The sequence below is a fragment of the Nomascus leucogenys genome, chromosome 15 (assembly GCF_006542625.1).
Source record: "Nomascus leucogenys isolate Asia chromosome 15, Asia_NLE_v1, whole genome shotgun sequence".
Lineage (NCBI taxonomy): Eukaryota > Metazoa > Chordata > Mammalia > Primates > Hylobatidae > Nomascus > Nomascus leucogenys.
The window spans coordinates 93,652,558-94,229,273 of record NC_044395.1 but is presented as its reverse complement, the minus strand read 5'-3'; the positions used below and the strand labels follow the sequence as shown (position 1 = coordinate 94,229,273).

General features: G+C 43.1%; 6 protein-coding genes and 1 long non-coding RNA gene across 15 annotated transcripts; 5 read left to right on the top strand and 2 right to left on the bottom strand.

The window, feature by feature from the left end:
- The first annotated feature begins 59,289 nt into the window (after positions 1–59,289).
- On the top strand, positions 59,290–97,743 carry LMO2 (LIM domain only 2). Of its 4 annotated transcripts, none has more exons than XM_030829455.1 (5): positions 59,290–59,390; positions 59,742–60,025; positions 60,149–60,374; positions 65,498–65,713; positions 97,516–97,743. In XM_030829455.1, exons 2-5 carry the CDS (start codon positions 60,019–60,021, stop codon positions 97,529–97,531), a joined length of 465 nt encoding a protein of 154 aa, XP_030685315.1. In that variant the 5' UTR covers positions 59,290–59,390; positions 59,742–60,018; the 3' UTR covers positions 97,532–97,743. The 4 variants fall into 4 exon arrangements, with proteins under 4 accessions (XP_030685315.1, XP_030685313.1, XP_030685316.1 ...); XM_030829453.1 differs by lacking the exon at positions 97,516–97,743 and adding an exon at positions 70,712–71,715; XM_030829456.1 differs by lacking the exon at positions 97,516–97,743 and adding an exon at positions 70,712–71,715 and having other exon boundaries at positions 59,292–59,390; positions 59,742–59,904.
- A 40,667-nt stretch (positions 97,744–138,410) lies between these two features.
- Positions 138,411–139,157, top strand: LOC100581858 (transcription factor Spi-C). The gene has a single exon (XM_012504005.1). The coding sequence runs from the start codon at positions 138,411–138,413 to the stop codon at positions 139,155–139,157; it is 747 nt and encodes a 248-aa protein (XP_012359459.1).
- A 7,306-nt stretch (positions 139,158–146,463) lies between these two features.
- On the bottom strand, positions 146,464–151,550 carry LOC100581633. The gene is made up of 4 exons (XR_120911.4): positions 151,498–151,550; positions 150,886–150,995; positions 149,903–150,801; positions 146,464–147,061 (listed from the first exon to the last, which is right to left on the bottom strand). It is a non-coding gene; the product is annotated as an uncharacterized LOC100581633 (long non-coding RNA).
- A 161-nt stretch (positions 151,551–151,711) lies between these two features.
- Positions 151,712–185,480, top strand: FBXO3 (F-box protein 3). 2 transcript variants are annotated; one of them, XM_003254386.3, is made up of 11 exons: positions 151,712–151,855; positions 155,393–155,482; positions 157,205–157,368; positions 167,563–167,677; positions 170,175–170,379; positions 171,945–171,990; positions 174,813–174,897; positions 175,758–175,880; positions 177,506–177,621; positions 179,106–179,296; positions 184,340–185,480. In XM_003254386.3, exons 1-11 carry the CDS (start codon positions 151,752–151,754, stop codon positions 184,514–184,516), a joined length of 1,416 nt encoding a protein of 471 aa, XP_003254434.1. In that variant the 5' UTR covers positions 151,712–151,751; the 3' UTR covers positions 184,517–185,480. The 2 variants fall into 2 exon arrangements, with proteins under 2 accessions (XP_003254434.1, XP_030685270.1); XM_030829410.1 differs by lacking the exon at positions 184,340–185,480 and adding an exon at positions 180,369–183,650.
- A 4,429-nt stretch (positions 185,481–189,909) lies between these two features.
- CD59 (CD59 molecule (CD59 blood group)) lies at positions 189,910–211,913 on the top strand. The gene is made up of 4 exons (XM_003254387.4): positions 189,910–190,000; positions 198,115–198,199; positions 203,117–203,218; positions 210,241–211,913. Exons 2-4 carry the CDS (start codon positions 198,133–198,135, stop codon positions 210,456–210,458), a joined length of 387 nt encoding a protein of 128 aa, XP_003254435.1. The 5' UTR covers positions 189,910–190,000; positions 198,115–198,132; the 3' UTR covers positions 210,459–211,913.
- Positions 211,914–219,549: 7,636 nt separating this feature from the next.
- On the top strand, positions 219,550–223,158 carry C15H11orf91 (chromosome 15 C11orf91 homolog). 2 transcript variants are annotated; one of them, XR_004033651.1, is made up of 2 exons: positions 219,550–219,785; positions 222,551–222,634. XR_004033651.1 is itself a non-coding variant. In XM_030829408.1 (2 exons), the coding sequence occupies exons 1-2, from the start codon at positions 220,241–220,243 to the stop codon at positions 222,634–222,636; spliced, it is 582 nt and encodes a 193-aa protein (XP_030685268.1). In that variant the 5' UTR covers positions 220,186–220,240; the 3' UTR covers positions 222,637–223,158. The 2 variants fall into 2 exon arrangements, 1 of the variants encoding a protein (XP_030685268.1); XM_030829408.1 differs by lacking the exon at positions 219,550–219,785 and adding an exon at positions 220,186–220,736 and having other exon boundaries at positions 222,551–223,158.
- A 26,874-nt stretch (positions 223,159–250,032) lies between these two features.
- Positions 250,033–558,962, bottom strand: KIAA1549L (KIAA1549 like). Of its 4 annotated transcripts, XM_030794658.1 has the most exons (22): positions 558,072–558,962; positions 388,760–389,104; positions 386,549–387,985; positions 385,528–386,139; positions 383,038–383,153; positions 379,786–380,005; positions 378,813–378,946; positions 370,848–371,010; positions 369,088–369,147; positions 362,553–362,704; positions 355,938–356,109; positions 347,346–347,509; positions 339,423–339,607; positions 331,871–331,998; positions 317,563–317,744; positions 314,415–314,632; positions 305,641–305,770; positions 278,433–278,783; positions 268,438–268,535; positions 265,636–265,784; positions 263,477–263,628; positions 250,033–256,240 (listed from the first exon to the last, which is right to left on the bottom strand). In XM_030794658.1, the coding sequence occupies exons 1-22, from the start codon at positions 558,307–558,309 to the stop codon at positions 255,959–255,961; spliced, it is 5,688 nt and encodes a 1,895-aa protein (XP_030650518.1). In that variant the 5' UTR covers positions 558,310–558,962; the 3' UTR covers positions 250,033–255,958. The 4 variants fall into 4 exon arrangements, with proteins under 4 accessions (XP_030650518.1, XP_030650515.1, XP_030650516.1 ...); XM_030794655.1 differs by having other exon boundaries at positions 386,549–389,104; XM_030794656.1 differs by having other exon boundaries at positions 331,871–331,995; positions 386,549–389,104.
- Positions 558,963–576,716: the final 17,754 nt, after the last annotated feature.

Genomic DNA, 576,716 nt, shown 5'->3' with positions numbered 1-576,716 from the left:
AGTACTACAAACCTTTTCTGGGCATGCTTCTGAATTTTATGTATCAAATGTATTTTGCTGCTGGATGGGAAATGCTATGTGGTAGACTGATCTCCAGAGTGGCTCTCCTTCTTTCCTTTCCCCTATTCCCAGGTTTTTTGCAATTTCCTTTGCAGCTCCTCCCATTGAGAGGTGAAGACTATATCCCCACCCCTTGAACACGGGCTGACCTCGTGATTTGTCTTGGCCGATAGAAAGCGATGTGAATGACAGTGGTGCTAGTTCCAAGCCCAGCTGTCTCTTGCTCCTGTCGTGGAGGATGAGACATCAGGAGCAAAGCCAGGTCAAGGCCCCAGATATGTGAGACAGCCCAGCGCAGCCAAGGTCAGCCAAGCTCCCTAAGCAACCGACAGTTGACTGTAGATGCATATGGGACCACTCTTAAGCCCACTGAAACTGCCCGGCTGACCTGCAGACTCATGAGCAGAATGTTACCTGTTAGATGTTCCTGAAGTGCTGTGTTATTTGTTTCGCAGCACGATGGTGATGATAGATAATACATACTGCCGTGGCTACGTCCAGTGCATGGACTACTAACCTGGTAGGTCATGAAATGCTGGATAAACTCGGGCACGACTAGGCCTCAGCACAGTGAAGTGTCATTTTGCCACTTTGGAAAGTGTGTGTTTATGGAAACATGTGAGACTTAATGCTCCACGAGCATATGGGGACGCAGTTTTATTCAACAGCCAGCCTTGTGCCCTTGGGCCACTCAGGAATAGTGTGATGTCACCATCCCTTGCTAAATAAACTTTAAAGGGGCTGAGAGAAATAAAGTTTCATTTTGGTCACAAGTTACATGTTGTGTTGTTCGCGTGCTGGTTTTACTAGTTGAGTTGGATTTCTGTCCCCTGCAACCCAGAGTCCAGGTTCCACAGGTGGGAGCATTTGAAAGACTTCAGTGGCTCCCCTGCCACTTAATGCTTATGACTCTTCTGTGACTGACATGGGGCTGAGAAAGGACACCCCCAGGGCAGGCTGGTTGTTTCCTATGTCAGCCTCCTCATCTTATATGAGGGCCTCCTCCCGGAGCTGGCCCGAGTGTAGACCAAAAGAGGCAATGTTTCTCTGCAACAGGCCACCTTTGCCAACACCCCTGGGCTCCCAGCCTCTGGAACCTACAGACTGCAACGGCATTCCACTGTCCCCCACTGTACACCCCAGCTAAACAATGCTCCATACTCTTGGACTTTTTCTTATTCCTTTACACTCTTCTGTTTCAGTTATATATTATTACCATGTAACAAATTGCCCCAAACTTAGTGACATGAAACAAGCACCATTTTTTTTCTGTTCATGTATTCTGCAGATCAGGAATTTGGAGAGGACATGGTGCGATGGCTTGTCGCTGCTCTCAGCTGTCTAGGGCGTCAGCTGGGAAGATTTGAATAACAGGGACTGCAATCATCTGGAATCTTCCTCTTCCACATGTGCCCTGTTCCCGGGCTGGCTTGGGCTCAGCTGGAACTGTTGGCAGGATGTCCAGAGCATAGTGGCCTCAGGGTAGTCAGACTTTTTTTTGTTTTTTTTTGAGACAGAGTCTCGCTCTGTTGCCCAGGCTGGAGTATGGTGACATGATCTTGGCTCACTGCAACTTCTGCCTCCTGGGTTCAAGCAATTCTCCTGCCTGCTTAGTAGCTGTGATTACAGGCACCCGCCATCACGCCCAGCTAATTTTTATATTTTTAGTAGAGATGGGGTTTCACCATGTTGGCCAGGCTGGTCTCAAGCTCCTGACCTCAAGTGATCCACCTGCCTCGGTCTCCCAAAGTGTTGGGATTATAGGCCTGAGCCACCGCACCTGGCCAGACTTGTTATATGCTGTCACGATGCTCCAAGAATGAGTGTTCTAGCAGTACAAGGTGAATGCTGTGTGGCCTTTTATGTCCTATCCTTGGAACTCATATATTCCTTCACATCTCTTTTACTCTATTGGTTAAGACAGTCGGAAACCTGCCCAGTTTCAAGGCGGAGGGATGTAGACCTCATTTCTTGAGCAGACAATTATTAAAGAATTTGCAGCCATGTTTTAAGCCTGCCATATCTTAAATGTATCTATCCATTTTTCCCAGTTGCTAAGATCCTTTATTTTGTGTAAGAATCTTTTCATGGCAAATAAAGAACAACTCATGCTAGCTTGGGGGGAAAAAAGGCATGGATAATTTATTATAAGGATGCAGTGTTATCTCACAGAACACTCCCAAAAATGTCACTTAAGTCCTAATGTGTGCTCAGCGCCAGTGGGTGCTGAGGGGTTAATGAGGCCAGGTCTTCCCTGCTGATGCATCAGCACACCTGGGCAGTGATGCTATTGCTCCAGAGGCCCTCAGGTGGTGCCACTAATGGGAGGGACTGGAGCACTGCGGCAGGCCTGTCACAGAGCAACTGAAGAGGCCACAGTATGGAGCTGCTTGTGCCACTCCCAGGTAGGGCCTGGAAAGCTGGAGATCTAGGAAGGGCTCTTTGGAGCAGTGTTTTCCATCCATATGCATTCCATCCCCACAGAAGGAATTCCCATTTCTTTCTAGAGGGTAAGCTTCTTAGATCTTTCTTCCTCTTCTGTCAGGCTGCCTCTGGCTATTCCAGCCTAGTAGATTTAGTCATTCATTGGTTTCTTGAGTGTGCCTCGCATTGTGACAGTGAACAAGACATTCAAGATCCCGATAAGATGGAAAAATGCTCTGACCTGGGATCCAGCAGCCCTGACTGTGTCTGTTACTCTCCAAGTGACTTTGGACATACAGTCAATCCTGTCTCCCTGGGCCTCAGTTTCCCCATATGTCAAATCAGGGCCTTGACCTTGAAGAATCTCTAAGATCCCTTCAGAACCCCCAGAAGAAAGATGATTCTGGCATATCGAGAACTCCTAAAATTTCAATCCTCGACCTCAAGTTTATTTTCTGTCTTCTGCCTTACTGCTGGCTGGCTTACTCTTGCTGTAATTTATTTAACTGAGCCGTGCTGAGCAGTTTAGAACTGAGTTTGCATGAATCACTGTCCATAAAATCAAGTTAAGTGGATTTCATTCCACACGGCACACCTGTGTATATACACAGGGAGAAGAAGCTGGATTTTCTTGGCTCTTCAGCCCACTGTTAGAATTGCTTCTTTACAGATACAGCATTCACCCAGTATTTATAGTCCATTGTTATAACAGCCTCCTCTGGAGAGCTGAAAGTAAAGTGTTGGATGCAATTTTTCCTACAGATCATTTTATATAGCTGTCCTGTTTCTCTATCTAGCTGGAAAAGCTGACATTGATTTTCTCTATTTTATCGCAGTCGGCAAATATCAGATTCAACTTCATTCAACAAATTTTCAACAAATTTTTATTGAGTGTTTTGTGAAGTCATACTGAGCTAGGTATAGGGGTGGAGGTTAAGGGAAAGTATCATACTCTTCAAAGACCCTACAAGCGGTATGAAGTGTTAAGTAACAACTCAAATATTAAACAATGCAGGAGAATGTAGCTAGGCAGAAAATGGGAAATTCAGTGTGTTTGGTGGAAGGAGAAACCAACCAAGGTGTGTGATCTGGGGAGGATTATGGAGAGTCTGGGAGTGATGTTGAGCTTGTGAGGCTGATTTCTGTTTGCACCACTGCCTACATCTCCCCTCTCCCCATCCCCATCTGATATAACCTGCACAAGAATCATTTCAGTTCACTATTTTGTAAAAGGATATGATCAGAAAAAAAGAGTTGGAGTAAAGATGAGCATTTCTAGGAAGAAATGCCCAAAGGATCTGCTCTGGTGCTTGTGAAAATATATTTTGGAGCCAGAGTGAGGGATTATAAAGGGATTTATTTCATTTTGTAACCCAGCCAAAAGCTCAGGCAGACTATGACTAAAATGGTGGTTTGGGGGACTGTCTGTATGGATCTTTGTTCTTATTTTCTATCCTGTTAGAAAATGTGCAATCTTTACTCTGCCACAGAAGAAACATTGCATGGTTTTTCTGGCTATTTTCAAGTGTTTTGAAAATTCCATTCCATCTACCCTTTCTGGGACTCTGGGAGACATATTAGGGGGTCAGCGAGGGGCATGGTGGGGACTCACCCCTCCACTGATGCTATTTTTATGGACATAGGGTCCTTTTGAGAAAACTGAGTTGCTTTAAAAGACTTTAAGTTTTGGATGCAACTGTGTTTGTATCCAGGACACAAGCAAAATTTGATTTGCTTAATAGATTCTGTGGGTTGTGCTGTGTTGGGACAAGATATGCCCACATTTTCCCAGCAACCATTTGGGAAGCTTTAATGCCCACATGGTGCTTTAGGCTGGGTGGTCTCTGCCTCTAAAGCCCCTGGATAACACCACCTGTGCCCTTGAGGAACAGTGATTCAGTAAGCAGTGCTGTCCAACAGAAATACAATGTGAGTTACACATGCAATATAAAAACTTCCAGTAGCCACGTAAAAAAGTAAAAAGAAACAGGCAGGATTAGTTTTAATCATATATTTATTTGACTCAATATATCTAAAATATTATTTCAGTATACAATCAATATAAAATGGTAAATGAGCTATTTTGCATTTTTTTTTCATATTCGGTCTTCAAAGTCTGATGTGTATTTTACACTATAGCATATCTGAATTCAGACTAGCCACATCTTAAGGGCTTCATAGCTACATGTGGCTAGTGACCACCGTATTAGACAGCACAGGTCTAGAGTTCTCGACTGGTCCTTCCCTATCCCTTGGATCCCTGGAGGGTCTCTTGTTTTAACCTTTGTTGGCAACAAAGAGCCCAACCCTTTGGATTTGACTAGAAATAGCTCACAACTTAATCCTCCAGCGATATAATTGTCTTCGTTACTCCCAGTGATGGAGTCTGGTGAATTTCCAGGGCCTTCCATTTTGGCACCATCAGTACCCACCCCTGTTTATGCCACATTTACACCTTGTCTGTTCCTTCCTGTAGCCCGTGCTAACCATTAATCTGCTTTCTGTCTCTGTGGATTTGCCTGTTCTAGGTATTTCATATAAATAGAATCATGCGGTATGTGACTTTTTGTCTCTGGCTTGTGAGACTTAGCATAATGTTTTCAAGGTTCATCCACACCGTGGCACCTATCAGTACTTTATTCCTTTTTATTGCGGAATAATATTTCATTTTATGGACATACCACATTTTGTTTATTCATCTGTGGATGGACATTCGGATTGTTTCTACCTTTGGGCTATTGTGAATAGTGATGCTATGAACATTGGTGTACAAGTTTTGTTTGAATACCTGTTTTTTTTTTTATTATACTTTAGGTTTTAGGGTACATGTGCACAATGTGCAGGTTTGTTACATATGTATCCATGTGCCATGTTGATTTCCTGCACCCATTAACTCGTCATTTAGCATTAGGTATATCTCCTAATGCTGTCCCTCCCCCCTCCCCCCACCCCACAACAGTCCCCGGAGTGTGATGTTCCCCTTCCTGTGTCCATGAGTTCTCATTGTTCAATTCCCACCTATGAGTGAGAACATGTGGTGTTTGGTTTTTCGTCCTTGCGATAGTTTACTGAGAATGATGTTTTCCAGTTTCATCCATGTCCCTACAAAGGACATGAACTCATCATTTTTATGGCTGCATAGTATTCCATGGTGCATATGTGCCACATTTTCTTCATCCAGTCTATCGTTGTTGGACATTTGGGTTGGTTCCAACTCTTTGCTATTGTGAATAGTGCCGCAATAAACATACGTGTGCATGTGTCTTTATAGCAGCATGATTTATAGTCCTTTGGGTATATACCCAGTAATGGGATGGCTGGGTCAAATGGTATTTCCAGTTCGAGATCCCTGAGGAATCGCCACACTGACTTCCACAATGGTTGAACTAGTTTACAGTCCCACCAACAGTGTAAAAGTGTTCCTGTTTCTCCACACCCTCTCCAGCACCTGTTGTTTCCTGCTTTTTTAATGATGGCCATTCTAACTGGTGTGAGATGGTATCTCACTGTGGTTTTGATTTGCATTTCTCTGATGGCCAGTGATGATGAGCATTTCTTCATGTGTTTTTTGGCTGCATAAATGTCTTCTTTTGAGAAGTGTCTGTTCATGTCCTTCACCCACTTTTTGATGGGGTTGTTGAATACCTGTTTTAACTTCTTTGGGGCATATACCTGCTGGTAGACTGAGTGGGCCATATGTTAATTCTATGTTTAACTGTTTGAGGACCGGCCAGACCAATCTGTTTTCCTGAGTGACTGAACCATTTTACATTTCCACCAGCAATGCATGGGGGGTTCAACCAATTTCACCACATCTTTGCTAACTCTTTGGTTTCTATTTCTTGTTTTGTTTTTTTAAGTGTTAATTATAGCTACCCTAGTGAATATGAAGTGGTATCTTATTGTGTGTTTTTTTAATGCTTTTTTAAGTTTTTCGTTTTATTTTATATTATACTTTAAGTTCTGGGACACATTGCAGAACGTGCAGGTTTGTTACATAGGTATACATGTGCCGTGGTGGTTTGCTGCACCCATCAACCCATCATCTACATTAGGTATTTCTCCTAATGCTCTCCCTTCCCTTGCCCCCCACGCCCCGACAGGCCCCCGTGTGTGATGTTCCCCTCCCTGTGTCCATGTGTTCTCATTGTTCAACACCCACTTATGAGTGAGAGAACATATTGTGCTTTTTTTAATTGGTAAACTTAATTTTTTTAGAGCAGCTTTAGTTTTACATAAAAATTATGTGGAAAGTACAGAGAGTTCCCAAATACCCCGTCCCCACACATGCACAACCTCTCCACTGTTGACGTATGCACCAAAAGTGGTACATTTGTTGCACTTGATGAACCTATATTGACACAGCATAATCCACCAAAGCCTATAGTTTACATTCAGTTTCAGTCTTGGTGTGGGATATTCTATGAGTTTTGACAAATATACAATAACTTGTATCCATCATTGTAGTATCATACAGAATAGTTTCACTGCCTTAAAAATCATCTGTGCTCTGTATCATTGTGGTTTTGATTTGCATTTCCCTAATGACTAATGGCCTTCAGCATATGTCTAGCGGTTTTTAAATAGTGCCTTGAGAAGCCCCCTGAGGGGCCACTGTGGAGAGGAAGACACAGCTGAACGGCAGCAATGGTGTTCAAGACTCCCACCCACTCCCCTACCACAGTCACGCCACTTGCATCTATTTGACATGTTTGACTTCTCATGAAATATTCCATTTGAGCAAACGGTTCTGAGGCTTTCATAAGTTTGGCAGTCACTTCCTTGGGCTTGTGTTTTCCACATCTTCACTTGGCTAGTGAGATTGGAAGAGTGGAACCCTATTTTTCTGACTTCTGGTTCCATTCTCTTCCAACTATACCACGCTGTCAGTAACAACAACAACAGTAATGACAATTGCCATGTATTAAATGCTTATCTTACGGCAGGCACTGTGGTAGGCACTGTCATGTAACCCTCTCATAACTTTGCGAGGGTCACGCATTTTGAGACACAAATCACATTTAGAAATCTTCACCATAGGCTGAGCACGGTGGCTCACGCCCGTCATCCCAGCACTTTGGGAGGCCGAGGCGGGCAGATTGCTTGAGCTCAGGAGTTCAAGACCACCTGGGGCAACATGGTGAAACCCCATCTCTACAAGAAATACAAAAATTAGCTGGGAATAGTGGCATGTGCCTATAGTCCCAGCTACTCTGGAGGCTGAGGTGGGAGGATCACTTAAGCTTGGAAGGTTGAGGCTGCAGTGAGCCAAGATCACACCACTGCACTCCAGCCTGGGTGATAGAGTGAGACCCTGTTTCAAAAAGAAAATAAAAGAAAAATCTTCACCATCACCTGCAAGACCCCTCTCCAACCTCATGCTGCTCCTCTTCCACTCAATGACTCTACCCCAGCTCCACGACATTCCTGCTGTCCCTTGTGAAGACCCGCATGCTCCCAACCTCAAGATCTTCTCATCACTCAGCTCTCCTGTCCTCCTTCACGATAAACCCTTATATTGTATAGTTTTCATGGATCTTTCAATAACAGATTATTGAGTTTTCTCAAAAGCACCTGTAGTAGGAATTTATACCTTCTTTTGAAATTAAGAATGCCGAGTCTTGGCTAAGTAAAATCAATTGCTCAAGGTCACACATTTCCACATTTATATGCTCATTCATTTTTTTGAAAAAAATGTTTTTAAACCTATATTTTGTGCCAGGAACTTAGATAGGTGTTATGTGGGATAAGAAGATAAAACATTAAACAAACAAACAAACAAAAAAACCCTGTCCTCAAGGAACTTACAGATTAATAAGAGGGGTGAGATAGGAACATAAATATCTGTAATACAAGGTAATAATTTGAAGTGCTACATACAATAATCATGCACATGTGCAAAGATTCCATTAGAACTAGATTCAGTTGCATACCAAGGAAAATTCCAGTAACAGAGGCTTAAATAAGAGAGACATCTATTGCTTTGTCACATAAAGGAGGTCCAGGGGTAAACATCCTGACTCTGGGGACATCAGAGATCCAAGCTCTTTCTTTCCTTTGCTCAATCACCTTGAGCAGAAGAAAGTGGAATGTGCAGAATGGAAGTGTGGTTTCCATTTGAATGGTTCAAGATGGCACTGGACCACTAGCCACTCTGCGTGCATTCCCAGCAGTAGAAAGAGGAAGGGGAGGGCAAAAACAGAGCACTTCCTGGCTGAGTCAGTTCTCTCTGAGCAGCCTTCCTCGAGGTCCCACTTACATGTCTACTTAGTTTTCACTGGCCAATGTTTTCACCTGGCCTCAGTAAATTGCAAAAGAAGCTGGGAAATGAAATTTTTTTAGCTTATCTTTTGTCACACCAAGTAAAATTGGGGTTTCATTCCAAAGAATAAGAGAAGAATGGATATTTGAAGACACTGAGCTGTCTATCACAGACATTTATTTGAAGCACTTTTTAACGTTAAAAATGTGGAAATAACATAAATATCTAAAATAATGATTGGCTCCATAAATTAATTGATTTATTAATATCATGCATGCTTAAATATTACATTTTAGAAGAACATTTAATGACATAGGAAATGTTTATGATACTATGTTAAGTGCAAATAATAATTACTATTCCAAGAAAACAGTTAAGATATTATGTAAGAACCATAAAAAAGGAGCAGCTACATCTTGATATAAAAAATTTATAGTACTGTGGTTATCTTTTTTTTTTTTTTTTTTTTTCAGACAGAGTCTCACTCTGTTTCCCAGGCTGCAGTGCAGTGGCATGATTTCAGCTCACTGCAACCTCTGCCTCCCAGGTTCAAGTGATTCTCTTGCCTCAGCCTCCCAAGTAGCTGGGATTACAGGTGCCTGCCACCACGCCCGGCTAATTTTTGTATTTTTAGTAGAGATGGGGTTTCGTCATGTTGGCCAGGCTGGTCTCGAACTCCTGACCTCACGTGATCCACCTGCCTTGGCCTTTCAAAGTGCTGGGATTACAGGTGTGAGCCACTGTGCCCAGCCAATTGTGTTTATCTTTAAAAAAAGAGTTCTTGGCCAGGTGCGGTGGCTCACTCCTGTAATCTCAGCACTTTGGGAGGCAGAGGTGGGCAGATCACCAGGTCAGGAGTTCAAGACCGGCCTGGCCAACGTAGTGAAACCCCATCTCTACTAAAAATACCAAAAATTAGCTGGGCATGGTAGCAGGTGCCTGTAATCCTAGCTACTCGGGAGGTGAGTCAGGAGAATCGCTTGAACTGGGAGGCGGAGGTTGCAGTGAGCTGAGACTGCTGCTGCACACCAGCCCCTGCGACAGTGCGAGACTCCGTCTCAAAAAAAAAAGAGTTCTTATCATTTACAGACATATTTATGGATGAAGTAATATGATGTCTGGAATTTGCTCTGTAGTGGAAGAGAAAGAGTGAGGGAGGGGAGTATAGGTGAAACCAGAATGGCCATCTGTTGATAATTATTGAAGCTGTGAATGGATAAATGGAAATTTATGGTCTTATTTTCTTTTCTTTTATACATGTCTGAAAATTTTCATAAGAAAAGATTTTTTAAAAAATGGATTAAGTACCAATCATTCATCCTCTGTCTCTTTTTAAATGGACTAATAACACCTATCGCACAGGAAGAGTGGAGATTAAACAAAATGATAGGGTATGTGAAAATACTTTGAGATGAATAAAGGTGGTCAGAAATGCCTGTTACTCCCATCAGGAGGAGGCTGGCATAAAGCAAGATTAGGGTGAGAAGCCAGGATCTCTGACTCTTTACTCTGGGGTCTTGCACTCTCCACCTTGCCTACCCTCCTCATTTCCCCAAGGGTGGCAGGGAGTGCCAGCATGGCTGGATGCAATGCACAGCCAATGATGAGGCAGGTTCCATTATCAGGCCTCTCAGGCCTCTGATGCCACCCCTGCAGGTACTAATAAGGCTACTGTATGCACACAGGCTGCCCTCACTGCAACAGGCTGGGTCACAGTCAAGGTGCTCCATTAACTGGCTATGTGGTCTCAGGCAAGTGAGAGCTTCAGTGCCCCTTCTATTCAAGGAAGGGATTAGATCCATTAGTTTCCAAAGAATCTTTCAACACTGATTTTCTCAAGGAACCCAGTTCTTTGGTTCTAGGACACTCTGCCTTGGATGTTTTTAGAAGATAAATATTAATAATACTAGTAAGAACAGCTAGCATTTATTGAGTGCTAACTATTAATAAGGCATAAGACTAAGTACTTTATAAGCTTTAATTTATTTAATTCTTACAACATTTATGAGGTAGGCTGTATTAGTCTGTTTTCATGCTGCTGATAAAGACATACCCGAGACTGGGCAATTTACAAAAGAAAGAGATTTAATGGATTCACAGTTCCACGTGGCTGGGGAGGTTTCACAATCATGGAGGAAGGTGAAAGGCAGGCCTCACATGGCAGCAGACAAGTGAAGAGAGCTTGTGCAGGGAAACTCCCCTTTATAAAACAATCAGATCTCATGAGACTTATTCACTATCACGAGAATAGCATGGGAAAGACCCACCCCCATGATTCAATTACTCCCACTGGGTCCCTCCCACAACACATGGGAATTGTGGGAGTTACAATTCAAGATGAGATTTGGTGGGGACACAGCCAAACCATATCACAGGTCTACTATTAGCTCCCATTTACACATGAAAGATAGGCTCAGAAAGGGTAAACTGATGAAGGTCACAGAGCTGGGTTTCAAACTCAAGCAGTCTGGCTCCAGAGTCCAACAGGCAGGAGAAAGTAGTAGACTGCATGGCATAACTGCAGCCCTGTTCAGAAGGATAGCTCCATCTGACTGTTCCCACACTAAATTCTGAAGTCACTGACAAAGCTCCGAGTCTGTGAAACTCAGGAAAGAAGACCCCAGTACTTCTCCCAAGGAAAGAGAAGCCATTCTAGACATTCATTGTGCAGATCAGAAGGAATGGGCTTTCAATGCCCTACTTAAGTTCAGGAGACACTAGATTGATGGTCAGTGGCATGGACCAGTTTGGTCTTCTGTGCTCTTTACAGCTGTTCTTTTGATTAGTCCATGCCTATGGCATGCCAGTCATCAAATATTTCTAATGTCACCCTGGATAGACAGAAGAATGCCTTGTTTGTAAGGAGTTAGAAGTGGACAATCTTCTCAGAGGATGCTGGGGATATTCTTAGAAAACAATAGCTCCCTGGCTTGGGCACATAAACAGGCTATGTGCTTGATGGTCCTTCAAAGTCCTGCATGGACCCCAGGATCTCATAAATACTCATATATTCTGCCGAATTGGCTGCTCTCGTTTGGAAAAAAAATAACTCTTAACATCAGGAGTGTTCCTTAGTAGAAACGTGTTTGCCAGTCCTGCTTCACCACTCCCTTCCTCAGTAACTTCCCAACTTGCTCTTCTTCTCTTCCCACTTACATTCTTGGTGAGACTTTCCATCGGGCACCTCTCCCCTGGGGCCAAGGGAAGGCCATGACTGGAACCCAGTGAGGCTGCTCAGATGTTTACTTGGAATACGAATCTTGAATCAAAAGACACAAAGAGAGAAAGCAGCGCAGATACATCCCTAAACAGCACCTATGAGAAAGCAGCCCTGGTTGCTAATATAAGACCCAGCAATTTGGCTTTTTTCTTCAATTACACCCTATAGAGTGGCATTATTTTTATTTTCTAAAGTTATCCAGAATCTATTTCTGTTTTCTGCAATCCAAAACCCCCCAACTCACACAGGGTTCAATATCTAATGTCAGTGTTTTTTTCTTAGAAGCTTTTAATCCTAAAAGACAGATCTTTCCTTCCTGGCCCAGCCTCCTCCAACCCCAGGACCTAAGTCCTTTCTCTTCCATTTCCTTCCAGAGCTTCCTGAGCCAGGGCGGAAAAGGGCTCTTGTCAATGTGCTAAGCTTTACCTTGAGGGATGAGTGAAGACACCCTTTAAATTACCTATAAAACTCTTTGATTCACTCAGCAGAGGTTGCCATGGGCAATTTGCTAAGCTTATTGATTATTTTCTGTTTAAATTAAAGTTTGATGTCCTGGAACAGGCTGTGCAGTGCATGGAGTTAATGGAAAAGGTTGAGATCCAGGGGAGAGACACTCGCTGGGGAAATGGAGGGTATTCAAGGGGAAAACAGGGAGTCTATGAAGAGGAGATTGTCAGCACCAAGTTGTAGTAAATATGATGGCTATAAAAAAGATAGAGAATGGAATTCTTTTATGGAGAAGGGCAGCTTCCCAGACATTTAAAGCCTCAGGGAGACAGTGGAAAAAAATATATTCATTCCACAAATATTTGTTGAATGCCTATTATATGTCAGACACTGTGCTGGGCACTGGGGAACAATAGTGAAGGCACCATCCTTGACTCTCAGCTCTAAATCAGTGGTTCTCAAAGTGTAGTTCCTGGTGCCGCTGAATCCCCATTGCCCGGGGCAGATGTTCAGGCCCCACCCCAGACTTACTGAATCAAGCTCTGGAAGAGGGGCTCAGTCCCTTCCAGAGGAACCTGGTGCATGCTATAGTTTGAGAGCCACTGCTCTAGATCTTAAGCCTCTGAGGAGTAAACCCAGGCTCCTGAGAACCAGGAGCTCAGTTTGAGTCAGTGTCATTATCACAAACATCTGTTGAGAATTTATCATTGCCAGGTATTATGCTAAGCATGACATGGGTTCTTTCTTTTTTTTTTTTTGGTGACAGAGTCTTATTCTGTTGCCCAGGCTGGAGTGCAGTGGCATGATCTCGACTCACTGCAACCTCCACTTCCCACGTTCAAGTGATTCTCCTGCCTCAGCCTCCCAGGTAGCTAGGATTACAAGCGCCCACCACAACGCCCAGCTAATTTTTTGTATTTTTGGTAGAGACAGGGGTTTCACCATGTTGGCCAGACTGGTCTCAAATTCCTGACCTTAGGTGATCTGCCCGCCTCGGCCTCCCAAAGTGCTGGGATTACAGGCAAGAGCCACTGTACCCGGCCTGACATGGGCTATTTCATTGCATCCTTACAACAATCCTTCAGATGGAGGATGAAATGGAGGCATGCTGGAAGCAGGCGGGTTAGGTAGAATTCAAACACAAGAGTTCAGGTGTTCTGTCTACCGTCTCCCAAACACCAACCTCCCACAAGTTCTGTGACTCTTTCTGCCCTGGTTAAAGCTGACCTTCAGATTGACACAGAACCATGGTTTCCCCCAGATGAGCTATATTGTGAGGCTGGATTTATTTATTTATTTATTTATTGAGACAGGGTCTCATTCCTCTTGCCCAGGCTGGAGTGCAGTGACACAATCACAGCTTACTGTAACCTTGACGTCCCCAGGCTCAGGTGGTCCTCCCACCTCAGCCTCCTGAGTGGCTGGGACTTGACAGGTATTTGCCACCACACCTGGCTTATTTTTTGTATTTTTTATAGAGACAGGGTTTTGCCAAGTTGCCTAGGCTGGTCTTGAACTCCTGGGCTCAGGTGATCCACCCATATTGGCCTCCCAAAGTGCTAGGATTACAGATGTGAGCCACTATGCCTGGCAAGGTTGGGTTTTAGATGCCTGAGGAAGAAGAGGAAGTAAAAGGGCAGGAAGTGTAGAATAGACTAGGAAGGAGACAGAAGAAACGTTGGCGGTGAGAAGGCAGGCCAACAGTTCCACCCGTACAGTTATCTTCATCTTTATGGGAAGCTCGAATGCAAAATCACCATAGACTGATTAGGTATGGAAAAATCTCATGAATTCAGTCAAAAAGGGTTTTCACATCCTAATGTCTAAATGTCAAGCCCTTTAAATCTTCCACTTGCAGTGTGTATCAGTTTTGTATTGCTGCAGTAACAAAATCAGTGTTCATTTGCCATGGCTGTTGTAACAAATTACCATAAACTTAGTGGCTTAAAACATTACAGTTTTATTCTCTTATAGTTCTGGAGGTCAGAAGTCTAAAATGTGTTGGCAGCACTGCATTTCTTCTGAAGACTTCAGGGGAAAATCTATCTCCTTCTGTTTTCCAGCTTGCATTTTCCAGAGGCTTCTTGCATTCCTTGGCTTGTGGCCCATTCTTCCATCTTTAAAGCCAGCAGCTTCTTCTCTCCTATCTGACATCTGCTTCTGTTCTTACAGCTCTCTCTACTCATAGACTTCCATCTCCCTCTTATAGGGACCCTTGTGATTACATTGGACCCAACTAAATGCCCCAGGAGAAACTTCCCATCTCCAGATCTTAATTTAATCACACCACCAAGGTTGTTTTGCATCTAAGGTAACAAATGTATAGCTTCTGGGGATTAACAGTTAAACATCTTTGGGAAGGGTAGCACTATTCTGTTTGTCATACCCTTCTGTCCTTAGGAAAGTCATTTTTCTTTTGGAGAGCTTCCATTTCTCAAAAAAAAAAAAAAAAAAGATTTCGGGGGGGTTATTAGAATTCTTCTTGGTCCTAATCTTATAGGAATATGTACATCATTTCAATTATAGGTGTAAACATTATTGTTGCCTCAGTGTCCTCATCTGACAAATGGGATAAGAATGATGTTTCTTCCTCATTCGGTTAAAAATCTGTATTCCTTACCTACTCTGTGCAATGTTGTGTTCATGTTCCGTTGGAAAGGCCCCAACACAGTGCTATAGTAAAAAAAAAAAACTGTATAAGCAAAAGGTAGCGGTATAAGTTAGATGTTATAGCCTTAACTATGTGTCAGCAACAGACAGAGATGAGGCCAATTCTCTTGAGGAACCAACCATCTGATGACTCATATCATCATGCAATGTTTGGAAGAGAAGCAATAAGCTCAGGTCTCAAGATGCTTTGGTGATCATGAACTTGAAGGCCTGTCCACTGAGCTGAGGTGTCAAAATGAGCCTCAGTATTTCCCGTGGTAGGTTACAGGCTGAGGGCTGTTACCACCAGAGGCTGTTGCTGCCATTCCCCTGGAACCACGTTTGTTGATGATCAGGGGAACAAAAAGCAGCAGCCGTGTCCACCAGAAGAGAGACATTAAAGTTGATTAAGTGAGTGGGCCAATTAGTGTCTGGCTTCATGCAGTGTGGAGTTAATTAGCCTCTACAAAACAACAACAGCTGCCTTGATGGTAGGGCAGGAGGCCCAGCAGAGAGGAGCCACGGGAAGAGAAGCGATAGACCTAGTGCTTAATAACTTGGCTGTAGTGGGCCCTGCCCCACTAAAATGTAGAACAAAGCCCAGGGCAAACTTGCTTGCCTGCTTCCAGACCGCGCGTGGGGTGGAGAGCCACAGTCTCTGCCCCTTAGGGAGAGGCCAAACTCAGACCTCAGACTTGCATTTCTTTTTGAGACTAAGTCTAGCACAACTTAGTTTGCATTCTAACAAAAATCACTGCTCTACACGTCGTCTTGATCCTTAGCTCCCTAATTCACAGTTTCCTAATGGTGATATTTTTTCCTTATTACAAAAGTCATACATACTTATTGGGGGGCATTTGGAAAGTACAGAAAAATACCTAGAAAAAATAATCCCTTGATCCTGAAATAATTTCATTCATTAATCATTTATTGTTTACCTACTAAATACCACTGCTGTTCAAGGTGTTCAGAAAAAGCATGTATCAGTTTAGTTTTTTTCTCCATGCAAATATATATGCTGTTTTACAAATTGAACTCACTGTGCATGATCTTTAATTATCTGCTTTTTAGCAATGCATCACCATTTTTCCTATCCTGTTTTAAAATATATTTTTTTAACTACTTAGCCTCTATGGTTCCGCTAATTACACATCATTGTATTGCGCATTTACTTATGCCTTCTGCCTCCTCTTCTAACAAAGTTCTTCAGGGTAGAGACAATACCTTTTTACCACTATGTCTCCAATAGCTCAGAGCCTAGATCAAAGGCGAGCATGTGGTGGGCACTCATTAAAAATGCGATAAATGAGTAAGCAAATGAGTGAACGCATTTAGCCAGTCCTTTCTTGTGGGCCACTAAGGTTGTTTCCACTTCTTTACCATTGACAAAAGCTGTTGTACCAATTAAGATTGGTACAAATACAAGTGACAGAAACTCCTCCAAAGCAGTGGCTTAGACAAGATAGAAGTTTCTTTCTTTTTTTTTTTTTTTTTTTTACAAAAGCCAGGAAATTAAGACCAGGTGCCATGATTCATGCCTATAATCCCAGCCCGTTGGGAGGCTGAGGCAGGAGGATTGCTTGTGTCCAGCCTGGGCAACATAGTGAGGCCTTGTCTCTACAAAAAAAAAATTATTTGGGTTGGGCATGGTGGCGCATGCCTGTAGTCCCAGCTCCTCGGGAGGCTGAGGTGGGAGGATTGCTTGAAGCTGGGAAGTCAAGGCTGCAGTGAGCTGAGATCGCGCCACTGCCACTGCACTCAGGCCTTGGTGACAGAGTGAGACCCTGTCTTGAAAAAAAAAAAAAAAAAAGGCAGAAAATTAGTCCAGAACTTGTATGATGCTTTGCTATTCATTGGTGTGGATGCCATTTTCGAATGTCACCTCATTGTTCCAAATGGCTGCTAAAACTTCCAAGCAACACAGAAGGGAAAAGAGAAGGACATGGACCTTTCCTAGAAGTTCCAGATACCACTTCTGCTTGCATTCTTATTAATGAGGATTTAGTCACATGACCGTATTAACTGCAAGGGAGTCTGGGAAATGTGGTCTTAATTATGCAGCTAATACCCAGAGCTACTGTAAATTAGGAAGAAGGGGAAGAAAACTGGGGGATCATTAGCTGGGATGGCTCTTTGACCCCTGGGTTGACCCCAACCTCTAGCTAGCCCTTCTGTAATGCAACCCTTAGTTTCTCTAGATGGGGAGGTCTGGATATCTGTCGGGTCAGCCTGGCTTATTGGCCTCAGGCCTGGGACCAGTGTACTGGAAGGGTTTTAGTGCCTTCATCTCCCTGCTGTAAACTTCATCTTGCCAGTTGACTTAGTCATCGCCAAAGATTGACTCAATAAAGATGCCCCATTTCCCAGAGGCATCTTTATGGTTTTCCCAGAGGATGGTTTTCTAATTAGTGTGAAGAGAAAGTTCCAGCTGTGAGGACAGGAATCCGAGTTTCTGAAATGCAATGATTATTAGTAACAATCAATCAAACAGCTTCACAGGACAATGGAGAAAAAGCCAGCTCTCAAGGATGCTATGTGGAGCAAGAATGGTGGCTGCCTGGAACAGGAGGCAGTGTGGCTCAACTGCAATGTGGCCAAGCCCCTGAGACAGAGAGAGACTTTGTAGCAAGGTTTTACTGCCTGCAGGAAAAATCCTGCCAAAACGCATTCGGGAACGTGTGGGGAGACGTGTATTCATTATTATGCCCCTAGCAGCTATCGCAGGAAACCATCTGGGCTTAGTTGGCCTATAAATTTGCAACTTGCAGTTGGGTGGGCTACAGGGAATCGGCCAAGCAGGAAGTCAAGGTGTGAAGTGGATCTGGCAGGTTCTATACACAGGGCTAGCTCAGAAAGTTGCCACTCCTCGCAGTTATGTTTCCTTTTAATTTTTTATTGTGAAAAAATCACACATAGAGAAAAGCGCGTAAAACATAAATGTATACTTCAACAAATTATCATAAAGTGAATACAGATGCTATAATCACCCGGGTCAAGAAATAGGACATTGTCAGCTCACTAGAAGCTTCCTATGTGCCCATTTAAACACAACACCCCTTTTCCTCCCAAAGATCATAATCCTGATTTTAAATATAACTTCCTTGCCTCATTTGACCGTTTTGCCATTTAAGTGCTCACTCCAAAACAATAGTTTGTCTATTTTTGAACTTTATATTGTTGTACAGAATCATAGAGTTCATATTCTTTTGTGTCTGGATTTGTTTATTGATTTATTGATTTTTTTAAGAGACAGGGTCTTGCTCTGTTGCCCAAGCTGGAGTGCAGTAGTGTGACCACAGCTCCCTGCGACCTCGAAATCCTGGGCTCAAGTGATCTTCCTACCTCAGTCCCCTGAGGGGCTGGGACTCCAGGTGTGTGCCACCACATCTGGCTATTTTTAAAATTGTTTGTAGGATAGGGTCTTGCTATGTTGCCCTAGGCTGGACTTGGACTTCTGGCCTCAAGTGATCCTCCTGCCTCAGCCTCCTGAATGGATTTTTTTTTGTGCTCAACATTCTTTAAAAGGTTTATCCATATTGCATAATATGAGCATAAAGCCTACTTTGTTTATTTTCATTACTGAATATTATTTGGTTTACCTATTTTACTGCTTTTAGACATTCTACTGTTCCTGGACATTTGGGTTGTTTTCAGTCTGGGTTTATTACAAATAATACTGCTAGGAACATTGTTGTACATACAGGCTTTTGCACATATGTATGTTTGAGAACCACATCTGTAATTCTCAAACTTCAGTGTGCATAAAAATAGCTGGTGAGCTTGCAAAGATAGAGATTCCTGTTGTTTTTTTTTTTTTTTCCCCTGGTAATCCTGATTAAGTAATTGTTACTGAGCTACTGAACCCTGGACCACCCCTTGAGTAACATTACAGAGCAGGGATTGGCAAACTACCTCCCATAACCCAGAATGGGCCCACTACCTCTTTTGTACAGTCCATGCACTAAACATGATTTTTACATTTTTTAATGGTTGGAAAAATCCAAAGAAGATACGTTATATGAAATTAATTATGTAAAATTCAGGGCTGGGCACAGTGGTTCACACCTGTAATCCCAGCACTTTGGGAGGCTGAGAGGGGAGGATCACTTTAGTCCAAGAGTTTGAAACTAGCCTGGGCAACATAATAAGACCCTCATCTCTACAAAAAGATGTTTTTAAAAAGTAGCTGGGTGTGCTGGTATGTGCCTGTAGTTCCAGCTACTCAGGAGGCTGAGGTGGGAGGATCACTTGAGGCCAGGAGGTCAAGGCTACAGTGAGCCATGCTTGCACCACTGCACCCCAGCCTGGATGACAGTGAGACCCTGTCTCAAAATAACAATAAAAATTTTAAAAATCTCAAATCTTGGTGTCGATAAATAAAGTTTTAGTGCACACAGCCATGCCAGTTTCTTTCTGCATTGTCTGTGGCCGCTTTCATGCTCAGCAGAGCTGAGTAGTTGCAACAGAGACCACATAGCCTGCAAAGCCTAAAATATTGACTTTCTAATCTTTTACAGAAAAAGTTTTCTAATGCTTGATTTAGAATATATGCTTTTGAGTTGGGATTACTGTGTCATAGGATAGGCATTTCTAACAGTTTTAGTAGATAATGTCAGTTCTTCAAAGTGGCTGTACCACTCTGCATTCCCATTGGCAGTGAATGAAAGTTCCTATTGCTTCACGTTCTTACCAATACTTGGTTTTGTCAGATTTTAGACCGGGTGTGGTGGCTCATGCCTGTAATCTCAGCACTTTATTTATTTTTATTTTATTATTATTATTAATGTTATTTATTTATTTATTTATTTATTTATTTTGAGATGGAGTTACGCTCTTGTCGCCCAGGCTGGAGTGCAATGGTGTGATCTTGGCTCACTGCAACCTCCACCTCCCGGATTCAAGTGATTCTCCTGCCTCAGCCTCCCGAGTAGCTAGGATTACAGGCACATGCCACCGCGCCCAGCTAATTTTGTATTTTTAGTAGAGATGGGGTTTCACCATGTTGACCAGGCTGGTCTCAAACTCCTGACCTCAGGTGATCCGTCTGCCTCGGCCTCCCAACGTGCTGGGATTACAGGCTTGAGCCAGCATTATTTATAATAAGGGACATTGAAAACAAATGTCAGGCAGTAGAGGAATGGATAAGAAAATTATGGTTATGTTCGGATGATAAGATACAGTACAGTTATGAAAAGAAAGATTACAGCAATATGAATCAATGATTTTAATATAATTTTAAGTGAAAAAGAATGGAATGCAATGCTACAGAAAAAAGTTATATATGCGGGAAAAAATAGATTCATTGGAAAAAAGTACTGGAAGGAATATATTGTCATGGTAATAGTTGTTACGAATATAGGTGATCTTTTCTTCGGTTCTCCAAACTTTCAGTTCTGTGTTTATATAAGTTTATAGTAAAGACATAAGTAAGAAACCACTTCCTATTGCTGACTAGCTTCTGTTTTTCAAAGTACTTGCCACGCGCTGGTCAATATGCTAAATGCTTTACATGTGTGATCTCATTTAATCCTCAGAACCCTTATGGGGTAGTGTTTTAGGTTATCATCTTCTTACGAATAAGAGGAGGAGAAGGAAGCTTGGAGAGGGGAAAGAACTTGCCTCAAGGCACACAGTGGGAGGCAGAGTTGGGGCGTGGATGTGAATCCGTCAGGCACCACAGCCTGTGATCTTAACCCCTGTGCCAGCCTGCTTCCACTTGCTACCGAACTGTGGGGTCTTTCCGGGGAAAGTGGGTTCAAGGATGGCCAAAGTGCTATTCTGCCTAGAAGAAAGCAGGTCATTTAGTCTCTAGACCCCTCCAGTCTTCTGACTCTGATTCTCAGCCCCATCTGACACTAACTAGCTGGGTGATCTTAGATAGCAAACCTATTCCTGCAGAACCTCAGCTGCTGCTTCTGTCAAATGCAATAAACAGACCTCTCCTCATAGGTTGTTGCATTGATTAATGAGATGATATACAAACCCACATCCTACAAAAAGGAGACACTTTGTGAATTTATTTTTCTCTACTCAAGGACACAGGAAACTTTAAAAAGCCCCAGCCTTTTCCTGTCACTTGGCCTCTGGTTATTGTCCTGGGTGTAATGGAGTGGAAAACTCTATACACGGCTCCCTCTGACAGTGAATTTCTAATCTCAGAAAACTTAATGGTTTTTGTCAACTTGATTGTCCAGTGAGAGCGGATTAGGAGAATGACTTCTCTTGTCACTAGAAAGTTGACTTGCTTCACAGCATTTTTCCTGATGCCGGTGGGAGGCATGATCGATACAACACAGACCTAAATACTTACCTGTGGTTTCGGAAGCTGAGGACAAAGGTTGGGAGTTCCATTTAAGTGCCTTCAGCCATTTCCAACTAGACCCAGGCGTGATGTGCATTAAGCGGTTCAGGCTGGTGACCCGGAGCTCCACGGTCTGAGGGGCAAACCAGAAATCTAGCAGTTGCTTTTTCCTGACCAGCGATGCAGAGGCCTCTTGGCTCAGGCTGGATTTGTCTTCTCTGCTCCAGTTTTCCCGTCTGCAGAAGAAAGGCCCATTAGTTACTGTCTGTGCTGCGAGGGAAGGATGGCCTTGCTGTCTTCTATATCAGGACTTACCAGAAACAGCTCACAGAAGCAAAAATGGACAGGGACTACTAACGGAAACTTGGTTCCAAATCCCGTTACACATGGCCAGCCCAAGGCCCAGAGGCCACACGTTGCCTGGGGCAGCTCTTGCACCAGGCTACACTCTGCGGCAGATGGAACCGAGAGACAGACTTCAGTGTCCACCAGAATTAACTCCTGCCACATCCAGGGTAGCCCCCTCTGTCCTGGATGGCAAAACAAAGCCCTATTTTACTTGAGGCACTTAAAATCATGTTGCTTCCTTGGAAAGGTCTTCCCGGGCTTTTTAGGCTAGGTCAGGTCCCCCGCTAGTACTTTCTCTTCACTACAGTCATTATGATTGGAAACAAATGATGATCTATATCCATTAGACCCTAAGCTCCATGAAGGCAAGGGTCTTTGCTTGCCTCATTCACTGCTGATCCAAAGCATAGAAACATATTCAGGACCATAGTATGTGCTCCATAAATATTTGTTGTATGCATGGTATTAGTCTGTTCTCACATTGCTATAAAGAAATCCTGGAGACTGGGTAATTTATAAAGAAAAGAGGCTTAAATTGGCCCACAGTTCCACAGGCTGTACGGGAAGCATGATGCTGGCCTCTGCTTGGCTTCCGGAGAGGCCTCAGGAAACTTACAATCATGGTGGAAGGCGAAGGGGAAGCAGGCTTGTCTTACGTGGCCAGAGCAGGAGCAAGAGCGGGTGGAGTTCTCACAAGAACTCACTATGGCCACGATAGCACCAAGGTAGATGCTGTTAAGCCATGAGAAACCACCCCCATGATCCAATCACCTCCCACCAGGCCCCACCTCCAGCATTGGGGATTACAATTTGACATGAGATTTGGGTGGGGACACAGATCCAAACGATATCACATATTAATTAACAAACCTGTATAATTACTTGTTTATGGTCTGTCTCCCCTATTTGAGTAGAAGCCCTATGGGGGAAGGAACTGTGTCTTATTCATCCTGTATCCCTAGCACCCAGACAATGCCTGGCATGTAGTAGGTACATCACAAACATTGGAGGAATAGTAAAGTACTTAGAATTTTTATGTTGATTTAATGTAAAATTAATAGTATGAATTTTAGTTATTTAAGTACTAACACTACAATAGAGTTATTATAGAAAAAGAGAGTAACAGACCCGTCTTCCACTAACGTCACCACTCTTAGCTACTTTAGTTATTTTGATGTTTCTTTTTCAAAGTTTTTCATTTGTGTATTTTACACATAATTTTAATCGGGTTATTTTAAGTACACATGTGCACACACATGCACACACACACAGAGAGAAACACACATCAAACTGCCCAGGTGGCAGGGAGTTTTGCGGATTTAAGGGGAGGAAGGGAGGCCTAGTTGAATAATGTCTTTCTCATTGTTATAATTAATTATTGGCCTTACAATGGAATTGATAGCATCATGGGAACCGCGACTGAGAAGTATTGCGCTCTAAATGTTCACCCCAAGGCAAATCTGGCTATGGAAAAAAATGTGCAGGTTAGAAATAATCCACAGGAAAATGCTCAGAAATCGGGGAAATGTGCTATGGCCACGTCTCAACAGAAACCACTTACGTAAACTGCAGTGGGCTTCGTGGTTCGGGATTCATTCCTCAGACTTTTTTATTTGGATCATTATGTGGAAATCAACCTGGTTTCTGTCTTTAAGCCCCTAGTGACATGGTGCCAACAGTGACTTCTACTGTGATTATAAAAGTGAGGGAACCACCGTATAATTGAAAAAACAAATCTAATCAAAATTCTGGTCTGCTATATTCAAAACACAATTCTAAAGGCTAGGAGAGAAAGGGGTCTACTTCCCGTAAGGGGAAGCCTGTAGTAGTAGAAAGACTCTTAGCTGACAAAGAGAACTTGTGCAAACTTCTTGTTGATAAATAAGGTAGGCAGAAAGTTGAGTGGACAAACGACTCATCTATTGGTGGGGGACCACTTCTGGGGTTGGATAGAGGCTCTGTGTTAGTTAGAGGTAAAGAGGTATACTTTGATCTTGCTCTTTTGTCTTTTTTGCCTTTTTCTGACCTGGAATAGAAAACAGGAGTAAGGGGTGAGGAGGGAGCCGATCTGAGGTCATTAACACAGCACTCCTCCGGGAGATGGCTTACATGGCAGGCAGAGGGACCGGGTGTTAGTTCTAGCTCTGCGCTCACCTTCGTGTGTGAACCCTTCTCAGTCCTAGGGGTGATGATGACCTCATGCCACCTTCACAGACTTGTAAGGACTGAATCAAACCCTGGCTATAAAAGCACTTTGAAAAGCACATAAGCAAATGTTTTTAAATGAGAAGTGACGTGCCAATGTTGCAAGAGGAAGCCATACTATTGAAAAGCCCTCATGAGGACTTTTAATGTCCAAGCTCCAGCAGCCTTATAGGAGATTTGTAAGTTGAGAGCTCAGGGATTTTTGCATTCTGGAGGCACCAAGAGATAAGAGAGTATGGTTTTTTTTGTTTTTTTTTTTTAAGCATACAAAGGAATGCAAAAGTTAACAGGTACTTGATAATAGCTGAGTTTAGTGGGAAAAAACATCAGTATATGTTTCTACTTCCTGAAATTTTCCTTTCTATGATATTTATGTATTTATAAAACAAAAATGGTAAAAGAAGACGGCTAGTCATACAAACATTCTAAGAAAGTCTTCTAAGGCTAAAGAGTGATCTAATAAACAACATATTTTAACGGGCTCAATTTGTTTTTACCTAACGAATTCACTTATCCATTTAATAAATATGTATTGAGTATCCACCTAAAGATATAAGAAGGAAATAATTCACTTCTCTAGGGTGGGGATTATACTCTCAAATCTATTGGGCATTGCAAAGACGTACAGAAGAGACTAAAATGAAACTGCAAGCTCAAAGTGTCATTCAAATTCAGAAAGGAAACACTGAATGGTGTAGCAGGGACTAATAGTTGCTCAGCAAATCCATGTTTTCCTCTCCTTCCGGGGCACAAAGATAAACTAGATTTTTCAGACTCCCTTCCTTTTTTTTTTTTTTTTTTTTAATAGATGAGGTCTTGCTCTGTTGCCTAGGCTGGAGTGCAGCGGTGCAATCATAGCTCACTGCTGCCTCAAGCCATCCTCCTTCCTCAGCCTCCAGAGTTACTGGGATTACAGGTGTGAGCCACCACAGCTGACTCCGACTCTCTTGCATTTAGCTACAGCTGCGTGATGGAAGTCTATCCAATTGCACGAGATTGGAAGTTTTGTTCATCACTTTCAAGTCTGGCCCATAAAGATTTCCCACACACTGCTCCTTCATGCTCCTTCCCCATCCAGCTGGCTGGAATCGAGAGGACCTCACACATTGAGGACGGCAGAGCCTCCCTCTCCCTGGATCTTTAAACAGTTACACAGGAGAAGCCTGCCCTGCCAACTGTTCACCAATCCAGTACTATTAGGGGAACAAGAAGTGAACTTCAAAGATGTGGAGTCGTTATATATTTTGAGATCCCTTGTTTAAGCAGCTATTCTAATTTAACTAAGATAGCAACTAATTCTTCAACTTTTACATCTGCAAGATGGAAGGAATGAAGAGTAGTAACAGATATTTAACAGCAATGGATGCTTTTGCTATTTGTCATAGACAAAAAAGTTCAAAGGGTTTGGGATTCTTTTTATGATTGTTCCAGGCGCTGCCTTCTGGGACAATTGGTAGGATCATCTTTACACTTTTCTTTGCCTTAGTTCTTCCATGGCAAGACAGATAGATAGATAGATAGATAGATAGATAGATAGATAGATAGATAGATAGATAGATAGATTTTTTTGAAGGTAAAGTATAACCATTATGCTCTCTAAAGTGGTGGCAACCAATTGAACTCCTTCAATGGCAGATGGAAATATTAAAGCAGGATATAAGGTATCAGGAAGAACCTGGTTTTCTGTATCCCTGGTCTTTGCTCTGCCAACTCACCCCTGCCCAGGCATTTATAGTAATGTCAGGCATCTTTAGCCTGAGCCTTATCCAGACACGAGGCCAATGGTATCATGGCTTCATGGTACCACAGGAACTTGCTCTTTATTAATGAGCACATGAGGTCTGGAAACAGGCTATTTTCAGCTGCTTTAGCCTTTGATTAGGATGCTGTTGGTTAACAGTGATAGACAACTCAAATCAAGCTGATTTAAGCCAATAGAGAATTTATTGACCCATGTAACTGAAAACTCCAGGGTCAGGGGCTGGCTCCAGGCACAGCTGGATTCGAAGGCTCCAACGATGTCATTAGGACTTGGTCTTCCTGGGCCTCTCCTCCTTGCCCTACTCTATTTCATCCTTCAGTCTTGGCTCCATACGGTGGCAAGATAGCTGCAGCAACATCAGCTACCCAAGGTGACCCTTCTCTGAACCAATCCCAGTGCCCTGGGAGGCACCTTGCTTTGATTAGCCAGGCATGGTCACGTGGTCTACTCTGGAAGTTGGATGTGAGAACTCCACCAAGAACACAGGGACTAAGAGTAAGGAAGGAATGGCTTTCCAAGGGACTATCAAGGGGGAGAGATGGGTGCCAAGGAGCCAACCACGCTGAGTACCAAGAGATGAGGGAGTGCTATGTTCAGATTGTAGCTTTGTGCTGCACCTTTACACCTCCCTGCTCTGGTGGTGCTAACCCACCTCCCTGGCCCTTCTAAATCCTGGGAAGGGGGACTTGAGTCCTTATTCAGAACTCCAGCAGCAGGCTATAAATCCTGTCCCACTTGCCTGAGCCCTTTCAGCCCCTTCACTCAAGGTTAGTTTCCAGATTACCCTAACCTGGAGCTGGCGCCACGTCCTGCAGGAGACGGGAGAGGGCAGAGGGCAGCTTTGGGCTCTAAGGTAGAATTTCTTCTTTTTAAATTTTAATTATTATTTTTTTGGACGGAGTCTTGCTCTGTCTCCCAGGCTGGAGTGCAATGGTGTGCTCTTGGCTTACTGCAACCTCTGCCTCCTGGGTTCAAGTGATTCTCCTGCCTCAGCCTCCTGAATAGCTGGGAGTACAGTCACACACCACCACGCCTGGCTAATTTTTGTATTTTTAGTAGAGACAGGGTTTCACCATGTTGGCCAGGCTGGTCTTGAACTCCTGACCTACCTTGATCCTCCCACCTCGGCCTCCCAAAGTGCTGGGATTACTAGTGTGAGCCAAAGAGCCTGGCCTTACGTAGAATTTCTGCCTATGGATCTCACTTTTCTCTGCATTAATACTTACCTCTCTGTTTTCTGACTCTGTTGCCATCGATTCCCCATGCAACTTCCTGCCTATTCCATCAGGTTGGGCTCCGTGGTTATTGTCACCTGCCTAAATTGCACTTGGGTTTTACTCACACTCCTTTGGACCTAACTGTCAAGTTCTCAAGAGAGAAGGTCCCATCTCTTTGGTCTTATCGCAGTGAATCCTTACAACACCACCATGAGATGGGCATTATAATTCCTATCTTTTACAGGTATCAAAATAGAATAGAATAGAACAGAGGCATGGCAAGCTAAAATAACGAGTCCGTGGTTGCACATCTAGCAAGGGACAGAACTAGGACTCGAACACAGCCGGTCCGACACTAGGGGCTGTGCTCCTAACTTCTACATGGTAGTGCTCAGTTTTAGGAGGAGAGGCTCAGGTCTTACAAAGGGCTTAACCAGAGTTGGGGAACACTCCCAGGTAGACTATGCCAAACCAAAACAGAACCATCACCAGGAGCTGGCAATGGGTTGTCAGGCTGTCCTAACCTAGAGATTAGGCTCAGCCAATGTCACCAACCAGGAGGAACTCAGACCAGGAACACAAGGGCTCAGAATCCAGTTGCTAAGGTCAGAATAACAAGTGCAGGTGCCCGAATCTGGGGAGGGCAGGGCCGGGGAGAAAGGTCATCTGCCAGGAGGCAATTGACCTGCCCCCTGAAATGCGGGTGTTTCCTTCCCCAAGTGCATATCTTGGCTCATGATTCAACCCCTTTATACTCATAGAATCTGGACCTCAAAACATTAAACAGAGATGTTTACTGTGGGTTGGGAAGGGGGACAGAGGTGGAGAGCTAGAGTTCAAAAACCGTATGAAGATGTTTTCTGAGCTGAATACCCCCAGTAGGGCCACACGATGCCCAGGGGACTCACTAGGAGGTTTAAGGCATGTACAGAGGTAAGAGAAAATGAGAAACAAGAACATGAAAACTAGAAGAGGAAGGAAGACAAGGCCAAAAAAAGAGAAAACCGAGGCTACTCTAGCGGGAGGTCAGAGACTTGTGCTTTGGCAATTACTGGTGTTGCCCCACAGCGCTGCCCCTCAGAAACCTACACCAGGGTTGGAGGGAGCCATGGGTGGACAGGCCGTACCTGATAACTTGTGCTTCCTTCCCCCAGTTTTCCCACTCTCGTTAATGAGTTTTGAGTACAAAATATCTCTCCCCAGGCTAGAAGAGCTTCAGTAACAAGATGTCCAGAGTTAGTTGACACTCAAACGAAAAGCCTCTTGCAGAAAGGAATTTTTTTTTTAATGCCATCATAAAACTTCCCACCTCACCTAGCCCTGCCGTGGAAATGGTGCCTCCAAGGACAGAGAGGAGATCAGAGCATCTGATCTGAAGCCGAGGCATAAGGGAAAGTTGGGGATACACGATCCTCTCCCAGACAGAATCAAACTTGCCTTTCTGCAACATCCCATTTTGCAAGAAGCGACAGACTGAGAGTAGGAGAGGAAAAGGAGAGTTCAAACAAGGTCACTTGACCCGCCCAACCCTGTCCTGAGGAATGAAGCCTGAGAAAGCCTCCCAGAGACCCGTCCTCAATTTCGCCTTGACCTTTTATGGGTTCATCCGTGTGCAGCAGGGGCAGCTGCCCCGAACGAATCCTCTGCCTAATTTGAGCTCTTCATCCTCCATTCTGCCTCAATTGAACAAGTGCAGGTCTGCCAGGCCGTTTCCATAGACCACTCCCTCAGATGAGAGGCATTCCAGGATCTGGGCTCTGGAGTCAGGAAGAGCTCTGTCCAAATGTCACTCTGCCATTTCCTAGCTGAGTCACCCTGGATGACTGCCCATCCCTGCGCCTCTGTTCTCTCAGCAGTGAGTTGGGGAAAATTGTACTCATCTAGAAGGGCTCAGAGAAACAACAGGCAGAGAGGGCTGAAGGCATTGTGATGAAAAATATTGCTGAATTATTAAACATTAAATTATCAAAATTATTAATCGCATTAAAATATCGTTACACAGTTATCTGACCCAAAGTCTTAATGATAGGGTTCAAGAGACTTTTCCTCCCAGAGGTACAGCTTTGAGGGGTTTTCGTACACTGGCCCTAGAGACACGGGTGAATAAGACAGGTACCAGCTCTCAAAGGCACACAGTGAGCAGGGGCCACAAGACAGCCTAACGCTCGACTAGAATCAATGCTAAACATACTATGACAGATAAATGTACAGTGTGCTCTCAAGAGATAATAGTGCCCACCTAGGAAACTTAGGGAGTTGTCATTTGATCTGGGCCTGGAAGAGCGAGCTGGATTTGATTGGACGGATTGTTCTTGGCAGAGGAATGACATTTCAGGAAGAGGGAACAGCAGGAGCAAAAAGTATGATGTTTGGATTCCACTCGGGATATTGGGAGCACATGAGAAGGACTAGAGAATGCAGTCTGTTATGTGGGATAGCAGGGGAGGAGATGAGAAAGGTAAGCTAGTTAAGACTCGGAAGTGGCTAACACAACTGAAAGTGGTCCCATAGGAAAATGGGAGAACTTTCAGTGATGATGGAAATGTTCTACATCTGCCCATCCAATATGGTAGCCACTGGCCCCATGTGGCTATTCAGCACTTTATTTATTTATTTTTATTTTTTGAGACAGAGTCTCACTCTGTCACCCAGACTGGAGTGCAGTGGTGCAATCTCGGCTCACTGCAACCTCTGCCTCCCAGGTTCAAGAGATTCTCCTGACTCAGCCTCCTGAGTAGCTGGGATTACAGGCGCACGCCACCATGCCCAGCTAATTTTTGTATTTTTAGTAAAGGCAGGGTTTCACCATGTTGGCCAGGCTCATCTCAAACTCCTGACCTCAAGTGATCTGCCTGCCTCCACCTCCCTAAGTGTTGGGATTATAGGCGTGAACCACCGTGCCCGGCCTATTGAGCACTTTATAGGAAGCTAGTAAGACTGAGCTGTGAAATTTTTAGTTTTATTTAATTTTAATTAGTTTGAATGTAAATTTCAATAGCCACATGTGGCTAGTGGCTACCATTCTGAACAGTGTAGCCACAGAACTTATGACAATGACTCAAGGCCCTCATCTTGCAGTCCCATCCTCAGCCCATAAAATGGGAGCCCCTGCCCAAGCTGCTGCTGTGGTTGTGCAGCAGGGTAGATGAGTTTTGGGCTGAAATATAATTTATTTCCTGCTTGCTAAGCCACGCACTCCGATGTGGCAGTGTCTGCCCAGAGGAAGAGGCAACCTTTTCTAATTCTTACAGAGGCGTCATTTGGGCTAGCAGTAGCCCTGCTTCCTCTGAAGTTTGTTGCTCAGTGATCTGTCTGCATGTAGAGTCAGGTTTCCTTTCATCTCCTGCTTCCTGGAGTCACTGGGCCAGGTAAGCGCACCTGGAACATGGCCCAGGTGGGATGTGCTGGGCACTGACTGTTAGTGATGCTCCCACAATGTGAGAAGGCCGGGTCCTCAGTATGGCTGTCGGTGTAAAGTTCTGTTCTGCATCCCAAATTCTAGATCCTTTGGCCTGATCTTGAGGAGGAGATAATGATCTCTACTTTGACCACAGATTGAAAGGCAGTCACTATTCCGCTTTGCCAGCAAGAGAGCACATATTATAGTTTAATTCTCACTTGGCTTCCTGGTCTATTTCTCAGTTGTTTCTAATACAAAGAGGAAAGGTAAAGTCATGATACTTTTTGGAACCTCCTACCTCCCAGCAAAAAGGACATGCACACACTTTCCAATCTTGAATGCAAAAGCGGTGACATAGTCACGAGCCAACAAGTACACACATGACATTACTGCTCTAAAACACAGGCACAGACTGTCAAGAGTTGGAAGGAATGTTGAATTCTAAAATCTCATCATAAGATGAGGAAACTTGAATCTCAGAGAAGTTTGATGATCCGCTCAAGCCAGGTAGGAGCCAGATATGGCTGGATCCCATTTCTCCTGAATCAACCCATACCTAATTATTAAAATTAAAGGTTGCAAACTGGTAGCCATTAGTTAAAGTCAGCCTGCTGATTTTTAATTTTTTGTCCTCAATGTTGGCTCGTGCACAACTTAAAAAATATTTTTGCCAGCCTGGCCAATAAAGCAAGCCCCATCTCTACAAAAGAAAAAAAAAAGATTTTTAAAATATTAGCCAGGCATGATGACTTGCATCTGTAGTCTCAGCTAATAAGGAGGATGAGGCAGAGGATTGCTTGAGCCAGGAGTTGTAGTCTGTGGTGAGCTATGATCGCACCACTGCACTCCAGCTTGGGTGACAGGGCAAGACCCTGTCTTGAAAACAACAACAACAAAAATATTTGGCTTTATTTAAAAGACGAAAGAATTCACTTTGAAATCCAAATTAACAAACATTTCTGGGCCTGTAAATCTGCATGGTAGAAGGGGCTGAAGCAATGTCGTGCCTGATCCTACCATAGAGAGGATAAAGGGGAGGAATGAGGGATGGGGATCATTTCGGACACTGATAATTCACGAAGTCAAGCTGGATCACAAAGTAATATATACTGCTTTCAAAATGTCTAGTTCATGATTCATTATTGCTTATTATGAGGACTTAGAGTTTCAATCTGTAAAAGTTTAAATGAAATACAGATCTTAGAGATCATGCAGTCGAGCCAATTCATTTTACAGATGAGCATCACAGGTCCCAGACCACACACGCCTTCAGATAAAAACAGGGTCGCAGAGGTAGTAACCAGGCAGGAGTTGGTGGATTCCCCTGGCTCCTGCACTATGGGGGCACTAGATCCGTCACATTCCTTGCCCCTTTACAAATAGTTTTGGGAGCAAATCCCCAGGAATGTTTCTTGTGGATTCACATGTATCAAGGATACTCATTTCTACACCAAAGGCATTGATGCCCCACCTGGCATATAATAGCCACTCAATAAATGTGTTGAATGAATGAATGAATGAGTGAATGTGTAAGTGTGAATGACCTCAAAAGTGAGTGATGCTGCCTAAACCAAGGTCATCAAAACTGGCCCTTAGGGCATCATTCCCTGAAGCCACCAGTGCCATCATCTTTATTCACAGCCAAGCAGCTGGCCCCAGAGCTTTGTGTCTTGCTCTTCCCCAGATATCTCAGTGAAAAACCTTTGATTCAATTTTCACTCCCTCTCTTATAGCTCTCTTGCTCTAGGACTCCACTGGGGGTCCGAGAGCTGTTCTTCTTCTGCTATTTCCTGTTGTTCTTGAATAAAACAAATGCCCCTTCAACTCTGCTTCTCCATGGGACACGTTGTTCTCTGAGAGGCTCCTTGATCCTGCAAGTAATTAGGTCTGGGAGGGGAGGGTGTCCTATTGGTCTTCCAGACTGGTTCAGACATGTCTAGACCCAGCTTAAATTACCTTGTCTGTTACACAAGGATGGTAACATGTTGGAAAGAAAATGAGACAAGCACTTTGCTGCTGTCTAGTAGAGCAGGTGGGGCCCCTGTTTAACATTTGCTGATCTCCACTTAAGAGCAGGACATCATTAGCCTTAGTCGCCATCCTGAAATGGGCTCTGTCACTTGGATAGCATCTGTCAGTTGAAAGCTTTCTCTCCATAAACATCAACAGACTGGAAACTCAGTGAAAACTTCATTTTTAATATTTAAAAATTAAGTCTCCACATGCATTCTGGGACAGAGGGGCAATAAATTACAACTTGCTGTGTGCCAGAGATTATGCTAATTGTATATCTGATTAAATTCTCACAACAGCCTTAAGAGGGTTTTGTAAGCCTCATTTGCAGATGAAAAGTGGAGGAGGAGAGAGCAAGTGGCTTGCCTGAGTAAGGCCCAAGACAGAATTCAAACCGAGATTTTTCTCGTCACAAAGCTAGTATCCTGGCGGGGCGTGGTGGCTCATGCCTGTAATCCCAGCACTTTGGGAGGCCGAGGCAGGCGGATCGCTTGAGGTCAGGAATTTGAGACCAGCCTGGCCAACGTGGATAAACCCCGTCTCTACTAAAAATACAAAAATTAGCCGGGCGTGGAGGCAGGCGCCTGTTATCCTAGCTACGTGGGAGGCTGAAGCAGCAGACTTGCTTGAACCCAGGAGGCTGAGGTTGCAGCGAGCCGAGATCACGCCCTGCTGCACTCCAGCCTGGGCGACAGGAAGGAGACTCTGTCAAAACAAAATAAAGCAGAAGCTAGTATCCTTCTCTTAGTGTTGCCCCTTGCAGAGGAACTGGTTTTTTCTTTGTTTTTTGTTTTCTTTTAAAGCACCCTACATCACATAATGTCAGCTGGACTTTTCTGTGATATTAACACTGGGATCCTGTAAAACACTATATTCTGACCATAGTCTGACACTCTGCATAATGCACATACAATTAGCCAGAAAAACATAGTGTTTGAACCTCCTTTGCAGAGAGGAAATTCTCACAACTCCAAAGCAACAGCCCACGGTCAATGCCATCTCATCACCCAGCCTAAGGCTCAGCCTAAAACCTTCTAGAGGGTCTCACTCTAAAGATAACCCAAAGGTCTCACAGCTTCCTGGTTGCAAAAACAACAATAGGAGCAGGAATTGAGACCTAAAGATCATTCGGGTAGAAATGAGGAAGGAAATGACATGTTAAATGATGATTTTTCCCTAACTTGCTTTATTCTTTCTAGATGTGGCTCAAGAACTTGCAGAGTTATGGTGGAATAATTCAACTGATCAAATGCTTAAAGTTTTCCTATCGACTTCAAGGCTGTTCAAATCTCTATGTACTTTGAAGTCTGAGGCGCAAGAGAATTTCCCAGAGATTCATGTTTCTATCGATGCTAGGCTGGGCTGACACAGATAACCCCTCAAGAGGCCTTTCCGAACCGCCGTATAAACTGTCCTAGGTCCAGCAATAAAGCAGCTGTGTCATTATAGTTCTCTGCCCTTTAGAAGATCTGATCTTAATACCCTTCTCTTCTTTTTGTCCCTCTGATTTCATCAGATTTGTTGCCATTCTAGGTGTTTCTCCTTCTCTCCCCGACTTTTTCTACTTCAGATCAAAGAACTTCCCCTTTTTCCCACTTTTGGATTTGCGCCCTGGAGGACAATGCAAGATTAACTTCCCACCCACCTCCTCTTTAGGCACACAGGGTGCCCCTTAGCCAGCGAAATCTCCGCCCCCGAGATCCTCTCACAATTTCAGGCTGGTGAGTTGTAGTAGGAGACATGGTTTAGTTTGATGTGGTTAAGTCAGTCATCATGGCATCTTCATACCCTCAGCCCCAAACCGCTCTCCTACTCATCACCCTCACTTTCATTTCTTTGGATTATCTTTCATCGGTTTACCACCAGCCTTCACAGCCTCACCCAAGGCTGAAGCAGGGCTAGCAGGGTGGTGCGTTTCCTTCCCTGGTTGAGCTGGTGACTGCTGTGGGTAAGCAGGTCCAATGTGAACTCAATTTTACATTAAGAAAGAGAAAGCAAGAGTGAGTGGGCTGCAAAGACTGTTGCTTCATGGTTTCCCCTAAGCCCCAGAAATAGAAAGGCAGACTTCCGACTGGCAGAGCCCGTATGCTAACCACCAGACCACACTGCCAGATAAGAAAATGTTCGATTGTGTCATACTTCCCTCATCGGCTCCAGTGTCTGAAAATGGCCCTGCATTTCAGAGAGCCTTACCATGACCCAGGGATTTAGAGAGGATCGAAGCGGGAGGACAAAGGAATCAGGCATCTTCTCTCCCTCTTTTCTGGGGTAAATTTATTTTCAACCACAGAAGTAAAGGAAAGAAAAAATCACAACAGATGAGTTATGAGCTAACTTTCTGATCTGCACGTGTAAGAGAAAGAAATGAACTGGATATCATTAGACATTGAGAAAGGGAATCTGCAAGCTAGCAATGTGTCTTCGGCCTTTTCGATTTACACGTGTTTATTTATGAGTACCTACTGTGTGCCAGGCATGATGCTTGGTGCTGCCAATTCAAAGAGAAATAAGACACCTCCTTGCAAAGTGAGAAGGCAGAACTAGATTCGGATTCACCTAGATTTCAACTCTTGTGCTCAGGTCACCACCACCATGGAAATAATTTTGCTTGACTCTTCCGGAGCAGTCGTGGCAGGCGTGTGTGTTGTCAGCCACTGCAGGAAGAGTGATGGCCTGGGTGTTGACAGGCTCCTAATTGGAAGGTAGGAGGTGCCGCCAGAGATCAGCTATAAAAGATATCTTTGGACTGGGGTGGGCTGCTAATGCTTGGAAGAGACTTGTGGGTGAGGCCCGGTGAGCTGTCACCTTGGAATAGGGCCATGCCAAGCAGACAGGCAGGCATGCGGGGGAGGTAGCTGACAGACGGGGCACATGGGGAAACAGCCATTCCAGAGAACTGCAACAGCAGATTGCAAACCAGGACTTCAGGACTCAGAGGGGGACAAGGAAAGGAGAGCCTGTAGTGGCCCCAAAGCCTAGGGTCAGAGGCAGGGCCAGGAGAGCAGCTGATAAGAGCTTTATGGTAAGGACAAAAGAGAAGAGAGCTGGAGTCTCCTTTTATTCAGCTCATAAAGACCCAACTTCTGTGCACTTATAACTGTTCAGACCCTGAGGGGTTCAAAAAAAGAACCATGTTAGGAGAATTCAATATTTAATTAAGAGATGATCAGATCCATGCACCGAAATTATTGCTGGGTAAGACAATACTGTGTGTGTTACATAGCATTGAAACTTAGGAAAGCTCTTTCCTTGTGTTGTCTAATTTAATCCACTCAACAACACTGCAAAGTGGGTACCATTGTCCCTGTTTTTTATGAATGAGGGGGTGAGGTGCTGAGAAGCTGTGTACTTATATGAGTTTGTCTGGCTAGTCAGTGGCTGAGCCAAGTTCCAATCCAGGTCATGTGAGCCTCTGAACTTTCTGATACAACCTGCAGACCCCCATAACTGGGATAATACAGTAATGCATTAAGCAAAAAGGAGAAGTAAATACAGGCTGATGGTGTAGGGGAGAAATTCAAAGGGGGAAGGCCTAGGAGGGAGAGGGAGCTATGTGTGAACAGAACCAAAGACGACCTCTTAGAATTGGAAGGTCTCTTGGAATTCGTCCACACTGAGGATCACAAGTCTCCACGTTCTGAGTAGGAGGATGAGGGTCTGAGTTAGGATTTGGGCCCTGCAGGGCTTGCTGAGGAATCCCCTGATGGCCTAGGATTCCACACGGAGCACATCTGGTGTGAGACAGCTCACTGCAAGGGTGAAGGCTCCGCCCTACCAGATAGACAACCAGGCCACCGAGAGGCCCAGCCCTCCAAACCCTGGATTTGCAATATCCTCAAAGAACAGCAACGGGCCTTGAGCAGAATTGAGGAGGAAATACCCCCACCTGCCCTCAGCCGTGAAGTGGGCTTTGCTATTCACAAGGGCCTGTGGGTGTCCTGGCAGAGAGGGGAGATGGCACAGGCACCAGGTGCTAGGGTGCCAGGGCCTCCCGAGAAGGAACAGGTGCAAAGCAGGCAATTAGCCCAGAAGGTATCCACGGGGCAGGCAGCCTAGATCTGATGGGGGAGGCCACCAGGATTACATCATCTGCTGGTGAGTAGGCTTCATTAATTCTCCGATGAATGGAGGATTGCAAGGGAACTTTTTTCATCTTCAAGGAGCCAGAAGAAGTGGTAATTAAATCGGTCTTTAAAAATAAAAAGACTCCAAAGGGGTACAAGCCTTCGAGCTTCCCCTCTGGTGTTCCGGGCACTCTGGCTTCTCTTTCGGAGGGAGGAAGAGTTTCTATTCATAGGCTGTGACTTGGAGAGGCCCCACGGTGAGTCAGGCGCTTGCTGTGTGAGCCGCTGGTTGCTAATGTCTTCAGGAACTGCTAATTTACCCATCTAATTTGTTCCTGTACACTGGCCACAAAGGGAGACCACTCAATTATTCTGATCCAAAAGAGAGGCTTGTGTTTACCATGATCTCCCCAGCAACTGTGTGAGTGTGTGTGTATGTGTGTGTGTTTGCCTAACAACCTTAGGCAATGAAGAAGAGGTGGGGCTGCTGCCCTTGTTAGCATTTTCAAACACATTCCAGTTCTGAGTTGAGGGCAAAGATTGTAATGGGGTGCTTCAGAGAAGCCTTGGCTCCCAAGGAGGTTATAACTTCAAGGGGTGTTTTTGAAAAACCAAGGTGGATGGGGAAAGTGGCTACAAGTTCCTTCCATCACAGAGGATCAATGAAGGGGAACAAAGATTTGGGAGTATCTACTTTGTGTCAGGTACTGTGCTTGGGTTTTACACATCTTCTCTTGTTGATTTTGCATAACTCCCCTTCAAAGCAGATAGTATTCCAGGTTCTTGCCCTAATGTTTCAGCTTAAAGAAAACCCATACTTCTTTAGGTTGCCCTGAAAAGGTGAATCTTCTGTGAAGCCTTTTCTGTCTTCGTTAAAATTAGTTAAGCTCTTGTTTGTGCTGCCAGAAAATCACTTTAGACCTTAGAAAGATGGCATCCTCAGTTTTCTCATCTGTAATGTAGGAGTACCCATAGGGTCATTGTCAGAAATAATAGAAATAAATCATGGAAGTGCTTGGACAGTAGCTGGCGCTTAGCCCTCATCAGTCATCATTGTCATTGTTAATAAGAGTAATAATAATAATATCACTTATTATAATTACTCACCTCTAGGTTTTTAAAAAACTTACAGGCCAGGTGCTGTGGCTCACGCATGTAATCCCAGCACTTTGGGAGGCTGAGGCAGGCAGATCGCCTGAGGTCAGGAGTTCAAGACCAGCTTGGGCAACATGATGAAACCCTGTCTCTACTAAAAATACGAAAATTAGCTGGGCATGGTGGCAGGCACCTGTAATCCCAGCTACTCAGGAGGCTGAGAGAGGAGAATCGCTTGAACCCGGGAGGCAGAGGTTGCAGCGAGCCAAGATGGCACTATTGCACTCCAGCCTGGGTGACAAGAAACTCCATCTCATAAAAACAAAAACAGAAACAAAAAAACTTACATAAATTTATGCGGAACAAGTACAATTTTGTGACACATGTAAATTGCATAGTTGTGAAGTCAGGGCTTCTAAAGTATCTATCACCAGAATAACACACATTGTACCTATTAATTAATTTCTCATTATCCTCCCCCCACTCTTCTGAGTCTCCACTGTCTATTATTCCACACCCTAATGCCATGTGTACACATTATTTAGCTCCCACTTATGAGTGAACAATGTGATATTTGTCTTTCTGTGTCTGACTTTTTTAACTTAAGATAACAGCTTCCAGTTCTACCCATGTGGCCACGAGAGACATGATTTTGAGAGGTGACAGCAAGCTGGCAGTCCTCACAGCCCTCGCTCGCTCTCGGCACCTCCTCTGCCTGGGCTCCCACTTTGGCGGCACTTGAGGAGCCCTTCAGCCCACCGCTGCACTGTGGGAGCCCCTTTCTGGGCTGGCCAGGAGCGGAGCTGGCTCCCTCAGCTTGCAGGGAGTTGTGGAGGGAGAGGCGCGAGCCGGAAATGGGGCTGCACATGGCGCTTGCGGGCCAGCTGGAGTTCTGGGTGAGCGTGGGCTTGGCGGCCCCGCACTCGGAGCAGCCGGCTGGCCCCGGGCAATGAGGGGCTTAGCACCCGGGCCAGTGGCTGCGGAGGGTGTACTGGGTCCCCCAGCAGTGCCAGCCCACCGGCGCTGCGCTCGATTTTTCACCGGACCTTAGCTGCCTTCCCGCGGGGCAGGGCTCGGGACCTGCAGCCAGCCATGCCTGAGCCTCCCACCCCCTCCATGGGCTCCTGTGCGGCCGGAGCCTCCCCAATGAGCGCCACCCCCTGCTCCACGGTGCCTAGTCCCATTGACCACCCAAGGGCTGAGGAGTGCGGGTGCATGGCATGGGACTGGCAGGCAGCTCCACCTGCAGCCCCGGTGCAGGATCCACTGGGTGAAGCCAGCTGGGCTCCTGAGTCTGGTGGAGACGTGGAGAACCTTTATGTCTAGCTCAGGGATTGTAAATACACCAATCAGCACCCTGTGTCTAGCTCAGGGTCTGTGAATGCACCAATCGACACTCTGTATCTAGCTACTCTGGTGGGGCCTTGAAGAACCTTTATGTCTAGCTCAGGGATTGTAAATACACCAATCGGCACTCTGTATCTGGCTCAAGGTTTGTAAACACACCAATCAGCACCCTGTGTCTAGCTCAGGGTTTGTGAATGCACTGATCCACACTCTGTATCTAGCTACTCTGGTGGGGCCTTAGAGAACCTTTGTGTCAACACTCTGTATCTAGTTAATCTAGTAAGGACGTGGAGAACCTTTGTGTCTAGCTCAGGGATTGTAAATGCACCAATCAGCACCCTGTCAAAACAGACAACTCGGCTCTACCAATCAGCAGGATGTGGGTGGGGCCAGATAAGAGAATAAAAGCAGCCTGTCCGGGCCAGCAGTGGCAACCTGCTCGGGTCTTCTTCCACACTGTGGAAGCTTTGTTCTTTAGCTCTTCGCAATAAATCTTGCTACTGCTCACTCTCTGGGTCCACGCTGCCTTAAGAGCTGTAACACTCACCGCGAAGGTCTGCAGCTTCACTCCTGAAGCCAGCGAGACCACGAGCCCACCGGGAGGAACGAACAACTCCAGATGCGCTGCCTTAAGAGCTGTAACACTCACCGTGAAGGTCTGCAGCTTCACTCGTGAAGCCAGCAAGACCACGAGCCCACCAGAAGGAAGAAACTCCAAACACATCTGAACATCAAAAGGAGCAAACTCCAGACGCACCACCTTAAGAGCTGTAACACTGTGAGGGTCCTTGGCTTCATTCTTGAAGTCAGTGAGACCAAGAACCCACCAATTCCAGACACAATTTCATTCTTTTTCATGGCTGAATAGTATTCCATTGTGTATATATACACCACCGTTTTAAATCCAATCATCCATTGATGGACACTTAGGTTGATTCCACCTCTTTGCTATTGTGACTAGTGCTACGATAAACATACAAGTGCAGGTATCTAATGATTTCTTTCCCTTTGGATGGATACCCAGTAGTGGGATTGCTGGATTGAATGGTAGTTCTAATTTTAGTTCTCTGACAAATCTCCATACTGTTCTTCCTAGAGATTGTACTAATTTACATTTCCACCAACAGCGTATAAGAGTTCCCTTTTCTCCACATCACCACTAGGTTGTAAGTTCCTTGAGTGTAGGGATCATGTCTCTTTTCTTCATTGTTTTATAACAAGAGCCTAGGAGTGTTTGGCACATGGCAAGTACTTGTTTTCTAGATGACGGATGAATGAACAAACGAGTGAAGGATGCCTCCTCCTCATTGCTGTGAGCTTCTGAGAATGGACCCTTGTCTGACCTGCTTCTGTATCTCTAGTGCGACTACTTTGTCTGGCACAACAGAACTGCTCAGCGATTCTGTTGAACAGATGCACAGCACAGTCAGATGCTGCTACCCGGCCCGTATCTGGCCTGGAGAGTCTGGCTGCGAGCTCATCTCTGTGCTCTGGTCTGGCTATGGTTAGCTGCCACACCAGGAACTCAGAGAGTGTGTCCTGGACACATCACCCCTAGTTGGTGAGCTCCTCAAGGGTAGGGACGGTGTCTTGTTTATTTTTAAATCCTTAGTGCCCAGCACAGTGCCTGGCACACAGGAGATGCTCAAATGGCTACCCCTAGCCTCTGAGGTCCCACTGCCCTCAAAGAAGAGCAGAGCTCCAAATGAACTTGTCATCTTTCCCCTATTACCCAAACCTGTTCAGTTTTCCCATTTCTGTTTATTAAAGAACCATTTTCTCAGTTACGAAGATCCAAGACTTCTCGAGGGTATTCTACCCTAACGGAAATAGCACAGGCTTTGTAGTCAGACTTGAACCCTGGCTTTGGCAACTACTAGCTGCCCTGCCTGGAGAAGTTGCTTACCCTTCCTGAGCCTCGGTTTTCCCTTTCATCGAATCAGGATGATAATACACACTTCATTCATCCACTCAGCAAGCGTTTACTGGGCGCCTCGTACACAGCAGGAACTGTTCTAGGCACTGCGGATACATAGAAGTCAACAAAACAAACATTGCTCTTGACTGAAAGGAGCTTACAAACTTGAGATGGGGAGACAGACACCAATCAAATAAGCAAGTACACATGTAGTATGCCAGATGGCAATATGTGCTAGGGAGAAAAATAACACAGACAGAGTGAGGGAAAATGGAATGCGCTGGCCCGGGTTATTAGTGTCTTACTCAGGTGATGAAGGAAGACCTTTCTAGTAAGAAGAACTCACATCTGGGGAAGAATGTTCCCAGAAGAAGAAGAGCAAAGGCCCTAAAGCAAGAGTTTGAAGAATGACAAGGGGGCCCGTGTGGCTGAAGCAGAGGGAGGGAAGGAGGAAGGGAGTGTAAGAGAAGGGGACACAGAGATGGCTAGGGCCGGAAATGCAGGGCCTTATAGGACTTTGGCTTTTTACTCTGGGCAAGAAGGAAACCTTGGGAGAGCTTCAAGCAGAGGACCCAAATGATCTGATGCAGGTTATGAAAGGATCCCCCTGGCAGTGGCACAGAGTATGGCCCCTGACCTGTGTGGATGGGGCAGAAGCATAAGGCTGGCCATTTGCATCCCACAAATGACTTCAGTGTGAGGGATGAGCAAGATCATAGACGAATGCGCTTGTGTGAGTATGCATAGAGCAAGTGCTCAAGCCATGGCAGCTTCTATCAATGGCCCTGCAGCTGCCTGGCTATAGCTCCCTGGTCTCCTGCAGACAAGTCTTGGCCAGTCATGTGAGTCCCTCTGTCATTGCCCACTCAGTCATTCCCACTGCCCCCACCTCCTTTCTTCAACCCTTCACTGGTGGTTAAGCTCCTAGCACAGTAGCCTCACCTCCAGCCTGTCCGCATCCCAACCCAAATGCAGCTCCACTCACATCCTTCCCCTGTTCAAGAATCTTCATGGACTAGTGGCTCATTAAATCCACATTCTTGGCTGGGTGCAGTGGCTCACACCTGTAATCCCATCACTTTGGGAGGCCAAGGCGGGCAGATGGCTTGAGCCCAGGAGTTTGAGATCAGCCTGAGCAACGTGGCAAAACCCCATCTCTACAAAAAACAAACAAGCAAAAAAACAAAAATTAGCCAAGCGTGGTGGCGCACACAGTTGCTTGGGAGGTTGAGATGGGAGGATCACCTGAACTCAGAAGGTCAAGGCTGCCGTGAACCACAGTATCACTACTGCACTCCAGCCTGAGCAACAGAGCAAGACCCTGTCTCAAAAAAACAACAAAAAAACCACATTCTTGGAGACTTGCAACTAAGGCCTTCCACAATAAGATGTTGCATTTACGTTTCCCACCGATATTCAACTGCTATCCCAAACATAAATATCTGTGGAGAAATATGGGTGGGTGCAATATGTCACTCCCAGCAGAATCACTGAGGGTCAGGAAACTGACCCTCATGATGACCACACTCACGATGGAAAATTGATGGTAATAGGTCCTTCCCTCAGGTTCCCCAACCCCACAATATGCCCTAACCATGGTGGACAGGTATTCCTGTCTGTCACTGGCTCACTTCTCCCACCAGGCTACCATAAACTCCACAGTGATGTATATTCTCTTAAAGCTACAAAATGGCTCGTGGTTTCCAAATCAGTTTTCTCTTACTGCTCTTATCTCCCTTGATACTTGCCCCTATGGGCCCCTCATCCATAATAAAATGCCTTCATTTTACACTTACTAGTTCTGACAAGAGTCCCAGGTTCCAAGTCACGGATTCCCATATGGGATTGCTCCTCTGATCCTTCATTCCTCTATCTTTTTTCAATCTATCCACAATTCACAAGGCATCGGTGTCAGACCAATGGCAAATAATAAGTGGGACCTTCTGGCTATGGATGGTACAGCGAAGTCCCTGACAACATGTTTCTACCAGCCTGGAAATGAGGCTCTCCCATCCCCTAACACATCTACCAGTTGCAATGGATTTAAAGGCTGGCTAATGTTGAGCTTGTTCCACAGGGGATGGAAGTATTGGCCCCTGGACTGACATCTACCACCATGTGGATCTTGGAGCAAGACAAAGGAGCCCCCCAACATTAATGTTCTAAAATAGCAATGCCTGAGGCTGTCTTTTCCCCACCACGGATGCCAAAGCACAGACAGCCACTCACAGCTGTGGGATACAGATGCCCCTGTCATTATAAAAGGCCAGCCCTAAATGCTATTACAGAGTCTAAAAACTGAAAATGTTATTGTGAAATCTTTAGGTTTTTTATAGCTAGCTATGCCTGATATGGCTGGTGGCCTGGGACACAGTTTCCCTACTCAGTGCTGGGACACCTGGGGTGCAGTGTCATCCCTATCTGTTTGGAATATACAATTCTTCTACAACACCATGGGCCAAGAATATCACATCATCCTGAGTAGCCATCAGGACAAACAAAAAGGAATGTGGTCCTGTATGTTTAGTCCCACCTCCCCTACAAACTACTTTTATCATAGTAATGATGCCCAATTGGCAGCCCAGTGCATGTGGTGTCCTCCAGCACCCCTTCTAAATGTGCCCTCCAGCACCCCTTCTGCTTTGTGCATCTTTGTGACACCCTTCCAGATGTCAGCCTATATCTCCATGACCCAAACCTGACTTAAGAGTTGTGGCCAGGCATGGTGGCTCATGCCTGTAATCCCAGCACTTTGGGAGGCCAAGGCGGGTGGATCACCTGAAGTCAGGAGTTTGAGACCAGCCTGGCCAACATGGTGAAACCCTGTCTCTACTAAAAATACAAAAAGTTAGCCAAGCATGGTGGCGGGTGGCGGGCACCTGCCATCCCAGCTACTTGAGAGGCTGAGGCAAGAGAATTGCTTGAACCCGGGAGGCAGAGGCTGCAGTGTGCCAAGATTGTGCCATTGCACTCCAGTCTAGGTGACAAGAGCGAAACTCTGGCTCAAAAAAAAAAAAACTTAAAAAAAAAGGTGTACCGGCCGAGGGAGACAATGGCCACATTGCAGGTGATGACCACAGCCCAGCTAACCACTGCATCCTGGAGGCTGCCCACCAGTTACCCACATCATCTACCAAGGGACCCCCCCTGCTGGAGCACAAACAGCTTCCCTTGGGGGATCCCTCAATCAGCATTTGTCACATACCTGAAAAGGGTGGCCACCAGACAGGCCACCAAAGTTATAACTCTCTCCTCCCACTTCCTCCCCATTGGGCACAATAAACCTCATTGCCATTGTGGCTGGAACTTCCCTTCCTGGGCCTCCCAAAGCAATTCTACTGCCTAAGGCTATCTCCAGGCTAACTTGTATGTACACAGAGATAAAGCCACATCCCAGCCGCTGGACCTCATGCAATGTTGGGCCTCCTATCTGCCCCCATGAGCAGGCCACTCCCTTATTTGCACCACAAAACCACCAACACCAAACACTTCTGGTCTAGGCTCCTAGGTCTTGCCCTGTCCTGCGTTGGCTCAGATGTTATCCAGTCTGGTCCCTGGCTGATGAGTCCAGATCATGCATCTATCCAAATGTATAAATACATGCCTATGTTTGTATCTTCCTAGGCCCACATAGCACAGCTAGTGTCACGGCCCACCCCAGATATTAAAGGAACACAAGAGATTGGAAGCCCCAGAGGGAAACTGCTTCACCTGTTCCACTCCTAGATAACTTCCTCCTGACTTCCCAACTACCTAAACTCACCTGCACACTGCTAAGTCTGACAACCCACTTCACATTTTTTTGACTGTTCTGCAATTTAACCCTGCTGGTCACAGTCCCCAGTCAGAGGTGATGGGCTGTCTTCCTACCCATTGTCCTGGGTATAAACATGACTTGGGGCCAGAAGAGTGGGACTAAGGTCTTACAATATGATCACACCAGGAAAGCTAGCAGATAATTCAGAGAAAGGTCTGAGGTTCTATCAGCCCATGTAACACAAAAAACAGCAGCACTGGAAGCTGTCACTGAAGGGCAAAAACCCCTAACTGCCAGGGTGGCAGATAAGAGACTAGCTCCAGATGATATGCCAGCTTCCCAGAAGGAGTATATGCTCTCAGAGGACATAGTGTATCCTGCTGGATGTGGATAAATATTGCAGGCAAAGTAATCCAAATAGCCCAATGGATGTACCACCAAACCGAAACCAAGTGCTACATGTGGTACTCTGAACTCCCTAGGACTTGGATGTCCCCTATAGCCTGGGGTGACCTTATTTTAGGAGCCCTCCTGCCCACAAGTAGACTTACATACTGCACTGGCTATGTGAAATTGGTACAGCCTGTATACAAGTATATTAGCTCTTTGGATGGTGAATCAAATGTTAGGGAGTGAATTTTGAAGAAATTGAGTTGAGTGCAACAATTGCTCCCAGCAAAATGTCATTTGGCCCAACAATTAACACCCACTGGGGCAGAAACCATCAAGGCACCCCGCCCCTCACCACCCACTCAGCCCCACTCACCTCTGCAGCACCTAGTAATTACATGCAAGAAAACTCACCCTTGCTCTTTTTGATTGACCGCCCCCAGCCTGACCCCCACCGGAGCAGATCACTCAAAATTAATCTTCCCCCACTACCTCCTCTTGGCATTATTCAACAGGTGGGCCCCTGTCCTATATCTATGTAGGTCCCCAGCACCAGGCTGTTTCTCCTCCCGAGAGGTCAGGGAGTCCTCTTCTCAGTGGGGCCCTCAACCAGGGGCTCCCCTCGCTGCCTATGCCTGCATAAGTAATACACCTTTGAATTGCCTGTGATCAACGGGTCAGGTGTGCGTTTTGGCATCCGATGCTTTTAAATGGGAGAGAACAGCAGATCTGGTTCCTTTCACTAGAATATTGTTATGGTCCAATTCTGCAACCAGTTGACTTCATTACTACCTGTGAACTGCACCTCCAGCTCCTCCAACTGACTCCATACCCAGATCCTTACTTGGGCTGTTTCCTACCAGACACACCTGCTCTGCTTAAGAAAACCATTATTGAAATCACTGGCTATTAATTCCTACTCAGTCCTTAGTAGCTCTGTGAGCTGGAGCAAGTTCTGTAGCCTTTCTGTGACTCAGTTTCATCACCCATAAAATTATGATTACAATACTTACTTCATTAGGGTGTTGCAAGGGCCTAAAAAAACACTCTATGTATAGCTCATAGTACAAGCCTGACAACAAAGGAAGTTTCCAGATAATCGCTCATCAAGGGGCAACTCAATTTTCTGCTTCCTCCAGAAAGCCTTCCATGCTGATGTCCACTCTGATCTCTCCCTAATCCGATCCGATTGCAGTTTTGATCAACACCTCACTGTTGACCGTGGATTTCTTCTCCATTACAAATGTGTTCATTTTGACTTCCAAGTAAGAGATAAAGGTCTTGGAAAGAAGTGATTGCATTTTACCTGGCTCTCCTACTGACTTGCTGTGTCATCTTCCTCTTAATTTTGGGGAGACTGAGTTTCTTTCTCTGGGATGGCAAATACATGGCATATGTGCCAACATTTTCCCATCCTGAAACCTCAGGACACACACTAGTGTTCTCGTCTTCTCTCCAGAACCTGGGTCCAGACTCACAATTCTTCTTAACACAGTACTTTGGACAGTGTCTACTAACTTATCTAATAAATATGTATTGAGTACTTCGTAGGTACCATCCCCCTTGGTCAGTTTCTAGAAGTTAAAACGTTGGATATCTTGTATCTGCACTTATGGAACTCATCCCTTAGTGGAGAAGAAAGACAATATGCAAATACACAAATAAGAAAATATCAAGTAGTGACAAATATAATGATGAAAATTAAATAGCGGTGTGTTAGTGCCTGGGAGGAGGCTATTTTTTAGATCAGGTATCCAGGGAAAGGCCTTCTGAGGTTTCTCCCTTGTTCTGGGAGATTGGATATGGGCCTAAGAATATGTATTCCTAACATGCAAACGTAGGAAATTTGGGAAACACTGGCATAGTGAATGAGGTGAGGGCATAGAGTCAGAAGACCTAGGTCTAAATTCCATCTCCTACATTTATGCAACTGTATGACCCTGGGAAAGTTATTGAAATTTCTCTCTCAGTTTCCTCCTCCGTAAAATTGGAATAATACTACTGATCTCAGGAGGTTTTTTATCAGGATTGAATGAGGTCAAGTATTTAAAATGCCTGGCACATAGTAAGTGCTCAATAAAAGGTAGGTATTATTTGCAACAATTAGGTCTATCTATTTATAACCTAATCTTTTGTTTGAATCACTCAAGAAACAAATCCAATAAATGCCACTAGGTAATACGGTGTCTGTGTGTTGGCTTTTGCCTCATGAAGCTCTTCCTCTTGAAAAATAAATTCTCAAAAGACATTCCTGTGAGCAAGAATGCCCGAGTCTAAGGAATAAGGGTCATCCAGTTCTCTAGTTTAGGCATGTTTAAGATTTGAAAGGGCTTTGGCCTAATTTCCTCTCCTATCAAATGGGCACCAGGCTACCTGCCCTTTCTCACTCAAGGGGGATTTCTGAGACTCAGAGGGATAAGAGGTTTGCAAAGCGTGAGACACAAACAGTTGCAGACACAGACAGAACACTTGCTTTCTCAGACCGGCAGGCGCATCCAATGGCAAGGCCACCTGATACACCAGTCCTGTTCATTTGGAAAAGGGACAACTCCTTCACATTCACAAGCTGGGCTGGTAAGTGAAGAATAAGAAGAAAAAAAAAAGAAGTCGGCAGGAAGCAGCCCCTTCAACCAGCAAAGAAACCGTTAGAATCCATCCCTGCACCCTGATGCCAAAGTTCCGCCTGCCCCACCCGTCACACTATCAAGGACACCCGCCTGCTATCAGAAAGCCCTGGGGGTCTTTTTCCCTAGTTTATCAAGGACCTGTGGAAACATTTCTCTAACTGAAGATAAGAATTCTTTTTTTTTTCTCTCTCTCTTTCTCCTTTCTACTTCTAGCTGTCTAAACCAGAGGGTTCCTCTCATTTTCTTTCAGTAACAACCGCTCTGAAAAGAAGATATTTTTCAACCTGAAGTTGAAGTAACTAGTGGAGAGGCAGGTAAGGTGGGTTTAATTAATTCATTTGTTCATTCATTCCTTCCTTCCATTATTGTATGCTTACTGCATGCCAGAAACTGGGCTAAGAAGGCTCTTGGATTTAATCCTGGGCAGAATGAGCTTGCAGTCTTTGAGGAAGCCAGACTGCACTTAACAATTACAAAATGCGGAATTGTAAATTGTGATCTGAACTTGGAGTGAGAGCATACATATGTGAGCTGAGAGACAGTGTGTGTAATAATTTTTTAGATTTGGCTCTTGCCCTCCAAGTGGACATTTTCAGGGTTAAAAAGATGCCTCGGGGCCCAGATGACTTGCTACCATTCCGTGCCAGCCCCGTCTCCCATCCCGAGTCACAATTGCTTGACCCTTGTGAAGGTGAGGATGGAAATGACTTATTGGAGTGATAGAGAGGCTAGCATAAACCTGCCAAGACCTCCTTCAAGATTCGGTTCAGTTTGCAAAAGTTGCCAGATCGAAGATATTTCCAGATGGAGGGCCACGCAGGAAATACAAATGGAATATTTGTTAATAGCTCTTCCTTTGTGAGATATGACCCAAGGCGGCCTTCTGCAATGTGATGGGAAGCACTGTAGCTTGAAAGCTGGAGAGGAGTCAGCAGGCCCACGGCAGTCTCGAAGTCTTTGGAAAGGGGCTCTGGCCTGAGCAGGCATTAAAGATGCTCTGCTCATCAGAGACGCCCCCTTTTCCACCACCGCCACCCCAAATGGAGCTGGGACCTGCTATACTCTAAGTATTGGATTCTCAGACAGGAGGGCAGATATCTAGAAGAATGTTGAGTTCGTTAATGCTGTGGCTTTGCGTAATAACAACCTGCACTCTTTTTTTCTGTCCTTGGAGCCAAATGGGCTTCTGCAAAGAAGTTTATCCAGAAGTCAGGGATGAGCACTATTCGAAAAGGCCTAAGTGGGTAGGGATTGCCATTGAGTGCACTGAAGAATGTGTTGGAGCTCATGAGACTGGCCTCCCCATAACATTTGGTTGTCGAATGGGTCCACAGATGAGTCTGAGAAGACCGTGAGCTCCCTGGAACAATATGTAAGATTCTGCATGTAGGAACAGAGCTACACCTAGGGAATGGTCTTTAACTTTTGTCAGATATTTTTGGGGGCGTGTGGGGGTTAAATACACATATCATAAAATTTAACATTTAACCACTCCCAAGGGTACAGTTCAGTGGCATTAAGCACATAAATATTGTTCGGTGACCATCACCACTATCTAGCTCTAGAACTTTTTAATCTTTTCCAACTGAAATGTTTTGTCCATTATACAATAACTATCCCCTCCCCCTAGCTCCTGGCAACCACCATTCAACTTTCTGTCTCTATGTATTTGTTTAAGTACTTCACAAAAGTAGAATCATATAGTCTTTTTCCTCTCAGGACTGGCTTATATCACTCAATGTCTTCAAGTTTCTTTCATGTTGTAGCTTATGTCAGAATTTCCTTTCTCTTTAAGGTGGAATCATATGTGTTTGTATGTATTTTATATATATATATATCTCATATGTATATATATATGTACACATATAATAGTATGCATATATCACTTTAAAAAATCCATCTGTTGATAGACACTTGGTTGCTTCCACTTTTTGGCTATTGTGAATAGTACTGGTGTGAACATGGGTGTACAAATATTTGTTTGAGTTGCTGTTTTCAATTCTTTTGGGTTTATGTCCAGAATGGAATTGCTAGATCATACGGTAATTCTGTTTTTCATTTTTTGAGGAACCAGCATACTGTTTTCAATAATGCCTGCACCATTTTACATTCCCACCAGCAATACGCAAGTGCTCCAAACCCTCCAGATCCTCACCAGTACTTGTTAACACTTGTGCATTAGCCATCCTAATGGGTATGCAGTAGTATCTCATTGTGGTTTTGATTTGCATTTCTAATAATTAGTGATGTAGAACATCTTTTCATGTGCTTATCCATTTGTATGTCTTCTTTGGAGAAATGGAGATTCAAGTTCTTTGCCCATTTTGAAACTGGATTGTTTAACTCCAGACAGAGCCTGTCTTGCTCTGTCGCCCAGGTTGGAAACGTGATCTTGGCTCTGTTACCCAGGCAGTGGCACGATCTCAGCTTACTGCAACCTGTGTCTCCCTTCCTGGGCTCAAGCGATTCTCCTGCCTCAGTCTCCTGAGTTACAGGCACACATCATCACGCCCAGCAATTTTTTTTTTTTTTTTTTTTTTTTTTTTAGTAGAGACAGGAGTTTCACCATGTTGGCCAGGCTGGTCTTGAACTCCTGACCGCAGGTGATCCACCCACCTCGGCCTCCCAAAGTGCTGGGATTACAGGTGTGAGCCACAGTGCCCAGCCTATATGTTCTAGATCTTAATCTCTTATCAGATATATGATTTGTAAATATATTATTCCATTCTGTAGGTTGCCCTTTCACTCTGTTGATGGTGTCTTTTGATGCACCAAAGTTTTAAATTTTGATGTAGTCCAATTTATCTATTTCTAATTTTGTTGCCTGTGCCTTTAGAGTCATATCCAAGAAATCTTGCTAAATCCAATGTCATGAAGCTGTTCCCCTATGTTTTCTTTAAGAATGTTATAGTTTTAGTTACCAGGTTTTTAAAAGGTTTGGGACAATGCATGGGCTACCTTGAACAATGATTCTGGGGAGGACTTCCTCACCAATACAAAGACCCTCAGGGCTTTGTAAATATCAGTGTGAATCTAGAAACTGGGCAACTGATAACATGGATGTGATATTTGAAGGCTTCAATTCAAAAGGAATGATTAAGTATCTCCATATTTTTATCAGTATCCTGGGAGCTAGTGAAGATGAAAACCATGGTCTCTCTTCTCCAAGGACTTAAGGCAAGATGTTGTAGGCACACACGTGAAATTATTGCATTGCAAAGCAGAATCTAATGAGGCACCTAGCTAGGCACTAGGACCAAGGGCTATAGGAACTCAGAAAGGGATCACCACCATGAGCTTCAGGGGACAGAGAAACCTTCAGGGTAAAGATGTAGCTTGATCTGGGTCCACATTGGACAAGATTTGGAGAAGCAGAGAAGACTGGAGAGGATTTTGTACTAACTGCAATAATCATTGCCATTTACTGAGCACCTACTATGTTCCAAGCACTGTGCTCTGCCCACTGCATACATTATCTCAATGACTGCTCCTACCCCTACGTTTATCATTGTCTCTATTTTATCATTGTAAGCACTGAAGCTCAGAGATTTTCCTAAGATGACCCAGATAGTAAGTTGTAAAGCAGAGACTTGAAGCCAGGTTTATTTATCTCAAAGCCTCTACTCTTAATCACTCTACTATTCTAGTATGAAAGCTTTAGAACAGGGAGAAAGCAGGCATCCCCGATAGAAAAGAATAACAGTGCACAGAAATGGCACAGGCAGGATATTTAAGATCGGAGAGGAGAACAGACTGGATGGGAAGTTTCAGGGTCCAGGACTATGGGATATAAAGTTGGATCAATGGAGTGAGCAGGATTACAGGGTGCCTTCAATGGAAGCATGGGAAATTTGGTCTCGACCTGCTAGAATGACAGAATCACACATAGAATTTCAGCTCTAACCTTCCAGTCTGCCTTTTTTCTCTATAAAATGAGAAAATTGAGGTCTCAAGAGGTTAAGCAACTTGTGGATGGTCATGGATGATAGGGAACCATTGCAAATTCTTGAGCATGGTGTTGACAGGGAAGAAAACAGTAGTCCAGATTAGTTAGTGTGGCAGTAAAACACATGAGGGGTGACTGAAGGGAAGCAGCAAAAACTGGCAGAAAAAACAAGCAGCTCTTTCTCTGTTTTTTTTTTTTTTTTTTTTTTTTTTTTTTTTTTTTTTTTTTTGCCAAAGGGTATCTCCCTCAACAATGGGTATTTCTAGGGAGCATCATTGATGAGATTCCAGCTCTACTCCTTCCTGCTGAGGTTTGTCGCTTAAGAATCTGGGGCCGGGCGCGGTGGCTCACGCTTGTAATCCCAGCACTTTGGGAGGCTGAGGCAGGCGAATCACGAGGTCAGGAGATCGAGACCACGGTGAAACCCCGTCTCTACTAAAAATAGAAAAAATTAGCCGGGCGTGGTGGTGGGCGCCTGTAGTCCCAGCTACTCAGAGAGGCTGAGGCAGGAGAATGGCGTAAACCCGGGAGGCGGAGGTTGCAGTGAGCCAAGATTGCGCCACTGCACTCCAGCCTGGGCGACAGAGCGAGACTCCATCTCAAAAAAAAAAAAAAAAAAAAAAAAGAATCTGGAGACAGGTAGGGCGCAGTGGCTTACACCTGTAATCCTAGCACTTTGGGAGGCCGAGGCAGGTAGATCACCTGAGGTCAGGAGTTCAAGACCAGCCTGACCAATATGGTGAAACCCTGTCTCTACTACAAATACAAAAATTAGCCAGGCATGGTAGTGTGCACCTATAGTCCCAGCTACTCAGGAGGCTGAGACAGGAGAATCACTTGAAACTGGGAGGCAGAGGTTGCAGTGAGCCAAGATCACGCCACTGCACTCCAGCCTGGGTAACAGAGCGAGACACTGTCTCAAAAAAAAAAAAAAAAGAATCTGGAGACAGTTTGTAGGGGCAAGTGCCATCAGAAAGGTCAGAATTACCTTCCCCTGCCAAGCTCAGTGCCCTTTGATGGCCCAAATGCCAGAAAACATAGCTTCCCCAGCAGCGGCCTGTCCCCATCCTCCCCACTTCCTCCAGTAGAAAGCCTGTCTGGGGTGCAGTGTCTTAGATCAGAGACACGTGACTCTGAAGAGCCAATGGCCAGGAATGGCTTCTGGCACCTTCTTTATGTTGCCTTCCTGAATGTGAGCCTGGGCCAGGCCTCTGTGAACCTAACTCACCTGTCCCGTGGAGGCCACCATACCAGGAGAGGTAAGACAAGACACTGTGTTCCCCAGGCAAGAATGTTGACCCCACCTTACTTGAACTAAGCCCTTGTAGGGCAGAACTCCACTTATCCATCTATGTCCAGCCAAGAAAGCCCTGCCCTGGTTGACTATTGTCCTCTGAGGTTCTCTTTGCTTAGTTAATTCTAATAATAGCTGCCATCCGTTGAGCATTTATTCCATGTTGATCACTGGGCTCAGCATTTGGCATGCATGATTTCATTTTATTCCTACAACCCTGTAATGAAGATATTATTATCCCTGTTTTGCACATGATGAAACTGAGGTTCAGGGCTGTTAAATAATTTGCCTAAAACCATGTACTTAAAGGAGCCAAGACTCAAACACAAGCCTTTCTCTCTCCAAAGCCTTTGCTTTTACTCATATGATTGACTGCATTCTACACTTTAGTCCTTGTAGAGGGTAGAGGTTCTGCAGTGGAGAGTCAGGCTTCAAAGAGTGGCCTTGTTGATTCCAGACACCACCTGTTTCTCTGTTCCTGGGAGCCAAGAGCCTGATCTCTTTCCCAAACCAAACTCTTGGTCCCAAATATAAATGGTATCTGGGCCATTATTCTTCTCCCAGTAATGATGCTCAAGAAAAACAAAGGATCTTGAAGTTCCTTCTACACTTTCACCCAGAGGGCATCATGCAGGCATGCTTTGGCCAAGGGGAATGGTGCTGCCATTTGTACAGTCATTCTTTTAATGAATATTTATTGAGGGCCAGCCACACATTAGGCACGTTCTAGGTGCTGAAGACACAACTGGGAACAAGTCAGAAAGAGTTTCTACCCTCACAGAGTTTACATTCTAGCTGGGAGGAAAGGCCGAAACAAAACACACACCAAAACCCTGCACATACATCTGTAGTAAAGAGCAAATAGTGATGATGCTAGGAAGAAAAAGCAGGATAACGGGATGGAGAGTGAGGAGAAGCAGGATTTTATAAAGCCCTCTGAGGATGAAATATTCAAACAGAGACCTGAATGAAGTACATGGGAGCCATGGGGGATCCAGGGGAAGAGCATTGCAAGCAGAGAAAAGGGTAAGTGCAAAAGCCTTCCAGTAGGAATCAGCTTGGTTTGTTTTAAGAACCAGAAAGAAGGCCAGTGTGGTTCAAGCAGACAGAGTGAAGCGGCATGCTGGAGAAAAGGACAGTGGGGCAGTAGAGGTCAGATAATAAGGCCTTCCAGGCCACAGTGAGTTTGGATCTCAAATATGCTGTGCCGGGGTCCCAGGCACTGTGGTGTGTCACTCAGGTGTGGTACCTCTGCATAGCTACAGAGAGGAGACAGACTGCATAAACAAAGAGCACAAAGACAGCTCAGTGAGTCAGCTCACCTGGCTCTGACTCCCACCTTGAACTTGAAGCAGCAAATAAAGCCCAGGTTTTGGTACCCAAAAGAGAAGATGCGGGAAGGTTTGACAATGGCCTGAGGCGGAAGAAGGAGCTGTTGACCCAGTATGTCTCATTTGCTTTGTCCATCAAAGGGTCTGAATTATCAATGGGTGCTCAAACTTTTTTTTTTTTTTTTTTTTTTTTTTTGAGGAGTTTCGCTCTTGTCGCCCAGGCTTGAGTGCAATGGCGCGATCTCAGTTCACTGCAACCTCCGCCTCCCAGGTTCAAGCAATTCTCTTGCCTCAGCCTCCCAAGTAGCTGGGATTACAGGCGCCGGCCACCTCGCCTGGCTAGTTTTTGTATTTTTAGTAGAGATAGGGTTTCATCATGTTGGCCGGGCTGGTCTCGAACTCCTGATCTCAGGTGATCCACCCGCCTCAGCCTCCGAAAGTGTCAGGATTATAGGCGTGAGCCACCGCGCCCAGCCGCCCAAACATTTTAAAGTTAGAATCTCTTTTCATAAGCAAAATTTTCCATAGAAGCTGACTGTGTGCCACTTTCCTCTCCAAGCACCTGATCTGCTTCATTTCACAGAATCCTTAGAACAGCTCTATGAGTAGGTACTCTGAATACTCCCACTTTACAGATGTGGAAGCTGAAATGCAGAGAGGTTGGGCAACATGCCCAAGGTCAATGAATGCAGAACTGCTGCAGTGGGAGCAGAGGTGGGTGACGCCCACTAGGGAGGCGCTTTCAAACTCCTACTGCTCCAAGGAGCAAGCTAGAAAATCCCACTTCTCAGGCCCCTTCCACTAGGATGCACTATGAGCTTAACACTGCTAAGAACTCACTGAGGAATGGTGACATTTGGGGGCGGCTCCTTCAGTGCTTTGTTTGGCTTCTTTTTTAAATTATAAATGGTGGTTTGAAAGTTGTTGGAAGGGGGAAAATCACATGAAGAAATCAGGGATGTGGCTGAAGCAGTCAGTGTAGCAGAGAAGCAATGCAGCTGTCAGCAGCCTACCCAGGCCCCAAAATGGGCCACAGCCCTGCATTTCTGGCCTGAGGCTTGCCGAGGTCTTAGGTGAACTTCAGCTCTTTCTACAGCACCCCAGTCTCAGCATTCTTTGGTGGATGTCCTGATTGGCTGGGAGACTGTTGCTTCCTGATACAGTGGTGATCACTTCTGAAAGATGGGGTAATACCAACAGCTATCATTTCTGACCATTTACTGTGCAGCATCACTGTGCAAAGCATTTTTATACATATCCTATTGACTCCTCTCAAAACTCCTGTGAGGCAAGCAGGCACCCCAGTGGCCTCATCCTAGTTCTGGTCCTGGTGACCTTATGATTGCCTCCATCCTCCATTTGATAGGTACAGAAACTGAGGTTCAGAGAGGTGAAGTAAATTCCCCTAGATCACAAACACCTGAGCTTCTATGCTCATCCTAAGGCTCAGTTGAAATGGATTTTTTAAAAGATGTATTTTGGGCTCTTTACTATATAGAATACCGAATTTGTTTATCACTAAGGTTACTAATAGGCCTAACATCTGTGAAAACTTATCTATCAGCTGGCCCTGAAATGTTCTGAAATGAATCTGAGCACAAGATGCCTGTGACAACCGAATAGTTTAAAAAATTCTCCATGGGAGCCGAAACCCTATTAAGACAGATCTTTATTTTTGTTCCTGAATGCCACATTTAGAAACAAAATGTCATATTTTTGTGTATGAACGTCACAAGTGACAAAGCATATGTTGCAACTTGGCTTCTAATAGTTGAAAAAAAAGAGAGGTAAATTATCATAATGTTGGGATCTTCTCAATTATATTTGCATTTTCATTTCTATCAGAAGTCCATTTTAGCAAAGGAACCTTAGTCACTTGAAACTGCTCTTCCCTTAGAAAACAATTGTAAATGTAATAAGCAAAAAGAATAGAAAATGCTCACAGGGAAAAAAAATGATCCATCTGGGGTCAGAGCCATCATGTAGATTGATTCATTCTTCTTCTAGCATTCTTATTCAGGAAGGAAAACTTGAACATTTTTTAGACTTTAGGATATGTAAGATTTGCAAGGAATTGGGGGAAAGGGAAAAGGAATGAAATTTCAGTCCCACTGGCAGGGATCAAACAGAGATTTCCTCAACTTTTAAAGAACCGTTTTACATGTCCCAGTCACTTCATAGTTCCTGAGTCTCTCTTCTGCATAAGGCATGTATTAGTTGTTATGGGAGGATACAATAAGGTCATGATTGCTTTAAAATTATTCATAATAAAAACACATTTTGAGACTTGATTCTAAATGTTAAACTTAAATTTGAGCGATTTAATTGCCCGTTGAATAGGAATGAAATCCCACCGGTAGGCAGTTATTTCTTACAACCACTATGTGTGAAATTGAAATCTTAAGATACCATTTCAAATATTCACCTTCTCTAAGGAAGTTCTCCCCAAAGAGTTGTGAAAGATAAGAAACTGACCCAAAGTCATATGCAGTAATCTCTTTTTCTTTACACACTCAGGTCAAAGTAGAAGCATATTGTTAAAAAGAAACTTTATGCCCTGAATTTGGCTGTTCTGAGGTTACCTCTTGGAACCCAAGGATATATTTATTTTAACAACTGACTTGAGCCCCATGCAAAACTATGACAAGGAAAGTAATAATTTATCAGATTAAATAAAAAACAAGCAGATGTGGCCAGGCACGGTGGCTCATGCCTGTAATCCCCAGCACTTTGGGAGGCCGAGGCAGGTGGATCACCTGAGGTCAGGAGTTTGAGATCAGCCTGGCCAACATGGCAAAACCCCATCTCTACTAAAAATACAAAAAATTGGCTGTGCGTGGTGGCGAGCGCCTGTAATCCCAGCTACTCAGGAGGCTGAGGTAGGGAAAATCGCTTGAACCCGGGAGGCGGAGGTTGCAGTGAGCTGAGATCGCACCATTGCACTCTAGCCTGGGTATCAGAGCAAGACTCCATCTCAAAAAACAAACAAACAAACAAAAAACACCCAAGCAGATGCAAACAGGTCATTTAGTCACCACGATAATTAATGTTAAAATGGAAAACACTTACATGTTTTATTTAGGAGAAGAAGGGGGTGAGGTGAAGGGATCCTGTTTCCTGCTTTTAAAAAACAGGAAATAGTTTCCAAATTTGGGTGGGCAATTCTTATTTTAAACCCCCATTTCACCTTTAAATTTAATTTCAAGCTCTTTTAAAATTATCTTAATGATGCTCTTTGCTATAACATAGCAGCTGCCATTTATGAGTGCTTACTATATACCAGTTGCTTTTCATGCAAGCAACCTCATATCTGTTATTACCCCCATGCCATTACAAATCTATGTGCCACCCTTTTGTGCTCTAACTCATATAATCCCCATGATAACTTAGGCAATAGGTTCTGTTGTCTCCATTTTACAGATGAGGATACTGAGAGTTTATTTTATTTGTTTGTTTATTTATTTATTTATTTTGAGACAGAGTCTCACTCTGTCACCCAGGCTGGAGTGCAATGGCTCGATCTCGGCTCACTGCAACCTCTGCCTCCCGGGTTCAAGTGATTCTCCTGCCTCAGCCTCCCAAGTAGCTGGGGTTACAGGCATGTGCCACCACACCCGGCTAATTTTTGTATTTTTAGTAGAGATAGGGTTTCACCATGTTGGGCAGGCTGGTCACGAACTCCTGACCTCAAGTGATCCGCCCACCTCGGCCTCTCAAAGTGCTGGGATTACAGGTGTGAGCCACCGAGCCCCGCCGGGATACTGGGAGTTTAAATTCCTGCTGTGAGCCCAGGTTCACACACGTGGTCAAGGATGGGTTAGAATCCAGGTAGTGTGACTCCAGAGCTACTACCACATACTGCCTCCTCAGATTAAATAATTTTCCTAGGCCATGCTAACTGATAAGTAAGAGTCTAAATCAAACCCAGGCAGTTGGGTTCCAAAATTCCAGCGTTTAACCACCACATTGACTGGTTATAAGTAGGTAAACTGTTCATCACAACCTATATATTTTCATTTCTGTTAGAAATGAAAGTAGTGTGGTAGGTTACATATTTATCGCATAGTTTAGGCTTGCCTAAAATTCTAAGTATTTTCTTTTTTAAATTAAAAACAAGGGTCTATCGGAAAAAAAAAACAACTTTTTTTTTTTTTTGAGACAGGGTCTCACTCTGTTCCCCAGACTGGAGGGCAATGATACGATCATGGCTCACTGCAGCCTCAACCTCCTGGGCTCAAGCAATCCTCCCACCTCCGCCTCCCGAGTAGCTAGGATTTCAGGCAAGCACCACCACGCCCAGCTAATTATTTTTATTTTTTATTTTTTGTAGAAACGGGGTCTCACTGTGTTGCTCAGGCTAGCCTGGGCCTCCCAAAGTGCTGGGATCACAAGCATGAGCCACCGAGCATAGCCGAAAAAGTCTTTTTGTATACTGAAGTCTCCACTAGGACAAGAATTTTCTTAAGGCTTCCTTTGAGACACACACACACACACACACACACTTTTGATTATACCCGTTAGGGACCCAAGCCTTGGGACACAGGGACCAGAAAATGACAAGAGCATGCAGGCAGTAGTAAACTCTGGTTATACTTAAAATGGGAACAAAAATGTATGCCTATGATCCGGACTGATCATATAAAACCATGGATCCTGAAAGTGTTCCCTCTTTGCAAGCCTTAATGACTGGCATCACACACAAATAGGCCTTTCAGTTTCTGAACGCAGATATTTTCAAGGAACTCTGAGGCCCAGGAGAGCCAAAGTTTTTCTCCATGGAAGGGCAGACTACTAGCCTCCCCCCCCTTACCCTCTGCGTTCTTGCCTCTTTCTAGAAGGAGGCTGAGAGGGGGAAGCCTGAACCCCCAAATCGAGTCCGCTTTCTTTCTCTGTGCCTGACCCAGGGCAAAATAATCTCTCTGATCCTGTTCTTGACCATTGAAAAAGCACTTTCTCTGGTCGGGGTACTACTGGCACTTTACATGGGGGGCAGTTTAACCGCAGGAGTCCGCTTTCTGAAAGGTGCAGAGGGAGGGGATTCCGCCACCAGCCGACTGAGAGGAGCCCCGGCCCCGCGTGGTCCCTCCTAGCCACCCTCCCTCTGGGATTAGCTGCCCTGGCTCTGCTCTAGGCGTCCCCAGCCCGTGCAGTCGCGGCTCCGCACCACCATCGCCTCTGCAGAGAGCGGCCGCAGCCTGGAGCCCGTAGCCCGCAGAGCCGCGCTGTCCAGGGCATCCCGGTGCACGGCGTCCGTGGACCTGGGACCTCGAACCTGGGACGAGCGCAAAATCCACCGGGAACACTTGCATTTCTGTAGGTGCTTATTTCACATTCTTGTCTTTTCTTGCTTGCTCGAGCTGTTCGTGGGTTACTTTCTGCCTTAGTTAAACCAAAAGGGAAAGGAGGAAGAGGGGAAGCCCTGAAGAATGATTTAGTGGTTGCCCAGCCTCCTCTCCAAGGAGAGGTGTCCGCTGAGCGGCTCTCCCCGTCCCCGACACTGGCCCCTTTAAGAAGCCAAGTCACTCCTGATGCTGCTGTTTGTATTGCTAATCCCCTGGAGCCCCGTTTAAAAAAAAAAAAAGGAAGAAAAAAGGGGAGGTGGGGGGACCGGGCAGCTGTCTCTTTAAATGTGATTTCCTTCTATTGTATTTGAATCGTGATCAGGAAAAAGGAAATGAAACCAGAGACAGAGGGAAGCTGAACGAAAATAGACCTTCCCGAGAGAGGAGGAAGCCCGGGGAGAGACCCACGGTCCCCTCCCCGCCCCCAGGCCGCCGCCCCCTCTCTGCCCTCGGCGGCGAGCAGCGCGCCGCGACCCGGGCCGAAGGTGCGAGGGGCTCAGGGCGGCCGGGCGGGCGCGCACCATCCCCGAGGGCGGCGCGGAGCCGGCGACAGCGCGCGAGAGGGACCGGGCGGCGGCGGCGGCGGCGGCGGGACCGGGATGGAAGGTTAAGTCCTGAGCAGCAGCAGCAGCTGCAGCCGCCCGGGGCCAGGCTGCGCGCCCCGGCCCCCGCCTCGGCCGCGGCGCGCCCGCAGCCCGGTGATTCGCTCTCTCTCTTTGGCGTTTGAAGGGAGCGCGGTGACTGTCCTTGAGCGCGGAGGGGCGAGCTCGCCGCCGGAGCGCCGGAGCAAGCGGAGGCGCAGGAGCGGCGGCGGCGGCGCCCGAGCACCCGAGGGGGTCCGAGCCCCGGCAGCCGGCCAGCCCCGCGCCACAAAGGGAGCGCCCCCGCCGCCCGGCACCCCGCCTCCCTCCCCAATGTCCTCGGCCATCGAAAGGAAGAGCCTGGACCCTTCAGAGTAAGTGCGGCGCCCCTGCCCCTGCCACCCCCGGTGTCCACGGCCTCGCGTCCCGGAGCGGCGGGGGGACCCGGGCGGCCCGCGAGGGGGCTCCAGGTGCGCGCTCGCGGCGTGCCCTTGGTCCCCTGTGCCGAGCGCTGGGCTCCCCCTTCCTCACGGGTGACTCCGGGGGCGCTGGGAGAGGGACTGGGCGGCGGGCGGCGGGCGGCAGGGAGAGGGGTCGGCCCGGCGCCTCTGCGGGCCACTCTAGGCTACTAGGACACTCCCCAAAGCCACCACGGGCCAGAAAGTTTGCACGGGAGCAGGCACAAGGGGAGCCTGGAGGCGCGCAGGTGCAGTCCGGAGAGCGTTCCGGGCTTGACTCTGCTCCCTTCTCCCCTCTCCTTCTCGGCCTTTTCTCTTTGTCCATTTGGTCTTGGAAAGGGGAACATTCCAAGTGGCTGCCTCTGGGGTCCCCAACGGCCACCTTCCCGGTCCGCAGGTGGAGCCGCTGCCAGCCTCGCGGGTAACGGGCGGGTGAGGGGTCCGACCGTCCACCTCGGAGCTGGCTCTGGGCCTCCAGGGATTTCTAGAGCAGCGAAATCCGGAGTAAATCTGAGTATGTGTACCCCTCCTCGGGGTCCACCGATGGGGGCCTGTGAACCTCGAAAGTTAATGCACCATTTTGTGTATAGGTGAATTATTCTGGGGAGTAGAGTCTTGTAGTTTTTAGCAGAGTCTCAAAAGGGTTTGGGGTCAGGGAACCAGAGCTCTAATGAGCATTGGCCACATCTGTTTTCTGAGCCTCGTACTGGTTTGGAATGTTTTTCTATCCCTCACCCATTCTTTAGTGTTAACATGGGGAGTAAGGGGTGTTTAAGATATCATTTTCCTGTCAACGCAAATGCCCTTTTAAGAGTCATTAGCTGTCTGGTTTTGAGAATTTTTATTCCTTTGAAGTCCCCCTCTAATCCTTTGAAGGGATTTGTTACACAAGACCAAAGGAGCTGGTTAATGACTTGTCCATTTGTGCTTTTAAGAGACATTTGTTTTTTCTTTTCCTGCTTTAATAGAATTGTGCTTTCCTGCTTGAAATACCGCACACACACACACACACACACACACCCTTCAATTTCGGCTTTCTGTGGTGTTTATTTACCTGGGTTTTACCCTCAGTTACCAGCATAAAAGCTCAGCATGTTCTCATAAAACACAGGAAGTACCACCATCCAATGAGAATATAAACATCACTATTCAGTCTCGAAGGTTAAGACACTAGTTTTGTAATGAGCTAGGTTTGTTGTAGCAAAAACCCCCACTTCCTTCAACAAATTCTCAGGAGAAAAATAACATTCCTTTTTAAAAGTATGTTTATGCAAACAATGGGTTTAAAGGGTGGTTTGATCACTTTTTAAAAATAAACTTACAACTGAGCTCTGAGTTTCAGAGCCTGGGCAAGATCATGGTAACACAATAAGGGAGTGAATTGGATGAATTGGTGCCTCATGCCTTTTTGATCAGCAGAATTTAGTCACTAATCCTTTCAATAGAAGATAAATCTGAAGCTTTCATTTCCCTGAGGGAAGTTTGCTTCTTTCAGAGTTTGTGCTTTTTCACTGAGGTTAGAAACTGAAACATCCTAACTTCCTAATACAGCAGATACCTACTGCTGGAGGCTCACCAGCTCCTTCCTTCACTTCACTATTTGCCCAACGAAGACAGGTTCTGATCAAAGAGGGACAAGCCAGTTGAGAAATTGCTGCAGCACATTCTCCCCCGCCCTTAGAAATTGTTATGATTATCCCAGAAATCCAGGCTGAAATGATACTCAGGTATAATATTCAAGATAAGGGTCTGGGAGAATATAAAATATTAATTTGAGGGTGAATCAATCTAATTCAGTCATTGTCTTGGATTGTCCACTAAGTATAATGTGATATTATCATTAATTAAGTATAGAAAGACAGAGCCAATATCTTATACTTTACTTCTCCATCTCATCTCAGGCCATCACCGTAACTCTTTTACTTTACATTCCTCCTGTTTTCCATTATCCTACTAGATGCTTCGTTGTGTACTTCCTCAAATCCAACTGGGGTCATTACAGTCAGCATCTCCAAATTACAGATGGAGACTTGCCTAGCTATATGCAAATGAAACATTTGGACAGAAAGCCAGCCAGAATTCATGAACACAGAGATTCCCTTGCTATGCCACTGGTGGCTCCCACTGCCTCCCCTGTGAGTAACAAGAGCAGTTCATTTGAATTCCAGGCAGTTTTGCACCAGCTAAGGGCAAATTCTCTTCTTTCGCAGTCCTTTGGCAGCATCAACATCGGGACATCCAATGTGCATCGAGGTTCCATGAGTGGTTTTGAAAACCCAGAGTAAGACCATGGGCTGTGGAAAGAAAAGAGATGCAATTCTGAGTTGATGCACATGAAAAAGCTAGAGTATTAGTTATTAGAAGGGGAAATGGCAGTCCTTATATACGATCTGTAGAAACAAAGGAAAGAAAGCAAGGCTTCAGTGAATGAAACCTCGTCTCTACTAAAAATAAAAAAAAATTAGCTGGGCCTGGTGGTGGGCACCTGTAATCCCAGCTATTCGGGAGGCTGAAGCAGGAGAATCATTGAACCCAGGAGGTGGAGGTTGCAGTGAGCCAAGATTGTGCCATTGCACTCCAGCCTGGGCAATAAGAGTGAAACTGTATCTCAAAACAAACAAACAAAAAACTATAGTTTTGAATTTTTTTGAGCTAGGGTCTCACTGTGTTGTCTAGGCTAGAGTGCAGTGCTCACTGCAGCTTCAACTTCCTGGGCTCAGATGATCCTCCCATCTCAGCCTCCTGGGTAGCTGGGACTACTGGCTCATGCCACCAGGCCTGGGCAATTTTTTTTTTGTATGATTTCATTTATATGAAATGTCCAGAATAGACAAATCCATAGATACAGAAATATTAGTGCTTGCTAGGGGCTGCAGGAAGGGGGAATGGGGAATAGTAGCTTAATGAGCCAGATTTCTCTTAGGAGTGATGAAAACATTCTAGAATATGATAATGGTGATGATTTTTTTAAATTATACTTTAAGTTTTAGGGTACATGTGCACAATGTGCAGGTTTGTTACATGTGTATCCATGTGCCATGTTGGTGTGCTGCAGCCTGGGCAATTTTTTATATTTTTTGTAGAGACAGGATTTTGCCATGTTGCCCAGGCTGGCCTCAAACTCGTGGGCTCAAGTGATCCTCCTGCCTTGGCCTCCCAAAGTGCTGGGATTACAAGTGTGAGCCACTGTACCTGGCCATTTTTTTTTCCCAGATAAACTAACTCGAGCTTCCCATTTTCTTGTTCCAAAGATGATAATCTCATGAAGTGCTGTTACACTGCATCTAGAAAGTGTGGGCATGGCTTTAGCACTCCTAAATATTCATAAGGAACATACTTCACATGACAGGATCACCTGAAGTTGTCAGAGTGTTATCGACATTGAGCCACCTAGCCTCCTGTCCCCAAGTATAATGGCTGCTGGGCTTTATGGGCACAGACCAATTAGGACACAAGGTCACCTGGTAAGTTAGTACCAGTTAGAAAGAGGAGACATGGATTTATACCTGCAGGGTACCCAGGAGGAAGCTCCCTTTGGGAATTTTTTTTTTTTTTTTGAGACAGAGCCTTGCTGTCGCCCAGGCTGGAGTGCAATGGCGTGATCTTGGCTCACTGCAGGCTCCGCCCCCCGGGGTTCACGCCATTCTCCTGCCTCAGCCTCCCGAGTAGCTGGGACTACAGGCGCCCGCCACCTCGCCCGGCTAATTTTTTGTGTTTTTAGTAGAGACGGGGTTTCACTGTGTTAGCCGGGATGGCCTCGATCTCCTGACCTCGTGATCCACCCGCCTCGGCCTCCCGAAGTGCTGGGATTACAGGCGTGAGCCACCACGCCCGGCCTCCCTTTGGGAATTTTACAGTTGGAAGAAGGTATGTTTTTTGAAACATAATCGATTTTTAAGAAATAGATTTGTGTTCAAGGTTCCAGAGAACACTTGCTAATTATTATAAATCAACAAGTATTAAGCGTTTGCTGTGTCCCATTTGGGGGACACTAGAATAAGTCCTTCCACTCCTTTATTTTCTTTTAGCAAAGTTATTTATTTTTAAATGTAAAAATGTATTCAGATTCCAGGGAAGCAAAGTGAACAGGAGATGCTATGCATGGCGTATTAACGAAAGAACACGTGTCACAGCCTATTAACAATTGCTGGATTGAGATGTCAGTGTCTGTTTAATTGCCTTCCACTCTCTTTGAAATAATCATTGCCCCCACTTCATTTTCTTCCTCAAATCAACTTTATCCGAATCAGTTTTACTCTTATAAAAATGTTCAGGTAAGGAAAGAAAGGCCTATTTGATGTCCTTCATAAGTGCAACAATGGCCTTACGATACGAGATTTTCCTCCAAGTATTCCTTCAGTAGGAAGAATGGAAAATGGAATTTCTGTAAAAAAGGAAAATTAGGAGAATTCCTGTTATATCCTGATGGAATTTTTATTTTGGAAAGAGAAAGCAACCTAAAATAATTTTTGGTTTCATTCTTCTTTCTTCCTCACCTCTGCTTTTGTGCGGTTGGGAAGGGCTGGTGGGAGGATGGCACTGGGGATTTGCAGATTCTTAGCACTCTGGGTCATCTGCTGCCCTGGCGGTGAGTGACTCTTTTAGTCCAGAGTGCCTCCTCTGAGGTTAGGCAGTGCCCTTGGGTCCAGGGTATAGGAGGAGGAAAATGAGGGAGATTTGTGAAGATAGAGAGGGAGAGTCAGCAGGGAGAGTGGGAAAAAGCAGAAGACCAGAGGTGCCCAGGTAGTGCTGGGCATGGGCACGGGCACAGTGCCACCTGCAGTTGCCTTTGTTGCGTCTTGGTGCCCTGTGTTTACTTCTTAGAGATCTAGGGAGTAAGGTCTGGCTCTTTCCCATCTTAACCCAAGGTTGGTTGGGACTCTGCAATCTGGCCAAGGGATGTGTTGTCGTGTCCCTTCTCCCTTAGGTCACTGAAAGGCAGTCAGGTGAGATGCCCTGTCTGGCCCAAAACGATCTCGGACCCTCGGTGCTGGTCTCACTCTGGTGAGGCTGTCCCTGATGCTTGGCCTTCTCTCCAGGGAACCAGTGGACGAGGTGCTGCAGATCCCCCCGTCCCTGCTGACATGCGGCGGCTGCCAGCAGAACATCGGGGACCGCTACTTCCTGAAGGCCATCGACCAGTACTGGCACGAGGACTGCCTGAGCTGCGATCTCTGTGGCTGCCGGCTGGGCGAGGTGGGGCGGCGCCTCTACTACAAACTGGGCCGGAAGCTTTGCCGGAGAGACTATCTCAGGTACCCTCCCCGGCACTCCACTGGGGCCCGCGGAAGGGAGGCTGGGTGGTCCATGGACATCTGCAGTCTGTGTGTGTTGCCCCTGACCCTGCTCCAGGCTCGGACACCGCCTATAGAAAGAGGTCAGGCTGCAGTGGCTGAGTCTCAGCTCCCACGCTGAGAAGCAGAGGGCATTTCTTCCTGTTTGAGAAGCGTGTTCTCAGGGTTACGTTCCTATGTGGTAAAATACTAATGTCTTTAAAGGCAAGAGAATTGTACACCCAAAATTCAGAAAAGTGGTTCCCTTGGGGAGCAGGAGAAGCTAGGGGATGGGGTTGAGGAGGAGTACGCACGGAGGATCAGAGGGACTGGGAGTGTTTCTGTTTATAAGTTTAGAGGTGGGCTCTGAGGACCTCATTTGAATGCTTCGGAACATTAAATATTCTTTTGTATGACTCCAGTATTATATGATGAGAAATTTAAAAATAGCATATGGAGCTCCAAGCATTGACTCATAGCAGGAAGGCAGTCTTCGAAGAACAGAAAGGCAAAGGCCCTGCAGGCAGTTGGAGGTTTGAGTCCCAATACCATTGCTTCCCAGCTTGGTGGCCTTGGGCAAGTTACTTAACCTTCCTAAGCCTCGATTTCCTCATCTGTAAAATGGGGATGATAATAGCACCTACCTCTAAGGATGTGGGGAGGATTTGATGGAATAATGCAGATAAACTACTTGGCTTGGTATGGATCAAATAGATGTTAGCTGCTCTTATGTAATCATTATTTTCCAATCTAATGAGCAAAGGGATGGAAGAATGGAAGAGTAAAATAGGAACTCGACAACGCCAAGTAAGACAGGAGCTGAGGACATCTCCCATGCTCTGGGCCATCCCATTGGCCATCCGAATTTTCCAGCACTGTGTGAATGCCTTTGCCTAGAATGTGCTAGCGTTTTAAGTTTCCGATGAGGTAACTGTCTCTGTGCCCTCTACTGTCAGATCTGCTCAACTGTGTAGCTGTCAGTATTTCTCCATCTTCCTGGAGCAGAGGGTCTGTGAAGCATGCTTCCCTGATACACCAGGACCATCCAACCCATGGACGCTTGTTGAGACCTCAGCACCCTTGGCTGCTGGGCCAGCTTTTCCTCCCAAACCTGCCCTCAGAGCATTTTACATTATAGAAACAAAACAAAACCAAAAAAACTGCAGGCAGTTTCACAGTGAAGGAAGCTTTACCTGAAGACTGATAGAAGCTTTTTGTCCTTCTTGAATTCCCAGATAATGTCCTTGCAGTCCTTGCAGATATGGTGGTTCCGAGAAAATAAGTAGGGTTTTGCAATGATCATGCTTATAATTTTGGTCAGTTTTCTTTTTTTTTAAGTCACAAAAAATAGAATTGGGATAAATACAGACCTGGTTTTGCTCACTCCCAGTTTGCCAAGTCAGTGAGAAGGCAGACGGGTAAATGATTCCCATCGGACCCTTGACTCCATCCCTGTCAAATCATTTGAATCTTATTAACTGAAGTGCAGATAGAGTAAGGTCAGAAGAGCCCCGGCTTCTCCCTATCTCTACCGTTTTATATAACATTCAGGAATAAAACCAGTGCTGCCTGGGCTTGTTAATCCTTTCCATTTTCAAAAAGGAGAGGAAAAAAAAACCAGTCTGGGAGAACCCAATGTTAATTAACTTGTGTCTTGGTGACATAATTCTTCTCCCTGCCACATTCCTAGGCAGCATGTTAATTAACTCTGCGTTAGTGCAGGCATTTCCAGCCATTCTTTAATATTTATATTATTGTTATTAAAATGGGCAGCAGAGAGCTTAAGATGGGACATCTCTTGACAGAGGGGAAAAATTGTCTTTTGCATCAGGGATGGTTCTTTAGCCAAGATCTTGTTGACTGGCATTCTTAGTGTATCTGGCAGGATCTTTTAACAAGGCAAGTTGGAGGAGTGACTGAACGGGCCCTCTAATGGGGTTGAGTTCTGCTTCACCCCTAGGATAACTTGTCCCCGTGAGGATTTCCAGTGGCTGAGTTGCCTGTTACAGTTCTTTTCCGACATTTAGCTTCAAATATTCATGAGACCCCCATGCAGAACCTCAACTCTGCTGCTGTGTTGTATTGTCGGGAACCCGAGAGCAGCTGTTCGTGTCTGTGCTGAGCCAGATCTCCTTGGATCCCTTTTCACTAATTCTTGTGTGCTGGGAGTGGTGGGGTGGTGATGATGGCAGTAGTTTTGCTTTTAACAGCCAGCACCTGAATCTGTTAGAGCCAGAAGTATGCCTGCCCCCGCTAGACCCCCAATAGACCTTAACCAGTGACAGACACGGTGGGAGTACCAAGCCCCGCAGCCTTGTCTGGAGCCAGGCATAACTTATATTCCAGGGTCCCTCCCCTCTGAGGGACTTTGCCTGAGGTTACAACTTGGCTTGGCTTCCTCCCTTTCCCTCCAGCCTCCCCTGCTGCCTTCCAGGTTTTTCCTGAGAATGCCTCATTCATAAATCACTGGCACATCAATCCTTGCCTCAGGGGCTGCTTCTGGGATATCCAGCCTAAGATACCAATTCTTGGTGCCAGAGGTTAATGCTCAAGTTAAGTGTCAAGTCCTGGCGTATTTTTTACTAATATTAGAATCTCCGAATCCCAGAGCTGGAAGGGGCTACGGGGACCTTCTCTTTCAGTTCCTTTGCTTTACGGCTTAAGTCACAGAAGCCTGTACAGGGGACTCCATTCGCTCAGGTCACCTGGCAAGTTAGAGGTGATGCTGGGACCTGAACTTGTCTCCCACATATTCGTCCTTTGTCCTTCCCTTCATTAGCTGCCTGATGTGGATTGTAATTTACCCCCTGACTTCCCTTTAATAAGCTCCCTCCTTCCTTAAGGATCGCATACCCCAGGCAGTTGGATTCATTCCATGCACACTGTTTTCTCAGTCGTTCATCCTTGCTCAGGCCCAAACTTAACTTACAGAACAGTCAGAAAACTAGAACTGTCTTTCCACTCCGTGACCTCCAATGTGGCGGTTACCTGCAGCTCCACCATCTGCTACGTTGGGATAAAATGTTCTCCCTCAGTAATGAGTTTGCTCCCAGGCGGTGCTTTGAAAACACTCGAAGATCTTCACATGGAAAGCAGGATTCAGAGACAAATTAGCTGGCCCTGGCCCGAACAATGAGCTCTCCACTCACAGACCACCTCTTGTCAATTCCATTAATCTTGCCCAAATATTGCAAAATGTGTCAACTGTCCTTGCGTCCCCTACAACCTCTAAGAATGTACCCACTGATTCTCTGATATCCTGAAATCAACCAGAACTTCCAATAAGAACGAGCATTCACCTAAAACTGTCCTAAAGGTTTTATGTAGAAACCACCTGCTAACATGCTATGTTTTCAGCCACAAGTGAAAATTACTTCCTGCGGCAAGACTGGCACGGCTGGGAATACACCCAAGATGTGTTAAAACATAACCAGCGATGGCTTAGCCCTTGACCATGGGTGCCCTGACATGCTTCGTTTGGTTGTTTTAATAGCTGAGTGAGGTGGAGCCTATGATGGCTGCCATTTCACTGAGGCTCAGAGAATCAGAGGTCTCTCCAGGGTCACTCAGGGCTGGTCCGGGACATTGAAGCTGGGTCTTCTCTGCTTCCGGTACTTGCGTTACTGCACTTTTGCTGTTGATTCTCAAATGTCAGCCTGCCTCCAGTCCCCCGGAAGTGTTCATTAACACACAGACTGCTGGCCTTCTCCCCAGGGTGTCTCAGTTGGGTAGGGAGGGAGGAGGGCTGAGAATTTTTTGTTTGTTTGTTTGTTTAATTTTTGCTTTTCTTTTGAGTCAGGGTCTGGCTCTGTGGCCCAGGCTGGAATGCAGTGGCATGACCTTGGCTCACTGCAACCTCCACCTCCCGGGCTAAAGCCATCCTCCCACCTCAGCCTCCCAAGTATTAATAGCTGAGACTAGAGGCATGCACCACCGCACCCAGCTAATTTTTGTATTTTTTGTAGAGACACAGTTTCACCATGTTGCCCAGGGTGGTCTCGAATTTGTGAGCTCAAGTGATCCGCCTGCCTCAGCCTCCCAAAGTGTTGGGATTACAGGCGTGAGCCACTGCGCCCAGCCTGAGAATTTGTATTTCTAACATGTTCCCAGGCAGTGCTGATGCTGCTGGTCCCAGGACCAACACTTTGAGAACCACTGCACTGAGCCCTGCCATGTTCTGTCTCCCACCTTGACACTAGATTCTGCCGGAAATAAGTGACTGATCAACTGAGGTTTGGGAGAGTCTTGATTTAAATGTCAGAAAAGAAGTTTCCCTTTTGATTCACGCCAGTGGGCAGCGAGGGCCATGAATTAAGATCTTCCATTCATGGTGGAGAGATGCTGTTTGTCCTCCATGTCTCAGAGGCACGATTAGCTGCATCGCGTGTTTTCTGTGGAACTCCCTGTCTCCCAGCAGCTGGGGCCCCAGTGAATAATCAGGTGGAGATGTGCTTTGCAGCTTATGGAGGTATTCAAGGCCAGTACCAGTGGCTATTGACATGATAGAGTTTGGGAGCCTCAGAAGAATGCCCATTTTACTGCATTCCTGGTCAGTACCCTCTCAAAGGGGCCCCTAGGGTCTCTCTCCAGCTGCTCTTCTGAAATGAGGGTTCCAGCACCTGAACCTGGGAGGGGACAGGTAATACTTGCCTAACTCCTTATCATAGATCACATCAGCTGAGAGTCTTGCCCACAGAGGAGGAGCCAGGGGGCAGCCTAGAGGAATGATGAACTGTTGCTGCAGACAGGGAGAAGGCTCAGAAAAGGGAGGAGTTATGCCAGATCCAAATGCCAGTTTCATCTGAGTTCCCTTTTCCTGCTGGGAAAGACTGCACCAGCCGGCCCTCCTTCTGGAGCTGACCTTCCCTGGCTTCCTGACATCCTGAAAGTTCGGCCTCCTTTCTAGGGCTCATCACCGAGCCCTGTCTTCCAGGATTGTCCCTTTCACTGTCTTCTTAGCTTTTCTTTCTTTTGCCCCAGGCTTTTTGGGCAAGACGGTCTCTGCGCATCCTGTGACAAGCGGATTCGTGCCTATGAGATGACAATGCGGGTGAAAGACAAAGTGTATCACCTGGAATGTTTCAAATGCGCCGCCTGTCAGAAGCATTTCTGTGTAGGTGACAGATACCTCCTCATCAACTCCGACATAGTGTGCGAACAGGACATCTACGAGTGGACTAAGATCAATGGGATGATATAGGCCCGAGTCCCCGGGCATCTTTGGGGAGGTGTTCACTGACGACGCCGTCTCCATGGCATCTTCATCTTCACTCTTAGGCACTTTGGGGGTTTGAGGGTTGGGTAAGGGATTTCTTAGGGGATGGTAGATCTTTGTTGGGTACCAAGACATAGCATCCAAGTGGCATAATTCAAGGGCTGACCCTTCAAGGTGACAGAAGGACCAGCCCTTAAGGGAGAACTTACGGCCACAGCCCATCCATAGTAACTGACATGATTAGCAGAAGAAAGGAACATTTAGGGGCAAGCAGGCTCTGTGCTATCATGATGGAATTTCATATCTACAGATAGTTGTTGTGTGCAGACTTGTTGTGACTTTGACGCTTGCAAACTAGAGATGTGCAATTGATTTCTTTTCTTCCTGGCTTTTGTAACTCCCCTGTTTCAATCATTGTCCTCCACACAAGGGAAGGACAGAAAGGAGAGTGGCCGTTCTTTTTTTCTTGGCCCCCTTCCCAAGGCCTTAAGCTTTGGACCCAAGGAAAACTGCATGCAGACACATTTCAGTTGAGAATGGAAACCACAACTTTTAACCAAAACAATTATTTAAAGCAATGCTGATGAATCACTGTTTTTAGACACCTTCATTTTGAGGTGAGGAGTTCCACAGATTGTTTCTATACAAACATAAATCTTAAAAAAAAAGTTGTTCAACTATTTTATTATCCTAGATTATATCAAAGTATTTGTCGTGTGTAGAAAAAAAAAAACAGCTCTGCAGGCTTAATAAAAATGACAGACTGAAATGCAGTGTTGTTTATTTGATTATGACATAATTTGGGATGGCGGGGAAATGCTCTGCTTTTTCTCTTCTAAAGGAGAAGCAAATAAGCAATTTACTCTTAGGTCAAATAAAAACTTCTATGTATTGCAAGGGTTTGTATGAGGCAGGCACATTTCTGTATTACCGGCAATTATATAACAGGTCATCATGTAGCTCAGAGGAATGTAGAATAATTAAATTGTTATTGTAAAATATGCATTTCACTTCAGCGTTGTATGGAGTGAGTGGAAGGCAAGATCATTGCCTTTGGGAAACTTGTAACCTAGAAAGGACACAAATACATAAAGCAGATTCCCTTTGGGAGAGAAGGTAATTACCTAGTTTGAAATGTGGCAAAGATGCTGAGCTTGACACTTCGATTTTCCAAGACGGGTGTCTCAGGGTGTTTTATGACAAGTAGTTAAGAGGACCTTTACTTTGAGGATTTAAAGCAGGCACCTTGGTTTGTGTGTTTGCCTTCCCACGAGTCAGGCTGCCCCCATGAACTGATGCAGAGCGCCACCTGCTGGCCATCACCTCGAAGCGTGCTAGCCCAGGAGGGTCCCGATGTAGGACAAACCTAGATGAAGAAGAATACGCTTTTCGATGATTTCCTTAGAGTACTGGGAAATGCATGAAGTCTAAATGTGTTCATTTATTAAGACACAAGAAACATGCAGCCTTAGCTGCATGTTAACTATAAGATTCCTTTAAATCTTCCTAAGGTTTGTGATCTTTGTTATTTTTAATTGTTTTAAATCCCAGGACAGAGAGACAAATCATTTTTTTTCTTCTAGAGGAGAAATAATGAAGTGATGGCTCTCTTGGTCTGTAAAATGCTAAAAGTAGTTGGGAAATTTGACTGCTTAAGGTGGCCTATTTAAAACAAATCCGCTTACGTTGCATTCCAGCTCAGGTGGTGGAAAGGCGTTACCAGCGAGGGGATGTTTGTTCTAACGCAATGATTCTCAAACTCTCTTGGGACCAGCAGAATCAACATCACCTGGGAACTTACTATAATAAAGAAACAGATTCATAGGCTCCACCCCAGTTACCCTAAATCAGCAAATCTGGGGATGGGGTTCAGCAATTTGTGGGGTGTTTGTTTCTTTGTTTTGAGACAAGATCTCTCTCCGTCCCCCAGGCTGGAGTGCAGTGTTACGATCCTGGCTCGCTGCAGCCTTGACTTCTTGGGCTCAAGCAATCCTCCCACCTCAGCCTCTGTAGTAGCTGAGACTACAGGCTCACACCACCATGCCCAGCTAATTTTTGTATTTTTGGTAGAGATTGGGTTTCCCCATGTTGCTCAGGCTGGTCTTGAACTCCTGGACTCAAGTGATTCACCTGCCTTGGCCTCCCAAAGTGTTGGGTTACAGGCATGAGCCACCGTGCCCCACCTGTGTTTTAATATGCCTTAAAGATGATTCTGACCCATGCTCAAGTTTGCGAATGGCAATTCTAAAACATCTCCCAGTTAGGAAGATCAAGCATTCTAAGTTATTAATATTTGATGCAAAGGTTAATCACTGAAACTCTTCCACATGTAGATACTGTCTACCCTTGGTCCCTAAACTGAAAACTTTCACATGCATTCATCACTCATTTGTTCTGCACATCATCTTCAAAATCAATCACAATTTAATTCACCATTTTAAACCATATTTACAGTAATAATAATGGTAATAGATTTTATCTATGCGATTATCTTATAAGCAGTCTTAAGTAAAAATACAAATGATCATTGCTTTGGAAATGTAAACTTTATTCTTAATCCCCATTGTAGCACAACACACATTAAGATTCAAGAAATCAGCCAATGTTTTTCTCATGCTCAACAAAGCAATAATTAACCTTTTCCATTTGTCAATGGCACCATCTTGGAGAACTGTGGATGCGCAGGCAGTCTTTGTAGCACGTCACCGCAGGCGCCCAAATATCTAACCCACAACTGACTTAAGAGGAAAGACATGTAAAGGAACTTAGAGGGACCAGCTCCCAAGGTCTACCCTGGTGGTCCTTGCATGAATGTGTTACTGTGTGTGCACTAGACCTAGGGTCAGGAGAACTGACATCTGCTGTCTTCCCTGGTCCATGCCTTCATTAAAGCAGTTGGCTGGAACATTTTGCTTCCTCTTATCTCTTGAATGTCTTTTGCCCCAAACCAGCTTCCTTTTATTGCTGCTTCTAAAATAACTACTACTTTTCAGGAAAACTTGGAGTCCTACAAAGTTAAAATAGAACAAGCATCTAAGAGCTTTATCATCTGAAGACTTGGATTTGAATTCCAGTGACATGACTTTAATTGCTTAATAACCATTTACATAGCACTTACCGTTTGCCAGGCACTCTTCTAGTTTTACATATATTAACTCATTGAGGCCACATAACCTGCCTTGGTGGCAGTTGCTGCTTCTTATCACCTGCATTGTGCTGCCAAGGAAAATGAAGCACAGATGGTTAAGTAACTTCCTAAGGTCCTGCGGCTGAGAAGTGACAAAAGTCGCTTTAACCAAGGTGCTTCACCCTGTGCCCTGCTGCTCTCTCAAAGTCTCACCTCATTGAAAAGCAGGTTTCCCATCTGCAAAAGAGGGAGAATGAACACCTTCCATCCCAGATTATTCGGGGATATTTGAGTTTAGTCTAGGCAGAAATGTAAACAAAGCACAATGATATAGGATTAGCACCACAATAAAGCAATGTAAAAAGTGCTCTGGAAATGCAGATAAGGGAACAATTAACTTGGCCCAAGCCTATCTGTCTGGAGTAAAGAGGAAGTGACATTTGAAATGGCCTTGGACCTGGAAGAGCAAAGACTTGGGGACCTTGACTTGCAGCACGAGTATTTCAGTGAGCCCAGTTTGTGTATGGGCGTTGGCTGGAGGCCAGCCAGTGAAGGGTTTAAATTTTGATGCTGTCACTTTCTGGTGGGGTGCCCTTAATTCCCAGTTTCTACAAGATCTGGGCTCTGTGGACATTGCTGACCTGTGACTTGACCTTGGACCCTCAGCTCAAGCCCCGCCTCTTCCAGGTAGCCCCCTCAATCTCTCCAATTTATAGCCTCTCATCCAATCATTCTCAAGTACTAGAAATCTTCTAATTAATAAGACAAACTATTAATATGCTGGCTCCTGGACCAAACTGCAAATCTATAGAATCAGGATCTCTTGGATGAGACCCAGGAATCTACACATTCATCAAGCAACTCCTCTTCCTTTGTTGTCCCCTGACTTCAATAGAACATTGCTGCTAACCCCTGAACCCTGAGTTCCACAAAATCAGGGACACTGTCTCTGGTTTACCCTTTCCAGACTGTAGCACCTGCCTGGCACATAGTGCCCAATATATTTCCTTCCTTCCTTCCTTTCTTCCTCCTTCCTTCCCTCCTTCCTCCTTCCTTCCCTTTTCTTCCTTTCCTTCTCTTCTTCCTTCCCCCCTTCCCTTCCCTCTCTCTTTCTCCCTTTCTTTCTTCCTCTAGACAGGGTCTTGCTATGTCTCCCAGGCTGATTTCGAACTCCTGGGCTCAAGCGATCCTCCTGCCTCAGCCTCCCAAAGTGTTGGGATTACAGGTTTGAGGCACCATGCCCAGGCTGATTGTTATATTTTATTTGTTTTATTTAAAACTTTGTTCTCTACTTTTTTCTTTCTTTCTTTCTTTTTCTTTTTTTTTTTTTTTTTTTGAGATGGAGTCGCACTCTGTGGCCCAGCCTGGAGTGCAGTGGCATGATCTTGGCTCGCTGCAACCTCCACCTTCTGGGTTCAAGAGATTCTTCTGCCTGAGCCTCCCGACTAGCTGGGATGACAGGCATGCACCACCACACTAGGCTAATTTTTGTATTTTTTGTAAAGACAGGGTTTCACCAGGCTGGTCTTGAACTCCTGACCTCAGGTGATCCGCCCACCTCGACCTCCCAAAGTGCTAGCATTACAGGCATGAGCCACTGCGCCCCACCTATTCTCTACTTTAAAACTTGATTTAAGAAGAAGGCCTTTTCTGAAACTAGCCTTTAAGTTCTTTATCGTCGCCCACAGCATTTAGGCCAATGTAACACAGGTGGAAAAGCAGGAGCAAATATTTATGGCATGAGTAGCTAAGAGGGAGGGCCAGTAAGTAAATAAATAGGGGAGACGAGGTTTTCTAGGAATTTTCAGGGAAGGGGCAAGGAAAATAGAAGATAAGCCTGCAGCATCTTGTTATGCCAGAAAGTAAGGAAATAGTAAAAACTAAATAAATAAATGAAATGAAATGAAATGAAAAAAATGATGTAAACATGTCATAAAGACAAAGGAGCCAGCTTAAAGGGGCTCTCAATAGCCAAATCTAAGACAATTTGATTATCAAAACAATTAAGGACAGTAATGAATTAAGGATAGTAATGAGTGTTAAGCATGGCAGGGGGCAGAATTCATGAGTTTATACCAGTGATAAATAAATGAGGGAGAAGGAAGGATTCATGTTTACAGCAGAATCTTGGATGCCAACTGGTAAATGGGAAGACAGCATGAGAGCTGGAAAAATCATTTTACAACTGTGACAGTTAAGATAGAATCAAGCAAGCATTATCAATAGATGCTGAATTTCAACAGAGAAACAAATAGCAAGATATGGATATTTGGATGGTCTTCAAGTACCTTCCCATAGATTCCTCACTAGTTATAAGAAGGAAAACCGCTAATTACACAGTAGAGAAATTGGATAGCACCTTGACCGGGTGATCTATGTGGGGCAGATGAGCATCTCAGGCTTCCAGATGTAATATCCTGAAAAGGACACAGGATCACTCTTTTTAGTAGTTCTGCTGAGAATATATAACGTGTCTAATTATGAGACAAATCATTAGACAAACCCAAAATGATGAACATTCTAGTTTTAAAAGTTGGTGGGGGGGGAGTGTGGACCCTATTCTTTGGAAATGTTAGTGTCATGAATAATAAAGAAGGCTGTGGGAATGTTTCAGGTTAAAGAAGGCTAAGGAGAACTGACAACTAAATCCAACACCTGGCCCTGTACTCAATCCAGTGCTGGAGGGAATTCTACAAAGGGCATCGTTGGGTCAAGTGATAAAGTCAGAATATGAATGGATAGATTAGTTAAAAAGTATTAGGTGTTAATGTAAATGTTACTGAAATTGGTAATTGTACTGTGTTTATGTAAGAGAATGTCCCTATTATTAGGAAATGCATCCTGAAATATTTAGGAGTAAAGTGATAGAGGCAGGAAGCAGAGAAATTCTAGGCAGACAGGGGTGGGTCCCTGGCAAAACCCCACCTTCCAGCCAAAAACCCTGCAAACCCTCTGCCCAAAGTGAGAACTTCTATCCCTGTTTGCCCACTCTCTCCCCATTGGTTCTTTCTGATTAATGTCTTTTTACCAATCCAATATTGCCTTTTCCGAAACTACCTATGGCCCACCCCACCCCCTACCATACTGTGCCCCAGACTCAGTCGGTAGAGGAGAGAAGCAGCTTGACTGGAGAGAGTCGACTTGACTTCAGAGGGAGAGCTGGACTTCACAGGAGAGATGGCTTAACTTCAGAGAAGAGCCGGCTGGAGAAGGCCAGATTTCAGGGAAGATTATCTGCCCATCCCATCCCCTCTCCAGCTCCCCTCTCCACTGAGAGCCATCTCCATCAATAAATACAATTCTCCACCTCCACCATCCTTCAAGTGTCCGGGCCACCTCATTCTTCTTGGATGCTGAACAAAAGCTCGGGACCCACTGAGTGATGGTACCCAAAAAAGGCTGTCACACTGGCCCTTTGCCCTCACTGGTGGAGGGCAGCCTCCCCATGCGATGAGGCAAGAGGCCCACTGAGCTGACAGCACACCACTGTCCACAGACACTGGAGCTAAGAGAGCATTGTAACATGCCCTCTGGGGCTTCGCGGCTCACAGGCATCCCCACCTGGGCACCGCTGCAGGGCGTGCAGGGAGCCTACTCTTGCCGGTGCCCAAAGCAGCTGGCCAGATCCTGCACTCGTTCACCCACGCGCTTCCTGCAAGAAGAGCTTGAGCATGGCGGGCCGAGTGAACAAGGCACGCCTATCGCAAGTCTGATGAAGGGGTGGAGAAAAACTCCTGCATCGAAGAGCTATTATATATGTAACTTAAATAGTTGAGAAAACAGTTGTCTGTGTGTGTGTGTGTGTGTGTGTGTGTGTGTGTGTGTGTGTGTGTGTGTTTCGAGAGGGAGAGAGAGGAGAGGAGAAATGATAAAGCAAATGAGATTAACATATTAACAACAGGTGAGTCTAGGTAAAGGCTGTACTGGTACACTGTTTTTATTCTTGCAACTTTTCTGTAAGTTTGAAACTATTTCCAAATAAAAAGGTTTTTTTTTTTAACTCACAAATCTTGGCTTTTTCTTGTTTTGGGCTTTTTGGTTTGATTAGGAGAACAACAAGGCAGATAAAGAGAGGAAAAAATATAGTGTAGAATTCAGTAATGTGCTACTGTTCATTTGTCACAACTTTAATGTACTTTTGACCTTACAAATGCACCTCCAGCAAGTAATTCCCCTCTCCACACCCACTCCCCATAATGGGAAGAATGTGTTTAGAAGGGTTCACTTAGTGCTTATTTCTGAAGCAGGTTATTTCTCAACCTTATAAAATGAGATTACCAGAAATTCTGCATTTCCTTTGTAATTAGGATCAAGATGTAATCATCTGGCCCTGAAATGTGTGTATTATAGGGGTAGGAATCGAAGCTATAATGTTTTGTACGTACATCTAAGAATTGAGTTAAAAGATGTTTCAAAGCAATGAAGAAGTCACATCCATTCTCTACCAGTGGCCATGTATTAATTCTTCCGGAAAATCATTTCTCCGAGTTAATAGAATCTTTGAAGCTAAATCAAGTCAATTTCCATTGTCACATTGTGATGCTTTTGAACTGGGCTCACTGAATTATCCTATTTGATGACCACTTTAAAGATGGCTTTGTTGTGAGCCTCAGCAAACCCACAGCAGTATCTCTGTGTCAGCCTCCCCCGCCCCCGCCATTCATTCCAATTACTTAATGAGCAGCTCAAGGCAAATGCCCCCCTGTAATTACATCCCAGCCAAAATAGATATATGGTAGGTAGAATAGCCTATGTGATGTGAGTGAAAGAACACTGAAATCAGGAAACCTGACTTTGCCACTAATTAATGGAGTGTCTTTAGGTAGGTCTCAGTTTCCTCATTTGCAAACTGAGGAGCTTACAGTAGATGATCTCTAGGAATTTGGTAGTCAGACTTTGGTTTACAGACAAGTAAGTATGGAATTTGGGAGGAAGCATTTGTGGTAGCCACTCCCCAAGGTGACCCTAGTGATTCTTGCTTCCTGGCTTCACCTCCTGCGTTGTCTCCATCCAGATGGAATAGGGCTAACTTGTCTAACTAATAGGATATTGCAGAAATGATGGAATATGCCTTCTGAGGCTACATCCAGACTGTTGCTTCCACCTTGCTGTCTCTTGGATCACTTGTTCTGGAGGAAAAAAAAACAAATAGCTGTCATGCCTTGAAGCTGTTCAGACAGCTCTACATGGAGCTCCATGTGGTGAAGAGGAACTGAGGCCTCCTGCCACCAGCCAGCACTCATCTGCCCATCTTGTAAATGAGCCACCTTGAAAGCAGAGCCTCTGGCCCAGTCAAAGCTTCAGACAACTGCAGTCCCACCTTATATCTTGCATATAACCTCGTGAGAAACCCCCAAGCTGGAATCAGTCAACCAAGCTGTTCTTTAATTTCTGACCTACAGAAGTGATACAAGATAAATAATTGTTGTTTTAAGCCACTGAGTTTTGGGGCAATTTGTTATGCAACAAGCTTTTATTTTGTATGCATTTTTAAATTCTTATTTTCACAGTCATCCACTTTTTATTATATTGTACAAAAGTATCAATCCATGGTAGATTGAAAGTTAAAAATTTCAGAGTTTGAAAAGTGCTGATCAGAATAATACAATCTTAGTTGAAAGCTGAAAAAGTTTTTGAAATTATCCAGCCCACCCTCTCACTCAGCGAATAACTTGTCTCTTACAGTTTTCTAGCAATAAAATTCTGATTCTTGGCAGCATTATCACCATCAATGTTATTAAACATGACTTTTATTGAGCATTTGCCAGGTAGATGCACTATCCTAAGTATTTTATGGTCTTTACAACAACTCTACACAGCAAATATTACTATCTTAATTTTACAGAAGAGGAAACTGAGGCTTGGGATAAAGCCGAGACTTTAATTCTTCGAGGTCATCTCATCCTAGACTATATTGCCTCTAGCTTCATTAATTTATCTCCCAAAACTTAATTTTATAGAACCAAATAATATATATATTTTTTCGGACTGCTGGAAATTACTTTCCCACTTATTTTAGGGAAAAAGAGACAGAATTCAAATCCTAGGCCAGGTGCGCTGGCTCATGCCTGTAATTCCAGCACTTTGGGAGGCTGAGGTGGAAGGATCACTTGAGCCCAAGAGTTCGAGATGAGCCTGGGAAACATAGCAAGACCCCTGTCTCTATAAAAAATAAAATAAGGGCTGTGTGCGGTGGCTCATGCCTATAATCCCAGCACTTTGGGAGGCCGAGAGGGGTGGATCACAAGGCCAGAAGTCCAAGACCAGCCTGGCCAGGATGCTGAAACCCTGTCTCTACTAAAAATACAAAAATTAGCCGGGCGTACTGGCACACGCCTGTAATCCCAGCTACTCAGGAGGCTGAGGCAGGAGACTCACTTGAACTCTGGCAGCAGAGAGGTTGCAGTGAGGTGAGATTGTGCCACTGAACTCCAGCCTGGGCAACAGAGCAAGACTCTCTCTCAAAAAAAAAAAATAATAATAATATAGCCAAAGTAAACAAAGTGCTAAAAGCATTTGCCAACAATAAATGTTTTCATTGCATTTAATGTTACCTAACAAAATGGGAGGGAGTGTAAATGTATAAGAGTCATCTTTGGAGACAAATGGATGTGGTTCTAGTCAGTCTTCTCATTGGTAAATGAAGATAATATACTTACATTAGCATATCATTGTAAAAATTATGGGTAATCTACATGAAGCAATGAGAACAGTTGCTGGCATTCATGCAATATGTATTGAGCGTTTCCTAGGGGCCAGGCACGGTTCTTGGCAATGGAAATACAGTGGTGAGCAAGACAGCAAGGTCCCCGTTACCACAACACTTACATTCTAGTGGGAGGAAACAAAATAAATAAGTACACAAATAAATGAACAAGTTTATTTCAGAGAGTGATCGACGGATTAGGATAAAATAGAGCAATGTGATAGAATGTCAAGAGATGCCAAGAGATGTCATTTTAGAGGAGGGAGGGCGTGGTCAGGGAAAGCCTTTGTGAGGCAGTGGCTTTGAGCTAGGACCGAATGTCAGGAAAGATTCAGTCATACAGACATTCAGAAACAGAGGAAACAGGCAAGTGAAAGTCTTCAGCCAAGAACCCACTTGTCGAACTCAAAGAACATCAAGAAGTCCAAAGTAGCTGGAGGAAAGGTGATACATGAGGCCAAATCATATAGGATCTTACAAGGCTGACGATGAGCTCAGATGTTATTCTAACTGCAGTGGCAAGACTTTGGAATCTTTTAAGCAGGAGAGTGGCATACATACTCTGATTAGTGTGTTGAAAGATCACTCTGTGTGTGTGCATGGAAGACCCTAGAGAGACGAGCTGGGAGGCTGTTGCATGATCCAGGTGAGAGATGATGGTGGCTTGGATTAAGGTGTTAAAATGGGGATAGAGAAAGGTAGGCGAGTGTATTCGGCCATTTTTGCATTGCTATAAGGAAATACTTGAGACTGAGTAATTTATAAAGAAAAGAGGCTTAATTGGCTCACAGTTCAGCAGGCTGTACGGAAGCATGGTGGCATCTGCTTCTGGGGAGGTCTCAGGGAGCTTTTACTCATGGCGGAAGGTAAAAGGGAAGCGAGGCATTTCACATGGCCAGAGCAGGAGGAAGGTGGCAGGGAGGTGCTATACACTTCTAAACAACCAGATCTTGTGAGAACTCTATCACAAGATCAACATCAAAGGGGTGGTGCTAAACCATTCATGAAGGAAGCGCCCCCATGATCCAATCACCTCCCACCAGGCCTGACCTCCAACAGTGGGGTTTGCAATTGAACAAGAGATTTGAGTGAGGAAACAGATCCAAACTATATCAACAGATTCCAGATATATTTCAAAGGTATCTAAAATGACTTCGTTGGCACTAAAAAAAGTTTTTATCATTACTACCAATAATAGGGACTTTTTAAAACCATCTTTTGCATGATTTTTGTTGAAGCAATATTGTCTTAGTTGTTTATTGCAACACAATTTGCTGTGTTCTCTAAGGTTTTACTTGCTTAGTGTGATCAGGGAAATGAGTTACTGAGAAAAGAAAAAAATTCATTTGAACATAGACAGAATCTTTCCTGTATTACCCAGTGATTAAAGAGAAAAGATGGCCGGGCACAGTGCCTCATGTGTGTAATCCCAGCAGTTTGGGAGGCCAAGGCGGGTGGATCACTTGAGGTCAGGGGTTTGAGACAAGCCTGGCCAACATGGTGAAACACCGTCTCTATCAAAAATACAAAAACTAGCCAAGCAAGGTGGTAGGTGCCTGTAATCCCAGCTACTCAGAGGCTAAGTCAGAAGAAGTGTTTGAACCCAGGAAATGGAGGTTGCAGTGAGCCCAGATCATGCCATTGCACTCTAGCCTGGGTGACAGAGCAAGACTCTGTCTCAAAAATAGAGAGAGAGAAAAGATAGTTGGCCTTAACTGCTGGGCAACCGGGGTCATTAGAAAGGAATGTGAATCTTCTGATTCTACTTACCATGGCTTATAATGGAATCCAGGTGAACAGGAAGGCACAAACCCAGCATCACCCAACAGGGGAAGGTGAAATAAGTCAGATCCAGCTGTGCACAAAGATGAAGTAAAACCTAAGCTGGAGAATGTTTACTTTGGGCAAAATGGAAGCCTAAGATAACCACAACACCTATTAATGATGAATAAAACATATCCAAAGATATCTAGATGCAAAATTGAGCTGCAGGAAAAACAAATATAGAAAACATCAGGTCCAGAAATAAATAGAGGTGAGAAACATTGCATAAAGCTGGCACTGAGATGCCTTGGGGAGTTACTGGCCACTACCATCTGGCTCCATGCAGGGATAATACATTGAGGATTGTTGTGAATGGGTGGTTGGAAGTGAGAATCCTACATAAGGCAGAGCTAGCAAAGGGCTACATCCACAGTGAAGGGGTGGACTGGGAAAAAAATCTATCCACAGGCACAGAGTGATGTCAAGGAAGTTTGCAACCTCAGCCTAGATTCTGGATGAGAGAAAACAAAAGTTTTCCCTGAGAGTGCAAAACCTCAAGACACCATTTATACAGGTTCTGAATGTACAATAAATGCACAGCCTGGGAATCACCATGCCCAATCCAATAAATTATTGATAAAAATTTACATTAAGCCAGTGATTTCCTCTGTCTCAATAGGAAGAGGCAAACACAATTATGAACTTTACCAAAATTTTAAAATGTTGCTCTTGCAAAGATACCATCAAGAAAAAGAAATAGCCGGGCGTGGTGGCTCACGCTTGTAATCCCAGCACTTTGGGAGGCCGAGGCGGGCGGATCACGAGGTCAGGAGATCGAAACCACGATGAAACCCCGTCTCTACTAAAAATACAAAAAATTAGCCGGGCGTGGTGGCGGGCGCCTGTAGTCCCAGCTACTCGGAGAAGCTGAGTCAGGGGAATGGCGTGAGCCCGGGAGGCGGAGCTTGCAGTGAGCCGAGATTGCGCCACTGCACTCCAGCCTGGGCGACAGAGCGAGACTCCGTCTCAAAAAAAAAAAAAAAAAAAAAAAAGAAAAAGAAATGGCAAGGTATGCCTCATGGAACAAAAAAAGAGAAAATCATGTATAAAACAGAATAGCCACTCAAAAGAATTTTGAAATGGCACAGTATAGACTGGGAGAAAATACTTGCAAAACATGTGTCTGAAAAAAGACTTGTACTTGTATCCTGAATATGTAAAGAGTGATTACATCTCAGTAATAGAAAACAAATCAATTAAAATTGGGAAATGATTTGAATAGATGCTTCACTAAAGAAGATACACAAATGGACGACTATAACTGTTTTTTTCCTTTTTATAGCAAAATACAACATGAATTTTACTGACAAATACGACATGAATGGGTCTCAAAAGCATTGCACTAAGTGAGAGCAGCCAGTTAGGCACACTAAACACTGCATGATTCCATTCATATGAAATTCCAGAAAAAGGGAAACTAGAGTGACCAAAAACAAATCTGTGATTGTCAAGAGCTAAAGATAAGGGTTGGATGGGGCTGTTCTATATGGTGACTGTGGTTATGATTACATAACTGTGAATTTGTTAAAACTCATTGAATTGAATGCTTAAAATGGGTGGATTTTATCATATGTAAATGATTTTTTTTGTAAAGCTTATTTTTACAAAACTCATGGTCTCTTACTGGACAGAACTAGAAATATATAAACATACGGTTTTCTGTACCCTTTGACCATAAACAACAGCTGTGTGACACTGGACAATTTAACTTCTCTGCGTCTTGTCTCCTCAGGTGTAATGTGGGGATAATAACAGAATATTACATATTGTTATGAGGACCAAATTAAATAACACAGTATATATAAAGCACTTTGCACTGTGCCTAGCGGGTTATCCAATCACCAACTCAGGGACACTTTCTTTTCTTTTATTCTTTTCTTTTTTTGTGTAATTTAAAAAATATTTTTATAAAAAAGTGGAAACAAGGTCTTGCTATGTTGTCCAGGTGGGGCTCAAACTCCTGAGCTCAAGCAATCCTCCCATCTCAGCCTCCCAAAGTGCTGGGATTACAGGCATGAGCCACCCTGCGCCCCGCCCTCAGGGACACTTTCTAGGCCTCTTCCCTTTGTTCAGACTCACTCAAGAGCCTTCTCAACAGCCTCAAAACTACCTCCTGGTCTAGCTTGGCTTCTCTCCTAGTTTCCCTGCAGGAAGAGTTCCCTAGGAGTGTCCAGTTGCCTGGGTAATCATTTGGTTCATTTTGTTTTTGTTGTTTGTTTGTTTTGTGGGCCTTTTTTTTCTTTCTGTTTTTTTTTGAGACGGAGTCTTGCTCTGTCACTCAGGCTGCAGTGTGCAGTGGCATGATCTCGGCTCATTGCAACCTCTGCCTCCCAGGTTGAAGCAATCAACCTCTGCCTCCCAGGTTGAAGCAATCCTCCCACATCAGTCTCCTGAGTAGCTACCAGTTGCCTGGATAATTTAATTTCAGAATGTTGACATCGCATTCTGGGCTATAATTTAACCTTGCCTGAGTTTGGTTTGTATGGGTTGCCCTCCCATAGCCTGTCTTCTCTGGGACACGGATAAGATCATACATCTAGACTTGCAAGGCTGGGAACCTGACTCCCTAGATTGTGTGGAACGAGAGAGGCCCAACTGAGTAGATTCTCCCCTGGCACCATTTCTGGATCACTATGGTCGAGTGGTAATACCAGACGGTAGCAATAACTGCCAGAGGGCTGACCTACCCATTACTTTTGGTCTTTCAAAGTATTTTTGGGTACAAGAAGTACAGTTTACCTTGCTTGGGACACACACACACACACACACACACACACACGAAAAAGAGAGAGAAAGAGAAACCCTAAGTAAATACGATTTCATTTTCTTGAAGAAACTTTAATATTGGAATAGGCATAACTCTGGATTCTTTTGAGTGGCTATTCTGTTTTATACATGATTTTCTCTTTTTTTGTTCCATGAGGAATTCCTGACCTTGAAGTGAAATGGATATTTTGGTTGAATTCTCATTCTCAGTGACAGCAAATACGAAAGAGAGAATACATTCTCTACTGGTGTTTCCCACTTGTTCCCGTAACTTGGCACATACAGAATGGAATGCAGCAGTGCGGCGGGGAAGCTGCTGGGGCCCAACAACCTTGCCAAAGGTGTCGATGATTTAGGCTCGCTGTAAGCCCTTCTAGGCACGCCAGTATTGCAGCAACAGCTGCAAAGGAAGCAATTGCTAATTAGGAAGGAATCCTGTTCTCCATGCAGGCCGGTTGCAATCCTAACTCTGTAGCAAGAAAGACACCTTCATCCAGACAGGTCACTGTGAACCTGTGACCATGTTCCCGGACAGTCTTCATGAAAGTGAACAGATACCACTGCTGAATTCATGTGTGCTCCTTGGACATTGGCTTTTTGTCCAAGGTTTTACCCTGAATTCTTGAATCTAGGAGAAAATCTGGATCTAGGGGCATGCCGTTGATGATTTTTTTATCTGCTACTTCCGTAGCAGAAACAGGACATCTTATACATTATTTCTTAGCAATTGTAAAGCTAGAAGAATAATTTTTATCTGTCTACATACCTCACAGTGTTGTTGTGAGTTAAATGAAGCATTGGAACCACAACCGTTACACAGTGAATGCTATGTAATTGGTTGCCATTACTATTTATATGTTCACATTCTGAGAACTAAGTATTTATGAGGTTAAGAAAAAGTCAAAATGTTGTTTTCCAAATTCTTTTTAAAAGACTGATTTTTGCAGGAAAGGTGGAGTCAAAATACCTGGCAATTTTGCCAGTGCTGCCATTGGTAATAAATTATCAAATCAGATAACAGAATCAGTGAATTGGGGATCTGGAGAGGAAAGCCCAACACTTTTCCTTTTCTAGATGGAAAAAAGGAGATCCAGAGATAGCAAGCCGCAACAGCAAATCTGAAATCATAGCTAAGAGCTTACAGTTCTTGTCTAGAGCTTTTCTCCAGAATGCTATGGCCTAGACAAAAAAAAAAAAAAAAAAAAAGGCTTAAAAAAATAAAGTGCTGGCAGGGGACGGTGGCTCACGCCTATAATCCCAGTACTTTATAGACCAGGGCAGGCAGATCACCTGAGGTCAGGAGTTCAAGACCAGCCTGGTTCCAACATGGCGAAACCCCGTCGTTACTAAAAATACAAAAATTAGCCACGCATGGTGGTGGGTGCCTGTAATCCCAGCTACTCAGGAGGCTGAGGCAGGATAATTGCTTGAACCCAGGAGGCGGAAGTTGCAGTGAACCAAGATTGTGCCATTGGACTCTGGTCTGGGCGACAGAGTGAGACTCCGTCTCAAAAATAAATAAATAAATAAATAAAATGCTTCAGAGAAACTAAATGCTCTGCCAACAAGAGCACTATATTTGGGCAAATGAAGTCAGAATCTGCTTATCAGTTCCTCTAATGGAAATGACAACCAACACAAGCAAAATGCCTTACGATTTGGAAGATAAAAGAACGCAGTGCTCGCCAGATCTCCTGTTATTCCTGATGGAACCCTCCCAGTTATTATACCTTGGAAAAATATTAACGTGTTCAGCCAACAAAGACAAATTTAAAAGCAAAGAAAGCAAGTGATGCTGTACGTTGCAATGCCACCCGATATTCAAATTGTACCCTCCTGAGCTGTGTCTAATGTCAGCATCATTTTTTTAAAGAGACATATCAGTTTCCGTCAAGGTTTTTATTTCACTTTACCCATTCTTCACTGCCTGAACTAGGGCAAAAGAAAGGAAGAATTACCAGCTACATTACTTTTTAATTTAATGCCCTTGAGTAAGGGCAGTAGCAGTGAGGCATAATAGAGATTTCAGGGGGACGGCAAAGGGAGAACAGTTGTTTGCGCAACCTCTTCCATGGATGCTGGTTGCAACAGCTGTCTCTGCCATCATTCTCGCAAGGTAATGCCTTGCTTCCCATTGTCATTGTATCTCAGAATCAAATTATTTGAATTCCAGACACATCGACAGCACACTGAAGGGCCCTTGCCAATTTTTGCAGCTCGCTCGGAAAAGAGCATCATGAAGCATTATTCATTTATACGACTCCCAGGCTCCTGTTGTAAATCCAGCGTGCAGGACTGCCTCCAGGTGCATCCCTTCAGCTCAGCTCTCTAATCCTGTAACCCTTTACCACCAGCTCCTTCCTGGAAGCAGGTGCGCCACATCCCCGTGCCAGGCCTTCCCCCTCTTGGAGCCTGTGTTCAGTGGATGGAGTCCTGGCGGCCAGAGCTGACCTGGAGACAGAAACCAGCTATTTTTTCTGTCAGGTCTAGGGGTGAAAAACCCCAGGCACAATACAGTGAGTTGTGCCCACAGCTACCCCTCCAATATTGTCAGACAGATGAAGTCTGGTTAAAATCCACATCTGTCCTACAGTAGTGAAGTTGCTGATAATAGCACATCCCTTGTCGGAAGATGAGGGATCTAATTAGCGAAAGTGTTTACGAAGAATTTTTTTATCACTTGGAAAAAAATCTCACAAAATAAATGAAAAAAAAAGAATAGTGTAGTATAATCTCAAATGTTATATATGTTTTAAATATGCATGTAAGTACACACACACAAACATATATATGTATATACGTTATATTTAGAGAGATATAGATATTTTTTGAGACAGGGTCTCGCTCTGTCACCCAGGTTGAAGTACAGTGGCACAGTCATGGTTCATTGTAGCGTAGGTTGCTGCCCAGGCTCAAGTGATCCTCCCACTTCAACCTCCCAAGTGGCTGGCACTACAGGCATGCACCACTACACCAAACTAATTTTTTTTTTTTTTTTTTTTTGTAGAGATGGGGTTTCACCATGCTGTCCAGCTGGTCTCGAACTCCTGGGCTCAAGCAATCTGCCTTCAATGGCCTCCCAAAGTGCTGGAATTGCAGGCGTGAGCCACCATGCACCCAACCACAAACATATTTAACTAGAAAATACAACAAAAATGGACAGTGATTATTTTATTTTTCTTCTTTACTTCTTTCTGTATTTTTGTGAAACAAGCAGATACTACTTTTATAGTCAGGAAAATAAATGCTGTTTATAAAGATAATTTCCATCAGGAGCGTTTTAAACAAAGAACTGTTTTCAAAAGTTTTGCTACGCAGTCAATTTTTATCCCCAACCCTGTAAGTGAAGGGTCCCCAACCAGTGTCCCCTGGTTAGAAGAGTTTTCCCAAGGGGTTCTTTTAACACAAGCCTGGGGTTAGGAGAGTTTTGTCCAGCCGGAACAAGAGTGACCTTATTAATCCAGTCAGATTCTCTCACTAATTGAGCTACACAGAGATCAGTAGTAGAGGCAGAAAAAGAAGGAAAAGGGAAAGGAGGAGGGAGAGGATGGGTTATTTGGATGGCTAGAGTGCAGACTACTGGGGAGGGGATAAAGAAACTCAATATAATAGCTGGAGCTGCCTTGGACTCTGGACAAGCTTCCAATTCCAGGGTTCTATGCCACGCAGGTCCGTAGTTCCTATTTTTCCCATGGAGACTTGGTAATTGGTCTTCCTGAGTACCCCAGGAGGCAAATCCATGGCCAAGAATCCTGTTTCCTTGGTACCACAGGTATCTTTTAACAATCTATCTGGTGGCCCATTAAAATCCCCTCCTGGGTCAGACTAGATTTGGATTATTTGAACCACATGAGCAATTTCAGGATCTCAAGAGCTTGAGACTGGGCAGATGAGTTCCATTGGTAATTTTATTCTTTATTTAGTAAACTACCCAAACCAAGGCTATCATTAGCCCATATGGCATTTCGTACAAATTTGAAAAAGCTAATCTTTCATCAAATTAAAAAGTTATATTATTTATTTATCAATAATAACAATGACTGACAGTAATTCCATGTAAATTATGTAAGCAAATAATTCATTATAAAATATTGAAAAATTCAAATGATTAGTTATAATATTAAGAACCCAAAGTTACTTGGATCTAATAATTTGTTGTAAAAAAGACATCTTGTTTTTGTGGAAGTAAAATTCTTTTTGACAGTTTTAATGCTTACTTGTTTTATTGCTCATATTTTATGGAAATGATCATCAGATTGGTGGATTTTCTTATTGATTGTAGGCCTTACATTGGTTGTTTTGTTTTGTTTTTGAGACAGGGTCTTGCTCTGTCCCCAGGCTGGAGTGCAGTGGCCCGATCATGGCTCACTGCAGGCTTGACTTCCTGGGCTCAAAAGATCCTCCCATCTCAGCCTCCCAGGTAGCTGGGACTACAGGTGTGCACCACCAGAGCCAGTTTTTGTGGTTTTTTGTTTTTGTTTTTTGTAGAGACAGGGTTTTTGTAAGACACATTTGCTCAGGCCTGTCTTGAACTCTTGGGCTCAAGCAATCTGCCCACCTCAGTCTCCCAAAGTGCTGGGATTACAGGCGCGAGCTCACGGCACCTGGCCTGCATTGGTTTTAATGTATTTCAATTGTTTGTTTATTTGTTATAGAGACAGGGTCTCTCTATGTCGCCTGACCGGATATGAACTTCTGGTCTCAAGTGATCCTCCCCACTCTGCCTCCCCAGTAACTGGGACTATAGGCACACGCCACTGTACCCAGCTTAATGTATTTAATTTTGATAAGCCACATTCTCCATTGATATTGCTATCAGCAAAATTGGTTGTATCTTGAAAGGCATGAAGTTATTTGGAAATGGATCTAGTAAGTTATTGTAACAAAGACTTTGCAATATTTTAGTGAAAGAACATTAGATTTTAAAAGACAACTTCAGGTTTTTAGGGCTTCATACGTTCGTTGATGAATGATCTATAAAAGCCTTTAATATGCTTGTCAGTCAATTTCAATTGTACATTTTTAACGCAGCCTTGGTACTTCATATTCACAGCAATTCTTCAAATCACATGTGATATCTGGAACCTTCCTATTCCACATATCCAGCATCCGAGCATCATCAGGGGCTTGTTAGGAATGCAGAATTTCAGGTCCCAACCCAGAGTTACTGAATCCGAATTTGCATTTTAATAAGATCCCCCGTGTTCTATATGCACAGGGACATTTGAGAAATACTAATCTAAAACACAGAAAAGATCATATATTCCTTCTGTAATATAAATCTTTCCTTTAAAGAAAATATGACTGTAACCTATATGGAGAAAAATAGAAATAAATTTGGGATCCCAGGTGGATTGACTGTAGAAATGACATTTGAAATTAATCTTCCTGGCCGGGCGCGGTTGTTCACACCTGTAATCCCAGCATTCTGGGAGGCTGAGGCAAGCAGATCACCTGAGGTCAGGAGTTCAAGACCAGCCTGGCCAACATGGTAAACTCTGTCTCTACTAAAAATACAAAAATTAGGTGGATGCAGTGGCACACTCCTGTAATCCCAGCTACTCGGGAGGCTGAGGCAGGAGAATCCCTTGAGCCAAGAAGCGGAAGTTGCAGTGAGCCAAGATTGCGCCACTGCACTCCAGCCTGGGTGACAAAGCAAGATTTCATCTCAAAAAAAAAAGAAAAAAAAGAAATTATTCTTCCTCTTCTTTCTGGTATTTTTATATTGCAAAAATTGGGCTTAATGTTGAGAAACTCTGCAATTTGTTTAGCAGCAATAATATCTTTGTGTGAATATTATAAGTTAATTTTTTATAAAAAATTTTCTAAGCCCATAATGTTATGCTTTCAAAGGAATTATATATATTGACTTTGGCTTCCTGTCTGATTTTGCATATAACATTAACTTTATCTTTACTCCTAATTTGGGCTGAACAATGCATTTTAAAGAAGATATTTTCAGTATACTTCTGACTTGCATTTTAGAATCTACATTTTTATTCATATCATCAACATGTATTGCATACTCTCTGTAATTAAGTTTTAGTATCAAGATGGCATCTACTCAAGTTTCCCATCCTATATTCAACAATGATTTAAAATTTTATGTTCCATAAATGCCTTACAATATATTCCAACATTTGGTTGAAGCAAAAAGAGTTAGTTATATCATATTTACAAGAAAAAAAAAACAACCCCATCAAAAAGTGGGCAAAGGATATGAACAGACACTTCTCAAAAAAGACATCGATTCAGCCAACAAACATGAAAAAAAGCTCAACATCACTGATCATCAGAGAAACGCAAATCAAAACCAAAATGAGATACCATCTCAACGCCAGTCAGAATGGCAATTATTAAAAAGTCAGGAAACAGGTGCTGGTGAGGCTGTGGAGAAATAGGAACGCTTTTACACTGTTGGTGGGAAGGTAGATTAGTTCGACCATGGTGGAAGACAGTATGGCGATTCCTCAAGGATCTAGAACCAGAAATACCATTTGACCCAGCAATCCCATTACTGGGCATATATCCAAAGGAATATAAATCATTCTGCTATAAAGACACATGCAGACGTATGTTTATTGAAACACTATTTACAATAGCAAAGACATGGGACCAACCCAAATGCCCATCAATGATAGACTGGATAAAGAAACTGGGGTACATATACACCATGGGATACTATGCAGCCATGAAAAGGAATGAGATCATGTCCTTTGCAGGGATATGGATGAAGCTGGAAGCCATCATTCTCAGCAAACCAACACAGAAAACCAAACACCGCATGTTCTCACTCATAAGTGGGAGTTGAACAATGAGAACACATGGACACAGAGAGGGGAACAACACACACCAGGGCCTGTTTGGGGGTCGGGGGTGAGGGGAGGGAACTTAGAGGACGGGTGAATAGGTGCAGCAAACCACCATGGCACACGTATACCTGTGTAACAAACCTATACGTTCTGCACATGTATCCCTTTTATTTAAGCAAAAAAAAAAGAGTAGTTACATAATTTCTTAGATGATATAAAAAAATTCAGTGCTGTAAAATAGATATTTGCTGCATCATTCAAATATCAAATGTAAAGACACATAACAAAAAGTATAAAATACTCTAGAACTTTTTTAGGATCTTCTGTTGCAATCCATTATGATTTCTATGCATACTTGTGGCATTGCTGTATGTAACTTTTCTTTACATTCAATTTTGTAAGTAGTCTTCTTAAAGTTTGTACATGCTTTCTTTTGTCTTGTCATCTACTGGACAACCTCCCTCACCCAAACATCCACATATGAAATGTTTGTGTTTTGGAAATCTACAGTTCTAATAGCTTTATGTGTTCTACCTGGCTTATACCAGAGACTGTATCTAAAATAATAAAGATAAATAATCTTTTTCAAAATTAGTTCATTCATTACTTCTGCTATCAGTTTAACTATTTGGTTTTATATTTTATTCCTTAAAACTGTGTAACATTATTTGGTATTAATGTACCATATGTTATTGAATTTTTGATAGTTTTTGCTAAGGAAGACATCTTCCTTCCCTTCCTTCCTTCCTTCCTTCCTTCCTTCCTTCCTTCCTTCCTTCCTTCCTTCCTTCCTCCCTTCCTTTCTTTTTTTGAGACTGAGTCTCACTCTGTTGCCCAGGCTGGAGTGCTGTGGCGCGATCTGGGCTCACTGCAACCTTCGTCTCCCGGTTCAAGGCTGAGGGCCTGCCTCAGCCTTCCGAGTAGCTGGGACTACAGGCACGCGCCACCACGCCTGGCTAATTTTGTACTTTTAGTAGAGACGGGGTTTCACAATGTTGGCCAGGCTGGACTTAAACTCCTGACCTCAAGTGATCCGCCCACCTTGGCCTCTCAGAGTGCTGGGATTACAGGCGGGAGCCATCACGCCCGCTGGAAGACAATTTTCATCACTGCACTAGTAGTTTCCTGGATAATCTTCTCCCTAGATGTTGCCTTGTCAAAGCTGAGTCATATATATTACGTGCACATGATATTGTTTCTCATTATCATAGCATCTTTATCACTTAATATATTATATATATTTCAAATCTTTGAATTCTTAACACTGTTGAAGTGCATTTACCCTCTGTTTATTAGTATTATGTGATAAGTACTGCCAACCCGTTCTCACATCTTTATTCTTCAGCTGATACTTTTTTTCATCCCTGAAGAATTTGCAATAGAGAGAAAACACATAAACCATTAAGGTAGAATAATAAGGGGCGTGGTCAGTTTATCATTAGTAAGAATTTATGAATAAGTAATTTCTGAAAACTTCCTACCTGTACTGATAGTAGTTAAATAAGATGAAAAGTTAAAATTCTTATGTATACATTTTGCAGACAAATTTCAAATAGAGTGTTCTATGGACAAAAATTCAAATTACATAGACAAGTACCTGGATAGGGAAAAGAAAATCTAGTTTAATGTTTTCTTTTTCTCTTCCACTTTTTTCTCAAGTTATGTCTGACATAAATACTGAAATTAAATTCACATCCTAATTTAGCATTTTTTACCCCCCAGTTCTATCTTCTCCAAAAATATATTCAGTAGTCTAATTGATTGTCTTTGATTTCCTTCCATGTTTTCTGATTCTGAAATTAATTTTAAAAACTCCTTTGTAGTATCTGAGCAAAAAATCAATAGCATTTTATCTCAGAACTTACAAGTACATAACATACAAAAAATATAATTAACAAACTGCTAAATATTATCAAGCATTAATATTTTTATTAACAGGATATGCACAACAAGAAATTTCCATTATAGAATTAGCCAGATCACGAAGTGGTAGTCTCTAATTTATGTGCATGTGATTCATTTTGTGGATTATTTGAGTGTATGTCATTTGATGGTGATCAATCTAATAATGAAAGTTCTTGTAGATTTAAATGAGGAATTCAGGAATACCTTTTGGGTGCAACGAACACAGCAGATAATGTGAAATGCAGTATGAAATATTAATTAGCCAGAGCTCTAATAACAATAGGGATTTTAAAAAAATTTAAAAACTCACCTACCATTAGATAAAGTGATTTCTTGTTTAGAAGTAAAAGTTATTTTCAGATGATGTTAGACATGTTGATTTTGAATACTGACTCATTTTTCCTTTGTAAATGGACGCCGAAAAAAAGATAGTAAACGTCTTACAACAAGACACTTTACTGCCATCTGCTGGGAAGTTGTAAGAAACATACAAATCGTCAATCTTTCCAATAAACAAAATAAAAATAAACATATAAAAATTATCAGAATAATAAAATGTCTCTGACGTGAACGGCTCCTTGTTGAATGAGGAGTGCTCGTGCAGTGCCCAACGTAGATCATCATGCCTAGATTTTACTACAGCTGCTTTCAATTCTCTGTCAGAGAAGAGAAATTCCAATTGGAAAAACATTCTTGAGGTCCAGTCTGGTGTTGCTCATTCATACTGTTGGTAGAAAACGGGGGAGGGGCCACAGTCTATAATTCAACTTCTACAGAAGGCTACCTACTCTTGTGAGTCAGACTGGGAGCTGGAGACCTTCATCACTTGCCCCAGGACACAGGGCAGAATCTTCTCAAGGCTAAATCCATTGACTCTGCAGAAAGTGGGAGAAGAGGAGGAGTTAAACCCAGGCAAACTTTTTAAGGGAAAAAAGACTTGTCCCTTAAATTAGGGAGCTTTCAGATGAGCCAGGAGGATCCCTAAACAAAAGAACTTTAAATGGAGGTAGGGGAGGGATCTTTACGCATTTTGATTATAATTCTTCAGGGCACACTCACAACTTCTTACTAGAAAGGGTGACATGAGCTCTGGCATGCTTTGCTTAGAAACAATGGTCAAGAATCCATTACTATTTTCTATTCCTAGAAGACAAATTCTCAGATGGAAAGGTGGTAAGATGTTACCCTTATACAACCTCAGATACTTGAAGTAAATCTTAAATGAGTCTGTATTTCTTGTGATACAAATAGCAAAACTTGATATTAAACAAATAACTAATGCAGGGCTGAAGGTATTCCATTACCTGGCCCACAAGAGGCACTATCCCAAAGTGCTAAGTGAGCAATGATGATGTAGAATTAGGCAAACCAGAGAAGACTTCCAGGAGGAGGTGCTAGATCTTGACAAAGGGGCAGAATTGAGTCAGATCTCGACAAAGGGGCAGAACATTAGCAGGCACAGATAGCGAGGAAAGGCTGCCCAGGTGTATATAGCCCTATGAAAAGCAAGACTCATAAAGTGGACAAAGAACTCGAACCATCAAGTGGACACTGGAGACAGGAGAATGTCAGGACAGCATGGTGACAGTGTATAGTGAGGAAGCTGAGATGTGGCAGGGGCCACGGTTTTGACACTGTGCATGGAAGCCAATTTGCAAAGGAGAATAATGATTGAATGGGAGAGGAGGGAAGGAAAACTAGAGAGAAGGAAGTTAGTTAAGCTACTCTCTCTCTTAACTTTTCACTAAAGTAATATGTATCTGTATATATTTCAAAGTGCACATAAATACATATAGCTTGATGAATAACTGATTTATTTACTTCTAACAGCATAGATTAATTTTCAGACCTATTTTTTTGAAAAGGAGTTCTAAAAGACGGTAAAAGGAGAGAAATGGGATGGTAGTTTGAGTGGAAGCATCAATGGAAAGGAATTTTTAGGGCTGGGCTTGGTGGCTCACATCTGTAATCCCAGCACTTTGGGAGGCCGAGTCGATTGCACTCCAGTCACCCAGGCTGGAGTGCAATGGTGCGATCTTGGCTCACTGCAACCTCTGCCTCCCAGGTTCAAGCGATTCTCCTGCCTCAGCCTCCCAAGGAGCTGGGATTACAGGCGCCCACCACCACGCCCAGCTAATTTTTGTATTTTTTAGTAGAGACAGGGTTTCACCATGTTGGCCAGGCTGGTCTTGAATTCCTGACCTTGTGATCCACCTGCCTCGGCCTTTCAAAGTGCTGAGATTGCAGGCATGAGCTACTGTGCCCAGCCCATAGACAGTTGTGAGCATGAACACTGAGCCAGACATACTCCCTAAGGTGTTATATGGCAATCATTTACTCCCCATAATAATGAGAAAGGCAATATTTATACGCCCCTTTTACAGATAAAGAAATTAGCTATGGGACTTATGGAAGTTAACTTTTTGATGTTTCAGTTCCTTATCTATAAAATGCTAGCTTTTAGAACATTGATAAGATTCATAGAGCCCATTCATTAGTTCAGCAAATTTTACTGAGCCCCTACTATGTGCCAGGCACTATTCTAGGCACTGGAGAAAGAGCAGGAAAATGTTTTATTAGAAATACATTATATATATATATATATATATATATATATATATATATATGGCTGGTGCAAAGGTAATTGCAGTTTCAGACCATGAATTTGAAATCATTATAACTAGGCTCAAACACATCTTTATTCGTAAAAAATAGGAACCATTACAATCAACACATTTTTGCCAATGAGAAATAAGTTTGTTTATTGCTGTAGTGTAAAAATCCATACTTCAAGATTTGAACTCTTAGAAAGCATTTTCTGCATCCTGCTGGTTGTGGAAGAGTTTTCCTTGCAAAAAGTTGTGGAGATGCTTGAAGAAGTGGTAGTCAGTTGACGCGAGGTCAGGTGAATACCGCAGATAAGACAAAACTTTGTAGCCCAATTCCTTCAACTTTTGTTTGAAGTGTTGGTTGTGCGACATACGGTTGGGCGTTGTCGTGGAGAGGAATTGGGCTCTTTCTGTTGACCAGTGCCGGCTGCAGGCATTGCAGTTTTTGGTGCATCTCATCGATTTGCTGAGCATACTTCTCAGATGTAATGGTTTCGCTGGGATTCAGAAAGCTATAGTGGATCAGACCAGCAGCAGCCCACCAAACGGTGACCATGACCTTTTTTTTTTGGTGCAAGTTTGGCTTTGGGAAGTACTTTGGAGCTTCTTCTGGGTCCAGTCACTGAGGTGGTCATTGCCAGTTGTCGTATAAAATCGACTTTTCGTCGCACATCACAATCCGATTGAGAAATGGTTCGTTGCTGTTGCGTAGAATAAGAGAAGACGACACTTCAAAACGATGATTTTTTTTTTTAAACTTTCACTCCGCTCATGAGGCACCCACTTATCGAGGTTTTTCATCTTTCCCATTTGCTTTCAGTGCCGAACAACAGTAGAATGGTCGACGCTGAGTTTTTCGACAACTTCTCATGTAGTTGTAAGAGGATGAGCTTCAATGATTGCTCTCAGTTGGTCGTTGTCAACTTCCGACGGCTGGCCACTACACTCCTCATCTTCAAGGCTCTTGTCTCCTTTGCAAAACTTCTTGCACCACCACCGCACTGTATGTTTGTTACCAGTTTCTGGGCCAAATGCATTGCTGATGTTGCGAGTCGTCTCTGCTGTCTTACAACCCATTTTGAACTCAAATGAGAAAATCACTCGAATTTGCTTTTTGTCTAACATTATTTCCATAGTCTAAAATAAACATAAAATAAACCAGCAAAAAAACATAAAGCGAGAAATGCCCATTAAAATGATGTATAAGGTAACCACATTTCTTTACGTTCTTAAACGTAAATAACTTAAGAATTATGTTCTTAATTTTATCTTTTCTTGCATTATGTTTTATTCCAATATCAAACGGAAAATTCTAACAATGCAAAAACAGCAATTACTTTTGTACCAACCTAATATCTATATATATACACATAAATAATTTGTTATATAATTTGATTTTTTTTTTTTTTTTGAGACAGGGTCTTGCCCTGTCACGCAGGCGGGAGTGCAGTGGTGCGATCTCCACTCACTGCAACTTCTGCCTCCCGAGTTCAAGAGATTCTCCTGCCTCAGCCTTCTGAGTAGCTGTGATTACAGCCATGCACCACTATGCCTGGCTAATTTTTGTATTTTTAATAAAGAGGGGGTTTTGCCATGTTCGCCAGGCTGGTTTCAAACTCCTGACCTCAGGTGATCCACCTGCCTCCGCCTCCCAAAGTGCTGGGATTATAGGCGTGAGCCACAGCACCCAGCCTAATTTGATTTTTAAAAAACCCAAATAAAAGCTTCATATTTATTTCTGCAAAATTCTCTCTACTGGATTACACATGTCAATTACAGCCTAAACTTCAGTTGAAAAGCTAGAAGCTTCAGAGATTCCCCCAGGGGCCATGGAGGATGGGCTGTGGAGGGTCCCTGATTTCCTCTGCTCTTCCAGAGAAGAGCCACCTGCTAGTCTTCTCCCTCTGAAAGAGAGATTAGGCTTCCATGGCAGTGGCAGAAGGTAGAGGGGGCACAAGAGATAACATCCTGAACACCTCTGTCTCTAACTTCCTACACTGTCCTCTCTGATCCTCATACAGCCAGGAGTGGTGAGTCAAGCAGGTGCTATTGTGCCTGATTCACAAGTGAAGGTACTGAGTTATAACGAGATGAAGGGTCAAGTTCTAGGCACTTCTCAAACTGTAATGTACATGAGGATCACCTGGGGATCTTGTTAAAATGCACGTTCTGTTTCAGTGGGTTGGGTGTGGGGCCTAAGATTCTGTATTACTAAGAAGCTCTCAGGTGATGCTGGACACCACGAGCCTCTCTGTGAAACAGCAGGTGAGGTGCTTTAGGGCCAGTTCTCTGGATGGAGGTGGGAGTTGCAATCACATTGCCCCTAGCTCCTCCTGCCACTAAATTTGGCCACTTCTATTTGGAAGTTGGGAGAGGATTATCCTATTGCAGTCCTGTGTCTAGAGGGGAAGGTGACTCATGTGCCCTGCTCCTTCCCCAGGCAGAACTCAAAATTCCTTGTGTCTTGTCTGCTCCTCGCCTGAGCTTTTTGGCTCTTTCTTTTTCTAAACTTAAATAATCACAATAACAAATACAATAGGAGGAAAATAGCAATGACTCCTTTTGGAGTCCAGTATACCTGGGATCACCTGATTTTAAGTTGGGCTCAGGTGAGGCAACTTGTTATAATGGAAAGCTTTTAGCTTCCAGAGTTAGACACCTGGGTCCAAATCCTGGTTCTGCCCCTTACAAAATATAAATAGAAGGAAAATGTACTTAAATTTCTTGGCTGGGTGCGGTGCCTCACGCCTGTAAGCCCAGCACATTAGGAGGCTGAGGCTGGTGGATCATTTGAAGCCAGGAGTTCACGACCAGCCTGTCCAACATGGCAAAACCCTGTCTCTACTAAAAATACAAAAATTAGCTGGGCGTGGTGGTGCATGCCTGTAGTCCCAGCCACTCGGGAGACTGAGGCATGAGAACACTCGAGCCTGGTGGGTGGAGGTTGCAGTGACCTGAGATCGCGCCACTGCACTCCAGCCTGGGTGACACAGCGAGACTTTGTCTCTAAATAAATAACTAAATAAATAATAAATTGGCCTCAGCTAAAGTGGCAGACTTCCATCCTGACCCTTACTCTGCCCAATAACCCTACCGGAGGGCAGCCCATTTCAGGTTACCCTGCAATATTACCAGAATTCTCAGAAATAACACGCAGAATGCTCAGTCTGCAATTCCAAGTTATTCCAAAGCTAAATCAGTCTGATGTTCTGGGAAGAGAAGCTGAAAGCCCAGCACTTAGGGGAACTTTGGCCTCCAGGGCATCCCTACAGGTTGTACTCACTGATGGGTGGCATGGTGTGGGGGATGATGGGAACTCAGTTGGGTCTGAGGACAGAACCTCGCTATACCTTGATGTTAAGATAGCCAGAGCAGAACACCACCGGCCAACATATGATGCCAAACCTCCTTTCCCAGGCAGCCCACACCAACCTCTTCCAGAAGTCGATGTTTCCTATGGAGAATGGATTAAATAAGAATCTCCTTGAATTCATCAGAGAGCCCTGAACTTTGATGTCCTGTTGGTCCTGATCTTGACTCCACCTCTCTCCTTGAGGGAACTGGTGTTCTATGGCTAGGACAGACTCAAATCTGAGACTGGGCACATCTGGGGCTCCAATCCACATGAAGTGAGAGAATACCGGATAAAAAGTGAGTATAAATTGCCATGTCCAAAACAAAATCAAAGCCAGACTTTCTGGGGTGGAAAGTGCAGGAGAAACTTGTAAAGGGGAGGCTAAACCTAGAACTGACCCTCATATTCGTGGATTTGCCTTTGTGTTTTCTCATTGGTTTTCCTGCCACCATTTTGGCCACACAGGGGCACTGCTTACCCTTGCTATTCTCTTAACTCCTTCTAAGGAGTCTGCCTCAAGACTGGAAAGTTCGAATAGGACCTTAGCAAATGCCGAGATGACATGTAAACTCAAAGCAACATGGGTTATAAGCATGGCCACGAAGATGCAGAGATCATAGGGTCCAGAGAATAGGTGAAGCTTGCTTTAAGACTCCTGTAGTCCATATGAAGATTCTGCTGCTTCAATCAAATCCAAAAGTGGAAAAGAGCCCAGCAGACAGTGATTAAGGGACCAGACCCTGGAGCCAGACAGTGTGTGAGGGTTCATGCCCCAGCTCTGATAGTTGTGTGACCCTTGGCAAACACGTAATCTCTGGGGACCTCAATTCCTCATCACAAGGGTGATACAAATGCGTACAGGATGAGGTTGTTATAGAGATTGAGTTCATCTATGTAAAGCACTCACAAGTCTTCATCTCACAGCAGGTGCTAAGTAAGCTGTTTTATTATTATTATTACTAAGGACATGCTAGGGGAGAGAAGAGATGGAGCACCCCTGTAGATATGCAAGGAATGAGGCAAGAAGGGAGGATGCAGAGGAATGAAGGGAGAGTGAAAAATTAAATATGGGGTGGGGGCGGGGCGGGGCAGAGAAACCCTTCAGGTAAGTGAGACAGGCAGGGAAAGAGACAATGTGCCCTTCGCCCCCAGCAAGAGCTCCACACTTTAGAGAGCTTGGCTCTAGCTCTGCTGGGGACCCCCACCTTCCCAATGGATGGTAAATCCTGAGGGCCCAGGGCTGTGCTCTCTCAGCCTGTGTCCCTCCTGCTGGCTGCTAAAGACTCTGGAATTCTCTGTCCAGACGCTGCCGGGAGCTGTCCTCTTCTGGTCACATCCTCCCAAGGGTGGACAGACCCCCAGGAGAGCCCACCCTTAGGGTGTGATGTGGACAGAGCTTTAACGCGGGGGCCCAGGTGTCTGTCTGTGCGTTTTGGAGGCCATCATAATGCTGCATGGGGCTGGCAACTGGAGACAGTGGGGCGGGGGCTGGGGGTCCCTGTGGAAGGGAGGGGTCTCCGCGTCGGAGGAGGACGGTCTTCCCCTCCCTTTGAGGTCATGCCTGATAACCGCTCCGCGCTAACCACAGGGCCATGCTCCTCCCCGGGCAATGTCCCAGTCTAGGCCGGGTCCCCAGAGCTCCCCAGTTAACCCAGTTGCGCCGCTGAAAGGGCCGGACCTCAATTCCTCTTGGTGGAACTCGGGAACAAGAAGGGAAATGAATGCAGAGAAAACCAGGATCCCAGTAATCTGATTTCCAAAGAGCCGTTCTGTCGCTGCGGCTTGGGGTTCCGCCCAGGTGTCCGCGGCTCCAGGTATGAGGGCCGCCCCCTGCCCCCGCCTTGGGAGGCGCTGGGACCTGGCTCCGGCCCGCCTGCCCCGCTGACAGGGACGGACGGCTTTCGACGCCTGGCTCTTTGGATGCTCGGTGTGGGGAGCCCCTGGCTGCCGCCCTGGGCTGCAGGGTCACCGCAAGCCGAGCTGGGGCGCCGAGGGGGAGGCACCGACGCCCCGCTTTCGGGACATCGCCGGCCACTTCGTCCCGCGCGAAGGCGAGGAAAGGAGGAGGGACAGGAGGGCGCGGTGGAGGCAGTGAAGAGGGGCCTGGCTTGATGCCTTCGGGGGGGCCCGGGGAGAGGGGTGGTGACATTAGGTGATGCCCGGGGGACTGGGACCCAAGCCCGGGCCCAGAATTCTCCCCTGCCCCGCTGCGGGGTTCCAGGCTGGCTTTTGAGGCGCCTCCCGGGGACCTCGCGGGATCCCAGGGCCGGGTTTCGTCCAGCGGCTGCTCAGGAATGGGGTCCTCCAACCGGGAGAGGAGAACAAGATCCAGCGAGAGGAGAAGAAGATCCACAGCAGCAAGGGAGGCCCCTTCCCAAATGCAACGCAGAGAGGGCTTCCCCGCACGGAGTCAGACTGATCATGGATTTGACGCTATCTTAAAATGAACATATTACCCACACTAATAGAAGACCATGTTTTACTTGGCTACATTTACCCAGTAAGAGCCGTACAGTTTAGTTGAAAGATAGTGGAATATGTAGCTAATAGTCCAGGATTTGGGTTTTAGCACCTTTTCTTATAACATATGTGCAGTTTAAGTCTGCGAGCCTTGTTTTGACAATGGTGATGATGAGGATTAATAATAGTTATTAATAATAGTATATAGCAGCTCCTTTTATTGAGCACTTTCTGTGGACCAAGCTCTGTGTTAAGCATTTTACAAACACTAATTTTTTCACTGAACTCTTAAAATTTCCCTGTAAGATTTATTCAGGGACTTTTAGCTTTAAAAAAAAAAAAGTCATCTTTTCATCATGCAATATATATCATACACCATTATATATGCATATATACATATGTTTGGTTGGTGTTTCATGATGATTGTGGAGACCCCACAACTTAGAGCTCAGCTTCCCGTTGTCTCACTTGGGGAGGCAGCAAGGTGCAACAGAAAGAACTTTAGAGTCAGACAGACCCAGTCAATCAGCCCCTCTGAGATTGTTTCAACACCTATAAAGCATGTTGAATGTGGCTCCAATGTGAATTGGGGAACTTTCAAAAAATTTTCTCTTAACAGACTGGGGCCTGGCATCAAGGCTGCTTTGGTTAATATTCCTTCCCCTCCATCCTTTATACTGGACATGGGTACAGTCTCCATAATCCTGAACCCCCTGTCTAAAGACCTTAGGAGGGATTGTTTTTCTTAAAATGATTTGGAAGCCTGCAATGCAGGGTGTCAATTTCTTCTGGGGAAGCCTCTTGTCTTCAAGATAAAATGATATCTAGTTCACTGAGGAACAGTTTAAAGATACTTTAAAATAAAGCAAAGAAGTTCTAATAATATTAGCAGTATGAAGATAAGTTAGAGCAATAAAGACCTTATTTGGAAGTACCAGCGTAGAAAACAAAGCCTCCGAGGAAGGGACTAGACATAAAGATGCAATCACAAGGCTTGAAGAATCAACCAAATGCAAGTAGAAAATCAGCAGATTAAAAACACAGGAAAAGAGAGAGAAGAAGATACTAGGAGAAAGAGATTGCAAATAGCTCAACATTTGACAAGGTCTTTTGTAAAACACTAAGAGGAGAAAGAGTCCTGAATGAAACTAACCAGAGCTGGAGAAGCTTAAAGCTGGATTTTCTTTTGTTCAGAAAATATAAGCTTGACTTCAAAAAGACAGATGGTGGGTGTCTCTCAGAGACGATCTCTAACAGAGCTTGAATCTGATGAAGAATACCTGATATGGAAAGTGAGCAATGAGGTTTTTGGTGGGCGTGAGTCAGAAGAGCAAATACAAAAGCAAGAACCTTGCTGGGTTCTCTTTCCCCATGCGAGTGCCCAAGCTTTGATTCAAATTAATCTTGGCATTTCAACAACACTTAGAGGTATTTTATGAGCCAGAGCAAAAAGGGAGGGATCTGAGAAAAAAGATAATTTGGGGAAGAAAAGAGCAGATGCTCATGACAAATGTTGGTGAGGATGTGAAGAAATTGGAACCCTTATACATTACTGATCAGATTGTAAAATGGTGCAACCATTTGGAAAACAGATTCTTGGTGTCTTGGAAAGTTAAATATTGAGTTGCTATATGATCCAGCAATTTTACTCCTAGGTACATACCCAAGATAATTAAAAACATATGTCCACACAAAAACTTGCATAAATATATGCGAGTTTTTAATAATATTTATAGCAGCTCTGTTCCTAATAATCAAAAGGTAGAAATAACCTAAATGTCCATTAACAAATGAGTGGATAAACAAAATGTGGTATATCTATACAATGAAATATTATTTGGCAATAAAAATGAATGAAGTACTGAATATGCTACAACAGGAATAAACCTTGAAAACATGCTAAGTAAAACAAGTCAGACACAAAAGGCCACCTATTGTATGATTCCATTTATACGAAGAATCCAGAATAGGCAAATCTAGAGAGACAAAAAGTAGTAAAATATACGGCTAGGCCATGGCAAGGGCTGAAGCAAACCTCGTTTTCTTTGTAACTCAGATACTCTTTGGGAGAGGCTTTGGGTAAGATAAGGTCTGAAGACAAGAGCAGCCTCTGGGGACCGAGCTGTTCCCTGGGACATGGCAGTTACAATGACTCTTCTCAAGATTTGATCCAATTCATCTTAGCCTTCGAAGGGAGAAATGGGTGTGTTAAACATTTGTAACATTTTTAGTTCGTGTTCTTTTTCATCAAAGCTTGCTTCCAGAAGGAGGGAGAAGTCAGCACACAGGCAGGTCATCTCAGTTTTTGATAGTTTCTAGAACTCTGCCCACTCGGGGATGGACATGTCATCTGTGTACTCATTGTTCATGCTACTCCAGCACCCACACATATAATTTCCACGAGAGCTGAGACTTTGTCCATTTTGTTCACAGCTCTATACAGAACAGTGACTGGCATGTAGGAGGTACTCAACATTTATTTTTAAACTGAGAGGTTGATTATATAGGCCCATTTTGTTATTCCCAAAAGACACACTTTGTTTTGCATGCAGATTTATTTTTGTAATTGTATCTTCAAGTATACAGTAAGGGTCTTAAATCGTGAAAGAGTCATGGGTACTATTGTGACTATCAAGATGTGAAGGGTTGAGGCCTGGGCTGGGATTTGGATCCTGTGAAATGAGAACATCCAGCTGTGGGAATCCATCTGAGGCTGTTGGCCAGCAGCCCAGAGCCACAATTTCAAAATAAAGAAGGAACACAAGAAAGACTCTCATGTCTTTGTATAACCATTTGCTGTTACCAGTCAGATTAGAATTAGTGCTCAAAGGTAAAGATAAGTGAATCTAAACAAAACGGACAGTCCTTTAGCAAGACTGAAAAAAAAAAAAGAGAAGATCCAAATAAATCAGAAATGAAAAAGGAGACATTACAACTGATACTGCAGAAATTCAAAGGATCATTAGTGGCTACTATGAGCAACTATATGCCTACAAATTGGAAAATCTAAAAGAAATGACAAATTCCTAGACACATACAACCTACCAATATTGAACCAGAAAGAAATAAAAAACCTGAACTGACTAACAACAAGTAATGAGATCAAAGCTGTAATGAACTCTCCCAGTAAAGAAAAGCCTGGGACTCAGTGGCTTCACTGCTGAATTCTACCAAACATTTAAAGAAGAACTGATACCAGCCAGGTGTGGTGGTTCATGACTGTAATCCCAGCACTTTGGAAAGCAGAGGAAGGTGGATCACTTAAGGTCAGAAGTTCAAGACCAGCCTGGCCAACATGGTGAAATTCCATCTCTACCAAAAAAATATAAAAATTATCCAGGTGTGGTGGCAAAATACTGCAGTCCCACTACTGGGGAGCCGGAGGTGGGAGAACTGCTTGAACCCAGAAGGTGGAGGCGGAGGTTACAGTGAGCCAGGATCATGGCACTGCACACCAGCCTAATTGACAGAGTGAGACCCTGTCTCAAAAAAAAAAAAAAAAAGAAAAAAGAAAGAAAAAAGAACTAATACTAATCCTACTCAAACTTTTCCAAAAAAATAGAGGAGAAAGGAATACTTTCAAACTTGTTCTATGAGGCCAGTATTACCCTGATACTAACACCAGAAAAAGACATATCCAAAAAAGAAAATTACAAGCCAATATCTCTGATGAATATCAATGTAAAAAATCCTCAAGAAAATACTAGCAAACCAACTTAAAAAATACATTAGAAAGATAATTCATGATGGCCAAATGGGATTTATCCTTGGGATGCAAGGATGGTTCAACATATGCAAATCAATCAATGTGATACATCATATTAAGAGAATAAAGGATAAAAACCATATGATCACTCCATTGATGCTGAAAAAGCATTTGATAAAATTTAGCATCCTTTCGTGATAAAAACCCTCAAAAAACTGGGTATAGAAGGAACATACCTCAACATAATAAATGCCATATATGACAAACCCACTGCTAATATCATACTGAATGGGGAAAAACTGAAAGTCTTTAAGATTAAGAACATGATAAGGGTGGCTACTTTCACCGCTGCAATTCGACATAGTACTGGAAGTCCTAGTTAGAGCAATCGGACGAGAGAAATAAATAAAGGACATCCAAACTGGAACGTAAGGTGTCAAATTATCCTTCTTTGCAATGATACGATCTTACATTTGGAAAAACCTAAAGACTCCACAAAAAACTATTAGAACTGATAAACAAATTCAGTAAAGTAGCAGGATATAAAATCAACATACAAAAATCAGTAGCATGCCTATATGCCAACAGTGAACAATCTGAAAAAGAAATTTAAAAAGTAGTCCCATTACAATAGCCACACATAAAACTAAATACCTAGGAATTAACCAAACAAGTGAAAGATCTCTGTAATGAAAACCATGAAGCATTGATGAAAGAAATTGAAGAATACCCCCAAAATGGAAAGATATTCCATGTTAATGGATTGGAAGAATCAATATCATTAAAATGTCCATGCTACCAAAAGCAATCTATAGATTCAATGCAATCCCCGTTAAAATACCAATGACATTCTTCACTGAAATAAAAAAAAAAATCCTAAAGTTTATATGGAACCACAAAATACCCAGAATGCCAAAGCTGTTCTGAGATAAAGAACAAAACTGGAAGAATCATATTACCTGACTTCATATTATACTGCAGAGCTATAGTAACCAAAACAACATGGTACTGGCATAAAAACAGACACATAGACCAATCGAATAGAATACAGAGCCCAGAAACAAATCCACACACCTACATTGAACTCATTTTTGACAAAGGCCCCAAGAACATACACTGGGGAAAAGACACTCTTTTCAGTGAATGGTGCTGGGAAAGCTGGATATCCATAGGCAGAAGACTGAAACTAGACCCATTTCTCCTGCCATATACAAAAATCAAATCAAAATAGATTAAAGACTTAAATCTAAGACCTGAAACTATGAAACTACTATAAGAAAACATTGGGGAAAATCTCCAGGACATTGGTCTGGGCAAAAATTTCCTGAGCAATACCCCACAAGCACAGACAACCAAAGCAAAAATGGACAAATGGGATCACGTCAAGTTAAAAACCTTCTGCACAGCAAAGAAAACAATCAAAGTGAAGAGACAACCCACAGAATGGGAGAAAATATTTGCAAACTACCCATCTGACAAGGGATTAATAACCAGAATATATAAGAAGCTCAAACAACTCTGGAGAAAAAAAATCTAATAATCTGATCAAAAATGGGCAAAAGATGTGAATAGACATTTCTCAAAAAAAGACATACAAATGGCAAACAGGCATATGAAAACGTGCTCAACATCATTGATTATCAGAGAAATGCAAATCAAAACTACAACGAGATGTTATCTCATCCCAGTTAAAATGGCTTTTATACAAAAGACGGACAATAACAAATGCTGGCGAGGATGTGGAGAAAAGGGAACCCCTGTATACTGTTGGTGGGAATGTAAATTAGTACAATCACTATGGAGAACAGTTTGGAGCTTCCTCAAAAAAACTAAAAATAGAGCTACCATATGATTCATCAATCCCACTGCTAGGTATATACCCCAAAGAAAGGAAATCAATATATTGAAGAGATATCTGCATTGTCATGTTTGTTGTTGCACTGTTCACAGTAGCCAAGATTTGGAAGCAACCTAAGTGTCCATCAACAGATGAATGGATAAAGAAAATGTGGTACATATACATAACGGAGTACTATTCAGCCATAAAAAAGAATGAGATCCAGTCATTTGCAACAGCATGGATGGAATTGGAGATGATTATGTTAAGTGAAATAAACAAGGCACAGAAAAACAAACATCACATGTTCTCACGTATTTGTGAGATCCAAAAATAAAAAAACAATTGAACTCATGGAGATAGAAAGTAGAAGGATAATTACCAGAGGCTAGGAAGGATAGTGAGGGTGTGAAGGGTAGGTAGGGATGGTTAATGGGTACAAAAAATAGTTTAAAAGAATGAATAAGAGCTAGTATTTGATAGCACAACAGGGTGACTAGACTCAATAATAATTTAATTGTACATTTAAAAATAACTGAAAGAGCATAATAGGACTGTTCGTAACACAAAGGATAAATGCTTGTGGGGATGGATACCCCATTCTCTATGATATGATTGTTACTCATTGCATGCCTGTATCAAAACATCTCTTGAGGCCGGGCGCGGTGGCTCACGCTTGTAATCCCAGCACTTTGGGAGGCCGAGGCGGGTGGATCACGAGGTCAGGAGATCGAGACCATGGTGAAACCCTGTCTCTACTAAAAATACAAAAAATTAGCCGGGCGTGGTGGCGGGCGCCTGTAGTCCCAGCTACTCGGAGAGGCTGAGGCAGGAGAATGGCGTGAACCCGGGAGGCGGAGCTTGCAGTGAGCCAAGATTGCGGCACTGCACTCCAGCCTGGGCGACAGAGCGAGACTCTGTCTCAAAAAAAAAAAAAATCTCTTGACCTTGTAAATACATATATGGGGTGACACCTATAATGTATCCACAAAAATTAAAAAATAAAAATAAGGGGAAGGTAGGGCGGCCATCGTGATGGTCAAGCAGTGACAGGTTGGGGCCAGGGTGACAGTTGGCAGTTGGAATGAGGGAACTGTGAGGAATATGAGAAGGTTGGAAGTCACCCCTGACCAGAGGGGGTGGGATATGAGAGACGGAGGTCAGGTGGCATGAGGCAAGGGAAGAATTTCAGAGGCAGGAAGAAAGTACACATCATAGCACCCTGAGCAGAAACAGAAATGGGAAGGGAATATGATCTGAGAGAGAGTTTCATCTGCCTTTACAATGCCCGAGGCAGAGATTGGCACACGAGGACAGGGTCTTGTCTTCTGGTGGCTTATGATCTAATACAGGACACAACAAGCTCACAGGAAACTGCCTCATAGGGCTGAGTGAAAATCGCTGACAGAGCGCAGAATCACAGTCCTCAAAGACAGAGGAAGGAGCTTGACGTAAGTTTGGGCTCTCTGGTCCTGAGATGAAAGCAGGGCGTCAGGAGGAGGTGGCCAGTAAGTCTGGGGAGTTTAGGGCAAACTCAGAAGGGCGAAGTGAGTTGGGCACTGAGATTTATGAAATAAACACACCAAGTTGTGTGAATAAATGATCAGGGAAAGAGAGAGTTGCTTGAGGAGGAAAGAGAAGCCAAAGACCCTGGATCACTCAGAGAACTAGAGACAGCATGGGGGCTGGCGCCAAACTGCCAGGATTTGTTCTGCCCCTTGTTTCTTGTATGTTCCTGGGTCATTATTACCTTCCCTGTGCCTTAATACCTCCATCTGTTAAGTGGGTACTATTATAGTATCTATAGCAAAAGCTACATAAATTGATAAAGTAAAATGGCGGGATGTTGCTTGGTTCATAATAAGGGTTCCATCGATGTTAGTCGGCCTCAGTGCATTAAGAGGGACAAAGGAGAGGCTGTAAGCCACACTGAGCTAGTGCAGCGTCACTGAAGTTCTAGTAGGGAGAGGGCTTTAAGAAGCAGAATGGGGTCAGGATGACCATGGGGAACACATAGTATGCACATGAATGCATTATTTCATTAATTCTATGCAACTCTGTGCAAGGGACTACTATCTGCCCAAGTTTACGGATGAGGAAACCGAGGCTCCTAAACAGAAAGTGACCGGCACCAGGTGGCTTAGCTAGACACATGCGCAGCTGGAATTTGAATCTACAACTGTACAGTCCTACAACCCATGCACCCACGCTGCCCTTTAGGAGCCACCCAGCAGCATGAGGGGAAGGAACAGGCTGGCCCTGGCAGTGTGGGGCTGCAGCCAGGTGTGCAGTTCAAGTGGGCAGAGAAGAAACGATGTGGCAGATGTGGGTCACTCATCTTGAGACCTCTGGTCAAGAATGAGGGGCCGGGCATGGTGGCTCAAGCCTGTAATCCCAGCACGTTGGGAAGCCGAGGTGGGTGGATTACCTGAGGTCGGGAGTTCGAGACCAGCCTGACCAACATGGAGAAAAACCCATCTCTACCAAAAATACAAAATTAGCCAGGCGTGGTGGTGCATGCCTGTAATCCCAGCTACTCGGGAAGCTGAGGCAGGAGAATCACTTGAACCCGGGAGGCGGAGGTTGCGGTGAGCCAAGATCATGCCATTGCACTCCAGCCTGAGCAACAAGAGCAAGACTCCGTCTCAAAAAAAAAAAAAAAAAAAAAAAAGTAAGGAATAAGGCAACAACTTGGGGGCATGAAAGGCTCACCTAGGAGTTTTTTTCAGAGGGGCATGCAGGACATGTTTTCAAGCAGGGCAGAGATGGAGAAGGAGAAAAGGCTGGGGGTATAACTGATGGAAAAAGGGCCTTGGGGGAGTGAGAAGTGCTGAAATTGGGCCACATTAGAAGGAAATTTGTTTTGGACAAAAGGAAGAGAATGGCTACAATGGGAGGGAGCTCATTACTTTATCAAAGGAAGTAAAGGGTGGCCACATGCCCCTGCTCACTCTGTGGGAAGAAAAGCTGAACCCCACCTTGGCACAGGTGTCTGGTGAGCTGGGAGGGCACACTCGATTGGAAACCAGAACATTTGTGTAAGGGTTGGGGGTATCTTAGAGAAAGCAAGTTGGGTCCCTGCTGGGGATCAGACCAGCCTGAGCTCCAACCATCCACACACCCACCTAGGCACTCCACAAATTGTTGGGACTAACCAGAGAGTCAAAATTACACAAAACAAGAGATGCTGTCTTCGCCGATGTGGCTCACAGGCTGTGGGAGAGACTGGCAGGTGAACTGGCAGTTAATGCGGGAATGATGCTGTAACTGGTGATGTGAATGAGGCAGTGGAAGTCCTGAGGAGGAGTCCCAGTGCAAAAGTGAGATCTAAGCTCAGGGCTGCAGGAAGGGGCAGAGGGAGGAGCAGAGGTGAGAGTGTTAGGCAGGGAAGCAGCTTCTGCAGGTGACTGGAGGAGCAGGGCAAAATACCTTCCAGGAGCTGAACGGTGTTCTCAGCCCCTGGAGCACAGACTGCGGGTGTGGACAGGTGGCAACCTGCACTTTATCCTTATGTGGCTGAAGGGCCATCGATGTCTTTTGAGTAGGGAGAGGCCTGATGGGATTTGGAGAGCTGCTTCAAATGCGTCAGTTTGTCCTGAGCCAAGATCGTGCCATTGCACTCCAGCCTGGGTGACAGAACGAGACTCCGTCTCAAAAAAAATTTTTTTTCATTTTCAATTATTCATTGCTAGTATCTAAAAGTATAATCAATTTTTGTATAGCGATCTTGTATTTTGTGACTTAGCTAAATTTACTTAATAGTCCAGGAGATTTTTAAAAAAGATTCCTTATGATTTTCTATAAATATGACCATGTCATCAGCAAATAAAATTTGGTTCCTTCTTTTCCTATCTATATGCCATTTTGCACTTGCTGAGACCTCCAACACAATGTTAAATAAAACTAGTGAGAACAGACACCCTCCCCTTGTTTCCATTATTAAGGAAAAGGTATTCAGTTATTCAGTATTCAGAAAGTACTCAGTATTCAGTGTATGTATATACGTATATTTAGTGTGTATATGTATGTATCCAGTAAATTTTATATACATAATATATAGTATATCTAAATATAGAATATCATACCATTAAGTATGATGCTGTAGGTTTTTCATACATGCCCCTGATAAGGAAAAGGCTGAGGAAGTTCCCTTAAATTCCAAGTCTGTTTTTTTTTTTTTTTGAGACGGAGTCTTGCTCTGTCACCCAGGCTGGAGTGCAGTGGCGCGATCTCGGCTCACTGCAAGCTCCGCCTCCCAGGTTCCCACCATTCTCCTGCCTCAGCCTCTCCGAGTAGCTGGGACTACAGGCGCCCGCCACCACGCCCGGCTAATTTTTTGTATTTTTAGTAGAGACAGGGTTTCACCGTGGTCTCGATCTCCTGACCTCGTGATCTGCCCGCCTCGGCCTCCCAAAGTGCTGGGATTACAAGGGTGAGCCACCGTGCCCGGCCGAGATTTTTTTTTATCGTTAATGGGTATTAAGTTTTGTCAAATATTTTTCTGTATATATTTAGATTATTATATGGTTTTTCTTTTTTAAAAAAGTATAATGAATTACATTGATTGATTTTTGAATATTAAGCCAACCTTGGATTCCTGGAATTAATTCTAGTTGACCATGATGTATTTGTGTGTGTGTGTGTGAGATATATATATATATATATATTTAGTGTGTGTGTATATATGTATATTTAGTGTGCATATGTATACACAGTACATTTTATGTACATAATATATCTAAATAATATATACATATGTTATATATACACATACATACATACATAGTCTTCAATTTGCATTGTTCCAATATGTACAAATTTCAGTCACCATGGCTTAAATAAATAACACGAGGGTGACCCAAAAATACAGTTCAAATCTCAAATCTCAGTTATCGAGGCATATTAACTGTAAGTAGTTGCATAAAGTGCAAACTTCACTGCTGGCTCCTCAGTCCAAAAGTCACTATATAAGTGACAGATGTGCATCATGATCAGTGACCAATCATGCCACTTCTTTCAAAGCCTCTCTGATCTCTTACTGCACGTCTCTTACTCAGTTCACACCACAGACAGCAAAATATGTCATTGTGTTGCCTCCCCGGTTTCCAGTGATAAACTCATGTGGCATTCTATAAACAGGTAATCAAAATGAAAAGTAAGAAGGGTGGAGGTGAAATGAGTCAAACACAAATGCAGTTAAAGATTAAATAGTTGACCATGGGAATGCTGATGCTGCTGTCATTTGAAACTACATTTGCAGCCAGAGGAACTTAGTGAAGGCAAACTTAGTGACATAAAGGTAGAAGCGGTTATGACAAAAAAGATGATGTCTCAGAGGAAGTGTCTGTACTTAACTTTCCCTACTTTCTCATTTCCTGTGCACTATGTTTTTCATTTGTTTTCCTGTGAAATATATAATACGTACATATACCAACATAACAATGTAATGTGCTCAGTTCAAAAAATTATAAAGTGAACATCCTCCTCCCTCCTGCCCTGCAGATGTATCCATCACTCTAGAAGTTGTGTTAAATGTTTCCATGTGTTTTTTTTATTGTTTTACTACACAGGAATTCATTCCTAAAAAATGCTTATCTTCTTCTCTTGCCTCACTTTTACTTTATGCAACTATCACTTTTCATGTCTATATTATATTTTTGAGATTGTGTCTATATTGATTTATAGAACTGCAGTTCATTCATTTCCCCTGCAGTACTGCATTGTTTTATGACTGTATTATACACAGTATGGATTAATCCCAGTCATGATGTAGAGCAACAGAATCTTTTCACAAGAAATGACATACTGTGTGGTTCCATTTATATGCTCAAGAATATGCTAAACTAATCTGTGGGAATAGAGGTCAGAACAGTGGTTCTCTTGGGTGGGGAGTGTGTAGTGGAATGGGAAGGGGCACATTTGGAAATGCTGGAAATGTTCTAAATCTTGAACTGGATGGTGATGGCCCAAACATAATCATATTGAAGATTTGCAAAGAATCACATTTACATGTTTAACAAAAAAAGCTTAAAAAATGAATACATGAAAATATCGAGTTTATAAACAAGTATTAATATAAGCAAATATAAACAATTATTTATAAATTATTTCTGGAGTTTATAAACCAACACCTATAGCCACTTAAGAGATATTTTCAATAAATAAATGCTGAGCTCTGAATTTTTCCCAGTTGTTGCCATTCCACTAGGCATGTTTTACGAAAAAAGTGAAGTGACACTGTGTATAGGGGTTTATAAGATTAGCTATTTAATATTTTTTAAAGATAGGCTTTCATGAGTTTAACTACATTTTTCACTGAGAAATCTAGACATGCATGAACATAGGAGAAAGTGGCTTGCCAGGCATGGAAGGCTGGGGGCTGTGTTTAAACCTGCATGCCCACGTTGCCTGATCAAAATCCTTCACAAATGGTTTCTTGATGAGAATCTGGTCTTTCATCATGGTGGTCACCTTAGTCCTAGGGGAAAAGTATAAGACTTTTTTGTCCTTCTATGTCGTGAATTCTTCGCTTAATATCAAATTATTCTTACTGCTGAAATCTTACACCTGTTAAAACCTTACAGGTTAGGTGATAAAAAGCAAGGAATAAGATCTGAGCTGGAATTCTGGCCTGGTCTTTTACTGTCACTTAGAACCAGGCCTGGCAACAGAGCGAGTATATGAGAAGGAATAGCTACCCACATTATCATTATTGCTTTTATTATGGCACCTGTTCTTGATGATTTTAGTTTTTTTTTGCTCTAAGAACAATGTAAAGTGTTTAGAAGCCGAATAAAAAGCATTAAGAAATACAATACAAAACATCCCAAAACCTTGCCCTTTATTGGAGTAATTCTCTCGTGTCTAATGGTTCTGGGACTCCAGCTCCTCTTCTGTGCATGCTCCAAAAGAGGAAACAGCATGCCGGCTCAGTGCTTCCTTAGGGGAAAGGACACTTTTCTCTGCTGGATTGGCTGAGCAGGTAGATGGGCTCATCCCTGCCAGCTGTTTCCTCTTTACTTCAGAAGGCTCTGGTGAACCACAGAAGAGAGAGTGGACATGATGCTTTGAAAAGTGTGTATCACCTTGCAGACAGAGGCTAGCATCCATTACCTACACTCATTTCTCCCCATCCCAACCATATAAAAATGCTGGGACCTGCCAGGATGTTTAGGAACAAATTATTACCCATCCATTCTTAGGGAGGCCCCAGTGAAAAAGGCCCTTGCAGAAACGCCCAGCATCAGGAACAAAGACTCTTCCAAAAACACTCAGTATTGGGGAACAAGGCCTCTTCTAAGAACACCCAGCATTGGGAAAACGGTGTGCCTGTGTGGTGGCCAGGTGTCAAGGAAGAAGGACAAAGGCAACCCTCTCCGGTGCCGTGTGGTATAAAATGCAGAAGAGGCTTTACTGGAGAGAATCCTACAGGAGGAGAAGTGGAGTGTGCATGAACTTCAGATCCATCCTCCCACAGAGAGGCAGGCAGAGCAGGGCAGTGCTGGGCTGGACGTGTCACAGACAACTCTGTGGTGTCGCAAAGCACTCAAGACGTACAGGGTGGGTGGCGGGCTAATGCTGTGCTTCCAGAGCTTTCTCAGGTCGGGGTTTTTGGGGCTCCCCAAGAATGTCCTGCCTGGAGAAAGAGGAGAAGAGAGAGGGATGTCTCTTCACTCTGAACACCACTATCCCGTGGGGTTGTGACGCTCCCCTAAACTGTCAGATCTAGAAGAGCCCCCAATATGGAGTCCCTGCTGCTCACCAAACTTCTATTCCAAATCTTTTCTCCAGCCCTGTCCTCCTCCACAGCCCACTGTTAAGGGCGATCTTCTACTTCAGTATTCCATCCTACTCCACAAATACCTCTGGACACCTTCCCAAAGCCACTTCTTTTCTGTGTTGGGAGGATCTGGAAAGTATGACCCTAAAGTAGCCCCAGGTGCCGCCTCCCTCTGGCCCTCCAGTCTGGCTGCCCCCAGGGGTGTCTTTCTAAGGCACCCAGGCACCCCTCCCAGGCTCAGAAACCTCCTGTGCTTCTTCATGCATCCAGGCCGAGATCTAGAACATTCCATAAAGGGCCTTGGTTCCTCTGTCTGAGAGTCAAGGTCCGTACCCTGGTGTTGTGCCCTCTTCCGTCTCCAGTGTTAACTCCCTCTGCTCTCTGGCCCTCACCTTCCCCCACTCATACCTGTGGCCCCATGAACACCCATTACTTCACTCATACCTGTGGCCCCATGAACACCCATTACTTATCCTGATCCTCTGGTTTGAAATGTGGCCCCCACCGTTCATGGGTCATTGAAATCCAACCAATCTCCTCCTCCTGCCTCATCTCCAGGAAGCCCTCCTTGACCGGACTGTGGCTGTCCTCACTACCTCACTCTCCCCGTCCTCAGGTCTCCTGAAACGCATTGAACCTCGTGCACACGTGGTTGGGAGGTTCTCCAGTTGATTTCTGCGGGCCAGTTCTGAATTCTCCTGTCAGTGAGGAGCTCCTTGAGCCAGGAGGGACTGCACCGCTCTGCGCTCAGAGGGGAAGGGAGGAGTGGTCCCTGGTGTCCTCTGATGCCCAGGCCCAGCCGAAATACGGAAGACGATGTGCCACAGAGGAGCAATGGGCCGAATGTTAGGGTCCTGGGTTCTGCTGCTGTCTTCCAAGTACCCCTAAGGCCTACTGTTTCTCTCTCGGGGCCTCAGCTCCTGAAGCTGCAAAATGGAAACAGATGGGCTGGGCTGGGTGATTCCTAAAAGCCTTCACAGTTTTCACAGATTCAGTCTTCTCTGAGTGGTTTTCAACGTTGTGCATCAGACTCACCTGAGGAACTTTTAAATAATGGCGATGTCCACGCCCCACTCCCGAGGACAGAAGATGGCAATTGAAGTGAGCCCACCCACCTGCAGTTTTCTAAAAGCTCATCAGATGACTCCGACGTGCAGACTCAGCTTGCTTGGAGAGGAGGGCCGCCGACTAGGACCTGTCTGTTTTCAGACAAAGCGATGGACTCATGCTGCCCCCTGGTGGTCAGATTGCTCACTTCAGGCAGTTCCACATCTTAGGGTCTTGCCGTGGGGCAGGAAAAATGTACCCAATGAATAAGGATGAAAGAGAAAAAGGAAGAGAAGAACACTACCTGGCTTCTCCATGACCCAGGGATTCACAGACCCGTGAGTATTCCCCTTCCCCACTGTCCCCTATAATAAAGTTTATATTATTTATAATAAATAAAGAGACTGAGTCCTGGGGGCAGTCATATCTGCCTTTGAAACCAACCCAATAATCCCATCGACAGTTTTGGGTGTTTCTTGTTTTTTTGTTTTGGATAAACATAGAAATTGACCCTTACGACTTTAAAGCTTGAAACTTACATTTGTTTTTATCAGAGTTTCAGAGTTTCTGTCTTCAGGAAAGGACCATCAGGCCTCTCAAAAAAAAAAAAAAAAAAGTATCAAAGATCTGAAACTCACCAGATCATTGCATCCAGACTATGAAACTCCAGTCCCGTCATTCTCAAAGAACTGAAACTCACCAGATCATTGTATCCACACAGTGAAACTCCGGGCCCCTCATTCACCGTGATTGCTTCCTGACTCTTCCCGAGTTCCTGTTTTCTCACACAGTTACATTTCTTCCTTGCTGTATAAACCCCTAATTTTAGCTGGTCAGGGAGATGAATTTGAGACTCCTCTCCCAGGGAGATGATTTGAGGCTGACCTCCCATCTCCTCAGCTGCCACACCCAATTAAAGCCTTCTTCTTTGGCAATAATTGTTGGGTCAGTGATTGGCTTTCGGTGCCGTGAGCAGCAGGACCTAGGCCGAACCCCTGGTGTTTCGGTAACACGTTAGGCATGAAAAAGCTCCCTCTGGATCCACAGGCTGGGTGTAAGGGGAATTCAGAAGGTGACAGGCTTGGGGGAGCTTCTGACACAGCAAAGCCAAGCAGGACACTTGAGATAATGAGATGTTAAGTACCTGGAAAAACGAGTACCCAGTGCTAGGTTTATCCCTATTCACCCGTCGCCATGACACTGGGCAAGCTCATTTCTCTGAGCCTCAGTGAGTGCTGCTCACTGTTCTGAACACCAAATGTGTTCCTGGACAAAGTCTGTCAAGGGCCACAGGATTTAACTGATTCCACACTCTCCAATCTCCTGCCCATTCCACATGGAGTAGTTTCCCAAACCTGGTTGGAAGTCTGCAAAAACTGGGGAGCTCATTTCTTAAACATAATGTAAGAGAATGTGTTCAAAGTATCATTTTACCATCATAATACAATCTATATAATATGTTACTTATAAGAAAAATGAATTTAAAAAGCAGGTATGTCTCATAGGCTACAGCTTAAGGACAAGATTCGGGGGAGTGGAAGGAAGGAGTAGGCTGGATCACTCCCCAGTGCACGGTGGCCCACAAGGACCACATGGAGTGTGTCTGTTTCTGTGGGTGAGACCAGGCTGGGCAGTCTCTGGCATCAGCATTAATTATGCCAAGACTCGCTCTGTCAGGCCTCGGATCAGAGGAGACTATGTATAGAATATTTGGACGACCTCACACATGGCCCAAGCTCCTTCTAACCTTCTGCGCCTCGTAACACCACTGCTTAATTCCAGCATCCCTCAGATCTCACCTCAAACATCACTTTCTTGGGAAGGCCTTCCTTCACATCCCAATCGAGTCAAACACTCCAGTTCAAATGTTCTCAAAATGCTCCATTTCTCCTTCAGAGATCACAGTTTTACTTCATTTTAAGAATTGCTTTGAATCACTATCCCCCAAATGAATGTGAGACTTTGACAGAGGGGACTGCCTCTGTATCTCTAGCACCCAGCACAGCACCTGACCCCTTTGCAAAGGGCTCAATAATTGTTGAATGAGTGAATCCCATCTTCAAGAGAAATAGCTCTTTTCTGATTGTTCCTTATTTATTTGTTATCCTAAATTTTCCTACCATTAATTCAAGTGAAAATAATTCATTTTAGTATGATCAGTATAGCTACTTTTTATTGATTTCAAAAAAGAAATACTTTATTTCTTAAGATAACTTGAGAACAGGTTATTCATACATTAGAAATAGGGCTAGGGGCCATGGCTCATGCCTGTAATCCCAGCACTTTGGGAGGCTGAGGTAGAAGAATTGCTTGAGGCCAGGAGTTTGAGACTAGCCTGGGCACAAAGTGAGACCTGTGTCTCTTTAAAAAAAATTTAAAAATTAGCTGGGTGTAGCGGTGCTTGCCTGTAGTGGCGCACCTTTAAACCCTGACCTGTCTGGCTGAAGTATTTCATGAAGCCTGTAGTCCAGATACTTGGGAGACTGAGGTAAGAGGATCGTTTGAGCCCAAGAGTTCGAGGCTGTGGTGAGTGATGACTGCGCCAGTGCACTCCAGTCTGGGTGACAGAGTGAAACCTTGTCTCAAAAAGAAAAAAAAAGAAAGAAAAAAAGAAAAAGAAATAGCTGCAGATTATTGATCTCCACCTTTTTGTAGTAATATTTTATTCTAGCATCCTTCTCCTTGCTGCCCATGTGCCCGTTGGCTTTTCAGCTTTGTTTTTGAGAGAAAATATGCACACACACCCCTCCACTTGAGTTGTAGTATACTCACTATACAGGCCAAAGGTAATGTTTAGCTTCATAAAATTCCATCTGAACATAGACAATCATTGTCCGAAACTCACAGTCAAGAATTGTGATTGTTTGCCTTCCATTGGTTGGGTTGATTCCAACAAGACCTTTGCTACTTAAAATAAGGTCCCAGCTTCAGGAACACATTGGCATCACTTGGAGGTTGTTAGAAATGCAGAATCTTAGTCCCCACCTCAGACCAAAGAATTAGAATATGTGCTTTAATAAGATACCTCAGTGACACACATGCAAAGAAAAGTTTCAGAAATGCTGGATTATCAAGCTGTTCAAAGTTCGTGGTTCTTCTGAGTAAAGCAGAGTACTCATGGCTGGGTCTGGAAAAGCTTTTCTTTTACAACTCTTCATGAAATCTTAATTAAATGTGAAAAGGCTAAAAAAAGGTTCAGTTAGTAATTTTCCAAGTAATCATGTTCGACAAGCCTGTATACTGCTTACAAAATTCGCGTTGGTCTTATTCCTCTGATGAATGCCACATGCGCACTTCTCTTTATCTGTTTCATGTTTGCATAGGTCCAGCAAAGGGATGTTTGGTTGGTCAGTATCACTGAGCTGTGGCCATGTTTAGAGGCTCATTCCTAGAAAAATCAATTAACTTTCAATTAACAGTTAACTTTCATTGTAAACAAAACAAAACCACCTTTAAACCTTGACCTGTCTGGCTAAAGCATTTCATGAAGCCATGGAAAACCACAGGGTAAAGGATAAAGGATGGGTAAGTACTGAATATACTACAGATGTAGATTAGTGAGGAGAAAGGATAACTCATCTCTTTCATGGGCGATCAACTCACAAGAGCTCCTCATATGATGACAGCTGGTGGCTGGAATCAGCTCACTTTTGAAGCTCTGATTCCTCCCTAAGCAAGCAAGCAATCATGTGGGATGTGTGTGTGTGTGTGTGTGTGTGTGTGTGTGTGTGTGTGTTGTTGATGGTTTCCTTTTCCAGAGAAAAAAAAAGATAACTAAATTGGGTTTCTTACCATTATCATTTTTATATGAGTTTAGATATAAAAAGCCAGGTTTCTGAAGATTTGACTACCATTAAACAAGATGAAAAAGATTTGATAGACCAAATAAAGGTGAAGTTGTAGGCAAAACGTAAAGGCTGCCCTTTTATATCCAGTCAGCCAAATTGCCCTCCCAACACTGGATGTCACAGACTCTAAACCAAATAATGAAATGTTACAGCTGGCAGAGCTCGTAAAAATCTAGTCTAACACCGTATTTGTTCAGATGACACTAAGAAATTAAAGTGACTGGCTATCAAACCAAAAACTAGCATCTGGGTCTTCTGATTTCGAATCAAGTGTTATGATTCTCTGAACCACTCTACACACAAAACATAATACCTCTCCTTATGGAAAAACAGCAACAAAACAACAAAACAGAAATACATAAGGGCAGGGACTGTGACTGTTTATCGCTTGATCTGGGATAGCAGAAAATCATGTATTTACTAGCACTCAATAAATACTTGTTGAATGACTTGCAACAGATGAAGATTTGTTAAATATCTACTGAGGGTAAAATCTATTATAGATATTAGTTATAAGTATATATTACTGTATAATATATTACTATAATTAGTATATGGGGGCATGTTTACATTATTACTTTCATTTTATACTACTTTATTATCACTACCATTATTGTTATTATCAGAGTCGTATACAGCTAACACATAAGGTGAAGATAGAGGTCATCATTTTCCCTCATTTGAGAAAGAAGAAAAGGAAGACTGGTAGAAATTGGGTGTATATCATTCCTTGGAACCTGTAGATTTCTGGCTCTGCCTTTTACTGCCATTTACAACCAACCCTGGCACATGGTAAATGCTAGATAAATGGCAGCTGTGAGTATCACCACTGCTGTTGTCACCATGTTACCATCATGGCTTTGTGCCAAGCCTACTGCTCCATCTTTTCTTTTTAATTTTTTTGGGGACTCGAGGGGACGAGGTCTTGCTTTGTTGCCCAGACTGTTGTCTCAAATTTCTGGGCTCAAGCGATCCTGCCTCAGCCTCCCAAAGTGCTGGGATTACAGGCTTGAGCCACCACGCCCGGCTACCTGCTCCATCTTGATTTTCCCCTGACCCACATGGATCCCATGAATCTACCATAACAACTACTTCTCCCTAGGTGGGCTGACCTCTCTTAACTTTGGCACTCACATTTTACATAGATTACAAAGCACCTGCTTAGTCTCCTCCTGTCTAGTCAAATTACCAAGAACAATTTTCAGGTTTTGGATTTTTTTTTAAATCGAGTTTGTGAGAGCCAATTCAAATAAATTAACATGTACATCAGGCACTAGGACAACAGACAGACACAGGGGAGAGAATGAATATATCTGAGTGTAGGACCCCAAAGAGGGCTGAACTGATCCTGACCCCAGCAGGGACCCAGGAACCTTCTAAGCCGACTTTTCCCGAGGAATATTCCTCAGTTACTTCCTTTGTATCCACATAGCGCTTATGTTAGTGGCGTTTAGACCAAGTCAGAGGATTCCTACAAATTAAGAGGGCTTTTTTTTTCCTTTTCTTTTGTTGGTAAGAGAAAAAATATATTTTAATGATTCAATCAAGGCAAGTTTTAGGGGTACAGGTCACGTTTGGCCATGTGCTTGACTGTTTTAGAAGTCACAAGACGGGGTCACAATGAATCTATCAATCAGGATGTCTACGGACCCAAGCCTCACATGATATGTTATGTAGAAGGTAACTGTCACCTTCCATAACAATTACACAGAGTGATAAAAGAACAGACTAATAATAGTGATCACAACAGCCATGTAAGCTCTGGTTCCAGCAAATTCAGGACACTTGGAAGCTCCCAAGGAGGCAGCGTGGGGCTGGGGACCAGATCCCAGATCTAGTCTTGAGTTCCTGCTGACCTAGTCTCTTCAATTCCCTAAAAGCCACTCCAGGTTTTCCCATTGGGCCATAAACCCGTCAGGGTTTTTTGTTTGGAGAAGTAGTGAATTCCAGGCCAGATTTTTTTCTCAACCCATCAGCTGGAGCTGTGAGCCCAACTGCAGCCTTAGCCCGCGCTTTGCTTCTGCTGCGCTGGGTTGACTCAGCCAACCTCCCGGGTTGCGAGCGATGAGCAGCCTCAATACCCGGTTTCTCTTTCTGCAGCGGGTTTACCTCTCTTTCAAATGGCCCTCTTGCTTTGGGGTTTCAATGCTGGCAGAGTCCCCGCCACTTCTTCACCCCCAATCCCAGATCTTAGGGCAGACTACCAACAGCTTGGTTCCTGAACTCCAGGCGGCTTCACCTACCCTTGGGCTTGCAGGCGCCGGGATCCTGGTCACCCAGTCTCCAGCCCAACTTGTCAGCTGACAGGGCCCTTAGGAAGAAATGTCCCACCACTTCCAAAAATTAGAGACCACGTGGGTGTGTGCCTTTGTGATTAGAACTGCCACGTAAAGGGCCAAGGACTCCACTAGGACCACACACCAGGACAAATAGAGTTCATGCGGGAAAGCCAGGACAGGGCAGGCAGGACCTCCTCCCCACCCCGCCTTGTCACACAGAGAGATACGCACTCTGCGCTTACTCAGGGCTGTGGAAACAGCTCCTTGAAAATCAACAAAAGGCGGAGGAAACGAATCTTCAGGGCAACCTGCATTTGTCCCTCCTTAATCAAAGTATTGCCTTTCTTACCTCCAGGGCTTTACGAGCACGAACAACATTTCATTAATCTTTGTAACCCCACCAATACTGAGAAAGTAAAAATCGGCGCTGCCATTCATCAGGCCACGATAACAGATACAGATAAAGCCAGCAGCAAAGTTAATAGCAAACGGTATTTCTCCCAAGGACGCACTGCTGCTGAAAGTTGCAGTATGACCCCCTTCTTAGGGTGACAACCGCTTTCTTAATGAGTAACCCTGTCCTCTGACATGGGAAACTTGCAAAACTTTGCTGTTTGAAATTACATCAGCAACAATGAAACATCCCACTCTTACCTGGGGGAACTAAGACAGAGAAGCGACCTTGATTTAGGGCCTGGTGCAGAGATTCAGATAAAGGTTTCTGGACACAGTATTGGCATTTATCTTAATAGTGTCCAAGGAAATATGATCCCGTGTCCATTTCAGTCCAGACCTGATGATCACCCTTTTATACTCACACCGCATTGCTTAACAACACGTTAAAACACTCCTTCATTTAATTGTACAAAGACTGCATCTTTCCCAGAACTTTTATAGTAACTATTTCTTCTTTCATTTGATGAGAAGTTCCATGGTTCTTCCACTGTGTGATTTTTCTTATTTCAATCAGCCAAAAAACAAACAAACACACAAACAAACAGAAAATGACTTTTCAGACTACAGATTTGTCCCTAGTGGTCTTAGGTTAAGTGGGCCATGACAGTACCAAGCACAGAGACTTGCATTTCATACCGATGTACCTACTTCTGATGGATTCATAAACAGTCCGTGTGTACTGTGAAATAGATGAAGATATGGTGTGATTATATAGAGATTGGCAGTGTTCGTTATACTAAGTGAGTGTATTTCCTTTTTCAAGTATTATCTGTTTTCCTGAGAAAGTGGGGTATATGAGAAAATGACAAATTTCTTTGTTTATAAAGTATACAATTCAGTGGTTTTTAGTGTAGCCACAGAATTATGCAATCATAACCACTAACTCGAAGACTTTTTTTTGTTTTGTTTGAGATGGAGTTTCCCTCTTATTGCCCAGGCTGGAGTGCAATGGCACAACCTCGGCTCACTACACCTTCCACCTCCCAGGTTCAAGAGATGCTTCTTCCTCAGCCTCCTGAGTAGTTGGAATCACAGGTGCCTGCCACCACATCCGGCTAATTTTTTGTATTTTTAGTAGAGATGGAGTTTCACCGTGTTGGCCTGGCTGGTCTCGAACTCCTGACCTGAGGTGATCCACCCGCCTCAGCCTCCCAAAGTGCTGGGATAGCAGGTGTGAGCCACCCCGCCAGGCCCAGGACATTTTTATCACGCCAAAAGGAAACCCCTTAACTATTAGCAGTCACTCCTGATTCCTTCCTCCCCATGTCCCCTGGCAACCACAAATCTACTTTCTGTCTCCAGGGATCTACCCTTTCCGGACATCTCATTTAAATAGAAGCACACAATATGTGGCCTTTTGTGGCTGACATCTTTCACTTAGCATAATGTTTTCAAAGTTCATACATCAAAAAAAAAAAAAACCCAGCTCATCCACGTTATAGCACATATCAGTTTTTCATTTCTTTCTCTCTTTTTTTTTTTTTAACCAAATAATATTCCATTGTATGGCTATACTACATTTTCTTTCATCTATTAATCAGTTGATGTACATTTGAGTTGCTTCCACTTTTTGGTTATTGTGAATAATGCTGCTATGAACATTTGTGTACAAGTTTTTGTACAAACGCATGTTTTCCATTCTCTTGGGCATATATTTAGAAGTAGAATTGCTGGATCATATGCTAACTCTGTATTTAATTTTTGAGGAACTTCCAAACTGTTTCTCAAAGTGACTAACAATTTTATATTCCTACCAGCAGTATATGGGTGTTCCAATTTCTTCACATCCTCATCAACTCTTATTATCTGTCTTTTTTACTATAGCCATCCTAGTGTGTGAAATTATGTCTTGTCATGTTTTTACTTGCATTTCCTTAGTCACTAATTATATCAAGCATCATTGGCCACCTTTGGAGAAATGTCTATTCCTTTGATCAGTGTTTAACTAGGTTATTTGTCTTTTTATTGTGGAGTTGTAAGAGAATTTCCTTTCCTTTTCTTTTTTCTCTTTTCTTTCTTTCATCTCACTCTGCTGGAGTGCAGTGGCACGATCATAGCTCATTGTAACCTAAAAGTCCTGGGCTCAAGTGATCTTCCCGCCTCAGCCTCTCAAATGGCTAGGACTGCAGGCGTGCACACCATGCCTGGCTATTAAAAAGTTTTTTGTAGAGATGGGGGTCTCACAGTGTTGCCCAGGCTGGCCTCAAACTCCTGGCCTCAAATGATCCCCCCAACTCAGCCTCCCAAAGCACTGGGATTATAGGCATGAGCCACTGTACTTGGCCTGTAAGAGTTCTTTATATATTCTGGATACAAGCCCCTATTAGGTATTTTGCAAATATTCTTTTTTACTATATTTGGTCTCTGTATTTGACCAATATATTCTCCCAATATATTAGCCATTTCACTTTTTTCATAGTGTCCATTAAAGTGCAAAAGTTTTAAGTTTTGATGAAGTCCTCCTTATCTTTTATTTTTCTTTCATTGCTCATGGTTTTGGTGTCATATCTAAGAATTCATTGCCAAGATCATGAAGATTTACCTTTATGTTTTCTTTTAAGGGTGTTTTGGTTTTAGCTCTTATATTTGGGTCACTGATCCATTTTTAGGTTTTTGGTTTTGTTTGTTTGTTTTTGTGTTGTTTTTGTTTTGTATATGTTGTGGTGAGGGTCCAGCCTCATTCTTTTACATGTATATATCCAGTTGTCCCAGCAGGATTTGTTGAAAATATTATTCTTCCTCTATTGAATTGTTTTGGCAAAGTTATACTTGGCTAAAAATTCAATTGACTTAAATGTATGAGTTTGTTTCTAGATTCTCAGTTGTAGTACATGATCTACGTAACTGTCCTTATTTCAATAACACACTTTTGTATTTCAACAGTTTTAGGATACAGGTGGTTTTTGGTTACATGAATAAGTTCTTTAGTTGTGATTTCTGAGATTTTAGTGCACCTGTTATTCTAGCACACTTTTTTTTATTATTGCTGTAGCTTTCCAATAAGTTTTGAAATCAGGATGTGTGAAGTTTCCAACTTTTTTCTTCTTTTTCAAGATTATTTTGGCGATTTCAGGTCCCTGGAAGTTTCATATAAATTTTAAGACCAGTTTGTCCATTTCTCTGAAGAAGCCACCTGAGATTTTGATAGAGATTGTACTGAATCTGTAGATCAGTTTGGGAAGTATTGCCATCTTAATAATAACTATTTTATTTCATGAATATGGTATGTCTTTCCAGTTATTTGGATCTTCTGTAATCTATTTCAATGACATTTTTTAGTTTTCAGTAAACAAGTCTTATATTTCTTTTGTTAAATGTGTTCCTAAGTATTTCATTTTGATGCCATTTTGTTTTGTTTTCATTTCTGTGTTGTCTATTGCTAATATATAGCAATACAATTTCTTTTTGTATATTGATCTTGTATCCTGGCACTTTGCTGACCCAGCTCAATAGCTATATTTGTTTTTTGCGTAGATTCCTCAGAATTTTCTATGTACAAGATCATGTAGTCTGCCAATAGACTACGAATAGACTTCATCCTTTCTGATCTAGATATCTTTTTTTTTTCCCTTGTCTTAAGTCTGCCAATAGACTTCATCCTTTCTGATCTAGATATCTTTTTTTTTCCCTTGTCTTTTCCCTGACTGAAACCCCCAGTGCTATATTGAGTAGAATTCATGAGAGTGGACATTCTTGTCTTGTTCCTGCTGAGAAAAGCTTTCGGTCTTTCATAATTAAGCACAATGTTTGCTTTGGGGTTTTCATAGATGCCCTTTATTAGGTTGAGGAAGTTTCCTTCTATTCCTAATTTGATAAGTGGTTTTGTGTTTTTGGTTTTTTGTCTTTTTTTTTTTAACATAAAATGGTGTTGGATTTTGTCGGGTTACTTTTTTCCACATCTACTGAGATGATCTTGTCATTTTGCCCTTTATTCTATTAATTAGTGTATTAAATTAATTGATTTTCATATATTGAACCAACCTTGCAATCCTGAGATAAATCCCACTTGGGAATGGTTTATAATCCTTGTATGTGTTCCTGGATTTAGTTTGCCAGCATTTTATTTTTTATCACTCAAATGGACACAGTATAGTTTGCTAGGATTTTATTGAGGATTTTTGCATCTATATTCACAACAGTGTTAATCTGAAGTTTTCTTGTGATATCTTTTTCTGGTTTTGGTACAATTTGGTACTTTCTATGAGGCCAGTATTATTCTGGCCTCATAGAATGAGTTGTTACCTCCTCTTCTATTTTTTGGAAGAGTTTATGAAGGATTGGTGACAAATGTAAACATTTGGTAGAATATACCAGTTATGTTATCTGGTTCTGGGATCTTCTTAGTTGGAAATTTTTTTTAATTGCTAATTCAATCATTCTACCTGTTATAAGTCTATTCAGATTTTAATTTATTTTCCAGTCAGTTTCAGCAGTGATGTCTTTCTAGAAATTTGTCCATTTCATCTAAATTATGGAATTTGCTGGCCTACAGTTCATAGTATTCTGTCGCCCAGGCTGGAGTCCAGTGGCGCAGCTAATTTTTTGCATGTTTAGTAGAGACGGGGTTTCACCATGTTAGCCAGGATGGTCTCGATCTCCTGACCTCGTGATCTGCCTGCCTCAGCCTCCCAAAGTGCTGGGCTTACAGGCATGAGCCACCACGCTCAGTCCATAGTATTCTTTAATAATCTTTATTTTGGGTTGATGGTAATGTCCTCTCTTTCATTCTTGATTGTAATGATTTGAGTCTTCCTGTTTCCAAGTTAGTCTAGTGAAAGGTTTGCCAACTTTGTTGATCATTTCAAATAATAAACTTTGTTTTCTTGATTTTTCTCTACTGTTTTTCTATTTATCTTATTTATTTTATAACTCTTATTTCCCCTCTCATGCTTGTTTTGAGTTTAGTTTGCTCGTTTTCTAGTTTCTTAATGTGGAAAGTTAGATTATTGTTATTTTTGTACTTGATATCCATCCCCATATCACCCCCATCCTCACCTTCCCACTACCCTTCCCAGACTCTGGTAACCATCCTTCTACTCTCTCTCTCTGTGAGTCCACTTGTTTTGATTTTTAGATCCCACAAATAAGTGAGAACATGTGATGTTTGTAGTTCTGTCTTGCTTATTTCACTTAGCATAATGACCTCCAGTTCTGTCCATGTTGCTGTAAATGACAGGATCTCATTCTTTTTTATGGTTGAATAGTACTCCATTACGTACATGTACCACATTTTCTTTATCCATTCATCTGTTCATGAACGCTTGGGTTGCTTCCACATCCTAGCTATTGTGAACAGTGTTTCAACAAACATGGAAGTACAGATCTATCTTCAATACACTGATGTCCTTTGAGTATATACCCAGCAGTGGGATTGCTGGATCATACGGTAGCTCTATTTTCAGTTTTTCAAAGAACCTCCAAATCGTTCTCCATAGTGGTACTAATTTACATTTCCACCAATAACGTACAAGTGTTCCCTTTTCTCCACATCCTCACCAGCACATTTTATTGCCTGACTTTTGGATAAAAGCCATTTTAACTGAGGTGAGATGATATCTTATTGTAGTTTTGATTCGCATTTCTCTGATGACCAGTGACATTGAGCACCTTTTCGTATGCCTGTTTGCCATTTGTATGTCTTCTTTTGAGAAATGTCTGTTCAAATCTTTGCTCATTTTAAAAATCAAATCATTAAATTTGTTTCCTATAGAGCTGTTTGAGCTCCTTCTATATGCTGGTTATTAATCCCTGTTGGGTGGGTAGTTGCAAATATTTTCTCCCAATCTGTAGGTTATTTCTTCCCTTTGTTGATTGTTTCCTTTGCTGTGAAGAAGATTTTTAACTTGATATTATCACATTTGTCCATTTTTGCTTTGCTTACCTGTGCTTATGGGATATTGCTCAAGAAATTTTTGCCCAGACATGGCCAGATGTGGTGGCTCATACCTGTAATCTCAGACTTTTGGGAGGCTGAGGCAGGCGCATTGCTTGAGCCCAGGAGTTTGAGACCACCCTGGGCAACATGGCAAAACCCCGTCTCTACCAAAAAAGTATACAAATTAGCCAGGTGTGGTAATGCATGTCTGTAGTACATCAACTCCCTCCAGCTACTTGGGAGGCTGAGGCGGGAGGATCGCTTGAGCCCAGGAGGTTGTGGTTGCAGTGAGCCATGAGCATGCCACTATACTCCAGCCTGGGTGACAGAGTGAGACCCTGTCTCAAAAAAAAAAAAAAAAAAAAAAAAAAAAAAAAGAATTTTTTGCCCAGACAAATATCCTGGAGAATTTCCCTAACGTTTTCTGTAGTAGTTTCATAGTTTAAGGTCTTAGATTTAAGTCTTCAATCCATTTTGATTTGATTTTTGGATATGATGAGAAATAGGGGTCTAGTTTCATTCTTCTGCATATGCGATGATTGCTTCTAATTTCATTCCGTTATGGTCTGAGAACATACTTTGTATTATTTCAATCTTTTTAAATGTATTGAGATTTGTTTTATGGTCTATACTGGAGAATGTTTCATGAGCACGAGAAGAATGTGTATTCTAGTATTCTTGGGGGAGTATTCTATAGATGTCTGTTAAGTCTTGTTGATTTGCAGTGTTGCTTAAGTCTTCTATTTCCTTGTTAATATTCTGTCTAGTTGTCTTATCTAGTGTTGAAAGTCAGGTACTGAAATCTTCAACTATTATTGTAGAAATGTTCATTTCTTCCTTCAGTTCTGTCAGTTTTTGCTTCATAGGTTTTAAGGCTGTTAGGTGCATACATGTTTATAATAGTTCTATCTTTTTAATGGATTGATCCTTAATTGTTATAAATTGTATTTGCCTCTGAACAATTTTTGCCTTAAAGTCCATTTTGTCTGTTATTAATACAATCACTCCATCTCTCTTTTGATTATTTTTCCTTAGTATATCTTTCCATTCTTTTACTTTCAACCTATTTGTTTGTTTGAATCTAAAGTGTTCTCTTTAGTCATCATATGGTTGGATCATGTTTGTTTGTTTGTTTTTTAGTCCTTTCTGCCAATCTCTGCCTTTTAATTGCAATGTTTAATCCATTTATATTTAATCCAGTTATGGATACAGTAGGATTTATGCCTGCCATTTTGCTGTTTGTTTTATACAAGTCCTATATCTTTTTTTAATTCCTCTAGCCTCTGATTTTTCTTTATTCATGTGATCTTAGGTCCATTTACTGAAAAAATTCAACCTTTCCTTCACTGACCTGTTATAGCACCGTCACCATATATTACATTGTCCATATATGCCTATTGCTTTTCTGAGCTGTCTATTCTAATGCATTAGTGTATTTTTTTAATATCTCTACGACAATACTGCCCTGAATTAATTGTTATAGATTTATATCTGGTAGGGCAATTCTCCCCATCATATTCAATTTCATCAAGAGTATTTTGGCTTTTTTTTTGGACCAGTGCTTTTTCATACAAATATTTAAATAAGCTTGCCAAATTTTACCAAAATATCCATTGAGATTTGTATTTTTATTGCTGGATGTTCAGATCAATTTGTGATCATTTATATTTCTATGATATGGAGTTTTTAAATCAATTTATTTGTAGTAAGTTAAAAAGTTATAGCTCTTCATTTATTTAGGTATTTTAAAATGCCTTTTATTGGTTTTATAATTTTTTCCAATAATTCTTGCACAAATTTTGTTAGATTTCTTTCCAAGTTCTATTTTTCATTGTTATTGTAAATGTTACCTTTTTAAATTTCAGCTCTCTAATTGTGTGGTTTATGTATAGAAATATATATTTTTTTCTTTTTGAGACAGAGCCTCACTCTGTTTCCCAGGCTGGAGTGCAGTGGCACAATCTCGGCTCACTGCAGCCTCTGCTGCCTCCCGGGTTCAAATGATTCTTGTGCCTCAGCCCTGAGTAGCTGGGACTACAGGCATTCACCGCCGTGCCCAGCTAATTTTTTTGTATTTTTAGTAGAGATGGGGTTTCCCCATGTTGCCTAGGCTGATCTTGAACTCCTGAGCTCAGGCAATCTGCCTACCTTGGCCTCCCAAAGTGCTAGGATTACAGGCATGAGCCACTGTGCCTGGCCTAGAAATATAATTTTATATGTTGATTTTATATTCAAGAAACTGAAGATGCACTCATAGTAACTAACATTTTTCTGTAGATTCTTTTGGGTTTTCAAAACACATAATGATATAATCTGCAAATTATACAGCTTTATTTCTTCTTTCCAATATCTTTTACCATATATTTTATTTTCTTGCCTTACTTCACTGACTAAATCCTTCAGTACAATGTTGAATTTAAGCAGTGATAGTGGACATCCCTGTCTCATTCCCAATCTCAAAGGGAATGTTTCCAATATTTCATCGTAAATATGTTAGACACAAAAGACTATATATTGTATGAGTCCAGGCATAGGACATTCTAGAAAAGGCATAACTCATCTATAGTGACAGCAGATCAGCAGTTGCTTGGGGCTGAGGCTTGGGGAGGAACTGGCAGCAAAGAGGCACAAAGGAATTCTCTGAGGGTATTGAAAATGTAGAACATTGTGATAATGGTTACACAGGCTTATACACCTGTCAAAACTCATTGAACTGAAAGCATAATATTGTATATAAATTATACCTCAATAGAGTTGGTTAAAGCACCCTAAGAAAGCTTTCTTCTCTCTACTGTACTGTATATACAAAAAGGTTTTGGGACCCTTATCATATACATGTGATTCTATTTCAGGTTTCTTCATTCTGTTTCATGGATCTGTCATTTATTTCACTAATAGCACACTGTCTTGATAATTGCAGCTTTTTTTTTTTTTTTTTTTGAGATGGAGTCTCACTCTGTCACCCAGGCTGGAGTGTGGTGGTGCAATCTTGGCCCACTGCAACCTCTGCCTCCCAGGTTTATGCCTACATAAAGCGATTCTCCTGCCTCAGCCTCCCAAGTAGCTGGAACTACAGGTAACTGCCACCACGTCCGGCTAACTTTAGGTATTTTTAATAGAGATAGGGTTTTACCATGTTGGCCAGGCTAGTCTCAAACTCCTAACCTCAAGTGATCCACCTGCCTTGGCCTCCCAAAGTGCTGGGATTGCAGGCATGAGCCACTGCGCCCAGCCTGACTGCAGCTTTTATTAAGTCCTGAAGTTAAGACCTCCAGACTTTTTCTTTCTGAAGATTGTTTTGGCTATTCTAGGTCCTTTGCCTTTTTGACTAAATTTTAAATTCAGTTTGTCAATTTCTACATATGGAATATATTTTTGTTACACAAATCAAATTTGCTGTTGCCTTTCCCTGAGGAGAATGGGTCTGTCCTAGGACTTAGCTTCACCTTGTTTCCTTCAAGGAGGCAGCATGGTAGAACAGGAAGAGGGGGTGCTTTGGAGATGGATCCATCATGTGTTTCCAGCACACTGCTTCCAGATTTTGTGTCTTTAAGCATGTCTTTTGGCGTCTCTGAGACTCAACTTCACTAACTACAAAATGTGAGTACGGGGAGCTATTCTAAACTTTTCTCTAAAGGGGCGGGACACTATACTCAAAGCTGCCTTGGTTAATATTGCTCTCCCTTTGTCTCTAGCATTGGGCAGGGCACAGTGCTCCATCAACCTTCATTTCTGCCATTAAGCAGTGTCAATTTGCATTCCCTTTCACGTTCTCTTTCCCCTCTGATCCTTTTGTAGAAGGATTCCTCCACTTCCCAAGTACAGTTTTTGTTTCCTTCTTTACACTCTGGTGCCACCTAGGACATATTATTATTCAAGCAATCACCACATGTGTTAGTCCATTCTTGCATTGCTATAAAGAAATGCCTAGGACTGGGCAATTTATAAAGAAAAGAGGTTTAGTTGTCTCACGGTTCTGCAGGCTGTACAGGAAGCATAGTGGCATCTGCTTCTGGGGAGACCTCAGGAAGCTTCTGATCATGGTGGAAGGTGAAGTTGGAGGAGTTGTCTTATACGGCAGGAGCAAGAGAATGAGGTGGGGAGGTGCTACATAAACAACCAGATCTCATGAGAACTTACTATCTATCATGAGAACAGTACCAACAGGGATGGTGTTAAACCATGCAGGAGAATTCTGCCCCTGTGATCCAATCACCTCCCACCAGGCCCCACCTCCAATGTTGGGGATTACATTTCATTATGAGATTTGGGCTGGGACACACATCCAAACTATATCACCATGTATATTATAGTTGTTTCTTTACTTCTATGGCACTTTTAGGTAGAGACTTTATTATTATTCTATTTTGTAATTTCATGTTTATTTCATAGAATGGCTTCTCTCAGCTTGATAGAATACACATATTTTCTGCACAACTGCACTAGAAGCATCTTGTGAGCAAGGTCTTGTTCTCTACTTTTTTTGTTTCCCTCATTACATTTATGCTTTTAAATACTTGTTATGTGAATGACATTTAGTTAGGATCATGGGAGTCATAAAAAATGAATCAACAATAGCTGTGATGTTGAGGTACTGAGTATTATTCAGAAACTATTTCAGAGGTTTATTTCTTTTTTTTTTTTTTTTTTTTTTGAGACGGAGTCTCGCTGTCGCCCAGGCTGGAGTGCAGTGGCGCGATCTCGGCTCACTGCCAGCTCCGCCTCCCGGGTTCACACCATTCTCCTGCCTCAGCCTCCCGAGTAGCTGGGACTACAGGCGCCCACCACCGCACCCGGCTAATTTTTTGTATTTTTAGTAGAGACGGGGTTTCACGGTGGTCTCGATTTCCTGACCTCGTGATCCACCCGCCTCGACCTCCCAAAGTGCTGGGATTACAGGTGTGAGCCACCGCACCCGGCCTAAGGGGTTTATTTCAAGGGGAAATAATAAGACCTGCTAAAATAGACTGCAGGTTGGAATCACAGTGTTTTAGAACTGGAGGGAATTGTCATGTTTATCTCTTTCTTCTCCCTCATGTGGGAGGATATTGAAGCCCAGAGAGATGTGACTTTCCCAAGGTCATGGGTCATCAAATGCCCAGGGAGGTCTAGATTCTAGCTCTTCCAACTTTCTAGCAGTCAGAATCCCCTTCTTGTCCTACTCAAAAAAAAAAAAAAAAAAAAAGGGCCAGCCTAGTGTTGAGGTTCTTCCTTTTCAGCAAGCTTGGGACCATGAAGTCTCAATGTAGCCAGTGCACTCTACAGCAGCTATGAAATGATAGATGCTGGCCTCAAAGACCTTAACCAACCCGGCATTGGTAAAGCGCTGCCCTCCTGAACCATAATTGTCTTGTATTTCCAAAAGCTTTAATACCTCTTCTTCCAAAATTATAAAATGACCAGTTACCACCACAACAAAACAACACAAATGTATAAAAAGAACTAACCATGTTTCTTCATTCCCTTTTATTTTTCTCACTCACCTTTTCTAGAATCTCCCCCTCTCCATCCCCAGGGCACTAGTTTTAACAGCTACCTGTTTCTATCTTCTATGCTTTTACAAACATACATCTTACACATACGTATACACATAGTGAGAGGATATTATTGTTTCTTTTCCCTCAAGATAGAATCATACTAAATTTAGAAGTTTGCATTTTGAAGACACTCATAACAACAAAGATAACTTAAAATACTTTTTTGGAAAGAGAAGTGATACAGACCTTATTTTTCTTATTCTATACTTATTATATAAAATACTGTAACTTAGTCATGGGATAGTCAATAGATAAATTCCTAACTATTTAAAATTAATGAAAAGATTCCCATATGGCTTTAACAGACTTTCCATTATTTGACCACACTTGGATCCATGCAATATATTCTTTTCATAGGATAAAGTAGGTACTAAATATATCTTTGCATGCTAACATCATCAGCTCATTACAGATAAGATATAAAATGACACATTTAATTTCTAGGAAGTTCATTTTCCATCATAATTGCTACAAATTTAAAGCAGGCTCTAAAAATAGATTGCCTGAATCAAAAGAATTCTACCTCTAAAAGAAAGCACATTATTTAAAACGATAAGGCTGTATAGTTAATAGTCCCATAGATTTCTAGAACTGATTAAGCATGAAAAATAATTCCAGCGCTTTAAAAACAATCCCGCACTGTTACCACCACACCTAGACTTCACTCTTTCTCTACAAGCATTTTGCTTGGCAAATCCTACCATCCCATAATGCTCAACTCAGCTGTCACATTCTCTGTGAAGCTTTCCTTCACTGGCCCGCCCTCCACTAAATTAATCACTTCCACCTTTGTGCTTTCATGACACTTTGCTGAGACTGATTTTATCCTAGTTAATCCCACTGTGAATGTCAAGTTTCTCTTGCCTGCTGAACTGTCAGCAAAACATGAGAATGTTCCATGTGGTCCCTCTTCCTTTGAGCACACGCACATACACACACACACACACACACACACACACACGGAGCAAGATATTGAACTTACCCATCAATTCCACTATTTCCTACCCCCAATTCCTTCCATACTGCCTTTACCTTAATTTATCTATGTATTGCTTCCCCCAAGTATATTTGTTCTTTGCTAACTTGAGTGGGATGCTTTGTATATTTACTCTTTTTTTAATACAGAAAATATTTAAGTTTTAAATTTGCTTGTAGGTGCAGTTTTGGCAGAAAAATTTAAAAAATTATTATATGCCATTCTGGTTGTCATTCCTGTCAAATAATTTTGTAATGTCAGTTTTAATTTCTTCTTTGACCAAAGAGTTTTTAAGAGGATGCCTTTACTTGTTTGTTTTTTGAGGTCAAATGGTTGGGCTTTGGGGATTACATATTTATTATTCATTTCTGGTTTTACTATATTTGGGTCAGAGAATGTGGTCTATACTACCTCTACATCTGGAACTCAATATTTTGTCTGCGGCTATTTTGGGGAGCCAATTAGAAATATGTGACAAACAAAAAAATTCTGCAACTTTTGACCCAGCAATGCCACACCTAAAATGTATGCAGTAAGCATAACTCATTGAAACAATTCACAAAAAATTAATGTATATATTTATTACTGCATTGTTTATTATAATAAAAATTTCTAAATTTCTCACAATAAGACTGATTAAATAAAATATGATGCATTCATATTAAGGAACACTCTTATAGTCATTAACAATTATAATGTAAGTGAATATTTCCTAAGAAGGAAAATACTTCACAATTTGTTAAAAATACAAGCTGTAGAATAATAAAAGAATAACCATTTTAAAAAACATTTGTACATTTCTTTTTTTTTTTCTTTTCTTTTCTTTTTTTTTTTTTTGAGACAGAGTCTCGCTCTGTCACCCAGGCTGGAGTGCAGTGGCTCAATCTCGGCTCACTGCAAGCTCCGCCTCCTGGGTTCACGCCATTCTCCTGCCTCAGCCTCTCCGAGTAGCTGGGACTACAGGCGCCCGCCACCATGCCCGGCTAATTTTTTGTATTTTTAGTAGAGACGGGGTTTCACCGTGGCCTCGATCTCCTGACCTCGTGATCCACCCGCCTCGGCCTCCCAAAGTGCTGGGATTACAAGCGTGAGCCACCGCACCCGGCCTTTTTTTTTTTTGACACAGATTCTGCCTCTGTCACCCAGGCTGGAGTGCAGTGGTGCCATCTCGGTTCTCTGCAACTTCCGCCTCCCGGGTTCAAGCAATTCTCCCACCTCAGCCTCCTGAGTAGTTAGGATTACAGGCGCCTGCCACCATGCCCAGCTAATTTTTGTATTTTTAGTAGAGATGGGGTTTCGCCATATTGACTAGGCTGGTCTCGAACTCTTGACCTCAGGTGATCCACCCGCTGTGGCATCCCAAAGTGCTGGGATTACAGGTGTGAGCTGCCATGCCCAGCCACATTGTACATTTCTTATATGTCTATGTTTACATGAGGAAAACACACAACTAAGATTTCATGGGACTTGGGGAAGGCACAGTATTTTTTCTTTATATATTACTATGAATTATTTGTGTAATAAAAAGAAGTGTTTGTTGAAGAAACAGAAGTTTCCAGAAGGCCTAAACTGCTAAGTAAGGAGGTTTGGTAATACTCTGTGATCAACAAAATGCTATAACAGATTTTTTTGAAAGCAAGGGACTGACATGATGAAAGCATTGCTTTAGGAAGATTAATATTATAGACATGCATTTTTTTTCTTTTTCTTTTTCTTTTACTTTAAGTTCTAGGATAAAAGTGCACAACATGCAGGTTTGTTACATAGGTATACGTGTGCCATGGTGGGTTTGCCACACCTATCAACCCATCATCTAGGTTTTAAGCCCTGCATACATTAGCTATTTGTCCTAATGCTCTCCCTCCCCTCGCCCCCACCCCGCAACAGGCCCTGGTGTGTGATGTTCCCCTCCTTGTGTCCATGTATTCTCATCATTCAACTCCCACCTACAAGTGAGAACATGCAGTTTTTGGTTTTCTGTTCCTGTGTTTGTTGAGGATGATGGTTTCCAGCTTCATCCATGTCCCTGCAAAGGACGTGATCTCATTCCTTTTTATGGGTGCATAGTATTCCATGGTGTATATGACATGTACATTTTTTAACAAATAGACAAATGTCAGCCTGTAATTGAAAGAGAGTAATTAAGAAGCTATTCTGATAGCCTGAATAAAAGGAAATAAGATGAAGGGGGGTGGTAACGGAAAGATTCAAGGTACATTTATTATAAAGAAAGCCTTGATTGCATTGTAAGACACATAAACTGTGGGTTAACCACTGATAACTTCCACTGTTTCACAAAGCCCACTTTAAAAACTGAGTGATATAGGAGAGGCAGACATGTGTTTCAGGGGACGGGAAGGTTATTTCCACCATGTACAAATGGATGCTGCTTTGGACACTGATGGACAGAGCCATTGCACTGGAAAATAATTTTTTATTTTCATGATAGCCTACCGTTGAATTTACCATTCTGATATTAATGAAACATCTCTATAAAGGGTTGAAGTGTCTTCCCGCAACAATTGCTAAGGAACAGAATTATCAATTTATTAATGAAATATGACATGTGTTGAACAAGACAAGCTGGGTCAAGCATTTGAGGATGCTTTTGAGGTTCTGAGGCAACATTCAACTGGAGATCTTCAGTACTTGCCAGATTACAAAAATTACCTGGCTTTAATCAACCATCATCCTCATGTCAAAGGAAATTCCAGCTGCTATGGAGTGTTGCCTACAGAGGAGCCTGTCTATAATTGGAGAACGGTAATTAACAGTGCTGTGGACTTCTATTTTGAAGGAAATATTCATCAATCTCTGCAGAACATAACTGAAAACCAGCTGGTACAACCCACTGTTCTCCAGCAAAAGGGGGGAAAAGGCAGGAAGAAGCTCCGACTGTTTGAATACCTTCACAAATCCCTGTGTAATCCAGAGATGGTATCTTGTTTTCAGTGGGTAGATATAACCAAAGGCATCTTTCAGTTTGTATCAAAAAACAAAGACAAACTTGCCGAGCTCTGGGGGAAAACAAAAGGCAACAGGAAGACCATGACTTACCAGAAAATGGCCAGGGCACTGAGAAATTACAGAAGAAGTGGGGAAATTACCAAAATCTGGAGGAAGCTGACTTACCATTTCAGTGAGGCCATTCTCCAAAGACTCTCTCCATCCTATTTCCTGGGGAAAGACATCTACTACTCACAATGTGTTCAACCTGATCAAGAATATCTCAGTTTAAATAACTGGAATGCAAATTATACTTATACATATGCCAATTACCATGCGCTAAATCACCATGATTGCTAAATATACTCTCATATTTCATGGTTTACTGAAATCAAAAATCCCTACAAGTCTTAAGGATTTCTCCCTCTCTCTCTTTTTTCCCTCCTCTGAAGAAATTTAGGATTTTTCTCTTAAAGCAAATACTAAAGAGGAAAAAAAAAACTTTATTGTTGCTTTTAGCAAAGAGCATGTAATCTCTACTAACTTGTTGGGAAATTCTGCCAATGAACAACTTTTTTATAATACTTTGTGAAGATTCAATGAACAACTTTATTGTTTCAAATGATCAAGCCCATTTGAAAGTATAGACTAAATGTCCTTGCTCTGCTCTTACTATTCTCTTTTAAAATTTTTATTTTTTTGTCTTATTATTTTTTAAAGAGGTGTCAGCCAAGATAATTTTTTATTTTTATGGATTTAGGAGTACAAGTGCAGTTTTGTTGCTCTGATATATTGCATAGTGGTGAAGTATATTGTGTAGCATCCTCATCACCAGAACAGTGAACATGGTACCCAATAGGTGAGATTTCATCCCTCATCCCCCTGCCATCCGCCCACCTTTTGGAGCCTCTAGTGTCTATTACTCCATTCTGTATGTCCATTGCTAAGCTCCCAACTATACCCACTTTATTTTATTTTAAAAATTGTTTTCTTTTTCTGCATACTTCAATGGATGCAAAGTCTTTTTCTTTTTTCTTTTTTTCTTTTCTTTTCACAGACGATGACTTCTTTTTTTTTGTTTGTTTGTTTTTGGCTGCTAACTCCCAAGCACAACACTGACAGTGACTTACATTTTTAATTTTTTTAAGAGGCAAAGCCTACCTCTGAAGCTCTTTTTTTTCTTTTCCCACTTCAATAAGCTGATCTAAATTCTTGTTATTCTCTATGCAACCACCTTCTTCTAGATTAACAGTGCCAGTACAGATGATTTGATCTATATATTGATTTCAGCATTTTCTTGTCATGTACTCAGGTGAGAAAATTCACTTTTATACCTGATGGCTTTACAAAAAAATTGTGTAAATGACTGCATATGATAAAGCCTTTGTGCCAAAATGGGTTCATGGCTTTAAAAACATCATTAGAAATGTCTATTGAGTTTCCTTACACATTTTTTTCTTTCCTTCTCTTTCGATCTTACCCATTTTTACAACTTAAAGCTTTTTTTTTTTTTTTTTTGAGACAGGGTCTCACTCTGTCACCCATGCTCAAGTGCAGTGACACAAACATGGCTGAAGCCCAGCTAATTTTTTTTTTTTTTGTAGAGATTGTTTTGCCATGTTGCCCAGACTGGTCTCTAACCCCTGGGCTCAGGCGATCTGCCCACCTTGGCCTTCAAAAGTGCTGGGATTACAGGTGTGAGCCACTGAGCTGGCCCCAAAACTTTTTTAATGTTTAAATTTTACCACTATACTAAGGAGGAGTTACCCATTCTTTTAATTGCCTTTTTTCTTCCTTCTTATTAGGGAGGGGTAAGGAAGAAGACTTGGTCAGCAGAAAGCAGGCCTTAATTGCTTTTTTGTTTGTTTGTTTCACTGCTATTGAGTTGTTTGAGTTCCTTATATGTATTGCATATTAACCCCTTGTCAGACGTCTGGCTTGCAAATATTTTCTCCCTTTCCATAGGTTGTGTCTTTACTCTGGTGATTGTTTCCTTTGCTGTGCAGAAGCTTTTTAGTTTGTTTTGGCTACACATCATGAACTAAGAAGCTTTTTAGTTTGATGTAATACCATTTGTCTATATTTAATTTTGTTGTCCATGCTTTTGGGATCAAATCCAAAATATCATTACCCACACCAATGTCTTGTATGTTTCTCCTACGTTTTCTTTCTCTTTCTTTCTTTCTTTCCTTCCTTCCTTCCTTCTTTCAGCTGTGATCTGACCCCCCTATGTTTTCTTCAAGTAGTTTTAGGGTTCTCAGTCTTATGTTTAAGTCTTTCTTTTCTTTTCTTTTCTTTTCTTTTCTTCTCTCTCTCTCTCTCTCCCTCCCCCACCCCCTTTCTTTTTCTCGTTGACAATTTTCCTGAGCAAACTAATACAGGAATCTTTACGTTTTTAATCCATTTTGAATTGACTTTGGTACATAGTGTTGAAATAAGGATCCAATTTTATTTTTCTGTTTGCCAAAATTCAGTTTTCCATACACCATTTATTGAATAAAGCTGTCTTTTTCTTTTTGGCAAAAAAAAAAAAAAAATGAGTGATATAAGGAATAAGGCACCATGGGAGCTATCCAAAGCAAAGTCAGTGTCCATGTTCATCAAGGTGTCCTCGATCTATGAGAACTCTCCATCCATTCCCTGAAGTCTAAATGGGAGGAGGGTATTGTTGCTTGTGTTAATTAATGATTTCTTGTGTCTAAGCTTGGGCCTACCCTTGTATAATCTCAGTGATGTGGGGTCTGGAAGGCTGAAAGCTACATTTCCCTGATACTTTAACAAGCTGAGTTTCTTTTAGATACTGGGAGGTACTCATAGGAGAATGGAAAGCAGGGAGTGAGGAGGATTCTCTTGCTGTTTTTCAGCTTCTGCAGGCCTTCCTCTGAAGATCCTCAGGCACTCTGAACCCCAGCCCCAGAGTCCCCTTTCAGTAACCAAAGCATTAGGTGTGAGGTTGTCCCATGTCAAAGGTCCAAGTAGCAAACAAGAGGCACCCTCTTCAAGTAGGTCCTCTCTTCATGGGACATGTCCTGTATTTACTGATTGTGTCCTGTATCCTGTGTTGACTTTGTCAGGATGCCCTAAATGCCCTCTATTCATATCTTTCAGTAAACAACAAAATATTGCCAGTTAGAGCTACTTTTCTGCCATAGTAGTTAAATCTTAAGTGACCTAAATGCAACATAACTAAAACCCATACCTCCGCAAATAAAGTCCATATGGTCTCTACTGCAGATTTGGCTGAGGGTAGACCAAAAGTGGGGATTCAGAGGAAAAAGTACTGATTTTTCACATCCAAGAAAGGAAAAGATGAGGCAGGGCGCAGTGGCTCGTGTCTGTAATCCCAGCACTTTGGGAGGCCGAGGGAGGTGGATCATCTGAGGCCAGGAGTTTGAGACCAGCCTGGCCAGCATGGTGAAACCTCATCTCTACTAAAAACACAAAAATTTGCCAGGCATCATGGCGAGTGCCTGTAATCTTGTCTACTCAGGAGGCTGAAGCAGGAGAATCCCTTGAACTCGGGAGGCGGAGTTTGCAGTGAGCCTCGAGATTGAACCACTGCACTCCAGTCTAGGCAACAGAGAGAGACTTCGTCCCAAAAAAAAAAAAAAAAAAAAAAAGGAAAGAAAGGAAAAGATGATTATTTGGTCCAAGTCCCAAGTCATGAACAAGGAACCACCATTAATTAAAGATCACTTATGGTCTGAAAAATCAACCAGTGACAGACTCACTCTAATAACCACACATCTAAAAGTCAGTAAATCACTGATAGCTTGTGAAATTCAGCCAGTCAGTGACAGCCAGCAGATATTCGGTATACCAGCTCATAATGCTATATCGAGCATGTTTTCTCAATAATGAATGTTCAGTGGGCAAAAGAATAAGTTGGCTGTGAAAACTGTATAAACTGTTACAATGTAAATGAAATATAGACAGTAAATGCAAGGAATTTTATAAGCAAATTCTGCAAAACTAAGAAAACTTAAGGAGAGCCAAATCATCAGGGAAGTATAATTAAAGAAAGAGGTAGGTAATTAATGTGCTTCTTATTTCAGCATTTCAGATAAATAATGATTTTTATCACATTTTATGTGGTATTCTTATTTTATTTCAATGTACATATGCATAGGCAATTTGAAATAATTCAAATTTAACTTTTTTGGGTTTTTTTTTCCATTTTAGTTCAGTTATTTCCCTTGTTTTTTGTTGTTGTTGGTAATGCTGATGTCAGTGGTGGTGTGTATGCCTGTGTGTGCCTCTGTGTGTGTGTGTGTGTGTGTGTGTGCGCTAAATCTGGCAACCCTACCTTCAAGGTTTTGAGCATCTGCTGTGTGTTACCTGCCATGAGATACAAGCACCAGCTGTGAGATGTCCTCTTTCAGAGATCTCAATGCCAACTTCGTGGGACCCCTCTTGAGAGATCAGAGCATTAGGCCCTCAGGGAGCCCATGGAGCACCAGCCAGTGGTGGCTCCTTTTTTTAGCCCTGAGATTCTATAACCAAAGATCTTTTCCCCTTTGCTTCCACAGCCCTATGGTGGTAACTATTTCTGGCAGTCTGTCTTTGTTCGGGATGCTGTAACAAAATACTGTAGACTGGATAGCTTATAAACAACAGAAATTTGTTTCTCACAATTCTGGAGGCTGGGAAGTCCAAGATCAAGGCGCCAAGCAGATTCAGTGTCTGCTGAGGGCCCACCTCCTGGTTCATAGATAGTACCTTCTAGCTGTGCCCTCACATAGTAGAAGAGGCAAGGCAGCTTTCTGGAGTTCCTTTTATAAGGGCACTAATCCTGTTAATGACCTAATCACCTGTCCAAGGTGCCATCTCCCAAAACCATCACTTTGGGGGTTAGGATTTCAACATATGCAGTTTGGAAGGACACAAACAGTCAGACCATAGCACTGTCTTGATTTCTGGATTAGCTCAGCATTCATCCTTTGCTCTTTCAACCTTCCCATATATGTGTAACAATTCCTTGTATTAAATCTCTTTTGAAATACCTAGCATGGTTTCTGTTCCCCTAAAGTATTTGGATACTCTCAACTGTGTGCTATTCCAAAAAAAGAGTGTGAGGAGAGAGTGTCCTCTTCCTGATTATACTCTCCTCTGCCTGGTCCTCAAGTCCTGGGTGCCTAGTTGTTTGGCCAAGGCAGAAGGTAGTATGGTGCTGTGTAACTTGTAGCCCCAAACAGCTAAACCCACTAGGCTTATAGATGTCATCAGGTCACCGATGGACAGACTGGCACAGTTGGCCAAGAGTATGAGCTTCTTCAGTAACAATGGCTACTATGTGTGTTGATGAAAGAATTCCTGGTTGGGTATCCCTGGTCTTTTGGGTGGTTCCATTACTGTGGTGAGTTAGAGCATAGATTCAATGGGCTGTGGTAGGTAGACATGATCCCCTTATATGCTTGATCAGTCTTTTCAGGCGGCTGTTTTCCTCTAGATTTTGTTACTTATAATCTTTTCAATGGGGGGATCCCATAATTATGTCCCAAAGGCACATAATTAACATGTGCCTTTATTAATTCAGTCTTTAGGTGGCCCATGGCCTGACTAGCTAGGCTATTACTGATGTTTCTGTGTGTGGTGGCCATGGGAATATGCCACTCAGATCTCCTGCTGCAGGTAGCATAGTTGACAGACAATGCCAGTCTGCGGCTCACCATGCTTTTGCATCAAAACCATACTTCCCCTGGGCTGCTCCTAGCCAATGGCTGATCATGGCAGGGGATTAGTGCAGGCCAATTTTGTGTGTCTCTGGACTTTCTAATGGGCAGCTTTGGCTCGAGGACTCTCCATTGGCCTGTCTGAGACATTCTCAGAGCTGCAGTCCAACCCGAGACTCTCCCTGCCAAATCCTCTTTCTTTCATCTTCTCTTTTCACAGGTGTCAGACCTGCATCGTGGTCTGAAGGCACTCCTTGCCTACTCCTGCTCCCTCTCTTTTATCCTTTATAAGACTTTCCTGCCCTCTGCCCAGCCCCCAAATATATCTCTCATGAATCTAATCCTATCTTCACATTTGTTTTTGGAGAATCCTAGTTGACATATTGTGTGAAGGTTCATTTCCACCAATCTGGGAGCAGTATGCTCTACAGCCAAGAATAGCACCTGAAGTTTGGCCAATTATTCAGCATGCAAGCGTTGTGAGCCTCAGCAATTTATGGCATTGGTATTCCACAGAATTTGCCCATCTCAGAGGCAAGCTATTTCACCAGTGAACCATGCTTCTTGTCAGATGCAAGTCTTGTCAAAGAGGCCCCAGTAGGCCAACAGCTTAGGTTTAACAGTAGGTGGGTCTCTCCATGTCTAATCGGTGGGCAGCAACCTGTTGTTCCTGAAGTTGGCTAAGGTATTGGGGACCAGACTTGAACCTTGGTTATAGGTGCCATTTCCATATTGCTACAGAACTTTCTGGGTATCTCAGTTCAGACAGGACCCAATGCAAAGTGACAATGTCAGGTGGCAAAGCCATCATTTTTCCTTTCAGTGACGTCCTCTTTTTCCAGAAGGGGCTAGTTTCAGGCCCAGCAGCAGAAGAAAGTGCTTGCAGGCTTGTCCTTGGTAAGAAGGTGGAGTCTCATTTCCAAAGCCTGCAATCACTGTGAGATTGATCACTGATATCTGTAATTCCATCTGAATAAGATAGGAGGCTCCAGGACAAGGTTTGCTTTACTGATGCCTGGATCACTTTCAAGGCTTCTTGTCATAGGTGTCCCCTTCTCAAATATAGTTAATTATTGGGTATATAAAGCCTGTTGTGGAATTTCCAGGTATAAAGGGTATTGTTTCCAAAACAGGCCAATCAGAGGTTAGGCATTCATCCCTACAGCAGCTAGTGGCCACAAGATTAGAACTTTGACTTTAATAGAGGATAGAATGTCTTTTTGGGCTGTCGCACAAGAAGCCCCCAAAAAGGTCAGATGGGTGGCCGAATTGTTTCTTCTTCCTTGGAAGCCCATTCATCTTTGGTCAGCTTTTCTAAGCTCGAATGCAATGGAGTTCATGCAGTACATTCGGTGGTGAGGTCATTGAGAGAGGGGAATGTCTGGCCCCAACCAGCAGTTCTTATTTTGTCAGCATTTGTTCAGCTCTCTGACAATGTACAATGTACTCCTGGGGAGTTTGTTACAGTACTGCTTGCCTTGGTGGATAAGGGCAAGTGATATCAGTCAGAGTCCTCTCAAGAAACAGACAAAACATTCAAAGGAACATAACTAAACAGAATTCAGTGGGGACAATACTAACAGAGTTATGAACTGGATAAGGGAACCATTGCGGGACAGTGAGGTGCCCAGGGATTAGTAACGGGGTGGGGGAGGGGGGAAGCTGTTACCAGCCCTGAAAAAGCAAGAGGCACAGTTCTAGCAGCTGGAGGGAGGGAACAGTATCATCAGAGCTGAGTGAGCCAGAGGTAGGAAAGAGGGCACTGACAGGAGCTGTCTCCACCGAGGAACACAGCCCCAACCAAAATCCCAGGAGGTGGAGATGCATAAATACCTGAATGTCACTTTTCTCTCCCATTGTTCTCTCTTTGTTATCTGGCTTTCTCTTTTAGAAGTCAGATAACAAAGAAGCCCAGGTGAAGGAGTACCTAAAGATCAGCCTCCTAGGGCATGGAGAAGGGTAGAAAAGGTATAAAGAGTATTTTTTCTTTTTTTTTTTTTTTTAAGCATTAGCTGGATGTGGTGGCACAAGCCTGTAGTTCTAGCTACTCAGGAGGCCAGGGTGCGAGGATCGCTTGAGTCCAGGAGATGGAGACCAGCCTAGACAACTGAGCCAAACCTTGTCCTTAAAAAAAACACAAACAAAACAAAACAAAACAAAAAACAAACCCCAGCATTAATCTATCCAAGCCTGCATGCCAAGTATCACTAATGGCACAATTCTAGTTCAGCCACTCATGATATCAGACACTGCAAGAATAGTGGCCACTTACATGTTTAAGCCTCAACAGGGTACAGTAAGGTTCCATACACTAGTGGCTTTCCCAGCCCTATGGGGCTATCGAACTGGTGGACGGTGTTGTTCAGCACTCTGGCCTCTATTACATCTCGGATAAGAATACTGCATTTTTTCTCCACCTGGTAGGAAGCATTGTTTCAATGATGCAATCTTAGCAGGCTTCAGGATTACAGGCCATTCTTGGTTACATCCTTAGCCCTCATATTAGAAGCCACCAACAGGGGACGCTTTAAATGTATCTTATCAGAAGATCCACTCACCATGCACCCAGAAGGTTCCTATCAATTATACAGGCTGCAAAAAAGCAAGAGACATGTCACAGACAAAAACAAAGAAACCAGACATTGGTTTGGCAAATTCAGAAATATTTAAAGTATCCCTTAAGGAAGAAGCTGGGAACCAAGTCCTACAACTTAGTGTGTATAGCTGCTGGAACTGTGCCTATAAATCTCTTATATCCGGTCCAGGCTTCCCGTTAGCCATGAGTTTGTCTGTGGTTTTGCTGCACAAGAGCAGCTAAATCCATTCCAGATTTTTGTGTCACCCCATCAGCCTGGCTGCTTTTCTGAGTAGCAGTGGCATCCCCTAATCTCCACTCATCCCGGCAATTTTATCCTTCTGCCTGTTTTCAGCCATAAAGCGTAATTCTCCTGAATATTCCTGGGCTCCACAGGGGCGGGCCTCCTTTTTACCAATCACTGGCAGTCTTGCGGCCCAGGGTTTTTCTTTGGGTGTCACACTTGTTTGGGGGAATTAGTACCCAGCAGTCCCACCATGATCCTCCCACCCTTTTATCTTCTGGGCTCCCAAATGCGAGGGCTGCCTCAGCACAACCAGGATTGCTGACACTGGGGCTTGGGTGACAGGGCCCCCTAGGAGAGAATGCTTTTGGCCCTGGGAAGGCCCAGTTGGACAAGGGCAGTTCCAAAAACACTTACCACGGAGGTAAAGTGGAGTTTAACCTTCATGTGTGCGACTGCCTTTCAGGGGCTACAGACACACACTACCAACGCCATGTGGTATAAATACAAGTTGGGCGGGGGAGGGGGATACAAGCAGAGAAGGAAGAGCATGTAAGCAACCCCCTCTCCCCATCCCACCATCCATCCCAGCCCCCAGCTTCCCTGTCCCGTTGAGAGATGTGCCTAGGCTGGGTTCATCTCGCAGAGTTCAATACAGAAGAATCTTAAACTCTGTTTTACAAATGCTGAGGTGGAAGCCAGAGATTCAGGGCACCTCTAGGCTGCCATTTAGTAGGAACTTCTAGAGCATCCTGTTCTGCCTCCAAGCTAACTCAGATCTGCTGAGGCAGCAAGTTGCTAAACCATGAAAACAGGTGAGAAAATGAGTCTCCCGGGCCATTTGAATTTGCCTCTCCCCAACCAAACTGTTAGGGAGTGTCTGTCACTTTCTAAAGGGCAGGTATGGCACTGTGTTCAGCTTGATCTCTCACAGTCCTGTGCCCAGATGCTTGTACTTGATAGGAATTAATGTCTGAAGGATTTACCTAAACAGCCAGTTGGAACCTCAAAGCCGATGAAACTACGATGTGATCACCAAGAGGTAGGGTGTTGTTGCTAGGAGCTACTCATCATAAATAAGATGCCACTGGGGTTCTAAAGGAAACATGTAAGACTGTGTCTTTCTCAAGCATTGTCCCTCTCTACTCCTCAGAAAAGGAGAAACCTTTTTAAAAAAAAAAAAAATTCTACATCTGAACCCTTCTGTTAGAACCTTCTGATTTCTTTTCAAAAATCATTTATTTATTTATTTAGAGACAGGGTCTCATTATGTCGCCCAGGCTGGAGTTCAGTGGCATGATCACGGTTCACTGCAGCCTCGACCTCCTAAGCTCAAGCTATCCTCCCACCTCAGCCTCCTGAGTAGCTGGGACTACAGGCATGCACCACCATGCCTGGCTTTTTTTTTTTTTTTTTTTTTTCTGTAGAGACAGGGTCTCTCCAGTGTGGTCTGGAACTCCTGGACTCAAGCAATCTGCCTACCTTGTCCTCCCAAAATGTTGGGATTACAGGCGTGAGCTACCACGCCTGGCCTTAGAACCTTCTGCTTTCTGATCTACCATAGAAATTAAAATGATAAGCAAATACTATTTTAGTGAAACTCTTTAGAAACCAGCTTCCAAAACAATGAGCAAACTTGGAGGGACTGTTTCTTCCACCCAGGCCCAAACCCTGGCCCTCAAGCTTGGCCCTGGGGATGTGAATAGCCAAATTCTGGACTCTCTCTTCCTACCTATCCCTTTTCCAGCCAGTATTGGGGGCAGGGTGGCAGGGGTGGGGGAAGGGCAATAGGAAGCCCTGGCTCAAGAACGGCTCTCCTGGGTCCTGCCTACCTGCATTGCTCCCCACCTCTACCACATGCCTCATTCCATGCTGGGGAGAAAAGTGGAGCCTGAGCCAAAGCCACCTCTCCAGAGGGGCCTGGGCTAGTGCAGCAGGGGATGGCAACCCGATGGCACTTTGCAAGGTAGGAAATGGCAGGGCTTAGTAGCCTGGAAAAGAGGGGCTGAGGGCGCATGGCAGAAGCTGTAAGCCCAGCCACATGGGAGAAGCAAGTCTTCCACCTGGCCAGACGCGGTGTAAAGTGCCTGTAATCCCAGCACTTTGGGAGGCTGAGGCAGGTGGGTCACTTGAGGTCAGGAGTTCGAGACCAGCCTGACCAACATGGTGAAACCCTGTCTCTACTAAAAATACAAAAATTAGCTGGGTGTTGTGGTGTAGCTATAGTCTCAGCTACTCAGGAGGCTGAGGTAGGAAATTCGCTTGAGCCCAGGAGGCAGAAGTTGTAGTGAGCCGAAAGCATGTCACTGCACTCCAGCCTGGGCAACAGCAGAGAAACCCTGTTTCAAAAGACAAACAAACAAAATCATAAAAAGCATGTATTTAGCGGTGTGCAGTTTTTTCTTTTTGCATCAGGCTCTAATATGGCTTATATGGCACTGTGGGATCCTGTTTTTGTTTAAGAGTTTGGTATTTTGTTCACTGTGAGTTTTTTTGCATTAATTTTTATTTTTTTTAAAAAAATATTGCAGTAAAATGTTATTTATTTGATTATTCAGTTTTTTGGCACCTCTTCTTAAATTTGTGCCCCAAGCAAGTAGCTTTCTTGCCTCACCTTAGTTCTGGCCCTGACAGTTTGGTAGCTTCATACTTTCCTTGTCTTCTGCATTAGGTCCATAGCTGCACCAAGTCCGAGTGCAATAGGACAGCAGAAGCAAATGCAGTGTGTACCTGAAACTCCTACCAGCTTTTGGATTTAAAACAGGTGGCCCATCTGAAGGAGAAAATGGAGACAAACATAAATCAGGATCAAATACCTTTATAAGCATTTGTCTATGTAAAAAGGTATGGTTCCCTTGTAAACAGAAATGATTATTCTGTCTTCATTCATCCATTCAACCTGAATTTAAACTTTCTAGTTTTTGAATACCTTCCTAAGCCCTGAATTAGAAAGATGAGTCAGAATAAGAGTTTACAGTTTGACGAGAGAGACACAGAACAAGTACTTGAAATCCAATTCAATAAATGTTCTTCTAAGCATATGCATAAACAATTTGGAAGCACAGAGATGTAGGCAGAGTTTTTTGTTGCTGTTGTTCTGTTTTGTCGGCTGGGTGGCAGGGGTTATAACTATTAAGCAAAACCATAAATAGAAGACATTAATGGTATGAAGAATGGAGGAAATGGATTTTTTGGGGGCGGGGCATATCACTTCCACTCTTCCAAATAATTGAGAGAAACTTTCTCCAGAATATGGAAATGTTTGGAGAACTTAGGGACTGATGCATGTATAAGCTTGGAAAATTAACATTTATTGAGTATCTGGCCAGGCACTTTACATAAAGCATTATCACCATCCTTAGTTCACCAGAGGAGGGGTGGTTTTAGAGATGACCGACAGTCTCAGAAAACTTAGGCATAACTATGCCAGCATTTCACTAGTAGTGGAATAAATGACAGGTGTGTGAAGTCCAGGTCTGTCTGGATTCCCCAAAGCCCCTTACACCATACTACCTTTGGAAAAGCAATGGAAAAGAAGAAATCAGGCAAGTGATGTATGGACCCACTATACTTCCCCCACTCTCATTTTAATATCACCTTGGCAAAGCTGAAGAGCAAACATCTTCGTGCCTCCATCAGTTATGCCCTCTGGGAGTCTCAGTTCATCCCTTCACACGCGGGATACTTAACTCTGCGGGATCTAAACCCTGGCCAAAATAAATTTTAAAGCTGGAAAAAATCCACACTGTACCCTTTGCATTGCCCTAATAGGCTGAAAATAGCCATGATAACCAAATTAAGGGACAGCGGCTGAGACTCAGACTCACTCCCTGTACACATTTTACTTAGGAAGGCGGGGAGGGGCGTGAAGTTAAGCCCTCAACAACTATTTCCTTAATTTGGGAGAAGGGCCTTCAGCTGGCGTCCCTGGCTGATTCTCAACTCCGCTCCTGCTGATTGGACAAGTCTCTGAGCGGCCCTGCTGCGTGCGGGGGACAAGCGGGGTGGGGAAGGCTGAGCGGGGAAAACGAGGGGTTCTCGGGTTGGAAAACAAAGAGAAGGAATGGATTTGGGGACCAAGGGCGTGGAGGAGTGTCAGATTTTGAGCGAGGCTTCCCGCATACTGAGTGTAAAATTTCGCAGGAGGAGTTGGGGAGACCGAGGCAGATTTAGCAACAAAAGGGTCCCGGGCTGGGCAAGTTTACGAACTGGGTTGCGAGAACAGAGCTGGAGAGATTTGACGCGGAGCGCGAAGGAAGCGGGCTGAACTCCCACTGCGCCGGGGGCTCCCGGCTCGCGGGCGGGGTCTCCAGGGAGCCGCACCTCAGCCCGCCCTCAGGGCGGGGTTGGCCCGGCGGTTACATAACAAACCTGTGAGAGCGGCTGGGGGCGGTTCGGGTGCTGGTGGGGGCGGGGCAGGGGCGGGGCCAGGGCGGGGCCAGACCTGCACCGGGCCTGGCAAGATGGCGGCCATGGAGACCGAGACGGCGCCGCTGACCCTAGAGTCGCTGCCCACCGATCCCCTGCTCCTCATCTTATCCTTTTTGGACTATCGGGACCTAATCAAGTAATGGGACGACACGCATGGCAGGGGTGGGGGCATGGGGAGAGGAGGCGGTGAGGCAGGGGTGAAGGGGGTCGGGGCCGCTGACAGGACCCGAGCTTCCGCGACACCACAAGGTGACGCCAGGGCCGCCCTCATCCTGCAGAGCCACCGGGGACCAGGGCGAGACGGGGACGGAAAGGGCCTCGCCCTGAGTCTTCCTCCCGCCCTGGGCCCAGGTTTGAGAAGCGACGAGATCTCTCCCAGGCCTGGGCGAGGCCCACTTGCAAGAGAAGGAGGTAGTGGCCCTTGTGCCGCGCTCCGCGGACCCCCGCTGGCCCCGCAGGTGCCCGCCCGGTCGGGGTCAGTCCCTGCTGCTGTGTAAAAGCCCCTGTCCCGGCCAGGCGCTCTTCTCTGCTGGGTCCGGGGCCTGCGGAGTCTGGCGCCGGCGTGGGCAGGTGGGGCGAGCGAGAGAAGATAGGCAACCCCTTACTCCCCTGGCGCGACTTCCCCAGCGCCAGAATCGCTGTCAGGGCTCACTTTCGGACTTCAATGCGTGAGAATTGTTTTGCTGTCAGCATTGCTCTTTACGGTTCGATGTTGGATTTTATGTTTTGGTACTGACTTCCGGTGATGCCATATCGGTGACTATCTTCTCTCCTGGACACCTTGGGTTTCCCACATTACTAGCATCTGTTCCAGAAATAAACACCGGTTGCTGATAAGGGTGGTTCAGTGCTCAGTTTCTTCAGAACTTGGGACTGTCTGGGGTGGTGGAAGAAATGGCGCTTCCAGTCCGCCCCCCAGCTGTCAGGATTGTTTACACCCTTGACAGGGGGTGGCATGGCTGTGAGTTTCCTGTGCTACCGTATATATTTGCAGAGGATGCAAAGTCGCCCTCTTAGGATAGGTGGGCGAGATTTGTTTTGTGTTTTGGATTAGCCATTAGATTCTAGCCATTTGATGATTGTGCCTTGTGTTATTAGAGGTCTTTTTATAAATACAAATTTCTTGGAGTTGGCGTAGCTAAGTGGTGATAGAGAGATACCTCAAGTTTTTGGTCGCTACCTGTACTGGTCGCTACCTGTACCTGCTAGCAATTTTATTTTTCTAGAAAATACTTACAGTTTAACAGTCTCCAACTTTTGATTGCTGCCAGAATGATCTTTCCAAGACACATCTGGTTGTCATTCTCCTTAAAACCTGCGACACCCCTGTGTTTATAGACTATAACCTAAACTTCTGGGGCACTGAAAGCTCTTATCATCTGGCTTGTATATCTAAGGTCCTCCAGGACTTATTTCTCCTCCACTATCACATTTGCACCATCCATTCTAGCCAAATCAGACCTCTGCCAGCATACAACACACTTGCACTTTCTTTTTTTTTCCTGTGGCTCAAGCTCTCGACCTTGCCTGGAATGCCTTGCCTACCTCTTCTCAACTTGGCAAGGTGGAGAAGATGCCCTCTCTACCTTCTTCCTGCAGAATTGATTTGCCATGTCAGGTAGATGGCGTGCTTCTTGATTGTAAGGACTGCCTTGCTTATCTTCCTACTCAAAGATTTTTTTTTCCCCGAGGGCCTGCTATGTGCCAGTCTGTTAAGTGTTGAGGGTACAGTAGTGAACAACGCAGATAAGGCAACTCTTATGGAGCTTACAGTCCAGTGGGCAAGCGCATAAATTGCAAGAGGTACTAAGTGCAGTGAAGGAAATAGATTGCTCTGTTAAGGAATAGGAAGTGAGAGGTGATCCAGTCGGAAGGAGCTGCCATATATGAAGCAGGGCATATGCAGTTCTGGCAGAGGGAAAAGTATGTTCAGAGGTTGACGGGACTGCTGAACGGTACTGTTCAACAGCATGGCCTGGTGGAAGATACAGAAGGCTGGCGTTGCTGGAGGTAGGGAGTGAGTCACAGACAGTGATGAGATGAGGGTGGTGAGATCATGCAGGACCTTGGGAACCAAGGTGAGGAGGTAAGATTTTACTTTAAATGCTTTAGGTAGTAATCACAATTTTAAACAGAAGTGACATGGTCCCTCTGTAAATGTCTGTGGAAATAAATTGAGTTGAATACCATTTGAATTTTATCTACAGAAAAGTATCCAGTGTATTGCAGCTTTTTTCCTGCACCATACAGCCCAATTTTGTCAAGGGTCTAGTCTAGTGATAAGCTCTGAAGTTTTTGGTATGTATTTGCTGAACTGGATTGGGTTGGATTGGATTAGTACACTGGAATCATGTAGCATCAGTTGCATGGTTTGAACTGAGATGATCTGATACCCTCTCCATTTCAGAGTGATGTATTCTGAAATGGAGTGAATAAATGCCACACTGTGCATCAGAATGACCTGTGCATCAGAATGGCCTGTGGCACTTTTTAAACATACAGATGCCTGAGGTACAGATCTCAGTCCAAACCAACTGGATCAGAATCTCTAGAACAGTAGTTTTCACTCTCGATGTGCATTGAATTCATCTTTCATGCATATTCCGGATTCTTTTATGTTGTTTAGCTCCTAGGGCAGTGGAGGGACAGGAATCAAGAAGAGGGTATGGAAACTGAATGCACAAAACTGGAGGGATTCCTATGTTTACAAAAGTTAATTTGGGCATCTCCTGAGCTTGGCAGAAAAGAATGAGGATGATGTTTCTGTAAAATCTGAAAATCAAACAAAGGCGATTTTGTTTACTATAGATTGGTTTTTAACACACCTTAGTCATGGCCTTGACAAACCTGATGTGATTTAAGATTCTGTTGATTAGCTATTGCCCAAGTGAGATCTTTGAATACCTACTTTCTGTTAATATAACTTGTAATTTCTCTCTGGAAAGGATAGAGTCCTAATCTTAGGTTCATTCTTTTTACAAATTAATTATGTAGGGTAGGATTTACAGGATTGCAACACTGCTGTGTTAGAAATGTTTATATAGTAAGAAATTTATTTGCTTCTAACATTCAATGTTTTGGGGCAGCTGATAACTTGTGTAGCCATGACTATTGAATCAGAACTGTTATGATTCAGGCACCCTCTATAGGTGGACTTTCCAGTAGTTGCTTTAATGAAAACATGGTTTTTGTGGCAATACTTTTTTCCTTTAAGTAAAAAATTTTAAAAAACAAAAATAGAAAGTCTGTGTATTTAGTAGCATACATCTTACAGATCTTGGGAAAAAAACCCCAAGTCCCTTTGTTTATGACTAAATAACTTTCTTCCTAAATGTAGAAATGAGTATTGTCCTGATAATAAGCATAGGACAACTCCTTGATTTGAGATTAACTCCAATGGCATATATGGTTTGTAGATATTTTTGTGAAAAATTACAATTGTAGGTGTTTCAGGGTTTATATGTGAACTCAGTTTCACTACTAACAAGGCAATTATACTACTTAACATGTTAAACAGGTTTTAGAAAATAGTTTTGTAATTATAAGGGTAATAAGTGAAAAATAAGAGAAACAAAAGGCATAAAACAAAACTTAACAACGAATATTTTAATCTTTATTTTTAAATTGTTTTCTTACTTTTTTTAATACTATCGGTGAATCTGGTTACTGCCAGCTGTTGTTATGTCAGTCGAAGACTTAGCCAGCTATCAAGTCATGATCCGCTGTGGAGAAGACATTGCAAAAAATACTGGCTGATATCTGAGTGAGTATTTGAGGAATATGTACTTCTGAAAACTGGCCCTTGGCTTCTTCCATAACACTAGTTTGTCCTGATTCTCCTCTCTAACCCTTGTCTCTTTATCTCCTTTGGTGGCTCTTCTCGTGCTTGCTAGTAGTATATGTTGGTATTCGCCAAGTTTCTGTCCTTAGCCCACTGCTGCTCTCCCTCGCTGAGCTCCACTGCATGCATTGTTGCCGTTTATAGTGACTATCTGCATGCTCCTAACTCCCAAACCTGAATCTCCCTCCCTGACTTCCCCACTGAGCTCTAGAATTGTTTGCACAACTGTCTGCTGGACCTTTCTATTGGCTGTCCCACACTTATTAACTGGATTCAGTAAATGTTAACAAATTTGACAGAATCACAGTACAGATGACAGAAAGTGGGAGTTGAGAAAGGTGGAAGAAATGAGTAGGAATGCTAATATCTTTTCTTAGATTGAGTGGAGTCAGGTAGTAACTAAAGTTGGTGAAGTAAGAAGCAGAGGTTTAAGCATATTATTTAAAGCTGCAAGCTTTAGACAGAAGTGAAAATTAATAACAGAGCTATCAAACATCAGGAGGAAAAAGAACAGGGTAAGGGGAATTTTAAGTATTGCTAGATCTTCCCGTGTTTCTCTTTGGGGTATCAGTAGATACATGTGAAATTGATAAATCAAGAACTAGAGGCATAAACATTTAAAACTATAGAGGTAACTTCTAGTAATACCTAAGCTTTCCTTTGAGGAGTTGGACTTAAAACAGGAGAATAGTTTTTCATCGTAAGTTCTTTGGTACTTTTTAGTTTTAATAATCTATGTGTATATTATTTAGATTAATAAAAAGATGCTCCCCTTCCCTCTCCTACCCCCACACACAAAAAAAAAACCCACCGTGAATTGTTCTTTTCCCCATTCCTAAACCTGTCCTTCAGCATTCCCAGTCTTCATAGCAGCATCATCCACTCAGGCATCCAAATCAGAATTAGAAGTCATCCTAGGCGTGTCTCTCTCTCTCTCCCCACTTCTCTCCCTCCTTCTACATTCATCACAAAGGCTTACCAAGCCTTTCTTACTAAGCTCGTTAGTATGTTACATTAAGGCCCTCTGTGGCTGCCTTACCCTCTATCACTTCTGATTCTTAATTTTATACTTCATTCTTTCTCACTGGTTAGACTCTTACCTTTTTTGAAGGCAAAAAATGTGCCTTATTTTTTTATATCCTCAGTGGCTAAGTGGACACTCAATAAATGCTTAGGGAATTTTACTAAATAGGAATGTTGAATCATGTAATTACTTTCATGTTCTATGATTCTCAACTAATTCAGTGTAGATATGGTTAGATTAATATTATTATATCACAAGATTCTAAGTATTCTCTAAAACAATACATGATGCTTTTAAAAGTTTATAATTGGTATATTTTTAAGAGTAAGTTGAAATTTATACGTTATTACTATTCATATTTTATTAAAGATTAGAAAACTGAAAAAAAAAAGTAGAAAGAAAAGGAGAAAATGAGTGCCTAACAATTCCACCATGCCAGTAGTAACTTTTGTTAAAAATTTTTTATGTATGTATCACTTTTTGCTATCTGATCTTCATTTGTGGCTAAAATATAATGAAAAGGAAGGGAAAAGTACAAGTTCCTATATGTTGTAGGTATCTAAAATACATGCTAATATTATTTTAAAAGATTTTAAATCTCATGTTTTTCATCTATTTAGGGAAGAGAAAACACAGAAGAATCAGTGTTGGAAATCTCTCTTCATAGATACTTACTCTGATGTAGGAAGATACATTGACCATTATGCTGCTATTAAAAAGGCCTGGGATGATCTCAAGAAATATTTGGAGCCCAGGTGTCCTCGGATGGTTTTATCTCTGAAAGGTACTGGGAATGCAGGGTCCCTTTCCCCGTTTTCATTACTGTTAGTATAAATAGGTTAGTTTAAATAACTTTGAATCTCTGTCATCTATGCAACTGTGTTAACCCAACTTTGTCTGTGATTTACTGTTCATATTTGGCCATGGAAGTAGGACCTTCACTCTAGTGCTTACCCTGTTTTTTCTCAGCCTTGGGACCCACATGGTTATTTATCAGAAGGGAAAGCTGAACTTTTATCCTTATATTTGTTTTCTATTAAGAAAGTAGTAATGCTAAGATTGTGTGAGAATAAGTATGGTGATTTCTTTTAAAAGATTTTTTTTTAATTGTGAAATTTTGCCTACTGTATCAATACTGTTTCCTATTTTCAATACAAGTAAATGTTTGTTTGATAGTCTAATATTCAGAAAGACCCTTGGTCTTTACCTGTGTAAGAGCAGCCTAGTAGAGTAAGGAAAACTTTTATCCTTATTTTGACATTTACAAAATAGTAGAACTAAGATTTGAACTGAGGTCTGTTCGACTCCAGAATATGTTCTTTCTATTACACCATTATTGTCCAATTTTGGCAAGAAATATTAAGCTATTTCCATTAATTTGATTTAATTAATGATCATGAAAATAGACAGATTGTAGATAGATTGCCACGTACCTGCTTTACCCTCCAAGTTTTTTTCAGATTTCTACACTGAAAGGCATTGTATAGATGTTTGGTTTTGCTGAGCTAAAATTAGAATCAGTTCTTCTCAAATATTTTCTTCCCTTTAGAACTAAAGACTCTTTTGAAACAGTATTCCTTTTGCATTTTGTGTTTCCTCTCTAATTTCCCATGCAAATATTACTTTCATACAAATCACGGTTGCATGACCAGGTGCTTGCAACTGAATTGCTAGAGAGGTAGAAGAAAGAATGATTTGGCAGAAGGAGTAGAGCTTTGAAGGAAAGTACCCTTGATTAATATTCTGAATAGCTTCTTTTCTTAGAAGAAATGAATAATACTATTTACTTGGTATGTAGGGTTGAATATTTCAAGAGGAAAATAAATCTGAAAATAGATATTTGGTGATGATAAGGTAACGGCTTACAGTAGCTATTACTAATTAAACACAAAGCTAGGCACTGGCTAAGTATTTCTTGAGTATTACTCCATTTAATTGCAAAAGTCCTATGGGATAAATAATTACTATTCTCATTTTATAGGTGGATTACCCAAGGCATGAAAAACTAAGTAAGTTGTGGCCGGGCGCGGTGGCTCACACCTGTAATCCCAGCACTTTGGGAGGCTGAGGCGGGTGGATCACGAGGTCAGGAGATCGAGACCATCCTGGCTAACATAGTGAAACCTCGTCTCTACTAAAAATACAAAAAATTAGCCAGGTGTGGTGGCATGTGCCTGTAGTCCCAGCTACTCAGGAGGCTGAGGTAGGAGAATGGCGTGAACCCGGGAAGCGGAACTTGCAGTGAGCCAAGATTGCGCCATTGTACTCCAGCCTGGGCGACAGAGCAAGACTCCATCTCAAAAAAACAAAACAGAACTAAGTTGTTTAACCATCACAAAGGAAAAGGCAAAACCAGGATTTGGATATAGAGCTGACTCCAGAGCTATGGTCTTAACATTGACTGAAGGGAGACAGGACCTATCCTGTTATGTTTGGAATGTCTTAGAATGTGTATTGGACTAGAAGAGCTAGTTTAAATATTAGGACATTTGGAATATGATATGGTATATGGTTCTGCTTTTAGGCTCAGAGCTATCAAGAAGATAAAACTAAGGATATGTAACAGCTGCTGCTGCTGCTTGTTTTTCTTTTCCTTTTTTTTTTGGTGCATGAATTTTGGTATTTCCAGGCTCCCTGTACTACCTATCAGTTGGAGGTGAGGTTGTCAGATAATTCCTTGACAGCTCCTGTTTTACTCTACAGTGCCAGTTCTCTGGGGCTTTGCCATGAGTGGGAATAGGATAAAGGCTCTTGGATGTCTGCAGTGCTGGGGGTGCTTGCAACCCTAGGCTTATGAATTTTAAAACCAAGTCAGGAACCTAGCTGCTCACCTCAGCTGCCACAGTCTCTGATTCAATTGCAAGGTTATAGAGGTTGCAGATAAAAAGGAAAATCAGAAAGCAAATAGGCATTGGGCTTGGGGAAATTTTTATGGAGCGTCTTGAAATTAAGATATATTGTTGTCACATATCTTCAAATCTCATATTCACCTTAAGTTTTAGCTTAGAATTTTAGAGTTGGAAGGCACCTTGGAGACTGTTTAGACCAGGGGTTGGCAAACTTTTTCTTCAAAGGACCAGACAGTAAAATTTTAGGCTTTGTGGGACACGTGGTCTCTGTCACAACTCTTCAACTCAGCTGTGTTGTGGAAAAGCAGCCAAAGATGATGCATAAACAAATGGGTGTTGCTGTATTCCAATAAAACTTTATTCATACAAGGAGGCAGCAGGCCAGGATTTGGAGTGTGGGCTATAATGTGCCCATCCTGATTTATGCTAGTAAGTTGAAGAAACATACCCAGAGAGTTAAGTGACTCATGCAAGGTATCACACTAGTGACCAAGATACAACTCTACTCTAGGCTTCTTGGCTCCTACTGTTTCACTGTTTCCTTCTAAGAGTAGGTTAAGGGGAAAAGAAAGTAAATAAATATTTACTGAGTTCGAGTAAAGCACTTTATTAATCCTCACTATAATTCTCTAAGGTAGGTGGTATTATCCCCCTCTTGAGGATGAAGAAACAGAATTAAAGAGGTGAAATAGCTTGCCAGAAATCATGCAGTCAGTGTGTATCAGTCCATTCTTGCATTGCTATAAAAAAATGTCTGAATCTGGGTAGTTTATCAGACAAGAGGTTTAATTGGTTCACGATTCTGCAGGCTGTACAAGAAGCATGGCGGCATCTGCTTCTGGGGAGGCCTCAGGGAGCTTTTACTCATGGGGAAAGCAAAGTATGAGCAGGCGTGTCACATGGCAAAAGCAAGATCAATAGGGAGAGGGGGAGGTACGGCACACTTTTAAATAGTCAGATCTCATGAGAAGTCACTCACTATCTTGAGGACAGCACCAAGGGAAGGATGCTAAACCATTCATGAGAAAAAATCCACCCCCATGATCCAATCACCTCCCACCAGGTCCCCCTCCAATATTGGGGATTACAGTTCAACATTAGATTTGGGAGGGGGCAAATATACAAACTATGTGAAAGTAGTAGAGCAAAGATTAACTCTGGTCTTTCTGCCTCCCAACTTCTATTATGATACCTCTTTCAACCTTGATTTTACTGTATTGTAAACATATATTTCCTTTTAGTTTTCTTTTTGCCATGTCTATTTTTATCTCTCCAAGAAATTCTTAGTTTCTTAATGTTACATGTTAAATGTCTAACATGTGGCACATACCATACATATATTAGTTTCTTTCCTCATCCAGTAGTTCAGGTTGCCATTCAGCTTCGTTTCTTTTATACTAAAATTTCTCTCTTTTTAAATGAACTTTTTATTTTGGAGTAATTTGAGATTTACAGAAAAGTTGCAAAGAGAGTTCAGAGAGTTCTGTACACCCCTCACCCTTTACCTTTATATATCCCATTGTGGCACATTTATGAAAACTAAAACATCTTCACTGGCACATTACTATTAACTAAACTCTACTATTAACTAAACTAAATTCACTTGAATTTCCCCCGATTTTCCATTATTGTCCTTTTTTCTGTTACAGGATCCAGTCCAGAATACCACGTTGCATTTAGTAGTCATGTCTCCTTGGTGTACTCTGATCTGTGGCAGTTTCTTTGTCTTTTATGACCTTGACAGTTTTTTTTTTTTTTTTTTTTTGAGACAGTCACTCAGGATGGAGTACGGTGGCATGATCTTGGCACGCTGCAACCTCTGCCTCCCAGGGTCAAGCGATTCTCCTGCCTCCGCCTCCCAAGTAGCTGGGACTACAGTCACGAACCACCACACCTGGCTAATTTTTGTATTTTTAGTAGAGACAGGGTTTCACCATGTTGGCCAGGCTGGTCTTGAACTCTTGACCACAAGTGATCTGCCCGTGTAGGCCTCCCAAAGTGCTGAGATTACAGACATGAGCCACCGCACCCAGCCCCTTGACAGTTTTGAGAGAGTACTTGTCAGGTATTTTGTATTAGTTTAGTGCAAAAGTAATTGCAGTTCCTCAAGTCAGCTTCATCTTGATATTTTACTGATGATTAGACTGGAGCTGGAGTTATGTTTTTTTTAGAAAGATAACTGCAGACGTGAAGTGCCCTTCTCATCACATATCCAGGGGTACATGCTGTCACTAATGGTTTTAACTAGCATACAGAAATAGGCACAAATTGTAAGTGCACAACTCATTGAATTATCAGGAGGTAAACATGTCCATTGTCACACCCTCCAGATCAAGAAGTAGAATATTATCTGTACCTAGAAGCCCTCCTCATAGTCCTTCCCTCTTTCACAGAGGCAACCACTATTCTGATTGTTAATGCTACCGAGTAGTTTTCTTTTTTGAACTTTATGTAAGTTGTATGATTAAGTATTTTGTATGGATTATTTCTACTTTGTGAGATTCAATCTTTTTGAGTGTAACAGAGTTTGTTCATTTTGGCTGCAGTATAGTACTCCATTATCTGAGTAGACTATTCCTTCTATTGTTAATGGATATTTGGGTTATTTCTATTTCTGGCTATTACAAATAATGCTGTAAATTTTCATATACATTGTTGATGTCTGTATGAGTATATTTCTAGTGGGTAAATATCTGGCATTGAGTTTGCTGGGTTATAGAGTTGCTTATATTAAACTTCAAAAGATGGTGTTTATTTTTGAAAGTAGTTCTACCAGTTTACATTCTTACCAGCACTTTAATGTTGTCATTCTTTTTATTTTAGCCTTTTTGGCAGGTGTGTAGTGGTGGTTTTAATTTGCATTTCCCTAAGGATGTAGAATAATGACGGTTGTATTTCTATCTTTCCAAGCCTCATATATCACGTATTTCTTTTTCTTGCCTTACTGCACTGGTGAGGGCCTTCAGTACAGTGTTGGAGACGAGTAGTGATGGGATAGCGGGCATCCTTATCTTTCTGATTGCAGAGGGAAAGCTTTAAGCATTTCACCTTTAAATAAGATGTTTGCTATAGGGTTTTTTTTTTTTTTTGGTAGATATTCTTTATCAGATTGAAGATAGTCCCTCTGATCCTAGTTTGGGAAGAGGGTTGTTGTTTTTGTTTTTTAAATTGATAATTGAATTTCTATCAAATGCCTTGTCTGCCTTATGATTCTTATGATTTTTCTCCTTATTCTGTTAATGCAGTGAAATGCATTAATTGCTTTTCTGAATGCTAAACCAACTCTGTACTCCTGGAATAATCCTACTTTGATTGTAATATATTATCTTTTCTATATGTAGTGGATATACTCTGCTAGTATTTTATTGGGATTTTTACATCTATGTTCATGAGAGTTTGGCCTGTAATTTTCCTTTCTTGCAATGTTCTTGTCAGGTGTTGGTATCAAGATGATGCTGGCCTTATAAAACGAGTCGGGAAGTGTTGCCTCTTTTTCTGTTCCCTGGAAGAGTTTATGTAAGCTTGGTCTTATTTTTTGCTTAAATGATTAGTAGAATGCACCAGTGAAGCCATTCAATTCTGGAGTTTTCATTGTAGGAAAGTTTTAAATTATGGATTCAATTCCTTTATTAGATATAGAACTATTTTGATTTTCTATTTATTCTTATGTCAATTTTGATAAGTTGTTTTCTAGGAAATTGTCCACTTCATCTATTTTCAAATCTATTGACATAAAGTTTTTCATAATATCCTCTTATCTTTTTAATGCTTGTTGGATCTGTGGTGATACCACCTTTTCCATTTCTAATATTAATTATTTATATTTTTGCTGTTTTTCTTCATCAATCTTGCTAGATGGGGTGAATTAATTTTATTAATCTTTTCAAAGAGCTGGCTTTTGCCTTTGTCAGTCCTTTACTGTATGTTTGTTTTTTATTTCATTAATTTCTTTGATGTCTTCTCTTTGAATTTACTCTGATTTTTTTTTTTTCCTGACGGGATCGTTGCTTAGATCATAGATTTTCAGGCTTTCTTATTTTTTCAAATGAATTTAGAGCTCTAAATTTCCCACTAAGCACATTAGTTTGTCCTGTAAGTTTTAATACATTGTATTTTCATTACCATGCAGTTCAAAGTATTTTCTGATTTCTTTGATTTCTTCTTTAACCCATGAATGATATAGAAGTGTATTACCTAATTTCTAAATATTTTGGACTTTTAAAGTAATCTTTTAAATATAATTTATATTTTAATTCCACTGTGATCACAGGATATACTTTATGTGAGTTCAGTCATTTAAAATTTGTTAGGACTTATTCTGTGGTCCGGTATATGATCTATTTTGGTAAATGTTTTGTGTATACTTAAAAACAATGTATTTTCTGCAGTTATGGAGTTCAATACTGTATATGTAATTAGGTAAAATTTGTTAATCTTGTTCAAATCTTCTACACTCTTACTGAATTGTTTATTTTGTCTACCTGTTCTGTTAGTTATTGAAAGAAGTATGATAAAATCTATTGCTGTGGTAGGCAGAATTCTGAGGTAGTCCCAAAATTCCCACCCACTGGTGTACATGCCTGGTATAATGATCTCTCCTTGAGTGTAGGTGGTACTGTGAAAATAACTGATTTTCTTCCATTAAATCATATTATATGAAAAAGGTGAAGGGGTTTTGCATATGTAATTAAGGTCCCAAATTAGTTGAATTTGAGTTAATTATTAATCAAAAAGCAAATTATCCTGACTGGGCCCCACTTAATCAGATGAGCCCTTAAAAGGGACTGGGCCCTTCTAGAAGTCAGATTCTATGTGCCTCTCTTGTTGACTTTGAATAAGCGAACTGGCATATTATGGAGAGGGCCACATGGTAGAGAATGGTGGGTGGCCTCCAGGAGCTCAGGGCCTCAGTCCTAAGGAATTGAATTCTGCCAACAACCAGTGAGCTTGGAAGAAGATCCTAAGCATATGATGCATAAGATGAGATAGCAGCCCCAGTCGATGCCATACTTTCAGCCTTGCGGGGCCTGAGTAGAGGATCCAGTTGAGTCATATCTAGACTCCTGACCTACAGAAACTGTGAAATAATAAGTGTTTTAAGCTGCTAGTATTACAGCAGGAGAAAACTACAGCCACTGTGATTGTAGATCTCTTTTCCCCATTTTAGTTGTCATTTAAAAATATATTTAAAAGCTCTTATTAGGTACATAAAATTAGAATTGTAACATTTGTGTAGTGAATTTAACCTTTTTGTTATTACGAAAAGTTCTCCATTAGCTCTAATAAAGTTGTTTGCCTTAAAGTCTCATTTCATGTGATTTTAGTAGAGCTACTCTAGCTTTGTTTTCTGTATTTACTTTAAGATGTATCTCTTGTATATAATTTTTTGTTTTTATCTGGTCTGTCAGTTTGTCTTTTCATTAGATTATTTAGTCTATTCATATTTAATAGATTTACTAATGTGTTTGAGTTGAGCTATACCATGTTTCTGTTTGTTTTTCTATTTGTCCCACCTGTTCACTGTTCCTTTTTTGTAATCTTCTTAATTATGTTTTATTCCATTCCCTTCTCCTTTCTTTTTTTAGTGATTATATTAGAGATTAAAACATTGCATCTTTGACTTTTTAAAGTCTAATGTAAATTAGTATTTTTTCCACTTCCTGGACAATGAAAGAACTTTAGAATGCTTTAACTCCAATCACCTCCCGCCTGCCTTTTGATTTATAGTTTTTGTGATTTTGATTTTTAACATATTTTCCTGAAAACATTCTTATTTTACATATTCAATATTCTTTTAGACTTACCTTCATATTTATCTTTTCTGGTTGCCCTTTATTCCTTCCTGTGTCTTCATGCTTCCATCTGGGATCACTTTTCCTTCCACCTGAAGAATTCCTTTTGGTATTTCTTTTAACTGACTGCTGCTGCTGAATTTTTCTTTCGTTTATCTAAAAATGTATTTATTTCATCTTCATTGTTGAAGATATATTCACTGGTTATAGGGTTTTGGTCAGCAGTGATTTTTCTTCATCACTTTGAAGATATCGTTCTTCTGACTTCTATTGTTTCTTTTCTTTTTAAAGACAGGGTCTTGCTTTGTTGCCCAGGCTGGAGTGCAGTGGCACAATCATAGCCCATTGCAGCCTCCAACTCCTGGGCTCAAGCAATCCTTCCAGCTCAGTCTCCCGAGTAGCTGGGACTACAGGTGCCACACCATCCCTGGCTAATTTTTAAGTTTTTTTTTTTTTTTAATAGATGGGGTCTTGCTATGTTGCCCAGGCTGGTCTCGAACTCCTGGCCTCAAGCCACCCTCCCACCTCAGCCTCCCAAAGTGCTGGGATTACATGCATGAGCCACTGAGTCCAGCTAACTTCTATTGTTTCTGCAGAGAATTTAGCTGTCAGTCTTATTGTTTCTCTTTTGAAGGTAATTATACCCTCACTGCACCTGCCACGCTGCTTTTAAAATTTATCTTTGTCTTCAATTTTAGCAGTTTTCCAAGATGTATCTAGACAACTGTTTTCTTTGTAATTTTTCTCCATAGGGTTTATGGTGCTTCTGAATCATGGTTTGACATTTTCATCGATTTTGGAAAATTCTCTGCTGTTATCTCCAAATACTGCTTCTACCTCATTCTGCTTTTCTTCTCCCTCTGGGATTCCAATGCATGTATCATAGACCTTTCTGCCATGTCCTCCCATGTGTGTCTTAGGCTCTTTTTGTGTTTTTCCATCCCTTTTTGTCTTCTGACCTGGCTTCCAGTTTATAATTCCCTCTTTAGCTTTAAAACTATGATTTACTGTTAAACCCTTTCGGTGTATTCTTATTTTAGTTTTTGCATTTTTCAGCTCTAAGATTTCCATTTGATTCATTTTTATAGTTTCTAGTTCTCTGCTGAAATGCTCTATCTTTTCATTTAATTCATTGAATGTATCAGTTGTGGTTATTTTTAAGTCCATGTTTACTAACTCCAATAACGATGTATTATGGATTTGGTTCTATTTTCTATTTTTTCCTCTTTCTTTAGTCAGATCTTGTCTTTGTATAGGCCTAGTTGTTTTTAATTTATTGCTAGACATAATTTGAATTTTGGGGTAATGTTATTTTCTTCTAGAGATTACTTTTGCTTTTGGCTAGCAGCTGGTCAATGGGCAGATCACTGTAATGCAATCAGGGATTGATATGATTGAAAGCTGGGCTTTAGTCTTTGTGAGGACTAGTCTTATTTTCAGTTCATCCTTTTTCCTAGGATGTCAGTCAGGATCCTAGCCCAAAAACCTTGGGTTTTACCAGGTCCCTTTCTCCTTTGTGGACCCTGAACTCTGTTTTTTTGCCATCTAGCCGTGTGGTACTGCCTAAAGCTTTGCTCAGCTTCTTGGCCACTCAACCTCATATTTGCTTTCAGAATTGACAGCAATTCTTGTCTTGTCTAAAGACAAGGTGGCTTCCGATGCCTGGCTCACCTCTCAGCCTCCCTCTTCTCCTGGACCCCTCTCCCCTACTGTTGTGACTCTTCGAAAGTCTTCAAGCCAATTTTTTGTTTTCACTATTCAGCAAGAGGTTTGGTCCAACAACTTGATGGGCTGCTGCTGAATGTCGATCTCATCTCTTGGTATTTGTCATTATTTCCCACTTCTCAAAGCTAGAATATGTGGCAAGTTTACAAATATGCAAAATAGAGTTCAAGTTAATGGCCTCCTCACACATGAACCCGTACCTTATGTCCTATATTTCCCATTGAGAGTCAATGTTAAAACTCTTAAATAACATCAGTTTAGAGAACTTCCAGGGTTTTTTTTTTTTAATTTTAAATAAAGCAGTATGAATATTTTAGATTTAGGAAATTTAGGGGTTTGTGTTACAATGTGAAAACATTATTGTGGATCTCATTGGTGCCCACTTTCCATGTTTTACTAAGTGCCAGTGTTTTCCGTGTTGGGAAGAAACTGACAAATTTGCTTTCTCAGTGCTTCAAATTAGTTTTCAATTCATTTCCTTCTATTTCAGCCATATATTTTGGACAGAATTCACTCACTCCAAGATTGTTTCATTAGTTAGCAGATAGATTGCATTTCTTCTTAGATTTAAAGCTGTTTCTTCACAATTCACTCTTTTTTGTGCCTTTATAGAGGGTGCTCGAGAGGAAGACCTCGATGCTGTGGAAGCGCAGATTGGCTGCAAGCTTCCTGACGATTATCGATGTTCATACCGAATTCACAATGGACAGAAGTTAGTGGTTCCTGGGTAAGATATTCAATGTTTTGGTTATTTTTAATGATGCAAGTTATTTTTTAGAATGAAAGTAAATAAATTGTATTTGTAGTTACCCTTAACAAATTAAGGAAGCATGGGAATTCCCTCTTTCTCCTTTATAGCAATCCGTGAGACAAAATCTGTAGCTTGAATTAGATTTTACCAAAATAAATATATCTCATAAAAACACAATTTCTATCAATATATTTGTATAGTTAAAATGAAGTCTGGTATGGGATGGGGGATGGGACATACAGTAAAGGTATGTGCGATATATTTTAACCAAATTCTTCAGAACTCTTGAAATGTGTATCTTATTACAGGCCAGGCAAATTATTTTGGGAGCTTGATGCAAATTCTACCTACTATACATGTAAAGAGCAATCATTTGTCCAGAGCTGCATACACTAAAGAAAATTGTTTTGTCATATTAAACACAGACTATAATTGAATGGCCTGTTTAAAATTTAATTCTAAAAAGTGAAGTATTTATTGTGGAACTTTTTTTTTTTTTTTTTTGAGACAGGGTCTTGCTCTGTCCCCAAGCCTGGAGTGTAGTAGCGTGATCTCAGCTCACTGTAGCCTTGACTCCTCCCCTGGCTCAAGCGATCCTGCCACCTCAGCTGTCCCAGTAGCTAGAAGTACAGGCACACCACCATGCCTGGCTACTTTTTTGTATTTTTTGTAGAGATGGGGTCTTGTCATGTTGCCCAGGCTGGTCTTGAATTCCTGGGCTCAAGCAATTCCTGCCTCAGCCTCCAAAAGTACTGAGATTACAGATGCAAACCACCGCACCCAGCCTTTTTTTTTAAGAAATGGTGTCTCGTTGTGTTCCCAGGCTAGTGGTATTTAACTTCTGGGCTCAAGCAATCCTCCTGTGTCTGCCTCCCAAGTAGCTGGGGCTACAGGCATATACCACTGTGCCTGGCTCAGCTTTTTTTTTTTGTTTGAAGATTTGTTTTATAAACTTTTATTATTTTAAATTTTTACTTATTTATTATTATTATTTTTAGAGATGGGGTCTTACTATATTGCCCAGGCCGGTCTTGAACTCCTAGGCTCAAGGGATCCTCCTGCCTCAGCCTTCCAGCCACCATATCCACCTTACACTGTGGAACTTTTGGGTAAAAGTAGACCATGCAGTAGTCACCAAAATTCACCCACAGTTTTAGAAGGCATATGCTTTGAATGGGTCTATGCCTTTTGTACTTTTATGAAAGTAAGCTATTTCAGAGACATTATGCTTATGAAATGCCAGTAAGAATTTAAGGAGAACTTTGCATTGTTCTTATTGGAACCTGGTGTTCCTTTGTATGTGAAGAATCATGCAAGGCTCTGTTACAATTTCAGATGGGGGTTGAATGAGTACAGGCAATCCCAGAGGTGATCACATTGAGATTACAAGGTAGTATTCAGAAGTCAAATATTGGGGGCAGGGCGTGGTCGCTTATGCCTGAAACTAGCTCTTTGGGATGCCAGGGCAGGAGGACTCCTGAAGTCAGGAGTTCAAGACCAACCTGGGTAGCATAGCAAGATCCTGCCTGTCTCTATAAAAAATTAAGTTAAAAACAATTTGCCGGACTTGGTAGCATGCACCTATAGCTCCAGCTGCTCGGGAGCTGTGGATCTGTTGAGCCCAGGAGTTTGAGGCTGCAGTAAACCACTGCACTCCAGCCTGGGTGACAGAACAAGATCCTGTCTCAAAAAAAAAAGGAAAGAAATCAAATATTAGGCATGGGTCAGACATAGAAGTCAGTCAGGACTAGATGACCCTAAATTATTGGCTATTTTTTCCTGTTGAACTGAAACTTGACAAAGTTGAAAAATTGTCAGATTTTAAGAGCAAACAGGAGAGGACTTCGTTAGAAGAGTTGCCCAGGACCGACACGACCAATAGGTCATAAATTGCAACACAGGGATTTTTATCTATATGTGGCTCAAGCATTGAGACTTAGGAATCTCATCAAGGAATCCCTTGATACCTGTATTGCTATATATATATTTAATGAGATTAAGCTGTACCCCAGGCATCCAAGTTTTTGAAAATTTGGACAAGGTTTAAGCTGCTTTACATTTATACTGTCTGGTTGCATAGAGTAAGCTAAAGGTTGTATCAAGATAAAAGCATCAGAGAATTTACTTCTTTAAACATTAAATTGGCCATACATACATGGCTAGCAAAACACCAGCAAATCAATATATCATGGCAAGATAGATTCTTGAAAACAATAAAACTGTATTTCTTTTTAAAGCATTGCCATTTATACATTTAATTAATTTTCAATTTAAATCAGAATCTTTTTTCCAATCAAAAGAGTTTGAATTAAATATTTAGAAATTATAGTGCTTTGGGTATTCCTGATTTGGAATTGTCATGTTAATTAGTACTTATAAAGTTGTGAGTGGGAAATTATTATTCACCAGAAAGACGAAGCACAGCTCTTTGGCACTGCCGTGTATTACATGTTTGAGTCTGTATGCTCCTCAGGTTATTGGGAAGCATGGCACTGTCTAATCACTATCGTTCTGAAGATTTGTTAGACGTCGATACAGCTGCCGGAGGATTCCAGCAGAGACAGGGACTGAAATACTGTCTCCCTTTAACTTTTTGCATACATACTGGTTTGAGTCAGTACATAGCAGTGGAAGCTGCAGAGGGCCGAAACAAAAATGAAGTTTTCTACCAATGTCCAGTAAGTAGAACGTGTGTTTAAATATGGCATTAAGATGTGTTCTGATGGTTGTATAAATGCATGCATTAGGTATTTTCAGGATTGTAGAATGGGTTTAGAATATTATGCATTTTAGTTATAGACCTCTCTAACTAGAATTAATATTCTGACATAATGGCATGGAACCCAAGAGAAAACTTGACAGTTGGACATAAAAAACTAGTGTATATACAGAGGAAAAGCTGTGATTTGTCTTAAGGTATTTTAAGGAAAATTAATGAGGAGCTTTTTGTTGAAGTAATTAATTGTAATATGTGTTTCAGACTTTCCAAAAATTTAGCCTTTGAACATCCTTTGATTCATGCTTTTTTTTTTTTTTTTGAGACGGAGTCTCACTCTCGCCCAGGCTGGAGTGCAGTGGCACGATCTCCGCTTATTGCAAACTCTGCCTCCCGGGTTCGCAGCATCCTCCTGCCTCAGCCTCCCAAGTAGCTGGGACCACAGGCGCCCACCACCACGCCCGGCTAATTTTTTGTGTTTTAGTAGAGACGGGGTTTCACCGTGTTAGCCAGGATGGTCTCGATCTCCTGCCCTCGTGATCCGCCCGCCCCGGCCTCCCAAAGTGCTAGGATTACAGGCGTGAGCCACCACGCCCAGCCGATTCATGCTTTGAGTGCAGTAGAAACTTTTAAAACTTTGTTCAGTGGGTATTTGACGTATCGAAAAATGTAGTTCTTTTTTAGGAGACTTTTATTGTTTTAATGTAACCACAGAAATACAGTATTGTTTCATTTAATAAAAATGAAAAAATAATTTTCAGTTATCAGTAATTTCTCAGTTACACAACCTCTGCCTTCATTTTTGCCTAGATATGAACTTTTTACTTAAAAAAGGAATTTAAAATAGAAAATTCTAAATTTTGGCTGGGTGTGGTGGCTCGTGCCTGTGATCTCAGCACTTTGGGAGGCTGAGGCGGGTGGATCAACTGAGATCAAGAGTTTGAGACCAGCCTGGCCATCATGGCGAAACCCCACCTCTACTGAAAAAAAAAAACACAAAAATTAGCCAGGTGTGGTGGCGCACACCTTAGTCCCAGCTACTTGGGGAGGCTGAGGCAGGAGAATTGCTTGAATCCAGGAGGCGGAGGTCATAGTGAGCTGAGATCGAGCCACTGCACTGCAGCCTGGGCAACAGAGCAAGGCTCCCTCTCAAAAAAAAAAAGAAAATGCTTTTAATAGTTGAGACATGTGACTCTGTATAACATTTGACGTATTTAAAGAGCTTTTATAGCTTTTAACTTTTTAAAGCATTTTCATACTTTTTCTCATTTTTTCCTTGATGTCTCTGTAAGGTTGTAGGATGGTAGCTTGGTCTCTCCATTTACTGAAAGAAGTGAGTAACCTAGAACTGTTCAGTTCTCTTGACTGATTCAGAACCCTTTCTTCTAGGATAATAAGCCATATGTCTTCTTATCTCAACTTTATTTTTATCTGTTTTGCCTCGTCTCCAGGGAAAGATACAGATAATGAACAATGAAAAATTAAGTAAAATATGTTTTTATCGATTGTATTCTTTTTCTCACCTAGGACCAAATGGCTCGAAATCCAGCTGCTATTGACATGTTTATTATAGGTAGGAAAGAAAAAAGTCTTTTTTCCCCCTTCTTCTTCTTCCTGGATATAATAAAAAAATTAAAATGGTAAAAACTTTTTCAGCTACTTTAGCAGCTGGCAATTTCATACTTGGATTTCTTTAAGGTTTGCTGGTTTATAAAGTACCGCATCTAGGTTTTCATTAGAACCGTTTTTGTATTGAATATTTTTAATTTTGAAAAAAGCCAATCCATATACAATCTCATGCTCTGAGGACTCTTCTATAAGGCAATGAAATACGTAGAATTGCTGTGAATGTGTATGTACTTTTCTTAACACGCACATGTATTATTCATTATATTCATGTATAATTGGAGATACAGATATATAAAGCAACTTTAAACTTTTTCTCTTTTGGTGCTAATGCAATAGTATTAAGATACTAAGTCACGTTAGAGACCTCCAAAGCAACAGTCTTTAGGGACTAATATAAACTCTATGCCTCATAAACTCCTTGGTACAACTAGTTTTTCTTGGCCTTAAAAGAGTATATCTTTTAGGTTTTGAGAACCCTTCAATTTGTAAGTAACTACAGCTCACCCCTTTACTATTTATCCCGTCTTGTCTTGTTTGGATTTTGATCATCTAGAGAAGCTTCCTCCAGACTGTCCATTCTGCTTTTTAAGATTACTGACTGACATATATTAAACCTCTCCATATATAAATAGTAAAGGGTCCTTGTAGACTGAGGCATTTGTATTCAATTCTGTCTTCTCATTGGAACTTTGAACAATGTATAAGTCTCTATTTGTTCCATACTATGGCACATTCCACATTCATGGTGTACTTCACAATATCAAGATCTCACCCTTACCTAGTAAGTTATAAAAAGCTTTTAAATGTAGGTCCTAGCTTTCAGCTCACTCTGACTCTTGTGGTCTCTGGTTTCTAAGTTAAGCACCCTCTGGAGGTTTTTCCTGTGCTCGTTGCCCTTGTTGGTATTTTTGCATAGCACACACTTTCAGAGATTACCATAGTGGCTGTGGTCCAGCAGTGCTACTCAGTTTATAAATGGAAGGCAGCCGAGTGCTAAGGTAAGCTGCAGCCCAGCCTCTGTGAGTTCCTTACTCTTAGTTTGGTGCTCGACTGACATAGTATGTAGAACCTCACCACTCTAGCAGAGTACTAAGGTGTAATAATACTATGCCAGTAGCTGGGATTTCTCTTAAAATGGGAGAGCAAAGCAAAAGATTGAGAGACACTGAGAAGAGACGAGGTGGGAAGTTAATGCAGGGAGCTTCCTTTCAGCTGCCTTGATAAAGCTCCAGAACCATCAGAGAGACCCCAACACATGGGCTTACTTTAAAAGGTAAATTACCTTAGAACATATAAATTATCTTGATTCAACTAAGTTTGCTTAGACTGGTAACACACAAAATGGCATATCCTGGTGTTCAGTGTACTATTAATAGATATTTAGGAAAACTGGAATCTGTCAGATAAGTTTAGTAGTGAATGCGGCCTAGTCTGTCCTCATCTTAAAGAATACACTCTGGTACATATTGTAATAAAATAAGGTAGATTAAAATACACCATGCCAATTTTTTTATGCAAACCACAAATTCGTTTTTACTTACATAACTTTTTTCCACAAAATATATATATATATGATTTTTAAAAACTTTCAGAGAAAGTACTAGTGCTAAAAATGTAAAATTATACCCTCTATGAATTTTAATGACATTATTTATATAGCTTCTTAATATCTTAACGTAGGTACATGATCAGCGAACCTTGAATACAATAGTGTTTAATAAATAATGGGTCAGAATGGGTCATTAATAGATATTGAGGAAAGAGCCAACTATTATAGTTTCCCTTCTCTCAGTTGATGCCTTGTAAAAATTTAAAGCCTTGTACCCTTAGATATAAGCCAAATTGTATCTTCTGTCATTCCCTAAATAGAATAATTAGTAAACACTATAAATTTAGCATCTGACATTCAGTGTGACAGAGTGTAGAAACTGGGTTAATTGAAACCAGATTACAAAGAAATTCATTGTTGAACAACATTAATTAAAGGACTAATATATTCTAGGCACTGAGATGTATTAACAGTAAATAATGGGGGGTCTGACAGAGTTGTTAAATATTACCTAGAAGGGGTAAACATTATTAATTCATGTAAATACTTGTTATAATCTAATCCTTAGATCACAGATATATGGTCTGGACTAGACTGTTCCAGTAATCCTTTTCTGCTTTGAGCTGGTCACTAAGAATATGAAGGACCGCTGTGCAATTAAATCTATAGTAGTGTGCAACTAGACCACTTTGGGATTGGCCTGATGCACAGAACTCCACAATGCCTTGTCCCTGGTAGATGTCCAGACTGAGCCTGGCTTCTGCCAAAATTTTGTGCTTGAGTCAGGATGTACCTGGACCAGGGACATCTGAGAATAGGTGCTGATATTTTTCTTGTAGTTTCTTCCTAGACATAAGCTGTATTTTCTTTGTTCTATATGTTTAATAAATTACAGACAGAAGGCCTTTCATTCTTGTACCAGAATGAATTAAAGTTTAAAATTTGATTAATTATAAGTGTAAAAAAATAGTTCGAAGGTCGTTGGAGGATTCTCTAACAATAGTTGGGGGGATGAAGAGGGGGAGAATCCCAAGGAAATAAGGTGGATAGAATTGAGAATAGAAATTGATCTTATAAATGATTAGTACAATTATATCTATAAATGTTTCTAGTTTTGGTACCACATTCTAAAGTATAGAGGAATTACAATTGTTTCCTGTATAGATTTTACAAAACTATTTGTTCTTTTCTTTTTTTCTCCCTTTCCTGGTTTATAGGTGCTACTTTTACTGACTGGTTTACCTCTTATGTCAAAAATGTTGTATCAGGTGGCTTCCCCATCATCAGAGACCAAATTTTCAGGTATTTTATTTGGGTCTTTTTGGATTGAAATGATTGTAAATCAGAGAAAAATGATAAGTCACAGATCATGAAATGAAGTTTCCCAAGAAGGTTGATAATAGAACCTCTCTGTTGAGGTTGATAATAGAAGATTATCTTCAGTCTCACTATTTTATTCTCACTTTAAAGCCAAACATCTAAATGCTTAGACAACTGGTATTTTTCCTATCTGGAAGAATCAAGAAAAAGCTGATTTTGATTTAGAAACTATGGATTAATAGTATCTGTATAATTTATTTTTGAAAAAAAACAAAAAGTTATTTGGCAACTGATAGATTTATTATGAATAGCAAGTCAGTAACTGTTAATTCCTGGCAAATATTTATTATCTCTAAATGGAACATTCAGGTATTGTAGGGAGTATTGGAGGTAATACTGGTTCATAATAGCCTGGTTGGCAGAAATGATAGATTGATTATACATTAGAGGCTTCTGAGAACAGCATACTTGCACATTTTTATTGTCAGAGCCATCATTTAGCATTGGACATCATGTAGCTGGGTTTTCAGATGTCCCAGAAGTTTCCTTAGCCCTGGAAACTGAATAAGCTCATTTTTGTTTCCAAGCTAATTACCAATCCATTATTTGAACCACTGATCACTGAACCTTGATTGCTGTCATTACTGATCCAGAGTCTCCAAGGTTTTGTAGTTTGTTTCTAGTTTCCTTCTAAGTTTAATAGGACTATACCCAAATATTATTGAACTTTTCTGGGTCTGAAATATGATTTAAATTTTTCGTCCTAAAGTATAACCTATTTTGCATTGTATCTTTTAAATCCTGTAGTTGATTTTAAAATGTTTAATTTTTAAATTACCTAGATATGTTCACGATCCAGAGTGTGTAGCAACAACTGGGGATATTACTGTGTCAGTTTCTACATCGTTTCTGCCAGAACTTAGCTCTGTACATCCACCCCACTATTTCTTCACATACCGAATCAGGTGAGAATTTTAAATGGGGTCGCCTTTCAGTTAATGGTAGGATATATCCAATGGACATGTTGCCATTGTCCCATTTGACATGATATGTAAGACACATTTTGAAAGAACTTGCTGAAGTTTGGAGGAAGGTGGATACATTTTCTACAAGATAGTGTTCATGGAGGACTTTGACTTCATATTAACCTCTAAGTTAAGTTATTTCTTGAAAATATACTAGGTATTAAGTATTGTGCCAGGTACTGTGGAAATGGACCACTAAGTCGTAGTCGTCATTAAAGCTCTAAGTTGTAATGCATTCTAGAAGCTCTCAAATTGCCATAATAAAGTCATGCATTTTAAATTTCATCTGGCCTATGTATATTCAATTAAAAAATCGAATAAATGTGTATTGAGTGCTTCATGGATGTCAGACATAGTGTTAGACATTGAATTTTATTAAATAAGAAGCAAATATTTTAAATTTACGTTAGAAGCATTCTGTGCTATGACACAAAGATAACTCATTGCCCTAAGGGATTGAGGATACTGTGTTTTAAAATATATTTTTATATATTTTATGTTATATATAAGTATATTTTACAATACACATACATGCATATATGCATACTGGAAGTTTTTTAGTAAAATATAACTACCAGGAAGCATCCTAGGATTTAGATACTGTATGCAACCTTTGCTATATCCAAGTACACATGTATAGATATTTGTTGTTTACTTGTTTGATTTAGATCCTGCCTAGGATTGAGATGTGCTCAAAATAAAAATACCAACACATACTTAGAGGGTACTCAAAGTGAAAATAAGAGACACCAGATTCCTAGGGAAAGGAGAAAGTGATAGCATTGGGAAACAGAGTCAAAGTGTAATCCCAGGCTGGACGTGGTGGCCCACGCCTATAATCGCAGCACTTTGGGAGGCCAAGGTGGGAGGATTGCTTGAGCTTGGGAGTTCAAGACCAGCCTGGACAACATAGTGAGACCTTGTCTCTACAAAAATTTCAAAAAAAATTAGCCAGGTGTGGTGGCACATGCCTGTAGTCCCCAGCTACTAGAGGAGCTGAGGTGGAAGGATGGCTTCAGCCTACGAGGTCAAGGCTGCAGTGAGCCCAAGATTATGCCAGTGCACTCCAGCCTGGGTGGCAGAGTGAGACCCTGTCTCAAAAAAAAAAAGTGTAATCCCAGTAACTGGTGATGTCTTGCCTTAAACTGTCTAGAAACTAATGGAAAAAAGGGAAATGGGTTGTATAGTCTTATGCAGTTAAAGAGAGACTTTCAGTTCTCCAGAAGTTTTTCATGGCACTATATTCTAGAAAGCATTTGCCAAATTGATCTTTATTTGAACAGCCAAAGATTGTTGTCACCATTATGTTGCACATTTTACGTTGCCCTTTCTGTTGTTGATCCACACTGACAGTCAAATGCATAAGTTGAGTGAAAGCATTTTTGTAGGGGGATCAAGTTAATGAAGCCAGTATCTTTGAGAACTTAGCTAACATGGACTTTGGGTTGGGTTTCTTAATTTTTTGGAAATTTTTCTTCATAGTATTAGCCTGAATACTGTATCTCTTAAACCAAAGAAACAAAGAAGGCAGATTTTTGTCTCTACCACCCCATTCCCTTCTCTAGGATTGAAATGTCAAAAGATGCACTTCCTGAGAAGGCCTGTCAGTTGGACAGTCGCTATTGGAGAATAACAAATGCTAAGGGTGACGTGGAAGAAGTTCAAGGACCTGGAGTAGTTGGTATGGAACCCAAGATTTAGGTTTATACATTAATTCCTTGGAAGAAATTTTAGACTTTGCATCATAAATATAACGTATAAAGGTCATTATCCTATAAATTCAATCCCTTAAGTATTAACTTTTCTAAAATAATAGCAAACTCAGTTATTCAGGGATTGATTTCCCTTTCTGTGGATCACCTGGGGTTCTTTCTTTTCCTTCTTTTATTTTTTTTTTAACCGGTTCATTATTCATTATATTTTGTGGGTTAGAACACATAGGGCAGAAAGGGGGAAATAAATTTTGTATTGGTCATGTTTTTTGAAGTTTGGGAGAAAATGTTAAAATTAATGGCATGAATTTTTATTGTTTGTGGATTTCAGTCACTTTAGTTCTGGTTACCATTGTCATTTGGCTTTCTTAAAGATTATGATTATCTGAAGTCTCTGAGCCCTCAGATTCTTCAGGTTTGAATATATGCTCCAGGAAAATAACATATTTATGCTATGTACTTCTGTTATCAGTCCTAAGCATATGCAGAATTCAGTTTAAGGTTTTCTAAATTCATTGCCATGAATACATCTACATGTTTACTTAACAAATTTTTTTCCTGGGCTTGAGTCCAGGAATTTTTTCTGGATCTAGTGCTAAGAGAGAGGCTTTATTAAAGCCACAGTTCTTTTTCTGTCATTTGGTCCAGTGGTGTAAGGACTCTCCCTTGTGAGTGCCATTTTGTCTGGTCTGAATGCTTAGGATGCATCTTCACAATTATGTTGTTGTTTCTTGCTACTTTAAAAATATTTAGATTACCTTATCTCTGTTTGAACTGGCATCTGTGATGCTTTTTATTACTCATGTCTTAAAGATTGTGTCTTCAATGCCTCAAAGCTTTTTGAAAAAGAAACGTGCCTGTTCTGTTTTTTGTTTTTTTTTTTTTTACTAGATACTTCCCACTTTCTACATTGTAGGGAATTTGAGGAATACATTTAAAAAATGTTGAGAGGGCTAGGCGCAGTGGCTCACGCCTGATATCCCAGAACTTTGGGAGGCCAAGGTGGGTGGATCACTTGAGGTCAGGAGTTTGAGACCAGCCTGGCCAACGTGGCAAAACCCTGCCTCTACTAAAAATACAAAAATGAGCCGGGCATCGTGGCAGGCGCTTGTAATCCCAGCTACTCAGGAGGCTGAGGTGGAAGAATAGCTTGAGCCCGGGAGGTGGAGTTTGCAGTGAGCTGAGATCATGCCACTGCACTCCAGCCTGGGCAACAGAGCAAGACTCTGTCTCAAAAAAAAAAAAAAAAAAAAAAAAAAGTCAAGAGGAATAAAATACCTACTCATTGTCCTATCACTGTTAACATTTTGTTATATTTTCTTTTGGAATTTTTTTTTCTAACTGTGCATTTACTATTACATAGTTTACATAATACCATGGAGACCATACTTTATTTTTTGTAATAAAGAAATGAATTTTATACTTTGGTTTATTGTTACTATTTTCCCTGCAGGTGAATTTCCAATCATCAGCCCAGGTCGGGTATATGAATACACAAGCTGTACCACATTCTCTACAACATCAGGATACATGGAAGGATATTATACCTTCCATTTTCTTTACTTTAAAGACAAGATCTTTAATGTTGCCATTCCCCGATTCCATATGGCATGTCCAACATTCAGGGTGTCTATAGCCCGATTGGTAAGTTAAATTTTCCTCTAGTGCTGATTTACATGACTTTGTAGGGTTAACACTACAGATAAGGCAGGCAAGTAGTTAGTTTATAAATAGTGTTCCAGACAACCCTAGAGATTTTGAGGAAGTATCTTGGGGGTCATGTGAATTTGTTGAGAGAAATGGACAAGTAAATGAGGCTCCATAGTCTCTAACCAGAGAATTTCTGCTGTTTTAAGGATTCAACTTGTTTTTCACTGTTCAATGGCCTAAATGTAGATTATGAGAAATACCACCTTAGACCAGTTAGAATCAGCTTTAAGACTGGGAAAACAACTTCTTAACAGTGTTTTTGCTCAAACTTCCAATTTAATGTCAAAGAAACAAATAGTCCATAAAGTTCATTATAAAGAAAATTTAATGTGTAGATGTGTACTTTTGGCAGTCTCTCTGGGATCATTTCTTAAGTCAACTAGGTATATTTTTTAAAATCTCATTTTTAGGGTTACCTTATGACAAGTGTAACAGTAACTCCAACCTTAGAGACTATAACATGATTAAAGAAAATTATGAAGCTCCAGTTATACAATGGGGATAAAATATGAATTATATACCCAGAATGCAATTGAGTTGTAGGTGTTGAATCTTTGGAAAATGCCCTCTAGCTTCTGGAATGACCCTGATGGATGGGTATAAGTTTGGAAAGATGGACATGATATTAATCTGACCCAGAGCTGACACATTTTCAACTCCAGTTTGAAAAGAGAAGGATGATAATGAGACTTTGGGCCATTACCTGTGTGGCATATCTAGTGAAAAGAATCTACAGTGTGCATTTGGAAGTGAAGATTTAGCTTTCTTCCCAGTGGAGGAATGCCAGAAACTGTATTTCCAGTACTGGGAATTTGCTACTTTGCATAACAGAATTCCTTTTTTGACTGGCCCAGTATCTGTATGAGTTTGGAATAATCTTATCCTTAAATGTTTGATATGATTCATCAGTGAAGTTATCTGGGGCTAGAGTTCTGTTTGTGGGAAAATTTTGAAATTTGAATTTAATTTCTTTAATATTCATATTTTCTATTTCTTCTTGTTTCAGTTTTGGTAATTTGTGCCTTTCAAGGAATTTGTCCATTCCATCTAAATGTTGAATTTATTGGTATAAAGTTATTGACAGTATTCCCTTGATACCCTTTTAATGGCTACAAAAGCCATAGTCACATGTCCTCTTTTGTTCTTAATATTGTTAATTTATATCTTCTCTTTTGTTCATTGCTTTAGCTAGGGGTTTGTAATTTTTATTGATCATTTAAAGGAGCAACTTTTGGTTTTACTAATTTTCTCTATTTGCTTATTTTCTATCGCATTGATTTCTGCAGTTATCTTTATTTCTTTCCTTCTACTTTGAGTTTAATTTGCTTTTCTTCTAGCTTTTTTAAGGTAGAAGTTTATATTAGTTATTTTAGACCTTTTCTGTCTCCAAGCACTGTTTTAGCTGCATTTCACAAGTTTTGATGTGTTTTCATGAATGCGTAGTTCAAAATAGTGTTAGATTTCCCTTGTAATTTAATTTTGATCTATGACTTTTCTAGAAATGTGTTAATTTTCAAACATTTGGGGAGTTTTCAGTTATCTTTTAGCTATTGATTTTTTAAATTTATTGTGGTTAGAGAATTTGCTCTGTATTTTCAATCCTAAATGTTTTATGGTCCAAAATTATGGTTTATCTTGGTAAATGATCCTTGTATATTTGAAAATAATGTACATTCTGCTATTTTGGAGAATATTATTCTATAAATGATAGGTCAAATTGGTTGACAGTTTTTTTCAAGTCTTCTGTATACTTGCCGTTTTTTTTGTTTTTTTTTTTTTTTGGTCTTTGTCCTATCAACGAGTGAGAGATGATTGTTGAAATCTCCAAATATAATTATAGTTTTTTGTTTCTCTTTTTAGTTCTGTCAGGTTTGCTTCATGTATTTTGAAGCTGTATAATTATATGCAAATATGCTAAGGATTATTATGTATTTTTAATGACATAATTCTTTCATCATTATGAAATCTCCGTCTTTATCGCTGATAATATTCCTTGTCCTAAAGTTCAAAGAGCATTGAGGTTTGTTTTGGCAGGCAGTTGAGTTACTATTGGGTCAACTTGATCCTTTGGAATCTTGTTTGTTTTTAATGTTTGTTAGGGTGGGTGTAAAGTAGTCTTTATTTAAGGACAGTGGTTGTCAACTTTCAGTCTCATGACCCCCTGAAACTCTAAAAACTTACTGAGGACTCCGAAGAATTCTTGCTTATGTGGATTGTATTAACACTTACCATATCAGAAATTAAAACTGAGAAAGTTTTATAATATTTACTTATTAGTTCCTTTTCAAATGACAATAATAAACCCATTTCCTGTTCAGCTCTCTCTTAACTATGTTCTTTCTTACTAGTTTTCATTTCCTTCTAACCACAAATAAACATATAAAATCTTGACCTGCCTTGTGGAAAATGTTTTCTCTCAAGGATGAGAAATAAAATGAGAATTCTGGACTTACTTCTTATCAACATTAAAAAAGCCATGGGGGTTGTATTTGTTGACCTTTCCTGTTTGAATATTAGTTTCCTGATACGGAGAATTGTTCTGCTTTTTCGTCCTCTACCAGTCTGATTAATTTGTAGGCTTAACACTTCCTTTTTCTTTCTCCTTGGAATGCCTCTTGGAAATACGCATTAGTTGGTCTTATGTCTTTCCTTGGTCTAGGTGGTGTGTGTATTTGGCTTGTTTGGGGCACTTTTAGAGGCTCCAGCTGCACATTTCCACTCCTCTCTGTGTGTTCCTCTCTGCATCTGCTGTGTGTGTGTGTGTACGCTTTTTTTCTGAGCAATCTTTCTCCTTAGCCACATTGAGTTCTTTAACAGTTTTTCTGTTTTCTTCTTCATTAAGATAATCAATAATCATACTACTCAGATACCATGTTTTAGAACTTCCTAAGCCTTTCCCTTTCCCACCTTTTGGACCTCCTAACTGAATTGCAAAGTCTTCATTCCTTAGATTAAAAAAATAAATCCAAAGATAAAAAGAACGTAATGTCTTATAAGTCATATCAGTGTATATTTTCTGTTATTGTTGTTAGTGTTATAATAAATCCTAAGTGACACAATTCCTTTCTCCTACATTAATTCATTTGCTTGTATAACAACTATTTATTGAGTACTGTGATAAACAATATAATCAAATTCCCTGCCTTGGAATTCCAATTCGAAGAGACAAACTGTAACAATAAACACTATGTCCTTATATTAAGTAGTAATAAGTGCTGTGGAGAAACAGCAGAGTAAAGGGGATAAAGAACGTATTGTTAGGTTGTTCTAATATAAAGATGCGTCAGGAGAGGCCTTGGTGACATTTAAGCTGAAACGTGAAAGGAGCAGAGGGAATTAGGTGGATATGTGGGAGACGAGTGTTTGAAGCAAAGGAGCAGCATGTATGGAGGTTCCAAAACAGTAATGTGCTTGGTGTGCTTGACCCAAGGAGGCCAGTGTAGCTGGAGTGCAGTGAACAGGGAGAGGGGCTGGAGATGAGATCAGAGGGATAATGGGGTGCTGGGTCACGTAACACCATAAAAGCCTTGGTGGAAGGACTCTGGCTGACATCACACCCCAAGTTGTCCCATACTTTCCAGAATACCAAGTAGGTCCTTGCTGTTCAGAATTCTGTTCAATGTAGCAACCCCTCCCATTGCATCTTCAAATGTGTGAGAGAGAACATTGACAGCAGAGTAAGTCATGGCTTGATTACAGACATTGCATGGGCGGAATTGACACTTCCAAGATATTCAGATGCATGTTCAACATCACTACTGTCCTAATCTGAGAGCCTCCAAATAGGTAATTTTAAAATAGAGGCTGTCATTTCCTTCCAGTGTGGGTTGATCTTAGGTATGTACTTATAATGAATCGGCAAAGTGACACTGTGATTTCTGAGTTAGAAAAAGGTAATATTCCTTCAGCCTAGGGTTCTGTCTTTCTCTCCTGGGACATGTGTCTTTGACACCCTGAGCCACCATGTAAGAAGTCCAGCTACCATGAAGCCGTCATGCAGAAGAGACCATGTAGAGACATCACATAGAGATAGAGGGAGGCACCCAGGAGCCCCAGCTGTTTCAGACTCCAGATATTTGGATCATCCTGCGCGGGTACCAGACATGTGAATGAAGAAGCTTGTGAGATGACTGCAGTTCCAGCTACCATCTGACTGCAACATCACGGGACACCCCAACCCAGAACCACCCCACTGAATACTTCCCAAATACCAACCCACATGAACCATGAGAGATAATGACTATTGTTGTTTCAAGCCACTAAAAAAATAAAAATATTTTTTAAAAAAGTAGAGGCTACTGATGGTTGAATTGAAATGATGTGTCTTTATGGTAGGAGCTCGATAAAAATCTTAGATCTCTTATTGACAGTGCATAAAAGTTACCAGTAGAGGTCATACTTGATTAATATTTTCATATCCTCTTTTCTGTAAGTATATAGCTTAATAATTATTCAGTATATGAATATAAGCTCAGTAAAACTGTATCTTGGATTGTTACAAGTGGTCTGTTTGCTACCTTCTATGAATTGCCAACTACTGTATAAAAAGTACTGGCTTAGTGAAATATTTACCCTTAAAACCATACTGAGCTGGGCTGGGTCGCATGCACCTATAGTCCCAGCTACTCGGGAGGCTGAGGTGGGAGAACTGCTTGAGCCCAGGAGTTCGAGGCTAGCCTAGGCAACATAGCAAGAACTTGTCTCTAAGAAAAAATAAATAATTTTTTTAAAAAGAAGATCTTCCATTAAACAACAACAAAAAAAAACCACACTGAGCATTATTTAACACAAGATACAGAATCCACTCCAGAATCTTGCTTCAGCATGTGTGTTGTGAGAATCCACGGTTCAAGTCTATGGAAATTCATATTTGGCGTGTCTGGTTGTTTGAATTCTAGATAAATGAGAATTTACATGAAATAACTGTAAAAAAGTGATAGATGCTCTTCTTATCAAAAGATTGTTTTCTCTTTCAAGGAAATGGGTCCTGATGAATATGAAGAGATGGAAGAAGAGGAGGAGGAGGAAGAGGAGGAAGATGAGGATGATGATTCAGCAGATATGGATGAATCAGATGAAGATGATGAAGAGGAGAGACGGAGGAGAGTCTTTGATGTTCCCATTCGCAGACGCCGCTGCTCACGCCTCTTTTAGCAAGCCTTCTGCTGATGGAAGCACTAGGATGACTCTAGGCTGTTAAATAGATTTCTCAATAATGTAAATAACTAAATTGTTCTCTGCATATAGCAGGAAAACTAGCATGAAATATTGTTTCAGGCCCTGGGTTCTATGTGACACTACATTAGGAATTGGATTGTTTGGGTTTGCTTTGTGTTTTTGAGGTAGAGGAGGAAATGGGAATCTTTTTTTTTCTCTTCCAGGAGTCAGTGGAATAATAGTTCTCTAGCTAAGGAATGGACATACCTTTGTTTTAAAATATTTTATACTTACAAAAATCTAGAAATGGAGAGAGAACTGTTTTGAATAAGGATTTAAAATACCTGCACAAGGATAGAGAGAAACTATGTGACTGATTCTGTGAAAAGACTTCTTGCAGTTGTGAGTTTAGAAATGATCAAAATTTGTAATTACGCTAATCCATTTAGTGATTCCTAATATTTTGTACTCACAGAGAACTAATTGACTAAACAACTTGAATGCTAGTGGTTTGTCCTTAGACAATCTGTCTTTGAATTTAAAGTCTTTATCGCTAAGACCTTGACTTTAAATTTTTCATCACTACAACCTTGAATTTAATTTCAGGTCTTCAACATGATGACCTTGGATTTAATTTAAAGTCTTCAACACTATGCGCTTTATCATATTATTCACAGATGCATTTTTGAAATGTAGTATGTAAAAGTATGTAATGTGCTGTTTATCAACAAAAGATTGTTCACAACATCTCATGTAGTTTAAATTTGTAAATACTGCTTCTGTTTTGCTTCTCCTTTATACACTTGACTGTCTTTGTGATAAGTGACATGAATTTTATGTTAGGATTAAGTATGTTTTCCTGAAACTTGGATTTTTTTTTTGTAATTATATAATTGAGAGTTAAGAATGAAATCCTTTAAGTGTTAAAAACTCACATTTTAAAAACAAATTTTGGTTCCAATTCTGTATTTTGTATAATTGCCTATTTTCTATAAACTAATATTAGTCAGCCTTTGCTTTTAAGGTAGAAGATGGGATGGATTCTTGCTGACCTGCTGCAAAAGTAGCCGGTCCACTCAAAGTCATCTCCTAGCTTTGACTGTACCGTCTTGTGTGCTCCACCATCCATTTTCCCCCAAAAACAGTTACTTTGTAGAGAAAACTATAAGAAAAGGAAGTGGCATTCAAGGCTAAGCAGCTGCCATTGGGGACCATGAAGACAAACTTACTCTTTCATATTCACACGTCAAGATGTTCTGAAATAGACTAAGTCATTTTTCATGTTTACTTTTCGTTTAATAGAGTATAATCAGGCTATCAAATCCTATTATGGCTATCCTTTTTTTTTTTCTTTTTTTTTGAGACGGAGTCTCACTCTGTGGCCCAGGCTAGAGTGCAGTAGCGTGATCTTGGCTTACTGCAAGCTCTGCCTCCCAGGGTCACGCCATTCTCCTGCCATAGTCTCCCAAGTAGCTGGGATTACAGGCACCCGCCACCACGGCCAGCTAATTTTTTGTATTTTTAGTAGAGACAGGGTTTCACCATGTTAGCCAGGATGGTCTCGATCTCCTGACCTTGTGATCTGCCCACCTCGGCCTCCCAAAGTGCTGGGATTACAGGCGTGAGCCACCGCTCCCGGCGGCTATCCTTTTTTGAAAAAAAGTCAATTGTCTTTGTTTAGTTTGTTATAACAAAATACCTTAGACTGAGTAATTTATAAACAATAGAGATTTATTGCTCACAGTTCTGGAGGGTGGGAAGTCCAAGATCAAGGCATCAGCAAATTTGGTGTCTGGTAAGTACCCACTCTCTGCTTCAAAGATGGCACCTTCTTGCCATGTTTTATGTGGTGGAAAGGGCAAACAAACTTCCTCAGGCCTCTTTTATAAGGGCACTAATCCCCTTCATGAGGGCAGAGCCTAAAGGCCCTACCTCTTAATACTATTGCTTTAGGGATTGGATTTCAACAATTTGGGGGAACAAAAACATTCAGACCATAGCATCAAACCACTTAATTTTTTCAAAACTGAACTTTTCCAATAAAGCAGTAATCAAAAACTAGTAAATCTTGGCAATTAAAGCTGGCCCTGGAATCCCTTGCCGTTTTTTCTTTCTCTTTTCTGGATGACCTCTCTATTTCCAGAGTACTTACAATGCCCCAAATCTCCCTTCCAACTCTGTCTAACCCTTGCTCCTCAGAATGCTTTGATTTGCTTTATCCTCTCATCAGGATTCACATTCTCTTAGTATGTTGAATGAGTGACCTCTAGTTCATACTGAGGTGTAGTTTTTTATTTGTTTTTTCTGACAGTCTCTCTGTGTCTCCCAGACTGGAGTGCAGTGGCATGATCTCGGCTGACTCCAACCTCTGCCTCCCAGGTTCAAGTGATTCTCATGCCTTGGCCTCCAGGGTAGCTGGGATCTCAGGTGCGCACCACCATGCCCTTTTTGCATTTTTAGTAGAGCCAGGGTTTCACTACATTGACCAGGCTGGTCTCAAACTCCTGCCTTCCAGTGATCCTCCTGCCTCCGGCTCCCAAAGTGTTGGGATTACAGGCATGAGCCACCACGCCCGGCCTAACGTGAAGTTTGTTGGTAACAAGCTTCTGTATTTTCTGCTATTGGCAAGAATGCTTATTCACATGTAACAGGAATTTAACAGTTGGCATTAACATTGCCCAAACCAGACTCTACTTTTGGTGGAGAAAAGGCCATTTCTGGCTCTGAGACCCCTTGAAAACACAACCGATTTTTTTTACTAATTTCTCTGAGGTTTGATGTATCACTAGAATAAGACAAATACCTAAATTAACAGTAGCTTAAATAGTTTGGGGGTGGTTATTCTTGCGAATAGTCAGAGGTAGCTAGTTCAAGGCTGATGTGATGGCACAGTGGTGTTATCAACAGTCCAGATTCGCTCCATCTTTCTGACCTGCCATCCTAGCACAAGACTTTTCCTGTTGAAGATCATGGTTGCATACTGGCTGCTGCAGGCATATTCACAAAAGGATGATAACAAGGTAAAATGAAGTGGAAAATGAAAAGTGAGGCATGAGGCTGGAGAGGTAAACTAGCCAGGTCTCTAGCAGCTGTGTGGAGGGCAAGCAGGGAAGGGGCAGGGGATGCAGGAATTAACATGGGCAACATGGGGACCTGGTATTAAGGAATTGTAATGGCTCGAGTAACGCAAACTACAGATCTGAATTAGCACAGTAGCAATGTGAAAAAGGAATGAAATTGAGATATTGAAATGGTAAAATAGGCAGGAATGGCTGAGTACATGTGAGGGAGTGGAAGAGGTCAACGTTGATTCCTAGGTTTCTGTCTTCATTTATGAAAAAAATGTAGGAAAAGCAGTCAATCTTTAAAGATGAATTCATATTTGTGCACATTAAGTTCAAGATGTCTGTGGAACATATAAGTGGAGATGTCCAGCAGTCAGCTGGATATGAATATGAAGATAGGGGGAGTGGTCAGGGATGGAGACTGAGACTTCTGAATCATCTGCAAACATACATCCTGAGGTAAAAGAGTACATACACTATAGTCTCCCAGGGAGCACACATAACCAGGGTTCTCAGTCTAATCCTGGGACACCAAATTATTAGTGGGTAAAGGAAAAGAATCTCAAGACCAAATGGTCAAGAAACTGGGAACCAAACTGGGAGAGAGTGGCATCTTAGAAGCCAAACGTGTCAAGGAAGGAATAGCTAATAGGATGTGTGTAAGGTAATATACACAAAAGAGCTTTGGAAACCATCTTAGGAAATATACAGTATTAGCTGTTTTAAGGAGACATGCTTTAAATATCAAAGCAAGTCATCCTGATTTAAAAAACTCCCACTTTTATAGAGGAATACCTGGATTTGAGCACCACCAAATGGAACTCATTCCCTGACATCCCAAAGCCATTAGAATAACAGTAGAAGCGTCTAGACAGTTACCATATGATTTTCCCTGCAAGAGATTCAGTAATCTATGATTCCTCCTGCTTAAATTTTATCTCATGCCTTCTTCCCTGACCAGTTCAACACAAGCAGCCCTGAGATGTAATATCTTCTCACCCTGACCCTGTGTCTCACGCTTTCTAACAGAGGCCATCCTCTTGGAGGAAGACTTGTACTTTTGGCCTGTAGCCCCACCCTCCCTTCTATGGCGTTCTTACAGTCAGTTCTGCAGTGAGTGGGACACTTTCCAAATATAATAGCAAATGGAAACTTCTAATTACATCTGCACAAAAAACTAATGTTCCAAATGGTGGTTCCGGTTCTGGTGAGTGCTTACAATTTTTTGTTACTTCAGCATCCATTTTCGAATATGTTTAACTTTTAATAACAGAAGCAAGTCTCAGTCACCATTGACAGTTTCCAGTACTATACCCCACGCAAATGGCTCTGGCTGGTGGTTAGAGATAAACATGCAGTGACGTGATAACAGGGCACTACTGCAGCTTCAAACTCTGGTTCAAGTTCCTCCCGCCTCTGCCTTTTCGTCTGCTTGCTTTAAATCCACCAGTTAGAGCTCTCCAGAGGAAACTTAACTGGATAAAGTTGCTGGCCCAAAGGTCCGTCCCTCCCTTCCCTCTCCCTGTGCTCCCTGATCTCCGTGTGTGTGTGTGTGTGTGTGTGTCCTCTAGGCATGCTGTGTACCACCCAGGGTCCGTAAGTACTAAAAACTCTTAAACTTTCACACCGCTGTGTTATTGAAACCATGCCTACAATCCAGTCCCTGAAGGCGAGGCCACCCTGAAGGGACAGACTCATGCAGGCGGATCCCCTGCTCTTGCTTTTCTTCCCTGCCTCTGGTGGCTGCTTGGGAACAGTAGCTACCAGCTAAGTTGAAAGAGACACTCTAAGAGGTTCATTCAAAACACTGGTCCCCGAGCAGCCCAGTAAGCTTTTAAACGCATAACATTTTGTTTGGGTTTCAAACAAGTCACAAGGCACGGATACGGTTGCGGCTGTGGCTGATGGCTATTTGGGTGCTGCCCAAGCCTCGCAGTAGGAAGCAGCTTCAGACTGCAGCAGGGCCGCATAGCCAGACAGCCGGGCCCTGGGGCACCCAGGGCACCAGCAAGACGCACAGAAACGTTTTGAAAAACATTTTAATGTAATTAAAAAAACATAAAAGGGAAAATCAGAAGTCTTTGGAAGTTTCCTACTGTTTTTATGTCCCATAGCAAATCCGAGGAGGACGCCCCAAACTTTCAGTTCCCTGGGGGTTTGAAGGTGTTCATTGGGTCCTAGCCACCCTGCCTTCTCAGAACCTGGGCCAGGAGGCTGAGCCCCGCGCGGGGGTGTTAGGAGAGGAGGGGGTTCCTGCCGAGGCGCGGCTGCGCGGTGCGGAAGCCCGGAGCCTGGGAGGGCAAGGGCATCCTGAGGGGCGGGGCCGGGGGCGGAGCCTTGCGGGCTGGAGCCAAGGACTGCGGGGGCTGAGCGCAGAAGCGGCTCGAGGCTGGAAGCGGATCCAGGGCGCCGCCAGGTAAGAAGGCCCGAAGGCCTGCTGGGATTTGGGTGAGCCGAGCCGAGGCGGCGGCGGCAGTCTGGGCCCGGGCGGAGGGTCTGTGGGGGCTACCCCCGTCCTCGCTTTCCACTCGACCTCTGCCGGGCGAGCCTCCCGAGGCCTGGCCCTTCCATCCGTCACCGCGGCCCGGTGTCCTAGCTGAACGCTGGCTTCATTTTATCTACGAGGAAGGAGAAACGGGGAGCGCGCCCTCTCCCAGAAGCAGCCCCGTTACCCCCGTCGCGCCCCCCATTCCCTCGGGGGCAGCCTCGCACCCGGGCCCCCTGCAGTCGCTTTCGTCTCAAGGGAAACTCTAGCGGTTCAGAGAAAGTGCGCCGGCTGAAAGGCCAGCCCTCCGTGGTCACGGCAGTTCCTTTCTCCCTTCGCGGTCTAAATGTGGAATTTTGAAAAGCAGATGTCGGGCGAAACGGACTTTTTTTTTTTTTTTTTGAGATGGAGTTTCGCTGTTGTTGCCCAGGCTGGAGTGCAGTGGCGCGATCTCGGTTCACCGCAACCTCCGCCTCCCGGGTTCAAGCGATTCTCCTGCCACAGCCTCCTGAGTAGCTGGGATTACAGGCATGTGCCACCATGCCCGGCTAATTTTTGTATTTTTAGTAGAGACGGGGTTTTCCCATGTTGGTCAGGCTGATCTTGAATTCCTGACCTCGTGATCCGCCCGCCTCCGCCTCCCAAAGTGCTGGGATTACAGGTGTGAGTCACCGCGCCCGGCCGAAACGGACGTTTTAAGTACAACGTGATGTTTTGTTTTCTTGGGTCGGCTCGGGCCGCACCCTTCTTAGAGTCTGACTGCTGACTTTTAAAAAAACAACATTAACCCGGGAGGCTGAGGTAGCGGTGAGCCGAGATCGCGCCATCGCCCTACAGCCTGGGCAATAAGAGCGAGACTCCGCCTCAAAAACAAACAAAACCACAAAAAACAAACAAAAAAACCAACATTAGGCAGTGTGCCTTTTATGGCCGTTTAGTGATACCCAGGCTCTTCACTGGTCATTTCTGGAAGTTTTTTTTCTTTTTTTTTGAGACGGAGTCTCGCTCTGTCGCCCAGGCTGGAGTGCAGTGGCGCAATCTCGGCTCACTGCAAGCTCCGCCTCCCGGGTTCACGCCATTCTCCTGCCTCAGCCTCTCCGAGTAGCTGGGACTACAGGCGCCCGCCACCACGCCCGGCTAATTTTTTATATTTTTAGTAGAGACGGGGTTTCACTGTGGTCTCGATCTCCTGACCTCGTGATCCGCCCGCCTCGGCCTCCCAAAGTGCTGGGATTACAAGTGTGAGCCACCGCGCCCAGCCCATTTCTGGAAGTATTTAACAGCACTTTATCAGTAAAACAATAGGCTTCACTTCACAGGGTGGTTGAGATGATTGACGGAAAGCGCTCAGCACAAACGCGGCGGCTGCTAATTATTTTAGGTACCCTGCGATCCCTGAGCAGTTGTTCAAGTTCTCCACTCCTGGCAGTTTACTCCGAGTTCCCTGAAGAAGGCACAGAGCCCCGAATGTTGAGGGAGATGGCAACGTTTGCCAAAATGTGGCTATTTACATGGCAGTTTATGAAGGAGAGGCAGAAAGGGAGGCTGCCTCCCCTACAAGCCAAACAGTCCTAAAACTTGTGGCCTCTGTATTTTCACAGTGGAAACTAGAAACCATTTGCTGAACTTAGCTGTAAGAAAAACATCCCAGTTTTTTTTTAGAGTGGCTTAGGAGATAAAAGCCTAAATAAAATGGATCTTAGGGTGAGAGAGTGGGTGCCTAATGGCATTCATCTTTGACAGCTGCTGGTAGAAGCGCTTGAAAAGTAGAGCAGGGAAAATTCTGGGCCACCTATTTAAGAACCTCAGCCAAACCGCCACAGACATTACCACGCCCAGAAGTGCTTGAGGCTTTCTAAAGGCAAAGACTTCTTTTTACTTATGTCCTGTATCTTAGGAAACATCTTCACTAAACCTTGGTTTTGCATGTGTACTTAACATGGTAGGGGCCGTAAGTGCAGAGATAGGACTCTTTGGAGAGCTAGGGATTGGCATTCCGCAACAAACTGCAGGAAAGGCCCTTGTAGGGGAAGCTGCAGATTTGTTTGGTGCAAAGAGTTCTGGCCTAATAAGTGGGAGCTGACCAATGAGAACACGTGGACACAGGGAGGGGAACAACACACACTGGCGCCTGTCGGCAGGTAGGGTGGGTGGGGGTAGAGCATTAGGAAAAACAGCTAATGCATGCTGGGCTTAACACCTAGGTGATGGGTTGATAGGTGCAGCAAACCACCATGGTACACGTTTACCTATGAAACAAATCTGCACATCCTGCACATGTACCCTAGAATATATATAGATAGATAGATAGATAGATATAGATATAGATATCTCACACAAAGAGTTTTGGAGTGGTTATTCCTGGCATGAGAACCTTGGCTGAATTGGAAAGCCTTTTCCGTTATGATGGTTTTTTTCTCTTTGTCTCTTCCTGCTGATGTAATTTGTTCTGTGAACTGAGTGATTGATATTGTCTGGGCGCTTCAACAGGCATGGCTAGAGCAGGTACTGTGTATGTCTCCAAGGTGACACGCAGACCTGGAGTTCAAAAGCTCTAGTTCCCAGACATTGCTGACACCAGGTATCTTGTGAGTTGCCAGCCCCTGGCGAATAGAAACAAGATCCATCCAGGGTGGTTTTGCGACTAACATGTTGCCTTGGGACAGGTAATTTCATCCCACTGGGCCTCCACTAATTTCCTATAAAATAAAAATATTGGGTTTTATTTTGAGGACGCTTCTAGCCTTAAAATTCTTCAACCTGTAAGGCCTCAGGCTCCTAGGAGGAGTAACCATACTCATGGGCATCTGTGAATCTTGTGGAAACACCACCGATGTCAAATCTCTTCTCTAGTGACCTCAGCTTAACTAATGTATTTCAGAAGCTGAATTCATAAGAAGTCTCCCATCTCCCCACTAGAGTTTAACTGTGGTTCACTCAGAGCTTAGACCTGGGTTTAAATGCTGTTCTACCAGTTTCCAGTTCAGAGGTTGCTATAATAATTTTAATAACTTTCTGTTTTTTTGGTTTTTTTTAATTTTGAGACAGTCTCTCTCTGTTGCCCAAGCTGGAGTGCAGTGGCACAATCTTGGCTCAAGCTGCAACCTCCACCTCCTGGGTGCAAGCATCCCAGGGATGAAGCCAACTTCATCACTTCATTGGTGAATGAGCTTTTTGATGTGCTGCTGGATTCGGTTTGCCAGTATTTTATTGAGGATTTTCACATAGATGTTAATCAGAGATATTGGCCTAAAATTTTCTTTTTTTTGTTGTGTCTCTGCCAGGTTTTGGTATCAAGATGATGCTGGCCTCATAAAATGAGTTAGGGAGGAGTCCCTCTTTTTCTATTGATTGGAATAGTTTCAGAAGGAATGGTACCAGCTCCTCTTTGTACCTCTGGTAGAATTCAGCTATTAATCCATCTGGTCCTGGACTTTTTTTGGTTGGTAGGCTATTAATTATTGCCACAATTTCAGAACCTGTTATTGGTCTGTTCAGAGATTCGACTTCTTCCTGGTTTAGTCTTGGGAGGGTGTATGTGCCCAGGAATTTATCCATTTCTTCTAGATTTTCTAGTTTATTTGTGTAGAAGTGTTTATAGTATTCTCTGATGGTAGTTTGTATTTCTGTGGGATTGGTAGTGATATCCCCTTTATCATCTTTTATTGCATCTATTTGATTCTTCTCTCTTTCCTTCTTTATTAGTCTGGCTAACAGTCTATTTTGTTGATCTTTTCAAAAAACCAGCTCCTGGATTCATTGATTTTTTGAAGGGTTTTTTGTGTCTCTATCTCCTTCACATCTGCTCTGATCTTAGTTACTTCTTGTCTTCTCTTAGCTTTTGAATGTGTTTGCTCTTGCTTCTCTAGTTCTTTTAATTGTGATGTTAGGGTGTCAATTTTAGATCTTTCCTGCTTTCTCTTGTGGGCATTTAGTGCTATAAATTTCCCTCTACACACTGCTTTAAATGTGTCCCAGAGATTCTGGTACGTCGTGTCTTTGTTCTCATTGGTTTCAAAGAACATCTTTATGTCTGCCTTCATTTCGTTATTTACCCAGTAGTCATTCAGGAGCAGGTTGTTCAGTTTCCATGTAGTTGTGCGGTTTTGAGTGGGTTTCTTAATCCTGAGTTCTAATTTGATTGCACTGTGTTCTGAGAGACAGTTTGTTGTGATTTCTATTCTTTTATATTTGCTGAGGAGTGTTTTACTTCCAATTATGTGGTCAATTTTAGAATAATTACCATGTGGTGCTGAGAAGAATGTATATTCGGTTGATTTGGGATGGAGAGTTCTGTAGATGTCTGTTAGGTCCACTTGGTCCAGAGCTGAGTTCAAGTCCTGGATATCCTTGTTAATTTCCTGTCTTTTGATCTGTCTGATATTGACAGTGGGGTGTTAAAGTCTCCCACTATTATTTTGTGGGAGTCTAAGTCTCTTTGTAGGTCTCTAAGAACTTGCTTTATGCATCTGGGTGCTCCTGTATTGGGTGCATATATATTTAGGATAGTTAGCTCTCCTTGTTGCATTGATCCCCTTACCATTAGGTAATGCCCTTCTTTATCTCTTTTGATCTTCGTTGGTTTAAAGTCTTTTATCAGATACTAGGATTGCAACCCCTGCTTTTTTTGCTTTCCATTTGCTTGGCAGATCTTAATTCATTGTGAGTAGCCTTCCACGCCCATTACTTTTCCTGGGTATGCAGTTTCCCACTATGGAAGTGTACCATAGTATACTCATTTCCTCATCGTTGGATGTGTGTGTCACTAAATTTTTGCTGTTTTAAAGAATGTTTGTATACCCTTGACTATTTCTTATTCCTGTGATGAAAGGCCTACTTGGAGCTCCCATTACGGAAATGACTTTAGAGTCAACTTACGCACCACCCAGGAAAGCCTGCTGTTCCTTCATCATGGGGGAAGACTTGTCCCTATATATCTTCTTTGAGGGATTTTTCAGTTGTGCATTCTTTAGAATAATTAAAAATCATTCAGAACAATAGCAATATTATTAGAACAGTCGTTAGGGACAAATCCACCATTATTAATGAATCCTGAAATGTTTGGAAAGGGGTTGAGTGTTGGTGCTGTCTGAGTGTATCTTGCATTTAAGTGCTTGGTTTGGGTGGAATGGCAACACTTTTGGTTCATTTACCATCTTATCTACACTTAACTTATGGGCATCTTTTTCTTTTTTTCTTCTTAAAATGGAGGGTGTTTTAGTTTAGGGAGTAGTTTTACCAAAAGATAGATGATCTATGACTACTAGAAAAGGAACATTGTCATGTGTGAATTTTCCTGATGTTTCTGATTGTAAAAGTAATACTTGGTTAATTATAGAATATTTGGGGAAAGGATGGCAAAAAGTAAAGGATCAGGAAGAAAAATAAAAAGCCATAAATGATCTTGCTTCGTGTTAGTTACCATCTACATTGTAGGACATTTATAAAATAGCCTTAAAACAATCAGCTATTTCTTTTTGTGCCTCCCATCCTCCTCCGCCCCCCATACACATACACACACTCCACATGAACGTTTTGCTTTTGGAAATTCATATTTTGGCAGTGGTTCATAAAGGCCTGGTCTTATTTTGATCGAACAGCCTGACCTTGGCATCTACACATAGCTACTTCCTTTCTCTGCCGTTTTGGATTCCCCTGCAGCGTGTCATGGGATCAGCTATAGCAACAACCAGCCAGTCATGTGGAATTGAGGCTAAGACTTGACACTCCCCACCCATCCCAGAAAACTGAGGGCTTCCTTAGGTTTGATGCCTGAGGTCTCCCCTGCTCATTCAACCCAGGGTGTTTCTCTGGCTTCCTCACCTCACATCACCCTCTGTCTGCCTTCCCACCCTTCACCCCACAATGCTCCCTCCCCACGCAATTTCTTCCTCAGGTAACCTCAATACTCCTGAGTAGCACTAACAGTGGCCACAGCTTTTTGAGTGCCATCTTTGGCCAGGCATTGTGCTATGCAGTACACGTAACTGTCTGCAGGCTTACTAGCCAAAGCGTGATCAGAGGTTAACACATAGCAAAGAGGTGACAGAGCCAGAACTATCTGGCCTCGTTCAGAGGCCTCCAGATTGGACTGGAACGCCTGTGCCCTGAACACTTTCATTGTGTCCTTCCTACTTTCTTAGCAGGCCAGTTCTTTCTAAGGTACTTCATCAAAGAACAGCTCCCCATCAGGGACCCTGTGTGTTGTGGCAGTGTGATTTATGTCAAGGACCGTTCCAAGGGAAATGTCCTGAGCCGGCAGCTCCTGCCAGCCTGACACCTTTCCAGTGCCTAACCCGAGTCAGGAGGTTCCTTCCTTCCTCCTTCCATGGGGATGCCTGACATTGTAGTTACATTGGGTTTTTGTTCGTTTGTTTGTTTGGAGAGAGGGTCTTGCTTTGTCACCCAGGCTGGAGTGCAGTGGCACAGTCACAGCTCACTGTAGCCTTGACCTCCTGGGCTCAAGTGATCCTCCCACCTCAGCCTCCCAAGTAGCTGGGACTACAGGTATGTGCCACCACACCAGCCTAATTTTTTTTTAATGTTTGTATTTTTGTAGAGACAGGGTCTCACTATAATACCCAGGCTCTGATCATGCTATGCTTAACTTTTAGGAAGTGTCTGGAGCTCTCTGTTCGGGGACCTCAGACCAATACCTTCCTCTCCCTGCTCACCTGCAGCAGTTCCTTGTATACTGGAGCCCTGTCTCACCTGAGTCCATAAATCACCCTTCCTACTCAGAAACCCCTGAAAATGGGGAACCAAGCAAGCCGCTGGCATGTGCTGGAGCCCAGGCCTCCTGGGAAGGTCCACATGGGGGATGGTGTCCCGTAGCAGGCTGTAGGTTTCAGAGCCCAGCGGGTGGTGGGGAGCCCTCAATTTGTAAGGAAAAGCCAGACCACAATTGTCTTTCTTCCTGATTCCTCACATATCGTAAAACCACCTCTTTCTCACCTCCACCACCCCCATCTCCAGGCTTGACTCACTGATTGTTTTCTTCTTTGGACAATGTCAGACCCTGCCCTTTTCCTGGAACTTCTCAGTCCTCCACTGGCCTGTATCAGGATATTCCTAAGTAGCAGATGACCTTCAGGATGTGTGATGATCCCACAGAACTTGGAAGGAAGGGACAGGAAGGACTGTCAGGATTGTCAGTGCCCCAGGGAACTCTGCATTTCTGACTTAGGGAGGGTAGATGACTCACCCTTCCAAGAACCCATCTGCCTGTCCGGGCCTGTGGGGCTCTGGAGAATAGAATATGGAGTACCCTGGTTTACAGGCACTGCCACCTCCTTATTTCAGGATGGGTTCAGGGATGTAGGGTTGAAGTTGGGAGATTTCTTAGTTCTGCTATGGTTGCTTTGTACTTAGGCAAGTTCAAAACCTCCCCATGCTTTGGCTTCTTTACTGGGTAAAGTAGGATTGGAGGCATTTCAGCCTTCCCTTCTTCTCACCTGATGCTATCACTACACATCTAGGCATTCATGTAATGGAAACTTACAAAGTTGCCCAATACCTCTCTTCATGTCCCCAAAGAGAGCAAGCAAGTGTCCCCATTATACTTCTTACAGTGAGGAGCCAGAGCTTCCAGGTATGCTAAGCCGTTGCTCCCTGTTCCACTGCTGAATGCATGCTGGTGCCTTCCAGAGTCACCCCCTTTGGTCTTATTCACTTAGTGCTGTGGCTCCGAGAAGTGGCCGTCTATTTCAGCCAGCAGCTTGGGGTGGGGCCAGTAGAGTGGGAACCACAGTGGCTATGTGAGTCAATTTGCTCATATTGCCGGTTGACTCACTGACCCTGATGGGGAAGATAGTGTTATTCCCACAGTGTGGTAGTACACACTGGGGCTTATAGGGACTGAGCCTACTCAAGGGTATATGGTGCTATGGGTCAGAGCTGGGGCATGGCCCAGGGGTTCAGTGTGCCTTGACTCCCCCTGTAAATGCTCCTCTCAGAAGCCTCCTTGGCCTTCCAGCCCTTGGTTTTTGAGACAACCAGCAGTCATTTGTTGGTTCCTGACATTCCTTCCTGTCCCTTCCTTCCAGGTTCTGTGGACAATCACAATGGGAATCCAAGGAGGGTCTGTCCTGTTCGGGCTGCTGCTCATCCTGGCTGTCTTCTGCCATTCAGGTGAGTGCTCCAGTCTCAGGACATGGATCTAGGCTGCCTTGGCCATGAACTCCCTTCTTAAGCCTCAGTTTCAGCCCCAGCTCCTCCTCCAGGCCTGGCTTTGGTTCTTTTGCCTTCCAGTGTTACACGTCTGGGGTTGTATGACAGCTCCTTCCTATGTTACGACCTTGTCCTCAATGGGGCATCTTCCTGGGTTACAGCCCGTCCTGAGTTACAAGGTGGCTTTTGGCAGGGGTGGGTCAACACTCGGCAGCTGAAGTTTCACTCCTGTCACCCTAAGCTGCTTGGGGACACCAGTGGATACCATTCTTAGAGTGCTGTGCAAGTCCCTTTGGGGTCCACTCTGCTTAGAGCCATCTGAGCTCAGTCCTTCTGCTCTGAGGCTCCTCCTGTGTTTTAATGATGATGATGGTCATAGTGACAGCAGCAGCAGCTAACTAACCCTGACAGCATTTATGTGCCAGTCACTACTCTAAGCATTTTACGTGTATTTGCTTATTTAATCCTCATGCCAACCTGATGGAGTAGGTGGTATTTTTATCCTTGTTTTACAAGCAACAAGATTGAGGCCCCCCCAAAATTAATAACTTGTCAAATACACAGAAGTGGTACACAGGAATGTGAACACACAGTCTGGCAACAGAGTCCCTGCTCTTCCCTCCTGCTCCAGGCCATCTGTCATGGGCCACCCCCTCCCCTCAGCCACCCCTGCCCTGGTTGCTGGAGGAAATTGTGTGCTTCTGAGTCAACTTCTGTAACAGTGGAAACACACAGGCTTCATTGTAAGGATCAAATGTGGTTGTCTCCTGTGTCATGTTGGTATAACATCTTGGCCACTGCTGGTTTTTTGTTTTTTACAAATATGGTTGGTGGGGGGAGCAGAAAAGAAAGTGGCAATACAATGAGCAATTTAAAAAAAGATTTCCATGCCACTGTAGCATGTCTTAGAATATTAATAGCAACCATATATTGACTGTTTATTGTTTACTGGGGACTGTGCCAGAGCCTGTCTCATTTAAATCCATCCAGCCATCCCGGGAGGTCGGTGCTGTTACCTCCCATATTACAGCTGAGGAAACAAAGGCAAAGTAGTTACTTGCCCCAGGACACACTTTAATATGTTCTCCCTTTCTGAGCAGAAAGAGAAGTCTTGGCACCCCTTCTTCCCCACCTTCCGTGATTCTAGCCAGGGTGCACTGTAATGTGGTTCACCTGTGTTACAACACTATATTTTTTCTATAATTATTTTTTATTTATTCATTTTTCTTGGTTCCTTCTTTTTTTCTGTCTCTGCTGCTTAAGTTGGAATATTTTCTAGAATTTTAATAGCCCAGTGACATCCTACTTCCAGCAGTCTGCATTTGTTTATGGAACAAGCTTGGGACCATCAGCTTCTCTGTGACAAGTCTTGGGGTGCACTTCAGCCCTTTCTCAGAGAACTGAGATGTGAAGCTCACATGCCCACAGATGAGAGGCCTTCTTTGCTGCTGCCCAGAAGGGTCTCAGGACCCTGCAGGGGAACTTTCCTCTGAGCTCTGCCTCTTATAGCCCAGGGGAAATCTCGTCTACCCTGGCTTAGTGGCTAAAATATCAAACTCTTGTCCACTGACCTATTGCTTGTTTTTTTTGTTTGTTTTTTTCAGGGGGATGGAGTCTCACTCTGTCGCCCAGGCTGGAGTGCAGTGGCGCGATCTCGGCTCACTGCAACTTCTGTGTCCCAGGTTCCAGTGATTCTCCTGCCTCAGTCTTCTGAGTAGCTGGGATTACAGGGGCATGCCACCATGCCTGGCTAATTTTTGTATTTTTTTTTTTATTTATTTTTTAATTTTTGTATTTTTAGTAGAGGCAGGCTTTCACCATGTTGGCCAGGCTGGTCTGGAATTCCTTACCTCAAATGATCCACCTACCTCAGCCTGCCAAAGTGTTGGGATTACAGGCGTGAGCCATTCCACCTGGCCCTGTTGCTTGTTTTTGACCTCAGTTTCCCCCATAATCTAGGGTCTCCTTCTCTTCCCACTCAGGTCAATTAGAAGAACATCATGGTTAACCAAGCTTGGATTTTAGAACTGACAGCCTGAGTTTGAGCTCTGCTCGGTCACTTAGTAGCTGTGTGGCTTTGAACAATTTAGTTCACATCTTAGTCTTAGTTTTCTCCTGCAAGGTGGGGATGAAGATAATTGAGCCTACTTTTCTTAACAATCCCACGAAGAGCTTAGCACATTGATGCACATATATTGGAACATTGAATGAACATGGTTGCCATGAATATTTTTGCCCACAGACATTCCAACCATGGGTTTTAGCCTTTCCTTCTAAAGCTTTCTTAAGAAGCCAAATGAGCCCGGGATCTAGCCAGCACAAAAATCCATGTCTACAGGTAACCTTTTAAAATGGCCCTCAAACATGGCCAGTCTCAAGAGCAACACCCTTTATCTTAGATTCTTTTCATTTCATGCGTGTGAATACATGTCTGGTACAAGGGAGGGACCGAAGAAAAATTGCATCTTTGCACCTTCTCCTTGTGGCTTCCCTCTCACACAGGCATGACAGCCACAGGCTGACAGTGGGGGAGAACAAACAAAGCCTGGTGGATGGGGCCCTGCCCACAGGCCCCAGGGCTGCCGCCAGCTCTGCTGCTTTGTAGCCAGGTGTCCTTGTGTGAGTCACGTCACCTCTCCAGACATCTGTCTTGTCATCTGCAAAAAAGTGGGGAAGGAGGAGGTTGGTTTTTATTTTATTTTATTTTATTTATTTTTTAGACATGGTCTCGCTCTGTCTCCCAGGCTGGAGTGCAGTGGTGCAATCTTGGCTCACTGCAACCTCCACCTCCTAAGCTCAAGTGATTCTCGTGCCTTAGCCTCCTGAATAGCTGGGATTACAGGCATGTACCACCACGCCTGGCTAGTTTTTGTATATTTTGTAGAGGCAAGGTTTCACCATGTTGGCCAGGATGGTCTCAAACTCCTGGCTACAAGTGATCCACCCACCTTGGCCTCCCAAAGTGCTGGGATTATAGGTGTGAGCCACCACACGTGGCCTAGTTTTTGTTGTTGTTGTTGTTTTTTAAAACTAATATTTCAAGGCATTAATCCGGAACCTTCACAAGTCAGAGGATCCTCTGTTGGGTAGGATTTCACACCTGTGAGGGCAGGCATGGCCATTTCAGATGCTCTAGAGAACTGCGTTCCTGTCTGTGCTCAGGAAGTGAGGACCCACCTTCCTTCCACTGGACTTTCCACTGAAAAATCTATTTCCATGGTGATAAACCTAGGCTTCAGCCTTAGAACTAGAAGTCAGCTCTTGGGCTCTAAAACCCACACTTGGTTTAACCATGACATTCTTTTGTGAGATTTTACGTGTTTCATCTTTGAAAATGTCTTTTCACAGAGGTAGGTACTGCCAAATACTGATTACATGGTAGAAGTCATATGGCATGAAGATAGTTTATCTCTGATGATGGAAAAGGGGGTATCCATACAAACCAGGAAGATATCCTTCCAACTCTTGCTTCCTCAGTCTCTCCCCATCACACGTGTGGACTGTAACTCATCTTTTTCTTGTCACTGTTACAAAAATGGAGACGGAAAAATAACCCAGCAAAAACTGACGGCTAGCAAGGATGAGTCCTAAGAATTGACTGGAAGCAATAATTGTTTTTCAAACTAGGGAACTGGAGACAATTTGCTTCTGATGTAAGATGACCCTCACGTTGTGTCTGCTGGTACCCAGCTGTCCTATGCCCATGGGTTTAAAGTGCACAGCTGTTGTCTTGTCTTTGACAATGTGTACTCCTGGCATTCGGTCAGTCCCTTAGAAGAGGGTAGTTCAGTAATGATACCCTATCCCAGAGGTTATCAAACTTTTTCTGTACAGGATCAGATAGCAATTTTTTTTTTTTTTTAAACAGAGTTTTGCTCTGTCACCCAAGCTGGAGTGCAGTGGTGCAATCTTGGCTCACTGCAACCTCTGCCTCCTGGGTTCAAGCGATTCTCCTGCCTCAGCCTCCCAAGTAGCTGGGATTATAGGCGTGCACCACCATGCCTGGCTAATTTTTGTATTTTTAGTAGAGATGGGGTTTCGCTATGTTGGCCAGGCTGGTGTCAAACTCCTGACCTCAGGTGATCCACCCTCCTCAGCTTCCCTAAGTGCTGGGATTACAGGCGTGAGTCACTGCGCCTGGCCCAGATAGTAAATATTTTAAGCTTTGCAGGCCAAGAGGCAAAATCAAGGGTATTATGAGACTTACCTCAGTAATAAGAGAAGAAACAAAATTTTCACAGATTTTTTTATTGACAGAATTCACAACATAATTATTGAGTCCAGCTATAATAATACACATCTACTAATGAGGGGAATAGAATTCTTTTTAGGGGGATAACCATTTGCTTAATTGGGGTTCAAAATTAGTGTTCCCTTGCATCAAATCAATTGCAGATGTTCATCTATTAATACTAATCTGTGATGACATTTTACATATTTCATTTTGAAAATGTATTTTCATGCAGATAGGTATTGCCAGACACTGATCAGCAACCCACGAGGATGTGATTTAATTGGGCATATTCATTGCTTGGAAGACACTTACAGAATTCTGTTTGTTTCTCGGTAATTTCTTCTTAACACATCATTACATTGCAGACTAATCTCCTTCCAGTTGCAGGTTAGGAGGAAGCTTCTCAATTGCACAGTTAGATGGATTTTCAAATGTGGATATTTCCTTTGTGCTTACATCAGGATCCAAAAAATGTTGCTGGAACTGTAGTTTGAATTTGGAAAGATATAACTGCTATACATTTGTGCGGGAATGGGAGTATACCACAAGTTGCTGACTTTGGGCCCATATTAATGGAGATGGTGGGCTGCCAGGGGACAAGTCAGTGCTGCTTTAAGAGATCCTGACTTTCTTCCTGATTCTAGGTCATAGCCTGCAGTGCTACGACTGTCCTAACCCAACTGCTGACTGCAAAACAGCCGTCAATTGTTCATCTGGTTTTGATGTGTGTCTCATTACCAAAGCTGGTAAGAGCCTCCCCTGTCTCCTAAATGTAATGGGGTAATAAGTGCCTGGGAGAAAAACTGTGCCACTGTAATCCTCATTAGCCTTGCATCAAGTAATAGCTACCATTTATTAGCATCAGGTGTGTATTGGGCTAAGCACTTTCTTCATGCATCTTAAATTTAATGTTTTGCACTTACTTCTAAGGGTGATATTTTATTTCCGTTTGATAAATGTGGAAATGGAGGCTCAGATTAAGCAAGAAATTATGGTTAAGTAACCGACTCAGGAATTGAACATGGAAGTCCATCTGATTCCAAAGCTTGTGCTCTTTAACAGCGGCCCTGTGCTGCCTCCCAGACCTTGGAGAACCTACTGTGTGCCCAGCAGAGGGTTAGGAGCTAGGGATGCAAAGATAAAGAAAGGACACATGCAATTAAAATTATGACAAAGGCCTGTTTGGCTGTCCTGAATGTCATTATGTATGCCTCTGTCTCATTCCATGGGGTATCTGGTATATTCAGAGTCCTGAGGAGACTCAAGCTGAGTTCAAAGGACAAGTAGGAGGTAAGAGGGCTAAGAAGGGAAGGGTGTGCCTGGGAGGGGCAACAGCAGGTGCCAGGGCTCGGTAGCCTCAGAGCAAGGTGCTCATGAATGTGGGGGTGGGCAATGCTAACATGCACAAGTCCTGTCCAGTCTGCATTTTCCAAATTTGTTAGACTACAGAATATTCACCTCCGTCAACCCTGTTAAAATAGAGTTTAGGAAGTGGTAGACAGAGGAAAGAAACCAGCAGAGACATGCCCTCTGTTCTTGCTGGGGTATGGTTCTGGATAGAATCGATGTGTGCAAATGATGCCAGCGAGGAATGGCGGTTTCAGAATGTTCTTAGTGTCCAAGGTAAAACCCTCAGGCTTAGATTTCTAAGAGATTAATAATAAAAACACTCCACAAGGTTATTTGTACTCTTAGACCTTCTACACCAGCTCCCCCCAGTGTCAACATCAAGAAATGGTGAACATGTCAGGTAAACTCAGAAAAGCCTTGGGACACCCACATGTTCAGAAAAACCTGAGATAATGATGATTAACTTCCCCAGAAAGGAGAAATCCCTCAATTACTAAAGACAAATTATAGTTACCCTGTCTAAAAAAACAGGGTTATCTGATAGTTTTGATATGTTTAGCTGGATTTGATAAATTTGATACAATTTAGCTGGATTGCAGCTAAAACTCCAAACCTTCCATTCAGAGCTCTTGATTCTGTAGGGGACCAGTCCCTCTGCCCCACTGGAAGACCATGTTCATTCACTGTTAATGTAGAAAGCGTAGTAAGGCCCCTAGAGAGAACATGGTCATTATTATGAGCACAGAAGACTTGGCTCTTTAGCTTGATCAACTGTGTCTCTTGGACTCCTCACTACTAAGTATAATTAAACTAAGTATAGTTTCCAAATGAGAGGATAAGGGCAATTACTATGTGTTGAATGAATATTAGAGCAGCAATTAGGAGCTCTGACTTCTGTCCTGCCACCAGCTAGCTCTCTCCACCTCTGTGTTTCATTTATGAAATGTATGTGTTGGACAGCAGAGGTAGGGAGGAGAGGAAAGGAGGTCAGAGCCAAGATCTTTTTCCAGCTCTTAAATCCCAAAATTTCTTATAAATGGTTAATGTAAACAAAAATGAGACACACCTATTAAAATGACCAAACTCCAAAACTCTGACAACTCCAGATGCTGGTGAGGATGTGGAACAATGGGAACTTTTGTTTGTTTGTTTGTTTGTTTTTTCTTTTTTGAGACAAGGTCTTGCTCTGTCACCTAGGCCAGAGGGCAGTGGTGCAGTCTCAGCTCACTGCAACCTCTGCCTCCAGGGTTCCGGTGATTCTCATGCCTCAGCCTCTAATTGGGATTACAGGCATAAGCCACCATGCCCAGCTAATTTTTGTATTTTTAGTAGAGACGGGGTTTCACTATTTTGCCCAGGCTCATCTCAAACTCCTGGCCTCAAGTGATCTGCCCGCCTCGGCCTCCCAAAGTGCTGGGATTACAGGCGTGAGCTACCACACCCAGCAGCCGCGGGAACTTTGATTCATTCCTAGTGGGAAGGCAAACCCGTATAGCTACTGTGGATGACAGTTTGGTAGTTTCTTACAAAACTAAAATATAACACAATATATAATACTTGATATTTTGATAATTATGTACAGTATATAATGTTTTATAATAAATGTGTTACTGGTTTGCGTATTTACTATATTTTTTATCATGTTAGCATGTACTCCTTCTACTTATTAAAAAAAATTAACTATAAAACAGCCTCTCAGGAGGCTGAGGCAGAAGAATTGCTTGAACCCGGGAGGCGAGGTTGCAGTGAGCCGAGGTCACGCCACTGCACTCTAGCCTGGGTGACAGAACAAGACTCTGTCTCTACAAAAGAAAAAAAAAAAACCAGCCTCAGCAGGCAGGTCCTTCAGGAGGTATTACAGAAGAAGGCATTGCTCTCCTAGGACAGGACAGCCCCATGAGTATTCTTACCCTTGAAGACCTTCCAGTGGGACAAGATGAAGCGGTGGAAAACAGTGATACCGATGATCCAGACCCTATGTAGGACTAGGCTAATGTGTGTGCTTGTGTCTTCGTTTTTAACAAAAACAAAAAAAGTTTTTAAAGTAAAAATTTTTTTAAATAAAAAAGCTTATAAAATAAGAATAGAAAGAAAATATTTTTGTACCACTGTATAACATGTTTGTGTTTTACCCTGTATTATTACAAATGTAAAAACATTTAAAATTAAAAAGTTTCTAAAGTAAAGTGGCAGCAAACTAGGGTTGATTTTTTAAAATAAGCTTAGTGTGGACTAAATGTACAATATTTAAAACATCTACAGTAGTGTACAGTAATGTCCTAGGCCTTCACATTCACCCACCACTCATTCACTGACTTCCAGTCCCACAAGCTCCATTCACGGTAAGTGCCCTGTACAGGTGTACCATTTTAAAAATCTTTTGTATCATATTTTTACTGTACTTTTTCTATGTTTAGATATGGTCAGATACACAAATACTTACCACTGCATTACAGTGGCCTGCAGTATTCAGTACAGTAACTTTCTGTACAGGTTTGTAGCCTAAGAGCAGTAGGACATACCACATAGCCTGAGTGTGTACTAGGCTATTCCATGTAAGTTTGTGTAACTATACTCTATGACGTTTGCACAGCGACAGATATGATGGTGCTATACAAATTTAAGTCTAGAAGAGAGACAGGTTGGCTGCTAATTCAACCAGTATTTACTGGCATCCTAGCAGTATAAACCATGGAAGTGTAAGCAAGGTTAAATGTACTTAGTCTTGAAGGAGCCTCTGATGACAGTGTCAAGTGGTCATTGCTGTAATGACATTCTGAACAAGGGCCACATTTAAGGGTGCCTAGGACAGCTGAAGACTGTTGGCTTTAGATAGACTTGAGCCAAAGTCTTCAAAAAGAGTGGGGAGGAGAAAACCTGTAACACTCCAGGCATTCTGATATAATCCACTTTCAGGTGGATAATTCCGAGGCTGGCTTTGGTGAGAAGATTACCATTGTTAAGGCTGTTGTTTGAATATGATAATTCAAGTAAAGCACTTTGATGTGCTGCACGACACATAGTAAATGATTAATTGGTAGCAATTATTAATAAATTACTGTCTGTTCTCCTCAAGCTTCTAGGCTTCCCTGATTAAAATTCTGATAGCTTTAAGGCTTTTCAAGTTCCAGTGCTTAATTACTATTACAAAGCAGTAACCTGTCTGAATCATCAGCAGCCTCTAGTACAATATTAGAAGCTTCCAGTTATTTAGTTAAGACTTCAGCAACTAGAGCCATTTCTGGAATACTCTATCTGGACTCTGCCACTTGACTAAACTTCATTAAATTCCAATCCAGATACCCATCCCCTCAGAGGAGAAGGACAGGACAGTTATGCCTACAATTATAAACTGAGAAGTGTTGTGGTCCAAGCTCTGCATGGAATTGGGTAAATTAGCTACAAGCCTGAAATAAGGAAGTACGCATCTGCATTTTTTTCTTTCTAGCACAGAAGAAACCAATTTCAGGGCAAGGACAAATACCTTCTTACACCCCAGTATCTAGCACATAGGCACTCAGTTATTTTTGGAGAAGAAAATCTACCATAACACCACTCTCTCAACTAATACATTTTTCACCTAACATGCTTTTTCTGAATATTAAAAAAACTACGATAAGATACTTGGAGTATATACTTCTGGCCTTTATTTTCCTGTGTGCCCAAAGCTATTTTTCCAAAAATGGGACCATGATGGTGTGTTTTTGTAGAAACTTTTCCAGTATTACTGAATAATCTGATGATTTTTAAAATGAAGTTTCAAATATTTTAAAAATAAATCATCCATGTGGCAAATTTAAAAAACTCAACAGAAACATAAACGAAGTGTATTCTTCCATGATGATAACACTATTAAATTACTTGGGAATCCTTCCAGAGAAAAATAAATGCACTTACCTCAATGTATATATGCTTTATTTCCACAAATGGGTCACATTCTCTACACTGTTCTGCATCTACGGTTTTTTATTGAGATATAATTTACATACCAGAACATTTACATTTTAAAGTGTATAATTCAGTGGCTCTTAGTGTATTTACAAGGTTGTATGACTATCGCAACTGTCTAATTCCAGGATCTTTCTGTCACCTTGAAAAGAAACCTGTTAGCAGTCAGTCCTCACTCCTCCCTCCCACATGCCCGAGCAGTCACTAATCTACTTTCTGTCTTCATAGATTTGGCTCTCCTGGGCACTTCATATGCAAGGAATCATACAGTATTGTGGCACTTTGCGACTAGATTTTTTTTCACTAAACATAATGTTTCCAAGGTTCACTCATGCTGTGGCATGTATCAGTACTTCATTGTGTTGTGGCCACATAGTATTCTATTGTGTGGATATGCCACATTTTGTTTATCCATTCACCAGTGATGGACATATGGGTTGTTTCCACTTTTTAGCAATTTTGAATCATGGTGCCATGAACATTCATGTGGAAACTTGTGTGTGAACGTAGTTTTCAATTCAAACTACGATAAGATACTTGGAGTGTATACGTCTGACCTTTATTTTCTTGTGTGCCCAAGGCTATTTTTCCAAAAATGAGACCATGATGACGTGTTTTTGTAGAAACTTTTCCTGTATTACTGAATAATCTAATGATTTTTAAAATGAAGTTTCAAATATTTTAAAAATAATCCATATGGCAAATTTGAAACACTCAATAGAAACATAAACGAAATGTATTCTTCCATGATGATAACAGTATTAAATTACTTGGGAATCCTTCCAGAGAATGGCAGAAGTATATACACTTGTGAGTGGAATTGCTCAGTCAAATGGATAACTCTGTCTTTAACTTTTTGTGGAAATGCCAGATTTGTCCAGAGTATCTATACCATTTTACATTCCCACCAGCAATGTTTGAGGGTTCCAATTTTTTCCACTTCCTTGCAACATTTGCTATTTACCATTTTCTTGATCTTAGCCATCCTAGTGAGTATAAAGTGGTATCTCACTGTGATTTTCATTTGCATGTTCCTAATGACTAATGATATCAAGCATCTTTTCATGTACTTATTGGCCATTTGAGAATCTTCTTTGGAGAAATGTTTATTCAAATCCTTTGCCAATTTTTTTTAAAGAGGCAGGTTTTTGCTTTGTTGCCTAAGCTGGAATGCAGTGGTACAGTCATAGCTCACTGCAGCCTTAAAGTCCTGAGTCCAAGTGATCCTCCTGCCTCAGCCTCCCAAGTAGCTAAGACTAAAGGCGCAACACCCTGCCTGGATAATTTTTTAATTTTTTTTTTTTTGTAGAGTTGGGATATCACTATGTTGCTCAGGCTGGCCTCAAGCAATCCTCTCACTTCAGCCTCCTAAAGTGCTGGGATTACAGGTGTGAGCCATCACACTGGCCTCATTGCCCATATTTTAATTGGGTTAGTCTTTTTATTGTAGAGTTTAAAAATGTTTTCTATATCCTGGATACTATGCTCTTACATATAACTTTAAAAAAGAAATAGAGAGGGGGTCTTGCCATGTTGACCAGGCTGGTCTGAAACTTCTGGCCTCAAACAATTCTCCCATCTCGGCCTCCCAAAGTGTTGGGATTACAGGTGTGAGCCACCGCACCTGGTGTTTTATATGTGATTTGCAAACATTTTCTCCCTTTCTGTCAGTTGTCTTTTTATTTTTTGATAATGTCCTTTGAAGCACAAAAGTTTTAAATTTTGATGGAGTCCAATTTACCTATTTTTCTGCCCCCCCCCCTTTTTTTTTTTTAAATCAAGCTCCTTCCATGTTAGCACTTGTAGGCCCATGTCATTTCTTATCTGCATGGAACTTGCATTGTAAGGAATTCTATTGTAATTTCTTTAACACTTTTTAAAAATTAATGGACTGGGTTTTTCAGGTTTTTTTCTGACCATTCTTGAGCATATATCTTATGCATAGCTTTGGCTGGGCATGGTGGCTCACCCCTATAATTCTATCACTTTGAGAGGCTGAAGCAGGAGGATCACTTGAGCCCAGGAGTTCAAGACCAGATGACCGGACAAGAAAGTGAGACCTTATCTCTTAAAAAAAAAAAAAAAAAGAAAGAAAGAAAAGGAAAAAATCCCCAAGTAACTTCATAGCGTAAATTCTAAAAGTGGAATTGCTGGATCAAAGGGGGCATGTGTTTAAAATCTTGGCAGATATTACCAAATTTCCCTCTTAACAGTATAAATGCCTGTTCCTCCTCCATCCCACCCCCATAACTATACTGGCTCTGATGAGACCTTGGTTTTCTGTAAAAGCTCTGTTTAGAGGTGTATCATTATTTACTTAATTGTTCTTCTTTATAACCCACCTGGGGTGAGCATCTTGCCTAGATGTCTCTACTTGCACAGGATACATACGAAATAGAATTGAGGATTCAAAAGCAGATACAGAACTCTTCCCACTTACTTTCTTACCCTTGTGTGTGTCTCCCCACAGGTTTACGAGTGTATAACCGGTGTTGGAAGTCTGAGAATTGCGATTTCAACAACATTTCAACCCACTTGAAGGAAAATGAGCTAACGTACAACTGCTGCAAGAAGGACCTGTGTAACTTTAACGAACACTTTGGAAATGGTGGGACATCCTTATCAGAGAAAACAGTTCTTCTGCTGGTGACTCCATTTCTGGCAGCAACCTGGAGCCTTCATCCCTAAGTCAACACCAGGAGAGCTTCTCCCAAACTCCCCATTCCTGCGTAGTCCCCTTTCTCTTGCTGCCGCATTCTAAAGGCTTGATATTTTCCAAATGGATCCTGTTGGGAAAGAATAAAATCAGCTTGAGCAACCTGGCTAAGATAGAGGGGCTCTGGGCGACTCTGAAGACCAGTCCTTGCAGGGAAGCCCCACTTGAAGGAAGAAGTCTAAGAGTAAAGTAGGTGTGACTTGAACTAGGTTGCGTGCTTCCTCCTTTGCTCTTGGGAAGACCAGCTTTGCAGTGACAGCTTGAGTGGGTTCTCTGCAGCCCTCAGATTATTTTTCCTCTGGCTCCTTGGATGTAGTCAGTTAGCATCATTAGTACATCTTTGGAGGGTGGGGCGGGAGTGTATGAGCATCTTCTCTCACATGGAACGCTTTCATAAACTTCAGGGCTCCCGTGTTGCCATGGAGGCATGCCAAATGTTCCATATGTGGGTGTCAGTCAGGGACAACAAGATCCTTAATGCAGAGCTAGAGGACTTCTGGCAGGGAAGTGGGTAAGCGTTCCAGATAGCAGGGCATGAAAACTTAGAGAGGTACAAGTGGCTGAAAGTCGAGTTTTTCCTCTGTCTTTAAATTTTATATGGGCTTTGTTATCTTTGACTGGAAAAGTGTAATAGCATGCATTAATGGTGTGTTAAAGCTATTCCCTTGCCTTTTTTTTATTGGAATGGTAGGATATCTTGGCTTTGCCACACACAGTTACAGAGTGAACACTCTACTACATGTAACTGGCAGTATTAAGTATGCTTATTTTAAATGTTACTGGTAGGAAGGCTGTTCAGGTATGTGTGTATATAGTATGAATGTAATGGGAACAACCTCTGTGGTTACAGTTTGAGACTGCCAAAGGTCATCCTTAATAACAACAGGTCTGCAGGGGTATGTTTTACCTTCTGCATCCAGCCTCCTGTTAACTCCTAGCTGACTCAGCATAGATTATATAAAATACCTTTGTAACGGCTATTAGCACAGTCACAGATGTTTGAGGCTTTCAGAAGCTCTTTCTAAAAAATGATACACACCTTTCACAAGGGCAAACTTTTTCCTTTTCCCTGTGTATTCTAGTGAATGAATCTCAAGATTCAGTAGACCTAATGACATTTGTATTTTATGATCTTGGCTGTATTTAATGGCATAGCCTGACTTTTGCAGATGGAGGAATTTCTTGATTAATGTTGAAAAAAAACCCTTGATTATACTCTGTTAGACAAACCGAGTGCAATGAATGATGCCTTTCTGAAAATGAAATACAACAAGTGGATGAATGTGGTTATGGCCGAAAAGGATAAGAGCATATGCAATATGCTTAATGGTAGCAACTGAAAGAAGACGTCCTGAGCAGTGCCAGCTTTCTTCTGTTGATGCTGTTCCCTGAACATAGGAAAATAGAGACTTGCTTATCAAAACTTAGCATTACCTTGGTGCTCTGTGTTCTCTGTTAGCTCAGTGTCTTTCCTTACATCATCTTTAATCCTCTGTTTCAAGACAAAATACTAGGTGTGACTCTTTCCTCAATAGGATTTTTTTTTTTTTTTTTTTTTGGCCTGAGGAAGTACTGACCATGCCCACAGCCACCGGCTGAGCAAAGAAGCTCATTTCATGTGAGTTCTAAGGAATGAGAATCAATTTTGATGAATGTAAGCAGAAAATGAATTTCTGGGAACTTTTTTGGGGGCGAGGGGGTGGGGAATTCAGCCAAACTCCAGAAAGCCAGGAGTCGACAGTTTTGGAAGCCTCTCTCAGGATTGAGATTCTAGGATGAGACTGGCTTACTGCTATCTTGTATCATGTACCCACTTTTTGGCCAGACTACATTGGGAAGAAGGTAGTCCTCTAAAGCAGAATCTGGGTGCCACTAAATGGGGAGATGGGGCTGTTAAGCTGTCCAAATCAACAAGGGTAATATAAATGGCCTTAAACTTTGGGGTTGCTTTCTGCAAAAAGTTGCTCTGACTCATGCCATAGACAAGGTTGAGTGCCTGGACCCAAAGGCAATACTGTAATGTAAAGACATGTACAGTACTAGGCAAACAGCATCCCAGGTACTCCAGGCCCTCCTGGCTGGAGAGGGCTGTGGCAGTAGAAAATTAGTGCCAACTGCAGTGAGTCAGCCTAGGTTAAATAGAGAGTGTAAGAGTGCTGGACAGGAACTTCCACCCTTATGTCACATTTCTTCAGTGTGACCCTTCTGGCCCCTCTCCTCCTGACAGCGGAACAATGACTGCCCCATAGGTGAGGCTGGAGGAAGAATCAGTCCTGTCCTTGGCAACCTCTTCATTATGACAGTAAAGGCTCTCTCCCTGCTGCCAAGTCCTGTGACTTTCTTTTTTTTTTTTTTTTTTTTGAGATGGAGTCTCGCTCTTGCCCAGGCTGGAGTACAGTGGCATGATCTCGGCTCACTGCAAGCTCTGCCTCCTGGGTTCACACCATGCCTCAGCCTCCCAAGTAGCTGGGACTACAGGCACCTGCTACCATACCCGGCTAATTTTTTTGTATTTTTAGTAGAGATGGGGTTTCACCATGTTAGCCAGGATGGTCTCGATCTCCTGACCTCATGATCCGCCCACCTCGGCCTCCCAAAGTGCTGGGATTACAGGCATGAGCCACCGCGCCCGGCCAGTCCTGTGACTTTCTAACCTGGCCTCACACTGGGTAAGCTTAAGGTAGAGGTGCAGGATTAGCAAGCCCACCTGGCTACCAGGCTGACAGCTACATCCTCCAACTGACCCTGATCAATGAAGAGGGATTCATGTGTCTGTCTCATTTGGTTCCAAATGAAACCAGGGAGCAGGGGCATTAGGAATCGAACGCCAGTCGTGCCTACTGGCTCTCTGCTCGAGAGCCAATACCCTGTGCCCTCCACTCATCTGGATTTACAGGAACTGTCATAGTGTTCAGTATTGGGTGGTGATAAGCCCATTGGATTGTCCCCTTGGGGGTATGAGCTAGGGGTGCAAGGTACACCTGATGAGTAGATAAGTGGAGCTCATGGTATTTCCTGAAAGATGCTAATCCATTTGCCAAACTTAGTCTTGAATGTACTGGGGGCCTCAAGGTATGGGTATATTTTTCTTGTGTCCTTGCAGTCAGCCCCCATGTCTTATGTCACGTGTGTCCTGAAAAAATAAGAGCCTGCCCAAGACTTTGGGCCTCTTGACAGAATTAGCCAGCTTTATACATCTGAGTTCTCTTGGTAAGTCCTATTAGCAGTGTTCAAAATCTACTAGCTCACATTAGTTTCTGTTGCTGCTAACAGATCTGAACTAATGCTAACAGATCCGCCTGAGGGATTCTCGATGGGCTGAGCAGCCGGCTGGAGCTAGTACTAACTGACATTCATTGTGATGAGGGCAACTTTCTGGTACAGGCTTCTAAGCTCTATGTTTTATATACATTTTCATCTGTACTTGAACCTCACTTTCCACAAGGGGAAACTATGCAAAGTTAGCTGGATTGCTCAAGGTCACTTAGGTAAGTTGGCAAGTCCATGCTTCCCACTCGGCTCCTCAGGTCAGCGAGTCTACTTCTCTGCCTATTTTGCATACTCTTTTTAATATGTGCCTAACTTTGGAAAGTCTAGAATGGGTCCCTGGTGCTTTTTTACTTTGAAGACATCAGTTTCTGCCTCTTTTTAGAAATGAAAACATAAAGTGCAATTTTTTTTTTTTTTTTTTTTTTTTTTTTTACTGGGAAGTTACGCAGTAGCGTGAGGTGAGCAGGACCTAGTTAGGCCTTCCTGGAAACAGAAAATCATTTCAAAACACTATCTGCCAGTCTGTTTTTCTATGCCTGCTACTTGTAGATATTTCATTTCAGGAAGCAGCAGTTAAATCCGTTGATTTTTGTAGTTAGGAACCTGGGTTCAAACCCTCTTCCACTAATTGGCTATGCCTCTGGACAAGTTGTTTTTTTTAAAAAAACCTTTCTGAACTCTCACTTTCTATGCCTACCTCAAAGAATTGTTGTGAAGCTTGAGGTAATGCATTTGTAAAGGGTCTGCCAGATAGGAAGATGCTAGTTATGGATTTACAGGGTTGTTAAGGCTGTAAGAGTCTAAAACCTACAGTGAATCACAATGCATTTACCCCCACTGACTTAGACATAAGTGAAAACTAGCCAGATGTCTCTTTTTCAAATTACTTACAGGTTATTCAATATGAAATTTTTATAATGGATACTCATTTATCTAAACTAAAGCTTCCTGTTTATACACACTCCTGTTATTCTGGGGTAAGATAAATGACCACAGTACCTTAATTTCTAGGTGGGTGCCTGTGATGGTTCATTGTAGGTAAGGACGTTTTCTCTTTTTCAGCAGCTGTGTAGGTCCAGAGCCTCTGGGAGAGGGGAGGGGCAGCATGCACCCAGCAGGGGACTGAACTGGGGAAACTCAGGTTCTTTTTACTGTGGGGTAGTGAGCTGCCTTTCTGTGATCGGTTTCCCTAGGGATGTTGCTGGTCCCCTCCTTGCTATTCGTGGCTACATACAACGTGGCCAACCCCAGTAGGTTGATTCTATATATGATCAATGCTGGCGCTGACTCTCACTAGCCCCACCCAAGCTGGCCATAGGTTTACAGGTACATTAATTAGGCAACCTAAAATATTGATGCTGATGTTGGTGTGACATAATGCTATGGCCAGAACTGAAACTTAAGAGTTATAATTCATATATTAGGGTTCTCCAGAGGGACAGAACTAGTAGGATATATGTATATATGAAAGGGAGGTTATTAGGGAGAATTGGCTCCCACAGTTATAAGGCGAAGTCGCACAATAGGCCGTCTGCAAGCTGGGATAGAGAGAAGCCAGTAGTGGCTCAGCCTGAGTTCAAAAACCTCAAAACTGGGGAAGCTGACAGTGCAGCCTTCAGTCTGTGGCCAAAGGCCCAAGAGCCCCTGGCAAGCCACTGGTGCAAGTCCCAGATTCCAAAGGCTGAAGAACCTGGAGTCCGATGTCCAAGAGCAGGAAGAGTGGAAGAAAGCCAGAAGACTCAGCAGACAAGGTAGACAGTGTCTACCACCACGGTGGCCATACCAAAGAGGCCACCCATTCCTTCCTGCTACCTGGATCCCTGAAGTTGCCCTGGTCTCTGCACCTTCTAAACCTAGTTCTTAAGAGCTTTCAATTACATGAGCTGTCTCAAAGCCCTCCAATAAATTCTCAGTGTAAGCTTCTGTTGCTTGTGGACAGAAAATTCTGACAGACCTACCCTGTAAGTGTTACTGTCAGGATAACATGAGAACGCACAACAGTAAGTGGTCACTACGTGTTAGCTACAGTTATTTTGCCCAAGGTAGCATGCCTAGTTGATGCCGGTTAATGGGGCTTAAACCCAGCTGCCTCATCTTCCAGGCCTCTGTACTCCCTATTCCACTAAACTACCTCTCAGGTTTATTTTTTTTAATTCTTACTCTGCAAGTACATAGGACCACATTTACCTGGGAAAACAAGAATAAAGGCTGGTCTGCATTTTTTAGAAACTTTCTTGAAAGGGACATGGGAATGCCTGCACCCCCAAGTCCAGACCAACACAATGGTTAACTGAGATGAATAATAAAGGAAAGACTGTTCTGGGCTTCCCAGAATAGCTTGGTCCTTAAATTGTGGCACAAACAACCTCCGGTCAGGGCCAGCCTCCTGCCAGGAAGAGGGGTAGGAGATTAGAGGCCATGCGTGCAGCCTTGCCCTGAAGGCTGGGGTGACAATTTGGAGGCTGTCCAAACACGCTGGCTTCTAGAGCTGGCCTGTCTATTTGAAATGCCAGCTCTTGATGCTAATCAGCCACCCTCAGGCAAGTTACTTAACCTTACTCAGTTTTCTCATCTGGAAAATGAGAACCCTAGGCTTAGGGTTGTTAGAAAAGTTAAATGAGTTAAGACAAGTGTCTGGGACACAGTAGCGTCTTGTGTGTGTTTATCATTGTGTCCTCAGCAGGTCGAATAAGCAGCTTTTCAGGTGTGAGGCTGGCGCAATTATCTGGAGTGGGTTGGGTTTTCTAGGATGGACCCCCTGCTGCATTTTCCTCATTCATTCACCAGGGCTTAATGGGGAATTAAGGAATGCATGTGTAACTGTATAATAACTGTAGCCACACTTCAATGAGCACCTACTAGTTGTCCCTGGCAGTGCTTATACATATGTCCATCAAATACATCAACCCTATGAAGTAGATATTGTCTTCATTTTATATATCAGAGACAATTGGGGTTCAGAGAGCTGATGTGATTTTCCCAGGGCCACAGAGAGTCCCAGATTCAGGCACAACTCTTGTATTCCAAGACACAAGCACTACATGTCCAAAGGCTGCCCCGAGCCACCGGGCACGGCAAATTGTGACAGATCCCTAAAGAGGCTGAGCACCTGGTCAGGGTCTGATGGCTGACAGTGTGTCCAGATGCAGAGTTGGAGTGAGGGAAGGGAAGGGGGCTCCTTGGGACAGAGAAGGCTTTCTGTGTTTTCTCTGAAGGGAGCAGTCTGAGGACCAAGGGAACCCAGCAACAGCACCTCAGGTACTCCAGGCCCTCCGGGCTGGAGAGGGCTGTGGCAATAGAAAATTAGTGCCAACTGCAGTGAGTCAGCCATGGTTAAATAGTGTAAGAGTGCTGGACAGGAATCTCCACCTTCATGTCACATTTCTTCAGTGTGACCCTTCTGGCCCCTCTCCACCTGACAACAGAACAATGACTGCCCTGATCGGTGAGGCTGGAGGAGGAATCAGTCCTGTCCTTGGCAAGCTCTTCACCATGACAGTAAAGGCTCTCGCCCTGCTGCCAAGGCCTGTGACTTTCTAACCTGGCCGCACACTGGGTAAGCTTAAGGTAGAGGTGGAGGATTAGCAATCCCCCCTGGCTACCAGGCCGACAGCTACATCCTCCAACTGACCCTGATCAACGAAGAGGGACTAATGTGTCTCTCTCAGTTGGTTCCAAATGAAGCCAGGGAGCAGGGGCGTTAGGAAGCTCCAACAGGATGGTACTTAATGGGGCATTTGAGTGGAGATGTAGGTGACATAGTGCTTTGGAGCCCAGGGAGGGAAAGGTTCTGCTGAAGTTGAATTTAAGACTGTTCTTTCATCACCAACTTGAGTTTCCTGGACATTTGTTTGCAGAAACAACCGTAGGGTTTTGCCTTAACCTTGTGGGTTTATTATTACCTCATAGGGACTTCACCTCCTGACGGCAGTTTATCTCAGTGTTCATTGCGGCACCTGAGTTTTCTTGCATACTTGTTAGAGAAACCAAGTTTGTCATCAACTTTTTATTTAACCCCCTGGCTATAACTTCATGGATTATGTTATAATTAAGCCATCCAGAGTAAAATCTGTTTAGATTATCTTGGAGTAAGGGGGAAAAAATTGTAATTTTTTCTCCGCAACTAGATATATACATAAAAAATGATTTTATTGCTTCATTTAAAAAATATAATGCAAAATCTCTTTTCCTTCTAAGGGCCTTCAGTATGTAATCATAAGAGCTAATGTTGAACACAAGCCATTGCCAGGTACTTAAACTGTCTCGCTTAGTCTTGCCAACCTAAGCAAGTAGATGCCATTACTATTCCCATTATATTGATGAAAAAATGAGGTTGAGAAAGGTTCAGCCGCACAGCCAAATACATAGTGGATCCAGGGTTTGGTCCCAAGTCTGAGTCCAAAACCCTGGTTCTTACCATTACTGTGGTTCTGTAGGGGTGAAAAAATTTTTCTTCTAATCTCTTAGGTTCAGAGCCTGGGGCCTGAGAATTAAACTGACAAAGACAGATTAACAGAAGACAAAGTTTATTACACAGGTACATGGGGTTCTTACAGAAACAAAGTGAAAACCCAAAGAAGTGGCTTGAGAGCTTATATACAATTTTAACAATGGGCGATTGTAGAAAAGTGACAAGGCAAAGGAAAAGAGATTTGAGCTTCTGGGGCAGTAAATTACAGGAAGTTAAATACACGGGGGAAACTAATGGAAGATAAGGATTTTTTTTTTTTTTTTTTTTTTTTTGAGACAGGGTCCTGCCTTGTCACCCAGGCTGGAGTGCAGTGCTGTGACTGTGGCTCACTGCAGCCTCAACCTCAACCTCCTTGGTTCAAGAAATCCTCCCACTTCAGCTCCTGAGTGGCTCTAGGCAAATGCCACCACACCTGGTTAATTTTTAAAATTATTTTGTAGAGACAGAATCTCGCTATGTTGCCCCTGGCTGGTCTCAAACTCTTGGCCTCAAGAGATCCCCCTACCTCAGGCTCCCAAAGTGCTGGGATTACAGGCTGGGTGCTGAGCTATCGCATGTGGCCTGTATTAGCCATAGACTGAGGGGAAATACATTTTCTTGAGAGCCTCAGCCTAGTGATCACTGGTATGAATAAACAATGGTGGGTGGCTGTCAAAGTCAGAGTGCAAATACTGCGTGTGACAACTAAGTGTGGGAAGCTCAGTGTGGGGAGAAAAAGCTTCCCAGTTTGACATGCCCCTTAGTAGGGACAGCGGCTTCTTGTGTTTGGACAAAGTGTCCAAGTTGAAGTGTTCCATACACACTGTTCTGTCTTCTGTCTGATCACAACCCTATGAGGTAGCCTGGTTTTCTTATTTCTATTTTATAGAAAATCTACTTAAAAGTCAAGCGACTTGTCCAAGGCTACCCAGCTTGAATATCTGACTCCACTTTGCTGGAGACACACACACACACTCTGACAGACACACACACACACACACACTTTGCACTGTGTGTACAGATACATATGCATATATATATTTAACTTGTGAAGCTGATACTGACTCTTTAACTGGCCTCCACCCATCACTATTCTCCACCCATCACTATTCATACCAGTGATCATTAGGCAGAGGCTCTCAAGAAAATGTATTAGTTATTTCCCCTCAGTCTATGGCTAATACAGGTTACTCACATAAATGAGCTGTCGTGTCCTTTGGACAGAATGTCCAAATCGCTCATAAGCAATGGGTGAGGTATTTGAGGTAGGGCGGACAGGATTTCCTTTTGGTGGTTAGCTCATTGCCTGTTAGCTCCTGGTGATATCTGTGTTTGGAAGAGAACTAAACTGCATTTCACTGAAAACACTCCTTCAGATCTGTTACAAACCAGATGAGGATCCCCTTTTCTAGAATCTTCCTCAACACTGCTGAAGTTTGGCAGATACATGGGTTGGCTCTAACGGCCATTCCCAATCAATCCTCTTCTCCTTTGTCTGCCTCCCACAGTAGTGGATGAAAAATCAGACACTGATTTTCTCAGACTTCTTTGCTGTGGGCGCGGCCTGTGAGGCAATGAGGTAAGTTTGCTGGTGCAGAGGCCAGGTTTCTAGGAAATACTTTTCTCCCTGATGGGAGAAAGAGAGGAAGCCTGAAGCAAGCTTTCTCCCGCAGCCCTGGCCCGCTCCCTATTCTGGATGAGGGTATGCTGGGATATGACAACGGGAGCCAGGGGCGTCGCAGAGCCAGAGCGAGGCGGTGGGCAGAGTCGAGGGACGGGAGGCGAGACGAGGCGAGCCAGGGGGCGTGGCTTTCTCACTGCGGGCGCGGCCAGCCGCCGGTGGGCGGGGCCACGTTCCGGGACGTGGTCGTCCGGGCTTTGGAACCCCGCCTGTTCGGGGCGGGGCTGAGGCGAAAGGGTGGGGCCGCGCTCCGTCGGGGCGGGGCTTGTGGAACCTCGAAACCCCGGCGACTCGGGGCCTGAGCGCGCGTCTCCCGGCGCGGGGTTCCTCCCACGCAGACCCTCATTCAAACGATGCCAAAGGGGCGGCGCGGCAGCCACAGCCCCACCATGAGCCAGCGGTCGGCCCCGCCCCTCTATTTCCCGTCCCTCTACGACCGCGGCATCTCCTCGTCCCCGCTCAGCGACTTCAACATCTGGAAGAAGCTCTTTGTACCGCTGAAGGCGGGCGGGGCGCCAGTGGGTGGGGCGGCGGGGGCCGGGTCCCTGCCCCAGGCGCCCCTCGCCCCGGCGCCCCCGCCCCCGCCACCACCCGGCCTGGGTCCCTCCGGCGAGCGCCCCTGGCCCTCGCCCTGGCCCTCCGGCCTGGCCTCCATCCCCTACGAGCCTCTGCGCTTCTTCTACTCGCCGCCGCCGGGGCCTGAGGTGGCTGCCTCGCCCCTGGCCCCCCGCCCCTCGACCCCCAGGCTCGCCTCTGCCTCCCACCCCGAGGAGCTGTGCGAGCTGGAGATCCGGATTAAGGAGCTGGAACTGCTCACCATCACTGGGGACGGCTTCGACTCCCAGCGCTGTGCGTGACCTCGTCAGGGCCACCGAGCCCAGCCTTAGCCTGCCCTGGCTCCCTCCTTGGCTCCATGCCCCGCCCCGAAATGTAGCCTGGTTTGACTCCAGCCCCCAGTAGTCCCAGATCCAAAATCTATCCCCTAGCACCCAGACTCCCTTATCCTGGACTTCAACCGACTCCTCCCCCCACCACAGATCTGAACTTCATGAGGCTCTTAGTCCCTAACTCCATCCTCCCTCCATCCTAAACCCTTTGGGTAATCTGGACTCTGAGCCTCCACACCTGGAACTCCATCCACCACCACCCCATCCCGAACTTTAATCCTCCTGCACAGTCATCCTCTTACCCTGTACTCTGGAGCTCCACCCACCACAGACAGTCCCTAAGCTTTAATGTTTGGTCTTAAACCGGGGCTCTCCATGGGGGGAAGGTGAAGTAGGTGACTGTCAGTTGTCTGTAGGGGGAAGTGGGAGTTGTGCAAGAACCACAAGGCCCAAGGCCGTTTCCTGGGCAGCTTTGGGACACTCCACTTCTTAATGCTGGAGGGCAGCCCCCCGGGACTCTGTGGCCTTGGCACCGGCAGTTCTCTCACCAGGATCCTGGGCTGATGTCTAGTCTTAGGTCTGAAATCTTAGGGCTCTGGACCAGGGGAGACCAGGTGTGCTGATGCGGGCAGGATCCCTTAGGCTACTAGCTGAATGACTCCTCCGTGTTGGAGGGTAAAGTTGTTGAATGCATTGTACTCCAAGAAGGACCTATTGCAAAGCAGAACTTTCAGTAGCGGTAGGTTGTCCTGCAGACTTTGTCTTTCCCATCACTTGTTTTGGCTAAGGCTTGTCCTTGACTACTGGAAAAGGGCAGATAGTTCTAAAAAGATCATTCCAACTATTGTATATAACGGCTTAAGTTGGCTTCCCCTGCCACACAGAGAAGGGAAGTATGAAATAACCTAAATGCTTAGGTCCATGTGGCCATGGAAATGGTCTTCAGTTCATCAGACACACTGTAATGCACCCTTTCTCGTAGCCAAAGAAGGAAAACAGTCCCTAGAAAAACTGGGCTTTGCTAAGTCCTGGATTTCTTAACTATGAATACATAGTATTATGTATGTAATACATAATAATGAATACATATTATGTAATATGAATACATAGTATTATGTATGTATTCATAGTTAAGAAATCTTAACCGAATACATAGTTAAGAAATCCAGGGGCCGGGTGTTGTGGCTGGCACCTGTAATCTCAGCACTTTGGGGGGGCCAATGCGGGCAGATCATTTGAGGTCAGGAGCCTGACCAACATAAGGATCATTGAGGACCAGCCTGACCAACATGGTAAAACCCTGTCTCTACTCAAATACAAAAATGAGCCGGGCTTGGGGGCATGCATCTGTAATCTCATCTACTCGGGAGGATGAGGCAGGAGAATCTCTTGAACCCAGGAGGCCAAGGTTGCAGTGAGCCAAGATTGTGCCACTGCACTCCAGCCTGGGCGAAAAAGCAAGACTCCCTCTCAAAAAAAAATAAAAAAAAATAAATAAATAAAATAAAAGAAGAAGAAGAAGAAGAAGAAATCCAGGACTTAGCAACTCTGACCGTAAAAACACATGTAACTGGATGTGTTGCATGTACAGTCAGAACAAGTTACATGTTTTTACAGTCAGAGTTTTCGGGTTTTTTGTTTTTTTCTCTCCCATCTTGGATCAGAAATGGGGTTTTAGGTTCAAGGAAGCACAGTTGCTTCCCAAGAGTTTGCTTTGGAAGTGTTAGGAAAAGCCCTTATCTCTATTACAGCTAAGTTTGTTTTGCTCTCCCGCAGATACATTCCTGAAGGCGCTAAAAGACGAAAAGTTACAAGGACTGAAGACCAGGCAACCCGGAAAGAAGTCGGCCTCTCTCTCCTGAGGAGCTGCCCACCAGAGCTTGGGCAGCCACCTCCTTAGGTGTTAGTGCTTAGATAATGTGTCCCATTTGTCATTTCAAAGATGGTTATTTTCTGTTGTGTATTTACCGCTGTTCTTGTTGCTACCAGCATGTACTTCACATACAGTGCCCGCTTTGCGTGGTAAATCTCATGGTCTCTTTCCTCTCTATGTGCTGCTGAGGGAGCTCTCTCACGGTGTCTAGAAGCTGCTGTCCAGCCAGCATTCAAGGTCTCCCGAGACTGGGGAGGGAACCCCCAACACTTCCACAGTCATGCAAACCAGAACAACAGATTATCAGGAAGGAATTGGGAGAAGCCAAAGGCAATACATATATTGGTTCTACTGCTGTGTCTCTGCCCAGAAAGGTTCTTTGAGGACTGGAATAGTGGGGGTTTGATGTGTGGTTTGTTTTTTTTCCCAAACATATTTACTCCTTGGAAGTTTTTGGTGTTTTGATTTTTTTTTAAATGTTTTTTGGACCACAAACTCGCTGATAATCTTATCAAAGCCCTGGCCCTTCCTAGACATCCATATATTCAAGAAATATTTATTGAGTGCTTATTTTGTGCCTAGGCACTTGGGATTGGGGATGGGGGAGAGACAGACAATAAATATTATAAATAAGTAAATCATAATATGGTATCATAGAAGATGACGTGCTAAGGGGGAAAAAAAGCAGAGTAAGGATTGCCAGGGTGGGTCAGAGGAAGGCAGGGCAGAATTTCACATGGGGTTTCTTGAAGAGGTATTATTTAAACAAGGTCTGAAGGAGGTTGAGGGTCATAGCCATGTGGCACCCTAGGGAATGTTCCAGGCAGAAGGGCCACTGCAAAGGCTGCTCCAAAGATGGGAGCATGGCAGCATTTTTGAGAACCAGCAAACAGTCCAGATGGCTGCAGCAGGAGGAGTGAGGGGAGAGTGGTAGGGGTGAATACACAGGGGGCCCATTTGTATAGAGGCTTATAGTCATGGTAGGGACTCTGGGCTTTACTCGAAGTGGGACAGAATCATTAGACAGCCTTCTGGGGAGTGACAGGATCTGACTTGTGCTGCTGTGATATGAACAGACTACAAGGGTGCAAGCAAGGAGGCAGGGAGAGCAATCAGGAGGCTGTAGTAATTAATATTCCAGCTAAAAAGACCATGCTGAGCCCGGTGTGGTGGTGCACACCTATAGTCCCAGCTACTCGGGAGGCTGGGGTGGGAAGGATTGCTTGATCCCAGGTGTTCAAAGTTACAGTGAGCTATGACCATGCCACTGGCATGCCAGCTTGGGCAACAGAGCAAGACCCTGTCTCTAAAAATTAACCAAGTAAAAGATCATGTGGGTAGCAGTGGGTGTGGTGAGAAGTATCAGGCAATTGAAGCACAGAGTGGTAATCTAAGCTAGGAGAACACAGGTGGAACAGGTTTTGGTGAGAAGGAGGAGTACAGGTGGAACAGCTTTTGGGGGAGACAATCAGCAGTTTTATTTGGGATATGTGAAGTTTTTGGTGTCTGGTAGACCTCCTGGTGGAGAAGCTGTGTAGCAGGGGCCCATATAAGCCTGGAGTTCAGGAGAAAGCCTGGGCTGGAGGTACACGTTGGGGAGTTGCTGACAGGTAGGTTTATTTAAAAAACGAAGTCAAATGAAATCACCGAGCGAGTAAGGGTAGGGAGAAAGAGAACCAAATATTGAGGGTGGAGGCACTCTCACTTAAGAAGATGAGGAGAACAGGAAGAACCTGCAAAGGAGAATGAAAAGGAGTGGAGTCAGGTGTCTCGGCAGCCAAAGGAGGAAGTGGTCGCCTCTGACAGACAGTGCCGACAGGCCGAGTAAGGTGAGCCTGAGAATTTGCCCTTGGATTTTGCCACATGTTAGTACTGATCTTGCCAGAGAAGTTTTGGTTGAGTGATAGGGGTAATGCCTGACTGGAGTGGTATTAAAAGTGAATGAAAAGGGATGATTTGGAGACAATGGGTGTAGCTCACGCTTTAGAGGAGTTTAGCTGCAGAAGATCACGGAGAATGAGAGCAGTGGCTGGTAGGGCAAGTGGGGATAAGAGAAGGTTTTTATTAAGATGGGAGAAATAACCATGGCCTGAGAGAAATGACCCAATAGAAAAAGTGATGATGTAGAAGAGATCTGGGAAATTGCTGGAATGGTGTCCTAGAGTGGTCAAGAGAGGTGGTGTCTTAGTCTGTTTTGTGCTGCTATAACTCCACAGACTGGAGTATCTATAAAGAACAGAAATTTATTCTCACAGTTCTGGAGGCAGGTAAGGTGGAGATTAAAGCACCAGCAGTTTGGATCGTGATGTCTCTGCTTCCAAGATGACGCCTTGAATGCTATGTCTTCCAGAGGGGAGGAACAGTTAGCTCTGTCTTCTCGTGGCAGAAGAGCAGGAGAGAAGAGGGAACCCACTCCAGCAAGCACTTTTTTTTTTTTTTTTTTTTTTTGAGACGGAGTCTTGCTCTGTCACCCAGGCTGGAGTGCAGTGGCGCAATCTCGGCTCACTGCAAGCTCACACTTTTAATAGCGACATGAATTCATTCATGAGGGCTCTGCCTAGATTCTAAACACCTCTTCTTAGGTCTCTCCTCCCAGTACTGTTACACTGAGGATAAAGTTCCCAACACATGCATTTTGGAGGGGACAAAAACATTCAAACCACAGCAGGGGGGATCTAGTTTACAGTAAAGAGATTGGCTTTTGAGGGGAGCCGAGATGGCTCATTTGTAGTAATAGGAGTTACATCTGTGGCATGGGGGTGCAGATGCTGGTAGATGGGTAAACGGGGAGGTAGGAACCCTAGAAGTTGCGTACACATGCACAAAAGTTTGTCCAGCTACCTCTATCTTGAGGACACAGAGGCACATGCCTACGAGGCCAGGCTGCAAACCCTGGAACTGCGCCCAGGAAGCCAGGTGGAAACTGGCAAGCCACAGAGCTCGTGCCCCCACTACAGGGGCAGCGGACACCCAGCTCCAGCTTGTTGTTGCCAGGGCAGCAGTGTGAGCACAGGGCCAGGTGAAAGCTGCTGGTTTCTAAATCTTAGCAATGAATTCAAATGTTTCCAAAACACTATGCAGGCCAAGTAAAATAAAGGTGGAAAGTCCCCCAGACGTGGTAACCTCTGCTCTACACACAGAAACCCGCCTACTCCAGGCAGAGATTCCAGGCCCTTCTGGAATCCAGATATTGATTCCAGGAATCAATATCTCCCCAGGAAGAAGCCAGATTTGAGCCCTAGGCTGGTTGCTACCAGAGAAGCTCCTTCGTTCTCTCAGAAAACTTCAGGCTGGCCAGGCTAGAGGGCAGTGAAGGGCGCGGGGTGGGGGGTGGAGAATCTTAATAAGAATCAAATGGGAACAAACCAGGCATCAGGAAAACCAAGTGCAGAGCTCAGATGGAGACAGAGATGTCTGGCATGGCCTTGCTTCTTTCCCCGGAGTCCCAGTAGCCCTCCCCAGGCCGTATTCCTTAAAAGTGCCCACCTGCTAAGTGCAAACCGTGTGCTGGGCACTAAGGGAGTCGGTAGAGTTGAACAATTTAATTCTCACTGCCAGCTGGTGAAACAGATACTGTTCTTGGCATGTTTTACAAATGAGGAAGCAGAGGCTCAGGGAGGGAAAGTGGCTTACCCACAGGCACATGGCGAGGATGTGGCAGGGCTGGGTTTAGAACTCAGGTCTATCAAGGCTACCCCAACCTCCCCTTCCACAGTGAGGAGCAGATACAGGAGAAGCTTTAGGTGAGCCATAAAAAAAAAGCATCCGGCATTTCTTCCGGGAACTCTCATCCCCTTGCAGCCCTCAGGTGTCCTCTTGATGCCCTTAAAATGGTGGGTGGCAGGGCCGACCATTAGGGATGATGACGCAACACTTGCTTGGCCCTGACCCCTCAGTGCTCACACACACACCTGTGGGGGGGTACCTGCAGTAGGTATGGTCTCCTGTCCTGAATCCCCTGTGGCAGCTGAGACCCAGTCTTCTGGAGATGGCTGCACCAGGCAGGCCACCACTAGACACTATTCACATCAACCGACAACCTTCTCATTTCCTGCAGACCCAAGCCAGAGAAGATGTATAGGTTCCTATCTCAAGTACTAACTCCCACCTGCACTTGGGAGCTCTTGTGGTCAACTGGAGGCCTTAATTGGGCTCAATGGAAACCAGTACCATCATGGGGGTACGGGGGCCCATGTGCCATTCCTGTGGTACAAGTCCTTTTAATCCAGGTTTAGCTTCTGGGTCTCCAGTTATAGAGAGAAAAATCTGGAAAAGAACAAAGAAGAGTTCACAATACAGTAAGGGAAATATAATCAAAATAGTTTCACTTAGGATGAGTAAGTTCTGGAGCTCTACCTGCAGCATGATGGATATAGTTAATAATTGTTGCATACTTTTTGTTTTTTTTTTTTTTTTTGGAGACGGAGTCTCGCTCTGTCGCCCAGGCTGGAGTGCAGTGGCGCGATCTCGGCTCACTGCAAGCTCCGCCTCCCGGATTCACGCCATTCTCCTGCCTCAGCCTCTCCAAGTAGCTGGGACTACAGGCGCCCGCCACCACGCCTGGCTAATTTTTTGTATTTTTAGTAGAGATGGGGTTTCACCATGGTTTCGATCTCCTGACCTCGTGATCCGCCCGCCTCGGCCTCCTGAAGTGCTGGGATTACAAGCGTGAGCCACCGTGCCCGGCCTGTTGCATACTTTTAAAAAGCAATGTAATAAAAGTCATCAACACTTACTGGCAGTTTGTAGGTATCACACATTGTATTAGGTTTTTTACATGGACCGTCTCACTCCATCCTTATAATGACCTTTCGAGGTGGGGACTGCTGTCCTCATTTTACAGGTGACTAACATGGAGGCATAAAGAGGTAAAGTAATGCGAGTCTGGTATTGCAGCTAGTAAATAGGAGAGGTAGAATTCAAACTCGGGGCTGTCTCCAGAGCCTGTGTTCTGGTCCACTGGGCCCACAAAGCCTCCTGTGAGCATAATGAACAGAGCAGTGTGGGGAGTACAGAGGGAGGTCCGCCAGGTTCCTGCAGGAAATGCGTGGCACACCCAAATTGGCTAATTTGAAGAGCGTTTAATAAAGGGATTATGCTATAAACTGAATGTTTGTGTCCTTCCAAAATTCATATGTTGGAACCTAATCCCCTGTGCAATAGTATTAGGAGGTGGGATGTTTGAGAGCTGATCAGGTTATGAGAGTGGAGAGTGGAATGAGATTAGTGCCTTTATAAAAGAGGCCCAGGAAGCTTATTCACCGCTCCTACCTTCTATGAACTAGGAAGCTGGCCCTTACCAGCCAACGAATCTGCTGGCATATTGATCTCGGACTTCCCAGCATCCAGAACTATGAGAAATTTCTATTGTTTAGACACCACCCGGTCTATGGTATTTTGTTATATCCATCTGAATGGACTAAGACAGAGTGTTTACAAAGGTGTGGGCAGGGAATGTGGATTATCACCCGCTGAGCTGTTGCTAACCCTAGGCAGGTAGGTGTGAGAGGAGGGAGTGGTTGCCAGAACCTGAGAACAGACAGTGCTGTGTGGAAAGGGTCCTTCATAAGTGTGACCCTTGTCTAGGGCCACAGGTAGCCCACAGTGACCCTGCAGAGGGGGAGCCCCTGCAAGAGACAGATGGGGAGGACACTGAGGTCAGGGTCTTTCAATACATGTAAATACTGGTAGGGGGTGGTTTTGGTGTTGCCTAGGTTGCTTCCCACAACTTGGCAAGAGAGAATGGGGTTGATAGTTTGGTAGTATTACAGCCAAGGTCCCAGAAATGCCCACACTCAGCCCTGCCACCTCCCCACTCACCCCATGTCTTGGCCTAACTTTGGGCACAGGTCCTGTTACCGTCGGTTGGTGGGATGTAATTGTCATGTAATTGACAGCCCCTCAGAACAAAATGAAACAAAAGAGTCTGTTCCTCAAAGAAAAGGGCGCTTGGCAGAGGAAAGCAATAGAGAGCTGGATTGAGAGAACACCACATGCAAGGAATAATAGATAAATGCCGTGGTGTGCCAGAGCCAGTCTGTATGGGCTCACGAGAACTAATTGCCAAATTTTCAGGAATATTATGAGCTGGTTATTAAATACAACCATTATTAAAAATTAAACCATATCAACTTTTAATTAAATCATATTTAAGACGAAGGTAACAAATATGCACAATTCGTCACTTCCTAATTATTTTGCTACAGTTTTCTATCATCTGTACTCCTGAGCTCATTTGTGCCTATTGTGTCTGTGTGGTCGAAATACTACATAATGGTGTGCTAATGTGCATATCTTCTGAATGATGTCATGTGGGTTTTTTGAAATTGGCCACGGTGAGTGTATTTACAACAGGGAAATTGGCAAATGTACAAATCAGAGTTGGCTCCCTCGGACCTCCACTGAGAAGAGTTGGTTGAAAAGAGTTTACTAGCACACCACCAGCTAAATGAAAAACAAAAGCACCGCTTTATTTGTAGCTGAGCTAGAAGGAAAGCTGTTTGGGAGCATTCAAAGCTGGGATGATGGTATAAATGAAGCTCACTGCTTCCTCTGGCTTGATTTGCCCACTCAGTGCCAGACAGGAAAGAGACAAGAGCCTGATTCACTCGTCCACGGAGGCAGGCTTGTCCTGGGTCTGACTATTGCATGAACTCAGGGAAGAAGGAAAGCCCAATGTGCTGACTTTATATATTTTTTCTTTTTAATGCTTTTTAGAGACAGAGTCTCGTTCTGTCACCCAGGCTGGAGTGCAGTGGTGTGATCTTAGCTCACTGCAGTCTCTAACTCCTGGGCTCAAGTGATCCTCCCACCTCAGCCTCCCAAGTAGCCAGGACTTACAGGTGTATGCCACCACGTTTGGCTAATTTTTAAATTCTTTTGTAGAGGCAAGGGTCTCACTTTGTTGCCAGGCTGGTTTTGTACTCCTGGGCTCAAGCAATCCTCCTGCCTTGGCCTCCCAAAGCACTGGGATTACAGGTGTGAGCCACTGCACCTGGCCCCCATGTACTGACCCTTAAGATGTAGTAAACCTATCCACTGGGAAAGTGGGGTCAAAGGAATTGTCCTGGACTCTGGCCAATCAGATCAATTAGCAGTCTTTACTTTCAAGAAACTAGGGTAGAGGGAAAGCTGAGGTAGAGGCCTGTAGATGGAGGCTGAAGGCCTTCTCCTGCAGTGGTGACTGGGCAAGATGAAACATGAAACCTGATAGAACAGATAACTAGCTCTTTATATCATGATCCTTTCATCATAAGCTTATTACTCCTGAGAGAAATATAGACTTCAAGTGTGATGGGAAGACCTCCTACTACCTTATCCAAGTCACCTGTGCCCACCCTCTGTGCCAAAGCAGTCAGGCAGGGTTCAGTGGAAGTCAGTTGGGAACAGAAGGAAGAGACATTTAATTACTGCTTTATGGCTTTTGGTCTCACTGGAGGTAAATATCTTGTTGGTGCCTCAGGGAATATTGGCCTTTTCCTTTGAACTATGTCCTGATTCTGACATTAACCAGATCTGTGACCTTGGGAAAGTTACCCAGCCTCTCACAGCCTCTTTCCACATCAAGCAAATGGAGACGCTGCTTTCACAGGATGGGGGCTGGGAGTGGGGACAACAACAAAAAATGACAGATGTGAAGCTGCCCCAAACTGGGAATCATTTTAATATTATTTTCCTGTTTGTGTAGTACACAGCCCTCATTGTTGAGCCACTGGTGCTGGAAGTGGTGGTGGCCACGAGATGTGAGCTGGAGGGAGGTCTGGTCCACAGGGAGGGAGAAGCATTCAATGTGCAGGCCCTGGAGCTCAGCCCCATAAGCAGTGACAAAGGGGGTGAATGTGGCTGGGAAGCAGTTTGGGGAAGAGGGGCTTGTTTTCTAGAGGGAGCCAACCACATTCCTCCCAGGCAGTATCACACGGCCCACACCCAACAGACAAGGCCAAGGGCATGGCCTCTCTGTAGGCAGTCCCCAAAAGGAAGGGTAGATGGTCACCACCCAATCCTGTCATTCTGTCCACACCAGCGCATGAGCACATCTGAGAACATATCTGTGCCGCAGCTGCCATGAAAGTGACTAAATAGTGATACCTTGCATTTGTCAGGCTTCCCACCTAGCAGCAGTTTTGTGATTCATGAGGATATCCTGTTTCTGAGTAAAGAATCTTATCGTGATTTCCTTAAACTGTTGACACAGTGGTGAATGCAGGCCTGACATGGAAAAGGATGCTGATTTGCATCTGAATCATGAAGTTTTCTGATTTGTTTCTGAATCATGAAACTTCGCTGTCTTGCCCGTAGACATTTTAGCCTGTAGGTTGTCATCTGTAGCCAGTGACTGTAATCTTTCTATTATACCTTCCAATAACAAAAAGACAACTCTTTGTATGAAGAGTCCTCCTCCCCTCTTCTCAACCTTCCCATAAAAGCTTTCTAACTTGTAACAGACTCTAGGACACGCCCAGCTTTGTTGGTGTGTCTTCCTGGGTCGATCCTCACATTTGGCTTCCAATAAACATTTGTCAACTTATTTCTGGTGAAACAGCTGTAATTCCAATCGACAATAGGAATCCAGAAAATCTATGATGCAAAGCTGAAGTATCACCTATTCCAAGGTGCTCTTTGGTTTTGGGGGGAAACAGGCCACTCAGACTGACTTACTTAAGAGAGTGACTGGCAATCGGCTTCTTGGATTACAAGCAATAGAAACTAAACTAAGGGAAATTTAAAAAGGCATCGTCCGAACAAGGAAAGCAAAGGAATGAGGTGCTGCCACTGGACAACTCAGCTCCAACTACCAGTTCTTAGAGAGAAAATGTGATTGGCCCAGCTCGGGCTACATTTCCATCTCTGTCCATGTTGGGGAAGGGGTGGCCAGGGTCCTATGGTTGCATCCCCACCAGAACCACTTGGAACTGTGGAACAGCTGCTTCCCAAAAGAAGGACCCTGGCTGCCAAAGATACAGGCCCCCTCATGGGCCTCGTGCAATTGGCACCAGGGCCTGGAAGCCATCAGGAGCCCAGGCAGCTCCCCTCCCATCTCTTTTTCACTGCATCCTCCTGCCTTTTGCAGTCAGCTTCTTTCCAACTTGGCTCCCAGGGAACTCACAAGAGTGGCATCAGGCTCCAAGTACACATGATTGCGAGCAGGCTACTCTCCCTCTCTCATATTTTCTCTCCAAGAAATGGTAGTTGGAGCTGAGTTGTCCAGTGTGGCAGCACCTCATTCCTTTCCTTCTAAATGTTCGGACGATGCCTTTCTTAGTTTCCCTTAGTTTAGTTTCTATTGCTCATTATCAAAGACGCTCATTGCCAGTCACTCTCTTTACTTAAGCCAGGAGGAATGGCAGGGTGTGGCTAAGTATGCCCAGTTTATTCTTCCCCAAATTATGAATCACAAGTCCCCTTCAATCACTGGGCATTGGGCAGGTAAGGAGGCAGGAAGAGGCCAGGACTCCCGTACTGCTCTTGGAAGGAAGCAGAAGGGAAGTGCTCCTCTCCCAACAGCATGGATGTCACTTCCTCCAGGAAGCCTTCCCTGATTCCAATCCCCAGTCTGGGTTATGTGTCCCTTCTCTGAGCTCCCTTTGTACTCTGGGCATCCCCTTTCCTGGGACTTACTACCTGGATTATGATAGCCCATCAGTATGTCTCCCTAGCTCGACTGCCATCTTCTTAAGGGTAAGGCCTGTGTTGTCATCATCGTCATCCTGAGCACAGGATTTTGCACAAAGTGGACACTCCATGTGCTTAAGGAGCACATTGCTGGCTGCGGATAGAGGGGAAATGCAGTCTCCATCTTATGGTTTGACTTATGGTGGAAACGTCAATTGCATAAAATGATAAGAAAGGATGATCTAGATGCAATATCCTGGGACTCATCTGGACCAAGTGCCTTTATGACAGGCTCGGGGATGGGGTCAAGATGTACCTTGAGTTCTTTACCAAGATTCAGAGACAGGCCTGAGACAGCCCTTTTTATCTGAGAAGTGGTATATAATTGCTGGATCTGGGGTCAGACTGCCTGGGTTGAAATCCCAGCACACACCAGCTGTGTGACTTTGGACAAACTGCTTAACCTTTGTGTCTTTGTTTCCTCATTTATAAAATGAGGAGATTATATAGTACCCCCACTTCATAGGCTGCTATAAGGTTGAAGTAAGTTAACATGTATGAAGTACTCAGAACAATGCATAGTCCAAAGCCAGTACTAAATACATGTTAATTATTCCATCCACTCATTCATAGTCAGCCAGGATTATCACTGTCATTTCAGAGTTTACCTGAATCCAGTACAAACATTCTGTAACTCTGAAAACAATGCACATAAACTAAGCCTGCATTCATTTACTCCTTGGTTTACTCATTTATTCATCCAATTGTTCTTTCAAAAAAATAGATTCTTGACTCTCGAAGCCCTTTTTCTCATCTGGAAAAGGTGCACAATAATTCCCCCAGCCTGGGGTTGTTGCCAGTTACCTGAGATATGTATGCAAACTGCTCAGCTCATGATGTGACAAACAGCTAATGCTCACCATCATCTTTGCCTCTTTGGGTTCACTGGGCAATCTGCGACAAGGTTTCTGGTCATTAATACAAAATCCCCCTAGTTCTCTTATAGTGGGATCCACCAGGTGGCAGCATGGATTTAGACATGGGATGAAACGGTCTCCCCTTTCTAGTCCTCTCACACCCAGGGCTGACATTTATTAGCCTGTTCATTATAACCTAGGGGAAAATCCAATTTAGAAACCTTTTGGGAAGAGGAGACACTGCAGCCATCGAAGGCTTTCATTTCAAAAATAAACAGGCGCAGCACCTGGCCTTTCCGAGAGGCCTGCAGGTGGCTGTCTGCTGAGAGCCACATCTTACCCAGGGAAAATCTGCTCTTTGTAGAACTGGTTTCAAGACGAAAAGTTCAGTTCACATGAACAAGAGAAGGTGGGCTGAACTCATTGACTCTTATTATGTGTACTGGTCTGCTCGGGCTGCTATAACAAAATGCCACAGACTGGGTGGCTTAAACAGACATTCATTTCCCACTGTTCTGGAAGCTGGGAAGTCCAAGATTAACCTGCTAACTGATTTGGTTCCTGTTGAGGACTCTTTCTGGCTTGGAGAGGGCTACCTTCTTCATGAGTCCTCATATGGCAAAGAGAGAGCTCTGGTGTCTCTTCCTCTTCTTGTAAGGGCACTAATTCCATGATGAAGGCCCCACCCTCATGACCTCATTTAAACATAATTCTCTCTCTAAGGTTTCTGTCTCCAAATCCCATCACTTTGGGGGTTAGGGCTTCAATATATGAATTTAGCAGGGGACACAATTCAGTTCATAGCATTATCTACAATGTATTTCTAGTTTTTTGTGTACTCTTCTGTTTATCTACCTAGTTCCTATTATTCAGACATATATATCTATTTATATAGACTATTGTCTATCTTTTTATTGTCTGTCGTTATTACTAGCCATTAATGTTTGGATGATCTTAACCAGCACTGTCCCATAGAACTTTCTGAAATGGCAGAAATGTTCTATATCAGTGCCATTTACTATGGTGACCATCAGACACATGTAGCTATTGAGTTTTAACACGTGGCTAGTGCAACTGGGAAAGTGAATTTTAAACTTTATTTCACTTTAGTTATTTAAATTTAAGTTCAAATAGGCACATAGCTATTAGTAACTACCACACTGGACAGCTCAGATCTGAATAGAAGAATATATCTACAGTTTCCCCTCTTAATTGATTAGATTGAGTCTGGGAAAAGGGAATATTTGGGATTTCATGCAGGCTTGGTTTCCAGAGTTAACTGTTGTGGAGGCAGGCAAAATGGCACATCTTTATAAATGAAGAAATAGGCTCAGGGAAATGAAGTCACTGCTGAAGGTGACACAGTGGGTCAATGGCTGAGCCTATTCCCTCCCTGCAAGGCTCCAGCTGGCAGCTTCTTCCTCTGTGCAGTCCTCCAGGAATCCAGGTCCCTTCTTCTCTGTCTTGGAGGTGACTTAGGAAGAGTCACTGGACAATCAGAATAGGCCCACTTGTCCAGTGTGTGGCGTGTGAGTATGTGTGTGTTTGTGTGGGTGTATGCATGCGTGTATATGAGCAGGCTCTCTGCAGAGATTGTGTGACCTGCCACACAGAAACAAGAATGATGTGCAAATATGAATTGTCCACTGCGCCCTCCCCCATCCAGTCCATAACAACAGTTTATTTTAGGTGCATTTTAGGGACTGATGTCATTTTATAGTCTGTTTAATGCAACCATTCTAATGGGCCCGTTAGAGCACTGGAAAAGGTGTGGTGGTGTCTTGAGCACAGGAGAGTCCAGTAAGGGGGTTAGAGACACGCTTGGAGCTTCTCCCAAGCCCTGCCAGCTAGCAATTGCCAGCTACTGAGGAATCGCCAAGTGCCAGGCCCTGGGCTCAGCACCCTCCATACAGCCTCTCATCAATATTTACATCCCCACACACGAGGAAAATTGCCCCAGCCCCCATTTTATAGAGGCGTCGAGAGGCATCTAGCTAGGATGCGGCTGAGCCACTCCAAAGCCTGAGGTCTTAAACCCTTGGCTCATTTCTTCAGTGACTGGCTTCAAACTATTATATTTTCCCTGTTGTCCTTCAGCCCACAGCAGCCAGCTGATATGGAGAATGTTTGTGTGGGCAAACGTCATAATTGCCAAGGGTGTGGACTCCAGAGTGGGGATGGGCAAGTTCTCTCCTGATTTCATCACATGCAAATGTGATGAAATCACTTTAACGACACTGTCCCCGTGCTGGTACAGGAGGAGACTTAGGGGTTTTCCCCAAATAGAATCTTATTTTCCATGAGCTTACCATATGATTCTAGGAGTGAGTTCCATGTCATTTTTTTTTTTTTTGATAGAGTCTTGCTCCGTGGCCCAGACTACAGTGAGTGATGCTATCATAGCTCACTGTAGCCTCAAACTCGTGGGGTCAAGTGATCCTCCCTTCTGAGCAGCCAGGACTACAGGCACATACCACCATGCCTGGCTGTTCTAATTTTTTTTTTTTTTGTAGAGACAGGATCTCACTATGCTGCCCAAGTTGGTCTTGAACTACTGGCCTCAAGTGATCCTCCTGCCTTGGCCTCCCAAAGTGTTGGGATTACAGGTGTGAGCCACCATGGCCAGCCAGAGTACCATGCCACTCTTACAGAGCTGACTGTTTTGCTGCCAGATCTTTAAATGCACCAAGCCCAGATCTTTTACAGGGTTGCTGGGACCAGGGTATTATACTCCGGGTGAGCTGGTTACTCAGAATGATTCCCAGGCGTGATGAGGCTGTAACCAAAATAGCTTGTGGAAGCTGCACGACAGCTCCAGCTGGTTCCAACTTGTCTCATCATGGCCAGGTGATGAAGGGCTCTTCCTTTCACAAGACCATTCATCTCTCCTGAGCTGAGTAGGATGAGGCTGAGTAGAGGAGTCACTCCTTCTGGGTGATCAATGGGTGATGCATTGGCTCTGGTGAGAAAATGAGTTCTCCTAGCTACAAGTATTCAAACAGAGGCTCCATAAATAACAATAATTCATCATACTTGTTGAGTGCCATGCAGTTGTGAATGGTGCACTCTCTCCTTCCCCTTCTACAGTCACCTCATTGACTGCACATTTTACAGATAAGGCTCAGAGAAGGGACATGAATTGCCCAAAGTAACACAGCTAGAATGTAGTAAAGGCAAGGTTCAAACCTAGGTCTGGATGATGCCAAATCCCAAGATTGGGATCCCTTTAAAGTGTAATAACAGTGGTCATGACATAGATTCAGAGCTACAGTAAGACCTTATCAGGCCCCAAACTGAAAAGATTTTAGTGCCCTCTTATCCTATATGTAATTAAAAATGAAAACAATCCTAAACTATAAAGTGTTAAAAAAGCACAATAAACTTGTAAACCCCCAGCCCCCATCCCAGGGTAACTATAGTGCCTTTTTCTTTTTCTCTATTAAATTGCATTCAAAAGCTCTCTGTCTTTCCCTGATATTCTCCTCTCTCTGCTCCACTTCCTCTCATTTTGACTGTCTGCTTTTCTGAAGCTCTAGTTCTGCTTAATCTCTGACCAGGGGAGTAACATTGTGTACAGAGGTCATGAGGTTTATCCTGTAATGACTGGAGTGTGAAGGACAGAATCTTCACTAGATTCCCTTTCAACTCAGAGTCTGGGATTCTGTCACTTCAAAAACAGCAAGATATATCACTTCATCACGTGGCGATGTCTAATATTCTGAGAATATTGTAAACACTTGTCGAAATCTTTTCCTTATGAGGAATGGAGAAGTATTAAGGGAAAAGACAAACTGGAACACAAATATCTGCTTACACCTTGGAAGGCGAATTACCAGTGAGACAATGTGCTTTATTTCATATGCAAATGTGGCAAGAAAAACCCAACACAATGCCAACTAAGCTACACAGACTAAGGCAGCAAAGAATGGTATCAATGCAAAGCTATACTTGGTTTGCCTATTTAGATTTGCTCCATAGAGCACTGTATTTGAGAGGATGGATAAAAACCAAAACCCATACATTAATAATCTGGTACATTCTGAATGGCGTTTTATTGATATGAGCAATTCAAAATGAGAGTGTTCAGTGTACTGTGGTTTCATTCATAAAGTACATGGTTCCTGAATTTTCCTTTGGATTGCATGTATAGTTCGCAAATTGGTTATTTCTTCTTTACACTTGGGTTCCTGATTTCATTTGGTGGTGACAGCTCTGAAATTTGGGTTTGTAACGCTTGTTGCTTCTTCGCATTGGCAATTTTCTCTCTTCCCCCTGGGGATACTGTGGACATCTTACTAATTGGTTAAAGATAATTGGGAAGGAAAGCTGTGTCGCATAATTGGAAGATCCAACAGTAGGGCCTGTCCTTTTCTAGACTTAAACGCTTCCAGAAAGAAGTGGATGCCAGTTTTCATTTGGCTTTATGAGGAAGAAATGGCACTGAATGAATGGCGAGCCCTTAATAGGTTGGGCTTTGCGTCTCAAGGATCAATCTTCCTTGACTGTGAGCTTTGTGAGGGGCAGGAGCTGTGTCCCATTCACTGAGTCCCTGTCTCCTGGCACAGTGTCTGCAACACAGCAGGTGCTCAGGAAATGCCTCCTCAACCTATGAAGGGCTGAAGGGATGGCTATGGGAAAGGTTCTATCAGTGCTTCTAGATAGTTCCAGTTAAATGAAAGATTAATGATTAACAGGATAAAACCAGCTTTTTTTTTTTTTTTTTTTTTTTTTTTTTAGAAGGAAGACGGCAGATAGAAGGCAGGACTAACTTGCAGCTCCAGCTTGGACAAATAGAGCAGCATGTGGAGACTCGCATCATTAACTTTTGCTCCAGAACTACTGCAGGAATATACCAGGAATGCTGAGCAAATCCATAGACCCTCTGAAGGAAGTGGATCGCTCCTGCAGGACCTGGGAGACAGCCCAAATACTGTGAGTGCCCAAACTGTGACAGTGGGAAAGGGGAATCATCTGCCCCCGAACACACACCCTCACTGGGGAACCTGAAGGTCTAGATCACAGGAGAAGGACTGAACCTTACCTGGAGCTGAGTTAATTTAGAGAGCTGAGTGAAATACAGGGGTAGAGGAAGCAGCAGGAAAAGCCCTGTGGGCTCTCTGGGTCCCTAAGGAAGCCATTTCTGACTTGTCTCACAGGGGTCCTTGGGGAGGGCTGCCAGAGGAACTGGGAAAAGACTGTGTCCGGAATTGGTGGGTTCTTGGTCTCACTGACTTCAAGAATGAAGCCGCGGACCCTCGCGGTGAGTGTTACAGTTCTAAAGGCGGCATGTCCAGAGTTTGTTACTTCTGATGTTCGGATGTGTTCGGAGTTTCTTCCTTCTGGTGGGTTCGTGGTCTTGCTGGCTCAGGAGTGAAGCTGCAGACCTTCGCAGTGAGTGTTACAGCTCTTAAGGTGGCGCGTCTGGAGTTGTTCCTTCCTCCTGGTGGGCTCGTGGTCTCGCTGGCTTCAGGAGTGAAGCTGCAGACCTTCGCGGTGAGTGTTAAAGCTCATAAAAGCAGTGTGGACCCAAAGAGTGAGCAGTAGCAAGATTTATTGCAAAGAGCGAAAGAACAAAGTTTCCACAGTGTGGAAGGGGACCTGAGCGGGTTGCCACTGCTGGCTCGGGCAGCCTGCTTTTATTCTCTTATCTGGCCCCACCCATGTCCTGCTGATTGGTAGAGCCCAGTGGTCTGTTCTGACAGGGCGCTGATTGGTGCGTTTACCATCCCTGAGCTAGACATAAAAGTCCTCCACATCCTCATCAGATCAGTTAGATACAGAGTATCCACACAAAGGTTCTCCAAGGCCCCACTAGAGCAGCTAGATACAGAGTGTCGACTGGTGCATTCACAGACCCTGAGCTAGACACAGGGTGCTGATTGGTGTATTTACAATCCCTGAGCTAGATATAAAGGTTCTCCACATCTCCACCACACTTCAGGAGCCCAGCTGGCTTCACCCAGTGGATCCTGCACTGGGGCTGCAGGTGGAGCTGCCTGCCAGTCACGCACTGTGCGCTCGCACTCCTCAGCCCTTGGATGGTCGATGGGACTGGGCGCCGTGGAGCAGGGGGTGGCGCTCGTTGGGGAGGCTCGGGCTGCACAGGAGCCCATGGAGGGGGTGGGAGGCTCAGGCATGGTGGGCTGCAGGTCCCGAGCCCTGCCCCGTGGGAAGGCAGCTAAGGCCTGGTGAGAAATCGAGCACAGCGCCGGTGGGCTGGCACTGCTGGGGGACCCAGTATACCCTCCGCAGCCGCTGGCCCAGGTGCTAAGCCCCTCATTGCCGGCAGGGCTGGCCAGCTGCTCTGAGTGAGGGCCCGCCAAGCCCATGCCCACCCGGAACTCCAGCTGGCCCGCAAGCACCTCACGCAGCCCCGGTTCCCGCTGGCGCCTCTCCCTCCAGACCTCCCTGCAAGCCGAGGGAGCCGGCTCCCACCTTGGCCAGCCCAGAAAGGGGCTCCCACAGTGCAGCGGTGGGCTGAAGTGCTCAAGTGCCACCAAAGTGGGAGCCCAGGCAGAGGAGGTGCCGAGAGTGAGCGAGGGCTGTGAGGACTGCCAGCACGCTGTCACCTCTCAAGACCACAGAGAGAAGGAAACCTCCAGGTGAACTCTGTAACAATTCCAACCAAACACGAGGTCTCTTGGCCAGAACTCGAAAGAGGGCGTGAATCTGGTGTGTAGACTCCACAGGTGGGGAGGCATGAAAGCCCTTCTTGTTTTCTCAGCTGGGAGGCTGGTAGCCTGGAGCAAGTTCTCAGCCTTGCTCATCCACTGCCTGGAAACAAATTCGGTGCCGTTGGGGGAGTGCACAGTGGGAGTGAGACTGGCCTTTTGGGTTGTGTAGGAGCTAGGTGAGGCCTGTAACTGCTGGTTTTCTCCCACTTCCCTGACAACCTGCCTGACACAGCAGAGGGAGCCATAATCCTCCTGGGAGCATAACTCCATTGACAGGGGAACCACACCTCCATCCCCCACAGGAGTGGCAGCAAGCCCCACCCAAGGAGAGTCTGAGCTCAGACATGCCTAGCCCTGCCCTCACCTGATGGTCCTTCCCTACCCACCCTGGTAGCTGAAGAGAAAGGGCATATTCTTTTAGGAGTTCTAGGGCCCCGCCCACTGCTTGATCCTCCCTCTACTACCACAAGAGAGCTGATGCTCTCTTGAAAACGCCACTTCCTGGGAGGAGGCCAACCAGCACAAAACTAGTGCATTAAACCACCAAAGCTAAGAACCCTCACAGAGTCCATTTCACCCCCTCTGCCACCTCCACTGGAACAAGTGCTGGTATCCACAATGGAGAGACCTGAAGATGGTTCACATCACAGGATTCTGTACAAACACCCCCCATTACCAGCCCGGGGCCTGGTAGTCCTGCTGGGTGGCTAGATACTGAAAAGAAATAATCACTACAGTTCAGCTCTCAGGAAGCCACATCTCTAGGAAAAGGGGGAGAGTACCACATCAAGGGAACACCCCATGGGACAAAAGAATCTGCATGGCAGCCTTGAGCCCCAGATCTTCCCTCTGACACAGCCTACCCAAATGAGAAGGAACCCGGAAAAAAATACTGATAACATGACAAAACAAGGTTCTTTAACACCCCCAAAAAGTCACACTAGCTCACCTGCAATGGATCCAAATCAAGAAGAAATCCCTGATTTACCTAAAAAAGAATTTAGAAGGTTGATTATTAAACTAATCAAGGAGGCACCAGAGAAAGGTGAAGTCCAATTTAAGGAAATAAAAAAAATGATACAAGATATGAGGGAAGAAATCTTCAGTGAAATAGCATAAATAAAAAACAATCAACTTCAAGAAATAAAGGAGACACTTAGAGAAATGCAAAATGTACTGGAAAATCTCAGCAATAGAATCGAACAAGCAGCAGAAAGAACTTCACACTTGAAGACAAGGTTTTTGATTTAACCCAATCCAACAAAGACAAAAGAATTTTTAAAACATGAACAAAGCCTCCAAGAAGTTGGGGATTATGTTAAATGACCAAACCTAGGACTAATTGGCATTCCTAAGGAGGAAAGAGAAATCTAAAAGTTTGGAAAACACATTTGGGGGAATAATCGAGGAAAACTTCCCTAGCCTTGCTTAGAGACCTAGACATCCAAATACAAGAAGCTCAAAGAACACCTGGGAAATTTACTGCAAAGATCATCACCTAGGCACATTGTCATCAGGTTATCTAAAGTCAAGATAAAGGAAAGAATCTTAAGAGCTGTGAGGCAAAAGCACCAGGTAACCTATAAGGAAAACCTATCAGATTAACAGCAGATTTGTCAGCAGAAACCCTACAAGCTAGAAGGGATTGGGGCCCTATCTTCAGCCTCCGTAGATAGCCAAAAATTTTGTATGCAGTGAAACTAAGCTTCATAAATGAAGGAAAAATAGTCTTTTTCAGACAAAAAAATGCTAAGAGAATTTGCCACTACCAAACCACCACTACAAGAACTACTAAAAGGAGCTCTAAATCTTGAAACACATCCCAGAAACACATCAAAACAGAACCTCTTTAAAGCATAAATCTCACAGGACCTATAAAAATTTTTTTAAAAAACCCAAGGTATACAGGCAACAAACAGCAGGATGAATGGAATAGTACCTCACATTTCAATACTAACATTGAATGCAAATGGCCTAAATCCACTTAGAAGATACAGAATCGCAGAATGGACAAGAATTTGCCAGCCAAGTATCTGCTGCATTCAAGAGACTCACCTGACACATAAAGACCCACATAAACTTAAGGTAGAGGTGGAAAAAGACATTCCATACAAATGGACACCAAAGCGAGCAGGAGTAGCTATTCTTACATCAGACAAAACAAACTTTAAAGCAACAGCAGTTTAAAAAGACAAAGCAGGATATTATATAATGATAAAAGGCTTTGTCCAACAGGAAAATATCACAATCCTAAATATATACGCACCTAACACTGGAGCTCCCAAATTTATAAAACAATTACTACTGGACCTAAGAAATGAGAGACAGCAACACAATAATACTGGGGGACTTCAATACTCCACTGACAGCACTATACAGGTCTTCAAGACAGAACATCAACAAAGAAACAATGGATTTAAACTATACTCTGGAACAAATGGACTTGACAAATATTTAAGAACATTTTACCCAACAACTGCAGAATATACATTCTATATTCGTCAGTGCATGGAATGTTCTCCAAGATAGACCACATGATAGGTCACAAAACAAGTCTCAATAAATTTAAGAAAACTGAAATTACATCAAGTACTCTCTCAGACCACAGTGGAATAAAATTGGAAATCAACTCCAGATGGAATCCTTAAAACCATATATACATGGAAATTAAATAACCTGCTCTTGAATGATCATTAGGTCAACAATGAAATCAAGACGGAAATTAAAAAATTCTTTGAACTGAACAATAATAGTGACACAACCTATCAAAACTTTTGAGACACAGCAAAAGTGGTGCTAAGAGGAAACTTCATAGCATTAAATGCCTACATCAAAAAGTCCGAAAGAGCACAAATAGACAATCTAAGGTCACACCTCATGGAACTGGAGAAACAAGAACAATCCAAACCCAAACCCAGCAGAGGAAAAGAAATAACAAAGATCAGAGCAGAACTAAATGAAATTGAAACAAGAAAAACAATACAAAAGATAAATGAAACAAAAAGCTGGTTCTTTGAAAAGATAAATAAAATTGATAGACCAATAGCAAGATTAACCAAGAAGAGAGAAGATCCAAATAAGCTCAATTAGAAACAAAATGGGAGATATTACAACCAACACCACAGAAATACAAAAGATCATTCAAGGCTACTATGAACACCTTTATGAACATAAACCATGAAACCTAGAGGAGATGCATAAATTCCTGGAAAGATGCAATTCTCTTAGCTTAAATCAGGAAGAATTAGAAACCCTGAAGAGACCCATAACAAACAGTGAAAATGAAATGAAACGGTAATTAAAAAAATGCCAACAGAAAAAGTGCAGGACCAGACGGATTCTCAGCTGAAACCAGACTTTCAAAGAAGAATTGGTACCCATCCTATTGACACTATTCCATAAGATAGAGAAAGAGGGAATCCTCCCTAAATCATTCTATGAAGCTAGTATCACCCTAACACCAAAACTGGGAAAGGACATAACAAAAAAAGAAAATTACAGACCAATATTCCTGTTGAACATAGATGCAAAAATCCCCACCAAAATACTAGCTAACCAAATTCAACAGCATATCAAAAAGGATAATACACCATTATCAAGTAGGTTTCATACTAGGGATGTAGGGATAGTTTAACATATGCAAGTCAATAAATATGATACACTACTTAAACAGAATTAAAAACAAAAATCACATGATCATCTCAATAGACGCAGAAAAAGCATTTGACAAAATCCAGCATCGCTTTTATAATTACAACTCTCAGCAAAATCGGCATACAAGGGACATAACTCAATGTAATAAAAGCCATCTATCATAAACCCACAGCTAACATAATACTGAACTGGGAAGAGTTGAAAGCATTCCCTCTGAGAACTGGAACAAGACAAGGATGCCCACTCTCACCACTTCTATTCAACGTAGTACTGGAAGTCCTAGCCAGAGCAATCAGGCAAGAGAGAAAAATAAAGGGCATCCAAATCACTAAAGAGGAAGTCAAACTGTTGCTGTTTGCTGATAGTATGATTGTATACCTAGAAAACCCTAAAGACTCCTCCAAAAAAGCTCCTAGAACTGATTAATGAATTCAGCAAAGTTTCAGGATACAAACTTAATGTACAAAAGTCAGTAGCTCTGCTATACACCAACAGTGATCAAGCTAAGAATCAAATGAAGAACTCAACCTTTTTTTTTTTTACAATAAGCTTTTCTTTTTACAAATAAAATACTTAGGAATATATCTAACCAAGGAGGTGAAAGACCTCTACAAGGACAACTACAAAACACTGCTGAAAGAAATCATAGACACAAACAAATGGAAACACATATCATGCTCATGGATGGGTAGAATTAATATTGTGAAAATAATCATATTGCCAAAAGCAATCTATAAATTCAATGCAATTCCCATCAAAATACCATCATCATTCTTCACAGAACTAGAAAAAACAGTCCTAAAATTCACATGGAACTGAAAAGAGTCTGCCTAGCCAAAGCAAGACTAAGCATAAAGTGGGGAAGGGACACCCTATTCAACAAATTGTGCTGGGATAATTGGCAAGCCAAATGTAGGAGAATGAAACTGGATCCTCATCTCTCACCTTGTACAAAAGTCAACTCCAGATGGATCAAGGACTTAAATCTAAGACCTAAAACTATAAAAATTCTAGAAGATAACATTGGAAAAACCCTTCTAGACATTGGCTTAGGCAAAGGTTTCATGGCCAAGAACCCAAAAGCAAAAGCAACAAAAACAAAGATACATACCTGGGACTTAATTAAACTAAAGAGCTTTGGCATGGCAAAAGGAACAGTCAGCAGAGTAAACAGACAACCCACAGAGTGGGGGAAAATCTTCACAATCTATACACCTGACAAAGGAGTAATATCCAGAATCTACAAGGAACTCTAACAAATTAGCAAGAAATAAACAATCCCATCAAAAAGTGGGCTAAGAACATGAATAGACAATTCTCAAAAGAAGACATACAAATGGCCACCGAACATATGAAAAAATGCTCAACATAATTAATGATCACAGAAATGCAAATCAAAACCACAATGTGATACCACCTTACTCCCTCAAGAATGACCATTATCAAAAAAAAAAAAAAAAATAGATGTTGGCATGGATGTGCTGACAAGGGAACACTTCTACACTGCTGGTAGGAATGTAAACTAGTACAACCACTATGGAAAACAGTCTGGAGATTCTTTAAAGACCTAAAAGCAAAACTACCATTTGATCCACTACTGGGTATCTACCCAGAGGAAAAGAAGTCATTATACAAAAAAGATAATTGCACCGCATGTTTATAGCAGCACAATTTGTAATTACAAAAATATGGAACTAGCCCAAATGCCCATCAATCGATGAGTGGATAAAGAAATTGTGGTATATATGTACAATGGAATACTACTCAGCCATAAAAAGCAATGAATTAATGGCATTTGCAGCAAACAAGATGGGATTGGAGACTATTATTCTAAGTGAAGTAGCTCAGGAATGAAAAACCAAACATTGTATGTTCTCACTCGTAAGTGGGAGCTAAGCTATGAGAATGCAAAGGCACAAGGATGATACAATAGACTTCAGGGACTCATGAGGAAAGAGTGGGAAGGGGGTGAGGGATAAAAGGCTACAAATTGGGTTCAGTGTATACTGCTGGGATGACAGGTGCACCAAAATCTCACAAACCACTAAAGAACTTACGTAACCAAATACCACCTGTTCCCCAAAAACCTATGGAAATAATAAAAAACAGGATAAAACCGTACCCAGATATGCATGCCCGCTTCTCCAGGGCTAATGCCTTCTAGTTGTGGCATCTGGTTTCTGGTCTCAGCCTTTGGTTCTCTTTTACCCGGACCCATTCTAAAAGAGTTGGTCATTGTGGCACACAAAGTGTGTTCAGGATCAACCAGTTTTAGGGATAAAATCTCACAGAGAAGCAAACTTCTAGTTCCCGAAGCCCCTGGACATTAATACATGAAGCAACTTGGGCAATCTGGCCCTTTGTTTTCCTAGTTGTAAGACTGTCCAGAACCTCTCTTGATGCTGCTAAAACTTGACCTAAAAAATGGACATCCCAAGGGGCATGCAATCAGCCCCTGGCTTTGTCTCCCAATCCCAGCAGAGTAGGATAAACCATGAGAAATCCAGTGCAACATCCAGCCTATTGGTAGATCCTGTGCCCCAAATCCAGCTGTTCTCAAAGGTTCCCTAGGCAAGGCATCTGGTGGTTGCCTGATTTTTCTTTTTTTTTTTTATTATTACACTTTAGGTTTTAGGGTACATGTGCACAATATGCAGGTTTGTTACATATGTATCCATGTGCCATGTTGGTTTGCTGCACCCATTAACTCGTCATTTAGCATTAGGTATATCTCCTAATGCTGTCCCTCCCCCTCCCCCCACCCCACAATAGTCCCCGGAGTGTGATGTTCCCCTTCCTGTGTCCATGAGTTCTCATTGTTCAATTCCCACCTATGAGTGAGAACATGCGGTTGTTTGGTTTTTTGTCCTTGCGATAGTTTACTGAGAATCATGTTTTCCAGTTTCATCCATGTCCCTACAAAGGACATGAACTCATCATTTTTTATGGCTGCATAGTATTCCATGGTGTATATGTGCCACATTTTCTTAATCCAGTCTATCGTTGTTGGACATTTGGGTTGGTTCCAAGTCTTTGCTATCGTGAATAGTGCCGCGATAAACATATTTGTGCATGTGTCTTTATAGCAGCATGACTTATAGTCCTTTGGGTATATACCCAGTAATGGGATTGCCGGGTCAAATGGTATTTCTAGTTCTAGATCCCTGAGGAATGGCCACACTGACTTCCACAATGGTTGAACTAGTTTCCAGTCCCACCAACAGTGTAAAAGTGTTCCTATTTCTCCACATCCTCTCCAGCACCTGTTGTTTCCTGACTTTTTAATGATGGCCATTCTAACTGGTGTGAGATGGTATCTCATTGTGGTTTTGATTTGCATTTCTCTGATGGCCAGTGATGATGAGCATTTTTTCATGTGTCTGTTGGCTGCATAAATGTCTTCTTTTGAGAAGTGTCTGTTCATATCCTTTGCCCACTTTTTGATGGGGTTGTTTGTTTTTTTCTTGTAAATTTGTTTGAGTTCATTGTAGATTCTGGATATTAGCCCTTTGTCAGATGAGTAGGTTGCTAAAATTTTCTCCCATTCTGTAGGTTGCCTGTTCACTCTGATGGTAGTTTCTTTTGCTGTGCAGAAGCTCTTTAGTTTAATTAGATCCCATTTGTCAATGTTGGCTTTTGTTGCCATTGCTTTTGGTGTTTTAGACATGAAGTCCTTGCCCACGCCTATGTCCTGAATGGTATTGCCTAGGTTTTCTTGTGGGATTTTAATGGTTTTAGGTCTAACATTTAAGTCTTTAATCCATCTTGAATTAATTTTTGTATAAGGTGTAAGGAAGGGATCCAGTTTCAGCTTTCTACATATGGCTAGCCAGTTTTCCCAGCACCATTTATTAAATAGGGAATCCTTTCCCCATTGCTTGTTTTTGTCAGGTTTGTCAAAGATCAGATAGTTGTAGATATGCGGCATTATTTCTGAGGGCTCTGTTCTGTTCCATTGATCTATGTCACTGTTGTGGTACCAGTACCATGCTGTTTTGGTTACTGTAGCCTTGTAGTATAGTTTGAAGTCAGGTAGGGTGATGCCTCCAGCTTTGTTCTTTTGGCTTAGGATTGACTTGGCGATGCGGGCTCTTTTTTGGTTCCATATGAACTTTAAAGTAGTTTTTTCCAATTCTGTGAAGAAAGTCATTGGTAGGTTGATGGGGATGGCATTGAATCTATAAATTACCTTGGGCAGTATGGCCATTTTCACGATATTGATTCTTCCAACTCATGAGCATGGAATGTTCTTCCATTTGTTTGTATGGTTGCCTGATTTTTCATTAGATTGTGTTGACATAATGGGGATACAGCCTCAAGGGGTGTGGCTTTCATAGGCCCTGTAGGTCTCTCAAAGGCCTCTCCCACCAGGACTGAGGAGCTGAGTGATGAAGTGGGCACCAAAGGGAAAAGCAAGCTCTCATATATGTTGAGTGAAGGCTCATCAGAGTCCAGGGGCTTGGAGGACAGGTTGGTGGTGAATCTGTTATGCTAATGAGACTTTATTTCAATTCCAATGAGTCCCATGACCTCTCCCCAAATGTGAATTTGTGCATGTGCAAATATTAACACTGAAATGTTAAAAATGAAGTGCCGAACTGTGCAAGCCAGTGTTGATCATAACCATACCTCCAAGTGGTTACAGAGAGACTCAGAGCAATTGTTTCTTACTTAGTCTGTTCAGGCTGCTGTAACAAAATACCATAAACTGGATGGTAACTTATTTCTCACAGTTCTAATCTGGGAACTCCAAATTCAAGGTACCAGCAGATTTGGTGTCTGTGAGGACCCGCTTCCTGGTTCACAGATGGCAGAAGAGATGAGGGGTCTCTTTGGGGCCTTTATTACATATAACAGCACTAATCTCATTAATGAAGGTTCATGACCTAATCACCTCCCAAAGGCCCCACCTCCAGATACCTTCACATTGGGGATTAGGTTTTAAGACATGAACTGGGGAGTGGGGGTGACACAAACATGCAGTCTGTAGCACCTACTACTCATCCGTGTACATTTTACCAGTGGTTGACCCTCAACGATGTTTCCATTACTTGGTTGCACACTCCTTCGTTGGCACATTCTTTCTGGTTTCTAGTGGCCAGCGGAGCTCATGAGTTGGATGCATGACATTTACTTGGAAGTCTACAGAATGTCCTTTGGAAGAAGTATGTTCTCCTATTTATGATGGAGACTCCGCAAGGCAAAGCTGGGTTTGCAATATGCCTTTTCCAGCTTCCTGTGCCTGTGTCTGCCTCCTACTCCTGGTAGTGACGTAGGCACCACCATTTCCTTTTACTTGATTATTTCATTTGCCTTGAAAGCCAAGAGTAACCAGGGTCCAGGAGGAAGGAAAAAAAATGGAAGAGCAGGGAACCCATCAGTTCTGGGACCTACTTGTACTATTCTCTGCAATGGCCTTCACCCCATGGTGAGCCTCACAGAAAGCATTTTATAAGGGGCTCCAAGTTTATTTCTCACTGTAGCAAGATAGTGGCTTTGGAAATGTCTTTTGTGCATATTTGAGCCCTCTTTACAGAGAAGCAGAGAGTGGAGTAAAAAAATTGCTCCTCCAGTCTCTTAAGTACTTTCTAAGTACATGCAGAGAACTGGAGCGAATTAGGCTTCAGTGAGAAGCAGCGCCATCTTGCTGCCCAAGCTCAATGGATCCATAAAAGTCCCAGGGTTGTGACTGACCACCAGGGCACAGGGATGCCTCAGAAATTCGTTGGTTTGTCTGTTTTCATTACAAGAGACAGGCTTTCTTACCTTTGAAATCTCCTTGGCCTCAAGGCCACTTCTTACTCAATATTCTGCCTTCTAAGAACTTTGCTTTGAATATGGTCCATGATGGCCTCTCTGAGTCTTGACCACCCAATTTCAACATCTACTGATAACAGACTCTGTCTCTTGGTATTTCCTAGAGAGAGAATCCAGTTGGCCTAGCCCATGTGCTGAGCCACATTTTTGTGGCTGGTCAGCCTGTGAGCTTGTGGCTCCTGGGTCGATGTCTCTCCTGTCCAATAGGCGAAGCCAGAGGGCAGAGCAGGCGGCACCACATGTGTTCTCTGGATAGGGCTGAACATAAGGCAGGCATCAGGACTGCTGGGACTCACATAGGGTAGAACAGATGGGTGGTCTGGGGAGCTGATGTCCCATACCACTGTCATTCTTGGACTCCTTGGGAGCCACTGACCTGGATGAGACTTCCTTATGCTCTGAGAAGGGCACCTAAGTGGACATTGGCTTCTTCTCCCTTGGGTCCCGTTGGCCCCAGGAATACATCTTTCTTTAGCTGCTAAGTCATGGGTAGGCTGAAACTGCTTCTCTGAGGCCTGTGGATGGCCAGGGGTGAGCATTTTTTTGGCCCATGAGCTCATCACCCAAGCTGGGATGGCTCCTGAGACCACACTGGGTCCTCCAGGACTGGAATGGTTCTTTAGCAACCCCCAACAGGCACTGTTTTGTGACTGGCTTGTGAAAGGGATTCCATCTCACCATCTGCAGGAGGTAGAATGACAAACAGGCAGGTTTTGGGGTATGAAAGCCTTTGTCATTTTATTTTACAATAAAAAATTCTAACAGCATATGAACACTCTGTTCCCGGCAGAGGCTAAGGACGTACAAAGTTCATTAGAAAGCAAAGCATTAAAATAACAACAGCTACATTCAAAGCTTCTGCTCAGTACTTTGCCCAATGTGTCTAATATGGTTTTAAAGACTCACTGGTCGGGGTTTTCACCCAGAGTTAAAGCACATGTACAAGTACTTACATATCCTCCAAATCATAGACAACAATGACAATAACAGCAACTCCAGATGAGGCTAGATCTTGTGGGCAATTTCAAATTTAGGAATTTATTTTTCCTTGGCAAAACATTGTGTCATGGAACATGTGACTGTATAAATTAATTCAGCAGATAGGAGGAGCTAAAATATTTTCCTGGATAAAACTGAATTACGAAATAATTTAGTAAGAATGCTTTCAAGTGCTTGTCAAACCATTTTCAGATACATTATGCATGTGCTCCTCAAAATCACCATGGGAAGTACAGAGGGTCTTATACCCATTTGACAGATGAGGAATCAGAGACCAGTTTAAAGTGAGTTGATCAAGGTCTAGGATATTTATACCTTTTTCACAATTTCCAGTCCATTCAAATGCCTCTGATTCTGTTTGATACAAATCTTTTCTCTACTCAGTTTGTGTGTGAGATGGGGGCGTGTTTAAACATAAGGAAGAAATGAGGAGAAATAAGATGAGGCCACAGGAATTTATGTAAAATATGTTGATGGCCTCTATCCATAATTTGCAAAAGTCTGACCAAGGTCAGAGAATGAAAATGATCAATTTTTAGGTTTCATTTATAATGGCTCTCACTGAAGTATGGTTTGACCAATGGAGACAGATTCTGCCATATCACAAACTTCCCATTTTTTTTTTTAACCTGCAGAATCAGAGCAACTGCATATCTTCTCAAGTAATGTGTTTGTGGCACAATTATATTTCCTAAATATTCCTTTTCAGAAACACCTTACATTTTAGCATTTACCATAGGCTAGGATTCTGTAACAGTTCACCTAAGAAATCAAGAGGCCTTTCAATTCTCAGGACACTAAGTTATTATATTCAGAAGGTCAAAGCCAAAATAATGTAAGTTTCACTTGAAACCAATTTTGTTTCGAAAGACTCTGTTGAGGGGCTCATTGGTTTTCTCATCCATGCAAGTGTGTGGCCGTGAGCCACATTAATAGCACCTGAGCTAAGATCATGCAATTCAATTTACAAGTATTTATTGTCTGCTGAGCAAGACATTGTGCTAACTGGGCCTTGTTCAGAAATCGCTTCTTAGACCCAGCGGCTGTATCAATAACTGGTGGTGGGGTGAGAAGTGGCTGGGGCAGCTCTGGCCAGTCTAGCAGAGTTTCAAGTGTGTGCACCCTCACCTGATGTGCAAGTGAAGATGCCCCTTTTCTCTCTGTGGTAGTATCCAGGGGACTGCTCTCCGAGTGCTGGCTGCTGCGTGGCATGGCATCCCAGGAGTACTAGTCAGTTCCAGTGTGTAGTAGGTTCTTTGTGAAGGTCTTGCCCATTCATGCTCCTTCTTCTGGGTACCAGCCCCCAGTAAAAGTCCCTGCTGAAAGGGTCAGTCCATGGGGCCATGCTTAAATGACACGGCCCTGCCTCCTTGGTAACAGCTGATTGGACAGGCACCTGACCCCGGGGTGGCTCACCCATAGGCAGATGAACTAAACCAATCAGATCCTCAAAAATTTGCCTTAGGGGTCACAGAGATGCTAGTCAGAGAGTGAGGGGTACTGAAAAGGAAAGGTTGTGTGGAGTGAGTTCTGAGGGGGTGGATTTTTCAGCTACATATGCACTAATGAGAAAGCTGGTTGGCCAGGAGAAGCAAGAGAACCAGGCAGATAGGCAGAAGGAAACAGAGAAGAAAGTCCATGAGGACAGAGAACATGTGAGCAAGGGCAAAGGTAGCTGGCTCCATCCCTTTCCTGTAGGGAAGCTGTGTTCTGTGTTTGTGAAATGTCCCTCTATTCTTTCAGCCAACGCCTGCACTTGAGCAAGTGTGAAAGGGTTTCTAGTCCTTGCAAAGCTCCTTGCCTGGAACACCTTCGAGGTTGGACTAAATGGCAGAATTTAATTTCCAACACTTAGACCCCAGTCAGTCCCTACTCCAAGCTAAATGACGCTCTTTCCTTAAGAGTATTTGGATGTAGTTTGTAAATAAAATCCAAATTATCTTCTGGTGTGTGATAGGAGGAATTTAGGATTAAGTACAAATCCTGTTTTCAAACTTTTAAGACAATATCTGTTATATTATTCATTAAATGTTGAGCATCTGTGTGCTATGTAGAAAAAAAGGAAACTCATTTATATGTAATCAATGTTTAAATCTTTTGATCCATTTCTCTAATTTCTGCCTGTTAGAAAAAGCATCTCTATTAGTTAAATTCCTCACCTCTTCCATTCTACATTCTCTCTCCGAAGTAGTGTGTGTGTGTGTTTTAATCACAGATCTATTTCCTTTCTTCCATCAAGATTACTCGGACATTACATGTCCTTCTGTTGAGTTCTTAAATTAACAAACTCACAATAAAACTTCTCCCGGGACCAGGGAATTGATTCTTACATAATCTACCCTGAAAGAGGAAACTCCTTGCTCTGTAGGTAACAGCTGCCATCTCATTATGCACAAGCCTCAGATCATAGGTCTCAAGCCACACAATGGACCTTTACTGCACCTCCCCTGATGCAGAGCATGGACTCTGCTGCCTCACGGTGACACAAAGTCAAGGGCCTCCCTGCCTGCCTGTTGGGATCCTTGGTGCTGAGACAGGAATGCACCCCCACAGTCTAGAACAGCAGTTGAGGTCTCCGTTTCCTTGATGGTACTCTCTCTGGAAAAAGCCAAAATGCATTTCTTTTTCATGAATGCAGAAAACTCTTATCAAAACCAGCACTGAAAACTATTTATTATGCCACAAATGCATCATCCTCTATACACTGTATCTGAAGTTTGTTATATACTCAATCATCTTTTTTCTTGGCAAGAACATTATGGAGTTCTTCATATGACCCTTATCTTGTTTTTAAACCTCTAGGCACAGTTAAAGAAATGTGTTACTGACAAGCCTGCAGGCCACATGGTGAGATGGAAAGCAAGCAGGTTCGTGAACCAGGAGGTTGGGACTGAATCACTGGGCCAGTCACTCCACTTCTTGGTACTTCTGCTTCCTCCTCCAAGGTCAACCAAGGTCCTTTGTGGCTTCTGCGACTATCTAGAGGGTTCTGATGAACAGGGTGTTTGTTCATTGCTGCCTCCTCGGGCTCTCTGGGAACCCTATTTCAATTCTTTGAGGCACATTTGACCATCTCTTAGAGTCAGCTGTCCAGGTATCTATCTATCTATCTGTCGCCTCTATAAGGTTAGGAGATTCTTCAGGGAAGGGACCACATCTCAGTCACAGAAAATCTGACCAGGGTGGCTTTGTCTCCCCATGAGTGGGAAAACATGAACAGACTGATTTCTTTCCACCTTAAGGTTTTCCTCTCTCTATTAATACTATTCTTGAACCCATGGTGTCTAGTTTAAGACAGTATCTGATTTAGCATGCTATCTTTTTAGTTGTCTCAGTTGACTCACTCAATATTTCCTGGGACTCTGTAAAGACCACAGTGATTTGCGACTCCATCCTCTTAGCACTCTGGAGCCATAGCTCTGCAAACTGTAGACACAGTCTCTGTAAGTCATTGAAACACCCAAATTCCAGACACTGTCTTCTGAAACATTTACATGTATTTCAATTACAGTAAGGTCTTGAAACGTCATTTTCACATACAGTATTTCCAGGCATTTACCAAGTAGACAAAGTACCGGTTGATATCATTGCACTAATGAAATATTATTATTGATAAAGCAGGACAATGTAGCTGATTTTATCAGACTCATACCATTTGCATGAAAAGGCTGAGTTTCTTTGGCTCTTTGTTCATTCAAGTGCATTGAATGCCTATGTGGATAGACGTAGGCATTGTGTTAACCTGTCAATAAAATCTCGCACTGTCCACAGTGTTTTGCAAACTGATTTAGGTTTTGGACTACGATGACTGGCCATTGATAGAAATATACCATATATACACACGGGAATTACAAAAATACATTTTATTTATAGCTGATTTCCTTTTTAAGTAACAAAACACTAATACTATGAAAGATCAACCAGCATACTAAAAGGACACTACCTATTATCATCCGAACAAGAGACTTGTTTGAAGGTTCCGTGACACATCATCTCTGAACATTCCAGAAAGGGCAATTTGCCATTGGAAAATATAAACAACTTCTTTGAAAAGTCTGTGCATTGACAGTTTGAACCTCCCCTTCTAATCAGTTCCATTTCTAGTCTTCTCTCAACTTTTAAATTTCTACCATCTTCTTTCAGTAAAGACCAAAGAAACTCGTTGAGGACAATGGAAAGATGGGCTCAGAAGAAAATGGATACAGCTGAAGCTAGATGGGTCATGGGTGAAAGCAGGACAGGACCTCATTCTCCAACAGATACCAAGTAAGCCCCCAACACTGCACAGGCTGTCACACTTGGCGAGGGAACCAGAGTCCCCAGTCTACCTGCTACACAAAGTCAGTAGCTGTTTTGCTTGCATTGATGGGTAGGCAGTGGCTGGTGCCTCAGTGCTGTGGGGCGATGTCCTCTACCCACAGCTCTGGAAGCCAACTCGCCATGCCAGGGAGGGCGACTTGCAACATCGTGGTCACAAAGTGGCCACCCTACCATTTCAGCAAATGTCTTCCTATATCCATTAACTAGGGGGCACTGGCTAACTCCATACGTTTTTTAAAAGGTTATTTACGTTTAAATGAAATTCAACAGCTTTTCTACATTCAGAAGCTTCTATAAACAGAGGCTGCGGCCTGGGAAGACTGTGGTTCTACCACTCCTGTTTCTAACAGGAATCAAGTACCATTTCCTTTTGTACCACTCAGCAGCACACACTGGACATCATTGTTGAAGAGACAGAGATTTTCTTGTAAAAGTTGATGTATCTATTATCCCAAGAAAAAGAGAAGCTCCATTCTCACGCCACCTTCAAAGCAGGGCAAAGAAAATCCTTCACAGATAACTGTATTTCTTTTGTAGGATCCTAAAAGCTCTTAGCACCGATTCTCTTTCAGTTAGATCCTAACTTGCAGGGGACTTTTATTTCCAAAATGGCAACACCTTTTGAAAAATCTGTCAACACAAATCCACCATTCCCTCTCATCTTCTCTCTTTCTTGGCCTTTGTTTAATTGAGGAGGGAAACAAAGAATCAGGTCTATTTATAGGCACAGCCATTGGTACTGCCTTTCATCCAGTTCATTTGACTTTGAATATGAACCTTAAAAAGAGGGGCTCAGGTTTCTTGGCTGGAGTCAGTGTCTCCCTTACAAACTGATTTTAATGTGCACGGTCATGGTCGAATGAGAATACAGTCTGGTGCTTAATCCACACTCCTGCATTGCCTTTAACACAGAAACAGAGTTAACATGCAGAGGTCACCGAAGATAAGGGCTACATTCTCCCGCTTCCGGTGATTTATTAAAATGTGGCATTGGATAGGAATCTGTAGATTAGCTAGTGCCTCTCGTGACTAAGCTTCCATAGGGAATATGCCCACAGTTCAAACATTTGACATGAGAGAATAGCAAACATAAGGCCCCAAGCAGGGACTTCTTGACCCACAATCAGTTGGATGAGCCAAGAATCTAGTCGTTCAAGAGTTTCCTGTTCCCAGAAGCCCCATAGTTCACCTTTTCAGAAATGGAGGGTGAGAAAGACTCACCCATTGCTATGTATCAAAGTCCTAACACGTAGGCATGGGAAGCCCAAAGGCTGTGTCCTCAGAGTTCAGAAGTCCAGAGTCCCACGGGGCTAAGGCGTTAGACCTGGAACTCAAACATGTCTGTCTGTTTTTTGGCCAGCTTGGCCACCTCCTCCCGGATGGCCTTCACGAGGGCTGCAGTGGAGATGTTGGTCAGGGGAGCGTCAGACGGGTCATTTTCTGCCAGGCTCTGCTGCGAGGCCGCTGTGGAGGGTGCCGGGGCCTGCTCCAGGCTGGGGTGCAGGTTGGCTGGCTGGCTGTACTGGCGAGGAAGCCTGGAGGGAGAGCTCTGTGGGTACCGTGATCGGGGGTAGGCCTCGATGTACCCTGGGAGGGGCACCTGCAGAGGGCGTGGGGAGAGAAGGACAGGGCCTGGCATGAGGAAGGAGCTCAAGTCACAGGACACACTTGACACTGGAAGCAGGAGGGGGCTGAGGACATGGAAGAGAACTTAGAAGAAAATGGAAGCCACATACCAGTGTATAGATACAAAACTCAGAGTCAGTTTGTTTAGAAAATAGATAATTTCGGTGGCTCACGCCTGTAATCCCAGCACTTTGGAAGTCTGAGTTGGACGGATCATGAGGTCAGGAGATCGAGACCATCCTGGCTAAAATGGTGAAACCCCTAATCTACTAAAAATACAAAAAAAATTAGCCAGGCATGGTGGCATGCTCCTGTAGTCCCAGCTACTTGGGAGGCTAAAGCAGGAGAGTCACCTGAACCCGGGAGGCAGAGGCTGCAATGAGCCGAGATTGCACCACTGCACTCCAGCCTGGGCAACAGAGTGAGACTCCGTCTCAAAAAAAAAAAAAAAAAAAAAAGTAATTTGGACTCACTGGATATACTATTTGGATGAATTAAATAGGTGTTTTTATTTTATTTTTTTTTTGAGACGGAGTCTTGCTCTGTCGCCCAGGCTGGAGTGCAGTGGCGCAATCTCGGCTCATGCAAGCTCCGCCTCCTGGGTTCACGCCATTCTCCTGCCTCAGCCTCTCCGAGTAGCTGGGACTACAGGCGCCCGCCACCACGCCCGGCTAATTTTTTGTATTTTTAGTAGAGATGGGGTTTCACTGTGGTCTTGATCTCCTGACCTCGTGATCCGCCCACCTCGGCCTCCCAAAGTGCTGGGATTACAAGCGTGAGCCATTGCGCCCGGCCTAAATAGGTGTTTTTAACTTTGCTGAAAAACCTTAGGAATATATACATCTGAGTCTATATTTCAATCTACCTGGCTACCTTATTTTTATTACTATTATTATTTTTAGTGATGATGTCTCACTCTGTCATCCAGGCTGGAGTGCAGTGCTAAATCATAGCTCACTGCAGTCTTGAACTCTGGGGCTCGAGCATCCTCCTGCCTCAGCCTCCTGAGTAGCTGGGACTACAGGTAGGTACCCCCATGCCCAGCACTTAGTCGCCTTATTCATATAAGAACAATCCAACAAACAGAACTGTTTATGGACCCCAGAGGAACCCAGGGGTTTATTAATAATAACATCGACTGAGCCCTGTGCTAAGGGTTTTCCACACATTATCTCATTTAGTTCTCAAAGCAACAAGCTAGGAGGTCGGTATTGTTATCCTTACCTTGCAGATGAGGAAACTGAAGAGTGCCGCAGTCTAAGGCGACAAGCTACCAAGACACTCTTTGCAGAGGTCTGTCTGCTTTAAGGGCTGGAATTAATCACTGCATTACAACGTCTTGGATCTGGGATTGATTTTGGTTTCTTGAAACATTTTTCTCTCTTCATCAAAAGTGGAAGACACAGAGTCCTATGCTTAAAATATGTAAACTTCTAGGAATAAGGACAAGTAAGTAATTTTGAATTTAGAGTCGATTCTCCCACAGAAACAGTGGCACATACAGGGATGCTGTTTCAGGATAGTCCACATACCCCATGATGTTAATTGGAACACTACAGAATAAGCACCCACGAACAACAGAGGCACAGGGTGCTACGGCAAATGAAGTATGTGTGGGAGGACTGGGCAGCTTAGGTGAGTTTGGAAGTTGAACAGGGTCCCTCCAGGAAGATGCAGTGGGAGGGGGATTCTGGGCAAAGGGAAAATCAAATGTAAATCATCAAATCAAAATGTATGGGAGTACTGATGGCAAAGGCTGCTGCCATCACACTGGCTGCAGCAGGGATGCGTGGCTAGGGCTGCACACCCCATAGAGCCAGTGGGAGCCCCGCCCCTTCTGAGTTGGAGCAGGAGCTTCCCTGGATGCTGCTGCAGCCACCCAAACCATGACTGACTGACTGTAGACCCAGGCCTCCTGCTCTATGGAGCAGGCAGGCGCCTTGCCCTCCTGGGTGGGGCTACAGCCACCCAAATTGTGCTGTGGATTCGAGCCTCCCTGTGGTCTTGGAGGGGGTCAGAAGCAGGCAAGATCTGCCCTGGGTACTGCTACAACCACCCCACCCATAGCTGCAGACCCGGGCTTCCCCCTCCATGGAGCAGGCAGGAGCCAGGGACAAGTTGGAACCCCACCCCTTCTGAGTTGGCAGGGCTGGAGCTCCCCGGGTGCAGCTGCAGCCACCCTCCCAGGCACAAGACTGGGCATCAGCCTGCATCCTTAGCATCTTGGGAAGGTTCCCCCCTCCCTGCTGGCTCGGGGGTGTCTGCTTCTGCTGCCTGGCCTCTCTCTTCCCCCTGTAGTGGCTCTGATTTCTGAGTGGGGTTGGGGACAAGCCCCAAGGGCCATGAATGGCAAGGGATGGGGCCGACAGACAGACTCCTGGGCGGAAGAGGGTGGGTCTCCCATAAGGCCCTACCTTCGGAAGGCCAGGGAGGGCCTGAAGGTTGGGGGCCACCTGCCAGTCCTCAGGCTGGAGTGGGGTCTCGTGGTACCTCTTCTGGGCCCGCCCATGGACCAATCAGCACACATTTCCTCCCCTCTGAGGTCTATAAAAGCTCTGGGCTCAGCCAGAGCAGGGCAGAGGACAGAGAGACTATGGGACAACCAGCAGCAGAGAGGAGCTACCCTCCCTGCTGAGAGCTTCGGAGACATCTGAACAAGCTGCTGTGGAGAGGAGACACCCTCTCCAGGGCCTCCTCTCTGCTGAGAGCAGCAGACGGTGGAATGAGCAGTGGGCAGAGAGGAGCCACCCTCTCCAGGGCCACCTCTCTGCTAAGAGCTGAACACTCCATGGGATTATCTGCCTACAGAGAGGAGCTACACACTGTGGGTCTCCTCTGAGCTGTTCTAACACTAAATAAACCTCCTTTTCACCTTCTTCACCTTTCATGTTCTGCATACCTCATTCTTCCTCTTTCATGTTCTGCATACCTCATTCTTCCTGGACCCAGGACAAGAACTCGGGCAAAAGCAGCACCGGCCACAGAGGTTTCCAGAAAGAAAACTGATACCCCAAAGATCCCGTAACAGTACAAAGAAGAGAGTGTCCCCAGGGAGCATCAGTGACCTCAGGCTGACCAGAGAGGGTATGTTTAGTGTGGGAGGAGCTCAGGCAAGACAGACAGGGCTGGATTCATAAGCTGCTGAATATCAGGCTACAGAGTCTGCATGTCCCGTTTGATCCACCCGTTTTCAATGTCACACTTCTGAGAAATACAGCCAGTTCCCATGCTTAATAGCAATGTTCATCTGGCTCCTGAGGGAGGATGGAGCAGGAAGTCCTAGTCTGTTCTGGCTGCTATGCCGAAATACCATAAGCTGGGGAGCTTATAAACAACAGAAATTTCTTTCTTACAGTTCTGGAGGCCGCAAAGTCCGAGATCAAAGTGCTGGCAGATTCTGCATCTGGTGAGGGCCCACTTTCTGGTTCAGAATCAGCTGTCTTTTCACTATTCTCTCACATGGCAGGAGAGGTCAGGGGTCTCTCTCAAGCCTCTCTTATAAAGGCACTAATCCCATTCATTAGGGGGTTCACCCTCATGACCTAATCACCTCCCAAAGGTCCCGTGTCCTAATACCATCACCTTGGGGGTTAGGATTTCAACATATGAATTGAGCGGGACACAAACATTCAGACCATACCAGTGGGATGGGTGATGACTCAAACTCTAGATGGGGGACGTGTGGTAGGAAAGCAGCTCCCTCTCCTCCCTGCTGGATGTTCCGGTGATCCCTCCTGAGAAGGCAGGTTCCTGAGGTGTGCGGCCGATGCCTGGGCTGGGAGCCACGGATGGGTGTCAGGCAGAGGGGGAGTCTGTATTTGGAAAGGATGCCTGGAGGTGGACCCACTGGAGGCAGGGAGCAGACAAGTTCTAAGGCTTTCTCAATGGGTCAGATGAGAACTGATGAGGACCCAAGCCAGGAAAGAAGTAACAGAATAGATGTCCCAAGTTGTAACTTGGGACTTTGATTTCCCCACAAGACCCAGCAAGGACAGACAAAATGGCACACAGGTGCTTAAGCGTGGGTCTTTATATACAAGGACTGATATGTTTCATTTGTATCTTAGAGGAAAACCAGAGTTGGGCTGTCTGAGTCCTTGGGCCACATGAGCTGGGAAGGTACAGGTTATTGGGCTCATCAAAGAACCAAGCCCAGGACATGGGGTACGTATTTCAGATCTCAGCTCAAATTTCCTTTCTTCCAGGAGACCTTTCCCAGCTCAACATTAGCCTAGGGGTCCCTGTTAAATGTTTCCTTGCACTTTCTCCAGCGTAACAGTTATTGCTCCTGATGCCATTGCCTGTCTCAGGCTGTCAACTCCGTGAAGGTGGAGAGTGCCTGCCTTGCTTATTGCTGTACTCCAGTGCTCAGAATTGTGCGGAGCAAGAGCAGGGAGTCTCTCAGAACCTGGGGTTCTGAGGAGCACAGTTTGAAAATCACTGAAGAATGATTGGCTGGGGTCAAATATTTGAGAAGGAAGCTACCACATTCCCTTTCCCTGCATTTCAAATTCAGCTAACTGTACTTGCTGTGGCTGAGAGAGCCAATGTCCAACTCTTGAGACCCCTCAGCTCTATGGTATCGAGCTTGTTGGTGCTGGTGGCTGGGACAGGCAAGGGATACCTGATCCCACCGGAGTATCCTCAGGACAGTATTCAGAAGCAGGGAAGATGAGATGAGAAACTCTTCCTCCCTTATAGTAGATGCAGGCTGGAGCCATCATGCCCTTCCTGCCGAAATTCAGGGCTGGCAAATATTACTACTTCCCTAGCCAGTGCCCATGGCAGACATCACCAACTTTATCACAGCACAGTTTCCTGCTGAGCCTGGAAGCCCCTCCCAATCCTTCTCCATCTGGCACCAAGGAGGAAACCTATTTGTTATCCCAGGTCCAGGTGATTTTTATCCAAGCTAGCTCCTGGGATCAGGAAGGTCAGACATCCAAATGCTGGTGAGGGACTTTGCTTTCTCACATAGATGTGGAAGGTGTGCTTTATTCCTGGACCCTTTTCGAGCTGACAACTGGTCTCTCTGAGCTTCCTGCACTTATTTTCGTATGCTGTAAATCATCCGTTTCACCTTGCTCCTTTCATGGGCACGCCTCCCTGCTTAATTGCAGGTGATAATTGGGCTCCAGGAAAGGCCCAATTAGGCTGCAGCAATCATCTTCCTCTTAATTAAAAACAACTAATAGGACATTGGGTTCTCCTTCACACTGGGAGATGAGCCCAGAAGGGTCCAGTACAGTTATCATGGCAGGAAGGTTACGTTTCCATTTGCTTGGTTCCTCTATCTTCATCTTTAAGGCAATTATGAGCCCAAAGGCATCTAGATGTAGCTATAAGCCTGGCTAAATTATCATTTTAAGTGTCTTGAACACAGGGGTCAAAGTTTTGGAAAATACTTTCACCAACTCCAGTTGGTGCCCAGGGTTACACTCCACACAATGGGTGAACTGTCAAAGCTGCAGGCGTAAGGGAATTAAGGGAAGCTCTTGCTCTGCCCAATTCTGAGCACTGGTGTACAGCAATAAGCAAGTAAGGCACTCTCCACCTTCACGGAGTTGACAGCCTGAGACAGGCAATGGCATAAGGCGTAAGGGAACTAAGTAGTTCAAGTTAAACATCATCTACTTTCTGAAAAGTCTGCATAACTTTCAGATGAAGTGGAATTACAAAATCAATAACCTCTGAATTGATCAAATCATATCCAGTGATATCAGCCATATGGACTAGCAGAGAATGACAAAGGACACAGAAAAGGCCCCCAAACAATAAAAACAGATGCCATAAAGTCCCACATTCAGATTCACAGACTGAACAGCAGGGGATCCCTCTAGTTCCTCTCTTAGAGCTTATTTACTCCAAGTTTACAAACAATTCTAATGAGCACAGATAAGCCTCATTTGCAGATAATGGCACATGATGCAAAGCACACTTAAGGGTGGGCATATTACTAGATGTGGGGACATTAACAGCAATATTGAATGCCCACTAGAAGCAAAGTCAGAAAAAAATATATTGAGCCATGATAGTAACTCTAACAATTATCGTAGTTTGGAGATATTTCACAATATAAGCTCAATAATCCTACAAGCCATGAGAGTTCATCCTACAAATGCCATTTTAGTATAATGAGGCATAAGGATATTGAATCATTCATAAAAGGCAAATTACATTGTATACTCTTTTAAGGGAGGAGAGGGAAGGTAGCATTCATTTCAGAAATATTTTTATGCCAAGCTGCATATATTTTTACATGTTTTGGAAATTAAAGGGGTAAGCCTTGGTCATCTGGAAAATTAATAAATGTAATAATTCAGTCTTGGATTTCTTTTTTTTTTTTGAGACAGAGTCTTGCTCTATCGCCCAGGTGCGAGTGGAGTGCCGCGATCTTGGCTCACTGCAACCTCTGCCTCCTGGGTTTAAGCGATTCTCCTGCTTCAGCTTCCCAGGTAGCTACAATGACAGGCACTCGCCATCACGCCCAGCTAATTTTTGTGGTTTTAGTAGAGAAGGGGTTTCACCATGTTTGCCATGCTCATCTCTCACTCCTGACGGCAGGTGACCTGCCCGCCTCAGCCTCCCAAAGTGGTGGGATTACAGGTGTAAGCCACCGCACCCAGCCCAGTCTTGGGTTTCTAATCCTTCATTTTCGGACATTTCTTCTAAAATTTTACAGAATTGTATGCCAAAAGAAACAAATTTAATAAAAGCTTTGGAGCCAGACCGGTGTGGGTTTGAATTCTGTCCTTGGCACTTCCTTCCTAGCTGTGTGGCCTTAGGTAAGTGGCATCCCCTGACTCGGCCCTGATTTCCTCATCTGCAAGATGGGAGTAATCATGGGAATAATACCTACATAAGATTGTAATAAAGATTAAATAATATAAACAAAACATCTGACAAGGTGTCTAGTAGATAGAAAATACTCAACAAATGGTAGTTATTATTATAAAAATGCACTTGATTAAGGTTGTCCTGCTACGAAGAGGTGGGAGCTGGACTAGAAGGCAGGTCTCAAGGTCCTCTGTCAAGGGGACATCCCCCCTCACCACACCGTCTGTCTCCTTTAAAATGGCTGACTTTAGTCATCCGGGTACTGTGAGGAGGCTGAGATAACAAACCTTCAGTCTCAACCTTTTATCTAATTTACTTTTTGGCGTGTGTTAAGCAGGTAAAGTTTTATGAGGTGAAGAGCAAGGGGTCTCACCGAATCTGCCCACTGGCTCGGGAGCTCATTCTCTCCTGCATAGGACATCCAGGCCTGGTTCCTATAGGATGAGGGAGGCGTCGGGATGAAGTAGCCGGTGAAGCCAGGTCTGTTGGCAGCTGGGATGGCGAACACCGCTGGCACCGTATTACCTGGCATGGAGGAAATGGAGGAGGGAGGTTAAGAGAGGCTGGTCTGGGGGATCCAGCCACCCAAAAGCCAAATAAAGTCAGTTTCATTGGCTCCCCGGCTGGCTGCTGGATTTGAAAGTCTCATTAAATCAGGTCTGAGCTGAGGGGAGCTTGCTCTGGCCTGTAACATTTGCTGGGGAATTTAGTTGCATTTAAGGTGCAGTGGACCTGGCCATGATGGCTAAGATCCCAGGTGATGTAGCAACAGAGGCAGGTGGGATGTGGTGGAGGAAACCTGGTCTTCTTTCTTTTCTTTCTCTTTTTTTTCCTTTCCCTTTCCTTTTCCCCTTCCCTTTCCCCTTTCCTTTCCTTTCCTTCTCTTTCTTTCCTTTTTCTTTCTTTCTCTCTCTCTCTCGAGATGGAGTCTCGCTCTGTCGCCCAGGCTGGAGTGCAGTGGTGCGATCTCTGCTCACTGCAAACTCCTCCTCCTGGGTTCACGCCACTCTCCTGCCTCAGCCTCCTGAGTAGCTGGGACTACAAGCGCCTGCCACCGTGCCTCGCTAATTTTTTGTATTTTTAGTAGAGATGGGGTTTCACTGTGGTCTCGATCTCCTGACCTCGTGATCCGCCCGCCTCGGCCTCCCAAAGTGTTGGGATTACAGACGTGAGCCACCGCGCCCGGCCACCTGGTCTTCTTTCTTTGTGGACCTCTTCTAGAGCCACTGTGCACAGCTGGGCAGGTGGTGCACTGCTCAAGAGCATCTGGCCTAGAAGCCAAGTGGGGCTCAAGTCTAGCCAGTATTCCCTTTGCCAGGGGTGGCGTCTGTACTCACCTGGGGAAGGAAAGTCTTTTCCCTTCTTCTCATCCCCTAAAGAGGGAGTTGTGGGCCCAGCCAGCATCCCGCCCACTAGCCCTGCATCTGCCCAGGCCTGGGGAAGCTAGGGAAGCAGAGGAGGACTCTGGGATTGGCCCTGGCCAGGGGATGAGGGGACAAAGGTCTCCAGGGGTCGGGGGAGCAGCAGACCTCCATCTGCCATGCAGCCCCACTCACCCTCGCAGTCAGAATGAAAGGGCATCATCTGCTGGGACTCAGACCTGGCTTTCTACAGAAGTGATGGTCCAACTCCCCCGTCCCCATCCCAACACCCCTGACCTGCCAGCAAGAGGAAATAACACCTTGGTGGTCAGGTGTTTTCCTCCCAGGAGAATGTGTATTTTTAAAGAGCCAAGAAAAAGAACCAAAAGAAGTGGACCTCACTGGTGGAATTTCTAGACACCATGAATGCTTTACTAAGTGCTGGCAACTGAGTGCTTGCAGTTTTAGCCTAAAAGGTATGGTTTGAATAAACTGAGAAACAAATTACGTCATGTGCAAACCTCAATGTTCATTTCAGCATTGTTTGTTATAGCAAAAAACTGGAAACTACCATTATGTCCATCAATAGAGAAAAGTATAAACTGCTTATCACAGAATACCACATGGCAGTTTAAATGAATGAACTAGATCTATATAGTATGTGTACAGCAACCTGGAGAAATTTTTTAAAATACTGTTAAATAAAGTACAAAAAGAAATGTATGCCATGATATCATTTCTGTAAATTTCAAATACATTAAACATTAATATATACTGTTATATAAACATACATGTGTGGCAAAGGATTAAAACCTGTCACTTGAGGCCCGAGGTCACCTTTTGGGAGAAGGGGAATGAAATGGGGGTGGATGGCTGTATCTGGAATGCTTTAAAGATAAAACTAAAAAAATTGATCTGAAGTCTGGCAAAATGTTAACATACATGCTGACTTTAGCATAACTTGGGATTTTGCCCAATTTCAGATCTTTTAAAGAAAGAAAACCAGCAGCTCTTTTAGTTGGGGCTCCTGAAGTTACAAGCAGATCCAGAAATGCAGTGGCTGTGATTCCTGAGGGTGGTAGGTAGAAAGGAGATTGGAATTGGGGATTTAGGGGAGGACAGGGCACAGCAGCAGTGGTGGGGGGCACACTTGGGCTTTTCTCTTGCCCACCTGAGTAATTTAAAGCCGACTGATCCAACTGCGCCACGGACACGGGGCCTCTGGACATCTGCGTGAAGGAGGCGCTGTCGTGCAGCTGGGCCGGCTCGGGCCCCGCAGACTCGGACATTCTGGTCTTGCTGCCGATGTCTGAGGTGGATCTAGATGGGGCAGAGGGACTGCGTTAGCACTGTCCCAGACCTCAGATGGCGTCCCGAGCAGGAGGAGTGCGCCCCGTCACCTTTGGGCATGGACAGCTGCCTCCACGCCTCATGAGGTCCCCAGGACTGGATTTATTCCCAGATAACAAACGGCCTTCTAGGGACACCAGCAGGGCAGGAGGCACCCAGACTTGTAGCAGCTGTCATGGTGGCCTCAGCTGAAATCATTTTTAGACGTTCAAGGTCAGTTCTCCCCTAAGGGTGGCTCTCATGTCTCCGGGTGGTAGAACATTTAATTTCCATATAAAATAAGAAAAACAATTAGCCTCGGGTATTAGCTGGGGATGGTCGACCCAGGGGGTGATGATATCAGCAGCCAATGGGAAGGCTCTCTCTGGAGTGCCTGGTTGTTCCCTTCTCACCGACACCAGAAAGGGGACCCGGGACAGCTGGGGAGCCACATTCCCTGTTCCTAACTGGCAGGAAGCACGAAGCCCAAGACTTGACTTAGAAGCTCGGGCTGCTCCAGAGAGCAGTGGGCATTCTAACAGAACTTTTTTTTTGGTCCCCAGGCAATCAGAAAATCAAGCCCATTTAACACGTCCTATTTCCACTTAGTGCTCAGAAGGCTGTCTAAGAAGAGGGCAGCTTGGGCTCTGCAGACGCGGGCATCTCCTGGTTTTCCAAAGGGTCCTTCAGCCACAGACCATTTTCCTTCACAAGCATCACTCCTTGCCTGAGGCAGTTACACAGAGGGACTTCAGGCTTCCCTAAAATTAGCCCAATGGGAAAGAGGCAAAGACAGCTGCAGCAGGTCTGGCCCCCCACAGGGCCACCCTCTGAGCTGAGCAGTGGCTGTCACAGAGCAAATGACAGCCACAGCAAGGGAGAACACGGGAGGCAGAGGTCTGGGTTCCAGCTACCTTCCCTTTCATTATGTTTATTTTTATTTTTTTGTTTTGAGACAAGGTCTCACTCTGTCACCCAGGCTGGAGTGCAGTGGCACCACCTCGGCTCACTGCAACCTCTGCCTCCTGGGTTCAAGCGATTCTCCCACCTCAGCGTCCCAAGTAGCCGGGATTATAGGTGCATGCCCGTACGCCCACCTAATTTTTGTATTTTTGGTAGAGACGGGGTTTCACCATATTGTCCAGGCTGGTCTCAAACTCCTGGCCTCAAATGATCCACCCGCCTCAGCCTCCCAAAGTGCTGGGATTACAGGCATGAGCCACCGTGCCCAGCCTACGTTCCCTTTCCAAGCCTGTTTCCTCATCTGTACAATGACAGGGGTAGACAAACTCATCTCAAAGGTTCCTTCTTGGTCTAATTTTGAGTTTATATGAAGGGCAGTGCACCCCCCACCCCAATATGTGGCAAGATAGCAAATGGTGTGGAAGGGCCTGGGAGGAGACAGGTGGTTGAAAGAAGAATTAAGAAATTGATCCTGGCCTTCAGCAAACCTCCAACAAATTGCTGGTATAAGGCCCCTCCAATCCAGGACTCTCAGGAGTAACCAAAAAGCCCGTTGCTACTCTCCTAGGAAGGTCCAACGTGGAGGCTGTATGATGTGACCGTTCATCAGGGTGGGGTCTCCCTCCCTCCCTGCTTGCTTGTTCCCACAGCCCCGGCTTCCCACACACGCTGTTCCAGCCATCTGCTACTTGTTCAGAAAACCCTTCCTGGGAAAATTTCTGAATTCTGCTCGATAAGCAATTCTGAGACCCCTTTCTGGGGAATCCTGGAGCTTTTGAGATCATCTAGGCCCCTGTGCTCATGTTACAGATAGAGAAACAGGGGCTGGAGGGGCAAGGCCAATTGCTGGGGCTGCACAGCAGGTCAGGGTCTGCTGCTTTCCACCCAGGCTCGGCTGGTGGTGAGGTGACGTCTAAGCCCCTCCGCATTCTAAACCACTGGCAATGAGAGCAGGGTCCCTCCTATTCCCTCCTATTCCGAGGGAAACTTCTATGTTTCTTCCCCATTCACAAAGCCCAGACTCATGGTTCACAGATAGGATGTGATTTGTATGTTGGGGGAAGCTGGAGTAGGAAGGCCAGGGCAGTGCTCCACGTGTACCCCAGGGCACAGTTCTAGCCTTTCCCAGTGCTCAGGACTTTTGTTCTTCTTGTCCATCCTTATTAAAAACATGTGCTCATTAGATTTTCCTAAAGCAAAGAACATGCTTAACGTATGTGTTGCAATTGAGATATCTGACTTCATACGTTTTCAATCTCTCCCTCTTGGAAGTCAAGGGTTGGGGTGGGTGCCCAGACATGCCTGCCCCTCCCTGGCTTCTCAGACACTACCCTTAAATAACCAACGGACTTTTGGTAGCAGCTGTTGTGGTGGCCTGAGCTGGAGTCATTTTTAGATGTTCAAGGTCAGGGTCTGAGGCTTTCCAGGTATGGGGTAGTTGACCTTGGGCTTCTTCAACTGTGGATTCTCAAGAACTTTCTGGTTAAAAAGCACAAAAGCACGGTGATCTGTTCATTCATGGTACTTGGGATGCCACAGGTGCATGGTTGTCTGTACAGGTGACACACCCTGGATGGGGTGGAGCATGAAGGAAATTTGCTGGTGCTATTGTCAGGTCAGGGTACACAGGACTGACCCTTTTCCAAATATTCCAAACAAAACAAAGAAAGGAATGTGTTACCGCCTGAGAGAAGCGACAGCCACAGGACCAGTCCGGGGAGGTACGGGTGGAGGCGGTGAGCCCATGACCATCTCAGGAAGCTGGGAAAACCTATAAGCCTGTGAAAGAGACAAGCAAAACAGGGAGAGTTGTTAACACCCAGGGTGGATCAGCACACAGGTTCTTCTTGTTTGAGGAGGAAGCAAACTTCCAAGGGTCAGACTCTGCTTCCTTACTCAGACTTTTTTCTAAGATCTTCCCTCACATGTTTCCAGCCATCTCTTCTACTGCGCCTCCCACCACTCTCACTGGGGCCACTGTACTTACAGGGCCCTCCAACCGTTCTCAGAACACGCCAAGTTCTGTCTCACCTTGGGCTTTTCTTCCACCTGGGTGCCTTCCTCACAGTTCTTCCCAGGGCTCCACGCTTCATTTCATTCATCCAGCCCCAGACTCCCCTAGAGCCCCATTTATCTATTTTTCATCATGGCAACGATCACTCTCTGACATTATATGGTTGCTTGTTTATTTATGATCTGCCACCAACTAGAGTGTAATAAGGGCAAGGGCTTTGTTGTCAGAGATATCCTTATACCTGGAACAGTGCCTGGTATATAACAGGCGATCAATAAATATTAGATGATTAAATGGATGAATCGTTGATTGTGTTTTACTTTCTCTCAAGGGAGAGCAGGTTTAGTGGAGAAAAGCAATGGATTTGGAGTGAGGAGGTATGTGTGAAGGTCCTGATGAACAGACTTTAGGTCCTTCAGCAACTCAGGTGACCTTTCTGGACCTCTTCTGAAATGGGGACAACAATGCTTGCTCAGAGGGCTGCTGAGAAGATCAGGTAAGTCTGTGTGTGTGTGTGTATGTGTGTCTTTTGCAATCTATAAAGTGCTATTCAAAGATAAAAGACTAGAACTGTCACCAAAAAAGTGAAGACTTTTATCAACATGTGAGGGGATAAAAGCAAAACAGACAGAGACAGGATTAGAAAGAGCCAGGCCACAACCTCCTTTAGCAAGAGAAAATCTAGAAATGTTCTCTGTGAAGACAAAGCTTTACTTGTGCTTCTCATCCGTTTCTTTCTTCAGGTATTCTGCCCATCAGATCTCTCAAGGAGGAGGATGACAGGATTTTAAACCTGAAGGTATCAGGACAAAAAACAGCAGCACAGGGGATCCACAAACAGGATTCTTTCAACTGAATGAAGTCTTCTCCCTCCAGCATCATGGCAGACTACATCTTCATAAGGGCCAACCCACTCAATAACAACGAGGTCCAGGATTAAACCTACTTTTTAATGCAGTGTGAAACTGCAAGATGTCAGGGAAATCCCAAGGGACTATTCCCCTACCCCACACCTCAGCAAACTAAAACAAAACCAGGAGCTGAAACCAGAGGTGGAAATACGGAAGGTAAGCAAATATGAATGGCGAAGTGGCCTGGAAAACAAACGCCATCTTGACAGTTGATGAAGAGATCAAGCCTTGGAACAGGATGAGGTGAGGTGGCTGAACCTGAGGCACTCACCTCCAACACAAAAGGAGGCTAGCACTGGTCCCTTCTACGGAGGGAGGATGGATGGCAATGCTCCCAGCTCAGGCAGAAGCAATTGTACATGCTCTTTGGAGAAGAGTATCCCTAAAGCAGTCTCTCAGGATTAGCACAGATTAAGATGAAGCAAGTAGAGCTCATGATCTAAGACAATGAACACACCAGAAAAGAGAAGTTAAAGGGAGGAGAAAAAACAAACAAGATTTAGACCTTTAAGGACTTTAGAGTTCGGAATTTCCAGACACAAGACAAAAAATAACAATGTAAGAAATGTTTTTAAGAAATAATTGACCAGGCCAGGCGCGGTGGCTCACGCCTGTAATCCCAGCACTTTGGGAGGCCGAGGTGGGCAGATCACAATGTCAGAAGATCAAGACCATCCTGGCTAACACGGTGAAACCCCATCTCTACTAAAAATACAAAAAATTAGCCAGGCGTGGTGGCGCGCGCCTGTAATCCCAGCTACTCGGGAGGCTGAGGCAGGAGAATTGCTTGAATCTAGGCGGCGGGGGTTGCAGTGGGCCGAGATCATGCTACTGCACTCCAGCCTGGGCGACAGAGCAAGACTCCGTCTAAAAATAATAATAATAATAATTGACCAGACAGATACTATTAGAAATGATCCAGCAGATTTGAAAAAGAATAGAACTTTCAGAAGTGAAACATGATTATTAAAATAAAAACATTCAAGGTAGAGGAAGTAAATAATAGATTAATCACAAATAGAGAATTAATAAACTAGAAAATGGAATTGGGGAAATTACTAAGAATGATACACAATGAGCTGAGAAGATAGAAAATATAAACGAGAAATACAAGACATGGAGGGTGGAATGAGCAGGTCTAACATGCAGCTAACCAAAGTGCCAAAGGAGAGAAGAAGGAAAACAAAGGCAAGGCAGTATTTGAAGCAGCAATGGCTAAGAATTTTCCAGAACTGATAATTAATAATCCCAAGTAGGATCAATAAAATAGAACACACATCTAGATACATTGTAGTGAAACAATACCAAAGGCAAAGAGATCTTAAAAGCAGCCCAAAAGGCATATCACCTACAAAGAGATGGCAATGACACTAACAAATGGCTTCTCGTTAGCACCCAGCAGACATGGAAAGCAAAGTACTCAGACGGGCGTCAACCTAGAAGTGTGTCAGCAATACTATCTTTCTAGAACAAGAATGAAAGAAAACATCTGCCCAGATCCAGAAGTACTGACTGAATCGATATGGAAAGCTACGTTGCTGTGCTGTACTTCCATTTTTTTTTTTTTTGAGCATCAGTAAACAATGTATGCTAAGGCAGCATTCAGGGAGCCAAATCTTCAGCTCCACTACATCCTAAATGCCTTGGAGTGCAGTAACCATGTCTGTCTTATTACAGTAGTCCCCCATTACCAAGCAAAATGTCTTGCACCTAGGCATGTTACCTATTTTCTGAATGAATGCTGAGTGAACAAGGAGTAAGGCAACTCAGGCTGTTATCTTGATTCAGCCATTCACTTTGTCTGGATATGTCATTCAGCCTTTATGAACCTTGTTTTGGTTTTATTTTGCTTTCCTTGTAAAATAAGGCATTGGCCTATCTCACAAGCTTCCAAACGTTTCTTTAGCCATGACACCATTCCAGCAGACCCTAATACAGAGACAGATGAAAGCAAGGCTTCTCTGGTTGAAGTTGGGGAGGAGGTGCCCTGGTGAATTTGGCTTTTCACTTACCTGTCTAATAACCCCCTGAGGACCTCCCTGAACCCTGAGGTTCTGCAGACAGTTAGCAAATCCTTGTCCTGGAGGTCCTTCCAGCTTTACCCTCCATGATTATCAATAAACCAAGTGAGGCACTTCTTTCCCAAAATAGACAAATGAGATTTACAGCCCCTCTTCTCTCTTCTGGCCTCTCATGCTATTCAGCGGAGGAGATAGACAACCTATTTTTATCTCAGGTTGTTGGAAGGCTTATTCTGTAGTCAGCAGAGTTTCCCAGCCAAGAAAAGGCTTTCTATGCCTGTGGATGTCCTATAGCAGTTCACCAAGAGAACTGATGAAAAATTCTGAACTTCTGACAAGCAGCAAGGGAATTCCCTTCTTGAAGATTTTGCCAGTTACAAAGCAAGATGGCACAGGAGATCAGGCAGACCCTTTTGGGCTGTATCCTCAGGGCCCCAGGACAGCCACGGGAGCCACATAAAACACAGAGGGGGCAGCCTGTGCCACGTGCTCATGGTTGAAGGAATCCTCCCCCAGGGTGTCTTCTACCCACTCCTGTGCATGTTCCCCCTGGTTCTAAGTCTTCTTGTCTTTGCCTTCTAGTTTCCTGTCTTGTGTATTTGGAATCTGGCTCTCTCCTGGCTGCTCTGTGACAGGAATCCATTGGAAGCTATTGCACGAAACTGTTGCCAGGTTCCAAGTTCCCAGTGCCATGATGCTGGCTGTGAGGAACACCTAAGGACCCCGTCTTTTGGGGTCCCTGCCCTCTGGCCAGGAAGGAGATAAAAGACTCAGGACTGAAGGCAGTCAGGTTGCAGGTCTCTGAGGCTGAAGGAGGCTGTGTGTGACTAGAAGAGAGCACTCTTTGAGTTCAGAAGTTTGATTGTAACATGGAAGGAAGGAAGGGAAGGAGGGGAGGGGAGGGAGGGAAGGGAGGGGAGGGAGGAGGGGGAGGAGGAGAGGACCACAGTCTGTTTGAAGTTTCAGTGCTGAGTGTCCCTCGGGAGGGGATGAGGGAAGTGGGTCAGCACCATACTCTCTAGCATTCCCAGTGGAGAGGGAGCCCCGACGAGCCCCAGTGCATGCTGGTCCCTCCTGTGCATGTGCATTTACCCAGGAGGAGGAATCTGGTAAAGATAAACCTCCAGGGTGGCACTACAGGGGTGACAGGCTGCAGGGGACAGCCTGCGGTTGGAGGGACTGGTAAAGAGGTCCCAAAGGATTTGGGATGCTCAACAGTAATCGTAGTCATTTTTCCTCCACAGTTCTTCGAATTTAGGTTCCTTTCCCTGCCCCAGGGAAGGAGGCACAAAAGACTGAGGAGGGCACAAGAGCCAATTCTTTTTTTTTTTTTTTTTCTTTTTTGAGACAGAGTCTTGCTCTCTTGCACAGGCTGGAGTGCAGTGGTGTGATCTTGGCTCACTGCAACCTCTGCCTCCCAGGTTCAAGCGATTCTCCTGCCTCAGCCTCCTGAGTAGCTGGGATGACAGGTACCCACCACCATGCCTGGCTAATTTTTGTATTTTTAGTAGAGATGGGGTTTCACCATGTTGGCCAGGCTGGTCTCGAACTCCTGACCTTGTGATCCGCCCGACTATTCTTATCAGAGTTTCATAAGCGAAAGCTACTAAATTGCAAGAACCTAGGATTTTGAATATCTAAGTCCTAAAATACTCAGTTTGATGCCATAAACAAGAGATTTCAAAGAAGTGAGGTACATTTACACTCTGTGGATAGGAAAGAGAGGAGAGCCAGAGAGGAAGCAAGAGGTTAGATGCCAATGGTCCTGGAAAAGGGGCCCTCTGTCCTGTCTCACCCTGGGGGAAGAAGTGGAGGAGAGGACATAAGTCTCATCAAAATCTGGGGAATCTGAAAGACAAGGGACCTGTGTCTGCCTCTAGGAAAGGCCAGGAATCAGCAACAGCACAAAATTCCCCCTCCCTCCACGGGATGCAGGAAAAGAAGGGTATGGTGGTATGGAAGTAGACCAGAAGTGCCTTTAACAGTCCTGCGTGGTGGCAAAGAAGCCACTGGAGAGGGGCAGGTGTGTGTGTGTGCACGTGTGCTTGAGCAAGAGAATGACAGAGCAAGGGACAGAGTGAGCTCACCTGAACACACACAAGCATGGAAGGAAGGAAGGGAAGAATCTGGTGAGGGCGTGTTGAGTAGGAGAAAGAGGATACAGCTATGCTCTGCCTGGACGGGCAACCTGAGAAAAGGTGGGAACAAGGGCTTCTCAGGGACACCAGCTGGAGTAGTGAGATGAGGACAAACAGAGACCAGATACTGCAGCCTTCCCCCTACCCAACATCATGTAGGTCCCCAGAAAATACAGAGGAAGAGCCTGAACTGAGACTGAGCTTCTGGCACGTGGAGATCACAGAAAAATAAAGAGAGTTACTTTTCTTGCCCATCCGAGTTTGTGGGCTGAGATAAGGATTCTCCAGCCTTCCTCTCCCGCCTTCCCTCTCTCCCTTCTCATACAGGCTTGCTGTACAAACTGTGGATTTTACTCACTATAAGGATTTTTCTAAGCTTATAAGGGTACTTATTTGCCAGAGATAGGTGACTTACAGGGAAGGATTTCTTAGGGCCGTTCCAAGGCAGACAGCCCCATTCCCCATCTGGCCCAGAGAGATAGAATCATGTCTGCCCAGCTATGATAGAATGGCCTGCCTTCAAGGACTCCTGCGAGCTGGACCATGCACTGTCAACAGTGACTGGTGTAGGTCCTCTCCTTACTGGTGTCCTCACTTCATCAAACCACTAATAACTTTTGTATAACCAGAGGTGGAAGGAGGCCCAGAATAACTGGCATTGAATCTCTCATGCCCTGGGCCAGATGGGAGTTCAGAATAGATTCAAATTGATTTGGAGAAACACAAGAAATGTAACATTTCTTTCTTTCTTTCTTTTTGAGATGGGGTTGTGCTGTGTTGCCCAGGCCAGCCTCGAACTCCTGGGCTCAAGCAGTTCTCCAACTTCAGCCTTCTAGTAGCTGGAACTACAGATGTAGAAATGTAACATTTCTTGAATCCAAGTGTTGTGACAGAATCAAAGTCATAGCTGACATATCTGCATATTTCATCATTAACAAAGGCTTGGGGGGAGTTGTTTGTTTTTATGAGGAGAGGAGGATAAAAAGACCATAAAATTCCCAATTTTACCCTAACGGAGATGCCTCTCTTACTAGGGCAATGATAAGAACAGACAAAACTCCAACTAGGTAAGCTGCTGCTGCTGCTTCTTTTCTTCTTCTTTTTTTTTTTTTTTTAATAGAGACAAGGTCTTGCTCTATTACCCAGGCTGGAGTACAGTGGTGTCATCATAGTTCACTGCAACCTTGAACTTCCGGACTCAAGAGATCTCCCAACTCAGCCTCCCAAGTAGCTAGGACTACAAGCCCAGCCAATTTTTTATTTTTTATTTTTTATTTTTTCCGTGGAGACAGGATCTCATATTGTTCAGGGCTTGTCTTACATTCCTGGTCTCAAGTGATCCTCCCACCTCAGCCTCCCAAAGTGCTGGGGTTATAGGCATAAGCCACAAAGCCCAGCCTCGGGTAAGCTATCTTATAAGAAGATTATACTCCAAAGTTTGGCTATTCAAGTTCTCATCAGAGCCTGGAAGATGTCCCTATAAGTCCCTTTGGCCAGTGGGTAGAAAGAGTGTGGGATTTGAAGTTAGGCAGCTCTAGGTTCTAACTCCAGTTCTGCCATTTACAGCTGCATAAACTTGGGCAAGTTTCTTCTCCAAGCTTCAGTTTCCTCACTGAGTACTTTGGGATAATAATATTGATCTCAAAGGGTGGTTGTTAGATGAGAAGAGATAATTTCTACATAGCACTTAGCTGTGTCCAGTAGACAATGGGAGCTCAACAGATGCCAACTGTTGCTGTTATTGTCATTACCATTAATTAATTCCATCTGTAAAGAGTCTAGTGGGGAAGATGTGTTAGCCCTGTTGTCTTTTTTGAAATCCCTTTCTCTGTCGCCAACAGGAAGGCTGTAGGATGTTTTAATTCTGCTTGGCACAGATCCAGTATGACTGCTAGCAAAATTGGATGGGACGTTAGATGTGGAGTCCAATTTCTTCACAGAGTTAACAGGTAAAATATGATCAAGAGTCTCCTGAACTGCAGTGCAGAAATCCCAGGCCACCAGCAGTAACCTTTTCCATGATATAAATGCCATTAGTCTGGCCTAGTGTATTTAAACCACCAGCTTCCAATTATCTTCCGGCAGAGCTAAAAGCGCCTCCTCTTTAGAAGACAGAAAGTAATCATAGTTATCATTCTAAATTGCCACCTTTTCTATGGATTTCCACATTATCATAGCACAAAAGGACTCTGCATAAGCTTGGGTTAAGAATCATCATCATTTCTACTCTGTATTGTTAGCTATTTTCTCCTTTTCTGAAAATACAGACCTCATAGGTTGTTGATAAAGAAGGAAACCTTAATAACAAAAGAACTGCATTTAATAATGTTCTGGTTCGGCCAGCCGTGATGGCTCACGCCTGTAATCTCAGCACTTTGGGAGGCCGAGGTGGGTGGATCACCTGAGGTCAGGAGTTCCAGACCAGCCTGGCCAACGTGGTGAAACCTCCTCTCTACTAAAAACACACACACACAAAAAAAGCTGGGTGTGGTGGCACACATCTGTAGTCCCAGCTACTTGGGAGGCCGAGGCACGAGAATTGCTTGAACCTGAGAGGCAGAGGTTGCAGTGAGCCAAGATTGCACCACTGCACTTGCACTCCAGCCTGGGTGACAGAGAGAGACTCAGTCTCAGAAAAGAAAAGAAAAGAAAAGAAAAGAAAAGAAAAAGTTCTGGTTTCATGACCCATCTCTCTGTTGTGTTATTTCACAGTCCTTTTCCACTGTAGGTGGCTTCATTTATAAAATATATATAATGCTGATGTTTTTGTCCTTCTTGCCACAAACACTAAGCCCCAATTATAATAAGCAGAACCATTTAAGTTTTCATCATATGACCCACAATGGATTTTTTTTTTTTAGATGGTTTTACAAAATTGAGATATGATGGCTATGGGCCATCGCATCTTCTTACCTGTTGGAAGACTTGATCTGGCTGTCTCGGCCTTTCTCTCTGAAACCCAGAACTCATCCCAGACTCCTAGAATCTGGCATTTATACATGCACAAGGCATTGTCTATTACAGTCTATGGTTTATAAAACTGTCTTTTTAAAAATATATATTTTAGATGCTATGGTGATGAATGAAATGCAAACTAATTAAAATTGTGATTTAAATCAAAAACTTATAACTTCTCGGTTTTTGTGTTACAAAGATCAAGTGTAAATTACAGAAGCTTTCAGTCATTGGATGCTTTTTCAAATATGGAAATATAATTGCTACTTAATAAATAATCACAATGAATATTCTTTTTTTTTTTAACTGTGTCAGCCAGGCTGAAGTACAGTCTCACAATCTTGGCTCACTGCAACTTCTGCCTCCTGGGCTCAAGCAATCCTCCCACCTCAGCCTCCCAAATAGTTGGGACTACAGGCACATGCCACCACACCTGGCTAATTTTTGTTCAGATGGGGTTTCACCACGTTGCCCAGACTGGTTTCGAACTCTTGAGCTCAAGCTATCGGCCCATCTCGGCCTCCCAAAGTGCTGGGATTATAGGCATGAGCCACCATGCCCAACCCATGATTAATATTTTTATAGCATTTACTACATACCAAGCATTCTTATAGTACCTTACATACACCAACTCATTTAATCTTTCTTTACAAGTCTAGGAAGTAGCTTATTTTTCTTATTTGTAAAGAATTTAAATAATTTCCCCAAGTTACAAAGCCAGGAAGTGGCTGTCAACCTAAATAACAGACTTTTTTTTTTTTTTTTGGTCTCTAAAAATAATGATGTTTATTTGGGAATGGTTATTGCAATGGGAATACCCATGCCATAGTAAACTGTGTTCAGGGAGGTAAAGGAAGACAAAAGTTTTTAAAGGAAAAAGAGGGAGGATTGCATAATTGTTTTGAAATAATTATTCTTGGCTGCAAAAATCAATGACAAGTGTGGTACTTGTCCAAGCCTGGACAGGCAGTTGCTGGGCAGATGTCCTAACACAAGTTTTTTTTGTGTGTTACGTTGCAATGGCCTTTGTGCAAGATTGTGATTTTTGCAGTCTTTTGTGATAGTTCTTGTTATCAGGCATTTATGCATGAAACTCTCCCTTCCTGGCCTTCCCTGGCTCTATTTGCCAGGCTTTCAAAATTTTTCATTTAATTTTATTTAACACAAGTGATTCCATTCTGATTCTGTCAACTTTCATCTGGTAGACCTGAGATTTAAAGTCGAGCCACCTGGCTCAAAACCTGTGCGCTTAAACCACCAGGCCACACAACCCCTTAGCATGTGGCTCTGAGATGCCTTTTGATATTTAAAATGGGTCTCAGGCTTGAAAGTATAGGAAACCACCAGTGCGTGAAGAATATGGTCAGCCATTTATAGGAGGGATAGTAGAAAAGGCAATTCATTCTAAAATACATTATGGCTGGAGAGAAGGGATTGTCACATGCATTGCCCGCAGGAGTCAAAAGCTTAGGCTTTGGATCGTGGGTGGAAGATGGGATGGTGGGATGAGGGCCTGGCATAGTTCATCTCCAGATCCCAAAGCTTTTATCTGTAGAAGCCCCTGCTCTGAGTCTCCTGTTGGAACTCACTGGGCAGACTGACCGGATGATGGCAGGTGGGTGGGATGAATGACTTACCGGCCGGGGCAGACTGTACTGATACATTTCTGGGCGGTAGGTCGGCACCCACTGCACCCCGGCCCTGGGCCGCGTCATGGTCCCCGGAGCGCTGGTCACCACCTCCGAATAGGGCAGGTGCTGGGCTGAGCCGTAGGCTTCTTGGTGCCGGCTCTGGCCTGCGTGGCCCGCGGATGCCAGGCTGAAGGCCTCCTCCAGAAGCATGTGCATCTGCTGCCTGACCTCGTCGATGGATGGCTGGGAGCTCAGTGTGGAGGTCTCCGAGTGGCCTTTCACCTGCCGAGACCTGGAATAGCCCCGGGGCTCATGAACTCTGTCAATGTTGGTTTCCTCTATGATTTCAGGCTCAGTCTGTGGGAGGAAACAAAGCCCATTGACGTGTTAATTAACTTTCCTTCCCATGAAGGTGCTCTGTAATTTACTCTAAAACATTCACTTGGACAGGTGCTAGGATGCATCTGTGCTAATTTAAATTATATCCTACGTGCCCTATCTAGGAATTCACACTACTGGGGTAGTCAGCCAGCACTCTATCAGGAAGGCCACACTCTGGCTATCGGTGTGCACTTCAGTTGCCCATAGATTGACCAACGCTGCAGGCTCTGCCTGTTAGTGTAACAGACTCAAGAAATGGCTTTCACTGATGACATTAATGGTACCTTCTAAAATCTTTTAGAGACATTCCCCACCCCTATGCCTTAGGGTATAAGACCCTGGAATGTCTTGTAATCTACACCCGGAGGGGTAGCATTCTAGATTCACTCCCTAAATGGTCCTGTGTCCAGCCTTTGGTTAAGGAAGTGCTGGTTGCCTGATGCTACTTATCAGAGAGAATAACAAAATCCTGCTTCTAGATCACAGATCTTAAAGCGTGGTACGCAATCAGAAGCTCTGGGGGCGAGGCCCAGCCATCTGTGCTTTAATAAGCCCTCCAGGAGATTCTGATGCCCGTTCAAGTTTGAAATCTACTGATCTAGAACGTTCTCCTGCCTTTCTTCACTGAACTTTTCATTCAGCGAGCAGCTTCAGTACCAGGGTGGGCAGACAGCTGGAACTTCATAAGCTTCCAGAACAGGCTGCATGGACGGTCTCGTGCTTGCCTGCTAATGAATGCTTGCTTCATAAGTGTCTGCTTTCTTGCTCTGAGGCTTCTGTGCCATCATTAGGTGGGGATGCCTGTAGGGGTTTATTCCACCAGTCTGGACCTGCATGAATCTCAAGGTGCAAGAACACAAAAGGGAAGAGATAGGGACTGCCAAGGCGATACGGGGAGGCTGCTGCCTTGTGGCGGATGCCATAGCAATAGCTAGACCCCATAAAGGTGCACAGAGAAGATAAAAGACATTCCAACCAGGAGAGTTACTTTAACTTTTTGGTATTTCCGTTTCCTCATCTGTAAAATGAGGATAATACTGCCTCAAAGGCTTTTATAAGGATTAAAGGTACATCTAAAGATTTTAGAATAGTAGCACATGGTAAAAACAATACTAGTTGCTGTCATCATCATAATCATCATTATTATTCATTCAACCACACATATTTCCATGTAATTACTATGTATAAAGCACCTTGATGTATAAAATAAGCACAGCAAGTAAATGTCATGAGGAAATTCACCCAAAATGGGGAATCCTTCTCTCCTTAAATATTACACATGAAGGTCATAACTACGTTATACTTCATTTTAAAAAGTATATTTACCTTTTTAGTATTAAATACATGCTCATTAGCGAAGAAAGTGAAAATATAGAAAGCACAAAAAAATTACACATTTCTTGTCATCTCCTAGAGTTAGGACTTGGCTAAAGTTCAAGATGAAAAGCGAGGTTTTCTATCAGCCTCTAAGTCTAGATTTATCAAAAAACATCTACAGTAATTAATTTAAAATACTGTACTATTTTTATACTGATAAGAGCAAGGATAAATTCTGGAGTAGAATGTAAAGTTACCTTTGTGATCATAAACAAGAACTCAAAGACATTTCATGCCTGGGTGCATGCCCCCCAAACTCCTGGGCTGGAACACATTGGGGCTCTTCTGCTCTTAGAAGCTCTTAAAAGAAAAGCTTAAAGTCACTGAGTGGGAAACTCAGTGCTCCCTGAAAGCCAGCAGATCTGCCTGTTGAGATGTGGTTTTGCCTGGCGATACCTTCTACAACAGCGAATGCAACTCTTGAAAGTTATGTTCTTCACGATGCATAGAACATTCAGAACTGAATTTCAGAGCCTGAAGGGACTTTAGGAGATCATTAAACTCAAGCCCCATTTTACATATGGGGAGGTGACTTATCTAGTTACTCAGAGGCAGGCAATGGCAGAGCCTTCTGCTCCCAGCTCCTGACCCATGCACATCCTGCAGCACGGCACTGCCTCTCATGTGAATGTCCTGTTCATGCTGGTTGCTAGCCACACAAGGCCCTTCCTCCCTACATCCAGAGTCTCCTAAACTGCTCCCAGGTGGGAGATTAACAGCACAGGGGTGAGCTGAGGTACGATTTCCCCACCCCTGAGCTGTGCTGTGCATTTCCAGACATACTGGTAGATATATTATCACATGAATTTATGGTTGTGCCTTAGGGCAAAAGCATACTCCTTAGCAACATCTCCCTATTCCCACTGCCCCAAGAGCCCTGGGGTGGGGGGGGATAGTACTGGGGGTGGGTGAGTTCTCTGAGTAAGGTTGGTAGGGGAGTGCTAGGCCACCACACATATATGTGTTTCATATATATATATATATATATATGTATACACACACACACGCACATATATGTGTTATATATATATATACACGCACATATATGTGTTTTATATATATATATATACACACACACACACACCCACACACATATGTAAGTGCTACCTTTGCTGGGAAGGTGGAGACTTTTTCTCCAGGCTCCCACTGCCACCTACCCCATGACCCCCAAATGAAGATCAGCCTCTGCTTCCCCCACAGGGTTTCCATTCTGCATGGGGAGTTCCCTTTAATTGGAAGGTCCCAGTATGCTCTCAACAGGCTTGATCCGGCCACCAATCATCTCTCAATAGCTACAGATAGAACCAAGACTAGCTCTTATTATACCTGGGCTTCCTCTCATCACACTTGGATTTGCTTACTTAAAGTGTGACTTCCCCAAGACTGGATACTCCCTGAACCTGTCAGGCCCCTGAGCCCAAGCCAAACCATCGCATCCCCTGTGACTTGCACGTATACATCCAGATGGCCTGAAGTAACTGAAGATCCACAAAAGAAGTAAAAATAGCCTTAACTGATGACATTCCACCATTGTGATTTGTTTCTGCCCCACCCTAACTGATCAATGTAATCTCCCCCACCCTTAAGAAGGTACTTTGTAATCTCCCCCACCCTTAAGAAGGTTCTTTGTAATTCTCCCTACCCCGAGAATGTACTTTGCGAGATCCACCCCCTGCCCCCAAAACATTGCTCCTAACTCCACCGCCTATCCCAAAACCTATAAGAACAAATGATAATCCATCTCCCTTTGCTGACTCTCTTTTCAGACTCAGCGCACCTGCACCCAGGTGAAATAAACAGCCATGTTGCTCACATAAAGCCTGTTTGGTGGTCTTTTCACATGGAGGTGCATGAAATTTGGTGCCGTGACTCGGATCGGGGGACCTCCCTTGGGAGATCAATCCCCCGTCCTCCTACTCTTTGCTCCGTGAAAAAGATCCACCTACGACCTCAGGTCCTCAGACCAACCAGCCCAAGAAACATCTCACCAATTTTAAATCAGGTAAGCGGCCTCTTCTTACTCTCTTCTCCAACCTCTCTCACTATCCCTCAACCTCTTTCTCCTTTCCACTCTTCAATCTCTCCCTTCTCTTAATTTCCATTCCTTTCATTTTCCGGTAGAGACAAAGGAGACACGTTTTATCTGTGGACCCAAAACTCCGGCGCCGGTCACAGACTGGGAAGGCAGCCTTCCCTTAGTGTTTAATCATTGCAGGGGCACCTCTTTGATTATTTCACCCACGTTTCAGAGGTGTCAGACCACGCAGGGACCGCCTGCCTTGGTCGTTCACCCTTAGCGGCAAGTCCCACTTTTCTAAGGAAGGGGCAAGTACCCCAACCCCTTCTCTCCTTGTCTCTACCCCTTCTCTGCTTTCCTGGGGCAGGGGCAAGTACCCCTCAACCCCTTCTCCTTCACCCTTAGCGGCAAGTCCTGCTTTTCTAAGGGGCAAGAACCCCCAATCGCTTATTTCCGCACCCCGACCTCTTATCTCTGTGCCCCGATCCCTTATTTCCACGCCCCAACCTCTTATATCTCTGTGCCCCAATCCCTTATTTCCGTGCCCCAACCCCTTCTCTGCTTTTCTGTAAGGCAAGAACCCCCCATCCCTTCTCCGTGTCTCTACTCTTTTCTCTAGGCTTGCCTCCTTCACTATGGGGAAGCTTCCACCTTCCATTTCTCCTTCTTCTCCCTTAGCCTGTGTTCTTAAGAACTTAAAACCTCTTCAACTTTCACCTGACCTAAAATCTAAGCATCTTATTTTCTTCTGCAATGCTGCTTGACCCCAATACAAACTCGACAGTAGTTCCAAATAGCTGGAAAATGGCATTTTCAATTTTTCCATCCTACAAGATCTAAATAATTCTTGTCATAAAATAGGCAAACGGTCTGAGGTGCCTGACGTCCAGGCATTCTTTTACACATCAGTCCCTTTCTAGTCTCTGTGCCGAATGCAACTCGTCCCAAATCTTCCTTCTTTCCCTCCCACCTGTCCCCTCAGTCCCAACCCCAAGCGTCGCTGAGTCTTTCTAATCTTCCTTTTCTGCAGACCCATCTGACCTCTCCTCTCCTCGCCAGGCCGAGCTAGGTCCCAATTCTTCCTCAGCCTCCACTCCTCCACCCTATAATCCTTTTATCACCTCCCCGCCTCACACCCGGTCCGGCTTACAGTTTCGTTCTGTGACTAGCCCTCCCCCACCTGCCCAGCAATTTACTCTTAAAAAGGTGGCTGGAGCTAAAGGTATAGTCAAGGTTAATGCTCCTTTTTCTTTATCCCAAATCAGATAGCGTTCAGGCTCTTTTTCATCAAATATAAAAATCCAGCCCATTTCATGGCTTGTTTGGCAGCAACCCTGAGACGCTTTACAGCCGTAGACCCTAAAAGGTCAAAAGGCCATCTTATTCTCAATATACATTTTATTGCCCAATCTGCTCCCGACGTTAAATAAAACTCCAAAAATTAGAATCTTGTCCTCAAAGCCCACAACAAGATTTAACCTCACCTTCAAGGTGTACAATAATAGAAAAAAGTTGCAATTCCTTGCCTCCACTGTGAGACAAACCCTAGCCACATCTCCAGCACACAAGAACTTCCAAACGCCTGAACCGCAGCGGCCAGGCGTTCCTCCAGAACCTCCTCCCCCAGGAACTTGCTACACGTGCCAGAAGTCTGGCCACTGGGCCAAGGAATGCCCGCAGCCCGGGATTCCTCCTAAGCCGTGTCCCATCCGTGCGGTACCCCACTGGAAATCGGACTGTTCAACTCACCTGGCAGCCACTCCCAGAGCCCCTGGAACTCTGGCCCAAGGCTCTCTGACTGACTCTTTCCCAGATCTTCTCGGCTTAGCAGCTGAAGACTGACACTGCCCGATCGCCTCGGAAGCCCCCTAAACCATCATGGACGCCGAGCTTCAGGTAACTCACAGTGGAAGGTAAGCCCGTCCCCTTCTTAATCAATATGGAGGCTACCCACTCCACATTACCTTCTTTTCAAGGGCCTGTTTCCCTTGCCTCCGTAACTGTTGTGGGTATTGACAACCAGGCTTCTAAACCTTTTAAAACTCCCCAACTCTGGTGCCAACTTAGACAATACTCTTTTAAGCACTCCTTTTTAGTTATCCCCACCTGCCCAGTTCCCTTATTAGGCCGAGACACTTTAACTAAATTATCTGCTTCCCTGACTATTCCTGGACTACAGCCACATCTCATTGCCACCCTTCTCCCTAACTCCAAGCCTCCTTCGCGTCTTCCTCTCGTATTCCCCCACCTTAACCCGCAAGTATAAAATACCTCTACTCCATCCTTGGCGACCGATCATGCACCCCTTACCATCTCATTAAAACCTAATCACCCTTATCCCGCTCAATGCCAATATCCCATCCCACAGCACGCTTTGAAAAGATTAAAGCCTGTTATCACTCGCCTGCTGCAGCATGGGCTTCTAAAACCTATAAACTCCCCTTAAAATTCCCCCATTTTACCTGTCCAAAAACCAGACAAAGCTTACAAGTTAGTTCAGAATCTGCACCTCATCAACCAAATTGTTTTGCCTATCTACCCCGTGATGCCAAACCCATATACTCTCCTATCCTCAATACCTCTCTCTACTACCCATTATTCTGTTCTGGATCTCAAACATGCTTTTTTTTTTTTACTATTCTTTTGCACCCTTCCTCCTAGCCTCTCTTCGCTTTCACTTAGACTGACCCTGACACTCATTAGGCTCAGCAAATTACCTAGGCTGTACTGCCGCAAGGCTTCACAGACAGCCCCCATTACTTCAGTCAAGCCCAAATTTCTTCATCTGTTACCTATCTCAGCATAATTCTCATAAAAACACACGTGCTCTCCCTGCTGATCATATCTGATTAATCTCCCAAACCTCAATCCCTTACAAAACAACAACTCTTTTCCTTCCTAGGCATGGTTAGTGCAGTCAGAATTCTTACACAAGAGCCAGGACCGCACCCTGTAGCCTTTCTGTTCAAACAATTTGACCTTACTGTTTTAGCCTAGCCCTCAGGTCTGCGTGCAGCGGCTGCCACTGCTTTAATACTTTTAGAGGCCCTAAAAATCACAAACTATGCTCAACTCACTCTCTATATTGCTCAGAACTTCCAAAATCTATTTTTTTCCTCATACCTGACGCATATACTTTCTGCTCCCTGGCTCCTTCAGCTGTACTCACTCTTCGTTAAGTCCCACAATTACCACTGTTCCTGGCCCGGACTTCAATCTGGCCTCCCACATTATTCCTGATACCACACCTGACCCCCATGACCGTATCTCTCTGATCCACCTGACATTCATCTGCTATTCTACTACTCTTCAGGGATTATTCAGGCCCCCTCCCTTCCCTACACGTCAAGCTTGAAGATTTTCCACCACCCAGGACTGGCAAATTAGCTTTACTCAACATGCCCCGAGTGAGATAACTAAAATACCTCTTAGTCTAAGTAGACACTTTCACTAAATAGGTAGAGGCCTTTCCTACAGGGTCTGAGAAGGCCACCGCAGTCATTTCTTCCCTCCTGTCAGACATAATTCCTCAGTTTAGCCTTCCCACCTCTATACAGTCTGATAACAGACCAGCCTTTATTAGTCAAATCAGCCAAGCAGTTTTTCAGGCTCTTAGTATTCAGCGAAACCTTTATATCCCTTACGGTCCTCCATCTTCAGGAAAAGTAGAACGGACTAAAGGTCTTTTAAAAACACACCTCACCAAGCTCAGCCACCAACTTAAAAAGGACTAGACAATACTTTTACCACTTTCGCTTCTCAGAATTCAGGCCTGTCCTGAGAATGCTACAAGGTACAGCCCATTTGAGCCCTTTTTATTAGGCCCCAGTGTCATTCCAGACACCAGACCAACTTAGACTGTGCCCCCAAAAAAACCTGTCATCCCTACTATTTTCTGTCTAGTCATACTCCTATTCTGTGTTCTCAACTACTCATACATGCCCTGCTCTTGTTTACACTGCCGGTTTACACTGTTTCTCCAAGCCATCACAGCTGATATCTCCTCGTGCTATCCCCAAACTGCCACTCTTAACTCTTGAAGTAAATAAATAATCTTTGCTGGCAGGACTATGCTGAATCTCCTTAGGCACTCTCTAATCAGATGTCCTAGGTCCTCCCAATTCTCAGACCTTTTATACCTGTTTTTCTCCTTCTCTTATTCCATTTAGTTTTTCAATTCACACAAAACCGTATCCAGGCCATCACCAGTAATTCTACAGGACAAATGTTTCTTCTAACAACCCCACAATATCACCCCTTACCACAAAATCTTCCTTCAGCTTAATCTCTCCCACTCCAGGTTCCCACACCGCCCCTAATCCCGCTCGAAGCAGCCCTGAGAAACATCGCCCATTCTCTCTCCATACCGCCTCCAAAAATTTTCACCGCCCCAAGACTTCAACACTATTTTGTTTTATTTTTCTTATTAATGTAAGAAGGCAAGAATGTCAGGCCCCGAGCCCAAGCCAAGCCATCGCATCCCCTGTGACTTGCACGTATACATCCAGATGGCCTGAAGTAACTGAAGATCCACAAAAGAAGTAAAAATAGCCTTAACTGCCGACATTCCACCATTGTGATTTGTTTCTGCCCCACCCTAACTGACCAATGTACTTTGTAATCTCCCCCACCCTTAAGAAGGTTCTTTGTAATTCTCCCTATCCCAGAGAATGTACTTTGCGAGATCCACCCCCTGCCCCCAAAACATTGCTCCTAACTCCACCGCCTATCCCAAAACCTATAAGAACAAATGATAATCCATCTCCCTTCGCTGACTCTCTTTTCGGACTCAGCCCACCTGCACCCAGGTGAAATAAACAGCCATGTTGCTCACACGAAGCCTATTTAGTGGTCTCTTCACACGGACGCAGATGAAAGAACCCATTTCACCTCTGTTTCTCAGAAGCCTAGCACAGGCACTTGGCATTCAATCAAGCTTTGTGAACTTCAACCGAAATAAATTCTGTCCACTTCCCCTTGTTAGAGAGATATAAGTTCTAAATTTCTTTTCAAAGAATCAGTATGTCAGTATGTTCAATTCTTTGCCTTCTACTTTTAAACTTAACTTCCTCGGAAAGAAATCTTTTTTGATTACCTGCTCCACCCTGACTCATTCCGATTACCTGCTCCACCCTGACTCATTCCAATTACCTGCTCTGTCATAACCATTTTTCCCCCCAAACCACTCACCGCGTCAGTCTCTTTAAATTAGCCAATAGGAATTAGTTTAGCCTGTGCGGTCTAACCTTAGCCAACAGGGGAAGGACACAGCAGCAGGGGCCACATGCGTCAGGGATAAGAACGCCTTCCCCTCCCTTATCCAAGTGTGCGCTCACCATTGCTCCATCTGTAAGGGTGCACCCTTCTATGGAAGTAACTTGCCTTGCTGAGAATTAAAAAGAAAATTTTATATTCAAGTGCTATTTCTTTTGTGGCACCAAAACTTTATTTATAACACCCTTGAGGTGGAAGTTGAGGTTAAGATAAAAGGCCCACTTTCCCTAACACATTTCTTCCAATGCTAACGAGTTGCATGACGATAAGAAGTCGCAGGAACCCCTAAGCCTCAGGCTCCTCATTTGTAAAATGGGAGAGTTGAACTACGGTCTGACATTTATGTTTCTTGGGCTCTACTTGCTCTAGGGGATGCCATACTCCTCCTATCATCATCATCTTTGGGGGAATCTGACATCTACTCATGAAGGGAAACAACCCCTGCACCTCCCTCCCCCACTAAAACATATTGAGTAATGATAATGATAAGTTTGTCCTTTTTTTTTTTTTTTTTTTTTTTTTTTTGAGACGGAGTCTCGCTCTGTCACCCAGGTTGGAGTGCAGTGGCGCGATCTCGGCTCACTGCAAGCTCCGCCTCCCGGGTTCACGCCATTCTCCTGCCTCAGCCTCTCCGAGTAGCTGGGACTACAGGCGCCCGCCACCACGCCCGGCTAATTTTTTTTTGTATTTTTAGTAGAGACGGAGTTTCACCGTGGTCTCGATCTCCTGACCTCGTGATCCGCCCGCCTCGGCCTCCCAAAGTGCTGGGATTACAAGCGTGAGCCACCGCACCCGGCAAAGTTTGTCCTTTTGCTTAAAAGACAATTATTGGTTTCAACCCTGTACTAGGCCCTGGGTTGGGGGTGATGGATACAATAATTAATAAGATAGTGACCCAGCCCTCAAGGAGCTCCCGGTCAATGGCAGGAAGCAAATAATTAACAACACAATAGCAGCTAATATTTATTAACAGCTTACATGCCAGGCACTGTTTTAAGTACTTTATACATATCGGCTCTTTTCGTCCTTATAAGAACTTATGAAGTAACAACTATGAATATTCTCACTTTACAGAAGAGGATTTTAAGGCATTGAAAGACAAATGTGTTGCCCATAATTAGTAGGGCTAAGATTTGAACACAGAAAGTTTGATTCCCTCACCTAAGCTCTTACCCACTGTATATACATATAAACAGATCCATTACCATACTATAGTTGTGGGCTCTGACAGAGTCAAACAAATTTCTGTGACCAGAAAAGAAGATAAAATACTTATTGAGATAATCTACCTTGTAGATTACTATAAGGATGAAAAGCACCAATGTATAAATACAAAGCACTCACAGTATCCCGCACATCAGCATTTGTTTAATAAACATTAGCTGCAATTATTATTGTTGCTGTTATCTGTCTCCTTCCATAGACTGGGAACTCCTTCAGGGTTGGGTCAGTGTCTTATTAATGATTGTATTCACAGCCCCCAATCTGGGACCTTGCCCAGAGGTGAAGCTGTAATCGTCTGTTCAGCGAACAAATATAGTAGGTGCTCAAATTGACTCGAGGACCTGTGGTGTGCCAGCTCTGTGCTGGCTTTTCCACGTGGGTTTCCTCACTCAGCCTCTCGGAGCTCTGCGGTTGTGTCCATTTTCAGATACGAGATATCACATCTACTGGCTGAACTTGCCCTAAACCCTTCTCCCTCACTGGCACATTTCTGAAAATGCCTTTTGCTTTTATTTGACAAAAGAGGGGAAACAGGAACAAAGACAAACCTCCCAGTGTTGGCTGACAGTTGGCTTGGGTTGGGGCCGTATCTGGGACAGAGAATATATTTTTAAACCTCTTTAACTTGGAATGGACCGTACTTGCTTCTCTGACTTCCTATTCTTGAAAAGCTCTGAGAAACTCATTTTTTTCAAAAAGCTATTTTTATAAATTAATCAAGATATACTTCAATAAAAATCCTAAAAATATTCATCAAGGAATGTCTGTTCATGGCAGGAAATTAGAAAACACAGATAAGCAAAAGGAAGAAAATTAAAATCTACTCTAATCCGATCACCAGAAATAACTACTGTTAACATTTTGACCTCGTGCACATCCTTCCAGATGTTTTCCATGCATATGAAATAGGATGAGGATTGTGAATGCTAAAGCACTGCCAACGCCCTCCCCACCGCCCCAGGCCACTACAGAGAGTGTGGGCTTGACCCAGGTCAGTTTCTCCCTCTTCCACTTCCAAGGAGAGCCCACACTTTGCCACATAGATTGTGTGCGTGATGGAGACAAGGAAGTGGGGATGGGCAATGAGAGGCAGAAGAGGTGTGGCTGCAGAATTTTATAGTGAGATTTTCAGGAGAGGTGCAGAAGCAGGTGTGGCATGTGAATGGGAGAGGAATTAAGGGAATTTAGAAAGTTTTACTGAGTATGATGTATCTGCCTTCTCACATATAAAAATATAAGTAAAGGAGTAGAGGTATTTTAAAATTACTTTTGTTGGCAGAGTTCTTTTTGACTTAGATACTCTCTCAGACTGAGCTGTTTGGGCCATGATTTTATAAACAGAATACATACACACATATACGTATATATGTAGGCATATATATATTTTATATATATGTAAACACACATATATGCAGGCATATATATATATACAGGCATATATATATATGCACATATATATAAGGTTTTTAAAAATGACATTACAATATTTTGAAACCTTCTTAATTCAACAATAAGTATCTCCATCAATAAATAAATGTATTTATAGAGAATAAGGATTTCATAGCATTCTAATAAATGGGGTTTTTAGGCTACCATATATTTAACAGTCCACTATTTTAAGTGTTTTCCTAAGATCTTACTATATGAACAAAGCTGGAATAAGTATCCTTGTGTTTAGAACTTTGCATATATGGCTGGACACGGTGGCTCATGCCTGTAATCCCAGCACTTTGGGAGGCCAAGGCGGGTGGATCATTTGAGGTCAGGAGTTCGAGACCCACCTGGGCAACATGGTGAAATGCCGCCTCTACTAAAAATACAAAAATTAGCCAGGCGAGGTAGCGCGCGCCTGTAATCCCAGCTACTCCGGAGGCTGAGGCAGGAGAATCGCTTGAGCCAGGGAGGCGGAGGTTGCAGTGAGCCAAGATCGCACCACTGCATTCCAGCCTGGGTGACAGAGTGAGACTCCATCTCAAAAATAATAATAATAAAAAAAGAACTTTGCATATAATCATGAGTTTATCCTTAGGTTAAATTTCTAGAAGGAGAATTACCAGGTGAGAGGATATACACGTAATTATAGTTTTGGAGAGTTACGGTATATCAGAACTCAGCAGCAAAGGCCACAGTATTTAGAAGAGATTTAAGCCATTCCTCTTCCACACATGGGCCCCTGGTCTTGTGCTTCATGGTGGCCACTGGATACTGCAAGCACCGGCAATTCTTTTAATGTTGTTTTAAAATGAGTGAACCAGTCCAACACATCTAGGATAGTGCACACAGTGGCTAAGTACCCACATGACTTCATCCTCTCTTTGAAACACCATGAGAACAAACTTGAAGGAAATTATAGTCCTGCTGGGAAGCCCAAGTATCTTCTTCCTAAAAAATATTCCAAAACAATTTAGTCCTGGGGCACATTCTGTACCTTTAAGTCTTATTCAAAATTAAAACTACTATCTTATCAGACAACTAATGGAAAGACAAGCTACCAACCACAAAAAAAAATTAGGATTTGTATCCACAATATATAAATAGTTCCTACAAATGAATAACAAAAAGACAAGCAATTCAATTTAGAAATTGGGCAAAAGGCTTGAAAAGATACCTCAATGAAAGAAGACACAAAAATGTCCAATAAACACATGGAAAGATGATCAACATCATTAGTAATAAGGAAATTATATCATTTCATATTCAGTGGAATGGCTAAAATGAGAAAGATTAATAACAACAAATGTTGGTGAGGTTGAAGACTAGAATTAGAACTGTTATACTGCTAGTGGGAGGGGCAACAGTGCAAAAACTTTGTAAATTTGACTACAATTTCTTAAACATATACCTAGCCTATGACCCACACATTCCACTCCTACATATTTATCCAAAATAAATGAAAACACTTCTTAAGAAAACACATGAAAATGTTTATGGCAGTCTTTTTTTTTTCATACTAGCTTCAAACTGGAAGCAATCCAAATGTCTAACAATAGGATAATGGATAAATAAATAGTATTATATTTATATAACGGAATAGTACCCAGTATAAAAGAGAATAAAATACTCATGCATACAATAACAGATGAATCTTGAGTGAAAGAAGTCAGACATAAAAGAGTACATACTGAATAAATCCATTTATATGAAGTTCAAGAACAGGCAAAACTATAGTGGTTTATATCAGACAAGTGGTTGCCTATGGATGAGCTGAATATTGACTGAAAAAAAAAAGGGAGGGAGTTTTCTGGGAGTGATGAAAACATTTGATATTTTCATTGACCTGGTGGTTCTAAGGCTATACACATTTGTCAAAGCTCATCATATTGTATACTAACAACCTGTACATTTTTACCATATGTCAATTTTCCCATACTAAAAGAAACAAAACGGATTGACATAGCTAGCTTGATGGGGATGGTCAGGGAAAGCTTCTCTGAGGAGGTGCCATGTTTTCAGACCTCAAGGAGGAGAAGAGGTTGCCCATGTGATGGTTGTAGGAAAGCCCAGAGGTGAGAGAGTTGGTAGTGCTTGAGAAAAAGAAAGGACTGTTACAGAATGAACTGTGTCCCCCACAAAATTTTTATGTTGAAGTCCTAACTCCCAGCATCTCAGAATGGGACTGTATTTGGAGATGGGGCCTTCACAGAGGTAATTAAGTTAAATGAGGTCATTAGAGTGGACCTTTGGGTCAAAAGGACTGATCCTTCTAAGAAGAGGAAATTTGGACACAGCATGTACCAAGGGAACCCAATATGAAGACTCAGGGAAGAGATGGCCTTTCATAAACTCAGGAAAGATACCTGGAATGCATCCTACCCTCACGGCCCTCAGAAGAAACCAATCCTACCAACACTTTGATCTAGAACTTGTAACCTCCAGAACTGTGAGAAAATAAATGTCTGTTGTTTAAGCCATACCACCCTGTCTGTGCCCTAGCAAACTAATATACAGACCTTGTAGCTGAAGCCCTAATTGTCAGGACATGGGGCTGGAGAGGAAGGCAGGGTCCAGATCATGCAGGGTCTTAAAGGTCATGGTAAGAAGGCTGGACTGTTGTCAAAGGGCAACGGGAAACTACCGAAGAATTTTAAGCAGGGAAGAAATGTGATTGGAACTTATGAGAGGCCGGTTAGGAAGCACTTGCTTGTGGCTATTGCCGTAACCTAGGCCAGAAGAGATGACAGGGGTCTGGATTAGGGTGGTCATGGACAGACAAGGGGTGAGTGAGTTCAAGATGTATTTTGGAAGAGAAGTGGCAGAGCTGCTGATAGATTAGTTGTGAGAGTGAAGGAAAGGCAAGAGTTGAAGCCAAGACTCTTTACCAACAAGAGGAACTGTGCTACACGGGTCTCCTTAATGGTCTCTGAGCTCCCCAAGCGTGTCTGGGCCCTTCCACTTGCTGTACTTTCTGCCTGGAAAGCTCTTCCCCTGGGGCGAGCATTTTAGGTCTGCTCAAAAGTCACCTCCCTGGAGAGCCCTGCCCTGCTCAAGCTATTCAGAGAAGCTCCTGGTACTCTCCACTGCCTTCCTTGAGTTATGTTCCTCCATAGCCTTCCTGACACTGTGCTGTACATATATGTGCGTGGGTGTTTGTTGCCAGTTTTCCCTAGTGTAATAAGTTAGTCTCCCTTGTCCTCAGGGAAAATGTTCCAAGACCCCCACTGGACGCCTGAAATCGTGGAGAGTAATGAATCCTAGATACATGATGTTTTTTCTCATACAAACCTATAATAAAGTTTAATTTATAAATTAGGCACAGTGAGAAATTAACAACAATAGCTAATAATAAAATAGAACAATTATAACAATATACTGTTCACAATTTCATGGGTAGAAGATTCATTCTTGGCTGGGCGTGGTGGTTCACGCTCGTAATCCCAGCACTTTGGGAGGTCGAGGCTGGTGGATCACTTGAGGTCAGGAGTTCAACACCAGCCTGGCCAACATGGTCAAACCCCATCTCTATTAAAAACAAAAATTAGCTGGGCGTGGTAGTACACGCCTGTAATCCCAGCTACTTAAGAGGCTGAGACAGGAGAATCACTTGAACCCAGGAGGTGGAAGTTGCAGTGAGCCATGATTGCGCCACTGCAATCCAGCTTGAGTGACACAGCGAGACTCTGTCTCAAAAAAAAAAAAAAAAAAAAGATTCATTGTTACCAGAGATTTTAGCAACCTTAGGATACAATTTTTTTTCTTTCCTTACTAAGTCAGCAACTTTCACCTATTTAAGGAAGCACTAGAGGGCTTTTCTTTGTCATATCCAAATTGCATTACCACTCGCCCTTTGGAGCCACCGTTAAGTAAAATAAGGGTTACTTGAACACAAGCACTGGTATGCTGTGACAGTGGTTGTCTGAATAACCACTGTGTGACTAAGTGACTGACAGCTGGGTAGCACAGACATATCCTTGTTGACCAGGATAAGCTGGACAAAGGGAAGATTCATGTCCTGGGTAGGATGGAGTGGAATGGCGTTAGACTTCATTACACTACTCAGAATGGCACACAATTTAAAATGTATGAATTGTTTATCTTTGGAATTTCCCATTTAATATTTTCAGACCATAGTTGACCACAAGTAAGTGAAACCACAGATAAGCGGTGACTACTGGATAAGCCCCATGAGGGCAGGGACATTGTCATGTTTCCTGCCGTATCCCAGAATGGCGTATGGTAGAACATTAATAAATACTCATTGAATAAATGAGTGTTAAAAGTCTGGAGAATTCCTGCTCAAAAGTCTTCAACAGTAAAAGACATTTCCATTTGTCTAAAATGAATGAAACAGTTTTATCTAGAATGGGCTTAACGAAGAGGGATAAAGGGCTCTTGAGGCCACTTATTCTAGAATTTCTTGAGTTAGGCGCCCCAAAGTGAACAGGGGTTTTACAAGCCCACACTTTCCAGGACACACAAGGGGGTGTAACATCACTTTGCCCCACCTTGGTACTTCATTTCTGGAGCATAGGAATTTGAAGCCCCTCTCCAAACCCTGCCCCAAAGCCCTGATTTTCAGCTCAGTGTCAATCGCAGCTCCATCCTGCAAGAGCAGATTCTGAACAAATTATGCAACTGCGTGGCAAGGGCCCAGAGACCGAGTGGGGGTTTCAGCAAGATAAATTCCTGGGCCATCTGGCCATGATGAAATGTATCTGGCTCCATGTCCATTTTTCTTTTCCACCAATCGGAGTCCTTTGGGCCACACAAAACATGCCACTTCTCTCCATTTAATGCCTCCTCTGCCCACTGCAAGTGCTGCCTGTTACTGAGGAAGGAGAGACATATTTAGAAAGTTGCTTCTGGAAACCACATTTCAGGGAGTTCTCACTTCACCAGGTGGGAAGAAGACCATGGTGGTACAGGAGCAGAGAGACCTTTGCAGCAGTTTCCCAGGAGCTTGCATCCTGGAAGCTTCTGTAATAATAAAGTGAGATTGGTTCCCCTCAGAACAGGCAGTGGGGTTCAAAATAATGGCTCAGTGACTTTTCTGCAAAGGTGTGCAAATGGAATTTAAAAAAAATTTTCCAGCAAAATTTCAAATTTCATTCTGATGGCCCTTCCAAAGGATGATCTACGATCACTCCAGGGCTATGGGGATGTGAGGACAGCATGCTGTTTCTGTGTTTCAGGTGAGTAGAAAAGAATTAGAGTCTCTCATAGACTTCTAAGGAAACAGGGACATCCTCTTTCAGAGAGGACCTTTCAGAGAGTGACTCATAATCAGAGTCTCCACTGAGCCTATGAAGATGGGACAGGCAAGGATAAAAGAAGGTGCTCCAATGCTCTCAGCATTACTCACTGCCCCCAAAGCAAAACGTCTTCCCCGTGTAACAGAAGCCTCAGGTGCCAGCTCAACTTCCTGTCTTTCTCCCTCCGTAACTTGTTGCTCTCTAAGGAGCAGGGCAAATTCAATTACTGAGCAGCCCACAAGATCCATTTGCCTTGACTTGAAACCACTGTCCCGCCCTGTGTTTGCAAAAATATTACCTTAAAGGTCATCTCTGGAAATGTGGCCTTGTACTACGGCAAGGTGGGAGAGGTCCAGGCACCCTTCACCAAGCCCATCTCTTGTCCGGTCATGCCAGAGAAAGGCACCCTTGGAGGAGCACGGTCCTCTCTTTGGTGTGTGACACAATTCAGAGCAGTAAGCGCAGGCCGGGTGTGGTGGTTCAAACCTGTAATCCCAGCACTTTGGGAGACCGAGGTGGGTGGGTCACTTGAGGTCAGGAGCTCCAGACCAGCCTGCCCAACATGGTGAAACCCCGCCTCTGTTAAAAATACAAAAATTAGCTGGGCATGCTGGTGCATGCTTGTAATCCCAGCTACTCAGGAGGTTAAGGCAGGAGAATTGCTTGAATCTGGGAGGCAGAAGGTGCAGTGAGCTGAGATCATGCCACTGCACTCCAGCCTGGGCGACAGAGTGAGACTCCGTCTCAATAACAATAACGAAAACAGAGTAGTAACTGCTAGAAAAGAAAAGAAACAGGAAAAGGAGAGTATTGCCCTCTCCCTCCTGGGGAGTTATAGTAGCTAATGTTCACTCCCTGTTTTCTACATGCTTTGTCTGCATTAACTCATTTAATTCCCACAACATCCTCCTAAAGTAGGTACCACTGGTATTCCCATTTTACAGATGAGAAAACTGAAGTGCAGATAGGTAGGTAACTGGCCTACCTTCACATAGCTTGTAAGTAGCCTAGCTCCAGAGGCTATGAGCACAGCCCCTACACTGTACTACCTGTGAACTTCAAGAACAATAAATAAACCACAGTCATAATTAAAAACACCTCTTAAAAAAGGAATCAACCCGAAAGTAAACATATTAAGGATGGCTTTCTCTCTTGGAAAGCTAATTCGCGTCTTGCTTTCTAGGTGAGTCATCACCTGCTTTTTTTCATCTTGGCTGAGCTGGCACTGCAAGGAGCAAGGAAACTGGGAGGATCTCTCCCGTGAGTCAGCACTATTCCATCACAAACAGGCTCTCCCCGCCATGCACTCAAGTCTGCCCTTTCACCTCTTCAGCTCTTGAAAAAACCAGACAGATGCACAAAATCCCTCTGTCACTCTACCTGCGTCCAAAACGTGAACCTCTGCCTGTAGCCTGGACTTCCCGAGCTCACAGTGAATAACAGTCATTACACAACACCACGCTGATCTTTCCCTTCAGAAAGGGCTTGATGACAAAGATGTCAAAGATGACGAGGGCTGGGCGCAGTGACTCACGCCTGTAAAAATCCCAGGACTTTGGGAGAAAGAGGCGGGCGGATCACCTGAGGTCAGGAGTTCGAGACCCGCCTGGCCAACATGGTGAAACCCTGTCTCTACTAAAAATACAAAAAAAAAAAAAAAAAAAAAAAAAAAGCTGGGCATGGTGGTGGGCACCTGTAATCCCAGTTACTTAGGAGGCTGAGACAGGAGAATCGCTTGAACCTGGGAGGTGGAGGTTGCAGTGAGCTGAGACCACACCATTGCACTCCAGCCTGGGCAACAAGAATGAAACTCTGTCTCAAAAACAAACAACAACAACAAAAAACACAAAAATGACAACAGGTTGAAACTGGACGGAAGAGTGACACGGAGGAGACTGTTGGGTGTGTTCCTTAAGATGCCCAACACAGTGCTCATGTTTATAATCCCAGCACTTTGGGAGGCTGTCATGGGAACATTGCTCAAAGCCAGGAGTTCTAGGCCAGCCTCTATGGGCAACATAGGGAGACCCCATTTCTACAAAAAAAAAAAAAAAATTAAAAATTAACCAGGTGCAGTGTCACTCCTGTAGTCCTAGCTACTGGGGAGGCTGAGGAGGGAGGCTTGCCTGAGCCCAGGAGGTTGGAGCTGCGGTGAGCTGTGATTGTGTCACTGTACTCCAGCCTGGGCGACAGAGCAAGATCTATCTCTCTAAATAAAAAAGTCCAACTACAAGTGTTCCTCAAGCAGCAGGTGCTGTAGCAGGCACTGTGATGGCCTCAGCATGCATCTCCTTCTCTCCCTGCGTTTCAGCCAGGGGGCTAGCTGGGACTAAGCTGCCCCAGCTCCGTCGCTGGGGCCTGACCAGGTTAAATTAATCAGTGTAATCTCCCTGCATTCATTGCTACAGTGATTCATGAAGGGCCGGACACTTGGCATACGATAGCTCAGTCAGAGTAAAACCCATACACCTTGTGTTGAGGTTGGAAAAAGAGAATTCCCTCTTGCACTGGTCCATGCAGGATACAGATATGAGGCCTGGGATTTCTTACCAGAGTCCACCTGTGGATACGGCCAATGCACGGGGGGACACAGAGCTGTGTATAACGCAGAGGAACAGACTGGGGCCCCAACCAAACCATGCCTGCATTTACTGTAAACAGCTCATCCTGTTCATGTTTTAAGATGGTTTAAGTTGGGGTTTCTGTTGCTTTTGCCAAAGGATTTTAGTGAATAACCACTATTCACAGTGAACTCCAAATGGCAATGGACATCTGCCTATGGTTTTGATATTCGCTCAAATCTAATGTGTATTTGGCTCAGAGCTAGAAACATGCCCCATTTTTTCAAGTCTCAGCTCAGGAGTCACCTCTTCTGGTTGACACACTTGTTTGTTCATTTGCCCAACAAATAGAGACACCGCATCTACTATGTGCCAGTTACTATTCCGAGTGCTGAGGTTTCAAGGATAAATAAAACATGACTCCTGTCCTTGAGAGGTTGCATGGGGAAATAATACAAGTAAACTAATGGAAGTTGCAGATGAAGGCTTTGATTGGGGTGTCAGGGGCTACTGGAACACAAAGGAGGGGCCCATAGGCATAGGTGCCAGGAAAAGGTGCTGGGGAAGGTCATGTTTAAACCAAGTTCCAAAAGCATTGCTTAGGTCAGTAGTTCTCAGCCAGGAGCAGGCTTGACCACCAGGGAACATCTGCAATGTCTGGAGACATATTTTGGTTGTCACAACTGGGAGGGGCTTCTGGCACCTCACGCATAGGTAGACACCAGGGATGCTGCTAAACATCCTATAATGCACAGGACAGTGCCCCATATGAAGAAACTCTACAGCCCTAAGTGTTAACAGGGAGGAGACTGAGCAGCCTGGGCCTGGATGAAGCAGGTGGGAAGGGAGATTCCAGGCAGAGTGATGTATGCGTGCAAAAACCTGGAGACGAGAAACCACAGGACAAGTTTGGGGAAGGTGTTCAGGCTGGAGCCAAGGGGGTGGTTTAAGGAGTGACGCGCGTCAGCTAGAAGGGCACATCTGGGCCAGCCAGAGCAGAAAAGTCCTGAGCTGGGAGCTTAGCATCTGAGTTTTAGCCCCAAAGCTATGGTGATCTCCTGGAGGATTTTGAACAAGACTGTGTGATTTAGAAGGATTTCCCCGGCAGCTGTCTGGCGGCATCAGCAGTGGTGAGCAATGGAGATGGTACTGGGCAGCGGCTGCGGGACAGACAGGAAGGAACAAACCCTCAGGAGCACTTCCTCTTCCCATCCAAGTTCATTGCCACAGTATGTGGCATCTGCCTCTACCTCTCTCCTCCACTAGTGTGTAATCACCTGGCCATGCATGAAAATTAATACATCTTTCCCTTCTCCACAGAGCTTCACACAGGCTGATACAGTGGAATCTCATGCAAGGCTTAGATGCTAATGCTAATGCCAGCCAGCAGAGTAGGTAAAAATCATGTAGAGAAAAGCCCTTGAAAATCTCTTAAATCATCCACTTGGTGTAGCCTATGTGGCCCTGTGCATACAACCTTATAAGGTAACAGGGAAAAAGAAACATATAATCTGCAATGTACAATATAAACAAAATATATGTAAAAGCTAGTTTCTTGGCTTTAAATTTTTTTTTCCTTTTTCTTTCAGGACTCGTATTACTGAATTTACATACATTAAGTGCACATATGCTGCCATGGTTCCAATGCACTCAATAAATGTTTGCTAGAAGAAAGAAAAGGAATGGCAATTCCCAAGGGGTGTTTACATTTGTCCACTGGCCTCCAGCTCCTGCAGGGGCTTGGCAGACATAGGTGGCCCAGGAGTACATAGGATTGTAAGGAACTAGTGGACTCTGAGCCATGCTGCTAAGGACTAGAAGATGGATTCCCCCAGCTGCTGGGCACACTGCCTGGGCAAACAGCTTGATGTTTTCAGTTTTCTGCAGCTGGACCTTGCCTGATACCCCTTTCTATAGATTTACATGGACTTCTCAGCTGTAGAAGCATCTGGTTTCAAACATTTCCCCAAAGAAGGCCTCTGGAATGAGAACTAATGACTGTGATCGCCTCTTTGAGATCCATCAATGGATCAACCATCCTTCTTAACATTTTCAAACCCACTGCCCTCAGATATCAGCTCTCACAGGGAATTGCCCTTGGCTAAAGAGAACAGCCTCACCCAAGGACACCCAATGACTGGTCCATTCTAGAGTACATATGCACAGCTGCTTCCCAAAGTTGAGACAACTCTTCAGGGCCATCTGAGCTGCAGAGCCTCCACAGGGTCAGCTGAGGCCTTGTAGTGTCTGTACCACAGCCCAACTTTAAAATCTGCCTAAATCTGCTTCCTCCTCTCCCTGAAAGTATACCTAGAGCATGCTGGGGACCCTGGCCTGAAAGAAGTGGCTACCCTAGGCCAAGAGGGTAGGAGGTCCCAGAGTCCGGGAAAAATGGGGATGGGCAGGCAGGTACCAAGAATAAAAGCAGACAGGGTCCAGAATGCAGGGGATCAGAGAGAAGATGCAGGCAGATGGCACTTGAGTGCTGCTAACAGAAGGGAAGTTGTTTATCTCCTGCCCAGTGGGAAGTTGCCTACAGAGGAGGGAAATTCTTGGCCTGCAGGGGAGGCCTGGCTCTGAAGGAGGTCACTAGGCCATGCTGAAACCCCTCCGCCTCCCTCTCAAACCTGACAACAAGCATCCCACCTCCCACTCGCCAAGTGGCCTCCAACACTGGGGTTGATAAGTATCTTTCTGGGCAGCCATCAACCTGGTGACACCTGGACTTTACTTAAAGACTTCCTTCACCCTCAAACACCCCAATCTCTTTGCCTCAGGTTCTGCCAGGGAGCCTGATTTCCCATGAGCAGATATTTCTCTTGGATTAGAAGTCCCTGTTAAAATATAATGTACTGTAAATTAAGTTGAGATAACATATAAAGCCAGGGTTATTATAGCTCATGTTAGCTGGGAGAGGTAGGAGAAGGAAATGAAAGGCTAAGATGAGGGGCTATGGAGGAAAGTTTTGGGGGAGATACTAAGGTGGTAATGGTAGTGGGGTCAACACAAGAGCACCTAGGTCAGGGGGGTAACAAGCAGGTTGCTTCTCGAATAAAGGACAAAATCTCCAAATCCAACCAATTGCTTCCCAATGGAGCAACGAACTGGTTGTACCCTTATTTGGGACCACTCCATTATGCAGCACCAGGGCATTCCTGTGTTGGGCTTGATCTCTGACTGTTACGCCAAAGCTGTAAGATGCTGGGGCAGGTGTGGGAAGTGGGTGGGCAGAAGAGATTTCTATTAATAATAGGATTACAAATGTAACGAGGAGGCCCCAGACTTGCCATAAGCTTTGTGAGCAGTCAGGGACTTTCCAGATAATATTTCGTTGTTCTGCAAGTGGAACTCATCAAAACAACTGTTTCAATTCCTTCTTCTCCTTCCAGTAACCACTGCTCACCTGTAACAAAGGAAGCTGCACTGTCAGCCTATAGGCTTGACATCAGACAATGTGCCCAGGTCTTCCTCAGCAGGCTGTTGTGGACTGAGCTCTGAGAAATGGGCTCATTTTCCCCTTTGGGATATACTTTTATCCACTAGTGGCCCCAACTCTTTCCTGAGTATTGCCCTGCCTGGTAATCTTTCTCTCCCCTCGCTTTTGCCTGGTGCCTGCAGTGGAGGTAATGGACAGGCAACCTCCTCGTAGTGAGCATTTCTGTACTGTTGAGGCTGAACGGCTAACTTCCGTCTCCTGGCGTTCCAGGAGGCTGCATCTGTGGATGAGACTTCGGTCCTGTCAGTTAGATGCACTTGTGTGCACTCTGGACAGGGGAAATGGGGCAGGCCCATCTTTCTGCTGCCTTGGCTGCTGGAAGCTGGGTTGCTGAGCAGCACAGTCCTTAACCCTGGTTCTGTGGGGCTCTCTCATTCCTGGATCATGCTACGACTGTGTTTTCTTAACCTCGGTGTTCCAGGGCAGGCTGCTTCTCCACCTTCCTGCTTGAAGAAGAGGCAGCAGCCCCTCCTCAGGGCCAGCCCTGTGGTCTTGTTCTAGGAATCTTTCCAGGAACATTCCTTCAGCCCGCCGATGATTTTGTGAGCACCTAATTCCTAATGGTCATTTTTTTGGGTCTGTTTTAAACAGCTTGATGTTTTCAGTTTTCTGCAGCTGGACCTTGCCTGATACCCCTTTCTATAGATTTACATGGACTTCTCAGCTGTAGAAGCATCTGGTTTCAAACATTTCCCCAAAGAAGGCCTCTGGAATGAGAACTAATGACTGTGATCGCCTCTTTGAGATGCATCAATGAGTCAACCATCCTTCTTAACATTTTCAAACCCACTGCCCACATTTTAGGGTCTGAGCCCACTGCACTAGCAACTACCTCCAGTGCATGGAACTTCAGACAAGGTGCTAGAGAGAAACTAAGAGAAGTAGTTTGTAAAAGTCCCTACTTCTGAGAGGTCAACATTCATTTTCAAAGTTATAATTCAAACAATAAATTTCAGAGTCTCCCTCATAGCCAAGACACATAGCTGGCTCCTTTCCTGCCACCAATTTTTAAACTCCAAAAACAGATCAATGTTGAAAAGGTGCATTTTTCTTTCTGGGGGATGATTTAATGATTACTTGGCTTTTGGAAGCAAAGGTTTCATATCCACATACTGGGGTAAATAATTTGGCTGATAAAGGAAAAATCACTTAGGTCTTTCTTCTGCCTGAGAATCATATTTGCAGCATTTTTTTTTTCTTTTCCTCACTGCTTCATTATTTTCCACATGACTTTCATTCAGAAAATAACATTTTAAAAATACTTTGAAATAGAGATATTTTTGTTTTTACGTATTAGGCTGACATTTCCTTTTCTACCTGCTTTATACATAGGGATGAATTAAGTTCAATGCCAAAGTTGGTTTAATAATATGATCTGGTCTTTTGGGAGTTTGGAGCATCTTGTGAAAATAACACATCCTTCTAATGGGAATGTGTCCTTCTAGAATATTACTACCAAGTGAGGTATCGTTACTGCCGGGAGTGTACTACATCCCTTAGCTGAAAGAGTGAACAAAAGGTTGAAGAGTGTTGCTGTAAAACGCAGTGATCCCAAACCCTTCGGGGCTAAGGGTCTCCCTTCTCTAGGCCCTAATAACTCTTGATCTATGGGAAAATTCTGAAACAATCCTTGCTGCTACAGTCCTGGTGCTAAGATTTGCCTGTATAGCATGTATTTGCTTATTTATGCATTTATTCATTTTTACATTCAGGCTTTTCCTTTGGGACTCCAGTCATCTTTCAAAAAATGCAAAATTAAATCAATCTCCCAGTGCTTTTGCTTCTACGGTGTCAAGGTTCCCCAACCTGGCAGAAAGGACTGGATATTTTGGCAGGGCTTCTAGATCCCCAGACCCAGTGGGAAGAATGACATGTTTCCAACTGAATGACCGGCTCACTGCTGTGCTAATGGATTCTTTTGCCAGAAGTGCTCTGGTAATTTTAGAAAACCAAGAGCTCAGAAAATGAATGCATTGTTTAAAACTATGACTCACTTTTTTTTTCTACTTTATTTGCTGGTCCATGTTTTGCTTGTGTGAGTTATTCATGTAAGAATGCTTGTGAGCCCTGACATCTAGCTTCTTCCAGAGGTTCAAAAATACAGGATATGCATTAGGTTACATAAGGATAGATGTATAGTGAGGAAGGATGAATACAGAAGCCATATTGCATGGTGGTTAAGGGGAGGGGCTCTGCGGCTGGGTAGGCAAATTATATAACTGGCCTCAGTTTCTTCATCCATACAATGGGCATAATGAAAGCATCTACTTGGCTGGTAACTGTGCAAATGCAACGAGATAATACACATGAAAAGACTAGAATAGGGCTTGGTCTATAGTGAGCAGTTGGTAAATATTAGACACTTTTCATATGATTAGTATAAAAAGCACAAGAGGAGATATAGGTAAGCAATTTCATTCTTACAGTCAATAGTCTAAATTCTTAAAGCTATTCCCTAGATGATCATTTTTCTCTTAAGGGAGCTTATCATCACATTTTTGAGATCACATGCACTTCTCAAAGCAGTATCTATTTTAAAGAAGTCTATTAGAATAAAGCAGGCTTCCCCTAAAGTAACATGTACTTGGTATACTTATACGTGTCTGTAAGGGTGAGTAATCTCCTCCTAAAAATTATCTGTCTCTTTCTATTGTTCTAGGTACGTTGCTAACATGACATTCCAAAGGTACTAAGTGAGTGCTGCAAGTCATGTCACTGTGGTTAAAAAACGGTCTGCAATGTTCTCTTTTTAAGGTTAATAGGGAAACCTCTGACCCATTTCCTCACAACGGTCAAGGTGTCTTTGCTTAGAATCTCACAAAAAAACCCCATTAATGCCAATCTTGAAATAAATTAAGAATCCTACTGTGTCTCAGATGCCTGAGCAGGTGAAAAAGTTCCCCAAACTAAACAAGCATCGAGGAAGAAGGTTCACTGTTGGTGGGGAAAGATTAACTGGAAGCTTCCAATGCCCGATTTTTAATCACAGGCTGATTATCAAATTGCTGAATGAATTTGGCATAGGAAATATTTTTTATAAGGAGAAAAATTAACATTGAATAATTTAACCTAGCGGAAAAATAAAAGATTTGCCCAAAGCATCTATAATTTTATAAAACTAAACTACCAAACTGTTTTATGAAAAAGGAAAAAGAAACAAAAGATAAGCGTAACACCACTAACACAAACATCAAGTTTAAATATAAGGAAGGTGATTAGAAATTCAAATTAGGTAGAATATCTCTGTTTTTAATTGGACCATTAAAAAATCCCATTTTAAGGTTTCGTGGCAAAAGATGACTAATCCTGAGGGAGAAAAATATTGTTGCCTTCCAATTAGCATGGTATATTTAAAAAACCAAGTGTCAAACTACAACTTCTTAAATTATAACATGTTTATCTAGATATATTTGAATTATAAGTCTTATTAAAGAAAAATTTTTATTTGTATTTAGAGAAACATTTTAGGGGAATAGGAAGGAAACGTGTTCACAAACCTAGGTGTAGATTCAAGATCATGTGAAATGCTGGGGCAGGGTGAGGCATTACTGTACCTCTCAGCACACGACAATTCACCTGAGCTCATGGGTCCGAGGACAAGTCACAGGGTGCAGGCAACTGGAGAGGAGGCACCAAATTGCAACTCCTCATCTGGGGAAATCTGACGGGATTAAAATAATTTCTGCAGCTCGGTCACATCACTGAACATAAGCATGTGCTTTGTCACATGAAATTATCAAACCGCCCTGTTGGACATCTCATTGTTTCCATGGCATACCGAGGAGTTATGAAATCAGGAACAAATCCAGCTTTTCAATATCGCTATGAATTAAAAGAAGCCTGTGTTCAAGTGAATTCTAACCCATGGTCATGGTCCCTACTGAGTTTCTAAGGACAGAGGGGAAAATAAATTAAGGGCATTTAGAATATCCATTGAGTTTAAAGTCCGTAATGTGCTATTCATAACGTGGCACAATTCAGAAATCGTGATCCTTTTAGCAATAATCTGTTACTCTGACACATTCCAAGTAGTCAGTCCTACTTTGCAAAATAGGTAATAAAAAAATAGAAAACATTTTAGTGCTTTTTAAAATTCCACAAATATGTGGTAAAGCAGAACACAATGGGATGCTCTATCCCCCTTGCCTTCAGGGGAAAGCAAAGCTTGTATTCACCCAGCCCACCAGAGACTCACATCGTATCCGCTGTTGCGGATTCCACGCCGGGGTCGCTCCCGAGTCACCAGAAGGTCCATCTCGGTTTCCCCTGGACTCGGGCTGTTCAGAGACTGCCGGCTTCGGTAGACAGAGTTCTTCATCTGTTGCCTGAAGAAAATTCAACAACTGTTATGATGCAGCAAATGCCCTGACAGATGGAATTCTCCACTGATCCAAAGTACAGGCAACCAATGAAGGGTTTGGATTTGCCTCACAAATCTCAGAATTGATGGCATTTATTCCCAGGATATAAGGGGCTGTAGAAAGAGTGAAATAAAGATTTTTTTTTTCCAGATGCTGTAATCATTTGGCTGAATTGTAACTGTTCTTTCATATGGAAACTAGGTAACTACAATCAATTGCAACATTGCAACCTCATTTAAAATTCTGCTGATGGCAAGACCAGGGGTTCTCCCTTGACCCTCTAGGACAGCTAACGCTGATGGGAACAAACTTGCCTTTGTTGACTTTGTTGACTCAGCAACCTCCTGTTCCTTTTACTCTTTCTGGTTTCACACGCAGGATTCTATGATGTGTTAACAAACCCTGTGGCTAGTGGGCTGCTTAACATTACGACTGTGGATAGATTTCTTTTCTGCTATTACCAGAGTAGATTTCCTTCTGGACTAAGATGCCATAAACTCAGATGTAATTTGGGGCTTATCCATTCATCCACCCTCACATCCACCCATCCATCCATCCATCCATCCATCCATCCATCCATCCACCCACCCATCCATCCATCCATCCATCCATCCATCCATCCATCCATCCGTCCATCCACATCTATCCATCCACCTACCTACCCATCTATCCATCTGTCCATCCATCCATCCATCCATCCATCCATCCATCCGTCCATCCATCCACATCTATCCATCCACCTACCTACCCATCTATCCATCTATCCATCCATCCATCCATCCATCCATCCGTCCATCCATCCACATCTATCCATCCACCTACCTACCCATCTATCCATCTGTCCATCCATCTATCCATCCATCCATCCATCCAACCATCCAGCCTTCCATCATTTACTGAATGCCTACTATGTGCCAGGCACCATGGAAGATGATGAACATCCACAGTGAACAAAACAAGATTGTGGCCCCTCCTCTCCTAGAGGTTACATCCTAATGAGAGAGACAGATAATTAACATGGTAATTTCAGAGTGATAAGTGCTATTAAGCAGTGACAAACGGGGACTAGGATGGGAGACAACTTTAGATAGGAGGATCAGGAAGGCCTCTCTGGGGAGGTGACAATTCAGCTGAGTCCTAAGTGGAGCCAGCCACACATTGATCTGGGCACAGGGCATTTCAGGCCCAGGGAGTAGCACATTCAGGGGCTCCACTCAGCTACTGCTAAAAAATTCATACATTTGTCACCCCTGTCTTGTCTCCACTTGTCATTAGAAAAATCTTTTCAAAGAGTGGGAAGTAAATAGCAACATAGTGAGGAGCGTGGCTATGCTTTTCTTCTTCCACAAGAGGTAATTTTACAAGTGGGGGTGAGGCTTATTGGGGACAAGTGAGTTCCACATGATCCTGCAAGGTGGCAAAGGGATAGCACTTCCTTCTCACCCAGCCATAAGTCTCCCTCTGATTAATTTGCATTCTAAGACTATCTATCTTCAGATTACTCTCCAAACATTGTCTTTTTTTTTTTTTTTGATAGAATCTCAATCTGTCACCCTGGCTGGAGTGCAGTGGTATAACCTCACTGCAGCCTTGACCTCCTTGGATTAGGTGATCCTTCCATCTCACCCTCCTGAGGAGCTGGGTCTACAGGCACATACCACAAAGCTAGGCTAATTTTTTTGTAATTTTTGTAGAGACAGGGTTTCACCATGTTGCCCAGGCTGGTCTCGAACTCTGGGGCTCAAGAGATCCGCCCACCTCAGCCTCCCAAAGTGCTGCGATTACAGGTGTGAGCCTCCGTGCCCACCAACACGACCTATGTAATGTCTCTATTCTAAGATTCTAGCTATTCATGGGTTGAAGGTGAAGAGACTGTATTATTTCTTCCCAGTGACTATGTGGGAAGCCCCAGAAACCTGGCAGGCATACACATTTTCATAGACACACAGTAAGTTAGTCACAGAACTACAATCATACATAGTCTAGGAGAGGCAGTAGAACTCTAAGGCAAAGCATTACCTTTGCCATTAGCCTTGGGAATACGGCAGACACCACTGGTTCTAGACGTTCACCATGAGGAGCTTATACCTGCTCAAAGAGCATCTGTTGCCTTTGCTTGCCTATTACCTGTGATAACCTTCCTTTGGTAAGAGCATCATGATGTCACTTGGGGGCTCACTTTCCTCCAGGGGTAGGCATGTGACTCAGGCTGGACCAATCCCAGCATCACATCCCCATGGCCACAGTGATGGGTCAGGGGCTGGGCACCTGACCTGAGTTGTTCTGGTGGGACTGAGTCTCAGGGCTTTTGCTAGGGCAACTAGGAAAGAGGCGTTCTCTTGGCACTGGGGTTTCTAAGAAGATAGGATATATGCCAGGAGTTGCTGGCAGCCAGTTTGTCACCATGAGGTTAAGTGCCTGCCTGAAAATGGGGGCAGCAGAGAGTGAAAAGAGAGCAAAATCTAACATAGGAGACATCGTCTGACCCCTGGATCCAGCCATGCCGAAGCCTGGACCTTTCAATAATGCTCAATAATATATTCCCCTTTTATTTAATCAGTTTGTGCTGGGTTTCCATCATTTGCAGCCCAAAGAATTCTGACTAATTCTAATAACGGCACTCACAAGCTAATAGCATAAACTGTGCCCTATAGTTATCTGCAATTAGAGGCTTCCTTTAGGGAAGCACAACCTCAGTGAGCTGTTGAAACAATCTGCTCCTAGTGATTCACACCTTCTGCAGACTCGAGAAGAATTCTCATCCTTGACCTAATTACACATCGTTTTTGGGAAAAGGCAGATTTTACAACTGTCTTGAGATTATCAATTAGCCCATTTAGAAAAGATTTACTAATAAGGGTGGTGGTGGAGTAAATACTAAGATTAGCAATTGACACTTAAGTAGGTTATTTTGCAAGTGTTAGAAGTACAACCGCGAGAGTGTGTAAGCCCTGTCGAGAACTGTAAATGTAGGTAAAACTGTCGACATTGAAGTGTATACCAGTCTACTTTTCTCTCGGAGGCAACATCCCCTTAAAATATACAGCTTAAAGGCTGCTGTTTAACGTGGATTTCAATTTCCAGACCACCAATGCAGGCTTGGTGTGCAAGCATCTATTTAAAAATAAATTAGACTCTCAGGTAGAGAAATTACCTATTTTAATAAGATAGCATCCCATTAGGTATATTCATTTCTTGTTATTTTGCTACATACTTTTTAAAGGCAATACATTTTGAAGCATACAAACTTGAGAACTAAGTTTTTTACCTCTGAAAATACTGCTGGGTGGGTAATGATGAGTTTTACTTGCTTGTTAATCCCAATATAGCTTAAGAAAGTAGTTCTCAAATTATATTCTCTTTCTATGGAACCCCGGGGTTCCATAGAGATGGCCTGGGAAGGACTGAGGAGCAGGAGGAGGCCCAGCTTCCATCAGAGCAACTCCATCTTTATATATTATTACCTTACGTTGGGTTCCCTAGAAGCAGGTTCTAGAATGATTTGAGTGTAAGTCATTTATTTGGGAGGTGGCTCCAGGAAGCACTAGCTGGGGAGTGGGGAAATGACAGAGGGAAGGAAGGAAAATCAATGGGTATGATATGGAGTAGATTTGTGTTTTGGGTAACGGAGGCTCAAGCCCACTGGAAAAGTGTGGGAGACAGTTGTTTTAAAAGGTAGGTTTTATTATTTAGGTATGGCATGGCCAATAGATTAGGACAAGACTGCCATTATAAATATAGCTTGAGGCCAGGCGCGGTGGCTCACACCTGTAATCCCAGCAATTTGGGAGGCTGAGACGAGCCAATCAAGAGGTCAGGAGATTGAGACCATCCTGGCCAACATGGTGAAACCCCGTCTCTATTAAAAATACAAAAATTAGCTAGGCGTGGTGGCGCGTGCCTGTAATCCCAGCTACTCGGGAAGCTGAGGCAGGAGAATCACTTGAACCAGGGAGTTGGAGGTTGCAGTGAGCCGAGATAGTGCCATAGCACTCCAGCCTGGCAACAGAGGGAGACTCCATCTCCCCCAGCCCCCACACCAAAAAAAAAAAAAAAAAAAAAAATACATATATATATATAGCTTGTTACACTCACAGATCCCAAGAGGAGGGAACCGGCCATACCACAGGGGAGTGTGACTAATTTTGATTGAATACTTTTGGCAGATTCTGGGGCAGAAGGGCTGTCCTGAGTTGTCTGGTACCTAGCCCTGGGGCAATCAGGGCAGGCAGACAGTGACTCAGGGTGGAGAGCCCTGTGAGACCATATAAAGCAGGCAGTTCATGTTTGGCCTCTGCACTGGCTGCTTTGCACATGAAAGGCATGTTTGCCGGTGAGTCCTTTATTAGCCTGGGGAGGACAGTTTCTCTGGGGTCAGCAAGGCCCCAGATGTCCGAATCATCAAATATAGAAACTAGAAAATGTAGTTACTGCAACAGTGTAACTTACACTTCGAGTTGCCTTGCCAGGGGTATTTATCCATCAGTTTCCATCCGTTACAGACTGAGGATGCTCCACAGTGTCTTAACTACATGACACTTCTGGTTGGTGGCTGCTGAGCAAAAGCCTTTAAGTTGGAGTCACAGATGCCTGTGGCAAGTAGGATGCTGCTGGCCTGGACAGGCTCAGGGAGAGGTGAGGGCATGGACTGGGGCCACCAACAACAACCGTCTCAATTATGTTATGTACTTTGTGTCTCTGGATAAGAGTTTACAATGTGAAAATGAAGTGTTCTGATTTTTTTAAGGCTCTGAAAATGATTTTAAAAGATTTAGTGATGAGTCAACATTTGGAATCTAAACTTTGCCTTTTATTTGATTTAATTTAGGTCTTAAGGTAAAATTCTGGTTACTGATTGATCTAGTTTGGATATTTGTCTCCACCCATATCTCATGTTGAAATGTAATCCCCAGTGTTGGAGGTGGGGCCTGGTGGGAGGTGACTGGATCATGGGGGTGGATCCCTCATGGGTTGGTGCTGTCCCGTGACAGTGAGTGAGTTCTCGCGAGATCTGGTTAAGAGTGTATGGCATCTCCCTGCCCCAGATCTCTTTTGCTTCTGCTTTTCCTTCCACCATGAGTAAAAGCTCCTTGAGGCCTAAGAAGATGCTGGTGCTTTGCTTCCACAGCCTGCAGAACTGTGAGCCAATTAAACCTCTTTTCTTTATAAATTACCCAGTCTCCTTTTCAGAAGAAGATATACATGTGGCCAACAAGCATATGAAAAAAGCTCAATATCACTGATCACTAGAGAAACGCAAATCAAAACCAAAATGAGGTATCATCTCATACCAGTCAGAATGGCTATGATTAAAAAGTCAAAAAATAGTAGATGCTGGTGAGGTTACAGGAAAAAGGGAACTCTTATACACTGTTGGTGGGAGTGTAAATTAGTTCAACCATTGTGGAAAGCAGTATGGCAATTCCTCAAAGAGCTAAGAACAGAACTACCCTTTGAGCCAGCAATTCCATTACTATTATATACCCAGAGGAATAGAAATCATTCTACCATAAAGACACATGCATGAGAATGTTCATTGCTGCACTGTTCACAATTGCAAAGATATGGAATCAACCTAAATGTCCATAAATGACAGACTGGATGAAAAAAAAATGTGATACATATATACCATGGAATACTATGCAGCCATAATAAAGAACAAGATCATGTCTTCTGCAGGAACATGGATGGAGCTGGAGGCTATTATCCTTAGTAAACTAATACAGGAACAGAATACCAAATACCATATGTTCTCACTTATAAGTGGGTGCTAAATGATGAGAATTCACGAATACACATGGAACAACCGACACTGGGGTATACTTCAGGGTGTAGGGTGAAAGAAGGGAGAGGGCAGAAAAAATAATTATTGGGTAATAGGTTTAATACCTGAGTGATGAAATAATCCATACAACCAACCCCATGACAGAAGTTTATCGATATAACAAACCTGCACATGTAACTTGAAACCTAAAAGAAAAGAAAAGAAAAAAAGAAAAACTACCCAGTCTCAGGTATTTTTTATAGCAATGCAAGAATGGTTGGCTGGGTGCAGTGGCTCACGCCTGTAATCCCAGCACTCTGGGAGGCCAAGGCAGGAGGACTGCTTGAGCCCAGGAGTTTGAGACCAGCCTGAGCAACATGGCAAAACCCCATCTCTACAAAAAAATAAATAAATAAAAAGAGACTGGCCTAATATACTGATGCTACCTCTGGACTAGAGCATGATTCCTTCATTTGTCCTGCTGTGGCTTGGTCACTGAAAGCAGAACCTCTGGAGGGTTATACTGTGAACAGTAATTAACAGGTAACTCTAACCTGTGATAGCAGATAAACAGTCAGCAGTCTCCGGAGCCAACAGCAGAGTGTGTCAAGAATAATACCTCTGAGCTTACCAAGGTTGTCACTCTCTTTTTTTCTGTCTGTCCCTCCCCATTCTCATCTCTGGTTGATCCTATCTCCATTCTTATTCCTAGCTTGCCCAGTTTATGGCTCTCCATATTTTCCCCTTAACTGGTCAAAAATGTTTTAAAAGTTGTTTTTGGTGCTTTATGATCATGAAACCATTTCTTCAATGAACATTTGCTGAGAATTAGCTACAATACATGTGGCATTAGCAGGTCATCAAAAGGCCCCAAGAATCTGGCCTGCACCTGTGCTAGGCAGAGGTGATGCCTCTCTACAGAAACAAGTTTGGTTCATTCTTTGTTCATTCTCTTTTCATAAAAAGCCTTAACTGAAATTTTTGTTTCTCAAGTAACTTCCTAAGTTTCTTTAATTTGTACATGAAAATGATTATGTTAACACAATTCATAAAATTTAGCCCCAACTCTCACCTTGATTTTGTGGCTTTGATTTATTTTCCCTGAGTGTCAGCACAAAATCCAGGAAAAACAGCTCCCATCCCAGCTCCCATCCCAAAGACCACTGAAGTAAAACTCCCTGAAGTACAAAATAAAAGCTAAAGAACCAGTCAGCCTCCCTATAAACCCCCCAACTTTTTTCTTTTTTTTTCTACAGGTATTAACACAGTGACACGTGCATTGTGAACCCTTTCGTGGTGTGCTTTTATATCAATAGCTTGTCATACCAACCAAGCCTAATTAGAAGCATGGTAAATTAAGCACTGGTTGAGAATTTCCTCTTTTCTTTATTGAAAATAATTATGTTGATCCAATTCATAAAATTTAGCCCTACCTCCCAGCTTGATTCTGCGGCTTTGATCCAAGCCTGTCACAGAGTCATTTTTGCTTTTAATAAGTACCTACTCAGGCCAGAAACTGCCCTATGGCTCCCAGTCTGTGGAGAATGTGTCTGTCGTGGCTCTGTGGCATGTCGGGGTGGCAGCATGCTCAAAGCCAGAGGGGAGTCACCAAGGGGACTGTGTATTGGAAAGAGGTGGCCTCAAATCATGAAAGTGCTTCGGGTAGGTAGGAAAGGAAGAAAGGTGGACATGATTGGGTTCACTAACCTCTGCCTTTGACTGTGCATGTGAAATCACTCTGCTTAGTCAGCAACAAAGCTTGGAAGGCTGCAGCCATGGTAGAATGATTTTCCCCTCCAAACCTCATGTGGAAATTTGGTTCCTGTCATGGTGGTGTCAGGAGGTGGGACATTTGGGAGGTGACAGGGCCATGAGGGCTCCTCCTCATGGGTGGAATTGGTGTTGTTATAAAAGGATGAATTTGGCCTGTGCTTGCTCTCTCTTGGCAAGTCTGGCACCTTGATCTTGGACTTCCCAGCCTCCAGAACTGTGAGAAAATATGTTTCTGTTCATTATAAATTACCCAGTCTCAGGTATTCTGTTGTAGTGGCACAAAAAGAACCAAGACAGATGCCAATTTAAACCATCTGGCTTAGCCCTTCCTCGCTGGGACAGGACTCCCTTTTAGATCATTACAGCACCTCATACTTCAAACACCCACCATGCTTGTCATTAATAAACTTTTGGGGTGATTCTTTCTCTCCCATTAGACCCTAAGTTCCATAAGAGCAGCAATAGGACTGTCTTGTCCACAATTAAATGTTGAAGGAATTCGAATTGAATGAATGAATAAGCCCACATGAGCATGACAGCATTCAGCATCTTGAATGGTACCTAATACATAGCAGGTGACAATATATGTTGAATAAATGAACAAGTCTGTGAATGAATGAAATAAACCAGCATGGAGCTCTGAGCACCTGTGCAGTACGTACTTACTGAGGCTGAATGAGAAGGTGTGGCATGAAATTTGCATTTCTTATGCAAGGGCCTCTAAAACAATTGAACTATACAATGTCCCTTGATCTGGAAGTTGCACCATTAGGTAGGTGATAATTACAATCTTCATTCAGCTCTGAAAAAGCAACTGGTGTGAAAATACCATTAAGCTAAAGGACAATTATGGTTGTTTGCCCAAGTATTTTTTTTTAATGGCTTTGATGTTACTCTCTTTCAGACTCATTATAGAGCACCTGCTTGCACAGACCAGCGTTGTACAAATCAGTGGACTGCAAAGATCACAATCCTACAGTACCAGATAAGGGACCAGGATATACTGCCCAAGGCCTGCCCTTATCCCACCAATGATACAGCACCCTTTACAGAATCCCTTAGAGACTGCACCTGTTTTTAGACTCGGTGAATGGAGCACAGAGTTCTGAATCTGGATCCAAAACATGCTCCATTTCCTTCGGGGCTTTTTCATACATCTTTTTTCTTTCAGTCAGACCCTTGCTCGTCTCCACTGCAGGGAAGTCGTAATATCCCTTCCTCTTGGCTTTGAGGCGCAGCTTGTTCCGATAGTGCTCGATGTCTGACTTCTGCTTCAGGGCTTTGTTCACCTGGGGAGAGAGACAGTCTCAGGCCCACACCTGACCCAGTGTGGTCGGCAGGTGGGAGACTTTCACCAAGAGGTTATCACTTCTAAAAAGCCATCACAGGCATCACCTCTGGGCCTCTGAGCTAGCCAGACCCACCTGCATCCCATTCTGAGACAAGCCCACAACAGTAGACTACAGATGCTGTGGAGCCCGGCACTCACCTGAATCACCTGAGACCTTCCTCCAAGGCCTCCTTCTCCCTAGTCTGTCCTGTCTCTGTTCAGGCCTAGGCCTCACTCTATGCTCTTAGCAATGTGGCTCAGCCTTAATTATGCCTACACCCTTTTGGTTCCTCTGTGTGGGTGCCTCCGCCAGTTCTCAGTGCCCTGAGTCTAGCTCCGGTCCTGGGGAACCCAGTGGCCTTCGCTGCCCTCCAGCTGGTGTCCAGCTAGATAAGACAGCAAGTTCCTGAAGAGGCTGAGTTGGGATGGACAGGGTGGAAGGGGAAGCAGCCGCTCCCAACGCCTTTCCACACTGTCAACCAGCATCTGACGGCATGTTTTTGTAAATCCATGCCTTTCTTGAGAGATATGTAATTTTGAAGCCTCGTATGGCCACTAACACGAACCAGGTCCTGCCCTATAGGGCAAAGGCAGTCTGGTCTTTCAGAAGGGAACGTGGCTAATGTACCTTGCAAACTGTTGGAGATATAAGCAGGTGACTGTGCTAAATAAATAACAAATGATGAGAATGTCACGCCAACATTTCCGAACTTTCTGTTTTTATTATGTTTTCTTAAAAATAATCTTTAAAAGAATGTCATGTAATTTACAAAAGAAAAACGTATGGCTTCTGGGTTGTGCTTTCTTCATTTAAACCAGCCACCCATAATAGGAGGAGAAAGAAAATTACAAGACAATCTGTGTCAGGCTCCACAAGGCAGCAAATTACAGAGAACAGTTCAGGGCTCTCTTCCAATCCAAATGCCAGCAAGGTCTATTCCTTTAACTACCAAAATACAGCATCCATTTCTGGACAAGGAAGATGCTGATTTGCTCTCCTTCTTTGACAAGGTGATGGGCCTGGGAGGAAAAGGGAGTGATAAATTGAATCTATCCCAGATTTGGAATCTGTCTCTATGACATTCACATCATTAAGGTGGGATGAAAAGATCCAGGCCTAGTGGCCATCACATGTATCCATAACTGAGCAGAGGGTCCAAATCAACAGCAGTTATCAATGCATTAGTGTCAACCTCAGAGGCCTCTAATTATGGGGTTTGCATGTCTGGTGGCAGAATTGTGCCCAAGAGAAAATTCAGTGGCTGTGACTGGTTTTGAGAAGACATCCAGATTCTCAAATTGTAGAGCCAAGGGGCATAAAGTACGTGATCTTTCTTCATTGGCTGTCTAATGGGTGGTGATAACAACAATAGTAATAATAATAATAATCATCATCATCATCATCAAAGTGCTTATTGTATGCCAGGCACTACTCTAAATACTTTACATATATTAAACAATTTGATCTTCACAGTAGCCTTATTTTATAAATGGCGATACTGAGGCACAGAGAAATGAACTAACATGCTCAAGGTCACACAGTAAGTAAAAGATCTGAGGTTCAAACCCCAGAGGCATGGCTTGAGAATCCATACTCTTTTAAGCACAATGCTATTATTCTCTGATAGGCTGTAGTAAGTAAAAGAGAGGAAAGGTGCACTGGACAGGAAGTCAGGGGATCTCAACCTCAAGGCTGTCACCATAACCTGCTGTGTGACTTTGAACAAGCCACTGGACCCCTCAAGCTTCAGCTTCTTGGTTTAAAAAATGAATAGGTTGAAAGAGAAGTGCACTGTACGTCCACAATCAGTTATTTTTTTTAAATCGATGAAGGTTTACCCATCACATCTTTAGGCCATCTCAGTCTTTCTGCCCAGAAAACAAGAGTTGCTTCCTGAGTCGGGTTTGTAAAATGCTTTTATAGGTGGCCCAGATGCTGCATATTTACAATAACTGGTTTTATAGGGCCATAGCATGTTCCTTGAGGTGTGGTGGGAAAAAGACTTTAAAACTTTGGAAATCTCCCACCTGTTGCAGGTAAAAATAGCTGGGTATAAACAAATGAAATTAACAACCAACCTGACAGCTTAGGAACAGAGGAAAATTAAGAGCATGTGTGTGCACATGCTTGGGCACTCATGCAATGTAAATGTTCACATGTAGGGTCCAAATGCATCTTCTTAAAGTTCATAAACATTTGCAATCCACTGGCCATTCTGCTGCCGAAGACGAAGGAAAGGCAGATAATTTTTACCTAACTTCTGGCATCTATCTATCTATCTATCTATCTGATTTTCTTTTATGGAATCATCACTCCATGGTGAGCGTTACAATTTTTTTTTCAGACTCTTAGGAAAGTTGATTAACATCATGATATCCATTGATAGCTTTCTGGAAGCAGCCAATGAGTTGTTTCAAGTTTGCTCAAAGGAATAAACGTCATTTCAAAGTCCCCAGAGTGGCCCACATCCCTGTCCATATGACGTTATCTTCCCTGGTTCCCTCTCAATTCAAGCCCCTTCCATCCCCACTACAAGCAACATCCCACAATGGGCAGTTTAGGAGTCTCGCCAAGAAAGGCAAAAGGCTGTGTGTGTGAGGGAGTCGGGGAGCAGAACGCCTGATGCTTCTCTTCATAATCACATTTTTTAAAAATTACCTCTGGGCTTTTAATGAACATAGGAAGTGCTCTGAAAACATCACCCAACAAACTCATTTTGGTGACTTGTGTCCTGATTCATTCTGCAGAGGCCTGGTACATGCAGAGGAAAAAATGACCTATACGGCCCTAGGCACAATCTGCACGCAGTATTCACAGGTGTTGTTCCTTCGTCCGAATTTCCCATGTCTGGCCGGACCATCTCCTGCCCTGGGTCTCCAGGCACTTACCTCGCCGTTGAGGGCTGCTGATGACTCCTGGCTCCTGTCCGAGGTGGGGGGCACCATTGGGAGGGCTGTGGGTTTTATGGCAATGAGCTGCACAGACCCAGAAGATGTGTCAAAGGGTTCAGCGGCTACCTTGCTGGAGTTGTCAAATAGAACTGCTCCCTCCTCTTCATCACTTGCTGGCACTGAAGCACAACATAAACACATCGACTTTATGATGTTGGGGAGCTGTGTGACCCCAGGAGAATTTATGTGAGACTCACAGCCTCAGTACATTACTCAAAACAACCTCAGAAACGACAGCATCTGCTTCTGTGCCAGGGGCTCGCTACTGCTAGCGGTTTTCCTTTAAATTTAAGATCTGTATGATTTATCCCTCCATTGCCTTATCAATGGGTAGGAAAGAACTGTAGAGGTTTGAATTTAAACAGTAAGAACCATTCTTTCAAAACTATGACATAACACAGTTGAAAAAAATTAAAAAGTAACTTCTTTCTCTATGTTTGAGTTGGAAGTGAGAAAAGTGAGTTCGGCCAAACCTTGTATCTATCCTTAAAATCTGACAATCCTCAGACTAACAGCATTCAGTTCAGGCTCAGCCGCCAATGCTACCAATCTTTACAAGATGTTAAAGTAACAAGTCTTTCTTGGTCAACAAACCACAGTTATAGTGGCTGACACTTTTTTTTTTTTCCTCTTCTGAAGGTTGCTTCCCCAGTGATTTGGGTTTTGGTTTATTTGTTTAAAATAAATCTATGAAAATTCCGCCAGAGAAACTAATTTGAAGCTACAGACAACTCCCCTAATTAAGTAGAAGGATTTCTACCTATGCTCTGTTAAATTAATCCTCCCTTCTGACAGATAATTCTGCTGCAATTGCTAAAAGACACCAGTCGGCCTTGAGCTTCCATAACTAAGCTGACAGAAGTTCCAGGGCCCCTGGTATCTTGCTGATTTACTTGTTCTTAAAGCATATTCCCATTAAGTAACTATAAGAATGACAGCTTATTGAGCATGGCTAGGCAAGAGATACATTAAGCCTATTCAAACAACTAAACCAGTAGACAATTTAGGAGCAAAAGAGGTGTTATATAAAACATGAATGTAATAGCAGTGTATTCATCTTTCCTCCTGTCTGCTTGAGAGATTGGGATGTTATTTAAATTATTGAGAAACACATAGTTTGCACCATTCTGTCACTTATCATAATCACAGAAGATTTGTCAAATTAAGCCAAGTAAATTGTTATTTTTACAAAGTGGCTGAAACACTTCAGAGTCTAACAATGGGTTATAATTGGATTTTTTTTTTAAGTTCTGTGGGCTGATTTGCAAATAGCAGGCCACCAAGCAGCCAATGACAGAGGAAAATCTCTATCTGAATGTGTTACCAGATGCATCTATATTTTTAGAGTGTAGTTTTGCTGGGCAGCTCTGGCCTGGCCACCATTATCTGCCACCTGGACACACGCTGTATAAGCCATCTATGAAAGCCAGCCAATAAGGTGGCTCCTAAGAATTCTCACCTCCTGATATTCATACCCAGGATGAATAGGACTGACCTGTGTAACCAACAGGAAACTGCAGAAATGACAATGTGTTACTTCCAAAGGCTTAGTTGTAAAAAAAAAACAAAAAACAAAAAACAAAAAACCATGGCTTCCACCTTGCTCTCTCTCCGATCACCTACTCTAAAGAAAGCCAGTGGGGGTGGAGCCAAGATGGCCGAATAGGAACAGCTCCGGTCTACAGCTCCCAGCCTGAGCGACACAGAAGACGGGTGATTTCTGCATTTCCGTTTGAGGTACCGGGTTCATCTCACTAGGGAGTGCCTAACAGTGGGTGCAGGACAGTCGGTGCAGCGCACTGTGCCCGAGCCGAAGCAGGGCGAGGCATTGCCTCACTCGGGAAGCACAAGGGGTCAGGGAGTTCCCTTAACTAGTCAAAGAAAGGGGTAACAGACAGCACCTGGAAAATCGGGTCAGTCCCACCCTAATACTGCGCTTTTCCAACGGGCCTGGAAAACGGCACACCAGGAGATTGTGTCCCGCACCTGGCTCGCAGGGTCCTATGCCCACGGAGTCTCGCTGATTGCTAGCACAGCAGTCTGAGATCAAACTGCAAGGTGGCAGCGAGGCTGGGGGAGGGGCACCCGCCATAGCCCAGGCTTGCTTAGGTAAACAAAGCAGCCAGGAAGCTCGAACTGGGTGGAGCCCACCACAGCTCAAGGAGGCCTGCCTGCCTCTGTAGGATCCACCTCTGGGAGCAGGGCACAGACAAACAAAAATTCAGCAGGAACCTCTGCAGACTTAAATGTCCCTGTCTGACTGACAGCTTTGAAGAGAGTAGTGGTTCTCCCAGCACGCAGCTGGAGATCTGAGAACGGACAGACTGCCTCCTAAAGTGGGTCCATGACCCCCGAGCAGCCTAACTGGGAGGCACACCCCAGTAGGGGCAGACTGACACCTCACTCGGCCAGGTACTCCTCTGACACAAAACTTCCAGAGGAACTATCAGACAGCTGAATTTGTGGTCTCATGAAAATCCGCTGTTCTGCAGCCACCGCTGCTGACACCCAGCCAAACAGGGTCTGGAGTGGACCTCTAGCAAACTCTAACAGACCTGCAGCTGAGGTTCCTGTCTGGCAGAAGGAAAACTAACAAACAGAAAGGACATCCACAACAAAAACCCATCTGTACATCGCCATCATCAAAGACCAAAAGTAGATAAAACCACAAAGATGGGGAAAAAACAGAGCAGAAAAACTGGAAACTCTAAAAAGCAGAGCACCTCTCCTCCTCCAAAGGAACACAGTTCCTCACCAGCAACGGAACAAAGCTGGATGGAGAATGACTTTGACGAGTTGAGAGAAGAAGGCTTCAGATGATCAAACTACTCCAAGCTACGGGAGGAAATTCAAAACAATAGCAAAGAAGTTAAAAACTTTGAAAAAAAATTAGACGAATGGATAACTAGAATAACCAATGGAGAGAAGGGCTTAAAGGAGCTGATGGAGCTGAAAGCCAAGTATCGAGAACTACGTGAAGATTGCAGAAGCCTCAGTAGCCGATGCGATCAACTGGAAGAAAGGGTATCGCTGATGGAAGATGAAATGAATGAAACGAAGCGAGAAGGGAAGTTTAGAGAAAAAAGAATAAAAAGAAACGAACAAAGCCTCCAAGAAATTTGGGACTATGTGAAAAGACCAAACCTACATCTGATTGGTGTACCTGAAAATGACGGGGAGAATGGAACCAAGTTGGAAAACACTCTGCAAGATATTATCCAGGAGAACTTCCCCAATCTAGCAAGGCAGGCCAACATTCAGATTCAGGAAATACAGAGAACGCCACAAAGATACTCCTCGAGAAGAGCAACTCCAAGACACATAATTGTCAGCTTCACCAAAGTTGAAATGAAGGAAAAAATGTTAAGGGCAGCCAGAGAGAAAGGTCGGGTTACCCACAAAGGGAAGCCCATCAGACTAACAGCTGATCTCTTGGCAGAAACTCTACAAGCCAGAAGAGAGTGGGGGCCGATATTCAACATTCTTAAAGAAAAGAATTTTCAACCCAGAATTTCCTATCCAGCCAAACTAAGCTTCATAAGTGAAGGAGAAATAAAATACTTTACAGACAAGCAAACGCTGAGTGATTTTGTCACCACCAGGCCTGCCCTAAAAGAGCTCCTGAAGGAAGCACTAAACATGGAAAGGAACAACTGGTACCAGCCCCTGCAAAAACATGCCAAATTGTAAAGACCATTGAGGCTAGGAAGAAACTGCACCAACTAACGAGCAAAATAACCAACTAACATCATAATGACAGGATCAGATTCACACATAACAATATTAACTTTAAATGTAAATGGGCTAAATGCTCCAATTAAAAGACACAGACTGGCAAACTGGATAAGGAGTCAAGACCCATCAGTGTGCTGTATTCAGGAAACCCATCTCACGTGCAGAGACACACATAGACTCAAAATAAAGGGATGGAAGAAGATCTATCAAGCAAATGGAAAACAAAAAAAGGCAGGGGTTGCAATCCTAGTCTCTGATAAAATAGACTTTAAACCAACAAAGATCAAAAGAGACAAAGAAGGCCATTACATAATGGTAAAGGGATCAATTCAACAAGAGGAGCTAACTATCCTAAATATATATGCACCCAACACAGGAGCACCCAGATTCATAAAGCAAGTCCTGAGAGATCTACAAAGGGACTTAAACTCCCACACAATAATAATGGGAGATTTTAACACCCCACTGTCAACATTAGACAGATCAACGAGACAGAAAGTTAACAGGGATATCCAGGAATTGAACTCAGCTCTGCACAAAGTGGACCTAATAGACATCTACAGAACTCTCCACCCCAAATCAACAGAATATACATTTTTTTCAGCACCACACCACACCTATTCCAAAATTGACCACATAGTTGGAAGTAAAGCTCTCCTCGGCAAATGTAAAAGAACAGAAATTATAACAAACTGTCTCTCAGACCACAGTGCAATCAAACTAGAACTCACGATTAAGAAACTCACTCAAAACCACTCAACCACATGGAAACTGAACAACATGCTCCTGAATGACTATTGGGTATATAATGAAATGAAGGCAGAAATAAAGGTGTTCTTTGAAACCAACGAGAACAAAGACACAACATACCAGAATCTCTGGGACACATTCAAAGCAGTGTGTAGAGGGAAATTTATAGCACTAAATGCCCACAAGAGAAAGCAGGAAAGATCCAAAATTGACACGCTAACATCACAATTAAAAGAACTAGAAAAGCAAGAGCAAACACATTCAAAAGCTAGCAGAAGGCTAGAAATAACTAAAATCAGAGCAGAACTGAAGGAAATAGAGACACAAAAACCCCTTCAAAAAATTAATGAATCCAGGAGCTGGTTTTTCGAAAAGATCAACAAAATTGATAGACCGCTAGCAAGACTAATAAAGAAGAAAAGAGAGAAGAATCAAATAGATGCAATAAAAAATGTAAAAGGGGATATCACCACCAATCCCACAGAAATACAATCTACCATCAGAGAATACTACAAACACCTCTATGCAAATAAACTAGAAAATCTAGAAGAAATGGATAAATTCCTCGACAAATACACCCTCCCAAGACTAAACCAGGAAGAAGTTGAATCTCTGAATAGACCAATAACAGGCTCTGAAATTGTGGCAATAATCAATAGCTTACCAACCAAAAAGAGTCCAGGACCTGATGGATTCACAGCCGAATTCTACCAGAGGTACAAGGAGGAACTGGTACCATTCCTTCTGAAACTATTCCAATCGATAGAAAAAGAGGGAATCCTCCCTAACACATTTTATGAGGCCAGCATTGTCCTGATACCAAAGCCTGGCAGAGACATAACCAAAAAAGAGAATTTCAGACCAATATCCTTGATGAACATTGATGCAAAAATCCTCAATAAAATACTGGCAAACCAAATCCAGCAGCACATCAAAAAGCTTATACACCATGATCAAGTGGGCTTCATCCCTGGGATGCAAGGCTGGTTCAACATATGCAAATCAATAAATGTAATCCAGCATATAAACAGAACCAAAGGCAAAAACCACATGATTATCTCAATAGATGCAGAAAAGGCCTTTGACAAAATTCAACAACACTTCATGCTAAAAACTCTCAATAAATTAGGTATTGATGGGACGTATCTCAAAATAATAAGAGCTATCTATGACAAGCCCATAGCCAATATCATACTGAATGGGCAAAAACTGGAAGCATTCCCTTTGAAAACTGGCACAAGACAGGGATGCCCTCTCTCACCACTCCTATTCAACATAGTGCTGGAAGTTCTGGCCAGGGCAATCAGGCAGGAGAAGGAAATAAAGGGTATTCAATTAGGAAAAGAAGAAGTCAAATTGTCCCTGTTTGCAGATGACATGATGGTATATCTAGAAAACCCCACTGTCTCAGCCCAAAATCTCCTTAAGCTGATTAGCAACTTCAGCAAAGTCTCAGGATACAAAATCAACGTACAAAAATCACAGGCATTCTTGTACACCAATCACAGACAAACAGAGAGCCAAATCATGAGTGAACTCCCATTCACAATTGCTTCAAAGAGAATAAAATACCTAGGAATCCAACTTACAAGGGATGTGAAGGACCTCTTCAAGGAACTACAAACCACTGCTCAATGAAATAAAAGAGGATACAAACAAATGGAAGAACATTCCATGCTCATGGGTTGGAAGAATCAATATCGTGAAAATGGCCATACTGCCCAAGGTAATTTATAGATTCAATGCCATCCGCATCAAGCTACCAATGACTTTCTTCACAGAATTGGAAAAAACTACTTTAAAGTTCATATGGAACCAAAAAAGAGCCCGCATCACCAAGTCAATCCTAAGCCAAAAGAACAAAGCTGGAGGCATCATGCTACCTGACTTCAAATTATACTACAAGGCTACAGTAACCAAAACAGCATGGTACTGGTACCACAACAGAGACATAGATCAATGGAACAGAACAGAGCCCTCAGAAATAATGCCGCATATCTACAACTATCTGATCTTTGACAAACCTGACAAAAACAAGAAATGGGGAAAGGATTCCCTATTTAATAAATGGTGCTGGGAAAACTGGCTAGCCATATGTAGAAAGCTGAAACTGGATCCCTTCCTTACACCTTATACAAAAATTAATTCAAGATGGATTCAAGACTTACATGTTAGACCTAAAACCATAAAAACCCTAGAAGAAAACCTAGGCAATACCATTCAGGACATAGGTGTGGGCAAGGACTTCATGTCTAAAACACCAAAAGCAATGGCAACAAAAGCCAACATTGACAAATGGGATCTAATTAAACTAAAGAGCTTCTGCACAGCAAAAGAAACTACCATCAGAGTGAACAGGCAACCTACAGAATGGGAGAAAATTTTTGCAACCTACTCATCTGACAAAGGGCTAATATCCAGAATCTACAATGAACTCAAACAAATTTACAAGAAAAAAACAAACAACCCCATCAACAAGTGGGCAAAGGACATGAACAGACACTTCTCAAAAGAAGACATCTATGCAGCCAAAAAACACATGAAAAAATGCTCATCATCACTGGCCGTCAGAGAAATGCAAATCAAAACCACAATGAGATACCATCTCACACCAGTTAGAATGGCCATCATTAAAAAGTCAGGAAACAACAGGTGCTGGAGAGGATGTGGAGAAATAGGAACACTTTTACACTGTTGGTGGGACTGGAAACTAGTTCAACCATTGTGGAAGTCAGTGTGGCGATTCCTCAGGGATCTAGAACTAGAAATACCATTTGACCCAGCCATCCCATTACTGGGTATATACCCAAAGGACTATAAATCATGCTGCTATAAAGACACATGCACATGTATGTTTATTGCGGCACTATTCACAATAGCAAAGACTTGGAACCAACCCAAATGTCCAACAACGATAGACTGGATTAAGAAAATGTGGCACATATATACCATGGAATACTATGCAGCCATAAAAAATGATGAGCTCATGTCCTTTGTAGGGACATGGATGAAACTGGAAAACATCATTCTCAGTAAACTATCGCAAGGACAAAAAACCAAACACCGCATGTTCTCACTCATAGGTGGGAACTGAACAATGAGAACTCATGGACACAGGAAGGGGAACATCACACTCCGGGGACTATTGTGGGGTGGGGGGAGGGGGGAGGGGGGAGGGACAGCATTAGGAGATATACCTAATGCTAAATGACGAGTTAATGGGTGCAGGAAATCAACATGGCACATGGATACATATGTAACAAACCTGCACATTGTGCCCTTGTACCCTAAAACCTGCAGTATAATAATAATTTAAAAAAAGAAAATACTAAAAAAAAAAAAAAAAAAGCCAGCGGCAAGTATCTGAAGCCCCCTGTCAAGAGCCATGAGTGACCATCCTGCAAGCCCCAGTCAAGACTTTATTTTTTATTTTCATTTTTCTCTTTTTTAAACTTCAATAGCTTTTGGGGTACAAGTGATTTTTGGTTACACAGATGAATTCTATAGTGGTAAATTCTGAGATTTTAGTGCACCCGTCACCTAAGTAGTGTACACTGTACCCAATATGTAGTCTTTTATCCCTCACTCCCCTCTCACCCTCTCCTCTGTCCCCAAAGTCCATTATATCACTCTGTGTGTCTTTGTGTCCTCATAGCTTAGCTCCCACTTATGAGTGAGAATATACAGTATTTGGTTTTCCATTCCTGAGTTACTTCACTTAGAATAATGGCCTCCAGCTCCATCCAAGTTGCTGCAAAAGACATTATTTCATTCCTTCTTATGGCTGAGTAGTGTATTCCATGGTGTATACATATTACATTTTCTTTATTGGTCGATGGGCACTTAGGTTGGTTCCATATCTTTGCAATTGTGAACTGTGCTGCTATAAACACGCATGTGCAAGTGTCTTTTTTCATATAATACTTCTTTTCCTTTGGGTAGATACCCAGGAGTGGGATTGATTGCTGGATCAAATAGTAGATCTACTTTTAGTTCTTTAAGGAATCTCTGTACTGTTTTCCATAGGCCTTGTACTAATTTACATTCTCACCAGCAGTGTATAAGCGTTCCCTTTTCACCATATCCATGCCAACATCTATTGGTTTTTGCCAGTTAAGACTCTAGATGACAGCTCAGGCCAACATCTTGATTACGACGTCATGAGACCCTGAGCCAGACTGACCCAGCTAAACCAGTCCTAAATTCCTTACCCACAGATATTATATGAGATAATAAATGTAGATAATAAATTTCGGGTTGCTAGGTGCTGGGGTAATTTGTTACATGGCAATAGATAACTTACAGACCTTCTAAACAATCTTCCACCTCTGAGCTTTCCCTCTTCTCCCTCTATCCCTAAAAATACATATTCCACCAGTAACCAGGATGGATAAACTTTCCAGAAGGTAACCAGATGGCATTCTTCCCCTGACCAGAACCCTCTGAAGGCTTCATCTCTCTCAGAATAAAACCAAGGTCTTCCCGCCAAGGTCCTGTCAGTCTAATGCTGGCCCCCTTGCTGAACTCATTTAGTCCCTCTCCCCTCATCTGCTCTGCTTCAGCCACAGTGGTCTTCTTTTTTTTCTTTTTTTTTTTTTTTTGATGGAGTCTCGCTCTTGTTGCCTAGGCTGGAGTGCAATGGCACGATTTCGGCTCACTGCAACCTCCGCCTCCTGGGTTCAAGGGATTCTCCTGCCTCAGCCTCCCGAGTAGCTGGGATTACAGGCCCCGCCATCACGCCCAGCTAATTTTTGTATTTTTAGTAGAGACGGGGTTTCACCATGTTGGCCAGGCTGGTCTCGAACTCCTGACCTCAGGTGATCCACCCACCTTGGCCTCCCAAAGTGCTGGGATTACAGGCGTGAGCCATCGCACCTGGCCACAAGTGGCCTTCTTGAACACATCAGGCTCGTTCCCATCTCAGGAATTTTGCACTAGCTATTCCCTCTGCTCAGAATGCCCTTTTCCCAGATCTCTATATGCCCAGTTCTCTCTTGCTTTTCAAGTTGCAGCTTAAAAATGACTTTCCTTAACCAACAATCTAATCCCCTTCATTACTCTGTTCTATTTTCTTCACAATGGTTACCACTACTGATATGTTGTACTGACTTACAGTGTACCCTCACCCCTTTCCCTAGAGTAGAAGCTCCATTCTTGCCCATCTTTTTAAAGACTAATGCCTATTGCTTTTAACAGTGTCTCACATGTAGTTGGCCTTCAATAAGGATTTGTTGTGAGTGAAGAAATGAATGACTCAATTTCCTTTGCTTGGAAAAGGAGATGCTGTTAGTACCTGCAGAACAGGTAACCATGTAGAAGTTAAAGTCATGCTATCACTCAACCCATCAGAGGGTGAAGAGATGGCACTTAGCATTTCTATCGCTTCTGGGTGGTGACACCCTCACTCCCCAAACTGAACGGGGTAAGGTGGGCAGCATAGCACTAATGGGACAGGAAAATGACACCTTGGGAATTGTACAAGCTATAGTTATTTTTCAGTCTTTCAAAAAAACTTTTATTCAGATTTGCACAATTCCTCTAGGCTTTTGAAGAGAAAAATAATTAGTTATCCTTCCCCTAAAAAAGACTTTATAGGCAAATACATTAAAAGACATTAAATATTAATGCATCAAAATGTGATATGAACACAGCAGGTTCATGAGGATTTTTAATGCATGATTAGTCCCTAAAGAAAAAGCATGGGAGAATGCTTAGGGGAGGGGCCACAGTGAAACTGCAAGTGTCTTAGCGTAGCATCACATCACAGTAAATGCCACTGAATAGTTATCTCGTATCTGGTTGTGCCTTGTTTTTACTGTTGCTTTTAATTTCAGTAAATCAGGTTGGACAGAGAGATTTCATTTCTTCATGTCTGAACTGGCATGGGGGAGTGCCTCCCTCTCCCGTTTGAGGCAGAAAGTGTTCTTAACCAACACATGCTTTTTCTGAAAATTTCATTAAAGCTCAGACAATTTACAATAGCATTATTATTCTCTAGTGTTATTTATTAGATAAAAAGCAAGTCTTCACTTCATCGGGAAGGCAATGAAAGAATAACTGAAACTGTGTTTTTGAGCTAGTATCTCTGAGAAATCTTCCCTGATGTTTTAATTCCAGATGCCCCATAAAGAGCTCCTAAGAAATTAGTAATTCATCCTCTAAACTCTCTAATTCTTTGCCTGCCTCCCCTGCCCCATACCTTAGACAGGTGAAGTTTGATTATTAATAGGTTCTGAGCCCTACCAGTGAATTCTCTCAGTGACATAAAGGAAGGGGGCATACTTTAAAGGGTTCAGGCAGGTGGTTGTTTGCTTCCAAATGACTTAAGATGCAAAGATTTGTATTATTTTCAAAAATCTTGAACTTACTTTTAACTCTTTCCTATTAAACATATTTTCCATGTTTAGAAATTAGCTCAGAAATTCAAATGTCTATTTGGTTTAGAGAGCACCAAACTCTTTTTGCTTTCAAAATCCTAGCTCTCATGTCTGACTTTCCCACTTACATGTAAGCATCATTATGAAACAGACTCTAAAACTGCAGCGATGGTAACTGATGTGGCCATTGAGCTATAAGGACCTATGCCAGCCATCTGGCTAGCAGAATAGTGTCTTTTCCTCTTAAAGTTCTTTTTTACATAAAAGGAAAATATTGGAAGCTACAGATGTAACAAACCTGACGGAAAACAAGAACAGTTTTAGAATAACAGCCTGCTACATTTAACATTTATTAACCTTAGTAACTTAAGCCTCTATGAGAAATAAGCCATAAGACAACAGTATTTGAATATTCCATATCAACAGAATAATTGATTCTCAGAGGCCATATGCACACAAAAAGTCCTCAATACTTTTTGCAAGCTGGCAAGGTGATGAAAATATACTTTTTTTTTTTTTTTTTTTTTTGAGATGGCGTCTCACTCTGTCGCCCAGGCTAGAGTGCAGTGGCGTGATCTCGGCTCACCGCAACCTCCGCCTCCTGGGTTCACACCATTCTCCTGCCTCAGCCTCCCAAGTAGCTGGGACTACAAGTGCCCGCCACCACACCTGGCTAATTTTTGTATTTTTAGTAGAGACAGGGTTTCACCATGTTAGCCAGGATGGTCTCGATCTCCTGACCTCATGATCCTCCCACCTCGGCCTCCCAAAGTGCTAGGATTACGGGCGTGAGCCACCGCGCCCGGCCGAAAATATACTTTTTTGTTTTATCCACAATTCCACAATTCCATTCAATGTTATTTTCTTCCTTCCTTCCTTTGGTTCATCTTCCAATGCAATAAAATACACTATTGATTTTATTGGTAAACTCTAACCTAGGATCATGATAAAATGGAACCCTCTGACAAAAAAACAAGTGTAGGTTTTCATAAAGGTCTATCCTAAAATTCTGACGTCTGTTGAGTTTTACATGAGACAAGTTGGTTCTATTGTTTCTATTGGAAAATTTCAAACCTAAAACCTTACAGAATAGAAACCTGTAGTGAAACAGAAGCAACCAGCCCCCCAAATTCACTGGGTTTACTTTTGGCAAAAATAAAGTACAACCAGGCAAGCACTCTAACCCCGGAAGGATGGCTTTTTAATAGAGCAAACGAGCAAAAACCTCAACCCGGCATAGTAATTGCATTTTATTCATGCACCCACCTGTTTTATTTCTAAGCCTTATATTTAAATAATCAAAGTGACCTAAATAGAATAAAGAGGCAGGTGGAGAGGGCAGACAAGCAGAAATGGGCAAGGTCAGCAGGGACATCTAGAGCAGGCCAGAATTTCACCAGCTAAGTGGGAAGTGATGGGGTCAGGAACTAGCCCCACTCTCTCATCTTCTATGGGTTATTTGCAGGGAAGGGAAAAAGACATCACTTTGCAAGTGTGTATTCATAAAGAGAGGAGCCTCGTATGGCACAGTTTAAAGCAAGAAAAAGGGCATAGAACAATACGCACATTGATTCCATTCAATAAAACAAAACAAAGCAATACAACAAAAAACAAAGATACATGTGTCTTGCCATATGCATAGTAAAAAGGTCAGAGAAAGACATACATTGAGTTATTCGGGGTCCTCTGAGGACTGGGGTGGGTGAGTGGGGCAGCTGGAGGAGTGAGTAGTCTTTGATTTGACCTTGTAAATTTCCAGGAAGTATATAAAGAAAGGAAGGAAGGAAAGGAAGGAAGGAGGGGGAGGGGAGGGAGTAGGTGGAGCTGGGAATGTGGGCAGCACCATCTCGGATAGGTGGTGATGGCCATCACAGTATTTAGTTAAAAGAACCTTCCCCATATGGCTTCACTGTCCATTGTCTCTGCTGTCACCTCACTCTCTCTACCCATCTCTGTTAGCACCTCATCCTAGGAAGAAAGAGAAGAAAGTTGCTGAATTCAAGTCCCCTTCCCAAGATCTAGAGCACCTCTGACTCTGCGTGCTCACTTGATAGAGCTGATGGCAGGATTTCTAGTGGTCCCAGGTGGGGCAGATATTTCAGGAAAATTCCACAGGTCACACCCCAATTCTGACGCAGAAAGCACAGCCTCTGTGTTACAGGCATGCAGAATTCAGGGAAAGACAAAATTTCAACAATCAAATAGGTATGACCGTTTAAACAAGTGCTTTATATAATAGCTGAAAATGGGAACAGGGAGCACACTTTCCCTACAGAATACAAATCCACTGTGTCATTATTTCTTTTTTTTTCTCTGCTCTTACCTTTTTCAGTCTGGAAAAAAAAATAAAAGTGATATTTGAAAACAAAAAATATTCCAACACTAGCTTCAAGAAAGAGTCCCTGCACTACACAAACTCCTTTGAAAGCGAAGTGCAGCTAAGCAGGGTGCTAGAGGGTTTAGCTTTTCCCCTGGCATTTCTGTAGGGCTCCACCTACAACCCATTAAAATCCAAAAGGACTTTTCCCTGATATGAAATCAGTAGTGCTGGGTACTTGAATTCTGGCCCCAGTAACCCAGCATCACACACAGAAGGGCCACATGGAGATGAGAGTCAGAACCAAGGTGGGAACAGGAGAGGGAGCTGCACAATGGTGTTGACAGAGGCCATCTATAGACAATGCCACTCCACAACGACGGTGCTCAGATGACTGATAAATAAACCCCAACGCCAATCCTTACAGGAAAGGAGAGATCTGTGTGAGAAACTAAGTAGTTCAGCTTCCCTGGAGAATTAAGACAGAAGCACAAAACTTTTTTTTTTCTTTTTTTTTTTTTGATGACAGATCTTTTCCTTTATTGTTTTGGGTTAGTTTCTTCCTGGGAGAAGTGGAGTTGCAATATCTGGACTCAGTGGCACAGACTGAACCCATGAAACTTATCAGGGGAGTCAGGGCAGGAAAATGAGAGGAATCTCCAAGATGAGCAGTCATTTCAGAGATCTGCTGCCTTAGTGGAACTGGTGCAAGAAATTGCGTCAATTCATGTGATTAGAAATCATAAATTTTAGAGGATTTCTAACTAGAGAATTAGAAAAACCTCTAAGCAAACATCAGTTCATTCCACAAAAGGTTTTTCCTAAGGAACTGCACAATTTCATAAGAACAAGGGCGGAGGAAGTGAGACAGGACAATTCAGACAAGGGGTAAGGTGAGAACCCAAGGGATACATACAGACTCCTGGCCCATGTGGGGCAGAACAGGAAGAACCACTGAGAGTCAGAGCCCAGTGGCTGTGTGAGTTTGTGCACACGTGTGCACGCATGTGTGTGCGGGCACGCGTGGGAGCGGCTGGGGGTGGTTCTTGGCGGGAAGGCTTCTCACCATTTCTCTTCCTTGCCTCCTCCTTTGTCACTTTCTGCTGTGCCATTACATTCTGGGGTGAGCGTCTCCCTGAGCTGGGCTTCCCTGATTCGTTGCTGATGACAGAGCCATTCTCACTGGGCGACCTGCTGGAGGTAACCATAGCAACAGGCGAGACGGTAAGTTTCAACTAGAGCAGCCGCCTCTCAAGGTTATTTTATTTGCACAGTTTAATGTCTGTAGCCTTTCATTCCAGTTTAATGGACAAAGAGGAAACGATACAGAAAAAGAAAAAAACAAAACCACCCATACTACAGCGTGGGTTAAGCAGCTGGCTGCTCGGAAGTCCGTTTTGCAGTGCTCAGCCTGTAGAGTTCAGTGAGCGCAGCCCTGGGTGCCCATCTCTGTTTCATTAACCAGCACCCCGCCGTGACTATGGGAATGGTGGCAAGGGTGGCATCCATGCAGCATAGCCTCTTTTTAATACCCAGCACTCTGGATAGTGTTGCAGAGTATTTACATCACATGGGAATTTCCAGGGACATGTATCACACGTGGTTCTCTTTAGCTATTTATTGTCTTTACCACATAGACTTTGACTACAAAACATTTCGTTTTCAATTTTCAGTTTTCGGGCTGCTCTTCTCACTCCAGGGAAAGGCATCAATAAGCAAATTTCTGTAGCAAAAACTCAACTATGCCTTATTCTTTGCATAATACCCCATCACTAGGGGCTTCACTCTGTCAGACACACACACACACACACACACACACACACACACACACATACACAAACATTCTCTCTCTCTCTAACTGTGGCAACTACTACCCAATTACATTTTGATTTTGAGCTATTTGTTCATTCAGGAAATACGTTTCACTCATCCACTCTGTGCCAGACGTACAGATATGTGGAGACTCTAAGATAGCACCCCACGTCCCCCAAGAGCTCCCCACCAGGATCACCTACTGTGTACCAAGGACTTTACTGAGTGCTTTTAAAACTGCTAATGGATCATTATAATGAGCCACTGATTTGGTGACTGCCACCCTTGTTTAGCAAGTGAGGAACATGAAGCTCATGGAAGTGAAGTGTGTTGTCCAGGACAGAGTAGGAAAGTGGCGAATCAGCCCTGGACGCCAGGCTCCCCCTCCTCCCACATCCCAGAACACCTTCCCTTTGCTGTCCCATACAATGACCCATGATAAGGCAGCCCTTCACACAGGGCAAGTCACAGAGCCTTCTTTCCTTCCTCAGGGCGGGACTCTCATCTTCTCGAACTCTGCCGGGGAATGGGATCCGGAGAGCCCCCACTGAGCCTCATGCCGCCTCTGGCCTCAGAACATGCCAGCCCGTGGGTCCGGCTGAGCATAAAGACTGACTGCCTCCCCGCTGTGGGAGACAAGTGGGAGGCAGGTATCTAGCGGCCTCTGTTCTTCTATTGTCAATCGTCCAGATTTAGAAAATAATGACGTCTATCCCTGACAATGGAGAAATGTCTGGAATAAATGCACTTGATCAGTAGGCGAGCAGCTTCTCAACTGGAAGCTGTGTATCCTTCCGGATGCTCCTCTGCCTCCTCCTCCCTTCTCCCTCCTCCTCCCTTCTCCCCTCTGCCTCCCCTGGGAATTTCCAGTTCTCAGTCTGTACACTTTAATACCCTAAAACCCATGAACAATCAAAGTTGGGATATTTATGGGATAAGGCAGCATCTGCCAAGAACATTCCGTGGCACACTAAAGCCAAGTGGGACATTCCTCGCCAAAGTTCCCTAAATGTGGGAAATGCTCACTATATTCCTTCTTTGGAGATTCCTAATGCACCTTAGCATATCAAAGGCTCTGATCAGTTCTGTCACAGAGAGATTCATCTGGTCTCGTTTAACTCAATATTTCCAAATGTATTCGGTCACAATCTTTCTCACCTTAATACCTTTTAACATCATATAAAATGAGAAATACAAAGAATGTAGTCTGTGAAAACAAGGATCGGTACTAACTTATTGAATATATGTTATTTTATTTACCCAACAGCTATTTGATTGCTGAGTGCTGGTGTGCAAACACCCAAACATAAAAGACACACACCCCTAGATTGTTTCTGGACTCTTCTGGTGAATGACACCTGCTCTCCCAACTGGCGGCACTGGGACAAAAGGCTTTAATTTGCATCCAAAAAAAATAGGAAAGGAAAAGGCTTTTTATAACCTATTTCACATTCACAAAATACTGAATCATTGATTGATTGATTTTTTGAGATTCTTGATCTGTCACCCAGCCTGGAGTGCAGTGGTGCAATCTCGGCTCACTGCAACCTCCGTTTCCTGAGTTCGAGCGATTCTCCTGCCTCAGCCATCAGAGTAGCTGGGATTACAGGCGCCCGCCGCCATGCCAGGCTAACTTTTTAGTATTTTTAGTAGAGCTGGGGTTTCATCATGTTGCCCAGGCTGGTCTCAAACTCCTGACCCCAAGTGACGCATCTGCCTCGGCCTCCCAAAGTGCTGGGATTACAAGCATGAGCCACCGAGCCTGGCCTGAATGCTTTTTGTAGCATTTTCATACCCTTTCCCTCATTTGATCCTGAAACAATTTTCTGGCTGCTCCTCTCACTCCAAGGAAAGGTGTTAATGAGCAAATTTCTGCAGCAAAACCCAACTCTGCTTTACTCTTTGCTTCTGTTTATAGACACGTTTACAGGGAGTCATCAAGTCAAAACTTCTGTTCAAAAATAGAGTGAGATTTGTGCCTGTGTGTTTGTGCATGCGTGTCTACTCACATGACAATAACAAAAGTGTTTTTGAAAGCAAGAAAGTATCACCTGCAAGGCTGCAGTTTGAGGCTACTGAATGCAACAGTCCCCATTCTGAGGACATGGAGCTGGGAAGAACATTCTCGTGTTGAGGATTAATCAACTGCCGAACAAGGCATGAATCACAGCCAATCACTACACTGAAGTGCCCTTTGCAAACAGCTGTAAATCGTTGATTCTCCATCCTGGCCCAACAATCTCAGTCATACATCAACAAAATAGCCTCACCAAGACCCTACACTAGAGGAAAAGAACCCAGAACACCCATCTGGCTGTCTGGAAGTGACTGAACCCTCAGAGTTCGGTGCTAAAATAATTCATAAAAATTGAGATATCTTAATAACTGTCAAACCACCGGTTTCTCCTGGTTTTCACTTGAGAAACTTCTTGGATCATCTAACAGACCCATTCTGAGAGGGAAGGCAGTCTTTACCTAGCAGGAATGAGAAAAATGATATGGCAAGATGGGGAAGCCAGAAACATAAGATTCATAACGGGTTTTCTCTTGACTTTGATGTTTTGAAAATCTTTTCAAATGATCAGAGACTCCCGTGTGTCAGCTGGACTTCAACAGAGAGGAGGTTTCTCTTACAGCTTTGGCAATGATCTAACCAGCCCTTAGTAAAATTACATTTTTATGCTAAAATTATGAAAGTGGCTGGGCATGGTGGCTCATGCTTGTAATCCCAGCATTTTGGGAGGCCAAGGTGGGCAGATCACTTGAGGTCAGGAGTTCGAGACCAGCCTGGCCAACATGATGAAACTCCATCACTACCAAAACAATACAAAAATTAGCCAGGCATGGTGGCACATGCCTGTAATCCCAGCTACTCGGGAGGCTAAGGCAGGGGAATTGCTTGAACCCGGGAGGCAGAGGTTGCAGTAAACTGAGATCTTGCCACTGCACTCCAGCCTGGGCAACAGAATGAGACTCTTGTCTCGAAAAAGAAAAAATTATGAAGCAAATATAGAAATCCTTCAGGAATATAGATGTTATCTTCTTCATCTGTATTTGTTTCACCCGTTAATATTTCTTATTAAAAATTTGGGGGTAATTGATTAGCAAGAGTAGATTCCTTGCTAATCCAAGAAGTGCTTATTCTAAAAAAATTTAAAGAAAACTTTACACAATTTAAATTATTCAACTAGAATGGGTGAAAAATAATTTTTATTCTTCCTGAAAGTACTATGTTCAGATCCTAATTTTAGTAACACTATTTATTTTCAGTGTCCTCTAAATAGGTGATAAATAAGTTATTAATAAGCCTTTGTTGTATTTGGCAAAGACCATGATGAGAATAATAGCTGTAGGTAATACTACTTGCAAGTTAATTCAGGTAAATCATCTATTGCTTCTCTGTACATTTCAGCTGTGCTCTGCTTATGCTCTCTCATGTTGGGTGCATGATTGCAGTAATGGTCCTAATTTGTTTGTACATCTCTTGGTCCTAATTTGTTTGTACATCTCTGTCAACAAGCTTTGGGTAGTCTTCTCTCATGCTGAGTCTGGACTCTACCATAAGACTTGCTTTATCCAAGAGGACAGTAGCAACCGTGACACAAGCAAAGATTTGAGAAATGCTTATGCTTTGGGTGTTGTTTTTCTTGCTGCCCTGCAACCACATTGCGAGAAAGCCAGGACTAGCCTGCTAGAGGATGAGAAACCATATGAACAAAGGCCCTTGCTACCTGGGGTATTCCTGGTAAGATTAGTATCAACAAGTCAGCCCAGCTGATCTGTCACCTGACTGGAGATGCATAAGCAGGCCCAGCTAAGGTCAGCCAAGCCTAGCTGAGACCAGAAGAACCATCCAGCTGAGCTCAGCCCAATGTGCAGACCCACCAAAATAATGAGCTAAAAAAAAATGGTTGTTGGAAGTTATTAAGCTTTGGAGTGGTTTGCTATGGAGCAATAGATAACTAATCCATATGCCCCAACCTTCTTTCCTACACAAGCTGAAATCCAACCCTCTGTTCCTCTGTACCTCTTTCTGAGGTACCAAGAGTTCTTGGAAGAAAATATGCAGTCTTGTTGCTTGATTCCAGTACAAAATGTGGATAACTGATACAGATGATCCCTCCTTCCTTCTCAAATTACTTCCTTCTCTTGGCTTCTTGGATCTTACTCTCTCTTTGTTCTTCTCATGCCCTTCTTCCTGACACTATTCCTTTTTCTTTGTTGATCCTTCCCCATCTTCTGGACCTCTAATCATGACAATGTTCCAGGGTTCAGTTCTTGGATCTTTTCTTCTCTCTATCTGTACTCTCCTAGGTGATCCTTCCCAGTCTCATAGAGTAATTACACACTGACCACTCCTACATTTATATTTCTACCCTGGACCACTCCTCTAAACTCCAGACTCAAGGTTAACTGAGTTCTCAACATCTCCACTCATATACCTAAGAGGCATCTCAAATGTAACATGTCCACACTCAAACTCTTGACCATCCCCTACAAACTACTTCTCCTCCAATATCCCCCAACACAATAAATGGCAAATTCACTCCTCTCCACTTCTGTCACTCCACAAGAATCTATCAGCAAATCTTTTCAGCTCTTCCTTCAAAATATCTCTAAACTCCAACCACTTCTCACACCATCCCATGACACCATCGTCTCTCACCTAGGTCATGGCAGTAGCCTTGTAAAGGGTCTCCCCGCATCTACTCCCCAGATGTACAGTCTGTTTGCCACACAGCAGCCAAAGTGAGTCTGTTGTATTTATTTTAATTTTATTTTATTTTGAGACAAGCCCTCACTCTGTCATCCAGACTGGAGTGCAGTGGCACAATCACAGCTCCCTGAAGCCTTGAATTCCTGCGCTGAAGTCATCCTCCCACCTCAGCCTCCCCAGTAGCTGGGACTACAGGTACACACCACTGCACCTGGCTAATATTTTTTATATAATTTTGTAGAGACGAGGTCTTGCTTGATTGCCCAGATTGGTCTCAAGCTCCTGGCTTCAAGCGATCCTCCTGCCTTGGCCTCTCAAAGTGCTGGGGTTACAGGTGTGAGCCATGCACCCAGCCCAAAGTGAGCCTATAAAACTGCAAGCCACATCATGTCATTGCTTTTCTCAAAACCCCCCAATGACATCTGATCTTTATTCACAATAAAATCCCAAGTCCTGACTTTGGTCTGTAAAGCCTGACATAATCAACCTCCAGCAACTTGCCAGACTCATCTGCCACCACTTCCTCCCTAGTTCATGCCAGCCCCCTTGATCCTGCTTTTCTTTAAGCATGTCGAGAAGTTCCCTCCTCTGGGTGATGCACAAACTGTTCCATCTGCTTGGTAGATTCCTCCTGCAGATAACCTCGTGGTTTATACCTCATTTCAATCAGGTCTTTCTCAAATGTCATTTTATCAAATAAGTCTTCCCTAGCTTCCTAGCTAAAATAGCACTATGTCTCCTTCTCCATTTCTCTATCCCTTAACTGTGCTTTGGTTTTCTTCTTTGTACTCATCACCACCTGATCCAGAAATAGATAGATTTTACCTGTTTCTCTATTTGTTTATTATCTATCTCTCCTCACCAGATTGTAAGCTGCTCGAGAATAGTAACTTTGTCTTGTTCACAGCAATATCCCCAGTGCCTGATAAACAGCAAATGATCAATGCACATGTTAGATAAAAGGAGGGGAGAAAGGAAGGAGACATGGATGATGTAGTTTTTTCAGTCTCCACAGTGGTCTCAGGCAACAAGGAAGAAGGGAGTTGGCAACGCATGTTGGTTTAGCCAGCCAACGGGGCTTGCCATAGGGTTCATTACCTCTTTATAAGGCTATTGCAAAGTGCTTACAATGAGTCTCTTGGCCTCTAAACTAACCTCTCCCATCTCTCATCCACATTGCCATCAAAGTATCCTTCTAACATATAGGCTAACATCATTCTCTTCCAAAAGACCTTTCAGTGGCTCCCCGTTGCCTAGATAATAAAGGTCAGATGCCTTAGCCAAGCAGTCAAGACTTTCCAAAATTTTAATTTATCTTCTGGTTTCATTCTTCACTACACCCAGCCACTATGAACTCTAAACTCTGGGGACACTCACCATTTAGAGAACATACCTGTCCTTCTTCTCTCCCCACTCTTTTTAGACTGGATGCCCTTATATCTTCCCACCTATTCAGATCCCACTCACTTTTCAAGGCTCAGCTAAAGGATAACCTTCTCCACGAGGTTTTCCCTTTCAGAATTAAGTTCTTCCTCCTGTCTTTACTACAGCCTGCAGTCTCCAATGCAGGCACCGACACCTCATCCTCAGTATTCCAGTTATTTAGCTCTCTGCCTCCTCCATCATGAGACTCCTGGGGTCACAAATCAATCTTACACATTTTCGTAGTCCTAAAGGGATGTCTTCAAAGTGCTCTGCTTATAGTATAAACATATGGTTTTGACTGAAATCAGAAACCCCTATTGAGAAATTCCCAGATAAAATACAACTATACTGAATCAAAGGCACTGCTTTTAATATAAGTTTAAAATATAAGTGTGACATCAGTGCTAAATTTGCTATAGTAAATATAAGAACTAAATCTCTGCTGTTGTGGTTATCAGAGACATAAAACCTTACAAAGGGTAGCCCAGGCTAGGCAGGTATTGTGATTCTCATCATCTCCTCTAGTCTCTTTTCAAATATTCAAAATGAGCATGAAGGGGAATTTTTAAAGAGAACTGTGGAATTAACTTGAGGGCATCAGCGTTTCTCATCATCAGTTACTCTCCTGCTGACACAGAGAGGCAGAAGTCGGCCCCGTGCCTACCTCTTCCTGGTTTCAGTGGATTTGGCGGTCTTGATGGTGCTTCCATCCTGAGCGACGTCTCTTTCCTGAGGAGCGTCTCTAATGGGCAGTGGGAGAACCACCGTCTCCTGAGTCACAGGGATGACCTCCTCATCTGCTCCTTGCTGTCCCAGGTGTTGCTTGGCATAATCAAAGCCTTGCACAGGCTGCAAAGAGGAAACAGATTTGCAGTCGTATTTCTAGTGAAGTGTGACTCTAACCATGGCTTTAAGAGATGACAGGCAGCAAAGTACAAAGATGGGACCAAACTTAGCTTTCTAATTAATAAACAAGAGTTAACTCAACTCTCCATCATTATTTCCGTCTCTTCAAAATCAGAATCCATGTTAATTCCATCCAGCTACAGAATCTCTACAGATAAGACTTGCTCAGAAAAATGAAGACTGTAAACAACATGTAAACAGGTGTTTAAGAACAAACCTCTTTCAAAGATTTTAGACCATGAATTTTAAGTCAATGGATGCTTCAAATGAGAAACAACTCAATTAATACATTAAATAGGTCCTGTGGATCACCTCCTGCCTGGAAATGTTTGGTCACCCCTTCACTCCATTCTTGTATAGCTTTATGTGTAACAGCACATGTGTGACTTTGCCAAGCCACTTGAACTCTGAACCTCAATTTTTTTCGTCTGAGAACTGAAGATAATCTTACCTGCTTTACCTCTACCACCCTTGAGTATTAAAGTGGATCACAGATCTGAACACAGAGGGAAGTGTGTTATCACATGTGAAGCCGTACAATCATTAATAATGAAATGGAATTTATGGAGTCACTCTTTAATCCAGACTTCTCTCTTAAGTAGGCTGGCTCTCCTATAACGCATTCCTGGGAAACTGGCAAGGTTTTATTGCACAGTGTCTGAAATCCCAAGTGCATAAGGCAGCTCTGAGCAAAATCTACCAGACATCTATCTAGCAGTGTGGTAATAAAAACCAAGACGCATATTTAAACAATTCCTGAAAGGGTCTCTATTCCGCTTTACACCCCAAAGCAGTACAATGCAGATTTGAGGCAAGACAGTGTGGTGGGTATAAGTGGCAGTTTCAAAGGCAGATTGCCTGGGTTCAAATCATGACTCCGTCATTCATTAGCTGTGTGACCTTGGGTAAGTTACTGAAACTCTCTGCAAATCAGTTTCTTCATCAAGCTTAAAAGATGGCCACTGTTATTACGTTAATTGGAGATAATAATAGTATAAACAGGATAAAATTTATATATTTGTGAGAGCAACATGTAATCACTTTTAAGGGGATGCTGTAAGGATTAAATAAGAAATTCAAGTTCAGCATTTAGATAAGTGGCTAGCCAATAGTAAGTGCTCAATCAATATTAGTTATTACTTTTGCTTTCCTGATAAATCATAGTCCAGGTGAAATGGACAGCAGTGATTTTTTTCAAGAAAATCTGCAGATGAAATTCAACCTCTGTCATTTACAGTATATCAGAACTTGATATGATCAGAAGCCCCTCCTTCAGCAGCTAATTTTTTTTTATTATACTTTAAGTTTTAGGGTACATGTGCACAATGTGCAGGTTACATATGTATACATGTGCCATGTTGGTGTGCTGCAACCAGTAACTCGTCATTTAACATTAGGTATATCTCCTAATGCTGTCCCTCCCCTCTCTCCCCACCCCACAACAGACCCCGGTGTGTGATGTTCCCCTTCCTGTGTTCACGTGTTCTCATCGTTCAATTCCCACCTATGAGTGAGAACATGTGGTGTTTGGTTTTTTGTCCTTGCGATAGTTTGCTGAGAATGATGGTTTCCAGCTTCATCCATGTCCCTACAAAGGACATGAACTCATCATTTTTTATGGCTGCATAGTATTCCATGGTGTATATGTGCCACATTTTCTTAATCCAGTCTATCATTGTTGGACATTTGGCTTGGTTCCAAGTCTTTGCTATTCTGAATAGTGCCACAATAAACATACGTATGCATGTGTCTTTATAGCAGCATGATTTATAATCCTTTGGGTATATACCCAGTAATGGGATGGCTGGGTCAAATGGTATTTCTAGTTCTAGATCCCTGAGGAATTGCCACACTGACTTCCACAATGGTTGAACTAGTTTCCAGTCCCACCAACAGTGTAAAAGTGTTCCTATTTCTCCACATCCTCTCCAGCACCTGTTGTTTCCTGACTTTTTAATGATGGCCATTCTAACTGGTGTGAGATGGTATCTCACTGTGGTTTTGATTTGCATTTCTCTGATGGCCAGTGATGATGAGCATTTTTTATGTGTCTTTTGGCTGCATAAATGTCTTCTTTTGAGAAGTGTCTGTTCATATCCTTTGCCCACTTTTTGATGGGGTTGTTTGTTTTTTTCTTGTAAATTTCAGCAGCTAATTTAGCTAAGAGATATAACAGGAAAGTTCCAGCGGATTTAACAATCCAGTCTAGAACTGTGGCCTAACCTGTCAAATCTCACCACTGTGTCTCAGAACAGGATGGAGTTTTACTGCTAACTCCAACAAGGCTTTTTTATTTGAGGCTGTCTATAGCTCTGCCATGGACAGCTCCCCCAGTTCCCTGAGAAACTCACTCTGGGAAGTATGATCACCCGCTTCTCTTCTCTGAGACCTACACTCTGACCTGTGTGGTGATCAGTAACGTTCTGAGGCCAGGACCTGGGACTGCGTTTCTGAAATAGTGTTTGCTGAGGGAAGGTGGTCTCTGTTCTTTTCCCTCCCTGTCCTTGGCCTACAAGAAACAGAAGAAAGCCTTCAGATAACTTGGTAATGTCTCTCAAGTACTGAATTGCCTGCTCCTTCCATAACCAATTGGTCACCAATTAGATTCAACGTCTGAAATGTTTCTGGAAGCTGACTTTTCCTCTCCAGGTCCACTGTTTCACTATCTTCTGCCTCGGTCTTGTTGCTTCCAATTTAGCTCCTTTCCAGGCCTCCCCGAGGAGCTTCCAAAATTATCTCCCTTAAAACACATGTGGTTGCATCACTCTCTCATTTAAAATATGAAGGGCCTTGAATGTCTCCCCAAATGCTTTGGCGAGGCATTCAAAGCCCTTCACATGCCAGCTGAAACTGCCTGCCCAGTCTCATGTCCTGTTGGCCCCTTTTGTATCACACCCTCACGCCCCCATTATCCTATTCAGTTTTGTTCCAACGATAGGGACTGTCCTTGGTGCTGAACATATAGTTAAATAACTGGTTCCTCACCCTCAAGGGGCTCAGTTTCAGCCTCATTTGATATTAATGGCACAGTACTAAAGACAGTACACAACTTATATCATTGCATCTTCACTATAGTTCAAGAAGGTAGGTATTATCATGAGTGCCCAGTTTACAGATGAAGCAACTGAGGTTTAGAGAGGTTAAGCAGCTTACCCAGGCTCACAGAGCTGTGATGGAGTCAGCACTTGAACCTGGGACTATGTGACCCAGAGCTGGAACATCTAACCACTATTTGATGAGTCTTCCCACAGCCCTTCCTTTCCTTCTGCAGCTTCCTATCTTGGTTAGCATCTCCTGCCGTACATGGCCTGGCTCCTGTGCAACACTCCTGGCCTGTCTGTGAGGAAATGGGAGGCTTCAGTAGCAGCTAAGACTTCCCAAGAACCTAATGATAGGGAAAGCTGGCTCTGGTCCCATCTCCCGCTTTCTCTCTCCTCCCTCTGGATTTGGCCCCTTACCTTTCACACTGGGTTAAAGTTATCCACTGGATACTTCAGGTGACTGGATGGATATACACAAAGAGAGACATTAAGGAATTCCAAGCTTAAAAGGTGGCTATTGTTATTAGGTTAATTACACCTGTGTTATTAATCACAACAATCCCTGTGTATGTTTGGTACTTACAGCATGCAAAACACTGTTATCTCATCTCATCCTCCAACAAACCTGTGAGGTAAGCAAGGCAAACATCACAGCCTTCATTTCACAGATAAGAAAACAAAAGCTCAGAGAGGTTCAGTGACTTGCCCAAGATCACACAGCTAAGTGGCGCAGGACTACTACTCCCTCACTCTTCTGACTCCCAGGGTAGCGGTCTTTTAGCTTTCAACTGGAAAATTACCTGAGATTAATCAATTGCCCATTAGACACATTAGTGACTCCTAACCCCAATAATAAAATATCATGAAGTAGCTATAGTTACTTCAATTAGTTTTATAAAATTATCAAATCAAAATAATCTCCAATAATTTCAAAGGTGGATACACTGCTAAGACCTTTTAAGAAAAAAAGCATGGGTAACAATAAAAGCCAACTTATAGGTAGTATTATGTACTAGACATATCTCAAAGCGATGTATATATATTAACTCACTTAATCCTCACAATATACGATTATTGTTATATCTCCATTTTACAGATGGAAAAATTGAGGCACAGAGGTTAAGTAACTTTCCTGATGTTTAACTTTCCTATTGTTCCAACGACAGGGACTGTCCTTGGTGCTGAACACATAAAGTTAAACAACTGGTTCCTCACCCTCAAGGGGCTCAGTTTCAGCCTCATCTGATATTAGTTGCACAGTACCAAACACAGTACATAACTTTTCTCATTGCATCTTCACTATAGTTCAAGAAGGCAGGTATTATCATGAGTTCCCAGTTTACAGATGAAGCAACTGAGGTTTATAGAGGGTAAGCAGCTTACCCAGGCTCACAGAGCTGGGTAAGTTATCCTATAGGTATCCTATAAATAGTATCCTACAGACAGTAGTGGGAAAGAGGAAACTGTTCTTAGGGGGTGACTGGCCTGTCCCAGGCAGATGTTCATGCAAAAGATTACAGACCCTCCGAGCTCCACCCTGCATCTGGATATGGTCCTATCCACCCTCTTCTAAGGTGGCCTATTCCAGGGAAACATGATCTCTTCAATTCTATGAAGGGAAAAACTAGAAAAATGGCTGTACATCCAATGACAGAGTAAAGGGAAGTGAACTAGGAAGAAAGGAGGTGACAAAAGTCATGATGCTGGCCCTCTTGCATTTATCATTTTTCACCATTCTACCTGCAGAAGCCCACTTGATAACAATGGGAATGGAGTAGTCCATGGTACCTTGTCTCTGAAGAAGGGTAAGGGTATCCATACCCTGGCCTCGGCTCCCGGGAAAGCCACACTCACCTCCTCTGCTTAGCATGTTAAGTTTATTACTGAGTCTCAGGAAGGATCCCCGGGACTGCCCTCTGGCACTGTAGCCTGAATTGTAAAGATGCGGCGATGTCCCCAGGACTGTCCTCCTAGTCTATGGATTGGCCGTGAAGGCTAACTTTTTTGTTCTGCCTCGTCCTTTGACATTAATTGAATTCTGTTCACACACACAAGGTGGTGAGAAGAGATGCAGGAAGCTCTCTCCTCTCTCCAACACTGCAGTGTCCCTGGGTTGTAATGGCAGAAGAACTGCAGTAAGCAAGAGGCAGTTCCACCCTGCTGGTTTCCCACGATAAAAGGGCTTTAGGAATCAAAATATGCAGCCCAGCCTCATGGAGGAGGGGGAAAACAACCAGCTCCACCGCACGCAAGTGAATTCAGTCATCTCATGGAACATAAATTTGCTTGATGTTCAATGTCAGCCAGGTATCTCACAAAGCCCAATGTACAGAGTAGGACACAGAAGGAGCTATGGAAAACCACAAATGCTAATCTGTCCTAGCTTCAGACAGCCTTCAAGCCAGAAGCTATGAGGAAATCATATGTTGCCCTACTCATTTTGGCAGATTAGTACAATTTTGGTTTAATCTATAACATAAATATGCCCCTTACAATCCCAGTATGGCATGTTTTGTATTCCTGGATGTGGGTACAGTTAGATTCTGGTTATTACCATTATGTCTAAAAGGCTCATGTTGTAACTAAGCTGAGATGGAGATTAAATACACACTCTTTTTTATTTTTTGAGATGGAGTTTTGCTCTTGTTGCCCAGGCTAGAGTGCAACAGTCCAATCTTGCGTCACTGCAACCTCTGCCTCCCAGGTTCAAGCAAGTCTCCTGCCTCAGCCTCCTGAGTAGCTTGGATTACAGGTATGTGCCACCACACCCGGCTAATTTTGTAATTTTAGTAGAGATGGGGTTTCTCCATGTTGGTCAGGCTAGTCTCGAACTCCTGACCTCAGGTGATCCGCCCGCCTCGGCCTCCCAAAATGCTGGGATTACAGGCGTGAGCCACAGCGCCCGGCCGAAACACACACTCTTGGAAGAGTTTCACCTTTCACTGCTTGGGCAATTCCCAATGTACACTTCTTACCAACATCCTGCTGTGCCTGGGAAGCAGGTGCCTTTGTGTCAACTGAAACAGAACAACTCGCTTTGGCATTTGGCTCTTCAGTAGACAGTATCTAAACAAGCTGCGGCATCAAAACAGGTGTATCAGTTTAACAAACAATAAAAATCCTTTGATTTCTTTTGCTGAAGTGAGGTGTGATCATCAAGAAAGAACTAAGGCATGTGTGACCCCCGCAAGGATGATCTCCATGGCCAACATGCATTCCAATGGCTCTGGAATATGAGGGGTAGTTTGCTGTTTCATTCCTATACAGGCAGACAAAGCTCAGATCTTCAGAGCTGGAAGAGGATTCTACCTGCCAAATCTCAGTGTTCAGGTAGGTGTATAATGGAGAAAATGCTCCAAGACTCGGATGTGAGCCTCAGTCACCCCTCTGCTGCTAGCATGACTTTGGACAAACCCCAAAGTCTCTCCTTCCCTTGAGTGTTTTGGCAGTAAAATGAGGATAATAAAACCTTCCCTGACTACGAGCTACCGCATAAGGCTGCTGTGAGGAACAAACGAGGTGACAGACCTCGAGGAGCCCAGCAAATTGTAACGCATTATTTAAGCATCGGGTATGACAGTTAGTATATTTCCCTCATGGAACATCATGAAGGGAGCAATGTGACCGGAAAATCAGCCTGCAGCATGTCCTAGTCCATTTCTCTCCCAGTCACTGGAGGTGGGTGGTGCAGAGATGTGGAGGCCGCAGTGGGTGGATGGGGCTCCAGGACAGGCTTCAGGGGAGCCACTGAAAGGGGGTTCCCTGGCCACCCAGCCAAAGCCCTGCAGCTTCTCCATCATGGTGGCCTCTGAAGATGTCACTCCAACCAAGCATGTGCTCCAGAGAGCCTTGCATTAGGAGCCAAGAGACTTTGTCTAAGTCAGTTCAGGCTGTTGTAACAAAACACCACAGACTGGGTGGCCTATAAATGACAGAAGTTTGTTTCTCACAACTCTGGAGGCTGGGAAGTCCAAGATCAAGGTGCCAGGATGGTCAGGGGTGAGGGGCCTCTTCTGGGCTGCAGGCTGCCAATGTCTTGTGTCTTCACATGGAAGAGGGCTCTCTAGGGCCTTTTCTAAGGGCATTCATCTCATTTCTGGGGGTTTCACCCTCATGATCTAATCTCCTCCCAAAGGCCCTATCTCCTAATACCATCATATTGGGGGTCAGAATTTCAACATTTAAATCTGTGGACCACAACGTTCAGAACACAGCAGACCTGATTCTACCATCAGTTCTGCTACTTACCAACCATATGACCTTGAAAGAGTTACTTTTCATGGGTAAAAGGAGGGAATCTGATTACATTATCTCTAAAATCCCTTTCAGGTCTCTTTAGCTTGTAGTTTTCTATGCCTCGGTTTCCTCATCTGTAAAATAATAGTCCTTCCTCCAAAGGCAGCTGTGAGAATTAGAGAGCTGCTGTATATAAAGTGCTTGGAAGCACTGATGGCAGAATGGGCATCAGATAACCACGAACCATCAGGTCCTAAGACTAAAAGGAAGGATCTCCTTCAAAATGAGCACCTGCCCTGATGTTTCTGCAGGCTCTGGCAATGGCCTCAAAAGGCAAGTGGGAAAGGCAGGCCGAGCTCCTGCAGGCCTGTCCTCCTGCCCCCCTCCCCACCACTTCCATATACCTTTGCTCTCTGCGGCAGGTTTATCATGGTGTCGGGCTTGAAGTCGTTCTTGTTCTTCCTGCAGAGCACAGCAGTGATGATGATGATGATGACCGTGACCACGGCAATGGGCGCCAGCACTGCGGCGATGATCCACAGGTTATTGGGCGGGTTCTTCACCACGGCTGTGGGAAAGAGCCAGCAGGAGGGACATGACAAGCAGCACTGGGAAGAGGAAAGCAACCCCCACCCCAGTCCCAAGTCCTGGATAGAAGAACGTGGGAGGTTAAGAGTGTTTGGGGTTAGAAACCCTCCACCTCTGCAGCTATGTGACCTTGGGCAAGTGACTTAAGCTCCCTGAGTCTCAGTTTCCTCATCTGTAAAATGGGCTGTCACTTTGTAGTGTTTTTGGTGTGGTCTCTAGTAGTTGCTCAGTAAATGCTAGACTTCACTACTACTGAGAAGAAGAGGAGAAAAAGATGGATCAGTAACAATTTTTCCCAGGGGTGACATCCACAAGTCAAAAGAAAAGTGAAGCTGAGAAATGTGCAGATTAGAAATGTGTGCTGGAATCAGGAGGCAAAAGCCACAGAGAAATGACTCTCAATATTGTGGTGTAGTCACCCTGAGAGTGAGCAACGAGTAAAATGTAACATGAGCAGATGGATCTCCCCCAGAATAGCTGGCTGGGAGCTTGGAAATGCCTCGGTCTAGTCAAAAGACTCAGGCTGCTCTCAGAACCAGAGTAAAGAAGAGCAACCAAAGTGATTGGCAGCAGGAAGAATGTGCTATTAAAACAGTAGGTGCCTCGGGGTGAGGGGGCTGGGATGAATTAATTGGAAAGGGCAACAGGGTGATGGTCATGCTCTGTATCATGATAGAGAGTTGGGTTACACGGGTGTATACATTTGCCAAAGCTCATCATATGATTTACTTGAGATAGGAAAAAGTATTGACAAGTTAAAAGGAGAAGTTCCTTCTCCATGGTAGGTTTGGTCTGTAGTTTAAATTAATATATTGGCAATCTGGTTTATACATCAAACTCTTGTAAGCCTGGTTAGCATGAGTTGGTCCTCCTGATCCTGCTGAACTTGGGGGCTACTAGGCAAAACTGAGGCCCAGACCCTAGAATATGAATACCCCACCAGTAAGTGCCACGTGGTGAGACCTGCCTGAGGAGCCAGCCAGTCTTCCTCTCTGATTTCAACCAAGCCCTGACATAAAGTGGTTCCTTATTAGCCAAGATCTACCTCTCATCTGGCTGCCCTTAGGCTCAGAACACTATTAGTACAGAAGAGCTTCTTCTCCACAGTTTTTATCAATCGGTGATTAATCACATTATTAACTTCTGAAAACAGCTCATTAGATAATATGTTTCTGTTGACATTAAACACTTAATTGCTCCTGCTTTTAGTAATTCAGTATTTATATGTGAGTATTCTGCCATTAACATTTTTTAAAGCTTATAGCTTCTGTGAAAAATATCAATATGCCTCTTTATCGTTATTTTATCCTGATGGAGAAAAATGTACAGTGTATCAGTGTATAACCTAAATAAATACATGCTTTTTTTTATGAGCAAGAATGTTCAGCTTTTACCCAGTTTTATTGTTTTAGTGGAGGTGCTTCTTCTTGGTGCAGTATGTAAAATCCCCTCACCTTCATTTACATAAACAGAACAGATTTTATCTTAGACACATTAATAAATTCATTTAACAGTCAAAACAAGAGTAACGTTAGGTCAACTGAAGTCACCCAAACTCAATGTCGTGTTCATTGGCATAATTACCTAAAAGTACGAAGTCATGCCTAAAGGGTGAAAAGGAATGAAGGGTTATTTAAACTGCAAGAATTTCAGTAGAGGACTGATAGGAAAACCCATTTCCTGAGTGCCTACTGTGTGTTAGGTGCTGTGATAGGTCCTTTGCCTGCGTGCTTTTCTCATCCCCAATATGCTGATGAGGAAACTGAGACCCAGAGAGGTCAGACATTTCTATGAAAAGTCACTTCTCTGAAATAAACAGTTAAAGTCGGTTCCGAGTTAACACACATGAATAGAAGTGTGTGCTTATGTGCAAGCGTAAACACATACACACACACACACACATACACACACACATACACACACAGTATTTGTCAGAAGGAATGAAGTCAAAGAGTCCAAATAATCTAACACAAAATAAATTATTCTCACGTACAGCAAATGTTGAAAGGAGAAGGCATCCATTCAAGTGTTTCCAGTTTGTTTTTGTGGCCGTCACCTATGTCTCAAATATTAGAGCTCATAACTGGGGTGACTGGATGCAGGCGAGAGTCCTCCCGGGGCCCAGCGGCTGGCTAGTGCTCAGTCCACATTGTTCTCCCACCAAACCCTCCTGTGGCTTCTCTTCCCAATGGGGGCCCAGCCTGTGGGGCCCTACCTGACCATGGCCGCTCTTTCGTGCCTCTGACCTCACGGCTATGACTCTGCTCCCTCAATGACCTCGGTGCTGGGTGTCGGACTGTCTTCTCCCTGCCTGGAACCTGGCCCCCAGATATCCTCAGGGACCCTTGCCTCCCTCCCTTTCTTCAGGTGGTCACTCAAGGGTTACTTCCTCAGTGATTCTCTTCTTGACCCCCCAACAATTTAAAATTGCAACCACTATCTTCTCAACATGCCCTAGCCCTTCCCTGCCCAACTTTTCTCCATAGCACTAATTAGCGTCAAACATGTTATTTATTTAGTTTCCTTGATCTGCCCACTCTAGAACGTAAGCTCCACCAGGGCAGGGATTTGTGTCCACTTCATTCACTGCTGTATCTCCAGTGCCCAGAGCAGTACCCTGCGTAGTAGGTGCTCAATACATATCTGTTAAAGAAGTGAATGAGCATGAGTCCTCTTTACCAGAGGGTCAGCCTATTTCTTTAAGTGGCTTTTTTTTTCTTTTCTTTTTTTTTTTTTTTTTTGAGACAGAATCTCACTGTGTCCCCCAGGCTGGAGTAATGGCACGATCTCGGCTCACTGCAACCTCTGCTTCCCAGGTTCAAGCCACTGTTGTGCCTCAGCCTCCCAAGTAGCTGGGATTACAGGCACCCACCACCATGCCCAGCTAATTTTTTTATTTTTAGTAGAGACGGGGTTTCTCCATGTTAACCAGGCTGGTCTCAAACTCCTGACCTCAGGTGATCCACCCACCTCAGCCTCCTAAAGTCCTGGGATTATAGGTGTGAGCCACTGCGCCCTGCCAAGTGGCATTTTTTTCAGATAAATGTCTGGTGGCCATGTAAAGTAAACCACTTCCTGCTCTGGTATACTTCTCCTTGGGGTGAATTTTCCCTATTCTGTCAGCTGGATAACAACTCTGAAGTGCCTCTCACTCCAGACCTTGCAAATGGACCAGATGCAAACCTCTAGCTGCCTAAGTCAAATGCTGCCTTGTCACCCAGAGGTGATGGGGTGAGTCACGTGGGCACTGCATGCTCCAGTCTTGGCCCTAGAATTAGTGATTTAGAAGGCTCTGGAACACACAGAATATAGACACTCTCCCTTCAGAGAGACAAAGTATTCAACACTGTGACTCTCTATTCAAAGTCCTGACCTCAGATGAACATTGTAGGCTGATTTTGAAACTACTGGGAGAAAATGGGATTTTAAAGATTTCTGCCCTCTTCTCCTTCATTGGCCTTATCTTCGTCCTCATCTGCTCCTGGGGTGGACATATTTCCCAGAGGACATCCTCTTGCTTTCCTCTTCCATCCACTAGCTCGTTCCTTCACCAGGCACTAACATTTTCCCCAGGATTTTAATTCTAATCTCTATCTACAGAATCCTCAAAGTCTATAGCGTTACCTTGAATCTCTCTGCAGAGGTCTAGGCTTGAATTCCCAATACCTTTCTTAACCTTCATAGGATATCCTATCACACCCTTGATATCCCATCAATGTCCCCTGTCCTGGGGGCATCTGTTAAGCACATAGTAAGTGGCAGCTGAATCTCCTTTATCCGTGAGGCCAGAGGACTACAGGAGAGAAATGAAGAAAGGAGATTTGAAGGTTGAGAACCCATACAATACAGAGAAGAGGGTGCAACTAATGAAGACGGAAAGGGGACTGGAGAGGAGAGGCATTGTTAGAAGGCAGAAGGTAATTTATTGTTTGAGCTGTGTGGAGTTTAAGGGGATGATGACACATATCACGGGGGTGCCAGTGGGATATTGTCGGGTGTTGCTGGGATACCGATGGAGAGATTCAGCTGCCACTTACTACGTGCTTAACAGGTGCCCCAGGACTGCACCAAGCCCTTTACAGGCAATAATTATCTCTTTTAATCTCCTATGTAGCTCTCTTAGGGAGGTGTTTTTTATATTACCATTTTACAGGTAGGGAAAATGAAGGTCAGAGAGGCTAATTAACTTGACTCCAAGCTCCATAACTAGAAAGTGGAAGAGCAGGGGCTGGGCCTGGGTTACCTTATTTCAAAGGCTCTTCTCTCAAGTGCTATGGTGTCTCCTAACCACATGCCTCTCTCGGCACCTAGCAGAGGCATCTGGTGAAGGGTGGTTCCTTTGCCTTCACAAGAATAGAACCAGGAAGGAACTGGAGCTAGATCTTCCAAGATGAATGAGATGCGGCACCTGCTTTTAAAGAGCTCATGAGGCTGTTATGGCCCAATGTGAGGAGGGCAATGGGAGCTCCTGGAACCAAGGCAGACAGAGGGCTGTGCCTCAGGGGCCAAGGAAGGCTTCAAGGAATAGGGAACATGCAGGATGAAAACCCCTGCGTGGCTTTAGACATGAAGGAGAGAAACGCAGGCCACATGGCTGGAAAAGCAGCCTGAGCCCAAGCCGTGCAGTCCTGAAGCCTTGCTGGGTGCACCAGCTGTGAAGACAGGAGTTTGGATTTTATTCTGTGAATGACGGGAGCCAGCAAGTATTTTTTTAAAGTGGAGTCAATGTAAGCTCAGAATCCATGTTTTATTACAATGACTCTAATTACAATGTGGAAGGCACACTAACGGGAAGTTGAGTCACTTTGGAAGCTACTGCCATGGTCCAAGTGGGAGAGAATGATGGGATGGAGAAAAGGAAATGGATTTGTGAGTGACTGTGGAAGGGAACTGAGAGGACCGAGTGGATTTGAAGGAGACAAAGGAGTGAGGCTGGAAGGGTCAGAGGGTGGCAGCCTTGGAGCCTGGCCAAACAGAGTTTGAATCTCGACTCTCTGAGTGACAGCTGAGCCTCTGGGCCATCCCTCACCTCCCAGACTCTCACTCCCAAAAGCCTCCATGAGTCTAACCTGATAGGATCTCTCTCTCCTGTCCTGGCCCCTGACCCCATCCACTGCTCCCCATCAACTGCCACCAGCAAAGTCCCTTAGCCTCACCCAGTCCTCCTGACACTCCATTCACCTCTGCTCACCATGAAGCCAGCTCTCCTTTTCATGCCCATCCCAAGTAACTCAAGGCCTGGGGTGGCCTTGAGGAGTGAAGGAAGCGAGTCTTGGCTAAAAATGTCATTTTGAGAATAAGACCGCAGAGAGTGACCATCATAGAACTGTCACAGAACTGACAGGCCAAAGTAGCAGATGGCCGGAACACAAGTGTTAGAGAGGAAGAGATACTGAGCCAGGTGCATTTATAAATCTCCAATGAGTGACGGGGGCCTCTTGAGGCCCTGAGGTGACTGCAGCGAGGAAGGGGAGCTTCAAAGGACCTGAGATTGAAAAACAGAAGTGGTGTGGACACAGCCATGAGGATTAAGGAGAAGCGGAGCCCTGTCAATCTTCCAGCACTTTTTGGGCAGTTTGCCCTGCCATTCTCAGTGTGTATTACCACACCCCAGCTCAAATCCACCCCACACACCTCTATCTCAGCTGCCGACTTCATTTCACTATACCCAAGAGAGCAGAAACAATCAGAGACAGCGTCTGCAAGCTTCCATCACCATGTGTCCCCTGTACTCCACTTTCCCCTCATTAAAAAGGACCAGCTGTCCCTGCAGACCCCTCCACCTGTGCACCAGATCCCACTGCCTCATTCACTGACAGATTTTGCACCTACAATTCCTGCCTCTCTCTTCTGCATTGTCAGCTTCTCCCTCTCCATGACAGCATCCTCTCAATATTCAAACACACACCAATTCAAGCTTTCTAGCTTTTGTTTGGGTTCTGAATGCCTGCAATGCCATACAGCCCCTCCAGCAACTGCCCCAGAAGATTTCCTCCCACTGCTTCCCCACACCTTGTTCTCCTTCTCAGCCCATTTGGTTGCAAAACCACTCCTGCTAAGGTCACGACCTCCAATCCCCTTAATCTCTACCCTGTCGTGCCCTGCCTCTTGGGAATACAAATCGACACGTAGCTCTCTCCCTCCCGTGAGATCTGCTGTCCTTGCTTGCATTCTGAACTCCACACTCTCCTCCCATCTCCCTGGCTGCTCCTGGTCAGTGTCCTCTGCTTGCTCTCACTCTTCCCATATGTGGATTCCCCAGGGCTCAGTTTCTCCCTTTTCTCTCTAGCTAAACCCACCTGGTTATTCTCACCTATTTCCTTAGCTCTAAACGTCACCTATATGTTGATGACTCCTGAGTTTATGTCTTCTGAGATCCACATCGATGTCTAGTAGACATGTCACACCTAACAGGTCTACAACCAAACTCCCAGTTCCATCTTCCCTGTTCCCATCCCAACCCCACTTATCCTCTTTGACCTGCACCTCCTGCATCTCAACAAATGGCACCACAACCAACGCTCAAGCCAGCACCTAGGAGTCACCCTTGATTCCTCTGAGTCCCGCTTCCTTCCCTGGCTACATACGGAATCATTATCTTGCGTCATTGACTCTGTCCCCTGAAATATCCCGAATCTGTTCACTTCTCTGAATGTCCACTTTTAGTACCTTCAGCTCTTGCCTGGACACCTGCAGTGGTTTTCACTCCTGTCCTCTATGATTTATTCCTCACCTGGAGAGAGGGAGAAAGGGCTGAGAACAGAAAGCTCTGGAGTCCACATAAAGAGGATGCAGCAAAACAGATGAAGCAAACTGTTGAGCAGATGAGGACGGAGCCCACAGGGAGGGAAGGGGAGAGGTGCAAAGGAAGAGAATCTTGGTTAAAAATGTCACTTTGAAAAACAAGATTGCAGAGAGTGACCATCGTCATTCCTAGACAAAGTTGTGTCTGTGAGGATTTGCCGGCAGAGGAAGACAATACAAGGTCTGGACCATCATCCTGGAAGCAAAAGTAAACTGGATAAAGACAAGAGCTGAGCAGGAGAGGAAGACCACGAGCCAGGTGTCAGGGACCTGGGCAACACAGACATGAGCTAGGAAAGCAAACCCACGGGAGATGACCTTTCCTGCCTTCCATGCTCAGTATGCTGCCAAATACTAAAATTTCTACCACCCAATCTCTCACCTTCATACCCTTTCCCGTTCCCCCACTCTCTTTATAGCTTTTGTTCGGGTTCCCAATGCCTGGGATGCCACAGAGCCTCCTCACCAGTCCTGCCACTTCCTGTCTGCTCCCATCCTAGACACTGCTGGCCAATTAAGCTTCCTAAAAATGGGCAGTTCCAATGATATTACTCCTTAGCTCAGAAATCTTCTTCAGCACCCCACAGCTGATCAGAGTGTGTACTATCTCCTTCCCTGTCATTCAAGGCCTTAGTCTCCGGATCAATACACCTTTCCACTTCCCTTAACTCCTCCATGGGTGTCGGCACTCCAGGAGATCTGAACTCATTTTTCAAGCACACTTGGTACTTTGCACCTCCATTCTTTCGCTCATGCTGCCCTCTCTTTCTGGAATATGCACACCTTCTTCTCCCTCTGCTGAAATCTTCACGTGTCATATAGTTAAGAACACAAGTTCAAAGTCAGACAGATCTAGATTAATATCCCAGCCACCTAAGCACTTGTTCTGTGATGCCGAGCAGGTTATTTCATTTTTCTGAGCCTCAGTTTCCTTTCCTGTGGTTTAGATCTGAGTAAACACTGCCCCAATGAGAATAGAAAGTGAGAAAATCTAGGTGAAGTAACTTGCATAGCAGCTGCCTCAAGGGAGGGTATTCAAAGAGACGGCTATTATTTTTAACATCCTTCCTCTGCTCACTCTTTCCAGATGCCCCTTCGAAGCAAATCCTCCCTCTGCTGACCCCCTAACACACACTGCCTTTTACAGCACTTTCCTGTGTTGTGTGCCACTGCACCTGCATTAAGTCTCCCTGCTCCTTAAGGGCAGGAGCCAGGTCTCGCCCACTTCCATACATCCTTCAGCACTAAGTGACTTCATGTAGAACTTTATAAATGTTTGTTGAATCAAATTATCTTTAATTCCCCTGGCATACAAAAATAATCTCAGCTATAGCGATTTTCATAGCTGTTCACTAGATTATGCTGAGGAAGAAGGCTGGGTAGGACTTGGGGGCAAAGTAATATCATTACCATCCTTCCAGTATCTAAAACATATCCCTTATTGCTTGAAGCAACACAGAAACATAGCTGATTGATTTAAGAACCTTCCAGAATACAAATATGTTTAGCTCTGAGACCATTAACATGATTTTGGGGAAACATTTTGATTTTCAGGAAACATTTAATGGCATTAAAAAGACTGAATAAAAAGACCATTCCCTTACGGTCAGCTTGCAGAAGGACAACGTGATGCAGGGTCAAGGCCATCCTTTGGGAATCAATGGTGCTCAGGATCTTGGCAGCTGCAGTCCCCAGCAAAGGCTTCCCGTTGTACAGGGTATAGTAAGTCAGCTCCGCTGGGTCCTTCGGGCCTGGGACACGCTGCATCTTCACCATCTTTCGGAAAAAGAGAGGCCGAGTGTTTGCAGGGCATTTTGCATGGACCCTGCAATCACCCAGGTGATCAGCAGATGTTCCTCTCCCGACTGCTGAAGGCTTCTGTGGCTAGACGCCAACCTCTGCATACCTCCCTATATCCAGCCTCTCAAGAAGCCTGCTCTCGCTGGAGCAGGAGACTGGGAGGAGAAAAAAGGTTTGAAAAATGTGAACATCTGGAAAGAACAGTTTGCAGTTGGAGAAGAAAACACAGGATAGTGATGTCTCCCAGCATCCACAGAACTCTGGCCTCATTTGAAAATAGGCCTCTGCATTTAATTCAGGGCATCTTAGGTTATTCTCAAACTGGACTGTTAAATTCAAATGTCTGTAATTGCCAGAGAGGGAGAAAAATTAACTTATATGTCTGCAATTCAAAAGATCTCTGATAAAAACACTACTTGGAAATCCAATGTTCTTTTTCTGAAACAATGGTTTTGCTTTTTTTTACTCTAAAAGTTATACATATTCACTATAGGAAAATTTGAAAATACGGAAAAACATCAAGAAATAAAATAAAAACAATCTGTAATCCTTCTTTCACAAGCTAATTACTGTTGCCATTATAGAGTATTTGCTTCCATTCTTTGTTTTTGCCCACACAACCCTTTTGCTTATTAGTTTACAAAATTATTTATCATAGTCTATAGACAATATCTTGCAATTTTTACTTGCATCTTTAAAGGACCTTAAATATAACAAAAGCATAAACGTTTATTTTTACATGGCATTCTGATGCATACCTCATAAACTTATTTAAATAATCCTTTATTATTAAACATTTAGATTGTTACTAATTTTTTAGTACTGTAATTAACAATTGATAATCACAAATACTAAAACTTAAGTTTTAATACCTACATCGTGTTCTACCGTATGCATGCCTGGTAAATCAAACTAACCCTTGATTATTGAACATTTGGTTATCAACTTTTTCAGTTATAATTAACAAATCATAAATAGCATAGTATTTTCCAAAGTTTATATTACAGATTATGAGCTTTACAGGATATTAAAAGATAGTACAAAAATGTTTATAGCAACATTGTTTATAACAGTAAAAAGACTAAAAATTCAAATGTTGTTAATAATAGGTTGGATAATGAGCTATTGTATACTCACATGATGAAATACTACAGTGTAGTGGTGAAAATGAATGAACTATGGCTATTCGTATCATTACGGATGAATACAAAAGCCTGATTTTGTGCAAAAGGAACAAATCACAAAATATAAAGTTAAAATTAAGCAAAACTACATAATATACTATTTAGAGATACAGGCTTGGATGGTAAAATCTATACAAAAAATATGGGAATGATTTAATACAAAATTCAGATTCACTCTAAACTCTGAAGAGGGAAGAAGGGAGTACAATCAGAGAAGACATATAAAAGGCTTTTGGGATAAGGTAAGGGTAATGTTCTTACCCTTCAGGTTGTGGATTCTTTTTATTAGTGTCCTTTAAACTCTGCATCTTTCTTATACTGTTTTGTGTATATGCTATACATAACAATAAAAAAATAGATATTATTACAACCCAATAGAAAATGAGCAAAAGAGCTGATCAGACACTTCACAAAGGAAGAAGTCTGAATAACCAATAAGCACCTAAAAATGCTCAATGGGGAAATTCAAATTGAAACCACAAGAGACCACTCTATACCCACAAGAATGGCTAAAGTGAGAACTGATAACACCAAGTGTTGATGAGGAAGTGAAGCAACTGGAACACCTGTCTGTTTAGTGGGAGTGCAAATGGTGCAACCACTTCGGAGAAAGATCTGGCAGTTTCCTATAGAACTAATGTACACCAACCCTATGAATCAGCAATTCCAGCCTATATACCTAAGATGACTGAAAGCCATGTGGTCACCAAAGGACTTGTGGAAGAATGTTCACAGCAGCCTTGTTTAATAGATACAAACTGGAAAAGCCTAGGTGTACATCAACAGAAGAATGGATAAACAAACTGTAATACATTCATACAAGAGATTATTATTCAGCAGAAAAAATTTGAATAAACTACTGAATAACACAACAACACGGATGAATGTCAAAACACTACACTGTGTCAAAAAAGTTTTATACAAAAGAGTATGTACTGTAGGATTCCATTTATATGAAATGCTAGAATGTCAAAATCAATCTATGATTTAGAAGTATATGAAAATATATGTTAAGAAAACCTTATGGAAGTGTTTGGAAATGATATATGTAATCAAATATAAAATAGTAACAGTATAATGTCAATTGTAGAACCCAGATAGTGACACGGGTGTTGACTATCATTTTATCAACTCTTCTACAAGTTTGAAAATGTTGGCCAGGCACAGGGGCTCATGTCTGTAATCCCAGCACTTTCGGAGGCCAAGGTGGGTGGATCACTTGAGGTCAGGAGTTCGAGACCACCCTGACTAACATAGCAAAACCCCATGTCTACTAAAAATACAAAAACTAGCCAGGCATGGTGGCACACATCTGTACTCCCAGCTACTCGGGAGGCTGAGGCAGGAGAATCGCTTGAACCCGGGAGGCGGGGGTTGCAGTGAGCTGAGCTCACACCACTGCACTCCAGCCTGGGCGACAGAGCGAGACTTTATCTCAAAAAAAAAAAAAAGTTCATAATAAAATGTTGGGAATATATAGATATTACTTAAAAACAAGGGCTTTTTGACATTTAAACTTGGAAACCAGTATGTTGACGAAAATTAAGGAGATGTCTTTACTTCAGGTCTTTTTAGATCTTTGGTATGCAAATAGGCTTTGGGACTCTTCAAGAAGGGGCTTTAGGATGTAGCCTTGCCCAAACCGATTTGGCCAGAGAGCCCCTTTTCAAAAGAACACTTGATAAGATCATGATATAGTATGAATACATGTCCTCTCCAAATCTCATATTGAATTGTGTAATCCCAGTGTTAGAGGTGGGTCCCGGTGGGAGGTATTTGGGTCATGGCTTGGTGCTGTCCTCGCAGTAGTGAATGAGTTCTTGTGAGATCTGGTTGTTTAATGTGTGTGGAGCCTCCCCCCACCCTCTTTCTTGCCTCTACTCCTGCCATGTGAGACCTGCTCCCCCTTCATCTTCTGCCATGCTCGAAGCTTCCTTAGGCCTTTCCAGAAGCAGATGCTAACACTATGCTTCCTGCACAGCCTGCAGAACCATGAGCCATTTAAACCTTTTTTCTTATGAAGTACTCAGTCTCAGATATTTCTTTATAGCAATGCAAGAATGGCCTAATCACTTTCTAGACACTCTCTGGAAAACACTATCCTCACTCTTTCGTCTTTGTGTTCACCTGTGTGTCCTTGTCCTCAAGATGAATTTCTTTTCTTTTCTCTTTTGAGACAGTCTTGCTCTGTCACCACAGAGTCTCGCTCTGTCACCAGGCTGGAGTGCAGTGGCGCGATCTCGGCTAACTGCAACCTCCACCTGCTGGGTTCAAGCAATTCTCCTGCTTCAGCCTCCCGAGTACAGCTGGGAGTACAGGCATGCACCACCACGCCCAGTTAATTTTTGTATTTTTAGTAGAGACAGAGTTTTGCCATGTTGGCCAGAATGGTCTCCATCTCTTGACCTCTTGATCCACCCGCCTTGGCCTCCCAAAGTGCTGGGATTACAGGCGTGAGCCACTATGCCTGGCCGAGATGAATTTCTAGGAGTCACTTTGTGATCATCAAAGAGTTTCTTGTCTAAATTCCTCACTTTCCCTCCAGAAAAATCATACCCAGTTGCTCTGTTTGAAAGTGCCCTTTTCGCTCCACACTCATCAATACTGGATCGTAGTATTTTACTAATCTTTGGTAGGTAAAAATGGCATCTTGTGGTAGTTAAAACTTGCCTTACTTCGGTTACAAATTAAGTCAAATATTTAAAAATTTTTAGTGGTCATACATTTTCTCTTAGGCCTCAATTTTTCAAATATGTCAACTGAAGAAATATCTTTAGATTCTAGACAGTTAAATCTCCATATTCATGAAGGTAGCTCATCTTTTAAAATGATCTAAGCCCAGAAGAAAGGCCTCAGGGTAGAAGGATATTGTAACCCACGCAGACTGAATTTTCTGGGGGAAACTGGGGCATGTTATTCCTTTCCCTAGTGGGAAAGGAGGTGGGGAAAGTGTTAGTAGAATCCGGTAGAAGCTGAATGACCATTCAAATATCTAATAGTTTCTCTCAATTTCAACTTAATAGCAAATTCCTCCTGCTAAGATTTCTTTAAGGGTATGTTACAAGGTGATCTACACCCTCTGTAAATCAGGGATTTGCAGAAATAAACCCCCACCTGCTTCCCTCAGACTTTCCAGGCAGCTAAAGGGGCCAAGTGAGCTCTAGAAGAAATGAGAGAGGGCTGGACGTGGTGGCTCACACCTGTAATCCCAGCACTTTGGGAGGCTGAGGTGGGCAGATCATGAGGTCAGGAGTTTGAGACCAGCCTGAACAACATGGTGAAATCTCTTCTCTACTAAAAATACAAAAATTAGCTGGGCATGGTGGCGCGCACCTGTAATCCCAGCTATTTGGGAGGCTGAGGCAGGAGAATTGCTTGGACCTGGGAGGCAGAGGTTGCACTGTGCCAATATTGTGCCACTGCACTCCAGCCTGGATGACAGAGTGAGACTCTGTCTCAAAAAAAAGAGAGAGAGAAAGAACACCTCTCTGGGCCCTTTGGCAAGCAAAATGTGTTAGGTTTCCTAGGTTTACAAATAACACCAGGGTTGTAGGTTGGCCCCTTCTCCCCCTTTGGCTGATGCAAATCCCAGTTCCGTTATCTGAGCACCAGTGACTTTCTTCCTGTCATTTGGAAGAGTGGAAATTATAGAGCTCACATGGAACCTACAAAGGAGAAATCACAAACCTGACAAGCAAGCTTAACCACCACTTTACCTCGTGATAAGGTCATCCCAGACCACAAAGACTTTTAGAACCAAAGCAACATCCAATAGGACGAAGGGCCAAATTCACCAACTGCGAATGGAGGGACCTGGAGTTTCCATCGGGGCATGACGATGACTCATGCAGGGAAGTGTGTTCATTAAGATGGGTTGTCTATACTTTCAAGATTGCCTGGGGACAAGATTTGCACACAGACTACGCTAATGGCTGCAATTTCCTTTAAAATGCTTACTCATAGACAGTGTGATACTATGCATGTGTGCTATGGTTCAGTTACACCCGAGATGTGGTCAATCATCAATCAGGGGTTCACATGCCAGGAGTAGTCTGCTCGATTCCAGTTAGGAAGTCCCCACTCCAGAGGCAGCTACCAGGAATGCTTCTCTAATTTGACATTATGCTCAACAGAGCTTTGTTAATTAGCACAACAAATGTTAGACATGAGTTCTCAGTGGTGACAGTGCAATTCAAGATAGGCAGACCTGGCTAGAATAAACCAGAGAGGCTCTCATTCTTCAAGGAACTGGCTAAAGTATCTAGAAAGGTTTAGAAACTCTACTCCTGGGGATGGCTACTGCCTTGATTGGGTGCCGTCAGAAGTAGACCCTGAGAAGAGCTGAGTGCTTCTAGTTTATCTGAGAGGTGCAATGAACTGGCAGGAGGGTGAGGAGGTAATACAGGAATGGGAAGGAGCCTACAAGGGATGCGTTATTAAGCCAGCTACTGCAGTCAATGACAAAAGCTTAATTCTGTGGGAAAGCTCTGAAAATGATCTAAAACATACATTTCAGAATTCTCCCACTCAAGAGAACCAGGGTATTTATAATACTGGTAATTCTCAGGCACTTCCAACCAGCACGGCGTGGGCAAAGCAGGTTTTGACATCTCGAAAGTAGCCCTCTGAAAAAGATTCAGAGGCTGGCTGTTGGAACTCCAGCTGGAATGCAGAGAAATGGTAAAGGGATATGGGCTGGATACAGCTAGTGTCTGCTACATTCCTCCAGCCTAAATCTCTACATGGCCAGGTGTCCACTATAAGCTTGGAGGGTTCTGTTTGTTGAAACTGACTACATACAGGTAACAGAATCCCGTCTCTGGAATAATGGTGCATCTGCTATTCAGAGGAATGGAGGTGAGAGAGTCTTAAAGGACAGAGAGCTGGGACTTCATTGAGCTTACTAACAAGCTGATGATGAGTCTGTCCTTGCTTACCAAGAATTTTTTGTTTCAAAAATATCTGCCTGAGTGCAGATTTTGTACCGAGACTTCCTTGTGTTATAACCCAGTTAGTGACAATGTCAGAAGAGCAGCAAACTCTCACCCTCCTTCATGTTTTTGATGGTTATGACCATCAGTTCCCAAAATCTAACAGCAGCATTGATAAAACGGCTTAGTCAGCTGGCAGCATGGAGGCTCCTCTGAGCACACTGACTGATTTAGTCTCAGGAAGCACATCCCCCCCCTCCACCCCCAGTTCTTAGAAAACCCCAGTGGCTCTGTATACACTTACCTGCACGGTGTAGCTTCCCAGGGTGGTGGCCCGTTTAAACCGTCGGCCTTGTTGCTGGGACATCATGAATAGCTGGGCCAGGCGCTGCTCCATGACCCGGGCAAAGCTCTGGTTGTGCAGGCCCACCAGCGAATTGTCCACACCCTGCAGCACTGTGGATGCAGAAGGCAGAGAAGCAGCTCAGAAGGCAGGCTTTCTGCTGATTCCGTAAGCACAAGCATCACTGACCCTGGACGGGCCACCAAGGGCCACTGTGTCCTACCTCGTGTTAGGGCTTGGCCATCCTTACCTCACTTCACCTTTGCGACAGCCCCATGACAATCATTATCCACATGTTATAGATGCTGAAAAGATTAAGTGACTTGTCTGAGGTCACACAGCTAGCAACCAGCACAGCCAGACTGTGTAACTCCAGAGCCTGGGCTCTTTGCTCTGTGAGCTGTGACATTGCTAATGCTGCTGTATTTAACTCAAACTTCACCTAAGATGATGATCTGTGTCGCTAAAAGTCCACATGGAAACACAGCACAGCTGTAGGTATGGCTAACAGGTATTTTTGCTGGTTTCCACTCAAGGTCTGGCTCAGGGCTATTCCTGTTTTATTTTGCCTTGTCCACAGCTTTGCTGAGGAATCTGAGCTCCATCCTGTAACTCAATCCCTTATATCTGGGCAGACTGCCCTGTTCAGTGTCCTCATCTCTGCCTCCTCTGTGGAGTCCTTTGAGTGCCCACCCTAAAGCTACCCAGACCCCTCAGATGCTCTCTCATTCAAGAAGAGGATGGCTGAATGGAAAGAGTGGGCTGTCTCTTATGGCACTTGTCAGTTCAAGGACCGCCGGCAAGCCACTGGCCCTCTCTGAGTCCAAGTCCTTCTCTGTAAAAAGGCAGTAAGAAAGTGTACATCACAGCCAACATAAGCCCAATGAGCTCTAGGGTTTAAATGAGACAGGATGTGTAAAGCAGCTTAGAACATTGCCTGCTGTGAAGAAGGTAAAGGGAACACCCTTCTTCCCCATCCTTTCTCCACCGCTAGGCTTTATCTATAGCCAGGGCATCCATAGTCAACAGGTAAGGCATGAATGACGGTTTCAGCCATGGCCAGTGCAGGGAGGAGGGTTTTCAGGACCACTAGGGCTGTTCTAGGACTGCTGTGTTCACTTACTATCAGGGCAACTCCCTTTTTCTGTCTACCCCCAAAGTCCAGTCCTTGTTCCACATCCCTTGGGAAACATACTTCACCCCAAACACACAAAGGCTGCCTTCAAACACGGTCATGTTTAAAATTAAAAATGTGAAAAACAAATCTCATTTTCTTAAAGAGACCAAAACTTGAAAGGGCTGGGAAGATAAGATTTTTCATTATTAATAGAGTTTGTTCTACCAGAGCCCATCCAAGGATCATCGATATCATCCACCTACCAGGACATGGAAATAGCTTGGATGTGAAGAACGCATTGTAGTTATGGCATCCAGTACAACAGGGGGCTACCAGCAGCCAACACTGATCATCACATTCCTTACAAGCCCAGATAACCGGCAACAATGGATACAGAGAATGATGTTTAAATAGATCAAGCGAGAAAGAAAACCCACAGCCAGGTCTCTGAAATTACTTCTTTGAAGTCATAAATGCCAAACAATCCCCTGGAGGGTATAAAAGCAGCTCTCTTTCTCGGGCCCTTGTCAGACACTCCCAGCTCATGCATCAGCCTAATTCCCACAAATTCATAAAACAAAGAGTTGCGCTGTTCCCACTGTGTCAGGTCCCAGAGGACCCCCGGAATCCCTCATGACACAGCTATCAGATCACGGAAGGGCTGGCCCACCTCTTGTCCCCAGGACAGAAAAGCCCATGTACTCGCTGGTTCAAAGATGGCCCCTCTAGCAAAATAACAGATCAAATGACTGAAGTATTACTTCTAAGTTGTCCTCTCCTGACCACTGGCCAAGAGTGAGAGAGGGGACACAGGACAGTCAAGAGGTGTCATCGGGGATTATTTTACGGGAATCTCGGTGATGCTTCAAAGGCAGACATCAAAAAAAGGGAATAGTCAAAAGCCTCCAGGTGACAAAAAAGTTCCGGAAATAGCAGTGGTGGTTATACAATATTGTGGATATACTTGATCCCACGGGATTGCACACTTAAAAATGTTCAAACTGGTAACTTTTACGTTAGGTATATTTTACAATAAAATTGTTCTCTTTTTTCTTTTGAAGCAGGGTTTCTCTCTGTTGCCCAGGCTGGAATGCAGTGGCAGGACCACGACTCTATAGCCCCAACCTCCTGAGCTCAAGCAATCCTCCATCCTCAGCCTCCAAGTAGCCTGGACTACAGGCATGAGCCACCACACCAGCTATGTTTTGTTTTTGTAGAGATGAGGTCTCACTATGTTGCCCACACTAGTCTCAAACTCCCGGGCTCAAACGATCCTCCCATCTCAGCCTCCCAAAGTGCTGAGATTACAGGTGTGAGCCAACACACCCAGCCAATAAAAATTTTTTTGAAAAAAAAAAAAAAAGCCTCCATGGAAGTGCCAGAGGCTGTGGGAATGTCTCACAGAGTTACAGGGGATCAACCGGACAATCTCCACAGCTTCGTCACCACTCTTTGCAAAGAGAATGTGTCCTTCTTAGGGGGCAGCTGGGGAAGAGCAGGAGTTGGGCGCAGGGCCCTGAGTTTGCCTCCAGGCTTCCCCTTCCTGAGTAGTCTCAGGCAAGTTGCTGAGTTTCTCTGTGCCTCAGTTCTTCATCTGAAAACACAGGGATCATAACCTACTACTGATCGTGTCACTGTTAAGAAAAGATAATTCAATGACAAATGCTTCTAGCCTGGTACTATCATAAGGCCCTTGAGGGAACGGCAATAAATGGTGGCTGCTGTTGTTACAACGTGCCCCTCCTTTGCTAAACACATCCTTACCAGAGGAAGAAAACACCTGCAAGGCATGGAAATGTGTCCCAGGATGTGGCTCCTCCCCCTTCCCCTGAAAAATGTGGCAGGCTCAGGCTCCCTCGCCCTCTCTGTCCACCTGGAAGGCAGCAGAAAGGGGCATGTACCCCTCTCTCTCACAGAGACACAGAAACCACAGAACCACAGAAGCTCAGACCTGGCACAGACAACCAGGAAGACACCAGCCCCCTAGCACATGAGCCAGGGCCCTTGCCCCCCAGCCTTGGCCACCCGTGACTCAGCTTAGAGGAGTTGGGCACGTCCCCAGCTGTGTTCAATGAAGCTTTGTCCAGAAGATTCAATGACTTTCACATCACTGTTCTCTTATTCCTTCTTTATTCACAGTCACACTGGGCTCTACAATTCAAGTGATCAGGTCTGGTTCAGCCTTCTGTACTCAGGCTAAATTGTTTTATTTGCGGTTGGATCCTACACATTTAGCACTGAAAGAATCTTAATGCTCAGTTAATACTTCTCCCTCCTCCTACAGAAGGAGAATGTGAAGTCCACATGGCCCGAGTGGCTTGCTCAAGGACACACTAGGTTAGAAAATGGCAGAGCTGAGACCAGAAGAAATTTTTCCGTTGCCGGGTCTGGGATATTTTGCCTCTGGCGGGAGAAATAAAGGCAGATGGATAAGCCTGAAATGGGCTGTCCCCTCTGTCTGGCAGCAATATTGAATCTGCACATTTCTATCTTGCCTCACATGTACAAACTTCACTGCAGGACCCCTGAGTGGCAGGCAGGGTAGCCTCTAGGTTCTCTGTAAAGAGACTTCAGGAGTCACCTTAAGCCAGTGATTTTCCATCAAGAAGGGACCCACCCTCTGAGGCAGGAGAAGTATGTACAGTTTGCAAAAACCTATTTAATATAAGTTTAGTTGGAAAACAGATGAAAACATGTCAGGCTTTCATAATACAAACTATAGAAAAGAGAATTTGCTCCAAATCCTCTTGGCTGTTAGAAATGAGCAGAAGACAGGACGCCTGTGATGCATGTCTGGGAGTAAAGGCTGAACAAAGCCTCATAGGTCCTTATCCCCTACCCTTTTGGTAAATTATGGGACAGGTTGGTTGGTGGCCACCCAGGGGTTCAGAAGGTGGTCACAGGTCAAAGGGAAGGCAGGATGATCATCCTGAGACCTGGTTCCAGCCCTTCCCAAGCACTAACCAACTGATCCAGCTAGCCCTAAACACAGTGATGGAAGCCACTGTTTATTCTGAACACCAACAGCAATGACAAATAAGGGTTTCATAAGTGAGTGGGTGGAGGGCTAAGTCTGAGGTGAGTCCTGAAAACAAGACCTGGAATGGACCTTTGATTAAGGTTATGTTACCAAAATAGAGGCACGGCAAGACACAAGTAGATGAAGAAAAGATGACACAAGAGGTTGTCAAGGACAGCCTGTGGTGAAGGGTGAATGAGTTATCATTTAATGTAAACCTTAAAGTTAATAGAAGGGAGGAATATCTCCATGTTAAAAAAAAAAAAACACCATTCCTTGTAGAGAAAACATGATTTTGCAAATGTTACATAAGCCACTAGCTCCAAAAATGTGTTGCTGGGTTAGCACTGTTTCTCTCTTGGGCATAAACTCTGGTGGGGTGGTTTTTTTTTTTTGCTTGCCTTCTTAGCAGGTAAAATGATTTCTGCATACCGATGGCTCTGCAGCAGAGGGAAAGAAATGCAATGTTCTGCAATTTAGAAGAGTTCTTGAGCAGGTTTCATCCAGCAGGGGTGTACAGTCCTTAGTATTTTAGGCAGCAGCCCATCTGCTGCTTGCTTGGGACCGCAAGTGAGAGAGGGGATGGGAGAGGACAGAGGGGAAGTTTGGGACCAGGCTGCTTACCCAGGCACATCTTCCATGATGTGCAGGATTTTCCTCCACCCTGTTATAGGCTCATGTGTGTCCCCCCACTTCCAATTCTTTCTTTTTTTTTTTTTTTTTTTTGAGACACAGTCTCACTCTGTTGCCCAGGCTGGAGTGCAGTGGCGTGATCTTGACTCACTACAACCTCCACCTCCTGGTTTCAAGTGATTCTCCTGCCTCAGCCTCCCAAGTAGCTGGGATTACAGGCACCTGCCACCAGGCCAGGCTTTTTTTTTTTCTTTTTTTTTTGTATTTTTAGTAGATATGTTGGTCAGGCTGGTTTTGAACTCCTGACCTCAAGCAATCCACCTGTCTCAGCCTCCCAAAGTTCTGGATTACAGGGGTGAGCCACTGCACCCGGCCTGTCCCCCCAGATTCCTATTTTGAAGCCCTAACCCCAAGTACCTCAGAACATGACTGTATTTGGAGATAGGTCCTTCAAAGAGGTAATGAAGTTAGGCCAGGCACAGCGGCTCACACCTGTAATCCCAGCACTTTGGGAGGCCAAGGTGGGCAGATCGGCTGCGGTCAGGAGTTCGAGACCAGCCTGGCCAACATGGTGAAACCCCATCTCTACTAAAAATACAAAAAATTAGCTGGTTATGGTGGTGTGTGCCTGTAATCCCAGCTACTTGGGAGGCTGAGGCGGGAGAATCTCTTGAACCTGGGAGGTGGAGGTTGCAGTGAGCCGAGACCATGTCATTGCACTCCAGCCTGAACCACGAGAACGAAACTCTATCTCAAAAAAAAAAAAAAAAGAGGAAATGAAGTTAAAATGAGGTCATACTGGGGAGCCCTAATTCAATATGATGGTGTCCTTACAAGAAGAGATTAGGATACAGACAGACCCAGAGGGAAGGGCATGTGAAGACACAGGGGGAAGATGACCATCTCTAAACCAAGGAGAGAGGTCTCCAAAGAAGCCAATCCTATAACACCTTGGCTTTAGACTCCTAGTCTCCAGGATTGAGAGCAGATAAATGTCTGTTGTTGAAGCCACCCTTGGTTGAGGCCACCAAGTCTGTGGCACTTGGTTATAGCAGTGCCAGTAGACTCATATACTTCTCCTCCTGTTCCTCTCCTTCCTGGCTAGGCTGGCCACTTTTCCTCCTACAAACATCTGTTCTTCAGCTCTCAATCCCGAAACTACTGTCTGGCTTTTGAAAAACACAAAGAAGAACTTTTTTGCTGTTCCATAAAGATCCACAGGCAAATGTCAAGGAACAAAAGGGAAAGTGCCACGAAAAGAACCCCCTTCTATTTCCAAACACCCTCAGTGTCAAGACCTGCCAGGATTGGTCTGGGTGCATGTTGTGCCAGGGGAGAGAGTCAAGTGCATGCCCGGCCTTCCTCTTTCATTTGGGTTTTGTAGGGCAGTCCAAAAAGGCTTTCCATCTATAAACTGATAACCATTCACTATAAACTGATGCCCTAGACCTTCTTCAGTTCACATTGTAACTTCTGATAGGGTCACTTTTTGCAAAAGAGGACTTGAAAGCTGTTTTGAATTGTTTAGCTAATATTCATCGGCAGTGTGATGTCTTTTCTTATCTCAGCTTACCCCATTCACTTCTGGTCCTGTAGAAGTAACTTCCTGACTTATAAGACAGGAGCAAAGAAAAGTGCCGATCTTATTAATGAATGGCCTACAGTTTAAAAAAAAAATAAACAAATCTGACAGCATGAAGAGGGGAAATAACAAAATAAGAGATTACCTGTAATTACCCAGTAGTCTCTGGTTGTTTCTGATATGTCAAGGTTGGGATATTCCAGTGCTAAAACAAATAAGAAACATACCCAATTACTTTTAGAGGTTTGATTTGTTTCGTTTTATTTATTTAGTTATATTTGAGATGGGATCTTGATATGTTGCCCAGGCTGTTCTTGAACTCCTGGGCTCAAGTGGTCCTTGCACCTAAGCCTCCTGAGTGGCTGGACTATAAGCATGCATTAAGGCACCTGGCTTATTTGAAATTTCATTAAGGAAAACAGGTATAAGTGACAAAACAGCAAGCGGCTAAATCCTGCTTTGTGATTCTTAGGTATTCTAGGACATATGAACCAAAACTATCTCATTATTCAGAAAACTAAAAGACTCAATAAAGGTCCAACTTGCAGATGAAGAGTTTTCTAGGATTTCTGAGTTTCTGCCCTTTCCGTTTTTTCATCAAAATCTTCTGTTCAAACAGAACACCTTCTTGATCAAGACCCACAGCATGAACCTGTCTTTGCTGTAGTTTTCTCTTTAAAAATCATCAGACCATCACTAACATTGTTAGGAATGATTATCTCCTGGATGGATTTTTCCAATGTCAAGGACTTAAGTTTAGTAGCCAAATGCTTGTAACAAAAGGCCCCTATTTCTTTACAAGTATGGGGCCTACTGGAGTTGATACATGCAAAGGGATTTGTACATTGCCTGGCATATGGTTAGTGCTCAATAAATCGCAGTTGTTTTCAGAAATAAAAGGATGAGGGAAAATAAAGTCTTCACATGGTGACATGTGACATAATGCCATCTTTTATGACATCATCTTTTCCCTAAAACCCAGAGTCATCTTTCCTTATTATGTGGACGTTTACAAAAGCTTGCCATTAAACAAACATTTGAAAGAAATTCTGAGTGGCTGCCATGTGCTAAGTACATTCATGCATATTATCTTGTTTATTTACAGTGTCAAAAACAACTACAGAAGGAAATCACGAGACAATTTTGCTAATATGTATTAAAAAATAAACTTGCCCAGCTACCTTGTGAAATGTAAGAATGTTTAAATTTAGGAGTACAAACCTTTCCATCCTTTGGCTACCAAATAAACATTTGGATACAAAATGTAACCTGCTGCATCTTCAAAGTCTATGCCTGTTGCGTGGTAATCAGGATTATGTAACTGAAACATCAGAAAAAGATGAGGCCACAAGACTACGGGGTCCTCAGCAAGTGAAGTCACACCATGGACTGCAAATGAGTTTTATTATGATATCTGGAGGCAGGACCGAGCCTCAAGGTCTGGGAACGTTTGCTGATGGCCTAAGTGGGAGAAAACCCATAGCAACCCAGATTGCTCAGAGATCGGTTGCCCTAGCAGGCAGAATTGTAAGCTCAGAAGGCAGACTGCTTGGGTTCAAACCCCAGGTCCCATGGCTCACTAGCTAAGTGAGAGTGGGTATCTCGTGAAACCTCTTAGAGCTTCAGTTTTCTCCTCTGCAAAATGGGGCTAATTTTGCATCTGTCTTATAGGGCAGGTCTGAGGATTAAATGAGATAAGAGAAATGCAAAGGACGAAGGCATCTAGCAAGTGCTTCCTTTGATGTGCGCTAAACTTTTCATCAATTCAACCTTAATCCATCATATATTTTAGCTGTCACTTTATGATAAAGGTGGTAGCATGTGGCCTGGCACTATAAATGTTTGCTAAATGGAGAAAGGCCCCAGGGGAAACCTTTGGGTCCCCGTAAGCATGGCCATACTCACGTTCAGCAATGGTTAGCGGTGGATAGGTGAGGTAGAATCCCACCAGCTCAGCCGAGAGCTGGCTGAGGAGGCTGCTGGCGACGGTGCCGTTGAGGAATGTGCTCTGATTGCCCACGACGTACACCAAGGTGACTGCCTGGGAGGCATTGGACGTGCTCACAATCTGAATCAACACAAGAGAAAAGGGGAGGGAGACAGGCCAAATAAGACCAGGGTGTGTTTCATGGAGGCCATGGGAGGGGGAGGCTAAGCAGGAATTGAGGGAAGGAATGAAAGGGGGTCGGGGAAACAGCAAGGAAGAGACAAGAGTAACCATCATCATTTCTGATTGCTTGCTGTGTGTCAGGCAGGGCGCTAAGGGCGTGTCATCTCATTTACTCCTTACCACAACCTTAGGAGATGTATCCAGTGATGACTCCCTTTCACAGATGAGGAAACCGAGGCCCAGAATGATCAAGGGACCAACCCGAGGTCACACAGCTAATAAAGGACAGAGTCAGGATTTGAACCCAGGTGGTTTGACTCCAGCTTCTTTTTTTTTTTTTTTTTTTTTTGAGACGGAGTCTTGCTCTGTCGCCCAGGCTGGAGTGCAGTGGTGCAATCTCGGCTCACTGCAAGCTCCGCCTCCCGGGTGCACGCCATTCTCCTGCCTCAGCCTCTCCGAGTAGCTGGGACTACAGGCGCCCGCCACCACGCCCGGCTAATTTTTTGTATTTTTTAGAAGAGACGGGGTTTCACCGTGGTTTCGATCTCCTGACCTCGTGATCCGCCCGCCTCGGCCTCCCAAAGTGCTGGGATTACAAGCGTGAGCCACCGCGCCCGGCCGACTCCAGCTTCTTAATCACTGGTATGTGTATCTTTTCCTGGGCTAAGTAGTCTCAGGTTACTTTTATGATTCTGAAAATATAGAGCATTGGAATGTTACATTTAAGGAGGGCTCACCTGCTCAGACAGAGAAAGCCTGAGTCAAACTTTCAGGGAATTTGAAAGTTGAAAGGACCAGGAGCGAACAGAGCTGAAAACCAGTCTGGTCACGGGCAGAGTGACAGAACCTAATTAGAAAAGGAATTCAGAGGCCGGGCACGGTGGCTCACACCTGTAATCCCAGCACCTTGGGAGGCCAAAGTGGGTGGATCACCTGAGGTTGGGAGTTCAAGACCAGCCCGGCCAACATAGCGAAACCTCGTCTCTATTTAAAAAAATACAAAAATTAGCCGGGCATGGTGGCATGTGCCTGTAATCCCAGCTACTCAGAAGGCTGAGACAGGAGAATCGCTTGAACCCAGTAGGCAGAGGCTGCAGTCAGCCGAGATTGCACCACTGCACTCCAGCCTGGGAGACGGAGCAAGATTCTTCAAAAAAAAAAAAAAAAAAAAAAAAAGAAAGAAAAAGAAAAAGGAATTCAGAAATATAGAATATGTTCTTTAGAGAGCAATTACATTTCCTTGTGCTCTATTAATTCAACACTGAATGTGTAAAACATCCTATGAGATGGCATGGTTTTCTTTTCACATTTTGTCTAAGCCAGTTTTTCAGTTGCTGGAAAATGAAACTTTCTGGGTCAATGTATGAACAAAAATATCCTACAGATGAGATTTGAAAAGCATCGTTAGTAGGAAGTCATTCAACTTGGTGAGGCCTTTTTTTGTGAATTTCTGTGCTGCGTGCTTTCCCTTCTCCCTCCAGATCCTTCTGCCACCCACCCTCTCTGCCCTGTCCGGTGCCCCTGGAGGCAGACCCTTGTGGACAACCCCAGTGGGCTCCACTGCCTTCGGGAGGATATGGGAGAGAGGGAGGAGGGTGAGGTCAAAGTATTGATGCTTAGGACTCCCTCCTTATGGGGTCAAAGCTCACTCCCATCAGGCAGCTGAACCTCGAACCCCGCACTCACCCCATTGGGTCCCAGCTGTTAGAGCCTTGGGTACTGTACTGCTCCTGTGGTTTCCCCAGAACCTGCCCACTCTTCTTTCTACAAAGCCACCTTCATTTGAATGCAGCCTCCTTTTCCTATCAGGACACTGACTAACACCCTGTCTTTCCCAGACCTTTGGGTGTTCACATATTAACATCTCTGCCACCTTCCTATTAAAAAAATTTTTTTATAGACTTTAAAAAATGATACATAATATTTATCTATATGTATGCAGTACATGTGATATTTTCTTACATGCATAGAATGTGTAATGATCAAGTCAGGGTTTTTAGGAAATCCATCACCCAGGAAACTACTGGGAAGAGCTCTTCATTTTATTTCCCACTTTTTCCCGTAAGTGGAAGATTGATCAATCGATCTCTCTCTCTCTCTCTCTCTCTCTCTCTCTCCCACCTTTTCTCTACCCCGCCCCCTCCTATTTAGAGACAGGGTCTCACTCTGTCCCCCAGGCTGAAGTGCAGTGACCTGATTGTGGCTCACTGAAGCCTTGAACTCCTAGGCTTAAGCGATCCTCCCACCTCAGCCTCCTGGATAGCTGGGACTACAGGCACACGACACCACTCCCAGCTAATTTATTTCATTTTTGTAGAAATAGGATCTCACTTTGTTGCCCAGTCTAGTCTCAAATTCCTGGGCTCAAATGATCCACCCACCCCAGCCTCCCAAAGTACTGGGATTACAATTGTGAGCCACCATACCTGGTCCCTTTTTAATTGTTTAATCCAGAGCCTATATTCCCATGACTGACAATAAACTGAATCAGTATGTCCGTTCAACTCTGACTCTCTTCTCTGGAAGTATTTTTGGAATGTGGTTTAGCTTCTTCCTCAAGGCATGAATACCTGTGGCTAAGCATATTCTTTCCCAAGGTACCAAAAAGAAAGGCATTTCTTTCTGAACAATTTAAAAAACTTCACCATACGGCCACCAAAAAACATAATAACTAAAAAAAAAAAAACACTTTTCAATCTTTATCTCTATTGTGAACATTCTATTTTTTACCTCTCGACAAAACCAAATCCTGGCTGGGTGTGGTGGCTCATGCCAGTAATCCCAGCACTTTGGGAAGCCGAGGCAGATGGATCACTTGAGCCCAGGAGTTCAAGGCCAGCCTGGGCAACATGGCAAAACCCTGTCTCTACAAAAAATAGAAAAAAATTGCCAAGCATGATGTTGCATGCCTTTAGTCCCAGCTGCTTGGGAGGCTGAGGCAGGAGGATCACCTGAGCCCAGGAGTCCGAGGCTGCAGTGAGCCATGATTGCGCCACTGCACCCCAGCCTGGGAGACAAAGCCAGACCCTGCCTCCAAAACGAAATGAAACAAAAACCCAAATCCCACTGGAGCCCAAGGAAGCCTACAAAGTTTGCAATGTGGGTGCCTCATGTATATACTATACTTGACCAGTTAAGTTATAATTTTTTTTATTGTGGTAAAACACACATATAAAATTTAACCATTTTAAGTGTATAGTTCAGTGGCATTAAGTGCATTCACACTGTCGTACAACCATCATCACCATCCATCTTTAGAACCTCTTTATCATCCCAAACAGAAACTCTATACCCACTAAACAACTCCTAATTTCTCCCTCCTCACAGCCCCTGGCAGCTAACATTCTACTTTCTAGATACCTCTTATAAGTGGAATCACTTATTAATTTGACAATTCTAGATACCTTTTATAAGAGAAATCATATAGTATTTGTCCTTTTGTGGCTGGCTTATTTCACTTAGCAAAACATCCTCAAGGTTCATCCATGTTGTAGCGTGCATTAGAATTTCCTTTTTAAAATTTTTCTGCATTCCAATCATACATTATTTCCTTCATTTTTAAAGGCTGAATAATATTCCATTGTATGTATATATGCCATTTGATTATCCTCTCATTCATTAATGGACACATGGGTTGCTTCCACCTTTTGGCTGTTGTGAATAATGCTACTATGAACGTGGGTGTATAAATACCTGTTTGAGTCCCTACTTTTAATTCTTTTTGGTATATAATGAGAAATGAAAGTGCTGAATCATATGGTAATTCTATGTTTAGTTATTTAAGAAACCACCATGCTGCCTTCCACGGGGGGATGCACTATTTGACATTCCAACTAGCAATGCATTAGGGTTCCAATTTCTCCACATCATCACCAACACTTAGTATTTTCCATTTTTTGAGAATAGCCGTCCTAATAGATGTGAATAGGTATCTCATGGTTTTGATTTGCATTTGTTTAATGATTAGTGATGTAGAGCATCTTGTCATGTGCTTAAGTCATCTGTATATCTTTTTTGGAGAAATGTCTATTCAAGTCCTTTGCTCATTTCTTAATTGGATTTTTTTTGTTTGTTTTTATTATTGAGTTGTAGGTATTCTCTATATATTCTGAATATTAACTACTTACCAGATATATGATTTGCAAATCTTTTTCATTTATTCTATGAATTGCTTTTTCACTCTGCTGGTAGTGTCTTTTGATGCACAGAAGTTTTTAATTTTGATGAAGTCTAATTTGCCTACTTTTTCTTTTGTTTGCCTGTGCCATGTCCAAAAAATCATTGCCAAATACTGTGTGTCATGAAGTTTTTCCCCTATGTTTTCCTATAAAAGTCCTATAGTTTTAGATAATACATATAGATCTTTGATCCATTTGGAGTTACTTTTGGTAGATGGTGTTAAGTAAGGATCCAACTTCATTCTTTTGGGATCATATGTGAATATTCAGTTTTCCTAATGTGTTAAAAAGACTGTCCTTTCCCCATTGAATAGCCTTGGCACCTTTGTCAAAAAACATTTGACCATATACAAGAGGGTTTATTTCTGGGCTCTCTGTTCCATTTGTCTAGATGTCTGCCTTTATGCCAGCACCACATTGTTTTGATTACCATAGCTTTGTAGTAAGTTTTGAAATCAGGAAGTATGGGACCTCCAACTTCATTCTTTCTTTTCAAGATTGCTTTGGCTACTCAAAGCCCCTTGAGATTCCATGGGAATTTTAGGGCTAATTTTTCTATTTCTGTGAAAAACAATCACTGGAATTTTGATAGGAATTACATTAAATCTTCAGATCCCTTTGGGTAGTAACAATCAATATAAAGTCTCCCAATCCATAAGCACAGGAAGTCTTTCCATTTATTTGTTTTCTTTAATACACTAGTTTTTTATAGGTAAGAAAAGTGAGGTCATTCTTGATGTATACTTAAGACTAGCTCCAAAAATAGGAGGCCTACAGGTTCAAAGTCATGGCACTGGTCCCTGAATTTCGTGCCCTGTCCCTCAATAGAAGCAGGCCCTACAGGGAACACTTTCCTGTCACCCTTTAACTCTTAGATTCCTGTAGCCTCTAACCTCATCTCTTACTTACCCCTCACTCATGCCATGATTCATTTAGCTAGGAAGACCTATAGGCTGATGGAACAGAAAGCTGTTGTTTGCCTACCCAGCATCCATCCTCCCTTCTTGATAGCATCACAATTTTCCTCAGGGAACCATTTCTCCTCTTTGCTCATGTGTTCTGGATGGGGCTGCCCCACCCAAGTTTCAGGAGTAGTCAGGCCTAGTTCATTGGGACATTTAACCTCCTTGGCCCAGAAAGGGCACAGTAGGTTCAATGAGAGCTAATCCCAGGAATTTTACTGGAATGACACCAGGAAAGGCACTTTGGTTCCACAAGACTGTGCGCAACAAGGATGAGACAAACCTGGGGTTGTGAGGGGCCACCCCATGGGAGCCACGGACAATGCCAGTGCAGAGCAAAGCCAACCAAGAAACGAAGAGAGCTTGATGAAAAATCAAATAATCACCTGGATACAACTGTGTTGGAATAAACAAGTGTGAACCTTTCAGTTACATGAGCCAATCACTTCCTCTTTTTGCTTAAGCTTCATCAGCTTAGATTCTGTCCCTGGCAACCAAAAACGTCCTAATTGAGTCCACTGTAATCTAGTCCCTAATACCAAACCTATACAAGTTTTTAAGTCGATTTTTCAATGACTGTCTGAGCAAATTAATTAAATATTTACATGGTCTTATTCCACAAAGGATTCAAGGTGCCTTACAAATTATATATTATACAATAAAAGGAAAAGTTATTAATTACAAAAACAGGCCCCGGTGAAAGACAGCCCCAAGGGAACGTTAGCATGCAGTTACCATGCATAATATAGGGGCCCTGAGGGTTACTAAATCCAGGCAACAAATTTGGCTCTGGGCTTCCTGTCAGCCAAGGCGAAAATGGAAACAGGGTTAATAAAAACAATTTATCCAATTATCCATTCATTTCAAAAGCTGTTTAAATGTTCAAGAGCATCTAAAATCTATTTAGATGTAATCTTCGAATCACCTCCTATCATCTTTTCCAAGGAAGGTTTGTTACTTGATTTACATAGTTTCCTCTAATGGCCCACAACTACCATACAACAACACAAGGAAGCTTCTTAAGGCCAAGGGCAGCTTATCTTGGTGTCCTTCCCAGTGCCTGATAAATAGCAGACACTCAATAAGTCTGTGCTTCCTGAATACAATTAAAGTATGCTGTGCTGCCAAGATCTAACTAGGCTCATGCACCTGTGAGGATCACAAATCCAATCAGAAAGAAAAAGAGTTCCCACAAGAGAGCTGAGTCACACTCCTTACATAAATCTTCAGTCTGTGACACATTTTTAGATCTTCGTCTAACATGAACCAAATCATAATGAGATACTTCCATCTACACTTTGGATGAATCTAGAACAGGAAAGCTGCTCACTCAAGTTAAATTGTATGCTTTCTACATCATATTGGCTTTGCCGATAATTCACTTATGCTAAATGTCCATTTTAAAACCACTGGGTCTCATTGCAAAGGCTTTAGTTCAGTAGTCAAAACAGAGACATTGAAGAGTTAATTGGGGGCTGGATGAATATCATTAGGAAGCATCTGTCTTTAGTGGGATGATAGCTATGTAATTGCAAAAAAAAAAAAAAAAATATGGCGCACCAGGTGTGGTGGTTCATGCCTGTAATCCCAGCACTTTGGGAGGCCGCAAAGGGAGAATTGCTTGAGCCCAGGAGTTGGAGACCAGCTTAGGCAATATGTGGAGACTCCATCTCAACAAATAATTAAATATTTTTAAAAGGGCTGTTTAAATGTTTAAAAGGGCTGTTTAGAGCATCTAAAATCCTGTCCCCCAATAAAAGCAGCCCCTACAGGGGACACTTTCCCATCAATCACCCTTTAACTCTTAGACTCCTGTAGCTTCTAACCTCATCTGTTACTTCCTCCTCACTCATGCCATGATTCATTTCCCAGGGATTTTCCCTGGGAAAGAATTCTGTTGTTTGACACAGGCTTCATTAAGGACCCCATTTCTACACTGCATCGACGTGAGTATAGCGTAGTGGATTGACTCAGGTCCTTCTTCCATTCTTTACCATGTGACCTTCTGGAAGTTTCTTAGCCTCTCAGTTCTCTCTTCTGTGAAATGGGAGTAAGAATACCTCAGAAGGATGTCTTAAGTATTATGTAGCAAAATACTTGTAAAACATTTAGCACAGTTCCTGGCACATAGTAAAGACTTCAATATAAAATGCACGTGTATGTGTGAGTGTGCATGCGTGTGTGTGCGTGCGTGTGTGTGTGTGTGTTGGCATGTGTCTAAACTAAGGTGATTGGAATATAAGCCAATGCATAAAATCACAGAATGGGCAAAGCTTGGTGACTTAGCTACTTAGGATTGATTCATTTATTCATTTTATATTAGACATTTGACATATACAGTACAGCCTGGTTCAACTTTTCAAAATATTAAACGTATTAGAAAGGCCTGAGAAAGCATCCCATGGGGAAAGGAATATAAAGCCCCAAAACCACAATAGGTGCACAGGGACACAGCATCCCTCCTGTCATGGCCAGAGCCCAGACATCCTCACCACCGTCTGAAGTACAAAGTTATGTTTATACATGGCAGCTGTGAATGGGAAGACCCAAGTCATTTCTTGCCAGACTCTGCATTGTGGTTGTCTGTCAACTACACAGACTGAAGCACCTTCCTCCCTACCTGAATTGTCAAGTTGCTTTTGGTATTCAGGACTTTCCTCTCGGCATCCTGGAACGCCTTCTGCAGCCTCTGTTCCATTGTCTGAGCAAACTTGCAGGACTGTATGTTGTCCGCTTGGCTCACAAACTGCAGCACTAGAATGAGAGAAGTCAATCAGTGCTCACTAAAGCTCCATGTCTCAGTTTCTTGGATTTAACAGTGGTCATAATACAAAATAGCACGATTTTAGATGAGAGGAATTAGGCAAATAAATAATAAGGCTAGACAAGGTTCAACTGTAGTTTTGAAAGTGGCTCTTAAGATGAATTATAACACAGAAGAATTAAGAGCCCGATCGAACCAGACATTCCCACCAACGCAAAAGATTTTATGATTTTATTTGATTGGAATATGTAGACATCTGCTCAAAGACTGACAAATCATAATCTAAGAGAGATCATGCCTTCTATTTCTTTGGAGGGAAGAAAATCATTGACCTCCATTGCTAAGTTGATTGTTTCTATTTTAAGAGTTCCTCCACTCTTGTAGGTTACAAACTTTGCAGACCAGAAATCACCACAGAGTTTGAAAAAAATATATTCTAAGACCTAAACTCAGAGATTCTCATTCATGGCATCTGGAACCCATTGCTCCAAACTATAGATTTTTTTTTGCACATTCAACTATTATTAGTACCCACTAATAATATAGAAAGAAATATAAAATATAGTACCTGGTGCTCAAAAGTACTAAGTTTGTAAATTGGGAAGGAAGGCTCCTATGATAGAACATTTCTAACAAATCTAGGGTTGGAAGAGTTTAGGCTGATGTGCAAGGAACTTGGACATTTGATTAGCAGGACCCTTTGAAGAAGGTTCACGGGGACTTTAAAAAATGACACAGCAGCTAGCGATGGAGCTTTTAAACAGGTGTCCACTTGGTACTGCCCTGAACCCAAGAATGGATGAAAATCCCTTCCTTCCGAGTCACTTGCCTGTTTTTAGCTGGAAGTAGCCGGCAGGCTGGGGATTCCATGGGGAGGCAAGTACTGCCACAGACTGTAAGTGTGAGGTGTGTTGCTTCAGGTCTGCAGTGACGTTGCTGACTCCATACACACCCAGCATTTCGATCACCACAGCAGGCAAATACACCAACCTCCCTTTGGTAGCATAATAACCAACTGTGACATTATGAGAATATTCCAGAATGTCCACCTACAAAACAAATGGACCCACAAACCCCATTGTTTATTTCCACAGTACTTTAAGTTCTTCTTGGTATTTCTTAGAACCACGGCTGTTAGAAACAAGACTGGAGAATAGAATGTTCTCGTTCAACAAATATTCTTAACAATCCTAGAAAGCATAATTTGGATTGGCAAGTCTCAAAATATCACAAAAACAACAAAATATAATTTACATCAAACCTTCATGGAATAGAATTAAATCTGTATCTTTTTTATTCTTTAAGTGCCTCAGTATAATCCTGTGACCAACAACTATTATTACCAAAAAGGTAGGAAGGAGAGAGTAGTTCAAAGAGGTTTTCAGTGAATGAAATGCTGGGAAAATCACTTTCTTATATTTCTCATCATTTATGAGAATTAAAAGGTAGAAATGATAGATTAAGTGGGGGCACCTTTGGGGCAAGGGTCAAGAAGTAAGTAAAGTGAATTCCTCTTTCTAGAAGCAGACAGAAGACTTGTTCAGACTCTGTCCTTGGCTCATAAATTGGTTCAAGACCAAGGCAGAGATGCACCGCAGAGAATTTCTCCGACAGCTGAATCCTAGGGGACACTGATGGTCTGAGCTCTTTCTATCTCAACTGTAAGATTTTGAGGCTTTAGATTTTATTTTTATTTTTTCTTTTTTGATGTTACATATTTACAGTTCAGCGTTTTTTTTAATTTGTTTTGGTTTTAATATATTAAATATAATGTTTATTACAGAATTTGTATATTTGAAAAACAGAAAAGAGTAACATATATAGATATACATACATATATGTATGCAGCTCCTTTTTTCCCAAATTTTTATTGTGGTAAAATACACACAATATACAATCTACCATCTTAACCATTTTTTAGTGTGGTGTTCAGTGCTATTAAACACATTCATAATGGTGTACAGCTATCACTACCATCCATTTCCAGAACTCTTTTCATCTTGTAAAACTGGAACTCAGGGTTTCGTTTTGTGGGCTCACTGCAGCCTTGACCTCCTGGGCTCAAGCAATTCTCCCACCTCAGCCTCTCGAGTAGCTAGCACTATAGGTATGTGCCACCATACCTGGCTAATTTACATATGCTTTGTAGAGATGGAGGTCTCACTACCTTGCCCCTGCTGGTCTCAAACTGCTGGCCTCAAGTGACCCTCCCACCTCGGCCTCCCAAAGTGTTGGGATTATAGGCATGAAACACTGTGCCCAGCCAGGAAGTTTTTGACACCTGCTTTCTCCCCATATTCTTGCATCTCCGTGTGTCTTTTCCAAAGGAAGCAAGACAGCTGATTTTGCAACAGAATGGGTGTGCCTCTGCTTCCTCCGCATCGTGTGCTCCCCCTCAGTTTTTCCTGAAGATGGTGCTCAAGATGATTTTAAGTGGAACATGAGGTATTTCACCATGGAACATGGACACAGCACAAGACAACACTAAATCAACTAAATCACTCAGTGACAAAGTTGTTCCCTTTCAACCCTTCTAATGACCCCAAGGAATAAGTCTCAGTTTAGTGAATATTTGCTTTTAACATCTCTCTAACCCTTGCTAATTCCTTTTTTAAATAAACAAACAAAGGGATACCAGGCTCAGCCTTAGAGCCTTCTGCAAGCAACAACCTCTAGCCTGTTTGGTTTCCATCATTCTCATTCTTACCATCACCTTTTATTTGTGGCAAATGATCTTGATTTCCATTTATGGTAGTAATATCAAATGCCCTTTCAAAAAAATGTGCTTAAGTTTTTAAAACAGAGCCCTTAAAAAAAATTATACTCATTGTCACACTGGTCTGTGATGATATGCAGCAAAGACCAAAACTGTAAAAGTAGTTTGAGAATGACTGAAGATTAGTGAAAATTGTATCAGGCAACTAAATGGAAATATTCACATTTTCAACTTCCCATAAAGTTTCTGGTGCAGAAATCATAAGAGCCTCTCATATAATGCACTTCTTTCTTTTTTCTTCTTTTTTAGAAATATATAAAAGAGATCGACAATGATCAATAAAGTATGTGCCAAATCTCCTTTCTAGCCCTGGGTGTTGATGGGAGGGAGGGGGTCAGTAGGCTGACTGCAGCTGTAGGACAGAACATCAAAAGAAGAAGCCAGAGCAATAGTTTTTAGTGGTGCAAATGGGAGTCTACCGACTGCCAACTGCATTTACTGTTTGAAAACTTGGAATCAAACCCAAAGATGTAAAGTGAAGCTTCCGTCTCTTGGATAAGCCATCAAAATCAGCCAGCACTCATTAAACAGTACTTGGCATTAAAAGAAAAAATGTTACTTCCCTGTCTGCAGTGGGCAATTTAAGCAAAGTCAGACTCGATTTACAAGTCAGGGTAATTTTTAAATGTCCAGAAATGAATCACTGTTTACAATAGTGACGAAAATAAGGGGAGAAGCAACGGAGAGTTTTCTAGAAAATTACACAACCAATGTAAATACTTTCCCCAAACGATGGGATAATGGGATGGTTTAAAACAATATATTCAGGCTTGTTTGTTTGTTTATTTTTGAGGCAGAGACTCTGTCGCCCAGGCTGGAGTGCAGTGGCATGATCTCAGCTCACTGCAACCTCCACATCCCAGATTCAAGCGATTCTCCTGCCTCAGCCTCCCGAGTAGCTGGGATTACAGGCACCTGCCACCATGCCCAGGTAATTTTTGTATTTTTAGTAGAGACGAGGTTTCATCATGTTGCCCAGGCTGGTCTCAAACTCCTGACCTCCAGTGATCACCCGCCTCGGCCTCCCAAAGTGTTAGGATTACAGGTGTGAGCTACCCACCTGGCCAATATATTCAATCTTTAAAAAGAAATCTAGACATAAAGCAATTAGTCTCCGTTTTCCATCTCAAAATTTGACCTTTTTCTCGAGCCACTACACATTAGCTAGTTGCCAAAGTGAAGACAGATTCTACTTCTGGCCAGTGTTGTTATGATGCCTAGAAAGGAGGAAAACAACCTAAACATATTCTAGACCCAAGAGCCAGACTGTGATGGATTAGCTTGGTTACAAAGCAAAGCACTTACGTGAGCTGAGACATCGCTCTGGTGGAAAGCCTTCCGCAATGCCTGTGTGAGCCCTTTGGCGATACTGAACTTCAAGGATTCACTGATCTGCACTCTCCTTTGGGTTAGAAAGAGAACTGTGGGGTAAAATAGAAGCATGACAATCAGGCAAACCTCACCATTCACTTGCCCTCCACTCCTCCCAACCATCACCTTCTGCAAGTTCTGGGCAGAGCTGGTAAGCACAGGGCCATCAATGAGGGGGCGGGCTGGGGTGGTAGCTCTGTGGGTCCTGCTAAAGTCCTAAGGAAAGAAGGCCCTAGCCATTTGTGTGACCCGAGTAGAGAGAGAGCTGGTATGCTGGTGGCATTTCATTTCTGACAGATGCTGCCGCTGACTTTGAAAGCCGGCTCGACAGTGCATGCGATGAATTTCCTGCAACAACATTCATGGACAGCCTCCTTAGGTGCAGGCCCTGGGCTCAGTGCTGCAGCCTCAAACAACCCTGGATCAGAAAGGTGCCATCCCCACCTCGCAAGTGGGATGGAGACACAGGACAGAGAACGGGCATTTGGGATCGAATGTGACAGGTGTTGTTTGAAGGGAAGCCTAGGAGGCTGCCAGAGCTCCTAGGAGGAGCACCCAGCCCTGAGTTTGGTAAAGGGATGGGGATCAGGGAAAATTTCCATAGGAACTGATGCTTCAGCTAAGTTCTGAAGGATCACAAGAGTGAAATTTGACAAGGGGGAAGAGATTGCCCTCACCCACTCTTAGCAGAGGGAGTACTAAGTGCAAAGGCGCAGGGGAAAGAAGCAAAATATTTCAGTATACAGCAGTTCCCTTTTAGCCACCGTGTTGCTTTCCATGGTTTTATTTACTGCAGCCAACCACAGTCTGAAAATAGGCGAGTATGGTACAATAAGATATTTAGAGAGTCAGAGAGGGAGAGAAAGACCACATTCACATCACTTTTATTACAGTCTACTGTTATATTTGTTCTATTTTATTACTAATTGTTGTTGACCTTGACTGCACCTAACTTATAAATTAAGCTTTATCATAGGTATGTATGAGTAGGAAAATTCATAGTTGATATAGGGGTTGGTGCTACCTGCAGTTTCAGGCATCTACTGGGGGGGTCTTGGAATAGATCCCCTGCAGATAAGAGGGGACTACCGTATATACAAGTTTAAGCTTGGTCCTAAGGGCAATGGGAAATGAGTTTTAAGCAAAGGAATGCACTTTAGAAGGTTCTCGACTACAGACTGGAAAACAGATTGAAGAGGGGGGACTCTGAAGGCAGAGAGAGAAATGTGGCTGTTGTTACAGAAATTTAGGTGAGTGATGATGACAGTGTGAACTAGGGAAGTGGCAGTGTGAATAAGGATGGAGAGAAGGGGTATCCAGGAGGTAGAAGTGAAAGGAACTGGTGATTGATTAGATGTAGCTGGGCTGGTGGGAGGCTGTGAAGAAGACAGAGAAGAGAATGTTTCCAACTTCTGCCTCTGAGGGGCCAGGGCTGCCTGCCACCCAGAAGAGAGTGGAATGGAGTGAGGACAGAGAGTGGAAACCCAGATGGTATAAATTCTTGAGAAACAGAGAGAGATACTGTACTTTTTGCTATGCCTAATTTCCTAATTTCCCATTTTAGAATAGGATATGTCTCAAGATATAATTTCATTTAATTCTTTGTGGGGTGAGAAGGGAGGATGTGAGCATTCACCATTGGCGTGCTCTTTCAAATAATTTGTCTAATTTTTTTTATAGCAAACATTGCCACACTATTAAAAGCTCTCCATGCATTCTAGGCCTGCTTTGCTACATCTGGGGAGTGGGGGCTTAAAAGACCGTATCCCATCCTTGCTCACAATTCTGGTGCTGCCCATCCCACTTTTTCAAGAAAGTCTTCTTTCTAACATCAAAAGAAATCCTGGGCTCCCATGTAGTGTGCAGAAGCTGTACTTTTGCTATCAGCTAATTGAAAAAATGCATGACAAAAGCCCTTCTGAACTCTGTAGCACTTCCCAAGATGTTGTATTTTACAAACCACATCATTCATTCATGTGAGACATCATTGACGCAAAACAGTACCTTTGCATTCTTAGACCCACTGGCAGAACCGTGGTTTCCTGGGGCTTCTGATATCAGCACTGATCCTAGGACTAGAATCCATGCCACATCAGGCTCTCTCTCCTCTAACACTTGCTAAAGCTCATGGTTTCTCAACCTTGGCCCTATGGATGTTTTAGGCTGGATTAATCTTTGTTGTTGGGGCTGTTCTGTGCATTGTAAGATGTTGAGCAGTATCCCCAGTCTCTATCCCACCAGATTTTAGTAATACCTCCAGCCACCAAGCATAACAACCAAAAATGTCTCCAGACATAGCCAAATGTCCCTGGGGGAGGGTGGAAAAATCTCCCCTGGTTGAGGACCATTGATCTAAAATAAACATTATTGTTACATCTTTGAGGCCAGGCTTGCTGCTTTCAGATCAGAACAGTGGTCTCATACCTGTCTTCACCAGGAGCTTACTGGACATCTGACACTCCAGGTTGGATGCCATTTTGCCAGTCGTGACCACTGCACCCGATGCAGCAGGAAGGGCAGCATCTGTGTTTTCTGCTCGCAACGGTGGCAACCGGGTGGCCTTCACTGAGGCTGTAACGGATGTCAGCGCGGCCGTGACTGTCAGTGGGCGTGGCGTGGATGCTCTGGGCATCTCCGGGTTGGTGGGGTTTGGGAGGCCGGTGTGCATGGCTTGTGGTTTCCTGGGGAGGTAAGTTGTAGACAATAGGCCAGAGGCAGTACCCATGTTTCCTTGCATGGCTGTATGTGTGCTCGTGGTGTGTCCTGTTCTTGCATACATGTAAGTTGGTGTGAATGGGAAGGCTGTATGGACTGCCCCTGGTGTCCTCTTCGGGCCAGATGCGGCCTTGTTTGTGACATTTTTAGCAAGAGTAGTCATCGAACTGCTCTTGGCTGGTCCTGAGGCCACGGCCAAAGGGCTGCTGCTGGTGCCCTTAGCAACCAGGGCTGCGGACAGCGCAGGTGGACTTGATTTCCTCAGAAACAATGTGACGGCAGCTGCTGCTGTTGGCTCTACCTTAGACGATACTGTGTCCGCTGTAAAGAGAGAAAAAACAAAGTTTGTCATTGGCTTGGAATGCACGTGTCACTTGTTCTGATGATGAATGGATGTAACTTATGGATTTGCTAGGGTGAAGTCTCTGCAATCTGGGCTTGCAGTGGACAGAACTTAGGCAAAACAACTCTAGGCTCATTAAGTTGATTAACCATAACAAGAATGCCACTTACAGCACAGCTATGGTTGATAGCAAGGATGCTTACATTGTGAATAGCTTCGAAAGCTCAGGTGGGCACAGGATCAATGAGGTGACTACTTGGGGCTAACTCACTCCTGATAGGGGGTATGAGCTCCTTCAGAGCAAAGCTGGTATCTGCGTTGAGTTTGAAGATGCTCTGACCACAAAAGCAGTCATGCCTGTTTTAGGGGTACCGGGAAACAAACTACCTGCATTAGTGGCTGCACCTGTCCATTTCTTGGGGTGCTGAGAAGCCCGCAGCACTCTGGAGGAGGTCCTGGGAAAGACACTGGTCGATACAGAAGATTCAGCAGCAGAGTGATATCTCAAGATGTTCTGGAATGGTATGGAAGCATTTCTCTCAGGTGATGAATTGATGTCACTGGAAATTTCAGAACCTGTATCTGTTCCATCTGAAAGCACTTCCTGCAAGCTACCTGTAGAAGTTGGTCCTGATGAGGTTAGCAAAAGTGGATGTGCTGGCTGGTCGGGCAACTGTAGTTGAGGATAAGACACAGAATGTTGAGTTGTGGGTGAGTAATATGCAACTTCAGCTGTTTGGAAGTCTATGGAATGGTTGTTATTGCTTGTGGGCCAGGGGTCTATATGGCTTCCAACCATGGTCATGTCTGACTGTTGCACAGGCTGCTCAGTGCTCGTACCGAGGACTAGATCCTGAATGCTAAACCCTTCTGCAGTCACTGAATGCCCAGCAGTGTCTTTGAAATCCTGAGATTTTATGGCATCGGCAGCTGAAGTTAAACCACTGGGAGGAGCCGTTGGAGCTAAATGAGTTTCCCAACTTGTGGTGCTAATTGTGTGTCCATTTAAATCATAATTTGTTTGCTGCTGCAAGCCAGATATTATTGATTCTGTGGAAAGGGATCCAGTTTCTGCTGAAAGAGAACTCCAGAAAACACCTGTGGTTGCTGGCTTTTGCATGTCTCCTATTGTTGAGGAATCATATACATCCATGGAGGAGGGCGATGCTCTCACCTGTTTGGAAGCTGAAGCTGGCAACCCAGAATGGTCCACAGCAGCTGTGTAAGCCTCTGGCTTGGTGCTGGAAAAGCCAAGAGATGGGAAAACAGTCTGGGTGGCTTGTATGGAGAGTATGGAAGGTAGAGGTGATCCTGAAGGAATGGGATTTGTCCTTGGTGCTGTAATGATGGGAGATGAGACACGACTGGTGCTGAAATCAGAGACAAATCCATTTACAGTGTGAAGACTCAAAACCTCTTTCCTTGGAAAGGCCTGGAGAGGAATCGTCACATTTGCCTCTTCATTTTTCTCTAAAATGGCTGTCACACTGTCCTTTTTCCACTGGGGAAATGTCCAAGATGTGGAAAGAAGATTAGGAACTTTGCTTGAGAGGAGCAAGTCTCTGGTTGCAGGAGGGGACCCATCACTGCCCTCTGCTGGAAGAGTGGGCATTTCTGGCACAGGAGATGGGGAGGCATGATTCTCTGTGGGCTGGAGGAAAGTAAGTATGGAGGGAAAGTCGGCTGTCCCAGTTGATGGCGATGTGGGAACTGCCCCAGAAAGGATGGCTTGCTCTTGACCCAGTGTGGTGATATGCAGAGGAGAAGGCACCAAAGAAGAGGTGTGTTCTGCCAAAAGGGCGGGCCCTCTGGAATTCTCTGGAGCTGCTGACAAATGCAGCGGGTTAGCAGAGTCATTTGCAGTGGCAGAGGCCAGCTTTCTGCTGGTCATTTCTACGGCCCCTGATTCTGCAGTCTGGAAAAGTGGAGGCTCAGCCTCATGGGTCGCTGTTTCTGTATTCTTAAAAGTTGGCAAAGACACCCCATTGTGCACTCTTCCAGGCACCCCAGCTTTGATCTGCTGGGTGGATGCAGGACCTGAAGCCACTTCCAACATTGACCATGAGGGGCTTCCATCTGGAAGCTGAAGAAGACTTCCAAGTGCTGGGGGAGGGGGAGACGAATGGGACAGTTCTGCCATGGGGCTCAAAAACCCAGGTGTGGATGAGCCTGCTGAATGGGGACCCTCTGTTGGGGACAGCTTGGAATGCCATTTTGTTGAGGATCCAGAAACACCTAGATGAGGGATGCCTATGAGATCCTGGGCATTTTGGGATGGAGTGTGGTCCATTTCATCAGAAAATGGGATTAGGGGATCAGCTATGTTCTGACCTGAAGAGGGGTTGGCTGGAGCTGTTTGGGGAACTAACGGCACTTTGGGGGGTTGCTCTGCTGGCTCAGAGATGATGGAATGAGGTGAGTCAGGAGCCAATGAAGAGGATGGAGGTGGAAGGAGGAGTGTGGGAATGTCTGACCTTGGGGGATGCTTTGAAATGGAGGAAGCCCCTGCCCATACTGGCTGGGATGGGGGGATAGCACTGAAGGATGTCCCTGACGGGACTGTGGACAACGAGGGGAGCATGCTGGTGAGAGGCAAACCTGACACATCGGCTGCTTCTTGTCCCCTTTTAGGCCCCGGTTGGACCAGGGACTCGGTAGAATCCTTGGAAGGTTCGAGGGAGGCGCTATGTCCACTTCCTTGGTAAAGGGAAGAAGAGAAGTCCGCATGAGCCCTAGTTCTGTGGTGTGTCTTGGACGTAGGGGTTCGGGCTGACTGTGGCAAGCTTGTGTTGTCAGAGGACTGTCCCAGCACGGTCTTGATTCTGTCTGCTGCTGAGGAAGACTTGACTTCTGTGAAAGGCCATGTTGGTGAAATTGGTAACAATTTCCCGGGAGGAAATGACTCTGGAATCCGGGTGACATTCATCTGTAGATTGTCTGTTCCTGTGAAACAAAATATCAGGCCGTCAGGTGTTGGATGTTCATGAAGTGCCTGCTGTGGTCAGGTGCTGGAGACAAAGGTGTGTGCAAGACAGGCTCTGCCCGGACCCATCACAGAAGGCTCAGGAAACAGAGTCAAACAACAAATTACATAATATCAAGTAGGAAAATGTTGCAGTGAACCTACACGGCAGGGATGGTGGGAAGCAGTTTCTGATGAAGTGATGCTTAAGGAAAGATGTGGAAAATACTTGTGTATTAAAAAAATTGTTTTGGTCCCACCTACAAGGCATGGACTGTGAAACTTGCAAAGCTGAATGTGGTCAACTGCCATGGCCAATGACACCAAAATAACCTCATCCAGGAAACCAAAATGCACGAAACTAAAGAAGAACTGTGTATTCAAGCATGAATCTTTTTTAGGACCCTGAGGCATCTCATATGAAATATTTGAGGTTGTCTGCGTTTGGAAAGATGGCTCCAATGAAACATATTTATCTTTCTGGATTTAGAAGGATTCCAGGTGCTATCATTCATGCCATGTCAAACAGCAAAGGAGATTTTCTTTCAGATTAGGCTATTTCAGAAAGAAAAACCAGGAAGGAGACACTTTTCACAGGGCCTGGTGTCACTATAAGCACCTGCAGAGGCCAGAACTATCAACACTCATGTGTGGCCCCACAGGCAGACAGACAAGGAGGCAGGGCATAAGCTGGTGACCTTCGCAAAAAGGAGGCAAGGAAACAACTCTTGGAAAGCTGGAAATTCACTCTGAATTAGGCAATATTCTGAAAAATTCCTTTCTCATTCTTCCTTTTCTTGTTTTTAAAATTCTCCATTCTTGGGATTTGCAGATACCCAAGAAATTGGCCTTACATAATTTTTAGAACTCATCAGGGTATAAGCCAATAGTACATCCGGCTTGTTGACTTGATTTTATAAGAGAAACCACTCCATCTCCTAGGCAGGTCGTAATCATATGCCCAGCTCAGCCTGACTGTCTCCTGATCACCAGATCAGGATCATTGGGGTGCTTTCTGAAGAGCCAAAGCTCCCTCTGGCCTCCACTGGCCCACCTCAAATAGAAATAAGTGGTAAAATGCATATATAGCTCCAAGACACTAAAGTCTGCATAGTATTTCATTAAAATGCATGCCCTCCTTAGGAACTGCTTCATGGTTTGCAATGGAAATTGTGTTTCTATGTTACCACATGCAGCCTAAGGAGGTATTCCCCGCTCAGACACTTGCAATTTTACACAGAAGGTGGATGCTGCTTTCATGCCTCAATCCTCCCTGTTCATGTTGCTTATCTCCTAGATAGCCTCAATTTCACACTTTGCATGCAGTCTTATCTGGTTACTTATATGGGTAAATATAACATCTGTATAAGGTATTTTTGCGTTTTTGTATTTTTCAGTTAAACTTTAGAATCCACTTTTATGTGGATGTCAGGTGAAATCTGTGTAGGATTTCTTCTTTTGTACCTTCGTTTAAATGGATTTAACCACAAGTCCAACTCATGGATTCAAGAATCAAAATAAATTCATCTTGTTTCAGTTATATAGCCTTGTAACTCAGAAAAAGGATGCTACAGGCTGAGCAGCTTTTGCTTTCAGCAGGAAGTTTTGCAAACTCTTTCACAAAAAAAAAAAAAAAATTCTGCAAACAGGATGGAGGAATGCGGGCTAATACCAAGGGATCTGTAACTGACTGAATGACCACGGCCAAGAGAGACTGATGGAAAACTCCATGCTGAAGTGAAGAAAGACAATCTCTAGTGGATTTGCTTCTACTGGACCTTGTTGTTTTCCAGACTAGAAACTAGTGTTTCCCAACGTAGCTCCTATGAAGCACAGTATTCCAAATGTCTCATGAAGAAAAGTTTCTATGAACAATCTTGAGAAGTGCTTGAGATTCACATGTGAAACTCATTAATGATGCTGACCATATCTTTCCGGCTTTCCCACTTCTAAGCCCATGGGAGGACCGAACATCTTGGATACTTCTGTGGTTGATGGGGGCCATGTAACTTGTTCCGGCCAATGAATTTGTAAGCAGAAATGACAAGTGTCACTTCTGGGCTAGAACATCTAAGTGCTGGAGGAAGACTCTCCGGAACTTTCTTTCTCCATAGCAAAACAAAACAAAAAGAAACAAAACCTAGCAACATACTTCAGGAAGTTGCTACTGAAAAACAGAAGGAGAAGGCAAAGAAGGAAGAGGAAGAAGAAAGTAGCAATGTTCAAAGTGTTTGCTGGTTCACCAGCCTGCGTCCCCTATGGACTCTGCTGACAAAGGATATACAGGTAGCATGAGCAAGAAGTTAGCCTTTGCTATTTTATGTCACTGCAATTTGGAGGTTGTCATTGAAACATAACCTAACTTACCCTAATGTATTCAGAAAGTGATACCAGAGTGGATTTGGAATTTATGTGGGCATATTCCCATCATCATGTAAATAAAGGCTCAGAAAAGTCTCATAGTCAAGAAAACATAACAGGTATATAGTAAAAAATTAATAAATAGGATATTGGATGGTTTAATTAAACTTGTTTAGCCAATATTTCTCAAACATATTTGACTGCTGGAATATGTTTGGGATATTTCTCAGAAACATTTAACCTCAAAATTTACTAACTTAAAAAAAACAAACCTCAATGGCACACATAAAGCCAAGGGAGAAAACATGTTCACTGAATTACCAAATGATGCCAAATTCAGAAGAACTGATTTGAAGAATTTCAGAAAAACGTGTTTCAAACACATGTCAACAGACTGAAATTATTACTAAAGGAAGACATATATTAGGATTAAACAGAAAGGCTTGCCCTTAGTCCAAAAATTACCTAGACAGGAGCAGGATGGAGGCACTTCCCTTTAATAGCCTATGCTATCTGTAGGCAGAGTTGACTAGAGTTCCTTATGAACTAGAAGAGAAATATAGGCTGGCAAGGAAATGACAAATCCTTAGGTTACATTAATTTTTTTCACTCTTTAAGTAGAATAGTTCATACTTAGAAAATAATATCTACATGTAAAATATCTATATGTATCTGTATTTAGAAAATAATATCTATATGAAATGAACACTCATGTGCCTCTTAGCTTAACAACAGAGTCAATATTTTTAGAGCCCTGTCCCTGGTATCTCTCTGGGTTCCCTCTTTCTTCTCCCCAGAGATAACCACCATTATAGGTTGAATTTTTAAAAATTAGTTGATTTTCAAAGGGATCCGGTTCACCGTTCTCTGCCCTATCCAGCGCATACCTGGTCAGGTGGGATGAATTCTGAGTGTCGCATCTTAAGAAAAACATTAAGAAACAGATACGTGCTAGTACATGATCTTTGTGGAGGTGTTTTACATTATAAAAAGGAAAATGGTTAATAAAGGGAGAGTCCCCATCTGCACACTGGAGTGAGGAGATCCTTGGTGGTACTCAAAACTTCGGGCCTGGAAAAGCATATTGATATGGCTAGGCTTTGTGTCTCCACCCAAATCTCATGTGGAATTGTAGTCCTCATAATCCCCACATGTCAAGGGAAAGACCAGGTCGAGGTCATTGAATCACTGGGGCAGTCTCCTCCATGCTGTTCTCAGGATAGTGAGTTCTCACGATATCTGGTTTTATAAGGGGCTCTCCCCACTTCACTCAGCACTTCACCTTGTGAAGAAGGTGCCTTGCTTCCCCTTCACCTTCCGTCATGATTGTAAGTTTCCTGAGGCCTCCCCAGCCATGCTGATCTGTGAGTCAATTAAACCTCTTTCCTTTATAAATTACCCAGTCTTGGGTATGTCTTTACAGCAGCATGAAAATGGACTAATACACATTATCAGTCCTAAGTATCAATTTTATTTAAAGATTTAGGGGAAACATACTCATATATAAAGATAAATATATATTCTTCAGTAGAATGCAAAATTCAAATAACTGATCCAAGATAAAACTAAGGCCTTCAAAGACATGTTTGTGCCTGTCATTGACCCTGGGGTATCAGTTTACCCTTCACTGTTATAGCAGGTATTAATTATGTCAGTAAACATTTGAAAAGACTGATTCAAGAAACCACAATCTCCCTAAAACATGTGAAAAAGAAACTGGATGTGTTATTTAGTGCTCCAGGGACAGAACTAGGGACAGTGGGAAGAAAGTATAAAGAGAGAGATTAGAACTTAATAATAACAGAAACATTTCCCTGATTATTAAAACTACTGAAAACAAAATGAGCTGGCTTAAAGTCAGTGAATTCTCCACCATTAGAAATTCCCCAAAGTGCATATTTTAGGTTCACTCATCTCATCTCACCTTTCCTTCCTTCCTTTCTTACCTCCTTCCTTTTCTACCTTCCATCTGCAAATGCCTGTTATATGCCAGACACTGGGTTAAGCAACGTCTTAAGGAAAAACATACATGGTGTCCAGCTTCATGGAACTCACAGTTCTATGGGAGATATGGACACCAGCATTTTTCAAATGAAAAATGATAAATGTTACAGATGAAAGATCCATAGTCCTATGATCTGATCAGGGAGGTCAGAAAGCACATCCCTGAGGAAGTGACTATCAAGATCCAAAGAATGAATAAAAGTTAACCAAGCAAAGAGGGTAGGGAAAAGCATTCCACATAAAGGAACAAGCATATGCAAAGGCCCTGTGGCAGCAAGAGGCATCACGAGTACAAGGAACTGACAGAAGGTAACCACAGCTAGATCAAGAAGAGCAGGTGGGCAAGATTAAGGCTGCAGAGGGAGGCGACAACTGGACCATTGCTCCAGTAGCCATCACCTCCCTCTGCAGCATTGTAGGTTTTAGTTTGATGAGGAGGATGGGAGCAGGTGATGCACAGGAGCAAATTTCTGTTTTGGAAAAACCATCCTGGCATGAAGAACAGATGGGAAAGAGACAATGGCTGATGGCAGAGTGCTTAGAAAACACCTGCAGTGGTCCAGGCTCAAGATGATGGGAATGTTGTAAAGAGGAGTTGAGCCCTGCATGGAAGATGGAAACAGATCCTCCTTTATGGTCCCTTTCAATTCTCAGAGTTCCAGATTCTACTATTGATTTAAATAGTTTGTGTTTACATATGCAATGTTTTGAGTTTTTTCTCCTTTACGCCTCCCATTGAGAGGTGGTGTCTATGTCCCCTCTCCTTGAATCTGAGTGGGCTTGAGTCTGTTTGACCAATAATGCCACGTGACTTCCAAAGCAACATCAAAGGCCAAGCCACTTTAGCTTGGTCTCCTGGAATGCTCGCTCTTGGGATGTTCCCTCTCTCTCTCCTGGAAGCCAGCCCCCACTCTGTGAGCAGCCCACACCACATGGAGAGGCTATGCCTGACCACTCCAATCCACAGTCCCAGCTGAGCCAAGCCTGCCTGGCATGCCAGCCCAGACAACAGACACATGAATGAGGAAACCTCCAGACCATTCTTCCCCTAACCATTTGAATCACTCCAGCTGTCTGAATCGTCCCAACTGAGGCCCAGACATCATGAGGCAGGGAAAAGCCATCTGCACTGTGCCCTGTCTGAATTCCCAAAACCATGGGCATAATAAAATGCTTGTCGTATTATAGCACTGAGCCAGGGGTGGTTTGTTGTACTGTAATAATAACTGAAATAGTATATGTGTGGTCGTGTCCCTCACTTCTGGGAAATGAGTCTCTATAGCTTTAATCAGATTCTCAAAAGGATTAGGAAGCCAAAAATTGGTTAAGAACCCTTCACTTCAATGAAAAATAATTCTGCTTTATACACAAGATTTTAGAATTATGTCTATGCTAATTAGGTAAAACATATCTGTATTAATTAAAGTTGCATTATGGAAGGCCATAAGACAGAAAGACAAATTTTGAGGAGGAAATGAGAGATAGCTGATGTTTATTAGGGAGAAGGAGAAAATAAATTAGGAGAAATAGGGCAAAACCAAATCACAGAGAACTTAAAACACACTTTAGGAAGGCAGTGAAGTAAAAATTTGATCTAGGTGGTATGTCAGGCAGACTCTGATGTGACCCCATGATCTCCGTCTCCTGGTGGTCATGCCTTTTGTGATCCTCTCTCTTTGGGTATGAGCAGAACCTGTGACTTTCTCTGGGTATGAGCAGAACCTGTGACTTTCTTTTTCTTTTTTCTTTTTTTTTTTTGGAGGGGGTCTCACTCTGCCACCCAGGCTAGAGTGCAGTGGTGTGATCATGGCCTACTGCAGCCTCAACCTTTTTGGATCAAGGGATCCTCTCAGCTCAGCCTCCCTAACAGCTGGCACAATAGGCACGCACCACCAAGCCCAGCTAATTTTTGTATTTTTTTGTAGAGACAGGGTTTCGCCATGTCACCCAGGCTGCTCTTGAACTCCTGGGCTCAAGTGATCTTCCTGCCATGACCTCCCAGTGCTGAGATTGCCGGCATGAGCCACCATGCCCAGCCAACCTGTGATTTCTTCTAACAACAGAATAGGAGATGAGATGTCACTCTTGTGATTATATGATCATATATAATACCCCATATTGCAAGCAGACTTCTTCTTGGTGCCTTGATAAAGTAAGAGGCCACAATGGGAAAGCCCAGCTGGTGAGAACTGTGAGTGGCCTCTAGGAACTACTGGTGTCTCTAGGAACCATGAACAGCCTCTTAGAGCTGATAGCCAGAAATAAGTCAAAGGCTTCAGTCTGGCAGCCACAAAGAAATGAATTATGCCAACAACCTGAGTGAGCTTGGAAATGGATTCTTCCCCAGCCAAGCCTCCAGATGAGAACACAGCCCAGCCAATGCCATGAATGCAGCCCTGTGAGACCCTGTGCAGATAAGCTGTGTCCAGCCTCTCAACTCATGGAAATTGTGAGATAATAAATGTATGTTGTTTTAAGCCACAAAGTTTGTGGGGATTTGTCACATAGCAATAGAAAACTAATACAGGTAGGAAGTAGGGAGCTTTGGAATATTGTATGGTGAAGCAGGAGAGTAGGAAGAAGGGAGATCACAAGGTATCATGACTGAAGAGTAGCATGAAGAATGGTGAGAAGTTGCCATCAAGACAGTCAAAAAGCAGCACAAGTCAGTAAGTTTGTTTGGAACATCACAGAGAATGAGTCGTGAAATAAAGATTCTAACATAGCACCTGAGCCTTGGAGGAAGTTATTTAAAGAGAAAACAGAGCTTTGCAAGAGTAGAAACAAAACCACACCAGCGAACACATTGAAATGTTGCTATGAAACAGGCTGTACTCTTATTTTTTAATTCCATTTTTCAAGAAAAAAAAATACCAAGCCGTTCTAGTCAAATTACTGAATTTTAGTTTCTATCAATAAACTTCCACTGACTCCCCAGTGTCTCTCCTTTCCCCCAAAAAACCATGACTTTCTTCTACTTAGACTAAATGACATGAATTACTGTTTGCTCACAAATACGGTAATAGTCTTCAAAAAAATTGTGGAAAGCAGCCAGGTACAGTGGCTCATGCCTGTAATCCAAGCACTTTGAGAGGCCAAGGAGGGCGGATCACTTGAGGTTAGGGGTTCAAGACCAGCCTGACCAACATGGTGAAACCCCATCTCTACTAAAAATAAAAATAAAAAAAATTAGCCAGGCATGGTGGTGGGCACCTGTAATCCCAGCTACTCGGAAGGCTGAGGCAGGAGAATAACTTGAACCTGGGAGGCAGAGGTTGCAGTGAGCCAAGATCACGCCATTGCACTCCAGAGAGCAAGACTCCGTCTCAAAAAAAAAAAAAAAAAAAAAATTGTGGAAAGCAAAGGTAACTCCTACACACGAGAGGGAGACAGACAGTAATGGTTTGCTGCACAAGCCCCAAACTGGCTGCCTTTTCTGAATGTTTACAATGATTGCCCATCCAGGGAAAAGCCAACAATCCCCTTGTGTTTGGACCGACAGTGTTTCCCACAAGGGGGAATTAGTAGTCTAAAGAATTTTGCTGGAAAGTAGCTTAAATGGTAAGAAATTTAAGGAGGTGCTGGATGAGGAAAGATAGGAACAGAGATGGATTTATGTTGGAAACAAGGGTGAAAGCAAGCAAGATAAAGACTCTCAAAATAATAAAAAGTTAAAATGAGTCATCCCTCCCATCTCAAGGAAACAAGAGTGGGTAGTCATACAAAACCCTATTCAATACACAATTTATACACATACATTTTCATTAAGCCTGTCTGAGCCAGACAAGCTGAAATAAAACCATGATTCTCAGAGCTTCAGGAAAGTGACAAGTCACTCCGGTAAGACTATCAGGCTTAATAACTTCCACAAATTAGGATCACGTGCACGTATGCACACACAGGGTAAGTATCAAATGTTTTTCTGTGCTTTGCAAATTTGCATAGAATCCCATGAATGTTAAACTTAGCCTTGAACTAAACGCATCAGAGAGCAGTTTATTATCATTGTGAAACATAAAAGGAATTAAGAAAGTGCTTAGCCAGGTTTGGACACATAGAACCTGTTATTGACTAATGTCAAAAAACAGTGCAAACTGCCTCCTGAGACTCCCCACATCTCAGGAACCACATGGTTACACCAAGATGCATAATGACAGATTGTTCAGGCCTCTGTCTTCCTGAGGCTCTTAGCGCTGCTAGTTTATCATTCTCAGTTCTTGTACACAAGACTCAGACCCGGGCTGTGATGCTGCTACACTCTTAATTATTCCCGCCATGTAGCAAACAGAACTTTAACCTCTGTTAAAGGAAGCGCACATGTACTGATCAGGCTCCCCTTCTGCTGTTACCTCCTGTCTGATCCTCTCCCCCGTCAGGCCTAGGGTTATATCAGTCCCCTGGTCATGATGCTTTTATCACAGACCCCAGAGTCTGCTACTTAAGGAGTATTCTCCCTTCAGGTTCAATGCTGCCCTGGATTGCTTCCTGGTTTGCTCAAAACTACTCTTGTAATCCAGCCACAGTGGTGTTCTTTCTCAATCAGCAGCGTCCCTTTCTTTGACTGCTGGAAAAACTGAGGGAGAAGAAAATCTTCCCAAGGTGTCGGTATAAGCATGGCTGCATTTCCCACAACAGTCACAAGACCATCCACTTTGTCCTATTCACTGCCCACTGGTGTTTCCTTAACGGCAGCACTTAAAGAAAAGCAAACTAGATCACTAATAGCTTTTTAACAAAATAAATGAAGGAAACCAATTAAGGAACATTCATGGAGATACCAAACTCCTCTCCCTTGTACGTCAGAGAAAAATATCTGCAGCTTTTGATCAGGCCCTAGAATCAGACTGGCTGGATTCAAATCCCACTTCTCCATTTGCTAACTGAGTAATCTTGGACAAGTTACTTAACATCTCTGTGTGTCAGTTTCCTTATCTGTAAAATGGGGATAATTACAGTACTTACCTCACAAATGGTTTGAAGGGTTAAAATGAGCTGATACACGTAAAGTCCTTAGAATAGTGCTTATAGAGCACATAGTGTTCAAAAAGTGTTACTACTATTGCTATTATTATTATTATCATTATTTGTTCAGTCCAGGCTAGGCATAGATGCCATCAAAGTTTTGCTCAGAGGACCAGGATTCCAGTCAGGACTCAGAAATCCCTGCAAATCATGGATTGCCAGAATCTCAAACATCTGTGCATGCCTCATAGTTGACAGGATATTTTCATATCCATCACCTCACCTTGTTCTTCCACAGTACCTGTGAGATAGAGAATGAAGATTATTATCTCCATTTTACCAGTGAGGAAACCAGAGCTCAGAGAGGGCAAGGGCTGGCTTGGTCAAGGTCACACAAAGAGTTATTCTGCAGCCTAGTGTGACTCAGCCCTTGGACTCTAGAGCCAAGGCTCTCTGCACCACGTGGGAAGGAGTCAGTCTTCCTCCATCTCCAGATCTGGGGCGGGCTCCACTCTCCCAGAGTGGTCTGAGAAGACTGGGGCCCACAGAGCTGCCTCATTCTTCAGAGTTTGATGATGTGTCTCTCTCCAGCGCTGTTTTGGCAAACATTACTGAGCACGGCTCTAAATCACCAAGACCTGTCAGGCTTCCGTTCCCAGAAGGTCAAAAGAGATGGACTAAGAGCCACAACTATGCTGAAGCATCCACCCACACCCAACCCACTTACGCACCAAACCCTTCCACGGCCTTAAGTGCTGAAGTTTGGCATCTGGGACCTTCTTGCCTAACGTGATTCCTCTTGGGGCTTTTTAAAACGAAATGCACCAGTTAATAGAATCAAATTGCCATGCCTTGAAGTGATGCCAGCAAATAGAAGATTCTGTTGACCGCACTGATAGAAGCATTTTAACTTTCAAAGCTCTTTCACAGCTATTTCTTTTTTTAAGAAGTTTGTTGGTAATCTTTTGTGGAATCAGGTTTAAAAATAAAGCTGATACCTCTCCCTCCCCATTTTATTTTATTCATTTATTTTTTTGAGACGGAGTCTCATTCTGTCGCACAGGCTGGAGTGCAGTGGCGCGATCTTGGCTCCTGCAACCTCCGCCTCCCATGTTCACGCCATTCTCCTTTCTCAGCCTCCCAAGTAGCTGGGACTACAGGCACCCGCCACCACGCCTGGCTAAATTTTTTGTATTTTTAGTAGAGACGGGGTTTTACCATATTGATTAGGCTGTTCTCAAACTCCTGACCTCAAAGATCCACCTGCCTTGGCGTCTCAAAGTGCTGGGATTACAGGCGTGAGCCACCGCGACTGGCCTCTCCGCCTCCCCATTTCAAAAGTAATAGAATTTCACTTTCATTTCTTTTTGACCTCGGTTTACATGATCATTACAGAAAATTTAGAAAAGATGGAAAAATAGAAAGAAAAGAAGAAGAATCCCATTCCTCCCTCAGCCCTGACCGTGTGCACATCCCACTGCATCAAGAAAACCATGACTCATACTGTGGTAAATTTTATTTCCAGATGATGTTCTTGGAAAAGCTTTGGTTTGCTTGCTGGACAGATCTGTGATTACAATGCACATCCAACTTCGCACTGCCTTTTCGCTTTTAACATAGCAAAATCATTTTTCCATATTGGATAAGGTTGCATATTATCTCCACTAAGATGTGGCATTATAATTTAACAATCCCCGACTGTTACAATACAGGTTGATTATAAATTTTCAGAATTTCAGTGTCTCCTAATTTTGTCATCACAATCTCTATGCAGCAGGTAGGGCAGCCACAATGACCTCTTTTGGGCTAGGACATTACACACACAGAAGGTCACTTGTTTGGAAATGTATTATCTGTGTCAAGAAAAGTAAACCAATGGGACTTAGAGGGGTTCTTCCCTCTTCTTCTCCCAGCATCTTTCTGACAGGGTCATTAATAAGTTTAAAGTCAACCACGGAACACACAATTAACTACCAATAACTGACTTTTAAAACTAGGACAGCGGTACTAGCAAATCTTTCCAAGATTTTTTTTTTTTTTTTTTTTTTTTTTTAGACGGAGTCTCGCTCTGTCTCCCGGGCTGGAATGCAGTGGCGTGATCTCGGCTCACTGCAAGCTCCACCTCCTGGGTTCACGCCATTCTCCTGCCTCAGCCTCCTGAGTAGCTGGGACTACAGGTGCCTGCCATCACGCCTGGCTAATTTTCTTTTTTTTTTTTTGTATTTTTTAGTAGAGATGGGGTTTCACCATGTTAGCGAGGATGGTCTCGATCTCCTGACCTCATGATCCACCCACCTCAGCCTCCCAAAGTGCTGGGATTACAGGCATGAGCCACTGCGCCCGGCCCCAAGGTTTCATATTAATTTTTACTATTTTATGCTAATGGCCCAAAGGGGAGTTGAGTCCATTTAAATCCATTAGGCAAGAAAGACTGGAGATACAGAAAATACCATACCTTTAAAAGGAAAGCAGTAATAGGCGCTTAGAGAATTGGGCAAAAAGACTAAACATTTTACTAGGGCTTCACACCATTTTGTAAAGGCCTAAATGTAAACCTCTCCTAAGTGAGAGTCACCTCACTAACATGTCACTGTTCCCACAACTCTTCATTTTTAGCTCTCTTAGAGTACTTTTCCCTTTCTGCTTAGTATGATAGCCAGTTCTCTCCCTTATTTGCTCAATCATTTGGTTATTTATTCCACAAATATTTATGGGATGCTTCCTCTGGAAATCATCCTATCATAAAAGATTTAGGAGCTGTGATCCTCACCATGAAGGTGGTCAAGTGTCACAGTTTAGCATGAGGGATCTGGAGACAGAGCATCTAGGTTCCTGACCCAACTGCCTTGTTCCAGCTGTGAAAACTCAGGCAAGTTACATGACCTCTCTGTGTCTGTTTGCTCCTTTCTAAGAAGAGGATAATAACATGTGTCTCACAAGACTGTTTTGAGGCTTAAAGGCATTCATCCTTTAAGAGTATTTGGAACATATCTTGGTATATGGTCAGCAGTCAATAAACATTTGTTATCATGATTGCCATCCAGAAGAGCAAAATCTAATTAAGAGGTTTCTGAGTTGCATCTCTTGCCTAAACTATCATAATAATTTTTTTTTTTTTTTTGAGACAGGGTCTCATTCTGTCATCCAGGCTGGAGTGCAGTAGCATGCTCATGGCTCACTGCAGCCTCAACCTCCTGGGCTCAGGTGATGCTTCCACCTCAGCCTCCCGAGTAGCTGGACTACAGGGACATACCGTCACACTCGTCTCATTTTTGTATTATTTGTAGAGATGGGGATTTGCTTTGTTGCCCAGGCTGGTCTCAAATTCCTGAGCTCAAGTGGTCTGCCTGCCTAGCCCTCCCAAACTGCTGGAATTACAGGCATAAGCCACCATGCCTAGCCAATAAATTCTTATACTCCCACTTTTGTGGTCAACTTTTTCTTTTTTTTAAAAAATAGTTTTGGTTTCTTAAATTTATAAAAAACATTGCAATAATTTTGGGGGAACAGGTGCTGTTTGGTTGCATGGAAAAGTTCTTTAGTGGTGATTTCTGAGATTTACCCATCAACCAAGCAGCATACACTGTACCCAATGTGTAGCCTTTTATCCTTCACCGCCCTCACACCTTTCCCCCGGAGTCCCCAGAATCCATTATATCATTCTTCTGCCTTTGCATTCTCATAGCTTAGCTTCCGCTTATAAGTGAGAGCGTACACTGTTTGGTTTTTCATTCCCAAGTTACGTCACTTAGAAGAATGGTCTCCAGCTCCACCCAGGTTGCTGCAAATGCCATTATTTCATTCCTTTTTATGGTTGAGTGGTATTCCATGGTGTATATCTCTATGTATCATTTTCTTTATCCACTTGTTGGCTGATGGGCATTTAGGCTGGTTCCATATTTTGCAGTTGTGAATTGTGCTGCTATAAATATGCATGTGCAAATGTCTTTTTCATATAATGACTTCTTTTCCTCTGAGTAGATACCCAGTAGTGGGATTGCTGGATCAAATGGCAGTTTTACTTTTAGTTCTTTAAGGAGTCTCCATACTGTTTTCTATAGTGGTTGTACTAGTTTACATTCCCACCAACAGTGCAGAAGTATTCCCTTTTCACCACATCCACACCAACATCTCTTATGTTTTGATTTTTTAATTATGGCCATTCTTGTAGGAGTAAGGTGGTATTGCATTATGGTTTTGATTTGCATTCTCTGATAATTAGTGATCTCGAGCACTTTTTCATGGTTTGTTGGCCATTTGTATTAGTCTGTTTCCATGCTACTAATAAAGACAAACCTGAGAGTTGGTAATTTATAAAGGAAAAAGGTTTCATTGATGCACAGTCCCACATGGCTGGGGAGGCCTCACAGTCATGGCTGGAGTGAGTGAGGAGGAAACTCACATCTTAAGTGGCAGCAGGCAAGAGAGCTTGTGTAGGGGAACTCCCCTTTAGAAAACCATCAGATTTTGTGAGACTTATTCACTATGATGAGAACAGCACAGGAAAGGCTCACTCCCATGATTCAATTACTTCTCAGCAGGTCCCTCCCATGACACATAGGAATTATAGGAGCTACAATTCAAGATGAGACTTGCATGGGGACACAGCCAAACCATATTACCATTTGTAATATGTACCACCTTCTTTTCTTGTACCATCTGCTTTTGAGAATTGTCTATTCATGTCCTTAACCCACTTTTTGATGGAATTATTTGTTTTTCTCTTGCTGATTTGTCTGAACTCCTTGTAGATTCTGGGTATCAGTCCTTTGTCAGATGCAAAGTTTATGAATATTTTCTCCCACTCTGTGGGTTGTGTTTACTCTGATTATTTATTTTGCTGTGCAGAAGCTTTTTAGTTTAATTAGGTCCTATCTATTTATCTTTGTTTTTGTTGCATTTGCTTTGGGGTTCTTTTCATAAACTCTTTGCCCAAGTCAATGTCTAGAAGAGTTTTTCCAATGTTATCTTTTATAATTTTTATGATTTCAGGTCTTAAATCTAACTCTTTGATCCATCTTGAGTTGATCTTTGTATAGGTGAGATATGAGGATTCAGTTTCACTCCTCTACATGTGGCTAGCCAATTATCCCAGCACCATTTGTTGAATAAGGTGTCCTTTCCCCACTTTATGTTTTTGTTTGTTTTGTTGAAGATCAGTTAGCTATACGTATTTGGCTTTATTTCTGGGTTCTCTATTCTGCTCCATTTGCCTCAATTGTTCTCTCAAATAAGTTTTCCAAAGTTTTAGATTTCTCTTCTTTCTTGGGAACACCAATTATTCTTCTGTTTGGGTCATTTGCACATAATCCCAAATTTCTTGGAGGCTTTGTTCATTTTTTCAATTCCACTTTCTTTGTCTTTGTTGGATTAGGTTAATTCAAAAGCCTTGTCTTCATGCTCTGAAGTTCTGCCTTCTACTTGCTTGATTCTATTGTTGAAACTTTCCAGTGTATTTTGCATTTCTGTAAGTATGTCTTTCATTTCCAGAAGTTATGATTGTCTTTTCTTTATAATATCTATTTCTCTGGAGACTTTTTCATCCATATCCTCTATTATTTTTAAAATTTCTTTAAGTTGGTTTTCACTTTTCTCTGGTACCTCCTTGAGTGGCTTAATAATCAACTTTCTGACTTCTTTATGTGGCAATTCAGAGATTTCTTATTGGTTTGGATCCATTGCTGGAGAGCGAATGTGGTCTTTTAGGGTGTTATAGAACCTTGTCATATTACCAGAATTACTTTTGTAGTTCCTTCTTATTTGGGTAGACAGTTTCAGTGGAAAAATCTGGAACTCAAGGGCTCTCGTCCCATGGGGTGATTCCTTGATGTAGTGCTTTCCCCGTTCCCCTAGGGATGGAGCTTCCTGAGAGACAGACTGCTGTGATTGTTATTGCCCTTCTGGGTCTAGCCACCCAGCGGGGCTACCAGACTCCAGGCTGGTGCTGGGGAATGTCTGCAAAGAGTCCTGTGATGTGATCCGTCTTCAGGTCTCCCAGCTATGCATACCAGTACCTGCTTTGGTGAAGGTGGCAGGGGAGTGAAGTGGACTCTGTGGGAGTCCTTGGTTGTAGTTTCATTTAGTGTGCTGGTTTCCTCAAATGCTGGTTATGCTAGCAGTGAAGTTGTCACATGGACAGACTCAGGACTTCTGGTTACCCAGGATGTTGCAGGCAGTAGAATTAGCTGTTGTTTTCTCCTTTGGAGCACGGTTGTTCTGAGTTGCTGTAATGGCTTGAGTTGGTTGGCCTCCAGACAGGAGGTGGCACTTTTCAAGAGAGCATAAGCTGCAGTAGTAGAAGGGGGATATAAGCTTGCCCTATGTTTGTCAAGATAAGTACTTACTTGGGTTTCTCAGGCAATAGGTGGGGCCACAGAGCTCCCAAGAGTTTATGTCTTTTGTCTTCGGCTACCAGGGTGGGTAGAGAAAAACCATCAGGTGGGGCTGGGGTAGGCGGGTCTAAACTCAGACTCTCTTTGGGCAGGGCTTGCTGCAGCAACTATGGGGAATGTGGGGGAGGCGGGGGTGCAGGTGGTTCTCAGGCCAATAAAGTTATGTTCCCAGGAGAATTATGGCTGCCTCTGCCGTGTCGTACAGGTTGCCAGGGAAGAGGGGGAAGCCAGCAGTGACAGGCCTCACCCAGCTCCCAGCCAGCAAAGCCAGTCTCATTCCCGCCATGCCTCACCAACAGCACCAAGTATACATCCAGGCAGCTGGTGAGCAGAGCTGAAATCTTGCCCCAGATGACAAGCCTCCCTACCGAGAAAGCAAGTGGGGCTGTCAGGCTTCACCTCTCCCTGCCTGCCTGCAGCTTTGGCTGTGACTCCTGCACTCATATATGCACTTCCCATTCGTCCCCACTCCCCGCCCCCGACCAGATTCTACTCAGGAAAATTTGTGCTCAGTTCGAAATTATTACAAAGTTCAGCTAGAAGCTTCCATCACCTGTGGCTCCTCTCTAATTCTGCTGGCTGCCTTCCCCAAGGACTCCTGTGAGATAAGGCCAGGAATGATTTCCCTGGACTCAAGCTAGGGATGCCTATAGGGTTCTTCCTGCTGCATCTTCTATTTTTATATTTCTCTCAGCTCCTTAAAACTGTTTCAGTTCTAGATAAGGTTAAATCCTTCTCCAGTGATCTGTATTTTCAGGTTCTCCAGTGGGGATGTGTGTCATAGACCAACTTTTCCCCCTCTCACACTCTGGGAGCTCAGTTTTGGGGCTGTCTTGCAGAGTCTGCAGTGGCAAGCCACTTCTTTCAAAGGCTCTATGAATTATTTCGGTTTTCCTGGTATGTTCCTGCGGTGGTTCTTGGAGCTCAAGTTCACGGTTTGAGTCCCCACACCCTGTTCTGTCCATCCACGTGGGAGCTGCATGTTAGTCCTGTCTCCTCTCTGCCATTTTCCTCTTTACCCCTATAAAAATCTGGTCAACTTTTTCTATCTTCTCTGGAAGTTGTTCATATTTCTTAGAATAAATCCCTTTTCTCTAGCAGTAATTCTCCAGTGAGTACCTAGGCAATCCCTCTGGCTTTAGTGGCATTAGTAAGACTGACTATACTTCTGCATTAGCTTTTTCCCCTAAAGTCTCCAGTCTGCTTATTTTTGCAAGCAAGTATGTGGTTTTGAAAATGACTTATTCATCATGGTCACAAAATGAGCACTTTCCCATTAAGATTTATCACAAATCTAACTCTAACTGAAGTGCTGAGAGGAAAAAGTAGAGACACACACATGCAGATACATAAATATATATAGCATTTATGTATACCCTTTATACATACCTTTTAATTCACAGAATTTTTAACACACTCCCAACACTCAGTTGGAACAGTAAAAGCTATACCTAGAGGAACATTTATAGCCTGAAATGTTTTAATTTTAAAAGAGAGTTTTTAAAAGAAACTCATTATTCATATATAAAAATTAGAAACAGATAGTAAGTTCCTCTCCTCTCAAAAAATGAACTAATAAAAATAAAAGCTGGAACTAATGCATTATAACACAAAGAATAGTAGCAGCAAGGATAAATAAGTTCAAAAGACTGCTTTGGGTCTTTTGGAAGAAAAATTAAAAGAGTAAAATAGGTAAATCTTTCATGGGCCTGTTTAAGAAAAAAAAATAGAGTGAACAGAAGTGTAAGACATTAAGAATGAGAAAGGAGACAACTACAGATAAAGAAGAAAATAAAATAATTATGAGCGAATTCCACCTGCAACTCTGGCAAAAAGTTCGAAACCCTAAAGGAAATGAATAATGTTGATAATCAAAATTAATCCAGAAATGAAAAACCTAAACAGACTAACAGATTAACATAGGAAAAAGGAGCCACTTGTCATATTTCAGATTATATCTTACCAGGCTTATTCATGAACTCACCTACTGATGCACTCACATGAGTCAACATAAGGATGTGCACAACAAAACTGTAAAATGCTATAACAAACGTATGTAAAGACCATCTTTTTTTTTTTTTTTAGAGAGAGAGAATCTCACTTTGTCACCCAGGCTGGAGTATAGTGGCGCAATCATAGCTCATTGCCGCCTTGAACTCCTAGCACCAAGGGATCCTCCTGCCTCAGTCTCCCAGGTAGCTAGGACTACAGACATACACCACCAGGCCCAGCTAATTTTTAAAAAAAGGTTTTTGTGGAGACAAGGTCTCTCTCTGTTACCCAGGCTGGTCTCAAACTCCTGGCCTCAAGTGATCCTCCTGCCTTAGCCTTCCAAAGTGCTGGGATTACAGGCACGAATTATTATTATACTGATTGGTTCTAATGCCTTCTTGGGGCACTAAGTTAATTTAGGTAAGATGTTAATATCAGTACTTGATCATTTTCTCCCCTGACCAGAAACACACAAGAAAAGTGGTCTACTGAAAAAGGCTGTGTGATACTTCGTGGGTACTGATGTTTTTCTTACAATTTGGCACCAAAAACCTGCAGGTATCTATTTTGGGACCATAGAAGCAGAATATGTTGCCAATATTAATAACTAATACTATTATTAATTCTTAATTCCATATTCGATGACTGATTAGATGTAAGTTTTACTGCAGAAGTCTAACGCCATTAATATGATATCACCATTTCAAGATCTGTTAACTCAGATTCTTATAAAAACAAATTACAGCCCAACTTTATCAGGAATGATTAAACTGACTGCCTCTAAGATTGTAAAAAAGAAAATATTTAAGTAATAATTTTCAAGCCCTTTAGAACACCCAAACTCAAAAAGATAACAATATGTTTATAGTAAATAATTTTCATTTGTAGTTTACTTGCATTTAGTGTTTACATATATAGTCATATCAAAATAGCACTTATTTTAAAAATTCTATAATTTAGATATTTCATAAACTGAGGCTACATTGTCTCTCATTTGACATAAAAGTACAAGGTCTATCTACATTAAATTTAAATTTGCTCCATCAACAAAAGTTCCATTTCTATCTCCTAATGCCTCAGCTTACCTAGTAATAACCATATCGTTAGACATGATTTTTCAGTATTGGCCATGGGTTTTCCTTTATCCTTCCATTCTCCTTCAGACCAATCAGTGACTAGCAACAGAGTATCAAGATGTCTGATCAGGACTAGGGGTGCCCACAGAGAAAGACAGAAAGAACCAGAATGCTAGTACTTTCATCATGTGGCTTAGCCAGTCCAGAGACCTTTCTTGTCTAAGAGAGGCCTAAAAGAGACATATATCATTTGCTAGAGTCTGGGAGGAGATGCCATGTGTGTCTGCCACTACCAGAAAGACAAGAACCCACAATCAAAGTATTTACTGTATACATGAAACTTATCCTTTCCACACTCATTCAATAAGCCTGCTGAGTACCTGCCACATACCAGACATGAAACTTCCTGAATATTTCCTACAGTCCAGCATTTTTCTAAGTGTTTACAAATGTGAACACATTTAAGCCTCACAACAATGCTAACAGGAAGGGACAAATTCTTATTCTCATTTTACAGATGCAGATGCAGGCACAGAAAAGTTAAAAACCTTACCCAAAGTCATACAGTCGGTAAGTAAGTGGTGGAGCTGTGATTTTAACTCAGGCAGTCTGGCCCCAGAATCTACATTCTTAACCGCAACTGTACCCTGCCTCACTACAGAGCAGCACGTAAGATGAGGTCCTTACCCCAAGGTATTTGATATTCTTTTAAAAACAGGAAGAGTTTACCTTTTAGAGATGCTTCGTTTTTTAAGAGACGAGGTCTTGCTCTGTTTCCTGGGCTGGCGTGCAGTGGCGAGATCATAGTTCACTGCAGCCTGGAAGTCATGGGCTTTTACAAGCAATCCTCCCACCTCAGCCTCCTGAGTAGTTAGGGCTACGGGCATGTGCCACCATGTCCAGTGAATTTTGTTGTTTTTTTTTGTAGAAATAGGGTCTTGCTCTGTTGCCCAGGCTGGTCTAGAACTCCAGGCCTCAAGCAGTCCTTCTGTCTCAGCTTCCCAAAATGCTGAGATTACAGACAGGAGCCACTGCACCAGGCTGAGATGTTACTTTTTAAAAACAAAACACTCAATGCAAGGTTTCTGAATGCCAGTTCAAACTTCAATCCTTGATGCAAAGTTTTCACCCAACCAAGACAAAACAAGAAAAACAGTTACGAGAGAGAGAGAGAGAGAGAGAGAGAGAGAGTGTGTGTGTGTGTGTGTGTGTGTGTGTGTGTGTGTGTGTGTGTGTTGGGGTGGGGGGTGTATGTCCACCAATTGCCTTTCTGGGTCTCATGGATAATCCTCCATTTTAGCGTCAATATTTCCTTTGTTTTCTAAACAATAATGACAGCATGTGTAGCTATTGTTTTGTTAATGCCCTTACTTGACAAAATGAGAAGCTAGTAAATCTAAACTGAACTTCCGAAATTTTTCATTTTACTGGTCCATGAGCTCTCCAAGTCTGAAAATCAATGAACTACCTTTTTTTTTTTGAAGAAGGCATTATGTTAAGTGAAATAAGCCAGATACAGAAAGACAAATACTGTGCAAGCTCACTTATATGTGCAATCTAACATAGCCAAACTCACAGAAACAGAGAGTAGAACAGTGGTTACTAGGGGCTGTTGGGGGAGAGAAACGGGGAAGTGTTGGTCAAAGGGTATACAATATTTCAATTATACAAAATAAATAAGATCTGGAGATCTACTGTATAGCATAGGGCCCATGATTCACAATACTGTATTGTATGCTTAAAAATTCGCTAAGAGGGTAGATCTTACGTTATGTGCTCTTACCACAAAAGGAAAAAAAAGGAAGGGAGAAGAAACTTTGGGAGATAGTGGGTAAGTTCAGGGCATGGATAGTGATGATGGTTTGATAGTTTCATGGTATACCTATTTCCAAACACATCAAGTTATACACATTCAATATCTACAGCTTTTTGTATGTCAATCATTCCTCAGTAAAGTGGCTAAAAAAAAAAGATGACGGCCCAATATTTCCTTTGATAGGTAAGTATCATAGAGAAGGATATTTCGTACCTCTTACCGCTGGGGTGGGGGAGGCAGAGAGGAAATGTGAGGAGGGCACCAGACTGGCAGCCTCCACAGAACATTCTGGCATTAAAGGTTGTGAGGGGCTTGTCTGAATAGCCAAGGACAAACTGCCTAAATGAAGACTTTTTAAATGATGGAAAACTCTCTCCTTCTCTGATGTACCCCCCTCTAAAGAAAGAACAGTTGTTCTGAGGTCAGAATTTAATATAGCTTGTGATTTTCCACCCCTCTTGTTCAGTATCATTATATATGCACAGCTGCTTGAAGTTAAAAACATAGACTACTACCTACCCTCAAGATGAATAACAAACAATTCTATCTCCTAACCTGAAGTAATTGTTAACACTAGTATTTTCACAGTAAATAATTGTTACAGCCATTCGCTGGTGAAATAGTGACATGTTTTGTTGACTTCTTACAAATACCAAGAGAAATCAAATGCTTCTTGTGGCACATTGGTTAAGCTGCTAATTACTTGTATTTGAGCTTGAAATGCTGGCTCTTCTCAAAAATAAAAATAAGTTATGACAAATATATGTCACTAGAGCATATAGAAATCAACATTTCTATTATAGAGTCTTCCTTAAAATCTACTCTCTCAAAAAAATGGATTGAAATATTGAATAATTTAACCTTAAATTAATTTCAGTAGGGTAAATCTGTTGGCTAGATCACTTGCAGGGTAGGGATATACATGTCTTTATTCAGAATTCTGAGTATTTAACTGGTTATTTTTCATGCTAACCTACATCAGACAGTTCTCATGTTCAAAACATCCAGTCTATTTAAGATTGGATTCCCCAAGAAAATGTGCTACACATGTGAAAATGAGTACAGGTTGAGCATCCCAAATCCAAAAATCCAAAATCTGAAATGCTCCAAAATCCAAAAGTCTTTGAGTATCAACGTGACACTCATAGGATATGCTCAATGGAGCATTTTGGATTTCAGATTTTCGGATTTGGGATACTCATTCGATAAATGTAATGTAAATATTCCCAAATCAAAACATTTCTGAAATCTGAAACACTTCTATTCCCAAGCATTTCAGATAAGGAATATTCAACCTGTAATTTAAATCAATGCCAGAAGAACTATTAGGGGAAAATAAAATTTAATAACGAAGGTTAGGTTATTTTACAGCTTTAATGGCAACTTTAGGACATTTTAATAGCACAAAAGAATAAAACAGACTTTATAATATCATAGCAAGTAGAAAGCAAAATAGTAACTTTATTCTGTGAATTAAAAAGTCATAGTATGTCATAGTTCTTAGGTTTACAGCCACTATACAAGGGACAAAGCCACAGCCAACTTTCCTTGAAAAGCAATTAAAAGAACAGATGAACACAAAGTAGTCTCCAACATGTAGTTGACTCTGCTGTGATTTTATCTATTTCAATAAACTCAAAGAGAAAGTTAATGCATGGTACAGGATCATACTCAAGGGAAACAGGGAAAACATCACACAATGGGCCAGGGGATCTGGATTCTGCTTGCAATTCCCCGACATGCTCCCATTTACATGTGAAGCAAATCACTTTATCTGACTAAGCCTCAGTTTCCCATCTGTAGCATGAGAAGTTGAAATCCAATCATCTACAAGAACTTGCTAATTTAGCATGATTTAAACCAAGAAATTTTTTCAGTAGTTTTACCACCTTAGACATAGATTTATCTTGCCCGAGAAAGATTTTCCCTTTGCTATGTGTTTTTTTGTTTGTTTGTTTCTTTTTCTTTGAGACAGAGTCTTGCTCTGTTGCTCAGGCTGGAGTGCAGCGGTGTAATCTCAGCTCATTGCAACCTCTGCCTCCTGGGTTCAAGCAATTATCTGCCTCAGCCTCCCTAGTAGCTGGGGTTACAGGCGCCCAACCACCACACCTGGCTAATTTTTGTATTTTTAGAAGAGATGGGGTTTCACCATCTTGGCCAGGCTGGTCTTGAACTCCTGGCCTCATGATCCACCAACTTCAGCCTCCCAAAGTGCTAGGATTACAGGTGTGAGCCACCGTGCCTGCCTGCAATGTCTTTTAAGTTTCTTAATCTCTAAGTTCTCCCCTTCCACTCCTTTTGCTCCTGAAGAAGAGCCTGAGCCCTTTTACCTGCAGAGTTTCCCACAGTCTGGACTGTGGTGATACACATTCATGACTCATTTCAACATGTTCCTCTGTCCCCTGTATTTCCTAAAAATGGGTGGTTGATTCCAGAAATAGAAGCATTTACGTCCTCGCTTTTATTAACTTATAACATTTTGAAATGGGAATTAAATATTAATAATAATGACATAAAGGTGTTTAATTCAGTCTGTATGAACCAACTCTTCCTCACTTGCTTAGGGCACTACCCCTTCCCAAGGGGGAATAAGGTATAATGGCCACATTCTCTACCAACACCAAGGATTCTTTTTACTAGAAAGTCAACTCTAGGCTCATATGCATTCAGGATATGGATATTACCCCAGGTATGATCTTGGCAAGTTTCCCTTCATCTTTCCATTTGCATTAGTCTCCTTTCTTCCCAGACCTACAGCTCCCCCAGCTACAGTGGCATTACATAAGGTAGACCAGCCACAGGGCGGTTGCCATTGTTAACTACTCCAGGAGGCAGCCCTTCAGCAGAATAATAGAAATATGCTGCCTTAGAAGTATGAACCCATCTCTCTTGGGGAAATGAACTCCAGAAGCTGCATTTAAAAACAGCATCTTAGCAGGAAAGGCGGAAAGGGAGAGACATACCCTAGCATCGTCATCGAGGAAACAATTCTGCCACCAGCCATTACAGCTGCATCATCTGCAAAAATGAGTGTTCTATAGGCAGAGCAGATGTTCCAAAGCTGTGTCATTTGTAAAAATAAATGAGAAACGTGAATTGAAGATGCGACCTCACTCAATATCATCTTTGAGAGTAATAGCAATTAGGCACATTGAATATAATTAGAGCTGAGAATGCAAGGATCTTTCTTCAGTCTAAATATAAGTGCAGAAAACATATTTTCAAAAAGTAAAATAACTCTCACTGTTGCCTGCCACCACACAGTTGCAAAGTGAGCCAGTCTAATTCTGGGGAGCTTAGACAAATGTGGCTGATTCCATACCTTTGCTAAAAAAAAAAGTTGCCAATTCTTCAGCCATACGAGAAATTAAAGGTTGGATTGGTCAGGAAGAAAACAGGTGTCTTTTGTTTGTTTGTTTGTTTGTTTTAAGACTGAATAATTAGGAAGAAAGAGGAGGGAATTTATTTTTTCCCTCATAACTTCAGAGAATTAGGAATAATGGCTTCACATATCCATCCCTGCAAGGAAGCTAGGAGTAAGAAAAGTTGGTAGACTGCTGGGCCTCAATTTCTTGCTCAGATATAGCTGTGGTAATTTGGTTGCTCAGATTTCTCACTCAGATATAGCTGATCACATCTCAAGAGTCACCGCCAGCTGATTGGTAGTGGCTGCCTAGACTGTTATGAAGAATTCTAAGCACAGTCCTGGATTGGCAGGGAAGGGTTCTGGGATCAATTAGCAAAGTCTGCCTTGGGTGCTGTAGTGCAGAATGGCAGCATGAATTTGGACAGATGTTTAGCATGCCTGGGGAAGGTGATCTCTGAGGTTTCGTCTAGCATCTGGTCCAACTGCATTCAATTTCAGAAGATGAAGCTAGGACCAATAATGCTTGAGTGACTTGCCAAAGGTCTAGCACCAGAACTAGAAGTTTCCCTCTAATAGTGTTCTTGCTACTAACAGATGCATCACATTATTTTTCTGGAGCACTGACTCAGAGATAGAGGAGGTAAAATGAAGCAAGGAGAAGCAAAGGGAGGAAGTTAAAGACTGATTGAGAAACCAAATGAAAAAGAGGAAAAGATCAGCAGAATTGACAGAGATGGGCCAGGAAACAGACTTCTATCCCACGCTGCAGTTGCTATGCAGAGTAACCATTTCCACACCTGATGAATCAAAGATACTCACGATTCCCTTGCTGACAATTTCCTCCTCACCACCCACGTGGGGAAACCTACTTGTGTCATCTCCCCCATGGCTGAGCATCTGCTCTCACAGCCCCAGCTGCGCAGACTGCTGGTCATGTGACTGTGGCTTCCGGGCCACAGATGCTTGGACCAGAAATGGATAACTGGTCCAACTTGAACTAGTTGGATTTTTCCCCAGGAATTTGAAACTGGGGCCTGAAGACACTGGGTGCTTGACTAGGGAAGTGACATAAAACAGGAAGCCATGTTTGGCCCATATACATGCCAAAACAGAGAACACTGGCACGGAGAGAGAGAACAGAACAGGTGCCAGGAGCTATAGAGGGAAGAGACCATGTGATCTTAAGAAGAGAAAGGGATATTAGTGGCCCTGCTTCCACATTTTGGTGGGTGGGGGAGGCACTTAGCTGTACTCCAAACCACTGGGTTCCACAGCTCAGGTGGCTTTTATTCATTGCAAATAAATATGACCCCCTGGTGAAGTCAACTGAATCCTACTTGGTTTCCAATTTCTATGGACATAGCAACATTGCTGTGGGGGAGGGGGAGATGAGAATGGTGGCCTCCTATGAGTTTAATATTCTCAGAAAACTCAAATTCATATATGCAAAACTTTTCACTAAAATATCACATTTTATGCACCAAGTAAGCATTAAGGCAATAAGTCAAATTAAACAAGATATCAGCTACTTAGAATCTACTCTGATGACTTAGCTTCATAAGCAAATGTGAGACAAGTTTATATTATTACCATGCATTTCATGTACAACAACCCTAGAGTCTGGGCTGCAAAATCCTGAAAACATGGCATCCATTTGCTTTTCACAAGTTACTAAAAAATCCCAGATGGTAAAGCCTTTAAAATTGACTGCAGGAAAAATCAGTGTCTGTCTCCTGAGCATGACTTTGAGGCTGCAAAATTGGCTGGTTGGTATATGAAGAGTTCATAAAACTGTGATTAAATAAAGACACCAGGAAGTGCCTAGGCAAAGCTTGTGCAAAGACTGCTCTGTAGCCTCTTTATATGAGAGCAAAATGATATGAAGCCGGGAGAAATAAACTATCTTAAGACAAAGAAATTTTGTAGGAATTGATTTTCAATGAAGTCCTCCTAATCTGGCACAGAAAATGAAAATGTTGATGGAAAACCCTGTGGAGATGTCACCAAGCATGCGTCAGTGTAGACTTCAAAAAAGAATGTGGTTTGCAAAGGGTTGATCAGTCTGTGGTTTCCCCAACAAATTCTGGGAAATGAATTCTCCAGATTAAATTTTTTCATTGTTTCAGTGTTTTTCAGTGACTTTGCATAAAATACTACTTTAGTTTTGTTGAGTTTAATCTTCATGTAGTTTACTCCAAAACCATGTTTAATGCTTAATCTTGAACGAGATAAGCCTCTGGTGCTTTTCCAGGTTGTCGGTCTTTAGGTAGACCAGATTCCTCCAAAGAGATATCTAGAACAGGGAGGAAGGATTGTACAGCTCATGCTGCAACAAGACTCAACCTTTCTCTGTGAGGTACCCTTGTAACTGGTGCAGAGGGAGCTGTAGCATCATCTTCCTTTGTCATTCACTTCCTTAGACAGCTGCTTCTCCATATACCTTAAATTGGGGTAGGAGCATAATAATCTAGGAAGAGTCAGTGGAGCATTCATTTTAATTTTCAGACAGTAGAGGGTCTTATAGAGGGTAGATGACAAATAAATGGTTATTACTTTGTCCACTGGTGTCCAGGAACATCTATCTAGCACACGGCCCCTCCTCCAACAAATGCCCCATCCTGCAAACGTGAAGTTCATTCGCTACCACCCCCTATGGCCAACTGGCCCAAGAGTGAACGTCTGCCCCAGGAGAAGCCAACCACTTCTGGCCTCACAGCCGTCAGACTGTCTCTGGGCCACAGAGAGCTGCTGCTAGTTGTGTAGGGGACACTGGGCTGCAAGCTGCCACTTGCAGCATGGATCCAGAGAAAGTCTTCAGATACACATAAAGGGGAGGATCAGAAAGAAGTGAAAACAAGAAAATTTGGGGGGAGATGGAATAAAAGGTGGGGAGAGAGGAAGAAACAGGAAGAAAAGAAACAGAGGTGGCTGACCCTGGACTGAATGGTTGTTCTCCCACCAAGCCCAGTGGCACGTTCTCTTCTGGGATTCCAGGATCTACATGCCACAACGTACTCTGATTCAGCTAATATGAGTGTCACTAGCAACCAGAGACTCCCTGCAGACAACACCAACCATCTCAACCTGATGTATGATTGCAAACCATCGCCACCTCTACCTCCGTAAGGAAAAACACCCATTCCTCCATGAGAAGACTCCACTCTCTACCACCGAATCTTCTATTTAGCTGGAAAATATGTGTTTTATTTTCATTTTGCCCCATTTTTGTGGTTATTTGTGAACAGTTTAGTACAGTCCCACACACCTCACAGGCCAAAAGGAATGCTTCCCAGCTGACACTGCTGACCACTGTGTGGGGAGTGCCTGGGAGAAGGCACCACTGATGTTCTCTGTCCCTGTATCTTGAGGTTGATTACACCACATCATCAAGGGACAGGACCCAAGCCAAGGTATCACCGCCAAAGGTTACAGGCTCTCAGATTTCTCAACCCTGTGCAATTTTTCTCTCCACTTTCTTTTCTGTCTTTGGTCTCAGTGGGTATGAATATGAGCCTTAGAATCTGACAGACCCACATTAAAACCCAAGCTTCAGATTTATTTGCTGTGTAAGCTTGGGCAAATTGCTTTTCTCCGTGCCTCAGTGTTGTCGCCTAGGAACTACCTTGTTCACGTAACTGATGTGAGAACTGAAGGAGATAATGCATTAAAAGGATTTCGAATATTGCCTAGAACATGGGCCGGGCGCAGTGGCTCACGCCTGCAATCTCAGCACTTTAGGAAGCCGAGGAGGGTGGATCACTTGAGCCCAGGAGTTGGAGACCAGCCTGGCAACATGGAAAACCCCATCTCTACAAAAAATATAAAAATTATCTGGGGGTGGTAGCAGGTACTTGTAGTCTCAGCTACTCCAGAGGCTGAAGTGGGAGGATCACTTGAGCCTGGGAGATCAAGGTTCCCGTGAGCCGAGATTGCGCCACGGCACTCCAGTCTGGGCAACAGAGTGAGATCCTGTCTCAAAAAATAATAATCATTACCTGGAACATGGTAACCATTTTTTAAAACTGTCTATTATATTTATTAATAATTACTGCCATAATGGCAGCATTGAAAGGTAAAAAAGTTTTTTAAAATGTCAGCCAATTAAAAAGTCTAATTGTGTTTATTTTTAAAAAAGAACCCACTGCTGCAAAATTATTTTCTATGTCCATTAGTAACCTTCCAGTCACTCTAAGAAGGATGTCCATGTTTTGTACCTTGTCTATTTTTAAGTAGACAACTCTGACCCTCTTTTAATAAAAATGTCTCCCACATAATCTGGGCAGTAACATTTTACTAAACAATCTGGCCACTGACATTTTACATGCTAGAGTGCTAAAGTTAGAATATTCTGAGATAGTCATAGACTTGCAGTAGTACATTATCAAGATTATCCAGGAGAAATGGCTAACTAGCTTGTAGAAAAAGACCTGAAGTAAATTTCTTACTCTAAGGAAGCTCTAGATAAATGATCACTTTCAACCTAATCATAGCTAACTTTATTGTATACAAACTCATAATGTGCTAGGCAGAGCTGAGCCTTTCACCTGGTCCAGTCCTCACAGCTGAAAGGTAGGTCCTCTGAATACCCCCATTTTACAGATGGGAAAGCTAAAGTCCAGAGATGTGAGATACTAACCTAAGCTAGAGAGGGTAACACTTGGCACTTAAGCTTGTGCAGTCAGACTCCAAAGTCCAGGCTCTTGACATGTGCCATCTGTGCAAGGAAATTCCATCCATGAGCTCTACAGTTCACCCTAAGGTCAGTGCGTATTTGGGACTTAGACCTCATAGTCATCCATCCTAGGCACCAAGGCTCTGCATTTTACCAGATAGCTCAGATTCACCTGGGCAACTACGCATTTCAATGTTTGATGGAACTGTACACGGGTGTTTGGTAACATTGCATCACCGATTCCTCCCGTGGCCTTTCCCAGCATCTTCCCATTGGAAATATACTTTCTTTTTGAAAAGGAATTAATTTTACTGAGGGCCAGTTACTTACAGATATTTGACATATGTTATCTTTTTAATCCTCCCACAACACCTGAGTAAGACATCACTCTCCCCATGCGTTGGTCACACTTCCATTGCAGAGAAGCCAGTATAAGCAGGGAAGGGTTTACTAGGGATAATAAATGGCTTAAGGAATTGATTAGGAGGCATGAAGAAACAGCCTCTAGAGACAAGCCTTCCAGGATCTCACCCAAAGTCACAGCAGAAAATCGGGATACTGCAGACAAAAGCCAACACAGCCGTGCCTGTGCTTGGCTGGAGAAACGGCAGCTACAGAAGCCTGGCTTCTGTTTCTGGGCATCACAAAAGTACATCTGATTGGCTGAGCCTAGCCCACATCCTAGCTGTACTGACGCCATGGAAAACTAATGTTTCGCCTTCCAGCTTCTGAGGCCAAGGAAGGCACACTTGGAAAGAAGGTAGAGGAAACAATTTCCAAAGCTGACTTCCCTGAGTGGGATTTGAACTCAGTCTGCATGACTCCTGGGCCTGTGCCCTTTCTGCAGCACCATGCTGCTCCTACTTGCTTTCTCCATCCCAGTGGTTCTCAAAGCTGGCTTCACATCCAGCCGTCACCACCCAGGTCTTCTGGGTCAGATTCTCCAGGGCTGGCCACGTGTGGTGATTCTGAGGAACACCCACTGGAGTGGCCTCTGCACTTGCCTCACCTCTCTTCTTTACTCCCCAAGAGCTCACAGCCTCACACCCTCACATGTTAGGTGATTTGCAGAAGCATCTCAGCCTACTTCTCCTCTCGCTATATCCACATCTTCGCCAGCATCACTGTGCCTTTGCTTTCAGGGCTACCTGCCCCTGTTTTAGGACATGGGCTTTCTGGAGAGCATCTCAGATGCCTGAGTTCAACATTAGTGTCCCCCACATCTGGTTACTTCAGAGACAAACAGTCCTGGGGTCTTAGAAACAAACCTTGTCCTGGCCGTGCACGGTGGCTCACATCTGTAATCCCAGCACTTTGGGAGGCCGAGGCGAGTGGATCACTTGAGGTCAGGAGTTCAAGACCAGCCTTGCCAACATGGTGAAACCCCATCTCTACTAAAAGTACAAAAAATTAGCCGGGAGTGGTGGTGCATGCCTGTAGTCCCAGCTACTCGGGGGGCTGAGGCAGGAGAATCATTTGAACCCGAGAGGTGGAGGTTGCAGTAAGCCGAGATCACAGCAGCGCACTCCAGCCTGGGTGACAGAACAAGACACGAAAGAGAAATCAAGAGATTGAGACAGAGATTGAGAGACAGACATGAAAGCGAGAGAGACACGAGAGAGAGAGAGAGAGAGAGAGAGAGACAGAGAGCAAGAGAGAGAGAGAGCAAGAGAGAGAGAAAGAAAGGGAGAGAGAGAGAGAGAGAGATCCTGCCCTGCTCTAAACTCTCCAAGCCCGTCCCATGCCACACACTAATGAAGGCTCCCTTGGCAGCTTCTTGGCTCAATGTGATCACCAATGTGCTAAAAGCAGCCAGTTTCCACAGCCTCCCTCAAAACCCACTCTCATTTGATGCTGTGTGTAGAATTCTCCCCTGTATGAAATGTGGCACCAGCAGAGCAATTACTGACAGAGAGAAATGAGTCCCTAAAGGCACCAGGAGGAGAACACAGAACACTGTGGTGCAGGAGTCATTTCAACTCGCCTTCAGTTTCTGGGGATGATGAGAGGGACATTATTGAGGGCAGCCTGGGATGGCAGAGGTGGCTACATTCATTCCAAACATAAATCACACCATGTCCTGGCTATAAATTCCAGCAGCAGCAGCAGGTGTATGCTTCAGAGGAATAGCTTCTGCAATTACAAAAGTGACAATTTTAATGGATTATGCAGATCAGCTAAGGCTCTAAATCATAAACCTCCTGCCTTAGATGGAATTGAGAGTGCAGGCCAAGCAAGAAGAGGCAGCATAAACACGATGAAAATTTTATGGCTCCTTCTGACCTTTTTATACTTCACTATGAAACCGAACATTAACCTTCACTTCCCGAGCGGCTCCTTTCTGCTGCCTAACAAAGGCAATAGTTCATCTTTGTAATGACACATGAGCTTGCTTGACTTTGTACCTCTTGAGCATCCCAAATGTTAGGTGATATGGTCCCATTACCACTGGAAATAAACTAGGCTGGTTTTTTGGTGATGGAGTAAGGAATGAGAACAAGCAGGGAGCAAGTACAAAACTCTCTAGAAGTAAAATGCACAAATTAAAACAGAAGTGTGGTCTAGAAAGTGTCTTTGGTGTTTTCTGTTTGCAAACCATGGAGGGAAGGTTTGCCTTTTCTGTAAGGTCTAAAGCTAAGAAGATAAGAAAGGAGAGCTGTCTTTAAAGACTGTGGGGAAGACAGAAGTGCCAACAAAACATCAGAAATACAATGCAGTGAGTGCAGAAAGTGCTAGAAGAGTGATAGAAACCAAGCCAGTGAAAATCTTTATTAGGATGTCAAGGTCACAGAAAAGGTGGCAAAACCCACTGGTCTCACTTCAGAAAACAAGTCACCTTCTCAACTGTCATTTGAGAGTTGAACTCCCCCAAAGAGATGACAGAACCAAAGAGGTAAAAGGAAGCCATCAGGCCCATATGCCCCAACCGTCTCATTTTATACACAAAGAAATTGAAGCAAAAGGTTAAATGACTTGCCGAAGATCACAGAGCAAGGAAATGGGCTGGCCTACAGCAAAAACCCAGGCTTCCACTCTCTTCAAACATGATGCTTTCCATTCCTCATTGAGAGAATGGGTCTCAAAGGGATTTTCAAGAGGGTGGCCCAGGTGCGCGGTAAATGTACCTATTTCTCATGCAACTGTGTGATGTGTCATGATTAATGAATGACTTAAGGAAGAGGGGGCTGAGAACAAGATGAGGTGAACGTGGATGTGAACTATATTTGGTTCATGGGGAAAAGTACATTGCCCAAAGTCTGGGGTAGGCAGAATAAGGACAATGAACCTGAGTACACACACGCAGGTGTCATTTTTCTACCCTAATGCTCTGTACATTACACCAGCAGCCATTCATTTTCACCTTTCCTCTTTTGCCTGTAAAGAGCAAAGAAGAGCAGTTTATTTGTGCTCCTCTACCTGCCTCTCCTCCCATTAAGGCTAAGAGTCCAGCAGGCAATAAAATGACAAGGAAGGGGAAAGAGAGGAGGCCAGTGCCTGAGGCCCCTTATCTATGGAGCCACTGTGCCTGGATGGTAAAATGTTAGTAGCGGCTATGGTGGATAATGTCAACTGGCTTGCTCAACATCCAGTCCAACCCCCTTCTAGCACACTGAGGCTGGATAACCAAACACTACACTTCCCAGATGCCCTTGCAGCAGAGGTTTTGTGTGGGAATTAGGTTCCCTGGAGCAGATGCATTGCACAAGATCTTGATTGAGAGCTAAGTCCTGTGCAAAGAAAGGCAGAGTGCAGCAGACCTGTTTTGCTGCTGGGGACCCTGGCTACAGCAGCACTATTCTTGGGCATCAGCCTCATGATTATGCAGAGGCAGCAGCTCTCTTGGCAGCCCAGTGCTTCAAGACAGTTTTGACAGTTATTCCTGAAAGTTCAACTTAGTATCGGTTCTTCGGCCCTCCCATGGAGTCAGTAAGCAAGTGTAGTACTAACACGTATAATAAATCCCACTTCATCATAAACTAGCTAGAGTGAATTCAATTGTCTGCAATCAAACCCTAACAGAGTCATGTATCAATATAATGCAATTTTGCTTGTAATGAGCCTTGGTTTGAGATAGCATACAAAGAACGGGAACTAATAGTTGAGTACTTACTCTGTTCGAGGTACTGTATACATATGATATGACTCAAGGCTCAAAAATACCTTGTAAGGTAGGGAGGAGTATCTCCATTTCACAAACAAGGACTTGGTTACACAGTTGGCAAGCTACTGCCACGGGTCAGACTGAGAACCAAAAATGGTCTGTATCCAGACAGCTTACTGTCTATGCTAAAATGACTCTTCAGCTGACTTCCCTGCCAGGACTTTCCAATTCCATTGTCTTCATCAACATGACTTTGCTCTTCCTCAGGAAACTCTTTGCCAGAAAGATCAAAGCTGCAAAAATGTTATTATTCATTTCAAGAACTTCTCAAAAACCTATTTACAACTGCTCAGTTTTTCAATACATAGCATCAAACCAAGTCTCTGCAAAACTCTGGCTTTGCTGTATCCACTAATCTTAAGCTTTTATATCGTGCTCCATCCCATCCTCATGAAGACTCCCCAAAACCTCATAAATATCCCAATTTTACTCTATACCCTCTGAGACACTACGACTCCATCCAGGCAAAGCTGACTCTGACCTCAGCAAGCAATAAACTCAGCCTTGCCTTAGCGGCAAGGGATTTGGTGGTATTTTAAGGAGTCATCATTCAATAAAACCCAGATCTCCCTATGTTCCTTCTACTATACCTTGCTGGTTCCCATTTAGGTTACCAGCAATTTGGTCTTTTCCCTAGACTGAGTGGCTCAGGAGTTTGGTACACAAAACTGAACAGGGCTGGTCCCCATCCCTTCCAAAAAGCCTCAAACCTGGGGACTCTTCCTAAGCACCATGCCCTCCTTAGCCCATCCACTAACCTAGGCCCTGGTTTTGGTGGGAGGTGGGGCTCCCATGACAAACTGAACTGTGACATTGAATCTGTTCTTTAATACAGATTTATAAAAGTAGAACCCAAATATCAAGTGAAGCCTGATTTTGGAATTTTTCAAATATTTTTATGTTCTTCCAATGGGCTTTCATCTGAATTTTTTTTTGTTGTTGTTCAATTTTTTTTTTTTAGCAAGGTGTTACTCTGTCACCCAGGTTGGAGTACAGTGATGCACTCATAGCTCACCACAGACTTGAATTCCTGGACTCAAGGGATCCTCCCACCTCAGCCTCCCAAGTAGCTAGGACTAAATGCCACCATGCCCAGCTCATTTAAAAAAATTCATTGTAGGGTCTCACTATGGTGCCCAGGCTGGTCTAGAACTCCTGGACTCAAGAAATCCCCCTGCCTCAGCCTCCCAAAGTGCTGATATTACAGGTATGAGCCACCGCACCTGGCTTACCTGGGTGTTTTTATAGTTTGGATATAGCGGAAATGGTGATGAAACAACCCATCAGTACTACAGAATATCGGGTGGTTTTCTAACTCCAGCGCCTTGCAGCCCCAGCATGTGTTTTGAATCAGCTTTAGACTAACTGCATCTCAAGGAGAGCAACGAGGAAGACAATACTCAGGAAACTGGGCATCCCCTCCCCCTTAAAAGGCCAACTGATAAAGGGCAGAGCCAGGGCCCACTCCAGTTTCCTAATTTCAGGTGCAGAGCTCTTTCCAGAACCTAAGGTATCTACCATCGGATAAGTCAGCATAACAAGTAAACATAGTTATTAGAGTTAGACTGCCTGGGTTCAAATCCTGGCTCTGCCACTTTTAAGCTGACAACCATGGGTAAATTTCTTCTCTCTGACTCAATTTCCTCATCTGTAAAATGGGGATAATGACAACTCACAAGATTATGGTATTGATGAAAATAAGATGTCATATGATATATATAATTTACCCTGAATAATGCTTAGTGCATGGTGAGTACTCAATAAATATAATCGATTATTATCGTATAACATTAGAATCTTTCACTTTGCTCCTGAAGTATTTTGTAGTTCTGGAATCATACTCCCAGGTGCCAAAAATCTGGCCATAAAAAAACAAACTGGGAACTGTAGCTACAGGTGCGAAGGATCAAAGGGAAGACTCCTTTTTACTAATTGTTACAAATATTGCTACATTAACCTCCCAGAGAGCACAGATGGTGAAAGAAAGAAACTGTCCCATTGCTTTGCTCAGACCAGAAACAACAGGGGAATGAACAGACATAAGTGAAGGCTCAATTTGATGAGAGTGGGAACAGGAGATAGTAAGAGGGAAATGGGGAGAGGCCAGGGCAGGAGTGGAGAATAACCTGCATTTCTAACACAAAAAACAATTACAATTAATTTGGAATCCACTGTCAATCAAGCATGGGGGCATCATGTGATAGGGATAGAAGAGAAACGTTGTCTTGGCAGCAGAATGTTGAGCTGGTTGGCAAGGAGAGATGAGAAACAAGGAGCTTACTGTTGCAAAGTTTTGAATCATCATTGACTAAAAGCACAGACAAGAGGCATTCACTGGAGATTCTCCTGACAACCAACTAATGAACTTGAGTGACTGGAACACTCACATGTTAAGATTCCCTTCAGAGAGTCTGGGTTGTTTAGCTCTTTGGAAATTCTTCTGAGGGGAGCAGGAGGATACAGAGATGTAGGATGTGTGACAGAAGGAAACAGCTCTGACTTCAGAGTGCTGTGGTTGGAACCTTGATGTCCTCCACTTACAAGCTATATGATGTTGGGCAACTTAACCTGTCTACACCTTGGTTTGAACACTCTGCATCAGCCAGGTGTGGTGGGTCACGCCTGTAATCCCAGCAATTTAGGAGGCTGAGGCAGGCGGATGGCTTGAGCCAGGAGTTTGAGACCAGCTTGGGCAACATGGCAAAACCCTGTCTCTACAAAAAATACAAAAAGTTGCCAGGTGTGGCAGTGCATGCCTGTAGTCTCAGCTACTGGGGAGACTGAGGCAGGAAGATTGCTTGAGCCCGGGAGGTTGAGGCTGCAGTGAGCCATAATTGCGCCACTGCACTCCAGCCTAGGTAACAGAACAAGACCCTGTCTAAAAGAAAGAAAATCTGTGGCCGGGCACAGTGGCCCACACCTGTAATCCTAGCACTTTGGGAGGCCAAGGCAGGTGGATCACTTGAGGTCAGGAGTTCGAGACCAGCCTGGCCAACATGGTGAAACCCCATCTCTACTAAAAATACAAAAATTAGCTGGGTGTGGTGGCACGCACCTGTAGTGTCAGCTATTTGGGAGGCTGAGGCATGAGAATCGCTTGAGCCTGGGAGGCAGAGGTTGCAATGAGCCAAGATCACCTCACTACACTCCAGCCTGGGCGACAGGGAGAGACTCTGTCTCACAAAAAAAGGAAAGAGAAAGGGAAAGTGAAGGGAAGGGAAATCTGCAATGATACCTATTTGATGGGTTTGCTATAAAAATTAAATAAAATAATGCATGTAAAAGTGATTTACTCTGTCCACAGTAGGCAAACAATAAGTGATGATGATAAAGATAAAAGATAAAGTTCTTACATCAGAAGAAAAACTACGTGATTAAGATTTTTTTTTTTTTTTTAAGACAGAGTCTCGCTCTGTCACCCAGGCTGGAGTGCAGTAGCACAATCTCAGCTCACTGCAACCTCCACCTCCCCGGTTCAAGCGATTCTTCTGCCTCAGCCTCCCGAGTAGCTGGGATTACAGGTGTGTGCCACCATGCCTGGCTAACTTTTGTATTTTTAGTAGAGATGGGGATTTCACCATTTTGGCCATGCTGGTCTCAAACTCCTGACCTCAAGTGATTCACCCACCTCGGCCTCCCAAAGTGCTGGGACTACAGGCATGAGCCACCGTGCCCAGCTGGGGAAGATTTTAACATAACAATTCTTTAGGCAGTTTGAAGGCAAAACTTTGTGAATGTCATCAGAGCTGAATAATAAAAGTGGGGGTACCCTGTTGACTGTTCCTGCTGCATTTTGGAAAAGCAAGCCAAGATTCAGTGAGAACAGGTAAATCATTGAAGGGTTACATTCACAGAATTGAGAGGTGAGAAAAGCCTGGAATAAACAGTGAATCCAGTTGTCAAATGACTTTTTGGTGGTCAAGAGAGAGAAATTCCCAAGTAAAGGAACCCTCGGAAATAAAGTTACAAGTACAGCCAGACATATTTCACTTTATATAATGGGAATATCACCAAAGGTTATCAATTAGATTTTGTTAAATAGATTTATGTGATAAATGTACTATCTCACTTATTTAAAAGAACCTTGAGATAAATTCCATTGTAAAGGGAAAAGGAAGGAAAACTACTTTGCCTCTTTAACCATTTGAACATATGCAGATCCTATGACCCAGCCGTTCACTTCTAGAAATATTCTCAATGGAAACACACACATATACAGTAGAAATGACTACACATATTCACCAAAGACACTTACTGGAATAATGATTAGCAGCAAAATTCGTAATAGCTAAAAAGGAAACCACTCAAATGCTCATTGCCAAAGGAATGAATTAATACATTGTGATACAATAGAATAGTATACAATGATTCGGATGAATGAATCACAAATACACATGCCAATATGAATTAATGAAACTCGCACACATAATGTTGAACAAGAGAAGCCAGACAAAAAAGAGGACATACCCTATAATTCCATTTATATTAATCTCAAAACATTTAAAACATATCTATGGTAAGTTAAAGTAATGATCAGAAAAAGGTGGCATGAGGGGGACTTCAGGTGGGCTAGTAATGTTCTGTTTCTTGATCTAGGTGCTAATTACACAGGTGTGCTTGTTTTTGAAAATTGATCAAGTTATATACTTACAGTGTGTGCATTTTTCTATTATGTATGTTATACTTCATATAAAGTTTGCATTAAAAAAGAAGAGACTAACTAGTATTTACCATTGGTAGCCACTGTGCTAGGAATTTTATCTGTATAATCTCATCTGACCTTGACAGACAACTGTACAATGTTACGTTTTATCTCCATTTTAAAAAACAAGGTGGCAAAAGCTCTAAGATTATGTTACTTTCTCAACATCACACAGTTCACAAGTGGTGGATCTGAGGTCTGGACCCAGGTCTCACTGACTTAGAAGCTCATTTCCTTTCCATGAAACCACATTATACTCCATGAAGCATATTTTGGTAATAAAAATAACAATTTCTTTGATATACCTGTATTTGGCATTTGTTTATTAGGCTTCTATAATACTTAAAAGTGGGAGATATCAGTCTTCCCATTAAATGTCACCTTGTGTTTGATGTTTTAAATAAAACACTGAAACTCCAGGACAAATGGCACCCAATGAAATAAGCTCCATGGTCAACTCAACTTGAGAAACTGAAGAAGACCGCAAAGCAAGTGTGCCTGAGAACAGATTAGGGAGAAGCCAGTTCAAATATCACCACGTTTCTCTTCCACAGAGGAAAAACAGATAAGCTAGAGAGGTGTTAAAAGCTTTCGGTGCAATACTTCCCATAAACCAAACTGGCATTCGGTCTCTCTGTCTTTCAAGTTCCTCTCCAGGCCTGAAGGTAGCAACATAAAAATCCCTGATTAAAGCTGACTTCTCATGAGTGATGGGATGTAGCTCTATCCAGAAGCTAGTGGAGCAGAATCTCATTAGGAATCAGGCCTCTGCAACAGAATCACTGGTGTAACAAGAGGGGAAAATGAAAATTGATTCATGAAGACCAGAAGGCTAACCTCTGCAAAAGCAAAATGCAAAGTTCTGCGTGAACTCCCTCAAAAGTCCCCTCTCTCCTAAGTTTCTGAATTCCATCTCTCTGTGTGTGCTTGGGGAATCTGCTTCCCTCATTCTTTCCTCCCATATCATCTTCCTCTCTCCCTCACCACTGGCTTCTGGGCATCTCAGATTCTGAGATGAGCTCTGAGGCCAGAATCTCTGGGCTCAAATCTCAGCTCTACCACTGACTTACCAATGACCTTGGGCAGAACCTAACCTTCCTGTGCCTCAGCGGTCTCACCTATAAAATAGGGATAATTGTAGCTACCTCTTAGAGTTGTAATTAAATGAGTCAATAAAGGTAAGATACTCAGAACAGTGCCTGGCAACGCATAACACTAAGTAAATATTAGTTGTTATTATTATTAACCATCTACACTATTCTCCACATATACAATTCTCAGAAAAAAAGATAATTATCTTTCTTGGTAATTGCTGTTTATTTTCTTCATAGTACTAAGTATCTCAAAGTATTTACATTTATTTATCTTCATTCAGTCTTCTCCCACAAAAATATTATCCCATGACAACAGTTACCTTCTCCTTCTTGTTCACCACTCTATGTCTGATTACCAAATACAGTTCCTGGAATATAGAAGACTCAACAAATAGTACTAGAATAAATGAACTGCAATGATAACTATCCTTCATTATCCAAATTATTTCCATTTCTGAGACTGAATAACAACTTTGGACAGTGAGAGATATGTTATCCAAATCTGTTTAATTCCCAATTTTTTGACAGCACCAGCAGGAAAGGTTTGGAGAACAAGGGATTGATCTTAAAATGTATTTGTAGCCATTTGATTTCTAATTTTGAATGACAAAGGATGTCTGTATTTGAAAAGAATAGCAAACAAAGGTCTCTCTTTTTTCTCCCTGGAAATTTCTGTAGGCAAATAGGCCTTTCCAATAGCTTCAGTCGACTTTGCCCTAGTCTCTGGTCTCTCTTCTTTGTTAACACTCCTTATCCTGACATTTAGATCACAATCCTGGAAGAAGATGCACAGTGATGTTTCAGCACCACGGACAGCAATAAGTGGACTGGAGGAGTACGTCTTTGGTTTTTTTTTTGGAAATTTGTCTCTACTTACTAGCAAAATTATGACTTTTAATAAGATCACAAACTAAACACAATGCAATTGGTATAAAAGTAACAAAACCTCTATCTACTGAGCATTTTAACATGGTAATATTTGTGTAAAAAGTATTTCACATATTATCTTATAATAAACTAATGAAAAGGTGTTGCTTACATTTCTTTTCTCTTTTATTCATATACAACATTTGTATATATTTTGGGGGTACAAGTGAATTTTGATACCGGTATACAATATGTAGTGATCAAATCAGGGTGATTGGAATATCCATAATTTTAAACATTTTTTTCTTTGTGTTGGGACCATTCCAAATCTTCTTTTCCAGTTATTTTGAAATATATAATAAAATACTGTTAACTATAATTTCCCTACTGTACTACTGAATCCTAGAACTTATTCCTTCTATCATCACTTTATGACTCAAACTATGAGGAATGCAGTTGTTCAGATTAAGAAAGACTCCACAGCAATTCCTGTATTTTGCTATGACTTAATTGAGTTTTAATGAAGAATATTTCATAAGTTGGTTTTTTGGCTTGCTTGCTTTATTAATGCTGAATGAACTTGACTTCTCTATAAGGAAACTAATACTTTTGAGTGCCCGTATGTGCCAGGCACTGTTTTGAGAGTCTTTATATACACTTTATCTCATTTAATTCTCATATCAGTACTACAACAGCACTGGATTTAGAGCCAGAAAGTCCTAGATTCAAATCCTGACTCGATCTTGAAACAGTTATTTAACCTCTCTCTAAGCCTCTTTTTTAATATATAAAATCAAGCTAGTATTTCCTAACAGCCTGAAAAAGCCAGTCTAAATTCTCCTTTATAAGAAATCTCAATATTTTTATTGTAAAATGAGGATAATAACTGCTTACTGCAGGTTGAGTGGGAGGTAGGAGGCAACAGAACACTAAGGTGAGAATTAATTGCCAAATATCTGAGACAGTGAAAAGGGTACTCTGGTATCAGTGAAAGAAGAAGGGTAGGATGCAGGGAGTTGGATATGTGGATGAGGAAGAGCAAGAACCAAACTCTAGAGAGCCTTGAAAGCCAAACCAAAAAAATCAGATACATCAAAAGCCTTGAAGAACTTCTCTAATGGCCAGGACCATGTTTTCCATTTCTTTCTCACTCTACCCACCATCACTACCATAGGGGCTGTCACACAGTAAGTGCTCAATAAATGCATATTTATCAAATAAATGGTTCTAAGGAAGGTCAGAGAGTATCTAATGGCTTGGGTACCACCCAAAATGATTACAATGTGATGAAATGATGGGCTGGATCTAAGAAGGTGATGTGGAAGTGAGATAATTCCAAGGTCCTACAAGTTGATCCAAAAACCAACTACACAAAACCCAGACGGAGAGAGATGGGGGTGTTCGCCCTGGCTTCAGGGAACAGTGAGCCTCTGCATACACCATTCTATTCACCCACTCAATCAACAACTAATATTGAACACCTATTCTGTGCCAAGAACTGTGCTAAACCATACGACCGGGACAGATACATACCCTACTTTCAAAGAAGCTTACATTCTAGTGTGAGAATACAAATCCCCCTCCCCAAAATACCCCAATAAATAAACTATAAGCAACCCTCACTACTTTAACCTATGAGAGTTTGTACACAAGTCTAGGTAGTGAGGGATGCCACCTCACGCATTCAGGGCTTTCTGAGCTTCAAAAGATTAACCAAAGTTCTTTTGAGTAATCAAAGATCAGATGGTAGAGATTTACTTGATAAGTAACTGAATCTACTCAGTTCCTGAGTTTGGACACAGAGGCTAACTTGCTGAAATAAGATGGATGAAGAAAACAACCAAGAAACTGAAACGGGAAAGAGGAAGGAGTACCTTTTCTATGCAGCAGAATGTCAAGTGGGATTTGTATTTTAATTGTTCAGTGCAATGGTTCAGAAAAAAAAACTGAGCACAAAAGGCTCTACATATTCATGTTTAATTTCAAAGAGCTACCAGCGTTGGTTTGACAACCTGCACTTCCTCTCAGGGCTCTTTGTGAGTCTTCAGGGTGGAGATTCAGTTCTCCCACCCCATCACCATCACTGGCTAACATAAGAAGAAAGCTAGGGGCCACAGCAATGGTCTTGTAGGGAATTCACTATTCCTTTTCCTCACCCCTCTGCAGGAAGAAAATGGGTGATTTCTCACTATGGTAGATCACCACCAAAGAAGACTGCCAACAATTCCTCCCTTCCCTGTATACATACACTCCATCAAGATGTGCAGTCTCCTTCACCCCCTTTGAATCTAGGCTGGCCTTGTTATTGCTTTGACAATAGAATGTGATGGAAGAAATGTTCCAGGACATCTGATCCCAGGCTTTAAAAGTCCTGGCAGCTTCTGTTTTCTTGCTGGGAGGAAGTCAGCTGCCATGTAAGAAGTCAAACTACCCTGAGACCTCCATGCTATGAGGAAAGCTAAGTTAGTAATGTAGTAGAACCATGTAGATATCCAAGTTGGTCCTCACTGTTTAAGCCATCCCAGACATGGTGAAGCACATACTAGCCATCTCCCCTGTGCCCTGTGGAATGGGATACATCAAAAGGGCATAAAGGGGCCTGCCAGCTGGATAAAGCAAAACACACTGTATTCCAATGAGAGCAGGAACCACCACTGAAAATTCTCCTCTCAGCGCAGCCATCGGGTTCAGATTCAGAGAAAAAATTGGAAAGAGGAAGAAGGGCAGAGTGAGTCTGGGACAAGCCCTATGCGTGGCAGCCTCGACCTTCTGGGCTCAAGCAATCCTCCCACCTTAGCCTCCCAGGTAGCTGGGACCACAGGTGCATGCCACCACGCCCAGCTAATTTTTTTATTTTTATTTTTTGTAGAGACTGGGTCTCCCTATGCTGCCCAGGCTGGTATCAAACTCTTGGCCTCAAGCAATCTTCCCTCCTCAGTCTCCCAAAGTGCTGGCATTACAGGCGTGAGCCACCATGCCCAGCCACTATTAGTATTTATAGGTGAGGTGATAAGGTTCAGAGAACTTCAGTAAGTTTTCCAAGATCATGCTCACAGCAAATGGCAGAACTGGGATTTGAATCCAGATCAGAACGGCACCGTAGCTCAAATAAACACCAAGACCTGGCAACTGTAGTGCAACAGCTGTTACTTTAATTGCATATTTAAGTTTTAATGGACTTTTATTTTGTGTACACATATTTCTTCAACACAAACTTCAGTGGTAATTTTGAAGAAAGGTTAAGTAAATATAAAATATGTTTTTACTGATAGAATACTGCCTTGTTTTGTTGTGTTCTTTATATTTCGATTTTCAAGATGTTTTCGTAATGTAAATGGGAACAAATGAAAGCATTGATAAATAGGTTGCAACCCTCTATCCTTCCAGATATATTAAAAAAGAACCAAATAAACAAAGACAATGTTTAAGAAGTTTTATGGTGCTTTGGGGTTTTTGTATCAAATTGCAGTAAAGATTCTAATTCTCTTTTTATTATTTTGGGGGCTAGAGTGACATTTCTCCAAAAACGACATCATACCTAAATGGGGCCCCAAGACAAACGAGTTTTATTATGGGCTGCAATAATGACTTTTTAGTTTTCTAGAAAGGAATATCACTTGCTTATTAAGAAAGTTACATTTTGGGGCATGGCAACTTAAGTTAGTTGGTGAATGTTGAGGGTGCATATTAGGTTTTACTTAGGCCTATTATTATCCCCTTTGTGCTGGGAAGTATCTTAAATACTGGTGACACAGGAATAATTTTTTTTAAGTCCCTGCTCTTGCAGCATTTAGGTTCTAATGGGGAGAAAAACAGTTAAATAGGACCTAAAAGTGGTAAGTTCTATGAAGAAGCTAAAGTAAGATGAGGTGCTGGGGAGTGCCAGGCTACCTTAAATTGGGAGACCAGGGAAGGCTTCTCGAAGAGGTGACATTGGAGCTACCGTGTGAATGGTAAGGGGTAGTAGCTATGGGAAGATTTGAGGAAGAGATTTTAGGCAGAAAGAATGCCAGTTGCAAGGGTTTATGGGGGAAGAAATGAAGTTGAAAGGAGGTTGGTGTGTTTAAGAAACCAAAAGAAAGTTACTGTGGCTGGAACATGATTTGCAAAGGGAAGGATTATACACAGCAAGATTAGAAGGGGGGCAGGAGGAGTTAGATCACAGGGTCTTATGGTCACCATAGGAGCTTGGGTTTTATTTTATTGAGATGGAAAGCTTTTAGAGGCAGTGCTACACAATCTGAGGAGCATATTTAAAAGATACTCTGGCTGTACTGTGGAGCAGAAATTGCAGTGCTGGGCAGCTGGGCAGTGGGGTGGGACCGGGTTGTTGTTGAAGTCAAGAGTGGAAGCAAGACAAGTTGTTGGGAAGCCTTACAGTGGTCTGCCAAGGTTTACCACGATTGAGCATGAAGAGTGGTAGTGGAGATGCTGACAAGGGAATGGAGTTGGAAGCCATCCACACTGAAGTGGGAAGAACGTGTCTGGGGGTAGAATTCAAGAGCTGTGCTCTGGGCATTTCGGCCAAGATGTGCACTAGACCAGAAAGCATGTTGCAAAAGAGAGGCCGGCACTGTATGAATAGCAGCTGCTGACGACCCCTCCAGTGCCTTCACACCCAGAAATCCCGGGGTCCTAAGCCCTTACTTCATAGATGTTATCAGGAAGTCCTGTGACTCTAAGGGTTGTGTGCCTGTGGGTGAAGAGAGACCTGGCAGTTTTAAGTGGTGGCTGGGCATGGTGGCTCACACCTGTCATCCCAGCAATTTGGGAGGCCGAGGCAGGTGGATCACCTGAGGTCAGGAGTTCGAGACCAGCCTGGCCAACGTGGCAAAACCCCATCTCTACTAAAAATACAAAAATTAGCCAGGTGTGGTGGCAGGAGCCTGTAATCCCAGCTACTCGGGAGGCTGAGGCAGGGAGAATTGCTTGAACCCAGGAGGCAGAGGTTGCAGTGAGCATAGATCGCATCTCTGCACTCCAGCCTGGGCGACGGAGCAAGACTCCATCTCAAAATAACAATAATAATAATAAAGTAGCAATTGCCATTCTAACTTGGCTGATCTCTGAAAGTGGCCTAAGGCACACAATTCCCAAGGCCTAGACCTGTGTGAATCTTGTTTACAACAAGGTATACTTCTCCTGTCTTAGCACTTAACAAAGAATGCATTTCTCTCCTATCAAGATCACTCTGCCTCAATATTTGACTATGACTGATGTGACCATAAATGCAAATCAATCAATCACAGCATGGACCACCAAAAGACAAATCTTTCTTCTCACACAAAAGCTGTATGAGACACCTCTGCACCTCTGTTCAGAGCCTGAAATTCAGCCATGCACCTGGGAAGCAGCATCCGGCCAAAGGGGCTCTTTTCCGGATTTGCAACACAATCAAAATGAAATCCGGCTTTTGGAAAAATTTCCATTTCATTGGCCACTTAGCACCCTCATTCTCTAAAATGCAATTGCCTCTCCTGTGATGCCAACTGGAAAATCTAAGGCACTTGGAAACCCTTTGAAGGTCCAGAAAGTCCTCCTGTTGCCAACCTTCTTTGAGGAGGATCTGCAAAGTCCCTGATTTACACATTTGTTGCCAGTAAGGAGCTATCTGGCTACATGTTAAATAATCTCTAGCAGGTCTAGAGAAGAAAAAGGAATATGTCGGTACTTAGACAGTCCTTTTCCTTAAGCCTTCCAGGGATTCTTAAAAATTTTTCCGGAACAGGAACAGCTCCGGTCTCTAGCTCCCAGCCTGAGCGACACAGAAGACGGGTGATTTCTGCATTTCTGCTTGAGGTACCGGGTTCATCTCACTAGGGAGTGCCAAACAGTGGGTGCAGGACAGTCGGTGCAGCACACCATGCGCGAGCCAAAGCAGGGCAAGGCATTGCCTCACTCGGGAAGCGCAAGGGGTCAGGGAGTTCCCTTTCCTAGTCAAAGAAAGGGGTAACAGACAGCACCTGGAAAATCGGGTCAGTCCCACCCTAATACTGCGCTTTTCCAATGGGCCTGGAAAACGGCACACCAGGAGATTGTGTCCCGCACCTGGCTCGGAGGGTCCTATGCCCACGGAGTCTCGCTGATTGCTAGCACAGCAGTCTGAGATCAAACTGCAAGGCGGCAGCAAGGCTGGGGGAAGGGCGCCCGCCATTGCCCAGGCTTGCTTAGGTAAACAAAGCAGCCAGGAAGCTCGAACTGGGTGGAGCCCACCACAGCTCAGGGAGGCCTGCCTGCTTCTGTAGGCTCCACCTCTGGGGGCAGGGCACAGACAAACAAAAATTCAGCAGGAACCTCTGCAGACTTAAATGTCCCTGTCTGACAGCTTTGAAGAGAGTAGTGGTTCTCCCAGCACGCAGCTGGAGATCTGAAAATGGACAGACTGCCTCCTAAAGTGGGTCCCTGACCCCCAAGCAGCCTAACTGGGAGGCACACCCCAGTAGGGACAGACAGACACCTCACTCGGCCAGGTACTCCTCTGAGACAAAACTTCCAGAGGAACTATCAGACAGCTGAATTTGTGGTCTCACGAAAATCCGCTGTTCTGCAGCCACCGCTGCTGACACCCAGCCAAACAGGGTCTGGAGTGGACCTCTAGCAAACTCCAACAGACCTGCAGCTGAGGGTCCTGTCTGGTAGAAGGAAAACTAACAAACAGAAAGGACATCCACACCAAAAACCCATCTGTACATCACCATCATCAAAGACCAAAAGTAGATAAAACCACAAAGATGGGGAAAAAACAGAGCATAAAAACTGGAAATTCTAAAAAGCAGAGCACCTCTCCTCCTCCAAAGGAATGCAGTTCCTCACCAGCAATGGAACAAAGCTGGACGGAGAATGACTTTGACGAGTTGAGAGAAGAAGGCTTCAGACGATCAAACTACTCCGCGCTATGGAAGGAAATTCAAAACAATAGCAAAGAAGTTAAAAACTTTGAAAAAAAATTAGACGAATGGATAACTAGAATAACCAATGGAGAGAAGGGCTTAAAGGAGCTGACGGAGCTGAAAGCCAAGTATCGAGAACTACGTGAAGATTGCAGAAGCCTCAGTAGCTGATGCGATCAACTGGAAGAAAGGGTATCGCTGATGGAAGATGAAATGAATGAAATGAAGCGAGAAGGGAAGTTTAGAGAAAAAAGAATAAAAAGGAACGAACAAAGCCTCCAAGAAATTTGGGACTATGTGAAAAGACCAAACCTACGTCTGATTGGTGTACCTGAAAATGACGGGGAGAATGGAACCAAGTTGGAAAACACTCTGCAAGATATTATCCAGGAGAACTTCCCCAATCTAGCAAGGCAGGCCAACATTCAGATTCAGGAAATACAGAGAATGCCACAAAGATACTCCTCAAGAAGAGGAACTCCAAGACACATAATTGTCAGATTCACCAAAGTTGAAATGAAGGAAAAAATATTAATGGCAGCCAGAGAGAAAGGTCGGGTTACCCACAAAGGGAAGCCCATCAGACTAACAGCTGATCTCTCGGCAGAAACTCTACAAGCCAGAAGAGAGTGGGGGCCGATATTCAACATTCTTAAAGAAAAGAATTTTCAACCCAGAATTTCATATCCAGCCAAACTAAGCTTCATAAGTGAAGGAGAAATAAAATACTTTACAGACAAGCAAATGCTAAGTGATTTTGTCACCACCAGGCCTGCCCTAAAAGAGCTCCTGAAGGAAGCACTAAACATGGAAAGGAACAACTGGTACCAGCCCCTGCAAAAACATGCCAAATTGTAAAGACCATCGAGGCTAGGAAGAAACTGCATCAACTAACGAGCAAAATAACCAACTAACATCATAATGACAGGATCAGATTCACACATACCAATATTAACTTTAAATGTAAATGGGCTAAATGATCCAATTAAAAGACACAGACTGGCAAACTGGATAAGGAGTCAAGACCCATCAGTGTGCTGTATTCAGGAAACCCATCTCACGTGCAGAGACACACATAGACTCAAAATAAAGGGATGGAGGAAGATCTATCAAGCAAATGGAAAACAAAAAAAGGCAGGGGTTGCAATCCTAGTCTCTGATAAAATAGACTTTAAACCAACAAAGATCAAAAGAGACAAAGAAGGCCATTACATAATGGTAAAGGGATCAATTCAACAAGAAGAGCTAACTATCCTAAATATATATGCACCCAACACAGGAGCACCTAGATTCATAAAGCAAGTCCTGAGTGACCTACAAAAGGACTTAAACTCCCACACAATAATAATGGGAGATTTTAACACCCCACTGTCAACATTAGACAGATCAATGAGACAGAAAGTTAAAAAGGATATCCAGGAATTGAACTCAGCTCTGCACAAAGTGGACCTAATAGACATCTACAGAACTCTCCACCCCAAATCAACAGAATATACATTTTTTTCAGCACCACACCACACCTATTCCAAAATTGACCACATAGTTGGAAGTAAAGCTCTCCTCAGCAAATGTAAAAGAACAGAAATTACAACAAACTGTCTCTCAGACCACAGTGCAATCAAACTAGAACTCAGGATTAAGAAACTCACTCAAAACCACTCAAACTACATGGAAACTGAACAACCTGCTCCTGAATGACTACTGGGTACATAATGAAATGAAGGCAGAAATAAAGATGTTCTTTGAAACCAATGAGAACAAAGACACAACATACCAGAATCTCTGGGACACATTCAAAGCAGTGTGTAGAGGGAAATTTATAGCACTAAATGCCCACAAGAGAAAGCAGGAAAGATCCAAAATTGACACGCTAACATCACAATTAAAAGAACTAGAAAAGCAAGAGCAAACACATTCAAAAGCTAGCAGAAGGCTAGAAATAACTAAAATCAGAGCAGAACTGAAGGAAATAGAGACACAAAAAACCCTTCAAAAAATTAATGAATCCAGGAGCTGGTTTTTTGAAAAGATCAACAAAATTGATAGACCGCTAGCAAGACTAATAAAAAGGAAAAGAGAGAAGAATCAAATAGATGCAATAAAAAATGAAAAAGGGGATATCACCACCGATCCCACAGAAATACAATCTACCATCAGAGAATACTACAAACACCTCTATGCAAATAAACCAGAAAATCTAGAAGAAATGGATAAATTCCTCGACAAATACACCCTCCCAAGACTAAACCAGGAAGAAGTTGAATCTCTGAATAGACCAATAACAGGCTCTGAAATTGTGGCAATAATCAATAGCCTACCAACCAAAAAGAGTCCAGGACCTGATGGATTCACAGCCGAATTCTACCAGAGGTACAAGGAGGAACTGGTACCATTCCTTCTGAAACTATTCCAATCAATAGAAAAAGAGGGAATCCTCCCTAACACATTTTATGAGGCCAGCATCGTCCTGATACCAAAGCCTGGCAGAGACATAACCAAAAAAGAGAATTTCAGACCAATATCCTTGATGAACATTGATGCAAAAATCCTCAATAAAATACTGGCAAACCGAATCCAGCAGCACATCAAAAAGCTTATACACCATGATAAAGTGGGCTTCATCCCTGGGATGCAAGGCTGGTTCAACATATGCAAATCAATAAATGTAATCCAGCATATAAGCAGAACCAAAGACAAAAACCACATGATTATCTCAATAGATACAGAAAAGGCCTTTGACAAAATTCAACAACCCTTCATGCTAAAAACTCTCAATAAATTAGGTATTGATGGGACGTATCTCAAAATAATAAGAGCTATCTATGACAAGCCCACAGCCAATATCATACTGAATGGGCAAAAACTGGAAGCATTCCCTCTGACAACTGGCACAAGACAGGGATGCCCTCTCTCACCACTCCTATTCAACATAGTGCTGGAAGTTCTGGCCAGGGCAATCAGGCAGGAGAAGGAAATAAAGGGTATTCAATTAGGAAAAGAGGAAGTCAAATTGTCCCTGTTTGCAGATGACATGATTGTATATCTAGAAAACCCCACTGTCTCAGCCCAAAATCTCCCTAAGCTGATTAGCAACTTCAGCAAAGTCTCAGGATACAAAATCAACGTACAAAAATCACAAGCATTCTTGTACACCAATCACAGACAAACAGAGAGCCAAATCATGAGTGAACTCCCATTCACAATTGCTTCAAAGAGAATAAAATACCTGGGGATCCAACTTACAAGAGATGTGAAGGACCTCTTCAAGGAGAACTACAAACCACTGCTCAATGAAATAAAAGAGGATACAAACAAATGGAAGAACATTCCATGCTCATGGGTTGGAAGAATCAATATCGTGAAAATGGCCATACTGCCCAAGGTAATTTATGGATTCAATGCCATCCCCATCAAGCTACCAATGACTTTCTTCACAGAATTGGAAAAAACTACTTTAAAGTTCATATGGAACCAAAAAAGAGCCCGCATCGCCAAGTCAATCCTAAGCCAAAAGAACAAAGCTGGAGGCATCACGCTACCTGACTTCAAACTATACTACAAGGCTACAGTAACCAAAACAGCATGGTACTGGTACCAAAACAGTGACATAGATCAATGGAACAGAACAGAGCCCTCAGAAATAATGCCGCATATCTACAACTATCTGATCTTTGACAAACCTGACAAAAACAAGAAATGGGGAAAGGATTCCCTATTTAATAAATGGTGCTGGGAAAACTGGCTAGCCATATGTAGAAAGCTGAAACTGGATCCCTTCCTTACACCTTATACAAAAATTAATTCAAGATGGATTCAAGACTTAAATGTTAGACCTAAAACCATTAAAATCCTACAAGAAAACCTAGGCAATACCATTCAGGACATAGGTGTGGGCAAGGACTTCATGTCTAAAACACCAAAAGCAATGGCAACAAAAGCCAAAATTCACAAATGGGATCTAATTAAACTAAAGAGCTTCTGCACAGCAAAAGAAACTACCATCAGAGTGAACAGGCAACCTACAGAATGGGAGAAAATTTTTGCAACCTACTCATCTGACAAAGGGCTAATATCCAGAATCTACAATGAACTCAAACAAATTTACAAGAAAAAAACAAACAACCCCATCAACAAGTGGGCAAAGGACATGAACAGACACTTCTCAAAAGAAGACATTTGTGCAGCCAAAAAACAGATGAAAAAATGCTCATCATCACTGGCCATCAGAGAAATGCAAATCAAAATCACAATGAGATACCATCTCACACCAGTTAGAATGGCCATCATTAAAAAGTCAGGAAACAACAGGTGCTGGAGAGGATGTGGAGAAATAGGAACACTTTTACACTGTTGGTGGGACTGTAAACTAGTTCAACCATTGTGGAAGTCAGTGTGGCCATTCCTCAGGGATCTAGAACTAGAAATATCATTTGACCCAGCCATCCCATTACTGGGTATATACCCAAAGGACTATAAATCATGCTGCTATAAAGACACATGCACACGTATGTTTATTGTGGCACTATTCACAATAGCAAAGACTTGGAACCAACCCAAATATCCAACAATGATAGACTGGATTAAGAAAATGTGGCACATATACACCATGGAATACTATGCAGCCATAAAAAATGATGAGTTCATGTCCTTTGTAGGGACATGGATGAAACTGGAAAACACCATTCTCAGTAAACTATCGCAAGGACAAAAAACCAAACACCACATGTTCTCACTCATAGGTGGGAATTGAACAATGAGAACTCATGGACACAGGAAGGGGAACATCACACTCCGGGGACTGTTGTGGGGTGGGGGGAGGGGAGAGGGACAGCATTAGGAGATATACCTAATGCTAAATGACGAGTTAATGGGTGCAGCAAACCAACATGGCACATGATACATATGTAACAAACCTGCATTGTGCACATGTACCCTAAAACCTAAAGTATAATAAAAAAAAAAAAATTTTCCTAACACCATGCAAATCCCCACTCTTTGTGTTGGTGGTATAGTGGGCTTATCTCCCATGAGTGGATTTGGCTTTTCCATTAGGAATGGAAGCATATTTGTTGGCTTTAAGCTGTCAAATCCATTTAAGTTTTGGTTTTCTTGCACTGGGTTCAGAGTAAAACCTATCCATATAATTGCTTTTCATTTCAATATTAGGGTCATGTGTCACGAAGAACAAAATCAACAGTGATAAACTTCAGTAATCTGAGCGTTTCAAGGAAGGCTTTTAGGAACCCACAGAATCAACAAGAAGGATGGCAAATTAGGCATGGAAACCAAGGCAGTTCTGGAGTGGTCTGCCTCAGGAGCAGCCTCTCGGCAGTGGTCCTACCCTTCTTGCACACTGGCATCACCAAGGGAGATTTTAAAGCTTTTAAAGAACATTGATGTCTTGACCCCATCCTCTAAGATTCTGGTTTAATTGCCCTGGGATAGGACTGCTGTCACTGGGTATCTGCTGTTAACAATGACTGCACTCCAATCATCGTCAGTCCCTGGGTCACAGTGATCAAGCTAAAATTCCAGGGGAGTGATGGGACTATCAGCTTAGTTTGATTCCCAAGTCTGCCCCTTGGCTAGGGAAGGACAGAGCACTGGGTTACCAGCCTTACCCAACTGCGGAACTGTGGCACTAGGGAAGAGGTAGTTCCCCAAAAGGAGAATGATGTGCTCTTAGGAGGGAAAACAGATGTCAGGCAACCAAAATGACAATTCTCCATCATTATTTCTACACATAAAAGCAAAAATTTAGTTGATACACAAATGCACACCCTTTTTTCCCCTATAGGAAACAGTCCACATGACTCAGGAATGCTGTGTGCAAGATCATCCTCTTCAACAGACCAGGACTCAGGGAGATACAGACGTAAGATGCCCCCAGCACAGCATAAATGTGCAGTCAAGCTCATCATCTGTCTTAGTCCACAGAGTGGGTAGTTTGTAAAGAAAAGACATTTATTTCTTACAGATCTGGAGGCTGGGAAGTCCAAGATCAAGGTGCCAGCATCTGGTGAGGGCCTTTGTGCTGCATCATCCTATGGCAGAAGATGGAAGAAGGGGGCAAGAGAGCAAAAGATCCAACTCTCAGCCTCAAGCCCTTTTATAATTGGCATTAATCCATTCATGAGGGTGGGAACCCCTCCTCCCAAGAGTTACATTGGGGATTAAGTTTCCAATGCACGCTTTTTTTTTTTTTATTATTATACTTTAGGTTTTAGGGTACATGTGCACAATGTGCAGGTTTGTTACATATGTATCCATATGCCATGTTGATTTCCTGCACCCATTAACTCGTCATTTAGCATTAGGCATATCTCCTAATTTGGGAGACACATTCAAACCATAGCATCATCCCAGCTGCAGCTCAAATGGAAAAGTCACCACTGCTGCACTGAGCCAAGCCACAAAGGAAAGACCAAGACCTTCCATCATCACCATCATAAAGTGGAGGTGCAGGTCAAACAACGAGGAATCCTGTTTTTTCTACCTTTAAATTAGAAATCATGACAACTGCATGGAATCACACTAAACAAAAACACTGTGTTTTCCTGATCACGAATATAAGCTGTATCACTCCCCCTCCTCCCTCCACATTAGTACTGCGAATACTAATGTTAACACAGCAGGAAAAAAAGTTCCTCCAAACAGCGCTGAGAACTATCTACCCGAATGATTTGATATGCATCTGATGACAGTACTGCAGGCAGACAGAATAATGAATAGAATGTGTGGGATAGATTTTGATAGGAAACACTGTACCCATGCCTGGGACAATAATAAATCTAATCTCGCTAAAGAAGCAGAACTAACACAGTGACCTATGCAGCACTATTATCAAGGGTGTTGACATCTCTGATTGTCTCGGAGATTGTTCCAGTGTTTGAAAAGAAATCAAGGGGCTTCCTCCGAGCAGCCTAAATAACAAAAAGTAGAACCACGTCCGTGACTATTGCCTGTGTGAAATTCCACTTGGAGTCAGATGACAGAGAAAGATAAAACCTCTCTAAATCCTGCCGTATCCCACGCACACCCTAGTCTTCATGTCCCTGCACTCCAGGGGTTCTTAGTCCAGGGTTCAAGATCACCCTGAACTCACTGAAATCGTATACAAAATTGTTCTTTTTGGGGTTTTTTGAGACAGAGTCTTGCTCTGTTTTCTAGCCTGGAGTGCAGTGGCATGATCTCGGCTAACTGCAACCTCTGTCTCCGGGTTCAAGCAATTCTCCTGCCTTAGCCTACCCAGTGGTGGGGATTACAGACACACACCACCACGTCCGGCTAATTTTTGTATTTTTTGGTAGAGATGAGGTTTCACCATGTTGGCCAGGCTTGTCTCGAACTCCTGACCTCAGGTGATCTGTCCACCTTGGCCTCTCAAAGTGCTGGGATTACAGGTGTGAGCCACCGCACCTGGCAGCAAAATTTTGCATGTATGTGTCTCCCTGGGCAGAGGTGCCACAGGTCCCATTAGATGTTTGAGAGGGTTGGTAACCCACAAAAAGGTTTAGCCCCACAGCTCTGTGGAAACTCTATATTCTCCACCTCACCTATTCTGACCCCCTCCCTAGACCTCACCCTCTACAAATAGGTCTTGTGTGCATTTGAACTTTGATAGAAACCAGCTCTCTCTTCTAGCAGTTGGTGGCCATGCCCTCTTTGTCCCAGTAGTGGTTTGTCACTGGTAGAATGCAGAAGGGGGCTTCCATCAGCCTTAGATATCCTGAAAGTCCCACTGCCTGTGGTCAGGGATGTCTTTACAAAGTGGACTGACACCATTCCATTTTCAGACAGCTACAGCCCTCAGAGATTCAAGATTTCTTAGAGAAAACAGGGCTTCTTCTATAGAAAAATTAAAACTTAAAAAGGGATTTGTTGGGAAGGATGTTTTAGTTTTATTTTATTTTATTTAGCTTGGGCTTCAAAAGTACTCCCAGATTCAAAACCTGGTACATACAGGAAAATAGCCCAATAGAAAATGCAACTAGACACTCTTGGTTGATTGGAATGTTATAAACTGAAAGGTCCTTCTTCCCATAGCCCTTAACTTCTTTTGTATACACTATGGATTGTGTACACTATGTACACAATCCCTAACAACAACCCACAACCCCTAACAAATTAACGTTAGCCCTACAATTTCCTATGTATTCCCGTATTCTTTGGTCTTGTATCATACTGTAGTGCCATGTGAACTGTGCAGTACCCAAGGGGATTGAAAGCCCTGTGTGACTGCTGATAGCCAGCATGGTTTTCACATACCACCCTACATGTGCTATGCCCTTGGTGGTTCCTCAGGACCAGGATTCCATGAGGCTTCTCACTATACCTGCACTTGAAGTCATTAGTCATCTGTTCAAAACACATGGATTTGGCAACTTATGAATCAGACACTAAGCCAGACATAAAATTGTCAAGCATAAATGGTCTCAGCCCTCAAGGAACTCAGAGTCTTGTTGAGGAGACAGACACTTATACCATTAGCTACAGTGCAACGTAAGAGGAATGACAGATAGGAACAAAGTACTAAAATAAAAGAGGCACGAACAGGCTGATTCTATTTGTCATACAAGTAGCAGATTCTTGCTATGCAAAGTGTGGTTGGTGGACCAGTGGGGTGGGCATTACCTGTTGTCTTGTTAGAAACGCAGACTCTCAGGCCCCACCTCAGACGTACTGAAGCAGAATCTGCATTTTGATAAGATCCCAGGTAATTCACGGGCATTTTAGAGTTTGAGAGCACGGTGTTAAATGTCAATGCAAAGGCATGCACCTGAGTCCCTGCTAACATTTCTAACTGCAGCTGCAACTAGAATGTGCCAAAAGTAATGGGTGTGGGGAAGGGAGGCATTTTACATCTGTTTTAATTTATATGGATGTAGAATTTAGAAAAAGCTGGCTAATCAGAAGTAAAGTGGGCTGGGCACGGTAGCTCATGCCTGTAATCCCAGCAGATTGCTTGAGCTCAGGAGTTTCAGATCAGCCTAAGCAACACGGTGAAACCTCATCTCTACTAAAAATGCAAAAAAATAGCCGGGCATGGTGGCACACACCTGTGGTCCCAGCTACTCGGGAGGCTGAGGTAGGAGGATCACTTGAGCCCAGAGGGCGGAGGTTGCAGTGAGCCAAGATTGCACCACTGAACTCCAGCCTAGGTGACAGAGCAAGATACTGTCTCAAAAAAAAAAAAAAAAAAAAGAGGTAAAGTAAGTAGTTCTGTCAACTTCCATACCACACTCAGAACCTTCATGCCTGGGGCCTTGGATAAGAGGAGAAAGATAATCTGTTCTCCCCAATGTTCTCAACTGCCCAATAACTCAAGTCCTGTGTTGTACTATTAATAGCAAAAGTGAGACTAGAACCCCACTTTCCTGACTTGCCATGGGAAGATACAAAACTTATCGAGTAGTTATGAAGAATAACTCCAGAGTCAGAAAGACTGGGTTTGAATTCAAACCTTCCCCCATCAATCTGTATAACCTTGGGTGAGTCACCTAATTTCTCTGAATATGTCTGAATTCTTACAACTGTAAGAAGTCATACCTATCTCAAAGAGTATTATGAGAATGTATTGAGATAATGGTTATACATTTTCTAGATCATTGAGTGCCTCGCATATAACAAGAATCAATAATGTTTGATCTTTTCATTTTTACTAACTGTTGCAGTGGACTCTGGCAGTTGTTCACCAAACCCATTTCCCTTCATTCTTGAGCACACAGCTACACTACATTTCCCAGACGCCAATTCTTGGAATGTCCTGGCCAATGGAATGTAGTTGGAAGAGACAGATGCCACTTCTGGGTCTGGCCCATCAAAACTTCCTGTGTGACCTGCCATTCCTTTTGCCCATTTGAATCCACATGTCAATGTCCAGGGTGCCTTTGGAAACCATGGGATGAAGACGGCAGCATCTCCATCAGCCTGGGCCTCTGAAAGACTACATGGAGCAAAGCTACATCACCTCCATTACTAACTGGACTGTATATGAGTAAGAAATAAACTCCCACTGTGTTGTTAGGAACTGAATGTTTGTGTCCTTCCAAAATCCATACATTGAAGCCCTAACTCTCAATGTGATGGTATTAGGAGATGGAGCCTTTGGAAGTAATTAGATTAGGACACCAGGGTAAGGCCTTCAGCATGGCCCTAGAATAAGAGAAAGAGAGATATCTTTCCCTCTCTCTCCCTCTCTCTCTGTCTCTCTCTGCATGCACACATGCCTTGTAAGCACACAGCAAGAAGGCACTGATCTATAAGGTGGGGAGCAAGACCTTACCAGAAACCAACCCTGCTGGCACCCTGATCTTGGACTTTCAGCCTCCAGAACTGTAATAAATTCCTGTTGTTTAAGCCACCCAGTCTTTGCTATTTTGTTATGACACCCTGAACTGACTAAGTCATGCTAAGACAGAGATTTCAGGGTAGCTAGCGTCACCCAATGACAGCTGGCCAGCACAGCATTCAAATTTTTCAGTTTACCAAACAGGGTTGTTGTGAGGATTTAACAACATAACAAATGTGGAAATGTACTGTAAACTGTGAAGTGCTATGCAAATATCTAGAGAGAGAATACTATATTCTGAAGTCAGGACCTAGTTCACATCCAAGCACTGTTGCATGCAAACTGGGTGACCCTGCATAAATTATTTACACTCTCTGAGCCATCTAGAAAATAGAAATAAGAACAACACTCACAGTGCTCTTAGGCAGGTGAGAGAAACTCTGACAGATGAATGCATTCTAGAAGTAAAAGCTATTGTTATAAATGTAATATGACTTAGTTGTTAGGAACGAGTCTTTCTGAGTTCAAACCTCTGATCTGCTACTTCCTGGTTGGTAATTTTAGCAGGCAAGTTAATTAACCTTTATGTGCCTAATTTCCATACCCACAAAATTGGGATTATGACAGAATCTACCTCCTATAGTTGTTTTACTGAATGAGTTGATACAGAGAAGGCTCCTAAAACAGCATCTGATATGTGGAAAGCAATTAATCAACGCTAGTAACTATTAGTATTAAACAAGACACAAGAATTAGAGGCTTCAATTACCCAAAATTTCCTGTTTTGGTCATTTTGGCCTCCCTTCCCATTAAAATATACAATATTTTACCTTTGACAACTAAAATATTAGACTTAGTCCTTTTGTCATCCTTTAATATTTTTTCTTCAAGAAAATTGAGGAGGGGGGCACTTGTAGATGGATTGTTTCACATTCAAGAATTATCCGTGGACTAAGCCATGGAAATATAAATACTTATGACATTAACGTCACTGCCTTTGAGTTTGAGCATTACAAACATAGACTCACTACTGCAAGAGCCAATCAGCATGAAAGTTCATATTTGCCAACCATATTTAGAAGTGCTAAGATTCTAAAATCTTTGAAGTCTTTGTTTTACCAATGAGAAAGCTGAGAATTGGAGATGTTAGGTGACAGATAATAAGATCACATCCATAATAGGAGGGATCAGAACCAGTCTCGCAATGCCCAGTTCCTGGACTACCCTATCATCCTGCCTCCCAGGGATGGCAAAGGGAGGACAGGAAGCAAAAGAAATTTTTTTAAAAAAGCTTTGAAAGGTGATTCTAGAAGATTCCATTTCCGAGATTTCAATCACATGTAAGACACAAAGTTCTTGCTCCCCAACCAATCCTGATCAACTGTGAATCCTAACATACCTCATTTTAGTCTTCCAATTTTGGACCCTACCCATTTCTAGGGGGTCTCAACCCTGACTGTATATTAATATCACATAAGAAAACTTCTGAAAAATACCGATGCCTATATCCCACCTCATACTAATTAAATCAGAATCTCTGAGGATGGGGTTCAAGTATTTTTTTTTAATGTTCCCAAGTAATTCTAAAATGCATTCACAGTTACGAATCGATGTTTCAGCTCAGACTTCTGAAGGCAAGGCAGAAAAGAATGGCCACCATAGCTGAGATGCTAGAACTTTGCTAGAATATCTCATTCCCCAAAGCTCCTTGTCATCCACTCAGTCATTCAACAAATATTCAAGACCTTCTGTATGTTGGCTGCTAAGGATACAAGAACAATAGACCAAAAGAAAAAAAAAAGAATAGACCATGGTCCCTGCCTCCAGGGCTCATCATCCAGCAACCTGCCCCCCACCTAGTGGGCTAGACTTCTTGGTCAGTACATACCACCTTCCGTCTCACAGTCCCACCCCTCCAAATTAGTCTCCATGATCCACAAGAGTCTTGCAGATGATCTACAGCTGGTGCTGAGAAAAAGAGACAGTTAATAATCTTCTCAAATAAGATAGTCCTTGCTTGGAAGCTAATCTCAAAAGTTTGACATCTAACAAAACAACTAGACTTTTCATTATTAGATGTTATCTTTTCCCCATCAGCGGGCCTCCTAAAGGTCGAGGCAGAGTGGAAAAATGCAATTTATGATTGAGTGAATAATAAATTGCTATGGAGATCCACATAATACTTCTTTCTACTCATCATGTACACAGGCTCTGTTTAAAATGCTTAAAGCCACTTGCTTTCATGGGTCCATAAAGTGTTTGATGGCAATGTAGTGGTTTCCATAAATGAAATTTTTAAGAACTGATAAACTCAAGTAAGTCTTGGCTAGAACAAGGCTGAGAATACCTGCTCCATCATCAGCAGTGGGGCTTCTATGACATACCTGATCACCATCAGAAATTGAATTTTGCAGGTACCTCCTTGGTTGAGTTATTCATAGATTTTTTTTTTAATCTGGAAAGACCTTGACATTTGAAATATGTTAAAAAGAATGGCTAGACGTAGGCAGTGATTCAAAGGATAATTTGCCCTTCATGAAAAGACAAAGTAAAAAGCTCTATGGTGTCTCTCCTATCAGAAATCATTTACTAACCTTTAATAAAACATTGTTCTGAGTATAATATCTTTATTACAAAGACTTAATTAAATTAATTATAAAAGTATCATTTCACACATAAAGTATATGCATTAAGTAGTTAAATTTGTTTTGAGTAGGGGTAGCCCCAGGGAATTTCCTCTGAACAAAATTTGCCAAAATAAAAAACATACAAATGTCTTAAACCAAGAGAAACAATTAAAAAACCAAGCAATGTATGATCCAAAATCAATCTTAAAAGACACAGATTCTCTGGATATATACCCAGAAGTGGAATTGCTGGATCATATGGTAGTTTTATTTTTAATTTTTTGAGGAACTTCCATACTGTTTTCCACAATGGCTGTACTAACTAACATTCTCACCAACACTGTGTAAGACTTCCCTTTTCTCCACAGCCTCGCCAGTACTTACCTCTTGTCGTTTTGAAAAAAGCCATCCTAACATGTATAGGATGACGTTTCATTGTGGTATATACCCAAAGGAAATAAAATCAGGATGTCAAGGAGATACCTGCGCTTCCATGTTCACTACTGCATTATCCACAATGGCCAAAATACACAATCAGCCTAAGTGTCCACTAACAGATGAATGGATAAAGGAAATGTGGAATATATACATGATGGAATACTATTCAGCCTTAAAAATGGAAATCCTGTCATTTGTGATGACAGGGATGAAACTGGAGGACATTATATCAAGTGAAATAATCCAGGCAATGAAAGACAAATACCAAGGATCTCACTTACATATAAAGTCTAAAAAAGTTGAACGCATAGAGAGTAGAATGGAGGTTACCAGGGGCTGGGGTCGGGGTGGGAATGGGGAGATGTTGGTCAAAGGATATAAAATTTCAGTCAAGAGGAATACATTCAGAAGATCTATTGTAAAACACGGTGATTACAGTTAACAACGAAGTATTGTACACTTGAAAACTGCTGAGATTTTAAATGTTTTCACCACAAAAAATGATAAAAATGTGAAGTAACTGATATGTTAATTAGCTTTATCTAGTCATTCCACAATGTATATATAAACATCATATTGTACAGTTTTTTTTAATCTGGAAATATCTTTAATTGACCTTTGCCAATTAAAAATAAATAATTTAAAAAACAGATACTTTTGTCATGAAAACCAGACTTATTCTTTAAATAAGGTACACATTGACAATGACTTTGACTCATTCACTATTAATAAGACATCTTTTGGAATGTCAAAAGATAGATAATTTTGTAGAAGATTGAACATGCATTTTGTAGCTAAGCATGAGAGAAAAAAATGAGAACTCATGGACACAGGAAGGGGAACATCACATTCCGGGGACTGTTGTGGGGTGGCAGGAGTGGGGAGGGACAGCATTAGGAGATATACCTAATGCTAAATGACGAGTTAATGGGTGCAGCAAACCAACATGGCACATGGATACATATGTAACAAACCTGCACATTGTGCACATGTACCCTGAAACCTAAAGTGTAATAATAAAATTTAAAAAAAAAAGAAACAACCTCCCCCCAATGTCATTGCAAAAGAAACTACAGATTCTTAAAAATTTTGTGACTCCAAAGGGCAAGTTGACAAGATGGCCAAATGTTCCTCCCCTTGGTCCAACTTTTTCAATGGGCAGGCTGGGACAGAAAGTCCTTTACTAAAACAATGGGAAGCACCAAGGCCCCGGCAGCAAAATAAGCCCCCCAACTTGTGTCCTAAGGTTCAAGGTGCTGGGTCGTGGATGATAAAGAGGCTATGTCTACCCCTGGCCAGTGTGCACCTATCAAAATCAGGGGATGAAGGAAGCCTTCTAACCTAGAGAAATGGAAAAGGAAACCAAGAATTTGGGGATTAAATAGAGGAAGCTGGTTCTAAGCAATGGTCTTGATTAGAATACCAGCATGGTGCTTTTTAAAGGCCAGTTAGGGGCATGATCCATGCCTACTTATTTTAAAGCTGCAAGAAAAAAATAAATTATCATAGTGAGATTATATAGAGAAGAAAATAAACTACAATAAACTTATAAATTCTGGAGTGGGACTGAAAAAAAGAGAAGACACAATACTGATGCAGTGGAGAACACACACAACCATGGAAAACCTAAATTACAGCTTTCCACACCAGCAGACGCTAACAATATAGCTACAGCTAATACTTATGTGACGCTCACCTCCATCCAGCATGGTGCAAAGCACTTTATGTAGATAATCTCATTTCATTCTCACAACGACTCTAGAGAGGTAAGTGGTCACAATTCCCATTATGTGGCTAGAGAAGCCAGGTTACGCAGGAATTAAGTAACTGGCGAAGTCCACTCCATGGCGGAGCTGGTCTTAGAACCCAGGCAGTCGGGCTGCAGGTTCCTTGCTCGAAACCATGGACCACAACATAGAAGAAATAGCCACAACAGAAATGAAGAATGCAGAGCCACACCACATGACAAGGGGAAGCAGGGGGAAGAGGAAAACAAAGGCGGTGATACTGAGATCTTAAAAGAGCAGTGATTTAAGACAACATTCTCCATCTGAAAGACATTCTCCATGTGGATATCAACAAATGGTTACAGAGTCAGGCTCAGGATAGAGGCCAAAGGCACTCATCAGGTTTCTAAACTTGAAATTCAAGAACAGATCCACAAGCTGTCCCCAACGTTTACAGATGAAATAATAAATAATAGAAATAATAGAAAATAATTACAGAAATAAGAGAATGGCATTCTGGTTTTCGCACTTTGAAAAAGAAAAGGGTCTGGGAAGAACCTGCCCCAAATAAAGCCATATGCATCCCTCACAGCATGGATAGTATCTGACCAAGAAGACTATTTCCAAGATCAAATGGCCAAGCTAATTCCTCAGTTGGAAAGACAACTCTCAGAAATAGAGGATGTATTAGTTTATTTTCACGTTGCTGATAAAGACATATCCAAGATTGGGTAATTTATAAAGAAAAAGAGGTTTAATGGACTCACAGTTCCATGTGGCTGGAGCAGCCTCACAATCAGGGTGGAAGGTAAAAGGCACATCTTACATGGTGGCAGATGAGAACCAAGCGAAAGGGGTTTCCCCTTATAAAACCATCAGAGCTCATAAGACTTATTCACTACCACGAGAATGTATGGGTGAAACCCATACATTCACTACCACGAGAGAGTATGGGTGAAACCACCCCCCATGATTCAATTATCTCCCATGGGTCCCTCCCATAACACATGGGAACTATGGGAGCCACAATTCAAGATGAGATTTGGGTAGGGACACAGCCAAACCATATCAGAGGAGGCCCAAGAGCAGCAAACATCTGCCTGCCTTGGCTCGTGCCTGCCATGCCCAGTGGTATGCCAAGTGGGTCAGATTTCACCTTCATGATGTCTCTTTCACCATCTATTAATAGATGTGTAATGCCCACCATGCCAGATTAGCTAAGGTCTCTAGGTGAATGTACCCAACCCACCCACATCACTTCCCAATATCATTCTGCTCAAGGTTGGAATCTTCACCTTCCCAAAGGGTGCCCAGAACTTAGAGTTCTCCTGCTCAACAATTTCCAACCCTGTCTACCCCTCAAACAAGATATTTGTTACTGCTAGACTGACAGGAGAATTTCTCCAAATCATTTATTACATAAAGGATCTCATATATTCTAGAACGATGGCATTATTAACTAGGTTAGTCTCTGAGGTAAAGGCTTTAACTCCCAAAGCTGACAAAGACACCAGAAGGAAAGGATAGAGGAAGAGGAGGAGGGAGAGAAAGGAGAAGGAGGAGACAGGAGGGAAAAGGAGGGGAGACAATGATGCATGAAAGGAGGATGCAGGGAGAAAGGAACAATGAGAGGAGATAGGGAACAGCGAGCTGGATAGTGGCTTATGTCTCTTACGAAAATACCAGGAAACACTGAAAATTTTAAATCATGAATAATCAGAGCTTGTCTTAGTCATACAAATCTAGTATAACTTCTTAAAAACTACTTTATAATGTATAGCAACAGGCGCTGTGGCTCACACCTGCAATCCTAGCACTTTAGGAGGTGAGGCGGGTGGATAACTTGAAGTCAGTTCAAAACCAGCCTGGCTAACATGGTGAAACCCCATCTCTACTAAAAATACACGAATTAGCCAGGTATAATGGCACGTGCCTATAATCCCAGCTACCCAGGAGGCTGAGGCACGAGAATCACTGGAACCTGGGAAGTGGAGGCAGCAGTGAGGGCCGAGATCATGCCACCGCACTCCAGCCTGGGTGACAGAGTGACTCAGTCTTAAAAAAAAAAAAAAAAAAAAGTACAGCATATGCAAAAATAGCTCTTAGATACACATTCATTGTTAAATATGTGCCAAAAGGAACTGAGTAAAATTCAGCATTAATTTTTAATTAATTTTCCCAAAAAAGGTGCAGATTTTCTGTCTTAACCTGGGGGAAAGGGTAAACATACTTATTAGTTTTATAGTCACTGGGGGGGAAAAATGACAATGTCCCATTGTCACCATCTCTATTTAACCTAGCTCTAGAAATTCCAGCCGATAACTATTCAAGAAAAAAAGTACAAAAATTGTGAAGAAAAAAAATAGAAGTGTCAGTATTTCAAGATGACGTCATTATAGTCCTAGAAAATTCAAGAAAATTAACCAGAGAATGACTTGCTCAAAATTGAGGGTATAAAATAATCCTCAAAAACCAATAACCTTTGCTTACATTAGTGCCAGACAGCACAAAGAAAAAAAACCCAGGAAAAAAAAATGCTATTCGAAATAGTAATACAAAACATTAAATATCTGCATATTCATTTCACTTAAGACACACATGACCTAGGGAAAGTTATAAAACTCTGTTAAGAGAAATAAGGAAAACCTGAATAGTGTGATGCTTTCTGCTCCAAGGGTAAATTTCTAACTTGCTCTGAGAGAAAGAGGAGGCAGAAGGAGAACTGAGAATTACAGGGAACATGGGATGAGCCCATGGGCTTAAAAGGTGCAGTTAAGAGCATAATGCTCGTTCAGGTGGTAGAGATGAACACATGTCCAGCGGAGACTCATAAATTAATCCAATATCATTAAGGTCTATTGGAACACTTTCTAGAATGAGACAAGCACACAGCAAAATTTACTCAGAGGAACAAGGAATAACAGAGACTTCTTTTTTAAAAAGTGAGGGTGGGTCTGTCCTACTGGACTGCAAATTATAAAGCTGCAGTTATTGAACGTACGTGGAGCTGTATTAAAAGCAAGCATCCCTGGGCCGGTATATATTCCAGAAACAAAATTCAACCAATTAAAGGAATGTAATAAATGACATATCAGGAGTAACGCAAAAGTGGAAAAGACAACTACTGTTAAATGCCAACTTAAATAAAAAATGATTTATTGCACTTTAGGTCCTGGTGACACAAAATAACTTTAAACCAAGCAAAAATTTATGCATTAAAACTACTTAATTTGTATTAAAAGTGAAAAATTTCCAGTTTACCTATAGAACAAACTTCTACATGTACCCCTAGCCTAAAATAAAAGTTTAACAAAAGTGAAAATGAGATAGCATTGTTACTACTGAAGAGATAAAAAAGAGCAATGCCTTGAGAAATAAATAGTAATATCAAAATAAGACAAACATAATTGATGAAAGTTTTACTACCCAAAGTAGCACATGTAAAGAACTGATATAAATATATACAAAAAGCCCAGATGCTATTGATTAAGTGGGCCAGAGAAGAATGGTCCACTTAGCCCAAAGGAAGTCTAAACAAGAAAAAAATAGAGAAATGCATTATTCCTAGCCATTAAAGAAAAACAAGCCAAAGCAACTTTAAACCACCACTGAACACATTAAACTAAAATAAGTACAAATAGTAAAATTCAATGTTGACACAGTTCTATGGGCGAAAAAAATGTGAGGTGCTAATGGTAGATTTAGTGGAGGGTGGAGATGGCATCATGTCCCTTAAGCAGCAGCTAAATCTGACTTCTACATCCACATGATGTCCTAGGAGGGAGCTGGGCTTCTGATGGGGGTGACACATGGCTGCTAGGAAACTAAGCCATAAGGCCCCCAGCCTTGGCAAACAGTGGCAGTCTCACTGCAGAGTTTGGCACAAAGACTGCAAAGAGTCTGGCACAAACGGAGACTAGCAAAACCACTAACTTTCAAATGGCCCACCAGGACTTGAGTGATGAGCTTCTTGCAGTGTCTATGTGGACTGAAGACCAGAGATCCTTCCCCAAAATTTCTGGTAACACCTTGTAGCTTTGTTACAACCTTAGGCATAAAAATCACCACCCCAAACACAGTTACCACATAACCCATGAATTACACTTCTAAAAGCATACACCAAAAAGAAATGAAAACGTCCATCCACACAAAAACTTGTACACGAATGTTCACAGCAGCATTATTCCTAGTAGCCAAATGAATCCATTCACTCATGAACGAGCAAATAAAGTAAAGCCCATCTATACAATTGAGTATTATCCAGCCATAAAAAGGAATGAAGTTCTGATACATGCTACAGCACGGCTGAGCCCTGCAAACCTTATACTAAGTGAAAGAAGCCAATCAAATAGGCAAATCCGCAGAGACAGAAAGGAGATTGGTGGTTGCCTAGGGCTGAGACAGTTGGAGGAAAAAGGACAGTAACTGCTAACGGTACAGGGTTTCTTTTGGGGAAGAGGAAAATGTTCTAAAATTGATTGTGGAAATGAACACGTAATGTGAATATACTAAGTCACTGAACTACACACTTTAAACGGGTGAGCTGTATCGTATTTGGGTTATATCTCAACAAAGCTATTTTAAGCACGCATGCACACACACACACACACAATCATTAATATGAACCTCCCTCCAACTCTCATACGTGGAGGCTTGAAGCCAAATTCAACTTGATTTAGGAAAACAAGCTAATAGGCTGTCTCTTACAGCTCAGTCTTTCAAAACAAGTTTCTGCGTGTTAAACATACTACAGTTTTTAAATGGAGACCCTAAGGAAAGCTCTGAGCCTCTCTTCTGCTACCTTGCTTGGTCTTGAGAGTCCTGCCTTTTCTTCTTTCTTTTCTTCCCTTTTAAAATCTGTTTCTCAATCAAAAATGTGCCCAGCATTGGCTCCTGTTTTCCCTCCCAACAATTCTGCTAAAAACGCACCCCTCAATTCAATTTCCAGACCTAGGGTGATGCTCTTAACAACGGAAAAGGTTTGAGAATCACAAGCTCTGTCTCTTTAATTCCAATATAACCGAAAGCCTTCTCTTATTCCCCGATGCCACTTTCATTTCAGATTTTCTAATTCAACTTTTAAATTTCCCACTGATTTTCCATTCTTGGCACTTCTTCCCCTTTCTCTTTGGCGCAGCCACTTCAAGGGCCAGCTTGTCATCTGTGCAGCCCAGACCTCCTGCCCACTGTTGCCTTGTATTTTGGTTGGCGATTCATTTTACCCTTTGCCAACCTCTTCTAACTTGGATGTCCCCCAGTTCCCTCCCTCGAGAAACCATTTGTAAATTTCACATTCTGGCTTTTCTTCCTAACGCTGGCCAATCACAGATGAAGGAAGGCCAGGTGGCAGCTCCCAGGTGGCCTGAGTGTCACTTGAATGCCCTCTGGCCTTGCCTCAACCTCTCTTTGTTGCTACAAGTGCAGCTGAAGGCACCTAGCCCAGGAACCCCCAGCTCAGCCCAGCAAATCCATAGAAAGCTTCCACTTCCACGATCTCGGCTGCACCTCTTGTCTACCCTAACAAAGGCAAAGAGGATAAAAACATAATGAGCACTGGTGAAAAAAATATCTGAAGATATGCAGATCTGTATATATCCCATATATGTCTTCACCTCCTTTGGATTCAAATTCTGGTTCTATCATTTACTAACTGGGTGACCTTCGGGGCAACATGCCCAAGTCTGAGCTTTCTCATTTATGAAAATGAGGATAACAATAGCACCTGCAGCTGGGCACGGTGGCTGACACCTGTAATCCCAGCACTTTGGGAGGCCAAGGCAGGTGGATCACGAGGTCAAGAGATCGAGACCATCCTGGCCAACATGGTGAAACCCCATCTCTATTAAAAATATAAAAATTAGCTGGGCGTGGTGGCACTTGCTTGTAGTCCCAGCTACTCGGGAGGCTGAGGCAGGAGAATCACTTGAACCCGGTGATAGCTGCAGAGGTTGCAGTGAGCCGAGATCGTGCCACTGCACTCCAGTCTGGCAACAGAGCAAGACTCCGTCTAAAATCATCATAATAATAATTCAAAAAAATAATAGCACTTGCTTATAGAAATATTTTGAGGATTAAATGAGATAGTTCAAGTGAAGGGCTTGAACTGTGGCCACTCTATCTGTCCATATAAAGCAAAATCATGGCTTACTCTTTACATGAAGGACAACATAAAAACCAGATGGAAAAAAATGCTATTCCTATCTGTGACCAGCTCTTTAAAAGGACAGAAATGGAGAACTCCTCCCTTGTTGCTATGCAGCCTTCTGCAGGCAGAGCCCATCAGCTCTGAAATCCACTCCATGTGGTTATAACAGCTCTGCAGAGCTTGAAAAAACCTCTTTCACTCTGTTCCTCCCCCAGCAGGTTCAGGCCAATCTGTGTTTTCCCCAAGACAAAACTGCAATCCCTGCAAGACATAGCTTTGCAGAAACCTTTGCCCGTCTGGGGGGCTTGCAAAGCCAGGCATGCTTGTCAGGCTAGAACAAAACTTGCCTCTCTGTGAGTTCTGTTAGCATGGCTTCTGCTGGCAGCTGCTGCTGCGGGACTGCAGGTGGTGGTGCAATCGATACCATGTCATCAGTGAGTTCAAGGTCAGGTGAATCTGCATACCACAGAAGACAATGATTTTAATGTTGCTAGGTTGGTTCCCCTGTCCTGCCCTTTTACTGTACGGGAAGTAAATCTCAGAGAAACACTCAAGCCTTGCCCTTTTATGTGACAAGCCAACATCCCCTCTGGCTGGACCACAAGCCTTCTGTCTAAATGTGGCCCTCTTGTCTTACCTGTAGTTCACAGGTCTCCACCTATTTTAGTACAGCAGGTGCTCTGTGCCTCTGGGGCTGTTCCTTGGGTCTATGAACTTGGACAAAACCTAAGTGGTTTCCCACAGTGATGGGTGTGTGTGTGTGTGTGTGTGTGTGTATGCATCTGTGCATTCAGCAGACATTTATTAAGCACCACTGTAGGTCAGACACTGTGCTGGATGACAGAAACATAAAGACAAATTATACAGTCCTTCGAGGAGCTCACAGTTCTAGGAAGTGTGGGTGGGAGCAAGTAACTGACAATCCCAAGAGGGGAGGATGTGCGCAGACAAAGCCATCTAAAGAGATCACCCACTAAGAGCACCTTGACAAGCACCCAGTGGTTCCCAAAGCAAATGGTACCTTAACAAGGCTGGAAAAGTGAGCAAGAGTTAACCGAAGAGAACCACATGCAAAGGGGGGTAGTGTGTGTGTGTGTGTCTGTGTGTGTGTGTGTGTGTGTGTGCCTGCGTGGCACTCCATCACAGATTATTCATCACAGTGCCTTTCTAAAAACCCTACATTAAATATCTTACATCTTGAAATTTATTGTGTTCCATCCCATTGGGCAGAAGGTCAGAGAGAACATTTCTGTGAGTCATACCTCACTGGATTTCCACATCTTGTTAAGCGTTCACTTTTTCTGAAGTATCAGAGACAGACTTCTCAGCTCCCCACCCAGTGTTCCAAAAGTGGTGGGGGGGCATTCTACCCAGGTGGAAACACCTCCTCCTCCTCGGGCTCAGGCCTCACCAAGAAAGCTCCAGGGAGACTCCTCTGGAGAAGCAGGCTGACTTAGCCCTATTCCTAACTGACACAGCTCTGCTACTACTGAGTAACAACCTCCTTGCATAGATACTGAAGTGTTACTGCCTTTGGCCTGATCAAGCACTGACCCTGAGTTGCTAGAACTTCAGTCTGGGGCTCAGCCCTCTAGGCTCCAGTTTACTGGCTTGATTCATTCATTCACTCAATCACTTAATTGTTGAACTCCCAACTGTGCCTAATACTCTTACCAGAGCTATAGAACCAAACAAAATGCACAAAGCCTACATTCTAATAAAAGAGACATAAAATAGACATTAGTAAACAAACAAGACATGTTCAAGTTGGAATAGGTTTTATGAAAAAGCAAAGATAAGACAGGATAACGTGTTTCAGTGTGACGTTGGGAGAGGTTATTTTTAATAGGGTGCACATTTTTTGTGCCCTTCTAAGGGGACATCTGAGCTGAGATCTGAATGACGAGCAGGAGCTGGGAGGGTGGGGGCGATGAGCTTGAAAGAAGGAACTGCAAGGTTCTGAAAGAATGGTGAGCTCGAGAATTCCAGGGATAGCAGCTGGAGTGTAGCAGCTAGGAAGAGAGGTGAAAGAGGCCAGGACAGGTAGGTGCCAGTAGGCTACTGTTTGGAGTTCAGACTTTAAGTACAATGGGAATCCTTTGAAGAGTTTTAAGCAAAATGGTGACATGATCTGACCTTTGTTGTTTAAAGACTGCTGCATCAAAACTGCTCTGGATTCTGGGCGTCTAGCATCTACTAGTTCCTCCTCTTCTTGGATAATCTCTTAGAATTTGACCTGTGGCTTATAAGCTTGAGGCTTCTCTAGTTCAACATCTGGCCCCAGCCTCTGGGCTGACCACAGAGAGAGAAGGAGGTGAGCTTCGCCAATGAGCACACACCCCCATTCATTCATCTCGATGTCTTATTCCCTAATCAGCATGGCCTGTGCACTCATTAGCCAAGTCCCTGATTACAGAGTAAACTTGTCTTTCAACAAAACTGCAGATTCTTGTTCCCTTCAAAGCTGCCTTGGCAGTTTGCCAATTTCAGCACAGTAATAGATTTCCTGAGAAGCATTCAAACTTGCCGTCTCTCTCATGGGCTGTCGCCCAGACCAGTTGTGTGGGGTTTCCAGGTTTTAAAAGATCATGTGTGTGATCTACAGCCAAGCTTCTCAAGCAGGGATGGGCACATGCGAGGGTTTACTGAAGGATACTAATGTGCCCAGGCCCACCCCCGATTTAATGAATCCCAACCTGGGGGGAGTTTGGTGGGGGGCAGGCGGGAGAGAGATTATATTTTTGTTTGTTTTAATTTTTGAGATGGAGTCTCAGTCTCACTCTGTCACCCAGGCTGAAGTACAGTGGCACAATCACAGTTCACTGCAGCCTTGATCTCCTGGGCTCAAGTGATCCTCCTGCCTCAGCCTTCTGAGCAGCTGGGACCATAGGTGTGCATCACCATGTCTAGCTAATTTTTTTTTTTTTTTGAGAGAGAGAGATGAGGGTCTTGCTATATTGCCCAGAATGGTGTCAAACTCCTGGGCTCAAGTGATCCTCCTGCCTCTGCCTCCTAAAGTGCTGGGATTACAGGCATGAGCCGCTGCACCTGGCCTTTTTTTTTTTTTTTAAAGAGACAGGATCTCACTGTGTCACCCGACTGGAGTACACTGACATGATTATAGCTTACTATAACCTCGAACTCCTGGGCTCAAACGATCCTCCCACCTCAGATTTCCAAAGCCCTGGGATTATAGACATGAGCCACTATGCCTTGCCAGAAACATATTTTTTAAAAGGTTCATTAGTCAAACCTGATATGCACTTTTGTTTAACAGCCATTAAACAGAGAAGAAACAGGCTATATTTACAAGCTCACCACTGCAAATTCTTTTCTAGAACAAGGCTAAGTAAAAATTGAATAAATATGCATCCATATACTAGCAGCCACAGTATCAGAAGAGGCAAAACTACCTCCAGCTTCTACGAATCAGGGCCCCATAAGAAAGAAAAGAGGAGGTGAGGAATTGGGTGTTAGGGGCATACACAGCTCTGGCCCCCTCTGCTCAGAAAGTCATTGCAGAATGAGAAGCTCCCTCTTTTGCACACTCACTGCTTTAAATGTTCACAGCTCCGCAGCAGCAACCAGCAAACCCACACGCCCAGAGTTCTCAACACCACATTCCCTGAAGATACATATTCTGCAAGGCTTTCAATTCCCTTGGATATTCCCGTGTAAGTTTAAAATATTGCAGCCCTCCTTAATTAACAAAAAAAGTCTATAACACCAAATAATTAGAATTCCTCCACCATTCCTCACACTGGAGTGTTTATGAAGATGACAGGCCCTCGCCTGGAAAATGCAGAACCAAAATAAACTGAGCAGCAATTAGGCTGCAGCCATTTCGTTTGGCAGGTGTTTATTGGGTACCTACTGGGTGCCAGTTTCTATGCAGTACTCTTTGCTGATGCCATTTCATTTAATCCTCCAACCCACTTCCCAAAGTGGCTATTATCATTATCTTTTACAAATGAGGAAGGGGCATAGTTAATGGGCTTAGGAAGGGGCATAGTTAACTGCCCCCAAGGGGCAGTTAAAGGGCTTCCCCAAGGCATAGCATTAGTGCCAGGATAGACAGCTGAACCCAGGCTTGAGTCTAAAGTGGGTGCTCTTTCTCTCAGTCTCTTAGAATCGCATATTGTCAGGCATTGTCACATATGTGATTCTAAGAGAGCGAGAGAAAGAGCACTATTGGACTTAAAGATGAATTGGCCTTGCATCCCTGCCCTCAAGTTGCTCACAGAAGAGCAACGAGCAAGGGAAAGGTTATATAAGTAAAGTGTATGACTGAATGTGATCAATGCTGCATAATGAAAGATATGAGCTCTGGAATCAGGGAGGTGGGGCAAAGTAAGTCCAATTCAGGGCAAATTCAAGGCTTCACAAGCCAGATGACATCTGATATAGTTTAGGTGTTTGTCCCCTGTAAATCTCATGTTGAAATGTAATTTTCGATGTTGGAGGTGGGGCCTGGTGGGAGGTGTTTTGGTCATGGCAGAGGATCACTCATGAATGCTTGGTGCCCTCCATATGGTAATGAGTGAATTCTAGCTCTGAGTGCAGGAGACAGCTGGTTGTTTAAAGAGCCTGGCACCTTCTCCCCCTCTCTCTCTTGCTCCTACTCTTTCCATGTGAGATGCTGGCGCACTTTCCCTTCCTCCATGATAGAAGGCTTCTTGAGGCCCTCACCAGAAGCAGATGCTGGAGCCATGTTTGTACAGCCTGCAGAACCAAGAGCCAATCAAACCTCTTTTCCTTATAAATTACCCCACCTCAGGTATCCCTTTATAGTAACACAACAACAGATTTTTTAAAATCTGTTTTAAAAATACAGCATCTTAGGACTTCCCAGAAGGAAGTAGGATTTGACCAGTGGAGAAGATAGGAAAGGTTATTCTAGATAAAGGATATAAAATTAGCCAAGAGGGGAGAATGAGGAAAATGGTCAGGGAATGGGGACTAATCCAATATGACTCGAAGGGAGCACGCATATGAGAACAAATGGTGGAAAGCCTTTGAATGCCATGCTCGGAAGCGGAGACCACAGTCTTTAGGAAAAGGACACTATAGCAGGCTGCTGGGCAAAGGAATGAGATGATAAGACAGGGCCTTTGAGGAGATAACTATAATTAGGCCACTTTAAACTGCTGATAGTTCCTCTCACCAATGAGCCTTCACTCGTGTCTTTCTCTCTTCCTCCTTTCAATGTCCTAACAACTCCTATGCAACCTCTAAGACTTGTCTTGGACATCACCTCCTCCAGGAAGTATCCCCTGTTCTCCCAAGATTGGGTCAGATGCCCCTCCTAGGTGCTTCTTCAGCATCTGGGTTTGACCCTACAGTACTTAATACTCTACATTAAAATTTCCACTTACCTCCTGCTTTCCATCCTACTAGACGGAAGCTCTTTGAAGGTAGGGACTATGGTTATTCATCTTTAATTTCCCCAAATCCCTGATTTTGGGGGTACCCTAATAGCCATTCAATAACTATTTGATGGATTAACATGAACAAGCATCAGAAAAGCCCCAAACAGACACTACAGCCACAGCCATCCAAGTCTGAAGTACAGGCACAAGTTGATTCATTTGCTCTTTCACTCTTCCAACAAATGTTTCTTGTGACCCTATTTGAGACCCTGCACTGGGCTTTGGGTTTGGTCACTACAGGGTGGCTACCTTCAAAGCAGCCCCTACTCGTGTTCCTGGTCACACACTGGAAGCTGGAGCACCAAGTCCGGAGAAAGCCCTGTTTCTCAAACTGGAAACAGCCTGGAGGTAAGTAGAGACATGGTAGGAAATGAGGGAAGCTGCAGCAACTAGTGAGGTGAATCTCTCCAAAGCACTGATTTTACTTATTAGATTTTGCAGTATGAGAAACATGGATATAATATAGACTGTGGTGCAGAATGTGCACAGTTTTAAGATAAAAAATGAGACTTGAAAGAAATTTTTGACATGCAGTCAGCAACTATCTCAGGCTATGCCTACTGACTTCTTCAGTCTGAGATCCTTCTCTGTTCTTGGGCTCCTGAACAGAGACAGGAGCCTCTGTAACAGAAAGTCCTGGCTGTCTTCCCTAATGCCTCTCTCGCTTAGTATTAGAACACTCCAATATTAGCTAGGTATGTGGCCCCTGGAATTATAGTTCCTGGTCTCCCTTGTACAGCCATATGGCTAGGTTTTGTTCAATTAATGTAGGCAGGAGGTTACTCCCAGGAAGTGTCCTTAAAAGGAAGAGGGCCAGACTCAGTGGCTCACACATGTTATCCTAGTGTTTTGGGAGGCCAAAATGGGAGGATCTCTTGAGGCTAGGAGTTTGAGACCAACCTGTGCAACATAATGAGACTCTGCTTCTACAACCAAAAAAAAAAAAAAAAAAAGCCAGGCATGAGGCATGTGCCTGTAGTCCTAGCTAGTTGGAAGGCTGAGGCAGGAGGATGGCGTGAGTACAGGAGTTCACTGCACTGTACTCAAGTCTAGGTAACACAGCAAGGTCCTGAAGAAAGAAAAGAAAAGGAGAAAGAAAGAAAGAAAGAGAGAGAGAGAGAGAGAGAGAGAGGGAGAGAGGGAGGGAGGGAGGGAGGGGAGGGAAGGAAGGAAGGAAGGAAGGAAGGAAGGAAGCAGAGAGAAAGAAAGAGAAAAGAGAAGAGAGCAGAGAAGAGAAGAGGAAAGAAAGAGACAGAGAAAGAGAAAGAGAAAGGGAAAGAAAGAAAACAAAGAAAGGAAGGAAGAAAGAGGCACCGAAAGGAAAGTAGAGACGATGCATAAAGTTTAAGAAGCCACTTTGGCTCATTCTGAGGCAACACTCAGAACAACAGAGCAACAGGCTAAAAGGAGTCTGCATCTCTGGGATGCCCAACTCCAGCCTTTTTACTCAGAGAGTAAAACCTTCTATGCTTAAGCCACTGTCTGCTTACTTTCATGAAACTGTTCATGAGGTTCTGATAAAGAAACCAAGGGCTCAGAGACTCGCAGAATGTACAACCCAGGATGGACCTCAGAAACCTGGCTCTGTTCCTGCCTGCAGAGTCCATGCCAGATCTGCACCTACCTGGCAAATTCCTTGATAGGGCTGACAGATTTTGCTGTGAGTCAACATGTGAAAGCAGTTGGAGAGATGTTTTTTCTCTTAGCAGGAGGGAAGGAGACTCCTTCTAGGGAGAGACCTTAGAGAAAACCTCCACTGTTGGGTAAAGGCTCTGATGAGCTCATTAGGCTAGAAGTTGTTTTCTTCAAAGCCTGAATGAGACTTCTAAGAAGGAATAAAGCTGTTCTGAGTAACTGAGCATCAACAATTGGAGATAGGAATAGGAAGATCTGGAATGAAGAGAATGAGGAGAGAGAGAAGGGATGATTAAGATGGAAGAATGCTATGCCCTACATGATTACTCCAAGTGACCCCTTAATCTTCATAAAGTTGCCGGGCGCGGTGGCTCACGCTTGTAATCCCAGCACTTTGGGAAGCCGAGGCGGGCGGATCACGAGGTCAGGAGATCGAGACCATGGTGAAACCCCGTCTCTACTAAAAATACAAAAAATTAGCCGGGCGTGGTGGCGGGCACCTGTAGTCCCAGCTACTCAGAGAGGCTGAGGCAGGAGAATGGCGTGAACCTGGGAGGCAGAGCTTGCAGTGAGCCGAGACTGCGCCACTGCACTCCAGCCTGGGCGACAGAGCGAGACTCCGTCTCAAAAAAAAAAAAAAAAAAATCTTCATAAAGTTTACCAATGTTGCAAAATGCTTAGCATGATTGCATGACTTCGAGAACCAATGAAGTGGCTAAGTTTACCATCAAGGATGACATGGGGGAAGAATTCAAGAGGGCACACCCAGAAGCAGGTGCTAGAGACAAGGGAAGATGCTGGGCTGGGATCAAAAATCTGAGAATGTTTAAAAAAAAAAAAAAAAGGTTCTGAGACAGGCCTTTGGCTTCCCTGGGCCATAAAAAGTTGAGGGGCAGTAATGGTAGTGGTGTTCAAAAAGATTTCACTATGAATGCAAGAAACTTAGCCAGGTGCAGTGGCATGCATGTAGTCCCAGCTACTCACGAGGCTGAGGCAGGAGGATCCCTTGAGCCCAGGAGTTTGAAACCAGCCTGGGCAACATAGCAAAACTTAGTCTCTTAAAAAAAAAAACGCAAGAAACTTATGGAAACACCTAACAAATCACTAAATCACACTGTAGCAGTACTCTGCCCATTCACCAACACTGCCCACTTCCTCCTACAGCCAGAATCCTGAGTGGAAGCGGCACACTAGCATTAAAAGTTTCTCTCAAGGACACAGAATAACCAAAACAAAGTCAAAGAAGAAAACAAAACAAAGAAGAACAAAGTCAGAGAACTCTAACTTCCTGGATTTTAAAACTTACTACAGGCCCAAGCACAGTGGCTCATTCCTATAATCCCAGTATTTTTGGAGGCCAAGGCAGGTGGATTGGCAGGTGGATTGCTTGAACTCAAGAGTTCAAGACCAGCCTTGGCAACATGGTGAAACCCCCATCTCTACCAAAAAACAAATACACACAAAAATATTAGCTGTGTGAGGTGGCATGTGCCTGTAGTCCCAGCTACTCTGGAGGGTGAGGAGGGAGAGGTGAAGGCTGCAGTAAGCCATGATCACACCACTGCACTTCTGCTTGGGCAAAAGAGTGAGACCCTGTCTGAAAAAAAAAGCCAAAACCAAACAAACAAAAACTTACTATAAAGCTACAATACACTATACTACAGTGTGGCAGTGGCATAAAGATGGACATATAGATCAATGTAATAGAACTGAGAGTCCAAAAGTAAACCCTTACATTTACGGTCAATTAATTTTCAACAAGAACACCAAGACAATTCAACGAGAAAAGAATAGTCTTTTCAATGAATGGTGCTGGGACAACTGATACCCACATGTAAAACAATGAAATTGGACCCTACCTCACACCATATACAAAAATCAGTTTAAAATGCATCATAAACCTAAATGTAAGAGCTAAAACTACAAAACTCTTAGAAGAAAACATAGGAGTAAATTCTCATGACCTTGGATTAGGCAACAGTTTCTTAGATATGACACCAAAAGTACAAGCAACAAAAGAAAAATAACAGATAAATTGAACTTCATAAAATTTAAAACATTTTGCCTTCAAGTGCACTATCAAGAAAGTAAAACCCACAGAATGGAAGAAAATATTTGCAAACCAAATTGTCTGATAAGAGGCTTGTATCTAGAATATATAAAGAGCTCTTAAAATTAAGCAATGAAAAGACAAATAATCCAATTTTTTTAATGGCCAAAGGATTTGAATAGACATTTCTCCAAAGAAGATATAAAAACAGTCATTATGCATATGAAAAGATGTTCCACATCATTAGCCATTAGGGAAATACAAATCAAAACCAAAATGAGCTACACTTCACATCTACTGAGATGGCTGAAATAAAAAAGACAGACAATAACAAGTGTTGGCAAGGATGTGGAGAAATTAAAATCCTCATACATTGCTGGCAAGATTCTAAAATGGTGTAGCCTCTTTGCAAAACAGTTTGGTAGTTCCTCAAATGGTTCAACATAGTTATTATATGATCCAGCAATTCCATTCCTGGGTATATACCTAAGAGAACCAAAAACGTATGTCCACACAACAATTTGTACATGAACATTCATCACAGCATTATTCACAAAAGCCAGAAAGTGGAAAAAATCCACATGTTCATCACCTGATAAATAAACGAGATGACACGTTATATTCATAGTATTCAGCAATAAAAAGGAAAAAAGTACTGATATTTGTTAAAATAAAGATAAACCTGGAAAACATCATGCTATGTAAAAGAAGCTACACATAAAAGGCCACATACTATATGATTCCATAAATATAAAATGTCCAGAATGGGCCAATCCACAGAGACAGAAGGTAGATTGCGTAGGACTGGGAGGAAGGAGCAATGGGACTGACTACTAATAGATAATGGGGTTTGTTTGGGGGTGATAAAATATTTTAAAATTAGATCGTGGTGATAGTTGTACAACTCTGCACATACACTAAAAACCACTGAATTGTACAGTTTAAACAGGTGAACTTAATGATATACAAATTAAATATCAATAAAGTCATGTAAGAAATAAAAACCAACCAACAAGCAAACCCTCCAAGTGGGGCCCACTTCAGCCCAGAGCCAACGAAGTCCTGGGTCCATTATTGTACCCTCTTTCAACATTTACTTTTTCTACCTTCCTGGGGACATTTTTAAAACTATTTGTTGATGTTCCTACAACATTAAAAAAAATAATAAGCTCAGTATCTTCATTCCTCCCAGGGCTAGGGAGCAATAAAGTATACTCATGAAAATTACAATAGCATGGAGGCCAGAGTTGTGATTCTGGAGTGCCACATTTTAGCTGAGAAGAGTTCATTATGATATATATTTTCAAAGCAGTGCTGAGAATGCTAATCAACATTCACTAAGTTTAATCTTCTCACTCTTTTATAAATAAGGAACATCACTCACCAGTACATAAAAGAGGATCGACCAACAGGAAGGGGTGCAGGAGCAGTACAACAATAGAAGATAAAGGCACTGTCAATACAGCATCATTCCAGATGATTCGACAGTGATAGACCTGCAGCCGCAGGTGTGTCCTGGCTCAGAAATGACATAGGTATGTCCCAGCAGGTGCCACACTAGGTGTTGACTGGGTGACTCTGTAACACTCCTTGCTAGGACTTCGTATTTCTCTGTAATTACAGTGAATTGAAACTAATTTGTTTTTGATAATTTTTTTCAAAACTTTGTGACACCCTTAGAGAGATAATTGGAGCTGCTCTGGAGCATCAAATGCTACACAGAAACTTTGGTGCCATGGAAACTACTGACAGGAGAAAAATATGAAAATGTATACCCTTGTGAAACTTCCCAACGTGCTAAAATCAGCAGTTCCCTTTGAAGAGCCGAGTGTAATACTTGCCAATCGATTTGTTTTAGGATCCAAACGGCTTTGCTCAAACTGCTATCGCCCCACTGGGCAAAAAAAGCTTTGGCACTTAAAAAATGATTAAAAACTCCCGGCTATTTATAATGATGGAGAAATGTCACAGGGAATTAAATGTTTTGTCATTGGAAAAATGTGGCTGTCTGGAAAAGGCTGCAGATACATGCAGGGAATTAATGACAGGGTGGCTGCAAACACTCAATGCCCTACTCCAAGGAGCTCAAAAGACAAGATTTGTGTTGGTTTGTTTTGGGTGTTCTTTTTCTTTTTCTTTTTTAACTGCAGAGTTTTTCACCTTCTCATTCACCAGAACTCCAGGATGGTATGAAACAAGCAAGCCAGACTTCCAGGATGGTACACTTGCTCACTGCAGGGTGTCACCATTACTTTTCCTCTGCACTCTCAAAATAAAGCCATCCTCTATCAATCCACAGATTTTCCCTAATGCTGATGTAGAAACAAAAATGGAACCTACTATATACTGCCCAGGCAGAGAAAGCGGTGAAGATAAAACACAAATGGGAACACTGTTCTCGGGATCTGGTGTTTGGGATTCTGCCACGTGTCCAGATAACCAGGGCAGCTATGGCAAACTCCTCAACTGGCAACCAGTAATTCACCAAGGGCCTTACCAACCTCTCCTTCTCCTATGTGGAACTTCTATACCAACCAAGCAAATCACCCCTATGTCCCTCTTCAAACTCTAGGTTGAAACTTTCCATCTGCCCAATGGTCACTCTCTCTGCTGGATGTGCTTTTTTGATAGAAATCTTTCCACTGTTTCATTAGTATGTGTGTGCTCGTGTTCTGTTTCCTACTTGTTAATCACAATATGCCTTATTATAGAACAAAACAGACTGACATTCTCATCTCCATACATTGTAGACTGCCTTTCCCACCCCTCACCTCTTTCTCTACTGGCTGCTGCTTCTCCAAATTTTCAAGCAGCACTCTTATATGTCTTTGCATGTCAAGTGCGGGTCAATCAACTTAGTTATGAAAAGAAAATAAGAAAAAAGTTAACCATATTTTCCTTATTATACTTCAAGTTCTAGGGTACATGTGCACAACATGCAGGTTTGTTACGTAGGTATACGTGTGCCAGGTTGGTTTGCTGCACCCATCAACTCATCATTTACATTAGGTATTTCTCCTAACACTATCCCTCCCCCAACCCCCCAACCCCCAAACAGGCCCCAGTGTGTGATGTTCCCCTCCCTGTGTCCATGTGTTCTCACTGTTCAACTCCCACTTATGAGTGAGAACATGCGGTGTTTGGTTTTCTGCCCTTGTGATATTTTGCTGAGAATGATAGTTTCCAGCTTCATCCATGTCCCTGCAAAGGACATGAACTTATCCTTTTTTATGGCTGCATAGTATTCCATAGTGTATATGTGCCACATTTTCTTTATCCAGTCTATTATTGATGGACATTTGGGTTGGTTCCAAGTCTTTGCTATTGTGAACAGTGTCGCAATAAACATATGTGTGCATGTGTCTTTATAGTAGTATGATTTATAAACCTTTGGGTATATACCCAGAAATAGGATTGCTGGGTCAAATGGTATTTCTAGTTCTAGATCCTTGAGGAATTACCACACTGTCTTCCACAATGGTTGAACTAGTTTACACTCCCACCAACAGTGTAAAAGCATTCCTATTTCTCCACATCCTCTCCAGCGTCTGTTATTTCCTGACTTTTTCATGATCGCCATTCTAACTGGCGTGAGACGGTATCTCATTGTGGTTTTGATTTGCATTTCTCTGATGACCAGTAATGATGAGAATTTTTTCATATGTCTGTTGGCTGCATAAATGTCTTTTTTTGAAAAGTGTCTGTTCATATCCTTTGCCCACTTTTTGATGGGGTTGTTTTTATCTTGTAAACTTGTTTAAGTTCTTTGTAGATTCTGGATATTAGCCCTTTGTCAGACGGATAGATTGCAAAAATTTTCTCCCATTCTGTAGGTTGCCTATTCACTCTGAGGATACTTTCTTTTGCTGTGCAGAAGTTCTTTAGTTTAATTAGATGCCATTTATTTGGAGAAGCAGCAGCTGGTAGAGAAAGAGGTGAGGGGTGGGAAAAGCAGTCTACAATGTATGGAGATGAGAATGCCAGTCTGTTTTGTTCTATAATAATGCATATTGTGATTAACAAGTAGGCTTTTGTTTTTTGGCTTTGTTGCCATTGCTTTTGGTGTTTTAGTCATGAAGTCCTTGTCCATGCCTATGTCCTGAATGGTATTGCCTAGGCTTTCTTCTAGGGTTTTTATGGCCTTATATTTAAGTCTTTAATCCATCTTGAGTTAATTTTTGTGGAAGGTGTAAGGAAGGGATCTAGCTTCAGCTTTCTACATATGGCTAGCCAGTTTTCCCAGCACAATCTATTAAATAGGGAATCCTTTCTCCATTGCCTGTTTTTGTCAGGTTTGTCAAAGATCAGATGGTTGTAGATGTGTGGTGTTATTTCTGAGGCCTCTGTTCTGTTCTATTAGTTAACCATATTTTTCAATGCACACTTGTACAAAAGCATAAACAGTTCCTATTTTCTTCATATTGGCATATAAATTTATGATCCACCCACTCAATGAATAACGAAGTTAAGCCCCTGCCCATAAGGCCAAGAGAGGAAACAGGCAGATCTACAGGAGGCTGTAAAACTATGTGATAAGTGTTCCAACTGGGTCATGCATGCAGGATGAGAACCCTCGGTGGGGCCCCTGAGCAAGGCTCTGGGGTCAGAGACTATTTCCCACAAGAGGTGAGGGTGAAGGAAGACAAGAAGGTCCCCTGGGGCAGGGCACGGTGGCTCATACCTGTAATCCCACCACTTTAGGAGGCCAAGGCAGGTGGATCACTTGAGATCAGGAGTTTGAGAGTAGCCTGGCCAACATGGTGACCCCGTCTCCACTAAAAATACAAAAATAGCAAGGCACGGTGGCGTGTGCCTACAATCCCCAGCTACTCGGGAGGCTGAGGCAGGAGAATCACTTGAGCCTGGGAGGCAGAGGTTGCAGTGAGCCGAGATCGTGCCACTGCACTCCAGCCTGGGTGGCAGAGTGAGACTCTGTCTCAAAAAAAAAAAAAAAAAAAAGAAGAAGGTCCCATGCGAGTTGGATGTGGAGTGGAAGAAGGATGTTTCAGCAGAGAGAACCCCTGGACAAAGGGCCAGAGCTCAGAGACCCAAGGCATGTTCTTAGATTCCTTAGATTTGCGTGAAGTTCAGTCTAGCTGGATCAGACTTGGGGTTCGGAGAAGATGCAGGGCTAAAAAAAAATCTGAATGGAAATTCCATACAGCTGAATCAATCACGAGGAGGTGGGGGAAGACACAGGGTGATCAAGAAAGAGCTAGTAAGCCTTGCTAAGAGGTCTGGACTTGATCCTGGAACCATGGAGAGCCCTCAAAGACTTTTAAGCAGGAAAATGATTTGAGCAGATAAGGATCTAGAAACACCACACTGGCTGCAGTATGGAGAGGGAATTTAAGGAGACATGGCAGGGACAGGGACATAGGAATGCTAACTTATTTGAGCAGGCAAATAAATATTAATGTTACTCAGAGAAAAAAATACAGAGGCCCCAGCTAGCTTGTACAAATGCGCGCACGCCCGCGCGCGGGCACACACACACACACACACACACACACACACACACACACAGCTCTGCAGGCATTTGGGCCTATGATGCGTGACTGTTGCCTTATCTGCATTCTCCACTAGGATATAAGCGAGAGACTCAAGTCTTACTCATCTTTCTATCTTAGGGGCTCAGTGCAGGACCTGACACAGAGCGACCAAGGGACAAGTGTTTGCTGATTGATTGAATGAATGCTTGAGTCCCTGAATGAATGGATGGAAGTTATAAATGAACAAATGACACAGAACGAGGACTTTGGGAAGTATTCATGAAAACAATTATGATCTTTAGAACCAGGCTGGATTTCATTTAAATCACAGATCTAGCTTTTACTGACTGTGTGATACTGAACATGTTACTTAACCACTTTAAGACTGTTGCCTCACTTGTGAAAAGGAGATAATAATATCTGCTCACAGTATTATCATAGGATCAAATGAGATAATGTGTGTTAGCTATCAATTAAGGGTCTGGCACACAGGGTAAGCACTAAACAAACATCTCTCTGCCCCTTTCCATTTTATATGGCCCCTGCCCACCTGGCACCAGCAGGGTGCTCCAGAAATACAGCACGAGAGAAAAACTATGAAAACAGAGATTCTAGAACCGCACCTAAGGCAAAGTGGAAAACAACTTTTTAAAAATTCCTTGCTAATAATGGGCAGAATTGGCCAATCCTCATTCCAGCAGCTACTGAGCCAGTAAATAGCAGGAGTTTAAAATAATTGTTCAGAGGCCAGGCGCGGTGGCTCACGCTTGTAATCCCAGCACTTTGGGAGGCCGAGGCAGGCGGATCACAAAGTCAGGAGATCGAGACCACGTTGAAACCCCGTCTCTACTAAAAATACAAAAAAATTAGCCGGGCGTGGTGGCGGGCGCCTGTAGTCCCAGCTACTCGGAGAGGCTGAGGCAGGAGAATGGCGTGAACCCAGGAGGTGGAGCTTGCAGTGAGCCGAGATTGCGCCACTGCACTCCAGCCTGGGTGACAGAGCGAGACTCCGTCTCAAAAATAATAATAATAATTGTTCAGAGAGCAAAGAAGTTAAAGCATGTAGGAAAGACATCATAGAGAGTAAGTTAAAATGACATAAAGCAGTCTCTCTTAATCACACTCAGCTGATTAGAAAGAGGTTTAGATTATCTGTGATCCACAACTATCAGCCAGAAAAATAATCCTTTATTTCAAGCCACTTTTTCAGTAGTGTCCTTGGGATTCACCTCAACAACAGAGTCATCATTTATTTTTCCTTGGTACAAGAGCATGTGGGTATGGGCTTGGTCTTTCACCCAAGAGGTTGGTATTTATTATTAATTTTTATTATTCTAGATGGTTTCCACTGGTGGTCATCATAACTAATGTGCCTTTCAACACTACTTTTTTTTTTCAATTCATTTACACTGGCTTGCAAAAGAGACTAACAAAACTAAATAAAATTGAAATAAAAAAGGAAGAATAGTTAAGAGAAGGAAAGCAGATGAGTCAACAATAAGGATGACTATGCTTCCTGGGATTGAGTGTGAAAAAAGAAGGCAAGGACATTCACGTGCTAAGTGACGTGTATATGGTACTGCATGTAGCTCTCACAGTAACCCAAATGAGGCAAATATCATATTTACGCAAGTAGAAAGACCATTAAGGAAGAAAAATCTGGCTGAGCATGGTGGCTCATGCAGGTAGTCCCAGTACTTTGGGAGGCTGAGGTGGGGGGATTACTTGAGCCTGGGAGTTCGAGACCAGCCTGGCCAACATGGTGAAACCCCGTCTCTACAAAAAATAGAAAAAGAATTAGCCAGGCATGGTGGCGCACACCTGTAGTCCTGGCTACTCGGGAAGCAGGGGTGGGAGGAATCACTTAACTTGAAGCTGCAGTAAACTGTGATTGTGCCATTGCACTCTAGCCTGAGCAACAGAGGGAGACCGTACCAAAAAAAGAGAGAGAGAGAAAGCTGCCGTTGAACAATGGCAAAACACTTTGATTTCAGAGATGTTAAAATACAAAAAAAAAGAAAAATGTGCAGCTAAGAACAAGGAAAGATGATATCATTTCCAATTTATATGTAAGGAAACTGGAAAACAGGGAAGTTAAGAAATTTGCTGAAAGTCACCGGTCCATGAGTGGAACAATCAAGTTTTGAACCCAAACAATTTGGCAGCAAAGAGCTCCGGCCCCTAATCATTGAATATGCTGTTTCCCTAGTGCCAAGCTTCCTGGCAGTGACAGTAAAGATGGACATAGGTTGACAATACAAGATAGACACAGGTTGAATTACATAATTCTCATTATTTGGGAAAGAAACACACTAGCTACTCAAGGAACCTAAACTTTTATTTGCACAAAACTCAAAAGAAAAATTTTTTACAGATATTGCATAATAGGTATGGTGCAGATGATTTTGTTGAAACCTTCAAAAACATTTAGAAGGTTAATATATAAAAACAGCCTAATGAAGACCATTTTCCATGGCTAAGTTCATGCAGTCCAAGAATGTAACCTTTTCATGGTCTACCCATGATGAAGACTCATGGATGAAAGTAAACATATCCAGAGAAGTAGGGAATATGCTCCTTAAATTATCTTCCCTACATAGCATTGTTCTCCATCTACTTTTTAGTGGAAACTGGTTCATTAGACAGCTCGGGGTACTACTCTCCAGCAAAGAACTCTGCTGATCAATAAACTCTGTCCATATAGTGATGGATTAAAAATTGGCTAGACACTAAATGATTCACACTCTCTTTGGAAGTCAGCATATACCTTCCTCTCCTCCAGAAAGAATCTCCACAATTTTGGCTACAGCATGGGAGAGGCCTAGCATTCACAAATCAGCAACAGACACTTTCTTCAGCACTGTGTTCTGATGAGGCATATAGCCCTGGGGTTGACTGCGTAAGTCCTAAAACCAGCTCTAATCCTCACTAGCTGGGTGATCCTAGACAAGCTGACATCTCTTGATGCCTCAATTTCTACATCTGCAAAATAAGGAGCATAATGATATACACCTCCCAGGGCTGCTGTAAAAACATAATGAGCCAAACCACATAAAAGACTCAGCATGTCTGGCACATGGTGGGCACTCTATAAATGCTGGCTGATTTTATTATTTAGGTAGTTTTTTTAACCAGATAATTAATTTAGCAATTGTAACATGCAGGTCCTTTGGGAGAAAAGGCTGCACAGGTGTGAATCACTTTGCTATTCAGGCATGAAGAAAAATGAAATGCCTGGGGACAAATGACAATGACAAGGTACAGCCAACACCTGCAAGATCCCAGTTCAGTGATCCTGGATGCCTCCATGCTGAGGGAGGCAGTCTGGCATGTGGGGAGAACCAAACTTCAGAGTGAGGCATTTTCTCTAATCCCAGCTCAGCACTCACCTGTGGCGCAGGCTGGTTAACCTCTGTGTCCCCAGTTTATAAAATGAGGATGAGAGCAGCTACCATGTGGTGCTGCTGTAACAGCTGAGAGTGAGATGGGTCAAGTGCCTGGTACATGGTAGATGCACAATACATGATAGAAACAATTATGCCAGCCTATCAAATTGTACTTAAGTATCATTTTTCCTTTTTATTGAAAGGGTAGTCTATAAAAATATTTTTTCTTTGTTACGAAGAAAAAAAAAAGAAGTCCATTTCTTATGAAAACATAAAGTAGAACCGGCTATCCTTTAGGGAAAGTGAATTATATATCTAAATCAACCCCCCAATTCAATTTTAATGCTTTTTACCTATTTTCAAATACCTCAGCAAAACAATTTTACTGCAGAAAAATTAGAAAATATAGATAAATAAAAAGAAGAAAATGAGTCGATCATAATCCCATCATGCAGAGATAACCATATATGGCATTTTGGTGTCTGCCTCCCAGAAGGTTTTGCTCAGCTTATAAACATGTGTATGTAAATCCATTTTTTAATAATCCCACACAGCAAAGACCAGGAACTTCATTTCCCTCAGGATCATCTCTGCCTGCATTAGTCTTTGCAAGGAACAAAATGCAAATACTTAAGAGGGATTTTTCTTTATGTATTTATTTAGCAGAAGCACATAGGTAAGGGAATTATTTTTAATTAAACATACTATCCCAAGGCCAACAACCTCTCCACTATGCATAAATCTCCCTGTGACCAACAACATGTAACGAAGTACCAGGAAGACAAACACACACGCATTCACAATAGATGCTCAAGCCAAATATAACCCATGGACATATACTCAGGCAAGCTAAAGACACCATTGAACATGGCAGCACTCACACATCGCTCTGTGATCTTAAGCCAATAAATGGCTCTGCTACACCAGGAACCCATGAATTCACTCACGCCCATATGGGTCCCACCAAAGAGAATTGTTCCATCCACATCCCCCTCCTCACACCAGGCAGCAGACTTGGGCTGCAGTATTGCATAGGGATGGATTCTTGAGTTCTTCAAAATCAGGGATGTGTATGCTCGCCCACCTCTCCTGGCCCCCACCACACCTCAATCTCATGCTCCCCTCTCCCATCCAGAGGTAATACTGAAAAGCCAATTTTCTACTTCCATTCCAGTGAAGCCAAGGTCTCTCCCAGAGGCCAGCAAGCATTTGGGATTGTCATTTGCAGTGTTTGAGAGATACAGGTGGCCCTGTCGAAGGCAGCCATGGACAGTGAATGTTCATACATTTTAATCACTTTCTTTGAAAGAACTTGCTTCCATGAAGAGTAGGGAGTGTGGGGAGAGCGTTAAAGATATGCTGTGGGTTGCTAGAAGAGAAGACATAAAGATTTAAGGAGCAAGTGGGATGAAGGCTATTTCTACAAGCCAAACAAGGGACAGGACTGATGGATGGTTCAGACGGAGGCCATGAATCAGAATTAGTTTTCCATATCCTCCAGGAAACTGGCTTTTCAACTCCTCACTCCTTTTATAGTGACAAAATGTAATATGTTATCCTGCTAATAGGACACCGTGGCACCAAACAAACCCTCCTGGGCTGAGCATCATAAGGCAGGACTTAAGTGAGACAATGCGCAACAAAGTGGCCAAAGGCAGTGTGACATTAGATGGCAGATAGGGCGAGTAATGGATCCACATGTGCAACCATTTCCAAAGTAGTGACACGAACTGCCCTTCAGAAAGACCTGCCCAGAACTGCCCTCCCCAAAATGCACACCTGAAGATGGAGGAAGCAGACCTCTGAAGGGTGATCTCAGAGTACAGATCAAAATAAATACAGTGTGACAACCATCCAACAAGGTTAAAACAGCAGCGTCTGGGCTAAATGGGTAAAGCCCAGAATTCTTCCACGCGATTATCAATTCAAGCTGCTATAGAGTTGAAATAAACTCTCCACTAACATCCAAACATCCAAATTTATAAATACAGTCCATCAACAAAGCCCATCTCATAGCAGCTGGCAATGGCAATCAAAACTGGGAGATTTAGGATTATAAAAAGCAGTGTAAGTAATAAACATGTTATTTAAAAGCTTGAAACTCCCCATCTTGCCACGGCTACCATCCCAGCTGGCACTTTCAAACGCCACTGTTTCTCAAATTCTAAGTCCTGTGCTCTTAAGTTTAACATTGTTCATTCTATGCTTTCCCTAAATCTACACAGAGCTTCCCAGGGGGGACACAAGCTATCAGCCCAGGGGTCACCTTGAGCCCTCAACCTGACCACAGCAGCAGAATGACACCTGCCACTTGCTCAGCACAATCACTAGTGAAAAACACACCTGGGTAGGGGCCATTTGCCCTTTCCTTCTCAGATCACCCTCTTTTCCCATTTCCTGTACCCTGAATACTATTGGTCCTACAGAGAGAACCATCAAGCCGCCAACCAGCAGTTCTTCTCAGGTCCTGCTCTGTGTAACACACCATCTGTAAGACAGGCCAGCTTTGACACAGCTCCCCTCAAATACTTCATCTCCCTACTCTTCTGCCTCACCAAGCTGAGCCTGCCCATCATTGCAGGTTTCACCTAAAGTCCATGAGATTCCTTCCTAATTAGGATTCTTTTCTATTTAATCTAGAGCTGCCTTCTATCTCCTATAACTTGAAGCTATCCAGTCACCCAAACATATGTGTTTACCTACAGTCCTACTCCTAATATTTGCAGAACCTGGGGCAAGAGTACAAATGGTGGCCCACATGCCATAAATGTAAATATTTTAGTTATACATCAAAACAAATTATTAAAGCATGTCCTATCCTATCTTGATATTGATTTGTTCATGATGGTAGTCCAGATTCAAACACAGAATTCTCACTCTGACCCCTGGCCCAGTGCTGGCCCCACCTTCTTTGCCAGCGCCATCCCACACCACAAGGGGTCTCTCACTAATGGAAACGCTGGGCTGCATATGCAAGTCCTTCTTTCCCAGCCTCCTCAAATAGCCACTTCTCTGTCATCCCTCGGGCCTCAGAGCGTGCACACTGGTATCATAGTCTGCTCTTGGGATGAGAGAAAGAAGCCCACACAGGCCATGGAAGCAGACGGGACATGGGACTCAGGGTCCTGGGTATCCAGAGCATCACATACGTTCTGGACTGTAGAAGAGAGAGTGTGGACTCTGTGTGGGCCTGGCCCCTTGGTCCTGCGTATCTCCTGCCCCATGGAGACATACAAACCAAGAGGGCCAGAATGGGACCCTATTGCCAAGGCTTAAGGATGGTACCACTCAGCTTCATGGGCATATCCAATTCCTCTTTCAAAACCTAGGTCAAAAGACATCACCACCTCCAGGAAGTCTTCCCTGACCATTCCCCAATCCCACAACAGCCAATCCAGTGGGCTCAATGAATGCTTCTTAAATGAATGCTGTGGAAACACCAGAATGAGCGTAGATTCCCTGTAATCCAGACTGAACCTATATTTATCAGTCTTTTCTCCCAATAAAGACTTAGATACTTGTGGGCCGTGACCACATTGACTGAAATGCCACGAACTCCTGGGTTCCTCACCTCGGATGTGGGAGTCGAGGTTCACAGCTGAGAAGCCTGTCAAATTAGGCCTCTTCCTGGCTGAGAGGTCCAGATGCTTGGGTAACAGGATGTTAAAGGCCACATTTGCTGTGGTCTCAGGGTTGTTGAGGCTGCACAGGGCAAAACCATTCAACATACGCCAGGACTTCTCCTATCTTGGACCACATCCCCAGGACTTGCTAAGAAACTGAGTTGCCAGCTCTGCTACCTTGAGCCCACCACACACTTCAAGCTCTTTAAGAGAGGGGAAGAATTCACTGCAAAGTCCAAGACATTTCTGCAGAGGGAGGTCAGTGTGCTGCCTATTTCAACACTCCCCCAAACCCCTCTTCTGGACAGGGGACTACCCTGAAAAATGAAAAGCTTCCACAATGGGGACCTCAGGAAACCCTCAAAAGGACCCCATAACCAGCCGGTAACTGTGCATCTGCCACCCTGAAGGTCGTGGTATCAAACTACAATGTCCAGATTCTCATCCGTGATCCTTGACCTTCTCTCCCTGACTCTCTCAACCCCATCTCAGCCCTGCAGTAACTAAGGGAAGGAGAAGGGGAGCAAAATGTGGAGATGAAATCTACTGTGCATCTCTCTTCCCTGTTGCCTGTTCCCAGGCCTGAGCTGAGGATGGGGAGAAGGTTTAGATTGGACAAGTGTGTTAAATTGGATTTTGATATTACATTGAACTGACATTTTTAATACATGGGGAAAGAGACTTATTGGTTTATTATCTGAGAAGTGGTTAGAAAAGCTAAAGGACTGAAAAAGAAAGACATAAGAAAGAGCAGGCTGGGTGCAATGGCTCACACCTGTAGTCCCAGCACTTTGGGAGGCTTGGGCAGGAGGATAGCTTGAGCCCAAGAGTTCAAGACCAACCTGGGCAACATGGTGAAACCCTGTCTCTACAAAAAAATACGAAAATTGACCAGGGGTGGTGGCTCATGCCTGTGGTCCCAGCTACTAGCGAGGCTGAGGTGGGAGGATCACCTCAGTGTGGAAGGTCAAGGTTGCAGTGAGCCATGATCACGCCATCATACTCCAGACTAGGTGATAGAGTGAGACCCTGTCTCACAAAAACAAAAAACAACAAGAGCAAAATTGCACCCTACTTGTGCCTACCAAGTCCAGCTTGTTCAATAAGCCAATCATACTTCCATTAACTCACAGGTATAAATTACCTTGGCAGCTAAAGGCACACATGACCGTTATGACATTCCCATGATGCCCGCCTCCAACACAGCATCAGCTGCCCTGGGGGAAAAATTAATTAGGTCATCAATTGGAGTTTTGTAAGACTGAGAAAGTCATTTTGTTCCCTGCTTAAATTATAAGTCACCCATTAAACTGGCTTTAGTTTCTCCTCTTTTCATTTTAAATCCACATATATCATGAGGCCTATAAGCCAGGTAAAGAAGAGTCCCCTCGGCTGTAATTGAATGCCATTATCTTTCCTGTAATTCACTGATCTTCCACTTTTCTAAGAGATGTCCTCTTCATCACAACCATCACTCACACATCAGACCACAGGGGAGCTGCTGAATACTTCCTCCCCGGGTAATTTAAGACATGCTAGTATTTCAGCTGAACATGTATGTGAGGAAGAAACATTTTTGCTCCCTAAAAGCTGTTCGGAAAACCTGGTTGAAATTTTTTGCCTATTTCCAACATAAATCTAGCAGAATGAACTCTAAAAAAAATATAGATAAGTACTTCAATTATTTAGCATGGAATTAACCAATAGCCTTGTGACCTCTGTGATCTTCTAGAAGCTTCTGTGTATTTAGGAAAAAAATGTCTCTCAGAAGGCCCATGTTTTCAAATATTTTTTCTGGCTGCCTCAAAACTATGTGGAAACATTATACCCAGGAAATCATTCAGATACAGTATTTTTCTGTGATTCCAATGGAACCAAACCTAACTGGAATTCCACTGTGGAGTTAACTCAAATAATCAAACGCCATAAACCAAACAAGAAACTAACACCAAAAGGTATATATATGATTGCTTTAATCCCCACCTGAAGCCTTGTTGATCTATACCAGCCCCCAGGAATCTTGTCTCCCCCTGACTTTCTAAAGCTTTAATGTCCAAAAGTATTTTCTGCCATAATGGAAATATTTTATACCTGCACTGTCCAATAAGGTAGCCATTAGCCACAGGTGGCTAGTGCAACTGAGACACTGAATTCTTTAAGTTCAAATAATCATAATATATGACTGTGGCTACCATTCTGGACAGCACCGTTCTAAAGCATTTGTTATTGCTGGCGATACAAATACTTCAAGAGAGAACTGTCTTGAAGAATGGGTCTCGTAGCTAACCAAGCTTTCTGGCAAACTAAGAAGCAATCACTAAACCTTTGTTTTGCCAAATGGTTTTTTTGTTTGTTTGTTTGTTTTTTGAGACAGAGTTTCGCTCTGTCGCCCAGGCTGGAGTGCAGTGGCGCAATCTCAGCTCACTGCAAACTCCGCCTCCCGGGTTCATGCCATTCTCCTGCCTCAGCCTCCCGAGTAGCTGGGACTACAGGTGCCTGCCACCACGCCCAGCTATTTTTTTGTATTTTTAGTAGAGACGGGGTTTCACCATGTTATCCAGGATGGTCTCGATCTCCTGACCTCGTGATCCACCCGCCTCAGCCTTCCAAAGTGCTGGGATTACAGGCGTGAGCCACTGCGCCCAGCCACCAAATGGTTTTTTAAAACTTATTTTGAAGCAGCAATTCCTTTTCATCTTATTTCTCCTTTGTTTTCAAAAGACATCTCTTCTATGACAATGGCACTGCTTTAGACATTAGGATGGATGCCTCTCTAAAATGATTTAAGAAAAAAAATACAATACACCCATATACCTTTTTGAACAGCATCCACTGAGCATAATTTAATCTTCCCTGAAGGCCTCAGGGTCACTGTTATAAACACAGGCTATCAGACTCAGAAGAAAATGCATCAATTACTATAATGCACCTTAATGCAATGAAGCCCTCAGGGTCACTGAGCTCAGTGGGACTGTTTAGACCTACCCCAGGCACAGAATTTTATAGCTTTCTGTCCCATCTGTTGCCTAGCTATTAATGTCAAGCTCTATTACTGTCAGGGTGTCTGCCTATATTTACTTGCTACTTACCTTGTTTTCAAAAGGTGCTTGCCTGTGTCTGTGGATGCTTCTTTTCCCCTCTCATTTGTTGCCTCTGATTTGCTAATTTGGGGGTGCTAGAACTGGAGTTAGAAATGTTTGTAAAGTAAGAATAGGGTATAAATAAGGATGTAAAGGGTTATCAGTAAATTCTGGTTTTAATGCTGGGACCTCTTGAAATTCATCAGCTCAGAGTCTCCTCCGCTTACTTCTTGGTTCCAGGCAGAGAGTTTGCATAACAGCTGTTTACAGATGGGTCAGGTCTTTTAGTTCTCTGCTGAAAGGGATCGCATGCTTGCCCTTAATTGTGATTTAACTTTTTGCTCAGTATTACTTGTTTCCCCAAATAGCATATAAACACTTTGGCAACAGAGGAGTTAAAAACCTGGGGGAGTGAAGGGGGAAATAATACGCTTATTCTTATTTGTATTCCCTCCAATACTTTGCCTGGCATTATTCACCTGGAAGGGTGTTAACTGGATATTGAATGAACTAACCATGTGTTTTACTTTGGGGTTTATGTTCACAGAGCTCAGGCATAATTAAAAAGTGATTTTCACAGTTAAACATTACTCAAAGCAGAAACTGCAGATGCTTGACAATGATTAGGTATTGATATTTCTTAGCTATTTTAATCTGATTTGTTAGGAATGGTTAAAACTTAATTCCCATAGCTATATTCAGTTATATTCGTGATATGATCAGATGCCTATCACCCCGACAACTCTTGCTTTTTGAGCCCAGAAAGGTGACTCAGAAAGATTCTAGAATCTTAAATAAACAGAAATGAAGCAGTGAAATTCCAGAAATGAACCCAGCACTCCAAGAAAATCTCCCCAGGATCCTCAAGCATGAGACAACAATCACACCTCTGGTCCTAGATAACGCAGTCCTATCAATGCAGCCTAGGAGTGAATCCTCTTTTATAAGCAGCCGCATCACACTGTTGATTCATATTTGAACTTATAATCAACTTGAGGCATCCCCCACCCCAGTCTTACTTTGCTAATTATTACCCTCTATTCCCTACCCTAGTCAGTCATCCCAAGATCTGGAGGAAGCCGAAATGAAAACTCTCTGGAAAAATTTAGACAGACCCATCCCTGCAGATGTTCTTTTCAGAAATATGACTCCATGAAATCTCAAATTTTCACAGTTCTGTAATTCACTGACACTCTCAGTGTCTTGTTTTCTTCATCCATCCTGCAACATTTGCAGGGATCCAGCTTTGGCCTGAAAGAGCAGTGCTCTCCTATGTCAGTCACTCAGAGAATGCACATGGCTTCCCAGGAAATAATCAGTTTCATCCAAAGAATCTTAAAAGTGCAAGTCTGGCTGGAAAGATTCCTTCTTAAGCATAAGCATGAGTCAATTCTGTCCATGTCTGAGTCATCAAAATGGGCAGGAGGGAGTGTGTTCGCAGGAAGGAAAGCTCTCTCTTCATCAAGAAATTAAACAGAGCCACTGGTCCCACAACCTGCATCCCACTCGCCCCAGCCTCCAGGTCCTTGCAAAGCAGCCTCCAGGTCCTTGCAAACAGGAAGATCCACAAAGTGCCAGGGGACACACAGGGGCGAGGACCCTCAGAGAAACACCTGACAGGCTGAATTATGGAGCAGGAGGCAAAACCAACTCACCAACAGCCAATCATTAGAAGGTTTCTAGTGTGGCAAAAAGGTATTAGGTTGGTGTAAAAGTGATTGCAGTTTCTGCCTATACACACATACATACATACATACATACATACATACATATTTATTTGAGATGGATTCTCACTCTGTCACACAGGCTGGCGTGCAGTGGTGCGATCTTGGCTCACTGCAAGCTCCGCCTCCCGGGTTCACGCCATTCTCCTGGCTCAGCCTCCCAAGTAGCTGGGACTACAGCTACCCGCCACTACACCTGGCTATTTTTTTTTGTATTTTTAGTAGAGACAGGGTTTCACCGTGTTAGCCAGGATGGTCTCGATCTCCTGACCTCGTGATCCACCTGCCTCGGCCTCCCAAAGTGCTGGGATTACAGGTGTGAGCCACCATGCCCGGCCTCTGCCATTACTTTTAATGGCAATTACTTTTGCACCAACCTAAAGAACACCCTTCTATTTTGCATGGGGACAGCTATGATAGGCAGCTTCCTTCTGCTACTTCATCCAGCTTTCACCTACCTCCTGGATATGAGAAGGGCAGGAGAATGAAGGGATTATAGACATGTGAGAGCTGGGCAAATGAAGATGGTTCTGGGTGGGGGGAGGGGGTTGTTTAATTCTTTGAACTAAAAGGCATCTTCTCCTCTACTGGGATTTTGTATTTATGAGTAGCATAGCACAAAGGGGAAAATCATCAGTTTTTGGAGTGAGGCACACCCAGATCTAAATTTCAGCTCTGTGATCTTGGCTAAATTACTTGACTTTTTGGCCTCAGTTTCTTCAGCTGATATTGCGAGAGAGTTTGAGGTGACTACACGTAAGCACTCGATAAATGACAGCCAATTGGTCTTAAACTCTAGAGGAGTCCCAGCAAGGCCTAACGGAGTGGAAGGAAAGCAGGCTGGCTGTTCAAGGGGGAGAAAGGTCCTTGCTTTTGAGGTTTTTTCCAGACTGTCTAATGCATTTCCCTAAGTTGGAATAAGTTCTGGAGAGAAGCTCAGTCTGCTTCTGTTGAAACATAGCTTACAAGTAAAGAAAGGAGGTTGAGGGAGTTGTCACAAGTGAGACACTTCTGTTTTCTGTCTTTCAGACAAGATCAGAACAACCCTTCAGCTACAAAGCAAACAAATTAACTCAGAGTGGAGAGTGAGTAAAATTTAACGACATTTACACAGGATGATAAATTTGCCCCAGTGTGTGCAATAAATAGAAATAATGTAGGGAGAAATGCCCATATGTTAGAGAAACTTCAGGAAAAATAAACACTTTTTTATGTGCACATGGATATTTCTAAACAGTTCCAGGTTGGTTGTTTATGTTGTCCCTTTGTAAAATTGTTGAGATTCGGGCCCATAACACTTTATGCCTTCCTGAAGCAATATCCATCTTCAACTCTACAAAATCTATTTGTACACGGTTCTCACCTGCCCCTCTAGGACAATAAATTCACCCATGAAAAATTTACATCTTCTTCCTTTCTGAATCCTCAGCGTTGCACATAGTAGGTCCTTATACAGGTAACTGCTGAAGGGACAGAGGAAAGAACATCTAATAGATTATCTACAAACCTGAGGGTCTGTGTTTGTGTGTGTTTGAAACAATATTGTGTTTTATCACTACCAACAGAAGTGGCCTTCAAGGGGTGGAGGGTACACTGAGCTCAAGGGATGTGTGGGCTGTGAAGAGAAATGGAAAGTAGGGGGCTAGAAGGAAAGGGAGTGGGTCTGGGGGCCAGGCTCAAGGGCACCTCAGATTTTCTCATAGGCGTGGCCAGCCGGGATGAAAGAGTCAGGGCAAGCCACAGCTACACCATCAGTAAGATTGAGAAAGTCCTGAAAATCTAGCTGCCCATCACAGTTGAAGTCCAGTTTCTTCATTCTGCAGTCAAGGGCACCAGAGCCCTTCTGGTTCTTTGTGAAGGCAACCAGTACAGTGTTCATGAAGTTTAGGAACCCCATCTTGGAGAGTTTGCAGCTGTTATGGTCCCGTCCAGTATACCTCTCTGGAAAACGGCACAGGGTCGTGATGCACCACCATGCAATCTCTGTGCAGCTTGGAGTTGAGCAAAGAACTGTATGCTGTGACTCCAGAGCAGTTTTCTTTGTTGCTTTTGTTGTTGTTTAAGAGATAGGGTCTCACTCTGCCACTCAGGATGGAGTGCAGTGACACAGTTGTAGCTCACTGCAGCCCCGGATTCCCAGGCTCAAGTGATTCTCTCACCTCAGCCTCCTGAGTAGCTGGGACTACAGGTGTGCACCACCATGTCCAGCTAATGTTTTTTATATTTTTGTAACGATAGGGCCTTGCCATGTTGCCCAGGCTGGTCTCAAATTCCTGGGCTCAAGCAATCCTCCCACCTCAGCCTCCCAAAGTGCTGGGATTGCAGGTGTGGGCCACTGTGCCCAACCCAGTTTTCTACAGATACGTCTTTGATTGCACCTAAATGGAAAGCCCAACTCGCCCATTTTCATCCCAAGTGGCTGTGTATTAAGGGATTTTCTTACATTTGCCCTTGATCATCTTCAAGATAAAGAAGTATCTGAGGTTATAACTAAATGAGGTGTTCAGTTATGCTTGACTGTTATCAGACTGAACAACCTCTGAAATTTTCATCTAAGGAAAAGCTACAAGCATACCATAAAGCCAAGTCACCAAAAAGCCACTGAAGCAGCTCTGCAAATAGCTATTTACTTAAGACAAACAGTGATGGATAGCTAACGGGTTGGCTGGAAGGCTGATTTCATCTACTTTGTCACCTGCATGTGCTTTCTGTGGGAATCTGAGTCCGGGAGTTAAAAATCGGTGAGCTGGTCAAATAGGTAGGGCTTATTTTCAACCCTGTCTTATTTTTGCTCAAAACTGCTGCCTTCTTTTTCTTCCAGATCTAGGACTTCATCTGACATGTCACATGGTCATCTAGTTACCCTAGGCTAGCCACAGGCAGCGTCCTACCAAAGCATCTGATGTGTCTGCTTTTGGTGGGAGGAAGATGCAACCGTAAGGTCAGAAAGGACCATCAGGACACGGTGGTATTTCAAAAGCACCCACTGAAAGGCACATTGTCAGACTCATTGGCAGACATGTGCCAGGGCAAAACAGGGCTTGACAGCATTAATGACTAATTACCAACAGAAAGTCACAGAAGAATGGTGGCTTCTGGATTTCCTTGAGAGGAACTGAGAGGTCTGGGGTAGGGAATAGGTGTCTCCGCTTTGGCAGCCTGCTCCAGACTCAGATGACCTCAATAGTCTCATTGACTTGGCTCTGACTTGCCTCCTTCTCCAGGCAAGTCTCAGTTAATGAATGAGAATCTTCCTCTGCTATTTGAAGCCATCACTCAATCCACCATAATAGACACTAAAATGTAAGTTCCAAAGAAGAAAAAGTGTGAGAAATCAGGATCCATTTTGCAGAAACAATCTCTAGAGATCACACACAGGAAAAAAAAATATTGAAGAGCAAATTTTCCAAAAAGTTTCTTGGCTTTAAGCCCATTACAAAATAATAATACATTTTCATTATTGACATTTAAGGGAAAAACTGAAACGTAGAAGGAAGAAAAACATATCCACAGTCCCAACACCCAAAGACAATCACTGTTAACTTTTTATTCCAATTTAAGATCAAACTTGATTTCCACTTTTTCAATAGAAACAAAAGTTCATTGACCCCGTAAACCCAGAGGATGTATTCTTTGATACTGAACATTTACAGTGCTAAGTGTGCAGAGAGGTGGGTAACAATCATCAAACCAAAGTGAGTCACTGAGGGGGAAACGATGGGGACCAGCCAAAATTCTGGGAGCCAAGTTGCTTCTTTTGAAATGGTTTTCAAAGGTTGTCTGTGTTCATACTTTCAGATTACCTGAACATAACCTGGCTGCTACTAAGGAGGTATTTCACAAATGCAGTACTTGGAAATCTCTGAAGGTTTTATCTTTCCTCTGAGTAGTCATTTCCTGAAGTTCACAAAAAAGAGACAAGCAGAGGTCACAGAAAAGCACTTTCCAGCATGCCAGCATTCCCACATTGAGGAAGAACACTGGGAATATCATAACCAAAAGACCTCGAGCTGTCCCTCGAGTGTAGCAGTACAAGCAATAGCTGAATCAACCTATTCTCATCACAGACCTGCAGCCTCCTCTACTGCAAAATATTCCAAACTCTGGCTCTATCTAGTACCAATCTGACATAAAAAATATCTTCAAGGCCACAGAGATGCCAAAAACCACATCTCATGTCAACTCTATAGAGAAGACTAAATGTCTTGCCACTGCAGCAAGGAGATATATTTTAAGAGATAAACACACACAGTATTGAGAATAAGGCTCACTCGTGGGAAAGACATACATCTTTGGTATTCATGTTTCTGAGTATTATTATGGCTGCAGCACAAAGAACATATATCCACCAGTGGAGTTTTAAGTTCATAAATACCTCCAAAGCAGCTTTCCTCAAATGTAAATACCTAATGCATGTGGGGCTTAAAACCTAGATGATGGGTTAATAGGTGCAGCAAATCACCATGGCACATGTATACCCACATAACAAACCTGCATGTTCTGCATATGTATCCCGGAATTTAAAGTAAAACTTAAAATTTTTTAAAAATAATAATTAAAAAAATAAGTTATTGAATGAAAGCAACTGCTAGAAGATGCTTTTGTCTTGCAATTATACTTCCGGTTTCCCACACTACATGGCGAGGTGAGGCCATGCTCTTCTCTGTCTCCACTCCTTTGCTCATGAGAACTCCTCTGTCTGGAATGTTCATTCTTCCCTCAAGTTCTCGCAGCATCTTCCACATACTTCTACCGCCTCACTTCACCCTTGCATTTATTCAACTACAGATTTATTGAGCCCCTAACATGTGCCAAGCATTAGTCTAGGTACTAAGGGTAGAATGACATAAACATAAAGTCCCTGATGTCTTAGAGTTTATATCTAGAGAAAGACACAGGCAATTAACATAAAATATAACATAATGCCAGGTAGTAATTAGTGCTATGAAGAAAAAGTAATGCAAAGAATGCTAAAATTGTGCGTGTGTGTGTGTGTGTGTGTGTGCATGCAAGTTCATGTGCATGTACACAATGAATAAAAACTGACTGGATAGGTGGATGAATGGATGCATGCATGCACGCATGGGTGGATAGATGGGTGAGTGGAAGGATGGAAGGGTAGGTAGGTGGATGGGTGGGTGGGTGGGTGGATGGATGGATGCATAGGCATCTTATATATTACAAAGGTTTTTTAGAGAGTAAATCCTTAAGGAATATGAAATAGTTTTCATTCATTTATGAGTGTAAGTGCAGCCGTCACAACCTGTCTAAACCATCATTGCATCATTCTCATATAGGTAGGTCATTACTCACATCATCATCTTACTTATCTTCTTGCCCCTGCCCTACCAGACCCTTTGCTTTAGGCCAAGAGATGTACTTCAAGCGTTCAGGGTATGCTATGTTCATTCTCAACTCTGTGACTTTCCACCTGCAGCTCCTTCTGCCCTGAACACTCTCCTTTGTCCAGGCTGAATATCTTTTCCTTTAAGACTGACCTCAAGCTTCACTTTCTCCTTTCTTGACAAGACTGTGCTGCCACAAGAAGATACCTGTGGTAAATCTCCATCATGGCACTTTTCGTACGATTATATGTCTTCTTCCTCAACTGTGGTAGACAGCCTCCAAAACAGTCCTCAAGGACACTCACTTCCTGGTACCAATGCTTGTGTAGAGTCCCTTCCCTATTGAAAGAGGGCTGAGCTGCAAGGCCAATGAAATATAGCAGAAGTGATGGTGTCTGGCTTCTGAAGCTAAGTCATAAAAGGCATTGCAATTCTTGGCGTGATCACTTGGATCACTTGCTCAAAAGGAAAGCCAGCTACCACATTTCAGGACACTAGGGCAGCACCATGAAGACCCCCACGTGGAAAAGAAGCAATGTTCCAGTCATATGAGTGACGCATCTTAGAAATGTATCCTCTAAAACTTAAATTAAAAAAAAAAAAAAGGAAGAAAGAAATGTATCCTCCAGCACCAGTCAAGCCTTTAGATATCTGCAGTCCTAGCCAACATTTGGGATGTAAACTCATGGCAGACCCTGAGCAGAACTACTTGGCCAAGCTGATCCTGAATTCCTGACGTGCAGAAACTGTGAGAGGTAAGAAATGTCCCTCATAATTTCAAGCCACTAAGTGTTAGGTAATTTGTTACAAAGGAAGAAATAACTAATACACCAACCACAGAGTTCTTTAAAGACAGGACTTTTGAAAAAAAAAAAAAAAAAATGCCGGGCATAGTGGCTCATGTCTGTAATCCCAGCACTTTGGGAGGCCAAGATGGGCGGATCACTTGAGGTCAGGAGTTCAAGGCCAGCCTGGCCAACATGGTGAAACCCCGTCTCTACTAAAAATACAAAATTTAGCCAGGCACAGTAGCACACGCCTGTAATCCCAGCTACTCTGGAGGCTGAGGCAGGAGAATCGCTCGAGCCTGGGAGGCGGAGGCTGCAGTGAGCCGAGACTGCACCACTGCATTCCAGCCTGGGTGACAAAGCAAGGCTCTGTCTCAAAAAAAAAAAAAAAAAAAAAGACAGGACTTTCGCCCTCCATGTCCACAATCCCTAATACCTACAGCAGTATCTGACACACTGCAAGAGCTTCAAAAATGTACAGTGAATCAATGAAAAAGAATTTTTTGGCTTATGAACTACAGAAATTTATTTCTCACAGTTCCGCAGGCCAGGAAGTCCAAGATCAAAGCACCAACAGATTCAGTGTCTATGAGGGCCCACTTCCTGGCTCATAGATGGCTGTCTTCCTGTTGTGTCCCCACATGGCAGAAGGGCTGAATGTTTTTTAAAAACCGACATTCATTGAGTCCTGTTTATGCCAGACATTTCCCTAAGCACTTTACATCTGTTATCTTATTCAATCCTATGAAACAGGCACTACTGTCCCCACACTGACAATGAGGGAACTGAAGCACAAAGAGATTCAATAACTTGCTCAAGGTCACACCGCAAATAACGGAGCCAGACTTTGGACCCAAGAATTTGAGTCCAACATATCATTCTTAACCATTATGCAAAATTATTTTTCGATAAGCTACTTGGAGACAGAGGACCTAATTCATCTCTGTTCACCTCGTGGGACACAATGCCCCAAAAATATGTGAATGAATGATCATGAACAGACATCTCTTTCACACTTGATTACAAATCCTTTCAATAACCAACACAAATTATTTCATACAGTGTCTTGATATTAGCCAGCTTGTCTGTTTCTCCTGGATTCAAGTCAAATTCTAAATATAAATTGAATTTCATTCTTGAAAGGCACTGTGAAATTCCACTGAACAACTGCTGTTATCCAACTTCTCTCTGATTCTCTCCCACCTACTACTCCCACTGTTCTGCTGGCTTTGTCTCCTCTCCCAGCAGCCACCCCCACAACAGAGGTTTGGGATAAATTAGGGATATCAAAGAATGGTGCCCTCATCAGACTCAGTCCTTCTTGGGTTTGCTTCCTTACCATGGCCCTGCCCTTGGTCCCTCATCCAACTGAGAGCCACTGGGACCTGGGGGCCTGACTGTGCTGCGCTCTCCATTGTGGGAAGACACGGGGCCTCCTACTATTTCTGCATCCCTAGACTTCACTCCTGGCAGGATCAAGAGTGACTCATTCTTCCTCCATTTACTGTAGACCTGCTCTGTGCCAGGTAGTGTGTGAGGAACATGCCTCCAGAAGTTTAAGTCCAAGGAGAGGAGCAGAAGAGAGTACAGAGAACTATAAAGCAGTGGATATGTGGTGTAAGGAAGACAGCAACTGCACGAAGACCCTCCAATAAGGAACACCTGAACCGGCGGCCACCCATCTTCATCCCTGAACTCAAATACTGGTTGGTCGTACTTGGAGCAGCCCTAGTTGTTGAGAATTTCTCTCTTTTTTGCAGAGTAGTGTATTCATTAGTGAAATATATAACTTGACAGGCTTAATTAGTACATATTCTTTATATGCTTTCATTTCATTTCAATAGCTGCTAAAAGCAAGGACAGTTCATCTTTAATGAATTAATTAGAGCTAATACATCCACACGGCAAAACATTCAAACAATGCAAATAGACACACAATGAAAAGTAAGTCTCTCCTCCCATCTTCCCCCAGATCTCAAGTTCCTTTCCAGAAGCAATCGCTGATACCAATTACCAGTGCCTCTTTCCAGAAATATCACATGCTTTATGAATGGACAGATTTTTACAAGTGAAAACACACAATGTACACTTTTCCTTTTCCACTTAATGACATATCTTAGAGTTCATTCTATAAGAGCATATCTATCTCTATTCTTTTTAATAGCTGCATAGGATTTTATTATATGGATATAACATAATTAATCAGTCTTCTATGTTCAATTGGATTGTTTCCAGTGATTTGAAGCAGTTCAATGTTCCCATAGCTACCGAAAAGAACAATGAATAAATAATATTCCACTCTATTGTGGCAGTTAATAGAGAAATAAATCATAGCTTTCAAAGAAAAACTGATACCATTTATTTTCCCTTCTTTTTGTTTGTTTTCTGAGATCATCATTCACATATAAGTTCAATAACCTCAGGTAGTGCAGATCTTGTCTAATTTCATATTTTACTGGAAACCCTATGAGTACAAAACTAAAAACTTAGGAGATTCCTTTCCAAGGTACCATGTGGTTATCACGGCAGAGACACTTCTCAAATACAGATGAGAAGACTGCAGACTTACAATGCCTTCGTAGAGCTCACTGGTGCCAGCTCCATTTCCTCATTTAAGAAATTGAGGAAATGAGTCCTATCATAAACCACTTTTTCTCCATCAAGATTAGAGATGTAATTTAAATGTGTCACGCAGGTTACTATTCTGGGCACCTCTTCAAGGGTCTGTGAATAAAGCTGTATTTCAATATATTTGTTTTCTTTTTCAATTCCATAAATAAAACTTTCATTCTGAGAAGGACCCAAGAGCTTCGCCAGACTGCCACAGGGGCTCATGGCACCAAAATGGAGAAAACTATCTGGCTATTAGTGAGTTAAAATCTATTTGGGGCACCACAAAAAATCAAGTACTTTGAAAAAGTCTCCCTGAAAATCTCTAACCAAAAGCCCCACTCATTTGGGTTTAGGACCAGATTCACACCAGTAGTGTGAGTTGGAAGAGTGATAACAACTTGAGCTAAAGATGTGATTAAACCACCCCTTGGTGGGCACTGTGCCATGGCTGGAATAAATTCAAATCTGTCCTCTCTGGAGAAAGCCACTTTAAACACAGGGCTCTAACAATCCCCACAGATAAAGTTTTAAGGAAATAGGTTTATAACAAAAAAAAAAAATCACTAAAAAGAAGAGTAAATGGGCCAAGCATGGCGGCTCATGACTGTAATCGCAGCACTGTGGGAGGCCAAGGCAGGAGGGTCCCTTCAGCTCAGGAGTTCAAGACTAGCCTGGGAAACATAACAAGACCCTGTCTCTTTAAAAAATAATAATAAGAGTAAACGAATCACTCTAAATGAAAGTCATCAGAAAACTGGAAATATTACAATGATCAGATATAGAATATAAAATAAGTTTAATATGCATAAAGAAATAAAACAGGATTACATGAATTATGGAAAAGATAATTAAGCAAATTAAGCAAATCATTTTGAAAAACTACAAAGAATTTCTGAAATATAAAATAAAATAATGAAAACAAAAAACAGATAAGTAGCATATATTAGACATAGCCAAGGACATAATTTATGGAACATAAGATGGACCTAAAGAAATTACCCAGAGTGCAGCACAGAGAGACAAAAGTTAAAATACATGAAAGAAGTGATATGGAGTCAGTGATATGGGGGACAGAGTGAAGTTTAACATACATCTAGCCAGATTTCCAGAAGGAAAAAAAATAAGGAAATTGGATAGAGGCAATATTCAAACAAATAAGGACTAACAATTTTTAAGTATTAAGGCATGAATTCTCAGATTAAAGAAGCACGATAAATGCCAAGCAGAATAAATAAAATCAGTATCTAGACATTAAAATTTTCAACATTTAGTGAAACTGAAGAAAGCAAAATCAAGGAGAAGAGTATAAAAGCAGTCAGAGTGAAAAGACAGATCACTGACAAAGATTGAGTTGACTTTTCAGCATCAAAAATGGAAGGAAAAATACATCTTCAAAGAGTTGAGAGAAAATAACTGTCAGCTACCAATGACTTTCTTCACAGAATTGGAAAAAACTACTTTAAAGTTCATATGGAACCAAAAAAGAGCCTGCATTGCCAAGTCAATCCTAAGCCAAAAGAACAAAGCTGGAGGCAACACGCTACCTGACTTTAAACTATACTACAAGGCTACAGTAACCAAAACAGCATGGTACTGGTACCAAAACAGAGATATAGACCAATGGAACAGAACAGAACCCTCAGAAATAATGCCGTATATCTACAACTATCTGATCTTTGACAAACCTGACAAAAACAAGCAGTGGGGAAAGGATTCCCTATTTAATAAATGGTGCTGGGAAAACTGGCTAGCCATATGTAGAAAGCTGAAACTGGATCCCTTCCTTACACCTTATACAAAAATTAATCCAAGATGGATTAAAGACTTAAATGTTAGACCTAAAACCATAAAAACCCTAGAAGAAAACCTAGGCAATACCATTCAGGACATAGGCATGGGCAAGGACTTCATGTCTACAACACCAAAAGCAATAGCAACAAAAGCCAAAATTGACAAATGGGATCTAATTAAACTAAAGAGCTTCTGCACAGCAAAAGAAACCACCGTCAGAGTGAACAGGCAATCTACAGAATGGGAGAAAATTTTTGCAACCTACTCATCTGACAAAGGGCTAATATCCAGAATCTACAAGGAACTCAAACAAATTTACAAGAAAAAAACAAACAACCCCATCAACAAGTGGGCAAAGGATATGAACAGACACTTCTCAAAAGAAGACATTTGTGCAGCCAAAAAACACATGAAGAAATGCTCATCATCACTGGCCATCAGAGAAATGCAAATCAAAACCACAGTGAGATACCATCTCACACCAGTTAGAATGGCCATCATTAAAAAGTCAGGAAACAACAGGTGCTGGAGAGGATGTGGAGAAATAGGAACACTTTTACACTGTTGTTGGGACTGTAAACTAGTTCAACCATTGTGGAAGCCAGTGTGGCGATTCCTCAGGGGTCTAGAACTAGAAATACCATTTGACCCAGCCATCCCATTACTGGGTACATACCCAAAGGACTATAAATCATGCTGCTATAAAGACACATGCACACGTATGTTTATTGCGGCACTATTCACAATAGCAAAGACTTGGAACCAACCCAAATGTCCAACAACGATAGACTGGATTAAGAAAATGTGGCACATATACACCATGGAATACTATGCAGCCATAAAAAATGATGAGTTCATGTCCTTTGTAGTGACATGGGTGAAACTGGAAATCATCATTCTCAGTAAACTATCACAAGGACAAAAAACCAAACACCGCATTTTCTCACTCATAGGTGGGAATTGAACAATGAGAACACATGGACACAGGAAGGGGAACATCACACTCCAGGGACTGTTGTGGGGTGGGGGTAGGGGGGAGGGATAGCATTAGGAGATACACCTAATGCTAAATGACCAATTAATGGGTGCAGCACACCAACATGGCACATGGATACATATGTAAAAAACCTGCACATTGTGCACATGTACCCTAAAACTTAAAGTACAATAAAAAAAAAAACAGAAACAAAAAAAAGAACTGATAAATACTCAAGGTGATAGATACCCCCAAATACCTTGACCTGATCATTATATATCCTATGCATGTAACAAAATATCTCATGTACCCCATTAATATGTAAAATATTATGTATCAATTTTAAAAGGTAAAAAAGCATAGATAAAGAAGGTCATTTCACAATTAAAAATTTCAATTTAGGCCGGACACAGTGGCTCACACCCGTAATCCCAGCACTTTGGGAGGCCAAGGCAGGTGGATCATCTGAGGTCAGGTGACAGCCTGACCAACATGGTGAATTCCCATCTCCACTAAAAATACAAAAAAATTAGCCAGGAGTGGTGACACACATCTGTAATTTTAGCTACTCGGGAGGTTGAGGCAGGAGAATTGCTTGAATCTGGCAGGCGGAGGTTGCAGTGAGCTGAGATCGTGCCATTGCACTCCAGCCTATGTAACAGAGCAAGACTCCATCTCAAAAAATAAATAGATAAATAAATTCAATTTACTTGGCTGACAAAGATTCTAAGCTTGAGAGTCCCAAGGTTACACCTTAAAAAAAAAAAAAAATCAAATCCCTTCACTCTGATCACAGAGAAGCAGAAAGGGGGAAAAGTCAATATAGAGGAAGAACACTTCTCATCCCATAAGAAGTCTTCCAAGACTTCTAACAGTGGAGACTCGTATACCTTGATCTTTGGAACTGAATCTGGTCAAAAAGTTTAAATGACAGCAATTCCAAAGAGTGACAAGGAGTCAAATAATTGACATCGCAGGTTCCTCTTTAATGAACTGCCTCTTTGTTGGCATGGAAGGCCCACGTGCTGCCTGCATCCTTGCTCTCCTTGGCCAGGGCTTGCTGGCCAGCATGACCACTGGCCCAGTATTCAGGGCCCCTGCTGAAAGCAGCAACCCTCCACCTGTCACCACGGGCACAGCTGACATCTCTCCAATTTTGGCTTCCATACCCCAAAGCTGCCAGATTCTTTCGAGGCAGTTCCAGCAAAAGCAAAGACAAGACCTGGGTTCTAACAAGTTTTGCTATTATACTCTAGGCGCAAAATAAGGAGAAACGAGGGTAAAAGCCAAGAGTGGGACATCAAGTATGTGTCTAAACTGGTCACCAGCTTGGCTTGTTTTGATTAAACGGGCCAATCAATTTAGTTAGGCCATCAGCCAATGGAGTCAGTAAACCACCAGTTTAACCAATTCTCCCTCAACAAATGACCAGGAATTTGATGCAATTAACCAAGTCTACTATCTCTCTTGAAGTAGTATAGCTCCTTCTAAAATGATCCATGTGAAACAACTCTTCATCCAAAAGAAAATTAAGAAAGGAAAAAACAATTGCTCATTTTGACACCAACGGTTGGGAAAAACAGCGATGTGAATGGCTCAGGGGAGAGTGGTCTGGACAGGGCTGGAGAGGGGTAGGCAGGTGGTAGTGGGACAACCAGGCAGACCAGATTCAGAGAAAGAATCCAGAATGCAAACCAGGAACCAGGAAAGCGGTCCCCTTATCTGGTCTGGGCACGTTGACAAGCTGAGGAACAGGTGCTTCTCCATCCACATCTAGCCTGGAGCTGCAGGTTGACTTCCCAACTGACCCACTGGAGGGGACAAGAATCCTAGTAAATAGTCAGGTCTGATCACTATAAATGCACAAGCTGGGTAGGAAAGAGCAGCCAGGGCAAAGGTCATTAGAACATGCAGTGCAGGCTAGTAAAGGGAGGCCCCACCAATAGGAGGTGGGGGAATTTGTAATAGCTGCTATTTATCAAGGGCTTGCTATATACATTCCATGCACTGGACAAACATTTCTCATCCTCACAACCATCCTGTAAGGTACAAAGTGTAAGTCCCATTTTAAAAATGAATAAATGTTTAGAAAGATAACACAATGTGTCTCAAAAGTGGCAGAGCCAAGATTCAAACTCAGAACTGTCTGGCTTCAATGCCCAGTTTCTGCGACAACACCTCCCGGTCCAGGGCTCTTCGATCTTCATCAGAGCTGCCTCCCAGTGATAGGCTGCTTGAATAAACACTTCTGTCTCTTCCAGTATCTTCTCATAACTCATTTTTTTCTTTTTTAATCCTGGCTCAGAGGAAGTAAAAGCCCCTTTTTCCATTCACAACCACGAAAGGCTACAACCCCAGAGTAAAGACACTTTGTCAAGCTAATTCATTTTAAAATAACATGTACGTATGAGAGTACTCTAAAAAGTTTGAAATGATTTAGAAATGGAAGGTAGCATTATTAGAATAATTACCATACTCATCCCAGCAGGCCAACTCATCTGAGAATATTTTAGGGCTGGAATATTATAAATACAAATTATAATGCAGGTAAGATGAGACAGCTAGAACTACTGCATAGAGTACTTAAGTCAACAATTCAGGTGTATAACTAAAAGTTAACCTTTTTCCTTTCACAAACACAATGTCCATTATACAGAGAACACCCCACGTGGGTGCTGAAGGACTTCTGGGGGTCTGGGGCTGGTGTCAGAAGACCTGGGTTCAAATCCCAGCTCTGCCTCTAACGAGTTGAATGTCCTCAGCCCAGTACTGGACTCCTTCACTTCTCCCCTTTCCTGCCCTTCCTGCATCATCTCAGCTTTCTCATCTGAAAGGTAATTTTCTGAACCAACTAAGAGTGAAGAATTGAAGAGCCAGACTGTGCTTGCTCGGGTTCAGCCTCTACCATTACCAGCATATGACCTCGAACAAGTTGTTAAACCATTCTATGCCTCCATTTCCTCCTTTCTACAAAGCAATAAAAACAATACCTACCTGCAATAGTTAATTGTATGTGTCAAACTGACTGGGCCACAGGGTACCCAGATATTTGGTAAAATATTCTTCCTGAGTGTGTCTGTGTGGGCATTTCTGGATAAGATTAACATTTGACCAAATAAAGCAGACTGCCCTCCCCCAGCAGGGGCTGGCGTCATCCAATCTATTGAGGGTCTGAATAGAATAAAAGGCTAAGAAAGACTTCTTTCTCTCTGACTGCCTTCAAGCTGGGACAGTAGTCTCTTGCCTTCAGAGTTGGGCTTGAACTGGAAATTATACCATCGGCTCTCCTGGGTCTGCAGCTTGCCAATTGCTGATCTTGGGCTTCTCATCTCCATAACTGCGTAAGCCAGTTCCTTATTATATGCTACGTATATAGTATGTACTATGCGTATTACGTTTTATGGTCTTCCCTCAGTATCTATGGGGGATCAGTTCCAGGATCCCTGCAGGTACCAAAATCCCCAGATGCTCATGCCCCTGAGATATAAAGTGGCATAGTATTTGCTTATAAGCTATGCATTTACATCTTCCCGTATACTTTAAATCATCTCTAGATTGCTTATAATACTTAATACAATATAATACTATGTAAATAGTTGTTCTACCATTAGTTTATTATTTGTATCATTTTTTGTTGCACTTTTTTTTTTTTTTTTTAGATATTTTAGCTCTGCAGTTGGTTGAATCCACAAATGTGGAACCCGTGGAAGTTGACCAACTGTAATATATATGTACCATATCTAATATTTTATACACACACACACACACACACATATATATATATACACATATTTATTTTATTGGTTCTGTTTCTTCGGAAAGCCTAGACTACTAAATATACGACTTCAGGGTTACTTTGGAATTAAATTAGACAATACTCAGGACACAGCCTGGCACATGGTAAAGCTTCAATAAACATTATATTTGGCCACTAGACATTTAGCATATCAGTCCTATGATTTTTTTATAGAAAAACCATAAAATATGTAGAAGCAAAATGTTTTTTTAAAAGCAACAGAATTGTAAAAATTTAGGTTACTTCACTTGCAACAAGTCTCTTCATTTTCCCTACTATAATACATGTGTGATTTACAGAGACTGTAACTATGGTGACGTCTATGAAAAACTACCAAAAAAGAACTGATGTCAGAGTCTCAATTATAGCCCCACTTGCTTTCTCATTTTTGGTTTTACTGTCTTTCTATAAAGCAAATGTCCATCCTATGCCTAGTCAGGTGCCTTTGAACTTGCTGAACTTAATTAGAGCAAGTCAAGACACTAATACTCAGGCATTAGTACTCAGAGTTAATTAGCTAGATACGAGGCAAGTCTTCTTACTTTGCAAATCAGAAACACCCTTGGAAAATCTAATAGGAAAGGGCACACATAATTCTGTGCTTATGAGAACAGGCTGAAAGACAAAAATCCTGAACTTTTATGATTCATCTTTTAGTTTTCTAATTTCCAGAAAGGGCACAGCTTTTTATCATTTCTAGGAAATACAATGATCAAGCTACAGTTTACATTGTGAGCCAACATCATTCTTTCCATCTTTCCAAATTCAAAAGAATACATGGACAATTCATCAATGATCATCACTGATTATACAAGCTGCTTTATAGCTACAATGGTGGCTTTCAAACACACTGGACTTATTGGTGAGACATTTGCATGCCAGAGGATGGGAAATAAGTCCAACTAAAATTCAGGGAACTTCTACCTCAGTAAAATTTCTAAGGGTCCAGTGGCGTGGTGCCAGTCAAGCTCTTCCTTCTAAGGTGAAGGATAAGTTGCTACATTTGGCCCCTCCTACAACCAAGAAAGAGGCACAATGCCTAGTAGGCCTATTTGGATTTTGGAGGCAACACATTCCTCATTTGGGTGTTTTACTCCAGCCCATTTATGGAGTGACCCAAATGGCTGCCGGTTTTGAGTGGGGCCCAGAAGAGGAGAAGGCTCTGCAACAGGTCCAGGCTATTGTGCAAGCTGCTCTGCACTTGGGCCATATGACCCAGCAGATCCAACGGACATATGTCCACATGGTTTAGAACCCCACTCCTGGTACCAGTTTACTGCATTCATCTGTTCTCAAACTGCTAATAAAGACACACCTTGGATTGGGTAATTTATAAAAGAAAGAGGTTTAACTGACTCACAGTTCCACGTGGCTGGGGAGGACTCACAATACGGTGGAAGGCAAAGGAGGAGCAAAGTCACATCTTACATGACAGCAGGCAAGACAGTTTGTGCAGGGGAACTCCCATTTATAAAACCATCATATCTCATGAGACTTATTCACTACCACGAGAACAGTATGGGAGAAACCGCCCCCATGATTCAATTATCTCCACCATTTCAGATACCCAGTAGAATCTTTAAAAAAAAAATCTATCACAAACTGTTCAAAATACCTAAAGAATCCTTCTAAGAATGCCATATTCTTTTTTCTTTTGGGGAGGGGGGGCTTTATTTCTTCTAAAAAAATAAGCAGGATACACGTGCAGAATGTGCAGGTTACATGGGTATACATGTGCCATGGTGGTTTGCTGCACCTATTGCCCCATCCTCTAAGTTCCTCCCCTCACCCCTGACCCCCCCACAACAGGCCATGGTATGTGTTGTTCCCCTCTATGTCCATGTGTTCTCAATGTTCAACTCCCACTTATGAGCGAGAACATGCGGTGTTTGGTTTTCTGTTGCTGTGTTAGTTTGCTGAGGATGATGGCTTCCAGCTTCATCTATGTCTCTGCAAAGAACATGATCTCATTCCTTTTATGGCTGCATAGTATTCCATGGTGTATATGTGCCACATTTTCTTTATCCAGTCTATCACTGATGGGCATTTGGGTTGGTTCCATGTCTTTGCTATTGTAAATAGTGCTGCAATAAATGTATGTGTGCATGTGTCTTTATAGTAGAATGATTTATATTCCTTTGAGTATATATCCAGTAATGGGATTGCTGGGTCAAATGGTATTTCTGATTCTAGGTCCTTGAGGGATCACCATACTGTCTTCCACAATAGTTGAACTAATTTACATTCTCACCAACAGTGTAAAAGCATTCCTATTTCTCCACAACCTCACCAGCATCTACTGTTGCCTGACTTTTTAATAATCATTCTAACTGGCATGAGATGGTATCTCATTGTGGTTTTGATTTGCATTTCTCTGACGATCAGTGACGTTGAGCTTTTTTTCACGTTTCTTGGCCATGTAAATGTCTTCTTTTGAGACGTGTCTGTTCATATCCTTTGCCCACTTTTTGATGGTTTTTTTCTTGTAAATATGTTTTTGTCTTATAAATATGTTGAAGTTCCTTGTAAGTTCTGACCTTTGTCAGATGAGTAGATTGCAAAAATTTTATCCTATTCTGTAGGTTGCCTATTCACTTTGATGATCAGATGATAGCTTCTTTTGCTGTGCAGAAGCTCAATTTAATTAGATCCCATTTGTCAATTTTGGCTTTTGTTGCAATTGCTTTTGGCATTTTTGTCATGAAGTCTTTGCCCATGCCTATGTCCTGAACGGTATTGCCTAGGTTTTCTTCTAGGGTTTTTATGGTTTTGGGTTTTACATGTAAGTGTTTAATCCATCTTGAGTTAATTTTTGCATAAGGTATAAGGAAGGGGTCCAGTTTCAGTTTTCTGCGTATGGCTAGCCAGTTTTCCCAGCACCATTTACTGAATAGGAGATCCTTTCCCCATTGCTTATTTTTGTCAGGTTTTTTGAAGATCAGATGGTTGTAGATGTGTGGTGTTATTTCTGAGGTCTCTGTTCTGCTTCATTGGTCTATATGTCTCTTTTGGTACCAGTACCATGCTGTTTTGGTTACTGTAGCCTTGTAGTATGGTTTGAAGTCAGGTAGCATGATGCCTCCAGCTTTGTTCTTTTTGCTTAGAATTGTCTTGAAGAATGCCCATATTCTTGTCTTCAATTTAGATCATGGAAATAGGAGGAAAAGATACTTTTATTTCCCTTCAGAATCTCAGCAGCTTTACAGAGGACAAAATTATCATCATGCCCAGAAGGAACACACAAAATTAATATCCAGAATCTACAAAGAACTTAAACAAATTTACAAGAAAAAAAAACCCATATCCATTTATGAAACCCATTTGGTACTGCATTCTCAAACACATTTTCAAATAAAATTTACCGAAACCAAATCCTAATTGTAACTCACCACGAGGCAGGGTCAAGTAAACTGAGATTTCCCTAGTGCTACTTCAAAAGTTGATTTAACAAATATTAATAGGCCACCTACAATGTGAACAGCATGGTGCTATGTGTTTGGGTCTGCAGTGGTGAACAAAACAGAAATACCTCCTTCCCTCCCAGGGCTGCTTCTGACAGGTTGAGGTAAGTTTGGCCCTAGAACATGACCATGGCTGCCTACATGACTCTACAGGATGCTGACATCCCAGAGATCCATTAGGGAACCAAGACAAAAGTAGAGAAAAGGCAGACTTAAATTGTTTCCACAGCTCTGGGAGAAACTGCTTCAAAGCTTCACCATACTTTGCTTATAAAAATGGAACTCTGCAAAAATATTCAAACGTAAAATCGCTTTTCAAATTGAAGAAGAAATAATTGGCTAGATCTTACCTAATGAGTTATCAAAGGATAGCCTCAGGGCAAGTTCAGGCCTTTTGGATGTACAGTTTCCCTACATGTTGAAATGTTTTATTAGTCAAGGGAAAAAGACTCAGGTTATATAACATTCACCCCCACCTACATTGCCCCAAATATGACTTATTAAAGAGTCTGTTCAAGCATTTCTCAAAAATATGTTGGAAAAAATACGTCCTATAGGTGGAGAGAGGGAGGGAGGGAGGGAAGCATGGAAGGGAGGGAGGGAGGGAGGGAGGGAAAGAAGGGAGGTAGGTAGATGGGGAAATACTGCAAAAATATTCTCTTCTTAGAGATTCATAATGAACATTATCATAACAAACTTAAAATCCTGGTGGAGGGAGGGAGGGAGGGGAGGGGAGGAGGAAGGAGGAGGAAAGGAAGGAAGGAAGGAAGGAAGGAAGGAAGGAAGGAAGGAAGGAAGGAAGGAAGGAAGGAAGGAAGGAAGGGGGGGCAGAGCAGAGCTGCCACATGATCTGATGGGTTTGAACAGGATCTCTCTGGCTGCTGTTTCATACAGAAGAGATGGTGGGGGGCAGGAGAAGAAGCAGGAAGAGGGAGACCAATTAGTAGGCTACTTCAGGATTCCACTCACAAATCAGTGATTTGGGTCCAGACGACTGCAGTGGAGGCTGTGAGCAGGGATCCAAGTCCAGATATATGAAGGCAGAGCCGGGTGGAGTAGGGGAGAGAGAGAGATCAAAGACAACACCAAGATTCCTGGCCTGAACAATGGAAGGAGGGGGACATTCAGGGTAGAGGAGATACAAAGGAAAAAGGTCTAGAGGCTGAACCCTGAGGAAGGCTAATGTTTAGAGGTCATGAAGATGAAGAGGGATCCACAAAGGAGACTGAGAAGAACAATGAAATCATGGCAGCTGGAAAGCAGCTCCAGGGAGAACAAGTGATACCTTCCTTAAATGCTGCTGTGAGGGCAATACATTGAGGACTGAAAATGAACCACTGGATGTGATAGATTGGGAGGTCACTGGTGACCTCGATAAGAGCAACCCTGGAATAGTAAGGAGGAAAGACTGATTGGAGTGGGTTCAAGAGGGAATGGGAAACTTAAGAACAAAAAGACAAGCAACCCGATTTTTAAATGGGCAAAAATCTGAACAGACATTTCTCCGAAGATATACAAATGGCCAATTTGCCACTTGGGAAATGCAAATCAAAACCACAATGAGGGCCAGGAATGGTGGCTCACACCCATAATCCCAGCACTTTGGGAGGCCGAGGTGGGTGGATCACTTGAGGTCAGGAGTTCGAGACCAGCCTGGCCAACATGGTGAAACCCCATCTCTACCAAAAATACAAAAATTAGCGTGTAGTGGTGGGTGCCTGTAATCCCAGCTACTTGGGAGGCTGAGGCAGGAGAATCGCTTGAACCTGGGAGACAGAGGTTGCAGTGAGTCGAGATTGCACCATTGCACTCCAGCCTGGGTGACAAGAGCAAAACTCTGTCTCAAAAACAAAAAAAAAAAAAAGCGAGATACCACCTCACACCTACTAGGGTGGAGAAATAGGAACACTTTCACACTGTTGGTGGGAGTGTAAACTAGTTCAACCATTGTGAAAGACAGTGTGGCAATTCCTCAAGGATCTAGAACCAGAAATACCATTTGACCCAGCTATCCCATTACTGGGTATATATCCAAAGGATTATAAATCATGCTACTATAAAGACACATGCACACATATGTTTATTGCAGCACCATTCACAATAGCAAAGACTTGGAACCAACTCAAACGTCCATAAATGATAGACTGCTTTAAGAAAATGTGGCACGCATACACGATGGAATACTATGTAGCCATAAAAAAGATGAGTTCATGTCCTTTGTAGGGACATGGATGAAGCTGGAAAACATCATTCTGAGCAAACTATCACAAGGACAGAAAACCAAACACCACATGTTCTCACTCATAGGTGGGAACTGAACAATGAGAACACTTGGATACAGGGCTAGGAACATCACACACTGGGGCCTGTCATGGGGTGGGGGGAGGGGGAGGGATAGCATTGGGAGAAATACCTAATGTGAATGACGAGTTGATGGGTGCAGCAAACCAAATGGCATATCTATACATATATAACAAACCTGCATGTTGTGCACATGTACCCTAGAACTTAAAGTATAATTAAAAAAAAACAAGAAATTATAAACGTTGGCAAGGATGTAAGGAAATATAAGGAAATCAGAACACTTGTACATTACTGGTGGTAAAATGGCCCAGCCACTTGGTCCAAGCTGCAAACAGTTTGGTGGCTCCTTTAAAAGTGAAACAGAACTACCATATGACCCAGCAATTCCACCCCAGGTATGCATCCAAGAGAACTGAAAACATATGTCCACACAAAAACTTGTACATTCATATTTATAGCAGCACTGGTCACCATAACCAAAAGGTGGAAACAACCAAATGTCTATCAGTGGACGAATGGATAAGCAAAATGGGCTAGATACATACAATGAAACATTACTAACCAATAAAAGGAAATGAAATTCTGATGCATGCTACAACATGGATGAACCTTGCAAACATTATGCTAAATGAATTAAGTTCACATATTGTATGGCTCTAATTATATAAAATATACAGAACAGGTAAATCCATAGAGATGGAATGCCAATTTGTGGTTGCCAAAGGCTGCGGGGGAGAGAAGAGAGGGTGACTACTTAACTAGTAAGGGGGTTGCTTTCAGAATAATGAAAAGGTTTCAGAAGTGGATAGAAGTAGTGGCCACATAACATTATAAATGCTACTGAGTTGTACACTTTAAAACACCAAAATGATGACTTTTATGGTAAGTGAATTTCACCTCAATTAAGAAAAAAAGAGAAAGAATTGGGAAGTGAGGAACTGGAGACAGCCTATAAGGAAATTATTTCAAGGGGGTTTGCTGAAAAAGAGAAAGGAGAAATAGAGACGGAGGGAGTATAGCAGCGAAGGGGGATGCATGGCCAAGGCAGGGCTTTCCTAACATGGAGAAATGGAAGACAAATCAACATGCATATCTATGATGGGAGAGGAGCATACTGAGCAGGGAGAACTGCTGGCAGGAGGACCCCAACAGCCTGAGAGGGGATGTTGTCTCCCACAAAGGGATCAGAGATGGCTCATCCTCAAAGGGAGAGAAGGCAGGATTCAGGCAGCCAGGCTAAGGCAGTGGTAAGGGCTTGTGGAAATCCTCTTCTACTTGTTTTTTCTTGGGAGATGGGGAGATTTTGTGAGGAAGAGAAGGTATGAAGCAGTCACCCTAGAGAATGGGCAGATGACTGTGCTAGGGAAATAGAGTGGCATTGCTGGGCAGCACCAAAGGCCCACTTGAGGTTCATGGTATAAACTGATGAGACTAATGAGCCTGGTCATGTGGTTTTCTACAGCCCATTTAGTTGCCTGGGTAAAGGTGGAGAGCTATTGAATTTAACATTTTTCCCTAAGTTTCCCCAAAACACATCTGACCACAGAAACCTATTAATAGCCCCAAAGAGCCTACATAAAATGCTAGTCTATGCTTAAACAGATAATAGGGGATAGGAAAACACTGATATTCCTAATTTTCTATCAAGCATAGATACAAATGATAATGGAGGGGCCAGATCTGGAGGCCCTCAGGGGAGCACCTACAAAGGGCAAAGGAGAAAAGATCAGCACAGCTGTCAGATCCTGAGCTTGGAGTCAGATTTCCACTCCAAGTGATCTTGGGCAAATAAATCTCTCTGAGATGTATCCTAAAATAAGGGAACGATCACCTACCTGCTTTTCAAAAATATTATGAAGATTAATGGTGACAAGCAGTTGGTACCTAGATTCTAGCATATAACAAACTTTCAATCTAAGGGTAATCATCATTATAGCCCCACAGCTCTGCCCAGGTGACCAGGTGAAAGATGACACAGCCAAAACACTATCACCTCCAGGTACTCAACCACCTGTGCACCAGGAGGGCCTCTGGGGATCTCAGAGTTAACACTCCTTGCTCTCAATTTATCGTCAGGAACTCCATCAGTCAAGATACAGTTTGACTCCTTTAGCTTCAGGAAATTGGTCTGTCTAGCTCCTAAATTCATATGCAAGAAATGAAAATCCCTCTACTTCCCATAAAACAGGATATTTCACAAAGCTTTCATGTGTCCCAGTATCATGTTTTTAACTTCTGAAAAAACTTCAGATTCATAGAAAATTACCAAAGCAGAGAGTGCAGAGAGTTCAATACGCTTCACTTGGCTTCCTCTACTGTTAACATCCTAAATAACCATAATACAATTACCAAAACCAAGAATATAACACTGATAAATTTATATTAACTACTCTAGACCTTATTTGAATGTTGCTAACTTTGTCTCTAATGTCCTTTTTCTGATGCAGAATCCAATCCAGGGTCCCACATTGCATTTAGTTCTCAAGTCTCCTTAGCCTCCACCAATCTGTGACAGTTCCTCAGTCTTTCTTTGTCTTTCATGACCTTGCCGTCTGTGAAGAGGACTGACTAGTCAGGTATTTTGTAGAACTGCCCTTAATTTGGGTTTGTCTGGTGTTTTCTCATGCTTAGACTGAACTTGTGCATTTTCAGTAAAAATCCCAAAGAGGTGATGTTTTGCCTTTTGCTCTGTGCATCAAAATAAGGAGAACATGTCGACACATCTCATTTCTGGTGATGTTATCTTTGATTACTTTATTTGGCTAAAGTAGTGTTTGCTGGGTTTCTCCATCCATATGACATGTGATGCAAAGTGAAATAGAATTCCAGCCTTTCCTAATAATAGCAGAAATAAGCAGATGTTTTCATCTACGTACAGCAAGTGAGAGGACTTGAACTCAGGTTTTCCAAGTCCAAATGCCGTCTTCTTTGTACTCTCATTACTGCATTTGGATGTCTCCCATGAATATTTATCTCAAGTATATTTCAAAGCTTATGTTCCATAAGGAAATGCCGCAACAAATCACTCTTATGAGCCCAGGGTTTCTCCAATGAAAGCTACAGTACAAAGTACAAAATACAGTTGTCAGAAAAACAGATATTAACATGAAGATCCCTTGATACATCACAGTGACACAGGAACATTCTCAATGACTGCACTTTATTTACTGCAAGTACAGAGAACAAATTAGCAGAGAATGAGTCAACCAAGAGAACCAAGAGTCCTTTAATTGACAAAATTTTAAAATAGGACTTGAGGACCAAGAAGAAGAGCTGTAAGAAACACAAGGTAAGTTCTCTTCTGCTCTAGATACTAACGCATATGCAAATCTTCAAATCAATTAACTCATCTTAGGCTCTGAAAAGCTCCTTGAGATGGAATTAGAGCACATATTAACATCTCTACCCTACAAATGAATAAAATGAGACATAAAGAGATCAAAGTTTGGTATCTAGAAAGGGAATCAAAATCAAGGTTTTATTTGTTCATTCATTTAACTAGCACTGACTCCCTGCCAACTTTCTATTCTAAGTGCTGGGGATTTGGAGATACTGGAGACCCATGGTCTCTTGACTGGAGGAGTTTAGCTTTCCTCATGCCCTCTGTACAGAGGCCAGAAAGGCAGCACCTCTCCCAGCGCCATTCTTCACCTCCTCAACAGAGTCCACAGACATCAGGATTCTACAGAAGCAGGCTGCATCTGTGGTGATACTTAGAGAGGAGTATATTTCAATACTCTGTATTTAAAACTTGAATGAAGATCATCATTCTCCTGGTTTATTCTCTTCTGTTTGCCCTTCTCATCAGTACCCAGAGTAGAGCATGTATGAGGGGACTCAAAAAGTTCATGGTAAAAATGAAATTAAAAGATAAAAATGCAAAATGTATTTCTTAACATAAGCTCCATCAAGGTCAAGACACTTTTGTAGGTGGTGACATCAGCCATTCAGTCCATCTCTAAAGAACTGAGGGTCCTAGGAATTTACCCATGTCAATGCTGTATTTTTACATTATTAAATGAAGAAAAATGAGCGCCCTCTAAAGATTTTTTTTAAGATTAGGAAACAAAAGAAGGCAGAAGGAGCCAAATTAAGACTGCAAGGTAGATGTATAATGGTTCCCCATAGAAACTCTTGCAAAGCTGCCTTTGCTTGATGAGAGGAATGAACTTGTTGTGGTGAACAAGGACCCTCAGATAAAGCTTTCACAGGTATTTTTCTGCTAAAGCTTTGGCCAACTTTCTCAAAACTCTCATAATAAGCAGATGTTATCATTCTCTGGCCCAGAAAGTCAATAAGCAAACTGCCTTGAGCATCACAAAAAAACGTTGCCATGACCTTTGCTCTTGACCAATCTGTTTTTGCTTTGTCTGGACCACTTCCACCTCTTGCTAGCCACTGCTTTGATTGTGCTTTGTCTTCAGGATCGTACTGGTGAAGCCATGTTTCATCCTCTGTTACAATTCTTCCAATTCTTTTTCTTTTCCAAGACAGAGCCTCACTCTGTCTCCAAGGCTGGAGTGCACTGGCATGATCACAGCTCAAGGCAGCCTCAACCTCCTGGGCTCAGGCAATCCTCCTGCCTCAGCCTGCAGACTAGCTGAGACCACAGGCACATGCCACCATGCCCAGCTAGCTTTTATTATTATTTGTAGAGATAGCATCTCGCTATGTTGCCCAGGCTGGTCTCAAATTCCTAGGCTGAAGCAATTCTCCTGCCTTGGCCTCCCAAAGTGCTGGAATTACAGGCATGAGCCACTGCACTCAGCCTTCTGTTACAATTCTTCAAAGAATGACTTTAGAATCTGGATCTCACTTTTATAAAACTTCCACCAAAAGCTCTGCTCTTATCTGCAGCTGACCTGGGTGCAACAATTTTGGCACCCATTGAGTAGAAAGTTTGTTCAACTTTAATTTTTCAGTCAGATTTGTGTAAGCTGAGCAAAATGAGAAGTCTATGGTGTTGGCTACTGTTTCTGCTGTTAATCATCAGTCCTCTTCAATGAGGGCATGAATAAGATTAATTTTTCCTCACAGATTAATGTGAATGCTCTGCCACTGCAAGTTTCATCTTTACCATCACCTCATTCCTTCTTAAAACCAGTTATCCATTTATAAACTGCTGATTTCTATGAGGCATTGTCCCCATAAACTTTTCATAAAGCATAAATGATTTCACCACCCCTCCATCCAAGCTTTACCATAAATCTGATGTATGTTCTTGCCTCAATTTTAGCAGAATTCATGTTGCTCTGATAGGGGCTTTTTTCAAATTGATGTCCTAACCCTTTTAGTGTCTCAAACTAGATCCTGTTGAAACATGTTACAACAAGTTAGTATGAGTTTATTTTTGTGCAAAAAAGTTGAAATCTATGCATAGTTTTTTTATATACACATTTCCCATGAAATTTCTGAAGTCCTTGCATATTTTCACATGTAATAAAAGGCCAAACCAGCAAAGAAATTGTTTCAACACCACACACAGATAAATCAATCACATTTGCATCATTCAACTAACACTTCTTGTGTACTTAATATAGGCCAGGTACAGGGGGAACCAAATCAATGGATTTAAGACAGGTTGAGCCATCCAGAAGCCTGGTATACAATTGGTAGGGGCTACGATCAAATACACAACAGCCATAGGGGCAGTGCCGTTTTGTGTGATATGCCATTGAGTTTTTAACACTTAAAAACTTTAAAAAGTCATAAGCCTTTTTTTTCTTTTTCATGTCAACATCCACTGACTATACCTCATTATATATTGTATACATGCCATATATTGTAAATTCAACTCAGAAAGAGGAGTGAGCATGGGGAGGGTGAAAAAGGCATCTTACAGTTGATCAAAATATAAGGACTGCCATCTCATTTTTAAAAGAAAAACATAATCTCTAAGAAGAAAGGAAGAAGGAAAGAAAGGAGGGAGGGAAGGAGGGGAGGGAGGGGAGGGAGGGAAGGGAGGGAGTCCATTCAGCTAAGGAGAGTCTCAAGGAGGAAGTAGCTTCTGAGGAAGACCTAGAAAGACAGAAGATTTCTAGCAGGGGAGTAAGTGTGAGGGAGCACTCCTGGTGCAGCAGTGGACCAAGAAAAGTGACAAAGGGGAAAGAAAGTGCAAGACATGCCCTGGAAACTAAGAATACAATGTATTGGGGAAGGAATACACAGGGCAGTGGTTGTTTTATCACATGTGCGCCTTGGAGTCACCTTGGGATGCTTATGAACCATCCTGTGCCCCACTCCCAGGGATTCCAATTCAAGAGATCGAGAGTGTGGATCCTGGGCATCCACAGGTATACCCAGATCTTGGATGACACTTGCAGAATCAGTAGTAAAGGGGCATGGAGAAAGGCCTGGCAGAAGAGGAGGCCAAGCTTGGCCATAGGACATGGACTTCATGGGGGAGGGATAGCACAAACAAGTGCCATGCAATTGCCATGATGAGAATTATACTTGAGGAGGGTGATTCTCAAAGTACAGTCCCCAGGCCAGTAGCAGCAACATCATCTGGAAACTTGTTAGGAAATGCAAATTCTCAAACCCCACCTCAAATCCACTCAATCAACTCTTGGTGGCAGGGGAGCCACAAGGGAATCCAGCAATCTGTGTTTTAACAAACCCTCCAGTAATTGTGATGCCTACATGTGTTTGAGAAGCACCACTCTGAGTTCACACTGGTACTGATGTATGATGGCCAAAATTCTATTAAAACTCCCACCAACTCCACCCCCAGGCAAATCTGCATTATTATTGATGTTATTGTTATTCAGCCCTTCCTTCCTCAAAACATGGAGAATAGACTTAAACCAGTATGTATTTGGATTACTTATTCATCCGCTTTATAAATCACTAACATTCAATGTTTGACCAAGGTTCTGTAAATGTATTAAAAGGAAAGTGTTAAGTCAGTACTTCTCAAACTTTAACATGCATACAAATCGCCTGGAGATCTTGTTAAAATGCAGGTCCACATCTGTAAGTCCTGAAATAGGGCCTAGGATTCTGCATTTCTAACAAGCTCTCAGGTAGTGATGCTATGCAGCTGGCCTATGGCCCACACTGTGGGTAGCAAGAAATTGCATGGCTCTAGAAATCTAAAAGCTCCTGTCATGGGACACCATCTTCCCACCAGCTGAGCTTTCCTCTCCGATCTGCTCACCCCCACCCCATAATCTACTGCCACAGCCCCAGTGCACACACTTCCCACCCCCACCCACCCATCCCCCTTTCTCCTAATTAGCCTCTGAGTCAATACTTGCATCAGTGCAATCTTCCCCTCCATCCCCTGAGTGAGAAGAGCGGTGAAGCAGGGCTTTCTGTGCCTGTGATGACAGTGGAGGGAATTAATGCACTTCCCCAAGCACTCTCCTTGTACCTCCAGAGAGACTTTTCCAGGTGGGAGGATCCAGTTCATTTGTTTGCAGAGCTAACTATCCATTATTTAAAACATAAACTTACTAGCTTTAGCTTCATTTGAGGCTGCAAATCAATAGGCATTCCTCAGGGCTGGAGGGATCCTTGTCACCCTCCCATGGGTTCCATCCACTGAGAACAGTCAAAATCCCAGCTGGGACCACTGCATTAACTCAATGAAAAAATGTGATGATTGCAGACAGTACATCCCTAACAGGTGGGAATCAAGGTTTCATCTTGCTGTATACCACACCCATTGTCTGCTCATCAAATATTTCGTGGTTATAAAACGTTTATGCTAACAAAACTGCAGAGTTGCAGTCCAGACTTAGCTGTAAATATTTATTAACCATGGCCATTCAGCTTCTCTTTGATTTCAGGGCCCATTCTCTGAACTTGCCTGCCGGGTGGTTCAGTCCTCACTCTCTTCACTTCTCCCTAAAACGGCAGTTCTTATACAAGGCTGTTTCATGAAAATCCATACAACTTCTTCAGAACAGCTCAACTAAAATTAACAAAATAGTTCTGGCTGGGCACAGTGGCTCACGCCTGTAATCCTAACACTTTAGGAGGCCAAGGTGGGTGGATCACCTGGGCCCAGAAGTTCAAGACCAGCCTGAGCAATATAGTGAGCCCTTGTCTCTACAAAAAATAAAAATAATCCAAGCGTGGTGAATTGTGCCTGTAGTCCCAGCTACTCTGGAAGCTGAGGCGGGAGGGTTGCTTGAGCCTGAGAGGTCGAGGTTGCAGCGAGCTAGGATAGTGCCACTCCAGCCTGGGCAACAGAGTAAGATCCTGTCTCAAGAAAAAAAAAAAAAAAAAAAAAAAAAAAAACCTTTGAGATACAAACCAAGATTCTTAACATTTCAGCTTGATGTGTGGGAAGTAGCTTTGCCAATGCTCCTTCTGTGCACAAGATCATAAAATGATGAGTTAATCACTAGGGGATATTTACCACAAATAGTGTCAGATGATGTACTGTAAAATTTATGCAGCTAAAAGCTCCAGTGTACAATATAATCTAAAGAGATGGCTCAGATGGTCCGGACTTACTGGGCCAGTGCCACTGTTTATTACAAGGAAGCCTAATATTATAATAAGGTCTCTTTGAACACTTCCTGCTGAAAAAAAAAAAAGCTATTCATATATATATGCATGTATGTATATATGTATGTATGTATAAAATTTTTTTTAAAGACAGTCTTGCTCTGTTGCCCAGGCTGGAGTGTAGTGGCATGATCTCGGCTCACTGCAACCTCCGCTTCCCAGGTTCAAACGATTCTCCTGCCTCAGCCTCCCGAGTAGCTAGGGTTACAAGCGTGTGCCACCATGCCCAGCTAATTTTTGTATTTTTTAGTGGAGATGGGGTTTCACTATGTTGACCAGGCTGGTCTCAAACTCCTGACCTCAAGTGATCCGCCCACCTCGGCCTCCCAAAGTGCTGGGATTACAGGTGTGAGCCACTGTACTCGACCCATATTATATTTAATGCGTACACTCAAAAAAGGAGAAAAAAAGATAGCACTATTCTGATGAAGGACGGGGGGAAATCCCAAAGAATAATAAATTTGACTATAAGGAAAAGATAAGGGAAAACAGACCAAGAATAGAAATACATTGTGCCTACAAAATGGATCCAAGAACCACCAACATATCCACAGTGTAAGCAGAAACCATCAAGTGTAAAGATTGGCTGATAGAAATGTCAAGGTATCATTGTAGAGAGCTATCCACCAGGCTCATTACTCAATTCTCATAAAGCTTGCCACTCAACACCAAAGCGAAAATCATTTTTTTGGTTAGCCATTTTATTTCTAAGTTGAGAGGAAAATGTAAAGGAAAACCATAAAGAAATGTAGGGAGGCGGGGCACGGTGGCTCATGCCTGTAATCCCAGCACTTTGGGAAGCTGAGGCAGGCGAATTACTTGAGGTCAGGAGTTCGAGACCAGCCTGGCCAACACAATGAAACGCTGTCTCTACTAAAAATACAAAAACTAGCCAGGCACAGTGGCATATGCCTGTGGTCCCAGCTACTCAGGGGGCTGAGGCAGGAGAATTGCTGGAGCTGGGGAGGCAGAGTTGCATGCAGTGAGCCAAGGTCACACCACGGCATTCCAGCCTGGGTGACAGAGCCAGACCCTATCTCAAACACTCGCCCCCCACCCCCCCCCAAAAAAAAAATAAGCTAGGAATGCAACATACTGACATAAAGGGGGACTGGCCAGAACAGCCCAGGCTCTTTTCCAGTTCCCCCTAGAAACAGGATGTCCTTCAATGCTTTAGCCCAGCAAGGCACATTGCACTGGGATATAAAATCTTGGTCAGGCTGCTTTCTGGGGTCCCTCAGCTGCCATCCAAGTGGGTTATACACAAACAAGACTCCATCCACCCCAAGTAACTTTCCTGAACTACAGAAGAATGATTTGCAATGAATCCTAGGCTCTTGTGGTCCCTCGCTGCCTATTTGTAAGGAATAAATCCACCTCATGAAACTTGTTTGTTACGAGACGACGTTGTTACGTTGGGGTGTTCTATCTCACCGGATTCAGACTCGGTGGTGACCGGTGCGCAGTGAACCTGCTTCACACAGACCCAGACACAGCAGAGCCCCAAAGCCAATTAAACTTTCCAAGAGGACAGGGCCTTGTCTGCCATCTCCTCTAGCATACCTACCTCCTAGTGCCCAGACCCCATGCCAGGCCTCTGGTATTAACTCAATGTCTCCAAAGAAACAAGTGAAAGATTCCACAGGCCTCTCAGCATATCAACCACAGTGAGTACTTAATTTGTGTAAAGACATCGGGCGGTGTCTGTTCATTTATTCAACTAATATTTATGAAAGCCTATTCTAGGTGCCAGGTCATACCAGCCAACAAAATTAAGACCCTGCCCTCATTGGTCTGATATTCTAGTTGAGAAAGCAAACAATAAACATAATATATATGACCTATAGCGAATATTGTTATAAAGAAAACCAAAGCAGAAAAAGAGGGATAGGAACCAGGTGTGGTGGCTCAAGCCTGTAATCCCAGCACTTTGGGAGGCTGAGGCGGACGGATCACTTGAGGTCAGGAGTTTGAGACTAACCTGGCCAACATGGCAAAACCCTGTCTCTACTAAAAATATAAAAAATTAGCTGGGCCTGGTGGTGGGCACCTGTAATACCAGCTACTCAGGAGGCTGAGGCACAAGAATCGCTCGAACCCAAGGGCGAAGGTTGCGGTGAGCTGAGATTGTGTCACTGCACTCCAGCCTGGGCGACAGACTGAAACTGTGTAGAAAAGAAACAAAACAAAACAAAATGACAGAAGGACGGAAGGAAGGAAGGAAGGAAAAGAAAATCAAAGCAGGAAAAGAGGGATGGGGAGCTCCCTAGAGTAGGATGGTTACGGAGGAAATCTCTAATGAACATTTGAGCAGAAACCTGAGAATGTGAGAAATGCAGCCATGACATGTTGGAGGGAAAAGCATTACCAGGCAGAGGCAACAGCAACGGCAAAGCACCTGCAAGGAGGCCAGATGCAGAGACAGTGGATGGAACAAAAGACATGGCTGAAAGTCGGGGGCAGGTCATGCAAGGCAATATTCTTCAAGCTGGGGATCATAATCCACTCATGAGTCATGAAATCAATTTAGTAGGTGATAACCAGCACCTTTAAAATGAAATAGAACAGAATAAAACAGAAAATACCAGTGTGCAGCGCCTACAGTGAGGCTAAGTACTATTTGGTGAAACTTGGATGATAGCGGGTGGGAGGCAGGGTGGGGGGTGTCATGCGCATGCTGTGTGCCTGTGCTGCAGTGCCACATAAAATCTGCTTCTTTTACAGAACTACAATCAAAAAGTTTGAAAAACATGAATGTAGTACTTTACAGATCTGTACTGTCCAATATTGTATGTGCTAGCCACATATGGCTATTTAAATTTAACAAAGATTGAACAAAATTTAAAATTTAATTTCTCAGTTGCATTAGCCACATTTCAAGAGCTGAATAGCCACATGTGGCTGGTGGCTTCTGTATTGGACAACACAGATATAGAGTATTTCCATCAAATGCAGAAAGTTCTCTTGAGGAGCAAGTTACAGAGCATTCTCTTTGAGTCTGTGACCCCTCTAATGTCACCTGATAAAATTAGGTGTGTACAGGATGAGCAGATGAATGAGTTTTCTGAATAGAAGGCTCTGAATTTATATTGTCTCATAATCCAGCTAGCATCCAGATGAAGATAAAACCAAAATATACTGAAAATAACCGAGTCCTACCAGCCATACGCATGCGCTGGTTAAGAGTTAGTTGGCTTTAATTTCCTCCTCCATAAAATGACTATTAATAAATAACCATCCCTTGTTTGTTTTGAATCACGGATGTTCCTTACAATCCAAAGAGAATTGGTTCCAGGGCCCCTAAGGATACCAAAGTCCACAGATGCTCAAGTCCCTTATATAAAATGGTGTAGTATTTGCATATAACCTACACACATCCTCCCATATGCTTTAAATCATATCTACATTATTTATAATACCTAATGAAATGTAAATGCTGTGTAAACAGCTGTTATCCTGTATTGTTTTTTAATTTGCATTAGTTTTATTGTTGTATTGGTTTTTTTTTTCAAACATTTTTGAGCTGCAAGTTGGTTGGATCTGCAGATATGAAGAGCTGACTACAGAAAGATTTACTAGGGAAGAAAACTACAAAATCTACAGAATCTCAAAGCTGTTCGGGAATGGAACAGCTGACCAATTACAACAGTGTAATAATTAAAAATTCATTTCTTGGCCCTGAGGAAGGGCTGAAACCAAATCCAAGGAATAATAAATACTCCCATATGGAACTCTAACAGTTACCAATGAGCGTTATCTTCAGGAGTCCTGTGGCCCAAGAAGGCAGTGACACATCACATGGAGGGTTTTCAGGACACCTAACTCAGGGGTGGTCACCTGCCTCAGGACAGTCCTCCCTCTACGGTGTCTGGGGCTGCCTGCTGCTTGAAAAGAGCCTTTTTGTTGGTTGGCTGGTTGGTTGATTGGTCTATGACAGGGTCTCATTCTGTCACCCAGCCTGCAGCACAGTGGTATGATTACATCCCACTGCAGCCTTGACCTCCCTGGTCTTTTAAATACTGGTAAGTCCGCTTGAATCCAGGAGGCAGAGGTTGCAGTGAGCCGAGGTCGTGCCACTGCACTCCAGCCTGGGCAACAAGAGTGAAACTCTGTCTCAAAAAATTAAATAAATAAAAATAAACGCTGATAAGTCATCAGTGTTTGCCGGCTTCTTCATTTTGGCTCTCTCCCATGGCAACAATGTAAAGGAAAAAAGCCCAAGGATATAAGGGTCCCATCTTGGGCTCTGACTTGCCATGTAGCTTACTTAGGAAGGTAAAATGACTGTATCCACCTGCGCAGTACAGACCAAGAAGAGGACACAGGCTTGGCTGTTCCACTCGGGTACCCTAAACAGATGCTGCTTCCTCTCAGAACCAGAAGGAGCAGTGTTTGAGTTCATGCCTTCCACTGCAACAGGACCTTGGCCCCCACTTCCAACTTCAGGCCTGGGTGACACATTTGTTTGCTGGTCCAAGTAGAGGCAGGATCCCCAATGAGCATGTTCCCCAGGGACAGTACAGCTACACGTTCTGAAGCCAAATTCAGAGCTGGTAGCCTGATCCCTAAGACTGACAATGGGATGGAATATTAAGGATTCTCTGAAAATCCATAACATATAGGCACCATATTCATGAAACTCAGTTGCACTTTATGCAATCCACTGTCGAATACTGTGCCCAAAACATGGTGGGCACTAGATCAATATTTGGAATGAATAAAGTAATGAATGATTGAATATGAAATGTCTAATGCCCTGAACTAGCCAAACACAACTTCACTTCTCTTTCTGAACTGGAACAAGAAGCAGAGAAAGGTAGACTTGGCTTATCTAATATTTCACCAGTTTTATCAATAACGCACAGAGGAAAGAAATCACCGAGGAAGAGTCATTGATTTGGCAACATTAAATGTCAGACATGCAAAAACACCATAAAAATTAAAAGGCAAATGACAAATTGCCTTTTCACTGGGAAAAATATCTGCAACATATGATAAAGACAGTATTATGGCTCTATAAAGAGATCTTGACATCAAAACAATATATTAACAGGAAAATGGGGAAAGGACATGAATAGGTCTTTCTCTCTCTCTCTCTCTCTCTCACACACACACACACACACACACACTCTCCTCACAAATAGCTAATAAACACATGATAAAAATACATTATTTCTTCGATTACCTCTCCACTAGTAATCAAAGTAATGTACGTTAAAACAAACAATAATACAATACCCTTTTCAACTACCAAATTGGGAAAGGTCGTTTGTTGTTGTTTTGCTTTTTAATGCCAATACCCAATATTGCAAGGGTGCGAAGGAATATGTTCCCTGCTACATTGCCCATATACACTTAATGGAAGATAATTTGACAATGTGTGCCAAACACCTTAAAAATGTGCACTCCGTTTGATCCAGTAACTCTATTCCAGGAATTTATTCTAAAGAAATCATCAAAGATGTAACCAATGATTTATACGAAAGACATCCATCACATGTTTATGGCAGGGAAAAACAGAAGTCACTTATAAATCCACCAATAGAAAGACGGTTAAGTGAACTATATTATAAGCTGATAATAGATACTATGCATCGTATCTTTAAAAGTCCTTTTATAAGATTATCTAATCATCCATGGAATATTCACTTCATAAATTACCATATTATATACTTCGTGCTAGATCCATACTGCACATAGCTTAATTTCCGTATGATTCTGAAGGCACTTAGGGATGCTGCAGGACTGATTTATAATGATCTTCATAACTACAAACTATAATTTTAATAGACTTCTAGGCTTGTGTGCTAATTAGAAGTAGCAGTTAATAAAAATACTAGGCGGCAGGTTTACTGAACGAAGAAATGATGTCACAGATGCTTTGACAATGGCTATCTCAGAGTTTCCCAGGACACTTCCAAGAAATGTATTCTGTGTTTCCATAAACATCTAGGTCCTAGAGATCCCAATTCTTACACGTCCTCAGACACAAATCCTTTGTCAGATCCCTGCGCTAATCTCCTTTTTGTGAATGTGAACACCTTCACCAGAGACCCTAGACAGATTCAGGTGTTCTCACCCTCCACAAGACAGCCTAAAAGGACAGGTATGCAGAGATGGATGCAGCGCTGGACCTCGGTGTGGTATAGAAGTCCACTTCGGCAGTTCATGCAGACCTCTTAACATGTTAAGATTTTCATTATAATTGTCACTTTCTTTGTTCCTCCATGCCTAAAACAATGCCTGGCCTGTTCATAAGAACAAATAATAATTTATCCAAAAAATAAATAGAAATAATTAATTACATAGACTGTACTATAATTAAAAATAAAACAGACCAAAGTCGACATAAGTTTTAAACATTGAGATACTGTGGTAGCATAACAATCCTAACTTAGGATTGTTAAGGGGGACACATCTTGAGTTAATTACTCTAAACCCAACAAAAACCATGCTTCATAGGCCACTCACTCTGAAGAATGTTAAGAGGTATTACTTTTTTTCTTTTTTTTTTAAAGACAGGGTCTCACTCTGTCTCCCCAGCTGGCATGCAGTGGCATGATCACAGCTCACTGCAGCTTTGAACCCCCGGCTCAAACAATCCTCACACCTTGGCCTCGTAAGTAGCTGGGATTGTAGGTACATGCCACCATGCCCAGCCTTAAGAGGTATTCTCTTAAAGAGAATAAAAAAAAAAAAAAATCTATGTTCAAATAAGTTTGGGAAGTTCTAGAGTAAACAAAGCAAAGCTAGTTTCTGTGCTGCCAAACTTCTCAAACTTTAGAAAATGAGGGTGAATGGTTTATCTCAGGAAGCAGGTATCTGATGCAGCATTTCCCTAAAACATCTGAAAGTAAAACGTTTTAAGTAGAGGATCTCATGGGATTCACGTTCCCCAGACCTGGCTTTGGGAAATTTTATTCATATTCCCTCTTGGAAAAGCTTCAAATCCACCAAGATCATGTATTTATTACCCTGAAAGTGCAGTATATTCATTAGGACTATAGCTGGAATCAGACTTCCTGGGTCCAAACCCTGTCACTGCCACTTACTAGCTCAGGCAAGTTATTTAACCTCTCTATATCTCAGTTTCCTTGTTTCTAAAAAGGAGAGAAAAATAGCATCTATCCTATAGATTATGATGCGTAGATGTCTGTACTAATATTTAATCAGTTTACATAATACTTCAACAGATTAAGAAATCACAATAACAAGTCAAACAGACACCAGCACATTTAGGAATAAACACAACTGATCCTCACCCAGTGGGAGAAGCTATCTGTTTTCTAATCACGGGCGATCAGCCTGCCATCAGTCATAGAGCAAATGACCAGCACTAATTAATGCAGCCAGCTGGTTAAGCGGTGGCACATTAGCTAAGAGACTCTACTATGCTATCACTGTGTACCTCAATACTAGTTCCAGAGCAGCACCCAGAAACACCATTTCTTGCATACTCCAGCCCACACAGTCTTATTTATAGCAAGTCTGTAAGGGTGTTAGTAATTCAGGGAATGCCTCTATTAGCAAGATTTAGCCATAAACTTAAGTCTGCAAAACAACTCCCAAGAACAATACATGTAATTCTTTTTACAACTTGAATAGATACAACAGGAGTCATTCATATAATACCCAAGAAGACAAGTTTCCAATAGCCACTGGACATAATGTTGGATAAACATATAGACTTTTCTTCCTTTGTAGTTCATATAAAATGTTCATGTAAGAAATAGAGCATTAGCTGATTTCAGCATCACTGTTTTTATTGACTATAATATAGACTCAGAATCCTTTAACTCTAATGGAAATTAAATGCTTTGCATTTAAGATGCTTCCTACTCTGACCTTTAAACACTAAAATAACTGGAAGCACCACAAAACAGAAATGAGAATGTTTCACTGATCCGACGCTACATTTCAAACCTGCAATTGTCAGTAGAAAGATGTTTCACCTTCAAGGTCAGAAAGTACAAGACATCCTGTGAGCAGCTAGAATAGAAAGCACTGCTGAACCACAAGAAGAGCCCTCTCTCCACACAGGAGGCAAGAGAAGACTCACATGGAGGATGTCCTGTGTGCTTTACATCCATCGAACCTGAGTCTCCAACTTGGTCTCTTAATAATCCTCAGTGATACTTGACATAAGAACTGTGCCTGACAACACAGCTAAGCCTTACTTCATACAAACACAATGTTCCTTAAACTGTAAATACACTCCACGATAGCTGGAAAGCACTAGGAGAACTAACTCTCTTTCAAAGAAAGACTACATCAAACTTGCCTCCGTCATTTAAAAAGCTACCTACAGCTGGGTCCCTGCCCTTTGAATTTCACAAATCAGCAAAACAAAAACGAAAAGCTGAACAAAACAAACAAACAAACAAGGTTGGGCAATGACCCAAGAGTTTCTAACTTTGAATTTTGCCAAGCAAGGTCATTTTAGAAATTAAAACAACCACCACCGCCTCGAAAACCCTAACATCCACTAGCCGAGGTATGCAATCTGGATGCATGACAATCACCTGTGGAGTTCTGGACCTGCAGCAGGAGCAGGCTGCCCCAGGGATCAGCTTCAGTTGTCTCAGCTGGAGTCAGGATGCCATGATTTCTAAAAGCGCTCCAAGTAGGTCTCATGTGCAGCCAGGATTGAGAACAATAATCACTTCATAAAAGAGATATTTCAAAACCAATAAAGTAAGGCTATCATCTCAGATTAGAGGGTGGTCATTACAAATAAATAAAATTCGGCTTATGAAAAACACCCTATACTAGCTTTGTGTTCCTCATTTCACCTCTGGCAAAGTAAGATAAACAACCTGTGGACCAGCATTTGGGAACACCTGGTCTAGACTAGCAGACTCCACTTCCCCATCACTCACTCCACTGGGAAGCCCTTACAACCCAGCGTGTGCCTGCTCCACTCCCCTAAACTGGTCCTTCCAAAGCCCACTCCCCTAAACTGGTCTTTGTGTGGCCAAATCCAGTCACTTTTCCTCGTTACTCACTTGTACCTCTTTGCAGTATTTCCCAGAGCAGGCTGGTCCTGCCTTCTTGAAACTGTCTTCCTCCTGGCTTCCAAATGCCTTAGCAGTCTCCAAACAATTCACCATTCCCCAAACACATCTTGCAAATCCCTTCTTTTAGTTTTGCTCATGCTGTTCCCTCTTCCCAGAACTCCATTCTCCCTTCTCCATAGATCCAAATCCTACATCTATTTCAAGGACAAAGTCAAATGCTACCCACCCACTATGCCCATCCGTGTTCCATGCATGGGTCTACAGGGAATCCAGTAGAATATAAAGTGCAGTTTTACTTCCAGTGGGTGAGATGAGGTCATAAGGAAAAAGCCAACCTCAAGGTTAAAAGCCATGAAGACTGAAAATGTTGGAAAGCAAAGTATGAGATGGACTGAGGCAGGTGGTTCAGAACCAAGATGGTTAGTAATGTCTGCTAGAGTAAGAAATGTGTTAACAAGAACTAATCTAGGTACTACCTCTAACAAGCTTGTGGCATCAGCTACCTCTCTCTTAGTGGTTTTCTAGGTGCTGCCTAGACACATGGGGAACACGACATCCATTATCTCACTCAGCCCTCACAACAGCTCCAGGAGGAATGCATTACCATTCCCACTTACAAATGCAGTCTACACTAACAATGCAGTTAAGACAGTTGCCCAGGAGCACCTGGCTACCAGGTGACTGAGCTAGGATTTGCACCCACCCTTTTGCAATTCCGAAGCCTGTGATAAATCTCTGCTACAGTCTACTGCCTCTTTAATGGTAACTTCTCTAGCCCACTTGCTTTTCTTCTCAGTGATTCCCATGGTCCACACTCCAAATCTAATATTCTGCATGTTTGTAAAAAGACAAAAAAATACAGCAGACAGCCACGAACAAAGAAAAATAAAAGAAAGTAGGGCAGTGATAAGACGCAGAGAAACATCAGAAAAAAACAAGATGTTCTTTGTGGCCCCCTACTAGCCCAGACTCCCTTGTGGATTTTTCTGACTGTGTTAAGTATTTTTCCCACTCTGAGATGGGTATAAAGTAACTTTATATCGTATTGAGTTTTCCTTCCAAATCTCATCTCAAAATGCCCTGAGGACCTAGAGAAAATCATCATGGAAATAAAAGTACAGGCAGGAAAAAAAAAAAAGAGGCGAGAACACATCAGAAAAGCAAGCTGTAGGGTTTTCACTTTAAATTGAGAAAAGGGATGGATGATAACGATCAAATGCAGTCATTCAAAAGGGTGTTTTCCAAAGAAAAAGAATAAATAAGTGAGAAGAGAAAGGAAAAAGTAAGCAGAATGACCTTGATTTAGCAACTGATCTTCATTGATTTCCTTTCACCTTCTTACTTGATTCTGGGGAAAGTCACAATCCACAGTGTGTGACATTAAAGCCTACCCTTAATGAAATTAGCAGATTAGCAAAAATGTCCCTGAAACACAAAGGAGGAGGGAAATATCTTGGAAGAAACGCTATCTCCTTTGTTCTTTAGAAAAACCAGCAAGAAAAACAAGAACTCAGAAATATTCAGGATAGCAAATGTCATCTGTTACCCTTTTCCAGAAAAGGTCCTTTAGAGAACAATAAGTTACGAACCATCACCCTTCTGAGATCTGATGAAGAATTCTGTGAAGGCATCAAATCCAGTATTTTTGTATACTAGGACCTCAAAAACACTGGGGTTTCACAGTGTCAGTGTTGACAGTATTTGGTTTCAGGGACCAAGGCCCAGTTTCGAGACTTTTTCCAAAGAGTTTGTAAGCGAGTACAAAAAAAAACAAAAAAAACAAATGCACACAGATGCTATGATACCTGTCCCCCCTCCCTCTAGCATCATTCACACCATTTCTAACCTCTGACTATTGTGTTGTTCTGAAGGAGGAAGATTTCCCCACACAAGCAGTTGTTGACTGTTTTTCAAGTCCAGTTTAAGGACACCTAATTTTTTTTTTTTTTTTTTTTTTTTTTTTTGAGATGGAGTCGCGCTCTGTCACCCAGGCCGGAGTGCACTGGCAAAATCTTGGCTCACTGCAGGCTTGCCTCCTGGATTTAAGTGATTCACCTGCCTCACCCTCCCGAGTAGCTGGGATTACAGGCATGTGCCACTATGTCCAGCTAAATTTTTTTTTTTTTTTTTGTATTTTTCGTAGTGATGGGGTTTCACCATGTTGGCCAGGCTGGTCTCAAACTCCGGGCCTCATGTGATCTGTAGGACACCTAATCTTAAAGATGATGTCAGCAATGAGGCAACCAACTCCCTAACCAAGGAAAGTCTATATCACTTTGGACATGTGGGACTGGGACGGAGATGCCAAAAAAACTTGCTCACATGAGGCATCTGTGTGTAGGAAGTGTACCTAAAGGTTTGGGAAGATCTAAAATTTCTGTATACATATATACATGTATATATATATATATATCTAACTTATGGAGAGTGCTGTATAAAATATTAGACTTGGAAGATATTAGATATTAGATATCACTGAATCCAATTTTGCCGATGGGGAAACACCAAGTGATAGGCCCAAAACCAAGATCACGCAGATGCTATGTGATGAAGTCCCCTGCACAGCAACACTCCCAACTCAGAATTTAGTTCTCTATTCCCGATTGACGCCCAGAGCCCCAGTTAGCTACCTGCCTAGCTCCAGAATGTATTAGCTCAGTTTTACATGTTTTAGAAAAGAAGGCATTACAAAAGACACTTTCCAATCTTTCTGTTTTGTACACAATATTTGTTCCTTATTTCAGAAGAGTAGAATTCACTGAGGTTTTTTCCTCCAGAAAGCAGATAATTAAGTAACAGGGTAAAATTTTTATTATTTTAACACCCCTTGAGAAGGAAACTGTCTTGTTTACAAGGTGGGAAAAAAAAAAAAAAAACGATGAGCTTCTTGGGCTTGGAAGGTGAGACCCTGCAGGAATGGGTCATTCCCAGTAAGAAGTTGACTAAAGAAAGCTCAAGAACTCTGGGTGAGAACTCATGAGGAATGTGGGGGTTGAGGATGAAAGGGAAGAGAGAAAATGGACAGATGGGTGCAGAAGGCTGGGGGATTTAAAGTTTTTAGAATTGGCCAGGAACTTTTCAGAACAAGGAGGCAGGGTTTCCCTTGTAAAGCCATTTACCTCACTGCAGGGCAAATCCTTAGGATGCCCCAACGCTCATTAGAGTCTTCTCTGTACTTGTGAATGGTGAGTTCAGGTGGGTGGTTTGAAGGAATTAAGGAAAAGGATTAGGGCAGGGCACGGTGGCTCAGGCCTATAATCCCAGCAATTTGGGAGGCCAAGGCGGGCAGATCACTTGAGGTCACAAGTTTGAGACCAGCCTGGCCAACATGGTGAAACCCCGTCTCTACTAAAAATACAAAAATTAGCAAGGCATGGTGGCGCGTGCCTGTAATCCCAGCTACTTGCAGGCTCGCAGACTGAGGCAGGAGAATCACTTGAACCCGGGAGACAGAGGTTGCAGTGAGCCAAGATCATGCCACCGCACTCCAGCCTGAGCGACAGAGTGAGACTGTCTCAAAAAAGAAAAAGAGAAAGGACTGCCGAGGGGGGCGGATCACGAGGTCAGGAGATAGAGACCATCCTGGCTAACATGGTAAAACCCCATCTCTACTAAAAATACAAAAAATTAGCCGGGCATGGTGGTGGGCGCCTATAGTCCCAGCTACTCGGGAAGCTGAGGCAGGAGAATGGCGTGAACCCGGGAGGCGGAGTTTGTAGTGAGCCGAGATTGCGCCACTGCACTCCAGCCTGGACGACAGAGCGAGACTCCATCTCAAAAAAAAAAAAAAAATGAAAAAAAGAAAAAGGACTGAACTCCACATCTACCTAGATAGACCTATGAAGAACAGGAACAAAGAGTCCCTACCTTGAGCTAGTTCAGTGAAGCAAGAGCTCAAAGACAAACTAGAACATAAGTGCCTGAGGAATTTACAGGAATCGTGAACATTACGCCTCCAGCAGCAGGCAATAGGAGGGCTGGAGCCAATCTAAGTAGGTCTTAAGGGGCCAAAAGACCTCATCCGACACCTGGGTGTGCGAAAGCAAAGGTTAACAAAACTGTTACCCCAAAAATGAAGAATACGAAGCAGCAGCAAAGTATAACTGCATCCTGGTAGGTGCCTGATCCTTTACAATTAGATTCGTGAAGAAAGATGCAGTGAGAGCTGATCCCTTTGAGGCAGCGGAGAGCTAGGAGGCCTTAAGAAAGAAGAGTGCAGGGCAAGGTGGAGAGCAAATGTCAGACCTGCCCTGAATTTCAGGGGCTGCCAACTCTGGGGAGCTTTGCTCCGCTGCGCGGATTACAACACATGAGCAAAGGGGGTAGTTTGGGTTCCAGCTTCCCCATCTACATCCACCTGTCCCTAAGAGATAGGAGGTGATAGGATTCGGACCAAAGATGATTTGAAAACAGAGGCACCCAATGGAAAGCCCGGGGTCAGGGCAGCGGCCCCTCCCCTGCACATGCACACTGGTGTTGCCATATGGCCTGTGCTCGTGTGAAGCATAAGTCGCAGCCGGCAGGAGCCCCCTCCCCACCCAGCCATCCTGCAAGCCAGCCAAGCAAATGAAAGCCACACTCAGTTCCTAACACGAATGCAAACAGCGGGTGTGTTGGGGCCGTGGGATTCTGGATTAATTTTTTTCCCTCTTCTCTGCAGGCCAGTTTTAGGGGGAGCAACATGGCTTTGTTATATTCACAACAACAAAAATCTATAATCAAATTGTAATTGTGTTAGTAGAGTAAAAAAGGGAGGCTCATCACAGTGGCCATTTTTCATGCTTTGACTGTTGTAGTAATGAGTTAGCTTTGCTCCAACTGCCAGAATCATTCAAAGAAGTGATACATACACATGGGTAATAATGAATGGCCTTACTTGCAGAACCCATTAACCTTCCTATAGTAGACCAGGTCCACAAGCCTATTAACATAGAGCCTTCCTCTTCTAAAAATGGGGATAATGAGACCTGGAACATGGATAAAACACTATTCCTAGTAGAGCTTTTGCTTCATTTTTTTTTTTTTTTTTTTTTGAGACAGACTCTCGCTCTGTTGCCCAGGCCGGAGTGCAGTGGCGCAGTCTCAGCTCACTGCAACCTCCACCTCCTGGGTTCAAGCAATTCTCCTGCATCAGCCTATTGAGTAGCTGGGACTACAGGTGCCCGCCACCACGCCTGGCTAATTTTTGTATTTTTAGTAGAGACGGGGTTTCACCATGTTGGCCAGGATGTTCTCGATCTGTCGACCTCATGATCCACCCACCTCGGCCTCCCAAAGTGCTGGGATTACAGGCATGAGCCACTGTGCCCAGACAGCTTTTGCTTCTTTAGAAGCAGTGTATTATGGTAAAAAAAAAAAAAAAAAAAAAAAAAAAAAGTGTAGGGAAATAACATAAAAGACATTACTAGAGGATACTGAATCTGGAATTTTTTTGTTAGTCTATTATAGCAGCTCTTTTTAATTCTGTTACTCAGAACCACTGCTTAATAATTTTGTAGCTCAAAATAATCTTGGTCATTCTGTAATGTCTTTTCTGTTATCTCCCTACACAACCCCTCCCACAAACCTAATTTGATTTTCTGTTATATACTTTGGCAGCAATGCATTTATGGTATTTATTCTATTTACACCAATGCTTTAGTGATTCTCTATTTTTATTTCTCACTCTCCTTTTCTGGATTGGAACATCCTGAGGGCAAGAATATTTATTCTGTTCACTACTATTTTCTTCATTCCTATTACCAAGACAGGTGTTGAATAATGGTTTCATGTAAGCCAAAACAAAAACAATATAACAAAATGAAAATAAAACATTTTCTGGGTTATTTTATCTGACTTTTTTTTTTTAATCTTTTGAAATAACTTTTTTTTTTTTTTTGAGACACTCTCGCTCTGTTGCCCAGGCTGGAGTGCAGTGGTGCGATCTTGGCTCACTGCAACCTCCACCTCCCAGGTTCAAGCAAGTTTCCTGCCTCAGCCTCCCAAGTAGCTGGGATTACAGGCACACCACCACGCCCAGCTAATTTTTTGTATTTTTATTAGAGACCGGTTTCACCGTGTTGGCCAGGCTGGTCTCAAACTCCCGACCTCAGGTGATCCGCCTGCCTCAGCCTCCCAAAGTGCTGGGAATACAGGCATGAGCCACTGTGCCCAGCTTTAAATAACTTTTATTTTGTTTTTCATTATTGTTGTGATTATCAACACCTTATATAGTTTTTGTTTGTTTTACCTGAATCTTGCCATGGTATTATCTATTCACGATCTTCATCTCTTTTTCTTTATATTTTTTTCCATGAATTGTCTGTACTTATCTGACTTTAAATGAAAGGTTTTTGTTTGTTTTGTTTTGTTTTGTTTGTTTGTTTTGAGATGGAGTCTCGCTCTGTCGCCCAGGCTGGAGTGCAATTGTGTGATCCAGGCTGGAGTCAATTGAGTGCAACTGGCTCACTGCAACAACCTCCGCCTCCCAGGTTCAAGCGATTCTCCTGCCTCAGCCTCCCAAGTGGCTGGGATTACAGGCGCCTGCCACCACACCCGGCTAATTTTGTATCTTTAGTAGAGATGAGGTTTCACCATGTTGCCCGGGCTGGTCCTGAACTCCTGACCTCAAGTGATCCACCCACCTCGGCCTCCCAAAGTGCTGGGATTACAGACATGAGCCACCATGCCTGGCCTAAATGAAGATTTTGTTGAAACTCTTCCACCAAGTAAATCCTTTTTATGTGCCTCCCCTAGCTTTTCACCTTCTCATGGGTACAGGAGATTTAAAGGATCCATTCCACCCTCCCTGAGATTCTGCAAATATTAACTTCATTTAGCAACAAACAATACAGGCCATGTCAGACGTCTGACACAGAGGCCCACATTTCAAATAATTATCACTAATTTCTATGGGTGCATGAACCTGGTGACCTCAAATCCCATTGAAAATAAAATACCTAAATCAGTGGTTATGAAATCTATTTTCATCATGGCCTCCTCGGAAAGCCAAATGCTTAGAAACTTCCTGTCTCCCGGAAAAACAAAGGTATGGTATACACTAGATTTAAACATGTAATTTCAAGGATTTATAGCTCTCTCCTCAAGAACAGTGTTTTTTCAAAGTATGAACTGTGACCTACTAGTGGATGATGAAATCAATTTAGTGGGTCATGAGCAACTTGGAAAAAAAAGAAAGAAGGGGAGGAAGAGAAGGAGGAGAAGCAAAGGGAAAAGAAGAGGAAAAAAGTATGGAAGAGAGGTCATGTAAGTATTATTTCCTCACCGTTTTTATCAGTTGTAGGTGTGGGTGTATGTCTGTGTGTGTGTCTGTGTGTGTCCCTTTGCATGTCTCTGTGTGTGTCTGTGTCCGTGTCTGCATGTCTGTCCCTGTATGTCTGTGTGTCTGTGCATGTGTGTCTGCGTGTCTGTGTGTCTGTGTCTGCATGTCTGTCCATGTGTGTCTGTGTGTCTATGTGTGTGTCTGATGTGTGTCCGTGTGTCTGCATCTGTGTCCCTGTGTGTGTCTGCATGTATGTCTCTGTGTGTCTGTGTGTCCCTGTGTCCATGTGTCCCTGTGTCTGTGTCTGCATGTCTCTGTGTGTGTCTGTGTCTGTGTGTGTCTGCATGTGTGTGTCCGTGTGTGTCTGTGTGTGTCCATGTATGTCCGTGTGTCTGTGTGTCTGTGTTTGCATGTGTGTGTGTGTATCTATGTGTGTCTGTGTGTGTGTCTGCGTATGTGTCTGTGTGTGTGTCCCTGGGTCTCTGTGTGTGTATCCCTGTGTGTATTTCTGTGTCTGTGTCTGCATGTGTGTCTCTGTGTCTGTTTGTGTGCCTGCATGTGTGTGTCTGTGTGTCTGTGTCTGCATGTGTCTGTGTGTGTCTGCATGTGTGTGTGCACGTGTCTATGTCTGTGTGTCTGGGTGTCTGCGTTTGCGTCTGTGTCCCTGAGTCTCTGTGTGTGTGTCCCTGAGTCTCTGTGTGTGTGTCCCTGAGTCTCTGTGTGTGTCCCTGTGTGTATGTCTGTATATATATCTGTGTCTGCGTGTCTGCATGTGTGTGTGTGTCTGCATGTGTTTGTGTCTGTGCTGCATGTGTGGGTGCATGTGTCTGTGTACGTCTGTATGTGTGTGTGTACGCACACGCATGCTGGGTCAAAATGTAAAATGTCGTTCTTATTGTACATTATCAAAATAATTTAAAAGTAGGCCGGGCGCTGTGGCTCACGCCTGTAATCCCAGCACTTTGGGAGGCCGAGGCGGGCGGATCACAAGGTCAGGAGATCGAGACCATCCTGGCTAACATGGTGAAACCCCGTCTCTACTAAAAATACAAAAAATTAGCTGGGCGAGGTGGCGGGCACCTGTAGTCCCAGCTACTCGGGAGGCTGAGGCAGGAGAATGGCGTGAACCCCGGGGGGCGGAGCCTGCAGTGAGCCGAGATCCTGCCACTGCACTCCAGCCTGGGCCACGGCGAGACTCCGTCTCAAAAAAAAAAAAAAAAAAAAAAAAAAGAGACTGCCCTAGGAGTTCATGGACCCCAGGCCAAATCACTAAGGATGAAACCATGATCTTACTCCGTTGTCAAGATCCTCAGTAAAGAGTATTCCTCTCGTGTGAGCTTTAACCAGAGGGGGAGCATGTGACAAGACATAGGTGTGAAACAAAAAGCCAAATTAGAGGTATTCCAAGAAAGTAGGCTCTGTGGGTGCAGGGTACAAGGACTAGAGCAAGGCCCTAGCAGCAAGAGGAAGTCCAACTTCATGCCACAAGCCAAAGGTCACCAACTCAAATGGTTCGGAAGCTAGGGGGGGTGGCAGCAGTGAGCCAAGCACACCTGGGAGGATGCACCCCACATAAGGGGCAAAGCTGTCCCTCTGCTCCAGCTGCTCCCACAGGGTAATTCAGGAGCCAGGGGCCAGGGCTTCCGGTTTTCAAAGATAAGCCAGAAACCTGGATCCTCATATGGAATCCTCTGATTTTTAATATAGGCAAGCAAAGCCGAAGGGAATTGTTTTTAAACATGATGCAGGCTAACACCGTAAGGAAAGAATACAGATCTGTGAGATGGACACAGATTTCAAGCCTTAGGCTGAAGACGGAGATATGATTTGCTTTATGATTAGAAAGACCCCTGGAGGACAGACTTAGGCGAGAGTACAGAGGGAGAAGGAGCACAAGGCGACCAGAAATAGGAGGCTACAGAAATCATCCCGATGAGAGACCACAGGGGCCTGAGTAGAGGCTGTAAGAGGAGGGAGCAGGTGCAGGAAACATTAAGGAGACAGAACTGACAGGACCAATCAGATATGCAGGGTGAAGGAGGAGGAGTCGTCTAGGATGACTCTGTGGTTTCTGGCTTAAGTGGCCATGCAGACAGAAGCTCCATTCACCAAGACTAGAAATACAGCAGGATGGCCAGGCCAGGGGATCAGGCTGGGAGACAGCTGAGTGTGAGGTGACTAGAGACCACCTAGCTGAAGTGTCCATAAGAGGGAACAGGGCTGGAGTGCAGAAGAGTCTATGCTGGAGTTGTAACATTGTGAGTCGCTGACCCCTCAATGCTGTAAGCTAGAAGACAAAAAGGCTAGAACATATCTTGGCCCCTGGCTCCTGAATTCCCCCATGGGAACACCTGGCTGGGGCAGAGGGACAGCTGTGCCCCTTATGTGGGGTGCACCCTCCCAGGTGTGCTTGGCTCACTCATGCCACCCCCCTAGCTTCCGCATCTTTGAGTTGGTGACCTTTGGCTTGTGGCATGAAGTTGGACCTCCTCTTGATGCTAGGGCCCTGCTCTAGTCCCAGAACTTGCTAGAGCACCATGGCTCATGCCTATAATCCCAGCACCTTAGGAGGCTGAGGCAGGCAGAGCCCAGGAGTTGAAGAACCCCATCTCTACAAAAAATACAAAAAATTAGCTGGGCATGGTGGCATGTGCCTGTAGTCCCAGCTACTGAGAAGACTGAGGTGGGAGGATCATTTGAGCCCAGTAGGTCAAGAATGCAGTGAGCCATGATAGTGCCACTGCACTCCAGCCTTGGTGACAGAGTAAGACCTGTCTTAAAAAAAAAAAAAAAAAAAAAGCTAAGACAGAACCTGACAGCACACCCACATTTAAGGAGTGAACAGGTGAAAAAGGTACCACAAAAGCCATCTAAGGTGGACTGGGTGTCTAGAAGGAGGTTAAAAGGCTCAAGGAGAGTCATTCAGAAGAGCCATGTAGGGAAATTGGAAATGATACTGATGGGGAACCTATGAATAGATACAATATATAAAATATATTTATATATAAAATATATAATATATATAAAATATGATAAAATGTTCTGATCAACACCTTTAAATATATGTATATTTTATATATATTATATATATATTTTATATTATATATTATATATATTTTATATATTATATATTTTATATATAAATACATTTATGTATTATATAAATATAATGTATTTATATATACTATATTAATATATATCATATGAGATATATATTTTATATATATATAATATGAGCCACAGCCACGCTTACTCACACCTTCACCCTTTGTGGCCGGATCATACTACAGAGACAGCGGATGTGAAAAGCCTCTGTAATGCCCACAGCAATACATGCCCATCAGACACAATTGCTTCATCTCATCCTTAGACCTGGGATGCAGCTCATGGGGCAAAGGAAAGGCAGATACAATCATGGAGAGCATTTAGCTTAGCAGTGGACAGGAGCACAGGCCTTGGGTTCAGGACAGATCCAACATTATGCTGTGTGGTCCTGGGCAAGTTATATCACCTCTCTAAGCCTCGGCTTCCCCATTTGCAAAATGTGAATAACAGTTCTTACCTCATAAGAGGTCTGTGAAAATTAAATGCCATCTCAGGCACCCTGCACAGTGTCTGGATCATGGGAAATGCTGGCAGAATAAGTGGAAACTATTTCTATTACTATAACTTAGATGAAATAGGGTTTTTCAGTAAAGACATTCTACAGTTTTAGGTAATTCAAGTAAGAACAGTTTTAAGATAATTTTCATCCACAATTTCTACTATGTGCTGTGGGTAAGAACATATTTCAGAAGCAAAATGCCAACTTCGCTTTAAAAGATTCTGTTGCTGGTACATGATTCTCTAAGACCTGCTCTGGTAAAAATCAACGACTCAGAAGTTCCCAGAAGACCCCTAGCATTATCCTAGACCATGATGTCCCAAGTCACAGACATTCAGTAGAAGCTGTTATTTCAGGCACGTTCTTAGCATTAGGGACACCAGAAGTCCATTCCCATTGTAACTCAGGGTAAAGTGGATGCTAAATTTGACAGCCCAGTTCATTTATTTTCTGTACCACTTATTTTGTGCCTGGATACTTAAGCTTTCATATTAAATTAGCTATTTTCATGCAACCCTGTCCTTATTTATATACCTTCAAAGCACTACTGGTATCACTTTGGGAACCTTACCTAGCATTGGTCTTACTTAACACATCATGCATGTTTTGTAAATATGTGATGGGTTGATTTCTATACATTTGTAGGTACCAATGACTCTTAAAGATGTGCTGTACGTGAAAGGTCAGAAGCTAACAAGACTGTTCAAGAAATTATTTTTCTATTAATAATAAACATTGAACATATTATTAAACATCTTTCTTAAAGATGGCTTGAGATAAGCAACTTACTGGTGAGGAATTAAAAGTCCATTTCCTAGCAGTATGAGCGAAGTCAGCTCCTTTCTAGCAAGGGCTGGCTTCACAACACCGTTAGCTAAAAAGCTGAGTCCACAAAGTGGAGGTGCCACAGCAAAGAGAAGCGGAGTGCTACAAGAATCTGACCCAAACATGGCCATCTCCTCCTATCTTCTTCATCTTCGTCCTTCTGAATTCACAAAACTGAGTGAGTACAATCTGGAACCATTTCCAAGGTTTGGGAAGGGATTTAAAAAAAAAAAAAAAAAGCCCAAGGTGGGCACAGGTGACTCAGAAGAGATCATCAGTCAGCGTGCAAAGCCAAAATAAACCCTGGAGGGTGAGGGGGAACAGATGGCCAGTGGACAGCGGGCAGAGCTGGGGGATTCAGAACCATGGCCCTTTGGATGACATTCCACCATGAGAGATGCCTCTGTGTAGGAGGTGATGTCCATTTCACCAGATGGCCAGCTCATCTCCTGGAGTCTCAGCCACCAGGAAAGCTTGGGGACTTACAAGAATTTTATCTTATCTGAAAGAGAAAACTAACACAGGATAAAAACTGCATATACCACCACTCCTGGGATTAATGAGAACAGAATCCTAAAGACGACATTTGATTTATCTTCTAGCAGTTCTTCTTTGGTTGCCTGGCAATAAACCAGCAAAATTTAGAATAGAGGAGAAAAGCATTCCCCTTCTCTCCACCCCAAAACACAAAAATCTCATGACATTATAAACACTAACTGGGCCGGGCGTGGTGACTCACACCTGTAATCCTGGCACTTTGGGAAGCCAAAGCAGGTGGATCACTTGAGGTCAGGAGTTCGAGACAAGTCTGGCCAACATGGTGAAACCCTGTCTCTACTAAAAATACAAAAATTAGCCAGGCGTGGTGGTGCACGCCTATAATCCCAGCTACCTAGGAGGCTGAGGCAGGAGACTTACTTGAACCCGGGAGGTGGAGGTTGCAATGAGCAGAGATTGCGCCACTGAGCTCCAGCCTGGGTGACAGAGCAAGACTCCATTTCAAAAGAAAAAAACAGAAAAAACACTCACTGGAGTGAAAGGAGCCAAAAATTCGTAAAAGAAGAGACAATTCGGACAATAACTGATTATTAAGTCTTTTTAACTAAGACTGTATATGAAACACAAAAATTACCATAATATGTCAACTAGGAAGGTGAATCCTAAGATTCAGAAATTGTGATGAATTATGGTTACAAATGTATTTGTAAAAGGCATGTACACACTAAAAAGCAAAAGATGAAAGGAAAGATATCAATCCTATCAATGGTTGTGTTAGACTCTTGGGGCTATGGGCGATTTTTCTTCTTCTAACTAGGTTATGAATGAAAGAAGAGTGAGCGATAATGTGGTAGCAAGTATTGTAGAGCTCTATCCATGGGGAAGGACTGGTGCTTTGTTTCTCTGCTTGCTTGTTTTTACCTTCCAACCCATCACCTACCAAACTGTCCTTTTACTATAGCTCATGCCATCTGCACCTTACCATGAGAGTTCAATCACACCCAAACTGGACTAGTTCCTGCTCTATGGGATAGATCCCCTGATCATATGCCCAGATGTCCTGCCAATGCCTAATTGCCATTAAAATTTCTAAGCTTTTAGTTCCTATACTCAGCTTACCCCAGACTGGTTATAAGCCATGTGGAGCAGCAGCATTGGTATAGAGTGGATGCAGGCCTAATGTTACCATTTTTTTTTTTACATTTTTGAACAATATTAACATATGATGTTACTGTTTAATAGCTAACCACCAGGCCAGGTGTGGTGGCTCATATCTGTAATCCCAGCACTTTGGGAGGCTGAGGCAGGCAGATCACTTGAGGTCAGGAGTTTAAGAGCAGCCTGGCCTACATGGCGAAACCCCGTCTCTACTAAAAATACAAAAATTAGCCAGGTGTGGTGGCAGGCACCTGTAATCCCAGCTACTTGGGAGGCTGAGGCAGGAGAATTCTTGAACCCAGGAGGTGAGGTTGCAGTGAGCCGAGATTGTGCCACTGCACTCCAGCCTGGGCAACCATAAGACTCTATCTCAAAAAAAAAAAAAAAAAAAAATAGCCAACCACCAAATTGGAACTTTCAGTGTTCCAACCTGATTTAAAAAAAAACAAACAAAAAAAAGATATGATTTTTCCTTTCAAAAATTTCCTTTATTATTAAAAGATTACCTTGTAATAAATGTTTTAAATAGAAAAAAATGTTTTCACTCTTTTTTTTTTTTTTTTTTTTTTTTTGGTGAGATGGAGTCTCGCTCTGTCGCCCAGGCTGGAGTGCAGTGACGCGATCTTGGCTCACTGCAACCTCCGCCTCCCGGGTTCAAGAGATTCTCCTGCTTCAGCCTCCCAAGTAGCTGGGACTACAGGGGCCCGCCATCACGTCTGGCTAATTTTTGTATTTTTTTCAGTAGAGACAGGGTTTCACCATATTGGCCAGGCTGGTGTCGAACTCCTGACCTTGTGATCCACCTACCTTGGTCTCCCAAAATGCTGCGATTACAGGCGTGAGACATCGCGCCCAGCCTAAAATGTTTTCACTTTTAAACAAATTATGATAAAATTTAGAAAACAGAGGAGAGCTTAAACAATTCATTTTTGGAATTTTTTTTTTTTTTTTTTTGACACAGAGTCTCACTTTGTCACCAAGGCTGGAGTGCAATGGCGCAACCTCGGCTCACTGCAACTTCTGCCTCCCAGGTTCAAACGATTCTCCTGCCTCAGCCTCCCGAGTAGCTGGGGCTACAGGTGTGCACCACCATGCTTTGCTAATTTTTCTATTTTCCATAGAGACAGGGTTTCATCATGTTGGCCAGGCTGGTCTCAAACTCCTGACCTCAGGTGATCCACCTGCCTCAGCCTCCCAAAGTGCTAGCTACCATGCCCAGCCGTTTTTTTGGAAGCTTTTAAACGAAAGGGAAAAAAAAAAAAAGAAAGTTAATGCTATTGATAAGTTAAAGGGAGAAGAGTAAGTTCAGCTGAGTCCCTTCACTCTACCTACTTTAGGCTGTGTCCTAGTTACCCAATGCCATGAGAAGGATCCCAGACCCCGTCAAGTCAGACTTTCTCCATTCAACTTCTATTCAAGGTCCTCCTTCCGATTAACCCAACTCACTAGAAATTCTACCAGCATAATCCACATTAATCTCTTCCTCTCACAATACTTCTGTAAATATTGTAGTAATCTATTTATTTTAGTTATGTGTTTATACATCACTACTTTTATTGTAGTTTTCAATCTTCTCATGGATATTTTTCTGGCAAAAGGGATTCAGGCAGCATCTGGAAGAGACCTGCAGCTAAGCTCCTGCAACTCCGGTAGCCCCCTTCAGTTAAGGGAAAGGTGGGGTTCCAATGGTCTGATGGTCCTGTAATAGGACATACTTCATGCAAAGGTAATTCACTTCCTGCTGCCCGGAACATGGGTGCTATCACCTTAAGTTGCTCTAGGTGAGGTCTTTAGGCTATCTGGTCCCATAATAACTAGCAAAGACACAACACCAGGGATAACAAGGTATGAGGAATTTTACTTGTATTCCTATGGAGAAAGAAAAAAATACAATCAATTCCTTCCAGTTAACCTCAAAGCTGCCCCCAAATAAATGAGAAAGTCACAACAATAACAACAAAGAAATTGCCCTTCGCATGTACCACCATCAGGACCTCAAACTGCAGGAAAACTATTGGACCGTCTGCCCTCCGTGCTGAGTACGGCGAAAAGATGTCAAGGTGACTTTGAAAATAACACGAACTTTTTTGCTAAACAGAAGACAGCAGACTACAGTCCACTTGAAGTACAATTGAGTCCAATTTAACCAGAATTTACTACATACAGGAAAAAAAAAATCTTATCTTGAGGTAACAACCATTTGTCTACCGAAACTACAAGAAGTTGAAAACAGCTGTTTTTCTACCCTAGCAGTCAGCCAATAAGAAAACATGTTACATTTTCTCCTTACTCATGTAACCAAATACTACCTGTTCTCCAAAAACCTAAGGAAATAAAAAATAAAAAATAAAGCCTTCCTTCTAAAATGTTAAAGAAATAGTCTTCTTTTCATATTCTAGAAAGCCTTCTAAAACATGAAAAAGAAAATATGTTACATTTTCTCATCAATATATAAAGAGAGTTCCAGAAACATCCTGAAAATTAGAGAGAAAAGAAAATAATTTTCACATTTACCTTATGGCTGTTCAAATCTTAGCACCTTTTTCCTGAGATAGCACCCAACCTACTAACAGAGTTAAGCACACTGTGAACATTAAGTGTCAGCTATTATTATTGCTAGGGGCAGAAGGAAGTCATTCATATAATCAACAAAGACTTATTGAGCACCTACTGTGTGCCAGAGACTGCTCTAGGCAGTGAACAAAACAGATTAAGTTCCTGTCCTGCTAGAGTTGACATTATAGTGACTTGAACCTAGGTTTCCTTATCTCCAAAGCCTGTTGCTGTTAAAAGCAGGGATTGCAAACTCAAATACCAAAGGGCCAAGTAGATGAAATAAATGAATTGGGTCAGGTAATAGCTGGCTGTTCGCCAAACCTGTTACCTCTACTTTCTGGACCCACTCTAAGATTACGTGTCCCAGCCTCTCCCTGCAGGTCACTATGGCCAAGTCACAGAGCACTAACCCATGGAATGTGCACAGAATGCTACACATCACTTAGGGACCTGTTACTCTCTGTCTGCTTTCATCTGCTGCATGCAGACAAGCAGGGCAGCCTTAGGAGCCACAGACTGAATATGGCAAAGCCACAAAATGGAAGGACCCTGGGTCCCCGAATCGCTGCTTTAAAGAGAGCTCTCTGCCCATCAGGAACACTCATTTTGTCTTTATGTGAGTGAGAAATAAACTTCTCTGGCTTTAAGCCATTGTAGATTTGGGGGTTGGTTTGTTACCACAGTTAGCTCATCGCAGCCAATATGAGAGTGAAATGGGACAAACGGGAGCCGTGACAGATGCCCCGTCTAAAAGAGGCACCACTACTAAGCTTCAGCCAAGTGTGGCCATCCAGAAATATAGGACCAGTATGGTTAAACTTCTGACTATTTCAAGGGAACCTAGAAATCCTGATTTTTTTTTTTTATGGAGAAGCTCTTGATTTTTAAGTGATGTTTCATTTTGTCTGACAAGTGTTCATTGTTTATTATTTATTTATTATTTATGAGTTAGGATCTGGCTTTGTTGTCCAGGCTGGGGTGTAGTGGCTTGATCTCAGATCACTGCAGCCTCTGCCTCCTGGGCTCAAGTGATCCTCCCACCTCATCCTCCCTAGTAGCTAGGACTATAGGTGCACACCACCACACCATGCTACTTTTTGTTTAGTTTTTGGTAGAGAGGGGGCCTCACCATGTTGCCCAGGCTGGTTTCAAATTTCAGGGCTCAAGCGATCCTCCTGCCTCAGCCTCTCAAAGTGCTGGGATTACAGGTGTGAGCCATTGCGCCCAGCCACAAGTGTTTAATTTTTGAAAACCCATCTGTGGAGAGAAGTTAGTACCTGGCTTGTGATGCCTGTACTCCATCCCACCACTACTGCTGTGCTATCCATGTACACTTGTAGGCAGAATGGTCAAAAAGGTTTAAAGAGCAGGAATAACACAACAGGTTTTCAGAGGCACTGTGAGAACATACCAGGAGATTCTCTTCCTTCCTTTATATACACCACGATTATCCTGTAGCTATTATGTATGTGCAAGACCCGGTGCTAAGACAAATAAAACATGATCCCAGCTTTTAAGAGAGCGGTTCTCAAGTTTTCGGGGTTGTCTTCACACCTTCGTACCCTAGACCTTAAACCGACTCCACACTTATCCTACCTTTACACGGTGTAAGTAGCACTGCTTCCTGCTCTGCTTCCTGAACGTTGTCTTCTACGCCCGGGAGGCAATGTGCCTCGGTTTTTCCTTAGTGCTGGCTTGACTTTATAGTATCTTCTTCCCCCTTTCTCTAAGCAAGTTGTCCCACTAGGCACTTAGCTCATTGTTTCTTCTAGTAGACATGGCTAATAACCATGTGTGTCCTCACTTATAACCAAAATAGTTTTTAACACATTGATCACAACTGTGAAGGGGTTTCCAGGACCCCACTGTACCCAGGATTACCTTTTGAGAACCACTGCTCTGATGAGTTCATAGTCTGATGAAGGAGACGGGCCAGGAGACCTCAAGGATGGCCCAGGAGACAGAAGCAGAGAAGATGGCATCTAATTCTTAAGGCAGAGGGCAGAGTGCATGCCAGGGAAGGCTGCCTGCAGGCCTAACACCTGAGTTGAGTCTTGAAGAAGGGTAGATGCTAATCATGCAGACAAGGCTGGGAAGGGCTTCCCAGGCAGAAAGAATAAAATGTAAAAGGCACAAAGGGCTCTGGGGAAATTGCAAGCCTGGCTATAGTGGCAGGTGTGAGTTGGAGGTGGTACATTCATAAAGGACACAGATTGCTAAGCAATGAAGTCAAACTGAGTTATAAGAAGCTGACAAAAGGTTTGGGCCGATTTATATTTTATAAGAATCTCTGGCTGGAGGACGAGGCTGGTTTAAAGGGGCAAGACTAGAGACGGGGGACAATTAGGAGATGCAGCTTTGGTAAGAACGTGGACCAAAAGGAGGGGGGGTCTGAAATAAGGCAGCAAAGACAGAAACTTGTCAGAATTATGAGAGTGTTCAGAAATGCAATCAGCAGCTGGGCCCAGTGGCTCACACCTGTAATCCCAACACTTTGGGAGGCTGAGACAGGCAGATCACTTGAGCCCGGGAGTTCAAGACCAGCCTGTGCAATATGGAGAAACCCTGAGTCTACAAAAATATTAGTAAATAAAGACAAAATTTAGGCAGGTGTGGTGACACATGCCTGTAGTCCCAGCTACTCAGGAGGCTAAGTGGGGAGAATCGCTTGAACCTGGGAGGCAGAGGTTGCAGTGAGCCGAGATCATGCCCCTGCACTCCAGCCTGGGCGACAGAGTAAGACTGTCTCAGAAAAAAAAAGAAATTATATCAGCAAAATGTAATGGCCAACTAAATGATGAACTATAAAACAATCTAGAACAATTCTCAGAATGCTGGCTCTAACAACGGGGTGAAAAAAAAAATCTAGAACATTTGTCAGATTTTGGGCTCTAACAAATGGGTGGTGGTCATACTCACTGAAAGAGGTAATACAGACGAAAACACAGAATAAGGAGCCAGACTCAGGGGGCAAAGAGTTCCCTTTGAGGGAGAAATGCTGACTTGTCAGTAGCCATGGGTAGAGATATCCAATAAACTGCTTAGACATAAGTCTCATCCTCAAGAGAGCTGAGAGTTTTTCGCACCAACAGTACATAAGTGATTGCTAAATCCATGAGTCTGAAAGAGGCTACCCCAGGAGGATCTATAGAGTCACAGAGCAAGAGAGATTAGATAACTGCCCCAGGATTCGGCAGTCAGGCAAGCACTGGTGACTAATTGCGTCCTTTTTCCTTTCCATGAAGGATGGAAAGGGAGTGAGTTAAGGAGCAAAGGAGACAAAGAAATGGAGGCAGTGAAAATGGGAGGGCGGGGCAAGAGCTGGAGGCACAGAGGATGTTTATTAGTCACTACCATTGCCTGGGTCGTCACATAGACCAGGAAGACAAATCACAGGAGGAATCAGAAAATCTGTGTATGATTCACAATGCAAATTAGGGCTCTCCTAAAATTTGGAAGTTTCATGTTGTTGGTGTTTAATTTTCACTGTAATTCCAGAACACACCATCCATGCCTCTTCTTCATCCAACTCAATTGGTTAGATAACTGAATGTCAAGGTCACTCTTTTACTTTAAACCATGCAATGGCTTCCCATTGCTCTGAAGATAAAGGTCACAGTCCGTCTCCTGGGTGATGTTGGTCCTGCTACCTCTCCTCCCTCGTTCACCACTCACTCTCCCCTCTATTCCTGCCCACCATACACACGACCTTCTCTGTGGTTCAGGAATGAATCACAGTCCTTCCCAACACAGAGGACAGTCCCCACTTCTCCACTGGCCCCAATCCCTACCTGGTTATCTCCTATTCCTCCTTCTGTAATAGATGTTGCCTCAAATGTCGCTTTCTCTGGAAAGCCTTCCCTAACCTTTCTCCTCACTCACCAAGGCGGGTCCCTTCCTCCAGCCTCCCACCCGCACCTTTGGCTTCCCCTCTGTTAGCAATCATACTTATTCATGGAAGTGGCTGACTAATGTCATAAGTATGTGATTACCAATGAAAATAAGTACTATAAAGGGGGAGCCCAGTGCCTGCCACCCACAGATGCCTAATAAATACTGTCTGAATTAATACATATTAAGGAAAATCAATTTGGAAACAACAGACACCACTATTTGAGACTGCATGGTATATCACAACTGTAGGGAAACCAATTGTCTTGGAGTGGTATCTTTATTGTACACGCAGGATAGATACTCACTTTTACCTTTTGCTGCAGAACAAAGAAAACTGGCAATTTGGTTGTTTAACTGCGTGATATAAAAACTAAACTATGGTGAAAAACAAAATCGAACCATGGTTGCTTGGATTGGGTGGGGCGAGATAGAAGAGATGGGAATGTCTGCAGAAAGGCAAAAGAAAACTTACTTTTTGGGGTCATGGTCACGTGCTGTATCTTGACAGGGATTTGGGATACACAGGTGTATACATTTGTAAAAACTCAAGAATATGTACTTAAGAGTTTTGTATTTCATTGTATGTAAAATTTACCTCAGAAAAAGAGTCATAAACAAATACTGAACCCTAATCAATACTGATCCCTAATCAATGACATGATGCGAAAGTATTTAGGGGTGACATGTACTGATGTCTGCAATGTACTCAGAATACATCAAAAATAAGATGAATTGATGGATAGTGGGACAGACAGATATATGATAAAGCAAAATGTTAACTGCACCATTTAGATGGTAGGTATAGGGGTGTTTACTATATTGTTCTTTCTACTTTTCCATGTGTTTGACAATTTCATAAAAGGTTGGGTGGGTAGGGAAGGACTGCACTGTATAACTGATAATATATTTACATTGTAATCAGATCTAGTTTCAAATCCCAGCTCCACTACTTACAAGCAATGTGCCCTTAGGCCAGTTGGTTTTTACATGTTCTCTGAATCTCAACTTCCTCCAAGCAAAATGGGCAAGAACTACCTGACAGTGTCGTCATGGGGACTCAATAAGATTAAACCCTTGATCCAGTAACTAACACAATAATAGCTGTCTCATAAATGTTAGTCTTCTTATTCAGAAGTCAACATATTCACAAACTAGGACAAATCTTCAATAAAATGTGAAAGAAGAATCTTGTAAGATTTTTTCTCTTGCTATGCCCCATGGGAAATTAAAAGAATAAATTAATTGTGCTATTTTTATAGGTAAAGATACTGACCTTCCATCAGTAGGACACTGGGAGTTCCGTGTCTAAGGAGGGTGAGAGATCCACACTGTTGACACCTCCTCCCTGCATCTCCCAGTGACCAACACGACCCGTTGTGGGAGCTGGCCAAGGTTAGCAACATCATCACATCAGGAAGAAAGATGGGGAATGTCGGCAGCAGCTTAAGCAGCACACTGAAGCCAAGACTCCCAGTCTCCTTCTCAGATGTGCAAATGAAAAGAGCCAATCAGACAGGCCTTGAGATCTGCTATGGCACCAGACACGCCGTCGGAAGTGGCAGTCACATGACCGTCTTGGCTTTTAGCATAATTACATGAACTGAGAGACAGCCTTATGATCATAAATAAAAGCCTCCAATTGAGACTAATAATGTGTATCCAACTGAAAGACGTCTACTACGGTACCACGTGGACTCCGCATCTCTAGGTTTGAAACATGATGACATGATGACAGCAAAGGAGGAGGAGCTGCTGACATCTGAAAGCAAAGAAAAATTACGCCTTTCCGTGCCAGAAAACCAAACCAATGCTCATTCAAGAAAATTAGGTCTGACGTCTTAAAATAAGTGAAAGGGTTAATTATATGTCACAAGTGAGACACTATAATCAAAGGAAATTGCAATTTTTTATAAAGCATCGCTGAGTGCCTACTAGGTTGTACCACTGGGACTATACACAGTGTTTGAAGCTGTTTTAGACTGCATGCAGCAAATCTGACTCCCATCCTCTCTACCTTGAAATCTTGTTCCCTTTTACGTAATTATAAATGCAACTAGTTGATTGGCCTGTGAAGCCTTGGTTTCAAACTCCTTGGAGACATTGTGCACTTACTGTGGAAGCTTCCCTGCCTCTAGCCCATATATGGATAGGAGCAGTGGTGTGCCAGGGCCAGGTCACATCAGAGCTGAGCCAGTTGAGGCATCACTTCCCAACTCCATTATCATGTTAGTAGCTTGAAATCAGCCATGGTGGGAGTATTTATACCAGGAAAATTGGCCAACATTATCAAGCAGGCCACCTGTCATTGTTATCTTCCATAGAACAAGCTTACCAACATGTGAAGTTGTCTTTTACTGCTACGAAGGAGGAGACAAATGTTCAGAAGTTTGCCCTCCAAACTGACATTTAAAACTGACCTCTACCAAGGCCATGGTGAAAGGGGGATCAGGCTAAGAAGGCATTTTTATACCATGTGCCCCTTCTCCTCTGGCCTCTGCTGAATGGATGAAGGGTAGATTCCCTAATTCCATCGGCCAGATTGCAGCAGCTTGATTCTCCCTCATGGGAATGTGGAATGGGGGCAGAGTCTTGATGGTGGGCGTTTAAACTAAAGAGCCTTGCCCACTCTGGCTGCAGTGAGCACCACAGCAAGTGAAAAGCCCCATGCAAGGTTTATCGTCAGGGGAACCAAGAAGCTATGGGGAAGCAGAAAAAGCCAGTCTCCAGAAAGAGGCAGAAGGATGAACTGGGCCATAGGAAGAAGAGGCACTGGGCCCAGGGGATGCACAGCCAGTAACCTTAGCCTCTTAATATCCTGGAGGGCAATATCATGAAGCAGAGGATGGGCTCTGGAATCAAACTGCCTGGGTTCCAATCTCTACTCTGCCAGTTAACTGGGAGACACTGAACCAGTTACTGTTAAGTTATTCTGTGCCTCAGTTCCCTCTTCTGAAACATGGGGATAATTGCAGAACCTACTTCATAGGGTTGGTATGAGAATCAAATGAGCTGATACAAACAGTAAATGCTCAAAAGTATTAGCTGTTATTTCTATCAATTAATTATAGCATCCATGTGGCCTGGTTATATTTCATTCCTATTATGAATATGTCACCTGGGATTCCCCCGTGGCCTGAGGCCCCATACTGGAGCTAGTTTTAGTTATGTAGCTAGGTGATCTGTCCCCTGAATCATAGAATAATGTGCATATCCCTGGACCAATGTGTGACCTTTAGCAAATCACTTTCTCAGCCCTCTCTTAGGAGCAGTGTAAGATTCAAATAGGAAAAGAAAGTGAAAGCTTCGACAGCCGTGAACTGTTGTACCGAACTCTGGAGACTGTTGTCTCTGCAGGGAAAAGTAAAGATATTACACTGGTCACAAGAATGGAAAACGCTTGTTTAAAATGTGTTTATTGCTGAACTAGAGACTAGAGAAATATTCCCCACCCAACTGGAAAAAAAAGTTCAGTTTCTATAGGGTTCACCAGGTTGATTCATATGTTCATCTCCAGTATTAACAAGATAATAACAGGAAACTGCCAAAGACAGTTCTAGGATGCTGATTTTTTAATACACTTTCACCCAGCTTAATTATATACAAAATAATGCTCCAAAGACTAATCCTCCCATTCTTTTCAAAACAAAGACTTCTTAACTGATAATGAAGGATACAGATCTAGAGATATTTTTATTCATCCCTTTTCAACAAGAACTTATAAGCCACACTGTCAATTTCAACACATTTTCTTCTCACATTTCCCATTTTTCTTCAGCCTTGGGTTTGCTGTTGACACCTGGCAAATAAAAAGGCAAGTGACAGGGGAACGGCATTCACTACTAGGGACAGAGGTAGGCAAACAGGTCTGGGAGTCCCAGTTTCATTCTAGATACTTCATTCCATATTTCATGTGGAAAGACTGAAGTTAGAAGTATTCTAGGCTTCCCCATTTACTTGAACTGCATAAATACCAAAACCATTTTGTGTGTCTGACGTCAGGAGATTTTATTTCTAGCTAAGAATAGATTTAACATATATAAATCTCAATCTAAATCGAATTCACCTCTCATGGTTAGGACACTTGGGCAAAGCTGCGCCTGAGTGAACAGGAGGCAGGTGCAGCAGCGACCTTGGCCTATGCTTGAGGCAGCTACTTGGGCTTATTTATATCTAGGATTGGTTAAAACATGAGTTTGTCCCCACTCTATGTGGTGTTTAAAAGGGCCCATGATTTTTCTTAAATGTCTGCGGAAGTATCGTCTAGAGAAGGAAGCCAGGGAGTAAAGGAAAATGGGCAGAACCGTCTAAGGAGATATTTTAACTCTAGGTTTGAATCTGACCTGTGTTGTTAAAGCTATTCTCTTTTATAATAAAAGGTCTTTCCCTGTTTCTAGCAGAAGTTCAAGTTCTCTCGGCCGGGCGCGGTGGCTCAAGCCTGTAATCCCAGCACTTTGGGAGGCCGAGGCAGGCGGATCACGAGGTCAGGAGATCGAGACCATCCTGGCTAACACGGTGAAACCCCGTCTCTACTAAAAATACAAAAAATTAGCCGGGCATGTTGGCGGGCGCCTGTAGTCCCAGCTACTCAGGAGGCTGAGGCAGGAGAATGGCGTGAACCCAGGAGGTGGAGGTTGCGGTGAGCCAAGATCGCGCCACTGCACTCCAGCCTTGGGGACAGAGAAAGACTCCGTCTCAAAAAAAAAAAAAAAAGAAGTTCAAGTTCTCTCATGACACAATTTAGTTAGCATGGAAAGAGGGTCACGATATAGTGTTAATGGGAAAAGCAAATTGCTAAATATTATACCTTTTATATCTTAAAAACCTAAGTTGAGGCTACGTCTATGGATATAAATATTTGTATGAAGAGGTCTGGAAGGATCCATCACACTTGATTGACAGCATGACTCTAAGGAATAGCAAGGTGATATGGTTTGGCTGTGTCTCCACCCAAATCACACCTTGAATTGTAGTTCCCATAAGCCCCATGCATTGTGGAAGGGACTCTGTAGGAGGTAACTGAATCATGGGGGCAGTTACCGCTATGCTATTCTTGTGATAGTGAGTTCTCACAAGATCTGATGGTTTTATTCTCCCCACTTCACTCGGCACTTCTCTTTCCCGCCATCATATGAAGAAGGATGTGTTTGCTTCCCCTTCTGCCATGATTGTAACTTTCCTGAGGCCTCCCCAGCCATGCGGAACTGTGAGTCAACTAAACTTCTTTCCTTTATAAATTACTCAGTCTTGGGCAGTTCTTTATAGTAGCGTGAGAGTGGACTAATACACAAGGCCAACAGGGCCTTTTGCATTTTACTGCATCTACCTGAGTATTATTTGAATTTAATAAAATATATGTTACTTTCATAATTTTTTAAAATCCAATGAAGATTGAAGATAGGCCTATATTTATCTGGGCCTCACACTGGAACTATGACAGCAAACTGTGGGAAAACTCTTCCCTTTTCAGAATGAAAATCCTTGGCTGGGCTTGGCTGCTAATGTAGGAAGAAGCAGGAAATGCAGATGGTAGAACTCCACCAAAACATCTGCTTATGGCTTGTAAAGACACAGACGGGGGATGGGAGAAGAAGGGAAGATCTTGAGGCTGTTATCCATAGATGAGAAAACGAAAGCCCTGAAAAGTGAAATGATTTGGTAAGTAACAGCCAGGGGTGACCTCAGTCTCCTGAATGCAACCAATGCAATTTTCCCTCACCCAGGCTCTTTTCCCTAGACCTTAAACCAAAGTTGTATCTGCTGGTAGCTCTGAGAATGAGAAAATGGGCCAGGAATGGTAGTTCATGCCTATAATCCCAGCACTTTGGGAGGCCGAGACTGGAAGATTACTTGAGGTTAGGAGTTCGAGACCAGCCTGGCCAACATGGTGAAACCCCATCTCTACTAAAAATACAAAAATTAGCCGGGTGCAGTGGTGCATGCCTGTAGTCCCAGCTACTTGGAGGCTGAGGCAGGAGAATCGCTTTAACCTGGGAGGTGGAGATTGCAGTGAGCCGAGATTGTGCCACTGCACTCCAGCCTGGACAACAGAATGAGACTCCATCTCAAAAAAATAAAATAGAGAGAGAATGAGAAAATGAACTAGAGGTACCTGATACTTTTTATTTTACTAAAGAAATCCTTGAGGGATCTTCAATATCATCTGTAAGCTCACAGGCCTTAAAAGAGAAATCGTTCTGCACAAACACGTCCATAAAGCAGAAGTGGGAAGACTTCCCTATTATTTTATTTTATTTTATTTATCTTTTATTTTTGACACAGAGTCTTGCTATGTCACCCACGCTGGAATGCAGTGGCACAATCCCGACTCACTGCAACCTCCACTTCCTGGGTTCAAACAATTCTCGTGCTTCGGCCTCCCAAGTAGCTGGGACTATAGGTGTGCACCACCATACCTGGCTAATTTTTGTATTTTTAGTAGAGACGGGGTTTCATCATGTTGACCAGGCTGGTCTCGAACTCCTGACCTCAAGTGATCCACAATCCTTGGGCTCCCAAAGTGTTGGGATTACAGGAGTGAGCCACCACATCTGGCCCCTATTATTTTATAGACCAGCACTACTCTTATAACAAAACCAGACAATACCTTTTAGCAAAACAAAACTACAGACCAATACCCCTCATGAACATGAAACTAAAAATTCCTAACAATGGCCTGGCCGTTGTTAGGAATTTCTTTTTTTCTTTTTTTTTTTTTTCCATTTTGCGATGGAGTCTCACTCTTGTCACCCAGGCTAGAGTGCAGTGGCATGATCTCAGCTCACTGCAACCTCTGCCTCCCAGGTTCAAGCAATTCTCCTGCCTCAGCCTCCTGAGTGGCTGGGATTAGAGGCACCCACCACCATACCCAGCTAATTTTTTTGTGTTTTTAGTAGAGACAGGGTTTCACCATGTTGGCCAGGCTGGTCTCGAACTTCTGACATTAGGTGATCCTCCTGCCTTGGCCTCCCAAAGTGCTGGGATTACAGGCATGAGCCACCACATCTGGCCAGGAATTTCTGGCCTGTGATCATCTCAATAGATGAAGAGAAAGCATTTGCCAAAATTTGATAACCAGTCATAGATGAAGAGAAAGCATTTGCCAAAATTTGATAACCAGTCATGATAAAAATTCACAGCAAATTTGCTAGAGATGGGAATTTCCTCAGCCTGATAAAGGGCCTCTCTGAAACAAAATTAAAACTATACCCGACATCATACTTTAGAGAAAGACTGATATTTTCCTCCAGTGCCAGGATCAAGGCAAGGATGTCCACTCTCCTTATTTCTATTCAGCAAAGTACTAGAAGTTCTAGCCAGTGCAATAAGGCAAGAAAAACAAATAAAAGACTTACAGATTTGAAAGAATGAGAAGTGTCTTTATTCACAGATAACATAATTTCCTATTTAGAAAAATCTCAAAGAGTCTATAAAAAGCTACTAGAACTAAAATGAGTTTAGGAGGGTCATATGATATAAGGTTTTTAAAATTATATTTCTATACACTAACAAAGAAATTTTTATATTACTGTTTGTCAAAGCACTGAAAAACATGCAAAACATATGTACAAATTTGTATGTTGAAAACTATAAAACATTGATGAGAGAAAAGAAAGAATACCTAAGTAAATGGAGAGAGATATGTTCATGGATTAAAAAAAAAAAAAAAAAAAAAAAAAACACTGTTAAGATAGTGATCTCTAATTGGTCTAGTTTCAAAGACATTCCAACCAAAAATCCAGGAGGCTTTTTAAATAGAAATTGACAAGAAGATACTAAAATCTGTATACAAAGCATAAGACCTAGATAGCCAAAAAGATTTTTTAAAAGAATAAAGAATACTCACACTATCTGATTTCAAGACTTACTACAGAACTAAAGCAGTGAAACTCAATCAAGGTCAATTTTACTCCCTAGGGGGACATTTAGCAATGTCTGGAAACATTATTGGTTGTCACAACTAAGAATGAGGGGAGTTACTGACATCTACCAGGCAGTCAGAAATATTGCTAAACTTCTAATGCACAGGACAGGCATCCACAACAAAGAACCGTTGAACCCAAAATGTTAATAGTGCTGCCATTAAGAAACTCTGAACTAGAGAAATCAAGACAGTGCTGTACTGGCATATGGAGAGAAGTACAATAGAACAGACTAGAATCTAGAAATAAACCCAGACATACATGGAGCCAAGATAAGTCAATGGACCAAGGACAGTCTTTTCAACAAGTGGTGCTAGAATAATTAAATATCCATATAAAAAAATTAACCTTGATTCTTACTTTGCACCATACACAAATATTAACATGAAATGGATCACAGACCTAAAAGTAAAAATAAAAATACAAAACTTCTAGAAGAAATCATAGATATTTGTGACCTTGGCACACATTAGGCAATTTCTATGCTAGGACACAAAAAGCACAAATCTTAAATTGAAAAGTTGATAGAGTTGATCTAAATTTAAAACTTCTCTCCTTTAAAAGAAAAAAAACAAAAAAAAAACATTGTTAATAAAATGAAAAGACAAGCCACAGACCAGGAGAACACATTTGCAAAACACCTATCTGATAAAAGACTTGTATCCAGACTATATAAAGAAAGCTCAAAACTCAGTAAAAAGAAAACAATCCAATTTTTAAATGGGCAAAATAACTTAACAGACACTTCAAAGTAGAGATATAGATGGCAAGTAAGAACATGAAAAGATATGCAACAATAAAATTATTAGTAATTAGAGAAATGTAAACTAAAACTGGAATGAGATACCACTAAACAACTATTAGAATGGCTGACATCTAAATTAAAAGGAAAAAAAAAGCTGACAATATCAAATGCCAGTGAGGATACAGAGGAACAAGTAGAACTCTCATACATTGCTAATGAGAATGCAAAACTGTACAGCTACTTTGAAAAACAGTTTGGCAGTTTCTTATAAGGCGAAACACATCCCTAACACATGATCAAGCAATCCCACCCCTAGGCATTTACCCAAAAGGAATGAAAACTGCCCACAGAAAGACTTCCATGTCATAAACTGGAAACAACCCAAATGTCCATCAACTGCTGAATGAATAAGCAAACTGTGGTGCAATGGAATACTATTCAGCAACAAAAAGAACAGAATTAGTGATCGATGCAATGACACGGATGATTTTCAAGAGCATTATGCTAAGTGAAAGAAGCCAAATGCAAGGTACAATTCCATTTCTACGACCTTCTGGGAAAGGCAAAACTACAGGGATGGAAAATACATGGGTGGTTTCCAGGGACTGGGTGTGTTGGGGGAGTGGATTAACTGCAAGGGGCAAGAGGGAACTTTTTGGGGTGACAGAAATGTTCTATATCTGGATTGTGGTGGTGGACGCATGATTGCACACTTTTGTCAAAACTCATCATGCAGTACACCTACAAAGGATGAATTTCACTGTATGTAAATTACACCTTAATAAACTTGACTTTAAAAAAAGAAGAAAAAGCTGGTGGCTGATGAGTGTGTTCTCTTTGTACTGCATGACATTTTAGAAATCTGAACTAATTGGTGATATTTGAAAACAAAAAGATTCTAAATAAAGATCTGGCTTTTGTTGAGAAGTCAGAACTATGGCACCCTGAGCCTCGGTCCCATGCAGGCTGCCACTAAGCAGTGGCTGCCTCCTTGAGCAACGCAGGCACTTGCTGTCCTGCCACATCCCCCAACCTGACCCAATTCATGGAAGTACTTTACCCACCTGCCACTGCACCTGCTGAGTGAGAGTTTCTTGTCCTGGACTACGGGCTGCCTGAGGGCAGGGTCCAGGCCTGGCCTGTTCTCACTACACCCCCAGCATCTAGTGGAGGGCCTGGCACATGCTGGGTGCTTGATAAACACTGCTGAATTAATAAGACTCAGTTGCCACCTTCCCACCAGCTCCTAAAACTGACATTTACAACAGCCAGATTGCTAACTGCTCCTTTGGTCCTGAAGTCCCCAAAGAGAGTCACCATCCATGGCAGCCATCCCGTGACCCAGAATAATGTGTCCCTCTGTGTGTTTAGAAATCCCCTCTAATATGTTGTCAAGCAACGACAATGTTTTAAGGTCATTCCAACTATTCATTTTTGTCTGGGGAAGAGTGGAGTTTTTGTTTGTCTTTAAAAAAAAAAAAAAAAGAAAGAAAGAAAACCACAATACGGGCTTGAAGGTTAATGAAAATGAAAAGGGAAGTGTGCACATTCACTTTGAATATTCTCAGATCATATTCCAGTAATTTGAGACTTGAGCTAAGTAAGCTTCTGAGATATTCTTTGGTCGTCATCAGAATTTCAGGATCCTGAAGTTTCCATGGTGGTGGTCAGCTTGAGGGAAGGATGTGGGTCAGCAAGGGGACATCTAACTTCTGTTTTATGCCAGTATTAAAAGTACAGTAACACTGTACTTTTCCAAGTACAAGTAACACTGTACTTTTAATATTTAATACACTTTCTTCTTTTTCTACCTCCTTGTTATTTTATTTTGTCTCTTGCTTGTCCCCCTTCTCCCTGAACCCCCAAATGCTGCAGTATCCCAGCCCCTCAGAGCCCTTCAGCCCCCCAAGGAGGGCCAGGGGAAGTCTCAGGGCAGGGAGAGGGTGCAAGGGACTCCTCCCTACAGCACCCTGTCTGGCCCCAAGATCATTTTCTTTACTTTGTGGGGATGGGAAGGATGAGATGGGGGCAAGATTTGGGACATCCTGTAAGAATCTTTGAAGTACTAATCATACTGAGAGTAAAAAGTCAAAATATATTTTATTGGGCCATCTACATTTGGGGGAAAAACACCAAATCAAACACTCTGGTCATATGTCTTTCATGTTTAAAAATGAGAAAGTGTGAACACATATAATTAGACCTCATCTTAACCCTCCCTTGGCCCACCTCCCCCATGACTCTGCTTTTCTCTAGAGAAAAGACTTCAGAAGAATTGTCTTATGTGTTGCCTCCAATGCCTCTTTTTCCTTTCTCTCTTGAACCATCTGCAGTTAGAGTTTTATCCCCATCACTCGTAGAGCCACTAACCACCTTCACACCTCCAAACTCAACGTGCATTGCTAGTGCCTATCTAACTGCACTCTCTGCAGCATCTGTCCAAGCCAATCACACCCTCCTCCTTGATTGCTTTCTTCTCTTAGCACCCAGGACACCATATACACTTTCTTCTCTTCCTACTGCCTTGTTTTTTTCTCTATCTCTTGCTGGTCCCCTTCACCCTGAACCCCTGAAAACTGTGGTAATCCCAGGTTCATTGCTCAGATCTCCCTCTCTCTTCTCCATACTCACTTTCTAGGTTTCTTATTCACTCCCACGCTGATGGCTCCCAAATTTATGCCTTAGGACCTGTTATCGCCCTAGAATTCCAGACTACTTTGTTCAACTGGCAACCTGACATCTCCACTTGAATAAACATTTCAAGCTTTACATACCCCCAAATGAACTCTTATTTTCTTACCCCAAACCTGAACTGCTGTCTCAGTTAATGGCAACTTCATCTTCCCAGTTGCTTGAGCCAAAGACCTTGGAGCCATATCAATTCCTTTCTTTCTCTCCTACCCTTTTAATCCACCAGATAATTCTACTAACTCTATCTTCAAGAGACATCCAAAATCTAACCACTTCTCCTGCTACCACCCTCTCTAAGCCATCTTTATCTGCAGATTGATTTCAACAACAGCTTCCTTCCTGATCTCCTGGCTCCCATACTTGACCTTACAGACTTTTCTCTCCACAACAACCAGGGTGATTCTTTTAAAACTGAAGTCAGATTATGTCACCTCTTGTTTGGATGCTCCAGTGGCTGACCATCTCATTCCAACTAAAGTACCCAGTCATCACCACAGCCAGTAAGTCCTATAGGATCCAGCCTCATCTCTCTCTTCAACATCGTTTCTCACTACTCTCCCTTTGCCCATTCAATTCTACACTGGCATTCCTGCTCTTCCTCAAACAACGCAAGCACAATCTCTGCTCAAGGCCTTTGCACTTGCTTTTCCCACAGCCTGGAATATTATTCTCCCAGATTTCCACTGTTAGGTCTACTCAAGGCCATCTCCTCAGAAAGGCCTCCTCTCACCACTCCATCTAGACAAGTTCATGTGTGAAGGCAGTATCCCCTACCCTGATTTATTTTGCTCCACAGAGCTTACCATCACCCAATCTACAGGTATTCGCTTATTGCCACTTATTTCTCAAAATGGGGTCCACAAACTTGCATCGTCAGCATTACTCAAGTGCTTGTTAACAATGCAGACTCTCAAGCCTTATTTCAGACCTGCTGAATCAGAATCCACATTTCAACAAGATCTTCACGTGATTGGTAAGCACAGTCAAGTTTCGACGGCACTGGGCTCAATATTCCGAGGTAACGGTAACGAACAAAAACAAGCCCCATTCTCTCTAACCCCTGTGAGAACAGGCCCTGTTTTTGTTCATTACTATTACCTCAGAATATTGAGGCATTCAAAACATATAAAGGAATGAATGAATGAATGAACAAATGAACTTGAGCCTATTCTAGACTCGACTGCAAGTTGATGATGTGTACAAGGAGGTTGGGGAGCGGCAAGGAGGACGTCCCAGATCAAAACTATCTCCCCGCACACTGTTATAAATTAGAAATTCTTTGGTATCGATTCATCAAGAAGAGCTAAGTATTCTAAATACATATGCGCCCAATGCAGGGGTACCCAGATTCATAAAATTCTTAGAGACCTACAAAGTTATGAGACCTGCAAAGAGACTTAGACTCACACACAATAATAGTGGGAGACTTTAACACCCCACTGACGATATTAGACAGATCATCAAGACAGAAAATTAACAGAAGTATTCAGGACCTGAACTCAGCTCTGGATCAAGCCGACCTGATAGCTATCCACAGAACTCTCCACCCCAAACAACAGAATATACATTCTTCTTATCACCATACATCACTGATGCTAAAATTGATCATGTAATCAGAAGAAATTCTTTGGTATCAGCAAAACCTTCTACCGACATACAAATATACTCCCTTAATAAAGCAGTCCTTCAAAACTTACTGTGAATTATTTAAATCAGACAGTATTCTAAAATCTAACAGAAACAGCCAAACAGGGGGAACAGGAATGTAAAGACTGAAAATTTAAGAAATTCCTATTCTGTGCTGGGTATTGTAACAGGCAATAGGCAAATCAGGAACTAACAAGTTGGAGGGAGAAGCACACAGATGCTCAGAGCCCTTCAGCCGGCAGAAGAGGGCCTGGGGAAGCCCCAGCATGCAGAGAGGGTATTGAGGACTCCTCCCTACAGCGCCCTGTGCTCTGACCACAAAGAACCCTTTACTTTTCCTCTGCCAGAAATGCCACCATCAACACTGCCAACCCCAACTCATCCTTCAAGGCCCCCGTGCCCCCAGAATTAACGATTCCCTCATTAGCTCTGATCACACAGTACAGAGGGCAAGGGACTGATCGCCCTCTTCTTGAGGAGCTTCTACAAACTGTCTCGTCCTTATTCACCTCTGTATCCCCTGCCCCTGCACAGCACCTAGACAGAGTAAACACTCCATCTGTTTCTGCCATTTTAAAAGAGCAGGTAGCATTCATTGAGTGCTTACTGTATACGAAGCACTGTTTTAAATACTTTAGATGCATTAACTCATGTAATCCTCACAAGAACTCAATGAGATTGGAACTATTATTGTCCCCATTTTCCAGATGAGAGAACTGAGACCCAGACAGTAACACTGAGTAGCTACACATGAACAGATGAGCACGATCCCTGTACATAACAGGCACACAGTAAGTGTTTACTGACATGAACTGAATGGAAGCTCAGTAGTTAAAAAGACAGTGAAGTCAAATTTGAGCTCTACCATTTTGCCCAGAGCCTGGATGGCCAAAGAGAATAGAGGGTGTCAGTACTCAGTACTACAAAGAAACTTCTTTCCCACACCAACCTCCCGCATCCAAAACAGAACTTACTGACTGGGAGCAAGACGGAAGACGGAGATGGAAGTTAGGAGTCTAATGGAGGGCAATGAAGATGACAACAGCCTTTTCTTTATGTGGAAAAGAGAAGGAACTCTGATTCCTTTAGAATATTCAAGCAAAAGAGGTTGGGGTGGGGTGGGTGGAAGTAGACTGGGAACACACTGCAGAGTCTCCAGGACAGGAAGGTGCTGAACAATTGCTACAGAATTTTCCAGAAACAAGTCTATGCTTGCCCATTTTTCGACCAAGGCAAATGTCTGGCTTAGCCTTCCTTAAACAACAAGAAAGGGCAGCCGTGTAAATGATGGGACTGTAGCAAGCCAGCACTTTGAGTAAGATCTCAGGCAGCTCAGGGTTGGACGCATTCTACAGTGAGTGGCAGCACCAAACCGCAGCGACTCCTCAGAAAAAGTTCCAAACTAAGTTGTTTGCAGGAAGTCAAAGGCCCCAGAAATTGTCATTCATTCTCCCGCCTCCCTCCTGACACCACTTCTTCCCACAAACCCCTTAGGATGCCCTGCATTAGGCCCAGGACTCACCTACCCTGGGGTGAAACTGCCTCCAGTGGAAATCAGAGAACAAATGAGAGCAGGTAGGAGGTAAGAGTTACACACAGGGAACCCAGTGTTTAACCCTTCCATTGAGTCATGGAATTGAATCCGTGGCAAACCCACAGAAAACCACGGAGCCCAGAGGTGGACTGTGGATCCACAGGTAGGCTGGACCACAGGAAGCTGGTCATAAAGGGGGACAGCAGAAAGGGCATCCAAAAAGCATAGAGGAAGCAACGAGTCGCTCGGATGAGATGGAGAAAGATGGAGAGGACTTTGGGGAGGAACATCAACGTTTAATGATTTTTACCATCATTGTAATCAAAGCATCTTTCCCAGCCCCATATCCCCATGACCACCACACTGAAAGGAAAAAGAAAGAGGACACGAGGGCTAAACCCAAACAATGTGGATCAGAAGTCCCCTAAGTCAGGCTCTGGCTGTCTGAAAGAGGAGCCAAGATAAGTGACGGAGGTTCAGAAGTCTCAAGGTACAAAGGTCAGAAGGGAAATCAGAAATTCAAAACTGATCCGAGGAAATCACCCAACATCAGGCTGAACGGGAACAACACATGAAAGCCAGTTTCACATATTACAGACGGCTGAACAAATGAACATCATCCCGAAGCAAATATCTCATAAGCAGTTCACAAAAACGACCAAGGACTTGATATCCTTTAATCAAAAACAGGATGTATGTTTCTGAGCCAATGAATACCAAGGTATTTACGTGGGTCTTTCTCAGGCCTTACCTTTTAACAATTATGCCAAATACACATCACTAAAAACTGCTACAGGCATAAAGATCGGGGGCTAAAATTCGTCAGAGGTTTTTCTCAAGTCTGTGGCACACATCCAAAGATTCCTGAACTTTGAAACCACTATAATCACAATAGAAAATTCTTTGACAGTAACTTGCAAGCACAAGCACCACCTGTCAGTGACTCTTTAAGTGAATCGAAGGAAAATGGGCTCTGAATTAAGCTGCTGAAGACGAGAAATATTTTTAACCTAAAACTCTCTTATCTAAAACAATGTCAGCCCCTTACAATTAGGAATTTTAATCTAATTTGGGGGAGGGGGTACTCTGAGAAAGAAGAGGTCATTAGTCCTTGCTAAAAAATGCAAAACTACAGGAACACATTATCTGAAGTGAGAACTATATTCCTTGATAAGGCAGTGTATCAAGAGCTCAGAATTTCATCAGAAACACAAAAGCCTGCCCTTTCCAAGTGCCGGCAGTAATCATTCTTATTTCCAGGACAACTGCTTACCGCACAGCTTAAGTTTTGAAGCACACTTAGCAGAATAATCCACCCCCACCTAGAATACTTACAACAGATTTCTCAAAATTGTCCAAGGAATTACAGAAATCTATTTCCTGGGGATTGCTGGAAGTCTACAAGCCAAGCATGACTATTTTTAACTAACCTGCAAACAGTGGATTATATACTTAATGAGCGCCTGCATCCCTTTGCAAGGTGCAAGCAATTATTGGAGAGACCTCCTTCCCAAAAGAAAAGGGTTCCGCTATCAACACAGGAGAAACTGTGTTGATATTTGGGAAGCCGACACGCGGATTGCCTAAAACTCTCTAGCCATTTCATGCAGTTAAGACAAAGTGGACACTCAACAGAGAGCCCAAAATACCAGGGACTTCGCCACCCTGAAACGTGTTCTAATGATACATTTCCCGTTTAAGGTGTCCTAAACACACATCTTTCTCTAAATAAAGCGTGCCTGCGGGACCACTAGGAAGGTTCTACAACTTGTCCAAAAAGAAGAGGCGATTGCACCTGTTTTTTTTCTTCCCCGCCCAAAGTGCCTTCCCGAAAGACGGATTTCTGACAGTTCGCCGGCTGTTGCAGCCGCAAAGGGCGGAGAGAATCCCAGAGCCGGTGCTGCCAATACCTCTCCACCGCCACCTGGGCAGGTGTGGGTCCCGACCCGCCGCCCCGCTCCTCCAGAAACCTCCGCGGACGCCCCGCCGCCGAGCGCTTACCCGGGTTGGCCTGGCCGTGCTCCAGGAGGGCCGCCAGCAGCAGGAGTCCCAGCAGCAGCGTCGGTGGCCGCGGGGGTGCATCGTGGGACGCGCCCGCCCCGGGACCCCTCACGCCCGTGCAGCGCGCGGCTCCCCAGCCGGCCCGACCAAGCCCACGCGCCACGGGCCGGCCCCCGCGGCCCCGCGTCGCGGGCCCAGCTTCCCTTGAGCCCTGAGGCTTGGCCTCCTGCGGAGCCATAGGGACGCTTCACACATCCAGGCCGCTGCCTCGCTCTGCACCGCGCCGGGGAGCCCAGCCCTCGGCGCCCCGGTCCTCACCGGGCATCGCCGGCCACGGCCCGGGCGCCGGAGGGAGGGGGCGCCGAGCGGCGCGACTGGCTCGCTCGTCCTGCCGCTCCCGGGGCGGGCTCCAGGGAGCCGCGGCTTCACCCGCGCAGGGGCCGGGCCCGCATGGAGCCGCGGCGGGCGCGGGCCGGGGTTCCCACGGTGCCTGTCGCCGCACGCCGGCGCGATTGGGGCGGCGAGGATGGGACGGGCGCCGCCCGGGGCCCCCTCCCCCGGTCCGGCTCCTGCAGAACGAGGGGGCGAGGCTGCCGGGAACGGGGGTGGCGGCCGCGGGGCGCGCTCGGGTCCCTCCCTCCCGCCGCCGCTGCAGCCTCGGCGCCCCGCTGTCCTGGCTCCTCGCTCCTCGCTCCTCGTTCCTCGCTGGGCTTCGGGTTCCAGCCCCGGCTCCGGCTTGGGCTCCCGGGCCGCGAGAGCTACCGCAGCTCAGAGCGGTGCCTCATTGACAAAGAAAGCACGTAGCCTCCGGATCGGGCGAGGAGGCGAGGAGGCGAGGCCGGCGCGCGCGCGCAGCCCCGCGCGGAGCCACCGCGCGCTCCCAGCTCCCGCGCGCCCAGCTGGGCTCGGGACCCAGGAGGGGGACCCCTCCCGGCGGCTCCCGCGCAGCGGAGGTCCTTAAGGGGAGGGCTTCCCTCCCCTCCTGTCCCCCATCTAGAGAAGGGAAGGTTGGCGGGAGAGGTCGTCTGGCCGGGGAGGAGGGTCATGGTCAACGTGCCCAAGCGGCAGGAAAGCTCTTTGTAGAAGGGCGGGCGCGCTTTGTGCTGTTTGTTCACTACTTCTCCGAGGGGCCGACGGACACCCGCATGCCAGTTTACCCCTGAGGAGCTCAAGCGGCTGTGGGCTAGTTGCAATAACACGCTGGATTAAAACACATTATAATTATTTGTTGCAGCCACACTACGTGCAAAGCATTACACTGCACACTGGGAAGACCGGGGAAGGTTTTCCAAAAAAGTCTCTTCCCCCAAACAGGAGAGGCAGGCAGCTCCTGCTCAGAGGGACAAAAGGCCCAGGCGTCACCTGAGTTGGTCCCCTGGTCTTCGCCCTTGCTAGCCTTGATGGCCTTAGCAAGTGACCTGGCTCATACGCGCCTCATCCATCCCCAGTCACTGAGTATCTATTACGGACCCGCTGTTTGCCAGCATCTGTATTAGGCACTGGGGATACAAGCAACGAGGAAACACACACATCCTTGACCCGGTAAAGCTCAGACGCTATTCACTCAACAATACTTATTGACTGCCTGCGATGTGCCAGTGACAACAGCCATAAACAAAATCCCTGCCCTCCTGGAGCTGACATTCTAGTGGGGGTTCACCTGCAATAAACAAATAAGTAATAGAATATTAGATTGGTAAATGCTGTAAAGAAAAATCAGTGTAAAAGAATGAAATGTGGGGAGGGTGTGTTGCAATGTTAAACATTGTGAAGAAAGGCCTCGCTGAGAAGGTGACGTTTGACCCAAGATCTGAAGAACATTCCAGATACAGGGAACCAAAAAGACTAACATCCCGGGGCAGAGCGTGCCTGGTGTGTTAGGGCACAGCAACTTAGCCAGGGGATCTGGAAAAGTGTTAGGTTCTAGTTATTGAGCATCTGCAGGATAGAAATAACACCACATTTCTTCTAAGAGACATACTTTTAACATGTTAACTTTTCAGAAGTCAGATGTGTTCTTATAATGTGTGTAAGATTTGTTGAAATATAGTAATACCTTGTTGGGGGTTATGATTTAATTTTGTTCTTTAATTAAACTAGTTGGGCTGTTTTGGTTTGTGTTAAGAAACTTGCCGTCTGGCCTGGTGCGGTGGCTCACGCCTGTAATCCCAGCACTTTGGGAGGCCGAGGCAGGCGAATCGCCTGAGGTCACGAGTTTGAGACCAGCCTGGCCAACATGGTGAAACCCCGTCTCTACTAAAAATACAAAAATTAGCCAGGTGTGGTGGTGCATGCCTGTAATCCCAGCTACTTGGGAGGCTGAGGCAGGAGAATTGCTTCAACCCAGGAGGCGGAGGTTGCAGAGAGCCAAGATCGTGCCACTGCACTCCAGCCTGGGCAACAGAGTGAGATTCCTTCGAAAGAAAGAGAGAGAGAAAGAGAGAGAGGGAGAGAGGGAGGAAGGGAAAGATGCAGTCTAGTTGAAGAGATAAAGCAATTCACTCAATCAGTTGGAGACACTGTGAGAAAGCCAGCCCATGGTCATGGTTCAGGCAGTGTCACAAGACGAACGGCCCTGCAGCCGGTGGCGATCCCACTGACAAGGCGATGGGGAATGAGGATGTCAGGCAAAGAAGAACTGAAACAAGGGCAGGGTTTAGACTCGCTTAGGTGTGGCAGAAAAGGGAGCCCCTGGAGAGAGAAGTGGACGGAGCAGAGGCAGGGAAGGAGGCAGGAAGATCGGTCTTGGAACAGTGGGGCTGCCTGTTTGAGACCCAGAACTCTTATGCTGAGGCCAAGTTGTGAAAGGCCTTGGACACATCTGAAGGAGAGGGAGAGGAGAAGATAAGTCACTCTCAGGAGCACCAATCCTGTACCAGGCTCTGAGTTAAGAGCTCCCGAGAACACAAAGGTGGGTGTGATGGGGGGAAACATGAACCCTTTAGTAGCCACAGCTTCCCCCACCCACCCCTTTTCTGCACCTGGACGATTGTGGTGGTGATGGTGAGTCAGGAACTGAGGAAGCTGGACAGGCTGGCTGCATTCACACGGGAAGCAACTGAATGTTGCTGGCCTAAAGAGGTATAAAAGATCCAGCAGGAGAGACGCTGTGTGCAAAGCAAGAAAGGCAAGACCCGAACACAGCTGGCTTCTCCATGCGAGTTGAGAGAGATTTATTTAGGGGCGACTGCCATGGGGTTGGGAGATAGCAAATGCATATCTCGAGAAAGTTCACTGTATTGTAAATGGGATTTTCCCTTCTCCATTATTTGCCAGACTTACACAAATTATAAATTACTTTCACGTATTGGTTGTTGGACTGGTGTTTCAGTGAATTCGTCTCCCTGATGAGACTGGCCTCAAGACCAGACACCATCCCTTTCCTCAAGAAGCCTACAGTCAGCTGGGCGCAGTGGCTCACGCCTGTAATCCCAACACTTTGGGAGGCCGAGGTGGGTGGATCACGAGGTCAGGAGTTCAAGACCAGCCTGACCAACATGGTGAAACGCTGTCTGTACTGAAAATACAAAAATTAGCTGGGCATGGTGGCATGTGCCTGTAGTCCCAGCTACTCAGGAGGCTACGGCAGGAGAATTGCTTGAACTGGGACCCAGAAGGTGGAGGTTGCAGTGAGCCGAGCTTGCACCAGTGCACTCCAGCCTGGGCTACAGAGCGAGACTCCGTCTCCAAAAAAAAGGAGAAGAAGAAGAAGAGGAAGAGGAAGAAGAAGAAGAAGAGGAAGAAGAAGAAGAAGAAGAAGAAGAAGAAGAAGGAGGAGGAGGAGGAGGAGGAGGAGGAGGAGGAGGAGGAGGAGGAGGAGGAGGAAACCGTCTAATGAGGGGGACAGACACATGCAGCAATAACTTCAGAGCAATGTGCTGAGGATGCGATAGAGGTAGGTGCAGATCGCTCTTCGCCATGGGAATGTGAGCAAGGGGTGGCTATTTCTGCCTGGAGGAGAAAAGGCAAAAGAAGGAAACATTTAAAGTTGGAGTTTGCCAGGCACAGCCAATGGCATGATAGAAAGGCATGAAAGTCTGCAGCATTTTGCAGGGAAGGATAAGGTATCTGGTGAGAGAAGCACAGAGAGAACTTAGGGAGATTCAGCCTCCAGGCAAGGGAGCCAAGTTAGGGGCAGATGTTGAGAGCCTGCGATGCCATGGTATAGAGTTTGTACCTTATTCTTATCCAGGAGGAACCACTCCGGAAGGGTTCTCTGCTGGAGCAGAAAGCTTGGTGAGATCTTTGACTGATGAGTCATTGATTGATGGGCGACTGTACAGACTCTGAAACTTTACTTAGATTTAAATTCAGGCCTTACCATTTACTAGCAGTTTAACTTTGGGCACATCATATAGAGATTACTCTATATCTCTCACCTATAAACTGGAAATGATAAGAGTGACTCCCTCATTGAATTGTCTTGAGGATTGAATTGATACATGTCAAGCATTTAGAAGAATACTTGACACACAGTAAACACTCAGCCAATCTTATTATATGACAATTGCAACCCTCTTAAACCATAAACTCTTTCATTAATTTTAGTCTATTTCTAGGGCTTTGGGGCTTTCTGAGTGTGTAAATTTATTGCTACATAGCTTTCAAAAGTCAGTGTGTTTTGTGCAAAGCATTTTGTTAGGCTGGGAAAAAAGAACAATTTTCGGGCAATTGTTGCAGGCCCACAACAGAAATTTCTGCCATTCATAGAGGGGAAATCTCTGGGCCTCTGCTTTCATTCTTTTTAAAACAAGCAGCTATTTCTCCTCTAGTCCAGAACTCTGTTGCTGACACTCCTTGCTGGAGCAAAGCCCAATTCTACACTGAACTCCTTTTATGCACCCAGGACCGTTCTAGACTCTAGGATTCCTACAGCAAGCAAGGCCTTGTCCCCACCCTCACTGAACTGCATACTTAGGAATAAGTGGGGGAGGCTGGGCGCAGTGGCTCACGCCTGTAATCCCAGCACTTTGGGAGGCTGAGTCGGGTGGATCACTTGAGGTCAGGAGTTCGAGACCAGCCTGGCCAACATGGTGAAACGCCATCTCTACTAAAAATACAAAAATTAGCCAGGCATGATGGTGGGCGCCTGTATCCCAGCAACTAAGGAGGCTGAGGCAGGAGAATCGCTTGAACCTAGGAGGCAGAGTTTGCAGTCAGCCAAGATAGCACCACTGTACTCCAGCCTGGGCGACAGTGAGACACCATCTCAAAAAAAAAAAAAAAAAAAGAGTAAGTGAGGGAGAGGAGTAAACACTCAATTATGCCACAGTTCAGTATATGCTGTCAGGGGGGCGAGAAAGGATGCTGTGGGCTCCTGCAGAGGAAACTGCTGAGAGAGGAGGTTAGGGAGGCAAGCAAGGGACTGGTGCCATGGGGGCCTAAAGTGCCATGGTGTATATTGCAGACATTGAGATAGAAGAAATTCAAAACGAAATTTTAAATATGGTTTTCTTTGCTTCCGTGCCCTTGAGAAAACACTGGATATAACCAGGATGGGTCGTTTACTGGGACTTTCCTGCCTGGCACTGTCCTGGCCCTGAGAAAAATGCTTATCATATGGGTTCCCTGCAGACAGCAACTGCCCCCAAGGGCAAAGAGGTGCAGCTGAATTAACAATGACAGAGGACAGTAGGGAGCTTAGGGACAAGTTTTAAAGCAGAGGAGTGGTGAATGTGTGTTCCAGGAAAATCGCTCTGGCCACCTTGTAGAACGGGTACAAAAGGGGTGAGATAAAGAGGAGGCCGACGACAAGAGGGCTATTGCAGAAACGCAGGTCAACTTGCTTTCCCCTTCCCCTTATATCTCAACCTATTTTTCTAAAACCAGTTTCCCAGGCCCACCCCAAGGCCCAGCACATTGGGCCCAGCAAGACAGTAACAACACCCACCAGGACCAGCCCCTAGACCCGGGGTGAGTGAGGCCGATCTCAGTCCTCAGGGTGTCCCCCGCAGCAGCCTAGCTTCTCAGTGTTTGCTGACTTAAACTTGACATCCACTGATGACATTTCAACTCCTCCAGCTTCCAGCTAATTATCCTCTAAATCCTCCAGGAGGGCCAGGCTCAGCGGCTCACACCTGTAATCCTAGCACTTTGGGAGGCCTGGGCGGGTGGATCATATGAGGTCAGGAGTTTGAGACCACCCTGGCCAACATGGTGAAACCCTATCTCTAATAAAAATAGAAAAATTAGCCAGGCATGGTGGTGCACACCTGCAATCTTAGCTACTAAGGAGGCTGAGGCAGGAGAATCACTTGAACCTGGGAGGCAGAGGTTGCAGTCAGCCGAGATCGTGGCACCGTACTCCAGCCTGGGCAGCAGAGTGAGATTCTGTCTCAAATAAATAAATCATCGAGTGGGAGGAGGCAGGGTCTTTTGTTTGTTTTTTAACCATCAAAGGCCAGTTTGTCTCTCACTAATACTTCTGTTGCTTTTGGGGTTCATCCAATAGCAGAGCAGAGATCTGGTCTAGCGTTTGACACTGTGGGGCTAACTCATTTTTACTGTCTCTGTTTACCCTCAATTTCTTGCCTAACTGTGTTGAGACTATTTCTCGGGCTCTATGGGGTGGAAACCAGGATTGGTCATTGAAAATCTCAATGATTTACAACCTGAATTGAAGTCCTAACTCCATCACCTAATAACTGGTAACCTTGAGAAAACTTTAAAACGCTACCACACTATCCCTTTCAGAAACTAGAGATATCTACCCAAGATATCAAGATACATGTATCTACTCAAAACAAATAAAAGCATATGTCCACACAATGCTTTTACACAAATATATGGAGCAGCATTATTCACAATAGCCAAAAAGTGGGAAGAACTCATGACCTGGTGAAAAGATAAATAAAATCTGGGACAACCAAATGCTGTTCATCAATAAAAAGGAAGAAAGTACTGATACATGCTACAACACTGATGAATTGAAAATACTACGCTAAGTGAAAGAAGCCAGTCACAAAAGGTCACAATATTCTATGACTCCATTTGTATGAAGTGTCCAGAAAAGGCAAACCGAAGAGAAAGTAGATTAGCAATTACCTGGGGCTGGGGAATAAAAACAAAAAGTGACTGTAATGGGCACAAAGTTTCTTTTTAGGGTAATAGAAATGTTTTAAAATTAGATTGTGGTCATAGATATTTTAATATCCTCCTAAAGCCAGGCACAGTGGCTCCAGCCTGGAATTCCAGCACTGGGAGGCCAAGGTGGGATTACTTGAAGCCAGGAGTTCAAGCCCAGCCTGGGCAATACAGCAAGACCCTGTCTCTAAAAAAGTAAAGAAAAGAAAAGTCCTCCAAAAAGTCCTCCAAGAGATTGGACATCATCTTGACAGTGACAGTGAAAATTTGAAAGCAGGCTGGCATCCAATGGTAACTTCAGAATTTTCATGAGAAGCTTTGAGGAAACTTGTCCAGGACCCGTCTTGAAGCTGAATTTGATAAGCAGAGCTCTGCTTTCACTTAGGTTATGTTTACTTGCCCCTTCTATTGCTCCAAGCATCTCCTTGGCACCTCCACTGCTACCGTCTTGGTCAAAATTGAATTTTAAAAAGACCACCTGGAAAGTAATGAGGAAGGTTGGAGGAGTGGGGGTGGACTCAACGCCAGGAAGTCAGATGCAAGTATTAGTTTGGGTAAGTTCCAGGTCTGAACCGAGGCAGCACAATGAGGATGGTAAGGAGACAGGAACAGTGTTGAAGGATTTGACAGGGAGTAACTAATGATACCAGGAGAAAGAGGAAGAGGAGGAGGGAAAGGGAAAGGGAAGGGGGAAGGGGGGAAGGAAGGGGGTAGGGAAGGGGGAAGGGAAGGGGAAGGGGGGGAAGGAAGGGGGAAGGGGGGGAAGGAAGGGGGAACGGAAGGGGGAAGGGAAGGGGGAAGGGAAGGGAGAAGGGAAGGGGGAAGGGAAGGAAAGGGAGGGGAGGTGGGGGAGAAGGAAGGAAAGTAGGAAGGAAGATAGGTATCTGGGAATACAGGAAATATTGAGATACAGGAAAATTAGGCTTAGGGGAAAAAACAAGTGCTAAAAGGAGCATCCAAGTAGAGCTGTCCATTAGGCCCAAGTTTCACAAACTTGAATGTACACATAAGTTACATGGGGATGTTGCTAAAATGAAGATTCTGATTAAAAAGGCCTGGCGTTGCCATGGCTATAAAAATTCCAGAAAATAAAGAAATCTATTTTAAAAAAATTTTGAAGTGAAAAAAAATTAGTAAAAAAATTGAAATACAAAAAAATACAAAAATAAGTAGTAAAAAATACAAAAAACACAAAAATATACAAATAAAAAAGAGAGAGAGAGGCTAAAAAGAAGGTCTGGGGTCACCCAGGAGTCTGCATTTATTTATTTATTTATTTATTTATTTATTTGAGATGGAGTCTTGCTCTGTCGCCCAGGCTGAAGTAAAGTGGTGCGATCTCAGCTGACTGCAACCTCTGCCTCCCAGGTTCAAGTGATTCTCTTGCCTCAGCCTCCTAAGTAGCTGGGATTACAGGCATTCACAACCATGCCTGACTAATTTTTGTATTTTTTAGTAGAGAAGAGATTTCACCATGTTGGTCAGGCTGGTCTCAAACTCCTGACCTCAGGTGATCCACCCACCTCAGCCTCCCAAAGTGCTGGGATTACAGGCGTGAGCCACGGCGCCCAGCCCCAGAGTCTGCATTTCTAACAAACTCTCAAGTGATGCCGAGGCTGATCAGCGACCACTCTTTGAGTAACAAGATACTTGGCCATTCAATATAGGGCTCATACATTACCTCAGTGAGTGAATTTTTAAAAAATCAAATCCCTAAGCTTTGATAGTTGTTGAAAATCTATTCCTGTCTTTTTACAAGAAACAAAAAATGAAAAAACAAAAAACAGCTTCATTTCTACTCTTCACTTCCCTGGAGATGACTATGCACGGCCTCTGTCTCCGTGGTTCTGCATCCACAGATTCAACCAACCTCAGGTGGAAAATACTCAGAGAAAAACCATAAAAAATAACAATACAGCAATAAAAACATAGAAATCAAAAACAATATGGTATAACAACTTTTTGCATAGTGCTTACATTGTGTTAGTATTATAAGTAATCCAGAGGTTATTTAAAGTGTATGTGGCCAGGCACAGTGACTCATGCCTGTAATCCCAGCATTTTGGGAGGCCAAAGCAGAGGGATCGCTTGAGACCAGGAGTTCCAGATCAGCTTAGGCAACAACAGTTAGACCTCATTTCTGCAATAATAATAATAACAAAACAAAACAAAAAAACCACACTTTTTAAACTAGCTGGGCATGGTGGTGCGTACCTGTATTCCCAGCTACTTGGGAGGCTGAGGTGAGTGGACCACTTGAGCCTGGGAGGTTGTGGCTGCAGTGAGCCATGATCAAGCCACTGCACTGTAGACTGGGCAACAGAGCAAGACCCTGTCTCAAAAATAAAAAAGTATGTAAGTATATAGGAAGGTGGATGGATAAATGGATGAATGTAATGTACATATGTATGCATGTACGTACGTATGTATTAGAGACAAAATCTGGCTCTGTCACCCAGGCCGGAGTGCAGTGGCACAATCATAGCTCGCTGCAGCCTTGAACTCCTTGGCTCGAGTCGTCCTCCTGCCTCAGCCTCCAGAGCAGCCAGTACTATAGGCGTGTGCCCCCACACTGGCTGTTTTTCATTTTTTTTTTTTTTGTAGAAACGGGTCTCACTATATTGCCCAGCCTGGTCTCAAACTCCTGGCGTCAAGCAATCCTCTGGCCTTGGCCTCCCAAAGTACTGGGGTTACAGGCATGAGACACGGTGCCAGGCCCAAATTATACGAGAAGATGTAACTGTGTAGTTATATGCAAACACTATGCCATTTTCTATCAGAGACTTGAGCATCTGTGGATTTTGGTGTACAAGAGGAGTCCTACAACCAATCCCCCCACACATCCCTAGGGATGGCTATACTTCCTCACTTGTTACCATGGGATTTGCAGTGCCCTTCCGCCCTGATGATTCTTTCCTCCCCACTGATATTAGACTAGGGCATGTGAATTCTTTTGGCTAATGGCATGTGACAGAGATGACAATGTGCCAGTTTCATTCACAAGCTTTAAGAACCATTTCAAGGTCCAACTCTGCATCTTTTCCCTCTTCCAATAAGAAAGCATGTCCAATATTTTTTACCCTTTCAGTCAGAATCCTAAAATAAAGAAGGCCCATGGAGCATATGTGACCTGCAGACAGGAGCAGAGCTGCCACTAATCTGGGAGCAACATATAACAAGGGAAAAAGATACGCCTGTGCTGGTTTGGGGTACTGAGATTTGGGGGATCATTTGTTACTGCAGTATAACAAACCTATCAAACCTTTAACAAACCTATCAAAAGCTGACCAACAGATTATCTCGGCTATTAATGAAAGAAATAAGGCTGGGAAGGAAAGAGAAGAGCTCAATCAAATGTTTCACTTTTTAAAAGTTATTAAATTTTCAAATATATCCTCTTGATGGACACCAAGAAGATATAGAATAAGATTATAGGCTTATTGTAACCCTTTAGATTACTTTAATGCAGTTATCAGGGGAGTTTAAAGAACATGAGCCTTGAAATGATAGCTCTGGCTATGCCATTCTTCCTGGGAACTTAAACAAGCCACAGCCCCCTTGCTTAACATAAATGGGAAGTACCAGATGCTTCATGAGGTTCTGCAGTGGTATGCTAAATCTCGCTTGTACCAGCTTGTGAGAGCCAATTGTTAAATTTACAGGAATTTTATGAAGCAGTTGTTAAACACAGTCATCATTAAAAACTCAATTACATAAAGTTACAATTAAATTATATTAAAAGCAAAGGTAAATACAGGGCAATCCTCACTTTACATGGATCCAGGATACACGAATTTCGGTTATCACCATTTAGTTAAATAATACCAGTCTGCCAACAACGCAGTTCAAATTTTAGTCACCACAGTATATTAGCTGTGAGTGATTGCATAAAGTACAAACTTCATTGCTAGCTCTTTGGTCCACAAATCACTTTGTAGGCAATAGATGTGCTTCATGATCAGTGACCAATCGCATCTCTTCTTTCAAAGACTGTCAGTGATGGAGCACTGCTCATCTGTCATTCAGTTCTTGCAGACAGCAAATTGTGTGGTTGTTTTACCTTCTTGTCCTCTAGTGACAAACCCACATGACATTTGACAAAAATGGATAGAATCAAAAGAGGGAATTGACCAACAAAGATGAGGGTGCAGCAAAGAAATAAAAAGTGACAATGCTGGAAGTAAAATTTGACATAAATGTAAGTGGAATTGTAGAGGAAATAGCTCATTGTAGGAGTGTTGACACACTGCTGTTCTAGAGTCCATACAGATTCAGCCAGAGGAACTCACGGAAAGCAAACTTATCAACATAAATGAGCAAAGTGGTTCTGACAAAAAGAATGAAGATAGCCCAGAGATGAAGTGATGCTGAAAAAGATTCACATTAGAGAAATTCTCAGAGATATTTCACAACCTTCAGAGCACAGAGGATAAAATGCTGGGAGCTGATCCAAACTTGCAAAGGAGTATGACAATTTGCCAAGGTATAAAAAAGGTGAATCCTAAGTTATATGATAAGAAGAATGCAAACACCATTTAAACTACTGATACACTTTTTTTTTTTGCAAAGAAATACAATGCTTAACTCTCAATGCTTCTCATGTTTTTAATTGGTATACTATATAAATAGTAGCTTTTCTATTTTTTCATTTCCCTATACATTTACAAGCAACAGTAAGAGACTTAGCAGTGCTTTAACAAAAAAATAATGTTAAAGGTCATGGAACAATTGTGATTTTTCCCATTGATAAAGATCACATAGTCTCAGCCTGTATAGTCATTTTTATGGCCACACACGACTGTCCAAAGTAAGGATGAGTTATACTCAAAACATATCACTTTTGAATAATTTTACTATTATCTGTGCTCTTAAAGTTATTTATGTCTATCGAATCTATGTTAAATGGTGCAAATCTCTTTCCAGCTCTGTGTTCAGCGACATCGTGCAGATAGCCTGAAATTGTTCTTGGTGGGAGCATTTACACCATGAAAATTGGCAAACACAACAAATCAGGGCTTGACTTGTTGTTTTGTCGATCATCTAGACTTCAGAAAGTTACGGAGAAAATGTTAATGTGGACTAAATTCAAATGTTTATCATACCTATGGTTGTACATTGTTAATAACAAACAAAATATGGGGAAAAAAGGGAAAGCATATTCTTCCAGTGTTTGAAAATTATCGTCAGATAGAGCAAGGAATTCACTCATGTCATTGTTGAACAAGTGAAGTTCTAACATACGTTTTTGTTGTTTCCTTTTGGTCTGAAGTGTAAAAGAAAACAATAACAAACACTGACATCAAAAGTAGACTTGTCGATCAATACCATGAGCAACTTCTTGGCTAAATCAGGTAGTAATCAAGCATTTATTCACAGCCTGATTTTGTCAAATCATGGTAGAATTATAACCTTAAGTTGGAAGAATTGTAACCTTAGGCTGGCTGTAATTATATAAATAGATACACTATACTATACTATACTATACTATACTATACTATACTATACTATACTATACTATACGATGTGTCTATCTATATGCTTTTAGTATGTCTATAGCCAACTTAAGGTTTTGGTTTTTTTTTTTTTTTTTTTTTTTGAGACAGAGTCTCGCTCTGTCGCCCAGGCTGGAGTGCAGTGGCGCAATCTCGGCTCACTGCAAGCTCCGCCTCCCGGGTTCACGCTATTCTCCTGCCTCAGCCTCTCCGAGTAGCTGGGACTACAGGCACCCGCCACCACGCCCAGCTAATTTTTTTGTATTTTTAGTAGAGACGGGGTTTCACCGTGGTCTCGATCTCCTGACCTCGTGATCCGCCCGCCTCGGCCTCCCAAAGTGCTGGGATTACAAGCGTGAGCCACCGCGCCCGGCCCAACTTAAGGTTTTACTTAAGTCTATACTTATATGTCTGGTAAAACTCAACAAAAGCATTCTATGAGAATCAGTTGGCCATATGGAATTTATAATAAAGACTGTTGTATACTTTATTATCATTTATAAAGTATGTGCTACCATTCTTTATATTCATATAATTTATAACAAATTCATATAAATACATATGAATACCCCCTCACCCACCCAGCTAGTTGGTGAACACTTGCCAGCACTGGATTTTAGAGAATGTAATTAGGTAGGACTTTCACAGCTTTAGAGTCAAACAGGGACTTGAATTTCACCATTGCTTCTTTCTGTGTTATCTTTGTTTTGTTTTGATTTGCCTTGTTTTGTTTTGTTTTGTTTTGTTTTGTTTGGAGTCTCACTCTGTCGCTCAGGCTGGAGTGCAGTGGCATGATCTCGGCTTACTGCAACCTCCGCCTCTCAGGTTCAAGTGATTCTCCTGCCTCAGCCTCCCAAGTAGCTGGGATTACAGGCACATGCCACTATGCCCAGCTGATTTTTTGCGTTTTTTAGTAGGGACAGAGTTTCACCATGTTGGTCAAGCTGGTCTCGAACTCCTGACCTCAGATGATCCACCTGCCTCAGCTTCCCAAAGTGCAGTGCTAGGATTACAGGCATGAGCCACATCGCCCAGCCTCTTTCTGTGTTGTTAACAACTGAGCCTCTCTATGCCTTTTCTTCTTCTACAAAATAAAAAAATAAATAAAGAAGGATTTGTCACAAGAAGGGGCTGTTGTGAGAATAAGCCACATAAAAGGTTCTGGTACAATGCGGGTGTTGAATGACTGTTACTCTTTTCCTCTTATCTTTTCCCTCCACTTCCAGCTGCCCAATCCTCTTTTATTTCCTTTGCTGGAGATAAAATGATCTAGACATTTTCATACTACATGGCAGGTCTACCTGACAGCAGAGAAATGGATGGATGAATGGATGTCTTCCTTTGATTCCATGATAAACCAGTCAGTCTAAGTAGTAATTTAAGAATTCATGGAGGGTTGAAATCCTTTCTCACTTTTTCAAAATCTATAAAAATTAGAAACAGAGCCAGCTGGGCACAGTGGCTCACGCCTGTAATCCCAGTACTTTGGGAGGCCGAGACGGGCGGATCACGAGGTCAGGAGATCGAGACCATCCTGGCTAACACGGTGAAACCCCGTCTCTACTAAAAATACAAAAAAATTAGCCAGGCGTGGTGGCGGGCGCCTGTAGTCCCAGCTACTCAGGAGGCTGAGGCAGGAGAATGGCGTGAACCCGGGAGGTGGAGCTTTCAGTGAGCCGAGATCGTGCCACTGCACTCCAGCCTGGACGACAGAGTGAGATTCCGTCTCAAAAAAAAAAGAAAAGAAAAGAAAAGAAAGAAGGAAGGAAGGAAGAAAAGAGAAAGAAAAAAAGAAAGAAAGAAAGAAGAAAGAAAGAAAGAAAGAAAGAAAGAAAGAAAGAAAGAAAGAAAGAAAGAAAGAAAGAAAGAAAGAAAGAAAAAAAAAAAACTGAGCCAAGTGTGGTGGCTTATGCCTGTAATCCCAGCAACTTGGGAGGCCAGAGTGGGAGGATCACTTGAGCCCATGAGTTTGAGGCTACAGTGAGCTATGATTAGCCACTGCCCTCCAACCTAAGTGACAGAGAGACAGAAACCTCGTCTCTAACAATAAAAATTACAAAATTAGACGCTCCGACATAGCCTACACTGCTCATATTTCTGCTTTGTTATTTTCTTTAAAGTTATTATGAGACCAAACTTAAAAAAAATTTATTAGGGAACTCCTCCCCCTGCTGGCCATAATACAACATAGCAATACTATATTGAACGGCATTACTAAACGTCAAACTGAAAATAAACTCGAAATAACTAATCTTGGAAACTGCCTACCCACAGACCAGCTCTGGCCTGAAGACAACTTGTGTTTGGTATACACCACATCTACAATAATTTTTTAAAAAACTTTTGAATTAGTTGCCAACGTCTGACATGCATATTTCTGTGTTTTCTTAAAAAAGTAGACATTAGTGCACATTTGGTCTGCCATCCTACTTTTGTTTCCTGATTCCTTTGGGTGGGGCTTTGACTCTCCACTCGGCCAGTCCACACTCAGTCTGCTTCATCTATTTATGGCATCTGCCCAGCCCTTGCTGCTTTTAAGTCTGCAACCCCAGGCTCTCTCAATTTGCCAATGAGTACACTGAAGCCCAAACTTGCTCAAAATCATACTACCTATAGTAGTAGGAAAGCAGATAATGAAATATGGGCCTCCTAAATTGCATTCAACAGATGTTTACTGATTTCATTCATCTATTTAACAAATGTTTTAGTGCTGACTGTGGCCAGGCACGTAGCAAATGTCGAAGAAACAGAGTCTGCAGGATTAAAATGGCCTTTGTCTTCAGAGCTTACAGTTAGTGCAAAGAGCAGGTGGGCAATGCAAGAAATATAATGAAAGTGATGAAAGAAGGGATAAGGGAACTGTGGCAATGCTCAGCACAGTTTCTGCTCTCACCTCAGCACCTGGTTCAAGTTCATCATCATCACTGAGAATACAAATATTACCAAGATTTGCTAAATAATGTCCTCAAACCCTAGGGCCCACATTGATTCAACATTCACTGGGCACAAGTGCTAAATATTAGAGAAAGAGTAGTAAATGCTGCATTTACTACATTACTTCTTCCAAGCATGCCCTCTAACATAGTCACTCATTCATCTCCCTGTTCATCCTGCCTTCGGAATTACCATCTGCAATCAGTGTGCTAGGCTAAGAGGGACTCAAGATCAGTAAGATCCACAGGAGTGTGCAGTAGTTGCTGGGCAAAGCCACATCTCTGCAGAAATAGGAAACAGACATACCCTTAAGTAATGGAGACATGGGATTAAAGCTAAACTAAGAGAAGAACAGAAACTAATCATGACACCATGATTAAACACCCATGACATCCATGATTAGGAAGTAGTACAAGACAAAGGGATTAGTTTTGTGTCTGACTTGTAAAAATTACTCTGAGTCCTTTGAAACCCGGGCTTTTTGGCGAAATGGCTGATTTCAGATCTGAGGCAGAAAAGGTACAAGGTGAGCCTAAGACATTCTTTTAGGCCAGAGAGCAAGGGAACATTCAGACAAATGTGGTGATGTCAAAAAGATTCAGGGGTCTTGAAGATAACTGGTCACTTTAACTACTGAATAAAGCAAAATCCACGAACCCATAGTGATGACAGAAAAACAGAGAGCGAGAGAGCATGTGTACAGGGAGAAATCCTGTTTTTACAGAAAGATGCCAGGTCATGAATGTATTTAAGAGGAGGAATGATAGAGTTGAAAATCACTATATTTGCAATCCCCAGTGTAATAGATTCAGACAGCAATCATTAATGGATGCTAAAAACACCGAGTAAAATGTTATTGATACTTTCAAAGTATCACCCCACCAATGACAGTGGAGAGATTTGCCAGTCATCACTCTTTAACTGTCATCCCTGATAGTGGACAACCTGACATGACACAATGACCCAACTCCTATAATTACCTTTGCACATGAACACCGAATTAAGGCATTCGAACCAGCCTCTACTTTGCAGAAAATAGAGATGAGCCAGTTAGGACAAATGAACAATCAGACAAATCCAGAATGTACAATATTCTAGCCTGAACTTGTGGCTCACACCTGTAATCCCAGCACTTTGGGAAGCCGAGGTGGGTGGATCATTTGAGGCCAGGAGTTCAAGACCAGCCTGGCCAACATGGTGAAACCCCATCTCTACTAAAATTACAAAAATTACCCAGCGTGGTGGCACGCGCCTGTAGTCCCAGCTACTCGGGAGGCCGAGGCAGGAGAATTGCTTGAACCTGGGAGGTGGAGGTTGCAGTGAGCTGAAATGGTGCCACTGCATTCCAGCCTGGGTGACAGAGCGAGACTCCATCTCAAAATTAATTAATTAATTAAAATAAAAACTACACATAAACATACAAAGCTAATGAGGCCAATGTCAGCTGATGAATCTAGGTGAAGGTTATGTGTGTATTCACTGTACTACTCTCTTTTTCTTGTTTGTATTTTTAATAAAAAAATACAAGTATAGAAATTCTACATGAGAAAAAAAGTTGAGTTCTTTGGATTCTCCAGAGTCACTGAAGAAACAAGCAATTATTAGAATAAATCTGATCACTTTTAAATTTTGCATTTTGGCATTCAAATGTTTGTGCAGTTTGTAAAACATGCAAAATGCCTATAAATTCAGTGCTATAGATTGAAGCAGCAAATATCTGTATCTGAAGTTGCTTACATGTACATTAACTATCTGAAAATATACATTTTTATGTTTTAAAAAATCTATTTTTCTGGATTACCCAAGCATACTGTAACCATGTATTATATTTACAATGGGATAATATGAAACATTAACATCTGATTTTTATACTTCAAATAACCACACTTCTAATTAGGTGTAAGTGTAGTTTCTCAATTACCATTAAGTAAAAAGTTCACACAAAAATTAACATGAAATGGACAACTGACTTAATAAAAGCTAAAACTATAAAACTCCTAAAAAAAAAAAAAAAGCAGGAAGTATTTGAAACTTAGTGATAGGCAAAAATGTCTTAGGAGACAAAAAGCACAAACCATGAAAGAAAACATTGATAAGATGGACTTCAACAAAATCCAAAACTTTCGCTCTTCCTAACACCCTGTTAAGAAAAAGGGTAAGTCACAGACTGGGTGACTATATTGCTAATACAAACCTCTTAACAAAATATTGGTATTCATCCCTCTCACGTAGACTACTTCAGCAACCTCCTACCTGGTCTTCCAACTCCCACCCTGGCCCTGCAATCTATTCTTCATTCAACAGCCAGACTGATCTTTAAATTAGGTCATATTGTTTGCCTGCTTAAAATCATCCCATCGCCTCCTACAATATATGGAATTAAATCTACACTCCCATCTTTGGCAAAAAGCCTGCATGCCCACCCTTATAGTTACATTTTCTATCTCTTGCCACCCACTTACACACTATACTCTGGCCATAATGGCCACTTCCTATTTTGCTCCTATTAAAAGCTCAACTTGCTGCTCCCTCTGCCAGATACTCTTTCTTTGCATGCCTGACCAGCATTCTCCTTGTCACAGCTCAAGTGTCACCTCACTGAGGCATTTCCTGCCATGACCTCTCCAGTCACCCTATCCCCGTACCGTCTTCTTTACTTACCCTACCTGAACCTTACTTTAGTCTTCTCCCCTGGAAAAAGGTTAAATCCGTAAGAGCAAAAGGACCTCTGTTTTGTCCATTGGTACATGCCCCGTGTATAGTGCTTGGAACATAGTAGATGCTTCAAAAGATTTTTTAAATGACTTATGATGTACCCACTATATGCCAGGCATTGTGCTGGGTAGTTACTGGCTGAATGGTTTAAATGTGTTGCTCAAAGCCCTTTTTTCATCCTATTGCCCTGTTTTAGAGAAAAAAAAATTATATTCCTAGATCTATTTAAATAGCTGAATGCTTCTTAGTATTTTTTTAAAGAGGCTAATTTACTTTCAAGTAAATTGCAAAATCTGAATTTCATCTTTATGTAGGATCAGTGCTTTGGCCTAAATGAAAACGTTCATATTATTTTGAACAACTCACCCTCAAAAGAATGACTAAAACAAAAGAAACAAACAAAAAAAATAATGTGTTAGTG

Excerpts from the sequence above, each read along its gene's own strand:
- KIAA1549L (XM_030794655.1), bottom strand. The coding sequence starts at position 558,309 with ATGGCTCCGCAGGAGGCCAAGCCTCAGGGCTCAAGGGAAGCTGGGCCC. Across the intron at positions 371,011-378,812 it reads AAAGCAACTTGACAATTCAG|ATTGTGAGCACGTCCAATGC; the intron begins GTAGGGAGGAAG and ends GTGTTGATTCAG. Across the intron at positions 278,784-305,640 it reads TCCGCAACAGCGGATACGAT|ACTGAGCCTGAAATCATAGA; the intron begins GTGAGTCTCTGG and ends TTCCTCCCACAG.
- FBXO3 (XM_003254386.3), top strand. The coding sequence starts at position 151,752 with ATGGCGGCCATGGAGACCGAGACGGCGCCGCTGACCCTAGAGTCGCTG. Across the intron at positions 151,856-155,392 it reads GACTATCGGGACCTAATCAA|CTGTTGTTATGTCAGTCGAA; the intron begins GTAATGGGACGA and ends GGTTACTGCCAG. Across the intron at positions 179,297-184,339 it reads GGGTGTCTATAGCCCGATTG|GAAATGGGTCCTGATGAATA; the intron begins GTAAGTTAAATT and ends TTCTCTTTCAAG.
- CD59 (XM_003254387.4), top strand. The coding sequence starts at position 198,133 with ATGGGAATCCAAGGAGGGTCTGTCCTGTTCGGGCTGCTGCTCATCCTG. Across the intron at positions 198,200-203,116 it reads GGCTGTCTTCTGCCATTCAG|GTCATAGCCTGCAGTGCTAC; the intron begins GTGAGTGCTCCA and ends TCCTGATTCTAG. Across the intron at positions 203,219-210,240 it reads GTGTCTCATTACCAAAGCTG|GTTTACGAGTGTATAACCGG; the intron begins GTAAGAGCCTCC and ends GTCTCCCCACAG.
- C15H11orf91 (XM_030829408.1), top strand. The coding sequence starts at position 220,241 with ATGCCAAAGGGGCGGCGCGGCAGCCACAGCCCCACCATGAGCCAGCGG. Across the intron at positions 220,737-222,550 it reads CGGCTTCGACTCCCAGCGCT|ATACATTCCTGAAGGCGCTA; the intron begins GTGCGTGACCTC and ends GCTCTCCCGCAG.
- LMO2 (XM_030829453.1), top strand. Across the intron at positions 60,375-65,497 it reads AAGAGCCTGGACCCTTCAGA|GGAACCAGTGGACGAGGTGC; the intron begins GTAAGTGCGGCG and ends CCTTCTCTCCAG. Across the intron at positions 65,714-70,711 it reads TGCCGGAGAGACTATCTCAG|GCTTTTTGGGCAAGACGGTC; the intron begins GTACCCTCCCCG and ends CTTTTGCCCCAG.
- LOC100581858 (XM_012504005.1), top strand. The coding sequence starts at position 138,411 with ATGACATGTGTTGAACAAGACAAGCTGGGTCAAGCATTTGAGGATGCT.